Below are 521,826 nucleotides of genomic sequence, written 5' to 3' on the forward strand. Positions count from 1 at the left end.
GGCGTTGCATCACGGCCTCTCCCAATTTGAAGAGACCCTTGCCCAGCAGGCCGAAGCAAAGAGGCAGTCTCGGAAGCAGCAAAATCATGGAGCTGGACAGGGGACAGATTGTATTTGTCCTCATTGTGCCAGGGATTGTCACTCTTGAATTGGCCTTCTCAGCCACACTAGATTGTGTGTCCTCCATACAGAGCACCTTACCATAGTCTCTCGAGACTGAAGGATGCCTACGATAGGATGTATACAGAAATGGACAAAAAGGGGCCTCCGCAGCCACAGATTTTCCTCACTTTATTGGACGTTGCCTGTGTGTTACTAGGGCATTTAACGTGGAGATACCACGACAGTATTTCCAGGCGTAACTCCACCAGACGTGGTGGAGATGAGAGATAAGAGCCGCCTCGCATCCTTCCCGCCATTCCAGGGCCGGCCCACCAGGGGGCGACCTGCGCCACGGTGGCTCCGCCGCCCGTCCCTTTCTCGCCCTCCTGCCGGCGCCGCAGACCGCTTGTACGGCGGCGCGGGAGACGCTAGGTGGCGCTGGCCGCCTAGCTCCTCACCGTGCAGCATGGCGGCAGCGGCGGCAGCGGCGGCGGCGGGCGCTTCGCAGCCCCAGGCCGGGGCCACCGCCGCTGCCCCTACGGCGGCGGCCGAGGAGTCGTCGGACAGCGAGCCGGAGCAAGAGCCTGGTTCCCCGCAGAAGCTCATCCGCAAAGTCTCCACGTCCGGCCAGATCCGCCAGAAGGTGAGAGCTGTGGAGGTCGGGCCTGAAGGGGAGGGAGGGAGGAGGAGGAGGAGATGATGGCTCCCCAGCCCCCACCCGCTTTCCCATCCTCCATTTCATTCCCCCCTCGTTCCTTTCTAGGCTCCCTGAGGCTAAACCGTGCCATTCTGTGGGGCCTGGGTGCCTTCTAGACCCTCCTTCAGGCAGCCCCCCTTGTCACGCAGCCTCCGACGAGCTGGCCTTTGCTCGTGAAGCCACCCCCAACCTCCACCCCCCACCCCGGGGGTGGCCCCGAGACCGCACTCTTCCCTCATCCCCCACCCCACCCCTTTCCTGCTCCTAGCCGACCCCGCTCCGGCCCCGCCATCCCTGGCACTGCAGGGCGCCTTGCAGCTTTTCGGAAGCCGCCAGCAAATTGCCTGGATTGGGGGGGGGGGTTCCCTCCCATTCCCCCCCCCCAGCTCGCCACCCACTCTCCTCCCCGCGGGCCCAATCCAATTGGCTTAGTCGCCCAGCCAGAGGGGTGGGCGAGCACAAATGAGCCATGGGAGGGGGTCTGCAAGAAGCTGGCATTGCCCCCTTTCCCTGGCCAACGTAGTGGTTGGGAGCGGCTTGGTGGGCATTGCATTGAGACCAAGCAAGCAAGCAAGCAGAGGTAGCTTTGGGCAGCCTCTTTAGCCGCCTCTGACTTGGTCTTTGGGCAGGAATTGGAATTGGGGCCCTCGAGGCCATTAGTCGGTGTCGCTTCACCCCCAGGATAGAGGAGAGCTCGCTGGGGTTGCAAGCGCTGGTGGCCCTTGTTCTGAGCATGGGAGGGGGAATGTTGGCATGAGGAGCCCCCACCCCACCTCCAGCCATTCCTACCAAGGAGTAGCCACTTTCTGTTCAGCTGGGCTCAGCACGAACATTGCTCTCCAACTAGCAATAGTGGTGCTCTGGATGTGGTTGTAACCACTGCCTTCTTCAGAGACAACATAGGCAAGCAAAGACAGTGCCTGACAGTTGCTGCCTTCCTACTCTCTGGATGGGGATAGGGCCCATTGGGTCTAAGGCAGGAAACATGTCCACATTCAGGTGAGGGAATAGAGGCCGTAGTTGCTGCCCTGTGCTACCCTCTCATTATGTTAGGTAACAGTGGCGTGTCCTACATCTCCTGGTTGGGCTGCCTCAAGACATTTTACTGCCTGAGGCCAAGCAGCCAGGGGCAACTGCCTGCTGCAGAGTAGCCACGCTATTTTAGTGCCAGAAGCAGAAGAATCCCAAAGTGCCTCTGAAAGGGCAGTTTGTACCCTCTTCATGACAACCCAGATCACTTGTCTGAGTGACTTCCTTCCTCTGGCTAATGGTAGGTCTGACCCTGCCAATCACCCAGATAGGCTAGATAAGAGATAAGAAATTATAAGAGATAGCAAAGAGTTGCCTCTTTTACTTCCCCTTTGTCTTCTCTGTTTCATGTAGCAAAAACTTGCCAAATGACCTAGAAATAACATTTTTTACTGCACTGCTGCCCTAAAGCAAAGGTGAATGGATTTCTCTTATCACCCGCTTTCTCTCTGTGTTGATGCATATAAGGAGAGAGTGAAACAGCAGTTGGTGAGTCAGGGAAGGAGCTGTTGGTTGGCTTCCTTCCTGCGGGCAGTCAGGATTGTGCACGACAGAAATACCGTTTGTGTGAATGAACAAGAGGTGATAGTAGCAAAGAATGATGATCTTCATTTGCATATTACAAGCAGGCAAGCAATCAGTGAGGTGGAAGTGAGCAAACCAACTATATGTGAGAGACGACCATGCACATACACATTGATTGACAAGCAATGTCAATCTCCTGCTCCTTTAGCAATTTGACAAGCTGAAGCCAATAATAATGGTGAGTGAGTCTCACCTCTGTACTGCGGTGGTTCGCTGCAACTGAGGACAATGGATTAGCTTGTTTCATGCACCTGAAGACAAGCAGGTTAGCTTACAGAGTGCATGACAGGCTTCTGTCTGTATGTATATGGTTTCAGTATCTTCCTCTTGTTCTCACATTGCTTCACCTGACTTGGCCCCTTTCTCACTTGGTCATAGTCTTTCTCATCAATTCAGGCCATGTTGGGTGAAGGTAATTTTGCCAGCAAGAAGCAAGCATCCATGCATGGCTGGATATCATGTGATAACAATGGCTAGATGAGACTGGCTAGGTGAGGATGAGAAGAACCAATCTTGGAATTTGGTAGGAATAGTAGCAGGGGGAGGGATCTCCTTTGCCTGTCAGGGGAACTGGCCCTACTGATCCCTGCTGTCTGAGTGGTAAAGAATTACACCCTCTACAAGGTGGAGCTGGATCCTAGTGTCCTTGCATCCTAGAAGAGAGATGGCAAGTGAGTGGTTAGAGGTGGCTATTCCTTGCATTTGCCATTTGCTCACTTCAGCTTGTGAATGAATTTACAAACCCTGCTTGTGCTCTCAAACTACCTCTCAATAGGCTTCATTTAGACATTTGTGGCTACAGGTTCTGCTGTGTGACATAGCTGGCTAGTTATTGATTCTAGTAGATTTTCTGAAGGTGCTGGGGTCTTGGCTTGATTCTTGTTTCCTGCCTCTGTGTTTTTGACAGGTTTAATAAAATTTTACATGCTTTATGTCTCACTCTCTATCTCTCCCCTGCCTCAGAATTGCTTAAATGGTACTGTGCAATTTTCCTAAGGCTCTGCAATTTCCCATACCATTGCAAAGAGTTGAGTTTTCTCTGTTTTCTTGCTTGAAAAGAGAATAGAATTGTACCCTAGGCTTTAAGGTTACCATTTGAGTCTCTGTTCTGTATTTTGAAGCTTAAATAAAGCTACCGCTGTTTTGGCAGGGATACAACGATTACTTTGAATGATAGGCTGCAATTCAGCTTGGAAAGTTTTCCCAGTTGCTACATCTCCCTGCCAGGAAAGCCTTCCACATAGAATCTCTGTATGTTGTAACACCATTAACAATAGCTTTACTAGAAAAAAGGAAGTGATCTTATCAGAAGTGGCGCTAGCATCCTTGATGAGTCTGCAAAGTAAGAGTAAGTTTGTGCTGCAGATTGGGAACCTAGCATCTGAAGTCTTTGCTGTGAATATTATATGAATCATATGATAGACTTTAGGTCTGATGTGCATTGAAGATGCATTCAGTACCAGAGAAACAGTGACTTATGTGCATGTCATAATCTAGCTAAAATATGCCAAGGCTGCCAGTTGCAAGGACTAGTGTAGACTTCTCAGTACTTGAAGAAATTAAGGAAGACTTTGTATGTTCAGAATTATGTTTCTGAGTGACCCATATTTTTTCCTGTATCAAGTTTGGTTTCAGATAGAGCATCCAGTTTTAATTTGCAGTACAGTGTTCTAACCTGCATAAAGTGGTATTCAAGTGATTGGTATTCAAGCCTCATAATACATGTAGTCAAGCCTACTATTGAAATACTTTCAAGCAGTTCACTAGTGCTTGAGAATATTTTCTTCTTAAATGTTTCATATAATCATGGATAGTACACTAGACATCATGGAATGTTTTGTTATTGCATACTTTCTACTGTTAAAATAGGCATTAACCTCTTTTGTATGTGTCAAATATGTTGTTTATATTTTGGAGATGGACAGTAATGAATCTCCAAGCAGAGAAAATATTTGAACTTTATTGTGTGATGGACATTTGAATAGTACACTTTAACAATTTGTTTAAGAACTTGTTAGTGACCCTTCTAGGAACAGGGAAGAAAAGTGCATCATATTCGTAGCAAACTTCAGAATGTTCTATGTGTCTCAGCATTGTTGTGAATGAAAAAAAGAAGAGCCAACCTTTCAAAACATTAAGATGTTCTACTGGCACAATTTTTTAGGTACAGCATTGATGGGTACCTTGTATTTTATGATAGTTCAAATAAGGCTGAACTCTACTATGAACTCTCTTTTAATCACTTGTCATGCTTTGCATCATTTCCTACGTCAATGTGACTGTAAGAAGCCCAAACACTCTGCTTGTGCTATGTGAATATAAACATTTTAAGTACAAGGATTATAAACAGAAATTGTGTACAGCCATTAAGCTGCCATTGCTTTAATCTGTTGAAAATCTTTAGCTGAGTGGTATCAGATTCTCAAGGCAACTGAGGATATTTCATTCTTTCTAACTTTTGGTCACTGCCATTTCTAATCAGAAGTTGAAAGGAAGAATAAATGCACAAACTGCACATGTATCATAGCTGTTTCTGACATTTTGAGAGTTTATCTTCTATAATGTCCATTCAAGCATGAAGTAAACAGAAGTACTTTCCAGGACTTCACGTTTTCTGGCCCAAACATTTTGTTGCTGCTTCTTTGGGTAGAGTAGCTTAGGGATTTGTGCGGTTGTCCCCTATTTAGCCAGCTTTCCAAATAATTATATTAAAATACTTTTACAAAGAAATGTGGGGTTGAAGTTAATAGAGATAAGCAAGCCGAAAGACAGACATGAAAGCACATAAAGTTACATTGTATTTTGATGCATGTAATTCAAAGAATTAATGAACAGTTATCATTGTCTCATAACTTTGTCTGCCTGACACTTATAGTTCCGCCAATTAATAAACATTTATCACTGTCCTATAAATCTGAATTCCTAGAGACTAGGCTGTTTTTTAAAAATTAGATTCAGTCATTCAGAAGTCTTGAAATATTATTTGTTTTCTACTACTTGGCAATATGGTATTAGTGTGTTTCGGCTCTCTTACCATAGTGGGGGGAAAAGAGAAATAATGAGAAAATCCCAATAATTTTGCATACATATAAGAAATAAAAGCTGATTCAAGAAAGGGTAATTAAGTATTAATCCTTCAGAAAATTGCTACTACTGATGAAGTCTTTCCTACGCCAGCTGTTTTCAATAGACTCCCCTCCCCCTGTCCTGCAGCCTCCAGTGGCTTCCTGACCATGAAAGTGATTCCATGCCTTTGAGACTTTTGGGGGAGGAATCGGAAATGTTTCATTTCTGAGAAATCACCATGGCTTATGTCATCATTAGCTTTACACAGCATAATTTACAGCAACAGGATTTTAGCAAATATGTGTCATGAAAGTGTTTAGAACAACATGTACTGTACTTCCTTTACTTAAAAAAATTAAAAGAAAGAAGCAGAGAACACTATTCCAGACATAATAAAATGTTCATGTCTTATTGTGGTATTTGCCTACTCATCTAGTTAGACAAAATTTAACTATTTTTCCCACTAAGCTTAATAGGGCACTTAGGTATTAATAACAGTACTTACAGAATTACTTGCATTGCTTAATTTAGTTCAACATGAGGCAATTTGGCATTCATTAGTTGCTAATAATAAATTTTATTAAACATTTTAGACATTGAACATTTTCTGTGGAAGAATTAAGCATGGGACAGTTTTCTACTTCACATCACTACAGGTAATGTTGGACTAAAACTTCCTTCATTCCAGATGGTTTTGATGGGAGTTGTAGTCCAACAACATTTGGAGAGTCAAATGTTCCTCACCTCCATTTTAGACTAAGTCCAAGCGGTAGCCTCTCGCTGTGACTGAAATATTAAACTGGATGAAAATAGGCTTTTTGAAGAAAACTGATTTCAAGTATTCTAGCTTAGTATCAGATGTGTTGTATTACACATTTTATAAATTAATTATGTTAAGTACGAAGGGTAAAACTCTGCTACGAATTTCTTCCCTGAGCCATCAGGAGGGACAAACTGTTTGAATGCTACATTGTTAATACAGTAGTTGCTTTGGGTGCCTCTCTCTTTTTAGTACAGAGAGGCTGATATGGATACAGTGGTGCCCCGCATAGCGACGTTAATCCGTTCCGGATTAATCATCGCTATCCGGAAACATTGCAATGCGGGCGGGAAAACCCCATAGAAATGCATTAAACTTCGTTTAATGCGTTCCTATGGGGCCCAAACTCACCGTTATGCAAAGATCCTCCATAGCGCCGCCATTTGCGCCGCCTCAGTAAGCGAGGAAATCGCGCGAAAATGGTTGCGGTGGCCATTTTGGGCACCCGGTGGCCATTTTGGAACCGCCGATCAGCTGTTTTAGAAACATCGCAATGCGAAGATCGGTAAGCGAAACGCTTACTGATCATTGCAATGCGATGTTTTGCCCATTAAAACATCGCAATGCGATCGCATTAGCAATCTCAAAAAATAGATCGCTATGCAGATTCATCGTTAAACGGTGCGCTCGTTATGCGAGGCACCACTGTACATAGAAGCCTGACTTCATTGATCTCATGGTTGTACAGTTTTACTAACAGGAGTAATTTCTACCAGCACTGCTGTTCCTGAAAATATTAAAAGGAGTCATAAAATACAGCTTAAAAGATTATTAGACTTGCCACTTTCAAATGTTTTTGTGTATTTTTGGACTGTGGATTTTGATGTAGTATATTTAATGACCACAGCTTTGGTACATACAGTTTGTGCAGCATAGAGATGGTGTCTGCATGTGTTGCAGTTATCATGTGCTTGGTGAGCACTGCAGTGTGCTTGCTTGTACACGTGCATGCACATACACACAGCAGTCAAATTATTGTGTCCCAGCATGCTGCATACCACCTGGTACTTGTGCTTTGGATAACTGCCTAGACATATGTAGTATAGCAAGTAGTATTCCACTACCTGATAAAATCAGCAACATGTTTCTTTTACAATTAGAATGTTTCAAGATTGTGTAATAGGTAGAAAGATGAAGTGATAGAAGCAGGTTAAAATATCTGATCAACCAATGAATTTTGCCAGTAGTCTTTTAGCCTAACAGGAGTAAAGATAATTAATGCACTGCTGGATGGCCAAATGGTTTAGGTCTCTGGTTGCAGAGCTGGAGGTTGGGAGTTTGAATCCCCACTGTGCCTCCTTGACACAGGCTGGACTTGATGATCTATAGGCTCCCATTCATTTCTGCAATTCTAAGACAATGATGATCATGATGATGATCATGATGATGATGTATTATATCCAGCTGAGCAGCTGTCAAGAAAGCAGAATATAAATAGAATACTAAATTATGTACAGTACTAAATGAAATGGTTATGGCTTAGATATGAAAATATTGAGAACTGTGTTTTAGACGCATTGGTTCTTGAATTATAATTCAGGAAATGGAACAGATTATAGTATGTGATATATGAAATTATAATAACTCAACCATATTTCATAAATCCATTCCTTTTGTTTATATGACACATCAATGCTCTCAAAATTTGTTGAAATAACTGCTGGCTTTGATTCCTAACTGTTCTCTATGTTGGATTTGCTGGAGCTACAGGACTGACTTGAGAATAATACACTTCATAAAGATGAAAGGACTTGGTGGAAAGCATATTGAGAAATAAATGCAGTAGTTTGGCCAGGCACTGCTGAACCCATAGTGCGTTGTATGATAGTTTGATATGACTTTGGCTTTATTCTGCATTTTGAACAGATGTGAGAGGAGTACATACTTTAAACTGCTGTACAGAATATAAGAATGTAAAGTGGTTTGTCCAACTCAGTACTATATAGTTTGACTGGCACTGACTGAGATCCTGTGAAGAGGCTTTTCCCAGCTTACCTATTGGAGAACTAGAGATAAATTTAGTCATATTCTGCATTCAGATGATGAGTTGTGTCCGTGAACCTTGACTGTAATTAGAGGCTGAGAGTAGGACTAGATTGAGCTTTAAGTAATTGAGCAAGGCATACCTTATCTTTGTATGTTCTGCTTTTTAGAGAGGAAATTGAAACCAGCATCACCTACCTTGCAAAGTTTTACTGATAGCTAAAATAAAAGAGTACGAAATATATAATGCATTAAAAACAGATGAATGAATAAACACAAATCAGAATTTTCTAACTAAAAAAAAATCAGATCTTAATTATGTTGAATAATGCTTTACAATCTATACCGTTTTTGCTGTTTTATTATATACTCCTTTTCTGCAGTTTGAGTTGCTATTTTAAGAAACCCACCTACTTTACTTCACTACTTTGCTGTCTTTCTAAAAGCCTAGTTTACCTGTGGATAATACTGTAACAGGATGTGGTGCGGAACAATAGGGACTTGACATCTAAAAAATAGTAGACAGCTGAAAATAGAACTGTGAACCATAAATTAGTTCAGATTGTATTTGTTCTTTGAACTGCTATGAGTTGTTGAACAGGGCTGCAAAATGAGATACGCAGTCATATATTTGCCCCAGATTTTTCTTAAATTGTTCTTCTGACCGGGTCAGCAGCATTCAGGATTTGAAAATGGCAAGGATGGCAGGATTCATATTTAATTATACCAAAGTCAGGGATCCACACTGATTTGAGGTTCCAGCCAAACCATTATTTGTAGCTGATTGCCCATCTTGGCTTCCCATTTACTCAGCATGCTGCTTTATAAGTTCATTTCATGGCACTTCAACCTTTTGATGCAGACCTCTGTCCTTAACTGATTTCTCAAGGATCTGTGAATGTATACATAATAGTAAGCCACAACTTGCAATAATTACAGTTTGAAAACCAGCTTCAAATCAGGTGGTTTCAAATCCAGGGAGAGCAGAGTTAGAAGAGTAAATAGGCCTCTTGCTCTAGAGATTTCCTTTTTCATGGGACTGGAGAGAAAGTATGTGAGCATGGTTGCTAATAATTTAGTTTGACAATATAGTAGGGTGAAGCTCAAGTTCATCATTATTGTTTGGTCTGATTGTTTTGTTTAAATCAGTTGAGAAAGATAAGAAAAGCCTTTTAGGGGAAAGGAGAAGAGCTGAGAAGTTAAACAATATTATCTTACAAGTAACAAATTTGGAGGAAAACATTTGTTTGTTTCCTAAAATTTATTGGCCAGTATCCTCTTGCCTAGCTTCACTAGTGATGGAGGAATGATGTCACCACAGAATCAAGTCCCTACATTGATTCTGAGTTGTGTGCAACTTTGTCCTATTGTGCATTATGTGCAACCTGAAATCAAACCAGGGATTCTTTAATTGTCCATCTGTTGTTGCCAGTGTCATCTGTTCCCCTAAACTGACATAGCTATGCAACAGGATTTTATCTATTAACAACTGTGTTTCCAGAAGACATTCTTCTTACACACCCTTTAAATTCATTTAATGTGTGCTAGGATGTATGGCTTCTGTATTGAGACAGTCTAAACAGCCACATTGTCTAGTTATAGCAGGCCAAAAGTTAGACATTAACTGTAGGTTCAAAAATAAAGAGGTATATATTGCAAGGCGAAGTAATATTTCCTTTTTGAAAGTGGACAGGTCAACATTGGCTGGCTCATGAAGTTAATGACATAGTTCTTTAAAAATAACCCTTCTACACCCTCATCCAAGTCATTAATAATAATATTAATAAATATATTTTCCAATAAGTCTTGCGTTTTCATGGTGTGCCCAAAGTACAATCTCAGTTTAGTTATTTTTCCATGTAGAGTTCAGGTTTGGTTTGCTCTAGCACTCATATATTTTTCTTGTTGGTGGCCCATGGTATCTGTAAAGCTACCAACACCATATTTCAAATTACATCTCTGCAGAAAGATTTTGCAAGCCAGCCAGATCTAGGTATACCCTCAGTTATAATATTTGACTAAAATATGGGCAGAATCCAGCCAAATAGGTAAGGTGGCAGCCCTGTTTTATCTGGCTCCAGCTGTAGCCTTAGTTTCATGTATGTTTGTCTTTTAAATATAACAACTTGAAACAAGTGGGGAAATAAGTACTTCAGCAAGTGTCCCTCTAAGGTGTGTGCCTGTGTGTGTGTGCGTGTGCGTGTGTGTGTGCGTGTGCACAGCTGTGCCCCCTTCCTCACAGTGTTCCTCCTCCTCCATGCACCCACAGCATCGGTTTTCAGCCCCTTTGGTTCTGGTCAAAAGGGAATCCCACATGGGGAGCAGAGTTGCATACGTGAGAGGTAGAGCACCTCTCAGGAGGACTGAATATTAAAAGGAATGTTGTACTTCAGCATTCATGTTGCTTTTTAAACAGTTAGCTTTTTAGCCAGAAACTGTGCTGTCAGTGACTACCAAAAGGGGACTCCATATCATCCAATGCCAAGATCCAAATGGTTTTATATCATGTTAGTCACTAATTTCAGTGAATTCACCAGTATTCCTTTTCCAGTAGCAGACATCATGGAGGAAGATAGACTCGACTCCATCTTTGGCATCCTCAGTGGATGGAATCAGGGGACAGAGACATGAGAAACCAGCCTTGGGCCAATGGTGTCAGCTAGGCCAGATGAAGCGGGACAGGACTCTAAAACAATTGATTAATCCATTTCCAAATTTTGTAGACCATGTTTATTAAACTTTTCAACTGTGTTTTCAACTGTTGGTCTTCCATCCCAACAGGTTTGGGTTCAAGAATGAAGGAGAGACCCTCATTTGACCCAGTCAGGACTGGTGGGACTCACAGAAACAAAGAATGTTAGCAAATGTTGGTCAGTTTTGAGAAGAGAATTAATAAAATCCATAGAGAAGAAAATATTTTATTTCACAAATGGTCAGCTTCAGTTTTCTGTTTAGGCAAGCTTTCCCTTAATAACTGGTGGGCTGAGAGGGTTTTTTAAATGAATGGTTGTTTTAAATGAATGTTGTTTTAAATGTGTTTTAGTATTGATTTTGTTTCTGTTTTCAATGCAAATGAATGAATGAATGAATAAATGAATGAATGAATGAATGAATGAATGAATGAATGAATGAATGAATGAATGAATGTATATTGCTTAAATTAAAAGGTTTGTTAACATACAAATGAACAACAAAACAGCATCTCTCTGAGCTGTGTTCTGGAGACAAAATAGTATTGGAAGGGATTTGAATAGTCCTTTTCTTATGTTTAGGGCAGGAAACTGATCTGTGATTGCCCACTGAGCCATAAAGGAAGTCCACAGAACATACATCAGGCTAAATTAATTTTTTTCTTATGAAAATATTTTCTTTCTCTTTTTCTACAAGTAGCAGTAAAACATCAATTCAGACAGTACTATAACACACTGAAGGACTTCATTCTGTTTCTTCCCTTGACCATAATCATTGTGCTGGCCAGCTAATGTAACTGCATTACTGGATGCCTCATTAATACTATTTGTAAGGCAACATAAGAAAGTTTCATTTAGATTTTGACATAGGGTGCGCAACAGCCATGGTATAGGTGAAGCTTGATTCTGATTGCCATCCTTCCTAGTTAATTTAATTTGTATTTGCATTTGCACAGCATTTCCTCTAGTTTCCAAAATATATGACTTCAGTTTACATACCAGAAAGAAAACAAAAATCAGACATTAATAACAAAATTACATTAAATATTTAATTAAAAATAGTATTATATGTTTGTACATTATCAAATATGTTACTTGACATCAGAGGTCACAAACAATATTGGATACATTCTGATTTTTGATATGGAAAAATTCAGATGTGAAATAGCACCATTTTTAAAATTGCTGTTGTCAAATCTTGGTATCTAACAAAATGTATTCAAACTGAAATCAAACAATTTAACTGATATTTATGACACTACAAAAATAGTTCTGCTTACCATAAATTTGGTGAGTACCTAACTGTAAGATAATATTTCATGCATCTGAAGAACTAGAATCTACTTTCTGAAAGCTTACGACGTGAGAAATTTGTTAGTCTTTAAGATGCTGTTAGATTCTGCTTCTGCTGTGACATTAATTGCCATCTCAAAATTGTTACCTATCCATGGGTTTCTTCTAAGATTATGTGATATTTAGCAGTAATCATTTGTTGTTGATAGAAAGCTAAGTTGGTAATAGCTTGAGAATTAATAGGTATCAGTTATAAGCCATCTATAAGTCTTTCTGTTGAAATGGAATTAAGAGCTAGGATGTTACAGTGACAATATTTGTTGAGCTTGGATATGGGAAATTTTTGCTCAGCTGTGATGCTCACTGACTAGTAACTTGATTCAAGTGACAACCTCTTGGCCTGCTTACTTCCTTGTTTTGAGGATAACACACAGCTTTAGACATCTTTAAATATTAATAGACATGCTGATAGCTTGGGTGCATTTCCAGTTAGATTTTCTAAAGTACTGTTCACTGTGTTTATGCATACCCCGTCACTTGTATTTGAATGTGACAAAATAATTATTTAGTCAACAGTGATTGTTGACTGCAGGGTTAATTTGTAATGCAGGGATGGGCAATGTCTAGAACCCCAGTTGCCATAGACCTGCACCCCAGGACCTTAGAGGGCAGTGTCTCTCCTAAATATTTTTTCTTTTCTATCAGAAATCTCCCTTTTACACTACAATGGGTACAGAGAGCAATTTTGCCATTTTTTTGCTGTCTCTGAACTGTTTTGATTTTGAAAAAAGACTCTTCCTAGCCTGAAGCAGCTGAGAGGGTCCTCCAAAACAAGACAAAATACTTCTCCCCAGAGAAGGCAAGGGAATTTTAAAAAGAACAAGAACAATGTTTTGGAAATGAGGGGTCTCTGGAGTAGCCCAGTGTGCTGTGAGGGTGCATATACTGCACACAGACATGGGGTTGGTGGGAATCAGGGAGCTTCTTGTTACTGGTAACAATCACTTAATAGGATTATCTTATATATAAAACAAAGTATGCTGCTTATATAGTGCTTAAAACACACTCTGAGTGGTTTACAATTGAATTATGCAGGCTACATTTGCCATCTTCCCCAGCCAGCTGGGTACTCAGTTTATCAACCTCAGAAGGATGAAAGGTTGAGTCAACCTCCTTACCTGAGCCCAGGATTAAATTTGTTTTGTGGGCAGAGTCTTCACTGCAGTACAGCAGTTTAACCACTGCACCACAAGACAGAATATCATGACAGTAGCCAGGACCTCATGAATCAATAGTAATAAACTAAGAAAGCAGAATATCCTTTGACCTTGAGGATTTTTACTGTGAAGAACAAAAAATGCAGTGCTCTTGAAGCCCAGTCTCTTGGGGCACATACAATATAGACTGCTTCTAGACTTCTGATTATAAGAGAGGCAAGACAGCAGTTTATCATTCCTGCAACTGCCTGTTCCTGCTTTCAGTCATTGTATCCTTTGCGTGCCACATAGTATTGAATTGCTGACAGAGCAATTAGTTTCTGGATTCTCTTGGGGGAGATAGACTCCAAAAAAGTTCTGTTTGTAAATGAATTTTTTGATAATTATTTTAATCTGTATTTGTATGTATTCCCACAAATGATGCAGTTATTTAAAATCTCATCACTTCAAAGAACAGTTAATACAATAATTAAGAAAAACACTGTTATACTAGATCTGTTCATTTTTGTGTGAAAATATAGGACTAGAAGTTTTTACCTTTGCCTTTTTGCTTTGGATCGTTGCTTATACTTGATGTAAAAAAATGTTATATGTAAACTCTTAGTTCTTTTGTGAGTTGTAAGGGGAGGAGAAAGGATTGCTTTCAACTTTTACTATTTCCTCAGAACTCATTCAGAAGCATCTCCACCATTGAAAAGACTTAGAAATATGCTTGCTGGGAAATGAACATCAAGCTGGAAAAAAAACACAGCAATGTCTGGAGAGGGGGGTGGGGGAAAGTGCTATAAAGTCATCTTGATCTTATCTCCGGCCCTTTCCGCCCAAACCCACCAAAGTCTTTACTAAGCTGTCTGTCTATAAATAGAACAGCAGCTCTCTTGCAGAGATGGGCAGCTGTAAACTACAGGCTTATTCTCTCTTTGCCCCTCCCTCCAGCATCTGCCCTTGTGCAAGAGGCAGCAGAACAGCTATGTAAGGGGTTTTGGGTTTTTTGGGGGGGAGTGGACTTTCATGTGTAAATCACATACCTGTGCAGCTCCTATAGCTGGTCTTAGGCTGGAAGATGCCTTGGTTTATCATTTACTGGAGGAGGAGCATAATGGAAAATTTTGGGAGTGGATTTTTTATTGGGGGAGCAGCATACTGACAGCTTTTGGGGGATGGCACTGATGTCTTTGAAAAAGGATTCTTTAAAAGAAATGGAGGAATGCTTATCATTGTCACAGGTGAGTTTGTACTGTAAAAGTGAGTGAGCATCTTGATTGAACTGGAAATATTTGGGATAGAAGGACATGGGAAGACAAAATGGCATGCATAAGAGTTGAATACATGGTATTAGCGTTAAAAAGTTGCGATTAAACTGGAGACTGATGAAATGTAAAATCATACTGCCACTCTGCTGTTGAATTTGAAATGTTTTACTAGATGCATAGATAAGAAACCTTGAGAAAACAAGCTTAGTTTTATGATTGAGGATGTGTCCACCTTTAAGGGCTGATAATTCTTTCTGTCACTGCTCTTCATATCCAGAATCATTCAGCTTTTGCTTCTGTTTTTACTTCTCATTTCTATGTTTACCACTCAGGGCTTGGTTGTATTTGCACTGTTTTTAGCTCTGTGGAATATGCAATAATACTTTACTATTTCTTCCTTGAAGAACCAAAAGCATCATTTATTTTTTATTCTGCACGTGAAACTTTGGGTTCCAAAGAGGCTTTTTAAGTTTCTTTAGATAGCTTCACCTGAAGTCATATGTAGGACCGCACCTTTAAATATTCTCCAGCTTTCTACGCATTATCCCTTTTTTATTCCTGGTCAACAAGGTTATTGTCTATTAGGCCTTGGTGAAGAATGTGGGGTATGATTATGTTGTATCCATGGCAGGGTCAGATCTGCTTTAGCATCCCAGGGTCAGATCTGCTTTAGCATTTTGGACATTTCCGTAACTTTGCAGAGTAATGGAACTTGGAAATGGCAGTTCCTGTTCTTTGTCCCTTTAATCACATTCATTCAAAGGATTTTTTTCCACTTCACATTTCCCTGGGGAGTAGCAGTTTTATTGATTAGAACTTTTCTAAATCTATTGGAAGGCACATGTTGTATTATTCATTTGAAGGAGGGGCTAATAGGACATGTGCAGATGGGTGGGAGGGAGAGGAGAAAGTGGTTCATTCCCATCTCTGATTTTTACTGAAGGTAGAATGACAGAAAATTTACAAATATTAATTGGATAATTGTTTGTTGTTGTTTAGTCATTAAGTCGTGTCCGACTCTTTGTGACCCCATGGACCAGAGCACGCCAGGCCCTCCTGTCTTCCACTGCCTCCCGGAGTTGGGTCAAATTCATGTTGGTTGCTTTGATGACACTGTCCAACCATCTCGTCCTCTGTCATCCCTTTCTCCTCTTGCCCTCACACTTTCCCAACATCAGGGTCTCTTATTGGATAATAGGAGTAGTCAGTTACCTAGCTTTCAGGTTACTGATGTATTATGAGGTTATGAGGAATTAATATACTTTCTCTAAAGAAGTGATTTTGGATAGAAGCAATACTTTTATCCAGTTTATTTCACTTTTTAATGGTTTATTACTGTAATAACATTTTGAGGATCCATTCTCTAGTGATTTTTATTTGCTATTTATTTATCTACTTAAAATATACAGTATATTGATTCCTCTTCAGGCCATCCTTTCCTCACTACTGGAGCTACTAATTCTTCCTTTCGTTGCTCTGAAAAGTTTGTACTGAGTAGTGTTCTGACTTCAGTCATTTCTTGTTTCTTCACTAAACTTGAGAATTTGGGGAAAAAATCAAGTTTTTCTGTGCAATTCCACTGAGAGTAATAAAACAGTCACGGAGTATTCCACTGTTTTCACTTTCTAATTCAGGTTATCCTGACTCAGAAGGAAGAGGGATGTTGCATAGTGAGTTTTAGTAGCATTCCTTTTATAGCGTTTTTCTCATTGTTGCTCAAGTCATAATTTTATCAAGGAAAAATGTGAAAATCAAGAATAACATTAATTCACAAGCAAACTGTATATAATGTATTCTGTACTTGTAAATGAGGTACCAAGTATGATGTATCAGACAGAGTGAAGGACTAGGACTCTAAAGACCAGCAGTTTAAATCCCCACTTGGCCATAGAAACTCATTAGAGTGCATGTGTGGAACTAGTAAAACTTTTCTTTAAATATATTACTTAACTACCTTGAAAGCTCAGTTAGGACTGCTATTTTATTTATTTATTGGACTTATATACTGCCCCATAGCGCTACAAGCACTCTCCGGGCAGTTTACAATTTTTAATTATACAGGCTACACATTGCCCCCCCAGTAAGCTGGGTACTCATTTTACCGACCTCGGAAGGATGGAAGGCTGAGTCAACCTTGAGCCGGCTACCTGGGATTTGAACCCCAGGTCGTGAGCACAGTTTTTAGCTGCAGTACAGCATTTTAACCACTGCGCCACGAGGCTATAATTCAGTTCTTACTTGACTGCACGCAACTAACTAATAACTTCTAAATGGGCACTAGCACAAACAAGGATCACTTCCAACCAACCAGGAAAATAAGTTGGAAAGCAATCCCTACCCCAGTTTTACTGGAATGTTCATTTTCAAAAAAACAAATGGCCAGGGATGGTATTATGCAGACTGGCTAAGAAGAAAATTAGATACAGCCTAGTAATGATTGTAAGCTTAGCCATTTGGAATACCTTTTTAATGTTTTTAAAAAATACAATGAAATCTTGGTTTATTGCATTCTTCATGCCATTATAGTGGGGTATCAGTTTAGCATAGTAATACAATAAGTTTAACATTGTACTTTGATTCTTATGCTGTTGGTAATTATTCTGCATATGTTCAGAATGATCAAACAGACAATTTTACACAATTATTGGACTCTCTTTTTCTTTTAATACGTTCCTAGACAGGACTGAATGAAATATTGAAGGTGCCACCTCCCTTAACGGTGGATTTAATGGAGCATTTAAACTTCAAATTATGTAGTGTGCTGCTGGCCGGAGCTGTGCATTTGATGAAAAATTAACACTGAAGCCTTTGCTTTCCATTTTAGGTTTTCATCTGCCTTTAAGATGCTTGTAATTTAGTCTTTAAGGTGCTACAATGTCTTTTTTTTTTTTTTTTGCTTTTGTTTCGTGTTTCTTGTAAAAATCCTTGAAAATATATTACTGTATCTTCCTGTATTTATTATCTTTCTTCAGCTGGGGCAGCAGATGTATCCACTAAATAACTAGATGAATATGGGCTAAATATAGCACTGTAGTTTGTATATAATATGTGAAAGAAAGAGAGAGGCCAGCTGTGAAGCAGTGAAAAAGAAATCCAGAACTCTGTGTAGACAGATTTGGCACTTCAGTCTTGGGAAGTGGCAGCCAGCCAGCCAGCAGTGAGTCAGAGCCAAGAATATATTTAAAAACAAGAAACCAAATACAAAAGATATTCCTGCCTTTTTATTGCAGCCCTCCTCACTGCCTTAAATATGCAGATCATTTCCTGTTGTAGTCAGATGCTGATAGCTTTACATTAGGAAACCTGCTGTGTGGTAACTTTAGTTGAACAAGTGAGATCAGAGTCCTCATTGAAGAGGACAGGGCTCTGACCTCAAGATTTTTATACTTTTTGTGTCTTCATTAACATTTGATAAGATCACTTGGACAGACCTGAGGAATTGTATCCTTACTCACACTAGGATATTATATCATACACACAGGAAAGGAATCTTTGCATTGTGTCTTTGACTTACGCTTACTGCGCTTAGATGCAGATAAATTTGCCAACTCAATTTTATGCATATGTTAGGCATTTCCACTAGAGGGCAGTCGAGCAATAAATATTTCTGATGAATTTGGCACTTTTGTCTTCTCTTTTGGGGTGATGAGGTCGGCAAATCAGTGGGTTGTATCTAAATACTAATTTTCTTGCCTTCTAGACTATTATAAAAGAGGGCATGCTAATGAAACAGACCAGCTCTTTTCAGCGCTGGAAGAGACGATACTTCAAACTGAGAGGACGAACTCTGTATTATGCCAAAACTGCAAAGGTATGTTATGAAGTGAGCCCATCAAATCCTAATACACATTACTATTTATTCTTTATTTCACTCCCAAGTATTTTTGTTCATTAGGATCAGAAACATTATTGAACAAAGTTGCCAGGATTCTGACAATGTGTTGTAAGGTAAAAGGTTCAGGTTCCCCTTGACATTTAGTCCAGTTGTGTCCGACTCTAGGGCACATCCCCGTTTCCAAGCCATAGAGCCAGTGTTTGTGTGAAGACAGTTTCTGTGGTCACATGGCCAGTGCGACTAGACACGGAACGCCATTACGTTCCCGCCAAGGTGGTACCTATTTATCTACTCGCATTTTTACATGCTTTTGAACTGCTAGGTTGGCAGAAGCTGGGACAAGCAACGGGAGCTCACTCCGTTGCGTGGATTCAATCTTACGACTGCTGGTCTTTGACCTTGCAGCACAGAGGCTGGTCTGCGGTTTAATGCGCAGCGCCACCACGTCCCAATGTGTTGTACTGGCCATTAATTTGGTATTTTGGACAATCTTTTAAAATCGCAGCATAAGATTGTGTCACAAAAACTGGCATCAAATTTATATGTGTGTTAGGAATAGGAATTTTCTGTGTGTGGAAGCAGGACCTAAATTGTTAAAGGCAAAGATTTATTTTGCATAATGCAGGTGATGCATACACAAGGTCAGGAAAGATGCAGGCATCTTCTGCAGTTGATTTTTGGAATCACTTGTCTAGTTTTAGCTGAAACTATGTGAAATGGTAACTAATTAATCTTCTATGGTGGTCTGCAGATGAGTTCTAGGAATTCGTCTATCCCAAATTCTTAAAAAAATAGTCAGACATTTATAATCAAAGGGCCTCCTGTTCTTACCTTGGAGAACCTGACAGCAGCTTATTTCTTTGGGAAGAAATAGATTTTTGTTGCTATGGGAGGTTCTCTGGGTATGCTGCTTGGCCACATTAAGACCTGCCCCATAGAGCAGTGATTAGAGAAGGGCTGGAGAGTCATAGCTGGTTTGCTTAGAAGCTGCTGTTCAGGTTCATACCTTGGTCTCATAAAACTAGGGTAGAATTACATCTGTTTGGTGCCATTAATAGGATATTTTGGGCCTATAAACATGCCCTTGATAGCCTTTGATCATTTAGTTTATCCTGATAGTGAGCAGTCTAATCCTAAATGTTGAGATCTGGTAGGAGCCAAATCTTTCTCAGCATAAAATCCACCCCCTGAAAGCCCCCTCTGGCCTCACAAGGTAGGCCAAACACTCTTTGGAAATCCAGTCACTACAGTATCTGCAACCAGTCAGAAATTCCTGACCACCATGATAGGCAGACAATCAAGCCTCATCATCTCCTTCATGGACACCATTCTGCCAGTGTCACCAATTCTAGTTATGGGTTATAGGTTGCCTTGCAAGCAGCCAGTGTAGTCAAGACAGTCATAGTCTTGACTCATGCATCTTGGATATTTCTGGTTCAAATCCCATATGCAGAATTTTGGTTGTTGGTTCTGTACTGGCATATCTTTTCTGGCAGACCAGATCTACTGTCTGATCTCAAGGTTAGGAGGAGACTTGAGGTCCATGATCTGTCAGACAGCACTTTTCCGTAGCAGAGCATGTTAGGAAACTTTCCCTCATCTTAATTTCTTCCAGCCCGAAAGAATTCAGGTTAGATTTACATTATCAGTGCTTCCAGAAATCACTAATAGTGTGTCAAATCTCATATTCTATGTACTGTAATTGATCTGCCTATTAATATAATTGATTGGCTGATGGATGGTTTTTGTTTTCCAGTCAATCATTTTTGATGAGGTGGATCTGACAGATGCCAGTGTGGCAGAATCCAGCACTAAAAATGTCAACAACAGCTTCACGGTATGAATATTTCACACCATGTCCTGTTATATTGTCATTCTTTGCTCTCGCTATGCATATTGTGTTGTTGGAAAGTATTTTTTCCACTCAGAACTGTCTCACAGATGAAAAAAAACCAGAGTGCATACCAGCAGTTGAGGAAAAGAGGAAAACCTTTCCCTGCCTTCTGCTTTTCTACTTTAGTCCCCCATCACCACAGTTTTTGCTTATTAGACCTGGGAACAGTTTTGGACTTATAGTGACAGGAAAATGTGAGTATTGCAAAGTAAAAATATTGGGCAGGAATAACCACAGATAACTGTTTCTTTTACCCTACAAACTATGCCTTGCCCTACCACTTCATATGATATACAGTAATGGTACTGTGTATGGGTATGGCTTTTTTTCTCTTTTGGGAGGGACTCCAACTTCCAGAATTTTCCAGGAATCCTTCAGACCGAATCCTGACAGTTCCAACTCACAGATACATATCTATATTTCATATACCTAGAATAGATTCTGTCTTCCAGCCTATCTCAAGCCTATTTTCTTTATAAAAAGGAAGCTGCCCCAGTTCCTCCTGGGAGGCCTTTGTGGGAGATGTAGTTTATTTGGAGCCCAATTGACAACAAGACTATACTTCCCACAAAGACCCAGATCTCCCAGGGAGCACTGGAACAATTTCGTTTTTGTACAGGAAGTAGGTCTGAAATCATGGAAGATAGGGCCCATTCTGTTCCAGGTGAGTGAAATACATCTCTTTGCGGGTGGTGTCTGTGGGCAAAATCTATCACATTTCTGTCTGGGCAATTCTTTGATAATTCCAGGAGTTGGAGTCTAAAACAATATGGGCACACAACTAGTACTATGAATTCTCTATTTGCCACTAATTTTTTAATGACCATGTATCAGACCATGCAATTATCAATGAAATATCCTAACAACATAAAGAAGACAGGTAGTCATGGATTCTGAAAAAAATATTTAGAATTTGGCTATAAGATACATAAAACACTGAGCTGCATTTCTAGAACAAGATTAAGTCTTTCCCTATTGCTATAAATATTGGGCGGCAAGCTGTTTCTTGGGTTATTCAAGAAACAGAAATAAATATGCATAGTAGACCCATTTGACCTTAATGTCTGGAAGCTTGGCATCCAAGTAGGGCAAAAGGAAAATATTTTTCTAGTTTTTGGCCAGCTAAGAACATCTTGCAAATGTGTGTTATAAAAAATGTCTAGTGAGTGAAAAGGTTGGCCAGTTATTTTTTTTTAACTCTTCACATACCACATTACTGGAGTTCTTTCACTAGTTTCTGCATAACCTGTAGCTTTTCATTTAAAAATGCAATTTATTCTTTGCATCTTTGTTGCTCTGTTATCTTTAGAATTCAAAGGTGCACCGAACTGAAAATTTATATCTGGTTTAGAATGCAGTGAGAAGTGTATTAAGAACTTGTTGCTTACTTTGTGTTGCTTTTTAAATTTTATTTTATTTATTTATTTTTGCTAGCATGGTATATCATGGTATATTCATCATACTTACATCATGTGTATAAGTGGAGCCAATCTTGTAAATATTTTTAGTGCAGTGATTGGAAGAAACATCATGAAGTCTTTTCTGATGTTAATTTTGGGAAATATAGCTTCTTAATGAGTTAATGTAATGTTGTTGATGAGTGTGAGTGGCCCCACACTCCCCTCCATGAAGACGCAGAGAGCGTTTGCAGGAACAGGCTCTTTTATTGGATGAATGCAACTGTGACAGAGCCAGCGTGGCTCAACAACACTTAGATAGTTTTATGGGTGCCAGGGAGTTAACTGGACTCCCAAACTGCTTAGGTCAACAGGAAGGTGAACAACAAGGGTGTTGAATGCAAGCACACAACAGTTTTACTGGGAGGAGTGGAGCCCCACCTCTACCAGTTCAAGGACATTTCTCAGGTGGGCAAGGCTCGGAGTGCTACAGCAAGGATGTTGGATGCAACCAGTCAACTGTCCCTTGGCGCCTTCCTCAACTACTCCCACTAGCAGCAGCTACTCCACCTTTGAAATACTCTTCCTTGGAGACAAAGCCAAAGTCTATGCGGCCATGGCTAGCAGTGTAACGAGATGTAGGAGGAGGCTGGATAGCAAGAGGAGAATCTGCTGGCTGGCATCAGGAGTACTGCCTATGAAAATCTGGTGGTTGAGCCACTTTCCCCTGCTGCTTCCTCTACCAGCAGTGTACCCTGCGCTAGTTCGCCAGCTGTTTAGCTTTTCAATGTCTCGCCTCAGCGGACTCAGACTGCTTCTTCCAGTGGCACAAAAATCTCCTCTCAATGCCTGGTGTCAGGGTCCCCGTGACAATCTCCCAACCAGCTGTTGAGCACTCCAGCAGCGCTGGTACCTCCTGGGCCTCAAATACCAGTCAGCAGTGTCCACTCAACACGCCCGGCTTCCTCATTGCTCTGCTCCTTAAATCTCCACACACACCCCATGTCCACACATATACTGTAGCCTCTAAGGTGTCTACACCGAGTAACCTTTGTTACTCGGATGCTTTTGAACTGCAACTTCCAGAAACCCCAGTCAGCACAGCTGGTGGTGAAGGCTTCTGGGAGTTGCAGTCCCAAATTCCTGAGTAACCCAAGGTTAAGAACCAGTGGTCTACATCACCACCCCAGTCCACAGGTGAACTGCAGGTCAGGAATCTCACCCTTACTTTTAGGGAGGTGAAAAGCCTACTCTCACTGGTAGGGTGAGCAGGGCTGGTCCCACATGACCCTCCCTCCAAGTGGATGTCCACCATGCTGTCTCTGCTGTCCCACAATTCCTGCCAGGAAAAGTAGTCCACATTTGAGTTTGCCAGCCAACATACCCTTTAATTTTCAGCACTGCTGGGCAGGGCAGTGCCTCTCTCAGGTGTGATTTTTGCCCCTGCATGCGCACACGGCTCTGCTCCACTGTGCACAGGGTTCTGTCGCAACCAGAACCAAAGGAATTGAAAACAGTTGCTGCCCAGAAGAGGAAGAAAGCTGTGTGAAGGGAGGCGAAGTTGTACACATGCGTGGCTTTGGGGGAACCTTGTTGCTGGTTCTGCAACAAGGTTGCAGACCTTCTGATATTGCACCTGGAAGGCAAAGGACTGCAAGACTAGATACATCTGCTTAACCTGGGGTTCAAGTCCTTCATCCTCTGCAGCCACTGCAAGGGTGCATGATCCATTACCAGCAAAAAGGGGGCACCCAGAAGATAGCACAGCAGAAGGTCGCCCATTTAATAGCAAGAGCTTCTCTTTCTATAGCCACATACCTTTGTTCTCTGGGTAAGTTTTCCTCTGAGGAATAGGATTTGATGCTCCCCTGTTTTGGTAAGTAGGGCCAGAACAGCCTCCAGGTCTTGTTTCGAGGCATCCATAAATGGGATGAAAGGACTTGTTAAAGTCAGGAGTTTGAGAGACGGTGGCAGAACAGAGTCTTTATTTCAGTTCATCAAAGGCTCATTGCTCTTTATCACCCAGCAAACTTCCTTTGGAGGTCCTTTTTGAGTAAGATAGTTAAGGGACAGCAGCCTTGACAAAATGGGGAATAAATTGTGTATAATATTCTGCAAGCCCTGGGAAGTGCTGCAGTTCCTTCTTCATCCAAGGGCAGATCCAGGAGAAGACCTTGGTAACTTTGTCTGCTACTTGCTTCATCTCACCTCCTCCCACTATGACACTCAAATAATTGCACTGGCACCTGTGCCATCTTACATTTGCCGTCAGCCCAGCCTTCTTAGGTGCTTTTAATACTGTCCACAGGTGTTGTAAGTACTCCTCCCAAAACTGAGTAAAGATAGTGTTGTCATCTGTGTAGGCAGTGGTGAAATCTTGCACTGGAATAAGCATCTTGTCCATGAGGTTCTGGAAGGTGGCCATTGCCCTGTGTAGACTGAAGGGCATGAATGTGAACTGTACAGGTCTAAAGAAGCCATGAAGGCAGTCTTCTCTGTATCAGATAACCTTAGGGGAATCTGCCATTAACCCTTAGTGAGATCTAGGGAGGAGAGGTACAAAGCTTGCTCTAGCTTCTCAATTTTTTGTCCGAGGCATAGGATAAGTCTTCAACATTCAGATCAAACTTCAACATTCAGTTTTCCCTTAGAAAATATATACAAAATTGGACATTTCCATCTGGCTTGGGTATCAAGGTGGGGTGACTTCTCCATGGGCTCATGGATGACTCTATAACTCCCTTTTATGTCATAGACGTTACTTCATCTGTGATTACCTGGCACATCTGATGAGCCTCTGAATGCAAAACCGTAAAACGTTGCATTGTCAATGCAATGTGCACCCTGCTTGGTGGGCAAAACATCAGGGAATTATGCCTTGAGACACCGCAACTGTTGATGCTGCCCCTTGGCAAGCCCTCCTCAAGAACCCTGTGAGCTCTCTTTACCTGTAGGGCCACCACTGCCTCTGTCCCCAGCTCTACCTCTTCGGCATGACCGTACAAAGCCTCTTGGTCATGCCACTGTTTGAAGAGGTTAACATGGAATATCTGTAAGGATCAGTGCCAGTCTGGCATACGGACCTCGTAGTTAACCAGCCCCACTTTCCTCACCACCTCAAAAGGACCCTGCCATTGAGCAAACAATTTGTTGGTTTCTGAGGGTAAAAGCAACATGACTTTCTCCTTTGGGATGAACTCCTTTGGAGTCATGTGGGCAATAATAACACTTCTGTGAGGCTTGAGCTTATCCCAAGTGCTCCTGAGCTAACACACTAATGGACCGAAGCTCTCTCTCATATCCAACACCTGCTGGATTAGACTTTGAGTGGAGTCCTCGGCCACCTCCCACTGGTCTTGGACTAAGTCTAACATTCCTCATGGTCAGCAACCATACAGGAGGTTGAACGGGGAGAATCCAAGTGAGTCTTTTGGGACTTCCCTCATCACAAACATCGGAGAGGGTTAACATAAGATGCCACTGTGTGGGGCAATCCTACAACAGCCTCTACAACATAAGAGTTTTAAGAAAGCACTCAACCAGTCCACATGTCTGAGGATGGTAGACTGGGGTATGGAGCAGATGGATACGTAAAAGCTTCCTGTAATGGCTGCCTGAAGAAAGTAGTGCCTTGATCCATAAGAATAGCCTCTGAGAAACCTACTCTTGCAAAGAGCTCTATCAGTTTCCTGGCTAACATTTGAGCTATAGTGGAACGCAAGGCAGTCCCCTTGGGATAGCAAGTAGCGTAATCTATTACCACTAAGACATGTGTATGCCCACCTGCTGACTTGGGCAAGGGTCCCACGATATCTAAGGCCACCCTCTAAAAGCTTATTCCTCGGAGGTGTGGGAACTAATGGAGTGCCTGGGTTGGGCTTTCTGGCACACAGGACAGGACCAGCAGTACCTGTCTTCCTCTGAATAAAGACTGGCCAAAAGAGCTGCTGCAGTATTTGCGCACTTATTTTCTCAGAGGCCAAATAGCCTGTTAGCAGTGGGTCATGAGCTAACTTCATTGAAACCTAATGTAAACACTGGGGGGCTACTAACTTGGCTCCCTGGTAAATTGGCTCAGGATTTATCCAATAAAGCAACTCTTTCCTTAATTTAAATCCCAGTTGGCCTGCTGCAGTAGTCCCATCAGTCTTGGCAGCTACTAATGCTTATGATAGAACCGTGTCTTCCTGCTGCCAAGCCCTAACTTGAGCTCAGACTACATTTCCCAACTCCACTATTTGCTCAGTCTCTCCCACTGTGGCTAGTGCCACTTTCAATTTCCACATCAGCTTTTCCATGCTTTTTTAATTCCTTTCTAATAGCATGGGATGTGATAATCCTGGCACCAACCTCACCCTTAGCCATTGTCTTTCTTTTCCTCTTGTAATCCAGATGTGAGTACAGTAATGGCACAGAGCTTAACATCGCTGTGAATACAGCAAACTTTCATCCAGTCTTCCTGGGGCCAGTCCATCTGACACCTAAGTATGGTAGGATAGTGCTACAACCTGTGTCTATAACGCCATAACGCACCAACTTTTGACCAAAATGTCTGTCTCAGCCTTCCCTGGCAATGCTGCATACCTGCATAGTGGTAATGTAGGCATTAGCCATAGCGCAATCCATAATGGGGCACTCCTTGCATACATGGCTTTCTTGGGAGGGTCATCTCCACACCCAAAAAATTAAATTAAATTCAAAGTATATTGACATTTTTTTGCTTCTCAAATTTTATCTGGTAGAGGCAGATTTACAGCCCCCCTAATTATGTATTACAGTATTGCATTAATATTAGTAAATTAGAATTATAATATGAAAAATATATTTTTAATGTACTTTCTTTTACCCTGTTAAAATGCCTGTCTGTGCAAATGTGGCAGGGGTCACAGGTTACTTGACTATTATAAAAGGGGGTTGCAAATTGGAAAAGGTTGGGAAACACTGCTCTAGAATAATCACCAAAAAAAAAAATCCTTGAAATGCAGTTTACTGTGCTTTATGAATGATTTTTAATGTGGATATTTTCATATTTACTTTTTGATAATTAAGAGATTGTGCAAGAGAAAGCTCTGGATACCTTCTAGAGTTGGCAGAATGGTTAGCTTGCTCCCCTTATGCTGGTGGTACTCTGAAAATGAATATATCTACTTTTGGGAGTAGTATGTCAGCAACAAGGACCAAGCTGTCAGTAATAATGCTTCTTACCTTGGAGTTATAGGATTAAAGTCTAGACTGCTAAAGAGGTGGAGCTGAAACTCCTGGAGTCTTCATATACTCCCTTCAATTGGGAAGTACCTCTTAGGTCTACTTGCAGACAGGAAACAGCATGTTTTCACAGTCAGTGCCTGCCCTCTGAGTTTACTGCCAGCAAGTACAAATCTATCTGTGCTCCTCGAGCAGACTGCTAATCGGCTTGTACAGAATTGAACTGAAGTCTCAGGAAGTGTCTGAGTGGACGAATAATCCTATTAATGATTTCAACGAATCTCTGGTAACTTGCTTGCTGTTTAAAACAAGAAGACATAGATGAGGAATAGTGAGTGTGAGGCGGTAAGATTAAAACAAGACCAGAGGAGTGGGCTAAAAATACCAGACGCTGCTGAGGACTGTGGCTGCTCTCAAATAAGAGTCCACCAGGAATTCACAAACTCTGGAGTAAGGCTATGTTTCTTTTTTCCTCTTTTTTCTCTTGTTTGCAGTAAATTAGTAATAGTGACATGTCCTGATGGTTTATACTGTTGTATAATTAAATGTTTTGTAGAGCTGAAAGTACGTGGGAAAGAATGCTGTTGTCTAAAATAGAATTAGACATGTTGTCATCTTTTCCAGCAGAAGAAGAGCTGAAGGGCAGGGATTTGAGATTTAGAACAGGGATTTGATGAAAAGCTCATGTCTATAGATTCTGATGTCTGTAATAGTGTATAGAAAATAGTGGGTGCTTGGGTGAGAGAGCGTCCTCTGTGGAAAGAAGAGTGAGTAAAAATCTAGCTGTTAATTGCTTTCTGAATGAAGATTTAAAATTGTTTGTGTTCTATAAAATTGTTTTCCTTTTTGCAAGTTTTGCATTATCTCTAATATAGTAATGAAAATGTCTGCCACAGTTTCATATTGCTTTTAGAAATAAATATATCTTGTTGGGTGTGAGTATTTGCATTGTTATTTGATACTGAAGCTGTACTTTGACATGGAAGAAAATGTGCTAGAAGCTTCCGTGTTCCCGCAGAGAGACTGGTGAGCAAGTACTTCAGCTGTTCACCAGTGGGTCATGGGTTGACAATGAGGCTTCTGTTTCAAATAAAAGCCCATAGGATTGTAGTCCAAGTCTACTGGACGGATTCTGATATAGTAGCATTGTGTTCATATCTGCTAGTAGAAGCAAAAGCAGGATCAGACATTGTTTGTTTCAGCTTTAAATATATATCTGTAACCAATACAGGAATTCCTGTGTGCTCTGATACTATTACTGGGACCCCCAAACCTGTAAAAACACATTTCACTCTCTTTCTCTATGCAAACAAATTTAGGGCCATTGTACTTCAGGCTTTGTTGGAAGGAGAAGTGGTGTATTTCTTTCCCAGCCTTAGAACAGAGATGAAGATATGCATGGTATCTTAGGCATTAGTTGTTCTAGGGGGCACATGTCTTCTTTCAAATCCCATATACACCCCTACTACCTAAAATATAAACATATGGTGTTTGAGGTTAATGGGACCAGGATCCTTCAGATTGGAACCAGGCATGATGGTATGAGAATTCATGAGGGTAGTCAGGGCTGGTACTACAAATTTGCCTGATACTAGTCAATGTGAAGCTGCTTCTGTCGCTTCACATGATGTATGCCTTATTGCAAATTAATATTGTGTGCATTGGGCACCATTTTAAAACACATTGTCCAGCAGACAGCTGGACAGCAGCAACAGCTAGGGATCAAGGAGATCTGGATGGGGCATTTTTGAGGGTGGGTGATATCCCCGCTGGTACTGCTGCCAACCTACACTCCCCAGCTGCCACCCCCAGCCACCTGCTTGACAGGCAAGACTTACAGAGGAAGACAGGTAGCCTAGTGTGCATGTGATGAAAATGGAGACACAAGCTGATTCCGTGGGCAAAAATAATGTTGCTGGCTGGACCATACTGGGTGACTACTGTTCTTGCCTGGGAGCAGCAGGAGGCAGCCAGTGGTTTTGTTTTCACCTTCATTAAAACATTTGTGATAGAAGCATTTTCACTTTCAATTATAGATAACCTTTAGTAAAATGCTGATTGAATGTTATGCGATGTGTAGTTGTAGCCCAGGTCCACTAATCAGTAGAATGGATAGTTGCTCCTGTTACCAGCAGTTATGGATAGGAGCCCACTTGTAATTTCTCTCCTATTTTAACTCCCATTATAAATAGCTCATTGTTCAATCGGCAGTTCTGGCAGGATAGATAGGATTACATATAGACGTCAGAAGGCATATGAAGTCTTATGGATGGTCTGAGGAGAAACCTTTCTTCATATGGCATTCCCCCACCCCCGCCTGTTCACCACTCGACCAGCTGCAGCACTCAGATGAAACGTAACTGTTGATCAATCCCAGCCAAATTTTCCTTATATCAGTATGCTCAGGTCTCATAAGAACATGCTCAAAATACATCAGGTAAAGAAGAGGTCAAAGTAATAGCAAAAAATAAAAGAATAATGCATGATACATCATCTCTCATAATACACAAATTTGTTGTTTAGTCATTGTGTCCGACTCTTTGTGACCCCATGAACCAGAGCATGCCAGGCCCTCCTGTCTTCCACTGCCTCCTGGAGTTTAGTCAAATTCATGTTGGTAGCTTCAATGACACTGTCCATCCATCTCATCCTTTGTCGTCCCTTTCTCCTCTTGCCTTCACACTTTCCCAACATCAGGGTCTTTTCCAGGGAGTTTTCTCTTCTCATGAGATTTCCAAAGTATTGGAGCCTCAGCTTCAGGATCTGTCATTCCAGTGAGCACTCAGGGTTGATTTCCTTTAGAATGGATAGGTTTGTTCTCCTTGCAGTCCAGGGGACTCTCAAGAGTCTCCTCCAGGACCACAATTCAAAAGCATCAATTCTTCGGTGGTCAGCCTTCTTTAAGGTCCAGCTCTCATTTCCATACATCGCCACTGGAAAAACCATAGCTTTGATTATGTGGACCTTTGTCGGCAAGATGATGTCTCTCCTTTTTAAGATGCTGTCTAGGTTTGTCATTGCTTTCCTCCCAAGAAGCAGGCATCTTTTAATTTCATGGCTGCTGTCACCATATGCAGTGATCATGGAGCCCACGAAAGTAAAATCTGCCACTGCCTCCATATCTTTCCCTTCTATATCCCAGGAGGTGATGGGACCAGTGGCCATGATCTTAGTTTTTTTCATGTTGAGATTCAGACCAATTTTTGCGCTTTTCTCTTTCACCCTCATTAAGAGGTTATTTAATTCCTCCTCACTTTCTGCCATCAGAGTGGTATCATCTGCATATCGGAGGTTGTTCATATTTTTTCCGGCAATCTTAATTCTGGCTTGGGATTCCTCCAGTCCTGCCTTTCGCATGATATATTCTGCATATAAGTTAAATAAGCAGGGGAACAGTACACAGATTACTCTGTGCCTTGTACAGATGCCTTGTCTACCAGAATATTAGTTGAATTCTTCCAACTGAATTCTTAACAGTCCTTTCAAACTTAGTGCAAACTAGATGTACACCATCATGTCTCCTGCATGTCATTTAGTCTTTGCAACTTAAAGAATAACTTGCATGTTTGCCAGAGTGGATGGGCTTTCCCACTTCTAGTAGGAAGGCTGATATATTTGTACTTTCTGACAAGATTTCAGTGTTACTTTCAGCAAAGGGGTTTGGCTATTTTCCATCATCTGCAGAAGAACAGAACTAAGTACCCCCTGAGCTGGGATTTCCTACCTATCATTCCCTTTGCAGAATATGTTAAGAGACCAGCCACTATAACTTCTCTCTGGGGATAGATTCCCCCCCCACTCCTTCTTATAACCACCATGCCTACTTTGAAACATGATAAGCAGCGATAGCTGTAGGTTTAGGGTCTCTGTTCTACCAGGCCAATACAGTGGGGTCTCTACTTAAGAACGTCTCTACTGAAGAACAATCCAACTTAAGAACAGCTCCATTTGCTAAATTTTGCTTCTACTTGAGAACAGAAATCCAAGATAAGAACAGGAAAAAAAACCTTTCCTGCTCTTTTTTAAACCTTAGGTCATCTTAGGTTTTAAAAAAATTCTCCCCATAGTGGTAGAGTACGTATTAACCAGCTTTGGTCAATGTACGAACGCACCTCTACATAACAAAAAAAACAGCCAGAACGGATTAATTGGTTTTCAGTCCATTCCTATGGGAAATTTTGCTTCAACTTAAGAACATTTCAACTTAAGAACACCATTCCAAAACAGATTAAGTTCTTAAGTAGAGGTTCCACTGTAGTTTCTATGGACGGAAAAGAGCAGATACGGATTAAATGGTTTTCAATGCATTCGTACGGGAAATGCAGATTCAACGTAAGAACGTTTCAACTTGAGAACCACCTTCCAATACGGATTAAGTTCTTAAGTAGAGACCCCACTGTAGCTTTAACAATGTACTGGTATCTACCAACATATTATGGAGAACTCCAGATGAACCAGAATTTTTGAAAGGGAAGTAAGCTACTCGAATGCTGTATACTGTTATAATATAAAAATAACACCTACCAAGAAGAGGGGGATTTATTTTGTTTATATGCCTCCTTTCTCTCCATAAGGGACCCAAGGTGGCTCAAAACAGATAAAGCAACAGATTCAAAAACACTATATAAATAATAATCATATTTATATTAATAAAAGAAAATTAAAAGATAAATATATATTAAGATTTTAAGATTTCAAGTTAAAAACGTTTCAAAATGTATAAGATAAAAACTGGCATTCCTGAGACAACTTGCTGCATAAAAGAGGAAGGTCTTTGCCTGATGATGGAAGGACAAGAGGGAGGGGCCCACCTGGCTTCTTGAGGCAGTGCATTCCAAAGCCATGGGAGCAGCCATTGAGAAGGCTGTCTTTCATGTCCTCACTAAACGAGCTTAGGAAGGTGGTGGAACTGAGAGAAGGGCCTCCCCAGAAGATCTTAAAAACTGAGAAGGATCGTATGAGGTGACACAGTCCTTCAACTAGCCTGGACCTAAGACCTATAGAGCTTTATAGATAACAACATGCCCTTTGGATTGGACCTGGAAACAGATTGGCAGCCAGTGAAACTGTTTTCATAAGGGAGTTACATGCTCCATATAACCATGCCAATCAGTAATCTAGTAGCATTTTGAACCAGCTGAAGTTTTCAAACACTCTTCAAAGGCAGACCCATATAGAGCACATTGCACTAATTAAACGGGATGTAATTAAGGCTTGTGTCATCTCAAGGATTGGGCAGAGCTGGTGCACCACCTTTAACTGTATGAATGCGTTCCTGGCCATTGCTGAAACCCTGTGCATCTTGTCTCCAGGAAAACGTCCAAGCTGCGGACCTGACTTTTTGGAGCAAGATTGTATTTTCTTCTCTGCTTTGATTTTTGCTACTGTGGATTGCTATTTTTAGGATTGTAAGCATATAGTGTATGCCCTGAAGGAGAATGTTTAGAGTAGCACTTGTAGGAGCTTAAGCAGATGTACTGTATTCAGAGGCAGATTTTGGTCTTCCTGTGCTTACAATTCATAGAATTTTCTTCTGAATGGCTTTGCTAGCTGTCACCCTTAGGTATGCTTATACAAATGTAACTTGTTTCAGATGTTCATTTCATATATAATATGTGTATAGGTAGAAAACAAATTTTCAAAACAACTGCTATTTACAATTCATATACATGAAATGCTACCTTTACAACTAAGATGTGATGACACTTCCACAGATTGTAAGGAGACATCTGCATACACTTAACTGTTACTCTTTCATTACTGCTGAAAGGGGGTTTGTTTCCAATGTGTTATTAATATACATCCACTTCAGAACTCAAAATCAACTAGATGTATTTCAGAAGGAGTCTAGTTGAAGAGGAGGTAAAACATGATTGCTTCTCATTGAGTAGATAAATGGAAATGAGGAAAGGTTAAGCTTGTTTGTAGAGGTGGAGATTGTTTGCAATGGGATTTTTTTCCTCTTGAACAAGAAAGCTGTTTAACTGGTAAGCAGTTTAACACTCAGTCTCTTTATTCAGAATTGGTTGGCTGATTATTTAGGGTCAATAGAATTTGTTTTAATCTTTTGTCAGATTACAAAAAAATAAGGTGTTCATATCACATGCTTTACAAGAGCAAAAGGCAGGAAATGGTATTTTGACATAATAATAATAACCTTTGTCAATGCACAACATGTGTGTAGTGAAATTGAATGAGCCTGCATTGGTACAACCGTGTGTGTGTGTGTGTGTGTGTGTGTGTGTGTGTGTGTGTGTGTGTGTGTGTGTGTGTGTGTGTGTGTGTGTGTGTGTACACACATTATTCCACCAGAATGTACATATTGCATGTTATACTGGCACTGTGAGTCTGTTATATTAAGTCTAGTCATGGCGTTATGTGGCATTTAGAAGTCCGGCTGCATTCAGATGCTACAAAACACAACTTCTTCCTCCCTCCCAGCATCCTCTGAATTCTTAAATTTTATAATGTGAAAATACATTTTTGAATGTGAAAACCTTTCTGTTTTCTTGAAGCATAATAAAAGTTGACTAATCCCAGTCAAACAGATTGAATTGACTCAAAAAAACTTAATGGGTTTAGCTTCCAAGTAAATTATTAAAGTTTTTACTTGGAAGCTAAATCTCATAAGTTTTTTGGGGTCAATTCAGTCTGTTTGACTGGGATTGGTCAAGTCTTATTTCTGAAATGTAAATATGAATGAAATAAATGTAAATGTAATATAAATGAAATGTAAATGTAATACATTTGTTTAAAAGTCCATTTATTTTTAAATGTCTGTGCCATGAGTCTAGTATCATCTGCACAAGACAGTTTGAAAATACTGAAAAAAACATAGCAGGGGAGTAATAACACCCCTAAACCAGAAGTAAGCAACTTGTTTTTTACTAGATTAAACAACTTGAACTAAGCATAAGTACAAGAATAAGTTCCATTGGTAGCTTGGAAGTATAATAATACTGTACTGCTAGGTGTAAATGTGACTGTTGCGGGAACTGTAAAACAGGAAGACAAAGTCTTAACAATTTTTTTAATTGAAGTTCTATGTCCCATCTAGATTGCAGTGTGTCCCCACAGCACTTGTACTACTGATTGAGAACCATGGCTGTATGCCATCATAGCACCTTCTGGTTGGAGAACTTTTTAGTGGAGCAAGTAATCATGAAGCGGTCTTTGTCAGATGTTGGTTTTCAGAGATTTAGGGCAATAAACTTACTTTGCTCAGCTTTGTAGCCTTTTTTATGTCTTGTTTTTCTACAGAATTTGATGTTACGTTTATTTCAACTCTGGCTTTTTCAGAAATGAACTTCCAGATGCATAAAGGAATTTGACCTTGGGCTGGGAAATTACGTTTTCCCAAGAGAAACAATTTTTTTTCATTGTTGCCTCAGAAAAGATAAAGAGACTGTGACATGGAATATAAAGTTCATATCTAGACATGGCTGACTTATAAACATTAATAAAGGAAATAACCGGAAAGCTATTTCACTGCTCTTAAAATACCTTTAAAAATCTGACTTTGTAGATACATGGACAGCCGATTAATAAGTCACTTACATTCGTTGATAGTGCATAAAGAGAATCTTGAGACCTGAAAGTGCTCTCATAGAACTTTAATTACTTGCTGTTCATTGCAGTCTCCCTCTGTCGCACCATGTTTTCATATCAGACCAGTTGATAGCACTTTGAGGCATCATGTTTAAAAATTATCCTAGGGTACAGGAATGTTGCTGCAACAGATATCTGAAAAGCTATTGTGAGCATATATTAGTGATGCCACTAGTGCTTGTGACACCGCTAGTGGTGAGCAACATGTCACATCTTGTACGTGTACACTCAATGTGTGTACAAAAATGCTTCTGTCTCTCATGGGTGTGTGTGGAATCCTTGTTTTAAAAAAAACCATGGCTCTTTATGGAGGAGAGTAGTCTCCGGAGAGTCCTCTAAGCTTTTCAGCAGTTGTAGGGTTTGTTGCTTGAGGAAGGAAGCTGAAAAGATCCTGTCCACAAATAAGTAGCAGCTAGTGCTGGTCTGGTACCTAGCGATTTTTCTGTTAGATCTCATTCTTTTGAAATATTGTGAAACATATCTACCACTCCACTTATCTGAATGAGAAAGCTGTGGTATATACAGTTATCAAGGTGCCCATTCTGGGTCAGGGTTGGTGCCGTTGTAGTTCTCGAGGGTGCAACCTACAGCTGTTTGCCTGATTTCAAAAATCCTCTGCAGAATTTCATTCAGACTTCTGCAAGGGTGATTTTTCCCTTCCCTAGCAACCTCTTGAAGGAGAAGAGACAGACTGGGAAACAGAACAGGGTACAAGGAGAGAGAGAGAGAGAGAGAGAGAGATTTCTGGTCTTGGGACTAATTTTACACATTTCACTTATTTTGAACTCCTTACACATTGTAGGAAATTACATTTACAGTTCCATTATAGATGTCCTGCTTTGTATGCATCACCTGTGCATGCACGTTCTTCATGAATCACTTGTTTACTTTCCCATTCACAGTTTTTCCATAGAATTGTACACAGTTCACAATAGCAATTTTTTTTAGTTACAGATTTTCATTGCTGTTTGGAAGTGCTTTTTGGTGACATCATGTTCAAAATTTTAAAATGATGCCAAAAATTGTGGCTTCCCTTGGTGCTTACCTTCATAAGGATATCACACAGACACACTGTTCATTGTCATGTGGTGTGATGTGACTGAGATATAGACATATAGAAAGAGGATTCCTTTGCTTTTTTTCTACAGTGAAGTTCTTACACTGAGAAGTATTTGATCAGTTATTGTCTGGGTCTTTTCCTGACTTACAGTACTTTCCCCTCCATACTAAATCCTTGGGCATTTAAAAAGTTTGTGTTATTATTTTAGAAAGGGTTGGGAAACATGTGGCCTTGAGAAGGTAACTGGAATCCAAGTCCCATCAACCCCAGCTAGCCTGGCCAGGCATCCTGGAGAGTGAAGTCATTTGGAGAGTCTTATAAAGCAGGATATGGGTGATCTGCAGTACTAGGACAGGTAAAACTTAAGTTTTGAAACAAAACGATTAAAATCGAACAAAAATGTGACAACAATCCTTGTGTAATGTTGAATGCATTTGCTTTCCCATGCTGGAGTAGACAGTTAAATATGGAAAGGCAAGGTGACTCACATCAATGTATAGTTGCAACACTGTGAACCACTGTGATGGGTAAGTGGTCTCCTACAGTCATAAGTTGTGAATGATGATAATACACTAACAGAAGTGGCAGAAGATTCACAATTAATAATTTTTAAATTACTGTATATAAATATATATATGAGTTTGTGGTGGGCCTTAGTAATAGGCTTCTAAACCTTATTAACATCAATGGGGTTTATGTGTGAGATAATTTGCTATTTTGTTAAAATAAACAGCTTCCCTCTACCTCATTGTTTTTAATACTTGACAGTCTCTTGGGGAAACTCAAGGTTGACAAATGGTACATAAGGCCAAGCAGGATGTGAGTAAAGAGGAAACAGCTATAGTTATCAGTCTCTATCACACTACAATGTTGGCTGCTTTAAAAGTATGCAGCATCAGGATAGCTATATTTAGCAGATTTATTTAGGCCACATCTCTCATGTGGTATGTGTCTTGAGTATTTCAAGCTAGTCCAAAACCCAGCCAGCGTGTCCTTAACTTATTTTTCTGTCTGCTGCGTTCACTATGACATCTCCTCCAATAAAAGAACATTATATGCTGTATGGGGTCAGGGTGATCATATTTTCCCGAACTCAAAAAACAGCTGGCGAAGACTTGGAGGCAATACTGGGTAAGAATAGAAACATAGTCAGGGAATTAATATTAATTAATCCTTTCAGATCCTGAAGCTGAGTCTCCAATACTTTGGCCATCTCATGAGAGGAGAAGACTCCTTGGAAAAGACCTTGATGTTAGGAAAGTGTGAAGGCAAGAGGAGAAGGGGACAACAGAGGATGAGATGGTTGGACAGTGTCATCGAAGCCACCAACATGAATTTGACACAACTCCGGGAGGCCGTGGAAGATAGGAGGACCTGGCATGCTCTGGTCCCTGGGGTCACAAAGAGTCGGAAACGACTAAACAACAATAACAATCCTTTCAGAAGAGACAGGCATTAATATTGAGTTAATATTGACATCTGTATCTCTTGAGAAATAAATGAAAGAAAAGGAGATTGCTTCAGTGGTAATCAATACAGAGGAAGTGAACACTGGAAAACAGTTAATGTTCTGAAAGAAAGAAGGCTCTTTTGATGGAGTGAAATTCTAGTGTATTTCCTTGAACTGCTAATTGGTGAAGAATAGCCAGTCTGCTTTGAATCAGTTATTCCTCATTTTTGCCAGTTCTTTTAATTTTTTTTTAATTTTAATAAGAGAATAGTTCTGGCAAGAACAGTTTTGTAGTACTATGAAATAGAAATTAGCCAAAATAGAAGTGGGAAAAAATAGATTGTTGATGAGTACTTTTATTGATACAGTAGATACATTTATAAAGCAAGATAGGTATCAACATGTCAGTTATGTGGGAGGCATTTGGGGGCAGATGGAATCATCTGAATCACTGTATCCTGGTTGGACCATCCCTGCCTTTGAATCTATTCTCAGACCATGACTAGTTATTTCCCCAATTCTTGATTTCATAGGAATTCCTTATCTTCAAAAAGCTTGAGTAGTCCTGGATGTTTTTGCAATGTGTCTGTGGAGTGCTATATGATATGCACACATTTTAAAACTTGCAGTTGGGGAAGAGGAGGAGGAGGACAGGTGTCAGCCAAACTGATGAGACATCTGACACTGACAGCAGCAGTAGTTTGGCAGGCTTCCTAGTGATTTCACAACAGCTGCCTTACGTAGGAACATAAGAAACTACTTTATACAGATCAAACTATTAGCTTCTCTATCTTGTTTGGCAGTGGCTCCTCAGAGTTTCAGCAGACATCTTTCCCCACCCTAGCTGGTGTCATTGGTTACCTCCTGTGTGTGAAGCATGTGCCTTACCTTGACTCATGTGACCTTTGTCAATGATGGGCAAAGGGCAGCAGTTGAGGTGTGGCAGGATGGGCAACAAGTGCAGGATGACCTCTTTGTCATAGTGATGAAGGCATACTTATAAAGATGGTCAGGGGAGCTTCTTGGCTTGAATGCAGAAGGAAGAATGCAGTAGGGTGTGCAGAGTGGGCAGCAGTGAACTCCTTTGAGAAACATTCTATTCATCTTATTCTCTTTGTCTCTCTCATGTTGTACTTGGCTCTCTCTCTGTGTCTGGGAAACATACATGGGGACTAACAGTCAAGTCATGCAGTCTTGATGATTTGTGATATGTGAATGTGGTGATATGGTGTTTCCCCGAAAATAACACAGGGTCTTATATTAATTTTTGCTCCGAAAACACTTTAGGGCTTATTTTCAGGGGGTGTTTTATTTTTTTCATGTACAACAATATACATTTATTCAAATACAGTCATGTCATCTTCTTCTGGTTACTGCACAGTGGTGGAGGGCGGTTTTTCACTTAACTAGGGCTTATTTTGGGGGTAGGGTTTATATTACGAGTATCCTGAAAAATCATACTAGAGCTTATTTTCAGGTTAGGTTTTATTTTAGGGAAAACAGGGTATATGACCCCTATTCAAATATTTAAGATGGGGTTAGATGGATTATTTGCAAGTTCAGATACACAGACACACACACAGCCCATTTTATACTGTGTTAGTCTTTTTGCTGTCTCTGATAATCTGGTTAATCTATTACACAGGTTGTGGTGGTCTACAGAAAATAATTACATATATACTGTATCTTCTTTATTTTCAAGTTTAAAATTGTTTTACCTAAAAGCACAAGACATACTTTGCTACTTAAATTAAGTTGCTCTGTTGTGTCTTGGGTGCCTGGGCATGTTTGAGCAGTTGAAGGCTGAGCCCGTAGAAGGAATAGAACCTGAGGAGTGTGTATGTGAAAGAGAAATAGATTTTAAGAATCATGTATCTTTAGGCTGTATTGGTAAGTTGTCTAAAAAATTATCAGTGAAGATGCAATGTTTATCTTTGAGATGTGAATTTAGGCCTTCTGGTTTTTATACAGTAATCACAAGCAAGTCTGAGATGCAAAAATCCTGAAGTTAAAATTATGGGTGGTCCTATAGAAAGATTAGTAAGTTGCATAATTTGGACACCCTGTCAGTAACAATAGATATAACATTGAAAGTAATTTTAATAAGCAGTTGGGCCTCATACTTCATGGCATGCACATACCTTGGCCTGAATGACCATGTATACTCACTTCTGCATCAAAAGGTATCCCAGCAGTTCAATAGGGTCTGGATGATTCTTGCACTGTAGAAAATGGTGGCATTGTGATGCACACTGACATCCTCATTGTCTGTGTCCATGTAGAAATCTGCTTTGATGCATGGAGCTCCTTTGTTCCCTTGAGTGTGACATCCGTACCCTGGGTCGTGAGGTGATGTTGGGAGTGCCGTCTCGCCCTAGAGCCTCCGTAGGCACCCAGACAGCTCCCATGCCTTTCCCACCCCGGATGCTACATCAGGCTGTGGACACCCTGGATTTAGAACGGGGACTGAAGGGGTTAACAATATCTACCCAGACTCCACTGGTTTGGGCGGGAAGGGGATGGAAAGATCCAGAGGAGGGAGCTGTGAGAGAAGTCAGTCGCAGGAGAGACGTTGAGGAGGGCGGATGGGAATGGGTGTCCATCCAGGACCCTTGGACTGGCAAGTGGGAACAGGTGCGTCTCACTAAGCGAGAGGCGGAGGAAAGGAGAAGGAGGGAAATGACAGTACGACCCTCATACTGGGGAGAAAGGGAGACTAGAGAGTGGCGGCACAAGTTAGCTGAGGAGAAGAAGAGAGTAGAGAAAGAGAGAGAGGAAAAGAGAATATGGCATCTGGAGGAGCTGAGGAAACTCCTCCAGAGAACCATGTACCCTGGGGATATACAGGGCATGAAGAGACAACCCCACTATTGACAACGGACCCAGATGACATCGAACCCGAAGAACCCTCCCGGGTTCAGGGTTCAGGCTGGCCCATGGGCGTCGAGGTCAAGTAACCCGTTTGATGAAGACTGGGTGCCCCTGTACGAGCTGTTGCTCCCACAGGAGAAGTTCGTTCCCAAGCTGATAGACATTTCTATTCCCTTACCCCAGTTAATAAATGAAGACATGTTGTTTGGTTTAAAAACGTCTCCTGTTTTATTTGGTTCGGGGGAGGTGAAGAATAACGGACCCTCACATTGAGTCATCATATTTTAATTTTTATTAAGGAATCTACATCCTTGAACAGATTGCTAAAATATTCAACTATTTCTTTCCCTTGATCTTTAAAAGTCTCCTGTATGGGCTTGTTTGGAAGAGGCCTAAGCTGACTCTTTCAGTACTTAAAACCTCTGTTAGAGATACAGCACTAGTAGATAGAAAATTGGGGGGGGGGTGTTGCATGTACAACCCATTTTAAAAGTTTATCCCACTATTTAGAAAGAAGAAGGAAGACTATACTTTTTGCAGCAAGGCAGCCTTGATAGGTGTGATGATGGTCATGAGGAGGAGGATATCCTACTGCTGTGTTTGAGCAGGACCAGAACTGTGCTTACGTGGGAAAGTGGGATCCTAATTTTCCTGCTTTGGCGTAAGGCCATTATTCCATGGCAGAGTTTATTACTTCAGTTTCTTATGCTGTAACCAACAGATATTGTTGGCTTGCAGCTTGCATCATCCATGATAATTTATCATATTGTCTAGATCTGATGGGATGGTTACGCTCTCTGATCCCATTTTGTAATCTCTGGGATATGTATATGATTGTTTTTCCTTATAGGTCATTACTCCATGTCGGAAGCTCATCTTGTGTGCTGATAACAGAAAAGAAATGGAGGATTGGATTGCAGCATTGAAGACTGTACAAAATCGTGAACATTTTGAGGTAATGTGTAATAGAATGGTTGCAGTTGTGAAACCATCTCTGATTTTAAAATACAGTGTCACCTTCAGCACGTTTACTGCCTGAAGCTCATGTATGCCATTTGGTTCAGCAGTTGTGATTCAGTATTTTGTGAGGTCATCAGAATATAAAATGTCTAAATTTAAAATTAGCCGAGGAGTCTTCTGGCCTTGTTATCATGAGTCACCAGAAATAAGAAAGCAAAATTATACTTTTCCCTAACTGAGTATATTTTTCAAGGAATACAAATAGTAAAGCAAAATGGCTTTGAGTAATATAATAAAAATTAAAAGTTGGTACTCAGAAGTATCATTTTTATTTTGGAAATAACCCAGTATACTTTTACACTGGTAGGGAATTATTATGCTTACCCTTAGTTGCCTTCGAAGACTTTTTCACTATAGGAATGTATTCCAACTCAATATATAACACACACATATGCCTTTCTATATACTTATAAATCTATATATGTGTGTGCTGCATGTCACAAGGCAGGTTATAAAAATAAAAAAAAAGTAAAACAAGAATATGTTTGTTCAAAACAACCACAGATAAAGTCAGAGTTTTAAATGCTTATAGGACAATCTTGTAGTGATCGGAAGGGAACAACTTCTGATCTTAGCTGCCATCATCCCCTCCCCAGCTGGTATTGTTTTTCATTTTGATTGGGTTTTTTTTCCAATGGAAGGAAAAAAATAACACCCAGCTCCGGGGCTGGCATAGTGTTCTACCTATTCTGGAGGCGGTATTTGTTAATTTTGGCAAATTCAGAGCTTCTCTCGGATCCTGATGTGCCCAGAGCTTCTCTCCTTGCCCATAGCACAAGCAGGGCACTGCCAGTGAAGCAGCCACAAGCAGCATAAATTCCTGCTGTCATCCAGAGACTGATAGTATTCTATGTCATCATGGCCTCTGGGACACTCTCCCAGGGACTGCACTCTTAAGGCAGGAAATACGATTTGAGATGTATGACAGAAAAGGAGAAATCCTTCTTCTTGAATCATCTTGAGTAGGTGGGTGATCTTGTCCTGCCTGGGGTTTGATTAGGTGGGCTTTTGCTTTCTTTCAGCTCGGATTGAATGAAAGTATTTGTGTTGGTAGAAGCTCTTCATATCAACATCCCTCTTGCTTACATCTGATGGATTTGCAATTTAGAAATTTGGCCAAACCCAAACATTATATTCTGATGTTCAGTGAATAACTGCTGATGGGCATTTTGTATGCATTTCTTACAGTTCCAGCACTCCATTGCATGCATTGTCTCTGTTACGTGTAAGCTTGAGTCCTTCATTTCACCCCATGCTGTACTTCCCAGTTTGTTTTTAATTCCCACTTCCTTACTGCTATAGCATGACCTTCTTATGTGGTTAGTATTCGCTACATAGTATATAGGTTTATATCCTACCGTTAAAATATAATGTTTATATTCTCTCCTGTATTAATTTTAATATTGTATAGAGATATCCTCTTAATTTGTCTGTCATGAATTCATTTTCAGACTACACAGTACAGTATGGACCATTTCTCAGGGATGCATAATTGGTATGCTTGTTCACATGCTCGACCAACATATTGTAATGTATGTCGGGAGGCATTATCTGGGGTCACATCCCATGGACTCTCTTGTGAAGGTAAAATCCTTTTATAATACCCTGTTTCAATAGGAAAACACTAGACTTACAAAATGGTGTCAGACACATGCTACTTTAGTCTCTTTAAAAATCAATCTGTTTTTCAATACAAATTGAAGATTAGAGAAAATGAGTTTAGCTGAGATATAAAACATAGTTTTACATTTACTTTGTTTCAGTTTTTTTTCAGCTTAGTGATCTGAAGACTGCTTGTATAATATAGATAACTGTGGCAAGGATACATACTGGGAAACTCTAGGATCATGTAGTGTAGTATGCAAGACTGCTAACTAGTAACACTGTTTAGAATCACAGCTTGACAATATTTAAATAGCTACACTGATTCATTTTCCACCTGTGTCATTTCTGAGCACAGTTCAAAGTTCTAGTGCTGATGTTAGGGACCAGGGGGAGCCTAGAGGAAGCATAAATCCAAAGCAGTCTGTCAGTCTGCTGAGAACAACTTCCTCAGCACATTCCTTAGTGTCGCACACCAAGTCACATAGCTGGAACGCAATGTGGGGTACAAGTGGCAAGTCATTAACTACTGGCACTTCACTGCTGCAATTTATGCATTTGCGTTTATGCTGGCATAAATAATCAAGAGAATCCTATTTAGTCATATTTTTATCTAAAGAGGGATGAAGAAAGTATATTGGGCTTTAAATAAATAAAAGTGGAGGTAGATCCTATATAGGATTGTAAGTAATAAGGGAGGAGACATATCTTTAACATCCAGAGTGCAATTTTGGATTATTTTAGACACAGGACTTGTCATGAAAGAAATTAGAGGCTATTCTTTTTCACTGCAATTAATTCACTCTTATTTTTATTATCTGTTAAAACTGTTAGATTGTTTTAGCGTATTTATCTTAGTTAGGCATCCTTCAGTCTTGAAAGACTATGGTAACATGCTTGTATGGAGGACTTAGAACAGCATCTAATGTGGCTGAGAAGGCCAACCCGAGAGTGACAGTCCCTTCCACACTGAAGACAAATAGCATATTTATCTAATATATGTTTATTTCACATAAGCAATATCTGAAAAGTATATTTTATTTTATTTATTTATTTATTTAATTTATACCCCACCTATCTGGCCCGCCGGACCACTCTAGGCGTCTGTACTGTTTACAAAATATTAAGCAATATTAAGTTGTTTTAAGAATGTCCTTTAACTTTTTATATTAGCTTGGTTGAACTGCCAATGCTAAAACAGGAGAATATCAGTATATTTTAAATTCTGAATTACATTTAGGCTAAATAACTAGATCTCTCAGCTCTCCTCATTATATATCTCTGCTTTCTAGTGTGCAAATTTAAAGCCCACAAGAGGTGTGCTGTCCGGGCAACCAACAACTGCAAATGGACAACATTAGCTTCTATTGGAAAGGATATCATTGAGGATGAAGATGGAGTACGTATGAGATCATTTATCATGAGAAAGAAGGCTGGCAGAAAAATAAGTGCATGTGTGCCTGCCAAGTTGCTGTGGAGACTACAGGGAGGTACCACTGTACCTTGTTCTAAAACACATTAAAGTAGCGCATTTTATCTTACAGAGAGTGTGAGTCTAATAAGCTAGGAAATTTTAGAAGAGTTAATATATTCAAAGAGTCAGTGTAGCTGCTATAAACCCTCAGAGTTTAGCCATTCCTCTATTAGACCAATCCCAGCTAAATGAGAGCACAGGTCTTGCTGAGAAACAAAACATTCTTGTAATCCAGCAGACTTCTAGTGAGCACAAATGAAGGGAGATACTCTCCGTATGAAGTGTGTCCCAGCACCTGGCAGGAGGGGTCAGTTGCCTCAGATGTAGTAGTGTTTTCACGGTACATCAAGTTGCAAACAGACAGTTGTTCATCAGATTCAAATGGGACACAAAATCCTTGGTCATGGGTACTCTTATATTCCAAAAGTGAGAAAGACCTGTATTCTGAATTTTGAAAAGATATGTTAACGTTGTGTGGTAGAAAGTAAAAGGTTTCTGTCTTTTAGAGCAGCAGTCCTCAACCTTTTTGGGGCCGTGGACCGGCTGGGGGGAGCGAGCTCCATGCATGGAGGATCACCTACCTCAAGCATAACATAACCACCGTGTGAGCACGACACACCCAACACGGGCTTGACATGCCCCCCATGTTAGCGTGACACACCCACCGTGTGGGTGGGGGACAGAGATATGTGTCCGCAGCCCATTTCTGGCAAGCCCATTCACGTGGGGGGGCGTGTCACGCTTGCACGGGGGTGAGTTGCATGTTGCACTTGTTCATATGTATGCGGGCGTGATATGCGCACTGTGAGCGTGACATCCCCCTGTGCGAGCGTGACACACCCACCGTGCATGTGGGGGCAGAGATACGAATGGGCTGGCACTGGGCTGCGGACCAGGGGTTGACAACCTCTGTTTTAGAGTATTAGAGACTTCATCAGAAGGTGCTTTAGCTTGTTAAATCTGTTCCTATTTTAATGGTTCTCCGGGTTGTCCTGTAAAGAAGGATATTTCTTTTTTGGTTTGTTTGCAGATTTCAATGCCACATCAGTGGCTTGAAGGAAATCTACCTGTGAGTGCCAAATGCACAGTGTGTGATAAAACATGTGGCAGTGTCCTCCGTTTGCAAGACTGGCGCTGTCTCTGGTGCAAAGCTATGGTATGTTGAGCAGTTCTGTCCTTTCCTTCACTGAACATATGTATTTTAAAGTGCCAACTAAGTATAGCCTATCTTTCTCAAATAGAATTTTTCTAACTATTGATGAGAATCTGGATAAGCATAATAAAATAATAAATAGATTCTTTTTTGTATTCTAAAATGTGGCCCACTGGTTCTGTCATGGGTGGAAATGTCCAGAGTGGCAATCTGATGTTACTACAACAGCAAAAGAAAATTTCATTGCATTGAGTAAATGAAAGTATATAAACAGAAAACTATATGACTTGGTAGCAGGTCTTTCCAACAAAATAAAGGTCACATCCAAAAGCTCTAAAAAGGTGTATTGGATCTTTGAGGTACAGAATTTGAGTCCTAAATATAACCTGGTCATGTATCTTGGAAATTACTTTTTAACAGGACTCCTTTTATTTTGTCAAGGCCTACCTTGATAGTTCAGTCCATGAATATTGAATTGTTTTGGATGCAGTGCTGGTTCTTAAATGCAGGTATAATTTTTTTGGTATTTTGTGTACAGATGAGTGTATTGGGACAGTGGGGTTGGTTGATAGAAGAACAAGAAAAAAAAGTAAAGAGGGCAAAGATATCCAGTTAAGATGGATTAATGCCATTCCTCATTTCATATGTAATATTAAAGTGTGATTTGTATAAGTCATAGCTGAAGCAACAGAGCCAATGAATGGGGAGGGCAATGTCACACAACACAACACTCCTACTTATCCTGATATATTATGGTTTGCTAAGCCAGAATAATTGTATTTGAACCACTCCAGTAAATGAAAGAAGGCTTCAGTTTTCTGAATTTAAATTATTTAGATTTGTATTTAAACCTCTGAGTATGTATTCTTAAAATGACTTTCATTCCTTGCATCCCCTTTTTTTCATTTTAAAAAATAATTGGTCTTTGAAATAGTTGAATGGAGCCAAAAAAAAAAAAAAAGTTAGAACGAAACCTAGAAAACTTTAACTGGTATAATTTTCTTATTACAGGTACATACCTCATGTAGGGACTTGTTACCAACTAAATGCCCCCTAGGCCTTTGTAAAGTATCTGTCATCCCTCCCACAGCTCTCAACAGCATTGATTCAGATGGTAAGTATCAGCTAAAGGTGACACTCCTATTGGTTGTTTACATGGGTATAAATGCGGAGGCATAAATTGCAACAGCAATTTTCTCCTAGTTAAGCAGTCAGAGCTTGTATCCCTCACTGTGCATCCATTATGTGAGTTGTTATGTGGGGAAAGATACTAGTGGTGACTTGTTAAATAGTGAAAATTCACTATTGTTCTTTATGTCACTGCACTTCAGCTGCTGTAAGTAACCTATAGGATTCTGGCCTACATTCTGGAGAATGTGAAAGCTCATCTTATTTGTACCTTTGTTGTGATCCAGTAAAGACATTGCCCACTTTGGACCTTGTTGTCCTATGAGGATCTTCATATAGGAAACTGACTTAGCTTCTTTGCACATGAAAGAGGCTTTAGGAAGCCCTAAGATTTACAAAAATATGAAAGAGTGGAGTAACAGCCTAGTGAAGAGCACCTTAGATGGATACAGAATTCTTAGTGACAGTTTGAATGTGTGGAGAATTGGAAAAATGGGACTGGGAAGGGAGGATGGAATTGATTATCTTGAAAGAGAGGACTGGAATATTGAACGGGATTACCATTCCATGGTGCAACAGTTTATTCTAGGTACCACTTATATTTTCGTCTTGTATTTCAGCCTAAATAGTTCATAAAGTTTCTTGAAGTCCAAAATGCAAACATTATCCTGGGAATATGTTATCATTTAGAACAGGAACATGTTCAGAGCATATTCAAAATACTACATTGTTCTATGTGGTATATGTTGTCTAAATATTATTTTAACTATATTGTTCTATAGTAGTAAAATATAATTATCTTCTCTTTTCCCCTTTCCTCTCAGGTTTCTGGAAAGCCACTTGCCCCCCTTCTTGCACAAGTCCTTTGCTGGTCTTCGTCAATTCAAAAAGTGGAGACAACCAGGGTGTAAAGTTCCTACGAAGGTTCAAACAGCTACTGAATCCTGCACAGGTCTTTGACCTTATGAATGGAGGTCCTCACCTCGGGTAAAGAGAGATGCTTTTCCTGTATCAATGTGTAAAGAAACTGTTAAATTCATCCTGTTTCTAAAGATTGTCAGTTTTCGCTAAGTAGGTAGACAGAGTCCTATTTTTGTAACTAGTTTTTTAAACACTTTGTGTGATGCATTTAAGTAATGGAGCAACCTCAGGCAGATGTGACAGAAGATGTGTTTGTATGACATATCAGAGAAAAATTAAGGGTATGCTTTGCCTGAATTGCTTGAATTGAGACATGTTAATGCACAGCAGCCTGGTGCCACCTGGATACTGTGATAAAGATTGTTTACGGCACAGCATGTGCTTCTCTAATCTATGGTAGATATTCTAAAAAGGAGGAGAGTGATTTTGTGAGATGTATCCACATTCATTTTCCACATGCGGAAAATTTTCCACAATTTTCTATATGTGCTACATGCATTACTGCATACCAAGCAGATTGATTCATTCTATCCATTCATGTAAACTGCACTACTGTCAGTAGACATAACGGTACCATTTTCACTAAGGGTTTGACATGCAGTGAGATTTCATTTTATAAATGAAAAATGATATCTCTAGGGACTATTTTTCATGGCAATTTCCTATTTTTATTTCCTTGCATCAAGTTCTATTCAACATCTGGCTGCTTGAGTACTGTAATCCATATGACTTCTGTTCTTAAAATAAAATTATCTAAGCCGAGTGTAGACAAAACTGAACTCCCATGACACACGATCTTTCGGCACTCCACGATGTTCTGCAGCCACTCAAATCCAAGTAATTCAGATGGGAATCATGGCACTTAGGAGATCATTCCCAGGAAGTTGTTGGGACCGTGATTCTGCTGTGCTTCCCCAAAGAGAATTGTTGAGAATTTCTCATCCCTGGAAATATCTGCAGGTTTGGCACAATGGGAGGTTACAGTCCCCTGCATAAATGAGGGGAACTTCTGATATTGCCCACTGCTGATTTAAGGTTCTGAAAGCTGCCATGTTTCAGATCAGATTGTTTGTCGATTTAATCCAGCGCTTTATATTCTGTCTGGCAGTGGATGTACCGGGAATATAGGAAAAACTCTTTTTGCTGCCAAATACAGATGTTACCTTTCTGATCCTTTCTGCTACTTAATAATCAAATTGAAACTGCCAGGATTGATTCTGGGATTTTCTGCATACTAAGCAAATATGTTAGTTCTGTCGATTCATATATGCTACAGGAGCTTCCTTACAGAGCTCCACAGAATCTTTTATTTGTTGAGTTGCATGCTTCAGTGTTTGGTTTTTGAAAGATAATATCTGCTGAAAGAAAGAAATGCTCTTGAAACCATGTTGCACAGACAGATAGGTAATCAGAACTTCTCAATGCTTTATTTAACAAAGACATAGCTGCATTCAGATGTCATAAAATAGAATTTAAGAAAAAATCGGTTTATTGTGGGTAAGCCAATGTACTTATACACACTAGGTAGTTGCTTTTCCATAGGGATATGCGCATAGACTATAGGGTAACAATTAGTAAATCTTGACCTGCAAATCCAGCAGAGAACTAGCTGCCTGACTTTTCAACAACAAGCTACATAATTAAACCAAGGTTTGTTCTCTAGTTAATTAACCAGCTTTTAAGGCGGGAAAGAGCCAAGAAAGTCAAACAATAAGCAAAATAATCTGTGACTACACATTAGGCACCACCACACAGTTGTAGAGATTTCCATGGAACCCCATTTATATGAGAATCCTTTCAAATCTGATAATTTAGATTAATTTAAAATCCTGTCCAAAATATGTTGGCAAAAGAAAAGGAAATTTATTATTGTAGCACTTGAAAGACAGTTACTTGTTTTTACCATGAAACTACTACTACTTTAGAAATTTTCTCCTTCTTTGGAAATCACCCAAATATGTAAATGAGATTTAAATAGTTTAGGGCAGTGGCCGTGAACCTTTTGGGGCCCAAGTGCCCAAACTGGGGAAAAAAACACGGCAGGCCACGGTGGCAGCAGCGGCAGTGGAACTCGAACCGAAAGTGGTGGTGGCGGAACCGGAAGTGGAGGCAGAAGGGGGAATCCCAGACACGGAGGTGCCTCAGGACCCCACTCCAGATCCGCCACCAGCGCCAGCTGCACTGGATCCTAGCCTGCCACCTGTCGAAGCACCAGCTGCATCCGTCTCCTGAGGTTTGGCTGCGGGGGGGGGGGGGGGTAGTAGCGATCCGGCGACTTACGGCTTGTGTGCCCGCAGAAAGGGCTCTGCATGCCAGCTGTGGCACACATTCCATAGGTTCGCCATCTCTGGCTTAGGGTATATGTAGTATATTTAGTAAATTCTTTAAGAATAAATATGCATTTTTTTCTGTGCAGTTTACGTTTATTCCAGAAATTCGATACCTTTCGCATTCTGGTATGTGGTGGGGATGGAAGCGTTGGATGGGTCCTCTCTGAAATTGACAGCCTCAATCTCCATAAACAGGTACTATCCCAATGCTCTTCTACAGATGGGATTTATAGTGGAAAATAGAAGGCAAGCAATACTCACATTGTGTGAAGTCCAGTTTTGTCTAAAACAGCTTAAAAGAGTGTATCTTTAAAGTACTTTAAAAGTCACATCGCAAAAAAAAAAGACTTCATATTCCCACCTTATCATGAACTCACATTTGCCATCTATTCTAGATATGGACATATGATGGGTAGGAAGGATTTGCATGGGAGGAGCAATGAAAGTTGGGGTATTATATGCTCACCTGCAGTTACGATTTCTCCCAACCAATTCTCTGTATGAAGTTTGAAGTCACTGAGTAAATTTGCCTAAGGCTAGTTCTTAAGACATGTCCAAACTGTCCAGAGTATTCGAGGTCCAAATTGTTAATATATAGCTACCAATAAATTCATAGATATTCATTATACAGAACTTCCCATTTTCTCCATGGCACTATAGTCTCCAACACTTTTATTATGATTTGCAGTTTTATGTAAAAGTACAAAGTCCACAGGATGACCAAGTAGATGCAAACAGCCCGCTGTATGAAGAGGCTTCCATGCAGGCCATTTTAAAGTGATTCTTGGGCTGCTATTCATTTAGATAGATAAATAAATATATAAATAAATATATTGAAACAGCTATTGGCCAGGATCCTCTTGCCAATTTATGCTTGTGTTAAGTCTTGGCACCAAATTGCCTCTCAGTATCAAGCTGCTAGCATTCCTGGGTATGCACTTGATCACACAATGGTGTGCAGGAATGCAAGCAGCAGCCTTTTAATGAGCAGCAGTTTGCCACCAAGACTTATGTATGCTGTTTGACTTACATGCACATTAATCAACAATAGGATTCTGGCCATTTTTGTGGATGAATACATCACATTTATTGTGGACCAATAACCTGTGCTTCACAGTTATAATAGCACTACTGGGTAGTAAAGATGAAATACTAAATTTTGACCGGTTCTTAGATGCATTGTTAATTTCCTAAGTGTGACTCGAATAATATTTGTGTTTCTCCCTTTTCGCTTTTAGAAGCAGAGTTCTTAAAAGCTATGAGTTCTATATATCACTGCAGTCATATATATAATAGAGTTCTGTACTTAAAACAAAAGCAAAGATATTCAGGCTTCTTAAAATTTATTTAAAGAAAACAAGAAAAACAGGAGGGCAAGAAAGCATATGAGATTATGAAAGTGTATGTATGTGAGAGAGACACTCATGGTTCAGTAGGAAGGTTAAAGAGATTCAGAGCTTTGCTGATCATTGAGAAACACATTTTGAAGCAGTGAAAGGATCTGTGCCCTCCACCCTGTGAGTATGTCATCTCTTCTTAGCTCCAGTGGCTCAGTACTCCTTGTGGAGAAGTCATAAATTTTGCAGAGATGGGCTGAGCATTTTCAAAAAGTTGAATTTTTAAAAAGTTGAATAGAACAGGGTGGATAAAAATAAATGATTTTTTAAAAATAATTTTGATTTAAATTAAATCCATAGAACATGTGGAACAGAATATATGAAATGAGGATGCAGTTAGCAGGCTGCCACTAGTTCCAATCAGCAATTCCATGGTCCTTCCCCTATTTATGAAAGAAACGAAGTCATTAATCAGCTTTCCCATGGAAAAGCTGCGGGGCAGATGGCATTCCAGCAGATATCTGTATAAAAAAGGGGGTAATAAGCTTCTCCCATAATACATGTATCTGTCTCAAGAAATTTGGACGCAAGAACTTTAAAAATACAACAGTTGTCCATCCTTATAAAAGAAAAGTCAACTGTCAACTCTTGACAACTACCGAAGCCTCTCTTCTAAATGCTGCTGGGAAAATTCTGGCAAGAATCCTTCTGAATTGCCTCACAGGGCACTTGGAGAGAGGTCGGTTACCAGAATCTCAGTGTGGCTTCCAAATGGAATAAAGGACGGTTGATGTAATCTTTGCCATTTAACAGTAAAAGAAAAGTGTGGAGAGCAGCATGTCAACCTTTATACAACATTCATAGACTGACTAAAGCTTTTGACAGAGAAGGTCTGTGGAAAATCACAAAGAAAATTGGATGTCCTGAGAAGTTCACAGGTATCATTCAAGATGGTATGAAAGGTCACATTCCTTTCCTGTTACAAAACAAGGTTATGTTCTTGCTCCAACTCTTTTCAGTCTTATGTTTTCTTAAATGCTTTGGGACATTTACAGGGAAGAAAACTTTAGTACTGCAGTGACAAGAAATTGTTTAATCTGTGGTGTGTTCAGGCCATAACTAAATTCATTTTGCACAGTGTGTGAGCTCTTGTTTGCTGATGATTGTGCTCTTAATGCGGCCACAGTTCCGGATATGCAAAGAAGTCTCTATTTTCCTCTGCCTGCAACAATTCTGGTGTGAAGATCAATAGTAAGAATGGTGGTGATGTACTGATCTCCTCCATGTGTACCTTTTGAAGAAGCCTTAGATACCTTGAGAACATGCCATTTTTTCAGTATATAAGTTCATATACCTCAGAAGTGGTGTCTCCTGCTGTGTGCTTATTGACCATGAAGTGACATCATGAATCTCTAAAGCCAGCGCTGCCTTCAGAAGACTTTGATCCTCAGTGTGGAATCAATGTGGAATCATTCTATTAAGCTGAAGATGTACAAAGCTGTTGTTTTTTTCCTTGTAGAGTGGAGATTTTGACTGTCTACCAGTATCATACAAGAAAGATTGGTCACTTACCTGTTTCTGGAGAATTATCAACATCAGATGGCAGCATAAAGCATCTGACACTGAGGCCCTGGAACAAACACAGATGACGATCATTTTTCAATTTTGAAACTATTAACAATTTCAGTGGACTAGCCATGTTGTCAGGGTGTCAGATGACTGTCTCCCAAGGTGTATCTTCTATGGAAAGCTTGCTACAGGTGTTTTTGATTGCATGATGGACAGAAGCAATCATCCAAGAAACAATGATGACAACATAGGAAGATTTTAATATTGACTATGTCAGTTGGGCAGCTCTCACTCAAGATTGAAGTGTCTGGCAAAAGGCTATCAAACAAAGAGCTGAAAAATTTGAAGTAGAAAGAATCAAGGCTGCTTAAAGGAAAAAAGAAATAAGAAATTAAGGATGTAGTATACATACTGTTTGTGTGTGTGTCTAATATAGTAAGGGATGGATATGAAGAAAATATGAGGCTAAATCTTGGAGGAGGGACATTGCATAAGCTGCTTTTAGTTCTTAATGCAGTGGTACTGAAAATACTTTTAATAAATAAGGACAAGTTCTTAAATAAGGGTGAGAGGGCAGGCACAGGTTAGGCATTGCCCTAGACAGCTCCCATTGACAAAAAAAGGGAGTAGCTGTTTTTAAAAAGCTGAAAGCATATGGGTGGAACATAAATGGTATTTCTTTCTTTTAACTATACTCTTCATCATATACTTTTTTCACATTTCAATTCCTGTGGCTTTCTTATGTCGGTCAGAATCTCATTGGTTCTATATAAAATTTGTACAACTTGCTTCACTTAATTGACAATGTGCCATGGTGTGTCTCAGTAACATCCCTATGCAACTGAGATGCACCCCAGTGCTTCATCAGTTAATCGTGGCTACTTATGCAAACCTTAATCAAACATGCATTGTCTAAATTATACCTGGGTGGATGAAAACAGTGCATCTTTTGTTCCCTTGTTATCCTTGTTTGTTTGTTTTTTCTTGTACCCTTCCTTTGTGTAGTGCCAGTTGGGGGTGTTGCCTCTAGGGACAGGCAATGACCTTGCTCGTGTGCTAGGCTGGGGATCTGCTTGTGATGATGACACCCAACTCCCACAGATATTGGAAAAGCTAGAAAGGGCCAGTACCAAAATGCTTGACAGGTGAGTGTGATTCTGTGTTAACCAGTTCTGGAGTCTTCTCCCCCTCCTCTGAACATGTGCTGATTTCTTCAGAAAGAGTAGCCTCTATGTAAGATTTATGTTATTCTTTTTTTTCAAAGTTGTAATTCCTGTTGATTTAAGAAAGTACTCATCTCTGTAGACAGACTTGTAAGGCTGTGAATTATAAAGATGGACCCCATCTTCCATACAGATAAGGATGGCTTCTGTTTTAAAAGTGTACTAGCAAAGCTTGATTATACTAAGATCAGTTGCATAGTTTATACATGGACCAAACAGACAGTTGGAATCACATACAGTACCATATTCATTTTTAATAATATATAGACACAGAGGTGCAAAAATTGTGTTCTTTCTGAAAGTACATTTCTGGTCATTTTGGTTTTGGTAGGGCTGTGGTCTGAAAATCATTGAAAGGGGAGAAAATATATCCCATCACTAGAATCTTCAGCAACCATTTCATGTCTCTTCATAAACCAGTATCCTTATAAGATTTCCTAGTTTGTATTAAATTGTGTGATGCTTCTTGATGGATAGGTGGAGCATTATGGTGTATGAAACAAAACTCCCTCGTCAAGCGTCTGCTTCTACAGGCACTGAAGATTTTAGTGAAGATTCTGAGGTAAATAGTTTTACAAGGATTTTTAAAAAGGGTAGCACTGTGGAAACAGTGAGTTCTGCTCTAGAAAAGTTAGATGATAGCAGAGAAAAACAAAAACTGCATAGGTCCAAAGTCCCTTTTTAAATGTATTCGCGAAGGATATCATGGCCGGAATTTAATGGTTGTTGTAGGTTTTTCGGGCTCTTTGGCCATGTTCTGAACCTTCAGAACACGGCCAAAGAGCCCGAAAAACCCACAACATCCCTTTTAAAAAATTGCACAACTGACCTTGGGGTTTTACAGTAGGTGTAGGTGACCCTTCAGATTTGTTCAGCCCCAAATCCTGCCAGCTGCAGCTAGCATGACCAATGATTGCTGGTTGTAGTTCAACAGGGTTCCTTGCCCTTATTTTAGAGCAGTCACTTCCATTATTCAGTGTCATTATGAAATGAGTACCAAGTTGCTTTACCATGGGGAAACTTGTATGCTTTATGTCAGAATACAGTGAAATCATGACTGCATCTTTGTAGGTAGACAAAACATAGCATGTACTAATTGGTATTGACCCTGATCTATGAAACAGACCAGAAGTGGTTTTTTTTAAATTTTATCTATATCCAAATATCACAAGGTGCAGCAGATACTCTTCTATGAAGACTCTGTGGCTGCTCATTTATCCAAAATCTTGACATCTGACCAACACTCAGTGGTCATCTCTTCAGCCAAGTAAGTATGTGAGAAGGGAGGTCACATGCAGAAACCAGTTGCAATGTAAGACAATAATTGTTGATGAGATCTTCTGCTTTATTTAGGGTGCTCTGTGAGACTGTGAAGGATTTTGTAGCTCGAGTTGGCAAAGCATATGAAAGAGCGCCAGAAAGTTCTGAGGAGTCAGAAGTCATGGCCAGAAAGGTATTTGGAAAAAAGAAAATTCAAATGAATCTGTGTCCTCTCCTTTCCAATTACACATGCACGCTTACAGAGATACTATTAAATTTTGTGTTTTGTTTCTTGTAGTGCTCTGTTTTGAAAGAGAAGTTGGATTCTCTTTTGAAGACACTGAACGAAGAATCTCAGGCTTTGTCATCTTTGCCAAACCCACCCCCTACTATTGCAGAAGAAGCAGAAGATGGTGAAGGTTCTGGCAGTGCATGTGATTCTGCTAGTGAGCACTCGATAGGATCTTCATGCACTGCCCGTCCTCAGATATTTAGACCGCGGGAACAGTTAATGTTGAGAGCCAACAGTCTGAAAAAAGCCATTCGTCAGATTATAGAACATGCAGAAAAAGGTAAACTCTGGGATATTTTTTGTGGACTTCAATTGCTGTTTGAAAGTGTTTGCTTATGTTCAAGACATAAAAAGAATTGGGGTTTTTAGTTTTGCCTTTTTTGAAATAGTCTGTATAAATTATTCCAAAATAAGGACTGAAATGTATAGAAAATGTAGATTTTTCTACCATGAATCTAGTTAAAAATATCTGAGAAGTTCGATTGTACTGCATTTAACCAAATTACCCGTCTTGACATTTATTGATGCTGTCTAGCATCTGCAAAGGCTTGTTGAGGACCAAGTTCCCTTTATGGAAATCCTGCTGATCTGTCATCAGTAACATTTGGGGACCTTGTTCTTAATAATTTTGGCTTTAATTACATTCTCTGCTGGCTTATGCTGGTCAGATTTTAATCTAACTGGTCTGTAATGCTCAAACTCCCACCAGAGTCTTTATATAAAAAACTATGTTCGTTAGTTCTCTAGTAAAAAGGCTGATTTATTGAGTTTTTTAAATTTTATGCTTGTTAGAAGATCAGCACCTCCTCACTGATTTTAAAATATTCATAGACTATCATTTAGTGGGTAAGACACTTCCAGGGGTGCAGTAATATATTTTAAAACCATAAAGCACTGTACTAATAAATACATCAGATGAAGTGGATTATAGTCCAAAAAGCTGATGCCTTAGTACAGAGGTCCCCAACCCCCAGTCCGCAGCCCATGCCGGTCCGCGGCCTGTTTCGGACCAAGCCACCGAGACAGTCCTCCCACCCCAACCCCCGCACGCACTCACAACCCATTTGCGCCTGTGCACACTCTCCAGCATGCCTGTGCGAGCACCGCACTGCTGTTTGCACATGTGCACGAGCACACAGGTGCCCAGACAAACGCTGCGCTGCCGTTTGCGCATTCACATGCACGTGCATGCACGCTGACATGCATGTGCAAGCGGCAGTGCTTGTCTGGGTGCACGCACACTCGTGCAAGAGAGTGCTTGTTTGCATATGCGCACAAGCATGGGGGCTGCCCTGCCTTCCCCAGCTGGTCCGCGGACCAAAAAAGGTTGGAGACCGCTGCCTTAGTACATTTTAGTTGTTATGAAGTCACATGGCATTAAGATTAATGACTAGTAATAGCCAACAATAATACTGAAGCAGTTTTTTGTTATATGCAACCTAGTAAAAATAAGAAAATCACATAGGTTATAATAATAAACAAATAATAATAAATAAACATATCAACCAAAATCATATATATGGTAAAGAATCCTATAGCGTTTTAAAAACTTACTATAGCATCACTTTTTGCAGACTACAGCTCACTTCATTAAGCACATGAAGTGTTTTCCAGAATTTCACATGTATAAATAAATAAGCAGTATACACTATTGGAGGGATGAGATGTCAGCAGTGAGGTCAGAATTAATTTCCAAAAACTTCTGCTGTTTTTTGCTGCAACAGACTAATGTGAACTTTCTATCCGTCTGATAAAATCCTCATCAGATTATCTGATTCATACGTCTTTTTTCATTGTCACAGGGAAGGTTAGTAAAGAGCCTTTTTTTGTTTCTAATACTGATTATCCTTTGTTTGCTTACCAGTAAGATGTAATGGTTCTTCCAAATAAAGACAAGTCTCTCATAAATGTATTGGTTCTGATGAGAAATATGTCCTTGAGAAGCACAGCAATGGAAGTTGGGGGGTTATTTTTCATTCTTCTACAGTTTTGAGATTCATTTTCAAATATGAGTGCAGATTAAGGACATGAGCTGTGAGGAAAAGGCACATCAGCAGAACTGTCTGAAGAGTTTTTTATGTTGAAAATTACTGTAGTTCTTAGACATCTGTCATTATAAACAACCCCAAAATTGCATTGGGTGTTGAAGCTGAGCAGATCATTAAACACTTGAATCACAATCTGACTTACATATAGTCTCTTAGTTTTTAGTGCTCTTTGGTGCTTTTGGCATAATGGTTTGTGGAATCCTTTTGCCCACTAATCAGTTATGATAAGGCGATATGTGTTCTAAACATTGTAAAGATTTTTTAGTATTCTAAGATAAGGTGCTGCAGAAAGTTAGGTGAGCAGTGGTGTGTGTAGTCATACATGGATGAAATCTTGGGGAGGAGAAGTTATTTCCATGATGAACATGCAAAGAAGATGTTACCTTTCAGCTTTCTTGTTCCCTCCGTGCAACATAATAAACTATCAAAGAAGTGTATTTGACTCTGTTATTGTTTTACTGTTTAGCTGTAGATGAACAGAATGCTCAAACCCAAGAACAGGAAAGCTTTCTGTTGGGACTCTCCACTGCTGAAGATGGAAAGGACATGAAGAATGAGAGTAAAATTTCCTTACTGTCATCAAACACCGGCAATTATGGATTTCCAAAAGGGAGAAGCTATAGGAAAGGTAAAACCTTATGGAGCTTAGGTGCTTTGAATACCATTTCATTGTATGTATCTTGCTAGATCCTACTTAGATATGGGTGTCTGTGGCAAGAGTTTTGGCGGTTGCTGTTATTCCTTTACCAGTGTTCCATATTCCTCCAACTTCCAGCAAGCCTCTAGCATTTGTTGTTGTTGCTATGTGCCATCAAATCAGAACCAACTTATAACCACAGAGAGCTTTCATGGTAAGTGGAATATTTAAGGAGCAATTTTGCCAATTCTACAAGTTTAGTGATTTTCCATGGCTGAACCCAAGCCCCTGAATCCTAGTCTATTGCACTATCCACTACACTACATACTAGGTATCACCTTTGTAGAAAATCATGTATGAGCAAATCATACAGCTGTTATTCTGTTCATGTGCTGCATTGTTTAGTTAGTCTGTCAGTGTTTTTAGTTAATGAATTAAGTTATTTTAATTATTTGATAATAAAAATACTTATCTTTTCCTTTTCCCCCCATCTTGAACTATATTATTTTTATTATACTGCTTTTATTCTATTTTTATTGTTGGCCGCCCAGCATAGACATGTGTCTAGATGGGTGGGGTATAAATTTAATAAATAAATACTGTAAGTTATACCAGTCACTGATATGGCCTTCCTTTGTAACAGCAACTTCCATGTGTGGGAGGTGGTTTTTTCCCTGTGTTTAGAAAAGTCAGAAATCCAGGATTTTATTGTAGTAGGAGTGGGCAGTAGTGCTACTCTGAAAGTAATAGCAAATACAGGACCCCATGATGTCTCCAACAGGTCTCATTTTTGAAAAAAAAGTTGAAGAAAAAAATGTATTTTTAATTCACACAGATGAAATCCTTTTGTTATTATAATTATATGGAGGATGGATGGTGGCTGACAGTGTACCCTGCAAAGTAACTTCGTACCCATTTTGCTGTAGGGAGTTAAAGTAATATGGGACAATCCTGTAGCATTGTCCAATGTTACTACAGTATGTCCTGCTATCATAGGCTTTTGTAGGGAAATACAGTGTGATTTACTCTCGTTGGGACAAATATTTTAAATTTAGTCAGTTCATAGTTAAATCAGGGAACAATTATTAATTCTTTGGCATTTCCTTATTTCCAACATTTAGATAGCAGGTCGTTAGTAGGAGTCCATTTCTTACAGTATTTCCATTATTGTTTGGAAGTCATGAACAAACAAAAATACTAGGAGGCTTTCCATTGAAGCAGCAAGAAATTGTGATTGAGAGGTGCTACGGGTGCTGGATTAGTAACATATAGTATCTCTGGCTTTGTTACATTTCATAGTGACCAAGTCTCCTTGTGAAAGATTAATAAATAAAGGAAGTTTATCTGTGGGAAGCTCTGCCTCTCTTCCTTCCCAAACAGGAAACCGGGACAACCTACCAATGCTAAATGCAAAGATCATCTATCCCAGTGAGTAAAACAGTGCTCTTCCTGTCTAGTTAAAGCTGGAATGGTATAATCCTGTGCTAAGGACATGACATGTTTTCTCTAATTAAGATAAATTAATGATATTTGGTTAATCTCTCATTCACAGGCAACACTTGATTGGCTTGAATAGGAAAGAGTTATAGATATTGAGTATCTAGAAAAGAAAAGATAATAATCTAGTTTCTTTCTAAGAATAGGAAACTTGGTTGGGTATATTTTAGGTACTGCATACCTGGCTGATAAATACATTTGGAAATAAAGTAATCAGTTTCCATGGATGATTAAACAGAAAGATATCAGACTCCAGAAATTAAGGACTATAGTCAATACAGATAGGACTTTTGGATTTTTTTGTACTTGCACCCAGAATTCACCCAGAATTCCTCATTCTGGGAAATGGGGCTCAAACACAGAAGACAACAGAAAAGATTTCCATTGCATCCCTCTGCATGTTTTATCTTTTGAAAAATAATGAAAATGTTCTCTGAGAGTCCCAAGGCAACCTGGGAATCCCAAGGTTTCATGGGTGGAGTAGTCCCCTATAGAGCCTAATGTCATTGAGGTGACCCTTTGCATGAAGGCTCATGACTCCTAGGTAGCCAATAACTTCCAGGGGCACGAGGGCAGTTTCCTTGTTTTTCAAAGGAGAAACTTGCAAACTGGAGTGATGGGGATATAGAAATCTCTGTTGCCTTCTGTTTATGGGCTCCCTCTCCCAGAATTCTGGGGAATTCCAGGTGAATTCTGAGAATGAAAAATATCTGACAGGCTAATCTCTGATAATTGACTCTGAAATATTTGGTTTCTCAGGCATTTTAGGTTCTGGTTCAGATTATCAGTAGTATGCAGATTTTGCATTGATCCTGAAGTTACTGTTATACATTTCCTTGCTTTAAAATATATGACCTTGTTGATTGTATAACTCAGCCCCTTTTTAAAACCAGCTGAGTAAAATAGTTTCCTCTAGTCTTTGTGGAGATTATCAATTTATAAAATGAAATCTAGGCAGTCTTAAGAATTTTGGTGTATTATTGAAACCAAATTCTGTATTCTATTGTACTCTTCTTTCAGATTGCATCAGTGTTTTAAGAGTTACGTTATTCAACAGAATTAGGAGACTCTAGGTCTGTCTCACTTCAGAGCAAGACTGTGTATTCAGTATCTTTCTTCCAGCCTGCTAACCAAAAAGAACATAAAGTTAAATCTGTGTTTGCTTTTAACATGTGGCTAGTACCCTCTGAGGGATGTATACTTGGATCATTATCAGATACTGCCATGGTACTGACAAAGTAATTCCTCTGAAGTAATTCCTTCACGTACCATAGGCACCATAGCAGGAATAAAGGGTTGCAGTCCTCCCACCATGTGTTGTGGTTGTAATGTCAGCCCTCATAGCGAGCATAGCTATTAAAATCTATGTTCAAGGCAAAGATGTGTTCAACATAATTCGCCCCTAAACTGATCATAGAAAAAAATCTGTTTTCTGACATATAAAGAAACTAACCATCATCTTTCACAAAATCATAAACATAAGAACTTGGAAAACTTTTTATGTGCTTCAGCCTGCTTCTGTAGGATTTAAGTATTAAGGCTAGAATTTTTCATAGGTCTGAAGTCTTGTTTTCCTCTCATTGTTCAGCAACAGTGAGCATGTGAAATAGTGTTTCATTCTCCAGAAGTGACTTCCTGTTGGTTTTGGAGGTAAAATATAGCGCCAATTAAAATATACTATGTCCCACTGCCCTTCATAAACTCCATACTATTTCCTGTAATGTTAATTTTCCACCAACAGATCTCCGTCCTGGGTCATCTGGTTCTCTACCTGGAGGTTCTGTTATCAGCCGGTTGTTGATCAATGCAGACCCATTTAACTCTGAACCAGAAAATCTGTGAGTATTCAAGTAAAAACTAACTGACCTCCCCATTAGTGTCTCTATGTTCAAGTAGGTAATCATTTAGATAAAAACAAGAAAATGCTCTTACAGCATAGGCAAGGACAGATACATTATTTACTACCTCATTTCATTCTCCTCAGAATTAGGATTATACAGGAAATACAGTGGTGCCTCACTTAACGACGATAATCCATTCCAGGAAAATCGCCTTTAAGCGAAAACATCTTAAAGCGAAAATAAAAACCCTATTGAAACTCATTGAAACCTGTTCAATGCATTCCAATGGAATTAAATCTCACCATCCAGCGAAGATCCTCCATACGGTGGCCATTTTCGCTGCCTGTATAGTGAGGAATCCGTCCCTAAACACAGCGGGGAGCCATTTTAATTACCTGGTGGCCATTTTGTAACCGCTGATCAGCTGTTCTAAAAACACCGATCATCACAAAGCGAAATTCCCCTATTTAGACCATTGTTTTGCGATCGCAATTTCAATCGCAAAAAGATCGTCATAAAGCAAATTCATCGTAATGTGGGGCAATCGTTAAGCGAGGCACCACTGTAGTCAAATTGACTACACCTTTGGGTACTTTAAAAATATAGCCTCCTTCTGTGGTGATGTGCTGATATCATATGAGGTTATATTAAACATTAGCATATTTTTTCCTCATTATCTGCATTTGCCGGGTTAGGAGTTGTAAGGAAGCTAATATTGTTTGTTCCCCGGCTTGTAAAGTATGGAGGCTAAATTCAGTTGCTAGACCCAACTACAATTGATGGGACTCACATAATTGTTGGCTTAAGAAGTCTATTTTATTCAGTGGATGTACTCTAAGGACTAGCAATTGGACTTAGGCTTTGTTCCCAAGAAGAAAATGAGAAAAGTTTTGAAATATGATAGGCCTGAAACATGTGGTATAATTGCAATAGTTGTTTGCTGAAGTTCTTGGATATTTTAGTATAGTTTTGATTTCTTTTTAATGGATTTTATAATGTTCAGTGGCTGTAGAACGTCTTTATTACTTTTGGTGTGAGTCTATTTCATTGGCTTTTGGTATGAGGCTGGGATACTCAGATTGTCTTCACATACATTGTACAAATTCCTGCTAATACCCATTTGCTGTGCTTCTTCCAGCTTTCTTGGAGGTGCCACCATTTGCCTTCTAATTTTTAAAAAAAGCAGGGATAGCTCTTTTCAGATAGCAGAATTTTTAAAATAAGTTAATGGGAAGGGGAAGCAGGTGGAAAACTGAAGTCCTTGTTGTCTGGATGTTTTTTTTTACAGATGTAATGGGGGGATGCTAATGATAAACAAATAGATGGTACAGTGGTCAAAATTCTATTTGATATTCATGTGGACACAAGAGGTGTGGAAATTGCCATCGCTAAATAACGATGCGCTACCTACATGGTTTGAGTGCACAACTGACATGCATGTTAACTGGGGCAACAAAATTATGTAATTTTTCTTGGATGTGCATAAATATCCATTATGGCTTTGGCCAGTTGTATTAGATTTTATAGACTCACTGAGAGCTGGAAATGTAGAAATGTCTGTTCTTCCATCTTAAATAATGTAAGTCTTGTCAAAGTATTGACAGATGTATCCTTCCTATTTTGATATGATTTCAGTTCTCATATGTACTACTACTACTGTAATCTTGATCTTTTTTCTATCTTGTTTAATTTTGTTTCTCCTACTACCTTATCCTTAGTTATTGAGCTCTTCCTTTTACATCAGTAGTGTACCACATATAGCTCTCCATATGTTTTTGATCTGTGATACCAATCAGTCACAACCAGTATAACCAGTGGTGAGTAGTTAGATTTCATCAGCACCTAGAAGGTTACATTCTGCTTATTCCTTCCATAAGTAGAAGGCATAATATTGGGACTCCTTTGGACTTCACAAAAGTGCTGCAATTATGTCTGTTGACAAAGAAATGAATGGATGATGTTGAAATATTCCACCAAGTTAAATCAAAGTGTCTCCTACACTTTACAGCGATTGCTACATAGAGAAATGTGTGATGAATAACTACTTCGGAATTGGACTGGATGCGAAGATCTCTTTGGACTTCAACAACAAGCGTGATGAACATCCAGAAAAGTGCAGGTAAGTCAGTACATGAAAACATGTTCTAAATCTTTAAGTAAAAACCTGTTGTGTCATGTGCACTTAGTTATCTTTATACTTAGTGTCTCATAAAGATACAGTGGCGCCCCGCAAGACGATGTTAATTCATTCAGCGAAAATCACTGTCTTGTGAAAACATTGTCTTGCGAAATGCAAGTCCCTATTGGAATGCATTGAAATCCGTTTAATGCGTTCCAATGGGGAAAAATCGTTGTCATTGTGCAAAAATTGCCCATAGAGAAACCGTTTTGCGAAGCACGGATCAGATGTAAAAATCGCTGTCTTGTGAAAAACGGTCCCGAAAACACCCATTTTGTGAATCGCAGACTCAGCTGTCAAAATCGTCATCTTGCGAAAATCAATCCCGAAAAAAAAGTCTTACGAAGCACGGCCCGAAACATCGTCCAGCGAAAATCACCCATAGGAAACACAATTTTGCAAAGCAAAAACGCATCGTCTAGCGAATTAACTGTTTTGCGAAGTAATTGTCTAGTGGGGCACCACTGTACTTTTCTTGCATGTGTATGATAATCTAATATATAATCAAAAAATGTCAGCAAAGTGTGTTCTACCCCACTTTGCTCAAAATAAGCATGCTTCTACAAGACCTAGATGCTGCTCTTTCTTTCCTTTAATGTTCTAGAACAGTGGTCCACAACCTTTTTTTGAACTGTGGACCGGGGGGCTCAGTACATGGGGGGCACCCCCTCGCTTATGGGAGGGCGTGTTGCGCGAGCACAACATGCCCTCCCGCAAGCACGACACACCCACTGTGCGTGCGGGAGGGGGGCGGAGATCCATCTCCGCAGCCCAGTCCTGAGATGCCCACAGACCTGCACCGGGCTGCAGACTGGGGGTGGGGACCCCTGTTCAAGAAGATTAGATGGGGTGTTTCAGGGAATAGATTAAGCCTAAAGATATTCTCTCAGTTCCATAATGTAAATTTCAGTGTGCAAATATATAGCTTGGTTCTTTGCTTTCTCTTATCAGAAGCCGCACCAAAAACATGATGTGGTACGGAGTCCTTGGGACAAAGGAGTTGCTGCACAGAACCTACAAAAACTTAGAACAGAAAGTTTTACTAGAGGTAATGTGTTCTAGAGTGGCCTCTAAGATGTTTGGTCAAATTATGAAATGTACAAAAGCTTGTTTTCAACTAGGATGTGTGGCCATGCATAATGCTGATCAGGGATTTATTTAAAGTGAAACTGAACTCCACTGGAGTCTTTTGATGGATAGTGAGATGAAGGAGAAGAGAAGGAAGAATATGTGAGCCTGATGGTTTGTTTGGGCTTGTTCAGAGCCATTCAAATAATACTGTACATGTTGTGGCATTATGTGCACACCAGCTCAGTTTAGCAGCCAGCTACAAGTGACAGGACCATGCACTCCCAAATCAACTCTCTTCTTCGCTCCTTTTTTTCCTCAGCATTTACCACTCTATGTTGTTAAACATAGATAACTTTAATGTCCAAATGAAGCGCTGCAATTAAATCTCAATTTACTCAAGGTCTTTAGTAGAGATGGGCATGAACCTTGGTTTGGAGGTTTGTGGCAGTTCATCGGCATAGCACCACAGGTGCCACATGTTCTCTTTCCACACATCCCTGGCCAGCTCACCCACTCACCAGCCAGCATACACTGCTCTTTCCCTCCTCTTTGCACAATCATCCACTCCCAGCAGGAGTGCCTGCTTCTTGCCTCTGCCTCCTCCAATAGCCACCCACTCAAAGACAGTGCTGCAGGAATCTCTGCCCTGCTGGAAGAGGCAGAGGAGGGAAGCAGGTACTCCTGCTAGGACTGTAGGAGTGTGTAAAGAGGAGGGAAAGAACAGCACACTAGCTGGTGAGTGGGGGAGCTGACCGGCGTGTGTGGGGAAGGGAATGTGCACTATGGTGCAGCACTGACAAACTGGCACAAACCTCCAAACCAAGGATTGTGCCCATCTTTAATCTTCAACCAACTTCAAACTCTGATTTGAAGATTTCAGTTAGTAAACAAACCACAGTTCTCCATTCCAGGTGTAATGGAAAATGGAAGTTCAATAAAACCAGGAGTAAGCATGAAGAAATATAGCTTGCAATCTTTTTTCTGATGCCTATCTGCTACACTGTGGTCTTTCAAAACTTGGAAGTGTAATGTCTAAACCATGCACAAATGGGATAGAAGTGCATATTGATATTAAAAAGAGCAATATACTGGTAATGGAAGATTTTTGAAACAGTAATTGTGACTGCATTAAAATGTGACTTCAGACTATATGTTATTGTTATGCTTACAAGAAGAAAGTCTTATGCATGTACTTGAATGTTTGCCCTCTTCCTTTCATGTATGTAGTGAGGAATCAGACAGAGTTACATTTCATTTTTGCCAAGTCCTGGCTTTTTGTTACATGAAAATCAAGAATTGTGCTTTAAATTAAAATCTTGACTTGTTAAACAAGCTATCTAAACAATCTATCCTACCCATGTATGTCTTGCAGTGTGATGGGCGTCCAATCCCTCTGCCTAGTCTGCAGGGAATTGCTGTTCTCAACATTCCCAGCTATGCAGGAGGCACCAACTTCTGGGGGGGCACTAAGGAAGATGATGTAAGTATTCAGATTTTGCAAATGAAGATGGAGTCTTGTTTGTTTGCTTCTGTGATTCCTTTTTCCCAATCAGGGATTCCACTGTGGTTCACAATGGTTAAAACAAGTTAGGCTAAAAATGTAATAAATTATAAAATTAAAAAACAGTTAAACATCACCCCTTGTTTGCAGCTTCTTGAGGCAGCTTCTGCTGTAGCCATCCAGATATCCAAGAAGCATGACTATAGCAGAGCTGCCTTGACAAACTGCAAACAAAGGCTGATCAGCAATTTCCTTTGGTCTAGGTGCTCTAGTACAACTTTGTTGTGCTGGCAACAATCCTTTTAAAAAGAAAAGAAAGAGCCTTATTAATACTGTTAGTAAAAATTGAAAGTCTCATTGTGGTCGCCTAAGACATGCACAGTCTACTCAGAACTTCCCTTCCTTTGGTATGGGAAGGGAAAGGAAAACAATGAGACCCAGGCACCATTTTTCATATTACATTGTTGTACTTACAATTATCATTTCAGTGATAGAAGTTTGCAGAGGAAAGGATTCATACAGCAGCACTTTCCCATCTGGATGGGCCCGCTGCCCTGCCTCTCTCACTGTTGTAGCGGGGTAGAATGGCTTGACACAAAACAGCTACAAACCCCCCTCCCATAGACAGGGTCAGAAAATGTATACATCGGCAGAAGTAAACATACTGCCTGAACCAATGCGAATGCACTCACTGCAAGGGAGGGTGCGGAAGAAGCCCTAGCAGCAGAGGAAAAAAGTCTAGACTGGTCAGGGTGATTCACATTGACTTGTATGTTGTGTATTCCACAGAAAATAATACGGATCTGAGTATCCAGTCCCACAGCAATCCCTGTATTGTTTGCCAACATAGTCACTCTCTAAGACACTGAATGAGAGAAAATTGCACAATATTCAAACTCAGTTAAAATTATTTTGAAACTATTTGGATTTTCTTTTTCGAGGAACTTCTCAAAGTAGCTTTGGGATTTTGAAGCAGAAAAGAGAGGATTGTACTTAAACTGTTACTGCTCATGTTTTCTCTACCTCAAATTTCCTTCTGATGTTCCTTCTTTTGAGTTTGGGATGAGTAAATATCCTTCAAAATACATGTTTCAACCATGCAGAAGGAAAATACACCATCAAGAGAAGTGCAATTCCGGGTGGGAGATCTCTGAGCAAGAAAAGGTTTAAGGGAAAGACTCATTTTCAGCCTGAAGCTCTTTCATTGCTCAGATTCTCATCTCCCCATTTTTTTAAAAAATGTATTTACTGAGAAGCAAATGGATCAATTAAATCTAAAGTCATACTGGATAAATTTGTTGCTTTTTTTTCTTAGACCTTTACAGCTCCTTCTTTTGATGACAAGATCTTGGAAGTGGTAGCTGTGTTTGGTAGTATGCAAATGGCTGTCTCACGTGTGATTAACCTACAGCATCACCGGATTGCCCAGGTATTTAGCTCTTTTGTTTTCCTCCTAGGCTGCTTGCTGTCCACAGGACATTTTAATTATGGTTTTCCTGAAGCAATCAAAGAAGATTAATGAGTTATATAAAGTTTATAGCCAAAAGCTCTTTCTGCAATAATTTATAGAAGGACCAAGGCCAATGAGGGCAGTGATTAATAGTTAATATAGGCTGGTTTCTGAATGCTGCTTTAATTTGTAGTATTTGCCTGCTTTCTACTTTTCTTTGAGCACTAAGAAAGCCATTTGTTCCAGTGGAACATAGGACAGGGTCTGGTATAGCACGTGCAAAACATGCCTTGTTTTATTTAGAACTAATTAACACATTTCTCATAGTGTCGGACAGTGAAGATAGCAATTCTGGGAGATGAGGGAGTTCCTGTACAAGTTGATGGAGAAGCCTGGATCCAGCCACCAGGGTATATTTGGATTGTTCATAAAAACAGAGCACAGACTCTGACCAGAGACAGGGTAAGAAGAGACCTCTTATCACTGCTGTGCATGTGTCTATATATTTGTGTATATACCCACTAGAGCAGGGGTGGGCAGTTTCTAGGGTTGGGGGACATGTTGGCGCTCTTGCAACCCACTGGAGATGTCCCTTCCTCCTCTTGCTGCTGCTAAGCATTTTCAGCATTTCTTCCATCATCACCAAGATACCAGTGATTCTACTGGAATATATGATATGCAGAACGTGTGCACCATTTTCTACAACCATGCCCCACACACCACACTTCTTGAGAATCCTGTTTCTTAGCATCACTAAGATTTTAGCAGCAGTGATTATTGTTGTGTTGAGTATTGCCCACTCCTGCAATAAAAGGGATTAACAATTTTATCACAGCTGTCCATGTTAGTTGGTATACCCAATGCCAGGATGTTCCTGTGATCAATAACAATTTTGTAAATGGCCATTGTTAATAATATAACTGTCAATATCATTTATCTGTCCTGACTGTTAACAATCGCCCCACCTCAAGAATAATATTTTGTGCATCTGCTTATTTCATAAGAACTCTTTCAGGCATTATAAGACTTTGGGTTTTTTTCCAAAAAGAAGAAAACTGTCAGGCTCTCCTCCAGGAGTATAGTCTAATATTATGATACAGACTTCCCAGAGACAGAGTAAGACATACGAATGCACACTGACCAAGAATATATAGTGTGAGACAGCAGAACACTTTCCTATTTTTTCCAGGCATTTGAAAACACTCTAAAGTCTTGGGAGGACAAGCAGAAGTGTGAGCTACCGCGACCACCTTCTTTCTCACTGCATCCAGAGATTATATCTGAAGAAGAGTCTACTCACATCAATCAGTTTTGCCGAGCAGCAGGAGCACTGATTCACAGGTGAGAAAACCTTCCTTTCCTGGGTTCCAGTGAAGTAAATCAGACAGTAACCCTCGAAAATTTATTGCATTGTCTTTTTCTACCATCTCTGCAGCATACAAGAAATAGCCCAGTCATATCAGGACATGGAACAAGAACTTGCTCATGCAGTCAATGCTAGCTCCAAATCTATGGACAAAGTATATGCTAAATCCAAGTCCACAGAGGTATTACATGGTCTGTCTTAGTTTTCCTTCATGTTGTTCCTACTGGTTGGGTTCTCTTGACTGTCCTATGCTACTTTACATTGGTTTGCATTTTCCAGCCTTAATGTGTATGTTCTTTCCATAGGGGCTGAACTGTGCTGTTGTTGTAGAGATGGTGAATAATGTTAAAGCCCTGCATAATGAGACAGAACTACTCCTAGCTGGGAAAATGGCTCTGGTAAGGCATAAATAGAAGGAAAGTGGACTTCTTGATTATTTGTGTGACTTATCTCATGTACTGATCATATATGCCTGTTAGACATTCACAACTTGGACATTCACACATAAGAATGTTTTTACCTCCCTCACCCCTTTCTTAATTTTTTTCTTCAATTCTGCGGTTTGCTAATACTAAACTCTATACTAAAACTCTGTATCTGAAGTTGTATTCTGTGAGGTAGCTAACGTGAGGTCGTGCTCTGTAGATCCAATATATTCAAGAATGAGCAACGCTTCGCACTGTTGTACAAAATAACAAATGCTTTAGAAGAGTCAATCATTGGTTTGGTATTTAGCAAACAACTACAGAAATTGGCAGTTTAGAAAGTTTCTGTATCCCATTCTGAATAAGATTAGTAATATCTCCGTTTTTGTTTTATTTTACTTATAACCTGCCTTTCTCCCACAATTGGGGCCAAAGGCAGCTTACAAAATGATTAAAAACAGGTATAAATAAAAAGTGGTTCAGCAGTGAATAGCTGATTCCTTCCAAAGATTTCTTTGAAAATGTAATACTCGGCTAATGTGTGAAGGTGCCAATAGAGTTCCTGCCTGACTATCATAATTGCAACATTTCCCAAAGCTAAAATTGTCCATAAGCAATTGCTGTTATTCTTTTTTTTTCCTTCTCCCTTTTGCCATTGTCTGTTCATTTTGGTACAAAATGTGACTTGATACTGGGCAATATCATTTTCTTCCTGGTTCACTAAAAAGGCTGATGTTTGTCTTTAGCTATTGCACATTGTTCTGGTGATATATTTCCAGGAATTCTATTCAGTTGAAAGACAAGCACAAATTCTGCCAATGGACTAAATCCAGGAAGGAAGCAACTGACAGCGCTTAGGGACAGTGTTTCTGGTGTGGGATAGCCCACAGCTTTGTAAACATAAGATCTGTTTATTATTTGGCAGTAGTTTCAAAAATTAGATGACTGGATAAAGACATAATCACAATATAAATTTGTAATATGGTAGTTTGCATTGTTAACAGACCATGAATCTTTGGGAGGTGTGTTTTCTTTTTTATTGTCTCCATTTATACACTGGTCATTAGATGTTTTAACTTGCAACTAAATACCCAGAATATTTTTGATTATGATTCCATTTAGAGATAAAAAGTAAATGAAGGAAAGGGAACTCAGAGAAGTGACTATTTGAAGAATAATTATTTGAGAGAATTATTATAATCATTATTATTCTATATTATTATTGTTCATTATTACTCAAGACCTTTAGCTGTATTCAGTTGATCATACAGTGGGGTCTTGACTTGCGAACGGCCCGAGGTATGAACTTTTTGAGTTACGTACTTCTCCGTCCGAAAAAATCCATTTTGACTTGCAGACGGAGAATTGAGGTACGTACCAAAAAGTTTTTTAAAAAAGTGAGAAAGCACCCGGAGCCGGGTGGCAGCAACGCAACGAGAGGCGGAGAGGCGGCGGCGCTGCTCCTGCTCCGGGATTGGGGCACCTCGGGGCGTTCTGGCCGCCAGAATTCCAGCCTGGCCGGGGCCTCCACCTGTCCTGGGTGGGCCCTGCTGAGCCGAGCTCTGGCGGCGGTGGCAAAAGGCAGTGGCGAGGACGGCAGAGGAGCCTCCGAGCACCCTGGTTAGCCCGCGCAGGAGGGCAGGAGCAAGTTCGCGGGGGTGGCACTGGCGCTGGGAGGGCTCCGCGCCAGGGAATTAGGTGGGCGCGGGCGGCGGGTGATGGGAACAGGTGCTGGGGAAGGAGAGTGAGGAGGGCCGGGATCTGGATGGGGCTGGAAACGGGGGCAGGGAGGGAGGGAGCGCTGCTGGGGGGCGTGGGGAGCCTCGATGGCCGGGGAAGGAGAGCGAGGAGGGCCGGGATCTGGCTGAGGCTGGAAACGGGGCCCGGCTGGGAGGGAGGGAGCACCGCGGGGAGCCTTGATGCCTGGGGAAGGAGAGCGAGGAGGGCCGGGATCCGGCTGGGGCTGGAAACGGGGGCCGGGCGGGGAGGGAGGGAGCGCTGCGGGGCCCGTGGGGAGCCTCGATGGCTGGGGAAGGAGAGCGAGGAGGGCCGGGATCCGGCTGGGGCTGGAAACAGGGGCCGGGCGGGGAGGGAGGGAGTGCCGCGGGGGCCGTGGGGAGCCTCGATGGCCGGGCACCGTGTGCTGCTGCTGCTGCTCCCATCTCCACCTGGCCCATTCCCCCGGAGCTGGGAGGAAATGGCCAGACTGCCTGTTTCGCCTTCCTGGGATTACAAAATATCCCCCTCTAGTGGCAGAAGGCAGAATAGCAGCTTCCCATTACTTTCTGTGGACGGTACAGAGCAGATACGGATTACAATGGTTTTCAATGCATTCCTATGGGAATGCAGATTTTGACCTGCGAACTTTTTGACCTGCGAACCGCCTTCCAATACGGATTAAGTTCGCGAGTCAAGACCCCACTGTATGTCAGCTTAATATACTGAGCCAAACAAACCTTTTCTCTCTGCACACAGGCCCTTTGATTTTTCTCTTGACATAAATAATAGTTAAAGCAATTTATAATCAGGTTTCCTATTTCATTCAAAACTGAGAAATTGATTATCAGATTTGGAGGAAACCAGGATCTTAATTTAAGTTCATACAATGATGTTACAATTCTGGCTTATTCCAAAGCTTGTAGTCACAGTTTCTAGTTTGGATCAAAAAAGTTCATTAATGATTTCCTTATTTAGTTGTTGCTTGCATGGAAAGAAGAGTACAATGCTTGTACATTTATTTATTCATTTATTTAACTTCTATGCCGCCCACACTACCCAAAGGTCTCTGGGCGGCTTTATATGTGGGCAAAAGAGTTGCTTGCATCTCAGTTTACTGCATCAAGATACGATTGTCTGAGTCTGAATGACTCCATCATGCTTGGTAGCTGTTTATCCAGAAATGATCCCGATAGAGGTTAGAATGACAGAACAACTCTTCATTCAGCTACGTGGCACTTAAATATGTGCCTGAATCTTTCCATTCTTGATGCAGCAGTTGGATCCTCCGCAGAAGGAGCAGCTCCACACAGCTCTGACTGAAATGGACCTTCATATGAGGAAACTAGCAAATATTCCTTGGTTGTGGCAACTCGTGGAACCCAGTGATGAAGAGGTAAATCGATGGATGAAGAGAGTAAAGCCACTTGGGCCTTACATTACAGTCTATTACTGGAGTAGCTTAGGAATGTGGGCATCATCAGTTTAGCAAGTTTTTTTTGTCAGACATTCCTCAGCTACCCTCCACTTTTCCAAAGGGGGGGGGGAAAGCACTTTCTTCACAAGAAAGTGCAAGGGGAAAGCAGGAATCAAAGCACTTTGATCTCTCTCTTTCCCCTCCACTTTCTTGCGAAGAAAAATTTTGGGTTAAAAAAGAGGGGTCTTATACATGGGGGTGTCTTATACATGGAAAAATACTGTACTTACAGTTATAAATTTTATAATTTCTATATATTTTTCCTATAGAACCAAATGTTGGATTATTCTAAACGCAGCAGAAGTGGCAAATTTCGTCTGGTGACAAAGTTTAAGAAAGAGAAAAACAACAAGAATAAAGAAACACGTACCAGCTTAGGAATGCCGGGTACCGCCTGTCTGTGTATTCTTTCTTTAACCTTCCTCACACATATATCCATATGTGCATGTGGTGCACCACTTTGCAAAGAGCAGTGCTTCTATTCTGCTGCTGTTCTTGAATATCACTACTCTCTCTCTTCTCTGTGTTTGTCCTTTTTATTTATGTCAGCAGGTATTTTACATTCTCATAGCAGTAGTTTTCCCATATGAGACTATATTTGCTGCCTTATCTCAGAGATACACACTGAATATCCATTTTGAAATACAGAAACATGTAATACCTCTCAAATGACATTCAGTGGCATTTTAGAGTGACCCATGGGTGTTCATTTATGTATTTATAGAAGTCTTTAAAAATTTCATGGACTGTTGAGCTCACGTCTGCAATATCCCTCTCTCCCATTGCTAGCATTCCCTGGTTTGATTAATGATTTTCTCCAATTGAGTCATTCCCAGGCTTTAATCAAATCTCACGTCTAATTATCTAAGGATTCTGCATCATCACTGGTGCATCCTGAACTAATTAACCATCTTTATTGGTTAGTATGAAATTTGAAATAGCCCAATGAAATCAGTGCTTTAAATGATATCAGGATGCTTGGGTAGTTGATTGGTTGGGTGATATTCTTTTTCTGTAGGGACATTCTGTCTTTGTTCTGTGGGGCTTAATGAAATCACTCTCTTGCTGATTTTGTGATGTATCATTTCTTTTTTTTGCTCTCTTACCTCTCTAGATTTTAAGATTCTGTTGGCTTTCTCTTATTTAGAGGCTGTCAAAAAGGCTGGATGGCTCTGTGTGTTCATGTTCAGTCTTCTTTCCCCTAAGATTAGTATAATTTCCCCTAAAATAATAAGCAGTGTGTCTGTAATGTATTCATTTGATAAATAGATACAAATGATATCAATTGATACTCTAGTTTGGGCTTTTATGCATAGCGAAGTTGCAAGAAGTTTGGAGTTTATGTGCCTCCCCTTTGCTGTGTGTAGAGAGAAATGGGCAACATCCTGTTGGTGTAACCTTACACTGGCCTAACCCAAATCAGATGGCAGAAACATTTAATTGAAGCTATGGAATCTTTCCTAGGGATTGCTTTTGCTCTGGGAAACCTTTGGGAGTCTCAGTACAGGAGGGAACATCATCTTAGTCTTGGCAGCATTCTGGCAGTGGGGTTTTTTTTTTCCCTATTAAAGGCTCCCCACTCCCATCTGAAGGCTCCAAAAGACTTCCCCATAACAGTAGGGAGCTTCAGAACCTGAAATGGGGGGGGGGGCGATAGGGAATCTTCCATGATTTTAAATTAAGTGTTCCTGGTGGCTGATCTGGGTGACACCAGTGCAAAGTTACGCAAAAGGTTTTTGCTGAAAATGTTTACTTTAATATTAGATCTCCCTATCAGGATCAGACCATGGACTGGTTTCTTTGTAATACAAGAAGCCAGTTCTTCAGTTTGATGAAGCCAAAATGAGTAGCACCATGGAAGGCAAACAAGGATTAAATTTTCTAAGCAGTTCTTGGTGATTCCTACAGAAAAAAAGGTTCCAAGTTCAACAGTGTTGGGAGAAGAAATAAAGAGGTTAGTTTAAGAAATCTCCCACATTGCAGCTATTGTTAATAGGGGAGTCTTAGAGCCTTTACACTTAAGCAGGATGGGCCCTGGGAGTATTTTGAATGAGTGCTCAGTCAGGTGATGGACATGTATTGCTGGCTGAGTGGTACTTATGAGAAACTGCTCAGGCCACAGAGCTTGTGCCAAAAATCTTTTTTTTAATTATGTAGAGACTAAGATACAGTATTAGACCCACTTTTTTTAGTGTAGCAGCGGCATAATAACTGATTTCAGTTAAATCGAGCTTTCACTATATCTCACCTCCTTTTAAGACATCGTCTGTTTATATTACCTTGTTTCCTTTCCCTTCCATTAGAATAGTTGAACTGTTCATCATTCCTTCCTCAATGAATTTGATAGTGCTGGTCTCTCTTCTCCTTTTGTGCTACTTTGGTGTTTGCTGATAATCACCTTCCTCTTCTCACTGCCTTTCCTTTGGGCTTTGGGGTACTCAATACATACCTGCTTTTCCATCTCTGACAGTTCACCTCTGGGGAACGGAGGAGGTTGCGACCTGGCTTGAGCATCTCAGTCTTTGTGAGTATAAGGATATCTTCATCCGGCATGACGTCCGGGGCTCTGAACTCCTGCATCTCGAACGGAGAGACCTCAAGGTATTTTTATGAGTAACTCATTAAGAACAGCCATCTGCATTTGCATGGCCCTTTCTGCTGACTGCTTGGAGCTGGTCTGCATACTCTCCGTTCTAGGTGGCTTTAGACAGAGTGATAAGAGTATTCTTATGATTGCAGTTTAGCAGAGTCAGATCAAAGACTTTTGGTTCAAAACTCAAATTTTGTGAATTGTAAAATTCACAAACCAAAACTTCTAAATTTTTAGTTTAGGCCTGCAATTAATTACTGGTACAATTTATTTGGTAAAACCAATCTTTAAATATCTCTCTTATCATGATAGCTCTGTTTAGGGTATTTATAAGTCAGCTCCAACTTTATGGCACGTAACAATTTATCCAACATCTGAATGCTGTTATTTGGAAGAAATGAACAGTCGCCTTTTATAATGTACATGTTATATGCAATTGAGTGAGTAGCCACACTTTATGTAATTGAAGAGGGCAGTGGAAGTAGACAGTTAAGTAAATGCATGCATGACATTGTAGCGAGCAGGTAGTATTAGGCTATGTCTATAGTAATACAACTTGTACTACCCCATAAGCAGTTGAAGAAAGTAGGAAAAACCACTGGCCTGGTCAGGTATAATCTAAACCAGATCCCTTAAGAATACACAGTAGAAGTGAAGAACAGATTTAAGGAATTAGATTTGGTGGACAGAGTGCCTGAAGAACTGTGGATGGAGGCTTGTAACATTGTACAGGAGGCAGCAACAAAAACCATCTAAAAGAAAAGGAAATGCAAGAAAGCAAAGTGGCTGTCCAACGAGGCCTTACAAATAGCAAAGAAGAGAAGGGAAACAAAATGCAAGGGAGATAGGGAAAGCTACAGTAAATTGAATGCAAAGAATAGCAAGGAGAGACAAAAGACCCTTCTTAAATGAACAGTGCAAAGATATAGAGGAAAAGAATAGAAAGAGAAAAACCAGAGACCTGTTCAAGAAAATTGGAGAAATGAAAGGAACATTTTGTGCAAAGATGGACATGATAAAGGACAAAAATGGTAGGGACCTAACAGAAGCAAAAGACATCAAGAAGAGGTGGAAAGAATACACAGAGGAATTATACCAGAAAGATCTGGATGTCCCAGACAGCTCAGATAGTGTGGTTGCTGACCTTGAGCCAGACATCCTGGAGAGTGAAGTCAAGTGGGCTTTAGAAAGCATGGCTGACAACAAGGCAGGTGGAGGTGATGGCATTCCTGTTGAACTATTTAAAATCTTAAAAGATGACCCTATTAAGGTGCAGTACTCAACAGTGGCCAGAGATTTGGAAAAGATCAGTCTACATCCCAATCCCCAAGAAGGGCAGTGCCAAAGAATGCTCCAACTACTGTACAATTACACTCATTCCACACGCTAGCAAGGTTATGCTCAAAATCCTCCAAGGTAGGCTTCAGCAGTATGTGGACCCAGAACTCCCAGAAGTACAAGCTGGATTTTGAAGGGGCAGAGGAACTAGAGACCAAATTGCTAACATGCGCTGGATTATGGAGAAAGCCAGAGAGTTCCAGAAAAATATCTACTTCTGCTTCATTGACTACGTAAAAGCCTTTGACTGTGTGGACCACAACAAACTATGGCAAGTCCTTAAAGAAATGGGAGTGCCTGACCACCTTATCTATCTCTTGAGAAATCTATATGTGGGACAGGAAGCAACAGTTAGAACTGGATATGGAACAACTGATTGGTTCAAAATTGGGAAAGGAGTACGACAAGGCTGTATATTGTCCCCCTGCTTATTTAACTTATATATACAATACATCATGTGAAAGGCAGGATTGGAGGAATCCCAAACAACCTCTGATATGCAGATGATACCACTCTGATGGCAGAAAGTGAGGAGGAATTAAAGAACCTCTTAATGAGGGTGAAAGAGGAGAACGCAAAAAATGGTCTGAAACTCAACATCAAAAAAACTAAGATCATGGCCACTGGCCCCATCCTTTCCTGGCAAATAGAAGGGGAAGATATGGAGGCAGTGACAGATTTTACTTTCTTGTGCTCCATCATCACTGCAGATGGGGACAGCAGCCACGAAATTAAGACGCCTGCTTCTTGGAAGGAAAGTGATGACAAACCTAGACAGCATCTTAAAAAGCAGAGACCTCACCTTGCCAACGAAGGTCCGCATCGTCAAAGCTATGGTTTTTCCAGTAGCGATGTATGGAAGTGAGAGCTGGACCATAAAGAAGGCTGACTGCCGAAGAATTTATGCTTTTGAATTGTGGTGCTGGAGACTCTTGAGAGTCCCCTGGACTGCAAGGAGATCAAACCTATCCATTCTGAAGGAAATCAAGCTTGAGTGCTCACTGGAAGGACAGATCCTGAAGCTGAGGCTCCAATACTTTGATCATCTCATGAGAAGAGAAAACTCCCTGGAAAAGACCCTGATGTTGGGAAAGTGTGAAGGCAGGAGGAGAAGGGGACGACAGAGGACACGATGTTTGGACAGTGTCATTGAAGCGACCAATATGAATTTGACCAAACTCTGGGAGGCAGTGGAAGATAGGAGGGCCTGGCGTGCTCTGGTCCATGGGGTCACGAAGAGTCGGACATGACTTAACAACTAAACAACAACAACAATAAGCAGTTGTATCTACGCAGACACACAGTACAGTATACTCAAATGTGAGTATCCTTTAGGGTGCTGGATGGCTTAAGGAGCATGATGTAAGCAGTGAGTCCATCTGAAACCTTTACTTCTGCTTCATAGGTAATCAAGTAGTGGCACCAAAAACCACAGCCACAATTGCAAGGAATACAAAACCAGGTTGAACTAATCATGTTCTGGAGAACTTTATCTAACAATATGAAGATGCTCTCTAGAATGTTGAAGCTTAGATTGAAAAAATGTTGTTGAAAATAGGTGTGTTGTTTAGGCCACTTGTCTCTATTATTGTTAGAAACTGTATACAGTGGTGCCTCGCTTAGCGATGTTAATCGGTGCAGCAAAAATCTCTGCTAAGCGATTTCATCGCTAAGCAATTTTAAAAAGCCCATAGAAATGCATTAAAACACATTTAATGTGTTCCTATGGGCTTAAAAACTAACCTTATGCAAAAATCCTCCATTGCGGTGGCCGTTTTCGGTGCCTCTAAAGTGAGGCAAAACAGTGGGGCTGCCATTTTGTTTACCCAGCGGCCATTTCGGAACCGCCGATCAGCTGGCCGAAAATGGGGAATTTGCGATGATTGCTTCCCTGCGATCATCGCAATGCGAAATTTCCTCATAGGGGCCATCGCAAAGTGATCACTCTTGCAATGGCAAAATGTCCATCGCAAAACGATTTCATCACTATACGGAGCGATCGCTATGCGAGGCACCACTGTATTTTGTGACACATGAGTTCACTTTGCTGCATTGGTTTGGAATCTGGTATTTGTGCAACTGTTCCTGTCTCACGAGTTTGCATCTCAGAATTTCTGTGTAGATTTGCATCATTATGGCTACAGGCTTATTCCATAATGTTTTCTTACTTTGTCAAGCTCTTTTGACTTTTATCAATTGTTTTTTTAGATGCTACATAATTATTTTTTATATTATTATTCATCTCAAAGTTTTGATCCAGCAAATTAGTCTTTTGCAGTTGGTCTATGTGCATGCATGTGTGTATAAAAACCACATTTCCTTTTCTTTTTCAGGACCTAGGTGTGACCAAAGTGGGCCACATGAAGAGGATATTACATGGGATCAAGGAACTGAGCAGGAGTATTCCTGCCAGCGAGGCTTAACATCTGTTTTCAGAGCCTGTATTTACCATTCTCCCTGATGTCTCTGCTACTGACACATCACAGAGCAGATTTGATTGGAATTGTCTTAACGGAGCAGCTAAACGCTATCGGTGTTCAGAGTGCATATCCAACTTCTCTTGGTGCTACAATTCTGGTGTGGGGTACAGTACTATCCAGTCAAGCAGCACCTTTTGTTCAAAGCCAGTGTTACTTGTCCACACCAACCACAGTGCCCCATCTTTACTCAGGCCTGGACACATTTGCTTTATGCTAGACACCCTTCAGTCAGCCCTTGTAAACTAGGCTGTGGACCAGCTTTGTTGTTACTATTTTATGTTATTTTGGGGATGGTTGGTTTTGGAAGCCAATTTTCTAACTTGCCTTTGATCTTAAGAATTGAGACAGATATTAACAGCTGTGAAAGCTATCTCTTAAGAATTGAGAGAGATATTAAGAGCTGTTAGTCATGCACACATAATGATGACAATTAGCAAACGAGGAGAAAAGACTAGGATTATAAACTAATTACTGGGGGCAGCCAAAATAAGTAAATATAGTATCACTAAATATGGTAACAGACCATTGCTACATAGACTTTGAATTCAAATTAGGAAGATATTTTTCTAGGCAGTGCCCTTTACTGTGGTGCCAGAGAAGTGAATTGACCATTGATGTATGAGTGAAGATTCTGGGACTTTTTTCTCAAGGGATGTAAACTTATCCTTAAGGTTAAAACTACTCTGTTATCCTTGTTATATAATGCTTATGGATACCAAAGGAATGGGATTTCATTGTTCGGGCTTAAAACAGCAAGTGCCTAGAAATATCCAACGGTCCCAGAAGTGTATCCTAAATGGCAGAAAGTACTGTTTTTAAAATAAGATTGGTACATAGTGCATAGGCTCTAATTTTGCTAATCTAAAAAGCAAGAACATAAGAAAGTAGTGTTGGCATTTTTGAAAGCAGTAAGGTAGTCTTTTGTATATAGGTTTTAGGCAGGGTTAAGTATTTCCCTCCTTTTCAAGACTGTTTCCTAAACTTTACCAAGCCAGAGCATCATTGCTTAAGGTATACAAGATATTTTCTCTGTTTTAGGAGAACCTCTTTTTACTAGCATAACTTGACTGAATTCTACAGAATTTCCTGTTAGTGACTACTTCTGCATTCCATCTAATCTTGTTACTTCCTGCCATGTATTTTGCAGGAAAGGATAACACAGTCTTATTTATGGAAAACTACGGTCAAATTTGTGGTAGACTTCAGAGAGAAATCTTAAACCTGAGCTGCATATCTATCTAGTTCTGTTCCACCATCACTGTTTGCAGAGACATTTTGCCTTATTGGTATGGCATCCTCTTGCTGTGTTCAATTTCCTGTGCATGCTAGAGGACCATGAATTTGCAAATCACATAGGTATTCACCAGAAATCTTCTTCTCTAGGTATTTTTAATTGCTGTGGTGCTGATGGAGGTCTGGACCAGACTTTGCATTGGGTCAATATCAGATACAAGATAGTAAAAATTATTTCTGCACTTTATTGGTGATATACAACAGCCTCTTCCATTGCCTGGTGAACACCTCAGTGAGCAGAATCAACATGCGATAACTATACAGCTGAAAAGGGGTATTTTTCCTATTCACTTTAATGTGGAAGAACTGCAGTGCTTGCTTTTATGTTTTGCTTTTAATACATGGGAAATCGAGGATGCTCTTGTTACCACCTCTTGCACAGATTAGTCTTGTCCTCGAAGGAGCAGTTTTGTTATACTCCCTTGACTAGGATTAGATAAGACACTTGTCCATATTTCAGTCAGGTGGCATCACTTTGATAATAGCCATATATGCAGGGAGCACTAGATTGCTCTGTTGCAGTTCTCTCAAGGAATTAAATTTTTGCACTTGTGCCACTCCTTCAGCACATCCCAGGGCGCTGGAAATCAGGAAGTGTTCCACTCTCTCTGTTGGTCCTGAAAAGGAGATCAGTGTGTGCCAAATGCCTTTGGATTTGCATTCATATTTAAAGAAAAAATAAATAGATTTAGGCCCGAGCCCCATCCTTTGTGTGTTAATTGCTACTGGAAACAAAACAGTCTCCTTGAAACCTGGATCTCAAACATTATGAGAAAAACCAGTGCTTTAGGTTGGCAAAATTGAATGTCAGGCTGCTGCTAGTTATACCTCTGATGTCTCTTGAGGTATTGTTTATTGAAAAATGGTTTTGCTGGCTGAATAAAGATAGCAAAAGCCCTGGAGAAAAAGACTATTATGAGTGCCATGACAAACTAGACATTTCACCTTGAAGACTTCAGAGCTTCAGCCATATCATTTAGGATTTTGGAAAAGAAGACACTTAATGGGATCTTACTGCAAGTCGTCAGCAATTTTGCATTGTTTTAAGTGTTTTGAGTTACCATATGTTCCATTTTGTGAAAAAATTTAATTTTTTAATGTTTTATGCTGATTTCTCTAACTAAAATACAGGGCATGATTTCTACTAGGTCCGTTACATTTCAGTGGAACCTAAGTTAAAACACACGTACAAACACATGTGCCAATCTTCGACTCCTTTGGAAATAAATCATTGTATCTTAGTAACATGAGGTTAAATGTATTATCGAGCTGATGGTTTTTGCTCACACAAGATGACCTCCTCTCCATCATTCTGCCGCTATGTGCCAACCCCCTGCCTGCTCCACAGTCTTTCCACCTTCTGCAGCAAATACACAGACTGCATGAATGATCTGCTGGGGAATTGTGACCTACAGACAAAAGCTTTCATAGTGGAAAGCATTAATTGGATATAACAAGTGTGCTGTGGAGGGCATTAATTGGATGAACCAGTGTGCAGCAGTCTTATGCATGTTTACTCAACGAGTAAATCCCCCAGAATTGGATACCCCAACCCCACTTATGTGTGTATAGGATTTCAATTAAAGTTATTTATTAAGTTTTGTTCTAGTGGATATATTCACAATTTCAGTCTATGGACATGCTGGGATTACAAAATCTACTAGAACATGCATCTCTGATAAGAAGAGGCACATAGTGCCAGTGTCTCTTGAACAGCTCTGACCATCTATATCATTTTAAAATTATTCTTTAGTATTATTTAAAGGTAAATATAGTATGAATGGTAAATTTAAAGACTGTTTACACAAAAATCCTTATATCTTAACGGAAGTTGTGATGTAAAGAAATGAAAGAAACTTTTTTTAAAGTCATTTGGTGTCTGTATTTGTTGTTCACCAATGATAGTTGTTGAGGGGTGTTGTAACCGTTCCGGTGATCTGTCAAAAAACATAGGGAAGCATTTCAGTCTTGTACAGTCTTGGGAAGGTTTTGTGCCTTAACAATAGAATATGCTATTTATTATTTTAATTTATATCATGGTTACCATGGAAACACCTCTTGTATGTACATATTTTGCAACTGATTATTGTACATATATTGTTGTATATAAAGAAAAATCTGTTTCTGAGCTTGCTGTATAAGAATTGATTTGTGACTGTGTTTGTCAAGAAGGATGTGATGTTTGATATTCCTTTGTCAGACCTGAATTTAATAACAAAGTTACTTCAAGGAAGCCAATCATGAAACAGAGAAATGTTTCCTGGCTGTAACATCTGAATGGTGCTGTTGAGTTTTTTGTCAGTAATAGTGATAGTAACCTTCTTGCAAGAGGTGAGTGAATCGGAGAGATTTAGTCCAATTTAGTCTCACATCCTCAGATACCATCTTGTCCTCTTTATTATCCCAAAAAGACACAAGTTGTTAAATTGATAGATTTAATTTAATCCTCTGCTGACCTTATTCACAGTCTTTACAAGAAATTAGGTAGTCATAGAACCAAAGATAGCCATTCTCAATAAGAGCAAATGACTGTGTGTACAGCATTCTGTTAACATGTATTTCCTTGGCCATTTTGCACTAACAAGCAGAAATACAAAGTTTTTCCAATAGTCTGGCAAGTGAGACATGACTTATCCTTGTCTGGTTACTATAGTCTACTATAATATGCACCTGCCAAAGACATTATGAGTGAAACCTACAAATGAAATGGAAGGTAAATCTGGAAGGATGGCAGGAGGCAGAAGACAACACTATTGCTGACTACCAGTCATGAAAACACTATTGCCTCTAGCATCAGAGGCAGCATTCCTCTAAATATGAGATGATAGGGCAGAAGAATGCTATTACTTACTGGTGTTCTGCTTGTGGGCTTTGTGCAGCATTTGCTTCCTCACCGTGTAGTGGGCTGGAGTGATCCTCAGCTTGATCTGTTATGGTCCTTCTTATGACCATAGTGGGTGTTGCTTTGCTGTTAGCCAGCTACTTTAATTTTCACTTAATCAACTCTAGATTGTCAGGTCAGAGAATCTGATGCCTGACACTCTCCCTTAGAGTCCTACAGAACTGTATAGACCTCCAGGTGGAAAAATCAGAAGCCTGTGTTTCTCACAGCTGGTATTTATCTCCAAAAAGGCTAATTCCAGAATGAAGCCAGATAATCATTTCCAATCATTTTCACAGGTGCAATAATTTCAGGCAACATAATCTTGTGTAATTCTACAAGCTTTATATGTACATTGCTTCTAGTTTCCATAAGCACAAAATACTTCAAAAAGTAATGTTAAAATGTATTGAAAACAGTCTTACAGTTATGAGAAAAACTAGGCACAAATGCTTACAAAATATGAAGAGTATACAGTACTTAAGTTGCAGCAAATACTTCAGGTCAGAATTCAGTTCAAAATACATGAGCATAAAAAATACAATAAGAATTTACATTCTAAAAATGCAAGAGTTTACAGCCTAAAAAGGCACATATGAAAGGCAGAGAATACATCTCTAAAATATCAAAATTCTTAACAATAAAAATATATAAAAGAAAATAACTTACTTCTTAGCATGGTTAGAACACAGAAAAATAATTCTAACTGTTCACTCAGTCAAACCAGCTTGAAATCTATTGCAGAAAATCCATGATGATTGTGTTGCCAGCATTTGGAAATGAAGATTATTGATACACTGTTATATGATGATTGTGTGTGGTATAGCACGTCCTCTTGTTATGATGAGTTGAATTCATGTGTGTCTTATCTCCCAGTGTTTATATTTCTTTCAGTTTTCCTGTTCCTTATGTCTATAAACAATTCTTTCACCAGCATATTTTTTAAAGAAATCTATTATTGTTGCACATAGGGCTCCAAGGGCTTGTAACTCAAAATGTGGCAACCTGCCACCATGACAATAATGTAATTGTTTTGACTAACATTTTGCAAAGCCCAGAGGACTAAAGACTTGTAACATAAAGCATAGTGCAAGTTATAAGACCTGCATCCTTAGTTTATACTTTGTTATTATTTATAAAACATGTTCAGTTGTCAGGGATATTACAGTACAGTAACCTATTGTTTAAGCTTCAGTTCTAAGACCACTTTCATTTTCAGAGCTGCTTTTTCTACATTCCCCTTAATTATTTCACAGTTGAGATGTAATGGATTCCTAGGGGAGCCTTCCTGTTGTGACTGAGTTTGTTGATTCCTTTCACAATTACAACTGCAGGAAATGTTCTCCCATTTTCACACTTAGGTTAACAATTACTTTTGTTCTTCCATATAACACGGATCTACATCTCAACATGTCAGTCCTCAAATGAGACCAGAAAATTAAGGAGAAAGGAAAGGCAGCTAGCAAGGGAAGCAATAGGGAGGAGGGGAAAGTCTCAATGACTCTTGAGATGTAGGGAAAAAAACCTGGAGTTCAGCTACAACGACATAAAGGGAAAACTGAACAGATCCACTGCATAGTTGTACCCAGGAAGTCTGATTTTCCTTGGTGAATTTGCTTTAGCCAACCACATAGGAGTCAGAAAACAAAAAGGAGGAAATTGACAATCAGCTTTGTTTGCAGCTTGTTAAGGTAGTCCTGCTGTGGCCATCCACAAGAATCATGATTACAGCAGACCTAAACAAGTCTGAATTATAATTTCCCTCCTCTTTCTACTGATTCCATGCTCTTTTCTTCCCCCTTGGTCATCTAAGTTCCCTAACAAAATGGCACGAAGCCTTTAAAAAGAAGAGGGTGGGGAGAAACGGAACAGCAAAGGAAAAGGAAAAAAGCAGACCAGCCACCAGGTTTGTGGAGGAGAGAATTCAAATAACTGCCAGTTTTCCCCTGTCACTCTCACTGCTGCTGTAGCTGGCTGGAATGACTTGAAACAGAATAGCTACAAACCCCACCACATTGGCGCAAGTGTTCACACCACCTAAACTGATGTGAATGCATTTGCTACACAAAAAGTAGAAACCCCAACAGCAAAGAAAAATTTCGTAAGCTCCAGACTGAGTCACACTGTTTGACATATTGTGTAGTCAGTGAAAACTAATGCTACTGTGACATTCCCAAGCCTGAAGGGTTTCCCATATTATTTGCCAATGGAGTTATCCTCTTAGTCTTATAGAGAATGTTCCTCATTGACATATGCCAATTAAGCAGCATGAAAGGTTGTAATTTTTTCAACAAGTTGGGATGTGTGAACTAAGGGGGTAAAGAGGTGCCTACCGGACATGGTGATGAGAACCTGGCTACATTGTTATTCTTATGTGCCATCAAGTAGCCTTTAACTTAAGGATGCTTTTGGCAGTGTAGTTAAACTGCAGTACTACACTGAAGATTTTGTTCATGCTCCATTTGATCCTGGGCTCAGGTAACCAGTCTGAGGTTGACTCAATCTTCCGACCTTCCAAGATTCGTAAATTGAGTACTCAGCTCACATGGGTGGTAGGGAAGGATCTGTAGCCTGTGTGATTAAATTGTAAAACTCCCAGAGAGTGTTTTGAGCACTATGAGATAGTATATAAGCAGCATATGTTGCTTTAAGGCAACCCTATGAATGAGTGATCTCCAAAATGTTATGTCCTCAACAGCCCTGCTCACCTCTTGTAAACTCAAGAGGTTGTGGTTTCCTTTAGGGTGTTGACCCATTTCATATTTGGTCTTTGTCTTTTCCTGATGCCTTCAGCATTTCCCAGCATTATTGTCTTGTCTTCTCACGATGTTCCCCAAATAGGACAGCCTTAGTTTCATTGTTTTTGTCTCCAGAGATAGTTCAGGCTTGATTTTCTCTAGGAGCCACTTATTCATCTTTTTGGCAGTCTAGATTATCTGTAAAGTTCTTATACCACCATATTTCATCCATATCAAAATTTTTGCTGTTAGCTTTCTTTGCTATTCAGCTTTCACACTCAAGAATACAATAGTATGGATGATCCTGGACTTGATTTCCAGTGATACATCTTTACACTTGATGATCTTCTAATCCCTTTATTGCTGCCCTTCCATGTCTTTTGTCTTCTGATTTCTTGGCTGCAGTCTCCATTTAGAATGATGATTAAACCAAGGTATTCAAAATCTTTAGCAATTTCAGTTTCTACATTGTCAACTTTAAACCTATGTAGTTTTTCTCTAGTTTTGATTTTTGTCTTCATAATGTCCATCTGCAAGCCTGCTTTAGTGCTTTCTTTTTTTTTTTACTTTCATCAGAAGTTATTTCAAGACATTGCTGCTCTCTGCCAGTAAGATGGTGTCACTTAAAGTATCTTAAAGCAGGGTAGAATGAGATGTAATAAACATCGTTTTTCCAAAACATAAAACAAAGAAACTTATAGTATTTTAAATTACTGATGTTTCTTCGACCAATTTGTGCTCTTCCATCTGAATCTAGTCTTATTTTTCATTTATGTTCTGCACACAGATTGAACAGACAAGGGGATAAAACAGACTCTTTCCTGACACCCTTGCCTAAAGGAAACCATTCTGTCCTAACAGCAGCTTCTTGTTCACAATACAGGTTACATATCAGGACAGTCAAGTGTTGAGGCATATCCGTGTCTTTCAGAGCAACTCATAGTTTCTCACGATCCACACAGTCAAAGGCTTTGCTGTAGCCTATGAAACATTGATCTATTTCTGAAATTCTTTGGTGCACTCCAGTAAAAAAAAAGGAATCAAAGATAAATCTGACATATTGCCTGATCTGTAGAATAAGTGGTTATGTTAGTAGGGAGAGGCAATGAAGAAATGAAACACGCACACTTTAGCTTTTGATATACAGTATTAAGTTTGAAATAGCCCAATTTAAAAGAAAAAGAATACAACGAACTGGAGACACCTGGTAAGTATTGGGTGTGGACAACAATGGAGAAGAAAGGAGCTTTTGCCTGGGTCTTGTTATTGGTGCTAAAAACCATGAGGAAATAATCTGGGGCCATCCAGAGGAGAGAGGGAGAACAGCATGGAGCCCAGAACAGAGAGCTTGACAGCAAAGGCCATAGAAAGAAGCTCATCCACTGACTGCTTTAAACAAGTGGTCCTGACAGAAGAACCAGCTAAGAAGATAGATGTGAATGACTCAAAATATGAACCAGAAGAAAACGGTAAAGTATTTTGAAGACAATAGTGAAGCCAAAGAAAATTAGAAAAAAATAAATGCTAGCACACAAGCATCACACCTTAATCAGACTATTAATGTTGTAGTTAATGAAGTGTATACGCTGACAGTTGTAGCTCTGCAGTGCTATGCTGAGGTTTCCTCATCCTGGAATTGCATAGTTAATTGAGATTGGATCTCAAAATAACTTGGTAAGTCTAGACAGAGGGCTCTTCACTTAAGTGTTAAAAATCAACTGATAACTTGCATTAGAAATGAAACTACACAATTCCAAATTTCTGGCAGTGCAAGGAGAAAAGAAAAGCATATGTCTAGTGAGGCACTATGTTACGTTATGTACTGTCAAGCTGGAACCAATTTATAGTGACTCTAACAGAGTTTTCCAGGTAAGTGAGATATTTAAGAAGTAGTTTTACCAGTTCCGTACCCCCAGTGAGCTTCCATAGCTGATCAGGGATTTGAACCAAAGCCTCTTAAGTCTTGTCTGTCAGTCTGTCCGCTGCACCACACTGGGTATCCCCAATGGTGATGGTGATGATGATGCAGTGTCAAATTACATTTGACTGAACGGCAATACTTTCCAGGGTTTCCTAGGTGCAGAGTACTCCAGAGTGGTTTATCATTCCCTTTTCATGGGGGAACTCTGGAACTCAGTAGCTTCTCTAAGAACATACAGGTTGGCTGTTCTCTAGAAGGCACAGTGGGGAATCAAACTTTGGGAGGTAGAGCATTGCAGTATCACATGTATAATAGCCCAAGACAGAGATTAATAACTGAGTGGCAAAAGGGTGGATGTGAATGGAGAGATCAGATAATACTATGTTTTTTGCTGACATGTTTCTTGGAATCATACAGGTTGGGGCTATTTTTCTAGTGGCTGTTTAATCCACTAAGAAATGGGTTGAAGCCCATGTGACAGATTGCCCCAAAGACTGGAAAATGGAACCAGCAAACAACAGGAAGAAATGTTAAAGCACAAATTTGTACATTTTGTCCATGTCAATTGTGATTCACGAAATAATTTGCCTTGTATGTTTTTTTGGAAACGTGACGACATGTACATCTTTGTGACCCTAGTTGAATTCATGGCCTTTGGCTTCTTAATAAAGAAATCAAAAGGTAATGGATAACTGTTCTGACTTTTTATATGAGATTTTCTGTGCATTTTGGAAAGTCTGAAGAAGCATTAGAAAAACAGGTGGTGGAAGGTGCGGTCTAGAACACACACATACACACACACACGCACACGCACGCACGCACGCGCACATGCGCGCGCGCGCGCGCGCACACACACACACACACACACACACACACACACACCTATTTCCATGAAGGCAGCAGTATGATTTCACAATAAAAATCTTCCTTGTCAGGAAACATTCTGGGAATGGAAATAAACTGGAATAAATTGCTTCTTTTCATTAAAGAGGAGGCATTTTAAAACTCTTGAGGATTTTGAAACTAGATGTATCTATTTGTGGAATGCTGGCATCTACTTTGACTAGCTGTTGCCTAGACAATAAAGGGAAAAGAAAATAAGAGAAAAAGAAACTGTGTGAAAAAAGAAGTGAGTTCTCATCAATCAGCAAAATCCTATTGAGGCAGTTTTGTTTAACTGAATGGGAGGCTCTGTGAGTCCTTTCCTGAGTAAATATTTGAGGTTATGGATTAACTAGTGTCCTCTGGGTTTGATGGCGGAAGAGCAGACAACACAGATTCAGCTAGTAAAATAAGTAAGTCTTTGGGAGGGTGGTAGTGGTTGTCATTTTCGTCCTGCTTCTCCTTAAAGTTAAGAGCAAACAGAACAGCAAAAAGTAGAGAAGGTAACAACCGGGGAAGTTAGTAAGAGAATCCACAATGCGCATAGCTTTTAGCTACATGCTATTTATTTTGCTTTGAGCACATAAATCTTCATTAAAGTCTTTTGCATGACTCTTGTTTTTTTGGATAGGAATGGGGAAAAAGTTGTAGGATTACAGTGGTGCTATCAAGAGTAAACAGCCTTGCCAGTTTATTATGTAAAAAGATGGGCAGCACTGGGTGAGAATGATTTTGAAGACTATATGGGGCCAAAATATTGAATATAAATTCACCTCAGTGCACCATACTTTATATGCCAGTCACAAAAGTTGACATATATTTTGCTAAGTCTCCATAAAAATAAACACTTTCAAAAAGGTGTGGAGCATATATTTCTTCCCCAAATCCTCAATTTTTGGTGATCATTCTCTTAGGTTTGCAATGTGTTGTACAATGTGGAGAATCATTATGCTTTGGGCATTTCCAGCTGTCTTCATATTGCCTAACGGACATGGAGCATCAGGTATATCTTTCTTTTATGCATTAGTTTTATAGATAACTCTTACATCCTCTGAACATATTACATACAGTATTCTGTAGATGTGACTTCATTCAGTTAAATCACATACATGTGTGTCCATACACACACAAGAGTGCAGGGCGAATAGTTTGATATTTTCATCATTCTCACAAGGAAGTATTAAGTACCTGTTGCGTAAGCAAATGTATTCTTGGTGGGCAATCTTTGAGGACACTGTGGCAAGCAGGAATATCCTGTTTTACTATGCTGAACAGGCTTTCTGCTCTCTTGGTGCTTGTTAAACCTGTGGTCCATGTCCCAGATTCAGGCTCCCAATAGATATAAAACCATATTCTTACTTCAGTTAATAGAGTTAAGTGTGTAGACATTATCACTTTCACGTGGAAGGAAGAATGAATAGCACTTCTATATATCATTGCAAAATAGCACTATGTTTGGAAAGTTTTATAGAGTAATCTAAACACTACATGAATTTTTCTACTCTGCTTTCCATCTCAAGCATCTAGTGTTTTCCTGTATTTGAAAAACTCCCCCCACCCCTGCACTTCAGGAGGGGAAGAGTTTTTCAATTATAATAAATTGTTGAAAGTTACCTGAATTGTCCATGTTTTACAATATGATTCCAAAAATGCCTCACGTATACTCATCCCTCATCACCTCTCCCTTCCCTAGTGTTCTACAGCCAACAAGAAGCAAATCAAGTTCTAAAAATCCAGAAGCGGGCAAATACTTTCTTGGAAGAAATAAAGCCAGGTTCATTGGAACGGGAATGCAATGAGGAACAATGTGATTTTGAAGAAGCCTGTGAGATATTTGAAAGCAATGAAAGAGCAGTAAGTTATGGTAAAAGATTGGAACGTAAGAGTCAAATTAGTTTACCAAGCTAAATTATTTTTTAAACCAATATGTAAAGAACACTCGGTGTTTCATTATGTCTCCCATGTCTCTGTACAACATCTTTGTGGAGTTGCAAGCAGATTGTATGCTGATAAATGATCATCCCTTTAAAAAACGTAACCCAAGAAATTGCTTGGATTGCTTATTTCTTTTGGCTAGTTGGTGTGGCTAGAACAGAGAAATTTCAAGCTGCCTGGGGAATTCCAAGAACACAAATCTACTCACCTCTCTTCCTTATTTGTGCCCCTACCACATTGAAGTGAAAACCCGTGTTATGTTGTCAGCTTGGGATGTGTCCATAATGTATTTCTTTATTAGCTGCATGTATAACTTATTTCCTCCAATGATCTGAAAACAGGGTACATAGTATGCCTTTTTGCCATTTTATCCTAACAACATCCCTGCCAATCAGGCTTGAGAAAGTAAGGATTCCATTTCTTTTTACTTGTTGCTAACTGACACAGTGCACAAGCAATGCATCTATGATGCATTAGCAATGATTAAAAAGAAATGGAAAACTTCCCCTCTGCAGGAGAGTGGAAAGGAAGCTTTCTATTTCTCAAGATTGATAAGTAGTTTAAGCAAAGATACAGTTTAAACCATCCACTTTGATTCAATCTCAGAGATCACACCCACTGGAACTGAACCAAAATGGAGTGAGCTTACCCACACCAAACAACAACAACAAAACAGTAGTTCCTGACAAGAACCCAAAAAACGTGCAAGTAGGCACCCATCAGGGATGGGCTGGTTTGCAATGGCCCATGTATAGTGTGGTCCCCAGGAAAAGGAATGAACCAGACCATCTCCAACCTATAACAAACATTGAGACAAATGCCTGTCTAGTCACACGCTGGCCTGAAGTCAACCAATTAGTTTAATATTTGGTGAACACGTCAACACAAATCTTCCAAGTTCTAGTCCAGCTGATTGTATCATGAAGCAAAGTATGATTACTTCAACGAATGCTTGGTCCATTAGCCCACGATTTTCAGCGTGTCACATACGCAGAATATTTATATCTTATCGTGATTATTTGGAGCCATCAGCTTCTAAAAATTGTGTGTCTGATCATGTCCCATACAGGAAACAGTCTGTTTCTAGCTTTAACCTAGTTTTTGTTTCTTTACAGCTAAGCTTTTGGACAAAATATTATGGTGAGTAAAGTGCTATTCTATTTTCTTCAGTGTAGCTGATGTCTTTTTCCTGCACCTGCAATACTCAGATTGCCATCACCAGATTCTGTTGGTTAGTGCTACTTTCTCTTGCTGTATAGAGAAGTAAGTTTGTATTTTCTGGGACAAATATAAAAAATTCTCTGTGATCCATCCATAACAACAAAGTCTGAGTTGAACAGTATTTTAATTGAATCATTAAAACGTTTCAAACAAGACAAGTTTTCACATTCTGTTGATACCTTTTTTAGGCATGTTGTATACCATCTTTGCCTAATGAAGAATTCTGGAAAGCTCAAAGTCTAATTTTATCTGTAATTTTTCAGTAAACTAATAAAAATATTTATTTATTTATTCATTCATTCATTCATTTAACATATTTTTACCCCACCTTTCTCCCTGAAAAGGACCCAAGGTGGCTTACAACAATGAAAGACAATATTTAAAGTTGAAAATAATGAGTATACAATGGTGGTTAAAATCATTAAAAGACAATATTTAAAACTATGAACAATGTATAAAGTCGCATCTTACATCAGTAACAGGCAATATTAAGGCAAATATCAGTAAGTATACAAAAATGTTTTAAAAGCCACTCTGAGAAATGGAAAAGACAAAAATGGAAAACACAAGTAGCATTAAAAATCCAGTCAAAGCAGTAATACATAGCAATCTATCTAAAAATCACACCTCCAGCTTTGTTGTCAAAGGGCAGAAGGTAAATCTATGGATCTAAGAATCTACTGTATCTTACAGAGAACTGCCAAGGATTTCATACTTCAGCTTGTTTAACTACAGCACTAACGAAATTACTCCTCTTGATAAATTCTGTAAACCTGCTAATCCTATGGAAGTTTTGCAGCTTTGCTGTAGTGGTTACAGATTAATAGTTTTCTAGCCACGGCACAATACAGTCCTATTCATCTTCCAATGAGTTTCAGGTAATTAGTTTGTAATTCCTATAATCTTGAAGCAGAAGTATGTTCCAAAACTTCTCATTCTGCAAAACTCAACATGGCTCAAAGCAGAAAGTACAAGTTCTGCTTTGTATATATGAATAATTTGTTGATTGTTATTGATCTTTATTACAGTCACCGGCCAGCAGATATATTCATTATTATTATTGTATATATTAGCATAACACAAAAATACAATTGAAAATATACAACCTATTACAACATGACTAAATTTTATAGAATATCCATAGTTTCACAGGACTGAGGAGATCGGTAAATCAATTTAGTAAACTTGGTACCAGGTCCAGTCTCATCATCCTAAAGAGTGTGGCATATAAAGGATATGGTGGCCCATACACAGCATTACTAAAATCTGGCATTGCTTTAATCGGTACAAGGAGGGAACAGCAACCCTTCATTGCTGCCACACAAAACTTCGCCACTGCTTTAGTCATATATTTTTTGTCCGAGAGTAAGAGTGTAACATAAAATTCTCTGGACCTCCTTTGAAATTGTTGCAATATGGGCTTGAGGAGATATATGAACAATTCACATTCAGTGGCTATTGATTAGAGAGAAGAGGTGTATTTAATATTTTATTTTGGAAAATGTGTATGGTTTATGATCTGGGTTTCCTTGCAAATGTGTTTTCAGATGGAGACATGTGTGAATCTAGCCCATGTTTCAATGGAACCTGCCAAGATGGCATTGGGAAATTTGACTGTGTTTGTAACAACGGCTGGGAGGGCCGCCTGTGCCAAAATGGTAATGCTATCTTTATTATCTATTTTATCATGAAAAAAACAGCTATTGTTACTTTTAAAGAGTGCCTCTATGTTGCTTCATACTTAAAACACTGTACAGTATACACATCCTATTTTCAAGTCCTTTTGCACTACACACTATTTGTGGATCTTGTAATTAAAAAAATTGATAGCATTTTTTGCTTCTGTTTTAAAGCTGTAGGAGAGTAAGATGTGGCAAGACTAGCCTGTCTTCCCCTGACAATGAATTTGAAGATGAGGGTACCACACAGCTAGTGCTAAATAGTGATTAATCTAGTACTAGCTCAGTCTATCCTCACTTAACAGGTGAGGGAAGGTAAAATGGCAAAAGGGTTGTGTTTTTCGAACATCATGTATTCTTGAGATCAGATCTCATATATCTGATCTAAAATAGACAGTCATGTCACATGCAAAGCCTGGAAACATTACATTGCTATGGTGCCTAGAATCCTTCAACCCGCATGTTGCACAGACACTTTGGAGCATAGCAGTCCTTAACCTGTTTCAAGCTCTGACCATATGTTTTGTTAGACTGTTCAGTCTATGAGGACCTATTATGCCATTTAGTTTGATGGGAAATTTTTTACAGTTATTGATAAACTGTAACAGTACAAATGCCACATGCCTGCTTCAAGGCATATTACAGCAAGCCAGGCAAATTGTTTAGTCTGACTTGTTTGAGGACTGTGGCTCAGTGGTGGGCCACAGAAAGTTTCACGTTCAATCTTTGATATTTCAAACAAACAAACAAAACACCACTCAAGAGCCACTGAAAGTGTCAGCAACACATGTACCAACAATTAAACTGGATATAAAGCAGCCTCTCGTATTCCTACATTCCTCTGCATTTATCAAGATTTAATGTCTTCAGTTAGTTTTCCAATGTTTAGCCATTGTAAGGTTATTATAAACCTAACAAAAATATATTTAAAGAGAAATAAAGTTTGAGTGACACTAATAGAAATTGCCAGCTATAAGTCTGCCTTCCTTCATTTGTTACTTATTTTTTCTGCTCAGAGGTCATCTACACCAACTGTTCTACCAACAATGGTGGTTGTGAACATTACTGTAATGAGGACGAAAGAGATAACAAGCAGTACCGTTATTGTAGCTGCGCTTCAGGTTACCGACTGTCAGATAATCATATTTCTTGTCACCAAGATGGTAAGAAAGATAGAAGGATAAGCACAAATCTGGGTTTTAAGTGGGCCTTATCCCCCCAAAATGGGTGGTGGGTGGTTGTCAACATGACTTGAGATGAAATTTTAAAATTAGGTTCCTTTGGAATATATATAATTATAGAGCTACCCTATTTTCTTCCTGTTTGTGGCCCTGGTATAGAATAACCATGTAAATACAGTTCAGTAGAATCAATAGTTGACATTTATCCAATGCCCCTCTGGTTTAATCCAGAGTTTGGAAAAGTTATTTTTGGGACCATAATCCTTCATAAATCAGAAAAGTAACTTTCTTAAGTTCTGGTTGCATCTTATTAATTAAAGTAGAATGTACAAAGGGTAACATAGTCCATACAAATATTGTTGTTCATATTTTTCAGTGGATAAGTATTTTCTTTTTCTATAAATAAACCAGGCTCAGAGGGGAAAAAAGAGGCAATTTTTTGTGTCACTTTAAAGACTAATAGATTTATTTCAGCATCAGCTTTTGTGCATCCTAACCCATTTCTTCAGACACAAGGAGTGCAAATATTATATACTCTAAATGTATCCCCATGATGGTAGGAATCATGAATGATGGTGAGGATATAGACAGAAAATAGATGAAGTCTGTTATTTTGTATTATGCAAGCCAAAATCCTATTGCACAGTTATGGAAATAGTGTAAATGTTATTGCAAATTGACATGCTCAGAAATATCCGTAGGCATTATCTGTTGCACACTTGAGTCACGAGACGTGGCATGCAACAGATTTCATAACTTACAGCAATTTGTTGTTTAAAAGTGGTTAGGATTTAGATTGGGGTTCTTTTTAATTTAATTGTCATTATTAATCAGAGGATATTATGTTACTTATTGTTTTATTATTATTATTACTTCTTGATTATTAACTGTTTAACTGTTGTTTTGTTGGTGGTAGTTGTAACACAATATTTTGGCTGTTTATACACTTCCCAGGGAGTGCATGGTCAATATGAGATGGTATAGAAATAAAATAAATAATAAATAAACTGCATAACAGGATTTCAGCCATTCTATTCTGTTCTATTCAGGAATTATACAGGATTACTGTATTATATAAAATGCACTTTAAATCATGATGTTAGGCATTCAAATTGGTTTCAGCATGAAAATAATTCTATACATGACAACAAATGAGGAAGATACAAAGTGTATATGTGTCATACTTTTGAAGGTTCCTCTATTTTTAAGAACTTCTCTACACAGAGTAAATTGGTGTAACATTCAAACCAGAACAGATTTTTTTTCCATATATGAAGTCAAGTTGCAGTGTTCAAGGGCAATGTAAAAAAAATATTGTCAAAGCAACATTGTCCTTTACTAACATGAATAGGCCTATAGGTCTTCTTAATTTTGTACCCAGTAAGATTCCCAGAAAGATATGTATGGTAGTATTAACTGCAGCAAGAGCTGCTTGATGTACTTAAACTAACTACTGGAAAACTAAAGAAATGCCTTCAGTACAAGATTGCTTGTGAAAATTATGGGAGGAGGCAGTGGAACTAAGAACACGTCATTAATGTTCAAATGCATGTTAAGGAAATATGGTGCATAGTAGCTGCTTTTATAAAAGAACTCTCTCACTTATGTTAGAAGTCGTTATCATTGTCACTGCTGTGATATTATTGCTTTGCTCATAATAAGGCTGTTAAATTATTGTTGCCACATAGTTAAACCACATAGTATTCTGCTGTTTGTCAATATAATCTACTTTTTAAAGAAGATGGAAGAGAGTAAATTGGCCCAGCATCAGAGTATTGCTTAGCAATTACTGAAAATCTTTCTTGATGTCTAATCTATTTCAGATAGGTTTGTGACACTGTGTAAAACAAATAAATTAACTGAGCCCCACCTATAGTATAATATGTTATCGTCAAAGTTCCGCCACCTAATACTGAGCAATGTGTTGTACTGCTCTTATACACACCTCATATTCTCTGGCTTATATCTTTAATCTTCAAGATGAATTTTATAGACATAAAACTCAGTTCTGGGGTGAGAGAATGGACCAATGGAGGTCTATTCCCTCACTCCAGAACTGGCCAGTCCACTCACTGTTCAGTTCACAGTGTACAGCTCCAGCGGCGGTGTCAGCGCACCAATTGGGAAAGCAGCCCTGCTGGCTCTTCTCTGCATCTCTGCGCGGCTGTCCACTCATTGGCTGAGTGAGGAGACTCCCCATCCTACCTCCGTACTGGAGAAGTCAGCTGTGCGGAGAGGTGAGGAAGAGCCAGCAGGGCTCCTTCCTTGAATGGCGGGACAATAACAATGATGGAGCCGAGCACTGCATGCCAAACAGTGAATAGGCTGGCCATTTGGGGGAACAGAATGGATGAATACAAATAGCTTGTGTCTACGACAATTCTCCCAGTGTTTTCTAGGTGCAAAGTACTCAGAAGCAGCTAAATCACTCTCTCCTATGATGCTATTATTTTTCTTTTCTTTTCTTTTTTCATGTAGTGGAGTTTCCTTGTGGAAGAATTGTGGAGCCCTCACCCCAGATTGTTAAAGTAATTGCGGGTAAAACTGGGAGAAAAGGAGACAGCCCCTGGCAGGTAAGCAATATGAAATATCCAACTTGATCATGCACCTGCTTTTAGAAGCAGAGCTTCCCTTTACCCAAGTGTTGACATACAAGCCAGGCATCTAGGCAAATGCTTGACTATCCAAAACTGAACACCAGTTTTACTGCTGTTCACTAGCAGTGATACAAAGTGCCCTGAGCAGTGAATTCTTGCAGCTAGTCAAGAAGGTCTGTATATTTGTAGGTCTAATTGTTGGCTTCTGCATTAACCTTAATGTGACAGTTGTCATAGCCATTTAAAAGCATTTCTGCCAGCCATCTTGATATCCAGAAGACCACTTCAGAACCACTGAATGGAGGACATTTAATAGAGTTGCCAGGTTGAACAGCCCCCAGTTTATAATTACATATCAAATCTCTTTAACTTGAGGGTTGGGGAATCTATGGGCCACCAGATGTTGTTGAATCCCAGTTCCCATCAGTGCTAGGCAATGTGGCCCATGGTGATGGAAATTTTAGGTTTTTTAACATCTGGAAGGCCAGAGTTTCCCCTCTGCTGGCATAACATAATACAACAGCACGTTGGTCGACTATAAGGAAATGTAACTTTGATTGAACACATATGCAGACTTTGGTAGAAGAACAAATCAAAGACATGGAACATTTGGTAGACACTGTGTAAGTATCTGTTCAGCACTAACATGGCATATCTTTGTACTTCCTGAATATTCCTCCCGGCATTTCCCATAAAAAATATTTTGATCAGAAAAAATTCTTTCTGTGGGCATTTGTCATTTGATGTGGAACAGGGACTTGGGAAATATCTCATGTTAGGAATGCTCGCTGAGCAGTACTGAAACACATCATTACATGAACTGCTCTACTTCCTTTCTGTTGTAGGTTATGCTGAGCAACAGTGCGGGGAGGTTCAAATGTGGTGGTGTTCTCATACATCCTGCCTGGGTTTTGACTGCTGCTCATTGTGTGGTGGATGAACAAAGAATCAAACTGACAATGGGTAAGGAAAACCGTCATGGCTGCAACCCTTGTTATCAGAGACACCTTGGTCAGTACCTGTGAGATGCAATTCTACTAAAAGAATGAGCAAACCATTGTGACAAGCAGAATTGTCTTGTCAGGACTTAAGGGCTAAACTAAGCAGAGCTTAGGATGTTACTTTTAAAAGTAACTGCTTCCATTACTTCAAGTAACTAGAAGTCGTTATCATTGTCACTGCTGTGATATTATTGCTTTGCTCATAATAAGGCTGTTAAATTATTGTTGCCACTCATCTGAATCTGAATGTAGAAAGTTGGCAGGTTGGGGTGGGGTTCTGTTGTGTTCTTCACTGTTGAAATAGGGTTCCACTCCCCACTCAGAGAGCAGTGCGGGACTCAGTCTGCTGCTTCGGATGCAAAAATTACTGTATACCTCTTCTCTCGGTGACAAAGTGCTCTAATCCATTAGTCCCCAACCTTGGGCCTCCAGATGTTCTTGGACTACACCTCCCAGAAGCCTTCAACACCACCTCTGCTGGCCAGGATTTCTGGGAGTTGAAGTCCAAGAACATCTGGAGGCCCAAGGTTGGGGACCACTACCAACAGGACATATGGCCAGCTGCCAGCCATGTCTTCTGTAATCACTAAAGAGTTATGACCAGCGAAAAATGGAAGTCAGTGCCAGAAGCAATTGCAGTCCCTGTTGACAGTTTTAGGTGGACTAGTTTAAGCCATCACCTGCCTTTTGTGCTTCACACCACAATGAAAGCTTGAGAAGATGAGAGCAAAAACTTTGGTTGTACTTAACAGACACTAAAGCAACTACAGTACTCAGCCTGAAGTGTTGTGTTTATAAACAAACAAACAAACAAACTGTGGAGTAGATGAAAATAGAGTCGAGAGGTTCTCTATTATTTCTTTCAATGCCTCAACACACCAAATATTTCACAACGTTGTCACTTCAAATAACACTAGCCACCGTTCTATTTTGGTGTGGATTAACTGTCCACACAGGCTACAGAACAGGCTAATGAGGAGTGCTCCAAATCACACCCCCAAAAATTGTAGTCCTACTGCTGTGCCAAAAATTATAAGGACAGCTTTAAAAAGGGGGCTGGATGGATTGTTCTCGGTCAAAACAGGTGTGGACATTGTAAACTGAACAGCGCCAATCCAGTCAGAGGACTATTCTGCCAATGCAGACATGTCCTACATTCCACATTCATGAGTGATGAAGTGAGACAAAGAAGAATGGGAATGGAAGAGACCTAACTTACTTTAATCAGTAGTTGTAGAAGGAGTAGCCATGTTAGCCTGTGCAAGCATTAGAGGTGAAAACAAAATAATAAAAAGTAACAAAAGACAGAAACATTGATGGCACCTCAAAGACTAACTTTTAGATTTTTTGATGTGAGCTTTTGTGGACGAGTCCACTTCATCAGACGTAAGCGAAGCATGATGAAGTGGACTTGTCCACAAAAGCATACATCAAAAATTATAAACGTTAGTCTTTGAGGTGCCACCACGTTTTTGTCTCTTTTTGTTAAAACCTTAATCAGTGAATAATGGAACAATTGACTTTTCTCTTCTTCTCTTTGCCACTCTGTCCCATTCCATTCTGAATATATGCAACTAATCATCTTGCCCTGTCTTGCTCTCTGATGCATGCACTCTTTCTGGTAAATGCTTCAGCAAAACAGGTATAACACCCTGTGTTTCCCCAAAAATAAGATAGGGTCTTATATTAATGTTTGCTCCAAAAAGTGCATAAGGACTTATTTTCAGTTGATGTTTTATTTTTTTCATGTACAACATTCTACATTTATTCAAACGCAGTCATGTCATCTTCTGGCTGCTGCACAATGGTGGTGGGCAGGGTTTCACTTAACTAGGGCTTATTTTTGGGGCAGGGCTTATATTACAAGCATCCTGAAAAATCATACTAGGGCTTTTTTTTTAGGTTAGGTCTTATTTTCAGGGAAACAGGGTATTACTTTATTTATTTATTTATTTATTTATTTATTTATTTATTTATTTATTTATTTATTTATTTATTTATTTATTTATTTATTTATTTATACATACATACATACATACATACATACATACCCCGCCCATCTGGCCTAAAAGGCCACATATTGAATGAACACAAATGTTACTGAAATACAGAGTTTTTAATACTCTGTGAGAAGTCAAGTAGCAAATAGTTCATATTATTAATTTCAAGTTTCCTTACTCTGAGTTGCAAAAACAAGGTTAAATGCAGATCTTGTAACATTATTTTAAAGAGCTAGGCTGAACCTTCAAAGTCTTCTTAATATTTTTCTTTTAGTCGGCTTGTTTAAAACAAAAAAGGCACTTCAAAATAGGAAATGTTTTACTAATAATAGCTAGTAAAAGGAAGCATGGTACATATTATGTTGTTTTCAGAAATTATCGATGCTATTATGGATTTTACTATCAACGGAACATGTTAGAGTAAGTCATTGTAACACATTGCTTCCAACCCTTGGGTTCTTTATTTTTTTTAAAAAAGGAGTTGGCTTAGATACCAGGAGTAAGTGCTCTATCCCCATGTTTCTCTTGTCTTCACAGGTAAATATTATCGTCTGCGAGCAGAGGACAGTGAGCAAGCTATCCTTGTTGACAAGCAATTGCCTCATGAAAATTATTCTGCAGAGACCTCTGACAATGACATTGCAATGTTGCACTTGGTCCATCCTGTTATCGTGAACAAGTACATAGTGCCCATTTGCCTGCCTTCCAAGAATCTAGCTCATCAAGTGTTGATGACAGAAGGGACAGAAACCGTAGTGACCGGATGGGGCAGCCAGAGTGATGATAACAAGAAGAATTACTCCTCTGTTCTCAAGTACATCGAAGTTCCTATTGCACCACATAATGACTGTATCCATGCTATGTCCAATTCCCTCTCCGAAAATATGATTTGTGCAGGGATAGCAGGAGATAAACGGGATTCATGTCATGGAGACAGTGGTGGCCCTATGGTTGCAAAGTTCAAGAATACATGGTTTCTAGTTGGACTGGTAAGTTGGGGAGAAGGCTGTGGTGATCCTAAGAACTTTGGAATCTACACAAAGGTCAGCTCTTATCTTGACTGGATCTATCAGAAAATGAAAACATAAGACTTTCTCACCAAACATAAAATCATGAAAAGAGGACTAAAGGCTGCTTTGAAAGTGTACAGAGAAGTATGCCCACTGTCTAATAAATACAGAATATATTAAAAAGGAGCATTTACTGTGTCTAGCATTTCTTAAAACAGTTCTTCTGCCTCATATATACACAGAGATGCTTAAAAAGAAGACCATCTCCTGGTGGGCTAATCAGTGCCTATTACTTGCTGGGATTTTTGCCAAGAATGTTGGGTCAAGCAGGCTGTGGTCTGATTCAGCAAAGGATTTCTTACTATGAAAAGCAAGAGGGCTTACCTAGAATCACTTCATAGAGATCAGTCATACCCAAACTGAAAAAGCAATACTGTAAATTTAAAACACAATTTCCTAGGGGGTTCTAGTTACTCATTGCTTTGGGCTCTAGGGTTAATTTCTCTACAAGTGACTATATTACCTCCTCTTCTACGAAGACTGAGACAATTCTCTGTGGCATTTACCCTTGTGGCCCCTCCTTGTTTTTCCCTCACAGAGGCTCATGGCGCATTTTCTTCTTGCTGCCACCAGTGGATTATTTCAGTCCACAATATAAATGACGTATATCAGAACACTTTTCTTGTGAACAGAAACAGAACTTATTTATTGAAGTGAAGTAGATTGAATAATAACAGAAGTTTCTCAGATACACATTATACATAAGCGATTCATCAACAGTTCTCTCAGTACATACTTCTTTTCTCTTGGGATATCATTACCACCTTCTCTACCTATTTTCCTAATCAGCTCTATCTCTCTGATTAATCCATCTATCTCAGTATCTCATCCCAATCTGTATCTCTCTGACCAACCAGCCTTATCTCTCTGACTAACCAGCACTATCTGACTCCTCCTTCTCCCACCAAGCCTCATGTAGCTGCTGACTCCGCCTCTCCAGCCCTCTCATAAGTTCATGTAAAATCAGCTCATGAATATGAATAGCATGAATGACGTGAGTGGTCACAACATTCTCTCATTTAAACTTATACTTATGTCATGAGTGCTTCCGAAGACCTGGACCCAGAAGGGTTAACTGTGGCTGAAGAGAATGTGGAGAGATCTGAAACACCTGAACCACCTCCAGATTCTCCCTCCACAGCAGACAGGCTTCGGGGCAGGCTTCGGGAAAGACTTAGGACAAGAAGATCAGAGGATTGCTCAAAGGCTTTCCACAGAGACCTACGGTCATCTAGTCCTGAGTATTAGCAGAATAGAAAGCTTTCCAGCAGCTCAAGGAGCTGTTTCATTATAAAACAAGCTTCCAGTGAAGCCAGAAACTTCGTGGAAGCAAGGAGTCAAAACCTTGGCTTGCATCCACGTTTCTTGCATCTTGTTCCTAACTCTGGACTCTGACCCTGAACTACACTGTGTATTTGACCCTGGACTTTGACATTGGACTTCATTCTGTAGGTTGGTTTCTGGACTTTGGCTTTGCATTCTTGATATCGCTGACCTTGGACTGGTTTATCGGACTTCGGCTATTGTAACCCCCGGGAACGTGACAACTTACAAGGATCCACTCAACTATCCTCTGTCTGCCAAGTTTAACCAGCCCCAAGGATTTAAAATAAAGCAAACAAGGTATTGGCCAAACTTGACCAGGCACCTTGTCAACATTCCTGGGCAATAAAAACTGAAAGCTATTTATAAAAATCTGACCAGATGGTATTCTGGAGACTTCCTCAGACAGAGCCACATGAAAGTAGGATCAAACCATGATAGATCCAAGCAATGCTATCTTCTAAAATGTCTAGCAGACAAATCACAATATGTAGCTTAAGGTTCTAGAACGTCTCCCAGTGAACCAGGGCCACTTAGACAAGCTCTGCTGGATGACATGGAGAAAGTATAGCTGAGTGGGCTCATAGAGGCCAGCAAATGTTAAATAAGTAATTCTTACAGGTGAAACTTTTAATGACATCCAGCTAAATCATAATACCTGTGGGGTGTAGTAGAGGCTCTCAGTATCCCTGCTTCGATGACAAAACACTCATGTAATACTCATATCACATTTTTATTTTTATTTCTATCCTTATATCAGGGTTGTGGGCAACACATAGCCTAGGAAATGCCACGAGGTCCCTCCTTCCACAAGTTAGAACAGAGCCTTTTAAAATAAAACAATATGGGCATAAGTGGGGATGGGATTCAGTGCAGCCTGCAAAGGTTCGATGTTGGGTGGGTGTGGCCCCTAGACCTCTGGAAATTGTCCATTTTTGGTCTGACTCAAAGGAAGTTGAACTCTACTAACTAATCTTGTGAGGTGGGAAGTAAGGCAACAATAAATATATTAAGGAAATTACTGTATATCAAACACTTTTTGTTTCAAAAATGATATCTGCCCAAGATAAAGGCTTAGCTGTTATATGAAAGAGGAATCTCTCAAAATTAACCAGCTCAAAACCAAGCCATCTGCTCCTGAAGGAAGCACACACAACACAAATGAATTCAATTTGCCTAGACCATAGACAGCTTTTGAGAGATGATTGAAGATGATTCAAGGGAGGGTGAGCACTTACATGTTGACGCAAAAAGTAAAAGAAGAAATGGATATGAATACAATTTTGCATGCTGCTTTTAAAATGCATACATACACATTCAGAAACAAATACTGTAACTTAAAGACAAGTACAATCCATTTTGCCATAGAGGAGAAGCGGTGACCAGGTTCCTGTCTACCTGCTCAATTTACAGATTGTTGATGGCAAATTTCAAGGCCTTTGCTCACCCTCTTTATGATTCAGTGGTCAAAACTGTATGATTCTATATAGCAGTACACATTGCTGCAGTAAATGGCCACCGTCCAGAAAGTCAAGGCTTGCATTCTCTGTCATGCACCAGTTGTGTGACTTTGTGCGCAATGAGAAATATGATTGTTGACTCAGGTAGTAGCATTTTACTGCAGAAATTCCTATCATTTGACTTAGGTTGCCATACATACAATCATGGCCAAAAATATTGGTACCCTTGCAATTCTGACAGGAAATGCAACTCTTCTCTTAGAAAATTGTTGCAGTTGCAAATGTTTTGCTACTCACATGTTCATTTCTTTAGTTTGCATTGGAACAACACAAAAAAATAGAGATGAAATGTCAAATCTGATACAATCTCACACCGATTTATTTGGGATGGTTTTTGTTGCTGCCTCCTGTACAATGTTACATGCCTCCCTCCATAGTTCTTCAGGCACTCTGCCCACCAAATCGAGTTCCTTAAATCTGTTCTTCTCTTCCACTGGGTATTCATAAGGGATTTGGTTTAGATTATACCTGACTAGCCCAGTGGTTTTTTCTACTCTCTTCAGTTTAAGCTTGGATTTTGCTATAGGAAGCTGTTGATCAGAGCCACAATCAACTCCAGGTCTTGTTTTTGCTGACTGTATAGAGCTTCTCCATCTTTGGCTGCACAGAACATAATCCATCTGATTTCGATATTGCCTATCTGGTGATGTCCATGTGTAGAGTCGTCTCTTGTGTTGTTGGAAAAGAGTGTTTATGATGACCAGCTTGTTCTCTTGACAAAACTCTATTAGCCTTTGCCCTGCTTCATTTTGAACTCCAAGGCCAAACTTACCTGTTGTTCCTTTTATTTCTTGACTCCCTACTTTAGCATCCCAGTCCCTTATAATGGGAAGAACATCTTTCTTTGGTGTCAGTTCTAGACAATGTTGTAAGTCTTTATAAAATCGGTCATTTTCAGCCTCTTCAGCATAGGTGGTTGGTGAATAAACTTGGATTATTGTGATGTTGAAAGGTCTGCCTTAGATTTGTACTGAAATCATTCTATCATTTTTGAGATTGTATGCTGGTACAGCTTTTCCCACTCTTTTGTTGACTTTTGTTTGAGGGCTACTCCATTTCTTCTATGGGATTCTTGCCCACAGTAGTAGATATGATAATGGTCTGAATTGAATTCGCCCATTCCTGTCCATTTTAGTTTACTGACGCCCAGGATGTCAGTGTTTATTTTTGCCATCTCCTGTTTGACCACATGCAGCTTACCAAGTTTCATAGATCTTATATTCCAGGTTCCTATGCAGTATTTTAGTTTGCAACATTGGACTTTCCTTTCACTTCCAGGCACATCCAGCTGAGCATCCTTTTGGCTTTGGCCCAACCACTTCATTAGCTCTGGAGCTACTTGTACTTGTCCTCCACTCTTCCTCAGTAACATGTTGGATGCCTTCCAACCTGAAGGGCTCATCTTCCAGTGTCATATCTTTTAGCCTTTTGTTTCTGTCCATGGAGTTTTCTTAGCAAAGACACTGGAGTGGCTTGCCAGTTCCTGCTCCAGGTGGATCACGTTTAGTCTCCACTATGACCTGTCCATCCTGGGTGTCCCTGCACGGCATAGCCCATAGCTTCTCTGAATTACTCAAGCCCCTTCGCCATGACAAGGCAGTGATCCATGAAGGGGCATTCATAGTTACAGGAAGCAATTGATTTCAGTTACTATTTTTTCCCCAAGGGGGTGCTACTAAATATTAAGTTAAGGGTGCCAACAATTTTGGCCAGTGCATTTTGGGGTTTCTGTGTGTATCAGATTTGACTTTTCTTGTGTGTGTGTGTGTGTGTGTGTGTGTGTGTGTGTGTGTGTGTGTGTGTGTGTGTGTGTGTGTGTGTGTGTGTGTGTGTGTGTGTGTTGTTCCAACGCAAACCAAAGAAATGAACATGTGAGTACTAAAACATTTGCAACTGCAACAATTTTTCTGAGAGAAGGGTTGTATTTTCTGACAGAATTGCAAGGGTGCCAATATTTTTGGCCATGACTGTAAGTATCTTTTAACTGAACTTGGACTGGGCAGTCATAAGGAGCAGAATATGCGACCGCCCTACATGTGGACAAGGCAGGGGAATGGAAATTCAGTTGGGCATCTACTCACACCACCATCATCTGGAGAGACTACTATGAACAGCCTGAAATAATTCTGTTGTTCCAACATTCATATCTTCCCTTCTTTTTGTCCTGTATATCTTGACAGGTTAAGACCTATTTATTAGCATTTGCCTTTACAGTTGTTTTACCTTGAGTTGTAATGTCCTACTTCAGCTTGTTTCATAGTGGTTTTAATCTGTTTTTGGATATTTTGTATATTTTACTTGTAAGCCAAATTATGGGCCATGGTTGAAGAGGAACTAAGCAATGCAGCCAATCAGTTGGTAAATTTATACCTTAAATTTGCATAACTACCTCTAAAGTCTTGGTTAAAAGGTAGTATATATATATATGTATGCAGCAAATAATAAATATGTATATTTCCTTCTGCACCTTCTTTCAATATATTAAGTCTATTTGGTGACTTGTTTAGACTTGCTAAAAGACCACATAGGAAGTAAGAGTGTGATCAGATGATGAAAAACACGTACATCTGACCGCACAGGAAAGGGTGAATTTGTGGGGAATGATCTCCTTTAATCCAGCCCTCCCGTCTGTCCATCCTGGCCCCCAAAAGTGGTAGTCCTACAGGTGGACTAAAAAGGTCCAGCTTGGGCATGGATCATGTTTGGGCTGGAACACAATTCCCCATATATCATGTAATCACTAGGAAATAGATCTCATCAGGCTGTTCCACAAGAGATCCAATATGCAGTCTATTTCCCTGTGTGGTCACCTTGTAACTCTGAGTAAATCTGGCTCTGGGGAAGTAATTTTTTTTTCCTTCTTCTTCCAGAGCACAATCTTTTTGCCCCCAAGTAAAGCTATAGAATTGTTTGGTGGGAAAGTTTACAATGTGTTAGGAGCATCATCTGGGTATTGAAAAAGAAAAAGAGGGCCTTCCAGTGAAAAAATTAAATGCTACAGAATTGTAGCATATAAGAAAGTGTTCAGATCAAAGAAACGGCATTGTAAGGATTTTTTTTTTAGCTTTGAAATCAGATGTTTTTCTTTGGTGTGGAATGTTTGCTTTCTATAGCATAGTGAAAGAGATACTTCTTTGTCAATATTTGTGGTAGATTAATCATCAACAAATAAATTCCCGTTGCTTTCTTTGTAATTGATCTAAATATCACTTTGTCCTTCCTACCCGGGTAAGAGAGCACAGTATTTTAATCTTGCAGCTTATTAGGAGGGGGGCTGTTGTTGTTGTTTTTTTAGAAAAAGGGGAGGAGACATCTACAAGAAGGGTCCATGCACATTTTCTCTTCCCTTTAATCCAAACCACTTCATGTGTGATGAGGTTTTACTTGTTGTGTGTCCTTTGTAAATGTCGAAAGTACTTTTATTACTTGATAGCTGGCATTTCTGTCAATCGGCAACTGTAAGGGAGAGAATGGACAGCTTGCTTCTCGAAGTTCAAACAGGTTAGTGAAAGATGCCCACCTCTGCCTGCTCGGTGGAGCATCAATGCAAGTCTTTACAGTCCAGTATAGCTCTACTTATATATCCAGACTGGCTGTTTTATTAAATGCTTCTGTCTCCTTTAACATGTGGCGTTTGCTGCCAGTGTAAGGATTTGAGTTATCATTCCAATACATTTAACTACAGTAATTTATTTTATAAAATTTCAAAGCTTTAGTAGTTGCAAAACATGTTTGGCTGTTAATTCCTTTTGTTTCCACATTGTTTTTCCCTCTTCTGTCCCCATCCTGCAATTTTTACATCGAGGCAAACTAGACAACACATATCTAGAACGTAATTTGAACTACAGCTCCCCAAAGTGGCAAAATACATATTTTTATCCTAGCATGAGTTTTCTTGACCTTGTATGCAATAAATTATTTAATTTTGTGATTAATTTCATGATCAGGACAGGAGTTAAACATCGACATCATTTGAAAGTCTAATTACCTTGCATGGATCTCTGAAATAATTGTCTTTCTTTAGAGAAAATTTAATACTATGGAATATTATTTTGTCTTAACGTGTCTATTTCTGGTTCTTTCTCATCTCTCTTATGTAGGTCATACCTAGTCATTTTTTATTTTGTTTTCTCTGTAGGGGACTTTTCTGAAAGCACAAATGTTGTAACCATTTTGTCTAAATAATGGCCAGAGCTTCCTTTGGTGCAGCATTTCTTTTACTGACCTTCTACAGCAACCTGTCGTATTCATTGTCAGGTGGGTATATCTGTTATTGATATAGCTGTGGCTATAATGATATGGTTTTCTAGGTATACTCTGAAGTGATTTGCTATACTTTTCTTCTGAAGGTGCTCTGGGGACTGTATAGCTTGCCCAAGGCTGGCTGTTCTCCTGGGAAGCACAGTGAAGATTTGAACCTCTAACCTCTGGGTTTACTGTACAGCCAGATACCAAACTCACTTAGCTGCCCAGCCAGATAGCTAAGGAGTAGAGATTTTTTTAAAAAATGTTTATTTACAACTGAGACCTAATATCTTGTGCTAACAACGTTTGACTGTTACTGTAAGGAAAATTATGTCCCAAATCAATATTGTTGCCTCCATTTCCCTCCATAATTACTTCTCTCTGGTTATGGTCAAATCATAATTAAATATCTTAAAATATTTTCCCTTGTATTATCACTTAATTCTGTGTAAAAAGCAAGGGGAAAATGACTCCTGTGTCAGCTAGTAATTCATTCTAAGCTCAGAGGTGCTTACTCTTTAGTACATGCCTAGGGTTAGCCTGAATTAAACAAACAAGTTTACTAGTGCTACCTCATTCTCTTTTCATAGTTTTTAGGGGGAAAAACGAGGCGAGCCAGTTTCTGAGCATTCATAAACGGGCTAACCAGTTTTTGGAGGAGTTTCGACAAGGAGATCTGGAGAGAGAATGCATGGAAGAAAAGTGTTCTTTTGAGGAGGCAAAAGAGATTTTCAAATCACAGGAAAAAACGGTATGAATGTAAACATCAGGAAATTTAAAATGTTGTAGCAATAGTGAGATACAAGGAAGTTCACCTCTCTCCTATTCCACTAATTTAGAGTTACTATAACCAAAAGATCTATAGTCAGAATATTATTTTCAGGTACCAACATCTCAGTTCCGCCACATGAAAATCCATTCTAGCTTGGTTAGGTAAATTTTCTTAATTTTCTGTAAATTAATTCTAGTTAAACCAATTTCATTTAGGGTTATAGTTAATATCTTGTGGCTGTTACTGGTAAACCATTAAGAATCAAATTCTTTGTCAATCTACTGCTGATTTCCCAAAAATCTCCCAGTATATCTGGATCTCTTTCCTGCCCTCTCCTGCTCTGTGGGCTGTTTCTACTCCCTCACAAGTGTCTGAATTATCTTCCAACAGAGAAAAGTTTAATCTAGTCAAGCTGAAGAGGTTTGCATCATACAATGCTTTTGGCCTTTCTCCCAATATGCTCATTTTCACAATTATTTTGCAGGTGGAGTTTTGGTTTGATTACAAAGGTAGGACTTTCGTTTGGCTTTGTTTTGTTTTGTTTTTTTGCTCCTTTTCTGTGTTTTCTGTTCTGTGTATGAGGTGAGTGATCACTAATGCAAAGCAAAGGCCTTGGTGGCTTCAACTGGCCTCCTCCCCTTTGACCTGCCATTATTTACTGAGCACATTTTTGTTCTGGTGGGATTTTGTTCTGCTGGGCTAAACTGTTTTAGCTCATAGTCTTTACTTATACTTACCTGGGAGCACTTTCCATTTAATTTTAAGATAACCTCTGCAGAGATGTATGCAAGAGTTCTTTTCTTATGTAGTTCCAGAAGAGAAATGTATGATATGTAGAGGTTTTTCCCATGATGTATATGTCTCGATTCTAATGTTCAATCCTGTCCCCCATAGCCCCTCTGTGCCCTTAAAACTTGCTTCAGAAGGCTGGGAAACCATCTAGAGCACGTTTTCCATATTATGGAGCATGGGAAGAAATGAAAGGATTAATTTCATTGATGGAAGCCAGACAGTCCAATGGAAGTGGCTCGCTGAATCCTCATAAACATGTTTGCCTGTCTCCCTTCAGAGTCATGGCCAAAGACAATTAAATCTAAACATCTGCAACTTGATACACGCATTAAGGGAAACATTGGCTTCCAAAATGCATTAATTAGTTTTAAGTAATTGTGATATTGCTGTGTTTCCAAAGCTGCAGCAACATGTTCAACCAGTGAATGTCATGTTTCCTTAACAACTGAATAGATTCGCAAGTCAGAAAGCAAAGTCCAAAGGACAACATAATCTAGGACTACAGTCACTCCCTTGCTATGGGTCAGTTCCACCACTTTGGATATGAATTGATAGGTTGTAGGTATGAACCATGATAGGATGTATGCCTATAGTTCTCAGCTGATGTGGAGAATACACTATTTCTAGTTTTGACAGTTGTGTAACTTGGCTTGAAGGTTTCAGTTTAACAGACCAAAGATCATTTTAGCCAATGCCATTGCAGGAACATTTGATAATTACCTCTGTAAATATATACAATAAACTGCCTTGATTTTTATCCCACTTTCTTTTCAAGCAGATTTAACTCCTTGTAAAGAAAACACCTGTAAAAATGGTGGAGTCTGCAAGGTTAAATACTATATGTATTCCTGCACTTGTCCGCCAAGGTTTGGAGGGCAACACTGTGAAATAGGTAAGTGTGAGATACTGACTGAGAGTGCAATTAGAAAGACATTTGCCCTATGATTTGGTCCAGGTTGGAGATGGGCTGGTTTGCTATTTTTCCTTCAGATCACCTGATGTACGTTCATGTCATTGCAACCCAGCCCCTTCCTCATCATTACCTACTTGCACCTTTTTGGGTTCCTATCAAGGGTTACTGTTTTTTTTGGGGGGGGGGTGTAAGATCACTCCATTTTGATGTGGGTAGAATCACTTCAATTCCAGTGGATATAGCCACTGGACCAAACCAAAGCAAATAGCTTTGGTTAAGTCACTTAACAATCTTGGGAAATGGAAAAGCTTAATTCCCCCTCTCCTGCAATGGGAAGGAAGAAGTATTAAATTTCTTTTTATTTGTTTTAAATGAGTCAGTGAATCTTTGAAATGGCTTTTTATAGCCCTTTCAAAGCATTGCTGATTCACTGTGTCAGTTAGCAATAATTAAAGAGATTGAAAGCTTTGTCTTTGAGGGTGGCAAGATCCTGCAGCTTTAGGCAAGGCATGGAGGAGTAGACAGTAGGGTGATTGTTGTTGTTTTCTTTTCCTTTAAAGGGAAAGAAGCTTGGCCTAGATTGTGCTGAACAGGATTGCTTGTGGTGCAGTGTGGTTGACTCTTACATATGGATGCAAGGATTAGCACAACTGATATAGTGCACATCAAAGCAACCCTGTTTAGCATAATCTAGACCCATTCAGGCCAGGATAATTATGCCATCTAGTCACACCCTGAGTCTAACATTAGCTAATCTGTCCAATACTCAGGGCTTTTTCCTATCTTGACTAATACAGCAATGCTGTATTGTAAAAATTGTAAATCTGTATTGCTATATTGTAAGTCTATCAGCAGGATTCCTGTTTTCAGATGTGCCTACTCAGACCTTAAAAGCTTCTTCAGAGTCCATTAAGAATTGTAGACAAAAATAAATAACTTTTCCAAGTTTCACAAATTGGTAAGCCAGTAGCATTTAGGGAGCAAATATAGTTTTGAGAGATGATTTGAATTCCTTGCTACTTGTCATTGACAACTTGCAGTAATAACTATTAAAAAGCTAACCGTGTTGCAGGATAGCAGTGACGACCCAAGTAAAATATGTAATTCTCTAATATAGAGAAAATGGAGTGCTGGTACAAGAATGGTGGCTGCTTGCAATATTGCAAAGATATCGAACAATCCCATCACGTGACCTGCTCCTGTGCATTAGGATATACACTAAGTGATGATGGGAAGACTTGTACACCATCAGGTAATTGTGAATTCTTGCTGATTGTAAAAGGTGATCTTAGATCTGCAGTGAGATATGACTCCTCTGCCCGCCCCCCATTCATGCAGCTCAAGGGAAGAGCAGTAAATTGGCAAAAACTGGGCATTGCCATTTTGGGGAGTCACCATTACTATTTTTTAAAAGGTGCAGGCCCCATCCTTGCAATGTATGCCTGTCCTACTAGACTCTCCAAAGAAGGGGATTTTTGGCTATCTTGACTACGAAGCCATGGTGAAGATTGTCAGGAACGCGCTTGTTTATATTTTTAGAGTCTCCCTCAAATGATTTATTGGGATGAAGGGGGCGGGGAGAAGATCCTCCAATATACCGGAACAGTTTGTTTAAAAGAAAAATGTAACGGGTCCATAAGACGGTTCATTGCCTGCATTTCAAGAAATGATACACACATGAGGGAATGGGGCAGAATCTAATGACTCAGTGCTCCTTTTAGTTGTCACAACAGACTTCCTTATGCTCAGTGGACTTGTCAAATTTTCTCTCCTTAAGACCGTTTCCCCTGTGGGTTGCTTAAAAAATTGACACGCTCCTATGAGGAGGGATCAACGGAAGACAACGGAACAAATGCTTGGAGGTTGCCTAGCCTGAATGAAACAATAGCCCAAGAGAACCTGCCCACTTGGAACCAGACGTTAGTTCAGGCCTCCTTGTCAGAGCTGAACCAGACAACAGCACAAGGAGAGATGGAGGAAGAAGGGGTTGAAGAGATGTGGGGAAATTTCACAGAAGAGGATTTACAAAGCTGGCCAAACTTCAACTCTACTGATGAAGGAGATTATACCAGAATAGTTGGGGGCACTTTCTGTCACCCTGGAGATTGTCCATGGCAGGTACATTTCCTTTTCTTGAAGGTTTTGATAGAATGGACTCACAATGTTGGAAATACAGTAGGATCCCCATATCCGTGGGATCAGTATTTGTAGTTTATCTGTGGTCTTAAAATATTTAAAATATTTAAAGGAAAAAACCCCACAAATATGCATTTCCACAATGTAATTACCAGAGGGAGCCAGACACCATGCAATGGATAGGGTTTGCTATTATCTACGATTTTCGACATCAATATTTTTACTGATCAAAGACACTAGTAACTTTTTTTATCATTAATGTGTAGGGAAGGCGTCAATGGGGAGACCCTGGCTGCACACATTCTAACCCTTCATGGGTTGGATTAACTCCATGGGAATGAGAGCCATCCTCCCTCACTTTAAACCAACATATAAAACACAATATCTGGAATTCTGTTGCTTAGCACAGTAAGTTGCATGTGACTCGGCCCATTACATCAGTGGGGATTAGGCGAATTATTTCCTTTTTAAGTTCCATTGATTCTAGTTGCAACTTACTAAGTCACAACTAGAGTAAGCCCATTTAAATCAATGTGTTGCGGAGGAATTGACTCTCCACTGTGACTTACTGTGCTAAAGAACAGGATTTTGGCCAGTGTTCCATTGTGCAAACAGTCCATCTGTGTAATTGCTACAACCACCCCCTTGAATGCTACAGTGGTACCTCACTGTGTTTTTATAAAACTTTTGTCACTATTGAGAATAACACAACAACCAAATTGTAAGAACTGAACATTTCTGCATAGGTATTTCTTCAGATCTCCCTACACTGGACATGACACAAATCCGAAATACAAACAGGGCAACTTCATTTTATTTTATTCACCTTAGAGTGGAAAGTTAAGAGATTTATAAACAGACAAGTAGTAAGTAGGATTAAATGCAAAGAAAGCATTTACTACAAATTTTACCAACATATGAGCATAAGTGAGATCTAGAGTAATCTTAATTGATTAGATAGGCAGGATATTAAATAAATAAATAAATAAATAAATAAATAAATAAATAAATAAATAAATAAATAAATAAATAAATAAATCTAAACATGCAGGTATACAGACATAAATATACGGTATAATGAATCATTATATAGAGGGAAAAAATACTACTAGTTATCAGAGGTGGGGGTAGGTAGAAAAGAGAGTGCTATTACTCACAAAAGGTAATTTTCACTAAAGACTAAATGCCATACACTAGGAAGAGAGTTTTTTCAGTTATCATACATGCTGGGACCCACCATCCCCAGCCAACAATTTTATTATGGGATTTGTAGTGGGTAAAACCATTAAAAATTACTGACAAAATAAATGTTAAAATGGCAAAAATAATACTTTGAAGGGGCCAATAAAAACATGGCATAAAGAATTGACAAACACACTTGCCCACTATTTTCTGTTTATTTAAAAATGAATGATATCATTAACAAATTATTTAGCCTCAGTTTAACTAGACAGACAATTTTTTCCTTCAGAATTAACATCAAAAAATGAGTCTCCCCTTTCTAATTTTAAATGTACAGTTTCCAAGATCCATTCTTCTTTTTTAAACTAGAGTTTGGAGATGCACCAGCCAGTAACTGGTGCAAAAGAAACATATGTAGAATTAAATATATTTTTATTCTAGTGATTATTTGAGTAACAGAATGGAACTTGTACTTTTTGCATGTAAAAAAACAACACATTCCAGCTTGTTTTCCCCATTCATTTCTGCAATCTAATTCAGGACCAGATAAGTCATTTTACTATCATTGTTTTTTTTTCAAAGAAATGTAAATCCTTGTCGATTTCCTGCAGATTTCCCAGATAGCTACCAATAAAGTAAAAAAAAAAAGCATGCCATTTATATACCACCTCATAGCATTTAAAACACTCTCTGGACAGTTTATAATTTAATTATGTAGGCTGCACATTGCCTTTGTCCCTGAAAGCTGGATGTGACTTTGGAAAGATGGAAGGCTGAATGAACCTTGAGCCAGCTGCCTGGGATTGAACAGAGTTTTGTCTGCAGTACAGTGGGGTCTTGACTTGAGAACTTAATCCGTATTGGAAGGCGGTCCTCAAGTCAAAAAGTTCTCAGGTCAAATCTGCATTTCCCATAGGAATGCATTGAGAACCATTTGATCCGTATCTGCTCTTTTCTGTCCATAGAAACTAATGGAAAGCTGCTATTCCGCCTTCGACCACTAGAGGGGGATATTTTGTTTCTTTTTTTCTTAGGTCAAGAAAGGTTCAGGGAAGGCAGGGAAAATACAGTCCAGGCAGTCTGAAGACTGTCTCCCAATCCACTCTCTAAACGCTGGGAGGAGTGAGCAAGCAGACAGGCACCCTTTTCACTGGCCAACAGTTAACTGAAAGTTCAAATTTTGCACTTTCCCTGCCTCCCACGTGTTTTTTTTTTCAGTTCTTAACTCAAATCTAAGTATGTAAATCAAGTCAATATTTTCCTATGAGAGTGGTTCTTAAGTCAAAATGTTCTTAACTCAAGCCGTTCTTAAGTCAAGACCCCACTGTACTGCAGTTTAACCACTGCACCACAAGGCTCCAATACCACCAATCTGTGCCTTCCGTGGCTTCTTACCAGTTTTCTCCATCCTTGCAGGGAGTAAGTAATTAATTATTGGATTGGATCAATCATCCTTTGTCCTTTTTCTTCCTAGGTATTAATCCAAACTAAAAGAGGATATGGTTTCTGTGGGGGCAGTTTAATCAGCAGTCACTGGGTAGTAACAGCTGCACATTGCCTTGATACAGTTATTCCACACCAGGTTACTGTAGGTGAGTGATTCAAAGCCACAGGCTTTACCAAAAGGTAAAGGTTTCCTATTTTTCTGAAACACATTTTCCCAGAATGCCATGTAAAAACCTGCAGTGGATTCTTCCATCCTGGAGTAAGTCCCAACCTTCCTATTTTTTTTTTTTTTTTTTACCATGAATGTGTTTGTAACCTATATGGTCAGAGATGTAAGTCTAAACACAAGATACCATAGTTCTTCAACATGGTTCTTAGCTCCCAAGTAATTTTTCACCTTGTGAATTCTGGAGGTGTAGTAAGAGCCTTGTTATCTAATTCCAGTGGGATGAAACCAATTTGGATATACACAATAAATATTTTAGCAGTAGATTTGGAACCTCTACCTTTTTTCCTAGATAGCTCCATGATTTAAGTATCTGGCTGCAGAGCCAGAGGTTGGGAGTTCGATTCCCCACTGTATCCTCTTAACAAGGGACGGACTTGATGATCCAGGGATGGGGGAGAATTTAGCAGCAGCAGTGTAGTTCTAGCTCTGTAGTTCTAAGGTGGTGATGATAATTTTCTTGGGGCTATTTCAATTCAGTTTCAATTCTTTCTGCTTACCAACTGGTTGAAGACCCCAATGCTACAGCATTGGAATTGTTTGTTGTTACATTCCTATATTTGTCCCTCTGTGTGTGTGTGTGTGTTAGCTGTAGGGATGAATTCAATAATGTACCCATTTGTGATTGCCTTTCAGGAGACTTTGACAAATATCAGAGAGAACGGCATGAACAAAAGGTGGGCGTGCGACAATTCTGGCGGCATCCTCAGTATGTTTCAAACAGTTATAACAATGACATTGCTTTGCTCCGCCTGACCAGTGACGTCGTTTTCAGCCACCACGTAATTCCTATTTGCCTCCCCAACTCTAATCTAGCGACTCTCCTGCTTGAAGGGAACATCCAGGGAATGGTCAGCGGATGGGGTTTCACTCACACCAAGGGGAAGCTGACTCGCTTTCTCATGAGGGTGAAGTTGCCTGTTGTGAGCATGGAAACTTGCAGACAATCAACGGAGAAAATAATTACGGACAACATGTTTTGTGCAGGTTACTTTGAAGAAAGTCAAGATGCCTGCAAAGGGGATAGTGGGGGCCCGTTTGCTGTTCCTTATCGTGGCACATGGTATCTCCTTGGGATTGTCAGCTGGGGGGAAGGCTGTGCTGAAGTGGGAAAATATGGTGCCTACACACGAGTATCCAATTATCTTTCATGGATAAAAGACGTTATTGACAGTGTGGATGAGGCTAGGTAATTTCTACAGATACTGAAATGAAAGCTCTTCAATATAAAATGTAGGCATTGCACATTTGATTCATTTGTGCAGCAAAAAGTATTTGGATGCAATTAGGCTGCAGGGCTGGTGCTTCACTGCTGCTGCTAAATTCTCCCCCCATCCCAAAATATTGTATGAAATGTTTTTTATATAAACACAGCGGATGGTAAAAAGCTAGTTGCAGGTAGAAATAGCTTTCTTTAGTGGAATGTTCCCTTAAGCTTAGAATAACTGCAGTTATTAATTTTTAGTTGCTTTGGTCTCTTAAAAAAACCCCCATTGGGGAGAACCCATAACATCTTCTCTGACTGTGAGGCTGCTAGAAACAGCAGAGAAATGGGGGAGGCTGTTGAGGAAGAAGGGATTCCCCTGAAATCAATTGATTTCTCCCTTCCCCTGGACTGCTGACTAGTCATTTAACAGGATTTTCCCACCATCACCGGCCTCCATATAGCACTTGCAAAGGATTGCTGTGGGACAGAGAGGCTTGAGAAGTCTGCTTCCACCAACACAGTTGTCATTATGCCCTGAAAACTCACTTCTGACTCATGGTGGCTTGTAGCAACTTTGCCCAAACTAACTAAAGGCTGTGGAGTCAATCCATTTAATGTTTTGCCTTCCTCTTTTCTTGCTGCCTCCAACCTCAGCCCTCCCAGTAGCCTGTCCTGCAAACGTGGGTCCATCCAAAATGGACCTGGGATGTGAAACAGGGAAGAACAAAAATGGAGCACAAGTGACCAGGCACTTTTTTCTCTCATGCGCCTTAATGTAATGCTTCCAGGGGCTGGTTAAATGGCTGTTTCCTCTTGATATAGTAAACTGTGGTTTAATCTCTGACAGCAAGCCAAGAAGGCAGTCAGAATTCTGAACCACCTTCATAGTTTCAGAGAAAGAAAATGGTGTAATTAATTGCAGATGTGTTGCGTTAATGCATAAGAACAGGAAACATTTGGGAACAAGGTAAACTAACGGTGGCTAATCAGATTGAATGTTGTGACTTGGACCTTGATAGCGGATACGATTAGTTCACTATTACATTAAATCCACCTGTTAGCAAGTCAAATTCTAGAAAGCATTTGAATTTAAAAATAAAATATTTTTAAATACTGCACAACATCCCCCATACCCTAACTTCCTAAACACATGGCACAGCCAGCTATTGCAAAGTGCTGCTCAAATCTCAATATGGTGCTGGAAACGAAGTACAGTAAGAGGAAACTAAGTCATTTTGCCTGAGACGTTAGGAGGAAAGTGTGAGTATAAAAACTCCAATTGTTATTCTGTGGTTTATGGATGTTATCGCTTCTGTATCATTTACAGCGAAGTCCTTGCTTTTTCTAGACCACAGTTCCATCTTTTTCCTTAAATAGCACTTCTTCAGAAGTGATTGATATTCTTTTGGCACCAAAGAAGTATTTGATGGGGGATGCAGTCAGCTCTTTTCCTCTTCTACTGGCACTCACTCATCAGTCACTAAATCCTGATACATGTTAAAAGCTTTAGTGGGTTTATCATAGGTTGGATGAGACACTGAGGAAATCCTTATTTTTATTAGATCCATATATAACAATAAGGAATGGGGCTGAGGGAAAAGAAGTGCTAGGATTCTGTAATCCTTAAAAAAAAATCTTGAAAGTTAATGTGTTACCTGGACTTTGTTCCTAAAGCAGCCTGTTCGTTCCCACACTTCAAATCCCCAGTCCACAGATCAAGTAAAAGAACTCTACAGGACCTAAGCCTTGGGAATATGGTAACAAGGGGAAATGTCTTTTGGTGAGGTGAGCTAAAATCATGAAGCAATATTCATCCACCTGGCATCCTGAGGTCGAAGACATTCATTTAAACATAAAGGGTGTACACATTTTGTGAATGAGATCTCCCCAGGAAACCTATTGCGAGGCCGCATCTTTGTCTTCCTGCTATACTATGACTCTACTTTAATTCTGCATCCAAGTTCGCGCTTTTAAGTTTTTCATCTCCTTCTGTTATGAACTGGACTAGACTGTCCCTCTATCCATCTCTCTTTTGTGGAGTTATTGAAGATACATAAAACACACCCTCTGACTAGAAGCGGCACACAGAATATTTCAACTGGTTGTTGTTTTACTTCACACATGATCACTGATGTAGTCTGGCAAAACAAAGGATTATATCCAGCAGCTTGTTCATTTATAATAGTTACAATGAATAAAAGGGATGAGTGACATCCCCTTGATTCAGTAAGTCCATAATGTCTAGGACTGGCAATAGGAATTAACTTAAAGGGGAACTTTTGCAGTTCAATCCTACACATGCTGAGCTTAATTATAAGAGTTTAAGGAACAAATGTTTTCCTTCCTTATATGTAAATCCTTATTAATTCTTAATAAATATGTTTATGAAGCCTTAGTCTCTCTTAATTGTTCCAACACTTATACCCATTTTTACAGCAGCTTACAGTTAAAAGATCCCATAAATGAGTATAAGGCATATATATGTACTAATGCAGTCAACACATTAGAATCCCATCAGAATGCAAATAGGAATGTAAACATTCACTATGCCTACTGTATACTCCTAAAAGTGTATTGACAGATTATTATTAAAAATCTGTAAGGTGCATTTTGTAACAAGGTAAGCATTGCTGTCTCAATGCACCTACCCCAACTCACCTATTGACTGTAGTCAGTCACCATTCTGTTTGAGGCTTAAGCCCTTCTGGATGAGACAAACCATAATACAGTTCAGAGAATACTGGGATACTGTTGCTATCAGAGGTCTTGTTTTCAATAGACTGACATGTGCTTTAATACGTAGGGTATGACTGAACAACTGTAAAGGACACCTAAATTCCAAATGCCGAACCTTCATGAGAGTTTAACACATTGAACTTCAACTGGCATGGATACCTAACTTTTAAAATACAACATGTTACAATATTACTTGAGGTTGCTCCTATCATATTTTGATAGAAGAGGTTAATTCCATGTTATGTGAAAGCACTAAAAGAAAAGGGAATACTCTGGATACAGTTATTAAGCTGAACATATGAACACAGCAGTCTTTCTCTCTCTCTGTATATTGATACTGTAGTTGACATTTTCTAATACGCTATATCTTCGCAATGTACACTGATTTCACCAAGTACTACACAAGCCAACACATCCAAAAGAGATTTTAATGTTTGAGGTTGGTTTCATCTGTACAAAGGACACACAAGATCAGGGTTAAATACAATTGTAATGAACAATGTTTCAGGATTCATAACCCTCCGTCAACATGTAGTACAACCAGCTGCAACGACAATTTGAACAGACACTTAAAAAACCCAAAGTTTATTTTCTTAAAAATGCAAACATATTCCAAGAGTCTATAGGTGTACTTCTTACAGCAGAATGCAAAGATAACTCTGGGAAGGGTCACAAAGGCATTTTGTTGCCTTCAATGCTGATTTTCACAGCATGGGACGTTCTGCTTTTTTTCCTGATGTCTGTGAACTTTCGCATCTGTTTGTCCAAGCGGCTTATTCCTTTCTTAGAGCTTCCCTGGAACTTGAAAGGAAACAAAGGCATTACTCTTAAGAAAGAAATTGCATCCTTCTAAAAACCGGACAGCTTCATGCATGATAAAATCTTCAAGCAACTGCTATACTTCAATACAGAAACTTATAAAGCACAGAATAATTTAAATAGTATATCTTCAAATGAAGGGCAAGATGTGTAAGTATGAAGCACATATGCACAAATCCAAATTCTGCCATCAGAAAAATGATTTTGCTGTTTTAATCTTTATAAGTTCAAGTAGCACAGCATCTGACATTCTTGTAATATGGAATTAACAGGTACAGACAGCATCACTTTTTTAAAAACTATGAATTTTATAATGGAAGACAAGAAGGCTTATTACAATATCCTCCCTTTTAATGAAAAGAGGATTAACACAATATGTTCATGGATTATTGCAGTGGACAGAGAAAGAACCTACAGAAACACTGGCTAGGACAACAGTTTAGAACTTGGTTTCGTATTAGTCCCCCCCAAAATTTGCAGTACATAGCCTGCACAACTGATTAAAAGAAAGGGTACAGGAAGCTACTTTACAACAGATCATACCACTAGTCCATCCAGCCTAATAGGGTTCACCTAACTGGCAGCTATTTCCTATTTTGAATCAAGGTCTTTTCTAACACTTGTTACCTGAAATCACTTGAACTAGAGATGTGTGTTACATTGAGGGTCATTATACAATTCACCATCAGAGCTGAAATCATGCTAGACATCAAAAGATGTGACTGAAGCAATGTCTTGTTTTGAGAGCAGAAACAGACATTATAAACAGTCTGTAATTGAGCTAAAAGCACATTAATGTTGGAGAGAAGTAGAAACCTGTGCTTGTCCTAAAAAGCAACTGCTTTTAAAGGCTAGTGCAAAAATAAAGCAAATTAGCTTGTGAACTATGGGAGGTGAAAACAATTCCTACTGTGACATCCACACACGGTCAATACCTAAGGATTTCCTCTGCTTGTGAAGAGCTTATACAGTACAATAGGGCACTCTCTTTCCACCAGCTGGATTACTTCTCTCCTTCTATTCCTTTGAGAGCTTGGACACAAATATACTAGCAATAGCCAATCCTTGCGTTTGAAGCAACTCACCCCCATTCATGCCATGGGCAATACAGAACAGCAGATAACTGTGACTCTCAGGCAGAAACTATGTACATGTAGAAAATCATGTATTTCCCACATGATTTCTACAGCAAGAGTTATAGCATTTTGGAGGAACGACTCATTAGTTTGAGCATACAAAATGTCAAATGCAGTACTGAAACTGCTACTGCAAGTTCCCCCATCTGAATATTAGTGGGCAATGGAGATAGGCTGAGATGACATAATGGTTTGAATTCAATTAATTTGTAAATTAAAATAAGGCTATAACCCAAGTGAATACTTCGAAGGAGACCCATGACCAAAAAGAGTGGCCAATCTTTCACCTACCCTTGAAAATCTGTTTTTAAATGGATTAAAAGGAGGATGAAGCAACGACTGGAAATAAATATTACCCTCCCAGTATTTTTCTTAAATAGATGAGCCTGAGAGATAGAAACTTGTTCAAGTCAGTTCCGTGAACAGCACAACTGAACAGCTATCTGAATTTTGGCCTGATGATATTGAATCTAGGCTTTATTTAGAGGCAGGACAACTAAATACTGGTTATCAAGAAGCCGGAATGTGTCAAGAGAAGGGATGGTAAAGATGCTGCGAACCAAGCCCTGTGAGGAATGGCTGAGATAATGAGATATGTTTAGCCTGGGGAAAAGAAAATCATTAGGTACAACCACTGTTTCCAGCTATTTTCTTATATTTGAGCTATTGTCGTGTGGAAGGTAGAACAAATTTGTTTTCCGTCACTCCAGAAGGTATGATTTGAACTAATGGATTCAAATGAGAAAAGATGTTTTGATTACACATTAGGACATCAGTTCTGGAAATAACTGGAGAGATCTTTGGAGCCAAGTTAAAAAAATTAGCTGGATATTCAGACTGCATATGAACTTCTTAGAGCATTAGTTAGCTTTGATATGGATTCATTCTTAACAATAAAAGGAATATTGTCCAGGGAAAACAGCCATGGCAGATCACAGGAAATTGCTAAGGATCTAAACTGCATATTTTGAAAATGCTAACAGTCTTGCTGATTTATCTACCACAAGAACCCTGATCTTGAAGCAAGAAGTATACATGATCCTACTGTGCAACTGTTTTCTCATGACAATGGAATCATGCCAGACTACCAAAATCTCAACAGAACAGGCCACTGCCATAAATGTCTTGTGTTTTAAGAAGAAAATACATAACTACTGGAGGTCTGCTTTTAAAATTACTGTTAGTATCCTGATTTGCAGCGATCCAGCTTTAAAAATTAAACCTTTTAAATACATTTTGATACCCATTCGGTGTATTTGGGGAGGAGGGAAGTAATCTTTGAATGTGTGAACTGATCATTTAATGAAAATCATGTTGCTGCAGAAATGAAAAATACTATACTGTATTCACTTTCCCCCCCTTATCTTGCTCTGCAGGTTACAACATCAAAGGAGAAAAACAAAACAAAAGAAAACAACCACCACCCTCGGTGATGGTTAGCAGAGACATGCGACTTTATTTTAATATGCAACACTGGGAACAGCTAAAACACATGCACTGCTCACAGCTCCTTTGAGGATACCTCTCAGATCTGGGACAAGCAGAATTACAAGGCTATAAGGGCATCCTGTTGCCTTCAATGCTGAACTTGACAGCTCGATGCACTTTGCTTAGTCGTTTCTGTTCAGCAAACCGCCTCTTGTGTTTTTCCAACCGATTAATACCTTTCTTAACAGTCCCGGGCTAGAAACAACATCTCCGTTAAAGGACTGACAATTAACAAGAACAGAAAGTTGTAATACTTTAATGCTAGCTTATCCCCCTTGGGTTTGACGTATATATATATAAAAAATTAACCTGTAAAGGTATGAATAGCTGTGATTTAAAGCAATAAGGTGATCAAAGTGGAAGCTGGGGATGAGGAGGAGATTATCTGGTGTCATAACCCTCACACTATCAGAAAAATAATAGCAGTTCAGAGAAACATTGGCTGGACACCTTGCTTAATGCAATAAATTGTGCCAGATTAGGACCACAGAATCATTGAGGATTTGGTGAATCAACTCCTCTTTAAGACCTACTGATCGAAATAGGCCTATTCTAGCTGTGAGTTATTAGGCTAGAGAAACATCACTTAGAATTTGAACAGCCAGGTAAAACTTTTACCAATTACCCTTTTTAAAGCACATGCTAAGTTAAAGAACTATTCTGGCTGGGTTGTTATCTTTTCTGGGGACAAGACAGTGGCCTCTTTGGCCATGTGCAGTGCCTGGAAACCATGTGATGATGCCTGGAACAAAGCAAAAGTGAGGACAGGCTCAACTGATTTCAACAATATCTAATCTAGAAGTGGTCTAAACTTGTTGATGAAAAGCACATTTGTTCCACTTCCCGAAGTAACTTACCCTGGAAGATTCCATTTCCACATTCCACTTTGGCCTCACCACATAATCCTTGTTGGAGGGCATTGGAACTCTTGCACGAGCACAAAATCCTGGATCACCAGGCCTAAGAGCTCTGAGAAAATTAAAAGATGTTATTGTTAAGTAGCTGCTCAAGCTTTGGATGGATCTCTCCCTACTCAAAACACACACTTTAACATTTTTAGTTAAACTATTCTGTACTCATCTCCCAATTCTATGACCAACCCAGCAAAAGTTCAAAGTCTGTGTCCATCACAAATCATACAACCAGAGTCTTGATATATCAAACAGGTACTAGGAAAAGGAGAAAGACATACTTTTCCTCTCCTGTCAACACCTTCTCTAAGTCCCTGCGGGGCGTCTGACCACCAGAACTGTAAAGACAGAGAAAAGAGATTTGGTACTGCAGAAGAACAATTACACATTTTCCCAGACAATTAAAAAAATATATTCATGGATGATGGCTCTTTGTAACATTATAAACATTATTTACATGAAAAGCAGGCAACTACAGCAACCTCCACAAATACGAGATAGTCTTGTGGAAGAGGAAATATGGGGTGGTGGTAAAAAATCAAGTGCTAACTAAGACTCCTCACCAACCAACAAGGAAGTTAAAACATGGGAGGGAATGGAACCAATACATATGCTAGAAAGAGCAGCTCAGTTTTGTAAGCCAAAGCTGCTGAAAAGCCCTGCACATGCACCCAAAATGCCTACCTGCTCAACCGCCTTCTCTGTGGCATCTGCTCCAGATCTCTCTGTTCTCTTTCTTCTCTAGTCATTCCCTTGTAATTCGATGTTAGACCAAAAATAGGCCGAGACCACTCATCTATGTTTTTGTTAACATTAAAACAAAAAATAACGAAGCATGAGCGGAACCCACAACTGCAACAAGATTTTTAAAATCAAACAAGCATTTTGCCATTGACATCCATTTATATTGCTTAACACCAACTATGGACATACACAATGGGCCCTGGATCTCAATCTTTTCTGCTCAGTAAATACAAGAATTCTGCTTTCAGTTTAAAAAACACTTTTTGGCTCTATGATTCTGAACCTAAATTTGAAAATGTGAAAAATAGGTGCACGAACCATACCAGCAACTTAGCATTCACCACATTCATAAACACGTACAAGGCCAAGGTGCTTTTGATAACAACTAATTTAAAGGCACAAATCATTCAGAGTTTTGATGATATACAATACCGTTCCAATGTATTGCTTACAAAAGTATGGTCAAGTCTGATATGGTCAAGTCTGATTCATGTTAAAAAACTGTTTGAAGTTTAACTTTAATCTTGGCCAATCCTCCATAGTTGCAATTATATTGAAAAAGAAACCTACTGTCAAATTATGACTGCTAAGGGAAGTCACTAAATCTTGGGCATGAACTGCTGCTCCTTAAGAAGACTGCATTCATTAATGACATGCAGCTGAAAACACAACCAGCACCTCATTAATGAACACTGCTTTGGCACCAAAACTTAAGTGATTTCATTTCACATGCTGAAATCAGCTTTAGGATTCTGGTCATTATAATGAAGAAACAAAAGGTATAGGATTTAGGAGATATATACATGCCTTTTAAAAAATCATATAGCATTGCTATATAAAAAGTATTCATGTATGATTGCAAATTCTTGCATCACATACTGTACTCATTTTACAAATGACAAAAATACTGATGGCAACACAGTCTCTGGTGGATCACAAGATTTACTTACTAATTAGTTTTCCTGCCATGTCCTTATTAGGCCGTGACTCCTTAGGGTGCTTGTAAAGATACATAACTGCCCGTCCAATCCCACTGTGCTTTAAGGTTTCTTGACTCACACTAGGCAACTTTTAAAAAAGCAGAAACACAGCAAACAATCATATACTCAACCCCCTAAACTGTATAGTAGGCTGTGGAGGTAACAGATGTTTCAGGAAGGTAGATTTAAACACTAAGAAAGGGGTATAAATACGGAAAAGGAAGACAAGAAGCCCAAGAAAGATGGAGAATCTTAATCCCAAATAAATGAAATAAAAGCACATGGGAATCTGTAAAGACATGAAATAAACAGATTCGAACTTGTGCAGGGGCTTTTAATTTCTTGATTCTGCTTTCTTGGAACTGTGCTAAGTACGTCCAGGTGTCAATGTAAACACACAGATATGGATACTGTTTCTCTTCTGTGGACATGTTCAATTATCCTTTCTTAGAGAATCACCACAAAATAATGGGGTCAGCCTTCCATAAAGTTGTAAAAATCATGCTGGCTCTACAGTCTAGGATGGAGAGACCAACCTCCTGCAGAATCTTCAGGAGCTCCTCTCGGATCTTCAGTGCTGGAAGGCTCCGGTCTGGTAGTGGAGAAAGCCACTCTTTAATGGCAGACATCACCCCACTGTCAATGAAAGTTTCCTTAAGATCCTGCCTAGAAATTCGACATGAAAGCCATCAGAACTAGAGGAATACTAATACCCTCTGTCCATTCATCAACACACCATTCTAATGCCAGCTTGAATTATCCAAGCTTATTGTGAAAGACCTATAAACACAAGCTGGGATGGGATGCCTAAGATACCTTGATTGGGTATGAAATCAGTTGGCTTAGGCTTGCAGAAGATGCTACACAGCATGTATTTATAGGTCTTTCACTTTAATTCAAGAGAATCTCAAATAAATCACATCATACAGTGTGAAGAACTTCCTCTATTTCCACTGACATTTCTCCAGATCCACTCTGAAATTATGTTTTATGTGCATGTGAATGGTAACTCCAAGCTACATGTATATGATACAGAAATCTCCCCAGGTGTAGAAGTTTTCAAAAAACATCACAATATATACTTTTCCATGGAAATGTTAGCCTTAACTAACACAGAAATTAATCTCAATTTAAAAAATTAAGCAAACATAATGAAAAGAAAGGTAAATATTTCACCCACTACAGTACACCCAACTGTAACAAAACAAACGTTCGCCCTCCATACAATTTTGAAAATAATCAGAAAAGTTTGACTTACTTTTTAAGATGCATAACCACAGTTGGAAGCAAAGTTAACTTTTTTAGGGCTGGCTTCTTCTGTGTATTGAGCTGTCTGTCTTCCTGTGGGGAATGACCAAGGAAATTAAAAAAAGCAAGCAGATATGCTCAAAAGCTCAACTGAGAAGCCTTGCAAAGTAAACTGATATGCTTCTCTCCTGTAGCAGAAAAGCTATGAAAACAAAATTCCAAACACATTTTTGAAACTTTTCACAGGCAGTTAGGTCTGCCTGACACTGCAGCCTTTAGCATCATCTATCTATATATAATTTTAATGTATTTCAATTAATTTGCAGATAAGCCGGTCAGCATTTAAAACATTCTAACACTGAGGTCTATTTGCTCAGCACTATTCTTCCAAACATAATATGCTTTCTATAATGCAGAACTTCAGGTATACTAGACCTAGCTTATTTTTAAATCAAAACCCTGATGTCTACCAGGTGAGGAAAAGTGACTTGGTATATGTGTAATCGACAAAAGACGCATATTTAGGAAAAATGAAGAAATGCCTCTTAGTTTATGTTTGGTCCAGAAACTAAATTTGAGTCTCTAAATCCTCTTAATAGAAGTCCACTCACAGTTCTCCCCTAAGCTGCTACAACAGAGAAAAAGGCAGAAATTTTATTTCAAAAAGTAATCTTATTACTTTTGTTGAACATAATGCATGGGAACCTCTTTCCTGCCTACAACAAATCACCTAGCAGTAGATCCAGATTTTCTGCCTAACTTGGAAACTGGAATGAAGAGAAAACACATGAAACCTCGGATGTAAGAAAGCATACCTCTGCTGCTTCATTCATCTTGACAATCATTGCACTGACAACATCGTCAGCATCACTAATGAATGTCCCACCATCACGGTTGCGCCGGCGCTTGCCACTCATGCTCTTCTTTCGCTGTAACATCATGTCAAAATCTGACATGAAGTCCATACTGAAACGCAGAATGTTTAATAAGGTCAGTCTGAATGTTTCAAAAAAGCCAGCCTGATGAATTTGTGGGTTCTACTTAGCTGTCATATGAGCAGTTTGCTTTCTTGGAAGCATTAATTTACAGTTTGGATGAAGGGGACCCTCAGGCAGGTTGGTCTCTGCACCAACTTCGGTGAGTAGCTCCACCACACAGCTCAGCCTCATCAAGTATTGGGCTGAGGTTTATTAATCCAACTTATGGAAAAGCCAATGGCTTGAGGTGGAGCAGCTTCACCAAGATGAACTATATCTCTTCTAAACATTACTTGACCTTGGACACCAGTATCAATCATAGAGAAAAGGAAAGGATGCTAATTGGGCTTTAGCAAAGAAAACTGTGGGTGTGATGGTACCCACTGTAATTAGCCACAGCACTGCAAGGTGAAAGGAAACAGAAAACCATCATATTGTATTTTTCAAGTGCATTTGTCATGGCACATATGTACAGTGGGGTCTTGACTTGAGAACTTAATCCGTATTGGAAGGCGGTTCTCAAGTCAAAAAGTCTGTAAGTCAAGTCTCCATTGACCTACAGTGCATTGAAAAACGATTAATCCCGTAACAGGCCATTTTTGTTCCATTTTGGTTTTTTTCTGGTCTATAAGTCAAATCTCAGTCTGCAAGTCAAACCAAAATTTTGCAGCCAGAGAAGTCTGTAACTCAAAAAGTCTGTAAGTCAAGCCGTCTGTAAGTCAAGGGTCCACTGTAAAAAGGGCCTTAGGCCTCACAAGCTTTATATGGCCAGAGAGTGCTAAGAAGCTCCAGGCTTAGATCTACTGTAGGTTCAGAACTTGGTAACAAATCCTATGGTCCATCTTCAGAAAGATATGGATTTTATAACTCTCTGGGCTATTATGTAGTGCAACTCTCAATGGCACAAGCTAGTGTATCAATGGTGAAGGATAATGAAACTGCTATTCATCTGGGGAGTCACAAACCACTCCTGTGATTAGCTCTATGGTCTTGCTAGACACCCCAAACTGATGGCTCACTAGGAACTGCACCATTCCATCGATTTCCTTTCTCTCAGTCACTCCAGGCATCTCTGCAAATAGCCAAAAACCACAGAGGACTTATAAGAATGGGAAGTGTTCCTGATCCTTGTTGATTCCATGCTCTAAAGCTGTAGTTCTTATCCTTGTGAATTCTCTGCTCTGAAGCTGGGTATGACTCTTGTTTTTAGTATGTATTCTAGTGTAGCGTAATGGTTGAAACCGGACTAAGAAAACCCAGGTTCAAACGGAGGTGGGAACCAGGATAAGAGAGGGAGGTATACTGTATATGCTCACTTAAGCATCTTTGAGGAAAGGCAGGATTTAAACACAATAAAATAAGAATTTAAGAAGCACTATACAGTGTATCAGAAATTAAAATCTGATTTCTTGTAACTTCAGCAAAGACTCACTGTTTTCCTCTTTTGATATTGCTGTCATCAGAGTCTGAATTTTCTGCTGCTTCTTTCCTTTCTACCTTTTCTTCCTCCAAATCTTCTTGATTAAATCCCTTGGGTTAAAGACAACAAGTCAATATTTTTACATAAGTCTTCTCTAAATACAACTGTGTTATGCTATCTATGAAACCTCCTAAAAATTCCAGAGATCTACATTTGCATTTCATCCAAGCCACCACTCTATCTGAGCTTACAACACACATAAAACACAAAATGGGTGATGATGGTGGTGGATGTAACTCAATTGCTCGTACTAGGAAAGAGGTGAATCAACAAACCACAGATCTTCCATTCAGAGTTTGTTCATCTTGCTGTCTGGAAGACAGCAGCTTCCACACTCTGGTTTATATATTTCAACTGAAACAGAGTGGAGTGATTTAATCAAACAGAAGCATAATCAATACCAAGAGCCCACCAAATTGATTGAGCAACTGAAGAGTCAAATGAAGGGTGGGATGGGAAAGACAAGAAAAAGTATGTTCACAATATACTTACTGTAAACTCCTCCTCCTCTTCATCTCCAGATTCTCCAAATATATCTGCAATGAGGTTTCTGGGGGAAAAAGTTCGCATTTATTTTTCCCACTTATCTTCTGCAGGCATATTATCATTGGTAATGTCTTAAACTAACGGGACACTTTTTTCCTGTACTTCTAACACAGTTACAGGTTTAATAGTGAAAAGGAAAGCAACCACACTTTAACTAGTTCATTACATGGCTCCCCCACAACAATATTCATGTCTCATCTACTGACTAATCCAGATCCTAAGCTTATTCCTTGGTTATTTGAAAAGTACTTACTCTTGCTCGTTTCCTGATTCACTATCACTCCCAAAGAGATCCTTCTCTTCCTTCTTCTTTGCATCATCAGCCTTGTCATCATCTTCCTCGCTATCTGAAGCTATAGGTTTCTTTGGTTTCTCAGTCGCAACATCACTATCTGATTCCTCACCATCTGAGATTATGCGTCCTTTTTTTGCAGCTGTCAACACAAAAGAAAAAGATGGACAAAAGCAGTCATCATGGAGGAATTTCCGCCATTTAATATCATATAGAACAGAACACTTAGCAGTTTCTTGCATTATCAAACCTGACAGAAAGATCTCTACTTGAAAAAGAAGATGAGACAAAGCCTTGTAGGACCATTAAGCATTATAGTTTTATTGTAGTGTAAGTTTTAATTGATTATAGACTAATTCTTCCAACATGTGAAGTACAACAGTTAGGCTACAGATTTACATACACATCCTACATGGTTGGGGGAGAAGGAACTAACTTAAATGGATACAGAAGATGATAATTACATTATTAACACTGGTCATGAACTTCCAAAGTGTTGATATAAACATCCTGGTAATAAGTAAGCAGGTAATACTAAATGCTTGAAAGCTAATGCTCAAATGTTGGCTTTTTCGGGTTGAAGCATGGAAGCAATGAGTCCATTCTCAAAACAGATCTGGTTGTTTTTAAGACTGAGCTTTCTATACAGAAGAAAACAACTTTATATGGCTATACAAAAGATTACTGTGAAACATCTTTCAGAAAGGGCAATACACAAAAGTCAGTGTCAATTTCCCACACCAACCTGCAACTGATCTGAAAGTGGCTACTGTAGTGTGTAGAGATATCACCTTGCCGACAAAAGTCCGAATAGTCAAAGCTATGGTTTTTCCTGTAGTGATGTACGGAAGTGAGAGCTGGGCCATAAGGAAGGCTGACCGCCGAAGAACTGATGCTTTTGAATTGTGGTGCTGGAGAAGACTCTTGAGAGTTCCCTGGACTGCAAGGAGAACAAACCTATCCATTCTAAAGGAAAGCAAGCCTGAGTGCTCACTGGAAGGACAGATCCTGAAGCTGAGGCTCCAGTACTTTGGCCATCTCATGAGAAGAGAAGACTCCCTGGAAAAGACCCTGATGTTAGGAAAATGTGAAGGCAAGAGGAGAAGGGGACAACAGAAGATGAGATGGTTGGACAGTGTCATTGAAGCGACCAACATGACTTTGGCCCAGCTCCGGGAGGCAGTGGAAGACAAGAGGGCCTGGCGTGCTCTAGTCCATGGAGTCACGAAGAGTCGGACACGACTAAACAACAACTGGGGAGAGGGAGAGGGAGTGTGTGTGTGTGTGTGTGTGTGCGCGCGCGTGTACGCGCGTGTGTGTAGAGAGAAGGATAGAATTTCAGTGGAGACCTAACAAGTAGACAGCTGAACTGGGATATATTCATAGATTCAAATGCTGAATTGGGTTTAACAGACACTGAGGCTTTTTAGCAAACTATATATTACAAATGTGCATGCACTTCTCTGCAATTTCAGGCAGCAGGACTATGAAACAGAATACCTAAACTTCTAATATATATAAAGTTGCATTCAACAAGAAGTCTGTGTACAGCGAGAACATTACTTTGTTTTATTTTTATAGAAATTCTCACCTCCCCGTAAACATGTTTTATGTGTGAGCAGAGTTCATCGCTTCAATATTTCAAGATAAAAGCCTCAGCAGTTATAACTAGCCTATAAACATAAAGTGCTAGTGAATTATTCTATTACCAGGATACATATATAACAAACATTTTGAAAGCTCATTACCTGTGCTAATATAATTGTCCTCTTGTGTATTTGATTTCAGTCTGACTTAACTCCCACAAATCTGTGGGCTCAATATTATTCTTTCTATAATTGAAGGAAAGGACTGCAATCCATGAAAGCTCACACTGCAGCATACATTGTTGCTCTGTACAACGAGAAATCGGCCAATCAAAGGGGAAACAAGAACTTCACGTACTTCCTTGTAATGTGTGCACCACAACAGGACGTGTTCAGTTGTTTCTATCTGCTTCACTCCACATGGGCAAAGGCGCTCTGCCCAGGGGATCTTTTTATACCGTCTCTCCTGCACTGCTAAATGCAGTGTGTTAAGCTGGGCCAGAGTAAACACACTTCTATGCCTGGGCTGCTCCAACTGGGCAAAATAAGGTGCTGCTGTAACCTTGTATATAAGCTGTCCTCCCTAAGGTAGAGTTCTGGGGCACTGCTTAAATCATTTTCTCTCTCGATGTCCTCAATATGTTGCTTAATGATTTTCTTTGCCTATTCCATTCCCATGGTTAAGAGTCAACCTAGAGTGCCCCAAAGAGGCTTTTTTTCTTTTGCTCTATTAACTGAACTCCTTAAAAGTGTCTCACAGGATCAATGGTGCAAGACCAATAGGGAGATAAATGTAAATTTGTTATCAAATAGCAAGATTCATGTAGCAAACTTGTGCATATCTCATCAATATCCTGTACTGGGAAAAATGTCTAAGTAAGTCTGTCTACCTGAAAGTTGTGACTTTCACAATACAGAGCAGAAGCAAGTCATGGAAGCCCAGTGCATTAACAAACTTGCCCACTGATATATGCAAAAGTCTTAGTAAATGGTCAGCATACTACATTAAGCATAGATTAGGGTTTTCTCCCCAAAGAATTAATTCTAGATGCACAATTCTTGATAATTCAGGAAGGTTACCTTAGACTTACATATTGCCAATCCTACATAGTCAAAAATAAATGAAATACTCTTTACTGGATGAAGCAGAAGGCACAATCAGAGCTGTCAAATTCATCCTCCCAAAGGCACAGGTGAAAGAGAAATGGTGCAGCCTGTGTTGTCCCCCTTCCTTTAATGAACTACACCAAAGAAAACGAGTCCCATCTTATAACCTTCCATTTCCTTCTGCTTGATGATGCAAAATATATGAAATAGAAAACAGTGAAGTGGCACTGCAAAGGTTACAGATCAAACTCATAAGAAAAAGCAACCGGGCAAATTACAATATATCCTGTAGAACCAATGCCTTCCACCTCCTCTCCAATGAAAACTCACCCATAAACAATTGTGATTGTAGTTAAGAAAAGAGCAGGAAAATAACCGATTCCGTTTTTGCAAATACAGCTTTAAAAAAACTAGAAGTTCTAATGCAAATAAAATCCTGAATTATGGTTCATCATGGAGATCACGTTGAAAAAAATAATGTTCTCTGTCCCCGTCCCCGCCCCCACCCGTTTCAGCATTCTATAATAGATTATCATGACCACTAGCTAGTACACGTATTTCGAGATGTGTAGCAAAAAAACCCCAATTAATGAAGTATGTGAATGAAATTTGTTATGAACACAACGCTCAGTAACTTAACTATGACAATCTGCAATTCAGTGTTCCATTTGAGAATATAATGTTTTTACTTTTAAAACTGACTGCTTTTAAATGACAATACTTCAGCATAAAAACTTAGTAACAGTATAGATGAATGCACACACATTTGAACATTCAGTTAAGTAGTAAGGGCTGGTTCACATCTGCATGTTCACCATCTGCAAGTATGACTGAGCCATCACAGATTGCCTACATCAGAGCTAAAACTGTGACATCACTTTTTCAACAAGATGGGTTCATATGCTGAGAATTACCAAATAATTAACAAAGTGAAGGGAAATCCAGGACTACACATGCATTGCACTGGTGCTAGAGTAATAATTCCTTACGTGTTTTCTCATCATCCTCACTGTCAGAGAGAACAGCAGCTCTCCTCTTTGCAGACTTTTCCCCTTCTTCCTCTTCACTGTCAGCTATTTTCCGTCTTTTTGAATGGTCTTCCTCCTCACTGTCAGAGCCATGTAGTCTTTTTTCTGGTTGATCACTATCTGAGAGCTGAGTACCATTCTCTGCTTCCTCCTCTTTCTTATTTTCTCCACTGTTGGTGTCTGACTCTGCTTTGGGTTTGTTTCCGGGACTATCTTCAGTTTCAGAGTCACTAGCTTCAATCTTTGGGCCCTCATTTTCAGAATCACTGGGAAGAGGTTTTGGAGCTGTTTCATTCTCTGAGTCAGTATCATTATTTTTTTCAGGCTCTTCATTTTCCGAATCACTGCCTGGAGGTTTCCTTGGCTCCTCATTTTCTAAGTCACTTGTGTGACCTTTGTGAGACCCTTCATTTTCAGAATCACTGCCCAAGTGCTTCTGAGGTTCCTCATTCTCAGAATCACTATCATGGTCTTTAGGAGGCTCCTCAGTCTCAGAATCACTGGCCTGATTATTTACAGCCTCCTCGTTCTCAGAGTCACTGGCATGCTGCACTGGGTGATCCTCATTGTCAGAATCACTGTCTTTGTCTTCGGGAGCCCCTTCATTTTCTGAGTCACTGGCATGATGGTTTAGGGCATCCTCATTTTCTGAATCACTATGCTTTTGCCTTGGAGTATCTTCATTCTCAGAGTCTGTCACAGGATTTTCTCTAGGATGTCCATCGTCTTCACCATCACTAAGTTCATTCTGGAAAAATAAAATAATTCAAGGCAAGCCGCAAATGAACAAAGCAGAAATACACTGGCACCACAGTGGCATTTCAGGCAAAGAAAAAAGAATTTCATATGCAAGTGGACTTCTGTTGGTTTTTCCAGCTGTATAAATGCTAGCAAAATTACGTGTACGATCTCCGGTTATCATGAATGGCAACTGAAATGAATCCTTTCTTGCACGTAGTCTGGAATTCAGTATCCACAAGCATAATACCATTTGCACTAGTGGAACAACACAAATGGATACTGGATACTATGTTCAACATGATTTACTTTCAGGTACACATGCACATGATTGCAGTTTTAACCTCTTTGTATCTTAGCTACTGCTTTCTATAGGAGCTCACTCAAGGAAGTCAAAATAATAATAAAACCAAAACTTTGTGCATATGATGAAAGTACACCGGAGTCTTTTCAATGCAGGTCTTAAATGACATACTAAAATTTTAAAAACGCACTATGAAAAAACTTCTCTGATATTTGACTTTCATGGAAAGCAACTGCTTGCACAGAAAAATTGTAAACAAACACTAAAGGTCCAGCATTCAAAAGGAGCCCAGAAGCTTATAACAACAATGTACCTATAGCCCCACTGTTTTTCTACAGTGGTAAAACCATCTAGAATTGTATTCAGCAAGTGGTTATGGCATGCAGTCTGTCACAGAGTAAACGTTGCTCTTCAATTTTATTTTTAATTCACATGTGTATATGATGACACATACACTCAGGCTGCCAACAAAAATTTAGTAACAGTCATCTTCTGGATTTTAATTTATTGCTCAAACATCTTAGATCCTAAATTCCGTGCAATGTGATCCTATTCTCTTCCCCAGCTACTGTAGTCTGAGGGCTGCAAAATAGCTCTGCAATTGTGTTCTCCAAGCAACTGCCTTATAATACTTGGCACTCATAGGAATTTCAAACACAATACAAAATATGGGGGCTGGGATTCTTTCTGAGATAGTTAAAAGCTTTTGAAAGTTATCTGAGGCATCTTTTTGAATCCCAGCTTAGTTTCTGATTTAAATTGTGACTCTAGATGTAAAAAGTATTTGCTCTTTCTAATATTAAAATATTCTAATTAGTGTATTTTCATAAAACTCTTTTTTGTGACCTCTTTAGTTTCTTAAATGTATCACAACATGCTCACTGAAACTCTACAATCAGTTTCCATTTGAGGCTCATCAGACTAGCATCCCATAGTTGTTTTGAAATCTCATGCTACAATCTTATATGGACTTACCTGATAGTAAACTTTGGTGAACTCAACTAAACACTCTTATCAGAGTATTCAAATTCAAAGCCTCATGTTTGTCAGTATTCAGCAGCTATTTTGTACCGAGCCCTACAAAATCATTTCAGTTTGTCCTGTACAATTCAAATGATTCTTATCTTTATTTATAGCATCACATACACACATTTCTACTGTGTGATTACAGATTAATTAAAATTAATTCAAATACAAACCTTTAAATTTTGTTTTGGCAAAAATTCACATTCATTCCAGATGTCTACTTTTAAAAGTAGCCTTCTTTTTCTTGAAACGTACACATCATACCAATGGGATTTACCACAATTTAATTAGCATTAGTGCTAATGCTAGATTCGTCAACATAATGTGCCATAACATACAAAGGATTTGTCTCCAATACATTATGAAAACACAGACTTCTGAAATGTTGATTCTTTGAATCTCAAGAATTTCATACCTCTGAATGCTGTCCTATGCTTCCATTCTCTGAGCCAGAGTGTTGCTCATTTCCGTTATCTTCCATGTCTGATCCTGAGTCATGCTCATCCTGTACTGGTGTAGCTCCACCATCATCTTAAAAAAAAAAAAAAAAACAGACAGGGAAATAGAGTTCAAATACAGCAAAAATTTCAGCAACAGATTTCAGACACAATAGAAATTATAACATAGTCTCTGGATTTGGTCAAGCTTAGTTAAATATTGAAATAAACTGAACTTAAATTGGTTTTGTCAATTTTGACAGCAATAAAAAAATTACTACTGGTGACCTTTGTCCAGAATCCTGTTGGTTAGCTATGCAAGCATAAATAAAACGATGTAAACCACAGTAGCAAATTGTCATTAGATAATAAGTTGTCACTTATATACCAAAATACATTAAGAGCTAGCTAGATGAATGAGCTGAGATACAAATGGCAATTTATAACTTGTAGCAATTCACCTCTGCAGTTTATAACAGTGCTCGTATGCAGGTAAAACGATCCAAGAGGATTCTGGCCAAAGTGGCCAGATAATATTGGTCTTGTTTTTAGAAATCATTTTGAAAAACAGCATCAGCTTTTGAGACCGTCTGTTTATTAATACTTATGTGAACAATGATGGATCCAAGCTTCACCATATCTCAAGGAGAAAGTACTCCCAACTTTAGAGTATCTTTGTAAAAGACAAACAATTCGTGTCTTGATTTCTTTTTTGCACAAGAATGAAATGTTCCTTTTTGTTCATGCATTATAAATTTCTGCAAAAAAACTGTATTTTCTCTGAAGAAATTTTATATGTCTTATTTTATAATTCTATTATGTTTGTGCTACTTATTTGTGGATGAGGAGGAATCAATGTATTTTAAAAAAATAAATGGTATACTGTATAAAACTATGAAAATAAATGAACAAAAGGCATAACAGGATGTCTTCCATCCTACAATTAATTATAATAATTATAATTAATTGTTTCCCACAATCTAGTCCAGTTCTCTTCAATTTGATATCTTTCAGATGTTTGGAACTAAAAGTCACATTAACCATGACTATCAGTCACACTGGATAGGAATGAAGGAAGTTGTAGCTGAAAACATTCAGACAACAACAGAGAAGGGTACAATTACTGTATAATTCGTAAATGCAATATTAGCATCACTGCAGTAGTAACTCATCTCCCAAGAGGCTGCAAAAAAAATCAAACCCTGAAGACTAGGAGAAAGAAGAAAAGTTTTTCCCAATAATTTTTAGAAGTATCAAGGATTGATTTCAGTTTCAGCAGCTCTGGGCTGAAATCCTCATTTACATTGATATTAAACTAACAATGATAGATACTGAAAGCTCCAAGTTAGGGAAGGACAATATAAATACTCAAACATAAAATATATAAAACCTTTTGTCAAGAGTGATACATATAATCTTTCAACATGGAAAAAAGCAAAGGTTCAATCTTACTAATTACCATTGCTCAACATTTTAAAAGATGGGTGTCAATTTTCTTTCGATTTCTGTATGCTTTTCAGACTTGATGAGAAACTTAGGTATTTCATACTCAGTTAATCATGCCCAAATACAAATAATACATGAGAATCATCTTTCAGTGCTGCAAAAGAAGGATACAAACAGGAGATAAAAGGGATATTGAATAGTTTTTGAATATCACAACTTATGTATGATGCACACATTTTCTAGATCTGATAACACTGGCAGAAAAGAAACTAAGCCAGAACATTGCACTGCCACCATAAAGAAAACTTAGTGCCGAACTTGCATGTGAATCAAGCACTACACAACCAAACCAGGCTCCCAATTACATTTTGCCTGTTGAAAGGAAAGCAACAGAGAAAGTAGTGATAACGAAAGTGTAACCCTGCCGGAAATAAGTGCTTCTAGCAACTGCCCCACAAGATCATAAATTCCAAACTTAAGCACCTTGCAGATCCAAGGAAAGCGAGCCTGAAGCGGCTCTCCCCTGTTTCTTTTGAGAAGGGCCATACACAACACGCACTCAAGATCTCCACTCAGATACCCAGGAGATGTTTACCAACATCAGGCCTATCGATGTAAATCACAGAGAAACCAAAGGCTGAGCCGGCCTTCGGTCCCCTACAGAAACGCATCCCTGCCGCACGCAGCAACAATTGCAGAAAAAGGAGCTGACTCGAGCCGTGGCCAAGAAGGCCCGCCGCCTTTCAGACATATCAGAACCACGAACTGGCCACGGAGCCCGAACCTCCCAGCCCATCACTCGACTCGAGTTCAAAGCACCCGTTCCCACGATCTCGCATCCTATCAGGGCCGGAAGCCACGCTGATCACACCCTGCCGCCACCACCACCTCAACCTCCTCCTCCGACTGTACCTGACGGCTCCCCACCGAAATACGCCGTCTCCATAGCCCCGCCTCCCACTACTCCCAGGCGACAAGCGAAGGGAGGGGGAGGAAGGGAAGGGCTCTGGTCGGGGCGGCGGGCAACGGGGAGAGAAGAGGGCAGAGACCGGAACGAGGTCGGGATAGGAAGAGGGGAAATCACCTTCCAGTATCTAAGCCGGAAGCAACAATACTCATAACCTACCCACCCACCCCTGCGCCTCGGGCAGGAACTTCCGCTTTTCTCAAAGGGCGCCACCCGTGAAGGGCTCTCAGAAGCCTTGCGCATGCGTTAGTGAACGGACGGGCTTAACGTCATGGTCTAAAGCGGAAGGACGTAGTACGTTCGGGAGCGCGGATCTTAGGAATTAGACTTAGAGATAGGAAAGTATAGAATGCGCTACTCCTTTTTTTCTGAGAAAATGGTTGGCGGGTATATTAGATCATATTTTTTCCCGGAACGTAAAAAAAAAAAAGCTGTTATTTTAAAAACGCTGTAAGAAAAATGGTAGCGCTAGTGCTCTTTCTAATTCTGATCTTATTTTGTACGAAATTATTTTGTATAGAATTACTTTAATTTTCCTCTCCCTATATTTATATTTATTGACAAAGTGTTCTCTGAAAAATTCAGAAAATTATATATGCCTTTTTCTCACTTTACTCCCACAGCAGTCCCGGGAGTTAGTCTAAACTAAGAATACAAAGGAGTGGGGTTTTGAATTCGGACCTCCTCGGCAAAAATGCCTCTCCTATTTACCAATGTATTTGTGATACGCCTGAGAGAAATGAGAAAGGTGCATTCCATTGCTTTCCGGGGAAAAAAACACCAGAAAGCCAGGATACCAGCTCTGAAGGGAAAGCAGGCTAGGTCGCAAGTTCCCTCAGACCTCTTAAAGGGGGAGAAACTTACTTTCCATTTATCTGTTTCTTTAAATAGCACAACGGAGATATTGCACAAAGGGCCAATGGGTCTTTCTGTAACCAAACCCAGCAGAGGAATAAACTGAGACAAACCCCAAGGAATGAAGGACCAGAGCAAACACACAGTGAGAAATAACAGGAACCTGAGGGGGGGGGAGAGGTAGTAAGGAAAGGGAGTACTGGAGGAAGAGACAAAAGAAAAGGGGAGACAAAGGTAGACAGCATGCAGAGGAAGACATACAGGAGGACATGAGACTGAAGCTCAGCTGAGCAGAATCAGTGAACCCACACCCTTTGAAAAGAAGGGAAGAGTAGCTGTAGTAAGAGACTCCCTACTGTCTGGGAGTGAAACTGAAATGGTCCAGGAAAGTCCATGGAACCACCAGGTATGCTGTCCCCAGAACAACAGATTACGGATAAATGGAAGGATTACCACTACTCATAAAACCTAGTAATACATATCTCTTTTTTCTGTTCCATGTGTAACAAACAATAGAGCCAAGAGGAACTGTGCAGCTCTGGGAAGGAAACTCAAGGATTTTGGGACCCAAATAGTCTTCTCATCCCTTCTAACAGTACTCAGAAGAGGAATAGAAAGGATAAGGGAAATATCTTGTGTATAACTTGTTGAGATCTTTGACTTCATAGTGTCATAGTATCTCTGCTAACCAATATCTCCTTGCTCTGCTAATGTTATGTGCAAACACATTATAATCAAAATTCTCAACAGGGTTATGCACCCAGAGGAGATTGTTTTTTAAGCAGATAAGTGCTGAATGTCTGGGAAGAAGAAACACGTAAAAGCCGAAACTGAAGTTGGAATGGAGCTGAGGTCTGATGGTGCTGAAGTAACTGAGAGTGAAAGTATTTCAGAGGATGAGGAGCAGACTGTAACAGAAAGTTCCATGATGCAGCAGGCAAGTGGAATAATGTATACAAAACTAAATGACACTAATTACATGTCATGTTCTTTTAAGATGGAGATGTATGTAAGACCCCCCCAGCCAGGGTCAGGAGGCGTATGTAGGAGTGCCGTCACTCCGATCTCAATCTAAGGAGACACAGACTTCTCCCCCACCTTCTCCGCCTAGAAAGGAAAGCAAGGAGGTGGACACCAAAGAATTGGAAGAGTTAAAAAGGGGAAAGGGTCTGAAACATCAAGGGGTAGACACCCGGGATTTGATGCAGGGAATGCAAGGGTTAAGCATGTCGGGGGCGACGGGTAGAGATTTGGCGGGAAAAGGAGGAGGTTCAATAGAGGCGGGGGTAGGAGATATAAGGGAAAGGCAAGAGGACATTCGAGGCGGTTGGGAGATGATATGGGTCCAGGATCCCTGGACGGGAAAATGGGAGCAAGTTAAGGTGCCTCATGAGGAAGCAGAACGATGCAGGCGACAAGGGTTACAACCTCGTCCCTCTTATTGGGGTGAGACCGAGGTGAAGGAGTGGAGACGTCGTCTGAGAGAGGAGCGGGTAGCTGTGGCAAGAGAAATCGAGGCAAAGAAAGCATGGCATCTCACGGAGCTCCAGAAGATGGGGGTCTACCCGGACCGTGGCTGGCCAGTCCGGGAGAGGGATCCCCATTCTGGGGTTTGAGCGGAGACGAAGAGACCCTACCGCTACTAGGTCTGAAGAGAGAAGAGGGAGGTCCACTGGTTGCAGAGAAGATGTTATCTGGACCATGGGACTTTGATGAAACAAACCCCTTTGTTGGTAACGTTTGGACACCCTTGCAGTCAGAGTTCAGATGGCAAGAGACTTTCAACCCAGTTCCGAAAGATGTTGCTGTTAATGTTGAACTGTTAATAAAGGAAGACAGTGTTGAAGAGTTAAAACCGTCTCAAACTTTATTGAGTGTGACCGAAGCCCCTAATGTCGAACCCTCACAATGTACTTGAGGAGTCACTGTGGCAGTATGTGTTAAATCCTCATGATGATGGTGATAAAGCGAGAGCCATGATAATATTGTGCTTGAAAGATTCACAACTTACATGAGGAATCTGAAAACAAGCCAGGAGTTTTGGCAGGCACTCAAGAATGTCTATGTATGAGATACAGTCGGGTCCAAAATGGCTGTGGCACATAAGCTATATCGCAAGCGTTTAATGCCTGGAGAAGATGTGTCTAGCCATATTAAAGAGATGTTAGATTTATTTCTCCAGCTGATGTGTCTTGATAGGGATAACTGAAACTTAGTAGGATGGCTTCCAACGCGCAATTGAAGAATATAAATTGTTCAAAAAGAAAAAAATAATAGAAAGGGAGGTGGAGTCACAAACTATGTCAAAAATACATACTGTTATCACATCAAGAGCATCTGGATTAATATAATTGGGGTGATTTCCAAAAGGAATGTGGTAGTTGGAGTTTACTCCCTATGACCCAATCAAGGAGAAGATGTGGATGAAACATTTGAAAAATAAATTGTAAGAATTTCAAAGAAGTGCAGTGTAGCAGTAATGGGAGATTTCATTTATCCTGATATCTATTGGGACAGAAATTCTGCCAAATATGGCCCTTTCAAGAAGTTCCTGGCTTACATTGCTGATAATTTTCTCTTACAAAGCTGAACTTCCAAGATAGATTTTTCACAAAGAATAGTATTGAAATCCTTTAGTCTTCTATCCGAGGCATTTCATTAATTGTCTCATTATTTTACATTCTTACTTCTGAGATTCAGGTATAGGGCAAGCCCTTCCCACTACCCTATATAGCGCCAGAATGTAGAACATCCTTTGCAAAATCAGATGAGTGACTGTTGCAGCAACAATTGAAGAGGTGCCTATAGCTGGAAAGAGTACAAGCATATGGATATGGAAATATTTATTTTACTCATTTGCCTTGTTGTATAGAAATTGAAGATATATTGCTTTTGAGTATGTAGTCGTGAGATCCATAAAGATCTTCTGGACCTTCCTCCTGGCCACAACATAGCAGATGAGAGGGGTGAGGCTCATTCAGTTTTGTTCATGTAGTGCTAAATTATGGTCATAGAGTATCCAGGCTCTGTAAAGTAACAGCACTGGGTTGGGGATAGGGACAATGGTATTTTGTCTCTGGAGGTCTGATCTAGGGCTATGGGTTTTGTTGTCAGCATTGCTTGGACTATGTGTCTCCACCTAAGCTGTTTTATTTGTAAATTCAGATTTTGCATATAAGCTTCCCGTGACTTTATTCTAAAGGAAATCAAGCCAGCTGAAGTCCTATAGTCTTGGAATGTTTCAATGCTTAAAGAATTTCACTTATTGCAGAAAACTGGCAGACCGCTTTTTATCCACCATTTTTCTGCATCATTGCTTTAGTGCCATCTATTTTATTGCTCAGTTAAATTGTTTTTAGCATTTTTATTTTTATTTTTGGTTTTACGTTGCTTTTTCCTGTAAACGATCAAGAGTTGTGTCTCGGCACTAATGGGAGTGGTATACAAATCCAACAAACAAACAAACAAACAAACTACTCATTTCTGAATCAGCTGCCAGGGGATACAGGCATAACTCCAACAAATTACAGTACTGTGATCTCTTACTAGCCACCTGCTACCTGCTGCAATCTGGATGTATGCCCACAGTTCCAGAAAATCTGGCAGCAGGAATGGTCTAAGCTACTCCTACAGACCCTCATCCTCATGCAGCATTATACAGATTAGTAGATTTTGGATTACTCACCTTGTGCACTGAAACACCTCCCTTTATACTCCTACCATATATGTAATGAAACACCCTAGAAAATTTTAAATATTATTTTAGAGACAGGGAAAATAAAAGAACAAGAGTGCCCAAGAACAAGTACTCAGTGATACAAACACCACACTTTGCAGAGTTTCAGCTTTTCATCTGTCATGTAAATTTGTGTGTGTGTGTGTATAAGACTTAAGGCTGCAATAACTTCACTACTTGTGAAGCTGAAAGATGATGATGATGATGATTACTGTAATAATAATAATAATAATAATAATAATAATAATAATAATAATAATAATAATAATAATAATTATTATTATTATTATTATTATTATTATTATTATTATTATTATTATTATTATTATTATTATTATTATTATTAGTGATGCTGCAGAGCAGTGTAGTAAAAGTTGGAGGGCATATGGAAGTGGTCTGTTTATATATGTGCTTGAGTCTGATGAATTAGGTCTTGGCGTTAAGTAGTAAGGAGAATGTGCTTTTAAGACATTATTGGCTGGATCCCAATTTGAGGGATGGATGCCACTTAGGTCCTAATAAGATTGTCCTGCAGGAGGGAATGACGTACCTTGTAACACCCAGGGTAAGAAGACCCACCTTGGTGCTATGTGTGCTTGTAGCCAAGGATTTTCCTGTATTTATTCTTTTCACAGCAGAATTAATGAAATAAAGATAAGATGCTCCAAGAAACAGGGAAAATATCTAAGATCTCTTGTTGGTATGTATTTTTCTTCTTTCCTAATAACTACGTCACAGGCTTTTAAAATTTAACTGTGCTCTTCAATGACTTAGCAATACAAATCTGCTTAGGTAAAGAGAGGTGATTAAGTGGGAAGTTGTAGAAGGCAAAAGCTATATAATGTGAAATTAGCATGTAGCTGTGTAGCTGCTGTATCCAGGATTACTTAAAGTCAGAGCCATCTAGGTACATGCCAGGTTCATGTAAGCAGGTAGTCTGTCTTCCTAGTATACAAGTAACAGTTATGTTCTCCCCCCACAAGAGACAGTAGAAAGTAACTGTGTTAAGGCCCTTGTGTTATTTCTCCTTTTCATTCATATGGCAGACAATTAAGAACCGTAATCACGTTTCGCTGTATATGAATAAACTTCTCCAGACTAGTATAATTAGTGTTGTTCAGCATTATGCAGTTGAACATGCACATATTGCTAAGTAATTTGTTCATAATGTTTTACTGATAATTGTATAAGTGTCTCACATTCACCCCATAATTCTGTCTTATGAGGTTTTTTTGATAAAAACTGTTCTAGCTAATCGACATACCTGCTGTTTGCACCTCAACAGGTTTTATTTTAATGCTGGAAGATTTTGTGTTACTAATCAGAACAAAAGACACACAATCAGTTATAACGTATATGTATCAGATGCCTAAATAAAAAATGCAGTAATCCAAAGATTCAAACAAATGCATGCACAGGAAGCATTTTGATATGGTGTCCAGAATTGACCTTTAAATAAGGCTCTCACCTAATGGCGGAAATGTTTGTTGATTAATTGTATTTCTTCACCCAAGTGGTTAACATTAACAGATCTGAAGGAAAAAGGTAGCTCTGGGTTAGATAGGTCTCTTGGCAAAATTTCCATTAATTGATCCATCTACCTCCTGGATGGGTTTTTTGGTGCCAGTTGTAGCATATATGCTGATCTCCTCTTTGAATGCCCTCCAGTGAATATCTGGGAGTCAGCAATTTAAATGCCTCTGTGTCCCTGAGCAATGCTATGTTGGGGACACTGTGGGAAATTAAAGTGCTGCAAAGGCCTGAGAAAATAATGGTTTAATGAACGGTTAGCTGCAGGCTAAACCACAGAAGCCTGTGCTGCAGGGTCAGAAGACCAAGCAGTCGTAAGATCGAATCCACGCGACGGAGTGAGCTCCCGTCGCTTGTCCCAGCTCCCGCCAACCTAGTGGTTCGAAAGCATGCAAATGCGAGTAGATAAATAGGGACCACCTCGGTGGGAAGGTAACAGCATTCCGTGTCTAAGTCACACTGGCCATGTGACCACGGAAGATTGTCTTCGGACAAACGCTGGTTCTATGGTTTGGAAACGGGGATGAGCACCGCCCCCTAGAGTCAAACACGACTGGACAAAACTTGTCAAGGGGAACCTTTACCTTTACCTAGGGCTACAATCATCAGTGGTCCCAGGGTATGGCCCAAGAATGGCTGGTGCTGATGCCAAGACTGATTTCTTGGTTCTCAGAGAATGCATACTTCATGGCAGGAATATTGCAGAAGAGGCAATTTTTTCTGTATATAGGAGAAGGAGGATTGCCTCTTCCAGAAAAGTACTTGGCACCCATGGATTTGTAAGTATTTATATTTAAAAATAGCTTACCATGCGTCATACTTTTTGTATTAAACAGGAGTAATGTTTTAATGAAAATCATTTGCAGTCTGGATACTGTACAGTATTGTTAAGTGCTCACTGTTATATAGAAGTGATGAGGTATCTTACCCAAATGTTCACAGTTTGCATGCATTCTCTTAAAACTATCAGATCTGCTTATAACACCTATGCTCCTTATGAAGGGTGCCTTTCTCTGACTTCACTGTCACAGTATGTACACCACACTGTAAACCAAGAATGGGTGTTGGCTTACCACAACCTAGCATGCAGTTGACCTGCATTAGAAATGTGACTTGATCTTCTGAAATTCCATTTTATTTGTTCTGTAAGGGAAGCTGCTGCTGATAGTATCTTATGGAAGAAAAGAGATGAGTCAGAGTCCAAAAAAGAGACCCGGTGATGAAAGACCATAGTTCTGCTTTAGCTTAGTCAAAGGACACAAATACGGGACAGATTTTGACAAAAATAATTGCAAGGGAGACAAGCTTTTGGGCAGAAAGACTTCTGTTCTACATATTTGCTTGTTGCTGTATACTTTTATAGCACCCTCTTTGGATCTATTACATAATACAATTGTACACTGTAAAAATGATAACAATCATCAGCAGTGAAATAGAAGAGCAGCTATTCTAGCACTTTAGCAGCAAATAGAAATTTTAAAGTTTAGACCAGGAATGGGCAAAGTGCGGCCCCATGCAGCCCCCAAGAAGCTCCAGCATGAATGTTTAAGCCACCTCAGGCCCCCTCAGCCTCCTCAAAGTTTCCCTTTTTGCCCACCCAATGCAAATTGTGCCCACCTAAGCCTCTACATAGCATGCGTTGCGCAGTATATCTCATTTTGCCCCACTTCAAAAGCCTATTAAAAAATCAGAATAACCAGTTGATATTTCCTGTTTCTGAAAAGTTCTTTTAAGGCCCCAAATAGGATTTAGTGGGATCTATATACTGTATCCAAATGTGGGATATATAGTGCAAATTATGTTATCCAGATACCAGATGCCATTATGAGGCATGATTTGCATTTTAAGAGGTGATTTGTTTTCCAGATTTCTGTCAGGGTTACTGAAGGGGGTGTGTGGCTCTCAGAAGTCCAGGGAAAATAGTAACTGGTAACTTGGAAGTTGCCCATCTCTTATCTATACTCTAAAATACACTGAAAATAAAACTGTGAGTGCCAGGCAGATCTTCTTGGGGAAGGCATTCCATTATTGCTACAACTGAGTATGGGCCTTTCTGTTGTAGGCATCCATCAGACTGCATTGGACAAGTTTATCTAGAAGAGAGAGTCTAAAGCTGCTCTAAGCATTCTAACATATATGAGGAGAGTTGTTGTTTTAGGTCAGGTTTGGGGAAACGTTGGCCCTCTAGAATCCAGATGTTTTGCACTTTGTCTCCCAGAAGCTACAGCCCACATGGCCAATGGAAAGTAATTATGAATGATATAGTACAACAGGGTAGAGGACCAAAGGTTTCTACCTTTGCTTTATATATCTTCAAGCCATTTGGCTAGAAAGGTTTAAACTGGGACCAGAATCCAACCAACAGGCCACTGGATGATGGATATTTTTCACGAGACTATATCCAGACAGGGGAACAGATGATATGTTAACCAAAGTCAGTAAAAGGTAATCCTAGTGACAATGATGATGACTGCATGGCATTCCCAGATTGAACCTGTTCTTTCATGTAATGATTGCACCTTTGCTGTCATTTTTGAAGCCCATTGTCTACATATATTTTGACATTTGCTCTCTCTCTCTTCCCCCCCCCCGGTATTCGAAAACTCAGTACTTTAGCAAGACAGACATAATGGCTGGAATCCTGTTGCACAAGTCATGGTGTACAACTGTGACCATGTCATTAGCTATAGTAGTGGTTTTTAACCTTTTTGAAAGAAATGCCCCCTTGAGCCATTGAGGAAGTTATCATCACCCCCCTCCCCGCGGTGATGATATCCTATTTATTTATTTATTTATTTATTTATTTATTTATTTATTTATTTATTTATTTACTTACTTACTTACTTACTTACTTACTTACTTACTTACTTACTTACTTACTTACTTACTTATTTATTTAAGACACTTAAATCCAATGATCCCTGAAAACAAAATTCAATTCCAAGAAAATGAAAAGCCCCCAAAAAGTAACATTTAATGATTTAGTTGCAAGCGAGTTTTAAGACACAAAAAGAAATATAAAAAGGGTATAAAAAAACCCCGCAATACAGGAACTAAAAATTTCAAGATGAAAACTCTGAAACTAAATTAAGATTGGAGGAAAATATATAGTCATGCACATTGTAAAAAGGCTACAGCCATCTTCACAGATTTGGCTTGCTCCAGCGCCCCCTACCGCCCCCTTCTGCTCTACCGCCCCTACGCCGCCCCTTTTCATTCTACCGCCCCCCTGAAAAATGAAATTGCCCCCTGGGGGGCATTATCGCCCATGTTAAAAACCACTGAGCTATAGCCATGCTGCAGCTATTTTGGCAGTGGCAATTTTTGAAGCTCCCTCCTCTGTTCTGCAGCTCCCAAAGGCTTTCCCAATATGAAGGTGATCCTTTGGGATCCCTAGAACTGGGGAGGAGTGGAATAGGAACTTTTAATACCCCCAAAATGGCCACGACATGGCTATGGGTGATGGCATAATCACATTTGTGCAGTGTAAGGTACGCAAAAGGATTGTGGCTGATGAAACTTGTTTTCTTTCTGTCTGCGATGCATTTGTTCCAACATACATTTTTGAATAAACTCAGCAGACTTGGCTTTAGAATTTTGCTCATCCCACAAATTCTCTTTGCTTACTTCTGTGGAAAATAACTTACTAAGGGTTTTTATTTTAAAGCTACTTTGTGGATCATCTGTAAAGTAAAGTAATTTGCTCAATTAAGTCTAGAATCTTATTGGTGATTTATAAATCTATAAGTGAAATACAACCAGAAATGTGATTCAAACCTTGTTAGTTAGTAGGAATTTACTGCCACAATGTACCCAATATAATCTACACATATTTGAATCACCAGTAGAGCTCTGGCCTGTAAGTGCTAATGGCAAGTTGTTTTGCAAAGAATTAAGCAATCCATACTGAAGGTATTGAGGGAGGCCTATATCCAAGTATATGAGTAGAGAACTCAGAGCTCTATATATATACTGTATATATCTCTCTTATCTCCACTCAAGTTTCAGTTTAGAAAAGGTTTTCCTGTGGGATCACGCAACCAAGAACTCTCATCGGGCACCGTGACATCAGTAATTAAGATCACCTGACTTAAATGGCCAACTGCAGAATGCTAGGATCAAAGTCCTGTAATAAATAACTGTAAAAGGAAGTTCAGTCATTTCCTTATGGAACAGACAACTGTCTTTTCAGCTCTGAGTTCTCTACTCATTTGAGGACCATCTTTCTCCTTTTCACTTATCTCCTTCTGTGAAAGAAAAGTGGCAACCAAAAGCGCCGTCTCTTTTCTAGTCAGGTAATGTCTCTTTGTTGCTTCTTTCATCTGAAGGAGGAATTGGTACCTAGAATCCCTTCCTCACAGAAGGAACGTAAACGCTTTGCCTGGTCCGTTTCAGTTCCTTGTTAATATCATAGGAATGGATATACTTGATATGATAACAATATATATGTTACAACAGAGTTTATATTCAGGTAGTTTGCATTATAATAATGTTTAATACATATGTAAGAAACATTGGCTGGAATACTGTTGGTGAAGTTGTACAGGCATAAGGCTGATGGTGTCATCAGCCAAGGACATTAACCTTTAATTTAAAGTCTCCTATCCCCCCACATTGTGTTCCAATGCTTTCTTTTGATTTGGGAAAACCTTTGGAAGCCTTGGTGCTGGTGGGGGAGCCTTTAATATCTAAAAATTACATATGGTGGAAATTCAGGGGTTCAGTGTCCATAGAATGATTGTTTTGACCTTTCTATCAGCTGCTAGAGGAAAACAGGCACATAATTTTGAAATAAAATTACTTGCAGTGCAGATGTTAAATCAACAGCTGGGATTCTAAAGGTATTCAAGTATGGTTTGTGTACCTTGCCATAATTGTGGTGAGGTGCCAGAGTACATCTTGTTTCACAACTGGGTGTATGACCAGGCATAAGAAATGGAGGTGCACTAGCATTGCATCAATTACCGGTAGCTGTGGCAAGTTATTCAAACCTTATACAAGCAGCAATAGGATTCTGGCCAACATGTTTAGACTCTTGAAAATGAGAACATATATGTGTGTACAATATAATATGGGATTGGTCTGTGCCCCATCTGCCACTTTTCCATTATCAGTGCAATGAATGAATACTTTCGGCACTTCTACAAGCTGTTCAGTTAATTCCCTGATGGTTTGCATTTTCCATTTATTTTTTTGCTGGAAGATTTTACACTTTTTGATTTTCTCTTTTTTTAAGTATAGACTGTATGTATCATCTTGAAGCAGGATGGTGGTTCTCAGAAAAGTAAGTCTAATCTTTCTCTTTAGTATTACATTTTGATGATTGCGTAAATTAAAACCTAAGCTAAGACACAGCTAAGTGGTGGTGTTTTTTTGTTTGTTGTTGTTATTTGCCTAATTTCTTCTGTTTTATTTAATCAAAAGCACCCCAGTAAACTACAGCTTGGATCCAGAATTACACATGGTTAACCAAGTGGGCAAAATGAATTTCTTCACACGTTCCTTTCTTTGAGAGCTCCTTAAAATTGTAACACGTGCATCAGGGATTCTGCTAATTGAGGTGGACTGTGATACAGAGGATGACAGGAAAATATAGAAGTCCGTGAACAAATGTACCTTCTGTTAACAGGAGCTCTGAAAGATGCCTCCTTCCAATTTTTAGTAACATGTGTTTTCCCCCTTCATTCCCCTGCACTATAGAGAGACTCAGTCATCACTTTCTGTGTAACAGAAGAGGCTACAGCTGAGAGCAGGGGACAGAGAGGAGCTTGCCTGTGTTTTAGAAGAAGGCACTTCTTAGCCCTGCTGCTTTTCAAGGCATATCTATGGGGATGTGCATCAGACCTTTTTTCCTGCCTCTTTGCAGGCTTTGGAATTCCCCCCATGAGACAGAGAGAAGCTGGCTCCTCTTTTGTTGCCCTGGTGTTTATTCAGACAGGCATTTGACATCAGCTAGGTTTTAACTGAAGGAATCTGTTTTTTTCAAAATTGATCTGTTTTTAATTGCATTTTAAATCTGCTTTATCTTTTAATTGTATTTGATTTTACATTGAATTTAACTGCTGTGGATTACCTTGAGCCCTGTTAATATTAATTAAACGAATAGATCATTTAATTGTTACAAATGTCAGCACCATATTTCATCTACAAACCATAGACGTATAGAGCTGAAAAGAGAACATATTACTATTTAATTGGCTTGTCCTATTATGGAAACAAAAATAATTATCTCTAAACAATCTCTGATGTGGATGGTGGCTCTAGTTTTCTGTTAAAGTGAGATTGATTGATTGACAAGATTTTTTAACCATGCCATTACCAGTGGTCTCTGAGATTTATGTATATTTGGCAAATTATTTGATGGCTAAATTAATTCTAGTATAGCTGTGGATCTTGCATTTTACAGTTTGAGAGGTAAAGTAATAAAACACTTTATGGAGGCAACAGCAATCACAATAGTTGGCAATAAACTGTTCTAGAGCAATACATTTTTACAGTGTGCAGAAAGATCAGAGAATACATAACAGTATGAAATTAATCAAGCCTCATACAAGATAAACTTGAGCTACTTTGTAGGGCGTATGAAGCAAGGGAGAAGCTGATGAATCGGGCAGGGCTAGGGATAAGAGTTGCAGGCTATTCATTTTCCTGAAAAGGGGAAGAAGATAATCACCAGCATTATTTGGAGGGGCAGGAGAAAAATGCATTACACTTCTTAGCAGAGAGGTATTCTTCTATCAGATGGTCAGAGCTAAAGTTGCCACCTAAAGTAATGACTTGCCTGCCTAGCCCAGCCTCAGGCTTTAGAGAGCCTTTTTGCCCATACCAACCATGTGTGGAAGGAAAGTAAAGGAAAAAGTTGAGCTGAATGCTTCTACATTTCTATTGGAGGTTACAGTAATATGTCTGACTTTTCTAACAATGGAATATTTTTGTTTAAGGTCTTACTACTGGTATTTGTCTTGAATCTTAATTTTTAAGTTGAATTAATGAAATCCCTAATTCAGATTTCAGTTGAATATCAGAAAAAACTTCCTAACTGTTAGAGCAGTACAACAGTGGAATCAGTTACCTCGGGAGTTGGTGAGTTCTCCAACACTGGAGGCATTCAAGGCAAAACTTAGGTCATCACCTGGCAGATATGCTTTGATTGTATTCCTGTGTTCAGCAAGGGGTTGGAATTGATGGCTTTGAACTCACCTTCCAACTTCACTTTTCTAAGATTCTACGATTCTATTAAATCCTCTTCTCTCCCGCCTCCCCAGGGTGATCACATATGGCTGGAATCCCCTTCAAGCAGTGAGTTTAATGTACCTATTGGTGCAGTTGTCAAGATTTCAGACTCAGGACGATTCTTGGTGGAGGATGATGAAGGCAAGGTAGACTACTATCATTTGTTCTGCAGGGCCAAATGTTGTATAACATAGCTGAAATGTCAGAAGTAAACCTAAACACAGCCATTGATCCAGATATTGTTGCACATGGTAATGATAATTGTATGCCAGTAAGTCAACTCTGACTTATGGCAACCTTTCCAGGGTTTTTTTTTAGGTAGAGTCCTCAGAAGTTGCTTACCATTCCATTCTACTAGGAGCATCCTGTGCAGCTTGCCCAAGATTAAACACACTGGTTCTACTTTTGGGAACCACAGTGGGGAATCAATTTCCCAATGTCTGATTTTGCAACCAGATACTTAACTGACTGAACTATCTAGCTACAGTATTGGATATGGTAGGTGTCTTGAATTGATGGCCACAACTGGATGTGAATTGTTTTCTAATGGGATAATGAAAAAATCTCAGAAGTTATCTCTCCTGAGTTATCTGAGCCAGTATATAAAATCCATCCTGATTAGGGCTCATCTAAACAGAGATGATACCACTGTGATGGCAGAAAGTGAGGAGGAATTAAAGAACCTCTTAATGAGGGTGAAAGAGGAGAGTGCAAAAAACAGCCTGAAATTCGACATCTAAAAAACTAAGATCATGGCCACTGGTCCTATCACCTCCTGGGAAATTGAAGGGGAAGATATGGAGGCCTTGTCAGATTTTACTTTTGTGTGCTCCACGATCACTGCAGATGGTGACAGCAGCCACGAAATTAAAAGACGCCTGCTTCTAGGGAGGAAAGCGATGACAAACCTCAACAGCATCTTAAAAAGCAGAGACATCACCTTGCCGACAAAGGTCCACATAGTCAAAGCTGTGGTTTTTCCAGTAGCGATGTATGGAAGTGAGAGCTGGACCACAAAGAAAGCTGACCACCGAAGAATTGATGCTTTTGAATTCTAGTGCTGGAGGAGACTCTTGAGAGTCCCCTGGACTGCAAAGAGAACCAAAATGTCCATTTTGAAGGAAATCTACCCTGAGTGCTCACTGGAAGGACAGATCCTGAAGCTGAGGCTCCAATACTTTGGTCATCTCATGAGAAGAGAAGACTCCCTGGAAAAGACCCTGATGTTAGGAAAGTGTGAAGGCAAGAGGAGAAGGGGATGACAGAGGACAAGATTGTTGGACAGTATCACTGAAGCTACCAACATGAATTTGACCCAACTCCGGGAGGCAATGGAAGACAGGAGGGCCTGGCATGCTCTGGTCCATGGGGTCACAAAGAGTCGGACATGACTTAATGACTAAACAACAACAAGAACACAGAGATATTGTTTCCAGTCATTCTGGGACATTCTAGTATTTTTTGTGTGACAGATTTGAATAGATCCCCAAGGTGTTAGCATTCACACATGAGAAGGGTAGTTGTTGCTGGGTCTACTGGAAAACACTGGTTACACCAGTACTGCCTGTCCACCCACATCTGGATCTGTTCCCTGATGTCTTTCTACCAACACAAATTGCCCTCTCCTTTTGCCTGTCTTCTCTGTCTTGTCTCTATTTTATTCTGCTCTTATCCCTCTTTCTTTTGTCCATCCATGGGATATGCAGAGGGGTGAAGGTTTACCAGCAGAAAAACACTCATTAGGAAATGACACCCACTCAAGCCAGTATGAGAGTCTACATGAGCAGTTCCTGCACTGAACCAAATTGGAGCAAAGTGGAACAAAAATACGCCACCACCTGTATTAAACCGTGTTGTGACCGTATTATACTTGATCTGATTGATCATCACCCAGCAGTGGTGTGAAAATGGACAGAAAGCAAGGATCTTTGTCCCACTGTGACTCAGTTTAGCTTAATTTCAACCCTCTGTTGTGTGGACACTGAGATGCAGTCCTGGTATTATGGGTGCAAGGGAAGTTGAACAAAAGCTCTGTGTGGACAATTGCCTTTTTTCAGGAACACTGGATCACGGCACGGAACATTGGTGCTGTGCGACCGATGCACCCTGCCTCTGTCCATGGAGTAGAAGATATGATCTGCCTTGGAGACCTGAACGAAGCTGGCATGGTACGGAACCTCCTTATCCGCTACAAGGAGGATAAAATCTATGTGAGTGAACAAACTATATACGTATTGCCTTCAAAGAGTAATGTGAAGTTTCGATTTGTATTTTGTCAGGTCACAGAGTTCAGATTGAGAGTACAATAATTCTTCTCTTTTGTGGAGAAGCCTCCTTCCTCAGAGATGAGTGGAATTACATGGCAAATATTTATACATGGCCTCAGATCAGAGACTGTATTTGTATTTTAAATGGTATTTTAAAACCCTACTTTGTATTTTAAAACCCTACTTTGGAGAACATCAAGTTGTCTGAATTTTGCTTTTTGTCATAGCATATATCTTAGTGTCCATCCTTTTCTTAAGTATATATACATAATTAAAGTAGCTGTACAAACCTGCTTCTGTAGGTCAGAAAATCTTCCTCATCGTTTTTTTAAACCAAAGAGTTTGTTGTACAGTTCTGTTACATTAAAATAAATGGGTGGGTTTGTGATCATCTTCAATGGAGACAATAGAAATCAAATAACATCTAATTATAGCCCTGATAAGGATCTAACAAAGTGCAGCCTATTCTCTTTACCCCTGCTCCACATCCTGAAGAAGACTGGAAGAAACTGACAAGCTGAAATGAACCAGGATTTTAAAGAAAGAAATATAATTTTACAGCATTTTGAGATATGGCTCTCCTACACATTATTTTTAACAGGCATTAATTACTTTATCTTTGGCTTGGGAGATTGTTCAATTCTCTGATTAAATGTACTCTTGGAATCTTTGCTGATTATTAACGATTAGGAACAGCATTTTAATTTCAAGTGAATAATGAGAGCAACATTAATACTAGTCCTCAGTAGTTCATGAAGGAGATAGGCAACTTTACATACAGTATTATGTTATTTATTCTACTTCCCAGTATTTTAATTTTTCTTCGTATTCACATCTAAGTTTGTTTTATGTTAGATCAGGACAGAACATGAGATAATTGGGATTTGGTGTTCTATGTCCGTGAGATCCATGTCATAAATATATTTCTTTTTCAGACATACACTGGCTCTATCTTGGTAGCCATGAATCCATATCAAGTGCTGCCCCTGTATACTGTGGAACAAATCAGACTCTATTGTAACAAGAGGATTGGAGAACTGCCACCTCATGTCTTCGCCATTGCTGACAACTGCTATTTTAATATGAAGAGAAATAAAAGAGATCAGTGTTGTGTCATCAGGTAAAGGGCAAACTTTGATGCTGTACCAAAGATGGGAAAATATTTAAATAGCTTAAGAAGAAATAGAAGCAGATTTTGGTTAAGGTCATTAGATTAGTTTTATATTATCTTGCTTCAGTGGTACAAGGTAGTTCAGCTTGTCGGATGGAAATAAAATAGGTACTTGCTCTAAAATGGTGAAATGAACCAAATATATCCAAAAGAAAGAACACAGGCACACACAGTATCACAAAATGTAGATTAAAGGTAACAACAGCTCTTACCTCAGACAGATATGGTGATATAAGTTGAACTCTTCTTTCCCTGGAGCAGGAACACAGAACAAAAGGAAGTCAAATCTTACTCTGTTTGGTCAAGATAGCCAATTACTGATTTAATTAGATCAAATTCTTTATTTCAGTGGAGAATCTGGAGCTGGAAAGACTGAAAGCACAAAGCTGATATTGCAGTTCTTAGCTGCTATTAGTGGCCAGCATTCCTGGATTGAGCAGCAAATTCTGGAAGCCAATCCCATTTTAGAAGGTAGGTTACACAAAGCAGAAGAATTGACATGTGGCTTTAATCATTTTAATCTTTTGCACTTACAAGAAATGTAAGTTTTCCCCCAAAATCACTCCACCCTCACTCAATTTAGAGCTGAACTAGATGATGCTGCAGATGACAGATTGTTTTACCTCCAGTTTCTCAGTCCTTCAAAGAGAGAAAATATTAAGAAACGTACTTAAGCATTTTTAAATAACAGCTGTTGATATGTAAGAAATCAGAGATTGTGTGTTTTTAACTGACTCCACTGTAAATATTTTGGAGAGTTACATTGTGAGGGTTCGTATTTGGTCTCCCCAACATCTAGCTGAGACTCTGGAGACATGCCCGTTGTAAAACCATAACTAGCCTTTATTGGAACATATAACAATAAATCCTTTTGAGCAAACTCAACATCTGTTTTCTCTCGTCGCCAATGGGTCTGGTGAGGGCATCCAAACATCTTTAACAAAGGTCCTTTCAAAAACAGGTTACTGCTTTCCAAATCACAAGTCTCTACCTCTGGATTCAGAAGTGGGGTGGTCTCATTGTCTCATACCTCCATCCCATAGGCGTCTTCCTCTGCTCGTAGAGGGGTCCAGGGCCCATTAAGTAGCCCCTCCTCTGGGCTTCCTCTAAATGCCATGCCTGGCATTCTCTCTCTTCTCTAGACACCACTTCTTTCTCCTCACTGAGCCTTCTACACCACCCTCTGGCCTCCAATAGAAAGGATGCTGCAGTAGACCCCTTCTTCTCTGGTAACCGGCTTCCTCTCGGGGAACCCGCACCTTTTCCCATTTACCAATCCATGGGTCCTCTACCCATATCATCTCCCAACCCCCCAACCCCGGTATCAAGTCAACCTGTCCTTTTGTATCTCCCATTCCCGCCTCTACAGCGGACCTCCCCCTTTCCTCTCTTCCCATCAATTCACCACCCGTCTGTGTGGCTACTGTCATTTTCAACAGTTCCCGCTCCAACTCCCCACTGTTTATTCTCGATGGGCGGTGCAGGCAGGTTTGTCTGTGCCTCTTGCTCTCTTTTGAGGGAGAACGACACTCCGGCGAGAGCCTTTACACTCTCGCCTCGTGTCTCACATACATACTGTGTTTCCCCCAAATTAAGACAGGGTCTTATTTTAATTTTTGCTCCAAAAAACTCACTAGGATTTATTTTCAGGGGATGTTTTATTTTACATTCATGTCATCTTCTTTTGGTTGCAGCACAATGCTGCACAGTGGTGGAGGGCGGGGTTTCACTTAACTGGGGCTTATTTTTTGAGTAGGGCTTATATTATGAGCATCCTGAAAAATCATACTAGGGTTTATTTTCAGGTTAGGTCTTATTTTCAGGGAAACAGGGTAGCTGTCATTGTACAGCTGCCTTTAACAAAATATCCACCCCAAGCCTTTGAGGTTCATTGGGCTATAGATAAAATAAATTAAATAAACTGATTTTTAATTTGTAAAAGGAAAATGTTTCATACCTCAGGATTTTGAGACATTTGCAATGGACAGAGAACTGTACCTTATCTGTTTTTGCTTCACCGTGGCATTTCACTACCCATAGCATTTGGAAATGCCAAGACAATTCGGAATGACAACTCAAGCCGCTTTGGGAAATACATTGATATTCACTTCAACCAAAATGGAGTGATTGAAGGAGCCCGGATAGAACAATTCCTTCTGGAGAAATCTCGAGTGTGTCGCCAGGTAAAATACATTCAGAATATGAGCATTTAATGTTAATTCATTACTTTTTCATTCAGTGCCTTTTTTGTCCCAGTAGTTACATCATCATCATCATTATTGTTGTTGTTGTTGTTGCTGTCGTCATCGTCATCATTATCATCATTATCATTATCATTTATATCCTGCATTTCTCCCAACAAGGGACCCAAAGCGGCTCACAACATTAAAATTCACACAATTTAAAAACACAGTACAGTGGTGCTTCGACTTACGACCATCCCAACTTACGACCAATTCGAGTTACGAACAGCTGCGGCTGCAAATTTTGCTTCAACTTGCAACCAGAGCTTTGAGTTACGATTAGAAAAAAGGTGGGGGGAAAGGTGGGGAATCTAAATTGCTAACTATTGGTCAGCGAAGATGCTACTTCTTTGTAGCTCTTTCGCCCCAACTGTTAGAGTGTGTGCGTTTGCAGAGAGGCTTTGGACTGCCTGGTGCTGCTTTCTGCTTCTGAGTGAGTACATACAGGGTTTTGCAGTGTGGGTTTTGGCTGGGGGGGGGTTATGTTTCTCTGCTGTGATTTTTCTTTTGTTTCTTTGTGATATTTTTTTCCAGCCCCAGAGCATTCTGATGGGGCTTGCAGTGTTGTTTTGTTTTTTTGGTGTTTTTTCCGGCCCAAATGTGTTCTAATGGGGCTTCCAGTGTTGTTTTGGTTTTTTGGTGGTTTTTTCCTGACCCAAATGCGTTCCAATGGGGCTTGCAGTGGTTTTGGGGTGGGTTTTTTGTGATTTTTCCCCCAGCTGGAATGGATTAATGGGATTTCAACGCATTCCTATGGGAAATGGTGCTTCAACTTTTGACCAGTTCGAGTTACGATCATCTTCTAGAACAGATTAAGTTCGCAAGTCGAGGCACCACTGTAAGTTAAGTATTAAAAGATAAATTAAACAATATATGATTTAAAATACAATTAAAATATTAAAACTTGAAAACATAAAAAAGATTAAAACTATCTACTAAAATGAGATTCAGGGATTCAGTTATAATCTTTTCATCATTGTAGGCTCCAGAGGAGAGGAACTACCACATATTTTACTGTATGTTAATGGGAATGAATATGGAGCAGAAGAAGATGCTGAACCTGGGCACTGCTTCTGAATACACCTACCTCACGATGGCAAGTTGCTGTTTTTATGATTCATATCTCTTTATCGTTTCTTGCATTAATCAGTTACATTGCCTTGGGCCACAGGAAAAATAGGTGCAGCTAATATTAATTATTGTATGTGTAATAAATCCCTCTTCTTCTAAAGAGTTTAGAATTAACATATCTGAGGGATGTTCCTATTGTATCTTTCCTATAGCCCTATCAGGTAGGCTAGACTGAGAGGAAATGACTTGCCCAAGCACACTATGTAAGCATCATGGCAGAGTAAGAATTTGATAGTAACCTTAGCGAGAAACCTGGCATTGAACATACTATTTACTCTGCCTCCAGGTATAAATTATATTCAGGAAACAAGCCTAAGAGTCAAAGTGCATCTTATATCCAAATCTATATAATTATGACCCAAAGGATGGCCTTCTTTTCTTTAAAAACTATCTCACAAGGACATGATTGACAGCAGAAAAATGTTAGTGTAACCTGTTCGTATCTTTTAAGTTTTCCATCGTAGTGTGAATATACATGGGTTCCTTTTGCACTCATTAACTACTCTTCAGATGGCAGGTAGAAATAGGTCAGGGAAACATCTGTCACCAGATACCTCTCTGCTACCATTCTTGCTTCCTGAAGTATGTTTTAAAATTTTAAAAAAACCTCTTTTTAAAAATGGAGGCAATATATATCCATGAACATATTCAAAGTAAATATTTCTATAGTGGGTTGCTGTTCTTTCTTGCTTAGTCATCAATATTGACACCAATTTATACTGAATATAAGGTATTTATTCTTGCCACAGTTAACTTCCTTCAATGGGAACATATTATATCCTTTTAGAATATCTGCAGAAACAAAGCCTATACTCTGCCCCCAAAGCATCTGTTATGATGTAGCAGAGTAAAGTTGTATTCTTCTTTTCTGGAGGCATACAATTAGCTTTTTTAAATTAGACAAATAAGTTGCACACTCTGTTTTTAGTTGTAGACTATGTTGTAATTTTGAATGTTGTATTTTCCTCCTTTGTTTGACTGCTTTATTATTAGTATGAGTGCCCACAGCTCCTTTTCCTTTGATATCACCCTTCTGCTGATCCCTGGTTCTCCTTTTTATGATCTGTTGGGACTATTTAAAGGATTGCATGGCAGTAGGGAAAAGGGGACAGTTTTCCAGAGTTCTCCATACACATATAAACACACACACACACCATGGGAAAATTGCTGTCTGAGGAGGTTGCAGTGCAGTGATCTAGCATGAGACTCAACAGTTTGCTCTGTAAAAAAAATCAAAGGCTTTGGACTGGACTAGAGAGAGAGAGATTAAGGGGTTTGTACTGTCCCAAACATCATACCTCAACTTTCTAGGTCAGCAGAAAACCACTCAGAGTCATGCTCCCTGCAATATTTTGTAGAATGAAATAGATGATCACACGGGCAAAACACTGAGTCACTACACCACTGTCAGGAGAAGAAACTCTGGTTTGGAAGGGGAAAAAAGGACCAGCTGATTTGCATTGACCTTTATGTCAAATGATTATTGAAAAATTCTTTGAATTCATCTGTGCCAATTGCAGAGCAAATTGTGAGGTTTTTTTCTAAGTAGTTGCACGTGTACAGGACTTGCATTTTGGAACTAAGGCTGCTGTCATACCCATGCTTATTTGACAGTAGGCTTCACTAAATGATTCAAAACTTGTTTCTGAGTAAACAGAAGGGGAAGGTATTGCAGATTGGTTCCTGGAGGATTGTTGTCAAACTGCTATTCTGCAGCTAGTTGATAATAACACTGCAAAGATGTTCCGTATTCTGTACCCTTTTTTCTGTTTAGTGTCTGTGTATTTTTTTTTGTCATAATTTGTTACATTTTTATGTTTTATATATATTATTACATGTAAGACTGCATGTGTTATCCTAGAGTTTTCTTGCAGGGTGATTGTACCTCATGTGAAGGCCGTAATGATGCCAAGGAATACGCCCATATACGCTCTGCTATGAAGATCTTAATGTTCTCCGATTCTGAGCACTGGGACATAAGCAAGTTGCTGGCAGCCATTTTGCACCTGGGGAATGTAGAATTTGAAGGTAAATGTGGTGTGCCCATGCACTTGAAGTAGGAGAAAAATGTAGGTGGATGGGGGTATAAAAATATATATTGTGGCCTGAAACATCTGTTTTTGTTAATTTTCTCTAAATAGTGTTTCCTTATCATATAATTTGTTAACATGAGTGCATGGTGGTTATGTCTACTATATAAACAAGAACATTTCAGTTAAAGAGAAGTATAGTATATTCTTGAAGGCTTCACAGCCGGAATCTGATGGTTGTTGTGGGTTTTCCAGGCTGTTTGGCCCTGTTCTTAAAGTTTGTCTTCCTAATGTTTCACCAGTCTCTGTGTCCGGCATCTTCAGAGGACAGGAGTCAGAACTCTGTCTGTGCTCTGGTGCAGTTTGTTGGATAGTTGAGTATTTATAGCTGTGGGTTCGGCTTTTGTCCTTTTCAGGACATTGGGTGATTATGGTGATCAGTGTGTTTTTTGTTGTGGGTGTATTGTTGTGATAAGGGGGAGAGATGATCTTTCACTTTGATTGATGGGTGTCATTAGCTGGTCTTTTGTGTGCAGTGATCACTGGTCCTTGTGGCTGGGTAGAGTTTGTTGACCTTTTGCAGGCTGTATTTTTCAGTGCTGGGAGCCAGGCTTTCTTGAGGTTTAGACTTTCTTCTTTTTTGTTGAAGTACACCTACTTCAACTAAAAAGAAGAAAGTCTAAAACTCAACTGGAAAAAAAAACCTTAAGAACATGGCCAAACAGCCTGGAAAACCTACAACAACCATCAGAAATATAGTATTTAAAGCTGCATTTCACACAGTTAATAGAATATGTTGAAATTAACTAGTCTTGCACAGATATTTTCCCTTGTATTGTGTGGGATATAACATTTTGGAAAAGAAGCAGATGTAAAAATATCATGGCAAGGATCTTTTTATGATTGTTTAAATTGTCATTGCTTTTTAATGTCAGTACAGTCCTTTACATATCCTTCGAAGAAGATGATCCCATCCTCAGAGGTGGCTACCATTCCGAGCCTGTTATGTCATGTTATAGAGCAGGAGCATGCCATTATGTTTTACAGGGCCCACATTTTTGTTCCCAGTATGTTCTTTAGCCTAATAGTTCCTCTTGAATGAGAAAAAAACACATGCTTCATTCTTTGTTACCAATGCTTACTTAAATTGTTTCCTTCCTTTAATTAGCTGCAGTGTATGATAACTTGGATTGCTCTGCTGTCTTGGATTCTGCACACTTTTCCATTGCAACCAAACTGCTTGAGGTATTGGCATTACACTTTAATAGTATTATATTTCTTCTTTAATTGCATATTGACCAATAGCCTATTGTGTAACATCTGTTCTGTTTCTTGCCGGTAAATAGAGGCCTGCTGGGATTCTCAGAGGGGTGCATGTGTACACAGCAAGCCAGCACACGCTCAAGAATCACACCACGCTTTATTTACCCACAAGGAACAGACCAAAATGTAAGGTTTTGCTTACACTGTTCAACAGATTCCAGTCATTATAACATATTATTACATTTCTTGCACAGGGCATAACTCTCCACCACATTGTACCTTTTCAGATCATTCTGTAGATTTAAGTTTGACTGACAGCTGCTCTTTTGAGTGCTATTTAGGTCCCTTTCTCTGTGCAGAAAAAGGTCTCTTTCTGCCTTATGCAAGGCCCTTTCTCTCTCTACACACACATAAAACTGAAGTAGGTATCAGGAGGCAGAGACACCTGATGACTTCAGGGGAGGGTAGTGGATAAATTCAATCACTGGGATCTACCGAGTTCCTCACTTTTGATCTATATGGTAACTTTGAAGGGAAGTGACCATGCCATCTTTTATGTATGCATTAATGAAAGTTTCAAAAGAAAAGTCTGTTTTTAAAAAGCCTCAATGAAAAAATGGTTAGGAATGTGTGGGTAGATCTTCTGATGGAAGAAACAGATCAGGAGGAGTAGGAGAATCTGAAGACTGAAATATTCAAAAATATTCAAGGCACAATCACAAAGTATTGCCATGAAGAGCTCAAATGGAACACGAATGGACTGGATACGCTAGAGGTTGTCTCTAATTTGGTATTTCTGTAAGATTATGAAATTCATTATTAATTCAAACAGGTGGATTCTGGGGAGCTTCACAGTAGCCTTACAAACCGCTCTATCATCATCCGAGGGGAAAGTGTGTCCATGCCTCTAAGTGTGGCTCAGGCTGCTGATGTGAGAGATGCCTTTGTCAAGGTAAAAAAGCTTTTTTAAACTATTGCTCAGTTGCAGTTATGAATGGTTATTATTTTCAGAGTAGGAGTGGCAAGGTTCTTGTCATTACCTAAGGGTGAAACATGGCAATTAGTGTCCTGTTTGCGATTCTCCTGTTTCTATTTGATTTGTTTAATATGTGAATTTTAGATGGTCTTCTGCAGAGCTGCATAATTCACAAGGGAAATGGTCTTGTCCTTGACTGCCCATCCATGGGGTCAGTTTCTCATGTTGTGTGTTGCATATTTTTCTTGGTGTTGGTGCAACTATTCACTCTAAAGCCCAAATTCCTCATTTTCCTTTTCTACCTCCAGGGTATCTACGGGCTTCTTTTTCTTTGGATAGTAAATAAAATCAATGCTGCAATTTACAACCCACCCTCTCCAGATAATAAAGACACACGCAGGTCCATTGGGCTACTGGACATCTTTGGTTTTGAAAATTTTAACACAAACAGGTATATTCATTCAAACTAATTTCTTTGTGGGATTTTGGAACAGAGAAGCAAGAGTTTACTCCCGTTTCTTAAAAAAGGGGGTTGGTTGGAATTCACATCTGTTCCCTAGATAACATGTGTCAAACTCAAGGCCCGTGAGCTGAATCTGGCCTGCCAGGCTCTTTCATGTGGCCCTCGCAGTGCATGAATTTTAAGCAAACAGGTCTCTGGAGCAAAGCACAGGAGACAACTACATCGGTCATTCATCCTGCAATTTACTTAAGACCAGGCATTGGTGAATTTGAACTGAATCTCAGTGTTGCAGGGTCGGGGCCCTCTGCTACTGCCCAGGACACCAGGGGTCCCCAACCCGGTCCATGGCCTTCGAAGGACCGGGTCGCCGGGACAGATGAGTGGAAGGCAGGAGGTGAGCAGTGAGGAAAGCTCCGCCTTGCATCAGCACGCTCCCGGCTCTCCTCCCTTTCCCTGCCATCCTGACATGCCCTAGGGGGGTGGGGCTGGCCGGCCAGGAGGGCGAGAGGTGTGCCCTGGCTGGGCAGAGATGGGGGTGGTGGTGGCAGTGGCCCTGTTGCCTCACCTTCCTCTCCCTCCTCCATGTTGTGCCAGGGCCGGCCAGGCAGGGTGGTGAGCCAGGAAGCAGGCTAACAAACCCAATCCCAAGCCCCACCAGGAGATCCACGTGTGTCACTGTGGCCTCCCCGTCTACCCATCAAGGACAGGCACGCCCTTGGGGGTGCAAAGCTGTATGGAGAGGCATGGATCTTGGCCGCCCCCACGCCTTCCAGGCGACATGTCCAGCCTGGACTACCTGGCTGCTGAATGCCTTGTGTTCCTCGCTGCCAGGGCTCTGATCCACCCACCCTCTAAGGATGGAGGAGGAGGAAGCACTGCTGCCATGTGCCCTGGCGTGACCATGGCTCGCATCCCCGTGCCCTCTGCAGGCTGCAATCCAGAGGCCTAGGCAACATCAGAATTGTCCTGGTAGAAACTTTTAAAAACAAAAACAAAAAAAATTCTTGTTTTTCAAGATCTGTCTGTTCCTGCTGCTCTGTTCTGAGAACAGTTATGTAACCATTTGGGCAATAAGAAAACCAATGCATCTGCTGCTTTATTTCTGTGAGGACTGATTCTTGAAAGGGTTGCCCATGCCATTTTAAAAGCAAGTCTAACATAATGTACCACTGAGCTCACACTCTTTGTAGTATAGATATAAAGAGTAGATACATTTATATAGTCTTCCAGATACAGCCGGCCTTTTGAGGGCAACCATAATCATGATGCAGCCCAAGATGAAATTGAGATTGACACCTCTTCCCTAGATCTTTGAAACAGAACCACACTCTGTAGAGTCAGTTCTGCACAAGCAAAGAATAAAAGAAAGGGAAACGTTAGCAAAGCTAATTTAACTAATGTATTCGCGAAGGCTTTCACGGCCAGGATCTAATGGTTGTTGTGGGTTTTTCGGGCTCTTTGGCCGTGTTCTGAAGGTTGTTCTTCCTAACGTTTCGCCAGTCTCTGTGGCCGGCATCTTCAGAGGATAGCACTCTGTGCTCTCATGTAGTTGGCTTGAGAGTGCAGTATTTATGGCTGTGAGATAGGCTTTTCTCTTTTTCTGTAGATGGGTGATTAGTGTGTCTTGTTGTGGGTGTATTGTTGTGCTAAGGAGAAGAGATTATCTGTCACTGTGGTTGATGGGTGTCATTAGCTGGTCTTTTGTGTGTAGTGATCCCCTGTCCTTGTGGCTGGGTAGAGTTTGTTGACCTTTTGCACGCTGTATTTTTGAGAGCTGGGATCCAAGTTTTGTTGAGCTTCACACTTTCCTCTTTTTTTGTTGAACTTCTGCTGGTGCTTGTGGATTTCAATGGCTTCCCTTTAATTGTGCTTCTCCAGTTTCGAACAGTTTTGTATCAACTTTGCCAATGAGCATCTCCAGCAGTTCTTTGTACTCCACATCTTCAAACTGGAACAGAAGGAATACTTGGCTGAGCACATCAGCTGGAGTCACATTGACTTCACAGATAACAGTACAGCTTTGGAAGTGATTGCCCTCAGGCCAATGAATATTGTTTCTCTCATTGATGAGGAAAGTAGGTTCCCTAAGGTGAGTATCATTTTTCATTTAAGCCTTTGCAAGATATAACTCACATATACATTCTTTGAAATTAATTGGTCAGCAGATACATTGGATGGCTTTCATTCGCAGAAATTTCAAAATGGTTCTGTAGAAATTTCAAAATGATCTAAATAGGTTTGAACACTGGGCTGAAAATAACAGAATAAAATTCAACAGATGCAAAGTACTACATCTAGGAAAAAGAAACCAACCACACAGTTCCAAGATGGGGGATACCTGTCTCAGTAATACTACTAGTTAAAAGGATTATAGAGTTGTTGTAGATCACAAGCTGAATATGAGCCAACAGTGTGATGTAGCTACAAAAAAGATAAATACTATTGTAGGCTGTATTAACAGAATAACAGAATAGTCTTCAGATCTTGTGAGCTACTAGTTTCCCTCTATTTGGCACTGGTTAGGCTCTTTTGCTTCTTTGGGAGGCTTCCAGAAACCTGAGCCAGGCAGCTTAATGCAGACATGTGAACACCAGGATGAATGACAACAATTTCTTGTCTTTCAGTGGTTTTGAAAGTGGCACATTCTGTGCATGTCCTTTTTTTCTCTCAACTTGTTCTGACCTATTCATACCCTTGTACACCTGGCTAATTCTTTCTGATGGTCCTAGTCTGCCAAGGAGAAGCAAAAAATGATAGTCCATTAACTAGAGGTTGCTTTGCTTTTAATTGCGGCCAATAATGGCAGGATGTGTGTGTGTGGGAGGGGGTTCAGTAGAATTTTCTCCCAGAACCTTTGCCTGAGTGGTATTCAAGTCTGCTATTTCACTGATTGTGTTATTTACATACGAGGAGCAACACTAAGCTGGGCTGTTCACAGTTATATGCCATTTCCCACATCTTAGAGTCTTATTTGAAAATCTGAAAAGTAACAAATTTACTTTAAATATGCAGATAGATTCTCAGTTGCTACAAGCATCTGAGCATCTAGAAACCGGGTTGAATCCAGGAGAATACTCAAATTGCAAGGGACGCAGACTCACAGACAGCATAGGTTGAACATCTGTTTCCTGATCTGCATTGCACTGACCAGGAACACTTCTGCCTTGTCTGGGTTAAGTATCAATCTGTTCACCTTCATGCAGTCTATTGAAATACCAGACACTGCTTTAGAAACAAATTAGCTTCCTCATATGTAGATGCAAAGGAGAGTTGGTTGTCATCAGCATTTTGATGGCAGCAGACACTTTAGATAACCTCTCCCAGCAGTTTCATGGGATAGGAAGTCCTGAGCAACTCATGAAAAGGTAGTCTCAGCATGGATGTGAAATCCCCCACCAACAACATTCTCAGGACCAACTGAACTAGCTCTGACAGGTGAGTGGTACACCAACAGGACTCCATTCTCTTCCAGGCACACACCTTCGGACATGCACAGTTAGTCATGACAGACTGGGGGAAGGGCCATCTAGCAAAGGGAGATGGAATCTTATTGACTGTTGCAACCTGCCTTCCTGCTTCTCAGTTGTTGTATGGGCAGGACATACCTGAGATAAGATTATCTTCTGCTTCCAGGATTTATATTCTATAAATGCCATACAGCTTTACTGTGTGTTTAGTATGGCATATAGTATATGTGTTCTTTTGAGTATACAGTATTGCCATGCAAACAGTGAATGAACTTTGTTTCTTCTTGTGTTATGTATTTTCCCCCAGGGAACAGATACAACCATGTTAAACAAAATCAACCTCCATCATGGCCAAAGCAAAATCTACATTCCACCAAGGAGTGTCCATGACACAGTTTTTGGGATCAACCATTTTGCCGGTGCTGTTTATTATCAGTCAAAAGGTGATTTAATAGTAGCAGCTCTCTGTCCATGCATATGATTATCAATTTGTTCAGCAGGGAAACTGGATGGTGTTTGAATCCTTTCCTCCTAGATGCCCAAGTCTTCTCTTCTCAACCTGTTCCATTCCGTTTTTTTGGTTCGTCACCCTACTGCTGGGGAACTTAGGATGATAAGGGGGGGTGGGGAAGAGTGAAGAGTCAGCAGAGAAAAAGGAGGAAATTCAATCAGCTTTGTTTCCAGCAAGTTAAGATAGCTGTACTCTACCTGTTCCTCCTGCAAATCTGGATGGCCACAGAAGTACTACCTTAACAAACTGCAAACAAGGCTGTTTACCAGTTTCATCTTTCTGTGTCCTGACTCCTCTGTGGTCAGTCAGCTAAAGTGAATTCAATTGGGGAAGCAAAATTTCCCTGTGTGACTTTGCAGGAGATCCATTTGCATTTTTCCTATTGTGTACTTGCACCCCCAGCTACACCTACTCTACACAAGAGGATCAGCTAAAAGAGATGAGAGAAGATTGAGGAGAGAACGTGGTTAAGCAAGCTGAGTATAGATCTAAAATTGCCATCATCCAAATGATGAACTTTCCTTTTTTTCTTACTCCTAGGCTTTCTTGAGAAAAACCGTGACATGCTTAGCTCAGACATAATGCAGTTGGTTCATTCATCTAAAAACAAGTTCCTCAGACAGATCTTCCAGGTAGACACAAACATGAATGTGGTGTCTTTTGGCCGTGGCAGCATTAAACATCTTGCTGTGGATCCCCTCAAGGTTAGCCTTCTTACATTGATTTTCAACCTAAGTCTTTCCTCTGTCTCTTAGCCTCACTTTGTCTTCTGAGTCAGTTTGTAGACCACCATTGTTACTTCTGCATATTATTCTTGAACAATTTCTATCAGATAGCTGTTTTGCCCTATTGTCTGAACAAGCTGGAATTGATTTGTCTGACATTTCAAAATCTGAGAGTAATAGGCTGAATAAAATACTTCAGTTGTCAGTTAGAATGCAAGAAGGACATTCCTAATTTAAATACTGTATATGAATTGGTCAACCATAGCAAAATACACCATTAAAGTTACCAGATTCAACCAAATGAAGTAATAGGTAGCAGGTGTCATTCATCTTATACTCTAGCCTGTGTGGTGGCAGTGTCCTTTGCAGTTCATAAATGTCATTTCTGAGTGACAGGTATACAGTAAGACTGGATTGCTACTGCAAAGCTGAACTCAGCTGAAGGAAAGGAGCAAGCTGAGTTGAGACAATTCCTGTGTTACAACTGGTATGTCCAGAAGAAGCATTTGTTCCTTCCAGGTTGGAACAGAGATTTTGCAGTAATTTCTCTCCATATTTATTATTAAAACCCCACTCCTTTCCTAAGAAATCAGTGTCTCTTTAAAAATGAGTACAAATTATTTCAAAAACCTTGAAGAAACCTTTTGAAATCCTTAAAAGCAGTCTTATCTGCTGGGTCTCTCCCCACTTCCTTTGCTATTAATTAGCACTAAACTGAGAGCTTTGGATAGCAATGAATACCTGCTGGTACTTGGAAAAAACCCTCCAAAAATCTGGAGGAAACTTTAGAATAATGATTTCTGCTGGATTTTGGTGAGGAGCGTTTTATTTTTAATTTTTTTATTTAAGTGGAATAGCATCGGATTGAAAGATTGTGGCACAGCAGACATCCAAAAATTAATCCATTTTTCAGATTGGCCTTCTTCACAATCTACTGCTTATAAATCTTACAAAAACCCTTTCAAAATGATATTCTTTGCTGGATGTATGTGTGCATGCGTATGTGTGTGTTTGAGTTTTTTTTAAATAATGGAAGAATGCTAAATTGAAAGCTTATTACTGGAGAAGCTCTTGCTATCTCAACTCTGTCACCAACGCAAAAGGAAGTAAACAGAACACCTACAAGAGAAAGTTTAAAAAACAGAAATACAAGGTTTTGTCACAATTTCTCACAGCTGGTAGTGTTGTAAGCTTTGCATTATCTGGATGCCACAAAAATGCTGGTATCATTCATGCACAAAAGGAAATAAATGTTCCATCTGGGCAAGTCAGAAGTTGTAATCATAGCAACATTGGGAAATCAAGGGCACACACGTTAGCATTTAACCAGCATATTTGGTCTTGGACCAGAGAAATCTGAGTTCAGATCTTCTCTTAGCTGTCAAGCTCATTAGATGACCTTCAAGACCAAACATCTTCATAGGGTTGTTGTAAAAATAATCAAAATGATCTGCCAAAATATATTAATCTCTGCTCCTTGCAGAAGGGGTGCACTGTAATTTTACAGTTTTGATAAATTATCATTTTGAGGTGGCCATTCTAGGATAGTATTCCTGTGTTCTACTGGTACAAATGTTTTGGATTGAGATTTGATTTCCATTAAGTGGTTTACTTGTACAGATGTTTCTCAGGTATGTTTCATAGAAACATATTTGCACCAGCTTGCATCCACCAGGAATTTGTCGTTTTTCAACTTACGTGCTAAAATGAATCACAAAAAAATGATTGTGCTCTGTTTCTTGAATCTATCCGCTAACTCTCCTCTTTGCTTTCTCTAAATTCTGCTTTCGCTGTCCTTTTGCCATCAGTCATTGTCCAGATGTAGTTTTGTGCAGTCCAGGACATCACCTCCTACTTCTGGACAGGTAACCTGCTTGGAGAAGAAATGCCTTAATAAGAAAAATAAACACTTGTACATTTACTAAGAGACAGTTGGAGTGGTAGCAACAATAGCAGCAATGGTGTAATTCTGGCAAGCTGGGTGAGTCCAGTGGAGTGACCACAACTTGCTCCCAGGATATTGCTCACCTTTTGTTGTTGTTGTTTAGTCATTAAGTCATGTCTGACTCTTCGTGACCCCATGGACCAGAGCACGCCAGGCCCTCCTGTCTTCCACTGCCTCCCGGAGTTGGGTCAAATTCATGTTGATAGTTTCGGTGACACTGTCCAACCATCTCATCCTCTGTCGTCCCTTTCTCCTCTTGCCTTCACACTTTCCCAATATCAGGGTCTTTTCCAGGGAGTGTTCTCTTCTCATGAGATGGCCAAAGTATTGGAGCCTCAGCTTCAGGATCTGTCCTTCCAGTGAGCACTCAGGGTTGCTCACCTTTCCTCTAGTCTAGAGTAAAAGTAGGCTATCTTGTTCAGGAGCAAGCACCCTGTGAGTTTGTAACTGAGACCCATTTTAGTTTTCACTTGAAGCTACTACAAAACAGTGTCTCAAGAAAGCAGGTGTAGTACTGAGGAATAAAATTCCTCACGAACCAGTTAGGTCCCAAGGTTTATTCTCACTATTAGAATGAGAACTTATGCGTAACTCTCTTGACAATAGCTTCACTGGGTGCCAGTCTGTTTCCGGGGCGAGTTTCATCACCTTTCCAAACTTGCTTGGTGAGGAGATAGCAGAGAGCCTTCTCAGTGGCTGCTCCCAGGAATGCACTGTCCCAGAAAGCCAGATTGGCCCACCTCCCTCTTATCCTTCTGTCTTCAGGCAAAGACCTTCCTCTTCAGGCAGGCCTTTGAACAATAAGTTATCTCAGGAATGGTGGGTTTAAGCTTATAGGTTTTAGGGGTTTTTTTAACACTTGATGGTTTTAATTTTAATGCATGTTTAATTGTGATATTTATGTAGTGTTTTAAAATTTCTTATTTTGCCTGTTGTGAGCCGCCTTGCGTCCCCTTATGGGGAGAAAGGCTGCATTAAACAAACAAACAAATAGTAAAGCCACCCCTTTAAAATATCACTTATATTGAATGCTGTAGTAGGGTCGCTATAAGTTGGTTCTGACTTGATGACACACAACAACCATTTAGGGAGGGACTTGTTGCTATTGCAGTCTTGAAAGTTTGACATTTGTATACTGCCGACCACCTGAAGCTCAAGCAGTAAACCTTGATCTATCTTCTGCCTGCCTTTCCTATGAATGTTCACATTTGTACAATTAGTGATATTCATATATCTCATCCCATTCATTTAAGATATTCTTTAGTATTAGCCATCATATCATTTGTTTTCTAATCCTCTAGCATTGAGCTATTTTTGCAGGATTACAAAACCATGCAGAAGTGAGTAAATATATATAATTCCTTCTCTGTCTCTCTTCCCCTGCCCTTAATCCGTCCTTCTCACTCAACCACACAGCTCTTTTACTTTTAAATTTTGTAGCTCTTAGCCTGCAGTAGAGATTATTGCTGAAACACAGAATGGGTTTCTCTCTTCACTTTTTTCTTTATACCTGTACTGTAAGTGCTTATAAATTTAATTTCTTGCATCTGCTTTCTTCCCTCAGTTGTTCTGTCTGTAGGGTTTTGTTAATTACAGTAGTGCCCTTCATCCTTCAGAACTAGCAGGGGCTGCTCTTACAATGTTGCCTAAAGCATTTGTGATGCTGAATTTACTAATATAGGTTGTAATTCTTCCAATTTTGTGTGTCAACACAATTGTTTTGGTAAATAATGAATATATTTTTATTAAAATTTTCTGCCTTATGTTAAAAGATGTTCAAACAACCTGCTGTTTTCATCTATCACCTTTACTTTAAATGTCTGTGCCAACAATTCAGAAGACGTCTAATAGGGATCCTGTAGTGCAGACTAAGGATCATTCCATTTGCTTGGATTTTTTGGCCACAGGAGGGCAGCAGCACAAACAGAAATGGGACATTGTATAAATACACATAAAGAGACCATAAAGATCAGTTGCAGAGATGGTGTTCCTTGGCACCTGGGCTGGAACGTCACGTGCCATGAAATGAATTTGCAGTGACTTGGATTGATGCACATGACGGAAGCCTTGGTGTGGTTTAAAAATGACACCAATACACACTTTTATAAACTGCACCAGGACTTCCGTTAGCAGTCAGTGCCGGGAGCCTTCCCAGCTATTGACAGGATCAGAGTCTGGGCTTGGCATGCAGGAAAAGTGTAGTTGCTGGAGTGTCCCCTCAAGGAGGAACAGGGTAGATGCCGAGCCAGTGCTTGGAGGCTTCCTGGCCACCTTGCGCTGCCTAGCTGGTGACATTGTTCTTGCTGGAGGTCGGGGCAGCTCCAGTGTTTTCCTTTTTGCAGTATGTCAAGCAAATCAGCTACTGCCCTGACCCCAGAGCCCTAAATAGTGGGGTGAGAGAACCTTCTCAGCCCTGGTCAGCCAGCAGGCTAGCGACTCCTTCATGTCCTGCGTTAATGCGAGGAATTGGGTTTGCACCTGTTTTCAGATAACCTGTATTGAAAAGCTTACTACAGCTAATCTGAAACATGTAGTTCCTCTCTGCTGCATGTCTCCAACAAGTTTACAGACATTCTCTTCCTTTCAAACGTAAGTGCTTACTGGGAGACACAGTGGATTAATGGGCAAATGAGTCTATCATAAAAAATGCAGTTCAGTCCTAAAGTTTTATTTATTAATACTTATGGTTTTTTCAATTTTTGAAAGTAAATTAATACTGGAAAGAAAATACAGTAGTTAAGGATTTCACTGTGTACAGTTAAGTCACTTATCAGTTCCATTATGGGATTTTTGACAGCTTCAAGCAAAATGTACCTCATCAGCATCTTACCTTTCAAATGTGTATTCTACCACTTAAGTACTGTATATGTTTTCTTTTCCAAGAATATGTTATGAAGTGCATGTTGATGTTAAACTGGCACCCAAGACTTCTATGTGCTTCTCCTCCCCAGGGATCAGACACCACCAAACGCCTCTCTACACTAGGTGGTCAGTTCAAACAGTCCCTGGAGCAACTGATGAAAATCCTGGGTAACTGCCAGCCATATTTTATCCGCTGTCTCAAACCCAATGATTACAAGAAGCCTATGGTAATATTTCATTAAAATATCTAGATCAACACAGTCTGTAACACCCTCTGAGTGGGTTGGAAGAAATACACCTAGTAGTAAATGGGTCTTTAGTTAATTATATATTTTCCTAGATTTTTGGCTTGCCCCATCCATGTGTGTAGGAGTAACTGAAAATATATGTAATAATAAAATGAAGAATATGTTCATTCTAAACTTGAAGCTGTCTTGGTTAAATCCAGTGGAGCAGGCTTCCCTGGACACAAGTCCTTCAGCTATAAAGTACTTCATTTCCCATCATCCCCAGCCTTTGCGGGCAGGTTACAGTAAGTGTTTCACAGACTTTTTGAAAGTAAGCTTCTCCAACACACACACACATACAGAAATACTACAGTGAAATCTAAACTTTTCATAGGATCATTCATACTTTGCCAACTTTTTTTCGCACCCAGTGCATTTTTATGAGGGGGGAGGTTTGGTTGCTTTTAAGAACCAAATAGAAATTGGTGGGGGGAGTTCACTGACTTCATTTTGAACAAATGTCGAGCTTTGTTGGCATCCCTGGCTTATGCCAATGTTTCACCTGCTACTCTTTACCAAAAATGTGATTCTGGAGGATATATAAATGTGTACTTCATTAGGACCACTGGGGTGTGAAAGAGTAAAACAAGAATACTCCAGTATATGTTCAGGTTGTTAATGTGGTAAATTTGGCTGCTTGTTTTCTTCCAGCATTTTGATCGAGAGCTCTGCATTCGACAGCTAAGGTACTCTGGGATGATGGAAACCATCCGGATTAGGAAAGCAGGCTATCCAATTCGCTATAGTTTTGCAGAATTCTTTGAGAGATACAAATTCTTGCAGCCAGTATCAGCTCGAGAACAGGTATATTTGAAGGAAAAGGTGACTTAAACATCCTGTTTTAAGGGGCTAGTATACATGTAAGTCTAAAATCTCTTGGATGCTGTTTATTTAATAAATATAGACTTAATTTCAGGATTAAATTCCGTTCAGTATGGAACAGTATATACAAATAAAAAAAGGGGGAAGGAATATATCAAATTGGAATAGTATAAAAAGGGCACTTCTAAAGTATGATTTCACAGACATTTATGATGATGCCTCTGTATTTCTAATTCAGATCAAATATGATAATAGAGTTTATTTTGCAGCTAAACAATGATGCTTGCCGGTGCTGTATTTATATCTGTGAAAACATAATAGGAAAAGATGATGAATGGAAAATTGGAAGAACCAAAGTTTTTTTGAAAGTAAGTTACAGTAGGTAACCGACAGGTTGATCTTAAATGTAACAGACATACACCTAAGTAGAACTTTAAATTACTAAAAGTGCAAACCTACATGCTCTTTCTTAGAAGTCTAGCTGTTATTAATGGGGTTACTCCCAGGTAAGCTCAGAGGTTTTCAAATAGTGTAATTATGGATATATCCACTCAGAGATAAGCAAAAAGAAATAACACTCAGTGACTTCAGGGTGACTTACCTTTGAGTAGATATGTGAAAGGCTGCACTGCAAATGAATCGGGCTCAATATCGTCTCTCACCTTCATTATATAGCCTGATTCATTGAAGATAATCCAGTCCATGTCACTTTATTATATTATATGTTGACTTGATATGCTTTGATTAAGATGCTCTTATTTGAGATCGGAGCACTTGGAAGAAGATCATTAACATTTTGTTACTCTCCATCCTGGTTGTCAGGAAATAAAATCAAGAAAATATCACATTGTCCAGGTGACAGAGGGCTTTTGTGCATATTAATGTTTCGGTAAATGTGAACAATGTGTGTGGTTATTATTATTTCTTTACATTCTTTAACAGGACTATCATGATACCCTGTTGGAGGTGCAACGAGACAAAGTCCTTGAAGAGAAAGCCATTCTAATTCAGAAAGTACTGAGGGGATTCAAAGACAGGTAAATGCTTTCAAAGGTAGTGAACCATACTAGATGATTTTATATCTTACCTTCACACGATCCAAAGTGGAGATGTCTATAGCTGTTAGAGGTAGGTAGGAAGGGAGAAAATTGTGGGGGTTCCCAGCCTACTTCATTGTCATACACCCTTACAGAATACTGGCTTTTCATTTTACCTGCTCAGTCTGGAATGGGCAGAGTGAGGGGAAGGATGGAGGAAGGCCTATTCCCATCAAGTTGCTGTGAGGCCTAATGGGAGATAGCTTTAATGAATAAAAGTTAACACACAGAACCCATTAAGATGGATAAAAGTTAGCACACAGAACCCACTAAGATGAAATAAAATTAAAATTAAGATAAAATTATTTGGTAAGTTAACACAGAGAACCCCATCTTAGTGGGTTCTGAATATGTTTAGCAGCCATGGAATGCAGACTGAGTGCTGGAGAAGGAAAAACAAAACCATGCATGTGAGTAGTTCTGTTGAGGCATTAATCAATAGAGCTACATTCCCTGCCCTTCAATATCCCCGTCACTTGGAAGTGAGTTAGACCTTCATCTGTTGAATGGAAAGGTTTAAAGAGGAACTTGTAAGCATGGTTAGCAGAATATGCTTATAGATCTTCAGTGATTGTTGGACCTGCCTTTATCGGGGTTCTTGACCAAAGGAGTTCTACCAGGCATTTAGTTTCCTCCTCAGACCTCTGTGCTCTAACTGACCTCCACGTCTCAGCAGTGGGGACATACCGGAGAATGGGGCTTATGTATGTACCCACATTTCCCACTACAGATATGATTCCAGTATCTGTTCAAATTGATGCTTGAATACAGGGCTGGTGTGCGTGGAGTGAAGTGCCTTGCCTGGAGGAAGTGGCTTGTTAGAACTCTAATGTGAAGCAATCTGTGCCGTTGTCTTGTGTTCTCTAGGGATGTGGTGGGCACTTTTGCCATGTTTTAAGAGGTCCCTTGCACTCTTGAAGCCCCTGTGCCCCCCTCCAAAATTTTTAAAAAATCTTTTTTTTCCATAAATAGAGAGCACAAGAGGACTTCAGCTTTAAACATGTCCCTTTTTTGGTATGGAAAATATTGTTGCGGGAAGGTCACGGGAACAGCCCTCCAAGATCCAGGGTGGGATGGTCCCAGGAGTTCTAGTGATTGCTCATCACTCTTTTAGCAGCAGGAAACATTATCAGTTTCATTACAGGTTCCTCTTGTAAAGAGTAAACTGACAGATAAGAATAACAGGGTGACTGGGCTCACTCATTGGGACTGCATGCTTCCTTGAGCCAGCCTCTTAACATACGCAATAGTTTTTATGTGTCTGTACAGTTACTTTCCCCTATAGTCTCATCACCAGCTGTTGAATGCTAAACAAGCCAAACAAATAGAGGGCAGGAACAATTTGGAGTAGATCAAGTTCCAGTTTAGGTAATTTTTGTAAACATCTATGGAAAAGATTGTTCAGATGCAATAATTTTAATTAAATAAAATCAAAGTCCCCTAGAAGGAATCACTTTTCACATATGATTCAGAATAAATGAATGTTTTCCTGGTTTATTTCTGTTTATATGCATGAAAAGATCTTCAGACTATCTACTCACAATATTCCAAGTCCCACTATTGATTCCATAGCGGCTATAATTCTGGGCTATAATTCTGCATGCATATTTTGCATGCATAGAAAATGAATTTTGCTGTTTTTAATTCCTTCTACTTTCCTTCTGTAGGAAGCAGTTTCTCAGGCAGAGACGCTCTGCTGTGCTCATTCAGACAGCCTGGAGGGGCTACTGCTGTAGAAAGAACTTCAAGATGGTAAGGCACTTGCACTCATAGGTTCTGCATAGCAATTAGTTGGGCTGACATATTGCCTGATTGGCTTGGCTTTACCCAGGTTCCAGCCATGTCCAACTGATGCCCGTTGGCACTATAAGTGGGTTGGCATTCTGTGTTTTTCTTAAGGGGAGAGATGGAAGAAAGAGGGAGAGGTTTCCTACTAGCAGCTCTATAATTCTTAAGGCATCGACATGAACATTTTTGAACCATTTCAATCTATGTCACATAGACTTCTTTGCCTTAAAGGGTGGCTTGCTAGTAGCCATCATCTCAGCTCACCAGGTGTCCAGGCTCATTGGTCTGTCGATTAACCTAAACTTGGTAACACTGCAGCCCAATCCTCCTTTCCTTCCTAAGGTCAACTTTCTTCTTTGCATGTCTCAGAATCTTGTTCTTCCTTCTTTCTGCTCACTTTCTACTCACTCTAAGGAAAAGAACAAAGGACACACTCTGTGTCTGCAGGGTGCTCAAAATCTGCATAAAAAGGAGTTCCTGCTTCAGATGTTTTGACTCTGAAGATAATAGGAAAAACACAAACACCTTAGCATGCTGAGTCAAAGCCTGCATCTCCACTGACTGTGGGACCCAAAGCCTTTGTAAACCTACCCATGTAACATATTATTCTAAAGCAGCCTCTGCTTCCACAGCCTTTTTTGGTGCTGGTAGGGAGCAAGAAAATTTGCAAAGCTGCAGCCTGGGCTTTGCCTTCTACATGCACCGGGTACGAGAAAATAGGTGCATCTGCATCTGTTCAAGTGTCTTTTGGACATCTAGGACTCAGGAAGGTAATCCCTCTTTAATTCTGCCACCTGTCCTCCTACTGAACTGAGGAGCTTGAGTGCATCCCATGAATGGATGGCTCCTTCATTGTAGACAGAGAAAGAAGAAGGATTATGGTAACACTTTTTGAATACTTGAAAGGCTGTCATTCAGAGGAGGGGCAGGATATGTTCTCAATCATCTAGGAGAGCAGTACATGCAGTAATGGGCTCAAGTTACAGGAAGGCAGATTTTAGTTGAATATCAGGAAAAACTTCCTAACTGTTAGAGCAGTAAGACAGTGGAACCAATTACCTTGAGAGGTGCTGAGTGCTCCAACCCTGGAGGCATTCAAGAGAAATTTAGACAGCCACCTGGCAGATATCCTTTGATTTGTATTCCTGCATCAATCAGGGGGTTAGACTTGATGGCCTTATAGGCTCCTTACAACTTCACTATTCTATGATTCTATGAAATGCTGGAAAACTTGCCAAGAAAGTCTATTATTGTCTGTGAAGAAGGAGCCATCCAGAATCTTCTAGTTAGTGATTTTTTTTATGCCTACATGTCTTGCTTCTCTGTTTATTTTTCCCTCTACTTGACTACATGACGACTGGGAGTATAGATCATAATCTCATACATCAGACACAACTTGGTTGGAATCAGATGGAAAGGAGAGAGAGAGAGTTGAGTATCATCAGCATACTGATGGCCCTGAACCCCAAAACTCCAGACAACCTCTCCCAGTGGTTTCACCTGGATGTTAAATAGCATGAGGGGCAGAACTGGCAGTCCACAAGCCAATGGCCAGGGTATTGAATAAGATTCTCGCAACACGAACTTTGCAGTTGGGTAGAACAGATATGCACACTCAAACACAACAGACTGTGAAACAGGACACCTGGTTGGGGCCACTCAATTCTGAAAGATTATTGCAACACCTCCCAACACCCTTCCCCCAGGTCTAGCCATCTACTGCTTAGAGAACCCAGGTTGGCAAAGTTGAGAAAGATTAACTCCTCCAGCATCAGCCAACTAGGTGAATGGTTATCAGTTCACAAGGCTGTTCAGAATTATCAAGGCCAAGGGATACATTCCACCTAACACATCCTCCTAGCTGAGATCAAGTCAATGTTTGTGGAGGGTTGTGGTTGCAGCAGCTGTCTTGTGTATGAGAAATCAGACCAGAAAATTAAGCCTATGGTTTTGTCCAAAAGACATAAATCAATCCGAAAACAAAGCAAGCTGTCTCATTTCAACCAAGATGTTCTGGGTCTAGACCAGTTGTGTGTGTTTATGACCTAGACTGTAGATTCTGCCCCCAGTCCCCATGTAGCCAAGTAGGAAGGAGAGAATAAGCAGAGAGCAGCAAGACATGTAGGCATAACTGTAGACTATAGGAAATGTGATAAGCTCCTGCTATGACTATCAGCCACTTTCACCAGCTGAAGAATTTCTTCTAATGATATACTATATAATTTCGGCCTTACATTGCTTCTCCTGGGTTCCTTCTGAATCCTTTCTGTCTTATTTACATCAAGCATATGTCTTTCATCTTATCTCTTCTGATCCTTATATGCTAGATCATGTTGGGATTTGAGCGCCTGCAAGCTCTTTTCCGGAGCAGGCAGCTTGCAAAGCAGTATGAGACAGCACGGGCAAGTGTGATTAAGTTCCAAGCCTTGTGTCGTGGTTACCTGATGCGTCAGAAAACAGCTGAACAGAGGAAAGCTGTGTGTGTGATACAGGCCTATGCCAGGGGAATGTTTGCTCGTAGGAGTTTCCAGAGAATGAAGAGAGAGGTAGGTATAGTTGGGTTATAATAAGCATTACATAATGCATCAGTTTAGATTTGACAGCAGCCATATCATGTATTGCCATAGACAATAGGCAAACATTCTGTCACTTAACATGGTATTCTAGACTAGGCTCATTGCATCAATGGTGATTTAGTCACATGAGCTGTCCAGAGGAGGGGGCGGAGTCAAGTGCGCTTGTGTAGTCATGCACCTTAGAGGGAGCCTTATTTCTGATATATCGATGTACCGGCAAATATTAGTAGAAAAAAATAAATAAATCAAGGGGCTAAATTGCCACTTGAAGCAAGAGAGAAACTGTAGCACAGTAAGTGACACTACGCTAAAGCAAGTCACAGTTACATAGCATAGATTCATATGAATCAATGAAACTTACAGAAGAGTTGACTTACCAACTCTCCATTGATTCAATTAGGCCTACTGCAGTGCAATTTATTACACTAAGCAACAGGATTTTGGGCATAGAATCTAACCACAAGTGATAGCTGCAGTTAAGTAAAAACAAGGTCTTGTGAACCTTGAAGACTAATAAATTTGCAATGATGCAAGCGTTTTTGGAGCAGACCCATTGTCATCAGATGCATGGACATTTTTCTTTTTGGATATTTTTATACTAGTGCTTGAATGAGGTGAAGGAAAAGTTAACAAGGGGATCAGAAGAAATTGAATTTGGAAATCTTGCCAAAGGTGTCCTAACAGAGAGATAAGAAACATTTATCCCTTTGTAGTAACTATTTTCAGAGCAATATATATGCTTAGTTTTTAACAGCAGTGCTTCACAACTGTATAAATAGAAAGGCAAAACCTAGCCAGAGTGCTGCTAAATTTTGTGATACATATGTCTGTAAATGTGAAGGAAGTAATAATTGGAAAAGAGGGGATTCTGCAAAATGATAAAGAGAATTGCCCTTAAGTTTCTATTATTTTTAGCAGCAACATAAACTGGAAACCAGAAAACTGCACTTGAAAAAAGATAAGATTATAATTCCAAGCACTGGAGCAAAGAAAACAAAGGAAGAAACTCTCAGAATAGAAAAGGTAGGTTCTTTGAATTGCTGTGGACAAAGGAAGCTCTTTGCTGGCTACAGTTTGCCTCCCTGAAGATTTTGTATATGTAAAGCTCTTCACCAATTTTTCAGCAAAATTGATTTCTGTGATTTCTTTATTAGGATCAGCAGGCTGTTCCAGTACAAAAAGAAGATGTTGAGAAACTAAAGAAGCAGGATGGTGTAGACAACAGACACGAAACACTGTATGATGCCCTCAGTGACCAAGAAATGGTGGACAGAGTGTTTGGTTTCTTACCTGCTTTAATTGGAGGGCAAGAAGGGGAGGCTCCTCTGGGCTTTGAGGTAAGCGGCAGTTATAAAGGCATTATAGACCATTTTAACCCCTTTGTGAAGTGGCTGTCTACCGTAGGGGAGCTGGAAAATATGTGCTGGTGTTTAATAGTAGTAGCTGACATAGTCACTATTTGGAGAGCATCTGCCTAGAGCCATAACATCTTAGAGGTGGAGCAGAGAGGAAAATGGCACTATAGAAACAGAAACCAGAAATAGAAACCATGCCCTGTTATCTGCTTTTCTGCCCTGAAGGACCTGGAGACAAAGACCCAGGCATACAAATTGAATGAGGTGGACCTGGATATGATCCCTATGTCTATGGAGTTGGAGGATATTGAGGAGGAGAAGGAAGAAGATGATGATGAAGGGGAATATACATTTGCCAAATTTGCAGCCACTTGCTTTCAAGGATCCTCAACGCACACCCACATTCGACGGCTACTACGTCATCCTCTGCTCTACCATGAAGAGAATGATGATATTATGGTAACTAATCTGTTTTAATTTCATTTCATCTGTGATGTATATATATCTTGTGTAGAAAATATATGTGTGTGTGTATGTATGTACATATATGTATGTATGTACCGTGTGTGTGTATAGATAGGTATGCATGTATATGTGTGTGTATGTGTGTGTGTGTGTGTGTGTGTGTGTATCTATACACTCTGTGTGTCTCTCTCTGCCTCCAATACATTATATTGAATATACTACAATACATTAAAAAAACTCTCAAAAAACAAGAAATTGCATTAATCACTGTGGTTTCTGTAGGTTGGTATAATTTTAAGCTGTTATTTGAAGGCCAGTAAGAGGGAGCTGACCTAACTTTTGTAGGGATGGGGGCTTGGAACAGCTTGCTGTTACCTTGAAGTCCTTTCTCAAGGTCCCACCAGCTTGCTTTCTCTAGGAAGATGGGCTAGATGCTGAAGTCATTCACACAGGTATTGCACAGGTTTGTACAGAATGAGGCCATCTTTCACATATCCCGGATCCAAGTTGTTTAGGGCTTTATAAGTTTTTTTTAAATGCTCTGAATTGGTTTTAGAACCAAACAGGAAGCCAGGGAAGTAAGTGCTTTCAACTCCATCATTATGTGGTCTATAAAGATGACACCAGATGACAGTTCTACTTGAGTATTGTGTGTTAACTTTCTACATGTATATCCCTGAAGGGTACAAAATGCTGTTGACAAAGTAGAATTTATTGACAGGAATCCTCTTTTAGGTGAACTGCTCACACAATAGTCTGTGGCACAAGTGATCCTGTTTTCTGAGTCTGTTCACGGAATTATCCAATATATTTCTGTGCAGGCAGAAGATCACACATGGTGTGGTCATAGTTGTTCTACACTCGCATTCAACAGAATTCCAGCCATTAATTTTTCCAAAACAAACATAGGACTTCTGTCTCTTTTTACAGTACTCAAAATCTCTTATTGATCTGTCCTTTCCATGCCAGGCATCCCTAGTTGTATGGACCACCATCCTGCAATTCATGGGTGATTTACCAGAGCTAGGAAAGAACACCAGCAACAGGAGCAGCTCTGAGGTGACTCAGGTTTATGACAGCTTTGGCAAGAAGAGTCAACAGCATCCCACAGGCAGCTACAGTCCAGACCTGGTAAGAGAGAAATATTCTGCATTGTTAAGAGCTTCTTCTTTTTAATTAAGGCTCGATTAAGAAATCAGGCCTTCTCGGCAATGGCTCCTCGCCTCTGGAACAACCTACCTCCTGAGATTCGCGTGGCTCCCTCGCTGGGTATTTTTAAGAATCTATTAAAAACATGGATGTTTAGGCAGGCCTTCCCATCAGATAATTCCTGACACCCTTTTTTTTTTCTTTTTTCCCCCCCTCTCCTTCAGCTTTCCTATTCTGTTCAGTATTTCTGTTATGTAAAATTGTCTTTATACGTATATTTTTTGTATTATCTTTTAATGTTGTTAGCCGCCTAGGGTGGTCCTGACATGACCAGATAGGTGGGATATAAATAAAATAAATAATAAAAATAATAATAATAATAATTAGAAAACTTTGAAGGCCTTACATGGCCCATGCCATTTTTCAAGGTGGCCTTGATTTAAAGAATGAGATTGTCTTATTTTTTTTGGAATGCAACTCCCATAATTCTCCATTCTGGGAGTTCTAACTCACTGACAGACACCTAAATGTATGTTACCTGGGAGAAAGGCTTCAACTGGAAGGCTTTGAGGCTTAGCTAGGCCTCACTCTGCCTAGCTTCTCATTCGAAAAAAGAAAGCTCCCAGGTAGCTCTGAGGAAGGAACATGAAGCTTGGGTGGACCTAGGTCTAGTTCACCCTGAAAGTCTTCTAGTTGAGTCCTTTCTCCCAGGTGACACACATTTAGGTGTCCATCTGTCAGGCAAAACTGGAGAATTATGGAATGGAGAATTATGGAGAACTGCGGAATGTGTAGTCAAGAAACTTCAAAAAAAATCCCATTCCTAGTGGAAACAGGCTGAGGAGGGAAAGAGTTAATTTCCTCCTCAAGTGCTGCAGTCCTCAGCTAGACTGGGGAGTCTGAAGCAGTCTGCTACACTTTTTGGAGTGGCTTAAGACCATTGCGCCCCTCTGAAATACTGGAAAATAGCAGACAAGGTTCTCTGTTGCTGTCAGTGGTCCAGGACACATCTTTTAAAGTAAAAGTAGAGCAGCAACCTCTCCCATGCTACCATGCATGTTTAAAATAAATGGCAATATTTCACCCACTAAGCAATAAGTAGTGTCAAAGTTATTTTTAAATGGGAGTTGCGTCCAGGCCCAGGTCTCCCTTTTTGAGCCTCAGAGCTCCTATCAAATGTTGTGACCTGTGCGGAGATGATTCTCTTTTCCCTCCAGCCATTGCAGAGGTAACAAAATCAAAGCGGGTCATTAGGCACCTAGAGTGCCATGTTTTAATACTGGTGTGTTTGTATACTGTGTTTGACTGCCCAAAATCAAAGGCATTTTTGAGATGACTGCTCCATGGTGTAGCTAGAATTATGGGGTTTAATTGTTAACTTCCTGCAATTAGGGGTTGCAGACTTGAATTAGTATAATTAATGGGGACAGGCTAGTTGTCTGTGATTGCTCCATTGTTAATTGTAAGCCTTTTGGGTTGGGAGGAAACTGGGTCATAGTTCATTAGGACTCTGTGGATTAAAAAAAAGCAAATATTACATTCCAGTAACATTACTCAGAACATGATTTATAGCTCTGGCAGGCATCTAGTGTTTTTAGAGTCCGCACTCTACTGGTATGACCCACATTCTTCTCTCATTGGTATAAATTCAAATTACAGAGAGAGCAGGCTTATAATCATGGTTTCTGTAAATACTTTGCTAACTGGAGAAAAAACTAGTTTTGCTCAAAATAGGAAGGTAGGTTTGTTCCAACTACCATAAATCTTTCATCTGGAAATCTTCCAAAATGCCCCCTCACATTTTAGAGTGTGTTTCTGATAAATCTAGGCAGTTATTGTTGAATTTACCAGACCAATTTTACACTTTCAACGTGACTACTTTTGCTTTATGAAGACATTTGAATGTTTGCCAGAGTTGTGAACAAGTCTTCTAATGACTATAACTTTGTCCAACAATTTATCTTCTGTTGTGCGATCAAGATAGGCAGTGCTTTTTCTTGATTTATGAGCATTATGCATTGTGAGCAAAGAACAGTACTGTTCTACACTAGCAGCTTAGCACTTCCCAGAAAGCAGTGCTTGAAACTTGAGAAAAGGGTTTTTAGTGTGTAGTGTTTTGCTTCGCACAGTTTCCTGCTTCGTTTCTTAATGAGTATTCTTTGATGTCGCCATTGCCACCATGTTTTGGGGATCAACTGAAAACTTTCTAATAAACTTTTGTATCTAGATGGACAACAGAAAAGATAACAAGTTCTCCAAGGTAATTTCATCTGTGAAACTAAAGCACAATTCCAAGCTAACTGGAAAGGTAGGTTTTGTCCTTGTGATGATTGTAGTGACCATGCTCCAATGCCCAGCTGTTAGGTCAGCCAAGAATCAGACAAAGCTTTTCTTGCTGATCAGAGTTGTACAGAGTTGACAATCAACAATGTTGCCAGCAATTAGCCCATCGCCCTTTCCCTCAAATGCTGAATTGAGGGTTCCGTTTAACCCATGAACATGCAAATAGGAAGCTAGATCCAATGTAATAATCCAGTTAAATAAATATATTACAGTAGGGAAAAAGAATGGGATATGGGTCTGAATATTTGCATTATAAAAGAAGAAAATGAATACTAAAACAAGTAATGCTGGTCTTCAATTCTGTGTTTTAAAAAAGGTAGAACTAATCCTATAAAAAGGATAGAAGCATATGAAATGTGATTCATCACAGGATGAAAGGATAACCAGCAAAGACATATGAAAATGAAGTGCCTGATGTGAAGAAAAGGATAGTAATGAAGATGACACATTGGGCACCAAAAGGAAAGTCAGTCAAGAACGTTCCCTCTCAGGCTTCTTTGCATATCTGAAAGGTTGCAGGATGGATGTGACAAAACGGTTTGCACAAAATGGGGGCTGCTGTTCCTCTAGTAGCTGCAAGGGACGTTCAAGTAACATCTTAGTCAGAATCTGCACTGTAGTGTCAGTTCCCCCTACCATTAACTACCCTATCTAGCATTGTGATACCCTAAAGAAAGTGTCCAGTATGTGGCTTATTTGAAGGTGAGATATTATATTTTTGGTAGAACAGAAGGTTCCTATAGGCATTCCCTAACATACCGTATGTTTATGTTACATTTAACGTGACATGTCCATGTGTATCCAAGTCTCCACAATTTTTTTTCAAACAATAAAACAAAACAAAAAAATAAAGAAAAGTAAGAAATGCAGATATTGTGAATACAGTTATAAAAATAGAGTCCTTTCCTCACACATTACATTGCTGTCTATGCGAATGCATGGTGCTGTAAGTTCCTATTGCTTGTATGGGGTTTCCACAAAGTACCTAGACAGAACAAGCTGGTTTGTTAATGTTTTGCTTATAAACAGACATTGCATGTGAACTAATATGTATAATACATATTTATAGCAACTGTACTTCATAGGAAACATTTGTATGAGTACATTAAATTGTGGCCCTCAGTTTTGGATGTATCTCCCATATTTCCTCATTATTGGCAATACTGGCTAGTGTTGATGGGAGTGGTAGGCCAGAAAGATCCAGAGGGCCACAATTTAGAATGCACCCATGTAAATATTTCCTGTGAAGTTGTGCATGCATTTTTTAAAAAAATTATCGTTATGCAAGTGAGAATAAATGTTTTTCTTCTTCATTTTAGGTGGCAAGCCAGCTAACAAATGGGGAACGTGTGTTTCGGGAGGATAGCATGGTTTCAGAGAGACCTATGTCTAACCTTGAAAAAGTGCATGTGATCATTTGCAATGCTATTGCACGTCCCAACATTAGGTATTAATCTAGTATGAAAGAGAAGCCTCCCATTTCACTAAGCTATTCTATAATGTCAAAATGCCGCTTTGTCTTACCAGAGCATATAGTCACTGGCTGAAATCCAGTAGCAAGTTAAAACTACAGCAGGCCCATTGAATAAATGAAATTTACAGAGGAGTTGAGATAAACAAGGGATGTCTTGATAGTATTGTGTGCACCATGCTAGGTAGATGTATTGCTGTTTCGCTATGCCACTTATTTAAAAACAACAAAAAAGAAAGTTGCCACAGGGAAGTGGGTGGGAAGGGAGGTGTCATTAATCGAAAGGGGGACACATTGGAGTAATGCAGAGACCTGTCTGGACCATTTCACAGGAGAAAAAAAAAGTCAATCGGTGTTAACAGAAGTGAGAGATAAAATACAGTAGATCACAATAAACTTAAGAATCTTTTAAGCGCAAACCAGATCACTCCAACTTCCCCCATCTGGATGCACCCTAAAGTGCATTGTTATTCTGCTCTTTCGTTCTGTAATGGGTTTCTGCCATAAGAAAAAAGACAGCAGAAGCAGTGGGAAAATGTGAGAGGCTTGTATGGAGGGCCCTTTGTAAAACTGCATGAATAAGATGTTAATGAGACATGGCTACTGCATGTTAAGTCTTGACTAAAAATAACCATTGAGTTGGTCCAGTCTACAGATAGAATATGAATTATTTGGACACAAAAAGCCAATATAATCCAAGTAATGTTTGGGAAATTTACGTAACAGTTTAAAAGTCGTGTAAGTGTTTATCAGGAGAAAGGTGAGGAGATAGATAGATAGATAGAGAGAGAGAGAGAGAGAGAGAGAGAGAGATGGCAGATGAAAACAATCATTTTTTCTTTCTTTTACAGAGATGAAATTTATTGTCAGATTTGCAAGCAACTCACTGGGAATAACAATAGGAATAGTTACCATAGAGGTTGGATCTTGCTGTCCCTCTGTCTTGGTTCCTTCCCTCCTTCCGAGAAGTTTGAGAAGGTACCTATATTACAGTTGTTTCATTTCGTTTAGTCATTTAGTCGTGCCCGACTCTTCGTGACCCCATGGACCAGAGCACGCCAGGCCCTTCTATCTTCCACTGCCTCCCGGAGTTGTGTCAGATTCATGTTGGTTGCCTCGATGACACTGTCCAACCATCTCATCCTCGGTCGTCCCCTTCTCCTCTTGCCTTCACATTTTCCCAACATCAAGGTCTTTTCCAGGGAGTCCTCTCTTCTCATGAGATGGCCAAAGTATTGGAGCCTCAGCTTCAGGATCTGTCCTTCCAGTGAGCACTCGGGGTTGATTTCATTTAGAATTGATAGGTTTGTTCTCTTTGCAGTCCAGGGGACTCTCAAGAGTCTCCTCCAGCACCACAATTCAAACTCCTGGGGAAAGCTGTTGTGTTTAAATGTTACTAGTGCTTATGCCAATTTTGACAGATCTGGGGCAAACCCATGCCTTGCAACTCCACAAACAGCTGTTTTGATATTGTACGAGTATAGTAGCTAAACTGATCTTTAACAAATGACTCCATTTATTCACCCAATGATTGTTTTGTGGAGGGGGGAAGAATACTTTCGGTAGGTATGCTCCCTTTTCTTAATTTCCTTTCTCTCTATTTTATTTTACCCACCACTAACCTCAGACCTTAATACCATCAAGAGACATCTTGTTTTGAATTCATATTTCAATAAATTTTATTTAGAGGTTTTCAGAACTAACCATTGCCAGTAATTAATCATTGCCAGTTTTGACATATTCTTCTTGGGAAAGCTGCCCACTGGTGAGTTCTGGACAACTAGTGAAAATTCCCCACTGTTTCCAGAGTGTTACAGAACTTAAGATGATCTTCGAGGTATTGGATTAATTTGAATTTAAAGCATGTCCATGATTGTGCCAATTGCTGCTTAATTAATAGCTGAGAAGTGGCATAAGGAGAAGTCTTGACTGCCAAGCTGCTTGAGGCAAAGGTCTACGCCTGTTAATTCTACTGCCATCTCCTTCTGTTGCCCCAATTCTGATTAAGTAGACCCAGCTTCTACCTCTCATCCCCATTACTTTGCCATCTTGAAATTGTAAACCTTTATTTTCTCTTTTACTCCGGGACACTGAAACTGTCCTGGATACTCACTGACGACCATCACAGAAGAGGAGGAACAGTGAGAAGGAGACGGTGGGTGTGGTGGTGGTGGTGGTGGAGGCAGCAGTAGTTAAACTAATACTGGGCAATAGTTAGTGACAGGCCAGAAGAAGAAGAAGAAAGTGCTGTAGTTAATTAGTAATATATTGGCCCATTAGGGCAAGCATTACACTGGGCAGCTTACAAAAAAATAGAACTTGCAATACCACAATAATAAAAAAAACATTCAAAAACAATACAGCTATACAGCAGACAATAATTATAATGGTAAAAATGAATAACCCTGTAAAAACCTAGAATACATTTTTTAAAAAGTTGTTATTGACAGCACCCGGGAGATTTACTTAATTAAAGGCAGTTTTAAATAATTATGTTTTCACTGCTTTTCTGAACACAAGGAGGGAAGAAGCCTGGCATATCTCTGTCAGCATTTTACTCCAGAGGCTAGGGCCCACAATAAAAAAGGCACAATTCCTTTTTTTTAACCTCCTTTGGTATAGCTTTTAACAATCTGGACTGAGAGGAGTGGGTGGGATGGAAAACTGATTTCTGAGAGAGGTATTCCGACAGGTATAATTGCCAGAACCAATGCAAAGATTTTGGATCACACGATCCCTACCTTGTCTTGAAGAACATAACCCATCCTGATGGAGGCCAAATTTGTGCCAGCCCAGTACACGACAGTAAACATTTTTTATTCATCCATTTTAGAAGATTCCTCAGATTGTTATGAGCATGTGTGCTTTTTCATATCTTGTTCGGCTTTATACTACTAGACCCTGCAGAATTTCATTCGGGGTGGACCACCAAGGTATACGTCATATTGTCTGGAAAAGCTGAGGCGCACATCAAAGAATGGAGCACGATCTGAACCACCTAGTTGGCTGGAGCTACAGGTAATCATTGCCTATATTCTACTTAATTGTCTTTTCCCTTTTACTTATACTACTATGGAACAATAGTAATTACTATTTGCAACCTCTGTTTTAATTATACTTCTAGTCAATTACAAAAAAGCAGTGCCTTAGCAGTAATAGTGGAAAGCAACCTAGATATTATGAATTACTCCCTTCTGTACTGATAGACTTGAAGAGAATCACACAAATGGGCATCAATAGAGTTTCTATACTTTATATGGAAGCTCAAGGCTTATTTAATGAGCTCAGATTCCCATTACAGCTACAAAGTATAGCAAAGTGAAGAAAACTGTTTTAAACACCAGAGTGACATTTGTTCTGCTTAAGCCATGTGCACACATCATACCATTATTTTCCCCAACATCCAGATGACCTTTTGCTTATATTGAGTACAGCTGATCTGTTTCTGTGCCTTTCTGCCAGTTTTAGTTCAGTTCATATGTGTGTGTATTTTGTAGTGCCATATTGGAATACATTTTTTGTACTGTATGGTGTGGTTTGACATAGGGGGCTTTTGGTGGACATGAATGTGGCAGGAGAGTGGGTAGAAAGAGCAGACAGAGACATGGGCAGAGAAATTGGCAACAGGGGGTCAGAGAAGTGGGGAGCATTATAAGAAAATGTTTCTGTTTTCACCCTCTCTGTGGCCTGGGGGCACCAAAACATTAAAGAATGCAAAAGTGCTGGGTGTGAGTCTGTGAAGAGAGTGAACAGTGGTGTAATGAACCATGCAGAAGTAGTATAGGGATGGCATGACAAAGGTGCTTCAAATTGTCCAGTCTCCGTGACATATTTGCTTCTTTAACTCTGCCTTTCAGGAAACAAAGAGTAAAATGCCCATTACCCTCAGTGTGACTCTGATGATTGGCAGCAGCATCACAGTTCCTGCAGATTCAGCTTCCACTGCAAAAGAGATCTGCCAGCTGGTAGCTGATAAAGTGAATCTGAAGGATACATTTGGCTTCTCTCTCTACATTGCTTTGTATGATAAGGTGAGAGAAGTATCACTGCCCATCACGAAATTTGCTCTACACACTCCTTTAAAATCTTGGTGTCACATCTTTTATCACTGTTTTCCTAGTTTCTTCACAAGGGATAAATAAGACAACTGTTTCTTGAACGCTCTACTGGATGCTTTATTTTTTTGCTGTGACATCAGTGTGTAACATTACCAGAGGAAAAGAGTGTGCCAATGTTGTCCCATGGGTTTTTCCAGATGTGTGAGGCATGTTATATTTCCATCATTTAGTTCTTAGGCACGCAACCGCTTCTACAACTTGTTGTGCAACTGGTTCTGAAACTGACTGCATTAGCAGAAGCAGCAATGGATCCCTCCTCCCCTTTTGCACATAATCCAGAAGTAGGAATTACATCACTGGAGACTGGCCTAAGCCTATAAATGCAAGAGGACAGTTTCCTGCATTCTTTCCAACCCTAACTAAATTCCATCCTCTCACAATATTATGGGAAGGAAGGCATGTTTAGAGCTTAAAGCCAGTCTCTACACTACAATTTTGACTTTTCTTTTTTCTCTTGAGGATTTTCCTTGGATAAATTGAATGTGTTCATGTCAACTTAATGCTGTGAAGTTAATGCATGTGGGTAGCTGCTTATGTTTTATCACATAGGTCACTGCTTGAAATCCATGTATGCCATACTGTTATGGCAGTGTACTCATTTTATATTTAGAAGATGTAACTGTGTTAGTCTGTGCAAGCTTTTCAGGCAAAACCCAAAGGAAAAAGCAAACTCCTTTTCGCAACCCCTTACATGCACTGCTTTACACTAGACCAGTGACGGCAAACCTTTTTGGACTCCAAGTGCCCAAACTGGAGGGGAACAAACAAACAGCAGGCGGCAAGCGACAGAAGCGGAAGTGGTGGTGGAAAGGGGAATCTAGGCACGGAGGTGCCTTAGGACCCCACTCTGGATCTGCCACCAACACCAGCTGCTCCAGATCCTGGCCTGAAGCATGTTGGGGTGCCAGCACAGCAGCTGCAGCCTCCTCCTCAGGTTTGGCTGCGGGGGGGGGGGGAGTAGCGATCCAGCAACTTATGGCTCGCATGCCTGCAGAGGGAGCTCTGCATGCCAGCTGTGGCACGCGTGCCATAGGTTCGCCATCACTGCACTAGACTGTTAATTCCTAGTGCTACATTCTTCATAAACTGTTTTACAATTTTCACTCCCTTTCTTAGCTCATTCCATTAAAGTGGTACTTTTCTATGGTTATTGGCTTATTTACTCCACAAATACAGTATCACAGTTATCCTTAAAGCAGACAATGTTTTTAGACTTGCTCACTAGGCAGTGGACGGGACCATATCATGGATGCCATTTCCCAGTGTGAACAACGAGAAAGGGAGAAGGGTGGCCATGAACGCCACACACCCTGGCGTCTCTACTTTAGGAAAGAGATCTTCACCCCTTGGCACAACTCCAAAGAAGATCCTGTCAGCACAGACCTCATCTATCATCAGATCATCCGCGGCATCCGGTTTGGAGAATACCACTGTGAGAAGGTGTGCTCTTATTCAGTTATGATACTAAAAGGGGCCCAAAGACATTTAGAAATATTTGATGTTACACCACTAGGCTTCTGCCTGCATAGCAAAGGTTTCCTTCCCCCTCCCACTCCCCCAACATTTTCACCATGGTTCCCCAGAAATTCGGCAAAGGCCCCCAACTCTCCCCAATAGATCTTGGTCAAGGAACAAGGGACCTGAATGCTGGACAGATACCATTGGGTATGACTCATAATAACTTGCTTCTAGAGGATGTACCTTATCCAAGTGATTCTTCCTTTACTGTCTATTTTATTGTCCTTTTCAGTTCAGTTCTATTAGAGTAATGTATTCTGTGTATTATTTGGTGTACATTTCTATCAGTTTTTCTGGGACAAGAGGAATACTTCATTTCTTTGGTCCAGTACTGGAAAGTGACAGAGATTCATTGAAGGCCTCTTCCAGGAAATTGCCTGAACTCATTCATTGTTACAGGAGGAGGACTTGGTAGAGATAGGGGCGAAATATTGCTATGTCCAGTTTGGGGAGTCCATCCAGAATGAGTTGGTTCAAAAGATACTGCAGGAATGTATTCCTGCAAAGCAACTGAAGTCCAAACCCCAAGAGAAGTGGGTGAGCCTCATCACCTATGCTCATGCAAAGGTATGGATATTTTATTTTATTCTGTTCTGTTTTATTCTTATCATACCCCTTTTCCAATATAGGCATTCAAGGTGGATATCCAAGTGTTGCAGGGATGAACATTTTCTCTTACTTCTTCGTCATGTAGTTCTCCTCATAATATGCTAATCCTTCCCATCCCCCTTTTCTGGAACAGAAAATGGTGGTTCCAGAAGGGTGTTGTTGTTGTTTTGACTTATGTAGTGCCCCATAGTGCTACGGTGCTCTCTTGGTGATTTTACAACATGATTTGTAGAAAACAAAACCAATATTCTTGGTCTATGTGAGTATATTAAAAAGGTTTGAGCGAGACACCTACCTTAAATCTTTAATGATCTTTTCAGGAGTAAACAGAAAAGGCATGCCTCATTATGCTTGAGAGCTTTCAACAAACTGTCAAATTGTGTAAAGTCCTACGAGAGGCATGATGAATGGAGGCAAACTACCCTGCTTCTCTCCACAATTCACTTAATATTCTTTAGTTTTACTTCTCACTTTGGTTATATCATCCGTTTTGCTACAGCTTTTCTCCTTTTCCCTACTTGTAATCTATTATCGTCTCCAACCAGTGACCATGCTCGCTGGGGAGTTCTCAGTGTTGTCCTCTTCCTATGTTTTGCTACTGCAGCTGGACATTCCATGTAAGATGTGTCCTGTCATGCTACACTCTGTTGTGAATGGGATTATCTCACCTCCCTCTTTTACAGTTTACACTGTGCTTGATTTTTGTTGTTGTCGGTGTACCATTTGCTCTTAGTCCTAGTCTCGACTCTGTCTGTACAGAGCACCCCAGTAGATTTCAATATGGCAGCATAGCAGTGCATGCCATATTTGCAATTGAAATACTGACCAGAATCCTGTTGGTGTTTCCATAAGGTATTAATGTGAACTTTCGTGAACAAGTCCACTTCTTCAGACATGAAAGCTTCAGACTTGTCTACGAAAGCTCACGTTAAAATATAGCAGTTAGTCTTTAAGGTCTCCTTTTGTCTCCTTTATTTTTCATGTTTGTTTTGTTTTTCCTGACATGCTAGTGCAGACTAAGACAGACTTAGAAGGCTACCTCTTCCGCAAAGATTTTTGTAACTTGCCATAGTTAATTGCAGCTGATTGATGAGGTGTCAGGCTAAACCTTGATTAGGCAAGGGGACATATAGCATTTTCACATTAGAATTTAGAATATTGCTTTTATATTGTAGGCCTCTTATACACAGGACCGACTTCCCCCTCAGAGTGTCAAGGAGCAACTGGTGGATTTTGCCCGCTTTCAATGGCCTCTGCTCTTTTCTAGGTTCTTTGAAGTCACCAAATTTTCAGGTAATGGTAAAGCCTTGTGTGTGAGTAAGAGGCTCGGAAGTTTAAGTACCTGTGGTAGGAAATGCTAACTACACTACCTTTTAAATTTATATTTTCAGGACCAAGTCTGCCTAAGAACCGTTTCGTAGTGGCAGTTAATTGGAAAGGTGTGTTCTTCCTTGATGACTCGGAAAAGAGACTTCTAGACCTGTCTTTTCCAGAAATTACCGGCATCCATACAAATAGGTAAGCCTTCTATTTAGACACACTGAACAAGAGAGAGGGTAGATCCATCCCAGCCAAGATTCAGCAGAAGTTCTAATGGGAAGCTTTGGAAAGCTGTATTGAGGACTGTTGCACTGAGGAAGGTTAAGTCCTTGTGGGCTCATTTGCACTACACAGTGGCACAGTCCCTAGGAATCAATATATGTTTTTGTTCATAACATTTGTGCATAATAGATTCTTCTGTCTGTTTTCCAAAATAGCTGAAAAGGGAAAGTGAGACTTCTTCAAGGATCACTTCTGGAACTCATGTTGATTCAGAAAACTTTAAATCTGATAATATTTTCTTTTACATTTACAGCATCTTCCCATTAAGTGGTATCTTTTACAGGTGTTGAACTACAACTCCCATCCCTGCCCAGCTACCACAGGATAATCATGAGGTTTATGGATGATGGGAGTTGCAGGTGATAGGTCATGGGAAAATAAACATGAGCTTAGTTTTTAAACCAAATAGCTATAGCACATATTTTTGAGAGAAACCTGCCGTAGGAGGGGGAAAGAGTTAATTGAAGAGCATGTGCATTCTCTTTAATGTATTTTCTAAGGGGACGCTGTGAAAAACCTCGGTTAACTCATGAAACCCCCCCTAGAGAATTTTAGAATTTATTTTAGGGTTTATGGCTGCTTATAGAACAAGTCAAGAGATATTTGAATTCTTACTCTGAAGGGTGCGATTGGAAGTTTAGGTATTGGTGTTTGGGTTTCTGCAACTTTATGAGGCATTTAACAAATTGCTTTGTGGTTCACAGGGCAGCCAAGGCATTTGGACAAAGTTGTACCCTCACCACTTTGCGTTCAGAAGAGTTTGTCTTGACATCGGTGAACAGTGTTGACATTGCAGAGCTAGTGGTCACATTTCTGGAAGGATTGAAGAAAGTATCTCAATATGCTGTGGCAATATATGAAAATAGGCATCAAGGTATCTAAGCAGGCCTGTTGCTATTAGCAGAAACAACCTACAGTAAATAAGGAGGCAAAAGTTAAAGGCTGGAAAAGACCATCATTTTGATGAGAGATTACAACCGAGGGCCCTTAAAGGTGTAGAATCTAGATGGAGAGATTTCCAAATATCAGCTTTGCCAGATCAGTCCTGCCCTGCAATCAAAAGCATGGTAAGGACAGCCAAACACTCTGCCCCGAATTTAGTTAGCCTGAACTTTTGTTATTGAAAGAACTGAAGTCAAATTGGACATGAAGTGGTATAATCTCTCCCTCCACCCACTCCACAGATGTGGTCCAGGTGCCCAACCCTTCCTGTCTTGTTGTGAACTAATGAAACATTTGAAAAAAGGCTTTCATAACTTGATACGAATAGCTGTTAGCAGAAGATGTCAGGGGGAAAAATAATGTAGCAAGAAGGGCATCTGAAATATAATCAAGAATGGTTTGATACACATCACCCTAGTGCGTTTTTTTATTTATAAATTATAGCAAATTCTTCATAGAGTCCATTTACGCTTTGACAAAATAGTCATCATTATCATTAATTTGTTAATGAGGAAATAAGAGGACTCATGTTTTAACTGGCTTTGTTGCAATTTAATTCGCAGTCTGTATTACATTTGAGATTGCAGCTGGTGTTCCCGCAGGGGCTGCGGATTGATTCAGGACTTCATACTGAATGTGATGCGATTTGCATTACAGCCTACATACCCCCTCTATCATTTCTTCTTCTCATCTTTGCTAATCCTTTTATGGGGTGTAAATACAAGAAATAATAATGACAAGAATCCAGCAATAAAGTGATAGAGCAATCTAGCACTAATCTACATGAAAGATTTAAAAAATAATAATTCAGAGGATGATCAAGGGAGAGGAAAGAATGCAGGGGTGTGTACCCCCAGTCCTGAATATCAAACCCTAACTACCTATGTCGCTGAAGCACCACCTACAAACACACCTGTTATCTTTACAAGAATGTATCACAAATAATGATGAAGGGAAAAGCTCATTTGAATTGTTCCAGCTTGAAAAAGTAGAAGCCCCCAACGGCAGAGGAAAAAAAGTCACTTTGGGAGCAAAAAGGAATGTACTGTTTCAAATCAACCTTTGTGTCATGTGGTCATTAAAAATACTTCAAAGTCAGTCATTCTAGAAGCAGAGGAAATCCCACCATATTTGACCGTGTAGTTTCAGCCTGAAACAGCTTCCTGCACATATTCTCTTTGGTGTGTAATACCTGGATTGTATGTTTGTTCTCTCCACCAGATGATCCTACAGTTCTAGCTTTTAAGAAGGGAGATTTGCTGATCTTAAACCAAAACAAAGGACAAGAAAGCCAAGACTGGATCCAGGCTCAAAATGAGCGTACAGCTAAATCTGGGCTTGTGTTGCGAGAGGCAATCTATATAATTCCAACTATCACAAAGCCTTCTAGTCAAATACTGGTAAGGAGCAAATAATGCAGTGCCTAGACACCTCCTACATCCCTTCATAACATGGGTAACAAGCTGAAAATTGGAAAAATAAGATGGAGAAAAATGTGCATGGAGTGACAGGGAAAAAAGAAAAAATATGGCAAGGGAGCTGTTGTTAATGTTGTCAGGCCTTGTCTAAGCCCTTTAACATGGGGGAGGTTCCTACTGAGCTTCCAAGTGCTTCCTAAATTTCTAACGGAGCTGCTTCTGAAGAGAGCTAAATGGGCTTCCGGTGGTTTAAAGAGGTCAGCCATCCATGTTGATTAGATGTGTTGGGCCCTGTTTGAAATAACTGGAGTCTGGAATTGTCTGTGGTGAGGATTGGTACTCCACCGTCTCCTACTTTTTCTATATGTCCTTGTTGGCTTCATACTACAGTGACAGGCATCTGATACCGACAGTGTTCCCCCAACATTCTTGCTTCCCCATCAGTATTTCCTTCCAGGTATTTCCTTGTACCCTGGGTCTTTCTTTGCAGACTGCCATACCACTCAGTTAGCTCAAGTCTAATTTTCTCCTTTAACTTTGAACTCAAAGGTTTTCCTCCACTGAATACACTGAGAATTTGCACATGCTTATTTAATGCAAAACTAAACTCTGATAGCTATTTGCCCTTGAGAGAGAATGGTTTTGTTGAAGGCCCAGATCAAACAGATGAAATGTGGCAAATTTTTCCACATGTCTAGATTACACTTATTGGGATACAGATCATTACTTTTTTAAGGTGCGCAGTTATTCAGTAATTACTAAATTGCTTAATTTACATTTTATTTATGCACATTAATTATTTTGTGTTTTAATTATGATCTGATTCCTTTAAAAACTATTTTCAACATTCTCATTCGCTATTCCCTTTCTGGAAATTTGTTTCAATTAAAATATCTGGCTTTTCAAGTATATTGGGTACATGGAATAAAATGAATTGTTTGCTGAATCACATGGTGTCCTTTCTTAGATCCACTTCTAGAAATCGAGGGGAATTTGCCCCTTTGGAATGTTTTCAGAATCATTAGCTCAGTGTAGACCTATCCAGTAATCCTTTATAATGGAAGCAGAAAACAGGTATCCTGCTCCCAGGTCCCATTAAGTGGTGAATTTCTGATAATGTTGCCTGTGGTAATAAGCATGGAGTCTTCTAATGACCATCTCTTTTCAGCGCTTGCTGATGATGTCACCTGAACAACGAAGGTTGGCATCTCTGAACTCTAGAGCAGAGGAACCTGAGGAAGAGGAAGCAAAGGTGAAGCCATATACTCTTGAAGAGTTCTCCTATGAGCACTTCAGGTATACATCCTCTTGCTTGTATGATTTCTCTTATTTATGAAAATATGTGATGCATCTTCAGCTGATAGTGAATAAATTTGTCCCATATTAGTTACTGCATCCTACTCTGCCTTGTCCATAAGCTTTCATCAAACTAGTCTGCTCCAGGTATCTTGGACTATAAATCTCAACAGCCATACCAGATGGGGTTAATCAGAGATGCTTTCTCGCTCTAAGATGTGGTTCAGATGGGCAACACACAGCTTACATGCAGTGCCCCCCAAGCTCTGGTTTACTGGTTTGCTATCAAATTTTAGTGACAAAACAGGAACATCCATTTTGAAATCCTTGCTTTAAATGAAGTGGCACAATTTGTCACTGAATTTCACCAGCAGCAAGGATGGATGGCCTGCTGCGTTTCCCAGGGGAAATAAATTAGCTCCCAGACCCACTGAATTTGTCCATATCCAGGTTGGTATAACCAATTTAAATATCCATATCATTCAAATGTATTATGTGTATTGTGAAAGCTTTGTAGGAACCTTTCAAGCGGTAGGACCTTCGCGATAAAGAGTATGCGTGAAGGGTTGGTGAGCAAACAGATGTGCCAGAGCAAACTGTTGGATATAGAACTGTAACAAGGGTGGGGCAACTTAAGACTTTGACTTGGGGGCAGCAAAATCTAGAGAGTGTGAAGAATGTTTCAGCTGCAGATATTTGGTCAGCTGAGCAGGATTTGATCCTCTGGTTTCTCTGGAAGGAAAGTTTTTTCTCCCAAGGAGACTGCTGTTCCTGAGAAGTCCTTCCCTGCCGCCATGAACTTCATTAGGAGCTTGGTGTTGTGCTCATGCCTTCAGCCGTGGGCTGCCTGGGGGCCCTACCACGTCTTCTGATTTAACTCCACGGCCACCATCAGCTGCAGGCTTTGGCTTTGTTTCCTTTAAAGGTACCTGTTTTGCAGGTCCTGAATGTCTTGCCCTCTGTCAAGCCCTGAAAACTATGGTTTGCCTTGGCCAGAGGACTCTTTTGGTGATGTCAAGACACCTCCCTACAATTAGGATGATTGAGGCTGTTGAATCAAGTGGTGGTGTGCTGGTGGAAGAGTGCTGTTGGCACCAAATCCAGGACTCCATGGTGCAACCTCTGTTGCTATACAGAAGGGTGCTGCAGTGAGAATAGAAAGGGAAGACATTGCTGGCTGATGGTTGCACAGCATCTTGCAAGTTTGACAGAGAAAGAGAGAGAGGTCCCTCCTCCCAAAGACCTAGTAGAAGAAGCAGTGGCAGTCAGTCACCTTCAGACACCTCAGTTCCTTTGAGGCTCCATAGTTTGGACTCCATCTGAGAGCTGCTGGTCTTCCAGCCTGCTTGATTCTTTATTAAGATAATGTCTTCTTGTTAGAAAAATAAAGGGATGGCCATGGATGGTGCAATACTCTTGCAAGGTAGTAGGAGCAGGCAGGGAAGTGGACCAGACTGACTAGTTATGGCTGTGCTTGGATGATATGGCCATTTTCTGCTTAGTTTGCTTATCCAAATGCCCATTGCTGACAATCCTTTTCAAGACTTTTTATTTAATTTCTGGACCTTGTTGCTCAATTGAATTCACCATCTTGAGGAAACCTGATGGGATTTGTCTGAATGGCCCTCATTTTTCTTTTGACAGTGGTTTATCTTTGCTAAAATGTGGCTTTAAGATGCCTTAATTATGCAGATAAGCATTGGTCAGAATGGCAGATACGGTGGGGCAGTAGTCTGAGACAATGTTTTTCTGTTTTGTTTTTTATGCAGAGTGCCTGAAAAGGAGTCCATCAGCAAGGCTGTCTTGCACAAGTCCCGTGGGCGTGGTCACCTGTGGGCTCACGCGCGGGAACCCCTCAAGCAGCCCTTACTGAAAAAAGTGTGGAGCAACCTAGACCTGTGGGAATGTGCTTGCCAGGCCTTTATAGATATCCTTTATGCTGAGGATAATTTATTTTTTAAGGGACAGAAGTGAATGGTTTTCCCAGGAGAAACTTACAGGATACTTTTCCAGACACAGGAATGTTATTTGCAAATCATGAACAAGGAGGCGGTGGAGGTTACATGTAGCATATCTTGGTAACAGTTCTGAGATGGTTTGCTCTATTTGGATGTAGAAGATTGAGAATTTGGTGACATGGAGAGTCACCTGCAGACAATTTATCAGTCTAGTTGGCAACATTGGCCAAAATCCTGTTGCTTAGTGTAGTAAGATGCAGTAGAGTAGCCTAACTGAATTGAGAGAATTTACAGAGTTGACTCACTAAATTTCTTTTGATTCACTTGGCCTAATCTAGAGCAATTTATGACAATAAGCAACAGAATTCTGGTCATTGAATAATCCGAGAGGTCAATTTATGAACCAACTCAGTATCTAGTGATGAATGGTAATATGATAGGGAAAGTGAAATGATGATAAGTAAGACATCTTGGAAAGAAGCAAGAAGTCATGAAAAGCAATGCCTGTCCTTGCTTTCCAGTATGGTCTTAATTATACCATCTATCTGCCACTGAAGAGCTCAGTTAGTAGAGGGATTCTCTAAAAATGGAGGGATATGATGCTTTCCAAATTAGCTCTAAATTGTTTTTATAAGTGCATGTAATCCCCATGAATCTTTCCTTATCTGTTTGTTCACCTATCATGAGATACATGGGGGACTATCCCTCAAAGCAGGAGAGATCCCTGGTGGAGCTCACTGACCAGATATTTGTAGCAGCCATCCAGGAGGAAGTTCTGCGTGATGAGATCTACTGTCAGATCATGAAACAGCTGACAGACAACAGCAACAGGTATCTGGGCAAAACATTTCCAGAGCTTATTGGTCTGTCAGCGCTTCAGAGGCAGCTAGATTCCAGAGGCTCCATAGTGAGTCCCAGAGCTTGCTGACAGCAGAAACCTTGGCCAAGATCAGTATGTAATGCTACATAATACTTTGGGTGTGGAAAGCTGAGCAAGTGTACTTACTCATGCTTTTGAAGGAGCAGAGGTCCCAGCATCAGCCAGAATAGGGCTGGGCTGTTTCTAGAATCTGAAAAGGCAATGGCCGTCATAGCTTGGGTTGGGGAGGGAGCTGTGGCTGGCAAAACAGACGATGGCTTCTTAAGAAGCTGTTGGGCATCTCTTTGTGCAAGCTTCCAAAAAGCTAAACTGCTCATACAAGCAGGGTCTGTGGCACCATAATGACACTTTTTGATCCTGGCCCTTTGTTTCTATTATCAACAGCCAGATCTCAGATCACACAGGCTGAGAGAGTCCTAAGTCTGTTGAGTCAGCTGAAGAACATTTTATGTTATTACTTACATTCAAGATTATGAAATTATTTGTCAAAATGACAGGTACAGTGTGAACAGTGGTTGGCAGTTGCTATGGCTCTGCACAGGCCTTTTCCCACCGAGTAAATCATTGCTGAAACATGCTCAGAAGTTCATGGAGACCCGTCAGAAAGAGAGCCTGGCTTTGGACTGCAGACGTAGGATTGAAAGGGTGATGAGGTATGAAGGCTTTGTCAGTTCTTTGTTGTGGCTATTTTTCATTACCCAGGTAATAGCAGAAACCCTTCTTTCCTGAGGAGACCGAATTAGGGGGTCCTCATTCCAGGTTGCAACTTGTATTTCACCTCAGAAGTTCTGACTTGTAATGGGTATGATTCACTCTTGTTAGTTTCTCTTTTTCTTTTCAGTCTCTGGACCAAAAAGGCCATCAGATGCATAGCTAGCAACAATGCCTTTTTAAAAAACAAACAAACATATATTACTATGTATAGACTTTCTCTGTTTTTTGTTACGTTGGCTGCTGAGAAGTCAAAAAGAGTTAAGCCTCCTCTCCTTACTGTGGGTGCTGTGAAAAATGTCCTCTCCCACCTGACAGAATGCCAGTAATACCAGGTGTAGTTTGACCATGTCTTACTTTGCGTAAATAGTGACAAGATTTTGTAGCATCTTCTTTCTAGAAAGGTGTCCTTGTTCCCCCTCTCTGTCTGTCTGTGATCACATGTAATACTATAGGCCTATTCAGGCATTTCTTACTGTTTCTCTCCCACTGTAAGCAGGGGAGCACCTAGCTCCTCCCTTCTCTGCCTTTGCAAATGCCCACCTTTGTGAGGTCCATCTGAATTGCTCTTTTCCAGGAGTGGCTGTCGGAAGTGGGCTCCACATAGTGTGGAAGTGGAGGCAATCCAGAAGAATATCACAAAGATCTCTCATAAGGTTCACTTTCCCAATGATACAGAGCAGGTGAGACTATTAAAAATACTGACGAGATTGTTCTTCATATTGTACAACCGTGGAAAATGTAATAAGATACTATAAAATGTAAAAGGGCTGGGAAGGAAAGAGGAAAGTAAGCAAATTCACATGCCTGTTCTTTTGAAATGTGGCATTGCTGTCATCATGGCTAACAAAAAAGCTTGTTTTCTTTGGAGGGGAGCTGAATTGCTGGAAAAGACCAATGTTCTCTTGAAACCAGGTGCCTCTGATGAAAGCCCAGGGACAGGAGGTGACCGTTCTCTCCAGCTGTCTGCAGTCATCTCCAGTTACACAGAGATGCTGCCTCTCCATATGGACTCCCCCCAGTTTGCTCATTTTCTCCTGTGGCTCATAATTGAAGCAGTAGACACCCCTCTCCTAGCATACCGGGCATCATCCAATTGTACTCCATCCCCTTTCTGCTCACTTTGTCCCCTGCTGTTTTGCTCCAGGTGTTCGAGGTGGGAACAAACACAAAAGTGCGGTCTCTGTGCCAGAGTATTGCCAGCAAAATGGAACTGAGTTCCTCGGAAGGATTCAGCCTCTTTGTCAAGATTGCTGACAAGGTAATTTTGCGTAAAGGCTACACCTGAAGTTTTTATGGGTGCTTGTGGTCACATCTCCTCTATGAGCTCTGTGTCATAGTATGCAGTTGTTCCAAATTAGGCAAGAAGATTTTTAAAAAAATAATCTAGTATTTGCTGAATATATGTTTATACCTGCTCTGGATTATTCATGTTATAACACACAAGCCATACCAGCATCCTGTGGGTCTAGTTCCTTAGACAATGCTTCTTAAAGTTGCTATTACTACGGCGGGAATAGTAGCAATGATTCTCTGTACTAGTTCGACCTCTGTTAATCTGTCTCTTACAGGTGATCAGCCAGAATGAGGCAGATTACTTTTTTGACTCCTTGAGACAGGTGACTGACTGGACACGGAAAAACAGGCCAACCAAAGAAGGTATGGAAGTGGATGGATGAACTGCTGTATGTTGAGTTTAACCAGTCACTGCTTGAGCGTTCATATTTTATTCATGGGAATTACATAGGTGAACCACCAGAATAATAGCTTATCCTTGTTTGCTGATCTGTTGTCTGTGACTACTGGGCAAAAACTTATATAGAAATAATGGAGTAAGTCTGCATGGATTTGTTGACTACTGGATTTCTTTAGAAAAACAGCACTCTCAAAAGAAAGAGTGGGTGATGCTTTTTATCGGACCGCTAAAAAAATCAAATGGCAAGCTTTTGTGAAGAACATTTCCCTTCTTCATGCTTAGCACAGCTCCTTTGTAGTGCAGAAAAATCATAGACAAGAGGCCAAAAATTGTTGGTACATATCTGTGAGAGTTTATGTCAATCCTCTACTGTCTCAAGCATCCTTGCAGCATGGTTTAGAATTTTTACACCCCTCTTTTAGGACCAAAAGATTGCCAATTACTCTTTGATTTCTTTTTGGCCATGCAGGTGGGAAATCAGGCCAAAGACATAAAATTTAGGGCTTATAAATTGCCTTATTCACCAGGTGGAAATAGCCAATTGTGCCAAATTAAAGTCCAAATAATGTTTTTACCTGGTGAACATAAGATGTTTCTTCAGTTTGTAGTCACATCTGGCTGATGTGAAGAATCCACATGGTTGGTGTTGAGTCCATGTTGTCTTGTAGGTGGTGCTGTCTGCAGCCATTAATGCTAACAAGCCACTCCTTGTTATTTCCAGAAATAACAAGGAAACGGCTGTGAGGTCCCCAAGATTCACTCTCAAAGGGTACTTCCTTTCGTGTGCAGAATTGGGATCCCTCTTTTAACTTTTTGATATATCAGTCAAAGGAGCAGTTAAGGTGTGTGTTTAAAGAAAAGTAGATACGAATCGAAGCGATTTAGTTATCAAATATAAAATACAGCAAGTGCAATTAATCTTTGTCTCTGTGTGCATGTCTGGGGAAGGTGGAGGAAGACTAGAAACAGCTAGACTTCCCTTTTTAAATATCTCTCTCTGTGCTTTTCTAGTGGTTCCTGTTACTGTGAATTACCAGATATTTTTCATGAGAAAATTATGGTTAAATGTGATTCCAGGGAAGGACTTGAAGGCTGACTGCATCTTTCACTACCATCAGGTAACAGGACTGAGCTTGGCATGTGCCACTGATGATAATAAGAACCGTGAAAGTTCTACAAATCATAGCTGAGTATTAATTGCTACTACCAAATGTGAAGGATAGTTCCAGCACAATAGCACAAATAGTACAATATGCATAGATCAAAATAGATGATACTGTCTGATGAAATCAAGTATCACAGGCTTTATGTAGGTTGGTGGGGTTTTTTGTTGTTGTTTTTAATACTGTCTGAATAAGCCTGCAATCTATTCCACATCTTCAGCCATTTTCATTTCAAATGTTCATGACTTTTACCACTCTTACATACTTACTGTTATGGAAGTGTAAAAGATAAACAAATGTACATTATTATTTCCTGACACAAACCTCAATTTCCTGTGGACATATGTAGCTTTTGGCTAGTTAGATATCTGTTTAAATTTTCTGTCTATGAACTTTTACTCGAGACGTGAAGAATAACTAGTTCTTCAAGTTCTCCATACATGCTAGACAAAGGACCAATAAATCAACATGCTGAATAGTTTTCATCAATTGTACTTTTACAGGAACTGCCAAAGTATCTTAGAGGCTATCATAAGTGCTCAAAAGAAGATGCCATCCAGTTAGCTGGGCTGATATTCAAAGTTCAGTTCAACAATGATCGAATGCAACATGCAACCATTCCCAAAATACTAAAGGAACTAGTGCCTGAGAACATAATCCGAACAGCATCTGCAGAGGAATGGAAACGGGTATGAAGACACTCTCCCAGGCAGTGGTTTTGTCCATGAATCTTCCTACTGACCTCTGCAATAATTAACACTGTTGTTTTAAAATGGCAGATACTATATTGTATGTACTTTATTTGTATTTTTGCCTGGAATATGTTGCAGGGCATGGTTTCTACCAGTTTCAGATTCCTACTACTCACTCTGATAATGAAACGGGATCATTTTGTTTACTCTTATGACAGGAGGTTACCAAAACAAAATAGCCTGTGCCACTGGAAGCATTTGACTTACCCCCTGACCATAGACAAATCTGTGAGACCAGCTCTTGCTAGGAATACCTCGACAACAATTTTGATCCACACACATGTGCATGTGTTTTACACAGGGTATTATTTCTGCCTCCAACAAACATGAGCAGAAAACTGTGGATGAGGCCAAGATTGCCTTCTTGAAGTTCATATATCATTGGCCAACATTTGGTTCTGCCTTCTTCGAAGTGAAGGTAAGTTTTGTTGTTTCCATGTTTTGGATACCATGATGTGGAAGGCCCCTTTCTGCAGAACAGAAGCCTCTTCTATTTTTCTTATGCTTATTTCAAATTGTGTGATTTACTGAGAGCACATTTTCATGATCAGTTCAGATACCATGTTTCCTGTGAGGGCCAGGATTCAGACCCAACCATGTCTTATGTGAACATTAGTGCCTGGCAGAACTTTGCATGTTTGTATGGCATCACAAATGGTAACTACTACAGGGATGGGAAGTCTTTCATCTTTCAGCTCTTTTGGATTTCAGCTCTCAAAAGCCTGGGTCAGGATGGCCAACATGGATTCTGGGCAATGTAGGCCAAAACATTTGGCAAGCCAAAGGTTTCCCAGATTTAAACTAAAAGAGTAAGTCTTGCACTGGCATCTAATGTCTCTGTGTGACTATATATATATGGAGTGAAGGTCATCACTATGATTCCTATACTAGTATGATGAAAGTGACAGGTAGTAAACAATGAAATTCTCAGTGATCAGAAGCAGCTCTTTATTAACAAACACCATTTTTTTGTTTCTCTTTGTTAGCAAACCTCAGAGCCAAACTTCCCTGACATTGTGTTGATTGCTATCAACAAACAAGGAGTCTCTGTAATACATCCAAAGACAAAGGTAAGAATCTTCTTTTTCTTGGTATTTGACAGGTATATATACTGGCCAAAAGAGTGTTCCATCATAAGCCATTTCGCTGTGGTTGCTTTCCTTGCTGCTTCAAAAGACTAGGAAGGTGAAAAAATGCTACAAAGAGGTGTAGTTAGGAAGGAGACACTCCTTCCTGAATTAGGATGGTTATGTGGCACTTGCTTCCAAGGGTTTTCATGATATGTTGCCAGACTATAAATAAACAGGAAATTTACTGCTGACTCATAAAAAAAGGTTATGAGGGCAAATATTCCAAGATGGGAATACCCTGACCTGGGAAAGTCATAGACAGCCCTCCATAAATACATATTTACTTCAAACCAGCTGAAGTTGACAGGGAGCATGAAATGAGGAAACACAAACACTGAACTGGCTCCTGGAAATCCACAACTTGAAGTCTCTGTTGAACTACAAATCTCCCCTTCCACAAAAATATCAAACAGTTAATTTTAACAAAAGTAACATGTAGCACTGTTTGTCATCTGCAGGAGATCTTAACAGTTTACCCCTTCAATAAAATCTCCAACTGGAACAGCGGCAGCACATACTTCCACATGACCATAGGGAACCTGGTACGAGGTAGTCGAATCCTTTGCGAGACATCTCTGGTAAGGAAAGTGAATGAATTCATCAGTTTCACTAAAGACTGAAGAGGGGAAAGGGTCTGGTCATTACTGGTATAACCTTTCTTGTCTTTCTGTAAGCGAATTGATCTGAGACTCAGGTTTAGACGTTTAAAAGATTGCTTTGTGGTGATAATAATTTTTGACTTATTATGACCTGAATTCAGATTCATTTCAACAACATTTTGCATGACATATGGTAGTTGAAATACAGCTGCAAACATGTAGATCTCTGTGGAGAAGTGGTAACCAGCTAGGAATGCACTGAGTCAAGTGTTGCTTCCTCCCTCTGTCCGTGTCCTTGGGCCTGACCTTGCCATTCTTTGTGACTGGTTTGTGAATGCCTCAGCTGACTTGTTGAAAAAAAGCAATAAAATTACATCTTCTTTACCCCATAGTTAAGGAATAAAACCCAGTTAATTTTGTCTATCTTCGGAATATTGAGGAATGTGTTTATCAGTAAACATGTTCCACCTGCAATAATAACTCCTCTGTATTGATTGTATGCTACTTGGATCAGGGGTCCCCAGCAGCAGTCCCCAGCCTAGGCAGGACCGGGCCATGGATACAGATCTCCTACTCCATCCCGCAAGTGCAACCCATGCATGCACAACATCCCCCCCTGTGAGCGTGACACTTCCCCCATGCAAATGAGTGTGACATGCCTCCTGCAAGGGTGACATGCCCCCCCAACCGATCTGCAGTTGGGAAAAGGTTGGGGACCAGTGACTTAGATAATTCTTTTTTCTTAAAGATTATATTGCCTTATTGTCTCCCCCAAGCATGTATGTATGTTTAGAGGGGAAAGAACACAATTGCTATTGATGTGGATTGAAGATGACCTGTGAATTGTGCTGTCTGGTCAATATGTGATCTATGATTTTAGGAAGTTAGGAGGGCATATGTTACTTAATTTAACAAAGGGAATATGGGTTAAAATGTTTCAGTCTCATCACCAACACAGTAGGACCTCCATATCCAAAGGGTCAGTACCTATGGTTTCACTTATACTGTGCCTGAAAAAAATTAAATAATAAAATAAATAAAAGCCAGAAATACATGGTCTCAAGGTGTATTACCAAGACTGGACACTAGAAGGAACCAGAGACTATGCTATACACAGGTGACTAAATGGAAATGCACTCGTGGCCTGAGATCTCAGAGGGAAGCAGCTTCTGGTGAAATGGAAAAGCTGCATTTGTGGGCAGTTGCTGCTTTCGGGAAAGCCTCCCTTGTGAACAGGAGGGCAGGAAACCCAGTCCTTTGGCATGAATGGGCCAGGGCTCCCTCTTTCAACCATGCATGCATACCAAAGAAACTAGAAGTGCTTCATTTATCCGCTATTAACTGGTATCTGCCATGGGGCTTAGAACTGATCCCCGCAGATATTGTGGTCTTCCTGTACTATTGAGAAATGTTCCACCCTCTAATAAACAGGCTCATGCTTTTGCAACTCTTTCTTTGAGAAAGGGTTAACTGTCTTTTTTTCTCTCTCAAGGGATACAAAATGGATGATTTGTTGACATCATATGTGCATCTCTTCATGAATGCTGTAAACCGACAGAAGAATACCCAGCACCCTGCTTGAGGACAGGAATAGCTCATCCTTTGCAGCTGAAACTACTTGGTATCTTGAAGAAATTCATTTTTTAAACTGTGACTCTCATCTTAATCTCAGAGGAGTCACTTATGAGTGTAGTGTTGCTCTGGCAGAGGCTGACTTGGGTTCATGCTAACTACTATGCAACCATTTCTGGCTCAGTGTACAAGTTCTGGTATTTCAACCTAGCTGCATTTTGTTCCAAAACGTTATCTCATTTTTCTTTGAGTCATTACAGTCTCCTTCCCTAGAATCACACTCTGTACTAGATTATGTTATCCTCCCTTCCCTATAGGAAAAGAAAGGAATGAATCACGGTCTCACTCTGGCCCAGCCATCCACCCAGACCAATGCAATATATTGCCTCTTTAAGCACAGAGAAATTACAACAACAGGAAGCAGCACCTCCAGGAACAAGAGCTACTGCTCTGTAAACACTGCCTAGCTTAAGTATACAAAACATGCTTCTATGCACGTTCTTTACACCCTGGAAACTGTAGAGATAATATAAAAAACACAATTGGATTTCAAAGCCACAAAGCAATTGTGTTTATACAACTGTCATACTTTTAATATATTTTGATGTTTGATCACCCCTCAGCACACTTATCATGGAGTAAATCCCACTGGGCATTGTGGATCTGCTTTTGAAAAAAAAGTTATAGGATTTGCTGTGTCATAATTTCAGTGCTAAAACTGAATTTAGAATCCATAACACAGCCCTGTCACTCATCTCTGGCTCCAAAAAGTGTTCAGTAAATTGGAAAGGTAGGACGATACCGAAATATCTTTTCTATGAAAGGAAATATCAAATTTGTTCTTCTTAAATAATAACTTTATATATGTTGTGGTGAATTTATACTAAGCTCCTTGAGGCATTTTTTCCCAACAGTAACAGTTTCTGCCTGTTATTGCCAAAATCACAGTAGTTTCTTCTGAACCTAGATGAAACTGAACTATTTTGCAAATAGGCTTTCCTTCTGTGCATGTATAATGCGAATATCACTCTCTCTGTGAAGCCAGTGTGTGCCACACTCTTCAAAAATACTTGCCCTTTAGCAAAGATATTCCCCAACAATTCACATCTAGGTGTCCATTGCTGGCAGTGGATGCTCTGACATTAGCTGGGACCATGATGGTGAGGATTAGCTTGCATTTCTGAATTCTTAATATAAACTGAGTTCCATATTTTAAATAACAATGTTTTGTATATTTGTTTTCTGTTCATGGTAGTAGCAAATTTGTTTCCACTTTTTAAACAAAATTGCAGAGCAATGGGAGTGGTGTTCCAGAAATGTGTACTGCATTAAACCAAGTAGTAAAGTACAGTGGTGCCCCGCTTGACGATTACCCCGCTTGATGATGAATCTGCTTTACGATGAGCTTTTTTCTATCACTATTGCAATCGCAAAACGATGATTCAAAGGGGTTTTTTCACTTAACAATGATCGGTTCCCTGCTTCGGGAACTGATTTTTTGCTTAACAATGGTTTTAAAACGGCTGATCGGCGGGTTGCAAAACGGCTCTTCGCTGTGTTTAGGACGGATTCCTCACTTTACAGGCACTGGAAAATGGCCACCCTATGGAGGATCTTCACTGGACGATGAGGTATTTCCCCCATTAGAACGCATTAACCAGTTTTTAATGCATTCTAATGGGTTTTTTACTTTCGCTTGACGACGATTTCACTCTACAGCGATTTCGCTGGAACGGATTATCATCGTCAAGCAGGGCACCACTGTAATAAATTATTGAACAATCTGCCACATTCCTGTTTTATCACTTAATATTGTGTTAGCTTAAACAACTCTTGTTACACTGCAGAAGACAAACACATAAACAGAAGCAGCATCTCCACTAGAATGTAAGGTTATAAACCTATGAATTAGGAGACTGTCCTTCAGACAGCGCTTTGGGGATTAGATTACAAACTAATCATTCACAAGTGACTGTTATCTCACGGTTACAAGGCACTGTCTTACCTAAAAATCAAGATAACAGATGCCACACTGCACAATGACAACACCACACCATTATATAAATCAGACATCTTGCACCAAATGAATTCTTATAGCTGTTAAAGATTTAGGAGCAACTTGCAGTGGGGAGGTTATGGCTCTTGAATGAACTAAGGCTGAAACAGCCCCATGAATGACAACATGTATCCACTCCAGGTGTTTCAGGGAAAAAATATCATAGTAGCTGCAAAGGCACAAACAACAGTCACATTAAAAACAGTGTAACATTTGCACCTTTTTAATGTTTACTGCAAAAGTTTAAAATAGACATTTATATATTGGAGAAATCAGTATTTTAATCAAAAAGGAGCTACCCTTTTGCTAGAGCTAGCGCAAGATTTCAAGGCAAAACACTGCCAGAAAACTATATAGGTCCTGAAAATGTTTGACACCACATGTTGCTGATTAATTGTGATTGTGTACAAAATAAGGCAATACCTTCAATCCTTTGCACATCAAAACCACTCACGAGCATTTTCTATATAACCAATTAAGACCACAATCTCAGAATCCTGAGCAGAGAGTGCCGCTGAACCCAGTAAACATGCCAAGATTAGACACCTATTTTTATTTGTTTATTTGTTTCAAAAGCTTGTATACTGCCCAATAAGTGTTAGGCAAAACACTGGGCGGTTTACATCATAGGACAATCAATGAATACAATATAACAAACAACATTAAATCATCAGTTACCATCCTGAAATAACTGAGACTTACTTTTGAGTAAACATGCATAGGATTGCACAGTAACTCCCAGTGTGTCCCAACATTTGCAGTTTACATGGCCAATTTCAACTGAACTCTGTCCCTTGCTAAATGTTTGGCAACTCCATCATCCTACCACTGGAGAGTGCAAGTTTGTTGATAGTGTTAGAACCTATTCATTTAATGTTAATACTGTATCTCCTAAAAGTATTCAATTTCTTCAGAAATAATCCATGAGACATGGAATACATATGCTTAAAATGTGTTCATATAAAAAATAGATACATCAATATAAAGCAAGCAAGAATTTATCAGCAGTGCAATTCAAGCCATATGTAATATACATTTGATGTGCCATTTGCCCATACTTTTGATATTTTAAAGACTGCCTCTAACAGAACAAATGCCATTGTCACACACAGATCAGTGAAGCTACACTGAACAGTAGCCACTGAACTTCTGGGGTGAAAACGTGTGCTTCCAAACAAAGGAGTCCCTACCTCAAACTCCTAATTTCACTTTTGTACAACAGTCTTCTTGCTTGTCCACAGTGGTTTCCTTAACATATACATACTTGATTTAGTGCCATTTTAAAAACGTTAACAAGGCAGCTGCTTCTTAAGGCTACATCAGGTGAGTCCAGCCACTCAGGGAGTACCTCACAAAGCCTGTAAGATCTGACTCTGTGCTAACATCAGTGAGGGAAAATGAAGCTACACTACTCTCACTCTGAAGACCCAGTCAAGCTATAGGCACATCAGCAGTTATACTGAACTGGTCATTCCAATGTTCGCATAAATAGAACAGTCGTTTTTTGGTATGCATTACAATAAAGATCATGTATAGCAGTGCCTTCTATATTGCAGCTTCCCTATAGATGTGCCTTCTTCCCATTTGCCCTCATAATTTTCACCCTTCTGAGCCAAAAACAGAGACGTTTTTCAAGGGGCAAAAAGATGTTGACAAAACATAACCTTCAGTTTGGCTCAACTCTACCAAGCATTAACACCAAGTGGTCCTTGAAAGTCATTTTCCATCTGCTGAAGAGAAAAGACAAGGAAGCAAAATAGTTCCCCAGTAAATGAAATTTGTTTCTTTCTCAATAGAGTCTGAAATTGGAAGAATGGATTAAAGTGCATCATGATAAACTATGCACCATAAAATAATTTTCAAGCAGAAAGCAACTACTTCATATTAGAAAACTCTAGAGACTAGTACTATAGTGATTACTTGCCTCAGAGGTTCATAGGAGGGGTGGCATTTCAAATCTGTCCCCACTAAACAAGGACACTGTCATTAAAACCAAACTGTATTTTTAAAGGAACAGCTGTACAGGCAAAATTGGTATTTGGAAATTACATACCTGAGTTCTTTGAATTACAGCAGGCCTAGCAATATATCTGATATGGCACCCAGTGTTTATATATTCATATACAGGTAGCAGACTAACACAAATCTAGATTTCTATGAAATGTCATATTAAAATTGTTAAATCACATAGAATTAAGTGCCTTGAAATTTGAAATTGATTTATTATCACTTCCCGGATCATGAATTGTGCATCATCTATGCTCCACTATTTACTAAGGAATGCACATTTACATGTTCATCCACATCCCCATTTAAGCACCATGAGCCACATGTAAATATATTTGCATTGTATTGGTACAAGTGATCGAAATAATGGGTACTAGATAGAGTTCATTTTTCAGGGCAGGATGATAAGAGCACAGGTTCTGCTTTAGCATCTGTCCCACTGCTTTTGTGCCTTGTTCCTTCAGAGGCACAAAGTGCTAGAGTCATCGGTGCCTTCACAAAAAGTCGCTGCGCTGCTCACACAGCTCCCTCACCTACAGTGACACAGTCAATAGCACTTACAGTGACAAGAGTCGCTGTGTCACCATAGGTGTTTATTCTATTTAAATGAATACAGTATGGCAGTGCACTATTTTCATCTGGGCTCTGGATAATACTGATAGGATATGTTTACTGTACTTGTCCTTGACTTTAAAATAAGCTTATTCTTGTGAAATACTGTAAATCTCTCTTTATAGGTTCAGGACTTTCCCTTAAAAAGCAACAATATTTTTGTGCTATTAGATATGAAAACATAAAAGTGTTGGTAAATACTAACTGGCAGATAAATAAGGCTCTGTTAGGATTAGTTCTGGAAAAAGTGATTTCTCTTATCACAACAGAAGCAAGTGCACAAGTGATTTCTGCAGTAAAAATGCATTAAGACAAATTCATGTTTTTCTGTTCTGTAGCAATAATAACAAAATGACATCTTATTCTGTATTAGTCTTTCCTCTGTAACTACTCATCATGTGAAGACAAATACTATGGTAAATTTGACAAAACTGATGCTATTTAGGTCAGATGAACAATTTATGAAGCAAACAAAGAGTTTGCAACTCCATGTTTGCCTCATCATATTAATGTAGGAGTGGGAGAGGAAACACGGTAAGGAACCGCCAGGGGTCAGTGCTTAACACTTCCCTTGTCTCTCACTTCTGGCAACCTCTTCCCCATGTCCAGGGCACTGCACCACCACCCCTCGGCACCTGACACACTATGAGTTTCAAAAGAAAAAAAAATAAGCCTATTGGAGGTGACAGGCTGAGGGGAGGGCTATAGTGAGGGATAAACACTGCTATCTCTGTTATTCCTACCTTATGAATGGAGGAACAGGGTGAAGTACTGTACTTTTTCCCAACTTCCTCACTTGCAGCTTGCTGATCTGGGTTTTAAAATGCTGAGGGGAAAAACCCCATAGAGGCCAATGTCCTACTGCCTAAGCCTCAAGTGAAAAGGCAATTGTGTAAATGTACCATGTCTCTGCTCTGGGAGATTCTTTGGTATGTGCTTGTTCTCACACTGGTGGCAAGATGGGCCAGTCAACTGGTCCCGTGGCCAGAAGCCTGCCAGAGTGTGTGAGGGCTTGCACTTTGGTCCCACAACTGCCTTTCCATGCCACATTTAGGACACTGGACAGAATTCTGAGAGTGATATAGTAGGAACCTGAGTCTTAGTAAAGAGTAGTGAATAACACAGATTTTTCTTTGTAATGGGGGGTCGGGGAGGAACAGTTCACTATGGCTTTCTTCTGGAGGTCAAGCTCTGTAATATTATACCTGAGCAGAAAAACATTCTAGGTGCAAAATACAACTGGTGAGCTTTTGTTTATCTTGAGTCCATTGAGCTATTGTTAAATGATTTCCAGCTAAAGCATATTGCTGTTGGTGAGCATGAGTGATATCTGTGGAAAGCATAAACCTGTTTAAGAAGAGTTCAGATCCAGAGCTTTGGGGTGAGTTTTCTTTGAAGCCAACTCAGACAGCTTCTTCAGGCGCTTCTTCAGCTCCAAGGGGAATTTCTCATAGCATTTCTTACACACTGGCTTCATGTCAAACTCCACAAACTTATTCCTTTCAAAGAAATAAAGAGCTCTTACTTTTCATTCAGAAAGCCACATGAATGTCCTGGTTCACAACTAAGGGTGCAAAGTGAAACAGCAAGCTGGGGCGCTAATACACGAGCAGATGTAGTTGAGATTAGGTGTTCCAGCAAGCCAATTGTCACAGTAGGATGAAACTTCTGTTGGTATGTTCTCCATACAAGGAGATACCTCACCCTACTGTCTGAAATGTCTGGTTGAAATGACAATCTGATCTTTTGAACAGGCCCTCTTCCCTACTGCATGGCATGACTGTGGTTTTTATCAAAAAAACAATTATTGTGTTCCTGTTGTAGGAGAAGCACAGGGATATTTCAAGGCAAGGAGGGCTAATGTGATTTACCATACCATGCCAGCAGTCCATAGTCCAAGCAGCAAGGGCACCTTTTACTACAGAGTTGGGGTGAGGCAATCCTCATTGCTCAGATCACAGGCTGCTAGTACTTGCACCCAACAGAAATGGTTTAATTTGCATTTTTTCTGGTGCAGACATAGCCTTGTACCTTTAAGCTGCACTGAATGACACTTATTTACTTACATATTATGCTGGTATATACATTTTCACTAGCTAAGAGGAGTTTTTCTTCCTCTTCACATATAGCCCCGGTAGCAGATCCCATCACTCCCACCCCAAATCTGAGCCAGGCTGATGGCCACCGGGTTCAGAACAAGTTTAAATCTGCCACTTACTTCAGTGTGAGCTTGATGTTGCAGGTAGAGCAAGAGAAGCAGTTCACACACCAAGCCTTGTTGAGAGCTGATACAACTAGTGAAGAATACCATAGAAAAGGATTGTCAGGTCATAGGCTTCTTGTATCAAATTCAATATAATCAAATTGTAGACTTGTACAAAACTCAATGAGGACAGATGTGAAAAGAATCACAGATGCCTTATATATGCAGGACTGCAACAGCTGCAAAGGCAAACAGCCTCCAACTTACCATCCCCCTCAATCACATGGCTGCAGTTATAGCAGACATCTCCAAAGAGCTGTGTGTGGGAAAAAGAGAGAAAGGATTTTTTTGAACTGTAACAAAGGAGGTAGTCTACGCCTCTTTCACAAAATAAGGCCCAACAAACTCATAATGGATTGATCTGGTGCCCCCTGCAACAGTCCCCTAAATCACCATTACACACTTCAGCACCCTTAATAGCTTTTCTTACACAATTGCACAAGAATAAAACTTGCATTCTGAAACTGCTGAAGACTAATTTTCAATTCTTGACCTCAGCTGCATCCTGTGAGATCATATTATACTGGTGTTTTGTAAATTTCAAATATATTGGTTATTCTTTGCTCAGAATCTGTTTATCCGTAACAGAGAGACTGAGGACCCTACAGGAGGAGGAGAATGCCTTGCCATGTCTAAAGCCCTCTTCTTTTTCACAGTCTTCTTCTTTTCTGCTCATGTTCTTCAAGAATTAAAGGTTAACATAAGTGCTGGCTACTCTGGCAGAATACACTAAAAGGAAGAAGCAGGGCTCAGAGGCTGCCTGCAATTAATTGCCTGAGAGAAGTGTAAACCATCTTGTGGAATGGCGCCTGACTGTTTTTTCCACTCTAGTCCTCCACTTACTCTTTGCTAATAACAATTTCTGAACATACACATAACACACGTTGAGTACTAGGAATGATTACACACAAACACATCAGTTTCTCTCTCTATATATATTGTACATCCATTTTGTACGTTCCTCAGTGGGCTTTAGAAACAATACATGTGCATATACGTTTGTGTGTGTGTGGTGTTTGTGTACAAACAAACACACACACATTGTTGCCTGTTCTCTGCTTCTTAAGTGATGCACAGTTCTACTGGGGCCGAAACAACAGAAAAACCCTTTCAAAAATGGGCTTGAATCCACAGTGACTTCTGTCCTATATGTGGTGCATACAAAGGTTCAAAATGGTGCCCAATCTAGTTCTTTTCTGCTTTGGTGTTTATAAACACAGAGCAGTTTCAAGTGGGGAATAGGACTTTCCCCTTCTTCCTGCCAGTTGTCTGCAGGCACCTTCCTCATCTCCTGTTCCCTCCTCCTTGCTCTTCCTTGACCACCATTTGTCTTTGATTTTTTCCCCTCTGTGCACACATGTGGACGACTGGTTTCTTTTTTCAACCTATACTTAAAATTACATATACAGTATGAAAATGTGCATAAGCATCTTTCTTATCAATTAAAAGGGGGTTGGGTGCAGGGCACAAGGTTACCATCATGTGATGTTGTGCCAAATTCCCAATACACCAACCATGACAGTGTGCACACCTGCCTACACTACAATATACTGGATTAAAACATAGAAAAAAAAACACTGAAATCCAGTGTGTTAGTGGGGTCAAACACACTTTACCTGGTTTATTGCAATGATGTAGTTCCAGCCTGGATTCAGTTTTCTTTAAATGCAAGAAAGCTGGAGACTTACAGTGTTTTTAAACTACATACATTATTACAAGCAGAGGATACTGACAAAGCAAATGCACTCCTGTTTCATAATACTGCCTGCTTTTAGACAAGGGAGCAAAACATAAAGCCTTCTAAGACAACACTCCCATTTCCAGCTAGAAAGGTTTTGGCTAGTTTTCTTTTGCCCTATTCAAATTTCAAGCTTAAGAACAATTACTTATAGTTAAACATTACTCAAGGCATCTTAATTTATATTTCTAAACTGCTTGTTTTTTCTACCATATCCTTCAGCCTGCATCTATTACAATTACTGTAATTTCCCCTTTCTTTTTTTGGGATGTTTAACATTTTTCCATTCAGACAAGGGACTTGTCAGACACTCTTTTATAGAAAGCATCTGATCTATTCTTTTCTTTTTTTGAAAGAGAAGTACATGTTGCAAAGGACAGCAGACGTTACCTGGTTGTAATGAGTCTCACAGTAAGCCAGCCCTTTTTTCTCATAGTGCCGGTGTCCCAGAAATGGCTTCTCACATTTGGCACAGACAAAATGCTGTAAGGTTAAAGGACATGTTAGAGAATTTGTGCTAGGCATGTGGTGTTTGATTTGAAGCCAGATCAACCCAACTGTAAAGTCTAGTCTGTAAAAAATCTTTAATACAACACAAACTCTTTCCAGGGGGACAACACTGATAGAATACTGAAGCTGAGAAATAATACTGGACTATCAAGCAAGGCATGAAAATATTGTGAGAATCATACTTTTCTACCACTTTTCTATGTTATACTATTGGCAATGCCTGGATATTTTTTATGTTATAATTTTGGAAATACTGACTTCCATTTGTTTGTTTTACAAGAGAAGTTGCCAATGGCTGGGGAGAATTTGTGACAATGAACTCAAAAATTCCCTTTTACTTTCAGTTCCCAGGTTCAGCAGTGGTATCTTGAAATCCACATTCAAACAAAAAATGCAGAAGGTGACTATACAATAAAATAGGAAAGTTAATTTTAGCCTTTAATCACTGGAACATGTTACACCAATGCTCCAGTATTTATAGGGGCTTCTGGTTGTTTTCAGTCATACTTTAAGATACTGGCTACAATCTATAAGGCCCAAAGCATTCTGCTAAAAAGACCGCTTTCACACAGCTGTCCTAGAATGAGTACCTTGTTAGCATTAACATCCTTGCTGTTGTTTTTTAACATAGATATTCTCATATCTGTGTGTGGCTCCTGTGGCATTCACCTTTGTGGCACCTGCGTGTTTTTCCCTCACAAAGGCTCACATCGTGTTTTCCTCTCGCTGCTACCAGTGGATTACCTCAATCCACAATATAAATGACGCTTGTCAGGACACTTGTCTTGTGAATTCAAACAGAACTCATTCATTGCAGTGAATCAGATTGAGTTCTTCAGATAATCATTGTACACAAGCAAATCGTTAACAGTACTTTTAGTACATACTTTTCTCTTACAATATCATTGCCACCTTCTCTACCTATTTTCTTAACCAGTCTTATCACTCTGTATCTGTTCCCTCTCTCTCTCTCTCTCTGACTAACCAAACTCTCACTCTGACTCTGACCCCTGACTCCCTTTTACTGACTCAGGCTCTGCCTTTTAACATATCTTTTTGACTCCGCTTCTCAAACATATTAGCATAGAACCTAAATAATACATGACTTATTTTGCATAACAAGGGGTGAATGCTGCAGCTCCTTTCCTTGGAAGACTTGCCAGACTTTTTAAAACTTTTGCAGCATTTTGCAAATCTTTAAGAAAATTAGCTTCTGGTAACTAGACTGCCATTTTACTAATTCCAACAGGTATTGATAACTTCATATTTTACCTTTCCAGGCAGAAAATATCCCCATACATTAACATTTTATATATTACCTATTGTCTAAATGTTTAGGCTGATGTAGCAATAAATATAGAACAAAGCAAAGCAAAATAAAGCAAAATGTGTTCCTCATATACTGCCCCATACGTAAAGCACTGTCTGGGGGGGTTATAATTTAATTATGCAGGCCACACATTGCCCACCCCCAAGTCAGCTGATTAGTCAATTTACTGACCTTGGAAGGATGGAAGGCTGAGTCAACCTTCAGCTGGCTACTTGAATGTGTCAAGATCGAACTCAGATCATGAGCAGTCTTGACTGCATATGGCAGTTTAATCACTGTGCCACAAGGCTCTAATTATAAATAATCTGAAACAGTGGTATGCATCTATACTTCAAAGGAACTGTGGCTGTTACCTGTTTATTAACCAGGCAAGCAGTCTGTTGGCAGACATTCTGAAAGATAAATCCAATGGCAAGTTGCACAGCAAGAAAGTGCTCACCTCCACATGCCACTGTTTCCCCAAAGCATTCACCACTCGACCCTCGATGGGCCGGCGACAAGCCCCACAGATTGGAATGCCCATCTTGTCATGACATGGCAGGCAATAGAGCTCTCCCTTCAGCTCCCGGGCCTCAGCAGTCAGCTCCTTCCTGCATGCCACATAAATAGTCAGTACCTTCAGAGCAAAGCTTGCGTCCAATTCTACATGCTAACTAGCTGTTTTGTGTAATTAAAGCAAGCACTCTCTTAAACTATTGCCAAACAGGGATACAGAAAGTTCCCGGTGGTGGTGCAGGAGATATCCCACTTTTAATGTCCATTTCCTCATGATTAACAACACGGATGTGACATACAGTGGAAATTATTTTGTGACTTAAGTTCAAACCTGCTTAGGTTGTCCCAGAAATGGTAGGCATTCCTAGCCATTTGAAACTATGGTGTCCATCTATTCTGCTAACTTTCAGTATAGTTACTTTTGTAACTCAAAGCCATTTCATATAGTTCTTTTAAGAGCTGCTCATTCTCAGCCAGAACAGCAACAGCTAAACAATTCAATAAGTAAGAAGAAACTGGCACAATCACTGCAATTTCTCTGGTTTTCAGATCTGAATGATCTTTGATTACTCATTCACATACCAAACTCGTTTGTCATTTTGCTTAATGGCAAAAAAGTTTATTCTGAAGATCAGCATAGTTGGCCATTCAGTGTCTTTACACTAACTCTCAGTTGTAGCTAGAAGACATTTGACATACCCACAGTGAGTGCAATTGAAATGATCCGGATGGTAGGAGTCATTCCTGAACATCAGGGGCTGCTCATCAATTATCAAGTGGCATTTCTGGCAAATATACTTGCCCAGGCCCTTCGCTTTCTCACGATTATGGCAAGGTCGACAGAGATGCCTAATGAGCAGTTAGAGAGAAACAGATGTGTCAGGAGTTACCATTCTGAAAAATGACAGGAATAATCTACACCTGTTAAACTTACAGACCTTCTGAACTTTCTTCCCACAAAAGCTCAAATGCAGACTTTTAAATATGTTCTTTTGCAATCAATGGACAAGAACAGTTAGGACTAAATGAAGGAAGGGCACCAATGCTAAATTGGCAAAAATCAAGCTGAATTTAATTGAATTTAATCTTCAATAAGTAAAATCTTGATTCATCTACTCTTGCCTCCTTAGGGCAGTTTTGTTATCCACATTTTAAAAAGAAGCCAAAGTTGTCTGAAAATGTCTGGTTTACTGTACAGCCAATGAAAGAGTTTGGATTGCTGAATTCAATATAAGTCAATGTGCTCCCCTCTTCAAAGCAGAGTTGATAGCACAGACACAGAAGAGAGCTGATATATCCAAGAAGGCAAATACCTATTGACAAGAAGCCCCAGGGAGGTCCTTTAGCCTCTAGGTCCTTAGGAGCAAAATGAAGCTAATAATAAATCTCGGTGCAAAAGGACTGTTCTGTGGCCTTGCAGTTGTATAATCTCCAAATAGAAAGCCCCAGTGAGCATAAGTGGAAAGGAATGTTCTTAACACTGCCTCTTCACAAGTCTTCTCGTCTGTTCCTCCCTAGAGCTGAAGATCCTGCAGCTCCCAGACAAGAGCCACAGTCCCTAGAAAGAAAGCAGACAGCCTGCCTTTATAAATGGAAGCATGCAGCTGTGTTCCCCTCGAGAGAAAGGCATCAATTTTATTCCAAACTGTGGAATGGAGTCTAATTATACAGGGCAGGACACTGAGACCCTATAGCAAGTGTCCTAGAAAGAGACCCTTCTCATTCAACTGAATAAGGGGCCTTCAACCCTTTCCACTGGCAAACCATTATTGCCCTGGCTTATTAGAAAGCCCCCCTCCACAATCCTATAGACCCTTTTCCACGGCAAGCAAAGGGAGGTCTTAGAATCACAGAGCCGTTACTATGGCAGCCGTCCATCTCACCCCCTCTCCCACCGTTATGGAATTATCTCTTTCTGAAATGTCCTGTTGTGTCTGTAACACCAAATTTCCCCTCCCTTTTGGCAACTCTCTGCAAGTCCTCCAAGAGAGGCAGAAGGCTCCAAAGACTCAGTGTAAAGGCAGAAGTTCAGAGCAAAAGAGAAACACTTTTATGAGCAGAACAACATTGGAATATTCATAACAACAATAGCTACTCCCTTTTCCAAGAACTCAGCTGGAATGAAAACTGCCTTTCACAACAAGTGCGTTATCTATCCTCCTCCTATGCCAGCAAGATGATAGTGGACTATCGTAAGGAACAGGGCTCTATATAGTACAGCTCCCCCTGCTAACGAATCTGCCACTGTCTGTGCCTTCTGGACCATCAGGCAGTTTTCAGCCTTGCTAAATTTCCTAAATTTACTGGCAACACAAGGAGCCAACAAGAATTTCTACTGGCCATATCCGTAAGATTACAAGCAGTAAGAGGTAAGAGCTTTGGTTTCAATGGGGGACTTATTCTCTGCAGGGATTTTGTATTCCTTATTTTTGACAAGGCAATGTAGCATTTTCTCATTTAGACTAAAAAGTGGTTTACTGAAATCTGCAGGTTAAAGGGAGGGAAACTATAAAGGGTAGCCTTTGAACAATGTGAAACCATTTTCATGTAATATATTTATACTTAGATTGGTTTATAATGCTAATGTACAAGCCACTATACTTTTCATCTTTCTTTGGCCTGCTATCATTTGTGAACAACTCTTATACATAGCACATGATAGTCTAAATAATACTTATATGCACTTTTTAGCCACTTGTCAGGAAGTAAAATAACTACACAAAAGGAGCATGTGATGGCCTATTCGGGCTTTTCCAATGAACTTACATCTCTCCATCAAAAGAATAGAGGGACAGAACTGTGAAACTCTTTCAGGCATGAGATTTCACTTGCTGACAACATGTTCTTATAGCTATTCTGCTTTCCCCAAGAACTCTTAGATCCCAGGAAACTAATAATAATTCAGTGATGATGTGCTCTGCAAAGCAATCTAGATACAGTCGCTCATGTCATAGAAACATTAACAGATTGCTTTTATTTACAGTGCTAATACCTGATATAACATCAGGTAGCACATCAAGGTCTTGTGAAAACTGTAATTATTCAAAATGTTATATACATAACCAGCAGAGGTATAAAATGAACTTAAGTGCACAGTATACAATTCAAGTGGTTGTGCACAAAGTTGTCTTTCAGTGATTACTTACTTCTGCTTCAGATAACACAGCAAGTCTGGATCTAAAGCAGCAATTACTGCATCTAGCACCCCAGGTCTAACATAACGGGGGCAGCAAACTCTTCTTTATTGACATACAGCCTATTTATGGACTCAGAGTGTTTACAACAATAAAATTTACTGATATCCTGTTAACATTTTGATAATAGTTTAACAAAAGTGTAAGATTTTTATACCATATATTCTAAAAGACAACTGTTAACAGATACACCTGTGAATGACTGATTAATTTTAGAGCTTCTTTGGAGGTGTTTCACCATTTTATACTGACATGAGTGGAATTATGCTTCTGAACATCTCAATAACTTGTATTGACAGGAACTGTTTCCTGAAAAGTTCACAGCACATGAAATCACGCTCAAAGGAGGCTGTTTAAAACTGCGTGCAGCAAAGAGCAGTTGAGGCAGATAAGTTTAACATATGAATCACTTGTCCCTCCATATTTTTTGATACACTACTGAGAAACTTGTTCTCTGGAAGCAGCAAAGGAGATGAATTAATCCATAGAAGCCAGCTTTCCTTGACTGCTACATAGTGGCCCCTGTACAGAAGTAATATCGAGCAGCCTCTATGTGCCAGCCATTTTGGCTATTCTGTTGTGTTAAGTGTTAACACAAAGACAATTAGGCAGCCTATTTAAATCAGCAGGAATGTAATGCTAGATACCATGCTCTTGAAGACTCTCTAGAATGATTATGGACAATGCGTAGCCTGGTTGGCAGGATTCATAATAGTGTTATACAGTTATACTTCAAACATTCACTTTTAAAAAAAGAGAGGAGAGATTGAGCACAGTGAAGGAAATGTTGCAATTCTGGAAGTTCATCACCGTGAATTAATGACTTACATGGAATTCTTAGTTAAAATGAGTAAACTGCATTTAACTTTGCTCTCTTGACTTTTTTGTCAGTTACCAAAATATTAGCTGTGCAACAGGAGGGCCACATTGCTATAATTCTGACAAAACACAAATAGCTAGGAAGTCTAAAATATATAATAAAGTATCTTTTTAAAAAATATAGGCAACCTGTTTGCATATCCAGTCATTTGGGCTCACAATTTAGCAGTGAGTGCCTGTTCAAACCTATTTAAATGAATAGAGACTTAAAAGAAAAGGGACAGAGTGGAGTGGAGGAAATCTCTGTCTTTTCTAAGCACTGTATTAGGGAGCACTCTGTGGTCAGATGAAGGAAGGACAGTGTTATAAGCAATGTTTGGAGAGGGTAATGTCTTTATTGGGCTGGCTGGACAGCTCAGGTAGAGGGTGGGAGTTCAGTTCTCTACTTGCCTCCCGGAAGAGTCAGCCTGTGTCGCTTTGGCCAAGATGCACAATCTCAGGATACCCTTAGAACACAAAGGTAAACCACTTCTGAGTACTCTGTCTGGACAGGATTGCCGCAAGTCAGAACTGACTTGACAGCACACACTTATTAGTACCTCTGATAAACAAAGTACATTTTCAAATTCTCCAGAACTCTTCATCAGGCAATCATTGAAAGAAAACAAAAGGAAGTAACCAAAAAATTGGATCAGATGAGATGTGCCCATTGCTTGTGAAACTAGAAAGCCAACAAAACAAGGTGGAGTTTGTAGACTCCATGTGAGTCATAGGTGTCAAATGTACCATTTTACAATCTTCCCTTCTTCAGCAGACAAATACCTGGCTTGGATCCCCATAGGTACGACCGTTGCTTCAAATAAGCTGCACAGATATATATTTTTTGTAGCTGTAGAGCACAAAAATATGGAACAAGATGGCAGTCATTATATCAACGTAAAATGAGATTAAATTTAGAAATGACACTAGGTTAAAAATAAATTACATCTAAATTCCTTTGTTGCCAGTCTCATTTAAAGAACAAAGGGCATCACATCTGACTCAATTTTTTTGACTGTTTAACAAATTGTAAGCCATCTTTGTCTGATTAATAGTTATGGAAAATCCAAAAGCTTATCTTTTGTTGTAATTTTTTAGTGATCCAATAAAAGTACTATGAACTCAGAATATTCTTTCTATGACTGGATTATACAGTTATTTTTTCCTATATTATACTGCAAAAGAGCTGGGTGTTCCAATTCATGCTAAAGTCTGATCCTGCAAGACACTGAAAAGTAATGTTTGGCTTTCACAATTTCAAAATTAGAAAACTGTTCTTTTATCCCACTATACCTTGCATCAGTTAGATTGTTTTCCACTAGGCATGTCACAGAATTAAGACTGCAGTTGCAACTATATCATTAAACATAGGTTCCACTACATTCAACAGAATTTACTCTCCAGTAAATATGGTTAGGATTTAGAAGAGACAGCCATGCTAGTCTGTGCAAGCTTTTCAGGCAACCCCCCTGTATTATAATAATAATAATAATAATAATAATAATAATAATAATAATAATAATAATAATAATAATAATAATAATAATAATAACAACAACAACAACAACAACAACAAACAAACAAACAAACAAACAAACAAACAAACAAATAAATAAATAAATAAATAAATAAATAAATAAATAAATAAATAAATAAAAGGCAAAAAACCATGGCGCCTTAAGGACTAAATGTTATCTTTTAACATGAGCTTTCTTGGACAGGTCCACTTATTTTCAAAACACCTCTGCAGTTCCATTTAAAGACAACTGGGAGCTTCAGCCTTTCACTAGCAACAGTGCCTTCCTTTTCACATAATATCCCACCAGAGGAACTGATTATTTTATTTATATTGTATACAAAATATACAAAAATAAAATACTCACAATTTTTGGAGCACAGGCAGACTTATTACCTTGAAATGACTGATGATCTCACTGCTATCCAACTGATACCTTCACTTAGATCACTAGGTATTAAAGTTCTTAATTTATGAACACAGCACAACTCATTCCTCTCTTTAATCTCTTCTGCATCTTTGGGCTTGGGCTTTGGGCTGGACACAACAGCCTCAGTGTTTTTTCATCAGGTCTCATGAAAATGCTTAAGAAGCCTGTTTTCCCAATCTTCATATACCAGGGGAAGAGAACAGGTGGTCTTCCGAAGAATACTGGACAGCAACTCTCCAAAATGTCCTGTCCTCAACAGCTCTGCTCAGTGCTTGCAAACCCAAGCTTATAGGTTCTTTTAGAGAGCCAGTCCATCCCAAATTTGGTCTTTCTCCTTTCCTGCTGCCTTCAGTCTTTCCCAGCATTATTGTCTTCCCTTTTCATTATTTGTGCCCAAAGTAGGACAGTCTCAGTTTCATTGTTTTTGTCTCCAGAGATAGTTCAGGCTTGATTTGCTCTAGGATCTATTTGTTCATCTTTCTGACATTCTGGAGTATCTGTAAAGCTCTCCTGCAGAAACATTTCAAATGAATCATTTTTTCCTGCCATCTTTCTTTACAGTTCAACTTTCACACCCATACATGCTGACTGGGAATACAATAGTGTGGATGATGTTGGTCTCGGTCTCCAGTGAAACATCCTTACACTTGATGATTTTTTCCAATTCCTTCATTGTTGCCCTTCCAAGTCTCAATCTTTTTCTGATTTCTTGGCTGTAGCCTGCATTTGGACTGATGACTGAACTGAACCAAGGTATACAAAAAATCTTTCACTATTTCAATTTCTTCACTGTCAAGATTAAAGTTGTGTACTTCTTCTGTAGTCATGATTTTTAGTCAACTGCAGTCCTGCTTTGGCCCTTTTTTCTCCCACTTTCACTCTAAGTCATTCCAAGTCACCACTACTTTCTGAAGATGGTATTGTTTGCATATCTTAAATTATGACTATTTCTTCTTCCAATTTCTACTCCTTCATCTGAATCTAGTCTGACTTTCCATATAATATATTCTGTGTACAGACTGAATGGATAAAAAGAAAATACACCCTTGTCTGACACCTTTGCCTACAGGAAACCATTCTGTTTCTCTGTATTCTGTTTTAACTGTAGCTTCTTATCCACAATACAGGTTACACATCATGACAACCAAGTGCTGAGGCACACCCATTTCTTTCAGAACAACCAATAGATAGTTTCCTGTGATCCACACAGTCAAAGGCTTTGCTGTTGTATATAAAAGATAGAGTGATCTTCTTCTGAAATTCTTTAGTGTGCTCCAGTAGCCAGCAGACACTTACAATTTGATCTTGAGTGACTCTTCATTTTCAGAACCAAGCTTGAACATCAGGCATTTCTCACTCCATATAAGGCAAAAGCCTTTGTTGCAACACCTTGAATATCACTTTGCTTTCTTGGGAAATTCAAGCAATGGTCCTATAGTTATTGCACTTCTCAGCATCTTCTTTCTTAGAGACTGAATTGTATATTGAGTGTTTCCAGTCAGTGGGCCATTGTTTTATTTTTCATATTTGGCATATTCCTGTTATGATTTTAATAGATTCAGTCTCTGTGGCTTGAAATAGTTCTATTGGTATTCCATCCACCCCTGGTGATTTATTTTTTCCCAGTGCCTTCAGAGCAGCTTTCATTTCACTTTCTAGAATTGCAGGTTCTTCAACATAGGATTCCTCTTCAATAGAATCTGTCATGATTCTATATAGGACTTCAGTTTACTGTTCCCAGATTCTCTTGATTTTCTCCTGGTCAGATAATGTGCTTTCCTGTTGGTCATTCAGCATTTCTAATCTAGGCTTGAATTTCCCTTTGATTTCTTGGATCTTCCAGAAGAGATATCTTGTTTTTCCCTTTTTGTTGTTCTCCTCTATCTCTTTGCACTGGTTATTGTAACAGTTCTCTTTGTCACTACATGACAGTTGCTAAAAACTACATTCGGGGTTCTGCTCCTATTTCTGTCAGCTTTTACTTTTGCTTCTTGACTATTCTTCACAATGTTAAATGTTTCTTCCATCATCCATCTAGATTTTTCTTTTCTTTCTACAACAGCAATGGTCTTTTTCATTCTTCCCTAATAATAATTATGGTTTCACTCCACAGTTCTTCTGATTCATGGTAAATTGAGCTTAGCAATACAAATCTGTTCCTTCTGTGGATATTAATGTCATCAGAAACATTGTTTAAATTATATTTTGGCACTCTGATTCTTTTAGAGTTGTTTTTCAGCTTTACTCTAACGTTGGATATTTACAGTTCAAAGACAATACAGCTTCTCCATCTCCTGCATCTATTTACATAGTCTATTTGATTTCCATATTGGCCATCTGGTGAAGTCCACATGTAAAGCCATCTGTTTGGTTGTTTGAAGCATATACTCGAAGAAACAGATTGTTGAATTTACAGAACTCCATGAATCATTTTCCTACTTCATTTCTGTCCCCTAGACCAAATTTTCTAACAGCATTTGGTTCTGCTTTGTTCCCTACATTTGTGTTCTAGTCACTTATGATTATGAGCATGTCTCATTTCCAATTTACTGTTTCCAGTTTACCTTGATTCACACTTCTCACATTCCATGTTCCAAACGTATGTGTTGTGCAGCATCAGACTTCCCTTTCACTTCTGTGCACATAAGCCAAGAGATGTGCGTTAGGCTTTAATCTAGTTGAACTGTTAGCGACAGAGCTATTCATACTTGTTCTTTGCTGACTGAGTGCTTTCCAACGTGGGAGTCTCAACTTCCAGCACTATATCTTGTTTCATTTTGGTCTGTCTCATCATAGGGTTCTCATGGTATGGAAAGTTCAGCAAGAGTTTACCATTGCCACTTTCTGCACAGTACTACCAAAAGCCAGCTTGACTGTCATCACAGCTGCCTCCTCCATCAGTGTCATCTTCAGCTACCACTGCTGCCTAGTAGCTGTCTTGAAGAGGATAGATGCATCTTACTCTGGGGTTTCAGCTGTGTCCAATCTACCTTGGCCAGTAATGCTCATAATGGAGTCTGGCCTACTGATGGCATTGCTTTCAGCTTCACTGACAAACCCCTTCACCATGTTAAGGTGTGCATCCAGGAAGGGGATGAAAAACTATACATTCCAACAAACAGTATATAACATTTAGATTAAAAATATATAACATTTAGCTGTATTAAAGGCTTGTGTATGCAAAGTATTTCTATGCATGCATAAATGTTGGCAGATGTGTTTATTTTTGGTGGCAACCCTTCTCGATTTAAGGGATGCTGCTCTAGAGGAGGACTTAATTGTACTGGGGGCTGGCTTTTAAATGGGCTGGGGAAGTTTCTTAGAAGGGGAGTGCTGAAAAGCCCTCCTAGGCATGGAGAACACCACATGAGATATTTTGGAGACTGGCCAGGGTTCATTAGAAATTTAAATAGGCCAAGTAGTTTTGGTTGGTTTCTATGTCGGCTCTTGAACTTTAAGAGCCTTCTCTATGCTTTATTATTACTGTGGTGGTTGTTGCTATCGTTGTTGTTATTTCAGGTTCACATTTCAAGACCTGCAGTGAGGAATGAACAGTCAAGCAGATACTTCAGGCCTGTTCTTCAACGCTTCCCTGGAAAGGTCAGAGCAATGTGGCAAAGAGACTCATACGGAGAACATCCTTTTCTTTACTTTCTACCTTCTGGATTTCATCCTAGCCTTTGTTGGCAATGCTTTGGCTCTTTGGCTTTTCATCCGGGACAAAAAGTCAGACTCCCCAGCAAACATCTTCCTGATGCATCTTGCCGTGGCCGACCTGTCTTTTGTGCTGGTCTTACCTACTCGGCTGGTATACCACTTTTCAGGCAACCACTGGCCATTTGGAGAGATCGCATGCCGGCTCACAGGCTTCCTCTTCTACCTCAACATGTATGCCAGCATCTATTTCCTCATGTGCATCAGCATAGATCGCTTCCTAGCTATCGTGCACCCTGTAAAATCCCTCAAACTCCGCAGGTCACTCTATGCCCACTTGGCCTGTGCTTTCTTGTGGGTTCTAATTGCTGTGGCCATGGCACCTCTTTTGGTCAGTGTGCAGACCGCCGAGATGAACAATACCACCATCTGCTTACAGCTGTATAGAGAGAAGGCATCCCGTCACGCTCTTGTATCCTTGGCTATAGCATTTACTCTCCCCTTTGTCACTACAGTGGCCTGCTACCTACTGATTATACGAAGCCTAAAGAAAGGGAACCGAATTGAAAATCACCTAAAGGAGAAAGCCATCAAAATGATAATCATGGTACTTACAATCTTCCTGGTCTGCTTTGTGCCTTATCATATCAACCGCTACATTTATATCCTAAATTATGATGGCATGAAGACTTCCTGTGAAATGCAGCGGATTCTGGCCCTTGGTAATCGCATTACATCCTGTCTCACCAGCTTAAACGGTGCCCTAGATCCCGTCATGTATTTCTTTGTCGCTGAGAAGTTCCGAGATGCCCTGTGTGGCATGTTTTGCAGCAAAAGGGCTACAAGGCTGCCTTCAAGTTATGACGGAAAAACAAATGACAGCTCCTTAAGTGCTAAATCTGAACTGTAAAAAATGTGGCAGCGGCTACTGTTTTAAAAAGACATTCCTAACCAGCACAACTGACAAATCCTCTAGACTGCAACACAGTAATTCAGGTAGCATAACAGCCAGATTTCATACTTTGTTCTTGGGAACACAAAAACGACAGACTGAACAACTGGGAGGGAGAGTGAATGAAAGCCTTAGAAGATTTACCTTTTCCAAAATCCAGTGGGCTCAAGCCAGCCAAGGCAGGAGGGCACCCTCCCTTTCTTTTTTCTTCTCATGACTAGTTCTTAAACAACCTCACCAATCTACTGTAGACTGGCACAGGTGAGGAGTCTGAACCAGAGACCTCTCAAAGGAAGGAAGAAGCTTTGGATCCAGTGGATTCTAGCTAAACCCTCTCCAAAATCCCCTACTTTGGGTTGTAGAACTGGTAGAGATTCTGCTGGTGGTATATCTACACCTATAGAGGTTTTCATGGGCATACTGTATGTGGTGCTCCCTGGAAATGGGCCCTCCTCGGCTACAGCTCCTCTTCATGAGAGGTACATCCCATCCTATTCTAATTCCTCCAGCCAGAGACTCTGGGGCTGTTTCTCACAGTGACTTCGGCATGGCTCTCATCCCCAGGGAACTCTACTTTCAGGGTATGAAATATCATTGGCTTTACAGTATAATATTGTGCTTCTCACTGCTTGATATGAATAAGAATTGAATAACCAGGAAATTAAGAAAGAAATGAAGTTCTCATAATTATGACTGTACTATAAAACAGACAAACTGATAAACAGCTGAAGCAAATATCAGTCTGCTATGACATCAAATAAGCAGACAGTATAGCTACAATTCAATAATTTTGATACATATATAATTGCTCTCTAGTCCTATTCTGTGCATTCCTGGGAGATTTTTCCAATGAATTCAGCTTAAAGCTGGGGGGGGCACTAAGAAAAGTATTCACCATCGGGTCTACAGAGCTTTGGGCAATTGTGAATATAGATTTTAGAATGAATTCTACAGTGGATCTACTACAGCTGCAACAAAGGAAGAACACTTGGATTCTCTGCACAACTGAACTCTCTCACTCCTGACCTTCTGACCAGGCAATGCACTGAACAGAATATGAACACAACATTATAATTTATAGCATTTCTTGGGCTGTAGGTATCATGTTCATTGACAGGTTTAGAAGAATGATTCAACAGTTCCTTTTTTTAAAAGCATGAATGTTTATGTGTATGCACCATGTAGGTCAGACCTGAGCAAAGTGCAGGCCGAGGGCCACATATGGCCCACAAGCCGCTCCTGTCTGGCCCACCGGACATCAAAACCATTTATAGCTTTTTGTCTAAAGTTTATCAGTTGCTTATCTTTAACATACCACAAAAAAACCTCTTTAGTATTTGTGAAGATTAACAAGTTTAAAATAAAAACAATCATAACATCAGTTTCATTTTATTTTTAAATAAAGTTGGTTAGGCCCCCGAACACAGTTCAGATTTTTCATGTGCCCCCCCCATAGAAATTAATTGCCCACCCTTGATTTAGGTGGCTAATGACTATTTCTCCTGCTCCTTGCTTTTCTTCTCATATATGACTCAAAGATTCTAGGGAACTTTATAAAATACCGTACTAATCTAGTTCAGTCTAGCAGTTCATGACCAAGAGCTGCCTGATGGAGGAATGAACTGCCTTGGAGAGCTGCAGACTCTCCTTCATGTAAGGCTTTTCAATAGAGGTTAGTGATGGCTTTATCTGTATCTCTGACTCTGACAGGGGGTTGGACTCAATTATCCTTGAGGTCCCTTCCAGCCTTCTTGCCCCAGCCTTATTCAATCATGCAATTTGACTTTTAGCTATGGAATCTTGACTGCTTGCCTACAATGCATTTTGCCTTGACTAGAAATATTTGACAACTATTAAATAAAGGGATGCAAACAACTCTCTGTTCTCTTTTTAATAACCTCACTTCTACTCATTACTCCATCCAGTTTAAATGAGAAATGTATCAAAATAAGGCTGGTTCAAAGAGTTTCTATTATTGAACAGAGAAAGTGCCTAAATGTAGTTACCCAAAGACATATGAACAGACACTCTGAGACTTTTCCAGTGAAAGGTCAGAGGCAACTATTGAAGCGAGCAACCAAATGTTGATGTACAATACAGTACTAACAAGCTGTGATTCGTTTTACTTCCATGGCACGAGTCTTGTGCAAGCCGTTCTCATTTATTTTACAGTACTTCCTTAATCTTCATAGTTTATGACTTCTAAAAAACCTTTATAAATCTACTGTATAATGCATTTTGAATGAGAGAGCAAAGACATTTTGCCTCACTGTTAAGTGATATTGTTTTTGTCCATTAACTTGCTGTTGATAAGTAATTACTCCATTCAAAGCCTCCATGGTAGTTTATGCAATCACTTTTCTTCTGCCAGACAGTTTGTCCAGAATGATTTGCTCACCATTTTGAGGATGGATCCCTTTTAATATATTTTCCTGATACTACCCACTCATCCCAATACATCATCTACCCCTTTTCACAATATTCCTCTACACTTAATATTATTATTTAAGAGCCAGAGTCAGATTCACAGCCCTTTACTTGCTTGTTTTACAAAACTGCTAACATTTGATACATTCTACAGATAACTACAGTTCATATGCTAAAACCTTCACATATGGAAGTATGCATGACTTGGGGGGCATCCCACTAAAAATTTGGGGATTGCTCTCACACTCCCAATCCTTGTCTGTATGCCACACTTGTATGGAAGGGAGATGAAGGTACATGTTGAACAATATTTTCTGTGTTTCAGAAGGAATTGTATACATGCCAGTGATAGTTTGGTCTACCTTTCACTTCTGCACGTGTCATTAATATACATGGTATAGAAATAATGTAGGTTTACATTTTAAGATGAACCAACCTAATTTGTGCTTTCCAAAATAATATGTGAACCAGAATGTAGGCATTGAACTTCTTAAAATGCTACAGTGAGTACTACAACTTGGAAAAACTGTATACAAAAAATCAATGTATTAGGAAATGCACAAAAAATTGCATATATCAGAATAAGGGATGTAACATTTTTAATGCATTTCTAATAATACATGCCTTTTTGTTTGATTCGTCCTATCATACGTGTTCAGAGAAATCAATTTGTTAGAAGGTCCATAAAAATAGATACACTGAGAGAACTGCATACAAAACACATCAGTGTGCTTCTGTTGTTGCTTTAAACAGAAACATTTGTAAAGTGATAAAGGAACAAGAGAGAACAGACCTATGCTTCAAAAGTTGCAGTAAGTTGTGAAAACTGATTTGTCCATCCCTACTAGTAGAAACACTTGCTGATCTCCGCAAACCTTAAAACTTTCTGTTCCACAAGGATTTCCAGGCAAGAGGAAGTGGTCCTCCCACCCAATTAAGACCCTGCTACAGATTCCAAATGAATCACCCAAAGAATTCTCTTGAGTTCATGTCTGCTAACAGTTCCTACCTGCCAGCATTCTTCACAAAGCCCAAATCAGCAAGGGCCACATCACACAGCTCACAACGAAAGCATTCTGGATGCCAGTTATTGTTCATGGCTTTGATAACACGACCAATGATGAACTCACCTTGGAAGAGAAACAAAACTCAATCAATTACTTTAATTTATTCCTGAAGACACTTCTTTGGCCCTGTCTGCATTCGAAGATAGAAGGGCCTGGCATGCTCTGGTCCATGGGGTCACGAAGAGTCTGACACGACTAAACGATGATGACACATTCCTCAGCTTCTGAGAATTTCAGTCATTACTTTTTGTGTTATTTATGTAGCAGTGATTTACAGTGATCTTGTTTAAATTCAGAAAAAGGATGTAACTGCTAAACATTATTCCTACTTTACAAATGAGAAACTGAGACGGAGTCAGAATATGGTTACTAGCTAAATGCACTAGTACCAGTTTGCCAATACCAATATCTTCATGCTGAGTAGATTTAGTTTGTTTATATTGAATTTCAGAAACAGTTGGTTTAGAACTGGAAAAATTAATTATTAATTTTGATTAATGCTCTAATGTATTTCTATAATACTTTGTTCCTTTTATCCAAAGAAATAAGTACAGTAGGACCCCCATATCCGCAGATCTGTATCCATGGTTTCACTTATCTGAAGTCTGAAAACATTAAAAATACTAAAAGAAATAAACTAGAAATATGTATTTTCACAATGTATTAACCAGAACTGGCCACTGGATGGAGCCAGATACCATGTTATGGATTCTTGTTTTTGAAGACTACATAGCATGGTCTCTCACTCCCTCTGGTGGCCATCTCTGGTAATATTTGGTGGAAATACTTTTCTGGATTTTTTTTTTACCATGCTCTCTCTCGTTTGCTATTATCCACAATTTTCAGCATCTATTGGGGGGGGGGTTAGAAACAATCTCCCATTGATATGAGGATCCTACTCTATTCACTCTCAATAATCTTTTCATTTCGGTATTATCCGGCACACATAATGGTAGTTACACGGCTAAAAAAAAACAACAGCAAAAAACACAATAGGAGATACTTTGGAGTAGTCTAGTTAATTTTTAGAGCCCTGGGCGGAGAGAACCTTTGTAAGAAACTCGGCTACTAAGGCCATTATTTTTTGTGAATAGTCATTAAGGAGGAAACCTGTGAGTAACTGAGGAGGGCCAGAAAAATTTGAAATTATTGAACCTAAAAGATAAGCACGCATATCTTTAAACTCAGGGCAGTGACAAAGGATGTGTGTGACTGAATCTGGTTCTAAACCGCAGAAATTGCAAATTCTTTGTTCAAAAGGTACCCGGGTATATTGTCCTTTAAGCACCTCTGAAGGGAAGATATTCAGTCGGGCTAACATAAAGGCCCTCCTAATAGAGGGGTTCACCAAGGACTGGAAGTAAGAATATCCATAACCAAAGGAGGGAAAAATACCGAAATGAATTGGGGAGCATGTCTGATTCACGTTAGAAACTAACTGAAGATACTCAGACTCCCACAGTCTCTCCTTGATAAGGGAGAGTGCTTGATTAAAATTACTGTTAAATAGAGAGTTTGAGGATAAGCCAATGGTCATGAGTTTGGATTCACATTGTGAAAACAATACGGATTGGTAAGTATCTTTGAGAAGGTGAACAAGGAGAGCATCTGGGTTTATTTTAAAAAAAAGGCGCAGCCAGAATTTGAAAGTAAGAGCCCACGCCGTCGTTGAAGGAAGATGCAGGCCTAGCTCTAGGGCTATAGTAGATAATTTGATTGAATTGGGAATCCCTAGAATCCGTCTATAGAAAGTAGCAGCTAGTAAATCAACTTTATTGTTCATGGCATTGATCCAGATTGGGACGCCATAGAGTAGGCGATTAATCAGTTTAGCCTGAAAAATATGAGTGGCTGCTGGAACAGATTCCCAGAATTATGATGGAATTTATTTATTGCTCCGAGAAGATGTGAGACAGAAGCTATTGCCAGGTTTCTATGTGTATTCCACTTGAGTTGGAAGTGGAATGATATGCCTAGGTATTTAAAGGTTCTGACTTGTTCAATGGTCTGATTCTTGATTTTCCACTGAAGAGGCTTCCAAGATTTTGAGAATACCATAATTTTGGTTTTCTCTACATTGATAACGAGATCGCTGCGAGAACAATATGAATGAAACAAGAAGAGAAGTTGTCTTAAGCCCGAGCTGGATATAGAAAGAAGGACGGCATCATCCGCGTATAATAGAAGGGGTACTGACGCCTTATTTAAAAACGGGGCAGATTTTTCAGCTGGTGACAACTGAGGGCGTAAATCTGCTAAAAAAAGATTAAATAAAAACGGGGCTAAAATACAGCCCTGCCTCACAAAAACAGAAGAAAACCCAGATAAGGTGTGAGTATAGGTATTTGAACATCTTACCACATTCTCCACAGCAAGGTGCAAACAGCATCTGGAAATCATGCTCACAATATTTTCTTCCTTCAAACTGTGAGAGATGTAAGATAACATACACTGTGAAATATGAAACAATGGAAACCACTGCATAATAGGGTAAATTTTATAACAAAAGATTGGGACTTTTGCAGCACTGCTTCATCTTCTGCTAGTTTTATTTCACTGATAGCTTGAAGTTTAATTTTATACTATACATGTTACTATAACTAGGCAGCTTCCTTTTGAAGACAAGATGTCAAGGGAAGATAATGGTGTACATCATTAAGACAGCATGACATGATCTCTTTTGGTAGAAATACAACAATGTGAGTTTTATTATACTCTCTCTCTCTCTCTCTCTCTTTTTCTCTCTCTCTCTCTCTTTTTTTTTTTTCTTGGACATCCTCCGATTATACTGGCTAACCTGCTGAGTGGTAAGGGATTTTTATTGCACAGGGCCTAGACTAGATAATCATCTGGGTATCTTTCTGGCCCACATTTCTATACAATTAGTAACATATGAGAAACTGTAAAAGGGAAGCTGTGGCTTTTTGCAACCACAAAGCCATTTTTATGACTTACATTGACTTTGTTTGGATATAATAATATGGCCTAGCTGTACTTGAAAGATCTTTGTTTTTCTGGTATGGGTGCAGTCTGCAAAGAGCCTAGAAGCTTTCGCTTTTAACTAACTACACTTTAGAGATATTATGAAAGCTAGTTTTATACTCATAGAATTGTTACTCTTAAATATAGTTTATTGGAACAAACCAACTTCAATGCATGATTTATGAAATTGGCTGATTTCAATAAACTACAGTTACATTAAGTACAGTTTATTATTTAAATGTACTGCTACATTTCAGTTAATTAGAAACAGAATCAAAAGTATCCCTTCTTGTCACAGCTGTATTAGAGGCTGAACAGGAATGAGTTTAGCATTATGTTTGAGCCCGGGGTGTTGGTAAACTCTCTCACCACTTGCCTAGAAACCTGAGGCTTAATGAATGTTGGATCATATCAAAGCTAAATGATGTAGGGAAGAGAATGATATAAGGACAATTACATTAAGAAAGGCAAAGACAATAAGAAGCTGCAAAGAAAACAATTCAATCAAAATTTATAGAATTATGTTTGGGGCCACACAATATTCCATAATTTAAGATGTACGTATGGTGATCTTACATCATAGAAGAGTCCATCTGGAAACTGGCGGAAGCACTGTGCACAGACAAAGCAGTTTTCATGATACAGTTCTCCATTGCTGTTCACAATTCGCTCCGTAGGATCAAAACGAGCTCGACAGCGCTCACACACAGCATTCGCAAGAGCATCAGACATATTACTGGGGAGCAAAAGAGAATAAGAGTAAAATCATGGCCATTATCATAGCTACAAAGAGTAGCCACTAAAACCTCCAAATCACATTAATCAGCACAATCAGTTAGGAGCACATGTTTATGAATTTATGTTCTGCCACCCTGGAGGTATCAGCTATACATCCAACGTATGAAGATATGTATTCAGTGACCTCACATATGCTCATTAACCCCTTGTCTTAGATAAGCTCAGTTTTCCTCTGTGTTGGTGGGCGGACTTTCACCCTGCTAGCATTTTTTTGGACAGAGGCTTGAATTCTTGCTTATTGCAATAATTTTCTATACACTGCAGAGACTACTCTTTTACAAGTCAAGTTCACTGTCAAACTTCATTATAAAGTATGGAAGGTCACAACAAAAGTGTTTAGGTATCAGTGCATTAAAAAATAGACGGAATGTTAAACAGATTGTTTAACTTTTAAAGGAGAAAGGTGGGATAGAAACAAACAAACAAATGTAAAAGAAGTTCTTTAGAATGGTTAAAGACTTAATCCTTAGAACGAAGTAACTAACTGTGATTGAATTCGGTTGAAAGGGGTGGCAGTTCCTCTCTTTTGGCGGGAAATAACCATGAAGAGGCATTTGAAACATTAACAGGTTTATTAACTTTAACATCAGGAGATTCAACAATCACTTCAACTGGATCAAAACGACTTAAATCTGGTAACTGTCCATACAAAGTAGGTAACAGTCCGAATGTAGAACTGCCTGGATTCACTGCGGTGCTGGTCCAAAGCGTTCTCTGTCTATTGGTTTTCTCAACGGAGCGCTCCTCACAGCGCAGACCGTGCCACAACATGGATAGCGTGCCCAATCCTCCTCGATTGGCGGTTGATTGAAGGAGGTGTCCAGCCGGATCACCCTCCTCCAGTGACCTTGCCCTGTCGGGAAAACTACCACTGACCATTCCAAAGTCTCAGTGACTGTCGCCTTCTTCTTGTTTGGATCAGGATCTGGCAATAGTCCTCCCACCTTCAGGTTGGGAAAATCCTCTAATAAATCGCGCACTTTCTTATATTCAACCTCTCCTCCTGCCTTCATATCTTCCCGCGGTACCCTAAACTCTCTCCTTCCTTCCTCCTCCCTTTTATCTTCCTCCCATATGGGTAAGGTTAACTCCTTCCTTTCCCTTTCCTTCTTCTATCAAACAAACCTCTACTTTTACCCCTTTCCCTTCTTCTCCTTTGTCATCACTTCCTCTGTTTTCTCTCTCATTCCTTCTTTTAATGATTCTTTAACTTGGGTAGACAGTGCACTCTCAACACTTTCCTTCTGACCTACTCCTCCTTCACACCAACACAGTGGCAATAAGGCAGATTTATGAAAAGTATATGCATTTGAGAATCAGTCACATGTCTTCTGCCAAACAGTGGTCATTCTCTACCGTTCCCATGGTGTAGCTGTATCACACAAGGGCATTTATGTTACTGCAGCAGGGACAGTTATGGAGAAGAATTCCCTCAGAGCACAGTATGAAATTGATTTCCTCCAGTCATGCTATCTGGAATTCAAAATTAAAGTTTTCTGCAAGAAGTCTGCATATCATCAGAAAAGCATGTGCAAATATAGAGAATGAGAGACAGATTGTTTTGTGACAGATCTAATTTGTTAGACAGAGTGCACTGAAGGAGTACTTATGCAAGGACTGAAGGAATGCTAATGATCATAAAAAGAGAGAAATGAAAACTCCCACAAAAACAAAACAAAAACAAATAATCACTGTCTTTACAGGGATGTGTTCTTGCTCTTTGGCTCCTTTTGACCTCAAAAACATTTCTGGAGTGTAGCTTTGCAGATTTCAGATTCATGCATTCTACCCACCCACCCACCCACCCACTTGCAACAGACTGAAAATGTCAAATGTGAGATTTATCGTATTTCACAACAGAGCAACAACAGACTTTCATAAGTCCTAGAAGAATGCTACAAAAGTTCAGCTATCCAACGGTCCTATCAGAGCACAAAGGAAGAGATTATAAAGAAGATGAGTAAATAATTTACTAAGTGCTGTATCCCAAAAGAATCTTAGGGTGGGGGGAGACAAGTGAGGAGCAAACAAAAGCAAACCTGTAGGTGCTGCAAGATTTAATGACATTGGCTAAAGTCCTAGAGCAGTTCCAAAAGCAGTGCCCCCTTTGTGCACATATGGGAAAAAGTGATTAAAAATAAATAAAATCAAAATACAAACTCTAATACTGTAGTTTGTGCTCAGAAAAATCCTATTTATGTGAACATATTTGAAGTCTTGCAATTTCAGTGAGACTAACAGCCTGATTCTACTGAGTTTTCCTCCGTTATTTAAGTAACAGTACATACCGTACAATGGCAGCATTAATGGTGAAATCACAACAAAACCAATACATTCACTGCCATGTGGCAGAAATATTGGGGGGCGGGGTGGGAGCAATGGAAGGTTTTGGAACATTTACTCCAATTACACCACCAGTAACCCATCTTTGGCCTAAGTTCTTTCAACTTCCAGACTAATAAATTTACATTTTAATTAATATTATGAAGCCAGGATGATTTTCACTATAAAAGCATCTATGTTTGAATTAGGCACGCATGATCTGGAGACTTTGACAAGCTGCAAAGTTCCAGGGCACCCTGGAAGAAACACATGACAAGCTATTGAATACAATACTTTATACTTCGGTAATTTAGCTGTAAAAAGACTGCAGTATCCCTGTCGAAAAAGAAAAATAAACCTGACTGCAATAATGCCATTATGTTGCTAGATGGCAGCATAAGACCATAAAAGAAACGAAAGACTGCAGTGAGAAGCAAAACAAGGCAGTAAACAAGGAATTTTGGTAAACCATCTAGTTTTAAGTCTAAATGATAAATACAGCAGGTTATAGTGATAGCAACATAGCAGAGTTGGTGAGAAGCAAGGAGAAGGTGAAATAACATTTCTTAAAAGGTAGCAACCAGTTTATGAGTTCGTAATCCAGAAGCATAAATCATAAACAGTCCAAAGATCAGTATACTGTTAATAGAACAGAACAGAATCACAATTACAAGCTCTAAGTCACAAGAAGTCTGATTTCAGTGGCAGCTAAAAGGAATGGAGGTTATATGGGCGGGCGGAGCATGCGCACCACAGGACAACGTCCTACTAATCACGTCTTCTAAAGCTATAGAATATTCCGGGAAGTCCTACGCAGGCGCAGTAAAACCCATTTGTGTGCATTCACATGCATATACAGTAACAAATAGAGATAACAACCTCATCCTTTTCACCTTCATCATTGGCTAATATAAATCTAAGCTAATTTAGACAGTACAGTGGTACTTCAATTTACAAACTTAATCCGTATTGGCATGGTGTTTGCAAGTCGAAAAGTTCGTAGATTGAGGCACCATTTCCCATAGGAATGAATTCAAAACCGATTAATGCGTTCCGAGGGAAGAAAGAAATACCAAAAAATGTAAAAATAAAACACTGCAAGTCCCATGCTGGGACTGCAAAAAAAAAAAAAAAAAAAAAATTGAAGCAAGTCCCATGCTGGGACTGCAAAAAAAACCAAAACAAAACAAAACAAAAAAACATAGCACAGAAACATAACCCCCCCAGCCCGAACCCACCCTGCAAAAGCCACCCAGAACAGTTTTAAAAAAGAAAAAAGTGGCACTTACCAATCTGAAGCCTCCTGGGGGCCCCCCACTGCTGTGATCACCGCAGCCGTGAGGCTTGAGCCTGGCCGGAGTGCTTCGGCTGCTCGGCCCTGGCCGCGGCAGAGGCAACGGTCACCCAGCGCCACGAGACTTGAGCTGACCGGGTTTCGGCTCAAGCCTTCTGGCGCTGGGGGACCGCTGCCTGATCGTGGCGGCGGGAGACCCCCGGGAGGTCTCCCAGGGCTTCCCCGCTGCCATCGGAGACCTGCTGGGGGTCCCCTGTCACTGTGATCTGCGCCTTCGGAGGTCTCCGGAGGCCTCCTGGGGTCCTCAGGAGGGCTTCCCCTGGTAGGCCTGGTCTACCCCCTGGGAAAGCCTGAAGGCACCAATCGGGGTGGCGGGGGACCCCCAGGAGGTCTCCGATGGCGGCGGGGGAGCTCTGGGAGATCTCCTGGGGGTCTCATTGCAGTGGCGGAAAAGGGCGGGAAATTTTAAATTGCTCCCTTGCCGCCGCGATCATACCCTCAGGAGGCCTCCGGAGACCTCCGAAGGTGCTGATCGCGGTGCTGGGGGATGCCAGGAGGTCTCCGAAGGTGGTGGGAGACCCTCGGGAGGTTTCCCAGGGCTTCTCCGCCGCCATCGGAGACCTCCCCGGGGTCACCCACTGCCGTGATCGGCCCCCCAGGAGCTGGGGATCCAATCACGGTGGCGGGGGACCCCCAGGAGGTCTCCAGTCATGATGGGAAAGCCTTGAGAGACCTCCCTGGGGACCCCTGCCACCATCGGGGACCTCCTGGGGGTCCCTTTTCCTAACCGTTGGGGTGAAAGAGCAGCCTCTTTGCCACCAACGGTTTGAATGGAACGAAAAAAAGGCAGGGAAAATTTGAATTTCCCACCCTTTTCCCCTGCCTTTTTTCATTTGTAGGTCGAGGCTCCGTTCGAAAGTCAATGCAGATTTCTGCGAACGGAGCCGTTTGTAAGTCAAAATGTTCATAGGTAGGGACGTTCGTAAGTCGAGGTTCCATTGTAATAATAATTTTGGTGACCCTTTTCAGGGTTTTCTAGGTTGATAGTACTCAGAAGCAGTTTGCCATTCTTTCTTCTAGGGGCGTGGGGAACTGAACTCTCAACTTCTGGCTCCACAGCCAGATACCTAAGCCACTGAGCTACTGTATTTATACAAGGAGATACAGTAGGGGGAAAAAACCCAAGAAATCATCAGTAGAAGCTTGGCAGGCTGGCTTTTCTCTATTTTGGGAAGAGAATGGTATTTTACATTATAGTGTGTCAATTATTGCAAGATCTGGCTTATGACTCATAGAGGATGGTTATATTCTTTTTTTATAAATGTGGCTAAGGCACCTTCTACTAAGACTTTTTGGCTTAACTATCTTCTACTTTCTTTGAATGATGTTCCTGAATAAAGGAAGACATTACAGCATGTGTTTGAGTCCTGTATAAGACTTTTTCTGCCCCCAAATGGGATAGGATTTATATAAGGACACCCAAAAGACTTTTCTAACATGCCATTAAATATCTGACTTCCATACAAATTGCAACTCTTCTTTGATGAGAAATGCTAGCGGCATGGATTTACCTGGAAACTTCCTCACCTCTAATTTCTACTTCTTGCAGAAGTCCGGGATGAGGTGGACATGGTCTATCTTTAACCTGACAATACTGCCCTGATACAAATCTATGGCATGGCTATCTTGGGATTTCTGCTCATAGTTCTTGTGACTGCACCTCAGAGAGGACATTTTAGAACTGAAAATGTACAGAAAAGAGCAACTACAGTACTCAAGTGGCTGAAACATCGCCCCACGAAGAAAGTTTATGACATCTGCAGCCAAAACAAGAAGAAGTCTGGTGATGTAAACACTAAAAGGTTTTATTGGCATAAGCTTTCGTTGACAGTAGCCTGTATTTTCTATAACCCATTTCTTCTGCCTGGAAAAAATGCCTTAGCCTAGAAAAAATGTGAGTAAGGGAGACAGGGTAGATGCATATAAAGTTATGCATAGTGTGAAGAGAGTGAAGAGAAAGAGATTCTTCTGCCCCTCCTGTACTGGAAGCTGGATTCATCCATTGAAGGAGACTCAAGACAGATAAAAGAAATTACTTTGTCCAGTGTAGTCAAACTCTGGAAATTACTAACACAAGTAGCAGTGATGGCTGATTACTTACTTACTTACTTTTTTGTTTGTTTAATTTGTATCTCGCTCCCATTAGCGTTGAGGCACTACTCTGGGCAGTTACAACACATATAAATAGAAAGCAAAACCAGATAAAAACATTAAAAGCAACAACAATAACCCTAAAAACAGATGGCACCAACTAATCATATAAACCCAGAGTGGACTGAGGAAAAGCAGGGGGGAAGAAGGGGGGAAGTGGGGGGGGGTCAGCTACAGTCAGTGTGGAAAACAGCCCTGAAACGCAACTTCTTTTTAATTGCCTCCTAAATGTCAACAGGAAAGAGGCTAGACAGAGATCCTCCAGCAGCTGGTTTCATAAAGTTGAAGTCACTGTGAAGAAAGCCCTATCTTTTGCAGAGGATTTTATGTGCCTCCCTCAGGGTGGCCACCTGGAGGAGCCTCGACTGGGATGATCTCATGGGTTGGGCAGATGACATTAAGGAAAGACACATTGACAACTAACATAGGCCCAAACCGTGGAGGGCTTTGTATGGGAGTGTCAGAACCTTGAACCTGATACAGAATGCAATGGGCAAATTTACTTGTACCCACCCCCAGTCTGGCTGCAGCATTCTGGGCCCACTTAAGTCTCCAGATTAGGCTCAAGGGAAGCCCCATGAAAAGATTTAAAAGGTGAGTAGGCAGATCCATGAAGGATAAGACTATCCTCCTAACTGCTGGTCATAAAGACTGATTACATATTGCCTCCAGGTACAGAAAAGTAGTTTTTCTCTACATTCCAGTCACTGGAGAACAGGGTTGGGGAGCCATCCACCCACTGTACTCATGCCCTGCATGCCTCCCACGGACAGGCATTTGGCCACTGTGTGAACAGAATAATGGGCATGATCGGCTGTTGGTCTTGTCCATCATGGTTTTTATCATGATGATCTTAAATAAAATAAAACATTTTTACTGAAGCCTGCAGATACTGTCAATTGTATATTTGATTGCAATAATACTGCCTAGAAATGACAGGTATTTTATGTACTTTAATGACAGTTTTTCTGAAGACCTTTGTTACTATGAAAGATTTTGTAAGAGTAATCGTCCTATCACAGCTCTATTTGTAAAAAATGAACACAGACATCAGGATAAGATAGACTTCATTACAAATAACACAAGAGCATATTGCTCAGCATAAGCCACTATTATTAACTGTGATGTCCCCTATATTTTGGGCACTTTGACACAGCATTATTCTCCTAAGAATGCTGTATTTCAAATTCTCAACTGCCCGGGAAATCCTAATGGCAGTTCAGCTGAAAGCAAATGGAACACAAGGGACAATGGATGACCAGCTGAATATGCATGAACTCTCTCTAAAGAAAACAAATTTTTATCTGTTGGAAAATCTGGATTATTACTCTAGATTAAAAATGAAAGAATTTAAAACAGTAATTTTTATTTCTTCATGATAAAATGCTTTTGCAGAGAGGGAAGACACCTATTCATCTATATTGGGGTGGGTCCCCAGATATAATTGAACATCTCCCGTCAATGCCAGCACAGATAATGCTGAGGGATGTTGGGAGATGTTTTTCAACAATATCTGGAAGGCCAGAAGCTAATTGATGAGCTGTATCAGCATTAAGTGTAATTGATTTAGCATTAACTGTACTACTGTGTAAAACATTTCTGCCTTTGTCATGCACAAACCAAGATTCAGAAACAGTTGTCCTTAATACTGTATTTCAGTACTCTGTGGTTCTGAATACTTGTGCTCATATTCTAGGTTGAGAGAGAATTAAGTAATGAACCTACCATTTTGAAAAACCATGACAGTTGTGGGTATGGATACATTAGCAGCAGGGAGCAAGCTAGTGCTGACCACTTGAGAATGATTGGGCTTGATTAGAATGATCTCATCAAGCTTGACCATTTTCAATGGAAATGGCTCCTGCCAATATGGTGAAGTGGCTTAATAAACGAACCACTTCAAGATATTGGAAAACTAATCACTGTCCTCATTTGGCAGAGGGCAGGGGAAGTGAAAAAAAATCTTTTTGACTTTACATAGATTATTGTTGATTTTCTGCATCAGTTATTTAAAAAAATTAAAATCTTTTCTTTGACTTCTCTTTAAAGGGCTGGTAGAGAAACCTTATGCAGCCAAAGTCACTACTGTAGATTTGACGTCAGGCAGTTTCTTAATGGGCCCTTTAAGGTACGTCTAAAATATTTATTTTTTAAAAAATATAACTGCTGTAGCACATAAGCAATAGTCTACATATAGTCAGGGAAGTGATTAATTTACCAATATCCCGAAGCCTATTAAGCCATTTCAAAATATTGACAAACTGAAAAAGGAAAATGATCATATATATTGGAACTGATCAAAATCAGAGCGATCTCACCAGCATCAGAAAAGTAGAAACCCCTTTACAGGGGCCAGAAAGGTGGGAACAGGAACACGGGGTGGGGGGAGCTGGTGCATTCTAGCAAAGACTTTGCCTGGTTGCTGTTTTTAAGAGACGCTGTTTTTAAGAGCCTTTCTGTTTCCCTTCTATGAACAAGTCTGAGACTGTAAAAGTCTTATGTGGATCACATAAATATGTATTGTACATAGGTCAAGCTGGCAGAAGCTATTATGCCTAGTACTTAATGGTAATGTTTTGTTAAGCAAACAAGAAATTTCAAATGTACAGATTCTAGCTACTCTGCTCTTGTGTTTTTCATTCCAGCTTTCTGACCTTTGTAGTTAGAGTTCACTTCCCTTTCTTTCCTGTTATTGTACACTGTAGTATGTTCTCTTCTGTTCTGTTCAACATTTCCTCCCTAAATGCTTCTCTTTTAATTCTTTAGAGAGGCTGAATTTCCCACAGTGTTGTGCTCTGCCCCACTCTTTCCTGAACTTCCTCTTTTGGGGAATCATTGATTTGTCTGCTGGTGAACTTTGTTTAGAAGGTTCTCATAAGTGGTCAAGAATGCACTTTTAATTCTACTGAGATACTGGTCAGAACTGTGATGCCCCATGTGCTCAAACCATATGCTCTCCTTCACCTCTAAAGCAGTTTGAAAACAACGGCTGTTCACTTTTCTTTCCCACCATAGATCAGTTATTGTGCTATCATACTTTGATACACTGAGGCTATCAAAATTTGCTGACATCTCAAGAAGACAAGACACACTGGAAAATATAATAATGTTGGGAGAAGTGGACAGCAATAGGAAAACAGGAAAACTAAAAATGATATGGACTGAATAAAGGAGATAGATACACCCTTTATTTGCAGAATCTGAGCATGGCTGTTAATGATATTTAACTTCATTAAGTTGGAAGGGATTTGATGTCATGTAACAGCAACACAGAAGGGGACGACAGAGGATGAGCTGGTTGGACAGTGTCATTGAAGCTACCAACATGAATTTGACCCAACGGCAGTGGAAGACAGGAGGGCCTGGCATGCTCTGGTCCATGGGGTCACGAAGAGTCGGACACGACTAAACAACTAAACAACAACAACAACAACAACAACAGCAACACACTTTCTTTTTTCTTATGCATCATTCCCTTCTATGATATTTCACTAAACAATTTTAATGCCTTTGCACAATTAAAACTAGTAAGTCACCTGCACCTATTCCTTGAGAAGTCTGACCTAGCCATAGTGGCACATGGCTTTGTTCTATCCTGGCTGGACTACTGTAATGCTCTTTACATGTGGATGCATTTGAAAAGTGTTTGGAAACTTCAGCAGATCCGAAATCTTGTAGCCAGATTATTAACTGGGACCAGTTAAAAGGATCACATAACCTCCCTGTTACAGCAGCTCTACTAGCTGCCGATCCATTTCCAGGACCAATTCAAAGTACAGTACTGTACTAGTTTTAACCTAAAAAGCTCTAAATAGCTTCGGCCCAAACTATCTCAAGGAATACATCTTTATGAGCCTGCTCAGCTGTTAAGATCATTGAAGAGGCCTTTCTCTCTGTCTCACCACCCTCAAAGGTATGCTTGGGGGAACATGGCAGAGGGCTTCTCTATTATTGTTCGTAGACTGAAATTCCCACCCACTGGAGGCTAAACTGGTCTCATTTTTGCTGTCTTCCGCAATCAGAGGGAAATCTTTTTCTTCAGGCAAATCTTCCCCAATAGGCTGTATGAGGGAGGTTTTTGATGTTGATTTTGTTTACCATTTTAGTGTGGCATTTGTTTGATTCTTTTAAAAATCTATACAGTATACTGTTTTTAGCTTTTAAAATATAAATAGTTTGAATAAATAAATAAATAGTGTCTTCTACGGCATTATTTTCCTCTTTTACTGACATTTCTCTACATCCACATCGCTAGTCATGTAGCAGTTACACAAAGTAATGGTTTCTGGTTTTCCCACAGGGTCTTGAGACACTCCAAAGATTAATACATTTTGATGTATTTCTTACAGCATAAACTTTCATGGATCAAGTCATTTAATCATGTGCACCATTAAGGCTCACGCCAGAACTTATTCATTAATCTTTAAGATGTTACAGAAATCTTTGGTTTCTTTGGCTAACATTGCCGCTACTCTGGTTTTTCTACTAGACCACTGTGGCAAGTTTCAGTAATTTGTAGGTAATTCAGTAATTCTACAAATGTAGAGCTTCCACTGGCTCCTTAAGAACATTACTTTAAAAAAAACGAACAAAACCAAATCTCAAATGTTGCTGCCCGAACTCCCTGATAAATCCCGTCACTGCTCATGCGTAGTGCATATTAGTGTAAAATAAATAGTTCTGTGTTAGTTGGAGTGAATAATAACAAGAAACTTTCTAACACTGAGCATGGCAACCTGTGAATCTTTGGAGCAGCAATCTATTAAAAAAAGATATCTGGCTGGAAGTTTAGGAAAATTATCATTTCTTTCCATTATTCTAGATATGCACAATTCATGACTCAGTACAAAGAGTAAGAATAAAACTATAAACTGGCAGAATAAAAAGAAAATCATAACTTGCCAAGTTATTCATAATACAGTACAATAAATTTCCTTTAGGTGGGGAAAAGTTTTTGTTGCACATGTTAACTGTAGTTCAAAAACTATGTAACAACTCCATGGTGATTTATACAACTTTCTAGCTTTTGTTTACATGGTATTTACAACACTGCCTTTTCAGTCAGTGCAGCCTCACCAAACAAAGTAAAGATTTTCCTGGTTGCTTTCCTGTCATTGTTCAGAACTGATAATATCAGGACCAAATACACCTTTTGTTCAAATGAAGAGTAAAATTCAAACCTGACAGTTCCAGCTGGTCTTAGGTTCAATTTGAAACAAAATCAAAGGCATCATTTCAACAACCTGCAATTATCTTCAATTACTCTAAAAAATATTGAGGAAGTGGACTTCTCCACAAAAGCTCACATTACAATATAGCAGTTAATCTTTAAGGTGCCACGTTTTTGTCTTCTTTGTTTGTTTTTCTTTTGTTTTTGCCTTAAATTCTTAAAAAAAGGTATCCAAATAACCTACCCGAATATCCCAGCTCCTCTCTCTCTCCCATCATTCAACAGCGACATTGTGCCACTCAGACGATCTTGCCGGCGCTGATATAGTTTGGAAGAGTCTAGCCCCTGAAGTCTCACACCAGCCGTGTAACTCATGATAACTGATGCATAATCCACACTTAAGTTTGTAGAAATCTGTGTTTTTTTCCTAGAATACTGTTCTCCTAAATGCTAATCTGAACAAAGTTCATCTTTCTCATACAGCATCTTCTGTTCCTTAACTATTCAAACAGCTTGCTTGTTTTCTTCAAAGCTCCCATTTATAACAATATGAGTTTGGCATTAATGTAGTTTCTTCAGTTATTTGACCAAAACTGAATCTTGTTGTTGTTGTTTAGTCATTAAGTTGTGTCCGACTCTTAGTGACCCCATGGACCAGAGCACGCTAGGCACTCCTGTCTTCCACTGCCTCCCAGAGTTTGTTCAAATCTTATTCTTAGTTCAATTCATTAACTAAAATTACGACAGCAAACTAAAAAAGCATTATAGGGTGCAAAACAGTAACAATAACAACCCAACACACCACATTTCCTTACTGATATATTTCAGGAAATTCAGAATATAAAAGAAGCCAAAATACTGCTGAAATAGACTCCTTAGAATTAATCCTGTCTGATGACTTGCTTCACAGTTTTGAACCACAATGTTCTTTATGTCACTTAGGAAAACAATTGCTGGGAAACAGAAGTCTGGCTTTGAAACGCACTCCAAAGTCACATGTTGTCACAATACCAGAAAGCTGAGAAAATAAACATACTTTACATTCCTTTCCTTACCCCACTGACTCTGGGAGTCAGAAGGGTTACAGACAGGCTGTTTCTTTATACAATTCCTTATTCCACGCCCATTTTAGAGAAAGCACCAAATTAAACAAACTTAGGTAGTGATTCTAACATTTATATTGTTTGCATATTCCTGACCCCTACCCTCTTCTCTTCCGAATATTCTCTTTCTACACTGGTTTCTGTCTTATGATATTCTAAAGCAATATGTACTTATGAATTACTCTTATTTATACAAGTGTATAAGAACATTTAAACTAAAGCATATAACAAGAGCTGGAAATCCAGCAATGAATACTCTAGAAGTTCTACAATGAAGATTATAGAAAATTAGTGTATTTAAATGAGAAGTGCAAAAACAAACAAAAACAAAAAACAGCAGAAGCTGTTTATATAGAATCACTGTGATATACAGTCACGGTGCATATGTAAGTACAGCAGAAGTATTAGTAAATCAGCATACGTAATTCAAACTAAGGACAGTGCAATTAGAAGTATGATAAATCAGAAAGGCCATTACTGGACATTAGACATTACTGCTTGAGTTTGTTTCCTGAACAGTTTTATATGTAACACATAATGTAATATGGATTCTGTGGAAAACTTGTAACTTGCTCCATCACTTCTATCTAGTTATATCTCATTGATGAATTTGGTTGATGTGGTCTACTTAAATGCGGCCATTCCAAGCCATTCTGCTGTTACAGGTGGCTTTGAGAATCTGAAGTGCTATTAAAATAACAGTATTAAAAGTTTTTAATTCAAGTTGTTCTCAAGTGTGTCCAACACATCTCCGTGTCTTCTGTGTGAATTTTTACTATACATGGACTGTTCTGGCTCATTCCAATCCTTTATTTTACCCCTACAGGCTCTCACGTGGAAATTCATTCTGTAAGGGCATAGATATGTAAACTCTGTTACTGGTGCACACATTCAGGAACAAGACGTTTTTGGCTTTCAATATTTAATCCACAGATTTAAGCAAATAATCTGGAGTGTTCATTTCAGTTGTAGTGGGGCTTCAGCATCTTAAGGTCTCATATAGGCTGTCACAGACAGAGCAAGACAGACTCCAAACCTACTGCCAGCAGTCCAGTGCCACTTGCCTGTCTGTCCCACAAAGCCACACTTTTCCATGGCTTGAAACACTTCGCTATTTATTTGGTCTTCCTTGCCTTCCCCCCGCACCCTTTTCCCAAAACTTGGGTGGATCGCCACGGCCCCGCCCTTTGATAGATAACAACGTTGAAGACGACACCCTCCCGTCCCACCCCACGGAAGAAAAAAACACCTCCTCTTACTGAAATCAAACGGAAAGCCCCGTTCTTAAAAACGCTCGCTTGCCCCCTCCTGCCGAAATCTAAGTCCTGAAGGACCGAAACTATGCCGCGGAGCACTGAAAAAAGCGAGGCTTTGCGTTTGATTTCGGAAAGCTTGGAATTAGGGATGCGAGGGCTTCCCTTTGCTTCCCCGCCGGCCTCGGATAGCGCTCTTCCCCCCTCCCCGGGCGCCACTGGTATTACTGGGCGACGGCGGGCTCCCAGGTCGGAGCTGAGGAAGGGGTTCCGCTCCCCGACAGGGTCCGCCGCCTGCCGGCTCCTCCGGTCACCGCCGGCCCAGGCAACGGAAGCCCTCGCTGCTGAATTCCAAGCAAGACCCCAGACTGCGGCCTCGCGGTTCCCCCTTTTTCTACCTGCCCGTCATGGCGACGGTTGGCCTCCACTGAGGCGGCGGTTGGGTCAGGGGGCGAGATTCGAGCTGTTTCGTAGGAGGCGGCGAGGAGACCGACCCGCCAGGGCCCTACAGCAGTTCTGTCCCGGGCTCAGGCAGCGCCCCGCCAGCCTGGCTCTCGCTTCTCCGCCGCCCTGTGTCAGCGGCAGTATGTGCGGGCCGTCCCTATAGCTCCAGACGGGGAGCTTGGAGCTGCCTCCTCCCGCCCCTCGGCCCTGCACATACTTTTCCTAGAAAGGGAATGAAATAATAAATAATGAAATAGCGAAGGCGGGCCTGGCGCTGTGGGACTTCGTGGGCTTGAGGAGGACGCGGCCTTGCAGAGCGGCTATGGAGTAGGGAAGGGATTGTGATCTGCTCTGCTTTCTAGAGTTCGATGAAGCCCGGATCAGGGGTATCTCTTTTTCTGGGCGGCTATAATAAGTGTGTGGAACTTCACCGATATTCCGTAACAAGAATATAATCCCGTTCGATTTTTCTGCCTGTGTATCACACATTGAAAGGACCTTTTTGAAGGGACTATAAATGTTTTTCAAGTACTGTACTGTAACATTTGTTTTGGCATTTACTTGTACTAGAAATCTATAGGGCACTTTGGTGAGAACTTTTGCCCTCATCCCTCTGAATTCTGCAGTGGCAGTCCTGTAAGCCAAACGGTGATTTTTATACTTATTGATGTTTGTTTTATCTATTACTCACATGGTTTCACTTGATTTTATCATTGTTGATAGTCATGTGTGCCACTCTTTGGGAGAAAGGATATAAAATCTGAACGAAATACCTCCCAAATATTAAAACTGAACAAAGTACTTCCAAAATAGTAAATATTGTATACCAAGTGCCAGAACTTTCTATCCACATCTTTTTCCAAAGTGTAATACTTTCACCATAAAGGGAAAAGGTGCCTCTTCCTCATAGTGGTAAGCATCTGCTAATGCAAGCATCCTTTGACTCTTGAACACTGAGAAGAAAAACATTCTCCCTACCCAATAATTTGTTTTACAGCTGATAATTCTGCTGTTTTTACTAATCCATATTTAAAGCAGCAATCAGGAGTACATTTGGTAACAGCAGACACTGATATTCTAGATGTAAGTAATAATAGCTCACTCTTCCTCTTAACGGGGCTACATTACAACATTATAATACAATCATGTAATACAATAGTCTTTTAAAATTTCAGACAGATTCTAGAAACACTTAACAAAGAATGTTCCAATCAATGTTTTTAAACCAAGAACAAAAATAGACAGCAGTTAAGCGAGATATTACAAGGTAAATGAAAATTTAAACAGTTGAATTTATTTTTAGGTAAGTTTTCATACTGGAGCTCTTACTTTGAGCACTGAGAAACAATCACTATTTATTAAGACATTCTTAGATGCTTTGTTATTAACCACAATTGAAGAATTTTAGTGTCAGAGTTTCTGAAACTTGGTAGGTTTTAAAGTTTGTACAAATTACTTTTTGGCCACTCCATGCTGGCTTAACGATTCTGGGAGCTGTGGTTGAAAAAGGAACATTTATAAACTCTGACGGAAGGTTATTACGATTTCCCATAATTCTTTTAAAAATACTGTATAGAATCATTTCATTCAGTGATTTATTATATTTCAAGACAAGGAGCGGCATTTCTGTTGAACATCTGTCTATATCTGCAACACCTTCTCCAGAACAAAAAGGAGCATAAATCTTCCACCTTCCCTAGAGAAGAGCATGTTTAGTATGCAGAAGATCCTGGATTCAACCCTGAGTGATTGATTAAGGAAGGATTCCAGAAGAGTGAAATGCTTGAAACTGGAGAGACTACTAACGTGCACAAAGGCAAGATGATTTGACTCAGTATGAGGCAGCTCCACACACTCATTCACGGAGTAGAGAGACAGTAGAGTGAAATGCTAACTGAGCAGATGACGGTTCTGAAACCAAGCATCTAATTATTACAGTCTTAGGAAAAAGTGCTTATTAACAGGCATTGCTGTGGCAACATTTGTTTAAGATTGGCAAAAATATAGGGTGGTTCAGTGTCTTAATTGGGACAGTAAGGAAATGATTTCCTTAAGAACCCCCTTTTCTTCTCCTTGGCAGTGACAGATGTCGCTGAGCAACTGAAAAAATGTAGAATTTGGCATTTGTATCAATGAGCAGCAGGGCAACTAGCTAGAAATTATAGTATGAAAGACATCAGTTCATATGCTTTTGATGTTCAAGCCTTTTTCCATTTAATTAATACTAATATGCAAGTTGTCAAGTAGGATAAAACAGAATGAAGCAGACAGTTGAGTAGGGAGAGGAAGAACTATAAGAAATAACTACAGCTGTAAGCTATACTGAGGCAGTTCAATCCTCCACTGTTTCTCCAGAGATAAAAAAGGGTTGCCATAAGTTAGAACTGACTTGATGGGCCATGATTATTATTTATACCCAGTGTGGTATAGTGGATAGACTGATGGACTAGGAGTCAAGATGCAAGTGTCTGAATCCCAGCTCAGCCATAAAAATTCACTGGGGTGTGTGGAACTCGTAAAACTGCTCCCTTAAATGTCTCCCTTATCTTGAAAACCCCATTAGGGTCACTATAAGTTGGTTCTGATTTGTAGGCACATAACACACCCGTATTATCTATATATTTATTGTTCACCACAAATACTTATGATTCTATTGAATTTCTTCTGAAATAAATGCAAAAAAAGCACAGTTGTGCCTTTCAGTCAGAATCCATGTAGACAGTTTCAACATTCCCAGTGACATTTTACATTTACACACATACACACACGTTAATTTTTAAACATTTCAGAAGGCACTGAGTTGCATAAAAGACAACCCAAATCAAGACTTCTGCATGCATTTGAGGACTGGGTTATATATAAGTAGATCATTCTTTATTGCAAACAAATCCGTAGCATTTACAAAAACTATATACTGTATATTAAATATCAAAATCTTGTACAATCTAGGTGGCTGTTCCATGCTTTATAGTGTGTGTGTGCGCGTGTGTGGCTGTTCCATGCTTTATGGTGCATGTGCGTGTGTATACACACACACGCACACACACACCATAAATACATGCACGCACGCACACGCACACACAAGCAGCTTCTTTGATCTTAAAAAAGTATTGTACAACCAACTCGTAAAAATGGCTTTGCAAATGGGCATTGTATGGTGCTAGGTATTCTTCCAATTTGGAATGTAAATATTAAAGACTAGAGATGAGCTAGAGGAGTAGAAGGTCTTTCTAGATTGGTGCACGAGACTACAGTTAGACTCGAGATATGTAAAAAATAAAACAATGGTTTTTTATGAAGAACAAATAACATTTGATAAAGCACAGTATCTGACCAAGATAAAATACAGTAAAGAGAAGGTACAAGCAGTATATAAAGACAAGATGCAAGACCTATTCAGAAGCGATTTAAAAGGATGACAAAAATGAGGCTGTCATCGTTTCAGCCCATTATGATAAGGCAAGATTGGCTAGAAAAGGCAATAATGCTGAAGTCGAGTACAACAGGGAGAGAGGAAGACCAACTGTGAGATGGATTGACTCCATAAAGGAAGCCACCCCCTTCAGTTTGCAAGAGCTGAACAGCGCTGTTGAGGACATGGCATTTTGGAGGTCACTTATTCACAGGGTCATTTATTCAGAGATGGCATTTAACAACAACGTATATTATTGCTTTTAATGAGATGAAACTGTGGGTAGCTTTATGCTAAGCATTTATTGGATAGAAAAAGCAAAGGAAGAAAAATCCTTGATGCTAATGAGGAAAAATCAGATATCGTAAAAATGTAGAAAGCCTGAACATTTGGGTAATAACAACCAACGGAAAGGACAGCTTGCTGCAGCTAATCATTCAAGGTAGAATAAATGCAAAAAGAAAGGCAGAAGGATGTATTGACTCAGAAACCCTGGAGGCTGGCATGTACGTACTGCAGCATCCCTGAAGCAGCCACATCCGAAGTCTGAGCAGCAGGGCTAGCATGCGATCCTCTCTCTGCTGAGAGAGAAAGGGAAGCGTTCTATATTCTCTAGGGAAAAAAGGCTTTATGGCGGACTCAAGAGTCGAACGCGTGAGGGGGCGGTTGCCACCTCTACAAAATACAGTACCTTCGTCGCTCTAGGCACCTTCCCAAGAACCTCTTCGGCAAAATGGCGGATCTGAACCGGCAACTACAGGAATACTTGGCGCAATCCAAAGGCGGTGCGAGCGGAGGTTCGGCAGTCCCGTCGGCACCTCAAAACTCCCTACGGGAAGAGGCGGAGAAGCCTCGTCCTGGCTGGGGGTCCTGGCTGGGTCGAATAAACCCTTTCCCCGCGGCGGAATCATGGCCGTGGGCCGCCGAACCGGAGCCAGACCCGTGGCTGCCGAGCGGCCTTTCCCGGTGGCAGCGGCTGACGGGGAGCGCGCTGTGCTTGGTGCTGGCCGCTCTCTGCTTCGGGCTCGCCACGCTCTACGGGTCGCTCCTGCTGCTTCGGAAGTTTGCGCTCCTTTGGTCCCTGGGTTCGGCCTTTGCCTTGGGCGCCGCCGGCTTCCTGCGCGGCCCCAGTCGCCTCTTAGGCGAGCCCGGCCGCCGCGGACTAGCCATCCTCTACTTAGGCTCGGTCGGCGGCACGCTGTACGCTGCACTTGGGCTCCGGAGCACCCTGCTCACCACCCTGGGGGCGGCGGTCCAGTTGGCAGCCGGTGCCGCCTATTTGCTATCCTCGGTGCCCGGCGGGACTACCGGACTGCGATACGTCGGCGGGCTTTTGGGAGGTTTGGTACGGCGTCAGGTGTCCAAAACTCTCCCGGTGTGAGGGCGGCTGTGGAGGCGAATCTGTTCTTGCAGTTGCGCCCAGATGGATCTCTGTGAGAAAGAGACCCGGGCCCTTCTTGATCAACGCTAGATCCGACTGCCCGGTTACGTTATTCCTGTGGGGAACTATGGCGTGGAGCGCTTCCATATTGGGACCTTTGAAGTTCCAGGAGACGAAACCCAAGGGAGCAGCTGAAAAGCTTTAGGATGATTGCCTGTTGCTATTGAGGAGGGCTACTTGAATTCAGCTATGTGGAAGCAAAAGGACGTTAAGACTTGCAAATCGAAGAATATGCCAATAGTTGGGGAGAGAGACAATTCCTTCCATGGTTGGACTCAAGATTTTTTTAGGAGGGGGGGTGAGGTGTGTGGCCTTTGATGCTGTCCCTCAACAGCAGGAAGTCGTAGCAAGAAAGAATGTTGTTTCTTTCTAGCGTTTTTGATCTGCTTTCCCAGGGATCTGCAGGAGCCTGGGTGGGCTCTTAACTTTCCCCCCTATTCCTGCATTTGAACAGCTATCCTCCTGAGGCTGCCTGGCAGTTTTCCCAATCTCACGAAAGAATCCACCTGGTCCGGTGCCCACTGCCTTACACTTGTCAAAGGATGCCGAGTGCTGATGCCAGGCCCATTCTTACTCTATATTTTAAACTTCTTCAAAATGGAAATGGACAAATCATCATTCATTGAGATTTCTTTAGCATTTTCAGGAGCAAAAACTAATCTGGTTTCTAACATTCTAAGCAATTGTGACTTCTATTCAGCAAAAGCGTTGTTACTTTATCAACTGATGTGTGGCCCACTTTCTGAAAACAGGCATTATAATAATATTTGTTTATCCGGAACAGACTTCTCAAGTTGTTTAAACTAACCTTTATCTAACACTTTCTATTCAAGCTTATGTTTTCTATCCCTGAAACTATTCAAAACTATATGGCTACTAAATTTCACCTCTGCCTGAATTCAATGACATGGACCATTGATACAGATCCTAATGCTGCCAAAATGATTTATGCTTTCGTTGTAATTTAGAGAAATCACAATATATGGAAAGATGTGCCTGAATAGATTATTGTTATAATTAAACTCCAGTGGTTCCTGGAATTGTTTCTCATTTGGCGTATCTGGAAGACTTCTGTGAAGGCTACGTATTGTCTAATGATCTGCTTCTTACTACTTTGCTGTAGCTTTACAGTTTTGAATGTGTTGTATGATAAAAGTAGAATCACTCACACATTATGTCAACATCCTGCTGCTACAAAAATCACCACAGGTTGTTCAATATTTTAGCAAGAATGCATTCATTTAATTCTGTGCATTCTCTATACCATTTATATAATGGATGGTTAGTTTCTTGGATGGCTGGGGGGTGCTTTTTCCATGAGCTTGTCTTTTAGTCGTGTCTGACACTTTGTGGCCCCATGGACCAGAGCATGCCAGGCCCTCCTGTCCTCCACTGCCTCCCGGAGTTTGGTCAAATTCATGTTGGTCGCTTCGATGGCACTGTCCAACCATCTCATTCTCTGTCGTCCCCTTCTCCTCTTGCCTTCACACTTTCCCAACATCAGGGTCTTTTCCAGGGAGTCTTCTCTTCTCTTGAGATGGCCAAAGTTTCAGCTTAAGGATCTGTCCTTCCAGTGAGCACTCAGGGTTGATTTCCTTCAAAATGGATAGGTTTGTTCTTGCAGTCCAGGGGACTCTCAAGAGTCTCCTTCAGCACCACAATTCAAAAGCATCAATTCTTTGGCAGTCCCTACCATTTTTGCCCTTTATCATATTTAATTTAGAGAAATCACAATATGTGGAAAGATTTGCCCGAATAGATTGTTATAATTAAACTCCAGTGGTATTATAATTGTTATAATTAAACTCCAAAAGGTTCCTTTAATATCTCCAATTTTCTTGAACAGATCTCTGGGTTTTCCCTCTCTATTTTTTTCCTCTATTTCTTTGCACTGTTATTTAAGAAGGCCCTCTTGTCTCTCCTTGCTATTCTTTGGAAATCTGCATTCAATTTTCTTTAACTTTCCCTATCTCCCTTGCATTTTGTTTCCCTTCTCCTCTCTGCTATTTCTAAGGCCTCATTGGACAGCCACTTTGCTTTCTTGCATTTCCTTTTCTTTGGGATGGTTTTTGTTGCTGTCTCCTGCACAATGTTACGAGCCTCCATCCATAGCTCTTCAGGCACTCTGTCCACCAAATTGAGTTCCTTAAATCTGTTCTTCACTTCCACTGTGTATTCATAAGAGATTTGGTTTTTTAGATTATACCTGACTAACCCAATTGTTTTTTCCTACTTTCTTCAGTTTAAGCTTGAATTTTGCTATAAGAAGCTGATGATCAGAGGTACAATCAGCTCCAGGTCTTGTTTTTGCTGACAGTATAGAGCTTCTCCATCTTTGGTTGCAGAGAATATAATCAATCTGATTTCGGCATTGCCCATTTGGTGATGTCCATGTGTTGTTGGAAAAGAGTGTGATGACCGGCTTGTTCTCTTGACAAAACTCTATTAGCCTTTCCCCTGCTTCGTTTTAAACTCCAAGGCCAAACTTACCTATTGTTCCCTTTTATCGTCCATAAGCTACTGGTGATAAATTTAGGGCAGGTGGAAACATTACACTTTTTACTGTTGATTAGTGTCCTGGGGATTCATACCAGTATTAAATGTAATTACATAAATCACTCTGTTAATTAATGAGTTTCTGCTTGCATTTGTGGTCATGGATCAATCATGCCACTTCGTGTGCACTCAGGAATGCAAATAGCAACTCTTTAATTAGTAGTAATTTGCTGCTCTAATTTGTGAATTAAGATATGTTGATATAAATCCCAAATAACATTCTGACTCCTGTTGCTGTTAAACAGTTAGTACCTCTTCTGACCCAAAATCTGGGAAGATTACTTTTTCAACTACAACTCCCAGAGTCCCCTCAGCCCCTGGATGGGCTGGCTAAGGGATTCTGGGTTTTCTACTATAAACCTAAGCTTTGTTTAAAAGTAGCCTTTGAAACACTCTTAGGTTTCTTTAAGTGTCATTAGTGAACTAAGCTGTTGAAATGGTTAGAGGTTTACAACCACATAGTTAACAAACTGGTTAGTTTGTAGTTAACAAACCACATAGTTAACAAACTGGCAGTTGTTGAAACATTTTGGCAGTTTAAGAGTAAGTACCTATAAATAACTGAGTTCAAAAGTACATAATTGACTGTAGCTTCTTGCTGAAAAAGCATGATGGACCAATACAGTGGTGGGCAAGTACCTATCAATGCAGTATGAAAAATGAAAAACTTGGAAGCAGCAGCCAAGTAGTTGTTTATGTATCTCAGTAGTTTGATCTTTTGAATAAAGAATTTACTGCAGATAAAGAGCCGTTCCTGTGCATGTTTATTGAAAAATAGAATCCAAGGATTCTGAGAACTGCACAAAATTCTGGCTTTAAACTATGGCATATTTGAATTTCAGTTGTCCAAGTCATGTTTTTTGCCATAATGAAATAAGAGGTGGCAAATAGTTTTGAATAAAAATGGTGCATTATACACTGGCTGGATAATTCAGTGGGTTGGAGCAATTGGCTATAAAGCCAGGGGTGAGAAGTTATATTCCCCACAGTGCCTCCCTGGAGAAGAGCAAGCCTGCGTAGCCATGGGCAAGCTGCACAGTACCAGAATGCCTGAAAAAAAGGGACTGGTAAACCCCGTCTGAATACTTTATACCTAGAAAACCCTAGAAAGGATTGCTAGTAGTTGGAATTCAGTTGATGGCATGTAATTATTAAAATATTGCATTATATAGCAGTTATCCTGTAGTCATTTAATTGGATTGTTTTATAAAGTCATTAGCTTAGTACCTGCAGAGTACAGTTGACTTGACAATGCAATCCTCTGCTCAGAAGTAAGGATTAAATTTAGAGGGTCTCCTTCTGAAGTATATGACAAACTACTTACGTTTTATGGACACTAGTTCTGAATTTTTGGCCAGAATCTTGACATTGCACTGTGCAATCTCTGACTTTCTGCTGTGGAAGCAGAAGATTGCCCCATTCCAGCAAACAAGTCTTAAGCTGGCGCAGTGAGACCTTGGATACTTCTTTCAACAAGAGCTGAAAAAGCACAACCATTCAGACAGTAAACCATTATCCAAGCAGTATGAGTAAACTGCATTCTGCTTTTTGTATTGCTATTACAGACAATAATCCAGATAACTGAAATGTGTTGTTATGTGCCTAAAATGCAACTTGGCATTGGAAAGAAACCAAACCAGTTTTTGAAATCTTGCTTGCCTTTCCCTTGGATCTTACTTGGAAATGAAATGTTTACAGAAGTAACTTGAACTAGAACTAAGTGTGTCATCCTGTAACAAAGATCTGAAAGCTATGCTGTAGTTTCATACTTTGTGTAGAACTGTATTTAAGATTGCTGCCAATAATTCTCATTTAACTATAACAATGAGGATGCAGATTTTCTTTTAGAATGAAGGAACAGGCATTTATCATCTCCTTATGTGGGAAATTGGTGCTACTTCTTCACTAACTCTATTAAAAACATTCAGGGATTTTAAATTTGGCAGATCTTTGTTTGAGAAACTTAACTAAATAATGTAGAGGGGGTTGAACTTTCTACTCTTATTAAGCAATCTATGTACAAAGGTTTAACTAAACACAACAAAGAAGATAAATCTTTGTGGAATGTTATTTGTTGGATGTTGCGGAGCAAGTTCTTTGTTCTAAAGGTAGATAGACCCCATCAAAGAAAAGTAGAGGAATATATATATATATTGAAATGTTAACCGTTTGGCTTCAAATGAACTTGTTCTAAGTCTCTAAGAGATGTATCATTTGTATTAAAAAAATGATTGATTAATTAGACTATACATCATTCTGATACAGAACGTGAAGCTTAGTGTTTCATATAGCAAATTATTTTTTAAAAAAATCAAATCTGTAGTTTGTACTGAATTGTACTGAGCCCTTCCTTTCTTCATGTGGACTGCTGAACTTTTGCCAGAGTACAAATGAGTTATTTTAAGTTGGTTTGTCAAAGTATTGCTTCAGAGACACTATTAAGGGCCATTTAAATCCAAGAGGCCAAAAATGTGTTTATCTCTAAGATAAAGGTTGTTGGGCAGTTTTTATTAGGGATCATGGATCTTCTTATAGTTAAATTGGAGTCTCTCACTGTTTTTGGTTCGCCATCCAAAGTGGTTGGAGGGCATCAGGCTGAGATGTTTATCTTGGTGAACCAGAATCATAGACAGTATTCTCATCAAAACTTAGATTAATAACTTTTGTATGTTCATGAGCTTCAAGTGGAAATCTTTATCATATTAGGCAAACTCAGTATACAGATTAGTGTACATTTTCGTGAAATACAAAGATGAAAGTACTCTAGTTGTTTAAACTTATGAAAAAAGGTGCTCCTGTCAGCTGTGTCAGGAATGATTTACAGCCACATAACCTCTCTGTGTAACTGATATTATGAGGCTTAAATGACTTGAGTAGTTAAGTGGTCACAGCAGTTGTGGTTGAGTGGAAGCTACCTAACAAGCATTTCAGAGGAAAACATTTTTTGCTAGTGAAAATGTATATACAAAATCACACACTCTGTTTTTAAGTTTCGGACAAATTGCATTCTGTATTCATACAAAAACAACGTAACTTTTTCCTGACAACTGTACATATAGAAACAAGTTCTGGACATGAACTGAAATCTGTGGAGGCGCTCCATTTCTCACAACACTAAAAAAAATCCAGCTTTTATTTTCAAATATCAGGAAGTTTGGAAGTGTCAAGGGACTGGGATGGGTAGGAGAATGAAACAAGGGTAGTTGTGATGGTATTACTAGCCGGCATTTAATCTTTGAAAAGACCTTTGTAGAAACTAATGCACGTTCATTGATCTCCATTTTAGAGTCCAGGTTTGTGAGACTGCAGAATTACTTTCTCAGTGATTCTGCAACAGATGTATTTAAATACTGTCCTAGAAAGACTGGGTCTTGCCCAGTCATAACCTCTTCTATCGACCCCTTCCGCCACCTCTAGAACTGCCTCGTCTTGACTGGCTTGAGTTCATGTTACTTCCTCTTCCCCAGCTACTCCCACTTCTCCCTCTGGAAGGATTACTGCCTCCTGGAGGTCCTCCAAAGGATTCTTCTCTACGATATCCATCGTGGTGCTCGCCATCCAAAGAGCTGGATCTTCCAGACTTTGACATTCTCTGTGAAGGCCCTGACTTTCCACGCCCTAAAATAAACAGAATGGAGGCAGAATTAAGAAAACGTGATGCAAAGTTTTTAAATCCATGGAACATAAAAATCAAAATATAGCATTTCAGCATTTTAATCTCCTTTGCTATAAAATAATTGACAGTCACAGATAAAAGAGATACTTTTGGATGTTGTCATTCCTCCTGTCAACAAAAACTGAAATAGACTGTTACAGATGATATTGGTAGGGACATTTTTTCTGATATCCCAGCATTGACCCTAACCCTCTTTTAAATCTAAGACATTTTGCTTTACTGACTGACCACTGCAGGGTAGGGTTGCTGCCTGCTGCTGTCCCTCCTAAGTTTAAAACAAACATTTCTCTCCAGCTGTACTGGTGTGTGTGTGTGGAATGCAACTTTTCCCCTCCCTTGAACACACATAGGGGATGAAATAACAAAGGCAAAGTTATCATAGATGGATCTGAGCTGCTAGCCAGCTTATTTCCAAATCCAGCTCAAGGTGCTTATTTTAACATATAAATGCCTAAATAGTGTGGGTCTGAAGAATACCTTCTCTCCTATGGGACAGGTATTAATATAAGTAAGGGAAGCCTGTGTCTGCTATTTCACTTATCCACAGGTTGCCACATGTCCTACAAATAAGGGTGCCCTCTGGTAGCCTTTTCCTGCCCCCTTGTATGTCGTATATGGGGTTCCTTTGCATCCATAGCTTCAGGCATCCACGGTAGATTGTGGAACTGATCTCCTTTGGATACAGAGGTCCTACTGTACTGCTGCCTTGGAAGGTTTGTGGGGTGGCCCCATGGCTCTGTGATAGCTTTCAGCTTAAGGCACTCCTCATGTCAGGTGTGCCTGGTACCTTCCCATGCATTTCAAGTTAAGACATTTTAGACAGGCTTTTGGAACTGAAGGAATGATATGTTTTGAAGTCTTCCCACCTAGACAATCATGTAATGTGAATTGAACTTTTAATGGTGGTTTTACATAATTTTACTGATTAGTATACTTCATCCTAGGATTCTAAGATGACAGGCAAATAAATAGGTTCTAATCTAAACAATTTCTCTAGCCACTGATTTAGGAGTGAACTTGCTTTTGTCTCTAAAATGTCTTTGCTTCATAGAATGAGTAACTACAGATATTAATACCAATCAGATTACCCAATTTCAAAGTTCTAGTTAACTTTGCAGGTGATTATCATGCACAGCTCTTTGGGTCTGCTGTCCTTTTTTCCTTTAAAATTTAAACAGTTTAAGATAAGTATTTGATATTTAGTAGTTGTGTAAATATTTATAGGTATTGCAACAGAACAAGTTCCAAGTAAATCTTTGCATCTAAAGAATGTCGAGATTTAAATTATGATAGCAGTATAATCCCTGGCAACTTCTCTCAATATTTAACAGGGCTCACTTCAAAATCAGTGAATACAGGAATGCCAGTCAAATTTCACTTCCATTGCTTTTGTATCGTGAAAAAAAATACACAAGATATTTATGTAACATATGAAATCAACATGGCATACTATGTTGTTTTTAACTAAATAAGAAATGCTTTAGATCCCAGTCAGTTCAGGGCATCAACAGACACATGCACCCATTGCTCACTGCTCCAATTCTCTCTTCCATAGCTAAAGATTTTGAAGGAAAAAGAAGAGAAGACTTTAGAACCCTGGACAGTGGGAAGCATGGAGCCAAAAAAGGACATAAGAGCACATACATAGCAGGACTTGCATTTGACCAACTTTTCCATCCTGTGGGAAGGAAGTGGGTCAGTTTCTGGAAAAGGTTGGTGAAATGGTTTCCAAAAGAACCAGCAGCTGTCTGCTACTCTTGATATGTAATGCAAAATTAGAGCCAATTTTTTGAGATTAGCACCGCAGACCCAAACTGAATGCTTCATAGACATGCAGTAAAAGAGTTAATTTGTTTTCAAACACATGTTGCCACTAATATTAAAAATCAACATTTCTAGAGGCAATTCTGAAGGAATTATATTTTACCTTTCCCTCTCTCCTCTGGAGGCCCTCCCTGGATTTCCATTTCTCTATGGTCAGAGGTTCCTGGTCCATCATGCCAAGGACGCTTTCGAGGTGGCAATGAGGCCATGTCCATTCCCTGGAGTGAGGAGGAACGTTCTCTACTTGCTGGAGAGTGACTGTCATGAGGGGGATGATCCTGGCGAGGGCCTGGTATCAAGATGAAATAAATCAATCTATCAGGTGGAACAGAACTTTATAATACAAATTCTTTGAAGTACCATCCCTTTTCTGATCTGCAGTAAAGACTGATGCTTTGAGTCAGAAATGGCAGGGAAACAGACTTTGAGCACATTTCTTGGGAGCTAGAGGGATAAACTAGTAGGAAGGGAAAACCATAACTTTATAAGGTCTTGGAATAGGCCTGCAGAAGAACAGGAAGTTTGAAGTGCAGCTTTTGGGGTTTTATAAGGGTAGCTTGGACCACGGAAAATATTTATACTTAGACATCTGAAGATTATAGAAGGAAGGTGGGGGAAACATGAAACATATTGCAAGAAGCTCACAAATGATTTGAAAATAATGGTGTAAGGACCTGGAGTAGCTGTCTGAAGGAAATATGGAGAACCTATTTGACTGGGGAAACATTAGTCTCAGACAGAAAAAAGTCAGTATATGACCAATATGCTAAAAAGCTATGTGTTGTACCTGCGTACAGTGGTGCCTCTCTAGACGATGATAATCTGTTCCACTGAAATCGCTGTTTAGCGAAATCATTGTCTAGTGAAAATCATTCCCCCATTGGAATGCATTGAAACCTGTTTAATGTGTTCCAATGGGGAAGAATCGTCGTTGTCTAGCGAGGATTGGCCATAGGAAAGCCACTTTGCGAACCGCTGTTTAAATCGCTGTCTTGCGAAGCTTAGGTCCTGAAAACACCTGCTTTGCGAGCGCGGAGGGAGCTGTCAAAATCGTTGTCTAGCAAAAATTGGTTTGCGAAGCAGGGACCAAACATTGTCCAGCGAAATTCCCCCATAGGAATCACTGTTTTGCGAATCGCTATAGCGATCGCAAAAAGTCAATGTCTAGCGAAAAAACTGTCATGCGGGGTAACTGTTTAGTGAGGCACCACTGTATCTCCTTGAGAGTAGTGAATACACAGTACATATAGCTCTGTCTTGAAATCCACTATTCAGAAAAATGTCAGTATAAAAATCTAGCAGAATACTTCTGCATCTCATTAAACCTATGCAGAAATACCATGAATGTAGTACTAAGATACAAATGGAAAGTGGGAAAGAATGAGCAGTGGCACTCAGTACCCAAAATCTTGTTGCTCAGCACACTAGAGCAGGCCCACTGAATCAGCGGGGATTTGGTGAGTCAACACCTCCATAAGTTCCAGTTATTCAAATGGACTAAAATAAGTTGCTGTCAGAGTAGGCACATTTAAATCTATGGGACATATGGAGGAGTTGACTCACCAAATCCCTACTGATTCAGCAGGCCCGCTCCAGTGGGATTTACTATACTAAGCAACAGGAGTTTGGCCAGTGATGATCTGTCTAGCGAAAATTACATTTTTTTACCTGGTTCTCGATTTCCATCCATTCGGCCTCCTTCAAAGTGAGGAAACTCATCTGGAGTGGGGAGCAGACCTTTTCGTCCCCCTAAATAACAAATACATGTTAAGAGTTTGAAGGAATCTATAAGCTGCCTAGAGTGGTCGTTTGACCAGATAGACGGGGTATAAATACAATCAATCAATCAATCAATCAATCCATCCATCCATCCATCCATCCATCCATCCATCCATCCATCCATCCATCCATCCATCCATCCATCCATCCATCCATCCATCCATCCATCCATCCATCCATCCATCCATCCATCCATCCATCCATCCATCCATCCATCCATCCATCAATAAGAATGCAAACTGCTGTCCTTTACCAGGTGCAAACCATTCAACAAAGTTCTCTTACCTCTCGGAGTACCCCGGCCTCGTCCCCGACCACTATGATCTCTTCCTCTTGTGTTCTCCTCTGAGGAGTCAAAATTTTCTTCTGCTACAAAATCATCAGGTGCAGAAAAGCTGTCCCTTCCCCTGGGCCCACGGCCTTCGTGTCTTGAGGGTGCAACTCTCCTAAAGCTGAATCAAAGGAAAATCAATAAATTCACACACATACACACACACAAATGCACGCACACATGCATGTATTATATTTTTGTGCTGCAAAAATGCTGTGTTTTTAATTCAAACATTTAATTAAAACACTGTCTTTAAAAACAATGATTAGACTTATTTGAATTAGAAGGAATTATCAAAAATATTTATTTTGCGAGACTGGCAGAAATACAAAATAGTGTTTTTCAATTGAATGTGTTTTATGTAACCAACTGAGTTCCAACTGATTAAACAATCATATCGAAACACATTTATATCTTGTATAACTTCAAGAGTACACTTTTAAAGATCGTAAAAAAGGGGAAATTTTTCATTGTATGAACATTAACATAAACATATTGATACAGATACCAACTAATCATGAACATCAATTTTATTGCCCTCCACCAATAGAAGGAAACACCACTTATAGTATCAGAAAGTCCACCATGTGAGATGCTAGCTTGAATACAGATTGAAAGGAAATAATATTCAGAGTTTTCAAGAGATAAAAATATAGTGGCTGGAAGCTTAACTTTCATTTTGGTATGACATGTGAAATGACATGTGCAATTGGCCTAGTGACTGATAATGAGAAACCATGCTTTAGCATAAGTTTCCAAGCCACAGTAAGTAGTTTGTCAGGATGCCTTAATTCACAAACCATAGTTATGGCCATTATTTTCCAGCTCTTGACAGGTTACTGCACCATAAAATAAAAGTAAAAATATGAATTACCATGACTGTGAGTGCAATGACCTGATATAAAAAGAAAGTTAACCAGTAGCTTATAGCCATGATATGCTCCTTTAATATGAAGCTCAGACCATGGTTTGCATATCTGAATCAGAGAATTGATGTAATCTTCACAGCTCCAGGCTGTAGATACGGCTTGCTCACTTCTCCACTTGCTTGGATTGCTCCAAATGCAAACTTTAAAAAATGTTCCTTGAACTAAATTACCCATGGGATACTAGAAGCCAGTAGTTTTCAGTTGTTTATAAGTCCTGTGGAAGTTTGACATATGAGAAGAATTGGCACCCCCCAAAAAAGAAACTGAAACAAAACTGAAATACCAATTTTTGCTGTATATCCCTAATGACCATCACATTTCAATTGTACAGAGCTAGTTTTCATGGGGAAAAGGGGGAGGACTGTGTATACACAGAAACAGCAAAGAAGTGATTTAAATAAATTGGTGCTTTCCCTCCCATCTGACAGAAAAGGAGTGAATTTAACATTAACATTACAATGTTAATGCATTGTTTCCAAGTTCTGGTGATTTGGCTCCTGGTCACGGTTCTATTCCGATTTATTCAACATTTTACTCTTCCTCAATTTGATGTCTGTGCAGAGAAAAGCGATTATCTACATAATCTTGTTTTGATAATAATACAGTGGTGCCCCACTTGATGATTACCCCGCTCCATGACGAAATCGCTTCACGATGAGGTTTTTGCGATCGCTATTGTGACTGCAAAACAATTATTGAATGGGGAAAATCCGTTTTACGATGATTGGTTCCCTGCTTCAGGAACCGATTCTTCGCATTATGATGATCAAAAACAGCTGATCAAAATGGCCGCCCGCTGTTTTCCGGACCTATTTCCGGAAGACAGCGACCGAAAATGGCTTCCCCTATGGAGGATCTTTGCTGGATGATGAGGTATTTTACCCACTGGAACACATTGAACCGGTTTTCAATGCATTTCAATGGGTTTTTTCTTTCGCTTGACAACGATTTTAATGGAATGGATTATCGTCATCAAGCGGGGCGCCACTGTACTGTATTGGTGGACTGAATTTCCATGAAATTTTTTTTCTGAAGTTCACAATACCTCTTATGATAAGGAGATAACTGGTTCAGTTAATTTTCTAATAATAAAAGTTAGAAGTATTCTTACTTTTCATCTCTTCTTCCTCGATATCGTGCATCCTCAGGATCATGAGGGAATCGCTCATCTGAAAGTCTTCGGCCATCCCAAGGTCCAGGAGGTCCTCGATTTGGACCCCTGCCATCTGCTTCATTGAAATCCCTGTGGTCAGGTGGGAAAGGAGGGCCTGGACCACCTCGCCTCCATTTCTCTTCTTGTGGTGGGCCTCCCCTTCCCTCAAATTCACGTAAGCGGTGGCCAAATCGCTTATCTGGATGGAAATCTTCACGGAACTCCTCTGTTCGGTCAAAGTCATCATGGAAGTCTGGGTAAGGGCCTCGTCTGTCTGGCATCCCCCTGTTCTCTCTACCATCACTCCATTCTTGGCCACCCCGGAAGGGGCCCCTCTCAGGGCCGTGATCTGGGCCACCACTGTTTGGTTCGTGCCTCCTCTCTGACAGAGGGCCCATGTGATGGTTGGGTGGACCACGGGAATCGCCTTAAAATAAATATGCCAACATGTTAACGAGATATTTAAAACCATTTTGCAATATTTTAATAACCTTTTTGTACTTTATGAAATGAGCCATATATGGCAAAGCCATTCATGGATCTGCCAGCTAGTAAAGAGCTCAGAAAGCACATAAATCAAGGGCTATACATTATACGAGCCAAAGAATATTCAAGTAACTACTTCTCAGATTCTTATAATTGCTTTCCATTAAAAGAAAGCTGAACTGACTGGGAAATGTATTTTCTTTCCATTATATTGCTTAGCTTTAGCCTTGTGGTTTCTTCTTTTTCTTTTTAAATTATGGCAATTCTGTTTCAGATTTGAAATTTTAATTGGCTATCTTCTCACATATGTGAATAGAATATGACTTATTTTCCTGACCAATAAGAGATGTACAATGAATCTGATGTTAAAAAATGTTATTCCTTGTGACCCTACAGCATGTAATCTGCAATACCAAAGTTTCTCACACAAAAAGTCCCTCAGTGCTCTGTTTTCACAAAAGTTTATATTTCCCTTATGCAGATCCTTCAAGTATATCTGGATTACCTAGAAGAATAGCATTGCTGTGCTACTATTTACTTTAGAATCTATTCTGTATTAGAAACATATTTGCATGAAGAATCTGCATACCAATGAGGTATCTGCAATTACATGCCATACAATTCTGTAAAAAATACAAGAAATAATTCTTATCCAATTAGCTATGAAGATTGGCTGAACAGCTGAGTGTGAAACAGTATCTAGTTGCAGAAGGGCTGGGATTTTGATTCTCCATTGTGCCTCTCAGGAGAAGAGCCAGTCTCTATAGCTTTGGGAAGGCTACACAGCCCCAGAGTGCCTCCAGAAGAAGTAAACGGTAAGCCACTTCTGAGTACTTTATACTGTCCTTTTCTGTGTACAGTGGTGCCTCGCTTTCTGATTGGCCCGCATTACGACGAATCTGCTTTAAGATGATCTTTTTTCGCAAAACAATGGTCTAAATGGGGGGATTTTGCTTTGTGATGATCGGTTCCCTGCTTTGGGAACCTATTCTTCACAAAACGACGATTTTCAAACAGCTGATCGGCAGTTTCAAAATGGACACCGGGTAACTAAAATGGCTCCCCGCTGTGTTTAGGGATGGATTCCTCTTTATACAGGCAGCGAAAATGGCTGCCGTATGGAGGATCTTCGCTGGACTGTGAGTTTTTACCTCACTGGAACGCACTGAACGGGTTTCAATGCATTTCAATGGGGTTTTTATTTTCACTTTACAATGTTTTCGCTTAACAGTGATGTTCCTGGAACGGATTATTGCTGAAGTGAGACACCACTGTATAAAACAACACTTTCCCCTAAAACCATTACAGGAAAATTTGAGGGTCGTTTTGTACATGGAAGGAGGTGGATACGGAGGCAAAGGAGCAGCCATGCTGGGCCTCCTCTTGCAGCTGCCCATTGACTGCTGACGATGACGCTGGATCGCCTCTTCCAGTGCCATTTACAGGCTCCCTTCGGGCAGAGGACAAGGCGACGACATGAGCTAGAAGTGAGCCCTGGCAGGAGGAGGCAGCGATCGGGTGGTGGTGACAGCAGTCAATGGGCAGCCGCAAGAGATGGCCAAGCGCAGCTGCTCCTTTGCCTCTGTCTCCACCTCCTGCTGCTGCCGCCTCCGCCACTGGATTCCCTCCTCCAGCATCACTTGCAGGCTCCCTTCAGGCAGGGGACAAGGACGTGACGTGATTGGCCGGCGGATGCAGCAGCAGGAGACAGAGGCGGAGCCACCTCTCATAGCTGCTCATTGTCCGGCAAGGGACAAAATTAGGGGGCTGTCATTTGCAGGGGGGGTCATGTACATGGAAAAATACGGTAATTAGAAACCCTGAGAAGTGTTGCCATGGTTCAAAATTATTATTAAGACCATTAATCTAGCCTGCTAATAATAAAGATACCAGAGTGATGATGATGACTTTTGTAGTTCATCAATGCTTTAAAGGAGAAATGGTTCATGAGAATGTTGCAGTGTACTATGATATTACTGTTAGGGACAAGGAATAACCCTACTTGGCCAAAAGACAACATAGATTTCAAGTTCCGTATTTTTCCGTATATAAGATGATCCAAAGTATAACCCCAAATTAGAAAAGGCAGGGATCAAATGGCTCCCTTTTTGCTAAGCCCCGTGCCTTCGCAAAAGGCAGTGGTAAAGAGCTGCCTTCTGTGTATAAAACCCTCAATTTTTTCTCAAATTATTTAAGGAAAGAGTGTCATTTTATACACGGAAAAATATGGTAAAAGAAGCACATTGTCTTACATAGTCTAGGCAATAACCACTCAGAATGATAAAACACTTCACATTTTTGGTATATCTTCTTAGCCCAGCACAGTCACTCATTCTAAACAAACAATGTGCTTAATCACCTTTATTAGGACCAGGTCCCTGGCTGTGAGGGCCATGACGACCTGGCCCTCCGTGCTGCCCCAATCCTGGTATCAATGGTGGTGGACCTGGATTCTGTCCTTCCTGCAAATTTAATGTAATAAAAAAGGAGTTATTGAAAAGGGGAAATAGAAATTGCCTTCTGCTGAGCAGGGTAGAATTAATTTTTCCACTGAATTTATAACAAACTTCAGTGCCACCTGGAAAAGAAGAATCCCTTCCCTTTCTGGAATTATTTCAGCTACAAACCAGAACAACAACAACAACAACAACAAAAAAAAAAACAACAAAAAAAAGAAACTACAGTATATGGTACTATGGGACCATGATTCCTAACAAGTAGCAAAAAGCGAGTAGAAGAAACAAACCAAATCTTGAAGACATTTTAAGGAGGTTTTACTATAGCTCACTCCTTCCCCTGATGTACTGTTAAATGGGTCTGCATGAAATAATCTTCATGGCAGACATAGAGGGACTCTGAAGCTTGCCATATGAATATTCTCTGCATGTTCACTAGTCTGTTGAGCTGCAGAAGCTACTGCATCTTGCACTGCTTAGCCTGTCTGCTAGGAACCTTTGCCATGGCTGTTTCCTCTCATTCTGAATTGGGATATATGTCTTGGAAACAATTAACTGTGGGTTGGGTTTCTAGAAAATCTTCGTAATGTATCTCTTCCTAAGCAGCAATTAGAAATTGCATCACTCCAGGACTTTTCCCCTGTGTTGGCACCAAAAGATGATATGCACTGCAAACTGTTCCAATTTTTTAAATCAGAACAGCTTTGGATAGGTGTCATTTTCTGTTATTATAGGCAATGTAACTACATTATCAGTTGCATTAGATTAGCACAACTGATAAACATGCAGAGGAAAAGAGGGCTAATGCACTTTTAATAGTGGATTATAGACAGGTGGTAGTTTTCTTCAGCCCTGCACTAGTTGTTCCTGTCAAAATTCCATTGTATACACTTAGAAGGACACAAGTATTTTTTATAATTTGCATCTGTTATCCTATACAAAGCAATTGCAAACACCAAAAAATAAATAAATGTAGGAATATGCAACATATTCTGTAGTCATCATCTTCTTCCCTCCAGCATTATAGAACTTGGACTGAGAAATGGGTTTCATGAATTCAATTACAGTGGACCCTCGACTTACGGAATTAATCCGTATTGGAATGGTGGCTGCAGGTCGAAAAGTCTGTAGGTCGAATCTCCATTGAGCTACAATGCATTGAAAACCGATTAATGCCGTAACTGCCCATTTTTGTTCCATTTTTGTTCCACTTTGGTTTTTTTCTGGTCTGTAGGTTGATTCTCCGGCTGCAAGTCAAAACTAAATTTTGTGGCCAGAGAAGTCTGTAACTCGAAAAGTCTGTAAGTCGAGCCATCTGTACGTTGAGGGTCCACTATACAGTATTCTTAAAATATTCCCTTGAAAGACAGGGATTCCAAATGATTTCCCCATTCTTTGGAGGTTTAGGTGTAATGCTATCCTATCCAACTGGCCAGAATAAATGACACAGTTAATATGTGAACGGAAGCTTCTTAACCAGTGCAGATACTACCAGTATTATTCTACGTGCATGGAACTATAAAGCCAGGATCACCCCAATGTTTCTTTGTTTTTTAAAAATTTCCACTGACACCCTAAACAGGTCACCACCCTAAACAAGTCACTACTCATGAACAGCAATGCTTTTTTAAAAGTAAGTATTGTTACATACTTTCAAGCTGCTGTGTTTTATTGTCCTCGGTTTTATTGTGTTGTTAAGATGTAAAATAGAAAATGTACAACAAATATGCAACAAGATACAACAGTATCTTGTTGCAAGGCTGAAGAATCAAGATATAACTTTTTTTTCCGTGTATAAAACAACACTTTTTCCTAAAATATTTAGAGGAAAGATTGAGGGTTATTTTATACATGATAGTAAAAGGGGGGGGGGGAGGATCAAAGCATGGATCACTTTCCCCCTCCACTTTCTTTGCAAAAAGCAGCTTCCCCCCTCCACTTTCTTGCAAAAGTGGAGGGAGAAAGTAGGAATCAAAGTGGAGGGGGAAAGCAGCTTTTTGCAAAGAAAGTGGAGGGGGAAAGCATGGATCACTTTCCCCCTCCACTTTTTTGTGAGGAAAGTACTTTGATCCCTGCCTTCCCCCTCTACTTTCTTGCAAAGAAATTAATTTTGGATTAGAAAAGTGTGTGTGTGTGTGGGGGGGGGTCCTTACACATGGGGGTGTCTTATACACAGAAAAATACAGTAGTAGCCAGTATCCTGTTCTACACCACTGCTGCTGCAGTAAGAGTGAAATTGCCAGCAGTAGTGAACTACTGCTTATTAAAAAGTTCCTGCTTGGATTTTAGGTTCCCCATGACTGTCTCATGGAGTGGAAGTCATGCACAATCCAAAATTAAAGCAGGATTTTGCTGCTTTATAATCTGCTTCGCCCAATAATGTCATTCCTGTTACACCAATGGAGCTCAAGAACAGGATACTGGTCATTAAAATCTAACACCACTGCAACATCTATAGCCATCTTACATTTCTTCTAATTGTCTGTCAGAAGTACTAAAATCATATTCTGAGATTACTAAACATAAGCTGTCTTCCCCAAATTGCATATAATTCTATTTAAGCTGGAGCTATACAAATGTCCCTAAATCTATTCTTCAGAGTGTGCAAAGATGAATTTCATTGCTTTGTCAAACAATTACAATTACAATTAATTCATGAACATCAATATTCCATAAATTTTAAAAATTATTTTAAAATTCTATTTTCTTCCTTACAAAATACTGTGCTGATAAGAATATCCTCCTCACACCTACCTGACTGAAAGGGGCCCGAGGACCATCGCCGAGCAAGGGAGTTTTCTGCTGCGGGAAAGGCGGAGGGCCCTGTGAGGAATGTGGTCCCCTTGAAGGATTCTGCTGTCCTTGAGGCCCTGGCGGCCCTTGCATGTTTCCTTGAGGTGCTACCATATTCCCTTGTGAAGGTCCCTGCTGTCCTTGTGTACCTGGTGGACCACGCAACTCTTGTGGAGGACCCATCATTGACCCCTGAGGTGGGGGACCCCTCATTTCCTGGGGACCATGTCCCAGTAAACCATGAGGTCCTCTCATTTCTTGTGGTGGATGACCCATCATCATCCCTTGTGGACCAGGTCCCTGGTTCTCCCTTGGTCCTGGAGGCCCCTGCATTGCTCTTGGATTAAGTCCCATTAAAGGCCCTTGAGATACAGGACCTTGCATCCCTTGGGCTCCTTGGACTCCATGAGGTCCTTGCATGCCTCTTGGTCCAGGTGGACCCTGACCACCAGGTGGACCCTGAGGACCCAAATGGCCTTGTGGTGCTGGTGGACCTTGTTGACCTATATGAGCCTGAGGACCAGGTGGGCCTTGTGGACCTAAGTGACTTTGAGGTCCAGAATTACCCTGTGGGCCAGGTGGCCCTGGAGGGCCCACTGGTCCATGAGGGCCAGGATGTCTCTGCATTCCTTGATGTCCATGAAGTTCTTGAGGTCTTGGCAATCCTTGAGGAGGTCCTGGGGGCCCAACAAAGCCTTGTGGTCCACTGGCTCCTTGGTGTAATGGAGGACCTTGGGGTCCCATCTGCCCTTGAGGTCCTGGAGGCCTGAATTGTCCCTGTGGCCCAGGTGGTCCCATCTGAGACATATTCACTGGCATCTGCTGTGGTGGATGGGCCTGCTGAAAGCCTTGAGGCACCTGAGACATTGGGCCTTGTCCTGGAAAATGCTGAGGTCCATGAACAGGTCCTCCTGAAGTTGGTGGCTGCTGTTGACCTTGCTCTGCTTGCTTCTGAGCAAGTCTCTCAATCTTCAATTGCTGGGAGGGGAAAGGAAGCCAATTTAGACTGTACCACTTATGAGAAATTACAGGAAACCAATCTACACTGTACATGCAGTTTCTGCTTTTTATGATTCAAATGAAAAAATATGAAAATAGCTATGAATGAACAAATTATCGAAATGAATATCTGCCATAACTATTAGTCAATTAGATATTTTTCTGGATCAAGCAAAACTTCTCTAGAAAGTGGATGGGCTCACTGCAACTTACATGGGATCCCAGACAGTCTCTCTGGATCAGAGGGGGCTCAGAAGGGCTTAAAGCAGATTCTTCTTAATTTCAGTAAAACTGCATCATGTGACTTCAGAATATCACCAAAGTTAGACATTGGCTGAAATCCAGTAGCAAGAGTAGGTCTATTATTGGTCTCTTCCATAAGTTCCATTGAGCCCACTCTTGTTGCTATTTGCTACTGGATTTCAGCTAATGTTGTTTCCTATGTTACCAATAGCCTTATTGCTCTCCTCTGTTTCTGTCACGACATAAATGCTTCCAAGCAAACATGACTAGTGATTGGGCTTAGTTTACTTTACCTCTAGAAGTTGTGGGTTGGTATACTGAAGTGCTGCCATTTCCTGCTCAATCTCTGCTTGTGACTTCTTCTTTTCTTCTAATTTAATATCTTCCTTTCGGTCATTCAGTGGCTCAGCTGGTGAAGGGATAGGAACTTTATTCTGCATCCAAGCCTGAAGAGGATAATAAGTTATTTTATTTTGTTATGTGCTAGGAATAGTTAATTGATTACATATTTTTCAGAGCAGAAAAAAATGTAACAGGAAACAGTGAGATAGATTAATATAATGGATGCTGAAAAGATTTATTTTCTGCATTTATTTTCTGTATCCTAAAGCTGCTCTAGATCAGAAATGGTCAGTTCCTCTATTCTTGAATGTCACTTCCACTTTAATATTATAATATATATATATAATAATATATATATATAATATTATAATATTATATTTTGAATTTTGCAATGCGAACTGATTTTTCATGACCAAGTTGCCAGCACCTAACGATAAGGGTTTCAAAATTATGGAGCATGATGTTTCCAATCACACCTTGGCAAAATCAAGATATTTTCACACATACATTACAGGCAAATTCCAGATGGCCATGCTAAAGTGTGGTTTATCTTGTTTCTGTTCAAATACAATGGTCCAGATTCAATACCAGCAAAATACTTGCACAACTCCCAGGCATCACATATTTCCTGGTACAAGGGTTCCTATTATGATGCACAGACCAGGCAGCACAACAGGCTGGCTGACACACCAGTTGGACACTTGAGCACAGCTCTGCCTCCCCACAAGGTGTCATAGGATGCTGACACTGCTCAACGTGATGGCCAGATGTTTTCTCTTCCTCTCTTCATTCAAGTGGGGCTTGTTATTTTAGACTTTTTTTGTTGCTGTACTAGTGCTGCCTTGAGTCTCAGCCAAAGTCCTCCTTCAAAACTGAAACGGTGGGAAAATCTTTTACAAAATTAAAACTAAAATCTGTGAGCCCATGAGAAGCCAAATCAATTCGAGACTGCTAGATGACAATTGGACAAGACTTAGCTGATTTGGCTGGAATGTGGAACCAATAAAATATCTGGCATGGAATGTGCCTCTCTGCAAAATGTGGCACATTGCAATACCCTCTGCAATATGTAACACTGGCAGGCAATTTGACTGTTGTGCATAACAAAGAAACAAAACATCATATGCAGTGACTAACCTGTTGGAACTGAGCTGGGATTGGTTTTGCATAGGGAACTTTTTTTTGTGGCACTTTCTTTTGGTCCTTTTGCATCACCTCCTCCATTCCCCAGTCCAGTCCTGGAATTGTCATTTCAATTTCATTTGCCTCATCTTTCCCTTTAAGAAGAAGGTTAGAACAGTAAATATCCTGCAGTATGAGGAATGAATTGTGTTATTATAACATCTCTTGAACATCTATATGGACCTGCTTGCTGAGGTCATTCAGTGATATGGAGTGGTTTGTCATTCGTATGTTGAAGCTACCCAGATCAATTTTATTGTGTTGTCTGAATCAGGTGATGCTGTGAAGGTGAAGAACTATTGTCTCGACTTGGAAACAGGATGAGTGAAAACCAATAAACCGAGTCCTCACAAGATTGAGGATCTGTGGGTGGATGATTTCTGGATCTGCAAAACTCATGTTCCCCTTGTTTTTAAAGGGTTGTACGCTCTTTGAGTGCTCAGGTACACAGTCTGTTGTCTTTGATGAGTGCTCAGGTACACAGCACTGTTACCATACTAGCCTAGGTGCGTTTTACAGATTTATGTGGGCTTCACCCTTTTCTGGATAGGGACACAGGAATACCCTTGACATTGTGCTCCCATGGTCTACCAGTATAAAGATAGATTACCGCAATATGTTGGGGCTGGCGCTGACCCTGAAAATAGCTTTGACGCTTCTACTTATGTGGAATCTAGCAACCTAAAATTCTGAACAGCTTACCTAGATCTATCCATGTCATGTCAATTCTTAAGGAACTAATTACAGTAGTGCCTCGATTTACGAACTTAATCCGTTCCAGAAGATGGTTGTAACTTGAAATGGACATACGTCAAAGCACCATTTCTCATAGGAATGCATTGAAACATGATTAATCCGTTCCAGCCAGAAAAAAATCACCAAATAATAATTTTTTAAAATAAATAAATAAATAAAAACAAACATCACTGCAAGACCCGTCGGAAATGCGATCAATCTGTTCTGTCCGAAGGGAGAAAAAAAACCCCAAAGCAAACAAACAAGCAAAAAAAGCAAACAAACCCTGCAAGACCCATTGGAAATGGGGGAAAAAACCCAAAAAAGCAAACAAACCCTGCAAGACCCATCGGAAATGTAACCCCCCCAAAAAAATAAAGACCCAAGACCCATCCCAGCACAGAAATATAACCCCCCAGCCCAAAACCAGGCTGCAAACCCCACCCAGAACAGGCATTTTTTAAAAAGCAGAAAGCAGCACCTTACCAGGCAGTTCAAAGCCTCCTCTGAACGCACACTCTCTAACTGCTGGGAGGAAAGAGTTACAAAGAAGCAGCCTCTTTGCCACCAACAGTTAGCAGTTTGAGGTCCCCGCCTTTCTTCTGATCATAACTCGAAGCTCCAGTCGCAAATTGAAGCAAAATTTTGCGTCCGGAGCTGGTCGTAACTCTAATTGGTCGTAAATTGGGACGTTCGTAACTTAAGGCACCACTATACTCCCTATTCACTGCTGAGTCCAATTAAAGTTGCTGGTTGTCACCTTTGAAACCTAAAGGCTCCGAAGCCAAATGTCTCAGGGAACATCCCCTCATGGATCATTCTACCTATGTATAAGATCTTCAGAGACCCTTCTCTGAGTATAATTTGGGGAGAAAGACATTATGCACTTACAGAAAATATGGACTTTTCTGCAAAGGTGCCCCAAATTTCCTCTTCCTCTTTAAAAACTGTGGGTATTTTTTGCTGCTCCTGCTCATTCTAGGTTGAGCTGGAATTTTTAGCATGTATACATTACTGAAACAGCAATGTCTATGTTGGCTCAGGCATGTCTTGAGAATGGCTGGTGGTCAGATTCCAAAATATCTCCTGTATGGAGAATTAGTGCAGGGAAATCGCCCCAGAGGGAGACCACAGCTGCGCTACAAGGATATCTGCAAGCGGGATCTGAAGGCCTTAGGAATGGACCTCAAACAGATGGGAAACCTTGACATATGAGTGTTCAGCCTGGAGGCAGACGGTGCATCATGGCCTCTCCCAATTTGAAGAGACCCTTGTCCAGCAGGCTGAGGCAAAGAGGCAGTCCCAAAAGCAGCAAAATCAAGGAGCTGGACAGGGACAGATTGTATTTTTCTCCAGTGTGGAAGGGATTGTCACTCTCAAATTGGCCTTCTCAGCCATACTAGACGTTGTTCCAAGTCCTCTATTCAGAGCACGTTACCATAGTCTCTCAAGACTGAAGGATGCCTAATCTAATTTTTTGCTGAATGAATTGTTTTAATGCTTTTTATACTTGTTTCATATAACATTAAGACACTGTCCAGGAGATTACAGAGAGTTTATGTATCTAAAACAGGGGTCAGGGAACCTTTTTACCTTTTACCCCCCCCAAAAAAATTTATATATGCAACATTACTCCCTTGATTTGAAAGGAAAGAAATCATAATACAGTGGGGTCTTGACTTGAGAACTTAATCCGTATTGGAAAGCGGTTCTCAAGTCAAAAAGTTCTCAGGTCAAATCTGCATTTCCCATAGGAATGCATTGAGAACCATTTGATCCGTATCTGCTCTTTTCCGTCCATAGAAACTAATGGGAAGCTGCTATTCCGCCTTCGACCACTAGAGGGGGATATTTTGTTTCTTTTTTTCTTAGGTCAAGAAAGGTTCAGGGAAGGCAGGGAAAATACAGTCCAGGCAGTACCAGGCAGTCTGAAGACTCCCAATCCACTCTCTAAACGCTGGGAGGAGTGAGGAAGCAGACAGGCACCGTTTTCACTGGCCAACGGTTAACTGAAAGTTCACATTTTGCACTTTCCCTGCCTCCCACGTGGGTTTTTTTTCAGTTCGTAACTCAAATCTAAGTACTTAAGTCAAGTCAATATTTTCCTATGAGAGCGGTTCTTAAGTCAAAATGTTCTTAACTCGGGACGTTCTTAAGTCAAGACCCCACTGTATTATTTGAATTCAAAATCTTATTGAATCTACACAGGCTGTGTACCAAACTAGCAGGATACATCATCAGTATCAATGACTGCCATTATTTTTGCTGGAACACATTGCACACTAGTCATGGGGTGGTATAAGGAATAGTAAGGTGTGCAATGTGCGCTATTTTTTAAATCATCATCATCAATGGAAAACTCAGCAGTGGCCAGAGGATTGGAAAAGATCAGTCTATATCCCAATCCCAAAGAAGGGAAGTGCCAAAGAATGCTCCAACTACCATTACAATTGCACTCATTTCACACACTAGCAAGGTTATGTTCAAAATCCCACAAGGCAGTCTTCAGCAGTATCTGGACCGAGAACGCTCAGAAGTACAAACTGGATTTTGAAGGGGGAACTAGAGACCAAATTGCTAACATGTGCTGGATTATGGAGAAAGCTAGAGAGTTCCAGAAAAAAAAACCCTACTTCTGCTTCATTGACTATGCAAAAACCTTTGACTGTGTGGACCACAGCAAACTATGACAAGTCCTTAAAGAAATGGGAATGCCTGACCACCTTATCCATCTCCTGAGAAATCTATATGTGGGACAGGAAGCAACAGTTAGACCTGGATATGGAACAACTGATTGGTTCAAAATTGGGGAAGGAGTATGACAAGGCTGTATATTGTCCCCCTGCAGATTTAACTTATATGCAGAATACATGATGCGAACGGCTGGACTCGAGGAATCCCAAACCAGAATTAAGATTGCCAGAAGAAATAACCTCAGATATGCAGATGATACCACTCTGATGGCAGAAAGTGAGGAGGAATTAAAGAACATCTTAATGAGGGTGAAAGAGGAGAGTGCAAAAATGGTCTGAAGCTCAACATCAAAATAACTAAGATCATGGCCACTGGTTCCATCACCTCCTGGCAAATAGAAGGGGAAGATATGGAGGCAGTGACAGTTTTTACTTTCTTGGGCTCAATGATCACTGCAGATGGTGACAGCAGCCACAAAATTAAAAGACGCCTGCTTCTTGGGAGGAAAGCAATGACAAACCTCGACAGCATCTTAAAAAGCCACCCTTTTTTCCCCGCCTTAATTCAAGCCTTCTGTTTTGCTTGCCTCTTCCTTTTTTCATAGTTTTGAGTTAGTCTCTCTCTCCCCCCTCTCTCACACACACACCTACCCACCCTTCCTCCATTTTCTACATACTGTACATTTAAAAAAGCTTGATGAAGCTGTCAATCTCTCGCACCTACTTTCCCCTCGTTAACTTGATCCTTTCCCTCCTCCTGCTTGCATTCATCTCCAGTAGGAGCAGTCATCCATAAGCCCCAGATTGATTGCCCAGGGCTGCAAACCCCTAAACAATCCAGCAGGCTTATCTCCGATCTTTGAAAGAACGGATTTACAAGTGCCCTGCCGCAACTAAGGAAGTAACAGGGAGAGGTGGCTTACGATTTGAGGTTTAGCTGCAGGGGGTGGGGGGGATAGGGGGTAGCGCTCTGCTCATTACCCCCAGGATTTTCACTTTTACATCATTTGGGATAAATCACCCCTGTTCCCTGACCACTGATCTAAAAGATAAAAATAAATTCACAAAGAAAACTAGTGCCCCTTTTCTCAGCCAAACAGGACACTAAAACAAAATAGAAAGGAATGCTCTAGCACTTGTCTTCAGATATGCAATATGGTTCAGTGTCACATCCCATTATACTCAAGAGCTTGGCTCACAGAAATGTCTCTGCAACATTCTCCCTTACCCATCTGCTCTTGTTCCATGGCTAGTTTCAGTTGCTCAGGTATTCCCATCCCTGGAATCACTGCAAGACTATTAGGCTCTAGGTCATCTAGAAAGGAAAGATAAAATTGTTACCAGTAAAATATTCCACTTGATAATACTTTAATACTACTATTTACTGATGTTTAATTTTGCACAATGATAAAACCATTTACTCCTTTCAAAATGTAACCACTTAAGCAATGTAGATTTAAAGTGTATAACAGTCTGCCATCAAATTTCCTGCTAGAATAAAGCCCGAGAAAAGCACAGTTCTTCATGAGATAACTGTTACCAAGACTGTCATTGCAAGAAAGAGAAAAATATTTGGAGTTTAAAATATCAGAAACCGTAAATGAGAAACTGGTGGTCTGAATTTAAAAGGCACAAACATAGTTGTTAACAATGGCCAGTAGCCTTGTGTGGAACTCTGCCGGCGCAGCAGGAATGGCATCATCATCAGTGGCAGATTGCTTCTAATCAAAGAATTCTTTTGTTGATTTGGGGGGAGGGAGTACAACTTCATCACACTGCACATGAGCCATGCACACCATTAAAATGGAAAACACTCTCTTTAATTAGCAGCAATCTGCTGCTTCCAGTAATGATGTCATTCATGCTATGCTGGCACAGCTCCACAAGAGGATGCTGGTCACTGTGCTGAAAGAGACAGTGGAATTGAGGGAAGGGAAGCTAAGCAAAACTAAACTAAATAATTAAATTAAATCAAATTAAATTAAATCAAAAGTTCAGAAAGGACTAAGATTCAAATTCTAACTAAAATCTTTCATAATTTTCATAATCATGAAAGGCAGAGGAGTGTAGCAACCAGAGTGCTGGACTAAGACCAGGTTTAGATCTCCAGTGAGTAATAAACTTTGGACCAGTCATCAGACCCTAAACAAAATTACTTCACAAAAATGGTAGGAGGATAAAGTGTGTGTTTGGTATTTATTAGTGATTAAAAAGATATGTATAATAAACTTCTTAGTGATTAATAAGATATAAGTGCAATAAATAAACAAACATACCATATTCTACTCCATCTTCTGACATCCCTGGAAGCAGATTCAAGTTATAACGATCTCGCATTTTATCTCCAGGACGATTCCGAGTCCAAAATTTGCTGTCAAAACAGAATGAATAGATAATATTGTTTGTAGATTTACAAGCTAACTCCCAATTTCTCTGATCTAGCCATTTTAACACATTCTAACCATATGCACCTTAATTTGCAGATTTAAAAAAAGGTCATTACCAATTTTTTAATTTTCTACTGAGCCTCCTCAGGCTATGATAGTAAACAGCAAAGGTACAGTAGCCAGTGCTTTTTGTTCATACAGTTCCAAAGTACAAAGCTGTAGCTTATTTTTCACCATAAAAGGATAATTTATTTTGTATCAAGGGTCACACTGGAAAGTTATTATAAACTAGAGTGATGTAACTAACATAAATTATATGCAATTGCACTGTATTTTGAAATGGCACAAGTGAGCACACCACCAATATGTGTATTCCACATCCTAGACACTGTGATGTGTTATGAAGGTCACACAAAACTGCAGACTGAAAAATGATCCAAGTATAACTAATGTAAAGAAATAATCTAGTTCAAACTGAGGACACTTAACTGTCTTTCTTTTTAACCTCTAGAATGTTTTGGATATAATTCATGGAGGCCACGAAGAAGAGACTGTTTTTCTGTCCTATTAATTTTTTTGAGATGCTGTTGACAACATCAGTAGTTATAACACCCATAGTCTTTCGCCAATGTCATCTGCCCGATCCACAAGATCTTCCTAGGCTAGGCTCTTCTATTTAGCCATCCCAAGGGAGGTCCAAAATAAGCTGTAGCTTATTTTTCACCTCATCCGCCTTCTTCAAGGTGGCACTGATGTTATGGAATCATCACCTGGAGGAGCTACGCCTGTCTCTCTCCCTACTTTCATTTAGGAGGCAATTGAAAACACTACTTTCCAGGCAAACATTTCACAGCAACCTCGGTTGAATGTCCCACTTCCTGTTCCACTATTATTGAGAACATTTGTCTTTAGTGCCATTTGGTTTAATGCTATTTACTATTTGTGTTTTAATTTTTACTGTTCACTGTATATTTATACAGGTTTTAGCTGTTGTAAATTGCCCAGAATTTAAAAGTCACATAGCATTTGTCTTCTTTAAATCTTGAAAACATTTGATCAATATCTAACTGCAGTCTTTGTATATAGTATTATATTTCACTCTTTAAATGGTTAAGTTTTCCAGTATGCTGGATGACCAGTAGTATTATGTACCTCATATAGAAATTAATGTGCCACCTGTGCCATCTAATTTCATTTGAATTCACAATGCATTTTTTTACTCACATATGAGAAAAAGTGTCATGAGTTGTTATTTGGGCACAACTGCAGTACAAGTGTATAAGTAGAGTGCTTTGTATTAAAAATAATAAGTGCTAGCACCCGAAAATATTCCAGTCTAGCATTTTCTCCTATAAGAGTTTTTCCCCTCTAACTTTCACCCTTGAAGCTTCCTGCAGAGTGCAGGAATAAAGCAATATATAGATGGAACAAGGTCAGGATTGCCATATAAAAATGAAGTGGTCTGGGAAAATCATACTTCAGTCCAAATACCTGGTGTGATCATTTGATCCTGAGCACAAAATATGTCCTAGAGGATGCCAAGCCAAACTCCAAATCATTCCTTCATGGGCAATTTCCATGCCTCCTACTTCCTTTTCCACTCTGAAATATATAAACAGTTCTATTTAAATAAGAGCGGGAAAAAGAGATTCAGGTAACCAAGGTCTATTTGTCATTTTGCTGCTTGTGTTTTACAATGCTGCTCAATGAATGCTATATTCTCTTGTGTGTGCTGGTACCTCTTCTGTTTAATAAAAAAAACTTGGCTTACTTGTTCTCCCTCACCTCCCATCAATGACATATAAGGAGAGTAAAAAACATTTTCCTTCCATGTGGGCTAATATACAATCAAACAGAAACACTTATGATTAACAGTAAGCTGTCTACTAATTCCAAAAGGGCTACACTAACCAAAATTTTCTTATTTTCCCCCTGATATTATATGCACACTCAGAAATTATTTTGTTCCACTGAGAAATTCATTATTTCAGAAGTGATATTAGAATAGGCTAAATTTCTCACTCATCATTTCTCATTAGATGATGCATCGAAATACCTACCCAACATGCCAAAATAGCAAAGAGCCATCAGACCCTCCACTGGCAAAAAGGCCTTCATGAACAGGATGCCAGGCTACGGCTGCAATGTAAAAATGTGCAGTTACTATTACATATGTTCTTTTTACCAATAACAATATTTGCCTAAAATAATAAAGGAGAGAAAAGTAATGGGAGTTCTTTGCACAAAATAAGAATAAAAGAAGTGAGTAACACTGAATATAACTAAAATTTGGTGGGATAAGTCCTATGACTGGAATAAAGCAACTGAAATACATACTGTAAATTGTTCAAAAGGAACAGAAAAGAAGATGGAGTTGCACTATGTGTCAAGAATACATATTCTTGCACACAAAAACAGGAGGATAAACTTGGCTGTCCCAACAAGAGCATCTAGATTAAATCAATTGGGGTGAAAGATAAAAGGAACATGGTACTTGGAGTCTACTATTGACCACCTGATCAAGGAGACGACATGCACGAAACCTTTGAAAACTAAACTGAAAAGGTTTCAGAGCCACAATGTAGTAGTAATGGGTGAATTACCCTGATGTTTGTTCGGAGGCAAATTCTGTCAAACATGACCCTTCCAAGAAATTCCTGGCTTATGTTTTTGATAATTTTCTCCTACATAAAGTGGAGAAAGAAGCTAGAGCAGTGATTCCCAATCTTGGGTAACCTAGGTGTTCTTGGACTGCAATTCCCAAAAGCCAGGGTTTCTGGGAGTTGCAGTCCAAGAACATCTGGGTTACCCAAAGTTGGAAACCACTGAACTAGACGAGTAGCTATTCTTGATTTGAATATAATCTATAAGGATAACTTGCTGAATGAAGTGGCAGCAAGGGGAACTCTGGAGGAAAGTAACCATGTTCTACTTGAATTCTCAGTTCCAAAGGAAAAAATAAATGAGTGCAACCACATGTGTGTACTGGCTTTTAGGAAAGCCAATTTTAATAAACTCAGATAAGAAAACTCTCATGACAGGAAATCCTAACAAGAACAGGAGTCCAAGATAGTTCAGGTTTTTTAAAAAAAAAGAAATTGTAAAAACACAATTACAAACAATTTCAACATTAAAAAAAGGTAGAGGTTAGCAAAAAGGCCAATCTGGCTTTACAAAAAGTTCAGAGGAACTGGAAACCAAAAAGAACATATACTGGAACTGGAAGGAAAGTCTGGCCACAAAGGAAAAGTACAGACAGACAGCAAAAATTATAGTTAGGATGAAAAAAGCTGAGAATGACCTGAGTTTAGAAAGATATGGTAAAACTAACAAAAGAGCATTCTTCAGGTAATAGTGGCTCCGCTACCCAGTGAGGATGGCAAAATTATAAAAGATGACAAAGAAAAGGCAGAAGTACTAAATTCATACTTTAGCTTGGTTTTCTCCCCAAAGAGAGCTAATGACTCTCCTGGCAAATGTGAAGTACAAGTGAAGGGGACAAGATTGCAGCTTAAGACTGATAGACAAATATTCAAGGAACATTTAATTACTTTGAACAAGTTCAAGTCACTAATGAACTCCATCCATAATCTGCTCCAGAATTTTCCCTGGGATCGATGTTAGGCTGACTGTCCTCTAGTTCCCAGGTTCTTCCTTTTTGCTAATTTGGAAGACGGAGACAATCATCTTCAATAATCTGGCACTTCACCAAACCCCCAAAATTCAAGAAAATAATCTAGAGTGGTTCTGAGTTCTCCAGGCAGTTCCTTCAGTACTCTGGGATGCAGTTCATTAGAGACTTTAACTATATATACCCTGTTTCCCAAAATAAGCCCTAACCTGAAAATAAGCCTTAGTATGATTTTTCAGGATGGTCCTAATATAAGCCCTACCCCCAAAATAAGCCCTAGTTAAGTGAAACCCCGCCCTCCACCATTGTGCAGCATTGTGCAGCAACCAGAAGATGACATGACCGTAAAATAAAACATGACCGTAAAATAAAACATCCCCTGAAAATAAGCCCTAATGCGTTTTTGGAGCAAAAATTAATGTAAGACCCTGTCTTCTTTTTGGGAAAACACAGTAGTTAAGGTCTCTCTCTATATATATATATTTGAAGATGGCAACTGAAAACATAAGATGAGGGCGACAAACATAAGATTCAAAGCATAAGGTACAAAAAAGACCCTAGACAAATGACAAGTTTCCACAGCAGCGGCTATTGAACGGGACATGCAGTGAAGGTGTCTCCCTAACAGTCTTTTTGCTTTGAACTTTAGAATATTCTGACAAATTTTGCACAGGTGCAGAAACACCCACATATGTGATTCACAGAGACTACAATGAAGAAACCAAATGCAGTTACAAGAATAGGGACATTGGCTCAGCAATACTACATTCAAGAAGGATTTTGTAATTTTTGTAGATCATACGATGAATATGAGCCAACTGTGTGATGTGGCTGTAAAAAAGGCAAATGCATTAACAGAAGTATAATCTCCAGAACCCATGAAGTATTATTTCCTCTCTATTTGGCACTGGTTAGGTTTCATCTTGAGTACCATGCTTTGTTCATGCAGAGCATGGAAGAGTGCCAATGAGCAGAAAAAGGAATAATACCAGGGAAGAGTCTTGAGTTGCCACAGTGACATACGGAATCACTGGAAAGATAGAGAATTCAGTGTCTAATTAGGTTATATGTTTAATACACTTTTAGAAGCATGGCTCTTTTAGTGACAAAAGAGGTCTATCTGTCATAGCATGCACTTTTTCTCAATCAAATACATTGCATTGCTGTGTTTTGTTTTGTGCCTGTCACAGGAAAAGTAAGCAAAAGCTTACTTTGCAAATCTAATTGCTGATGCACCCATGTCTGAAATAAATCTGCTACAAAAAGAAAAATGTGTTGATCACAGAATATTAATTCTCTTTAATGTCCAGTTTGTTGAGGTCTGCTTGAAAGCAGACTGGAAGATAGCAGAAAACATAAAGAAATTAAAGAGGAGAGTTCAAAGCAATTATCAAGTTTAAGTACTTAATGCAATTTAAAGACGTAACAACATCAAGTAGTTGTATTTGACAAGGTCCCTCCATGTTGTTAGTTAAATATCTTAACTGCTTTTATGCTACTCAAATGTAAAATGAATTCAAATATAGAGACGTCAGTTACATTTTACATGTACTGCTGATCAGCAAAACTGGAGTGACAGAATCACACCTGCTGGCTCAAGTTAGAAAAACTAACTGCCACAAGAATTATGAATACCCCAACCTTAAACTACGAAACATCTAACCCAGAAGACATTTTTAACCTGTGGCCTCCTTTTTATGACCCCTGAAGACTTGAAGCTCTTCTTTCAGATTTCGGATGTCAAAGAGTTTGCAGAGGTGATCACGAGATGCTGTAAGCAACCAATTGCCATTTAGGTTCAGTTTGACTTCCATCACTGTGTTTTTATGAGCATGTCTGGAAGAAATCATTACGATTAACTGTACAAATTGAAACACACAAGCAATTAAACCAAAGCAAAAGACTTTCCAAAATTGCATAGGTACTTTAAATTATCTCAGTCCTAAATCCTGCTGGTGATTCACATGTTTCAAGTTAAATTGTGTAATTCATCATACTGAATTGTTGCTAATTAATGAGGTGCCATACACTACTAGGTGTGTGACTGTTACATAACTGGGTCTGGGCCTTGTAATACAACAGCAGCTTGTTAGTCAGCAATTTTCAGCAGTGAGTTATTCAATTTGACATGCATATCACCAACAGGATTCTGTCAGAAGTCTAAAGAAACAGTGCAATTTTTTTTGGCAAACTATTCTTCATATTAGCATCGAAACAAGGAAACAAGCATGGATCCCTCTTCCCCTGCTTCAAATAAGATACAAAGTTACCTTCTTTGAAACAGAAAAGTGGGATACAAAATGTTCCATAAAAAATAATTTACTGAAGCCAGTGTTCTAATACAGAGGCTATTTTAAGCACCCCACAATCTTCTTCCCACAGAACCAGAAAAGGGAAAGTGGAGAAAGAGCTGGAGAGAAATCTTTACTTCATCCTATGGGACAAACTGTGTTCTGGGAACTGTCATTAGCTCTTCTATCTTTAAAACATTTTTAAAAATCCAGGCACGTGTGAGATGAGAGCCAGTGTGGTATGGCAAATAGTGTGCAATACAAAAACTCAAGAGATGTGGGTTCAAATCCCAGCTCAGCTGTGAAAACTCACAGGGATAGGGGGAGGGAGTTTTGGTAATGTCAAACAAGACCAAATGTCTATGATCCACTGTTCAGTTCCCACAGTGGCCATCTTGATGCTTTTGGCAATAAGTTAACAACCCTCTTTGTCTGAATCCAGCAGCTTTCTGCCTCTGATTCTAGAGGTATCAAATAGTTGTTACATCTAACAGCCGCTGGTAGATGTAGACACCATGAAATTGGCTAATCACATTTTATCTATTTAAAGTAAGCGTATCATCACATCCTGTGGCACCAGATTCTGCAAGTTAATTATCCAGTGTGTACAGAACTGTCTTTCTTTTGCACTCCAATTCAACTTCACTGTGTCACTAAGAATCCTAGTATAAGGAAACAAAGAGAAATCTATTTTTGCATTCATATTTTTACAAACCATTATAATTATTCATCATTTGGAAAGCAAAGGCCAGATCTCCATTGGCAATCCTAACTACAGTAGATCAATTCAACCTTCTATAGAATGAATTGATTTACGTGGTCTACTCTGGTTGGGACTAACAGTAAGATTTTCGTCTAAATAACTAAAAAGCTCCACTACACCACACTGCTCAGAGGCAGTGTGATGTAGTGGAGAGAGTATCAGGCTAGAACTCAGGAGTCTTGGGTTCAAATCTTTGTTTGACCATGGAAATCTGCACTGGAGAGTGGCAATAGCAAATGACTCACGGAATGTTTCACATATTTTGAAAGCTGTATTAGAGTTGCCAGAAATCAAAAGTGATTTGACAGCACATAACACTCTCAATCAAATGGTCCCAAATCTTTTTCCCTCTTTGTTTTATCTCTTCTAATTTTGATTGCCCTTTTACGTCTAACTAAACATTGCTATTTTTGGAAAGTTAACCACACACAGTGGCCAGAATCCTGAGGATTTATGCCTGTGTAATTGTATAAATTGTGGAGGTGAAATGCTACTAATTAATGTGTTGCTGCTCCCACTTCTGGATGTATGACAGGTGCATGACTTAATACACAACAAAGAATGTGAGCAGTACTTGTTAGTTAGTGGCAATTCACCACTATGTTTTATGCAATTACATGAATGTGGGTATAAGTCCCCAATGTGGTTCTGGCCAGTTACAAATTCAGTAAAGAGCAATAGTCTAACCCAGTAGTTAATCAATCAATCCCCAGATATTCAAAGCACAAAAATAGAGCCCAGACACTTACAGTGTAGCTAGACTCTGGCCAGTCTTTGGATCCCAGAATTTGATTGGCTGTTGACTATCTTTACTTCCAGAAACCACCAACCCCTTTGTCGGATGCCAGTCAACACATTTGACATCAGCACCATGGCCTGTTGAAAGTACAAAAGTCCTGTTTCAGAGACTACATAGAAAATAAAATAGTAATGAAAATCTAACCAGACTATGAAGTTCTGGAACAAACTCAGCAGAGTTGCTGAAACACTGAAAAAGATCAACCAAGTGTGTCTTGACTGCCCTTAAATATTTTATGTCTTAAAAGGTGGTTGCTTTTATTGAAGAACATAACATTTCATAAAATGTGGAACGCCTCCCCCCACAAATCTTTTTGAAGGTTTCTGTTTTTTTAATTACAGCAATATTGTAATTTATAAGGGATCACATGCAAATGTATGGTCAAAAATAATTTGGAGCAGGAATTTATATTAACAGTTGCCAGTTGCCACAATAGTTAAGTTATTAACAGAAAGTTATTCATGTTCCAGTTCCAATAAAGAAATTAAATGTACATGAGTTTCTTTATATGTAGACATCAATAATACAGACAAAATGTTTTACAATGATGGCAGAGAAGAAATTAGTGCAATATTACATAACCTCTCATTAAAAACATATCATTTTAAAAAGTTAACTATATTTTAATTACTTTAATTAAAATGTTATACTGTGTCTTCAAAAATGTGAGAATTCAACACATGATAACCTGCATATGGTTCAACAGCAATATCTGCATTTTTATTTTTATTTAATATTAATTTCACAGTATTTTAGAAAGATATAACACATACAAATAACCCATGTATTTGCTAAGGACAGTTGAATTCCAAACAAAAATGTATAATGGACAATTCTTCAACAACAGTTACTTCTTCAAAAAATCCTGTAAATTTTATTCTGATAATCTTTTCTTAGAAATGTTCCAGAAATCCAAATGATTAAAAAAAGCATATGGCACTAAAACAGTGAATTGCCATTTAAGAGTGATTTTTAAAATGTATCAACTACAAAAAGCTACTATTTCAAGTTGATTTCTTTTGCTGTCTCATTTTGAGGGACTATGTAATCTGAACTTGGCAATAAACATACAACGCTACAGTATATGCCATACACTAGTAAGAATGACCAACATGGAGATGACTATATTATACTCCTGGAAAAGACATCTACTTTGTTAAATATCTGGATCCAGTATCTATTTTTTTATGTGCAGAGAAAATGATAACACAGCTTCTTTCCCTGTTTATTACAAATAATTATTAGTGGCGATAGTGCCAAACACTATTTGAGTGATGAACTTTATACACAGTACAATCCATGGGGATCTTGGTTTTCAAAAGTTTTGTTCCAAACTTTAAATGCATGTAACCCAACCAATCTACTAGTAGCATTCAGCATGCAAGATACAGTAGTTAAGAATTTACCTCGAAAGTTTAGATCTGTGATTAATAATTTTACTTTATTAGCTATTGACCAGATTCCTTACTTTGAATTTACATGAGCATAAGCAACATGGTGCATGACTAGAAATGTGAACAGCAATTCATTAGTGGCAACTCACCACTGCAATTTACACACTTATACCTATGCCAGTGTAACTCCATAATAGGATTCTGGCCACTGCATTTAAAACACACACACACAAAACTCTAATTGGTGGTCTGGAAACAACTTCTGTTGACTACTGGTGATCAGTGATTAGTTGTTTAGAAGTTCCATAATGCAAACTCATTCATACTTAATTAAATGTGGTAAATACAAACATACAGTAGCTTGATTCCATCTTAAATTGCCGAAGTCACTCATCTTGCTCTGTATGTCATCTTCTCCACAGAAAACACAGGTAAAATTGGTGAACATGTTTGGAAACTTCAGCAGATCTAAAACACTGCAAATTGTTAACTAGGGCTGGTTACATGGATCACATAATCCCAATGTCAGAGCAGCTCCATTGGCTACCCATCTGTTTCTGGGCACAATTCAAAGTGCTGGGTTTAACCTATAAAGCCCAAAATGGTTTGGGCCCAAGCTAGCTAAAAGACTGCATCTCCCCTCTATGAGCCTGCCTGGGAACTGAGATCATCAAGGGAGGCCTTCCTCTCAGTCCTACCATTCTCACAGGCACCTTGGTAGGGACATGGGAGAGAGCCTTCTCTGTTGCTGCTCCCAGACTCTGGAACTCCCTCCCATGGGGAGCCAGGTTGTCTCCATCTTTGTTGTCCTTCTGGAAGGTGAATACCTTGCAGGCAGGTTTTCCTTTAGAGACTGGCTGTCTAAGATTTAAAAATAGGACATTTTGTATTTCTGTTCTTTTTAAATTTATTGAAATAATGTTTTTATCAAATATTTTAAATATGTTTATATAATTAATTTAAAATATTTGTGTAACTTAAGTGTTTAGCTTTTAAATACTGCCTTTTTAATAATGTAAAGTGCCTTGAGTCATTTTTTAGGAAAAAGGTAGGGAAAATGTATAATAAATAAATAAATAAATAAACAAACAAACAAATAAATTTCATGATCCATAGTTAATGCTTCTGTTTTTGGTTGCAATTACAAAATTTAGGATTTGTCAGGGTATCAAAAAGAAAGGTTAAAAGCTGAACTCCTATGGCTTTTAAAAGCCTTTGTTCCAGGGCCACAGAACTGCTGGGATCTCCTTTTCCAAGGACAGTAAGAGGTCTCCATTTAGTTGAATATGAAAGTAAGATGTTATAAGCAGCTACTGTGCTACCTTTTTGGAAATAATGATCTTGAGTATGTTATAACTTTTAAGTGGCATAATATAGTTGTTTTAGTGTAAGGAGTAAAGTTTAGTCATTACTGCTAAAATGCTGGTTACTGCTTGTAGGGTGGGTGGGGGAGGATTTAAGCAGCATATTGTTTTAAAGAAATATTATTCTAACCTCTGGCATTTAGAGAAAGAGATCTGACTTTAAATCCCCCCCCCCCAAAAAACATCCAGAGTTTAACTTTCTGATTTAAAAACTCTTATGTTGTGCATCTAAGATGAATGGATCAGTGGATTAGGTGAAGTATGATTTCTGGCAGAACCTAACATCCTCCACTCATTTTGCCTCCATTATGGGGATGGTTATGGGCTCCTAATAGTTGCAAACAGTGGAAGATGGTTGAAGAAGTAAGTTGCCCACCCCTACAAGGCAGAAAAAAGGGCAGTGCTGCTCCTCTCCTACTTCTATCCTCTACACAAGTCCAGCAGTTCACCTGTCTTTAGATGTACAGTGCATGTTCAAACTGCTGCACCAAGTTCCTGAAAATACACACATGGATCAGGTTTATAGCAGCAGATTTTATCTCCTTAAAATAAAGCTAATGATATTAAATGCTGTATTAATACAGTATACCTTGTTCCCTGCATTACATGGATAGTGATGAACATTCAGAGTTCACATTTTGTTAGATTTTCTAATTCAGTATGATCACTGGGACAACTTAATGTGTACAACCCCACTGAATGTCTTGAATTGTGTCTTCAACACCCTGCTTATGGAATGAGGTGCAATACTTACTAATTGCATTATGTGTGATGGGATGTCTATGGAAAGCACTGGATGGACTAGGTGTGATCTGAATTATGGCTGCAACTTTTCAAATCTGTAGGGCACCTCCACCCCACCCATCTCCCTCTTAGGGAAGGAAAAACCCATGATTTCCAATTATTTTCTTATAGACCACCCCTAAAAAGAAGATTTTATTAAGCTTTAATTTGAAGAATCAAATTCTAAAATATTTCAGTCAATAGAATGAAACTTCTTGGCAACAGCACTGATTTCAGGAGCATGACTGAAGTGTAAACAACAGAAATTTCTGCAATATGTTTAGATCAAGCACTCAAGAATCTACAAATTTTCTAAAATTTGGGGGAGCTGAAGAATCTAACAGCAAGAATTTTCTCTCAACATTTAAAAAAAATTAAGGAACAATTGTACCTTTATCTAAATTCTTACTCATTCAGAAAAACCACAAGTCTTATAGCATCTCTAAGACTAATTAATGTTATTTTTCAGAATGTTTCATATATATGAACACATTTCTTCAGATGAAAGAAATTAGCCTGGACACACAAAAGCTTATGAAAGATAAAAGTAGTCATAAAGGTGTTACAAAACACCTGATTTCTCTTGGTGTGACATTCTTTAGCATAAGTTGCATTTAGAGTAGGCCCATTTGAATCAATAACTTAAGAGAGGAGTTGACTCACTAAAGCCCTGATGATTCAATGGGCCTACTCCACTGCAATTTACTACACCAGGCAACAGGCTTTTGGCCAATGTTTAAAAACATGTTTCAATTATCAGGGTCAAATACTGTTAAGAATTCGAAACCAGTAATCCAGGCTATTGAAACTAGGTTGATTCCTCCTGTTGATAAAAGTGTCCAAAGTAGTGTTTTACATCCTGGCTCAGGTATGTACACTACACTTACTAGGTGCTATTACTGAGCAAGAACTGAGGTGGGGTAAGGAATAGAGGAGAGGACTCCATGCACAGATAGAGTGTAGTATGATGTAGATGCTATAATACAGCATTTGTACATTCACAGTGTGTAGATATTGTACAAATACAGTATCTGCACAAATGGAAACTTTGAAAGCTCCTGCCTCCAAAGATCACGAGTAGCATCATGAAAATGTGGCACAACAACATCTGCTCTGTGCAAACTGTGTCTTGCCTCCAGTCTCAGACAGTTTTAAACTGACAACCAGGAAATAAACCATCTCCACCTGGCTATACCACAAATGTTCTTATTACGACCAGTTGATGTTTAACAGCCCTGAGAGATTAGATACTGCTGTATTTAAGATTCTGTGATGGCATTAGACTAACACTGTACAAGAACTGTATATTTTCCATTCTGAATTCTTTACAGTACTGTATATGGGATTCATTGCTCAAATTGTTTCATATGACCAGCAAGTTTTATATATAAGTTTTCTGAATAACAGCCAACCTTGTCACAAAGGTTTGTTATGTAGCTTGTGATATGACATGGGATGCAGCCCACCACTTAAAAGAAAAATAGCCAAAATTAGTTTTGCACTTTTGGATATCTCTACATTCTTTGTATCATAACCTGCAGTATTATTGTCTTGTGCCTGATAACATAGCCGAGGAGTACTTATCAAAAGAATAGATTCCAATTCACAATGACTATCAATTAATTTCAGATCACAGGGAACATTTAAAAGCATCAGCTGCCCCAGTAGTTTCCACTGACTTTAGCAAGGAAGATCTGCAATGAGAAGCTTTTGTTATGACTATGTGAATAGACTTTCCTTTACTTTGAGAAAAATATTTTTTCGGACTGCTTCTATTGCAAATGTTTAGTATTTTGGTTCTGTATTAACTCCTTGGAACCTTACTGATTGCATGCTTACACAGATATGTATTTCTTCCTAAGCAAAGCAATAGAACATGATAGTCCAGAATGATGTTAATGGCTGTGTACATGTATGTGGGTAAACCTGAACTTTGAGTTATAAGGGATAAGTTAAAAGTTGAAGACAAATGGCACAAAAAGTTGAGATTTCCAACACTTACTATATAAAATGCATTAGTGGTACACTGAGATTTCCAACACTTACTATATAAAATCAATTAGTGGTATCAAAATGGTGGTCTAAATCACCCTTGCCAGCACTGAGTGACAGCAATAATCTAAATCTTATATTATTTATGTACACTTCATGTTTTTATTTTATATGAACCACCTCCTCCCAAAATTGAACTTATGGAGGCTAACAATGAAGTAAATAAAACTGCAATTAAAAAAGACATAGATTCTGAAAGTCTCTAGTGAACCATATGGACTCCAGTCCTAGCAGGTATGTGAAAACAGATGTGTGCAAACCAGAATAAGGGTGTGGTTACACAGTGTAATACTCCTATTTTTGCATTTGGTTTAGTATACAGTACTTGAAATTGATTTAAAATTTCTGACTACATGATATATAACTAAGTGTGCTTCTGACTGAAAACTGAGTTGTTTTAAACAGCCTTGATAGTGAATGTGATTTATGTTGAATAGTTTTAGACATGTGAACTCCTGTAAATAGCGTCTGTGAGGTTTGCCGAAATGAGTGTCAAGTCCAATGAGTTTTGGACTGTAGGATACTCTACAGGCCAGATTCTTCCTTTTTTCCACTTCTATTTTAGTTTTAATCTAGTGCTATGTCAGTTCAATATTTAAAAACTGCAGGAGACTGGGAATACTGTCACTTTCCCGGCCTATGTGTTGTTGCAGGGAAAGCCCAGAGATACCCACCTGACATGCCAGAATGACAGGGAGCTAGGGTTGGGTGGGAAGGGAGAGCAACAGCAGGGACTGGTGCCAAACTAGATCACATTTGCCTGGCATGGAACCAATGAGGCAATTGTGAGACTGCTGCAGCATGTGAAATATGTGGCATATTTATTTACAATAACAAACGTAAACTCTTGGGTGCATTTTCTAGGCAAAGGAGGAGCTTTACTGTTTCCAGCCAACCAGCCCTTTTTGCTGCTTGATCTCATAGACCAAATACAGCCCTTGATTCTGCTGCCGCCACCCCTGTGAGTAACTAAGCATCTGCACATCCTGGAACAAAAACCGCACAAAGTTAACTTGATTTATAAAACCCTGATCCAGTTGCCCATTTATTTCAATAGTGTAACTGCAGCCTAACTCCTTGAAGAATAAAACTGTATAGAGAAAAAAAAATCCAAAGATCATATGCTAGATTGGCTGTAGCTTTCCTATGATCACAATTCCACTTATGGGATGCTCCTCTGGGGAGAGAAGGGACAATGTCTTAAAATATTTCTCCTTGCCCCTGCAACTGTCACTTGCATCTTCTCTGTTCTGAAGAGTACTGCAAATCTTGACAGCAGTATTTAGGAATATGTAAAGGATCTTGGGGACAAATAGGAACTGGCAAAATCACCTTCCCCCCTTCTTCTGCTGGGAGTCTCTGCTGAACTGAAGCCCCTTCAACAAACAGAAGGATCTCTACCATCCATGAAAGGTTATCTTCACATTGGACCTGATGTTTTCCACTTTCACTAAAATTTCAAAACATAGAACTAGTTTAACCTAAGCTTCACAGAACCATGCAATATGGTTAAGAACCTTTAAGGGCACGATCCTTTTGAATGTTTGTTTTTACTGAAAATAAAATTTTAATGAACATCAAATACAGAATGTGTTTTTGGACAATTCTGCGCACACAAAACAATGGCTAAAATTTTACTGCTGGGCTATTGTAAATGGTGTAACTTTTAACAGAACTTTTGCTGCATTACAAAGTTAAAAAAATCAGTACAGACATTGTTGCAAAATGAGTCCACAATAAATAATGTTTAAACTGACTTTGTAACTTGAAGTAATTTATTGCCAAAGGTAAGCTATTTATGCTCCATTGGCAATAGGATTTTGGCCACTGAATTAGTTTTATGATTATACATAGAATAAAATCACTTTTCAACAAGGAAAATTTGCTGATTAAAATTAAAACAATGTTATTTTAAATAATATTTTACAAGTCACATGCAAATCTGAAGTTGTTATTGTACGAGTAATTTATCAGTAAAGTCAAACAGGCTTCTACTCACACTTACCTTTTTGTAGTAACTAAAATGAAGACAGTTAAAACAGGTACTGATGGAATTTTACACTAACTTATATACAACTGATAATGAACACATTTTACAGTATTCACAATGAAAGAGGAAAGGGCAACGACAGCCATCTTCTAAAAAGGCTGATGTGAAAAAATTAAAATCAAGGACAGTATTAAGCATATAAAGATGTTTCAAGAGTAAACAGAAGTTTTATACATACAAAAAGTGTTTAGCTTTCTATCTGTTGATTCAGATATGTCATTTGAATGGCTTAGGTGAGTTTGAGTACAAGACAATAACCATATAATGTTCTATAGATTAAGAATCAATACTAATTTTGAAATAAAGTTTGATGTTTTGAGTGGCAAATGTGCAGAACCTGAGTAGAAGTGGTGGTCAGTGCAACTAAGTGACTATTTGTCTGCTGAAATGTGTATAATGTAATATATTAACAGATTTTAGCAAACAGCAGTGTTATCTGTTTCTAAAATAATAGAATTCAAGTGCAGCGTATTTTCTTTTCACTTCCACATATATTGATGTATGCAGAATCTTTCCTTGCCTTTTTTATTCCGAACAAGATGTTGATGATCTAGCCTGGCCAGCTAACTCAGAAGGATTTCTCAATTTTACAGGTGTTGCTGAAAAATCCAAGTTGCCTTTTGCATCCTTTAGTGCAATAAAGGCCAAACCCCAAATTCTCCCAGCTTCCAACAATGCAACCCAGATGAGAATTTGCTCAAATTCCACAGAATAAATAAATAAAAAGATTATGAGGCAAAATCAAAGCAATTGTGGTGCTTAAGGTAATATTAGATGTGAAATGAGTGGAAGTATTCAGTCCAGCGACGGCAGGTAGTATGGTTAAAGTGTCATGCAAACTGTGAATGCAATCAGGATTACTGCTTCCTTTCATCATCAATGAAATCTATGTGAAAGTGTACTATTTAAAAGTTAAATATGTAATTTTTGTAGAAACATTTATTTCTCACATATGTCATGTATCAGACATGGAATGGCATGAGAAATATGTTCTCTTCTCACTGAGAATTAGGAATGTATGTTTTATTCAAATATTTATAATCTGGCTAGAGTCAATAGACCTATGAGGCAATAAAGAATTGAAGGAATAATTTCACCAAGTATTTGGAGAATAGACTCACAGAAAATCAAATTTAAAAATGACAGATTTGCCAGAACAAGTTGAGATTATTGTTTCTCTAATGTTAAAATAGCACTCATCATGACAATTAAGTCATGTTCTATAGGAGAAAATTACAATTGCTCCTCTTCCTCCATCACAGTAACCCATGCCCTTGTGGCTCAGGGGCTGCTACAGCTGGCACTCCAGAAAAGCCTCTACACAGCTATACAGCATGATAGGAGCATTTCAAGCATGAGGGGTTTGGGATGTCAATGGGTACTTCCAATGCAAGCACTACATTGTTGTTTAGTCGTGTCCGACTCTTCGTGACCCCATGGACCAGAACACGCCAGGCCTACACTACATTAGTTGACCGCATAGTCCTGGCATGGCTTTCTCTAGCTAAAGGCATAGGACTTTTAAAAGGTTTTTTGCCCCCACCACAAATTAGAGGATGTTGCTTTGACTGGTGCAATGGAAATCTCTGCACAAACACAGAAGTGAAAACTAAGGCAGTAAGACTTGAGTTGTGATCCATTCCAAAATACTATCCCTGCGACCCAACATTTAAATAATATTCAGTGGTCAAATAACCAGAAAGATAATGAAAAGCTTCACAAAGGAAGTTTTAACTCATATTTCTCAGATTATAAAAACAATCATTTTGAAGCCAAACTTATCCATTAATGTCAGTGGCATTTTCTTTTTCTTAAAAGTTAGTCATTTGTGCCATTATTGTCCTAACAACTTACTGAGTATACTAATGTATAAAATGTGCCATAAAACCAGGACGTTGCCTTCTCATCTTCAAATTATGAAATAAAATGTGTGCTTGTAAATGCTAAAGCAATCTCCTACTTTTCTTATTTTGGACTTTCAGTTTTTGATAGCAGCGTACACTCCACTCTACAGCTGCTTCAACAATGCTGTTTTCAGCTTCTTTGTGTAGAATCTTTTAAAACCCAGCCAACTAGGGACCACAGTGTTACAGCATGACACAACCAGACCTGCCCCAGATGATGATGTCACTGAGTGAAAGTGATGGATCTGCACCTTCCATACTCTGATTGAAGTAAGATAAATCATCATGTCGAAGTTAAGTAACATACCTGTCTTTCTGTTTTACCATAACATACAACTATATATTGCATGGCAACAAAATACAGGGAATGTTATACAATTGCCTTAAAATGTTCCTCTTCCTTCACTCCATGGAGAAGTAGGGCAGTTCTCTAGAACGGTATTACCATATACCTAAATCTAATATTTCTGTGTGTGGTCATGAAGCTTCACCAATTCTTGTTCTTCCCTCATGACATTTTATTTTTTCATACCTCTGCTCCCAACAATCAAGAGCATGGAGGTGCTGTGAACATATTCAACTGATTTCTAGGAAAATATCCAAATAATACACAGGTGAAGAGCAATTATAAACAGATCTTACTGAAAAACAAATAAACAACAGACTACAGGTAAAGCAAGGGCTGTGTCTGTCATGACTAAACCCTTGAATCTCTAGCTTTTCCTACACCTTCCCCTAAAACCCAGACTATGTCATCAACTGTTAAAAGTCAAAATAGATACTATGCTTTTGTGTTGCGTTTTAATATAAACCAATCTTGGCTAAAAACTGGGCTGGAAATAAAATTATTAAATTAAATATATACATTAAAAATAAAGTAGTAAAATAGAGCAAACTTGAAGGCTCTGCTCTCACCTACATGGATTGTGTACTTACGATCTAGCTTATTTGCTTTGATGGTAACTGCTATCAAAGGTTAGTAATATATAATGCTGAATGTAACTGTCCTAGCAGAATCATCAGAAGGTGCATATTCCAATTTATTGCCAATCTATCTCTTTCAGAAGCCTACAAGCAGAATGGGCCATAAAATGACTTCTCAGGAGCACTATAATGACTTTCTAGTTGTCCAAGCACTGAAGACTGGTGGGTGGAAAAGTGGACCGATCAAACAGCATAATTATGGGTATCAGAGGCAGTACATAACAGAATGGGGAAATAACAATCCAATATGACAGGAAAGATCACACAACAATGTGACATTTCTATACAGCAAAGATGCCTATTGCCAACTATTCTTAAAACCATACTGGATCACTGAAAGAAAAGGGCAAAAAACTTGAATAGCTCTAATAGCTCAGCTGAACAAAATAACTCATTTTAATGGAATATTCTAGACCAGTGGTTCTTAACCTTTTTGAAAGAAACGCCCCCTTGAGCCATTGAGGAAGTTATCATCGCCCCCCTCCCCGTGGTGATGAAATCTTTTTATTTATTTATTTATTTATTTATTTATTTATTTATTTATTTATTTATTTATTTATTTATTTATTTATTTATTTATTTATTTATTTATTTATTACACTTAAATCCAATGACCCCTGAAAACAAAATTAAATTCCAAGAAAATGAAATGCCCCCCCAAAAGTAACATTTAATGATTTAGTTGCAAGTGAATTTTAAGACGCAAAAAGAAATATAAAAAGGGCATAAAACCAAATGCAGGAACTAAAAATTTCAAGACAAAAAGTCTGAAACTAAATTAAAATTGGAGGAAAATATATATTCATGCACACTGTAAAAAGGCTGCAGCCATCTTCACAGGTTTGGCTTGCTCCAGCGCCCCCTACCGCCCCCTTCTGCTCCAGCGCCCCCACGCCGCCCCTTTTCATTCCACCGCCCCCCTGAAAAATGAAATCGCCCCCTGGGGGGCATTATCGCCCACGTTAAGAACCACTGTTCTAGACAGTTAATGTAAAAGTTGTTTCTTCCTATGTTACGATTAATACTGAGCCTCATACTCAAATTCATTAAAAACTGCATTACAGGTAGGGATTAGCCAAATTAAAAACAACAACAATTCATTTGGTTGTAGGTTTGTCAGGCTGTCCAGCCGTATTCTTGAGGTTTTTCTTTCTGATGCTGACTGCTTGGGGGTCACATACGGTCAGCATCAGGAAGAAAAACCTCAAGAACACGGCCAGACAGCCCGAAAAACCTACAACAATCATTGTATCCTGGCCGTGAAAGCCTTCGAGAATACAATTCAGTTTTCAAAATTTGTAGACATGTTTGCGTTCTTTTAACCATTCTGGGGGTTTGGGGTAAAAGACAAAGGAACGAATTTAAATTTGTAATAAAGGACCATGTTCTGAGCTGTTTTGCAGAATGCTTTTACAAGTCATCTTCTTTAGGCCATTACTTAATTTACATTTGTATAAGACTGATGACAATTCCTTTAAATAAGAGCCTCACTGCAAGTTATTCAATATCCTTTCACTTGTTAGGATACAGAGGCAGTGTTCAGACAATCATAATTCTGCTTAAAAAACTGAGATACCAAATGACTTTTGCTTATACACAAAGCCTCTTTGCTCATCCTGTTACACCATAAGCAATCGAACCAAAATGACTACTCAGCAGCAGTTTCCTGTCTTGAGCAAGCTGGAAAACTAGAACCATCAGCTTCTGAATAAGCCAAGATAGTCCAATGCCATATCTTGGCTTTTCTGAAGTTACTAGCCAAACGCTGTAATCCTCTTCATCTTCACTTACCACAGTTACACCTTTGTAAGTGTGCAGGCAACATGAATCACAGAATTCAATTGCGCACTTGGTCATGTGGTTCCTTTCGGAACCATTGTACAGCATGCACACAGAAGTGTTTTGTGAATTGCACTTGCACCCTACTGTGAGTTTCAGGTCCGTTTCCTCAGCTTTGCGTTGCTCATGCAGAGCAGCACAACAGAATTTTGACTGCTGTTGATAGGTTCCGATGAAAACCTTGCTCTGTTATCTGTCACTTGTACAAAGGGAAAGTAAATGGCTGCATGTTCAGGAAAAAAGTCATTCCTTCCAATTTATGAAATCAACACATGATTTTCCAAGGTTTATCTCTTTGCTTTCCTTAGATATAAAGCAAAGCCACTCACTCTCTGGTGAACTTTTGCTACCCTCCAGAGCATTTTCAGTTACAGTATTATATATTACCATAGCTCAGTGAGATAGGTATCTGGTTGAGGAGCCAGAGGTTGGAAATTTGATTTCCCATTTTAATTCCAAGAAAAAAGCCAGCCTGTGCAGCCTTGGGCAACAATCCTTGGTACCCCCAGAAGAAGGAAATGAGAAGCCACTTCTGAGCACTCTATACCTAGAAAATGCTAGAAATTGGTTCTTCCCCTCAGGAGGTGTGAGGCCTTGGGGGGCCACATGATTTCCATTTCTGTTTCCATTTCTTGCTCGAGAAAGCTGATGTCAGTCTCAATACTCTATGACTGAAATTTTGTTGTTTAGCATAGTACATGATACCAGGGTAGGCCTGCTGAATCACTGGAGATTTGCTAAAACACTCCTCTGTAAATTCCACTGATTCAAATGGGCCGTCTAGTTGAGATTTACTTTCACAATGGATTTCAGCCAATGGAAATTTAGACTGGCCATCCTTCTGCATTGTTTTCTGATGTAACAATATTAGTTCATTTATCTTTTGTTTACCATTTCATCCTGAGAAATAAAAATGTTCATGAACATCTCAAGCCATGTAGACTAACAAGCAGCAGGCAGCTTAACAACATGTACAACCCAAAGACAATGTAAGAATCTTATCCCTGAAGATAAGGGATATTGAAAAAGGCATCAAACATAAAATTGAAATAGCAACAATAAAGAAAACACAACAGGGGAAGTCTAAAACTGTTTCCTATATTAGCTTCTTCTAATCTACAGCAATATTCTTCCCCCTATGCACCCCTAAAAAGGCAAGTTTGGAAGAAGTATTCTCTTTCTTATACAAAATGTTTAGCAGTTACAAACAAATTGCCAATTGTATGATTGTGCTGTCTCTGTACTCCATCAATATGGAGAGTCAATTCTTTATATTCATTAGTTGGACAGGAACTGAGCAGGGGTACATTTAACTCTACAATCAGGACATTTCAAACCTCTCTTTAAAAATGTCCTGATTACAGGTATTGTCCATTGGTTTTATGTCAGCCATTGAAAAAACATGGCTGCTCTTCCAACTTTCATACAGCACAAAATGCAGTTACTGTACGTAGAAAGCTGGCTGGAAAACTCAGTGATTCAGGTACTTGGCTGTACAGACAGAGGTAGGGAGTTCTATTCTTGACTGTGTTTCCTCTGAGAAGTGCCACCCTGTATAGTCATGGGCAAGCTGCAGTGACCAAGTGGACCCCCAGAAAAAGAGAATGGCAATCCATGTCTGTGTAATCCTCTACCTAGGAAATATTGGAAAGGGTCGACATAACTCAGAAACAACTTCACAGCACACAATTATTAGTTGGAATACATTATACTCTTTATCTCTTACAGGCTAATTATTAGTGCCTAATATTGAACCTTACTGACATTTTAATGTGTACAGTATATGAAAAATAAAAAGTTACTCTCTGCATCAAGTTGTATTGTTATGTGCTGTCAATCTGTCTCCGACTTATGGCCACTCTATAAATGAGTGATATAAAAAATGTCCTCTGTTCAACAATCCCACGAAGCTCTTGTAAACTCAAGACTGTGGTTTCCTTTAGGGAGGAAATCTATTTAAAATTTAGTCTTCCACTTTTCCTGCTGCCTTCAATTTTTCCAAGAATTATTGTCTTTGCAGAGAATCTTGCCTTTTCATGATATGCCTAAAGTTGGACAGCCTCAGTTTCTTCATTTTTCTCTCCAGAGACAGTTCAGGCTTGATTTGCTATAGGTCTCACTTGTCTTTCTGGCAGTCGAGAGTATCCACAAGGCTTTCCTCCAGCACCTTAGATTAGGCATCCTTCAATCTCAAGAGACAATGGTAACATGCTCTGAACAGAGGATTTGGAACAGCGTCTAGTATGGCTGAGAAGGCCAATTCGAGAGTGACAATCCCTTCGACACTGAAGACAAATACAATCTGTCCCCTGTCCAGCTCCTTGATTTTGCTGGTTTCGGGACTGCCTCTTTGCCTCAGTTGCTGGACAAGGGTCTCTTCAAAATGGGAGAGGTCATGATGCACTGCCTGCCTCCAAGCTGAACCCCCAGATGTCAACATTTCCCATCTGCTGAGGTCCATTCCTAAGCCCTTCAGATCCCGCTTGCAGATATCCTTGTATGGCAGCTGTGGTCTCCCTCTGGGGTGATTTCCCTGCACTAATTCTCCATACAGGAGATCTTTTGGAATCCAACCATCAGCCATTCTCACGACATGCCCAAGCTAATGTAGACGTCGCTGTTTCAATAATGTATACATGCTAAAAATTCCAGCTCATTCTAGAACTACTCTATTTGGAACTCCAGCACCATATTTCAAATGAATCATTTTTCCCCCTGACAGCCTTTTTCGCTGTTCAGTTTTTACACCCGTACATGGTGATTGGGAATACTATAGTGCGTGTGAACCTGGCCTTGGTCTCCAGTGACATAACCTTACACTTGATAATCTTTTCTAATTCCTTTGTTACTACCCTTCCTGGTCTCAGTCTTCTGATATCTTGGCTGCAGTCTTTATTTGGACTGATGATTGAACCAAGGTATACAAAATCTTTTACTATTTAAATTTCTTCACTGTAGACATTAAAGTTGTCTGGTTCTTCTGTAAGCATTATTTTGTGTAATTAATTTTCAATTGCAGTTCTTTGGCATTTCTTTCACTTTCACTAAAACTATTTCAAGTCATTGCTGCTTTCTGCCATTAAGATGGTGTCATCTGCATATGTTAAATTATTGATGTTTCTTCCACCAATTTTCATTCCTCCTGAATCTAGTTTTGCTTCCAATAAATGTTCTGCATAAAGATTGAACAGATAAGGGGAATAAAATCCAAACCTATGCTTATAGGAAACCATTCTATCATCACAGTAGCTTCTTAGTACAATTTCTTCTTTCAGTCACAGTATAATAAAATGCTGAGGCACATCCATATTTTCAGTACCCATAGCTTCTCATGATCCTCAAAGTCAAAGGTATTGTTGTAGTCTATAAATTTAGCATACACTAATCTTCTGAAATTCTTGGTGTGCGCCACTAGCTAGCAGATATCTGCAATATGATCTTGAGTGCCTCTTCCTTTTCAGAATCCAACTTGAATATCAGGCATTTCGCATTCCATATAAAATAAAAGCCTTTGTTGCAATATCTTGAGCATCACTTTGCTTACATGAGAAATCAAAACAACCGTCCTATAGTTACTACACTCTTTGGCATCTCCTTTCTTACAGACTGAAATGTATGTTGAATGTTTCCAGGCTATGGGCACTGTTTTGTTTTCTATATTTGTTGGCATATTCTTGTTAGGATTTTGACAGCCTGACTCTGTGGTTTGAAATAATGTTATTCCATACTGGTATTCTCTCTACTCCTGGTGATTTATTTCTTCATAGTGCTTTCAAAGCAGCTTTCACTTCACTTTCTAGAACTACAGTTCTTCATCATGGGATACCTCTTCAAAGGAATCTATCATTCCTTTATCTCTTCTGAAGAGAGATACTGTCTCCACTTCCTCATTATTTTCTTCTGGTCAGACAGTGTGCTTCCTTGTTATTCTTTTAGCATTCCTAATTTAGACGTGGATTTCCCTTTGATTTCTTTGATCTTCTGCAAAAGATCTCATTTTCCCCTTTTTCTTGTTTTCTATTTCTTTGCACTGATTGTTGTTATAGTTCTCTTTGTTGTTGTATGATAGTTGGTAAAAATGCATTCAGGGTTCTGACCCTATTTCTGTTACCTTTTACTTTTGTGTCTTGCTTGTCTTTTATAATGTTAAGAGTTTCCATCCATCTAGGTTTTTCTTTTCTTTTTACTACAGGATTTGTCGTTTTGCATTGTTCCTTAATAATAAGGTTGATTTCAATGCACAGTTCTTCTGATTCAGTGTAAATTGAGCTTAGTAATGCAAATCTGTTATGCGACTCTAAATTCATCAGAAATGTTGTTTCAATTATATTTTGGCACTATTAGTGCAGTTCTTGAGCTTTACTCTAATATCTGCTATTAAGGTTCATGATCAATCCCAATCTTCTCCTGGTTTTGTTTTGGCAGAGAGAAATACAGCTTCTCCATCTTCTCCTTCTAATTATATAGTCTATTTGATTTCCCTATTGGCCATCTGGTGATATCCACACGGTAGTTACTATCTGCTTGCATATACAGTATGTGATAAACAGATTGCCAGCTTCACAGAATTCTTAAGACTTGCTGCTCTGCTTTGTTTCTGACCCCCTAGACCAAACTTTCCAATGACATTTGGTTCTGGTTTGTTTTCTATTTTTGTTCTCCAGTCACCTATGATTGTTATCCTGTCTAGTTTTAGGTAGTGATCAATTTCTTCCTGGATGCTTGTATAAAGCTTTCAATTTCATCTTCTTCAGTATCAGTAGTTGGAACATAGACTTGAATGATGGTTATGTTTCTAGATTTTCCCAGAAGTTTGATTGATATTACTCAGTCAGATCCTGTATTATAGCTCCTATCTACCTGTGCTACATCTTGCCTCAGTAGTAGAACCACTCCATTTCTTCTGAGCTTGTCATTTTCAGCAGAAAACACTTTTAAGATTGTCTTACTGAAATGTTCAATTTCAGTTCATTTTATTTCACTGACACCAAGCACTCCAATATACATTCCATTTTTTGCTTTATGGATTCCGGTCTACCTGGATTCATACTTCTAACATTCCATACTCAAATTGTGTGTGCTGTGGAACATCAGTCTTTTCTTTCACATCTTAGCACTTCAACCACTAGATGTCCCTTTGTCTTTAATTTATTTATTTATTTATTTATTTATTTGATTTATATCCCGCTCATCTGGTAAATCTATACCACTCTGAGCGGCTTTAATCTAGTTGCATCATTAATGACAGTGCTACTTGTCCAGTAGCTGATTGAATGTTTTCTGATCTGAGAGTCTCATCTTCCAGCACTGTCTCTTGTTTCATTGCAGATAACATTAATTTTTGATAGCATCTCTTTGGAATGTTCAATAGTTTAAGGATAGTTGTCGGTTTTTCGGGTTGTTTCTCCATGTTCTGGAACAGCCCGAAAAACCTACAACAACCATTGGATCCTGGCTGTGAAAGCTTTCAAAAATACACAGTTTAAGAATACTTAAACATCTGTGATTAAGACAATTATCAGTAACCCAACTGCATTTATGTCTATATAATTAAACAGATAATCAAAAGATATGTCTGTTTACTGACTGATTAAACAAACTGTTTTTCCCTCTGGCTAATCAAACATTTGGGACTATTTGGAAAGCTGAATAACTACCCTCCTAAGAATCCCTTGCACATATCCCAACTTATGGGTTTATTTCCAGAGCATGCATGCATGCATGCATTCATTCATTAATTCGATTTTTATGCTGCCCATCTGACCAACGATCACTAGGTGGTTCACAAGCTATAGCAATAACATAAAAACATAAACATCACCATAAACATCAAATTGTATTTTAAAAAACCCTCAAAACAAACATCTAAAACAAAATTAAAATAGACAGTATTTATATAAAAAGGCTGATGATCTCAAAGTTTTTAAGGACGCAGATTTTGAAAAAACTGATGAAACAGGAATGTTTTTAAAAGCTTCTTGAAAGACATCAGGGAGGGGGGCAGGTGAATTTCTGGTGTTAATTCATTCTAGAGGTGAGGTGCCACCACCAAGAAGGCCCAGTTTCTCGTCTCTCCCTCCTGGTTTCCCTTAGGGTCACTGCATTTAGTTGTGCAGCCTGTGAATTGCTTATTTCAGTTCTCATTACATATATTAATACAGATCTTATTTTTTCTGGGTTGTTCATGAGCATTAAGCTGCCTAGAGTGGCCTTTTAGGCCAGATAGGTGGGGTATAAATAAATAAATAAATAAATAAATAAATAAATAAATAAATAAATAAATAAATAAATAAATAAATAAATAAATAAATACAGCCAGAGTTCCTTGATTTGGATATAGCAAGGAACTTTGATTTAGCATAAGCCAGAGTCTTCATGCCAGTTGGCACAAGAAAGGAATATGTGGCAAAGTGAAGTGCTGGCTGAAGAGTGTTACGCTACACAATCACTCACAACTTTATAAACCACCAAATAATTTATAATGGATCACTCAGTCTCTGTTCTAAAACACGCTTACTCCAATCCAGCTGAACTTTTCTTGCCTCATATTCCAACTAATGGGCCTGAAGTCATGCCAAATTCAAAGTATCTTATCCACAAAATGGATTTCTTACTCCATATGAATAAGAATCTAAAGTATTCATCCCTGTAAAATTTTTCCTGGATAGCACTTCACATAGTACTTGGAACTGAAGGAAGAATGAGCCCATAAGGAACAGTTCATTTTTTTTCCAAACTTATCAGGCAAACTCATGCAGTACATGAAACTGTAAGTAAGAGTAACCTCTGGTTTTTGCTCTTTATGATCCCACCCAAATGTAGATTCTGTAGGAAACATCTCTTTAGGTCCACTAGTGTAATCATGTGCATGGTATAATATCTCGTAAGTCTATTGTTTTCAGATTTTCTACCTGTGGTTAACCCTTTCCATACTGACGTATCTGCCAAGGATCTACTATATATTGCACAATATTTTGGGAATCTCTCTAGGGCAGGCCTGTTCAGTGCCATTTACATGTCCCTGCGATGAAAAGTGAATTGGAAGTGGCAGGCATGATGTCTTTCAAAGAAATTTGTCTGCTATTACTGATCACCACATCACCTCAAATAAATCACAATACAGTACATTTTCCCTAGGAAACCAAATACAGGCAGTACTTGTCTCCTACTGATTGACGTATCTTGGCTTCTAAGCACATTCAGATCACCAGGCCAAAGATCCACTGCTCTGTTTATAAAAACTCATGTGAACAGGTTTTTAAAGCTGCTATTTATAATGCTCATACACCTTCAAGGTTGGAGTAAAAAAAAGGATTCAAATTAAAAAAATAAGAAAAATAAGTAATTTTAGAAGATTTGATATATATAAGGACAGCATTCTTTTCATAATTTTTTCATAAATATATAATGTCTGTTTCATATACAAAAACAGGTGAAAGAAAAGATCAGAAATAGATAAAAGAAATATTAATAAAACTAATGGAGAGTTTAAGATAATCAATGAAAGCCTGCCAAAGACAGGTAATAATAGAAATACTTTAATTTGAAGCTTTGATTTCATAGAGATTATCCTTAATATAATTAAGCAACACTCTACTTTTGCCTAACTTAATACACAGTGATGTCAGTTCCCACATTTTAAATTTTACTATCTCATCTGTTACCTACTTCTGCACTCCAGATTGTCAGCAATGCAGATAAACTATGTGGTTTTGAATCAGATTATAGGAATCTGACTGGCGAAGTATAGTGTGAAAAGGTATTGTTTTTCACACATGAATTATTAGAATGAATACTGCAAAAAATTCATGGCTCCTAAGAGTGGATCATACTATATGTTATGGAAATTTGTTTAATAAGGAATAATAAAGCAAACCAAAGTGTGCTACTTATATATTGCCCCATAGCGCTTAAAGTACTCTCTGGATGGTTTACAAGTTAATTATGCAGGCTACACATTGTCCCCGCTCAGTGAGCTGACTAATTATTTTACTGACCTCAGAAGGATAGAAGGCTGAGTCAACCTTGAGCCATCTACCTGGGATTGAACCTTGGGTGGTGAACATAGTTTTGGCTGCAATACTCCAGTTTAACCACTGCACCATGAGGCTCATAATACAAAACAGTACAGTGGTGCCCTGCTTAACTATTACCCTGCTCCACGACGAATCTGCTTAACGATGAGGTTTTTGCAATCGCTTTTGCAATCGTAAAACGATGTTTAAATGGGGGAAATCCGCTTTACGACGATCAGAACCAATTCTTCGCATTACAATGGTTTTAAAACAGCTGATCGGTGGGTCGCAAAATGGCTGCCCGTTGTGCAAAATGGTTCCCCGCTGTGTTTTAGGACTGATTGCTCGCTTTACAGGCACCAGAAAATGGCCACCCTATGGAGGATCTTCGCTGGACAGTGAGGTATTTCTCCCATTGGAACACACTGAACGGTTTTCAATGCATTTCAATGGGCTTTTTATTTTTGCTTGACAACAATTTTGTTCTACAGTGATTTTGCTGGAACGGATTATCGTCGTCAAGCGAGGCACCACTGTACTTACATTCTGACAAGAGGAGAAATGATTACACTAAGGAAATCTGTGCTACATTTTAAAGAGAATTTGTTGCATTACTCATTACTTCTTAGCAGCCAGGTTGGCACTACTGTTCTTTGGAGCAAGGAATAATTTATTGTGTTATGCTTTACTAATACGTTAAACTGTCAATATCAATAAAACAAAAAAAAAATACAGTGAAAAACTCTCTATTATCCTATAGTATAGTGGTTCCCACCCTTGGGTAACCTCAGGTATTCTCAGACGACAACTCTCAGAAACCCCAGCCAGCAGAGCCGGTGGTGAAGGCTTCTGTGAATTGGAGTCCAAAAACACCTGGGTTACCCTAGGTTGGGAACCACTACTCTAGTAGATAATTCTTGTATTCCACATTAGAACTCTTATCAAACTGCTTCTAAAATACCTTAAAATGCCTTTTAAAAGACTTGAAAATTACTAGAAAGTGTTAGTTATTGATCCTAAAAAGAAATTGTGTAACTACTTTTTACTTTTATTGTAAAACTATTATTTATATCATTTAATTCAAAAGTAAATAGTTCCAAATTCTTGTTATATTTTAGACAACATGGTGAATGTAAATGTCTTAAGCATTAGGCAAAACAACTGCAAAATGGATCTACTATATTACATTGTCTGCAGAAAAGAACTATGTAGAGCTGAGCCCTGTAGAATGTTTGGGCACTGACTACTCACTCTAAAACTATACTCTTAAAAATACTCAAAAGACTGTAAATTCTGTTAAATTCAATTGCTGTTGCTTATGAATACAGTAGTGCCTCGCACAATGATTGCTACATACAACGATGAATTCACACAGCAATGGGTTTCTTTGAGGAATTTCCCCCATCGTTTAACGATGTTCTCTATGGGGGAATTTCACTTAACGATGTCCCTTTTTCGCTCCTGTAAAAGTGTCTTAAACTGTTAGAAACCTGTTTTAAATGCTTGCAATCGTTAGCCCACCTCCTGAACCCTATGCAAACTTAATTTGGTGTTGTTCTGAGTCTTCGTTAATTTTTGGTGATTTTTTTTCTCATTTAAATGCATTGGACGGACAGTTCAATAGAGTTCAATGAGGGAAAAACAAAAAATCACCAAAAATTAACGACGACTCAGAACAACACCAAATTAAGGTTGCATAGGGTTCAGGAGGTGGGCTAACGATTGCAAGCATTTAAAACATGTTCCAAACATTGTAAGACACTTAAAAATGAGCGAAAACGGACATCGGAAAGGACTTCAAAAGCACTGAAGCCGGCTTCAGTGCTTTTGAAGCTCTTCCGTTTTCAATCATTTTTAAGTGTCTTACAATGTTTGGAACATGTTTTAAATGCTTGCAATAGTTAGCCCACCTCCCGAACCCTATGCAACCTTAATTTGGTGTTGTTCTGAGTCGTCGTTAATTTTTGGTGATTTTTTGTTTTTCCCTCATTGAACTCTATTGAACTGTCCGTCCAATGCATTTAAATGAGAAAAAAAATCAACAAAAATTAACGAAGACTCAGAACAACACCAAATTAAGTTTGCATAGGTTTCAGGAGGTGGGCTAACGATTGCAAGCATTTAAAACAGGCTTCAAACAGTTTAAGACACTTTTACAGGAGCGAAAAGGGAGGTCGGAAAGGGCTCTTTGATCTCCGTTTCCCTTTTAAAGCTCTTTCCGATCTCCCTTTTCGCTCCTGTAAAAGTGTCTTAAACTGTTTGAAGCCTGTTTTAAATGCTTGCAATTGTTAGCCCACCTCCTGAAACCTATGCAAACTTAATTTGGTGTTGTTCTGAGTCTTCGTTAATTTTTGGTGATTTTTTTTCTCTCATTGAAAAGCATTGGATGGACGGTCCAATGCTTTTCAATGAGAGAGAGAAAAAAATCACCAAAAATTAACGAAGACTCAGAACAACACCAAATTAAGTTTGCATAGGTTTCAGGAGGTGGGCTAATAATTGCAAGCATTAATCTGTTCCAATTGGAACGGATTAACCGGTTTTCAATGCATTCCTATGGGAAATGGTGTTTCACTTAACGATGTTTTCACATAACGATTTTTTTAATGGAACCAATTAACATTGTTAAGCGAGGCACCACTGTACTGGCTTTTATGGTACTAATTCTAATCTATAGTCCATTTAAATCAGAATTTGCTTATCTGCAAATCTGCCTTCTGCTTGATTATCAAACAGTGAGGACAGCACCTCAATGTTGTGGGTCACTAGACAGTAACAACCAAGGATACTGACAATAATTATGTCCCATCGATCCTCTGGGGTATATTTTTCTAAGTACAGTATAAAGGTCTTGGCTGGAGAGCTAAGTAGACTGGGTACCAGCTGTGAAACCAAAGGTCAGGAGCTTGACCCCCCATTACGCCTCCTAATAGAAGAACCAGACTGTGTAGTCTTAGGTAAGCTGTGCAATCCCACAATACTCTCAAAATAAGGGAATGCTATAACTAGCAAATCCTAGAAAGCAGTGGCATAGATCAGAATGGACTTGACAGTACATAATTACTATAAAGAACTCAGAAGTGGTTTAGCAGTCCCTCCTTTTGGTGGCACTCTGGAATTATGAAATTTCCCAAGGTTGCGTAAGTAGTAGGGCATGTAAATTCATCAGCCACATTTGCTCTGCATAATTATAGATGGCTCCTCTCCTAAGGAGGCACAATGGAGATTCAAATAATAGTCCTTGTTCCCAAAGCCAAGTGCTCCAAACTACTGTGCTACACAAGAATTAACTATTAATACCTTGTAAATAGAACTGCTATATGAACACTGCCATCTCTATGGTCATCTACATGGGAACAAACACTGATGCACTCAAAGGAATTTTTACACTATAATAATACGACTGTGATATTTTCATCATCATCAGACTACTTAAAATAACTTTTCTATATCATTTTAAGGCAATTTTATATTTCCACCTAATGGCTTTATGTTCAGTTTCTAAAGGAAAGAAAAAAAATAGCCAATTCTCTAATAATTTTGATCATAACTACTTTTCTTAATGCCCTTTCCCATGCAGCCACCATCCCCTCCCTCTTTCCAATATTCTGATGTGGGTAAAAACTCTACTGGGAATCTGATACACCGGGCTGCCAATGGATGGGGGAATCAGCAAAAATCCGTGTATGATTGGAGGAACAAGACACTTTAGGCTTCATTTTATAGATATTTCTTTATTAACTCCCACTTGTATCAGTATGACCTACTTATAAGAGAACATGCACAGGAACAAGCTCTTAGATAAGAGATTTTTATATCTAATTTGTAATAAATATAACCTCAAACTCAAAAAAAGAGAAGGAAGCATATTGGTGTAAGTTCTTGTATATACCGTTTCTGAAGTTTTTAAGCATTGTTTTGTTGACTGTAATTCAATTAATTTAACACAGACATGCCCTTTGCTTCTGTGTCATACTTTAAAAATGTAGTGTATTCATGGCCTACAAAAATGATACAAAATTAAGTGTTTAAAGTGTGTGAGAATAATTTGACAGCTCGGGAACCAAAGACATCGGAAGCTTCATGGGGCATAAACAATTTACAAAAAAAGGAATTTCTTGGAAATAATCGGCATTTTCTGAAAATTACAGGAACACTTTCTGGAAGCCCTATTTAGAGATTAGCACTCCTCTGTTCAGAACTATTAAATGATGATGAATACAGACTCAAATGGAGAACAAAAGAAAGATTTGTTACTTGCTGAAATGTGATAATCTCCAGATGTTTGCTGATGTTTAGCTTCTATATTAATGTCAACCCAAGCTTTAACACTGAAGTTGGGGATCTGCTTAAAATTTTGTTCTTGTTTAGTTGTTTAGTCGTGTCTGACTCTTCATGACCCCATGGACCAGAACACGCCAGGCCCTCTTGTCTTCCACTGCCTCCTGGAGTTTGATCAAATTCTGTTGGTAGCTCCAATGACACTGTCCAACCATCTCGTCCTCTGTTGTCCCCTTCGCCTCTTGCCTTCACACTTTCCCAACATCAGGGTCTTTTCCAGGGAGTCTTCTCTTCTCAGGAGATGGCCAAAGTATTGAAGCCTCAGCTTCAGGATCTGTCCTTCCAGTGAGCACTCAGGGTTGATTTCCTTCAAAATGGATAGGTCTTTTCTCTTTGCAGTCCAGGGACTCTCAAGAATCTCTTCCAGCACCACAATTGAAAAGCATCAATTCTTTGGCAGTCAGCCTTCTTTATGGTCCAGCTCTCACTTCCAAACATCACTACTGGAAAAACCATAGCTACGACGATGTGGACCTTTGTCGGCAAGGTGATGTCTCTGCTTTTTTAGATGCTGTCTAGGTTTGTCATCGCTTTCCTCCCAAGAAGCAGCCATCTTTTAATTTTGTGGCTGCTGTCACCATCTGTAGTGATCATGGAGACCAAGAAAGTAAAATCTGTCACTGCCTCCATATCTTCCCCTTCTACTTGCCAGGAGGTGATGGGACAAGTGGCCATGATCTTAGTTTTATTGATATTGAGGTTCAGACAATTTTTTGCGCTCTCCTCCTTCACTTTCATAAAGATGTTCTTTAATTCCTCCTCACTTTCTGCCATCAGAGTGGTATCATCTGCACATCTGAGGTTGTTGATATTTCTTCTGGCAATCTTAATTCCAGTTTGGGATTCATCCAACATGATGTATTCTACATATAAGTTAAATAAGCAGGGAGACAATATACAGCCTTGTCGTACTCCCTGTCAATGAAGCAGAAGTAGATGTGTTTCTGGAATTCTCTTGCTTTCTCCATAATCCAGCACATGTTAGCAATTTGGTTTCTAGTTCATCTGCCCCTTCGAAATCCAGCTTGTACTTCTGGGAGTTCTTGGTCCACATACTGCTGAAGCCTGCCTTGTAGGATCTTGAGCATAAACTTGCTGGTGTGTGAAATGAGTGTAACTGTATGGTAGTTGGAGAATTCTTTGGCACTGCTCTTCTTTGGGACTGGGATGTAGACTGATCTTTTCAAATCTTCTGGCCACTGCTGGGTTTTCCAAACTTGCTGACATATTGAGTGTAGGACCTTAACAGCATCATCTTTTAAGATTTAAATAGTTCAACTAGAATGCCATCACCTCCACTGGCCTTGTTGTTAGACAAGCTTTCTAAGGCCCACTTGACTTCACTCTCCACTCTTGCTCAAGGTCAGCAACCGTACTATCTGGGTTGTCCGGGACATCCAGATCTTTCTGGTATAATTCCTCTGTGTATTCTTGCCACCTCTTCTTGATGTCTTCTGCTTCTTTAAGGTCCCTACCATTTTTGCCCTTTATCATGTCCACCTTTGGACAAAAGGTTCCTTTAATAGCTCCAATTTTCTTGAACAGATCTCTGATTTTTTCCCTTTCTATTATTTTCCTCTATTTCTTTGCACTGTTCATTTAAGAAGGCCCTCTTATCTCTCCTTGCTATTCTTTAGAAGTCTGTGTTCAATTTTCTGTAACTTCCCCATCTCCCTTGCATTTTTTTCTCTTCTCTTCTCTGCTATTTGTAAGGCCTTGTTGGACAGCCACTTTGTTTTCTTGCATTTCCTTTTCCTTGGGATGATTTTTGTTGCTGCCTCGTGTACAATGTAATGAGCCTCCATCCATAGTTCTTTAGGCACTCTGTTCACCAAATCGAGTTCCTTAAATCTGTTCTTCACTTCCACTGGGTATTCATAAGGGATTTGGTTTAGATTATACCTGAGTAGCCCAGTGGTTTTTCCTACTCTCTTCAGTTTAAGCTTGGATTTTGCTATAGGAAGCTGATGATCAGAGCCACAATCAACTCCACGTCTTGTTTTTGCTGACTGTATAGAGCTTCTCCATCTTTGGCTGCACAGAACATAATCCATCTGATTTTGGTACTGCCCACCTGGTGATGTCCATTTGTAGAGTCACCTCTTGTGTAGTTGGCAAAGAGTGTTTGTGATTACCAGCTTGTTCTCTTGACAAAACTCTATTAGCCATTGCCCTGCTTCGGTTTGAACTCCAAGGGCAAACTTACCTGTTGTTCCTTTTATCTCTTGACTCCCTACTTTGGCATTCCAATCCCCTATAATGAGAAGAACGTTTCGTTGGTGTCAGTTCTAGAAGGTGTTGCAAGTCTTCATGGAATCAGTCATTTTCAGCCTCTTCAGCATGGGTGGTTAGTGCATAAACTTGGATTATTGTGATGTTGAAAGGTCTGCCTTGGATTCGTATTTAAATGATTCTATTATTTTTGAGACTGTATCTCAGTACAGCTTTTCCCAGTCTTTTGTTGACTATGAGGGCTAGTCCATTTCTTCTACGGAATTTTTGCCCACAATAGTAGATATGATAATCGTCTGAATTGAATTCGCCCATTCCCATCCATTTCACTGATGCCCAGAATGTCAATATTTATTCTTGCCATCTCCTGTTTGACCACATCCAGCTTACCAAGGTTCATAGATCTTACATTCCAGGTTCCTATGCAGTGTTTTTCTGTGCAACATCGGACTTTCCTTTCACTTCCAGGCGCATCTGCAGCTGAGCATTCTTTCAGCTTTGGCCCAACCGCTTCATTAACTCTGGAACTACTTGTCCTTGTCCTCCGCTCTTCCTCAGTAGCATGTTGGATGCCTTCCGACCCGAGGGGCCCATCTTCCAGCGTCATATCTTTTAGCCTTTTGTTTCTGTTCATTGAGTTTTCTTGGCAAAGATACTGGGGTGGCTTGCCAGTTCCTGCTCCAGATACTGGGGTGGCTTGCCAGTTCCTGCTCCAGCGTTTAGTCAGAACCCTCCACTATGACCTGTCCGTCTTGGGTGCCCTGCACGGCATAGCCCATAGCTTCTCTGAATTACTCAAGCCCCTTTGCCACGACAAGGCAGCAATCCATGAAGGGGCTGCTTAAAATACATTTCCCTATAAGATGAATATAGGCTAACATACCATGAGGTAAGAAAATAAAATGAAAGCAGTGTCACTGTAATCCTGGAACTTTTCATTCTGCATATGTTCTACATCCATAGAATTCTAAATGTACATATGTTCTAACAACTTTATTTCTTTGGGGAAAATAAACATTTAACTCCTTGCTGTAAGCAAAAACTTGCAACTTGTTCCCTAAATAATAATATAGTGGTCCCAATCAATAAGAAACAGCACTGTAATCTTTAAAAATATGTAGAGGCTGCAGAAAGTGAAAGGATTCCAAGTCTGCTGTGTTTAAGTGATATGTACTTGCTGAAAAACTGTACTTTGCATTTAGCTGTTATAATCTGATAGCTTCAAAAGGCAATCAAATGAAAAGGAATATAGCTAACATATTATTATTTAAGGGGAAACACTCCATTTCTCCTTGAGTAATTTTTCTGGAGTAACTTATTACAGACACTGTAAACTGAAATGAGAGTGTGAGACTAGGCTTTTAGCTTTTCTTCCTCGACAGAACATTTCAATAATGCTAGGAGTAAGGAATAATAATAGTACACACAAATCCAATACTAAAAGCCATTTAAACAAGTTGTAAAGAGTAACAAGAAAAAAGTCCTTAAATCTTTGTCATACAATGCATGAATTAAGGAATGGATGGAGAGAAGTTTGTTCTCCTTTTACATGGACAATTATAAAAAAATTTTCACCTTTGTCATTTCCCAATTAGTACTTTTTTGTACACATACCTCGAAGAATTCTTTCCTCATGACAACGTAGAAAGTCCCAGATTCTAACAGTGCCGTCATCAGAGCATGTAGCAAATTTATTATCCGTGGGTGAGAAACTGTTACATGAAGACACACAGCAGGGGAAAGAAGTCAGCATTTAACAGATCATCTAAACTTCTCAGACACGGCAACATTTTGTTTGAGTGTTAATATATGGATGGAAACATCTGAATGTATTGTGCCTGGAAAGTTATACTTCATCCTGTTTTCATGACTGAGTTCTTTCACATGACTCAGAGTTCTGCTATGTATTTCCACAGAGCAAAGTATTTATTTCTGCATTTTGTTTCCCAAGCAAATAGAGATGGCTTTGCAGAACTCACACTTTGCCGCATTCAGTGACTGACTGAAACTGTAATTTCTATGTAGTCTTTGCACAGAAAGTGAAAACTGACAAAAGCATGCATCTCATGCTTTTGAAAGATGTACAGAAAAAGCATTTCTGGAAGAGCTAGTTCTACATATATTTCTTCTTCATCCACAAGACACCTTGTAACAACAGAAGGGGAAAACAGCTACAAGTACTTGATTACTTCTCTTGTTTTGTTTTGTTTTGTTCTGTTTTGTTTAAACAATTATGTATTGTCTACATATCCCAAAGTGGGTACTGAGAAGATTTGCCACTCTTGTGAAATATGATAGCCATGGAAGAAGTTTCTCAATCTGTGAAGCTTAGACACAAAATATGTCACTAAAGGAACTATATTGGAGTATCAGGTATGGTTGGGTGGCCAGTTCTTTTCTGATGCAGTGAAGACAAAGGAAGAGATCTGTTTAGCTTCTAAAGCAGCCCCTTTAAAATTTCTGTGTGAGAAGAAGAGATCCATAGCTATGTTAGTGTACACCTAAATACAATTGCATCTTCCTTTGTCAGGAAAGCCTGAATTAAGAAAAAATTATGTCAAACTCCAAGGACAACGCTTCTGTAGTAGTGTATCTTCTTCCACAACGAGCACGAAACCTCAAGGAACACTGCTGTTGATTAAGTTTGCTCCTGTGGCTCCTCTTCAGGGACATTTTAATAAAATAAATTTCCTTTATTTACATGTCTGCTTAGACTCTAAACATTCTTCACACACATCTCCGGAAGGAAATCACTTCTCTTTTTATATTAAGCATACATTTCCACAAATAGCATGTTGACAGTGAAACAGGAAGATGTCCTGAAGTTGTCTTGTCAGCTTTGGATTCCAAACTTAAAGAACCCATTACATGGATATGAAAATCTGTATGGGTCCTTCATGCTACTGAACATCTTGGCCTAACCAAGTCAAGCAGTTCTTCACTTTATGTAGGTTTTTTTTAATGTTGTGAGAACTATGCAGCTGCTTTATTGCTGGATTATATTTTATTCAGTTATATTATTAAAGACTGAATTCTTTATTTAGAATGAAATTGTCATCTTACACAGAGAGCATTAAAAAAGAAAAAACTGATACACATTGTTACCATATATAAGAGAAACCAATACCAGTGCAAAATGTGGCAGGCAAATACATCTCTAATATATTGCAGAGGCGAATACTGGGACAACACTCTTTCAGAGAAATGCGAGAAGATCCATGAAATTGTAGAAATAAAAGAATATATATTTATATGTTGCAGAGCAATTCCTAGAATCTGATACCCATGCATTTCTGCACCCAGAATACACTTAGAGAACAGTCTAACCATTGAAATAGGAACTACAGAAAATGGTATATTGTGTATAAACCTGGCCTCTCTAATCGCCTCCTTATGAGCCTGGAACATCTTGACGTTGTTCATATTGGACTGCCAGTATTTCACGTATCCCCCATGGTCTGCTGTTAACATCCACATATCATTATGTGACCAAGTCATAGCCCTTACTGGACTGTCATGAGCCTGAAAAATCAAAGAGGAAAGAAAATATGTTCAAGTGATCTCAAACAGAACCATCTTGCCAACATTAAATTTTTATTTTTATTTTTAGAAAATGCTATTTTAAAAAAAGAGAAGTATGCAATATATAAGAATCTATACCATTTTTCAATAGAGACTATTATATTCAATTCAACAAGTATTAGCACTGTTTGCATTTAATTCACAATAGCATTTTTATTATCACTACCTACTCTTTAAGTAGAAACAAAGGCAGACTTTTATCTGGGAGAAAATAGCAAAATTTAAATGACTTTCCCAAAATCTCAACTGTATTCAAACAAAATACTGGACATGGGAAGTGTGAGCCTGTTAGTTCTGCTAGACTTCTCAGTGGCATCTCATACCATCAACCATGGTATCCTTCTTGGGCTACAACTTGGAGACAGTGTTTTACAGTGGCTCTGGTCCTTTCTGGAGGGGAGAACCCAGAGGGTAGTGCTGGGGAACTTCTGTTCAACACCCTGGCCATTGGCCTGTAGTGTCTCTCAGGATTCTGTTTTGTTCGCTATGCTATTTAGCATTTATGTGAAACTACTAGGAGAGGTTGTCCAGAGTTTTTGGGTTTGGTGTCACCAGTACATGGATGACATCCAACTTTCCTTCTAAATCTGAGGAAGCTACTTCGGTTCTAGATCAGTGTCTGGTGTCAGTAATGGACTGGGTGAGAGTGAATAAACTGAAAATACAGACAAGAGAGAGGTGTTCATGGTCATTTGAAAGGCAGATCAAGGAACATGGATTCAGCCTGTGGTGGATGGGATCACACTCTCTCTGAAAAAACAGGTGCACAGCTTATGTGTGCTCCTGGATTCATCTCAGAGTGTGGATGCTCAGGTTTCAACAGTGGCCAGGAGTGTCTTTGCACAGTTAAAACTAGTGCACCATCTACCTCTATAAACATGCCTGGGCACTGAAATAATCAGGGAAGGCCTTCCTCTCAGTCCCACCATTCTCACAGGCATGCCTAATGGAAATATGGGAGAGGGCCTTCACTGTTGCTGCTCTCAGACTCTGGAACTCCATTCCATGGGAAGCTAGACTGGTCCCTTATTTGTTGTCCTTCTGCAAGCAGGCAAAGACTTTTCTCTTCAGGCAGGCTTTTCCTTAGTGACTGGCTGTCTGAGCATGATTTTTTAAATGGATTGCTGTGCTCTGTTACTTTTAAATATGTTTTTAGTATTGATTTTATTTACCGTTTTAAATATAATACTTGTTTAATTCTTTTTGAACATTTTATACTTACTGTTTTTAACTTTTAAATAGTGTATTTTTAATAATGTAAGCTGCCTTGGGTCCTTTTAAAAAGAAAGGCGGGCTAAAAATATTTCAAAAGAATAAAAACATAAAACCTGAAATAGCTCCCACTTTCTGTATTTGTTCTCCATCCAACTAAATGGTAACAAAACTAACCAATACTAAAAGTATAGGCAACCACACAACATTTATATAAATTTACCTGTAATATTGTTTCAAAGTTGAAAGTAAGCCCATTCCATAAGGTGAACTCTCCACTAGATGCCCCAGTAACTAGGCGCCTCCCTTCAGGAGTCCACTGTAAGAGCAAACACAAATTATATTAGAACACATAACAGTAACTCAATTACTCTGAAGAGTTCACTGCAAGACTTAATCAGCTAAGCTGTATTTTGCAGATCTGCTTGGTTTCTTTCTAACATAAAATTGAAATTATCTATATACCCTCTTCTTTATTTTAAGTTTCAAGTTCTACTCCCACTGATTCAGAATATTTATTTATTTATTTATTTATTTATTTATTATTATTATTATTATTATTATTATTATTATTATTTATTTAATTTATACCCCGCCTATCTGGCCCACCGGACCACTCTAGGCGGCTTCCAAATATAAAATCAAATAATAAAACATAGACAAATACATAATAATCAAACAAGAACAGCAGTAAAAATAAAAAGGAAAAGTAAGAAAAAATCAAGAGTTGGCTGGAGGGAAGGCCTGAATAAACAGCCATGTTTTTAATTGGGTTTTAAAGTATAAAGAATACTGCTGGATGTCTTTTATCTCTACCTCTATACAATAACAAAGGCATGTGACATAATGCCATAATGGTTTAAATCAGGCTTGTCCAACCCGCAGCCCGAGGGCCGCATGCGGCCCAGGTCAGCTCGTAATGCGGCCCAGTGCAATTTTTTATTTTAAAAGAAATTCCAAAGTTTCAAGTTACACTGCCAGCGCTTGCGGCCGGAATGTGGCCGGGGCATGTCACAACAGTAGAGGGGGAGAGAGGGAAGGAAGGAATGGGAGGGGAGGGGACAGCGGGGCTGCGTGACTGCATCGCGCTGTCCCCGTCAATAGGTGGAGCCCCTCCCGGCCCCATAAAGCCACCGGAGTCGAAGCTGGCAGCCTCTGCTGTCTGAGATCGCAGCTGCCGGTAAGTGCACTTGGAGTGGGGCTGCGGAGGATGGCTAGGGATGACCCCCCATGCAGCCCAAACCAAATGTATGTGCAGCCCAAACCAAATTTTCATCTTCTAATGTGGCCCAGGGAAGGTGAAAGGTTGGACACCCCTGGTTTAAATCCAATGTTGCACTAACATACCTCTGATAATACAAGAGTTTTTTCATCTGTAGCTTTCTGTACCACCCTTATATCTGCTCCACCCAATAACCACTACCCAGAACAATTGTGAGGGTGCATAAGGTGTTACAAAGGAAAAAAGGATAATTCTACGTACTCCCATATCAACTGAAGGAACTACTTTCACCAGTGGAATGATACCAGTGAATCCAGATCCTTACTTACCCTAACAACGAAAACTGGACATTTCACTTTATTAGTCGATGTCCTAACAAATTTTGTTGTCACAGCATTCATAGGATTGTTCAACATTCCTATAGGTGGGACCAGCTAGAAGACAAAAAAGGTGACCTTGCACTTAACAAAAATAAAAATAATTTAAGTTTGCAAACTTTTGTTCTTGAAAATGCAAGCCAAACAAAGTTAGCTCTGGTACAGAAAACACACACAGTCCTTTGACCACACTAAACATCGTACTGGAAACTATTATAAAGAGGGCATGGGTAGGCAAAGTGATCCCATGGGTTGCATAGGGCTGCTGGTCTCTTCATGACCCCTGCAAAAACAATTTGTTACAAAATGGCGAAGGAGAGTGCATCAGAGGGGTTTTGCAGCTCTCCAGGGTTCAAGGAAGGGCAAACCCCTAACCCTCCAGAAGTTGCCCATAATTATAGAAGGCTTGAGTTTAAAAGTTCTGCTCTGAAAAAGGAGACACTTCTGCTTGCACAAGGGGTTCTACATGCTGCCAGTCCCTTCCTCCTACTTGCCCTCATATGCTTGAATGCTGTTGCAGGGAATAAACTGAATCATCCAGGAACAGCTTTTCAAAGGGGCACAAGATTGAGATTCCCAGCTACAGTGGGGTCTTGACTTGAGAACTTAATCCGTATTGGAAGGCGGTTCTCAAGTCAAAAAGTCTGTAAGTCAAGTCTCCATTGACCTACAGTGCATTGAAAACCGACTAATCCCGTAACAGGCCGTTTTTGTTCCATTTTGGTTTTTTTCTGGTCTGTAAGTCAAATCTCAGTCTGCAAGTCAAACCTAAATTTTGCGGCCAGAGAATTCTGTAAATCAAAAAGTCTGTAAGTCAAGCCGTCTGTAAGTCAAGGGTCCACTGTATATACTCATGAGCCAAAGTACCTTTTACTGAGATAGTAAGATTTTGTAATCCAATTCCAGGAGTATAAAAATCAGTGGGCTCACTAGAAAGTGACTAAAGGAATTCAAGTATTATTCTCTTGTTTCAGGTACACTTGCAAATTTCAGTTTCTTTGAAACAAATAGTTTATAGCAAATTGAACTTATTTGAAATCCTTCAACCTTTAGGAGGAATGCTTTATTGTCCAGCGCTTCAGAAGACAAATGAAAATGTACACTTACATCATTATAATAACCTCCATCAGGCTGTATTGCCCGCATATCCCGTTGGTCTCTTTGCCATACTCTGTTCTGGATGGGGAAAAGGCAATAGAACATTGTTTATCTTAGAGGGCACATTCCATTTTCTATGAAATATTTGAAGCCTACAAAAAATAGTGGGTAACTCTCTTTTTTTCAAGTAGTACAAAGCTGGAGCTTGAGTTCTGTTTCCCTAGCCAGCAATCATTCATAACTTTCACCTTAGGTTCATTAGCCAAACCAAAACTAATTTTACCAAGGCTTAGGAGAAATCAGATCCATTCTTACACTTACAGCTAGAAATATTCTTTTGGGTTTGGCTGGGCAAGAGGCAATCAAATCCCCAAAATTTCAAGGAAGCCTATTCTCCCCTAAAATAAAGTACAAGAACAGTGAAATGGAGGAGTATGAAATTGTCTGTTTGGCTTGCTAAACCTTCCTGCCATTATGTGGAGATTAGAACACTACATCTGGCTCTGCAGCAATGGTTTCCAGCCTTGGGTAACCAAGGTGGTCTTGGACTGCAACTCCCAGAAGCCCTCAGCACCAGCTATACTGGCTGGGGTTTCTGAGTGTTGCAGTCCAAGAACACCTGAGTTACCCAAGGCTGGGAACCACTGCTCTATAAGTCAGTCTTACTTGTCTTAGCAGTGAAGGGAAAGAACTAGTCTATCACTGGTAGGAACCTGGGTAGCCAACTGTGTGAGGCATTCTCACCTTTAGCATATCTGGGATAAAAGATGATGCTGTGCTTATTAGTGCTTCAGGGACTGAAAAAAAGCATACATTTGCCTTCATGCATTTTTAATGTGAAATTTTTGTACGCAGTTTGTGAGAATGACTCAGAACTGGTAACAGAACCCCTCTACTATTCCATGCTATTATTATTTCAAGCTAGCATTATATTACAAAGCTGATCTTTAACCTCTAACATTAAATAAACTACGGATATAGGTGCAACAGATACTCAACATACCTCTAAATATTTTATTACAGAAGGATTATAATCTATAGTTTTTCGGTTCACAGCTTTTCTCATGCGTTTTCCATCAAAGGTGAGCTGCTGCATTGCTTGTTGCTGAGCAAAATCTGGTCTCTTATAGAATAGTTGCCGAGGAGCCTGGTGCTGAAACCTCGGCATATGGAAAAACCGTGGTGGTGAGCCAATCTCTGTGGCCATGATGACGTTTGCTTCAATATTTCTGGAATAAAAGTCAGCAAGAAAAGAAATTTACAATAAAGCTTCAACTAAAAATGCTAAAAGACATGAAAATCAAAGCTTATGTAATTAAAGCAGCATTGCAAAATACACTTCATTCCTGGATGAGTAGTTAAGGTACAGTGGTGCCTCACACAACGACGTTAATTGGTTCCAAAAAAATCAACGTTGTGTGAAACATCGTTCTGTGAAACACCATTTCCCATAGGAATGAATTGAAAACCAGTTAATCCGTTCCAATTGGAACAGATTGCCGTCTTTTAAGTGAAAAAACCCATAGGAAACATCGTTGAGTGAAACAATGTTTCCTCCATTGGAATGTATTGAAGCCGACTCAATACATTTCAATGGCTTTGCGAAGTCCTTTTTCGCTCCTGTAAAAGTGCCGTACAGTGTTTGGAACAGGTTTTAAATGCTTGCAATCGTTAGCCCACCTCCTGAACCCTATGCAAACTTAATTTGATGTTGTTCTGAGTCGTCCTTAATTTTTAGTGATTTTTTGAATTTTCTCTCATTGGAATGTATTGAACTTTCCATCCAATGCATTCCAATGAGAGAAAATTCAAAAAATCACAAAAAATTAAAGACGACTCAGAACAGCACCAAATTAAGTTTGCATAGGGTTCAGGAGGTGGGCTAACGATTGCAAGCATTTAAAACCTGTTCCGAACATTGTAAGGCACTTTTAAATGAGCGAAAACAGACATCGGAAAGAGCTTCAAAAGCAGGAAAACGGAGATCAAAGAGCCCTTTCCAATGTCTGTTTTCGCTCATTTAAAAGTGCCTTACAATGTTTGGAACAGGTTTTAAATGCTTGCAATCGTTAGCCCACCTCCTGAACCCTATGCAAACTTAATTTGGTGCTGTTCTGAGTCGTCTTTAATTTTTGGTGATTTTTTGAATTTTCTCTCATTGGAATGCATTGGACGGAAAGTTCAATACATTCCAATGAGAGAAAATTCAAAAAATCACTAAAAAGTAAGGACGACTCAGAACAACACCAAATTAAGTTTGCATAGGGTTCAGGAGGTGGGCTAACGATTGCAAGCATTTAAAACCTGTTCCAAACATTGTAAGACCCTTAAAAATGAGCGAAAACGGAAGAGCTTCAAAAGCACTGAAGCCGGCTTCAGTGCTTTTGAAGTCTTTTCCAATGTCCATTTCCGCTCATTTTTAAGTGTCTTACAATGTTTGGAACAGGTTTTAAATGCTTGCAATCGTTAGCCCACCTCCTGAACCCTATGCAAACTTAATTTGGTGGTGTTCTGAGTCGTCCTTAATTTTTGGTGATTTTTTTGTTTTCCCTATTTAAATGCATTGAACTGTCCATTCAATTGATTTAAATGGGGAAAATAAAAAAAATCACCAAAAATTAATGAAGACTCAGAACAAAACCGAATTAAGTTTGCACATGTTTCACAAGGTGCACTATGGAATCCACGCATTTAAAACAGGTTTCAAACATTTTAAGACACTTTTAAATGAGCAAAAAGGGACATCGTTAAGTGAAATTTCCCCATAGAGAACATCGTTAAACGATGGGGGAAATTCCTCAAAAAAACCCATCGCTGTGTGAATTCATCGTTGTATGATGCAATCGTTGTGTGAGGCACCACTGTACTTAAGGATAAAGTCCTCTTCGATGTCCCTGCCTTGCTCAAACACTCTTGAAAGCGAAGGCTTTCACGGCCGGGATCTAATGGTTGTGGTGGGTTTTTCGGGCTTCTTAGCCGTGTTCTGAAGGTGGTTTTTCCTAACGTTTCGCCAGTCTCTGTGGCCGGCATCTTCAGAGGACAGCACAGTTTGCTGTCCTCTGAAGATGCCAGCCACAGAGACTGGCGAAACGTTATGAAAAACCACCTTCAGAACACGGCCAAGAAGCCCGAAAAACCCACAACAACCACTCTTGAAAGCCTTTGCAGCCTAAATATCCCTTCACTGCTTCCAGATCTTACTAATATCCTGTGTGTGAAAGGGTGGGTCTTCTTATTCCCTTTTCGCTTTCTTTGTTCCCCAGTCACCCAATTTTTATTATGCACTTACCTTTTTATTTTCACACATTTTTCCTCCTGATCAATGTGGTAAGTCGTATCTACCTCAATAATTTCGTCAACTGAAATGTACACTATTTGTTTCTGTTTTTTTTTACCATTAGTTATGATAATGGCAGTTAAAACAGCAACCTATTAAAATATTCAGTATACTACAAGACTACAGAGACCACAAAAAAGGAGTATCTAATGCACAGATGGGTAATAAGGGTTCTCCTTGTGGACTACAGCAGACCTGGAAATGGATTAATGAGTGTCCAAATGGTGACTCCTCATCTTTATATAGGGTGGGGTTTTTGTGTGTGTGTGGGGGGAATGTCTTAGGCAATTTGTGAAGATGTAAACCATCATTCCTAAAGGTTTCAGAAATGTAAATAGGCTCCTATCACTGTTTTTGGCCAAAATAATGTTTGGAATTTCTTTTACAGGAGCTCTGGGGTGGCCCTGAGGATTGTAACAATATCCTCAAGAAGGATGCATATAGTCCGTGGGCTGTACTACGCTCACTCTTGCTCTAAAGTACTGTACAAACAAAAAGCCCTTTATTATAGCATGTAAAGGGAAATTAATACTTTTTTTCATTGCTATTCATGAGTAAAGCTTTAAACTGAGTTGCAGTTTTATGAATGTAGTTGTGAGTTGCCCACAGTACTGGCTGTGGGCTATAAACAATTTATAAAAGTATTGGCATTCCTGTCATCAACAGAACTGTATGTAAAATCTGCATATAAACCTCTTGCAGTGAAATATTCACATACCTTACACTTCACTTTTGTTGTTTTTATATATATATATATATAAAAAACAACAAAAATGAAGTGTAAGATATGTGAATATTTCAGTGCAAGAGGTATATATACTGTTTGTATAGTTCAAGGTAAAGGTTCCCCTTGACAATTGTCCAGTCGTGTCTGATTCTAGGGTGCAGTGCTCATCCCCGTTTCCAAGCTGTAGATCCAGTGTTTCCAACCAAGTAAAGAAAGTTATGGTTGATTTATATTATGATTCAAAGGGATTAACTTCATCCAGGTTTTACTTCATGTTTTGGTATTTGGCTCTTGTTATGCATATCCACTTAAACTTTCCTCCTTGCCTCAGTAACCAAAAAGCAGAGCAGGGAAGACTGTCCCTCTCCAGATACTGGACTCAACCTCCAGCTTTCCCTAGTATCATCAAGCATAACTCTTCTACAATGCACAGATTCCAAACTCTGCTGTGAAGTAATGCATTTTGTTTTTAATTATTCTCCTTCAGAATACTGAAGAGTTCACCTCTGGCTATTAGAACAATTTATGTCAATGCAGCACTGAAATTCAGAGGACACATCTTTTCATAATAGGCTTGCCCTCCTCTCTCACATGCTAAAGAAAACAGTTAAGTAAAACAATGATTAGTGTATAAGAGGCAAGCCATAAATTGATACTATAATACTGTAGTAATAATAATTAGGTATCAGAAAAGTTTAATATTAGATTTGAATACAGTGGATTTGATTGATTGATTGATTGATTGATTGATTGATTGATTGACTGATTTATTTATTAAACCTATATGCTGCCCACTCTACCCAAAGATGTCTGGGCGGCTTACAACAATTAAAATACAATAAAAAGATAAAACAATTAAAAGACAATTAAAATATATACTCTAAAAATTGCCATCAGGACCCACAGTTGATATTATTTCAATTAAAAGCCTTCTGGAACAGGAAGGTTTTGGCCTGGCGCCGAAATGTCATCAGCGTTGGCGCCAGATGAATCTCAATTTGGATTCAACTGACTCCTTGCCCTCCCCCACCCAAGTAAACGAAACCTTGCTGAAGGCTATCAGGGCCCCCCTGAAGAATGAAGTTCCTCTTCATCCTCTTGATCTGAAAAGATTTTGTGTCTATTACACATGCCTTATAAACAAGAACTATGGCTGCACTGTATAGATGCAACAGAGCTTTCCAAGCAATAACAAAACACAAAATTTATTTAGAACGTTGTAAGAGATTTGACCGTATTTTGATTAAAATTCCAAGGAGCAGGGCTGAGAACCAGGGAAAGACATAGGTTTAAGAACAGAACAGGTATGAGAGAAAACAGAGATAGGTGACTTGGATCAAGACAATGGCCAGTCTTCCTAAACAAAACGAATTACCTTTGTACACCCCCCACCAAAAATGCTGGTTTTATTATATGGTTCTTTATTTAACAAACTATAAATATAAATGTCAGAATCATACCTTGTAATTCACATAATTTACCAAATCCAGGATGAATACTACATTGTTATATTGTCTATAGCAGTGCAGTGAACCTTTTTGGGCCCGAGTGCACAAACTGGGGGGGGGGGGGGGGACCAGCAGGCAGCGGGCCGTGGCGGTGGCAGAACCGGAAGTGGCAGCGGAAGGGGGAACCCTGGGCATGGAGGTACCTTGAGACCCCACTCCGGATCTGCTGCCAGCGCCAGCTGCCCCGGATCCTGGCCTGTCGAAGCACCAGCACCACAGCTGCAGCTGCCTTCTAAGGTTTAGCTGGGGGGAGTAGCAATCTGGCGACTTATGGCTTGCATGCCCACAGAAAGGGCTCTGCGTGCCAGCTGTGGCATGCGTGCCATAGGTTTGACATCGCTGGTCTATAGCCATATTTGAGAGCACTGACTCAGTATCTTCTGTACAATACTGTAATACTTGGGTACTGAAAAAACATGTTACAAATTCAGATTCATATATATAAAGCATCAATGTAATTCACAAAACATCCAAATTACTAGTTTGTTAAGTTTTGGCTTTGAAATTTAGTACTAATATCACAAGACAGACTTACAAGAAACTATTCATCAAAAGGAATCTAAACACATGCTGGAAGCAGTAGAACTCTGATCCACTTTCTAAGTGACCTGTGCTGTACTTACACCTCTGCAATGGCAAGGCACCTTCTTATTTTCTATCTATACTAAAATAACAGGAACCAAACCTAGAAAAACTGTTCTGAAGGTCTTTATAGCAGCCTCTCTGCATGTGAATTTACATCTGCAAGACATATTAATCTCCTAATATTAAACTGTGCTCAGCCAGACTTTGAATACAATCCTGTGCATGTGTATCACTCCCATTATGTTCAGTGCAGCTTACTATTTAGTGTGCAAATTTAGGATTTAGCTTGCCCTCGGAACACTTCATACCAGAGTATTTTTTCATGCTGAGTTTGAATGACAATGAAAATTAATGCTACCAATCATATACCTTCTTCCTTGATTTATCCACAACAGAAATAACAAATCTTCATATGAATACAAATACAGGGTCAGAGACATTAGTTTTCTGGAAGTTTATAAATCAGGAAAAAAAAATAGAAAATTTAATGATTCAAAATATTTACTAGTAGCCTGAAATCAAGCAGGGTCTAATTTTGCAATTTTAGCTACACTTTTGTCAGCAAATGTTTTTTTACTTAACTATATTTTAAGAAAAAAATGAAAGCACTGAAAATGTGGCACATTTTAACAGTAGCATTGCATTTATACTGGTTCATATTTAATACTGACAAATGGACCAGGCCTAAGTTTCTAGTGGCTGGTGCACCCTTTTATTCCACCTATTTCAGAATCATTATGAAGTATTCACTATTTTTTTATTGACTGCACCTTGCTGTGCCATCTGAACTGAGGTATACTGTATTCAACTTAACTATGGCTACTGAGAACAATCCAACCAGAACTCATAGCACAGTAATCTGTCTTATCAGTATTTAAGACTAACCACAATTTAGGGCGTGTGAAACTAAATCTAAAAACAGAAACAGGACCATTTGAGCTCTTCCTCACAGCTGTACAAGGGACAATGAAGATGGTTGTTGTGGGTTCTTCGGGCTTCTTGGCCGTGTTCTGAAAGTGGTTCTTCCTAACGTTTCGCCAGTCTCTGTGGCCGGCATCTTCAGAAGAAGATGTCCTCTGAAGATGCCGGCCACACAGACTGGCGAAACGTTAGGAAGAACCACTTTCAGAACACGGCCAAGAAGCCTGAAAAACCCACAACAACCATTAGATCCTGGCCGTGAAAGCCTTTGCGAAGACAATGAAGATACTCAGTCTTGTAATAACAGAAGACGGTTGTACATTATACCTTAACACTGCCTCTATACAGTTGTGTTCAAAATTATTCAACCCCCACTGAAATTGAATGTTCTGGCCATTTTGACATTGATTTTGATCATTCAGTCATCTTGCTTACATTTACATGAAAGAGGCACTTGTAGGTCAGAGAAATATAACCTTAAGTTTATAATGAAATAACCACAAATGTCTTTTCTGTGCTCACATCATTATTAGTTTTTATTCAACCCCCAAGTGACATTCAATCTTAGTACTTAGTACAACATCCTTTTACAGTTATAACAGCTTTTAAACGTGAAGCATAGCTTGACACAAGTGTCTTGCAGCGATCTACGGGTATCTTCGCCCATTCTTCATGGGCAAAAGCCTCCAGTTCAGTCAAATTCTTAGGCTTGCGCACTGCAACTGCTTTCTTTAAGTCCCACCAGAGGTTCTCAATCGGATTTAAGTCTGGTGACTGTGATGGCCACTCCAAAATGTTCCAGCCTTTCCTCTGCTACCATGCTCTAGTGGACTTGGAGGTATGCTTGGGATCATTGTCCTGTTGAAAGGTCCAACGTCTCCCAAGCCTCAGGTGTGTGACGGACTGCATCACATTTTCATCCAATATCTCCTGGTACTGAAGAGAATTCATGGTACCTTGTACACGCTGAAGCTTCCCTGTACCTGCAGCAGCAAAACAGCCCCAAAGCATTATTGACCCTCCGCCATGCTTCACAGTAGGCAAGGTGTTCTTTTCGTCATATGCCTTGTTCTTCCTCCTCCAAACATAGCGTTGATCCATGGGCCCAAACAGTTCTAATTTTGTTTCATCAGTCCACAGAACACTATCCCACAACTTTTGTGGTTTGCCCACATGACTTTTGGCATACTGCAGTCGACTCTTCTTATTCTTGGGAGACAGCAAGGGGATGCGCCTGGGGGTTCTGGCATGGAGACCTTCATTACGCAGTGTGCGCCTTATTGTCTGAGCTGAAACTTCTATACCCACATCTGACAAATCTTTTTTCAGTTCCTCAGCAGTCACATGGGGACTTTTCACCACTCTACGCTTTAGGTAGCGCACAGCAGTCGAAGTCAGCATCTTCTTTCTTCCACGACCAGGTAGCATTTCAACAGTGCCCTTTGCCTTGAATTTGTGAATGATGCTTCCTATGGTGTCTCTTGGTATGTTTAACTTCTTTGCAATCTTCTTATAGCCATTGCCCTTCCTGTGAAGACAAATCACCTCTTCTCTTGTCTTCCTGGACCATTCTCTTGACTTCACCATGTTTGTAACCACACCAGTAAATGTCTAGAAGGAGCTGAGTATCACAGTCATTTTAAAGCTGCCTAATTGGTGCTTATTATGCTTGATTGGTGCTCGGTGACATCCACAGGTGTTTTCAATACCTGATCGAAAACACCTGAATGAACCTCTCTTCTTCAGAGTGGTAGTCTTTAAGGGGTTGAATAATTGTGGCAATGAAGAAACCACAAAAGAAACATTTACTACTGTATTACATAAACAATTGATGTTATTTTAGTTGCATTTGGTTCTTTAAAACGTCCTTGTAGGATTTCATTCTGAATACAATTCCAAATGTACACTATAGTCCCTAAACCCCTTTACAGCATTGGGGGTTGAATAATTTTGAACACAACTGTATATGCACATTCATTTCTTAGAGATTGTTAAGATAACTAAGTAACAATAATTACAACTTGGATACTGCTCAATTTGATAGGTACTGCATTCATTCATTCATTCAACCTATATACTGCACCCATTACTGATATACACTTCTCTGAATGGTTTACATCCAAAGCAAATAAATGTACAGTAAAACAAATCATATAGTAAGAATCAAACACAGTATATTATCAATAAAACAATTACATAAATTAATGAAAATAAAATGATGGCAAACACACAACCTAAAATTAGTCAATCATGTTAAGAGAGAATGCTTTCAAAGGCCCTAAACAGTGTTGTCTTGAACATACTATTAAAGGCTATGAGGGAGAAGGCCAGGCGTAGTTCCACTGGTAGCCCATTCCAGAGAGATGGGGCCATGACCAAAGTGGCCATATTTCTGGTTGATGATTTCCTGGCCTCCCTTGGTGTGAGGACTCAGAGGAACATGGCCTGAGAGGACCAGGTGGACATTTTTAGGGAAAGATGCTCCAACAAGTACCAAGATCCCAAACCATAAACGTCTCTACAGGAAGAACCAGTACTTTGAATCTGGCCAGCTGCAATACAGGCAACAAGTACAGGCTGGCCAGAAGTGGGGAATTATGCTCGTACTTTTTCACATTTTACCCCACTCTGGCTACCGCGTTCTATATTTGTTAAAAATGTTTCTGGATCAGTTTCAAGGAAAGCCCCACATAGAGAGCTTTGCAGGAGTCAGTCCTTGAGATCAGCAGCATATGCACCATTGTCTTCAGGGCTGCCTGTCCAGATAAGGGCACAACTGGGTGATACTTCTAAGCTGATCTGGTCACAGCTGCAATAAGGGATTCTCATGATATGTCTGGGTCCAGGGAAACGGACAGATTATGCCCTTGATCCCCAAGTGGGAAGGTCACACCATCCAACTTGGGGAGACAATCCTCTAACCTTAGTAACTGGTGAGAACGTTTTTTAATGACTAGTTGTGCTCTGTTGTTTTAAATGTTTCAGTATTGATTTTATTGCTGCTTTTAATGTAGAACTTATTTCTTTTTAAATATTTGCTCACCCATTGTTTTTAGGTTCTACATATTATCTTTTAATGATGTAAACCACCTTGGGTTATTCCTAAGGAGAAAGGGAGGATAAAAATATTTTAAATAAATAAATAAAATAACCTGTCCACACACACACACACACACACCGGAAGAAAGCACTCCATTTTGTCCAGGTTCTGTCTCAGCTTATTAGCCATTGTCTACTCTAGCTAGGCAACACTCAAGGACCTGGACAGCATCCACTACAGAAGATGTAAAGGATACAGTTGTGTATCAGCAGCCTACTGATGGCCACACATTCTAAATCTCTGCATGATCTCCCCCAGCGGTTTTAGACAGATGTTAAAAAGTGTTGGGGAGATTAACAACCCAATTATGCTATCCAATTAATTTGTGAATTAATACATGTTTAGAACATTTTTCCTTGTGGAAATAAACAGCTGTAAATTTTTCAGGGCTTCCCCCATGTATATCATTTTAACACTGAAAACTAAAATGCCACACAAATACAAATTAAGAGTAATTACTTCAATATTCCCTAAATGAAAAGTTTTTAGAACATTTTCATAGGCATATTTCAGAAAGATGTATGCATTTTCAGTAGCTTCTTTCCAATGTGTGGCCCTCTTTAAATGTGCGAGGGTTACCTAGGGGCCATATGGCCCCTGTTGACAGTGGTTGCAAGCCTAGAGCATGAAAACATATGCCAAAAGGCTAGTCATTTAAGCCTGCATGATTCTGTTATTTTTGCTTCAGCAACACATTTCCATCAATAATAATATTTACATTTCTAAAAAGATTTCATAAAATAATTCAGAAACATAAGCAGCTGGCTGGAGATCTCACTGAACTGGATGCCAAGCCAGAAGTTGGGAGATCAATTCTCCACTTGCCCTCAAGGAGAAGAGCCAACTTATGTTGCCTTGGACCCCGTGCACCCAGAATGGTAAACTACTTTTGAGTACTCTTACCTAGAAAACCCTGGAAAGGACCACCATAATTTGGAATAATCTTGACAGAAGTTTTTTTAAAATCAACAAACATAACATACAAGTATAACATCAATCAAAATTTCAAGATTTTATCTATTTCAGGTGGCTATCCTAGGGAAGCAGTTAGAAATACCAATGACAGATATGTCAATAAAAATGGTTACCAATTAAAGTTTTGTATTTGTCAGTCATTTAAGTAACATTGTGCACTTCATTGAACTGTATTTTATTTTAGTTCACATATTCCTGCCAAGAAAATTATAAAGCAGAAAAAATTAAGAAAAAATATGTTTTAAGCATATATTGTGTAAAATTGCTGTAAATCAGACCTTAATTTATAATGGCATAAGAATTTCCAGAAAAAAAAATCAATTACAATTTTTCAAGAAAACCCCTACTGATACTATTAATTATATTGGCACAAAGCTGTTTGTAAGCCACATGTACTAGATTTCAACAATATTTCTTTCAAAAGATATATTTTGAAACTATCAAAATCAGAAACTTGGTTTTAAATATGACATATCTGTTATCTTCATCTATATGTGATGTAACTATACCAAATCTACATTAATTTTCAGCATAAAATTAGCTATCTTTCTCCTTACCAGCAAAGATAGGGGAGTTACATTTAAACCCGACTCAACTGTCAGAAACTAAAATTCTCCCTTTTATTTCACAAAATCTGTTCAGTATGCAGTTGGACATTACATTTCTTTAGTACTGTATAGTCTGGTAGCTAACTTGGGAACACTTCCCACATCCCTTTATATTCCTGTATACACATTCCTGTGCAACATTTCTCTCAAATGTAAAAGGAAACTTTAATGCATCAAATCTGTCCAAAGTGTCATAAGACCCTTCAGGAAAGAAACCAAGCAGTTTCTATAAAGACTTACAATTTATAATTACAAAAAAAACTATTTTTAAATCTCTACAGATTACAATTCTCATGGTTTTCTTCTTACTCAGGAGCAGGTCCTATTGGATTGCTAATTTCTCCGCAGAGGCTACAATTTCAGTTAATTCCCACATGGGGAGAAAAAACAAGAACAAAAAAAAAAACCTGAATTACTATGCATACAAATAAAGTTACAGGTAGGCAACTGGCTTACATGCCTAGCTACTGATGCAATTACATGTTACAATTAGGGACAGGACTTTCAGATTTGTTTGTATAGCAAAGTCCAGAATTTGCCCAGAATTCCTGCAGGCAGAACTCTGGGAGCTTTAGCCAAAAATAAAAGTCCACAGAGCAGTTTTCACTAGTGCCATGTACTAGTGCCATGTAGGCTTCTGTTGCCATTTTTTTGCCTATGAAGAAGGAAACTTATTCAGTGGTGCTTCGGAAGGGCAGTGATTAATGGGGTGGGTTGTTCTTTATAGAGTGTAACAGGCAGCAAGACTACCCATCCCATTAATCCACCCACTTAAGGATAATGATGTTGCTATTCCTAGTCCACCTTACAGAGTAGTCTATATGACTAGATGGGCGGGCTATAAATGTAATAAATAAATAAATAAAATAAATTCCACTTCCAATTATTTATTGTAGACAAAGTGACATTTGTTCTTGTTCATATGATAACACCTCCCCCCAAAAAACAGAGCAGGGATTCTTGGTGATCTGTTGTGAATCATTCTGAGACTCACCAGCAGAGTGTAGAGTGCTCCCTAAATGTAAAACAAAGACAAATTAATTAGGACATAAAGAAAGCACTGGATCCAGTGCAGGGAAACAGAAGCAGTGTTTATTAACTGTAGTTTCACCATATAGTTTTCACCATATAGTCACCTAAAAATTTGATCCAAAGCAAGGCAAACTATTTGGAAGTATGGGGAGTTGCACAGGAACTGCAACAGGGAAGAGGGATTTGCAAAAACTGTCTCTGTTTTCTGTTACCAGCATTCTGAAACACTAAGTGAATTTTGTATTTTGGACCATAAATTATTTTGTAATAAATATTAGGATTTAATTAATTAATTATATTTTAATCATTTTATCTTTTATTGTATTGAATTTTAATTGTTGTAAGCCGCCCAGAGACCTCTGGGTAGAGTGGGCGGCATATAAATAAGTAAGTAAGTAAGTAAGTAAGTAAGCAAGTAAGTAAGTAAGTAAGTAAGTAAGTAAAGTCTGCAGAATAATACTTCCAAACATTGCAGCCCAAGCACCCTGTTTGCCCAAAATATGACTTCTTATATCCTATCTTTCCGTCTAGAAGACACTTGAAAAGTAGTTTACAAAACATCATAATTCCTAGAACACATAACAAGGGGAAAGTTATGTAGCATTGAAATACAGTTAACTGTAATACAAACGTTGACTTCAAGAAATCATATGGATACTACATTTATACTTTGCATACAAAACCCATGTCACATAAAAATTGTTCAACCGAACAATTGTTCGATAGCATCTGTATGTCAAATAGCACACAGCAGGAATATGGTCTGAACATAGTCTTACTCACAGACTAGTCAAGTTGTTCTGCTCATTGTAAGAAATTTAGAACTAACTTATTCCTGAAGAAAATGATGTTAGGAAATGCAAAAAAAAAAAACCTTTATTACTAAAGAGAATAGCACAAGGTGTGACACCAAGGACACCATCTGGAACAAACACTGAATTTACTGTTAGAAATATTATTCTAAATTTTTAAATTACTAAACTTGTACAGCTTTAGGGATGGAGCAATAGTAGCATTTTCTCTAACATTTCTATAAGCTTTCCCCACCACAAGGTATAAACATACTGATCTTATTTAATCACAACTAAGATTTCAGAGTAATGCAAAGTTACCATTTTATAAGACTTATCTATATCACTAAGGGTACACTCCAATGTATGTTTACTCAGAGATAAGTCCAATTCTGTCCAAACGAGTATACATTCAATGCATTTCGGATTGCACATCAGTCTCTTTCACAAGGCTAAAAATTCTTTTTTTTCCCTTTACTAAAATATGTGTTATTTGAATATTTACATATTCTGGTAGAAACAAACAGCAGCTTTTCAGAGACAACAACAGCATTTCAAAGGTTCAAACTGCACTGCGTATTAACGGCTAGTTACCAACGCCGGGGGAGCATTAAGGTGGGAAATTACCTCAGAAGCAAGGGACTGAGGTTGGTACGGACATTTACATTGTTATTGCTCTTCTTGTTACCCCGACGGCACTCCCCTTACGTACACTATATCCCTTGAAGTCAAGCCACGAGTATTTATTGGTGCTCTTGTCTGAAACGACGGGACTCAAGAATTCCTCAACACCTTCCAGGTATTAGGTTCCAATTTTACCCTGAACTGGAGATTGTGTAACCTTTTCCCCAAATCTCCCCTTAGGCCCACTATACCCTCTTACTCCAGCTCCCAACGATAACCCCCTTCGCCAGCACCAGCTTCACAGTGGCAACCCGTGAGGCCTAAAAATGGCGGAACCGCGGTAATTTTTCGGGCTGCTGCAGTTAGATTTTCTCTCCCCTTCCCGCCTCCCCAGTCGCCCAATCTCTTCTAAGACACTCACAAAACAACCGCTCCCGGAGCCCCTTATCGTAAGGCCCCAACGTCCAAAACTCTCCTATCCCGGAAGCTACTGCCTCACGAGCCGTCGCCACCGACATCCGCCATCTTCCCCACCAGCAACCACAGGTGGTGCACACGATAGACGTCATCGCGCACACCAACCAAAGGGTGGGGGAGAGGAAAGAAGTTCGACGTGCGCAGGCGCTGTCAGAATGAGCCGAATTGCGACATTTCCTTGCGACTATTATGAAACTAGAGAGTCGCTGCTTCCGGTTGTGTTTCCGGAAAGGGATGCGCTGATGATGTAGAATATGTGACTCTTAGACAATATATCTGAAAGGGACAGTAAAGCTTGCAACCTCTTCTATGACGCAAAAGGAACACTTAAAAATGTATTTGGATTCCAACCGAAATGTAGTAGGGGCGGGTAAAGACGGGGGTTGGGCTGAGGAAGGAATCCTAACAGAAATAAAAATGAATAGGCATGTTTGGAAAGAAAAAAAATGTGAATAGGCCAAGTGTACACTCATACAATAAGATTTTACCCCGATATAAGTCATCGTTCCCATTTCTTAATTTCATTAATGCGTTTAGGCGTTTTGGTTCTGAAAATAGGCGAGCGCAGAGGCATTGCAACGAAGCATGTACTGATTTCCAATTAGCAACCTACGAAATTCGGGATGCGACCTTTGTTCAATCTGAGAATAAATGCTAGGGGTCTTGTTTTCAAACGTGTGTAGGGTGATCCGTTTTATATATATATCAGAATTATATACACACATACACTGTTGATGAGCTGGGAGAATATATAACTACACTAAAAATTTCGATATGCTTGATAAACCCGGTTGACAGATAACATCTCTAGGGTCGTTTCTATAGTAGCTTTCATATTTGTGATTCCACCCATCAAGCTGTTGCATTTTTTTCATTGTTAAATGAACTTGGTTATTTTTCATTCTTCGTTGGTGTGTTGGTTTATTTAAGGCTAGGAAAATTATTTTTTAAAAATTGAAATGCTAAAACAGTGGCATCACTTTTCAACAGCTGGGAATGCCTCATACAGTGCGATTTGGAACTAACAGACTGATGTCTCGTAAAAGGAATAAAGAAATCTGGCATGATGGTATAAAATACAGTAGCTCCTATGTTTGCCACATTCAGTTTAAGATTGCCGCGGATGTTCTCAAATTATACCTTGGGCTTGAACAATTTAACATTAAGAATTGTAGAATAGGTGCAATCCAAAGGCGTTGAGGTTGGGTGCTTATAACTCATTATAGGTGCCCTCTTCTTCCTTCACCGGCCTCCACCCCCCCCAGGAGGCGGGACCCTAGCCGGAGCCGGGGCAGAGCCGAGGCACGTCAGTGGCTGCACCACTTCCTGCTGCCGCTATGGCCGCGAGAGCCTCTGCTCCAGCGCTGGGCGTCGCCACCACCTTCCTCCTCCTCCTCTTCACACTGTGCAGGGGCTCCTCGTCGGCCTCCCAAGAGCTCCGACGCCCGCCCGCCAAAATAGGTGTGATTGGCGCTGGCATCGGGGGCACATCAGCAGCCTACTTTCTGCGCCAGAAGTTTGGTAGAGATGTCCAGATTGATGTGTTTGAAAAAGGAGAAGTCGGGGGCCGTTTGGCTACTCTCAACGTAGAAGGAAAATATTATGAAGCAGGAGGATCTGTCATTCACCCCCTTAACCTGCACATGAAACATTTTGTCAAATTGTTAGGACTCTCTGTTCCTGCAAAGCAAGGTGGACTCATGGGCATTTACAATGGAGAAGAGTTTGTCTTTGAGGAGAGCAGCTGGTACATTTGGAATGTCATCAAACTCCTCTGGAATTACGGACTGAATACCCTGCGAATGCACATGTGGGTAGAAGAAATCTTGGACAAGTTTATGAGGATCTATCGTTACCAATCTAATGATTATGCCTTCAGTACGAGTGAGGCTTTGCTTCATGCCCTGGGAGGATCTGACTTCCTTCAGATGCTGAATCAGACCATTGACAAGTCCATGCAGAAAGCGAGCTTCTCCCAGAAGTTCATCAATGAGATAGTAACTCCAGTCATGAGAGTCAATTATGGACAAAGTGCCAGCATCAATGGCTTTGTGGGTGCAGTATCTTTGGCAGGTGCTGAGTCTGGACTTTGGTCAATAGAAGGAGGTAACAAATTGGTCTGCACTGGCCTGCTTGAAGCTTCTAAAGCACACCTGATTTCTGGCACTGTTTTCTCACTAGAAGAAAAAGCCAGGCAAGGACGCTCAGGAGGTACCGTGAAACTCTATGAAGTGACATACAATTCTACAACGGGATTAACATCAGATTTGTATGATATTATTCTGATAGCTACTCCATTACACCGTAAAATTGCCAACATAACATTCCATAACTTCAAACCACCTATCCCAGAGTTCTCCAGACCATATGAACAGATTGTGGCAACATTCCTCCATGGACAGATTAATGCTTCTTTCTTTGGCTACCAGGACCCTTCCCAATTCTCCTTAACAGCTATTTTCACAATGGAGAACCCAAAGCTATTTTTCAATAGCCTTGGTGTTGTCTCTTCAGTGCAAAACAAAATGGATCCATTTCTGGGCTCTCATGTTTGGAAAACATTTTCAGCTGACTCTTTGACCGAGGAGCAGATAAACTTGCTATTCTCATCCTATGACACTGTAGAAGAAAAGAAGTGGCTAGCTTATCCACACTACAGCCCTCCAGAGAAGTGCCCTCCTGTCATTCTCCATGATCATATGTACTACCTCAACAGCATAGAGTGCCTTGCAAGTGCCATGGAAATGAGCGCTATCTCAGCCAAAAATGTAGCACTCTTGGCTTACCACCATTGGTACAATCAGACAGACATGATTGATCAAGAAGATTTGCATGAGAGACTTAAGACAGAACTTTGAGGGCATACACATTGCCGAGAAACTGAGCCTATGCTGCAGCAGCAAAACCTGTGTTTAAACAGAACATGATTCATTATGTATATGCTTCTCCCTTGAAATGCATGGATCTGAGCAGCAGTTTTGGTTATAGTTTTTTCAATAAATAAATGTTTCGATAAATTAATAAATGTTCAATAAATACTGTGTATAAATTCATTTCTAGGAAGTGACCTGAGAAACATGCATCTCAGGCTTACTTAGGCCTCTGTTGCTGACAGTGTGGCAACTCCTGGTCTGTCGTAGTGACTCCACATGGCATCCAGGGAGGGTGCTGGGGCATGCCAGGAGGCTGACGTCGGTTGGAGGAGAGGTCTGTATGTTAATCAACTATTTATGTTTTGTACTTATGTTTGGAGGGGCATAAGCGATATATACAGATCTTGAACTACACAGCGGCCTAGTGGCCTTAACCCCAGCTTTGCTGAAGGGAGAAGTGTACATTATAAGTTAAAAGGCTATTGCCAACATCAATGACAAGGGCTGTAGCAGGATGTGCGCGCTAGTAGTTTTAAAGCAGGCCTTAACAAGAAATGACCATTGATTCCAGAAGGATTGTGACTGTACTTTTGACAAAGTTCTGCAACAGATTAAACGTAATCAGACATGAATAAGCAAATTAGGCATATGCCTTACCCAAGAACAAATGATTTCAAGTATCTTCTTACAAACTATCATCTTGCTATAATCTATGATTGAGGACTGCTGATTCTACAGGATGGATAAGTTAACAAGGATATCTCAAAGACTGTCTCAGACTGTTCCTAATCTGACATTTCTACTGATCATACTGATTTTAGGCCCAACTGCTGAATTTTTATTTTTAAATTCATTTGCTGCTGCTGATTCTTTGCATTTTGTTCATTTGTTGTGGTTTGAAGAAAGGTGTAAGTTTAATAAAGATGACTTACATAGTCTTTGCATTTCACTCCCTTCTCAGGGTCTTTCTGAATAGCTGGATGCAAATCAATGCATCACAACAGCTATATGTATGTAGAGAATGGGCTGATGGCAGTAGCAAATCCCCCTCACTGAGGGGCATGGATCTTATGTGTTGTCCCTGTATACCTCTGCATAAGTATGCTTATTAATTATGCTTCTTTCATACAGTACTTCAAAGCAAAGCAACTCCTATCAAACTAAAAATCCTACTTAGGGAAGTTTGTACTTTCAGCTTGACCTTTCAATAATACAATCAGTTTCCAGTTGCACTGTCAAAAATACAAATTATTTTCTTTCCCAAACATACATAAATTTAGGTGGCTGGATGAACCCATCAATATAGCAAAAATATTTGAGGTATTTAGTAATCCAGGAAGTTTCTTCCCATTGCTACCAGTGTTTTCCCTACATCCTGGTAAAGTGTGAACTGGAATTTTGTAATAAAGAGTAAATAAAAATATTGACAAACCATAGGCAACCAAAACAATGTACTTTAATTTATGCAAAATAATTGAACAAAATTATGACTGAACAAGAACATTCTTAATCTAATACATAAAGAAAATAAACAAAATGAATTCAATTCAACCCTAATATTACAATGTTCATAAGGTTACATGAATAAAGATTAACGCCTCAGCCAGCCTATGTTCAAACGGGGAATAGTCTTTCTGACCTCCAAAACATTCTGCATACATCCAGGATAAAGACAAAGTTTGGAATATTAAACTAGCCACAGCAGATGTCCAAAGTTCTGTGCCTCATACACATCAGTATTTCCAACTTCGTCAATGTTTGACAGATTTTTTTAAAAAACATGTCCTTGGCAGAACATGATTGTATGATCCTGCAACAGCTTCTTTCGCTATTAAAAGAAAGCTATTATTGCCCCAGGGATACATGGGAAAAATGTGTTCCCCCAAACCACTGTTCAGACTACAGCAAAGTCTAGCTGTTTCTTCTAATATTGAAAACTTCGTTTGGTCTGAATGTCATCAAGAATTTGCTGCAACTCTTCATCTTCAAACCGACCCTCTAAGCTGAGAGAAGAATACACAGTTAATATTAAAGTGGTAACAGTCATGGTTTCCAAAAAAGACAATTTCAAGCCTATACTCAAAGCCCACAGTCATGAAGAGACTACCCCTAAACTGTGGTATGCTTCCTTCCTCCCAATATCACAAAAAATCAGACTAATCCTACTTTATTTGGGATTCTGTATTTAATAAAGACAGTGCTCTGTACTGTACAGAGTGACAGTCTAGGATTTTAGCCACCTAGAGTGGTCTTAACCGGCTAGATAGGCGGGATATAAATAAAATAAATAAATAATTATTTTGGACCTTCGTTCAAATGCTTGATGAAGCAAAGACACTGGGGATTCACTCGAACATCTTACATACATCAAAACCCTACTAAGGTTGCCACAAGTTAAAAATGGCTTGATGGCACACTACACATTTACTCAAAAAAAAGAGCTGCACATTTTAACAGTAGCTGCATTTAGAAGATCAGGAAATGAATGAGCCACATTTTTGCATGTTCTTTCCAATTACCTGTAACTCAATACATCTTAGGCTATTACAGTATGCTATTAAATCCAAAGTATCAGATTATGGTCTAAACAAGCCTTCCAAACATTAAATGTAAACCACTCATATGTTTGGAGAGCTCACGCAATGTCTGTCAATTGGGATGCAATAGCGTACTATGCCTTGAATAAACCAGAAGATAACTATGACAGTAAAGAGCATGCTTCCAATCATTCAAACTACCTAAATCACCTGAATGTATTCAAATAATTTACATGTAGCAGATATTAGATAAGGTTCCTAAAAATTAGATGCCTTGCTCTTTGTTTGGCCTAGAATACAATGTCAGTCTAAAAACATTTCCTAATGTTTTTAGTGGTCAAAATGACCAGATAGGCGGGGTATATATAAATAAAATAAATAAATAATCAAATAAAGCAGAAATAAAGCAATGAAACAGCAATTGTGCAAAGTAATTAGTAGACCAGTTCTTTATGCATCATGGCTTTTAAAAAAATATTTGACAGTAACAGATCAGTGAATGGAATGGACTACCAATTCTAAATCCAATTATAAAACCACAGGTGGATATTGATAGTATTGTGATTTTACTGGTGTTCAGGACCCTTTTGGGCGATTGCAGGAATCCTTTGATTTAAGGTAACTCACCTGGGAATTAAAGCTTTGGCCTCCTCAGCTGTCTCAGGACACAGATTAGCTAAACATGCCAATTCAAATTTATGGAGCTTCTTCTGCAGCAGCAAACTGCAGGGAAAAACAAATATGCATATTCAATCAGTGTGGAATTTCACCCACTACAATAAAAATGGCACTGTTCCCTCCATCTTACTCCTTCCTGCTCCTAACTTACAACCCATCCATGGTGTTGCATTGGTTGCTAATGTACTTCTTAGATACTCTCTCCACTTTGTTCTCCTTGCAAGTCAAGAAAAGAGTCTCTAGAAAACTCAGACATTAAGACTTTCCCTTAAAGGTACAGGAGGGTCTCCGGATGAAGAGGTTTCTTTGCCCATGAAGAAGCAATAGGGGCACAACAAAATCAGAAGAGAAAAACTGAAATGCACAGTCAGCAGATTTTTATAGAATTAAAAAGACCACTGGTTCCCAAACTAATCTGTGCACACACACATGTGGTATAAAGAAATTCCAAAGGGGGCATGGCTCTGGGAAATTTTCATAATATAATTGTGTTTTATTGTTTTATCTTTTTACTGTATTTAAATTGTTGCAAGCCGCCCAGAGACCTTTGGGTAGTGTGGGCAGCATATAAGTTAAATAAATAAATAAACAAATAACAATTTTCTAAAATAAAAATGTTACCAGGGTAAACATTTTCCTATTTTCAAATTCTATACCATGAAATAGATTTGAAATATTTTTATCCAAATTTCTATTTATTTTTCATTTTAAATTATTCACTGAATTTTTCACTCAAATAGTGTTAGATGATGGAAAAGGAGAACCAAAGAAGCATGAGGCTTTCTCAAAACTCAGAAAGCTGGCATGATCCCCCCCAACCCTTTAGTTTTGGCACCACAGAAATGGATCCATACAGGGCCAAGATGATCCATCAGATGTCATATCTATTCGCCTGCTCTACACCTTCTATATTTCATTACAATTGTAAACTAAAGTACGGTAATTCTATAACACAAACCCATCTTAAAGCGAAAACAAATCTATTTAAACACAAGGTTGTTTGTGCTCTTGAAGGCTTTCATGGCCGGGATCCAATGGTTGTTGTGGGGTTTTCCCACAAGGGCCAAACAGTCCGAAAAACCCACTACAACCACAAGGTTGTTTCTTTGTTCAGGTCAGCAGAACTGTACCCATTTGTATCAATTTCTGCATGAGCCAAAGGAAAATATTATTACTCACCTGCGTACACTTGCAATTGTCTCCCGGTTTTTGAAACGGCTGAAGCGAGCAGTATAGTTCAAAGTCTTCATGAAAACTTCAGAGAGTTCCTGCTCGTCTTCTGCACTCTCATTTTGCTGTTTCCGATGTTCAAGAAGCATATGCACTTCTGAATTTAGAAGGGTTTCGGCAGTCTCAAATTCTGCAAGTAAAGGTGGATGAAATACAGTATAGAGTTCAAAAGCAACAGAAGTTCACATGTCTATGGGAATTACTGTGAGCCTCAGCAAAATGAAGCAGCAACATGTTGGAAACATGTTAGACTGTGAGTAATATTAGTTCTGAATACTCTCCCATATAAAAAGCAACAAAAATCTAGCTCAAAAAAGGGGACATCAAGTGAACAATTCTAATTTAATCCTCTTCCAATTTATACAGCAAAATGGGATATGATTAACTTTGAAAGAGGCATATTTTTAAAACATGGTGACTAAATGAATGTTTTTATTAAATATATACTCCTGTTTTAATATTATTGCTGGCTTTGGGCAATGAAACTATGATCCTCAATCAATTAAGCCACAGAATTTGAAATATCACACTGCAGTCAACCTAATTATTTCATAACTAGTTGATGTTTTACATGGAGACAAAACCTTAATTTTTAAATATTATTATAAGTGATGGTTCTAACCTGTGTGTGTGTGTTTAGTCGTTTAGTCGTGTCCGACTTTCCTGACCCCATGGACCAGAGCACGCCAGGCCCTCCTGTCTTCTACTGCCTCCCGGAGTTGTGTCAGGTTCATGTTGGTTGCTTCGCAGACACTGTCCAGCCATCTCATCCTCGGTCGTCCCCTTCTCTTCTTGCCGTCACACCTTCCTAACATCAGGGTTTTTTCCAAGGACTCTTTTCTTCTCATGAGATGGCCAAAGTACTGGAGCCTCAGCTTCAGGATCTCTCCTTCCAGTGAGCACTCAGGGTTGATTTCCTTTAGAACTGATAGGTTTGTTCTCCTTGCAGTCCAGGGGATTCTCAAGAGCCTCCTCCAGCACCACAATTCAAAGGCATCAATTCTTCGGCGGTCTGCTTTCTTTATGGTCCAGCTCTCACTTCCATACATCACGACAGGAAAAACCATAGCTTTGACTATTCGGACTTTTGTTGGCAAGGTGATGTCTCTGCTTTTCAAGATGCTGTCAAGATTTGTCATCGCTTTCCTCCCAAGAAGAAGGCGTCTTTTAATTTCAGGGCTGCTGTCTCCATCTGCAGTGATCATGGAGCCCAGGAAGATAAAATCTGACACTGCCTCCATATCTTCCCCTTCTATTTCCCAGGAGGTGATGGGACCAGTGGCCATGATCTTAGTTTTTTTGATGTTGAGTTTCAGACCGTTTTTTGCACTCTCCTCTTTCACTCTCATGACAAGGTTCTTTAATTCCTCCTCACTTTCTGCCATCAGAGTGGTATCATCTGCATATCGGAGGTTGTTGATATTTCTTCCGGCAATCTTAATTCCGGCTTGGGTTTCTTCCAGTCCAGCCTTCCGCATGATGTATACTGCATATAAGTTAAATAAGCTGGGGGACAATATACAGCCTTGCCGTACTCCTTTCCCAATTTTGAACCACTCAGTTGTTCCATGACCAGTTCTGACTGTTGCTTCCTGTCCCACATATAGGTTTCTCAGGAGACAGACAAAGTGGTCAGGCACTCCCATTTCTTTAAGAACTTGCCATAGTTTGCTGTGGTCCACACAGTCAAAGGCTTTCGCATAGTCAATGAAGCAGAAGTAGATATTTTTCTGGAACTCTCTGGCTTTCTCCATAATCCAGCGCAAGTTAGCAATTTGGTCTCGAGTTCCTCTGCCTCTTCGGAATCCAGCTTGTACTTCTGGGAGTTCTCGGTCCACATACTGCTGAAGCCTACCTTGGAGGATTTTGAGCATAACCTTGCTAGCGTGTGAAATGAGTGCAATTGTACGGTAGTTGGAGCATTCTTTGGCACTGCCTTTCTTTGGGATAGGGATGTAGACTGATCTTTTCCAATCCTCTGGCCACTGTTGAGTTTTCCAAACTTGCTGGCATATTGAATGTAGCACCTTAACAGCATCATCTTTCAAGATTTTAAATAGTTCAACTGGAATGCCATCACCTCCACTGGCCTTGTTGTTAGCCAGGTTTTCTAAGGCCCACTTGACTTCACTCTCCAGGATGTCTGGCTCAAGGTCAGCAACTACATTGTCTGGGTTGTCCGGGATATCCAAATCTTTCTGATATAATTCCTCTGTGTATTCTTGCCACCTCTTCTTGACGTCTTCTGCTTCTGTTAGGTCCCTCCCATTTTTGTCTTTTATCATGCTCATCTTTGCGCAAAATGTTCCTCTAGTATCTCCAATTTTCCTGAACAGATCTCTGGTCTTTCCTTTTCTGTTATCTTCCTCTATTTCTTTGCACTGTTCATTTAAGAAGGCCCTCTTGTCTCTCCTTGCTATTCTTTGGAAGTCTGCATTCAGTTTTCTGTAACTTTCCCTATCTCCCTTGCATTTTGCTTCCCTTCTCCTCTCTGCTATTTCTAAGGCCTCGTTGGACAGCCATTTTGCTTTCTTGCATTTCCTTTTCTTTGGGATGATTTTCATTGCTGCCTCCTGGACAATGTTACGAGCCTCTATCCAAAGTTCTTCAGGCACTCTGTCCACCAAATCTATTTCCTTAAATCTGTTCTTTACTTCCACTGTGTATTCATAAGGGATTTGGTTTAGATTATACCTGAGTGGCCCAGTGGTTTTTCCTACTCTCTTCAGTCTAAGCTTGAATTTTGCTATGAGAAGCTGATGATCAGAACCGCAGTCAGCTCCAGGTCTTGTTTTTGCTGACTGTATAGAGCTTCTCCATCTTTGGCTGCAGAGAATATAATCAATCTGATTTCGATATTGCCCATCTGGTGATTTCCATGTATAGAGTCGCCTCTTGTGTTGTTGGAAAAGAGTGTTTGTGATGACCAGCTTATTCTCTTGACAGGTTCATGGATTGCTGCCTTGTCGTGGCGAAGGGGCTTGAGTAACTCAGAGAAGCTATGGGCTATGCCGTGCAGGGACACCCAAGACGGACAGGACATAGTGGAGAGTTCCGACTAAACGCAATCCACCTGGAGTAGGAAATGGCAAGCCACTCCAGTATCTTTGCCAAGAACGCCCCATGATCAGAAACAAAAGGGTTGTAACCTATAAAGCCCTAAATGGCTTGGGGCCAAGATATCTCAAAGCCTGCACTTCCCTTTATGAGCCTATTCAAGTGTTAAAACCATCAGGAGAGGCTTTCCTCTGAGTCCTGCCACCTTCACAGGTGCATTTGGTGGGGACATGAGAGTGGACCTTCTCTGTCATTGCTCCCGAACTCTGGAACTCCCTGTCACAGGAGACTAGACTGGCCCCATCTTTGCTGTCCTTCCACAAGCAGACAAAGATCTTTCTCTTCAGACAGGCTTTCCCTGAGTGAATGGCTGCCAAGAGGGATTTTTAAAATGGATTGTTGTACTTTACTCAACGTAGCCTCTAATCTTCAGCCCGGGGCTCTGCCTCTTGCACGTACAACTTCACCCCTGCGTGCGTGCATGTGCGACTCCGCCGCCCTGCGCACACAGGGTTCTGTCAAGATTGGAACCAAAGGGGTTGAACATGATTGCTGAACAGAGAGAGGCAGAGTTACGAACGGATGTAGCTTAGAGGGAACCTTGACCTTACTGCATTGAATGTGTCTAGGTGTTGCTTATTTGTGTGTGTTGTATTCATTGATCCTTTTAGTATTATATACTCATTACTGTCTTTTAATTGTTGTAAGCCATCTTGGGTCGGTTTAAACCTTGGGTCCGTTTAAACGGTTTAGGACCTCAATCCTTGGCGGAACGCCTCCTCCCACCTAGATCTACTCGTATCACCTGATCTAGCCAGGAGGGGCGACTGAGGAGCCTAACGCAGAGGGAGGCCCGGAAAGAAAAACAAGACACTGGGCCTTCTCGGCAGTGGCTCCCAGGCTCTGGAACAAGCTCTCCCCCCCCCAAGATTCGTCTGGCCCCCTCGTTTTGTGAGCTGCCCAGAGCAGACTATGTCTAAATGGGCAGCATATAAGGTCAATAAAATAAATAAAATAAAAATTGGGTCCTTTTTAAGGAGAGAAGTGGATTACAAATATTTAAAATATAAATATTTTCCCTCACAGGACCTAAGGCTATATGAATCTTAAAAACAAACAAAATAAATAAATAAAAAGAAAAAACACCCTCCAAACAAACTAAAACCCAGAGGGTTACAAAAACACAGCCAAAAAAAAAAAGCAGCACAACACTCAAACATCTTGGAAAGGTCCTTCCTCATCTGTCACACCAGTGGGCAAACGACTATCTAAATAAAAATGTCTTTACCTGCTACTGAAAAGATAACAGGGAGAGGGCCACCTTAGTCTTCCTGAGAAGAGAGGACCATAGTCTGGGAGCAGTGACTGGAAAAGCTACCTCTCAGGTTCCTCACCACATGTGCCTCTCTTGCCACTCTTTAAGATCCAAGCAGATTCATATTGGGAAATGCAGTCCTTCAGATAACCATGTTTGTGTGAATGACTGGGATCACTTCAAGCTACACACAGGACAGAAACTAGTCTAGTGCTTGTGAAAAGCCCGACATGCACGTTGTTGTAGCCAGGGGGACATAAACCGTGTTCTGTGGTTGGTACAAGACATCTAGTCCCGGGGAGTTAAGCACCAAATCATTCGTGTGTATTATCTAAAACGTGGACTACTCAGGGTGAGGGTGGACAGGCATCTAAAATTACCTGTACCTCCCTCTCCACAACCATCTGCAACAGGGATCTCTCAAAACCAGTTGCTGAGGCATGCACAGGGCGCTGCTATTGCCTTCGGGTCCTGCTTTCCTGAGGCCGCGTCGCTTTTCCTATCAAGGCCAGCCCAGCCCAACCGTCTCCCAAATCCAGCGGCTCACCTTTGGGAAAGACAAGTTGAGAAGCATCCTCTTCCACGTCCACCGCCTTCGCATCGGCGCCTCCGACCGCCATGGCCGCGCACAACTCCGGAAACGAGGGACGAAACGCCCTCGGGAGGGAGGGAGGAGCTGCCTCGCTCCCCCCCCCCCGGGGCTGGCTTTCCGGAGCGGGGATTGGGGCGGGGAAGCCCGGCAGAACTGTTGGTTGACGGCGGGAGGTGCAGAGAGGAAACAACGTTGTGTTAAGAGGGGCTCCTTCGCAAGTGTTCTGAGGCTTCCACCACCGGGCCAGTGAAAACTACTTGGGGGGGGGGCGGGAATGAAAGGGGGGGCAAAACAAAAGAATTGCAGCCTTAACCCAGGTGTTCTTGGACTGCAATTCCCAGAAACCCCAGCCAGCACAGCTGGTGGTAAAGGCTTCTGGGAATTGCAGTCCAAAAAACACCTGGGTTACCCAAGGTTAGGAACCACTGGCCTAAAGCTTTGCAATTCTTTCAGTGGCTACGCAAGTGTGCGTTCCATTGACTTTAGGGGGGTCTACTCGCAGCGCAGTGGGTGCAGGCCGGGCTGTAGCGAAACACGGGTGTGAGCTGTTTCCTGTTAGTACATCTTATGTAAGGTAGGCCTGTTGTTTCTCAGGGTCGCTATAGTTGAATATAAATCCTTTGGACAATTAATTAGCCCTAAAGACGGTTAATTTTAAATTCTCATATAGCATGGACTAATTCTGCAGGTAAGGAACTTGGGAAAATAATTTTCGAACGACATTTCTGATTAGCCGCCCATGGGATTCTGGGAACTGTAGTATCCAAAAGTGACTTCTCTATATGTACTATTATTTAAGATACATCACTGTTTCCCTAAGTTGCTTTTCCTTAACAGAATTGGCTCGCTAAGGGTTATTACAGACAGAAGGGATCGTATCTGAATGTCAAAGTACCTGCAGATTTGGTATCCTAGGAAGTTCACTGGTGTTGATAGATCGTATTCTGTATTGATGAAAGCTAAGTGGGTGAAACCCTATAGAGCTGATATTCTTAGGCGATATTCCTAGGCAATACTGTATCAGATATCAGGGAGAGTTATTCCCTTCACGCCAGCTGTCATACAGGAAGATGAAGCAAACGGCTTTAAGTGGCATATCTCTTTCAAGGTGCAGTAAAGGTGAAAACAGGGTTCTTCCTCCTATGAAGGATAGTGGAGTTCTGTGGATATAGACTCAGTTTCAGGCAGTAAAACATTTAGAACTGGCTGGTCAAATATGTCTTCATAGTAATAATTTAAAAAACCTATGTGAAAGAAAGTTGGGGAACAGAGCATACAGGTTTGTGTCTGTCTCTTCCAGGCTTTCTGCTCAAATAATTCACTCAGAGCTCCCTGCAATATGGTTCAATCCTCTTCCTCACCAGATCTGGTGGCCAGAGATCTGAGCCCACAACAAAGCAGCAGGCAATGGTGGTTCTAGCAAACTCAAACAGAGGACACGACATTGGCAAAACTGTTATCCTAACCAGCCTTTCTCAATCTCCTGGGATGACGCTGGGCACTACAGGTTTTGTAGTGGGCTGGGCAGAGAAAGAAAAGCACTGCTCTAATTCATCTTTTCTTTTACCGGCTGTTCCCAGAATTTATCAGACACAAGAGAAAGACCTTCAGATTTTCACTGTATCCAGATGAAAATCATCCAACGTTTACTACAGGAAACCATGCACCTTGCTGAGGAAAAACTTCTTTTTCACACTTTTTTAACAGCACAGTATTAAGCAGCGTCCAAGAGCCCAGTTAATTTAGTAGGAATAAGATTCATCTGGTATGTGTGGTTATGATTGCAAAATCTGTATGATCTCATATTTAGTTGCATGTAGCTGTAATAATCCTGTGTTGAGAAAATTATACTTTCCTAGTTGTAGGAAGCATGACAAGAACCCATGCAGATGTAGTTTGGTAATGTTTAGTATCTATACACGTAATTGAGCAATAATGAAAAACATTAAGTTGTAAATCATAAGACTTGCTTATAAGTTTTCCTAAAATAGAACTTTAAAATATGGCCTACTTAGAATCAATAGACTAAATATATAAGGAAGATGGATCCAGGATGATTTTTATCATACATTTAAAATATTATCACTCTCCTTTTGCAGAATCCCTGAAATTGGCCAAGGGCCATTGTGCTTCACTCATATGAATAATGTATCCATGGGTTTAATTTCTGCTATAAGCTGGTGTGTGTCAAATTGTAATGTGAGTTCACAAGCATGTCCTCCAGTGTTCCTCTGATTAGAAATCTAAAAGTCAAACTCAGTTCTACAGTGGAAGAATATCACATTTATTATTATGTGTCATCAGGTTCATTCTAACTTAGTGTGATTTCTAGATGTGAAACAAAAGTGGTTTTCTACTCCCTTCTCCTGATGGCATGTTGAGATGGTGGATTACACAGATGGTAGGGCACATAACCCCATTACCCACACACATGCCTGGTGATTTCAGGTAGCCCTAGGCCCAGTGGGGATTTGAACTCCTAGTTCCTGGCTTGGCCGCCAAGATTTCCAACTCCCTGAGCTGTATCAGCTTTTATCACATTTAAAATGAGTGATGTAATATTCAGTGTTCTATATCAGTCAGGAAACAAAGTAGCCCAAGCACAGAAACACAAAGAATTAAATTTTTGTCCAATATTTTTCTTTCTGAGACTTTATTTTCTGATAAGGAATTTTGATAAAGACACCCCCCATTTCATGCTTATTCTATCATCCTACTTGCTTTAAATTTCAGTTTGCCATTTTAAAATTTTAAAATACCACACCAAATGGATTGTTATAGATTTCAAAAAAGAATGTCAATGTGAAAAATCAAACCTGATAAGAAGAGAGCAATAAAAAAGGGACAAGATACAAATGTATCCATTACAATTTATTTTCTACAATACTTCATTAGAGGGTAAAGTTCAATGATTTACACTCAGAAGTTATTATATAGTTAGGAGGCAACCAAGTGTAAAAACAAAGAATTGGTCTGACATCTCTGCACTGAAGGTCAAAAGAGGTTCCTTGTTTTAAAAGGAGCAGCTTAATTTAACCAAAATATTAATTATTTTTGTGCTGGAAAACATAAAACGGTACTCAGTGAAGACTGGAAAGAATGAATTAGGGAACATAATTATGTGCCAAATGGTGGTTAAGATTTACATACTGTTTTGCCATTAATCATCAGATGCAGTTACTTGACAATGTGATATTGTGACTTTAATATCTTTCTGGCTGAAATGCATCTGCTGATATCATCTATGTGTTATTAGGAAAACAGAAAATCCTGAAAGGAAAATGTTCAGAACAGTGAGCCTCCAGTGATCAAAGACGGTCTCAGCTGTAATGGATGGGAGTTGGGGTGGGGAGACAATGACGAAAAAACAAAACATCCAGCCATACACCCTCTTAAAGATTCATAGTTGCAGCCAGGTAGATTCCCAACCACAGTGTCTTGAAAAGAATCCATCTAGACCAAAAGGCACTTGCTTGTAGCTAAGGATGAGCCAGTTTCCAGTCAGATCAGAAGGCTATTGCTAAGATCTTTAGGCAATCAGATTATACACTTATCAGCTGAAAAATACAACCGACTCTAAGCCAAGTTCTCTTTTGACTATTTTGTTGGTTTTTGCATCTTTCCAATGTCTGTTAGTTTGGGCACATCATCGCTACGTATCAGACAAAAGTTTTCCTTCTGAGGACAGCCTTTCCTCATCCCCATCCCTTTTTGCAGGAATGACACAACTTACACACTTATTCTGCTATACTATACTCAAACTCCATAACAGAGCAATGCTGAACGTAGCCATTTCTGAGAGGACTGTTTTGTGCTTCGTGGCCTGCTTGTATTCCACTGACTACAAGAAAACACCACAATCCAACCTTTAACAGAAGCATTTACATTTAAACAAACGAAGTGGCTAGATGGAAACGGGCAGGAAATGAGACCACCTCTACTTTCAAAACCAAGTTACCATACTTCAGTGGAAAAGTAATATTAAACTAAGTAGGTCAAGTTACTCCTAGAAGTCTGTTCTTTAAAATGGCAATTAAGGCCCCCACTTGGATCTTAATCTCCCCCCACCCATTAAAATGAAGACTAATTAACACTATACACTGCTGAAGACACATAACAGAGCAAACTTTTTGTTTTTTAAAAAAAGCAAGATTGAATAGCCCGGCACTATATGCCTGCATGACCAGTCTCACCGAATGTGCTCAGGGGTGAAAGTTTAGCACCATTTTTTCCCTTTTTGCTTTTTAAAAAATCTTTACAATTTAGATTCTAACATAGAACATTTGAACAGTAATTAGTGTAGCCCTATGTTTCAATACTGTCTGAGAGCAGAGATGGATGGCATGAGCAGAACTGAACTCTCCTCTCCCCTGAACAATCTCCCACAGGTTCAGGGCAACTGGAACAGTAACTACAAATCACCCCCATTGGTAAGCAAGCTGATTTATTCTCAGGAGTAGGAAATCGTGAAACGCTCCCTTCATATCTAACACATTTCATTATCATTAGAAAGGGAAAAAAGATCCAATACAAAACCAAAAGCTGGGACAGCACTGCACATATCAGTAACACGAGCTTCTTCCCTCCTCACATCTAGAGATGTATTCAATGACAAGCAAAACTGCAATAGTTTTTTTTTAAAATATGTGGTAGAGAAATATGAAATGTGGATGCATTCTGGACTCTGAATAGCTTTGCTGTGCAGGGAAAATTATACAGATTCCCCATCTTTCAGCCAGCAGTTTTTCTTGGTACTCCTAAGCCAGATACTCTTAAATACTGCTCTTTTATACCTATTTATGAGGCTGTGCTCAAAACAACAGAAGGTATTTATTCCTTCTTCCACTAGTGAAAAACCCATTCACAGAAATTTATAGAAAAAGATGATTCACAGATAATTTCCGGCTTTTAACAAGCCATTTATGAAATACACTATTGTTACATGTACTGCATTTAGGGTATGGAATTCTTATTATACCAGGTATAGTAAGGTGCTCTTCACCTGGACCTTTTTTCCTGTGAAGCTGATTACCAAGGTTTTCAGAAGTCTGGCCTTTCCATTTTATATTTCTGTAGATACATTTAAGAGTCATCATACTGCCTCCTATTATATCATTTAGTGACTCATACAGCAGAATGAGGATGGTGGAATGAAAAGGAAGCTTTACTACTTACTATTCAGTATATTTAGGGACTAGAGCAATGGGGAAGAGAATACCAAATTCCACAGGAGAGTTGAGTGAAGATCTAGACCAGTTTCTTTTGTTGGGTGGGGGTTAGAAAAAGATCCCTCGGGTTCCTAATCTAAGTACACTTATCTGGAAGCAATTTCGATTTAAGTCAGTTTGACTTACTTCCAATTATATGTATTAATGGCTGCTACAGCATCAGTGTAACAATTACACCTGTATTAGATAACTGCTTAAAGCTAAAATTTGCTGTGTGTTTATTTACCCACATATTAGGGTCACACTAGAGAAAACTACTGTGTTAAAAATCACAGGTTACACAGAGCATTCCCTATAAACGAGTTTCACACCCTTTTTATTACTTTATTAAAGATGGCTTGTGGGGAACAGATCTGTCCCAGTCTGGGAACAGACTATGTTACTTGTATTTTAAGTAAGACACCCAGAAGAAATGCAAAGAAGATTATAACCTTGGAAGATAAGGAAACTTGTGCTGCTCCTATACAACCCACACTTTAACTTCATTCATACATTATTTTCCTATCTAAAGGTTACTTTCCTTACATGTCAAAAACAAGAGGAACTAGATGTGAGAACTAAAATCTCTTGGATATGTGCAAGCAATGCTTTTATCAGCAGAAAAAAATGTTTTCCCTTTCAAATATTTGATTGCCATCTTTTGCAAGGAGGAGTCCCTGCAGGTGTACTGTCCTAACAGATCATGTCATCTGTTTGCCCAGAATTTCAGAGGATGCATCAGCTCATGGTAGATAAATATCAGAGGTTAAGAAAAATTAAAAATAACCTAAATTTTTGTTGGACTCCGTTGCCCAGACTGCCAGGAGAACTCTCCTACTTGATCAAGGGGGCTATTATAAATAACAATTCAAATGAACACAGTGCAATCTAGCACACAGAGCAATCTGAAGTGATACTGCTATTCCTTTAGGTTCTCTCTATCCAACTGCAACTGTTATTCTTGGAGCATCAAATCTGATCAAATCTCATTCTGAAGGAAGGAGTTAAGGCTCTGACCCCTGTTGTTCAGTTGCACTCACTGGTAGCCCCCACCTTTCAGTTAGCTGGAAGGCAGACTTGGCAACGGAAGCTAGCATCATAAAATGGTGCAGTAATAGAAGTAACTGGACCAGGAGGAGGAGGCATCTGCCCCAATGATGTCGTAGCTGTTAGTGGCAGCTGGGGGCCGGGACTGGTCATGCAGTCTTGTGTCAGGAGTAATGATTGTAGAGGGGCGGGGCATGAAGAGTGCCATTCTGAAAACAATGCTGACGAGAAGCCATGTATTCTGCATAACTGATTGTCACCTTCTCACTGCGATATCTGGAAAAACAACAACAATGAGCCTTTTAAAATACACTTCTCAAAAGAATAAACTCATACAGATCTATATTCAGAATCTTGTTGATACAAACATTTGTTGATGCAATCATCCATCCAAGTCTGTATCAATATAAATTCATTCAAATTATATTTTAATTGTATTACAGTAATGTTGGACTCAGCCATTATGGTATGTATTTGTTTGTGCCAGTAGTCTTAACTTGTAACCCAAAAATTGCATAGGCCTAATACATTTTAGTAGCACTTCCTTGTCTAACAACTCTTGACAACGCAGTCTTCAGGTGCATTGTCAGATGAGTTCAACATCATAAATCCTCCTCCCCACCTTCTCAGTGTCACTCTAATTTAGATTTAGAAACTCTGTCCACATGTTTCTACATATGGGGAAAATATTCCTAACTTAATATAGATATAGGTCTGATAAGGCTCATCAGAAGAGGAAGACAGAGCTACAGCACTTTTAATAATTATTAAAAAAGGACATTTCAGCTGTTGATGCAAACCACACATGAACACCAGTGGGATTCTGGCCAATATATTTCTCTTTTCAAATGGAGCAACTAAGGTACACGGGCTTAGATAGGATAGGATGCAACTATCTGCAGCTTCTTCCATTGCACCAGGTACATCTGCAGTTTCACTTACACCGAACTGAGACATTTATAGTTTTGAGGCTGCAATCATACTCGTGTTTAATCAGGTACAGCTCCATTAAACAGATATCTAAAAAACATGTACAGGACTTTTCTCCACATCTCATAAATATCCTAAATAGTATACTGTTACATGTTATGTAAGTTGTAAGTCATGCATTTTATGTTGTTAGAGCATTAAAATAACTGCTAAAAAAACAGACGACATATACCGTATTTTTCGCTCCATAAGACACACTTAATTATGGAGCAAAAAATACAATACATCGAAGGCAAAAAGGCAGGGGGAAAGGACGGGAGATTCAAATCTCCCGTCCTTTTCCCCTGCCTTTTTGAGGTCTGCAAGGACTCCCTCCAATGTTGGGGAAAAGCCCTTGGAGACCGGGGGGGAGGTCCAATCGTGGCGGTGGGGGACCCACAGGTCTCTGATGGCTTGGAGGATGCCATTGGAGACCCCCTGGGGGCTCCCCGCTGCCGCGAAGGCAAAAAGGCAGGGGAAAAGGACAGGAGATCAAGGGCTTTCCCCCAACATTGGAGGCAGCCCTTGCAGACCTCCAAAGGCAAAAAAGTAGGGAGAAAAAATGGGAGATCCAAATCTCCCGTCCTTTTCCCCTGCCTTTTTGCCTTTGCATTGGCGGGGGACCCCCAGGAGGTCTCAGACGGCTTCCTCCAAGCCAGCAAAGACCTCCTGGCGGGGTGTCCCCCGTTTGCTCCATAAGACGCATACACTCCCCCCCCCTTTTGGAAGAAAAAGTGTGTCGTATGGAGCGAAAAATATGGTATATCTGTTTCTGAAAACTGTAAACATCCTACCCCCCCAGCGGTAAATAAAAATTCTCATGGCTTCAGAATGTTCAGAAACTTTACATCTGTAGTTCCTTCCACCAGTAATTGACATTTCATTTTTATTTGCTGTTTTGTTTCTGCATAGGTCAGGCTGACCAAGGCACCCTAAAGCAGAAAACAGCAATACTAGAAGAAAGAGAAAACAAAAATGTCCAGTGCAGATTCCTACTGTATCTTCCTATATGTACCACACAACAACAAAATTCTGCTGTATGAAGTTATACTGGCATAAACCAGATCCATCACCAGATATAACTAATCAAATTGAAAGGTTCCAATCCTCCCCCACCCCTGATTCCATGTTCAGAGGCTCCCTAGGGCTTCCTTTTGCTCTGAGGACCTTGGGAGGGGAGACCCTTTAATAGTCAAAAATTGTGACCAGCAGTCCTGATCCTAGCATTGCTAAACAAAAGATTGTAAATTTATCTTGCAAACTGCCATCAGTCCTGTTTATAAGGGTATATGTTAAAGACATTCACTCTACATCTAAAAAAAGGAAATGTGAAAAATATATATAGTGGGACAAAGGCTCTGTCGAAAGATGGAGCAGTATAAATAATACTGTATCCATGTGTGAATAAATATAATTTACAATTAGATTTTCATCATTGTTTAGAAAATATATGAAGACAGAGCAATAGGGAACTTGATTTAAATCAATGATTTAATCCATTTTTCCTTGTTGCTAATGAATCATTTATTGGCAATTTAAACCACAGATTTAAATTACCTTGCTTTAAATCAATGCAACCTGCTTTCCAGGATAGTTATTCCAGATTTCTGACACTTACACATGGGAGGCAGAGAGGAAGGACTAGAAAACCACAGAATTAGGAGCACTAAACCATAATCTAATCTCATAAACCTCTCACCTGGTAGAAAGAAATCCCCACAAATATGCTTTCCCATCAGCAACAGACCCAAAAATAATTTTAATAATTGAAAAAATATATGTAGTAAATAAATCACGTAATTTACCTGGTAAGTTTAATAGTTTTCCTAAAGTCATTGGTAATTGGAGCCTTAAAACCACCTTTCCTGAGCAAGGAGTCTATTGTTTGAATCTGATCCCAATCTGTTCAAAAATATTAGTGGCAGAGATATAAATACAGGCTTACTGAAACAAAGAGGAATAGCTTCTCAAAATACAGATAAACTAATTATCTGATAATTGTCAATAAGAAACTTAAAGTTATCAACTAAAATTGTTAAATACTCGACCTGTAGTTTTTCCATGTATGTTTCTTTAAAGACTTGGCCAATCAAGTCTTTCATAACACCTACTATTGTTAAAGACTGATCTTAGTTTAAGTATACAAAAGAATCAAGTCAGATATACCTTCAAAATGAATAACTGCTGTATGGCAAACTAAGTTTTCCATTAAGGTGCAGTACATTACTATGTCAAAGACATGATTTAATTAATTATACTTTAGTCTTTTTATTCTTTTCCAGAAAAATGAGATGTGAGCCTTTGAATAGAGGAATAAAAGTTTTGTACAATCAGCAGTGTCAACTGCTGCATTCTTTAACTGCTGTGTTTGTAGCAGAGATGAGAGATGGTGGACACTGGACATTGTGTCTGCATGATCAGGGCAGGCTTGAAGAGGAAACTCACACATAATGTTGAAAAAGAAAAAAGTCAGAAGGGTAAATCTTAAGGTTCTATCAATGTTTTTTTTTACTCCAAGACTGTGAGACAGTTATGAAAGAAGCAACATTCAAACCATGATCAGTCTTGGAAACCATTACACACGGAAGCTGAAATCCAGTAGTAAATCACAACAAGTAGTGAATCGATGGAGGTTACAGGGAAGTTGACTCACCAAATCCCCAGTGATTCAATGAGCCTACTGACCATGGACTTTCAGCCTGAATATGGAACTAGAATTCAACATTTAAAGGGTCAGATTTCTGAATAATTCAGCCACAGATTATTACTGTCTTGAGCTTTACAGCAGCTGCATAAACCAATCCACAATTTAAATTCTTACACTTAAGCTACTTTTGCTCAGGACTGCATGTCCAGCTCATTTCAAACTTACCTTGTTCCTTAGCAACTTCAGGTAAGTATGTGGCTGTGCGTTTGACACCCTTCTCATTGATAAATTCAATTCTGATTCCATGGATTCCCACCTAACAATGGAAATAAAAGGTCAACTGAAAGATTTTTTAAAATCTTGTGCAGAATTTATTTCATTTTATTTATTTATTTGATTTATATCCCGCCCATCTGGTCTGGTCGGCCATTCTGGGCGGCTATGAGTCCTCTAAGGAAGCCTTTGCTTCACTTCCATTTCTTGCATTTATTGTACCTTTCAAAATCTTTCCCCAAGACAGAGCCATAATGTACTGCAATTCAATTCTGACCACAGAGACAACATTCTCAGGCAAATCCAATTAATTAGATTTTGGGCAAACCTCGCTATTTCAAGTTATAAAATATATACCCTTTCTCTTCATATACCACTGTTAGCATGCAATCTTTTGCACTGTGTTGAGTCTATGTTCAGGATTGCACCCTATCAATTATTTCTTCATGCATTTAACTACAACCACTTTAGCCTCTTTTTATCCTAATTTTTCTAAACCCATAACAATGTACCCTTATATTTAAAAGGAGACACATTAACCTATACTAATCTAAGCCACATGGTATGGTACAGGGATGCAGAGCCCAATGCACCTGTTCTCACCTCCCAGTCCAAATAGTCAGTGGCATCCTCAAAATTAGTGAGGAGGGAAACAGAGCAGAAAAGTTTAGGCAGCTCCTCACGGGTCAGGGGTGGAAATCTGCTGTCCTTAAGTGCGCTAGAACAGAACAGAACACATAACCTAAAATAAGCTCTGCAAAAAGTTTAAATTGAACATCATCTTACATTCACTGAGTCATTTAGCACCAAGTCTCTGGACAAGTAGCATCATCTTAGGACAACATTAGCTTTACAAGCACTACAAACTCAAACCAAATAAAATCTAAAGAGAACATCAGATACACTAAAAACAGAAACATGCAAGAAGATTTCTATCCATGGTTATGGCAAAGTCTTCAGAATAACAAGACACTTAAAGAGAACAATATAATAAGCTTCTGCTGTAATTGGGATGAGATAAACCATTTCCTAAATATATACTGATCAAATTACTTATAGCTTTATAAATCAGTGTGGTACTTCCTACACAGTTGGCAGGATGCTTCAAGGATTTTTTATCTAAACTTTTGCTGGTTTTTACATCAATATTAAATTTTTGGGCTAGTTTTTGTGGTATTAAGCTTTTTAATCCTATTACTGGCAATTTGTAGCTTCATGCACTGGCCCAAATCTTGTTGCATAGCATAGTAAATTGCACTACAATACCTTCATTGAATCTGTGGGAATTTGGCAAGTCAACTCCTCTGTAAGTTCAATTGATTCAAATGGGTCTAATCTAATTGTAACTTACTTTACGTCCAATGAAACTTACTGAGGAATGGCCTCACCAAATCCCCATAGATGAAATAGGCATACTCTGCTGTAATTTACTATGTTCAGCAACAGGATTTTGGCAAGGTATCAAGAAATGCAGTAGAAAATAAAGCTGTAACAAGTGAGGCAAGACTTGAACCCTTTTGGTCTCAGCCAAAAGAAAGGTTACTGGCACCCTGATCATTTTCCTCTGTAGTTTCAGTTTCCTTCCCTACCCAGAAAGAAAACCAAAGAATTCCTTCAACTTTGGCTCTCCCCTTTCCCTGCCTTTCACATGCAACTTTCCAGCCTTGCCTCCTTTCTGCCTCCCTTGTCTCAATTCATTTTTCAGCGCACCAGGTTAGTGCCCATGAGAAGGCTTTCTTCTTATACAAGGGAACCAGCCACCTCAAAAGTTGGAAATCTACTAATTGCTACTTGCCACACAGCTACCCTCCCCACAGAGCATGTATTTCCACCACTGCCATTGGCTCTTTGTTCACCGGAGAAAAGGCAGGGGATAAATGCAATTAGTAAATTAATAATTGCTACCAAGAGTTGCTATTTTACATTCTCTAGCAGATTACTTTTCAGTCCCAAATTAGAAGAATGCAGTGCACAATTTATGTAGAGACCTTAGTACATGATATAGGATGGTTGGCAAAAGCATTAATTCCTTACATTCTGGAAAACACTCAAGATAATCTCCCCAGGTAGCAAGATATACATGTGACAAAAGACACGGAGTGACAACATGCCCCCAACTGGATATATGTCCCCACTGATAATATCCATACCTGGTTAATGTGTATTCCCTGAGTCCTGAGTGAAGATTCATGGCAGAGAAAGTTCCAATGCAGCCCCGAAGTCGTTTGTCTCGGCCTGTCTTCCAAGTCACAAAGAGAGGGCTGAAAATGCATAACACAAAAACTTCAATTTCAAATAATTACTGCTGGAAGAAATCAATTTAACACCAAAAGGCATAAATGTAATACAGTGGTGTAGCACAGCGTGATATTTTGCAGCTGTTTGGAACTTACTTGCTTTTGAATAGGCAAAACTTTGCAATTTAACATTTTCCTTCCTTTTAAATATTTTTCTTTTTTTAATACTGCTGTTTTAAAACTTCATAAATTCTTGGGAACACCCATCTGTGAGTTTTTAAATGCTAACTTGTGACAACATCAGTTACATTTCTATCATTTGTCTTAAACTATTCATAGTCCTGTGTGGCTAAGTATTTTAAAATCAGATTTAAATGACTTTGTGAAGGACAAAGGCAGTAGTCTAGCTCAAGTTCCATATACTTAAGCCTAATGCTTTCATTTAGTGTACTTAGTTGTGTTAGACTTTGGACCCCCGAGTTATACTTTTGAGGAAATAACAAACCATGGAGAAATATCTACCATAAGGTTGTGGGTATGATAATCATCTCATTTTGTCAGTAAGGCATCAAACTCCACAGTTATATGCATGACCTGCAGCTGATTTTGTCCAGAAGTACAGACACGTAATTTTAGAAAAGTTTACTGCGATGTACTAGCTTTGCATCTGAGCAGCATAGTCAGTTTACTGGTTGACACATATTTTAGCAAAGGGCATATTCTAGCTGCCTTAAATAAGCTGACTGCGAGACTCTTCCTAAATAATACACTTTGAATCATTTGGCAATTTGCAAGCTAATCTTTGATTGTAAGTTTTATACAAGATAAATAAGTGGGGAACGGCAAACAGCTTCAGGTTGTTCTTGTCAAGCTGGTCACCTAGATCTATTTCAGTCTAGTTTCCAGGTGTTTCTGGGGACAAAACCTGCCCTGGTTTCCCCAGTGGTTCAACAAAGCTAGACAGCCAGATAGCATGATCCTGTTGACTATCCTGCACCTCTTGGTGGTTAATACAATTGACTGTATTTTCCAATTTGGGGGCATTACTTTGTGATAGTCCTGCATCTTTCCAGACCACAGATTCTTGAAGGTGATAGTGGGAGATAAGTATTCCTCCACATTTGAGATGTTCAGTCATTTCGTCCAGAGTCATTTTTATTTCCAATCCTTTTCATGCCCACACAAAAGCACTGGGGAAATGAATCTGTAGTTATGGGATCTGGAGTCATTGGCATGCTGCTGATGATACTCAATTCATTTCCCCTTTTCACCAGACATTCATATGTGACAATACTATGTCTAAGGTAACTAATGGACTGGATATAAGTAAATAACTTACATATATAACAGAGTTAATAATGGTAGATGATTCACTGATTCAATTCCCTAGAGAAATACTTGTTCTGGTCACAATTACACTTTCTGTTAAAGCTCAGAGGTGAGACCAATTTGGTCAATGAACTCTTGAGTGTTGCAGGTGTGCTACAATAAATGCAGGCAGGATTATTGTTAACACCGGCAGAGTTCTGCTCCCTGACTGGAGTTTGATAGTAGTCATTGCCACATGCTAAGCTTGGTAAGATGAAGAGGTACAACTAGTAACTGGATACATAGTGAACATGAGACTTGGCTGTATTTAGTGCTGGACTTTTCACTCAGAGAAGAATAGGATCTGGGGAGAGGGGACCACAGACTTAACAGATAATGCCAAAACCTGCTGCGGTGGACTGTGAGATCCTCTGGAACATGTTTTTTAAAGCCGTAATGGGCTGCAGCAGGAAGCCCCCCATATCCCCAAATCCCAATGGTTCTACGAGTTTCATATTGAATTTAAGCCTGTGTATTTAATGGTAAATCATTTTGAATGGGTAGGGAAGCAAATCTGTTTAGTGCTATCTACATGTAAACAACACCATGTTCTCAACTGCTGTTTTTTGCACTACCTAGATGGCTACAAGAAAAAAAACCTGAATAAACAGGAACGTTCCTTGCGCTTTCCATGACTCTCCATTTTCAGTAACAGAAATAGAGAGGTACAAAGGAGATATTTCTTTTGGCAACATTAATTTCCCCTGATAGTCTTGTCCTTTCCTTTTCCCCATGCAGTTTTAGCAAGGCAAAAAGTCAGGGACATGACAATGAGAAGCACGTTTATCCAGTTAGTCATCTTTAAATCTGAATTCTTCACATTTTATGTACTTATATACATAGATTTTTCATATGATTATTTATAATTTATGGTTATAATTATTGTCTGTTCCTTTGCTGCATTGTTTTAACCATATTTTGTGTTATTGTGTGTTGATGACTTGTGAATCTTTAATCCTGTGTCACCTGCCCAGTGTGGTTTTTTAACTAATGGGGCAATAAGTGGTGCCTCAACTTACAACCTTCTTGACTTGCAACCAATTTGAGTTACAACTAGCACAGGTCGCAAAATTTTGCTTTGACATGCAACTGGCGATTTGAGATACAACCGGAAAAAGCCCTCTTTTCTTCATTGTTCCCTATCTACCTCTTTTCCTGCCCTTTTTTTAACCTTAGAGGTCATTTTAGGTTTAAAAAAGTATCCCCCTAGTGGACGGATTAACCGCTTTTCCATAGGAACTAATGCATTGAGATACAACCAGTGCCTTGAGATACAATCAAAAAACGGCCGGAACAGATTAATCGCTTTTCAGTGTATTCCTATGGGAAATGGTGCTTTGAGTTACGACCAACTTGAGTTACAACCATCATCAGGAATGAATTAAGTTCACAACTCAAGGCACCACTTTAAATCAAATGAATAAATAAATAAATAAAGGATGAGATTCACAGCTCAGAGGTATTCTTATTTCCTGGATATAACAGAACTCCTGGATTTAGCAGTTTTAACAATACGCTGCTGTAGAGAGAAATCAACATGTTTCTCCCCTTGTGAATACTAGAATAGATTACTGCAATTCATTCCATATATTTCAGGTAATCCTCCAAGATAACTGCTCCAAAAATTCTGAGGAAATTTGACTATTGTTTGCATGCTCCTTTAACCACAGGGACATGGTGGCGCTGTGGGTTAAACTGCAGAAGCCTCTGTGCTGCAAGCTCAGAAGACCAGCAGTCGTAAGATCGAATCCACGTGACGGAGTGCACCTCCGTCGCTTGTCCCAGCTCCTGCCAACCTAGCAGTTCAAAAGCATGCAAATGGAAGTAGATAAACAGGTACCACTGCGGTGGCATTCCATGTCTAGTCACGCTGGCCATGTGACCATGGAAACTGTATTTGGAGAAACGCTGGCTCTATGGCATGGAAATGGGGATGAGCATTGCACCTAGTCACCTTTACCTTTACTTTAAGCACATGGGAGTTCTGCTTCTAGTTAGTGACAAATTATAATTTACCATTTTATCCAAAATTTATACAAAACAGAGAGCAACAGATTATTGAAAATTAAAAGCTCCTGCTTCTATGGGTGTAACTGCACACAAGGAAAACATGGATTGACTTGCTGTGAAATTACACCAGGGAATTGGGGCCTGTTTGATTTAAGTGGCTATCAGGGAATTCGGACCAGTTTAAGTGTCCCCCCGTTTGTTTTGTTCATTGGTATTTAATGAATTAAGAACCAGAGTGGGAAGATGCTCTGAGTATGCATGCATGCATACCTAGCTCTCCCTTTCAGCATTGATCCAAGCAATCAAATGCTTGAATTGATCTGAAAGGATTCATAATTTTAAAAAGTAGAAGGTTCCCTGGTGGAAAAGCTATGGACTGGGAAGGATTCTTCATGGATTTCTGCCTTGTCATGGTGAAGGGGCTTGAGTAATTCAGAGAAGCTATGGGATATGCCGTGCAGAGACATCCGAGACAGACAGGTCATAGCGGAGACTTCTGACTAAACGTGATCCACTTGGAGCAGGAACTGGCAAGCCACTCCAGTATCTTTGCCAAGAAAACTCCATGGACAGAAACAAAAGGCTAAAAGATACGGTGTCCAACATGCTACTGAGGAAGAGCGGAGGACAAGGACGAATAGCTCCAGAGCTAATGAAGTGGCTGGGCCAAAGCTGAGAGGATGCTCAGCTGCGGACGTGCCTGGAAGTGAAAGGAAAGTCCGATGCTGCAAAGAAAAATACTGCATAGCAACCTGGAATGTAAGATCTATGAACCTTGGTAAGCTGGATTTGGTCAAACAGGAGATGGCAAGAATAAACATTGACATCCTGGGTTTCAGTGAACTAAAATAGACAGGAATGGGAGAATTCAATTCAGATGATTATCATATCTACTACTGTGAGCAAGAATCCCATAGAAGAAATGGAGTAAACCTCACAGTCAACAAAAGAGTGGGAAAATCTTTAAAATGGTAAAATGATTTCATTACGAATCCAAGGCAGACCTTTCAGCATCACAATAATCCAAGTTTATGCACCAACCACCGATGCTGAAGAGGCTGAAATTGACCAATTTTATGAAGATTTACAACACTTTCTAGAACTAACACCAAAGAAAGATGTTCTTCTCATTATAGGGGATTGGAATGCTAAAGTAGGGAGTCAAAAGATAAAAGGAACAACAGGTACATTTGGCTTTGGAGTTCAAAACGAAGCAGGACTCTTTTCCAACAACACAAGAGGCGACTCTACACATGGACATCACCCGATGGGCAATACCGAAATCAAATTGATTATGTTCTCCACAGTCAAAGATGGATAAGCTCTATACAGTCAACAAAAACAAGACCTGGAGGTCTGATCATCAGCTTCTTATAGCAAAACTGAAGCTTAAACTAAAGGAAGTAGGAAAAACCACTGGGCTAGTCAGGTATAATCTATACCAAATCCCTTATGAATACACAGTAGAACTGAATAACAGATTTAAGGAGCTAGACTTGATAGACAGAGTGCCTGAAGAACTATAGATAGAGGCCCGTAACACTGTACAGGGGGCAGCAACAAAAACCATCCTAAAGTGGCTGTCCAACGAGGCCTTACAAATAGCAGAGAAGAGACGGGAAACAAAATGCAGGGGAGATAAGGAAAGTTACAGAAAATTGAATGCAGATTTCCAAAGAATAAGAAGGAGAGATAAGAGGACCTTCTTAAATGAACAGTGCAAAGAAATAGAGGAAAATAATAGAAAGAGAAAAACCAGAGATCTGTTCAAGAAAATTGGAGGTATAGAAGGAACATTTTGTGCAAAGGTGGACATGATAAAACACAAAAATGGTAGGGATCCAACAGAAGCAGAAGACACCAAGAAGAGGTGGCAAGAATACACAGAGGAATTATACCCGGACAACCCAGATAGTGTGGTTGCTGACCTTGAGCCAGACATCCTGGAGAGTGAAGTCAAATGGGTCTTAGAAAGCATGACTAACATCAAGGCCAGTGGAGGTGATGGTATTCCAGCTGAACTATTTAAAATCTTAAAAGACGACGCTGTTAAGATGCTACACTCAATATGCCAGCAAGTTTGGAAAACTCAGCAGTGGCCAGAGGACTGGAAAAGGTCAGTCTACATCCAAATCCCAAAGAAGGGCAGTGCCAAAGAATGCTCCAACTACCATACAATTGCACTCATTTCACACGCTAGCAAGGTTATGCTCAAAATCCTACAAGGTAGGCTTCAGCAGTATGTGGACCGAGAACTCCCAGAAGTACAAGCTGGATCTCGAAGGGGCAGAGGAACTAGAGACCAAATTGCTAATATGCTCTGCATTATGGAGAAAGCCAGAGAGTTCCAGAAAAACATCTCCTTCTGCTTCATTGACTATGCAAAACTATGGCAAGTTCTTAAAGAAATGAGGGTGCCTGACCAACTTATCTATCTCCTGAGAAATCTATATGTGGGACAGGAAGCAACAATTAGAACTGGATATGGAACAACTGATTGGTTCAAAATTGGGAAAGGAGTACAACAAGGCTGTATACTGTTCCCCTGCTTATTTAACATATATGCAGAATACATCATGCGAAGGGCTGAACCAGAGGAATCCCAAGCCAGAATTAAGATTGCCAAAAGAAATATCAATAACCTCCGATATGCAGATGATACCACTGCGATGGCAGAAAGTGAGGAGGAATTAAAGAACCTCTTAATGAGGGTGAAAGAGGAGAGCGCAAAAAATGGTCTGAAACTCAACATAAAAAAAACTAAGATCGTGGCCATTGGGCCCACCACCTCCTGGCAAATACAAGGGGAAGATATGGAGGCAGTGACAGATTTTACTTTCTTGGGCTCCATGATCACTGCAGATGGTGACAGCAGCCACGAAATTAAAAGGTGCCTACTTCTTGGGAGGAAAGCGATGAAAAACCTAGACAGCATCTTAAAAAGCAGAGACATCACCTTCCCAAGAAAGGTCTGCATAGACTCTTGGGAGTCCCCTGAACTGCAAAGACAATAAACCTATCCATTCTAAAGGAAATCAACCCTGAGTGCTCATTGGAAGGGCAGATCCTAAAGCTAAGGCTCCAATACTTTAGCCATCTCATGAGAAAACTCCCTGTAAAAGACCCTGATGTTGGGAAAGTATGAAGGCAAGAGGAGAAGGGGATGACAGAAGATGAGATGGTTGGACAGTATCATTGAAGCTACCAACATGAATTTGACCCAACTCCAGGAGGCAGTGGAAGACAGGAGGGCCTGGTGTGCTCTGGTGCATGGAGTCACGAAGAATCAGACACAACTTAACGACTAAACAACAACAGCAACAGAAGGTTCCCTGGTGGAAAAGCTATGGACTGGGATGAGGGAGGCAATCTGGATGGATTTACATTTGCCATTGCATTGTCTGATCAATGGAAAACATGCAAATCACTCCACCCCAAACCTGTAGTATTTTCCATAGTGTTCAGTAATGTGATCATCCCTTCAGTCACCTTCCATCATGAGAAAATAAATGTGACAAAGTAGCACCGTTTTCAAAACAGTATGGACACTTAGTGGTGGTCAGAAGTCTGTGTAATCAATTGTAGTAGTTACCAGTATGTTTCAGGCATAACATGGGGTGCTTCTTTTGATCTGAAAAACCCTTGTAAACTGACTAGTAATAAGGCCCTCACCCTTACAATGGATTTTTTAAGTGTTCAGATCAGCTAATGAGGCCCTGCTAAAAATGCCAACTCTTGTGGATCTTGTACTTCCTATATGAAGCAGGGCCTGCACTGCAGTGGCCCTTGTGGAATCTTCACTGGTATCATCCCTGTTACCTTGCCAAACATTTAGCCCTCCAAGACTTTAGTGCTCTTTTGTTTTATTCCTTTACATGTACTTTATTTTGGAGGAGGGCTTAATTAAAGTAGGCAAAGATCCAGGGAGAAGAATGGAGTAAACAATTTTTTTACTCCCTTTTTATATTAATATTTTCTTAATATGACAGAAAAGCTGGAGGTTTTGCACTTAAGACTGCAGTATTTTCTGCTAAGCCAAACACAGAAGCACTATGGCTTTCCATATCTTACATATACAGTGGTGCCTCACTTAGCGATTTTAATCCGTGCAGCAAAAATTGCTGCTAAGCAATTTCATCGCTAAGCGATATTTAAAAGCCCATAGAAACGCATTAAAACGCCATTAATGCGTTCCTATGGGCTTAAAAACTAACCTTAAGCGAAAATTCTCCATGGGGCAGCCATTTTCGGTGCCTCTAAAGCGAGGCAACACAGCAGGCGGCCATTTTGTTTACCCAGTGGCCATTTTGGAACCGCCGATCAGCTGTGTGAAAATGGGGTTTTTGCGCTGATTGCTTCCCTGCGATCATCGCAAAGCGAATTTTCCCCATAGGGAACATCGCAAAGCGATCACTTTTGCAATCGCAAAAACATCGTCGCAAAGCGATTTCTTCGTTAAACGGAGCGATCCCTATACAAGGCACCACTGTATAGAACTATCAAAAATTCCATGCATTAGTGCTGTGTACATGAGTCACATGTAGGCAGTATGTTGGAATGCCATGAGAAAACAGTATAGTACTGAGAATGCCCAGTCAATAACAGATTTACCTACACACTTACCAAGTAAATATTCAAAAATGGCACAAGATTTCAAGTGGCTTTCCATATAACATGTAAAAGGTAGTATATGACGTGTGCCACAAACAAGCAAATCTGAATAGCAGTCTGGCATGAAACTATGAGTAACTAAGTTTAGCACAATGTTTTAGCTCTGTTTCTTCAGTTCGCTTATAAAAATGTCACAGGATTGTCAGACGCTTTATTTAAAGGTCAAAATAGTGACAACACTAATTCCATAATTGGCACCTCCATCTTTTCTTTTGCATTACTAAGCAGCTTCTAAACAGAAAAAGAAAGACCAGAGAGCTGTTCAGGAAAATTGGAGATATTAGAGGAACATTTTGCGCAAAGATGAACATGATAAAAGACAAAATTGGGAGGGACCTAACAGAAGCAGAAGACGTCAAGAAGAGGTGGCAAGAATACACAGAGGAATTATATCAGAAAGATTTGGATATCCTGGACAACCCAGACAATGTAGTTGCTGACCTTGAGCCAGACATCCTGGAGAGCGAAGTCAAGTGGGCCTTAGAAAGCCTGGCTAACAACAAGGCCAGTGGAGGTGATGGCATTCCAGTTGAACTATTTAAAATCTTGAAAGATGATGCTGTTAAGGTGCTACATTCAATATGCCAGCAAGTTTGGAAAACTCAACAGTGGCCAGAGGATTGGAAAAGATCAGTCTACATCCCAATCCCAAAGAAAGGCAGTGCCAAAGAATGCTCCAACTACCGTACAATTGCACTCATTTCGCATGCTAGCAAGGTTATGCTCAAAATCCTCCAAGGTAGGCTTCAGCAGTATGTGGACCGAGAACTCCCAGAAGTACAAGCTGGATTCCGAAGAGGCAGAGGAACTCGAGACCAAATTGCTAACTTGCACTGGATTATGGAGAAAGCCAGAGAGTTCCAGAAAAATATCTACTTCTGCTTCATTGACTATGCGAAAGCCTTTGACTGTGTGGACCACAGCAAACTATGGCAAGTTCTTAAAGAAATGGGAGTGCCTGACCACTTTATCTGTCTCCTGAGAAACCTATATGTGGGACAGGAAGCAACAGTTAGAACTGGTCATGGAACAACTGAGTGGTTCAAAATTGGAAAAGGAGTACGGCAAGGCTGTATATTGTCCCCCAGCTTATTTAACTTATATGCAGAATACATCATGCGGAAGGCTGGACTGGAAGAAACCCAAGCCGGAATTAAGATTGCCGGAAGAAATATCAACAACCTCCGATATGCAGATGATACCACTCTGATGGCAGAAAGTGAGGAGGAATTAAAGAACCTTGTAATGAGAGTGAAAGAGGAGAGTGCAAAAAATGGTCTGAAACTCAACATCAAAAAAACTAAGATCATGGCCACTGGTCCCATCACCTCCTGGGAAATAGAAGGGGAAGATATGGAGGCAGTGTCAAATTTTATCTTCCTGGGCTCCATGATCACTGCAGATGGAGACAGCAGCCCTGAAATTAAAAGACGCCTTCTTCTTGGGAGGAAAGCGATGACAAATCTTGACAGCATCTTGAAAAGCAGAGACATCACCTTGCCAACAAAAGTCCGAATAGTCAAAGCTATGGTTTTCCCTGTCGTGATGTATGGAAGTGAGAGCTGGACCATAAAGAAAGCAGACCGCCGAAGAATTGATGCCTTTGAATTGTGGTGCTGGAGGAGGCTCTTGAGAATCCCCTGGACTGCAAAGAGAACAAACCTATCAATTCTAAAGGAAATCAACCCTGAGTGCTCACTGGAAGGACAGATCCTGAAGCTGAGGCTCCAGTACTTTGGCCATCTCATGAGAAGAAAAGAGTCCTTGGAAAAAACCTTGATGTTAGGAAGGTGTGATGGCAAGAGGAGAAGGGGACGACCGAGGATGAGATGGCTGGACAGTGTCTGCGAAGCAACCAACATGAACCTGACACAACTCCGGGAGGCAGTAGAAGACAGGAGGGCCTGGCGTGCTCTGGTCCATGGGGTCACGAAGAGTCGGACACGACTAAACGACTAAACAAACAAACAAACAAAAAAGCAGCTTCTCTGACTGTGCTTCGCACAAGGCCTGCAGCATGGAGGGGCTTTTAAACTTTTCCCCATTGTAGCCTCACTGGCACATCTGCCCCAGACTGCAACAAGTGAAGTCCCCCTCTTCCACCCTTGTTCTTAATCTGGATCAAGCCCCCCCAACTGCTACTATCTGTGCAAAACAAACAAACAAACAAAAATCAAACAGGGTATAGCTATAATAATGTCATATATAATTTGACCTTAAATCTAAAACTTCTAACACAGTCCACCTCGATTTCTTTACCCATTAAAGATTGTCAAAATAAAATAACTACAACCCAACAGGTCTTTAAATCTGCAATTACCCATTATTCCATCTGGTATTTCAGACTACTTTATAGTTTGTTGTAACATGCTATTTGCGAAAAAGCTGAATTGTTCTATCTTTTACAGAGAATAAACACATGCTCTGCAGTTTTTCAGTATCCTTGTCCTTCACTCATTTCCCATGATATCTTAAGAGTGATGATGAAATTAACTAATGGTAACAAACACTCCAGATTGAAATTTTGTCAAACCTGTTCCCATTTTCAGTAACTTGATTTAAAATGTAGAAAGTTAGTCCTCTGCTATTACATGAATTCAAGCATGAAAAATAATGCCGAGTGCTTTTTGTATATGAAAAATAGCCATTTCAGCATCTTTTGGCTACTGGAACAACAAATTCTCTAATACTGTTTCTGCCAGTAACATTTCAGGTATTGTAATGTTTCAAGTCATGTCTTGTTCGTAAGCTTTAGTTTCAGTATAAAAGAAAAGACAAATGCTGTAAGTTTTAGTTTTGCAGGCTAATACTACTGTCACAGAGACTATGTTTATGCATGTGAGCCAGAAAACATAGCCATCTGTATTTATATGACTGCCATAATTTCACAGCCAACAGTTTCTAAAGCAGAAATCTGTAGTACAAATATTTTGCCTTTTCAGGTACTTTGCCTTCAAACTTTCTCCAATATTTACTTCAAACAAAAGGTGAATTTTCAAATTTTGGTGCCAATTCTACTGATATCATGGAACTAAGATAAAGTTTGTAAATAAAGAAAATACAGTATATAGAAGTATAATGGATTAGTATTCACAAAATGGAATTATAATAAGATTTTTGTCATCTTTTAATGGTATGATTAAATAATTCTTGTTGTATAATTAAATAATTCCACTAGCTTCCTATTTGATTAACATATTGGCTGAAATCCTGTTGTACAGCTCTACGTGTGCAAAGCTAATGATGTCATTAGCAGAGGTAAATTGCTGATTAAATCACCCCTGATTAAAGGTGATTTCAAGGTGCACACAACACATACACAATGCAACAAAGTTTGCCTGCACCCCATAATAGCCAAACGAAGCCTTTATGCAGAGGAGATTTGCCACTGCTGTTGATTTCATCCCCACTATGTAGAAGAGGGTTTCAGCCAGTGTGTGTACATAATGTGCCATCAAGTCACTTCTGACTTATGGCAAACCTAATAGGGTTTTCACGTTATGTGAGATATTTAAAGAATAATTTTACCACTGCCACCTCCTGGTGAGATTCCATGGCCAAGAAGGGATTTCAACTGAGATCTCATGAGTCCTAGTTCAACACTCTGTTATTCCATACTAGCACTATTGATCAATAGCAGAACTGTTTACTTTATCCTATAAAGGAGCCTCACCATGCAAGCTCATCAATACCTTCTAACACAATGTTCCCACCTCTGCTCTTATAATTTTACCACAGCTAGTCCAGAGCCTGTAAAGTCTTTAACTCAGTCTTATGAAGGGAAAGGAAAAGAGCAAAGTTGCAAAACAAAGATGAAACTACAGCATCAAGTCCTTGCATATACTCATAGTCAAAACTCCATTCATAGAATCATAGAAAAGTGAAGTTGGAAGGGGCCTACAAGGCTATCAAGTCCAACCCCCTGCTCAATGCATACAACCAAAACATTATCTGCCAGGTGATTATCTAAGTTTTTCTTGAATGCCTCCAGTGTTAGAGCACTCACCAACTCCCGAAATAACTGGTTCCACTGTCGTACTACTCTAACAGGAAGTTTTTCCTGATCTTCAACTGAAATCTGGCTTCCTCCACTGGATACTCCACAATCTGGCATACTCCACTGGAAGTTAAATGTCATCCAGTACATATAGCCGCCCCGAGTAGACATGGTCTAGAGGGGCGGGGTATAAATTTAATAAATAAATACATAAATAAATATTGATTATTACATTAGGCTGCCAGGATATTTGAGAAACAGCCAGTATAAATGGGAGCCAATTTTCTGAATTAATACCTAGAAGACTCCTTCAACTGAATGGCTGAACCTAGGCAAATTTAAAGAACTGTGGCATACCTAAAAATCAAAAGATTTTAGAATAAACTTGTTACCTAAAATGTTTAAACATTTAAAAAAAATCTAAAATAAATTAATTTACAAATGTAGGTATAAAACACAGATATTAGTGTTACTCTTTCAGGAAAAATCCAAAACCAATACTATCTATTAGGACCAGATGAGACATGAAAAAGCTAGCAAGCATGTTTGTCTCTCCCGAACATTTATTTGGGCTAAATATTAAGCTAACAATTTTCAGAAAGGATGCAGCTGGGGAGCCTGGCTGCTTTTAATTGTTTTAAGTTGGAATAGAGCTCCTACCAATGCAAATTAAACCTTACTCTGGCATTCTCACATGCATATCCTCGTTGTATACATAAGGTGAGATGTGGGGATAAGTATACTGTACTAACTCCTCCTCTTGTCCTCCTCCTTGCCTTTTAAAGGTGGAGGACAACTGCAAAGAACAGCTCTCGATCTAGAAGCTTTCCTCAAGATTCTGGAGTCATGGAAAAACATGATTTAAATATGCTAGAGGTCAAAAAGAATGGTGACATCTGGAAGGTGGAATTGACCCTTTTCTCCCCTCATGTTGAGCTCACATATAAGGAGAATACCCAAACAGAGGTTCTGTCAGCATCTTAAGGCACTATTAATGGCACTGATTTCCCCGAAATTATTTCCAGATATGTGGTTTATAGCCTCATTTTACACACAACTATATACTTCAAGTAGTGTGACCTGCAATAATGTTGGAATTCTCCATTTCAGGGAATGTGCTGCACAGTCATTATTTTCTGTTACCCTATCTCCAGTCTGCATATGCCAATTCCTCGACTGGGGCTGCCTCCCTCAGCCCCCATTGCTTTTCTACTTTTGCAAACTTTTGGGCTCCCCCTAAACCTAGTGACTGTTGCTTCCTGCGCAGGAATGGTCACATTGTGAATATACAGTAATCTATGTGTGGAAAATGGTATTAAGATGCAGAAAAAAGCTATAGGAAAAGATTAGGTTGTATGCCTAGCTTGTGCTGCATTCTTCTGTTTACAACTAGAATATTATATATCTTCAGCAGAAAAATTATGGTCACAAAAATGAGAGAACAAGAATCACAACACACATACAGAAGTGTACAATATCATTTACTACATCCCCAGATACTAGTATCAACACAGCCAATTCCTAGAGGGCTATACAAACATACTCCTCAACAGTCAGACAAAGAAGTCACCTCACACACACAGTGAGAGGGACACAGCATTAATGTCCCACATAGAGCAGCATCTGTGAGACAGACACACTATAGTGGACTTGCATGCATGAACTAGTAGATAACAAGCACCTATAAATAATGAGATTCCAAAGCAGCTTTCTTTAACCTGATTTCCTCTAGATGCTTTAGATTGCAATTACTATCAGGCACAGCTAATTGGGCCAATGATAAAGGATCACTGGAAACATCTAGAAGGTACTGGATGGAAGAAGCTTGCTTTACACAATGGTCTTCTTCTCATACATCTACTGTTGCTTACCATTGCCCTGACAGGCTGCTAACACAGCCCTTAAATAGTTCCCTTGGACAGTATTCTGGGAAGAATATGCAGGCTTCAACCTTTTTTGGGGGAGTAGGGAAGAGTCTTTTGACAGATAAGGGGAGAACTACAGAAAGAGAGGGGAAAATCCACACTTTGGCCCTTATGGGAGCAGCTGCCAAGTGGCTCATTTAATAAGGCAAACACTTGGGAAACAGGAAATAAAAGTTCAAGTCATAGAGAGTGGTAGGAATTAGAGATCTGACTTTTAACATAACAGGTGTAGATGTGAAGCAGCAGTCAGTCCAGCCCCCTCTCCACTTAACGACAAAAATTATACATCATAGCCATTTGCCATCCCCAAGATCATATAGAGTATATAAGGCACTCTACCCCTACTTAGCAGCAAAAAACTTTTATATACCTTGGGTCCCCTATGGGTAGAAAGGTGACATATAAATTAAAACAAACAAACATGTAAGAATTGCATACAATTATAAGAGATGCCACAGCTCCCTGCCCTCCCAATCACTTTACAGTGGATTCATGAGAACCAGATTAAGAGTGGACATCTATACACCATCCCCACCGAAAAACAAAGCTGCAAGAACATGAAAACATTAACTATTTAAAACAGATTTATTATGTCAATGTTTATTATTTCAGTGTATATGGTACACTCCAAGGCACCTGGAGTGAGTTCTCAAAGAAAACAAAAATGTATGGCAAAGATTGTCACTGATCTTGCCACAGGCTGCAATTCTGAGGCTGCACTGCAGACAGTGTTGAAGAGCTTACCTCCATTCAATTGTTCTGAAATCCTGAATCACTAGGATTAGCTCCTCCCACTCCCTCACTACCTTGCAAACAATGTGTCTGAAGAACTGATGTTCCTGCTTGCATGTAGGCTCTACCCATGAGAAAAAATGCAGGATATATGGCTTCCTGCTTATGCGTAGAGTTTCCTATCAAGGAGACTCCTTCTCTTCAAATATGTCACTGCAAGTATGAGTAATGCAACAAAGAGGGTTGGGACACAACTTGCGCTCTCCTGTAAATATTTTGATGATTTCAGAACAACTGAATATGGCCACAGCAGGCACGTCTTCACATAAATGCAAGCCCAGCTGCTTGCAAATATACAGAGCACACCAGAACAGAAAATCTCGCCACTACTTTTATTACAATTGCTGATCCTTCTTTATGGTCCTTCTTTAGGCTCCACTTGATATCTGCATGGTACTGGGAGTGAGAAATGTTTGTCTTCTACACCCAGTGGAACACTGCCTGTGGAAATCAAAAGGATAAAGGGTCAGCAACTACAATGCACAGTATGTGCAAGCAGACAGTGTCTATGAAGACACAACATGTATGAGAGCCTCCCTCCCTATCTACCATTCCCTTTAGGTAGTTCTTGTGCACAATGTGGTTGTTTCATTTCATGCATGTAGGCTGTGACCTTGTGAGATGGATTTAAAAATGATCATAAATATTTGGCCAGTACCAACAGTAATTAGAATGACTAGCCTTCACTAAACATTCAGTTGCCAGCCTCCCCACTTTGCAGTTAGGCTTGCTACCTCTTGGGAAAGAGAAACTGTTTTTGGAACAGAAAGGATCCTTTCACCCATACAATTTATTTAAGGTTCTGTTTTCGCTTATTTTGCAAGGAAGGGGGAGATATTTGCAATAGCTGTTCTTTGAAGTCTATATCCCCCTTCCCTTCTTACCTGTACAAAGTGCTTTGTCTTTTACATAGGCAGATGTAGAAGAGGGACTGCTGTTGGATGTTTGAGCCTTGAAGTGAAGAAGCTGTAGGAGAGTCTAAGACAATAAGTGTTAGCAATATGGATTTGTGCATGTTCACTGTTAGGTTGTTTGTACAAAGTGCCCTTTTTTCATAGCCATGACAAGAGATCACTCCTACCATGCAAGCGCAGATCTCATGAGGCTGGAGATAAAAGCTTGAAGCTGTGCCACACTTTAGATTCAACTGGAGTTTATATTTTGGTAGATGGGAGCTGTGGTGAGGTGCACAGCTTAATCTGCAGTACAACACAGGAAATAATAAGTAGTATGCTATGTTTTTCTATTCTAAATTGGGTTGAACATGACTGCTATCACTTACACAATCTCTTTTGTTGGTGCAACATTATACTGACACAAGGGCCAGAAGCAGGTTATGAGATAGTTTAAGATAAGGCATGATTCCTTTCATCACCTCATTCTGGCCTATCCACAGCCAAAGTTCCATCAGCACCAGGGAAATGGCAGCATATCTTTGATTTTACAATACTGTTTTCATTGGTGGAGGTTTATCTCAAAATAAGCTGGTGCAAAAGGCTTAGCCAATTCTTAAACTTCTACAGCCAATGTATCTGGAACATAGAAGTGCACCCATGATAAGGTTAAACTGTACCTAGAACAATAAGATCTCAGCTTGCAGGACAAGATGTCTAGATGGATCGTCTGGAAGTCACTTCTTAATAGACTTTGAAATGAAGTAGAAAAATCAAAGAATAATCAAGTAAAATGAAGCTACTTGGATACAGAACAAATTCTTTTTGATGGTGGAGAAATTTAATCAATGCAGCACTTTTGTGCATGTAATTTATGCCCCACCAAGTGCACAAAAGAAGATCTAACTAATGGTGGGGATAATGCTCTTGAAGTAGCTCCCTTTTGGTAAAAAAAAAATAGTTTAATTATCTTAACTTTTTAGATGGTTTTTAATTTTACCTATATTTCATATACATCTATAATTTTAAACTGTGCAATGCGCTGATGTGAATAGATAAATAAATAAAGTCTGCAGCAAGGAATGACAGCAATGTTCCACCTAAGCTACATGCACTTGCCCAGAGTTCTGTCAGGGTTGAAAACGGGAAGCCAGCAGCTAGTTTGTTTACTTCTTGTTTCGAATGAAGCCCCACCCACAGGGAGCAAAGCTCCTGCACGGTGGGACAGAAACTTAGAGGGAACATTGAGTGACACCGTGTTTTTCTATTTCCAAAAGTTCTTATACCAAGCAATGTCTAACAGAATGTGCAGAAGTAATCATAAACATGATTATTCTGAAGTTAAATTCCACTTCAGACCAGGTCTTCTCTATTCCATTTTAACTACTGAAATGCGGCCAAGAACTCTCACAAATCCTTTTTGTTTTATTTAATATCTGGGACTGCAAACTGATCTTTGCAATCTTTCAGCTGATCCCAATACAATTAGTCTATTGACAGATCTAGTATTAGCATGGAATCTGAATTTAGTTCAGATAAAACCTTTCAAACCCTACACTTATATCAAGCTGAATCCATGATTCTTCTTGAATTAAAGACCACTTTTGTATGTAAAGAACAAGTTGCACAGAAAATGTTGACCACTAAGGTTAAGCATTATAAAGATAACACAAATGGCCATGTGTTTTATATTGTAGAGTTTTTCTGGACCAAAGTACTGGGAAGTCATTAAAAACACTACATTTTAGCAGGCAGCATTATATATTGCAGCAGGATCATTGTCAACCCCATATGGGTGATCCTACACTTCTATTTTATGCTGTCAAACTACGAAAGTTCTATATGCTTACCTCGCAAGATCAGAATATACATAAGACAGATATATTTATCATTGCACAGGGGAAACACTGTTCTACCCAGACACACTCTATATACTTAATCTTCAAACAAGTTCCTATTAGTTTCATCATTGCTCTTTTTGCTTCTAAAGGGTGCTGGGGAGCATTATCTCTTTTTAAAAATAAGACACATTTTCCCCAGGTCCTCCTCTAATCCAGAAGTGTGTGTCTGGGAAGAGGTGATACCAATGCACACCACCAAATCTAGTGGAAAGAGGAACTGAAATGTAACAAATAAATAAATAAATAAAAATACTCAGAGTGCATGCAGACAACAAAGTCCCCACCACTGCTGTAAAGGTTGTGAGTCATGACACTACAGAGGAAAAGATTCACGGGGTATAAGAACGATGGCTATGGATTACACTGTTAGGTACCATATTTTTACATATAAATCATCACTACAACCAATAGGTACATTTGGCAAGAAATGAATGCATTAAGAAATTAGAAAGAATTTAAACTAGTTCATACATTGACTGGAGCCATCATTTATATTTAAAGATAAATCTTTTTGGAGACAGAATATTGTACTTAATTTTCTATTACCATCTGCACTTCTGCAGAACCATCTCATTTCTCCTGTCCCACATACAGTCACTCAGAGCCTATGTAAAATACTTATCCAACAGATCACCAGTAACCTTCTGGCCATACATACAACACTGGAAATTCCATATATATATACCTTAACATGTCACTTCTATGGCAACTACCAATGTTTCTCAGGCAAGTATTAGCCAGCTTTTCCCAACACGGTATTCTCCAAAAGATATTTTATATTTTCAATTCACATCAGTACCAGTCAGATGCCCCATGATCAGTAATGCTGAAATCTGTAGATCCAAAAGATCTGAAGGGCACTTGGTGGGAGAGGGCTGAACATGATGCAGTATTGCCATAGCTTTCTCATAATGCAGTATTGCCATAGCTTCACATAATGCTTGCTCCTTCTGCTAAAGCAGAAGCTGAACTTCATGTATACCAAACTCAGTGTTTCCTTCTGTTTTAAAGGAATTGAGCACAAGGGTAGTGCTGCAGACACAAAGGAAGCCACAGCTGGCCACTGTCATATGACACTGTGCATGACAATACTTCTGCTTTATGGGCCTCTCTGCCTTTTGAAATGGAAAGCTAACACATCATCTGACATAATAGTAGCATGTTAACCTTTGCTGACACCTCCATGAGGCCTGACATGAGTTGAAGGGCAGAAGCTATATTCTGATTTCCACTGCAGGGAGAAGACAGGGCTCATTCAGTTCTGGACACACTATACCTACAGAACCTTTATAAAGGCAAATGACATGATACAGACCTATGTTGGAACATACTACTGTATTGTAAAAGATCAAATCAGGTCCTATTTATCAATACTCTACAAGTCACTGGACTGATCTGCTTCACATAAAAGGTCTAGAACAGAGGTGAGCAACTGTGGCAATCCATATATTTCTGGCCTATAACTCCTATCAGTCCTGGGAGCCGAGCCAGTGATGAGAAACTATACAAATTGCATACAAAAATGCCTGGAAGGTCACAATTGATCACCCCTGCTCTAGCAACTCCACGTGTCACAACAATTTTGAGTAGGCTCTCGAGTGATGTGTACCATACAGTTTTGAAGAAAGCGTATGTGATCTTTTTAGTGATTCTTGAACCTATCTTCACTAAGATAGTTTCTAAAAATCTGACAGATACTAAGAGCACATAGTAGGTGGTAAGAAGTATTGTTACCCACCTTGTGGTAACTCCTGATCTTTAAGATGCCACTTCCTCATGATGCCCATTTGTTGTCTTGTGCTGTTATTTGACACAAAATTCCAAACTTTTGTTTTCCTCCCACAACAGGGTGGGAGTCTGCACAGCTAGGCTGTACACTCAACAAAGTGAATATAAATGATAGCATGGTCAGATCCACTTTCAGTTCCTGTGCTAATTCCACAGGTACAAATCTCTGGAAGAGAAGGGATGGCAAATCAGGGGAGCCAAGATGGAGAGGTGGCTCAAAGAATACAGATCTCATCTTGCTAACATTATGAAGATGTAGGGCTGGAAAATACCTTAAAAGCCTTAATTTAAAAAAACTGGATTTAGCCTCAATCTCTCTTTCATACATGTAACTCTGATCCTCTCTACCCCCTCCCTTTTAATTCAATGTACTATTATACCACAGCAACAGATGCTATATCCTATAAATATTCCATACCACTTCTGACTTGTTCTGAAGGTAGTAAGTGTACGAAACAGGAAATGACGGCTGTTTTAGAAAAGTCTGCATAACGTGCCATGGCTAATTGTGGGAAATTGATATGGGTGCATCTCAGTTCCACAACAAAGATTTGTCCAGGCACATGCCTGACATGCACTCCAGCAGCTCATCCATCTATTGCAATTTAAGTTAAGAAATAAAGTTAAGAAAACCTTACACCAACACCAACAGGGCCTCTAGTCTTCCATGTTACTGAAAATGGTCAAGACTGTGGGCTGTGCACAAAGACAAAACACTGCACATCCCAGATCATTAAGCTAAGGAATAAAAGTCTACACAGGCAGTTCCCCCTGCATTTAAATCAAGAGAAGTGACCAATTACAACCAACTCCCCAGAGGAAAAAAAAGCAGTTCTGAGTCCACATTAACAAGCTTTTTGTTAGGAATTCTGCCTTTTTAATGTTATGCTTTATTGCAGCACTTTTCCTGGGGGGGGGGGACATGATTTAAGACCCAGCGCAGTTGTACAGAGCCACTGGTTATTGGCCTGTAGTATTTTGACAGCCTTATTGTTATTTTAATAATACTTTGTATTGGGCAAAGAAACTTTATCAGAACCAAAGATAATACGGTGTTATGGTTCAACGACATTCCAGAGTGAAATCTACTTTTTAAATCTATATTTGACAATGTTAACGTGAAAATGAAGGAGGAGATATTGATTACCAAGATTTCAAGTGTAGAATCTAGCTGCTGCTATTGCTATGTTATCTTCAGAAACACCTGCTTCATTCTTGACTATTGCAGCCTAGCCTCAAGAGCACTTCTTTCAACAAGAACAATGGAAACCCTTACTACAATATTTATGCCTGTTATAGTATGATATAGCACAAGACCAGACCAAGAAAAAAAACTTTGAAGTAGGATATTTTAAACATATTCATAGTATCATTAAGAACCTCTTTTGCATTAAATGGTAAGTATATCACTATATAATGTACAATAGACTTAACTGATACTGTTTTCACCCCTCAGACCCACTCACCAGCATATATTTCCACTTCAAACCTTTTCTAAAAGCCACTTCCTCAGTCTATTTCATGTTGTACTCTAAAGCCCTCCTTGGGCTTACCTACCTGGTTCTCAGCACCATGCACGGAGAGGAGTGACTAGCCTCTTCCATCTCTCCCCTTATGTTCTGTACATGGAGAGCAACATGTCCAAAGGGAAGAGTCCTGCTTATGTCTAGGCTCTACAAACAAGCATGAACCCAGGAAAAGTGGGGTTCTTGTTTCTGCGTAGATCCTACATGTGAACAAGAACCTGTACTCTTTAAACATGTCACTCTCTACACAGAGAAAGAGACAACAGGCAGGGGACGGCCTACTTCCTCCTCCCTGAGCATGCAGTTGAGAACTAGGTACATAATGACCATCTAGGGTTTAATTATTTTTTTAAAGGCAAAGAACAAATTGTCTTTTGATGGAACCAGTTAAAAACTATGTTCTGTAAATATGAACATTCACATTTTAAAAATGCAAAAGCTAAATTCACAGAGAGGATATATAATATTGATTCAACATATTAGACTTGGAGATAGCATTGTCCCCTGCATCAGGTTGTTATCTTTTAAGGCCTGGAACAGATTTTATTAATCTCAATCCCTGGTGGTTAATATTGAACAATGCGTAACATTAACCATGATTGCAGCTGGTTCAGATATAGAGTGTAAACAAGCTTAAGGCTTTCCTAGATATGGGAATTTAAACCAGAAGGGGGACAGAGTAGTCTTATCCTATCATGTATATTTGTTACACTACATGTACGCTGACCTTGACAGATTCAGTATTTGAATGTACTTCTGTAGGGCCTACGACCATCTCCTACACATCAAGCTATGTCTGCTATACCCACATCAAGCTATGTCTGCTATACACATCAAGCTATGTCTGCTATAGCAAAGAATCTGACTGTCAATCACTATGCCATTCTACAAACATCAAGTTGTATTATGGTTTCTTTCTCAGAAATTTATCTTTATTGCAGACAATCCTTACTTCATCCCACTCATCCTACAACATAACAAGTTTCCATGGATTTTCAATTTCCCTCCCATGCCCATGGATTTACTCACTAAGGATCATTGGTAAACCGAGGAAGTCGTGGCTGAGGGAAACCATAAAGATGACAGTAGAGTACATCAAAGCAGTAGCAGCACATCTCCGCTGTCACCACTAGGTTTTTGGTGCTATTGGCAGTTCCATTAGGCCGAGCGAGTGGGCTCAATGCCCCTGATGTGGGATTCATTCGAGTAATTGGAGAGTTTCCAGGGCATAAAGTCAAATCTGATACATTCTCTCTTCCATTGCCCCCATCTGCATGCTGGTGGTTCTGAAGAGGACCTGAACTAGAGACTGGCACGCTTGTGGCTTGATTCCCGTGGCTGTGAGTTCCACTTCCAGATAACTTGGGTTTCTTTACCCCACAACAACCCGCTGCCAACTTGGGCTCAAGTGGAGGAACACAGCGTCTTTTTCCCATCCTGATTCAGCAGTTGCTGTCTTGAGCACTGTAGAACCCTGGTAAAACACATAATATGCAATACACAACATTACACTAAAATATATCAAATAAGGATGTATTTCTTCCATAGTAAGAAAGTTGCATATCACATTAAAACTTATGCAGTGCATGAGAAAACTCACACATGACTTCATGGGATGGGGCCCAAAACTTAATTGAAAGCAGACTGGAGTACATGTTTATTTCAAGTAAAAACAGAGTGAGAGAACAAATAAAAAGACAAAAATATAGTGGCACCTTAAATACTATTATATTTTAATGTGAGCTTTTGTGGACAAGTCCGTTTCCTCAGATGTACAGGCATGAGGACTTGTCCACAAAAGTTCACATTAAAATATAACAGTCTTTAAGGTGCCACCATCTTTTTGTCTATTTGATTTGTTCTTTTTTGTTGTTTTTATTGTGTTACCTATAATGTTTGCACAGATTAACACAGCTACTTCTTCTACAATTACAACTATGCTTATATTAAAGACACTACAATTTCTATACAAGCTGAGATTTTATTAGTAAGAACATACTTCATTACAGACTAGTCATGAGCAACATGTGATCCAAAGGCTAACTGCAACCTGTAGATCTGGTGTGTGTGTGTGTCTGTGTGTGTGTGTCTGTGTGTGTGTGTGTGTGTTTAGGGAGTAGCTATAGATTACAGCCTGTTTTCTTAGGAATCAAGACACAGGGATAAAACCATCGCTAGAGCAATGGTAATGATGGCATTTCTCTTTTGTCCTTTCACACTTCTCTGAAGCAAGAAATTGAAATAAGGTTGTGTGTGCTTATTTCACATTTTTATGAATTTTCAAGAGACCAATCTACAGGCAGACAGCATTATCATCACATATGCAATGAACTGAACAGCTGTGGTTTATGAACTGCTCACTGCAGGCTCTTAACTGCAAGTTTACTTTCAAACTGCAAATGTGAAAAGACTATGGCACAGAGAATAAATGACCCTGAAAACAATGGGTCAAATCTAGAGCTGACCATCCATTAACTGAAGTGCTCCTTTTATTTGTGGCAAGAATCAGAATCCAATTAATCCTCCCAACTGAAGCAATGTTCACCAATTCCTTCTTCCCCCTGTGGTACTTATTGCTACTGCATAGTCAATTCTGATGAATTCCTAACCATTCAGAGCAGTTTTTTGTGGGTACAAATGCTGGAGAGGAAAAGAAAAAAGTAAAAATCAGGTTCCTTGTTCTACCCACAGAGTCATCCCATTCAGTGTTCCACTAAACACAATTCTGGATCCATGTCCATTAAGGCTAACCTATCTGTCACTTAAAATAAAATAAAAAGGCCACCTGTGTTACAGTGTCCCAAACAGCTGGGTTACATAAGAAGAGCCCTGCTGGATCAGGCCAAAGGCCCATCTAGTCCAGCTTCTTGTATCTCAGAGTGGCCCCACCAGATGCCTCTGGGAGCACATGAGACAACTACAGACTTGTCTCCTGATGCCCCTCCCTTGCATCTGGCATTTTGAGGTATTTTCCTTTCTCAGTTACAGGATTTTCCTTCTACTGCACTCATCTTTCGCGCAGACCACTTTTAGGAAAATCTTACTAAGGAATTACAGATAGCAACATCAAGTGACACCACAGCTATGAAAAAGATGGTTCTAAATCTAACATTCAACATATAATCTTCTGGTATGTCATTTCCTCAATTTCAAATTAAAAGATGTATACAGATTAGCATATACAACAGCTTTTTACATGCAGCCCATCTCTATGCACATTTACTAAAAACATGTGCATGGTTTATCGTGAGTGTGAAAGATTGCATTTACCGTATCTGCCAAAGGTCTGAAAGTGAATATAAGTGAAGCAGATTGATGCATGTATGTGTACTTAAAACTAAAATTGTGTGAACATCAGAAACAAAATAAACATTTTAATAATTAACCATCTATTTACTTCCTTAAAGGATTAAGCAGGAATCCTCCTCTACCTCACTGAAGCCATCTCAGCTATTGGAAATGTAAAGAATTTCATAAGTAGTAACAGTTTGCTGCCTTATATGTTATTTACTATATCTGGATAAAATGTGATGGCCCTGCAAATCCAGTACTTACTTGGACTTATTTCAATTAGGACATTGGCCTGTGGCATTATTCAGGGCTCCACTCTACTCTCTATGTTACTTGACATCTATATGAAACGACTGGGAGAGGCCATTTCGACCTTTGGAATAAGGTGCCACACCAATATGCCAATGACACTGAGCTCTAATGCTCCTTTTCCCCCTATACCAAGGAAGTAGTCGGGACTCTTGAACTGCCTGAGTTTGGTAATGGGCTGAGCAAGGGTGAAAAACAGAAACTAAGTCCTGATAAGACAGAAGTACTAGTACTGTAATTAGTAGAAAGTCACACCTGGGAATTGGGATTCAACCTGTTCTAGAAGGGACTGCACTCCTCTGTCAGGAAAAGTTTGGAGTCTGGGACTACTCCTTCACCCTTCACTGTTCCTGAACTCCCAACTAGTAGCAGTGATGAGGAGCGCCCTTGCACAGTCCTCTTTGTGCACCAGCTACAATCTTTCCTGAATCAATCTGCCTTAGCTATAGTCATTGACGTCTTAATCACATCACATCTTGATTACTACAATGCACTCTGTTTGAGGCCACTCTTGAAGAGGGTCCAGGATCTTCAACTTGTACAACTATGTTGTTAACTGATGCATGGTATCATTATCGCATGACCTCAATATTCAAAGACATAAGTTGGTTATCAGATCCTTTCTGGGTCAAATTAAATACATTTAAAGCCCTAAATTGCTTGGGGCCTGGCTATCTGAAGGACTGCCTGTCTCATTATGGGCTTGTCTGCACTTTATGATCTTTAGGAGAGACTCTGTTAAGATGCCAAGAGTTTCAGAGGCCCATCTATCAATCACTCTGGAGAGAGCCTTCTACTGCGTGACTCCTAGACTGTGAAATACACTCCAATTTGAGTAAAGAAGGGTGGAAAAGCACATTTTTAAGACTGCCATATCATAAACTGCCCTGCAGTACTGTTTTAATTATATCCTTCTTTACTTTAATTTTACAGTGGTGTTGGTTATACGATTTTTAAAAAATCTGGTTTTATCTTTTTTGTAAGCCACCTTGAAGCACCATCTTTTAGCGGACAGGTAAGGTAAGACTAAATGAATAACAATAAATACTAAAGAATGTTATTACTTTCTAATAAATGAGTTTAACATCACATTTCAATATAGATTTGTAATAGCCTAATAATTAATACAATAAATGAATCTCCTTGAATCATTATTTTACTGCAGCACTGTTGCATTCTGAAGAGTTTTATATTTTCAACACATTGCCCACAAATTAGAGAAGTGCTGCTCGTGGGCTATTTAAAAATCCATTCATTCAATAAAGGAATAATAAAAAAGACAAAATAAATCACAATGCAGCATTTGTCATATTTAAAATAATCAAGCCAAGGGACTGGTTGAAGAGACAAATGCAGCTTCATGGGACTATAACCATTAACAACAGCTGGCAGTATTATCAGTATCCTTGTCCACATCAAAGTTTTCTGCTTTGAAAATAAGTTTCCATCTATAAATTTGAGACTATACTTACTGAAAGCAGAAACCTTGTATTGCCAAGGGGGACCTGGGCAGACAAAAGGAGGAGCTACTTTATATCTGGAATGAATTTTCTCTTCTCACGGTCCATTCCTGTTCCCTAAATCTGGAAAAACAAACAAACAAAATATTCAAGGATATTTTGGTACAGAATCACATTTAGGCAACTCTGAATACTAAGAGATACATTGTATGAGACACAAAATAAACATGAATTTGTCATTTTTTGGATATTTTTCCTATTTTTGACCCTGCTTTATTCTACTTCTAGTGCAAAATGCATCACGAGGAAACACACTCTTATTCAACACTTTTAGAACAAGTTTATCACAGAGTCAGACATAAACCCTCTGTACAACAGCACAGAGTGTACATTGTAAGAAGCAAAACTAGAAAGTTCATACAGAAAGAAATTACATATTGAGCAAAAGCAATCAGAAACATCTAAAAAAAGCAGAGGAAATATTTATAGATTTAAACTTAGATATATGCAAGACAGGAGCACAAAAAAAAAAAAACAATCAGCACTTTTGGAAGGTTTGTTACTATAGGCCAAGGGACTACCAGTTGGGAGAGAAGATACAGCCAGTGATAGACGTATGGCAGAAAGTAGAAATCTGGGGGAAAGAACAGCATGAACAAGTTGAGAACTAAGCATGCTTAGTCCAAAATATAAGTCCCAATGAGTTCTGTGATGTCTACTTCCCAGTAGTCAATAATCATATTCATACAGAATGAAGCCCCATTTGACAAGATGGGATTTATTTCCCAGTGTAAATAAGACTGTATGTAAATTTAGGATTTGAGTCTGTAACTGCCATTCCACACCTACTATGGGAGTAAGTGTGAATGAATGTATAGGATTGCTTATGTGGCAAAGAACATTAAGAGGCAAACTATATGAAAGAACAGTAAGCGTAAAGGGAGGAAGGCACTGTTCTTAATTCCCAGTATTTCTCCAGCATAGTGCGTGTTCTTTCCTTCTCATTTATCATCTCAACAAGTCGTCAAGAATCACTGGTTGAACCTGAATTTGAACCCGGTTTCCGATCCAACCCCAAACCAGGACCACCACCCCCTGCCACGAGTCAAGAAAGAAACAGTCTGGTGAATAAATAAGGGATCAGACTCAGCCACAAGAGCATGACAGGGACCAGGAAGGAAGACAACCGGGGGGGGGGGGGCGGCTGTCTGGGAGGACTTGATGGCCTGGAAGGAAAGGGATGAAAAGGCACGACCGGGGGTGGGAGGGGGGTGAGGGAAGAGGCGCCAGCACGCACGCAAGCAAGCAAGCAGTGAGGTGCCCGGGGGGGGGGGACAAGGGGCTAGACCTAAGGGAGGGAAAAGGGGGCCCAACCGAGGAGCCCCGGGGCGAGGGAAGAGACTTAAGCTAAGGTGAGTCCGGGGAAAGTGACGGTGGAGGGGAATCCCGCTGCACATACACGGGCTGCCCAAAGATGACGTGAGGACCCGCACCTTCTCCTTCCTCCGGCGCGAAGACGGCTCCTTCCTCTCCGAGCCCCTTTCTCAGCCCAACCACCGCCGTGGCCGCCAGTGCCTCCGCCGCCGCTCCTGCTCTTGCCTCCTCCCCGTCCCCGTCCCCGCCGCCGCCTCTACTGCCCCGCGCTTCATGGAGCCATGGGCCAGGGCGGGGGGAGAGCCGAAGAACCGGACCACCCAGCGGGGCAGAGGAGGGGAGAACAAGGCAGGCTGCGGGAACGAACCTCTCAGCGAAACCCGGCAACGAACCGCGGGCTGCCCGCCGCCGCCGCCGCCGGCTAAACAAGAAAGCTGAAGGCAGGCAGGAGTACAGGGTCTCCCCCCCCCACCTCTCCCGGCGGCCCCTTCTCCAAGCGTGAGGTAATGGGGGGGGAGGAAGGTGCGCGCCGCCCTCCCATCGGCCTCACGAAGACCATAGACAAGAGGGGTGACACTCTGCTCCGAGGAAACCATAGAGGCTCGCCACAGAGTCAACTTCCGCTCCTCGTGATCCGTTGGGTCCTGGGAACCGGCAGAGCGAAGGCAACGTCCCCGTTACTCCCCCGCCTCCCCCGCGCGCGCCAATATCTTAACACTAGGGAGTCCCTTTGGACTCTTCTCAGTCCGTCGGTAAGAACCGGCAGCCGTGAGGGAGGAACCTTTCAGAGTTGTGTAGAGTAGACGAGGACATTTTGTCGTGCTGAAGAAAGCCTTGTCCTGGCCCAGAAACTCGACCAGAGTGTAATGTAATAGATCAACTGTTTCTGATTGCAAACATCCTTTTGGCTAGAAGCGCATCGCTTCAGTTATCAGCTAAGTAAGGAAGCCAAGCGTGTCTGTTTCTTTCTGCAGACGTGCTTAGCGGAAATTATTTTTCTTTTCCAAGGACTCGAATTAGTTTTCCCCCTCTGAAGTCTGATAAAAGATGATAGACCAACGTCAAAACTCTACATTTTACATGTCCTAAAGTTGTTTTATTGGGGTGTGTTAAAACGCCTTTTATTGTTGCTTCATAAGAACTGCTGTCTAAATCGTTTCATTGTTTTGATGGCACCATGCAGTATTTTCAACTGCACTTAAAGAGGCTGAACCCAGCTAGTGTGCCTAGGGTGCATGTGACTTGAAATTGCTGTTGAGATCATTAGAACTACAGTGGGGTCTTGACTTGAGAACTTAATCCGTATTGGAAGGCGGTTCTCAAGTCAAAAAGTTCTCAGGTCAAATCTGCATTTCCCATAGGAATGCATTGAGAACCATTTGATCCGTATCTGCTCTTTTCCGTCCATAGAAACTAATGGGGAGCTGCTATTCCGCCTTCGACCACTAGAGGGGGATATTTTGTTTCTTTTTTTCTTAGGTCAAGAAAGTTTCAGGGAAGGCAGGGATAATACAGTCCAGGCAGTACCAGGCAGTCCGAAGACTGTCTCCCAATCCACTCTCTAAATGCTGGGAGGAGTGAGGAAGCAGACAGGCACCCTTTTCACTGGCCAACAGTTAACTGAAAGTTCACATTTTGCACTTTCCCTGCCTCCCACGTGGGTTTTTTTCAGTTCGTAACTCAAATCTAAGTACTTAAGTCAATATTTTCCTATGAGAGCAGTTCTTAAGTCAAAATGTTCTTAACTCGGGCGGTTCTTAAGTCAAGACCCCACTGTATACAATGCCGGGAAGTATCAGAAGATCAAGCCGCAGGGAGCAGTATTCATACATGAAAAAGTGTTTTGGGAACCTCTGTGTTTGCCCTAACAGATTAACACAGCTGTACATGTGGAAACTCTGTCCTAAATTACTAAGAGCATCCTTTGATTATATGAAAGATAAACCCATTGTGTTCACTGGTATTTACTCTGTAGAAAATGACATATGCATTAGAAATGTAGTTGACTTCAATGAAACTTATTCTCAGAGAAGAGACCATAGGAATGCATTATACTCTCTTCGAGTTTCTAAGCTAAAATAAAACTGATTTCAGTAGCATAATCAAGTTAGTTGCAGCCTTTTGACGCTTTATGTCTGTGAAAAGTAAAAATCCAACTGAGTTACAAACTGTCCGCTTGGTTATACTGTCACTTGAAGTTTCTTCACGTTCAGTAGAACTTATGCTTAAGTAGGAAGATTCTAATCAGGATTTTAATTCCATTGCATAATGATATGTTGAAAATAAAGCTGGGTTTCAGTGCTGAAAATCCAAAGTGTTGGAAATCACCTTACAGAATTAGGAAGCACAAAATACTGCCAAATTCAGAAAACTTTAATGTTTGCAATTTAGAACACATTTGCCACATCAGAGTATGGAACCTGTATATTGTAGAGCAGGGGTCCCCAACCTTTTTCACCTCGCGGACCGGCTGGGGAAGGCAGGGCACCTCCCATCCTTGTGCACATGCGCAAACGGCGGTGTGGCGCTCACACAGGCATGCTGGAGCGTGAGCACATGCACAAATCAGCTGTGCGGGATGAGTGCATGCGGGGGGTGGAGCAGGAGGTCTGTCTCCACGGCCAGGTCTGGCTCAGGCCATGGACTGGCACCGGGCTGCAGACCAGGGGTTGGGGACCTCTGTTGTAGAGGATTCTAGGGTAGAATCTAGGATTCAGGATATAGTTGGCACAGTCATTTTTATAACTGTATGTTGCTAAGAATCTTACAGCAATGTATTCTCTAAGGCTTTCACAGCCAGGATCCGATAGTTGTTGTTGTAAGTTTTTCAGGCTGTTTGGCCATGTTCTGGAGGTTTTTCTTCCTAACGTTTTGCCAGTCTCTGTGGCTGGCACCTTCAGAGGACAGGAGTTAGAACCCCAGAACACAGAGTTCTAACTCCTGTCCTCTGAAGATGCTGGCCACAAAGACTGGCGAACTGTTAGGAAGAAAAACCTCCAGAATACAGCCAAACAGCTTCAAAAACCTGAAACAATCAATCTTACAGCTGTTTAAAACATTCTGCACCAGTGTAATCCATCAAATCACATCAGCTGGTCTGAAAAAACAAGAAGTCAACACTGGAATTCAAATCACATCAGCTGGTCTGAAAAAAAAACTCAACTCTGGAATTACTTCATCTTCTTTTGGTACTCTTTCACACGTTACTTCCCAATAATTTTGTAAACTGAATTCTGTATGTTGCTATGCAACTGAGCCACAGAAGCTGCACTAAAGACCCATATAATCACTGTAAAAGATGGGATCTGTAGTGGTACAGCACAGAATGATTTATTGCATAAGTTTATTCTCCTTTTCAAGTCTAATATACTGGGATAACATTTCTAAGGCAGTGAGTAGCAGCAGAAGATACTGCTGCAGGCTTATTTCCTCAACTTAAATATGAGCAACTCACTGTGATGTTACCAACTGCTGATGTAGACAGATTTCCCATGTGTTCTGTGGCTTTTGTGCATTGGCTGCTCTTCCCAGCTATTCTTGAAAATCAGAACTTCAATGGTGCATGTTGTTGTTATGTCGTGCCCAACTCTTCGTGACCCCATGGACCAGAGCACACCAGGCCCTCTGATCTTCCGCTGCCTCCCGGAGTTGAGTCAAATTCATGTTGGGAGCTTCGATGACTGTCCAACCATCTCGTCCTCTGTCATCTCCTTCTCCTCTTGCCTTCACACTTTCCCAACATCAGGGTCTTTTCCAGGGAGTCTTCTCTTCTCATGAGATGGCCAAATTATTGGAGCGTCAGCTTTAAGATCTGTCCTTCCAGTGAGCACTCAGGGTTGATTTCCTTTACAATGGATAGATTTGTCCTCCTTGCAGTCCAGGAGACTCTGAAGAGTCTCCTCCAGCACCACAATTCAAAAGCAGCAATTCTTTGGCGGTCAGCCTTCTTTATGGTCCAGCTCTCATTTCCATACATCGCTACTGGAAAAACCATAGCTTTGACTATGCGGACCAACAATTAGAACTGGATATGGAACAAATGATTAGTTCAAAATTGGGAAAGGAGTATGAGAAGGCTGTATATTGTCTCCCTGCTTATTTAACTTACATGCAGAATACATCATGTGAAAGGCAGGACTGAAGGAATCCCAGAAAGTTAGGAGGAATTAAAGAACCTCTTAATGAGGGTGAAAGAGGAGAGTGCAAAAATGGTCTGAAGCTCAACATCAAAAAAACCCCAAGATCATGGCCACTGGCCCCACCACCTCCTGGCAAACAGAAGGGGAAGATATGGAGGCAGTGACAGATTTTACCTTCTTGGGCTCCATGATCACTGCAGATGGGGACAGCAGTCACGAAATTAAAAGAAACCTGCTTCTTGGGAGGAAAGTGATGATGAACCTAAATAGCATCTTAAGCAGAGACATCACCTTGCCGACAAAGGTCCGCATAGTCAAATGATGCATAAGAAGTTACAATTTGAAGGCAGAATCTAGGTGTCCAAAGGTGCCTACAGAACCTTACTTAAATGGTTAAGGACATAGCCTGGTGCAACAATGGGAGACTGAGGAATCATGCAAGTTACAATTCAACAACATCTAAACTGACACATTTCCCTTTGTATTGGTATATTCTGTTCTGTCGTAACTGAAATTAACAGGAGTTGCACATGAGAAACATCAGGGGATGAGTTGGTATCCAGCTTGTGGTCCAATAAAGTAAGTATTCTGATTGCAACATTATGGCTGAAATTCCTTGGTGAAGCTGCAGAGTCACAAATGGTGATGATGTATTCAGCTGCAGACATTAATCTTTAACTTAGTTTTTCTCCCCCCTCACATGTTCAAAACTCCTTAGGGATCCCTTTCAATGTGGGGAAAAGTGAGAGCCTCAGGATAGGAGGGGAAAGCTTTTAGTATCCAAAAAAGTGCAGCCATTGGTCCTGATCCCAGCAGTGGGACCACCACCAGCAATTTCTGAATATTAAAGGCTTCCCTGGGTTGAAAGAGACACCTAGGGAGCCTCAGAATTTGAATTAAACTGAATTAAAACTTAACATCTGCAGCTGATGACATCATCACCATTTATGATGGTGGGGTTGGGTAAACAATATATATATATTGTTTACCCAATATATATATATTTTCTGTAGGTTGTTTTAGTACTGCAGTTATACAGGATGTAACACTGCTTATACAGAAATGGGAGAAGTTGGAGAAATTATCAATAACATTGATAAAGCAACATAAACATTATCTTTGTTATTACTTCATCATTTTCTTGAACTATCCTGGGGCAAAGCAGTTATTTTACCCAGTATCTTACTTGGACTTTCTTTGCTATTTATAATATTTAATAATAATCAGGTGCTGTTAAATAATTTCTGACTTACGGTGACTCTTTTTAGGGCTTTCCAGGTAGAAAGTACTCCGAAGAGTTTACCATTCCCTTCTTCTGGGGGTGCCATGGGACTGTGCAACCTGCCCAAGGCCATACAGGCTGGCTCTACTTGCAGGAGGCACAGCAGGGAATCAAACTCCCAACCTCTGGCTCTGCAGCCAGATACCTAAACTACTGAGCTATCTATCTATACTTACATGAAATCAGACCAGCTGTTCTTAAACAAAATCCTGTAAATCCTTTATTTATGTTTTCAGGATGTTATATAGCACAATTGTATGCAACACAATGAATAGCATCACACCAACTACAGTTGTACTGTGCTGTAAGAGTATTTTGAAAACAATATCCTGGAGCACCAACATGGGCACACACACGCACACACACACACATCACAACACTAAAAATCACTTTGAAATGTATTTAAAAAAAAAAACTGACAGCAAGAGACTTCAGAACCACTTAAGATTCTAAATGTAGCAAAACTGCCAATGCAATGGCACTGGTTTAATGAAGCTTGTTCCAGCCACTGCAATAAGGAGCTTCAACAGAGAGGGCTAAGTGGAAGTAGTGTCATCTCTTAAAAATCTGAACACTTACGACAGATAGTTTCAAGACAGATGGTTCTTGAGGTCTGTTGCAGGAATCCATTGTACAAACCTGTGAAGTTACATTTAAAATTAAGACGGAAGGGCGGGGACTGTCTATTATGTTTGTATCAATGGTTCCAATTATTAGGCACTGGCACATCAAGAGGGCTAAACAAAATGTGACTGTTAAAGAGTTTAAACAGGGACAAGCCTGAGAAAAATCTTTGTTCCTTTGAAAGGTCAGTAATAGTCCCTTAGGGATTATGGGTTCCATGTCTTAATCCATTGTCCTTCTCTGAAACTTGGGGTTTTCTCCCCACTCAAATACAGCTCTCTAAAATAACCCCCCCCCCCAAATAAACAAGCCTTAACACTGTTCTGTAAAATCATTTTTTGTTTCCAGAGTCCTTACAGCTCTGGCTCTAGACCTTTTCTTTTCTCTTCAATTTGGATACTTTCTTGACAGTTCCGTTCTTGTTGAGAAGTTTCAGAACACGCTCTTTGTGATCCAAAACCTTTAGCATGGATTCTCGAGCCTCGCTTATTTGATCCATTACCAGCTTGCATCTCTGCATATTTCCCTGAAATAAACACAGCACTCCTATTAAAAGGGCTGAACACTTCAAAGGCATGAAAATAGTTTTTGAGTAATTATCTGTGAAATGTCAGACAGTCTATGAGTGAAAGAGCTGCAAGCAAACAATGAAGAATCTTTCAAAAATGGATGACCCGTACAAATGTTCCCAAGTCTCCAATCCTCTTCTTCCCTGGATAACCATCTAAGAAACTAGATCCTCTACTTCATACACCTTGGCTGAAATCCTGCTCTGCAGTTATGCAAAAGGGAACATCTACAGAGATTTCAACTCGCAGCAATTCACCTCTAAAAGTTATGCCTTTTGCATAACGACGCAGCACGATTCTATCAGCAACATGTTGCACTTTGAAAGACGCAGTAAAGGAGACAATGACCTTGCTCAGACACAGTGCTCAACAAATACTCAGTATTAAGTGAACAAGCCTGGAGCCTATGCATTTTCATTCCTTCTCCTTCCTCTAATACGACTGCAAGATGGCAGGAAGCTTTCTCTTCAGTTTTTAACTAACTGCAACTTAACATCATATTGAGATCTGGACAAAATGTGGCTAGTCGTAATTTGGTTTAGAAGTTTATCAAATTGGCTTGTCTTCCAAAATGAGGAAGGTGCCGTCCTCCAGATGTTACTGGACTGCAACTTCCAGCGTTGCTATGCTGGTTAGGATTAGTGGAAGCTGCTGTCCAGCAGCATCTGTTGGGCTCCTTTTTGCTCACCCCTGCCCGGAGGCACAATTAACATTCACTATATTTTACGGTTCTTTTCTATTTTTGAATGAGCAAATTCCCACCATCACAGGGCTGCACAGAATGACAAATCTGAGAGTACCTGACCATTTATTTTTTAAAAAAGTTTTAACTTACACAAGTGTGTAGTTTTGCTCATGTTTTCGTGTGACATTTAAACACACCCGTGATTATCTTTTCAAAGGGCTATGTGCATATTCATTTTTTTGTGCATACTACTATTTTATGTATTTAAAATGGATATAGGCAAGTCAATCCATCTTAGTTTGCATGCATTTTGCTATAAGCTTGTTCCGTTCCATCCATTCCATTCCTTCATCAGTTTTCAGTATTTTCCTAATGCAACTTTGGCAAAGAATAGCAGTGCCCCTTCTCCAAATTTTGCAAGGGCAAGTGTGTTCTGATCTCTGAATTAGTCTGGAAAGTGCAATTAACTCAAGCTTGCTTAAAAATGCAGACACACATTTTCCCCATCTGTAAATATAATGTGGTTAGTTCAGTTTAATTTCAAAATAACTTGTTGTACTAGTTAACATTTCACAAAAGGAAAGAACAGTAATCCCTTTACCTGTATTAGCTCATTTATCCGATGCAAGTCATCATCAGTTGCTGCCTTTTTCTTGGGGATAATTCCTTCTTGCAGGGAGGTGAGTCTTTCATATACATCATGTTCCAGATTAGTCTATAAAATATTAGAATTGGGCAAGAACACTGCACATTTTCACACTGCTTCATATTAAGAGCTATATAAACTAAACACCTTCCATCTCCTCTCTAGTGTATTTACTGTTTCAACTACTTTTCACTGCTGAAAGTAAAATTTACTTGTTCAGGTCACAATCCCTTCATTACAATGGTTTTATGAAGCTATTGAAACAAGGCTTCAAAACTGTTTTATCCATTACTGGACAGGGAAACTTTTTTCCTATTCTTCACTTCCTGTAGTGCAGAACAGCAGAAATACCTTCCAACAAAGACATACGCAATCCTTATTCATGATCAGTGAAATCGCACTGAATTCTTACTTTTCTTATTATCATTTATACTTGGATCAAAACCTTGATCCACACTGCAACTTCAAGGGTTTTTTTTTAACAAATGCATAGTACCTCCTGTACTTCTGAATGTGCAGTGTAAACTCATTTTTCCTGATTACTCTTGTGGCGATGTAAAGGTTTTGGGGCGCTTGGTGCTAGAATACAGAGCACCTACCTCACCCCCACCTGAAACAGAAGCATCCAGGAATGTGGAGCAGTGCTGCCTCCTCAGGTCAGCGGCACCATCCCAGACACTTCTTCAGATCTGTGCATCAAGGGAGGGATTTTCCAGTTTTGAGCATCTGTATAAAATGTATCAGCTCTTATGCCTAAATCAAAGGCTCCATCTACACTAAAGCTACAGATTGTCTTGATACCAAAATACTTCACTGTAACTTGACAGCAGACATTTCTTAATTGGTATTTAACTACAATCCATTGACTAGTTTTTTACACATATGTATGTATATACTATTTTTAAATGACTTGCTAGGCTAAGGTTTGTCCCAAAAGATTTTCCCCCATTTCATAAGAAATGAACATGTTTTCCCACTTACCAGCTGCAATAACTGTGCAGCACAAAGATGAACTTTCCATCCCTGTGCACGGCAAGACACACCTTTCTGATTAGCTATTTCTTGTAACATAGCCTTCTTCTCTTCTAAAGAAGGTAAATCAATCATGAGAAGGAAATACTTTGAAATGTACCACAAAATAAAGAAAACTTATGGATTCCCCAATATTCTGTTCAGGACAACAGTGGTTACTCATACATTGGACATCTGAGATTTTACCACAGATGCTGATGGAAGGCAGGAACAAGGACTCAGAGTCAGATATTTAAAAATACATACTGTATTTCAAAGTTAAACTCTGTGATTTGAATGTCAGGTGATGTAGCTGCAGTGGGGGAATGCTTTTTGTTTGGAATCTCTGTATTGATAAATGTAATATCCTATAATCAGGAACTGCATGCCAAAACTGAATTTTTTGTGCTAAAAGAATAATGGCAAAATTCAAAATCTATGCACTTTTTGGGATAATTTATTCTGGTTCTGGATGGACCAAGGAATGACTTTGTCATAAAAGCCTATGAAGTTCTTTCTATTAAATTAAGCATCACTGTGCCCCAGGAAGAATCAGAAAACTGGTGTGTCACAACTTCTGCAATACACCATTTGCATTCATTTTATCTGGTAAACATGCTTCTAGACAACAGGTTGCATATCCTTTATCAGAGATTATATGCTACTTAAGTGTATTCTTGAAAGCTTTCACAGCCAGCATCTGACGGTTGTTGTAGGTTTTTTGGGCTGTTTAGCCGTGTTCTGGAGGTTTTTCTTCCTAACGTTTTGCCAGTATCTGTGGCCGGCATCTTCAGAGGACAGGAGTTAGAACTCTGTCTGTGTTCTAACTCCTGTCCTCTGAAGATGCTGGCCACGGAGACTGGCAAAACCAGGAAGAAAAACCTCCAGAACATGGCCAAACAGACAAAAAAACCTACAACAACTACTTAAGTGTCTTTAGCATATCATAAAACAGTTCACAGTCTCATTAAACATTTTAAAATAGAATGCATACCTTTTACCCTAACATCACTATATCGCTGAAAGTGATGATAGGCAGCTTTCCATGGGTTGCGATAGTGACGAAGCAATGTTATAGGTGGTCTCGGCCGAACAGGAACATACCTCACACCATCTTCATCTAACAAAGAATGAAGAAAATGATTCAGTCATCTTTTTGATGCTTGTGATTTGAGCTAGGAAGGACAAATGTGCACCTATCAGAACAGGGGCAACGTATTTTGAAGCAGAGTAAGGTGGCTGGGAATGATAGCCCAATACACTTGGAGGGTAACAGCTTTGACAAGGATCAGCTAAGGATTGGGTCCAACATTAATACTTTTTCAGATCAATCTGCTTTATAATGTTTTGAATATACCTGCAGGAAAATCATAAATTTACCATTTTGGCTGGGCTTCATTATTTAGCTGGCATTACAATACACACCTGATCTCAGCCAAAAGGCTGAGAAGCAATAAAATTTGTTAAAATATAGTAGAACCGCCATATCCACTGGGATCCATTCCATGATCTATTGCGAATGTCTGGAACTGTGAACCCTATCATACAAGATACAAGGACGCGGAACAAAATCCACAAGGCCTGCCCCCTTGTATGTTGTATATAGGGCTGCGGTATACTGCAGATAACTGAAATCATGGATACTGATCCTGTGGGTACGGGAGTCTTACTGCATTTTGATTTGGTTGGATATGGAGTGGTGAGAATGATAGCCGGGCAGAGGAAAGGCTGCATTTCAGAAAAGAAGAAATCACCTATATATTCTTTTGGAGGTGACTTGCGCTTTTCTGCCTTTACTAATAAACTTTTGGTAGTGGATTTCTCATCATCAGTGCTATTGGTCTCCATCATATCCCCTTCTTCTGTAGAGATGATGTGCTGCTGTTTCCGTGGTTTTTTCCTAGGGGAGGCACCAGGTGGCAGGTCACTTGGGGGAACTGAAAGGTTGTTGGCCAACAACGTAAGAGATGGAGAGCTAGTATTTGTAGTCAGTGGAGGAACTGCTGAGAAGGAAAAGGAGGACACGGTCAAGAGGTTGTCAATAGATATGAAGATAGCTCTAAATCTTTCACTTTTCTTTAGCAACTAGTACAATTGTAGAGGCTCTATGTGTTACCACATGCGGCTCCTGCCTGTGCACAGCATATATAAAATGGAGCCCTTTAGAACACGCTATTTCTGTGGGGCCTCCCTCTGAAGCACCTTAAAGCTCCCAGCTATATTTCTTTCTCTCTTGATTTCCCCCATAACAATTTGGTCCTCCACTAAAAACAAAACACAGCCAAACTAACCAATCAACCTGCCCTTTGATAGCTTTGTTTTCTCTTGAAGAGGATCAAACAATTATTCTCATTATACCTCAATATTTTTATACTAGACCACCAGGAAACTGACAGCTATTCTTTGATCCTAAAACTGCTATAGCAAAAGTAATTTAAGGTAGCTATCTGCCTGTAAACAAAAAGACTCCATTCAGAAGGGAAAACATTGAATGAGGGGTTTGTGTGCACAACTATTGTCTTTTCTACAAAACAGAGCAAAAATTTAATACTGTTTCTTTCCGCCATCAAAAGCAGCATATTCCTAGAGCCACTCTAACCATTCTCTTGTTGCATTCTTTTTTTAACTCTGTATTTCAGTGGTCCGTGACCACATTGCGGGATTGTAAATCTCAGAAGTGAATGAAACATCAAAACATTTAAAAGAGATGCTTAAACATGAAGCAGACAACACGACTTATTTATTGTTACCTGCTGTTTTCAAGGTGACACTCAAGCTCACTTTTGCAAACAATTCTGATATCAGAGAGGTATCAGTCACAAAGGAGTGACTAATAAGCAAGAAAGTACCTGAGACGGGTCGTATTATGTCCAGAGGCTCTGCTTCTTCTTTTATTTTTATCTCTGGCACAACGGGACCCAATACTGTAGAAAGGACGCCACTTATGGTTGAGGGAGGGGGAGGAGCAGTCACAGTTGTGGCTGAAGTGAGTGGAGGAGCTGGCACAGTTCCTGGAATGGTTGATAGGGTTGCTGTGGGCTGTGAAGGTGGACTGGCTGCAGTGATGATGGTTGGAATGGCAGATGGAGGCTGCTGAGACGTCGGAACTGAGATAGGAGGCTGCTCATTGCTCTGAATAGATACTGCTTCCACAGACACTGTCACTGGAGTGGCCATTGATACATGAATTTCTGGTTTTGGTTTGGCACTAGATAAAAAACAAAAAAACGAAAAAGCAGAAAGATTGCCTTACTTAAGAGATTACTACTGTAACTTTATGGAACTGCTGTGGTCAGTGCCTCAGAAAGACCAATGGTGACATTCTCCCTTCGATGCTAACAAAGCTCAAGATGAATATAATTATAGCACATTTGGAGACTGAAGATGTGTCTCCAGAATCTGAATATCCACAAGATCTCCTGAATAGTGCACCACATTAATGGGGCAGTATGTAAATCAAAGAAATAAAAATAAATCACAAAACACAGACACCAACTCAGATTTGTGTGTTTTCCTCAAAAGCTTGGTAATCTCATACAAAAGATGGAAAGATACCGTGCCTTACAGTTCCAAAGCTAAATCTAAATGTGTTTGAATTCTTTATGATAGGTAGCTTTCCACTTCTTAAAAGTTTGCAATTTTCTTATGGTCCCATAGTCCTAATCTTTATTTTCTTAACAGGAAGTAAAGAAAAACAGTATCTTGTACAAAAATTCTGCGAACAGAATCAATAAAAAGCATTACTTCATCCACATCTTATTATAAATGCAGATTTGGTTTTCTAATTGCCACTCTAGAGACCTTTTAGTGAAAAATTATGCACCCATTACGCATCCTAATTTTCCACACTTGCAGCAGGTTCATTCCCTCACTGAAGACTTTTCATAGCCAAAACAACAATGTCCGTGCACTAGACACAATTGACACAATTGTCAAGAGAGAATGGGAGCACGGCAACCCATGAGTATATAGAAACAAAAAGAGAAATGGGGGGGGGGCATTAAAGGGATGAAAAACCTCAAGGGACAAAATCACTCAAAGAAGACTATACTTAGTGGACACAGGCAGAAAACTGAAAAGGAATGGAATGTAGCATCCTGAAAAGTGACAGGGCTGGCTAACATCCAAAAGGAAAGTATTTTACACTGCAACGTTTTGTTGCAAGTCAGCTTTTTATGTCACGTACAGCATGCTGCAATAGGGGTAAGAAACAACTAGTTACTTTGGGAGTCAAAAGTATAAGCCAGAAATATCATGATAGGCTGGAGAAAATGTAACCTCCAACTGTATAAGGAGGAAAGACCTAGCAGTGAATATTTTTTACCCAGAAGTACATATGTACCAGCTACCTTCCCAGTAGCTACATTATTTTCCAACTTATGAGAACAACCAACAGTTTCTTCACTGCTCACTCTTTTTGTGTGTGTGTGAGAAAATCTCAAAGTCCAATAGCTTTGCATCTTTCATCCATCACTGCATAATGGCATCTTACCCGGCTGGTCTTGGCGATCCAGATGTGCTTCTCACAGAGCTCTCTACTCGAGTTCCAGCTATCTCAGGTGGTTGCGGGGGTATGAGATTCTTCCTAACGGCCAACCTATAAATATAATATACAGAATAGTCATAGAACATTAGTTGTTCTCAAGAATGACAAGCTAAATGCTGGCAAATTAGTACTTTCAGATGTAAACAGAACTCTTCCCCATTGTAATTCTAATTATTATTCTTGCCACTGTAATTTTACTTACCCATCTGTTGTGGGCTTCTTCCGGAGAATGCTTGGGCGAGGGGATGATCCCTGTGCTGGTGTGCTAGAACTAGAACTCTGGCTATGTGTTTGTACCACTGTAGTTGAAGCTGGGGCAGTGTTAAATGTATTGCTGATTGGACTGGCCATAATGGTGGCTCCATCTGCCAATACCACTAAGTCAAAAGAAAACATGGTGTTACTGTAAATTCTACATGATAAAGCAAGAGCTGTTTCCATTAAAAATAAAATGTAGTGGGGACCATTGCCCCCTTTTACACTTGCACCACAAATACTCATAATCTCTCACAGTTGCAATGCTGGCTGGACCTGATGCAAGCTTATAGGTGAAAAACAACTGGAAAGGCACAGTTGGCCATCCTTGGCTTAAAGGGTGCTCTAAGTTTTAATAATTAAACATTTATGCTGGCTACTGTGTGTTTAATTTGGACATAGAAAGAACAAGAATCCAAATGCTATTGACAATGGAATACTACCGTATGTGTGTTTCATTTCTGCAGCTACAAACACAGTATTTTAAAAATCAAATCAAAGAGGAATACAAGGTGCAATCCAGACATTATTGACTGGGATTTTTCCAGGTATCCCCGCCCCCATCCAATGAGGTATGGGGGATTTCTATTAGAGAAGGCCTTTCCAGTTGTCCCAATGGCGGACAGTCTCTAAGAAAGAAGCTCACCTGGTATCTGAAGTATGGCTCTTCCAGGAATATATGCTTTTATATTTTCCTGGACTTTTCAGGATTAACATGTTTTAGTACTTCACAAATTCTTCACATAAATGTTTCTTCTCAATGCCTTACTTTTTGCTTTTCCTGGTTTTATACTACAGACTTAATTCTTATGAGAAACTAATTAAAAATACTGAATCATGAGTAGTATATAAATACTGTAAACAGAACAAATGAATACCTGATGTCTTGGTCTCAGTTGGTGGCTGCTGAGCAGCCAATGGTGCAGTCTGAAGACCTTGTGTGCCAATTGGTGCAGCTGGATGTAGGCCTTGGGTTCCAATGGGTGCAGACTGTATTCCTTGTGCACTGATGGGTGCTGGTTGTATACCCTGTGCACCGATTGGTGCAGACTGAATGCCCTGAATATGACGGGCATGAGGTGCATCCACTGTCATCAGCTGCATCGGATTAAGATGGACTGTGGAGGCTACTCCAACTCCTGTCTGAGCTGCTATGGCAGAATTGGGGGCCTGAGCTGAAACTAGAGCAGTATAATTATTTCCATATTTAAAAAAGATTGTTTATCACTTTGTATTGCCAAACAATATTGACGAGAGTTTACATTTAAAATTGACTTGTTTTACTTGTACACTTGTGGTTTTAAATAAGACTCACAAATTGGCCCTTCCAGTTGTAGATTTTTATGGTAACCGTGGTAATTTCACATTGTTAAAATACCGTACTTTTCACTCCATAAGATGCACTTCTCCATAAGACGGACTTCATTTTTAGGCAAAGAAAACAGGAAAAAAATATTCTGGCAATTTCAGCCCGCTGGGGGTGGGGGGAGCCTCCAAAGGGTCCGAGAGTGCCTTCCAGGACCCTTTGGAGGCTCCCCCACCCCCCACAGGGCCAGTGGGGGTGAAATCGCCAGCTTCCAGGACCGTTCTGAGGCTTGGAAAGCCTCCGAAGGGTCCTGGAAGGTTGCGATTTCGCCCTAGCTGGCCCCGCACTGGTGGGTGGGTGGAGCCCCCGAGGGGTCCTGGAAGGCACTCTTGGACCCTTCCAAGGCTCCCCCCACCATCCCCCTGCTGGGCCCTGGGGAGTGCTGTTTTACAGTATTCGCTCCATAAGATGCAGACACTTTCCCCCCACTTTTTGGGGGTGGAAAAGTGCGTCTTATAGAGTGAAAAATACAGTAGCTTTATCACAATACCCATGGGTGTGGACAGAGAAAGAACCTACTCCAACATGACCAACCCAAACAAAACATATTCCCACTTCCCAGCTTGGGCCTAGCTGTTAATAGCTTTTCCAAATAGATGAAGCATCTCACAAATGATTATTATTTAACTGTACAAACCAGGGTAATAAAGGAATTGAAAACATGAATTAATTTAAAGTTCCCCTCTGTCTTTACAAACTGGGTAGCCTAAGGCAAGCCACTAGAGTTTAGTTCACTTAGAATGCAAAATAGCAGTCCTGGTTTAGAGTGCCTGGATTAGCCACAACATACCAGTTTGAGCAAACAAAAAAAGAAAAAAATCTGTTTCTAACAAGGTAGCATAATAAAACAGCATTCAAGAGAAGGGAATGTACAAACACAGAACTCATTTGTAACTTATGTGAAGATAGCCATTCTTGGATCCTCACTATTTTTTCTGTCTGATGTGCAGATTAGGAAAAAGCGATTCCGACTGCTCAGATTACAGAAATGATGCATGTGAACTATTTTTCATATGAATAACACATACAGTGGTGCCTTGCTTAACGGGTGCCCCGTTTAACAATGAAATCGCATACCGATGAAGATTTTGCGACCGCTTTTGCGATCGCATTGCAATATTTTAAATAGGGAAAAATCGCTTTGCGATGATTGGTACCGTTTCGCTTACCGATCATCGCAAAGCGATGATTTTTTAACAGCTGACCGGCGGTTCCAAAATGGCCACCGGGTTAAAAAAATGGCTGCCCGCTGTTTTCTGGGACGGATTCCTCACTTACCGGCCAGCAAAAATGGCCACCGTATGGAGGATTTTCGTTTAAAGGTGAGTCTGAAGCCCATAGGAATCCATTGAATGGGTTTCAATGCATTCCTATGGGCTTTTTTAAATCGCATAGTGACGAAATCGCTTTGCAGTGATTTTTACTGCACCGATTATCGTCGCTATGCGAGGCACCACTGTATCTGAATTCTGATGACTTGGCTAGCTATAAATAGTAGTCTATGTATTCTCCAATTACAAATGGAGAAACTGTTTTCCAAAATAGTTGTGAAATATAATGTAGCTATTTGCTTCACTCCTATCTGTAATAAAGATGATGATGAAGAAGACTGGATACAAGTTCCTAAAAATATTGCATTTTGGTTGTAACTGCCCACATTAGTATGAAGCTACATCTTTATTTCAGAAAACATTTTTAAGCACAAGCTCTATACATACTTCTTCATTAAAACACTTTCTTACCTGGATACTGGCGGATAGTGGACACAGAGCTGGTAATAGGTGTATAAGTGTGAGCAGCCAGAGGGTAGGAAGGCGGATATGTTGGTAAGAAGTACTGGAATTGAACAGGCACTGACTGTCTAAAGGAATGAAGTTTGATTGAGTGTAAGATACAGTATTACATTTATAACCACATATCAAAATTATTAAGCTTTATTTTAATCCAAACTACTATTCTGGTTTAGTAGTTCCTGTGTGGGCCACCAAGTTTTCTTACCTTGGAAAGCCATTTCTGAATTCAACCTCAGTTTCTGTTACATTACAACAATACAAGTGTAAACACATGGGGTGATGTGGAAGAAGTTTCTAGGCTTGCACACTGTTAATACTACTACACAGGGCCAGTATGAACAAAGTAAACCAGGGATATATGGGAACTCTGGTTTATTAGGTACATCAGGAGTGGGCAATTGTGGCCCTCTAGGAGTTTTGCCCTACAACACCAAGCAGTTCTAGCCAGCAAAACTAACAGTGGGGAACAATAATAACTGCTGTTCAACAAGACCTGAGCTACAAGCAATTTGGTGGTGCACACTGCTCAGGAAGCAGTGCTCTCTGATTTGCTTAAATGCATCATCCACTGTGGGTGCTCTTTTTTCTTTCTCTTACAATACAAACCAGAAAAGGACTGGTGCCTACATTCATACATCACCGTAAGCAAAACACAGGAGCAAACTTCCACATAATTATGTTGCACCACATAAAAGTAGAATCAATCAAACAGCATTCCGGCACTTCCCTAGCTTGCTGTGTTGTATGACTGTGGCCATTCTCTTAAGATGATATAAAAATGTTCTGCTTAACAGGCTAGTTCTATTAAGAATTTACTCTGAATAACAATATCTTCACTGACAAACTTCACAGTAAGATGAGCAAATGTATATATCTAACACTTGTGCAGCAATGCAGCCCTTTTCTCTTCACTCTGTCCTTCTGAGCACAATCATGTATAGAATAAAAAACAAGGAAGTAACATTTCACACACTGTTTTTCCTACATTCAGTTTCCCTCAATTCTCACAATATGAACAACATAATTTAATGTATCCTCTGCCCGTAACTCACAGGGAATATGTACTGAGTCTCAATTACCTTTTATCTAAAAAGACCCACTATTACTGAGTCACAAAGGTTTCTCAATAGAAATAGGGAAAATCTAACTTACTTTAGACAGATTAACAGGAACTCAAACAATTCTACTTAATTAATGCTTCTGTACTTATATATACACATAAACATCATGTAGTGAAGACTGTGAAGTACTCATCTTGTTCAAGTGAATTAATTCAATTACCTATTATCATTTCTAGCTTCCATTGCAACTGGATTTGGAGATGCGCGGTGACCTGATATAGGAATGAGATTACTCCTTTCTGCAGTGTAATCGGACTGGATGCGAGGAGAAGTGTGTGTGATTTGCTGAGGGACCACTTTTGCTGTACAGGGAGAACAAATGTCCCAAGTTATTCGCTTACTCACTAAGAAATAAAGGACTATGCAAAAAAAGGGTCAAGAACCTGAATCCCTCTGTATTATTTCCTTCCACAGAAAGTGAAGTCCATAGCAATTTGGATGTGGGAAACATAGGTGTTTTGAAGGACATAAAAACATGGTAAGGTGTACACCATGCATTCAGTCCCCAGCTCTTCCTCCCCAAAAACGACAGATCAAATGATAGCATAGTTTAAAACCAGCACTCTCACCAACTGGGATGTTTGAAGTGGTCACAGCAGTCGCATGAGAAGAGTGCGAGGGCATAGTCACAGTGACAATGGTGCTTGTAGGCGCTTGAGTGTGAGACACAGAACCTGAAAGAGGAAAAGATGCATATACTATTTACTTTTCAGTACCTATCTTTAAACCACAAGAAAATGTAGATCTCAAAGAGAAGCTTCAAAGCACGAAAGCATCATCCTCTTCTGATCAAAAGAGGCTAGGCTCCCAACAAGCTTACCCATCCTCTCCATGCAGTAACTGGTATAATACTGGTAACCTCTGAAGTAGTACAATAAGGTCAGTGTGTGAGGAGTTTATTGTACCAGTCAGCAATTTTGAGACAAAAGACTTCCTTGCTTGTTCAAGGAGGGTATTTCGACCCTCATAATTGGATTATTTCTATTTAGACAAAGGCATTACAAGAAATAGGGACGTGGTGGCACTGCGGGTTAAACCGCAGAAGCCTCTGTGCTGCAAGGTCGGAAGACCAGCAGTTGCAAGATTGAATCCATGCGACGGAGTGAGCTCCCGTCGCTTGTCCCAGCTCCTGCCAACCTAGCAGTTTGAAATCATGTAAAAATGCAAGTAGATAAATAGGGGGAAGATAACAGCCTTCCGTATCTAATCACACTGGCCAAGTGACCACAGAAAGTGTCTTCGGACAAACGCTGGCTTGGAAATGGGAATGAGCACCGCCCCTTAGAGTCGGACATGACTGGACTAAATGTCAAAGGGAACCTTTACCTTTACCTATTACAAGAAATGCTGAGCTGTACATACTTACCAGATGTAGTTGCTGAAGGAATGGTATTGGTTGCTAAAATAGGGGCTACAGTTGCTGCCGCCACTGGAGTACCAGTACTAAAAATTGTTTTCTGTAGAAAAAAATGTTATATGTCAATAAATAGTTTGTGACACGTTCATGCTAGTGACCTTCAATTTTGTGGTAGACACATTTGGAATGAAGTTAATCAAAGCTACCAGCCCACTGTGATATACTACTCAATATTTAAACAAACTTTAAAATGCAGTATGACAGCCAAGAGTCAGAAAACAATATGGAAAAAAAGTTTCTATTTTTTAAATAATGATTCACCTGAGCCATGGTGTGGAGCTGCTGTTTTTGTGTTCCTATGGCTGGATGGGAAGGGAGAGTGATTCTGGTTGCTGTATCCCGGGGCTGTGCAGGACGTTGAATACTGATAGGTGCAGATGGTGGGTGCTGCTGAATGGACAAAGTTGGCCGACTGAAAAAGAAAATCAGAGGTTACTTTATTTTATTTATTTATTTATTTATTTTATTTCTATCCCGCCTATCTGGACATATTAGCCCACTCTAGGCGGCTTACAATAAAAGAAACAATATAATTTTAAAACATTGCACCTAGACTAAGATAGAAATCAAAGAAAGATATAAGAAAAGAAAAATCGTCAGGAGTTTTCTGTTGGGAAAGCCTGCCTATACATCAATGTTTTTAGTTGTTTCTTAAAAATGTCCAGCGAGGGAGCCACGCGAATCTCAGGAGGTAAGTTGTTCCAGAGGCGAGGAGCCACCGCCGAGAAGGCCTGATTTCTGGTCTTCTCCTTCCGGGCCTCTCTCGGCGTTAGGCTCCTCAGCCTCACCTCCTGGCTCGCACGAGTGACACGGGTAGATCTTGGTGGGAGAAGGCGTTCCACCAAGTATCGAGGTCCTAAACCGTTTTACTGGAAGTACTTAAGGATCACTGAATTCCTAACACCAAGGAAACATTAAACCTTAATATTTTGGCATGGTTTTCTTGTTCTGTGGTACATTAATTAATAGAACAGCAGCAAAGGAAGATATTCTCCTGGTGGGTGAACACAATATAAAAATTACTCAGCTGATATGTACAGCAAGTTGTGCCACAGAGAATGCTTCACTGCTTGGAGGGACTGAAAAAGCTTACACATGACATCTTGTGCAAAATGGTACTCTTATTACAATACCTATGTATACCTTTTTATATTTTAAAACTGTAATCTGAAGCACACTTCTTAGAAAATAAGTCCACTGAACACAATGGGACTTAATTCCAAACAAAAACATACAGGAATGCATTTTCAGCGAGTATATATTCAGCTAGACAAGACGAGAAGACTCCCTGGAAAAGACTCTGATGTTGGTAAAGTGTGAAGGCAAGAGGAGAAGGCAAGAGGATGAAATGGCTGGGCAGTGTCATCGAAGCTACCAACATGAATTTTTCCAAACTCCGGGAGGCAGTGGAGGACAAGAGGGCCTTGCATGCTCTGATCCATGGTCAGGAAGAGTCAGACACGATTTAAGGACTAAACAACAACAAAGACAAGACCACATTGCATTGCAGTTACCTGAGCGTAGATTCTGTAGCATGTGTTGTTGTTGTAGTAATAACAGGTGACTGAGCCCTTGTTGCCGAGACAGTTGCTACAACAGCAGGAGGAATGGTACTTGAAGTTGTCACAGTGGGGCGGGACTGTATGTAAGGAAGAAAGAGTGACTTCTCTGCTATCTGTCCAAAATGTTTATCATTTTGTAACTAACAATTATTTGGACTGAAATTGCTTTCTGTCAATCCATTTTTTTACTTAAATTATTTGTCTGAATTTAAAAAGACTAGTTGATATAATTTAAATCATACATTGTACCGCTTTGTTACAAAGGGTTTCTCATTATGTCTGTTCATTTATCACTGCCAGAATATATGGATCATATTTGCAAAGAAAAAAATCCTACAATTCCTGGGAAGCATTTTACATACCGTGTTTCCCCAAAAATAAGACAGGGTATTATATTAATTTTTGCTCCCAAAAAAGCATTAGGGCTTATTTTCAGGGGATGTTTAATTTTTTTCATGTACAACAATCTACATATATTCAAATACAGTCATGTCATCTTCTTCTGGTTGCTGCAAAATGGTGGAGGGTGGGGTTTCACTTAATAGGGGCTTATTTTGGGGGTAGGGCTTATATTACGAGCATCCTGAAAAATCATACTAGGGCTTATTTTCAGGTTAGGTCCTATTTTTGGGGAAACAGGGTACCAATAAATAAAAATTAGTAATCAACCACAGGCAACACAGAGGATATTAAATAAAACAGAAAGCTCTTAATCAGGAAAATTAATCTCAAATTCACTCCAAGGTTAACTATGTTATAGTTTGCTCTTGTTGTATCTCCAAAATTAAGTCCACAATGCTGAACAATCTTGATCTGCAAGAAACAGCCACTCATTTTTGCAGTTCATTTCTCCATGGAAGCTTCGGAGTGGCTCCTCAATGAAAGGGAAAATACAAAAACTGGACAGGATTGAAACAGAATCCACTTGCAGGACAGATACAACTCAAGATGCTGCAGTGTAATATTTATTAATACAGTGGCTAATAATTATTTTAGATAAATATATAAAACCTATATATTGCAGGATACTGGGCACTTGGTATTTTAGTGATAAATATCACTCTATAACACCTTGAGACATAAGAGCAAGTGACATCTTTATTAGACCACTAAAAATTCAAACAAGCAGCTAACTTTCAAGGGTAATCCATCTTCCTCAGACTGTGCAGCAAGTTTTTGCAGATAACTCAGAAGATATATATATAGGAGTCCCAAGAATTCATAGCAAATTAGTGTGCCAACATTGGCTGCAAATGGCTTTTGGGGTTGTGTGGTTTCAAACTCCACTCCAGATAGCATTTGGCTGGAATTTTCCTCCCAGCAACCATCATTTGAACTAGGATGAGACCTGGCAAAGTCATCTGTCATGAATTTGAGACTCTCATGTACGTTCTCTCCGCATATATTTCTGAGCTATCCATAAAATCTTAGTGCCTAGCCTGAGGAAGATGGATTATCATTGAAAGCTAGCTTCTTTTTAGTACTCTAATAAAGGTATCATCTGCTCTTGCATTAGTATTATTTTAAGGACCACATGGCCTTTTTCTTTTTTCCTATTTTTTCCTGAACCTTGAGATGTGCCTCTTGCAGAATGGGCCCACTGAAAGGGCCAACAGAACTTTGAACCTGCAATATGGCATAGCAGTCACTTGCCTGGATAGGTTGATGAATGATGTGCTGAACTGCCGGTTGAGCTGTTGCTGCATTTGGCAACTGCGAAGCTGGCCTCAGAACTGTTGTTACTTTGGAACTGGACATCACAGCAGCAGCAGCTGCACCTGAGGAAAGAACAAGGTGTGCTTGTAACCAAGATTTTAAAAAAATAAATGTTAGCTTTTATAATATGTGAGAGTGGCTATAACTTGTATTTCTAGCTGGAATCAAATCAAAGAATTAAGCAGAGCTTTTTGTAGTGCTAACTAAATCCAGCCACTTATTTGAAAGAAGAGATCACAGGATAGCATCAAGAAGGCTGCTGCACGGCTCCCCATTGCTTCTACCATAGCAAAACAATTAAGAGTAGACTGTGAAATTGTATATCCCCTCTTCACAGCCTCTCCTTTCAGAATGAATTTCCCCCTGCCAGCTTTAAATGCAGTTTAGGGTTACAATGGCGCTGACATTATCCACATTAATACAAAGCCTTTGAACAGGAACTGAAACCAGCCTGCGAAGCCTAGCCAACAGAGAATGTTATTAGCCATAGCTGAAGTTGACATTGGTACTGATATAAATCAGTTAAGGCTAATGGATTTGTCCATAAGATAAGGGGCTGGAAGAAATGTGCAATCTACAGCGTATCTTAAAGCACAGTGCTGTTTCTAGGGTTACGGCACCATACTGTAAGCCAATCTATATCTTTCTCAAAGGATCACAGATAAAAGTAGGAGTCACTCCACATTCCATTCCAATCTTTTTTATTTATTCACAGCAGAAAGCAGCATTTGATCATATTCCAGAAATTTGTCCATTACTCCCAAGAAATTATAATTACATATAGTACCACGAGGCAAATGAGAAGCTCCAATATGTAACGGTGGCCCAGGAGCACTACTGCGGATTATTGACATCTGAACATTGGTTGTCATGATATGGTGCACATTGCTGGGATGTCCCTGCAGACAAGAAATATTACACGATTTAGGCTTTTCAAGACATACTATAGAAGGAAAGTTTCGTACACAACTACAGGCTACAGCGAACATGTGTGAAGACAGACATGAAGGTTAATTATGCTGATTAGTAGGGTATGGCTGGATGGACAGCTCAGTGATTTAGGTATGTGACTGTGGAGTCAGACGTTGGGAGTTTGATTCCCCACTGTGCTTCCTGCGAGGAGAGCCAGCCTGTGTTGGCCTTGGGCAGGCTGCACAGTCCCAAAATACTCCCAGAAAAAGGGAATGGCACATCACTTTTGAATACCCTTTACCTAGACAACTCCAGAAGCATTGTCATAAGTCAGAATTTGCCTGATGACACATGACCATACCCCTTACTATAATAACAAACAAAAGCTGAGGGTAAATTTCAAGACCAAATGGTTCATAGATTCCCCCCTTTTCTTTCCATATCTAAATAAGGGAACATTTCATTTTAATGAAGACAATAGTAACCTGTTGTCCACTGATTGTTGCTACAGGAATAGCCGATGCTTGTGGGATGCTACTTTCCATTGTTACAGTAACCTGCCCAGGGACTTTGGATGGACCAGACAGAGTAGAAGGTGGTGCTGGTGCAATAGGACGGCTGGGTATCGTGGGCTTCAGGGGAGGCTGCAAGGGACATAAACATACAATTGTAAATAGAAACAAAACAAATATGGAACAATCCTACTACCTTAAAAAGAGGAACTAATTCTGTAGAAAAGCTACAAACCACTGCCAAAGTAATTGAAATATTTTGCATTTCTCTGTGAATATAGATCCTCAACAAAGGAATACTGGAGATATGAGCCTTCGTAAACAGTATTGCTTTCTTATACAGAAAGAATAGCTAGCATAGGAAGCTTTAATATTGTGGGTTGTGGGGAATTACCATCAAAATATCTGAACAAATGAACTATTATTAATCTCCTTAAAACAGTTCTTAGTAATTACTGAGAGCATATAATGCCTCTGCTTACGACATCGTACTGGCTACCAGTTCATTTCCAGGCCTAACTCAAAGTCCTGGTTATTACCTATAAAGTTGATCTTATGTGCTGGGGAATTATCTCCAAGGAGACCTCTGACTGCGCAAAAAGGTCCACTGCATAAGTCGGCACAGCTGCAATAATACTAAAGAACATTTACAGAGTATTTAGTTGTTTTGACTTATAAACCACCCCATAGTATTAAAGCCCTCTGTGGGTGGTTTACTACATAATCATGCAAACAACAGTTTGCCCCCCAGTGAGCTGGGTACTCATTTTACCGACCTCAGAAGGATGGAAAGTTGAGTTAACTTTGAGCTGGCTAACTTAATTCAACATGATTAAACTCAGGTCATGAACAGCGGCTTGACAGCAGTACTGCAATTTAACCACTGCACCATGAAGTATACAACTATACCAAACAAGTAAACAATTAGAAACTAAAGCTTGGGACAATCAAACTTCACTACTGTTGACTGTGTTAAACAAATATAACAAATTTGTTTTGATTTCCAGTATGGAATGTGAGTCCTAGTTACCTTCATGAGCCCTTCAGAAAAAGAAAGTGGCACTGCAGGAGTCAGATGTGCCGGTGGAGCTGCCACTGTAACAGGTACACCAGCAGACTGCACGGTATGGTGTTGAGTCAACATCTGCACCTGCGGATATGGCCGAACTACCACTGTTTCCTGCTTCTCTTCACGAGATTGCAGAGAGCTACTAGGAACCACGTGATCTCGAGGAGCAACTTCCAATTCTCGGTTGGGCTCATCACTCACTACTGAAGAGAGAAAAAGAGATAACATTTTGGAAAGGAAATGCTAAAACTGAGTAGGGCATTCAAATACAGTGGTGCCTCGCATAGCGATGATAACCGGTGCAGCAAAAATCGCTGCAAAGCGATTTCATCGCTATGCAATATTAAAAAGCCCATAGGAATGCATTGAAACCCCTTCAATGCGTTCTTATGGGTTTCAGACTCACCTTTAAGTGAAAATCCTCCATATGGCGGCCATTTTCACTGCCTGGTAAGCAAGGAATCCGTCACAGAAAACAGCAGGCTGCCATTTTTTTTACCCATTTTTTGGAACCACCGATGAGCTGTTAAAAAATCATCGCTTTGCGATGATTGGTAAGCGAAACAGGGTACCGATCAATGTAAAGCGATTTTTCCCCATTTAAAACATCGCAATGCGATTGCAAAAAGTTCGTCAATATGCTATTTCATCGTTAAACGGGGCACCCGTTAAGTGAGGCACCACTGTATTGTGTTTTGATTTCAACTTAATTCCAGATAACTATGCTTAGGATTGCAGGTTTAGTAGAATATCTACACATCAATAGCTGCCTTACCTGTAGTTGTTGGGTTTATCAAGCCAGTAGAGCCACTGGTGGAGATTGCTGGAGGTGCTGGTCCTAGACTTGTAGGAGGTGCTCCAGAACGGGGAAACTGCTGAGAACTCATCTCCACCTGCAGAGTAAACACAGAATGAAAAATAACTCATATGCTCACAATCTTGAAACTCCTTGTTAATAAGGCATCCTGGTCAAATTATTTTCGTTTTTCTAATTGCTCAACAAATTTCAATACCACTTTAAAATAAGTATATATCTAAATGCAGCAGTATATAAAACAGAACATAACATGGGCTGTCACATTAAAGTGACAAAGCAAAAGGTCTCAAACAAATCAGCAAAACATTTACAGCAAAATATAATGGTATTTTTCTCAGGGTATTTTGAAACAGAAACCTCTTTACACCAGTAATTCAAAGCCACTCTTTTCTCCTTAAGATTTTTCATAGTTGGGAGAGAAAGAGAGAGAGGGGAGGGGGAGAAAAAAAAAGACAGAAGACATGGTGGGAAAACAGAGTAGAAGACTTTAGATCCAAAAAATTCAGTGAAAGACACAGGACACATGATAAAGATACAGTACATTCAGATTCATTTTTAGAAATAAATCCACTCTGCAAAATGAGTTATTCCCTTGTAAGAGAAGATTTTCAGCCACAAATGTATCAAGATTTTTGTCACAAACTGAACAAAATCTTCAATGGAAGCATTAGCAGTATCAGGAAACATCAGTTGGTGACCGAGTACTTTCTCCTGATTTCTAATAAAAGCTTTTAATCATGTACTAAGACTGAAATAAACACACTGTATAATCAGCACACGAAGATACGAGATTATGGATGTCATAATCTGGTACTTTAGATATGGTTATAATCCTCTTTGGCTATTCTAGCACTTTTCTGTTCTAGCATACTCATCTGCTGGAGGGCTACTTTGAACATAATAGAAAGAAAAAGGCTTTCTGTTGTACATCATAAAATCTCTTTCTCAGAAAGGACACAAAAGAAGGCAGTGTCTCTTCAGAGGTTAAGCCTACAGAGATCTGGGGAAATCTATTCATGGGGGGGGGCATTGATTAGTTTTCTCTAGAGAACAGATTCTGTTATGCTTAATTCTTTTATTCAAACTCAATTTCAATCAAATAGAGAGGCCAAACAGAATTTTATCCAAACCTTTCCAAGGAGCAACTGAATTTGCTTGGTTGTTGTAGGTTTTCCGGGCTATTTGGCCGTTTTCTTAAGGTTTTTCTTTCTAACGTTTCACCAGCCTCTGTGGCCGGCACCTTCAGAGGACAGGAGTCAGAACTCTGTGCTCTGGTGCAGTTTGTTGGATAGCTGAGTATTTATAATTGTGGGATAAGCTTTTGTCCTTTTCAGGAGATTGGTGATTAAGGTGATCAGCATGTTTTTTTGTGTGTGGGTGTATTGTGATAAGTGGGGGGAGATGATCTGTCACTGTGATTGATGGATTTAGCTGGTCTTTTGTGTGCAATGATCACTTGTGGCTGGGTAGAGTTTCTTGACCTTTTGCAAGCTGTATTTTTCAGTGCTGGGAGCCAGGCTTTGTTGAGTTTTTAACTTTCTTCTTTTTTGTTGAAGCTCTGCTGGTGTTGGATTTCAATGGCTTCCCTGTGCAGTCTAACATAATGATCACTGGTGTTGTCCAGTATTTCCGTGTTTGGAAACATAATTTCATGTCCAGTTTGTTTTAGGGCATGTTCAGCTGCTGCCAATTTTTCCGGTTGTTTTAGTCTGCAGTGTCTCTCATGTTCTTTGATTCTGACTCAACCGGAAAAATCCACAAACAGCAGAAAAAATACAGCCTGCAAAAGGTCAACGAACTCTACCCAGCCACAAGGACCGGGCATCATTACACACAAAAGACCATCTAACGACATCCATCAATTATAGTGACAGATCATCTCTCCCACTCATCACAATACACTCACAACAAAAAACATGCTGATCACCATAATCAAACACCTCCTGAAAAGGGCAAAAGCTGATCCCACAGCTATAAATACTCAACTATCCCACAAAACTGCACCACAGCACAGACAGAGTTCTGACTCCTATCCTCTGAAGATGAAGGTCATAGAGACTGGTGAAATGTTAGGGGGAAAAACCTTAAGAATTCGGCCAAACAGACTGGAAAACCCACATTAACCATTGGACCCCAGCTGTGAAAGCCTTCAAGAATACATTGAATTTGCTTGCTCCAAAAATGAAGAAAGTAACTGTATGCTTGATGGATTAACAGAAAATTTAGGATTATTAGATCTAAAATCGGTCTGAATTGATCTCTAGCACTGAGAAAATGCACTGAAGACACAGTATTTGGATCTGTGTAAGAGATACACAAACTGCCCCGTACTTCATTCTGAATTCACAGCAGCTTCTGAGGCTAACTGTTGTAGCACAAGCATATATTTGTATCATGATCATACAGCTTTATATCTTATTGGGCATATAGGACATGCTTCCACATAATCATAATCAAGTTTTTTATACCGTACTTTCCACAAGTACATTATATTCCCATCAGTTAAGGACTCAAATGCTTTTAAAACAAGAATTACTTTGTGGTAAATCTAAGCATTTTGACTCTCTTGCACAATGACAGCAGCACTCCACCCTTCTTAACTAATCCTACTTTATCCTGTCCTTTTTCCTAAAGAAGCTACATATGCAGTATAAATGAAGCACAGCTGAACTGGGGCAGAGTATTCAACAGCAGCGCTAATAGCTTCTGCCATACCAATAATAAAGTTGCAATTGTGCATTGGCATAGTTGGACGAGGTACAGTACAACAGTGTCCTGGACTAGACTTCTTCACAACCCAGTATGGGTCCTTATTAAAGTAACCCAGTGTGTCCCAGGACATTAACCTTTGTACGATATTACTGCCCGATTGAGCTACTCTGACAGCAATTACACTGGCCAGGGGTGGAGTGCATGCACTCCAAAATTATGAAGAGTCCACCTTTTTTTTTAATGTATCATTCTCCAAAGAAAGGAATTCAATGCATAAGGCTGCCAGGAACCACAGTCCAACAGTTCCAATGCCACATGTTCCAAATGCAAAGGTGCATTTATTTTACATGTTTCCAACCTAGCATTTATTTATTTATTTATTTATTTATTTATTTATTTATTTATTTATTTATTTATTTATTTATTTATTTATTTATATCTATCTATCCCACCCATCTGGTCTATACGACCACTCTGAGCCTATTTCCCCTGCATTCTCTGCATTTGTTGGCAAAATCTTCAAACACCACTTTATACTGTGATGATGCTAACTTCAAATCAAGGCAGATTAATTTTGATTTTTTTCCCGGCTCTTCTATTACACAGTCGGCAGCCGAATCCATTTCGCTTGAGATCGTTATGCAGCAGGGGAACGCTCGAACAACTAGCCGCAGCCGTGAAATCCAGATAAATCTGCGAGCAAGCAACCCTGCCCTGCAGGAACAGCTCCCTGCACGACGATCCTTTACATACAGGAATCTAACTGTGGCCGTATCTCCGCAACTCCTCTAAGGGTGAAAGGAGTTACCGGGAGATGCAGAGGTAGAGTTTTGTGTGTCTGTGTGTCCGCTGGCGGCACCGACCCAATCCCAGCCACAAAGCAGCTGCCAACATTTTGCTCCCGAGGCATCGGGTGGCTTCCGAGGTGGAATCTCGACGGGAAAGCGAAGGACGAGCACGAGGCAGCAAGCAAGCACGGGCACCCGCCAAGCAGGGGCGTCTCCCTCGGCGCCTCCCCTTTCGCCCGCTCCGGGGAAAAGGTACAGTACTACTCTTCTCAATCGCCCTCAGCTCCGCCCACAGGCTTCTTCTTAAGGCCAGCCCCCTGTCTAACCAACAAATTGAGAGGGATCCTCTTTCACGACGGGCCAATCGCAGACAGAATACAACTCGACGAGCCAACCAATAGGATAGCCTGCCTAAGAGGCCGCTGGCCACCAATGGGGAAACAGGCAATGGCTAATCAAGGAGTAGACGGACCCGCCTCCCTTCCCTCCCCGATCACTATGTGAAACAGACGCGCAGGGCCGGGGACCCGGATGTTCAGCCAGAATAAAAAAGGTGCTGCGAACGCCCCGAACTTCCCTCCTTGCCGTAACCAGCAAAGGAGCCTGAGCGGTTTCGCTCGGGACAGCCCCCGCGGTCGCCTGGCTCGCAGGAGGGAGGGCTCTCCGTGGAGCCCAGGTCCGCGGAACGAGGGCTTTCCTACCACCGAGTTACCTGCAGCCGAGGGTGCGGCGGAGTCCCGCAGGATAACCGCCAGAGCCGTTTCTTGCGCTGACAGGGAGAAAGGGGTTCAGTCCGGGAGTGTTGCTTCCGCTGCCGCAACCGAGCAGCCCTCCCCACTTCAGATTGATTGGGTCTCGGATGGTCCTGCCCACTGTGGCGATACTTTCTCCTCAAGCCGCCTGGCGATTGGCTTCGGCGGTGCTTGAGGAGAGGCTCCTGGGAGTTGTAGTTCGGGAGTGAAGCGTCGCCTGAGGCGAATGTCGCGAGATGTGGCGGGGAAGCAGAAGCGACGCTATTGGTCGTGTGGAAAGAGGCGGAACGCTCGCGACTTTTCTCCGCCTACCTGGCTGGCGATTGGGTGGCTTTCTTTAGAGCGCTTGAGCAAATGGCTTCGGGAGGGAGAACGAGTCCTCCCAGTTTGGGGCGAGATGGCGGGAAAGCCGCCTGGGAGCTGTCAACAGTCACATCAAAACGTTTCGTAACCTACTGGATTTGTTTTAACCCATGAAACCCTCTTCGTCTTCCAAACTGTGACTAATACAAGGGGGGAAAATCAGGGCTATCCATTGGTCAGTCCCGCGGGGTTGTACTTTCCCGATCCCACGTTTGTTCTTGCTCCGACTCTTGCCTGGTTGACCTTCGCGTATAAGTTACTTTTTGCTCCGAGCTGTAGATCACCTGCTCAGCCGCATCTCGTTCACTGATTAGGAATGGGCTTTGCAGAAACAAAACAACCACATGGGACGTAACCTAGCCCTGGCTGTAAAGCGTTTCCTCGGGGCTGTCCTATGGAAGGCAGTCGCCCTGAGGAGTTCAAATGTGGCTTCTCAGGGGACGTGGATGATGCCTTGCAGGTCCGCGTGTTGCCGGACTGGGGAGACCTTGATTCAAAGACCTGTTAAGGTATCAAGCTTGCTGGATGAAGCAATTGGTCTTAGCCTAACCGCAGAAGTTCCGGAAATTTTATACCATCTAAGCCTGAAGAAATACAGAGAACTCAAAAGATCGCCTTCTTTGTAAGATTGTAGTTTCCCAATAAAGGTAGTACAGTAGTGTATTCAACTCATAGCTTTGTTTCTGTTCGCATATCGTACGGCTAGCTTTTTTAATACGTGCGTGTCACAAGATTGTGGTAAGGGAAGGAGGACACTCGTATGTTTTTATATTTTGAAATTTCTTGGAGGAAGAGCGAGATTGTGACGGGTACTAAACCCGCTTCTCACTAGGGTGATGTGTTGATTCAATACCACAGTCTCAACATCTTTCTCAGTTCATAAATTCGAAACGGAAGCGTGAAAAAAAAAGAGCAAACGGAGCAAGTTCCTTTATGCTGCAGCACAGAAAAAGCAGCAAACAAAAATTCTTCTGTCCAATGTAGCTGACAATGTTTTCTCTCTCATAAACCGTGGCGGAAAAGACAGAAGGTTCCTTTCCATGGCGGGCAGTTAAAATTCCAGAAAGAGAAAACGAGCTCATCAGTCGATGCTGCCTCCTGTTTCGGGTTCCGCTTGCTCATGGCCGGGGGGGGGGGGGATGAAACAGCGCCCTTCGCGGACATTTGGACTACAGGTGGGGGTGTGGGGAGAGGGCTGCCCTCAACCAAGATGGCCCCGTAGGACTCGCTCTCTTCAGCGAGAAGGCGTCGTCTCTATGCTTCCTCTCGAAGGCAGCCGCTCTCCTTTGGAGCCGGCAACGAGCCGGAAGCGGAAGCGAGCTGTCAGGAAACCGAGGGAGCCGAAGCGGCAGAAGCAGGAAAGGAGCGTGGCGGTACCTTACAGGTGTAATAATTCACGGCGGTAGCTGGGGCTGAAGAGGCGGCTCTTTCCCGAGGTAGTACCGGCGGCTTCGCATCCTGTGCAGCCGCAAGCGCGGAAACCGGGCGGAATGGTGAGCGGGTTGCCTTTTCTCCGTCGAGCGATGCCGGTTTTCCTGTCTTGACGGTTCTCCTGGGACGCGTGGAAGAGGCGGGAGGGTTCTCCGAAATTCTTGAGTGCGGGGATTTTGGATGGTCAAGGTGGTACTAATGGGGAAATTGCTGCCTAGTCCAGATCTGATTCCATGCCTGCCAAAGTTCTCAATTTTTTGTGATCTTGTGCAGATGGTTCTCATGTTTCAAGTTGCAGGACGGAAATAAGTTTGACCGTAGCAATTTTATGAGCAGAGTTTCCTGGAAGGGGGTATGCAGGGAAGTCGGGGGTCTCTAAGTGCTCTTTATGGTACAATAATCATTTTCGTCTTTAAAAGTGCCCCAGAACTCTTGGGCTTGTTGCTAAGTGTCAGCTGTTTTGAAACTGTAGTCTGTGTCCATATCTGGATGTGGAGTCCCATGAGTATGCACAATAAATTTTTACTACTGTACTGATTATACATTGAACTGTGTCTAGGACGATGTATTTTATTGAGGGCCAAGGGACTAGTTAAAAAAAACAAGCTGTCTTGGAGAAAGTCTTTGCTCCTTCTGGCCAAGATTTTGGAGAATTGTGCTAGTCAGATCAGTTGATAATGGCCCAGCAGAGCTACTGACTTCACTCAACCTAAGCTTCTTATGTAATGTCTACAGTGCTACTTTTTATTTTTCCAATATGAAGGCAAGTAAGGGAGATTTCACTACATCTTGAAGAGAATTCAGTTATCTGAAGCTTCAGTTTTACTACTTTGTGGCAGCTTTGGAGCTCACAAAGTTACAGTTTTGCTATGCATGTGCATATTGCCTTTGTACAATGTCAGCCATGTACAATTTATATTATTTTGCAGTGTATAGTGAGTGCCATAATGTATAAATTAGTATAAACATGTGTTTGAAAATTAAGTTATTCAAAAGGCCATCAAATGCCTGTAAGAACATATAGGCTAGATTAAGTTAAAAAAAACTTTTCCCCCTCTACTGTTTCTGTGATAGCAGAAAGTACAACAATACTTGCTAAACAGCTACATTTTTCAACCTAATGCATTGTTCAGGAATTCTTATAGCATTAGTTCCAACATTGTGAATATCAAGGCATTCAGTAGATGGGGGGGGGGAGAAAGAATTGAGAGGGGGGGAAGCAACACAACTGGCAGTGTCAAGCTCAGTTTGGTTTGGTCAGTCTTCCAGGATTAAATCTGTTTTATGGTAGGCTGTTGGTAGGAAAGAGAAGACAGATCTTGCTGGTCACTGGTTAGTTTGCTTCAATTTCCTGAATTTAGGATTTCTCGGGGAAGTGATGGCAACACTGAAAGTGAGTGAGAATCATTGGTCCTCTCTGTTAGCATCAGTTGTCAATAATACATATGCATAATGGTTAAAGACAAATTATTTTCTACCAAAGTCATGTATTCATATACAGTAATTAAAAGGGTGGGCAAAGTGCATCCCTCCAAATGTAGTGTTCCAGCATTCCTTACTGTTGACTGCCCAGAGCTGATAGAAGTTGCAGTCCAACAACACCTAGAGGGACACATATTCTCCACCTTGATCTGTAAGCCATACTGTAATTTAAATCAGATGTGGACACTGTGGCCCTCCAAATGTTACTAGATTGCAACTCACATCTGTCCTCATCATTGGGTGGAGAGCTACAGTTCTCCATCCCTAATTTGGGTGGTTGTGAATAAGTTGCTGGGTGTGTCTGTGTTGTGTTTCTCCTCCATGTTATTTCTCCTCATGACAAAGGAGGAAGGTGAAAGTTTCTGCTTTTCGTATTTGGCTGAATCACACTTCCATGCTGTATACCCGGTCGAGCAAAGAGCAATCCTCCAGATGCTGCTGGGCTGCAACAGTCATACTCAGCATAGCTGATAATGAGAAATGCCAGGAGCTGCTATCCAGGAACAACTGGAGGGCTGCACTTTGTACGCCTTGTTACATACTAACTTGGATACCTGTAGCTTCCCTAACTCTAGTGGAGCTTTCTCCAAATTAGAGCTCTCCAGTTGGTCGGACTACATGCCTCCTCATCAGACGTGGCTATGCTGCCTGAGGATAATGAGACCTCTGCAGAGCACAGAGAAGGCTTCTCTACCTAGTTAAAAGAAGAAGAAACAAAGCTCATGTGACTACCATATTGATGTTTCTGGTTTGTTATCTAATCTGTCTATGACTCCTTGACTTTATATTTCAGGGGTTGGGAATCTGTAGCCTCAAAGAAGAGGTGGACTACAACTGTATTCCTCTCTGCCCATTAAAAAGAATGGCTGAAGCTGAAGGGTCACAGGTCCTGATCACTGTCTTATGTGGAAGGCTGTGACTCACTTAAAAGTGAAAGCAGAAGGTCTCACTCTACTTTTCCTGGCATATCATGGGGAGGAATGAGAGGAGGGGGCTTCCACAACTTAGGTTATGCCTGAGTCATACTTAGTTTCCCTAATATCCAATCTCTTGTAAATAACTTCAAACTCTGGAATCTGGCGCTTCCAGTTTATAGTTAGCAGTATGTTGTTCTATATGAAATTATAGTTTATAATATAAAAGTCCTCATTTTTCTTCAGGTGATCTCTGATAAAATGGGAGTTCTAATTGGACTTATTGGACTCTGGGTGAATTTCTCTGTTGTGAAAGCAGATTCAAAAGCAGTTACAACATCTTTGACTACAAAGTGGTTTTCCACACCATTATTACTTGAAGCAAGGTAAGAATGTTGGAAGTATTTTTTTTAAAGAAAGTAGTTTACATATATAATCTTGGTAACCCATGTTACCAAGATTTTAAATCAAATTAGTGATACGGTGGACTATCGACCTACGGACTTAATCTGTATTGGAACAGTGGCTGCAGGTCGAAAAGTCCATAGATTGAGGGTCAATTTCCCATAGGAATGCATTGAAAACCCATTAATCCGCAACCGGCTGAAGAAAAAATACCCCCCACGCAAAAAAAAAAAAGAAAATAAATACACCTTACCGGTTCGAAGCCTTCCAGGGGGCCATCGCCGCTGCCCGAGGCCCCCGAGGGCTTCCCTGCCACTGCTCAAGGCCTCTTGGAGGTCCCCCACCCCTGCCAATGCAGGCTTTCCCAGGGTGGACTGGGCCTACCAGGGAAGGGCTTCATCTGGTAGGCCCGGTCTACCACCCGGGAAAGCCTGGTAGACCAGGCCTACCAGGGGAAGTCCTCCCGTGGTAGGCCCGGTCTACCCTGGGAAAGCCAGCGGCGGTGGCGGACCTCCGAGAGGCTTCCCATGGTGGCGGAGAAGCCCTGGGAGGCCTCCAGAGGCACGATCGGCGGCGAGGCGGACCTCCGAGAGGCCTTCCAGTGCTTCTCCACCGCCATGGGAGGCCTCTTGGAGGTCCCCCCGCCGCTGATCGTGCTTCGGAGGGATGATCGGCGGCAGCGGGACCTCCAAGAGGCCTCCCATAGCGGCGGAGAAGCCCTGGAAGGCCTCCAGAGGCACGATCGGCGGCCTACGGACCAGAAGGGGGAGGCAGGGAAAGCACCAAATTTTAATTTGATGGTTTCTCCCCCTCCCCCTCCGGTCCGTAGGTTGATTCTCTGGCTGCAAGTCGATCGGAAATTTTGCGCCCGGAGAAGTTCGTATCTCAAAAAGTTTGCAAGTGGAGCTGCGCATAAGTCGAGGGTCCACTGTATATTTACTGTTTTGCAAGCCATGGAAAGAGGCAGTGACTTTCCTAAGGTTACTCAGTTTACCTAGTTTTGTAGCTGAATGAAATTTGACCAGGAACTTTTGAACCACAGTGTTTTGTGAACAACTGTGAGGGTTCGGGGTCTGGCTCTGGTTTGTCTTCAAATAAATTGACAGACTTTCTCGGTTTAGAAATTGGTGTAACATTGGATTGTTTAACAAATAACCTGTGTCAACGAAGGTATTCCAACCATTTCCTCCCTCTAACAACTGGTTAGATGACTACTGTAATGCGCTCTACATGGGGCTGCCTTTGAGGCTGCTGCAGAAATTTCAGGTGGTGTAGAATGCGGCGGCCAGACTCCTTAGTTGGGTGAAAAATTTCCAACACATTTCACCCACTCTGGCCGCATTGCATTGGCTGCCCATCAGATTCCGCATCAACTTCAAAGTGTTGATGCTTACGTACAAAGCCCTAAATGGTTTAGGGCCTCGATACTTGGCGGAACGCCTTCTACCACCAAGATCTACCCGTGTCACTCGTGCGAGCCAGGAGGTGAGGCTGAGGAGCCCAACGCCGAGGGAGGCCCGGAAGGAAAAGACAAGAAATCGGGCCTTCTCGGCGGTGGCTCCTCACCTCTGGAACAACCTTCCCCCTGATATTCACGCGGCCCCCTCGCTGGGTATTTTCAAAAAGCAATTAAAAACATTGATGTATACGCAGGCCTTCCCTCCTAGTTAATTCCTGATCCCCTCCTCTTTTCTTTCCTAATGTTTAACCCAATTGTTGAAATTTTTCTTTTATGTAATTCTGTTGTTTTTATTGTTGTATCTCTTGTTGGAAGCCGCCTAGAGTGGTCTATCGACTAGATAGGTGGGATATAAATAAAATAAATAAAATAATAAAAAATAATAGATGGGGCTTCCAGTCTTCAACTGTAAAGGGGTTACACCCCTGAATATTCCAGGGAACCAGCCATTCCAGTGTAAAATCCGTGTTCAGTAATTGTCCTGTCTCCCCTTCCAGTAAGGGGACTGTGTCTTCATCCCGATCTTCTGTTCAAACCAGGTTTCTTGAGGGGGAATCCTCCTGCCATAGTCTTCCAAGGGACCCCTCCGCTGTTGCTCCATCATCCGCCATTCCAAGCTTTCTCTCCTCTCCCTCTCCACCTTTTCCTTCTGTTCCCTTAACTTCCTTCTCCACTCTTTTGTCTCTCATTCCCCCCAATAAGATGGTTTAGGGGTGCTCTCACTTCTCCTTCTAGCGTCCGCCTCCTCCTTTGGGATCCTTAGTTTTTCTACCTTCCCCATCCATGGATATTCCAACCAAATCCACTCCCAACCATGAGGCAGGTTCCCGTTCCCCCTCTTTACATCCACAAGCCCCGCCTCCACCTCTACTCGGGGCTGTCATTCCATTCCCACCAAAATATTCCTGCTTTCTTTAACAATCATTTCTTTCCACTTCCCTTCTACAATCCCTAGGTCTGTTTTGGGTGGTCTTATCTTCCTGGGAGGGGGAATAGGTGGTGTATTCGCGAAGGCTTTCACGGACGGGATCTAATGGTTGTTGTGGGTTTTTTTGGGCTCTTTGGTCATGTTCTGAAGGTTGTTCTTCCTAACGTTTTGCCAGTCTCTGTGGCTGGCATCTTCAGAGGACAGCACTCTGTGCTCTGGTGCAGTTTGTTTGGGAGTTGAGTATTTATGGCTGTGAGATCACCTTTTCTCCTTTTCAAGAGATGGGTGATTATGGTGATCAGTGTGTTTTTGTTGTGGGTGTATTGTTGTGATAAGAAAGAGAGATTATCTGTCACTGTGATTGATGGGTGTTGTTAGCTGGTCTTTTGTGTGTAGTGATCACCAATCTCTCTTCCGGCCACAGAGACTGTCGAAACGTTAGGAAGAACAACCTTCAGAACATGGCCAAAGAGCCCGAAAAACCCACAACAACCAGGAATAGGTGGTGTTTGTACTTTCTTGTCGGCAGAGGGCAGGAGGGACGGCACTCCCGTGAGAGGAATTTGGCTCTCACTGTCAGTCTTACAACAACTAAGAGGCAAAACTGTTTTCCCCCCTAAGTAATAAAATGTTGGGAAAGTGTGAAGGCAAGAGGAGAAGGGGACGTCAGAGGATGAGATGGTTGGACAGTGTCCTCGAAACTACTAACATGAATTTGACCCAACTCCGGGAGGCAGTGGAAGACAGGAGGGCCTGGCGTGCTCTGGTCCATGGGGTCATGAAGAGTCAGACTCGACTTGACGACTAAACAACAACAAAAAATGTAATCTAATGCTTCCTACTCCTCTTTTTAGTGAATTTTTGGCAGAAGATAGTCAAGAGAAATTCTGGAATTTTGTGGAAACTTGCCAAGACTTTGGATCATCTAATCACGATGGTAATGTTTGCATTCCTTGATTGCTTTGTTAACAAGATACATATTTTGTGCTGAATGTTGGAATTATTTGTGAAGTCTTTTGCAGTATAATAACAGACATTGAGATGTATTTTTCTTTGTGTTTGAAGCTTCACATTAAATATAAAATAGTAATTTTTCCCTTTATGGTTTGAAGTTGTTGCTCCCTGATATTTCAAGACAGGTGAAGAATGTATTTTAGTTTAGGCTCAAATTCTAATTTGGGAAAGGTGTTATCCGCTGCATTCTACCTGTGGGTGTGGCTGAAAGTGGAGTGTCGGATCAGATAGACTGATGACCTTCTCTAGGAATCCTACAGAACTTTATAGATCTCCATGGAAAATTCATCGCAGCTGCATTATCCCAAAAAAGGGTCTATTCCAGAATGAAGCCGGATAATCAAAAGGTTTTTCGAACCTCAAACAGTTGTCTGAACTGCTAGCTGTGGAATAGACTGCATAGTCGCGGTTAGTGAAGTATGGAAATTTTTAGTGTTGCAGCAAATGAGTTGGAGTTCAATGTCTCAACTGTATCTTCCTCTTAGTATACTTTTAAATAGGTAGCCTACTTTAACAGGAACCCCACTTATGCAAATATATGCCATTTATTCCAATACTGCATAATGCTGAAACATTTTGCTGTAAGAAACTAGGTTTCGTATTGACCAGTTTAGAAATAACAACCATGCTATTTCTTGTGAATAGTCAAGTTCAGAAATAGAGTTTTTAGAGGAAGATAGTCCAGGATCAAAGTGTATATTGCCAGTTGATGGGTCTGTAGTAATACAGTTCCAGAATTGTCTGACTATACAGAGTGCTGGTGCCTTGTCCGGCCTGAAAGCTTATTGCTTGTTGCAGATGGGTAAATATGAACTGTTTCTAGATGACATATTCTGAAATCAGTCTCCCTTTCCAATAAAATCTAAATACTTTGCATTCTGGCTCGGCAGGTACTGATTACTCCACTTACAATGCAATGCTGCAGGCAGCTTCCAAGAATCTTTCACCTTTGCAACAGAACTTGCTGAAATTTGCCTTATCTCTCCGATCTTATTCAGCTACAGTTCAAGCCTTTCAACAGGTTAGTACAAAGCTTCTTGGGATTTATTCTATACTCATGATTCATGCAGACAGTAGCAATACGAAGGGAAATGGCCGATATTCTATCTCTTTGGACTAGCAGCCTATCAGATAAACTTGACTCTACCACCTTATTGACAGTTCAGGAGTTTATGTCGGGAACTGAAAATAGGCTATAGGGCCATGCTGAATTACTAGGTTACGTTTCCTCCCTTTCCTCCCATCCCAGTTTCCCTGATTGCTTGCCAGTTCAGACCCTGAAATCTGTTCTGCCTTCCAATTGTTTGCGCTCTTGCTTGTCAGCCAAAGGAGATGTTTGGCAGAATATTAGGATAATGTAAGGGGGATAAAAAGGCATGTATGGCTGTCTTGAGCTCATTAGAGGTAAAATGAGACATATAAAGTAGAAGCACTTCAAAAATATACAGCTTAGGTATAGTTTCAGCCCTTTTAAAAACTTACACATAGACAACTGTATCTATCAGAAATGGGATATCCTAAGATCCTGTTGTTTTGATTATGTGATTTTCCCCATAATGGAAGTTGTATCATATTACAACAGATATATTTTTAAACAGATAGCAGCTGATGAACCCCCACCAGAAAGATGTAATGCATTCTTTGTTGTCCATGGAGAGAAGACTTGTACATCTGACAGACTTGGAATGCTCCTACAGACAGCTTTGGAAAGGTTGTTTTGTTTTGCACAAATCCATCATATATTCTGCTTATTTCTTCTTCTTTTAATTATTAGAGAAAATAGTGAGTTTCTGCTTCATATATACATTTTATTTTCAAAGTTATTTTGAGCCAATGGTTCTATATTCTTGGTCAACCTGAGTATCCTGAAATATGAACAATGTGGGTGGTTTTGAAAGATACTGGGTGTCATCAACAATTTCAGGATTCCAGTATCAAATGAAAGTATTCAGTCTCTTGTTTTTCCTATTTGTCTTCTGGAGAATGTAGCAGATAACTTTTAATTCATGTTTAATGGTTTAGAATTTTAATCTAATGTGTGGTTTAGATTACAATAATGGATTTCAGGTCAGATGGATGGTTTATTTGATAGCTTTTACCAGAAATAGTTTCTCGATACAGAAGTCTGCTTTATTGAAACACCTGAAACTAAATTGAATTGTTGATACGATCTAGAATAGACCTACTGAATAGTGGCTGAAATCCTGTTGCACAATTTTATATCTCAACAAGGATTATGTCATCATCTGCTGCTGTCTTGGGGCAATGAAAAAACTTTCTAGAACCCTTCCTCCAGGTTTTGGGAATCCCTATGTCTTGTCTTCATCCTAGGGCAGCTTTCAGTAGCTGTGGAATTGGGGTGGGAGTGGGCTGTTTTGAGGCCAGAAAATCTCTGTTCCAGTTTTAAGGGTGCTCTGGAACAAAAAGGCTCTCCAGGGATTCCTGTAACTTGGGAAGGGGGAGATCTAGAAGTTTTTTTTCATTGCCTTGAAATAGCCATGGCTGATGACATTGCTTAGTGCAACTCTGCCAAGAGGATTTCAGCCAATGAAACATTCATCAGTGTTGACTTAATGAGTCCCATTCATTCGGTGAGTCTACCAGGTAGTAACGATTGGACTGAGCTTTGATTTACAAAAGGATAATTAAAAAATAACATTTAATCCTATTTGATACCGCATATGGTCTGAAATTTGTCTTGTTGCTTTAATTTGATTATTTTAAATCTTTCTAATGAAGCACCTTTGAGATGGTTTAGAATCAGAACATTGTAGTAAGCTAATGTATAGAACTCTCACATGCTCATTGTGTTTTACGTGCATTATCCAGTCCTTTTAAAGCCCAGTTTTTAGCTTTGTCTGTCTGTCTTGCTCTAGGCCAAAGCCTTTTGTATTCAAAGGAGACCATAAGTACCCAGGTTCAAACCCAGAAGGTCCTATTGTAATACTGTATGCTGAGATTGGCTCTGAAGACTTCTCCAAATTCCACAAACTACTTGTATCAAAAGTCAATGCAGGAAAGATAACCTACCTACTTAGGCATTATGTCGCTGTAAGTATGGCTGTGATATAAAAGCCATATGATTTTTTTTTTTTAGTCTACAGGAATAATATTTGTTTCTCAAAAATGATTTATCTAGTCTAAAGATTTAAATTTGAGTTTGACATTTTTGTAACATCACATGGATCTTGTAATGTCAGACACTGATTATATTTTGCAAAGGCCTATGTATGTTGAAAGAGGCTTTCCTTTTATGATATATTTAGAAATATGACTTTTTTGTCTGTTCACCCAAGGCAACCAAAAGTTGTGTAGGCTGAATATGATCAAGGACATGAACTCTATCCAGCTATTAAGAGACACAAAATATTTAGGGCATTCCTGGCTGGAGTTCTTTTTTTGGCAGTTAGGGTATTCTTAGTGCCCCAGTTAACTCCTGTGACTGCACTGAATATTTTTAAAAGGCCTCTCTCTTGTCATTGAATGGATGCAGAGAAGCAGTAGTTGTGCTACTCACTGGCCAGTATCCTGTCACAGATTTATGCCTGCATACATGTGATTGTGTAAATTGTGGGGATTATTTGCTCCTAAGTAATGATTTGCTGCTTACATTCCTGGTTGCATGCTGGCTGAGAATGGAAGCTGCGACTCTTTAATTAGTAGTAGTTTGCCATTTCAATTTACTTAATTATATTTGTGACACTATGAATCCCCAGTAGGTGTCTGGACATTTTGGCAGATTGCCAGCTGTCTGAGACACACACACACACACACACACACACACACACACACACACAGAGAGAGAGATATTACTGTAGGCAGTCTACTGCTCCCTTCTGGAGAGATGTCATAATTTACTGTTCCCCTATTCCGAGGGTACTATGTCATCGTCTCATGGTAAAAGTAAAGGTGTCAGAGAGTATCAAGAGCAAGATTTCATGAAAGTAGTGAGAAATACTTAATTCCTGCCAAGAAGTCAAAGTGGGAGTCGCTGTGGTTATCATATAATAGACACAGTTTTCATCTTCTTACCAATGGGAGCTCAAGCTTAGATTTGCTTACTTTGGAAGGGTACTAAGGGAAATCCACAGTGCTTTCAAGTATTTGTTACAATGAGAAAGTTAAAAATGGGTGGTCCTTTTGCCAGCAACCCATGGTATTGCAAAACTGGGCAAGACACAAGATCCATAAAAAATATTACTGTTCCTTGCTTTGACTTTCTTTTGTAGAATCCAAGCAAAGAAAAGGTCTATCTGTCAGGCTATGGAGTGGAGCTGGCCATTAAAAGCACAGAATATAAGGCCAAGGATGATACCCAGGTGAAAGGTGAATTCCTACCTTAACAGTAGCAATGGTTATGTTCTAAAGCATTTCTTAATTTTTTTCATGCTCTGTCACTATGATCCTATTTAAGAATGAATGATTCTTTGAGAGTATATGGATGATATTATGTAATGATTGTTTTCAGGTCAATTTATATACCATAATATTTATATTTCCACAATGCAGGTTAAATAACATCAATTGACCACTGTCTTCAGCGATGAAAAAAAGTGTCATCATTGACTTTTCTGCCACTCTGGCATTGTTGTGTGTTTCAACTTATCCTTGTCATCAAGTCCTATTGGGGTTAGATGCAGTAACTTTTAGATCTACCTCCTAATGCTCTGTATCATGATTTTAAAAAAATTGATTTAAATTGCGATTGAAATTTTAAAAATTAGATTTTTAAAACCATTTGAATAAATAAATGATTCTTTTGACTTAAATCATGATTTAAACCAATTTGCTTTTAAAGAACCATTAAATTTTATCAGCCCCCAACTTATAGCAATCATTAAATGTGCTTTGTATCTTTATTAGACACACATATATTTAGGGCTGCATAGTAGTCAATTTGGCAAGTGAGAAAAAAATATGCAATAAATATTGTAGTTCTTACTCTGTCCAGTATAGAAGATGTGTAACAAGTAACTTCTAATCATTGGGAAAAATATTTGACATCAGCTTCCTATGGTGCTAGAGTGGGAGCAGGTGAAGAAATGAGGCCTAGAAAGCAGAAGGAGACAACTGTGAAGGATGCAGGGGTTCTCCACCCTCCTATCTACACTAGAAAGTGGCTTGAAAGTGATAGCATAGGGAACAACACAATCTGCAGGGGGATGACCAGATGTCTGTTTAAGCAACTACAATGATTGTCTGCAGAATAGGACGAAGATGCTCTAGTTCAGTGGTTCTTAACCTTTGTTACTCGGATGCTTTTGAACTGCAACTCCCAGAAACCCCAGTCAGGACAGCTGGTGGTGAAGGCTTCTGGGAGTTGCAGTCCAAAACTCCTGAGTAACCCAAGGTTAAGAACCAGTGCTCTAGTTTGTGGGAATGTGCAATGTATTAATAAAATGTACTGAAGCCTTAAAAGTAACCTCTTTATTGCTGGTGGTTTCCTGAACAGTATCCTAACCAGAGTGGTTTTCATGTTTTTCTAGGTACAGATATGAATGCAACAGTAATAGGTGAAAATGACCCCATTGATGAAGTGCAAGGATTTCTATTTGGAAAACTGAGGTACACATTATCATTTTGATAAGCCTCTTTATTTTTCTTGCTATCTTGCCTAGCCTATTCTAAAAATGACAAGAAAACGTAAAAAGAACTTCAATTGTTTTTTCACACTAAAACTTGTGAGATGTCCAATAAAAAAATCTAAATCCACATTTCATGGGTAGTTAATATTTTTATCTAATGCTAATTATTAAAAATGCATTTTGGTTTTTTCCCAGCCAGTTGCATCCCACTTTGAGAGAAGAATTAAAAGAACTAAGAAAACATCTTGTTGAAAGCACAAATGAAATGGCGCCCTTAAAAGTGTGGCAATTACAGGGTATCTGCATTTTATTTCTTTATCTTGTGTGGTTGCATATGTGTAGACATAGTTGTATTTGTGTTGTGCAAATTTGGAAAATATTGTCAAAATGTACTTTTTAGAAGCTGTTGAAGAGTTTTTGGGTTTTATTACAAATATACTATAAACAGATTCCATGACTTCAAACTGCTGTGTTAGGAGATGTATCCATAAATGTGTTTAGAAGTAATACAAGGTGTGCATTCTGAGATACAGTACATTTGCATACTAGTCTTAAGAAATTCCCCATCTATACAAAGGCTTGCTTTTGAAAACAAGGATGGGAAGAGCACAAGATCACATTCTACAATTCAGGTCATTCTGTTTGATTTCCAACTAGTGAGTGTTTTTGTGTTTGTTGCATAACCTCTTAGAAATATGGTTGTTGGAATTACATAAAATGGTTGATGTGTAGTACTGATGCATCACATCCCTTCAAACATGGGTTCAACAGGTCACATTAATGTCTTCATCAAAATGCATGGAAGAATGTTTATACGCTTAAAAACATTAAGAGGCTATGCTGATCAGTACCTGGACAGCTAAGTTTAAAGGGAAGAAGATTGCTCACCTGACAGTGCTTTTATGCGCTGGAGAGATTGAAAATCTGCACTGGAAAGTCTCCAGACACCCATCTAAAACAGACTTGGAGGACTTACTCCCAGTAGTACTAACTGAAGCAATTCCATCAGTGGAAAAACCTAAGTAAATATTGCCCAAGTGTGTTTGGTGTTATGGATGCTATGATAATTGAATGAAATGTTTTCATTTTTAGATCTAAGTTTTCAAACTGCTGCCCGGATTCTTGCTGCTCCCACTATGGACACTTTGATGGTCATGAAAGATCTAAGTCAAAATTTTCCCACAAAAGCAAGGTAATTGTTGATATTACAACCATTAGTAAGTAGTAGCACAAATATGTTGTGCTAACCATCTATTTCACTTGGAAGGTTTTTAAGATTTCAGGTTGAGATCTTGTTTTTCATACTTGAATATGAACACTATTATAGATCAATAGACTTTTGGAAGACCTGCCTTCCTGTATACTTAAGTTTCAGAAACTGGCAATAAAATATCTGTTACAGATTTAAAGTATTAAAAATAGCTTCCTTGCCAATTGACATAATGTTCATGGCATGTTTCATAAGTTTTAAACCATTTGTGTGCATAAAAAGAATGATGTACATTATATGTGTTCTCATAAAAAGGACTGAAGACAGAGGAAAGCCTGTACTGAGCACCCAGAAATAAGTTCAGCCTTGGCCACCTGTTTGACATGAAGGATGAGAGGCATATTTAGTCATATCTGGTCTAGGAGCATTGGGGTAGTATCCCTGAATTATAAGTACAGTACCAATGAATCAGTGCTACAATATTCTTCATTTAAACTATGGGCCAGAGTCCTATTAGGTATGCCCATTCATAGAACTCTGTCAGCATAAATCTTAGCTGTGAATTGTTGCAAGTAAAGAAGTTGGTTGTAAGCCTTTTGTTTTGCACAAGTCACGTGATTTGGCATACAATAGCAGAGGCCTATGCTGCCGCCTTAATCTGTTGCAATTCCCAACTGGGATTTACACCACAGGAGTTACACCAGCATAAATATAGGGAATACATAATACATGGTGGATTCAGGCTATCATGTATTAGGTATTTCCTATAAAAGATGAGATGCCAATAATAAAATAAGAGATGTGAAATACAGTGGTGCCCCGCATAGTGACGATAATCTGTTCCAGATAAATCGTCGCTATCCGGATTCGTCGCTATACGGGGCAAAAACCCCATAGGAACGCATTAAACCCTGTTTAATGTGTTCCTATGGGGGGAAAACTCACCAATATGCGAAGATCCTCCATAGGGGCAGTCATTTTTGGTGCCTCTAAAGCGAGGCAACGCAGCGGGCGGCCATTTTGGAACTGCTGATCAGCTGTGCAAAAATGGGGCCTTTGGGAGGACCGCGGGGGAGGGCTCTCCCGTGGTCCTTCCGAAGCCACCGCCGGCATTTTCGCCCAGCTGAGCAGCGCTCCTTCGGAAGCTCCCGTCGCTCAGCTGGGGGAAAATGCCGGCTAGGGCTTTGCGAGGATTGTGGGGGAGGGCTCCCCCACAATCCTTCCCAAGCCCCTGCCGGTCAGCTGGGGGAAAATGGGGCTATGGGGAAAAATTGGAAAGCGATTTTTCCCCATAGGCAACATCGCAAAAAAAGCGATCGCTATGCGGATTCATCATTAAACGGGGCGCCTGTTAAGCGAGGCACCACTGTACTATATTGGTTTTGTTTCTGTGAGGGTTTGACTTTCAGCTCCACATTCGATTCAAAGAAATCAGTCAATTGTTGCTTCAAAATAGGTGAAAGATTTATTGTTGCATTTAACAATAAACAAGTGTTTGGTTATATATAACTATATGTGCACATATTTATGTTCATAGGGCGATAACAAAGACAGTGGTTCCTTCAGAACTTAGATCAGAAATTGAAGAGAATCAAAAGGTAAGAGGATGCACTTGCATATGCATTTGAGTTTCATGGCTGAATTAGGCCAAAGTCTGCTAGTGTTACATGAATATTACACTATAGTAGCTGTCTCTCTTTTTATACTTTTTGCATAGCTTTAAAGTATTTCTATTAATATTAGGTAGCAGACATTATTTAAAATACTGCACATTTTACATAAGAAGTACTTATGAGAGCCATGCTCAACCTTAAACCTTGCTCTGATTAAAGAAAACAATATAGATTATCTGTTCATACAAGGCTGTTCCTGAGTCATAGCAAAGGCACCACAATATAACGCTGTATATCTTCCTGGTTGTCTTGCAGAGAATGCTCCGTAGCCATAGACCTGAGTATCTGTTGCTGCTTCTGCAGTTGCTGTACATCTTAGGATGGTATCAGTAGGAAATAGGACTGGTAGTCTTGAATGAGAACAAAAGTTGTTTTGTGCAGTGCTGTTTCTAACTGATGGTGTTTTGAGCAAAATGATTTATAACTGTTTTTTTTTCTTGCTAAAGTCGCCTTAGTTAACATGTTTTATAGTTTTTCTCAGCTTAAAACTGAATTCACATTGTAATTGGTTGCTGCCACCACACATTTCATATGTACCATCAAGTCACCTCGGCTTTCCTGCAACCCTGATTGAGTTTTAAAGTTATGCAAGACGCTTGTAGCTCAGTGAGGTGGAGCATGTGGCTGTTCAGCCAGAGGTTGGAGTTCAATTCCCCATTGTGCCTTGTAGGAGAAGAGCAAGCTACACAATCCCAGAGTGAGCCCAGAAAGAAAGGAATGGTTAAACACTTCTGAGTATGCACTACCTGGAAAATCCTGGCCAGCATCACCCTACGTTGGGATCCACTTGACAGGACATATTGTTTGTTTGTTTGTTCATAATATTTCTATCCCACCTTTCCCTCCAAAAGGACCCAAGGCAACTTGAGTATTAAAAGGGATATTGCCACCCTTCAGTGAGTTTCCATGGCTAAGCAAGGATTTCAGCCAGGCCCCCTGAACCCTAGAATGTGACTACACAGAGAGGGAAAAGTGCATTCCCTTGCTATGAAGTCATACCAGAGAATTTGCATCCCTTTGATTTAAATGGCCACACTTCAATGGACTGCTTGCAGTTCTTATAGTTCCTGCAGGTGGCACACTTTAAAGAACTACAGTGGTGCCTCGCTTAACGGGCGCTCCGTTTAGCGACGAAACCACATAGCGACGAAGATTTTGCAATCGCAAAAGCGATCGCATTGTGATGTTTTAAATTGTTTTTTTCCCTGCTTTGCGATGATCGGTTCCCTGTTTCGCTTACCGGCCATTGCAAAGCTATGATTTTTTAACAGCTGATTGACAGTTCTAAAATGGCCGCCGGGTTTAAAAAATGGCTGCCTGCTGTTTTCTGGGATGGATTCCTTGCTTACAGGGCAGCGAAAATGGCCGCTGTATGGAGGATCTTCGCTAAGGTCACTTTTTTGCTCATAGGAACGCATTAAACAGGTTTTAATGCATTTCTATGGGCTTTTTAAAATCGCATAGCAATGAAATCACTTAGCAGCGATTTTTGCTGCATGGATTAACGTTGCTATGCGAGGCACCACTGTACATTAATAGCCAATGATACAGGCTTTTACCTTTTTCAGTTGTCAGCTTCCAGCACCGAGCTTTGCTTTGTCAGACTAACAAATAAATAAAATAACAGCAGTGTTGTCCAGGATGGGAAGCCTTAAAAAATTAAAATAAAGAAGAATCTTGAGAGAGGGGCTTTACTGGGCAGAGTGTATACTGGCACTGCCATATGTGTGCGCACGTCCACACCTTAATGAGGCAAGAGGAGAGGGAGGGGGACTTGCTTTTAGGGTGCGCATGCACAGATCCTATCCTCCCTTTCTCCATTGATTCAAGCAATCATATGCTTGAATTGATCCAAAATGATTTGTAATTTTAAAAAGTAGAAGATATCTGGGTGGGCAGGAAAAGTTATGAACTGGGTAGGGGAGGACTCTGGGCTGATTTGCATTTCCTATTGCGCCATCTAATTAACAGGGGAAAATGTGAATCAGCCCACCCCAAACATGAAGCGTCTTCTGCAGCTTTTGGTAAAGTGGTTGCCCACTTAGTCTGGCCTTCTGCCCGTTCTATGGCACACTGACTCTAATTTCACTCTTACTCAAAGGGAATATAATCTCGAAAACATGCTCCTGAACCAGAAGGAAAAATGTATTGTAGAGTAAAAGGTGACAGTTGAATCTAAACAGAAAAACATGATAGTTTCAGACCACAGATCAGTCTCCAAAAGAGTTGAGGATTTCCTTATTTTTTGGTATTGCAGCTTCAACCACAATTTATTTTTATTTTTTTTTCTGAGGGTTTTTCTGCTCTTTCAGGATTTTTTATGCTTTTTAAAATATGTGAACATATACATTAAAATAATTTTTACTGACCAATTTAAAGCAATAAATATTTTTCAAAAATCCAACATATAAAACAAAACAGTCAACAGCAACAAAACACCTTAGACTCTCCAGCCTCTTTCCCCAAAATGCTTGGAACAGTAGAGAAACCACATCTGCCTGGAAATGAGAGTTGTTGCTTTAGTCTCTCTCTTTGAGACAAGGTGATTTATACTGTTTCCCCATGAGCAGATTACATGCTACTCAGAAACACATTCCAGGAGCATATGTGTTTCATGAATAGCTAGTCCTTCTCGAGGGGAGGCATTAAAAACAATACAGTTTTCAGCATTATATTACTATTCTAAATTGCTAATTTTGATAAAATGTACAAATAGATTTTTTTACAGCTTCCAGAAGCTAGCATGGTACAGAGTATATTTGAAGCATCTGTGAATGATAGCCAGAGTAAAAGGATTGTCAAAAAGAAAGAAGCATTAATTTCTATAGGGGAGATAATGTGGAACCCCCTCATTGACCATAACTAAACAAAGCCTAGAAAACACTAAATATACTGGGGGAATAAAAAGTACTAAGAAATGTCAGTATTTATATGCAAAGCACTGAGAAAGTTATCTTAATGAGGTCTCTGAATAAATATATTTAAAAAAATAACTGCCTAAGTTGAACTGGATTGTCACAACAAGGAGAGGAACCGCAGGACAAAAATTGGAGGACTTTGTTTAAATACCTTGTGAGGATGAGAACAGTTGCTTGTGATTCAGTACAACAGTCTTTCAATTGCTCTAAATTTATTTTGTGGGGATCAAACTTGGGCTTCAGATGGCAATTTGATGGTTTATCTGATTTTTCAGCTTGAGTATTGCTTGACTGCGGTGGAAAATGTTAATTTGGGAGGATGAAATTTTTTTTTTTCTCAATGTAATTGTGATAGGTTTTTGTACCCATTCTGACTGCACCTGGTTGGGACAGCAAATGTAAAAGCCACCTTGTAATGCCTTTTATGGAGTACCTTGGTTTCATGAACATGTGGCATCTCCTTTGCATCAATCACTGTTTGTCTTTGCAGCCAGTAATGTCACCCAGCCTGAACAGCTACTGTCAGGCATTAGTCTTAATTTGTCTCATTATTCAGTTTTTTTAAAAAAGTTTGATCCTACAGTATAATGAAACCATCTGTTAATGTTATTCATAATTGGATAGCTGGATAGTTTGAGGACTGCAAATTAGAAGGGCTGCAATTTGAAGACTGTCCATGTGTCTGAATTTCTCATGTGTCTGAACAGAGGATGGAATTTAATAAAGAGAGTCCACAGAAAAACCACCAAAATGGCAGATAGCAAGCTAGTTTAACTTTCTTGATTTAATGGCTTATCAGTCAACATCTATAATAGATTAATAGATAATTTTTACAACAGGACCCTAAAACAAACATAGGCCTAATTATTGCACGTCACCAGTGAACATTTAGAATGTGAAACCAGTATTTCATCTACATTTCATTCCATTTCATTCTGTTTCTTTATGTCTGACAAAATAAACATATCCACGAAAGCTTACGTAAAAATATAAAAGTCTTTAAGTTGTTACATTTTTTTCTTTTTGTTTTGTTTCTTTGAATTTCACCTGATACATCTATAATAGGATAGTTCATGTGTTGTTATTACATGCATTAATAGTCATTATTTATGATGGAGACACTCATTTGTAATGGGAGAAGAGTGGTCAGGAAATATTCCACATCTACTTGCTGGGGGCTGTTGTGTTTCACATTTAAATGTATAAGTAAAATATTTGCTCTGATTTTGTTTATTTTTTGAGAGTTGAACAAAAATGATCATGTTTACGTCTTGGTCTGCTATTAATGGCTTCGTTGCACTTTTCTCCAGTATTTCAAAGGCACTTTAGGTTTACAGCTGGGGGATTCTGCCCTGTTCATAAATGGACTCCATATAGATCTTGACACACAGGATATATTTAGGTATGAGCTCTGTGATTGCTGTTCCTCTGTTAGCATTCATTATAGCAGTTACAAAAGTCTAGTGTACATTGACAGCTCTGTTTTAAAATTTTATTTGATCTGTGCTCTTTCTAGCTTGTTTGATGTCCTGAGGAATGAAGCTCGTGTTATGGAAGGGCTACACAGTTTAGGAATTGTAGGTCTTTCCATGCATAATGTATTAAAGTTAAACATCCAGCCATCAGACTCTGACTATGCTGTAGATATCCGAAGTACCGCTATTTCAGTAAGTATGGGTTCCACTGTCTAAACCAGACATTCTCAGTGGGGACCATATAGCCCAGGGGAGGGGGGCTGACATTTTTGAAGAGGGCCACAGACTGGAAACAATTCTTTACAAACCACCTTATAAGGTTCATTATGTGACTTACATAATCCTGATTCAGCCTATATTTCTTTCATATTGTGTTTGTAGCCATGGCAAAAAAAAGCTGCTTTGTAACATCTCTGTTGGGGGGGGACTTCTAAATTTGGTGTTACTGCTGGGCTCTCATTGTGGAATTTATTGAAACCACTTTAACTGCAATTAGATAAAGATTTATGCTTTGCCCGAGAGAATTTAGAATTCAGCAGGATACGTGCAGATGTCTAGCATGTTAGTCGGAGCTCCAGATTGCAACAGAGGTATAGCTGTAATCTTAAATCAAGTTAATCAAGATCTGAAAAACTTGTTACAATTCTTTTTGAGATCAGTATTTTACTGATGGTGAAGGCCAGTCCCAACGGCTATGTCAAAGAGACCAGAGTTGGTGCAAAGGAGAAGCACCTAGAGTGGCACAGCTAAGATACCCTGTTTTCCTAAAAATAAGACCTAAGCTGAAAATAAGCCCTAGTATGATTTTTCAGGATGCTCGTAATATAAGCCCTACCCAAAAAATAAGTCCCTGTTAAGTGAAACCCTGCCCTCCACCATTGTGCAGCATTGTGCAGAAACCAGAAGATGACATGGCTGTATTTGAATAAATGTAGATTGTTGTACATGGAAAAAAATAAAACATCCCCTGAAAAGCCTTAATGTGTTTTTTGGAGCAAGAAATAATGTAAGACCCTGTCCTATTTTCGGGAAAACATGGTAGGCATTTGTATCCTACTGTGATGCCCCAGAAATGGCCCTGACGTTCCTACAATTGTATAGTGCTAGCCAGGGAATTTAACCTTCAGGATAAGCATGCAAGAGCAGAGCAGTATAGCTGTGGTAACACGATCAGGCTGAGCTTCCTTTATTTCATTGTTGGTCTCTACAGTGAAATCACAAAGAAATATATCACAATGAAATATAGTTTGCATCGTGTAGTACTAAGAAAGCAATGCTAGAAAAATTAGTTTTCCAAGAGTTGCTGTTTAGTACATATTATGTCTCATTAAATAGTAATGCTGATTTAATAGTTCAAATGAGGATTTCTATTTCTCTCTTTCTTTTTTAGTGGATCAATAATCTTGAAGTTGATAGCAGGTACAATTCCTGGCCTTCCAGTGTCCAGGAGCTGCTCCGTCCTACTTTCCCTGGTGTAATCAGACAAATAAGAAAAAACTTCCATAATCTTGTAAGTAGTTCTGTTTTACTGTATCTGTACACTGAATGTTCCAGTGTTGGCAATTTTAGATTTTTTTTTATAGCCCCATTTTGAAATCCTACCAACCATGGCTTATAGCTCCAGATGAGTCAGTGGTAAACTTCAGCTCAAAGCAGAAACTTTCTCTCAATCAACGTTTCGCCAGTCTCTGTGGCCGGCATCTTCAGAGGACAGCACAGAGACTGGCGAAACGTTAGGAAGAACAACCTTCAGAACACGGCCAAAGATCCCGAAAAACCCACGACAACCATTAGATCCCGGCCGTGAAAGCCTTCGCGAATACACATGGTCTTGCTAGACCATAGTTTTGTATGATGGTTGAACACAACCATTGAAATTTCTATCCATATGGATACCAGAACAATGTATAGATAGAATGGTAAAAATAAATCCTCTAGAAGAATTAAAAAATTAAGAGTGAAACAGACCAAACCAGACAGTTGAAATGCCTTGGGAACTCTAAAGAAGTTGCAGTGTTGGTGCAGTTGCATTTCCCTGGAGTGGGCATTCCATAACTAGAGCATCAGAACCGAGAGATCTGTCTCCCTCTTGGATATAATATACTGGATGGATGGACTTAAGTCACAACAGGATAATAGAAGGAGAGACACTTCTTCAGAACCTTGGGTTATAAGCTATTTAGGGCTTTAAAGATAAGCAGCAATATCTTGAACTGGGTTCAGAAGCGAATAGCCAGCCAAGGCAGCTGCTTCAGGAATAGTGGACTGTGATCAACAAATAACTGATTCTGCAGTTTTGAGAGAATGCAGTCCCTTCTTGTATAGATAGCACACCAAATTCCCAGACATTAGAACCCTTTAACTGCTAGCCTTTCATCTTGTCAGGATTTAGCTTCAATTCATTTGCCTTTATCCAGCACATTACTGACTCCAGACATCAATTTAGTACAGTAGTACCTCAGTTTGCGAAACAGATTCGTTCTACACAACGTTATGTAGTACAAAAATTTCGCAAACTGAAACACCAATTGTGCTACAAAAGGGGTGGCACTATAAGCACAGTGCACCCTGGGAAAACCCTTTCGTAGTGCAAAGAAAAGAAAATGTAAACTGGGGCTTCATTTCTTACTGATTTCGGTTCATAAACCGAAAATTACATAAACTGAGGCAATCACAAACTGAGGCACTACTGTATCTGTACAGCTACATCAGACTTAGATGACAAATGAGAAATTGAGTTGGTAGTCATTGTTGTATTCACTGCGCTCTCCACTGTATCACCTCATGCCATCATATTTTCATATATGTGGGATAAGATGCAACCACAGTTCAGATGCAGTCATGTCAAACAAGAATCCCACAGTGTAACTTCTGCAGCCAGCACTGCTAGTGAAATAATCACTATACCTCTATCATTCAGCCCACATAATCATTCAAATGTTGTACCATTGGTTGTTTTTACTGAAAGCTGCAAGATGAGAGTGCATCAACAGGGTCACACTCTCAGCTTCTCTCCCCCAACAAAAACCTTGTGTTAAGGTGACCAAAGCCATTTCAGTACCAAACTAACACCTGAAGCCAGGCTGAAATGGGTCTAGAATAATCTGCTTCCTCCAAGATTTTGCCCTCAGAGCTTCTGTTAGCTGCTGGGTGATATTTCTAAGGTCTAGAGAAAGTGTCTCTTTCAAGCTTTCTGACCATCTTTTAAGAACCTACTGATCCATCTTTTAAGGACCTTCTAGGTGGACCTGAATCTACCTAGTAGGTCTCATTCCCTAGCCAAAATAGGCCAGATCAGAAATCCACGAAGTTGGTTGCTCTTAGCGCTTTGCCACTATCCTCAGGCTGAAACTGATCCCGCATAACTGCACTAACTGGAGCTTTGTGTACCTCTACTAGAACTGTTACAGTGACAGTGTCCAATTTAGCAGAGGTGTAAGCAGTTTAGAGAGAATGTGTAAGTGCCTTGCAGACTTGTCATAACAGACACCAAGCTTTGCTGTAAAGGTAAAGGTTCCCCTTGACAATTTTTGTCCAGTTGTGTTCGACTCTAGGGGGCAGTGCTCATCCCCGTTTCCAAGCCATAGAGCCAACGTTTTTTGTCCGAAGACAATCTTCCGTGGTCACATGGCCAGTGCGACTTAGACACGGAACGCTGTTTCCTTCCCACCGAGGTGGTACCTATTAATCTACTCGCATTTGCATGCTTTCGAACTGCTAGGTTAGCTGGGACAAGTGACGGGAGCTCACTCCGTCACGTGGATTCGATCTTACGACTCCTTGGTCTTCTGACCCTGCAGCACAGGCTTCTGCGGTTTAGCCCACAGCGCCACCACGTCCCAAGCTTTGCTGTAGCTGCACATAATTGTACTCTTCAGATCATGATCTGTTGCTCTATCTCTTCTGAGGAGATGAAATGGCTTTCAAATTCTTTGTTTTGTTACCACTTTCAGGTATTAATAATAGACCCATCTCATGAGAACTCGGCTGAATTGCTCACTGTGGCTGAAATGTTCCTTAGCAACTATATACCATTGAGGTAACATTGTGACTTGTATGTGTGTAGAACTTGTAAGGAGCTGAACCAATTTCAGTAACATTCAAAACTATTCACCTTCCTGAGCCTAAGAAAAATAAACACTTGGCATGCTGGAGGCCTGCTAAATGTTTCTGAAACTTCCCATCCCACTGGGGTTTGTTTATGTGGTGTTATTAGGCAGTGCATTTGCATTGTTAGACTGCTTCCCTCTATGAGGGCAGGTGCGCATCTCTCATGTACCATAATCTCTTCCTTCTTCTACATAACATCTCTCACTACTTGGAACCATGGCATTAATTCTGCAACATTTCAATTGTAGCAACAGTAGTTAATATTAATTTCAGTCTGTTTCTGACGCAGAATTCAAACCTGACTTTTGATGCTGGTTGTAAGTTCTAGTTATATAGGAACTTAAATGTTAAGGAGAGTTAACACCAGTATATACTGTACATAATGGCTCACCTTGATTATGACTGGCAAGAGAAATTGTTTACTGTTTACACATATGAGATGGTTTATGAGAGGGTTTGTGGGGATGAAAACATGGTATTACAGCTTGTTCTTAGTCCATTTGACCACTATTAAAGGATGAGCAGCATTATGTCTTCGGTCCCAGATGGCTATTAATGTCATCTGATCATGTACATAAGCTCAAAGACTGACACTCTCAGTTTGAATATTTTATTGTGATTTTAATCTGTTTTTCAATAGGATTGGTCTAGTGTTTGTGGTTGATGATTCCGAAGACGTTGATGGATTACAAGATGCTGGGGTGGCTCTTCTTCGAGCCTACAATTATGTTGCACAGGAAGTAGATAATAATTATGCCTTCCAGACAGTCATATCAGTAAGTCATTCTTCCCCACAGCAATGTATTATATTTAATGCATGCTAACTATTTTGCTAGGATATTAAGAAGAGACATTCCGTTTGCTTGATCTATTTGAGGGGATAATAATTCTAACAAAGTAATTAGCTTGTTCTTTAAGATATGGGGGCAGCTGCAGGTGGGAGTTCTTGGCTAGGCCATTTTTGAGAGGACTGCAACCTTGCTTGGGATGCCAGAAGGGTGACATATCTTGCCAAAGCCACACTTTTCCTACTCTTCCATTGTTCAGAGTATTTGTCACAGTAGTATAAAGTGCTAATGGTAGGTGTGCCCCCTATGCTGTTCCTGGTGGTAATGCAGCTGAAAGGTGGAGAAGATTGGCAACACTGTTCATATGAACGTCCATTTGTCCTGTTCCTCACCCTGGAATTATAGTGCTGGGAACAGAAGGGAAAAGTAGCATATAGATTTCCCTTGAAGCTCCAAGAAAAATGCCTCTAAAGCCATTCCAGTGCCTTCCTGTGTCTTCATCCTGCTCTCCCCACTGACTCTGTTGTACCTACACATTGGAAAGCTGGGTTTTTTCCCATTGCGTCTGTGCATAGGAAAGGCAGCCAGAAAAGTAGTGCTGTTTGTCCTTTGGACAAGCCTTGCATATGTCCAAAGAAGAACTAGGTATGCATTGTTGACTTCATCCCTCTTGTCCTGTGTTAATACAACATTGTGTTTTTATCTAACTACCATCGCAAAAGGATGGCAGAACATTGCATAAACATAATTAAGATATCTTTCAGTTTGATCATTTAAGAAAGTTAGTTTTGGGAAATGATTGTCTTTTGGAGGCTCACATTATGTCAATTTGCTTTTTATTTTCTTTTTTGTGAGATTGCTGGCCATTTACTTACATTTTGAGCAGTGCAGATGCTGAAATGACTAATAATAGATGGCCAAACTGTGACCAAGCAGATTTTAATATATCTGACTCTGTATTTTCTGTTTGGACTTTTAGTTTACTGTATTATTCCATGTATAAGACGACCCCCACTTTTCCAACCCCAAATAAGAAACTTTGATCGCTGCTTTCCCCCTTCACCTCCTAAGCAAAATCAAAGGGCTGTGGAAGTGGAGGGGAAAAGCAACGATGAAAGGGCTGCAGGATCACAGCCTTTTGATCCTGCAGACCTTTCATTGCTGCTTTACCCGAAGTAAAGCAGTGATGAAAGGGCTGCACAATCACAGCCCATTGAATCTGCAGCCCTTTCATTGCTGCTTTACCCACTTCCTAAGCCCTGCGGGCTGCATGATCAAAGTGTTGCAATGCTGCAGCCGTTTCATCGCTGCTTTACTTTGAGTAAAGCAGCGATGAAAGGGCTGCGGGATCAAAGGGCTGCAATTGTGCAGCACTTTGATCTCTTTCCCCCTTACTTCCATGTATAAGACAACCCTCCATTTTTATTCTATTTTAGGAAAAAGTATCGTCTTATACACAGAAAAATATGGTACTCTAAATATTGGAATATGAGTATATTAGGCACTCCATATAGTTTTAGATGCAGAACTGAAAAGACAAATCCTTCCATCGGCTTGATTGCTTGGGCGTGGAGAGAGGGACAAAGCTTCATGGAAGAGGACAAGCTTGAGCTTGAAGGAAAATAGAAGTAGCACGCATTAGCTCTTTAGGATGGAAGTCTGAAGAAAAGGGGCAACCAAGGGGAATGGAAAAACAGGTGATGTGTTTATGCTACATTGGAAAGTGGAGGCAAAAAGGCATGTTATGGCAAGTCTGTGTTATCTTTGTTTCTGCAGATATATAACCAAGTAAATGCAGGAGAAACTCTTAAGGTGGAACATGTGGTTAGCATTCTTGAGAAGCAATATCCTTACGTAGAAGTGAACAGCATCTTAGGAGCTGATTCTGCCTATGATCAAAATAGGAAGGTAAGGAATTTATGTACAGTTAATGGATTTTCATGCCCTGCAGCTTTTGTTCCAGCCTTTGTAGTAAGATTTCTGTCGGCTTGCTGAGTGCGATGGCAGCTGGATAAGAATACTTTCTCTAAATTTTTTATGTCATAACAGTTTCATGAATGTTGCCAAAATCAAAGGAAAAAAGTTAGGTGGTGGATATACAGTAGCACCTTAAAGACTAACAGATTTGTTTCATAGTGATGAAGTTTTCTGGACCCGATCATGGAGTGCTCCTTTTATGCCCTTTACTCGTATTTTTCGCTCCATAAGACCAACCTCTCCATAAGACGCACCAAATTTTTAGGAGAAGAAAACAGGAAAAAATAATCTGTTTTCTTCTCCTAAAAATTGGTGAGCCTTATGGAGAGGTCCATCTTATGGAACACACCCTGGGACCCTTTGGAGGCTCACCCTGCCCCCCTGGGGGTCAGAGGGGGCGAAATTGCCACCTTCTGGGACTCGTCTGAAGCTTCCCAAGCCTCAAAAGAGTCCCAGAAGGTGGCGATTTCACCCCCTCTGGCCCGGTGGGGGGGCAAGGGTGAGCCTCCAAAGGGTCCTAGGGTGTGTTCCAGGATCCTTTAGAGACTCACCCTACCCCCCCAGGGGTCAGAGGGGGCAAAATCACGAGCTTCTGGGACTCTTCTGAAGCTTCCCAAGCCTCAAAAGACTCCCAGAAACTGGCGATTTCGCCGGAGCTGGATCCATGCAGGGTTGGGGGGAGCATGACAAGGGTCCTGGAAGGCTCCCTCGGACCCTTGCAAGGCTCCCCCCACCCCCCACCCCCACGGGTGATATTTAAATGTTTTTCTGTGATGTTTAAAAAGTTAAAGTTTTTTGATTGAATTTTTTTAAATCATCTGCACAATATGTATGGCTTTGAAGAGCACTTAATAAACCCTTTGTAAACCAAATTTGACTTCGTTCTGACTTTTTTTGCCCATACGAACGGATTAATTAGATTTCAATGCATTCCTATGGGAAAACGCGTTTCACAAGACAAATTTTTGGCAAGACAACATTAACCGCGGAATGAATTAAATTCTTCTTGTGAGGCACCACTGTACATTTAGAATACACTCACTGGGAACAATGGGACTTAAGTTAATGTTGATTATCTAGCGCTATTCATTTCAATGGGATTAAATGGATGTATTCTCATATACAGTGGTGCCCCGCATAGCGATGATAATCCATTAAAAAAAATCGTCGCTCTCCGGATTCATCGCTATGCGGGACTAAAAACCCCATAGGAACGCATTAAAACCAATCTAATGCGTTCCTATGGGGGAAAAACTCACCGCTATGCGGAAATCCTCCATACGCCATTTTCGCCACCTGGCATGCGAGGAAACTGTGCGAAAACACTGCGGGTGGCCATTTTGTTTACCTGGTGGCCATTTTGGAACCGCCAATCAGCTGTTTTTAAAACATCGCAATGTGAAACGCTTACCGATCATCGCGATGCGATTTTTGGCCATTCAGAACATCGCAATGCGATTGCTTTTGCGATCACAAAATCCACATCGCTATGCAGATTCGTCGTTAAACGGGGCGCTCGTTGAGCGAGGCACCACTGTAAATGAATTTAGGTAAAGGTAAAGATTCCCCTTGACAATTTTTGTCCAGTCGTGTTCGACTCTAGGGGGCAGTGCTCATCCCCCGTTTCCAAGCCATAGAGCCAGCGTTTTGTCCGAAGACAATCTTCCGTGGTCACATGGCCAGTGCGACTTAGACACAGAACGCTGTTGCCTTCCCACCGAGGTGGTCCCTATTTATCTACTTGCATTTGCATGCTTTCGAATCGCTAGGTTGGCGGGAGCTGGGACAAGCGAAGGGAGGTCACTCCTTCACGTGGATTCGATCTTACGACTGCTGGTCTTCTGACCCTGCAGCACAGGCTTCTGCGGTTTAGCCCACAGCACCACCACGTCCCTATAAATGCATTTATCCCTATATAAAAGCTTACTAATTCCTAACTGGCAATAAAATTTGACATAATGGTATACTCAGATTTTAGATGTTTGTGTTTTAAATTGTTTATGTGGCATTTTTCCATGCTGAAAACAATGTGCAAATTACAGTTTGGATGCTGTGATATTTTGGTATAATTTATTCATCATATCTTTCTGTGGGGCATGTTTCCATGGTAGCAGTAGGGATACAGGGGAAATTAACTAACCTTTGTTTTTTCTATGTGTTTCAGGAAGGACATAATTACTATCAACAGACAGGTGTGGGTCCTCTCCCTATTTTGCTTTTTAATGGGATGCCCCTTCAAAAAGAACAACTTGATCCTGATGAACTAGAGACGGTGACAATGCATAAAATACTTGAAACTACCAGCTTTTTCCAAAGAGCTGTGTACTTGGTAAGCTATGTAGTTCTAAAACTTGGGTTAAATAACAACACAGCTCTTGACTTTAAATGAAAGCTAAGATTTATGCAACTAATATTTTGTTCTTGAGGGATCTTTAGATTACTGTGCTGGAAACATATATAGCAAATCATCTTTCACTTTGGGATGGGCGGATTTCCAAAGTACCTAATGGTATGGTGAAGAGATCTTCTATTCCAAGATATATCCAATGTATAAGAGATGTATATAAAATAATAGTTTAGCCTCTTATACAAGGTGGACTATCCAGTGTACTGATTTTTTTTTAAATAATGTGGTTCTCAGGCTAGTTTTGTTTTTTCCAAGTGATCGCAAACAAAAAATTTCAGAGCTTCTTGATCTTTATTTTTGTATTTCAGGGTGAGCTGTCAAATGATCAAGATGTGGTTGAATATATCATGAACCAGCCTAATGTTGTTCCACGAATCAACTCTAGGATCTTGATGTCTGACAGAGAATACCTAGATTTAACTGGAACTAGTAAGCCATGTTTTCTACCTGTAAGCCATTGGGCATAATGTTTTATGGGTGAAAAAGGCATACTACTTTTTGTATACAACTGAGTTTTTGCTGTTCTAGTATCCACCTTGTCATGTAGTATTTACCATGGATCTCGCACAAAATTTGAAATCCCTAGTCTCTGTTTTTCCATCTGTGTTAGTCTAAACATTGGTTAGTCTCTTTTGCCTTGAGTGTATGTGTATGTTCTCTTGCCTTTCGTTTACCTTAGATGATTTCATCTTTCTTTAGGCCTCTTCCTTTATTTTATTTATTTATTTATTTATTTGATTTTTACCCCGCCCCTCTAGACCATGTCTACTCGGGGCGGCTTACAAAATAAAACAGTATAAAACAGTATAAAAATATATAAAATCATAAAATTACAAATTTCAATTTAAAACAATTAATTTAAAGAGAGGATTACCAAGATGGAAGAGCCAAAAAAAAGAGAGAGAGAGTTAGAGAGAGAGAGAGAGATACTTAATTGACTGGAGGGAAGGCCTTCTTGAATAACCAAGTTTTTAACTGGCTTTTAAGTGTTCAAGTGTTCAAGTTTTCAAGTGTTCTACATCCTCAGGGGAGCTGAGAGCTTTAGGCTTTTATTTTAGTTAATATGGACTAGTTCTCTGTTTCTTAGAATTTGCCTTACAGCAATTCAGTTCTTGCACTTTCTTGAAAATATAACAGAAAAATGAATGAGGACAGCTTGGAAGCTGTTAGGTATTTTCAGAATGTTCAGAAAAGAGAGCAGGAGCGTATGATCACTCTCATGGATGCACTTGCACCATACTTATATCTGTAGTTAACACAACATATGCCCTATTCTGTGGCTCTGAGGTTGTGGAATTGCCCATCTAATGTTCATCTTTTATTTTGCCTTTAAATATAGCTTACTTTGGCTGAAATCTTTCTTTACATATGTGTGAAGGAGTTATTTGAATACCAGCTGTATTTAGGAAAGAAGTGTGTGTATGTTTGCGAGATACACAAAATCTTGATTATAATCAAGTCAGGAATATTAAACATTAAATAATTAATGTAAACATGTATCATTTTAATTGGGAGGCCAGCTTAGGTTTCTTACACAATTTTTAGAGATTTGTTTTAACTGGAGACTGTTGCTTTTCCCCCCACAGATAATTTTTACATTGATGATTATGCCAGGTTTACAGTTTTGGATTCCAAAGACAAGACAGCAGCTGTCGCCAACAGCATGACTTACTTGACCAAGAAAGGTAAAGCTAGGAGAGTTTTGACTCTTTCTTGTAAACTACATCTGATGCAAGTAAATACTTACTGTGCTGTTTTTTTTTTTATAGAGGATTCTTTTGTGACGAAAAGCATAGATGTTTTTTCTAAAAGGTCCTAGTGATGCCCTATTGCTGTCCCTTCTCTGTGACAGTTTAAATCTGGCTTCTTTAATCCTTGGGCTGGTCCTTAATATTTAACCAGTTCTGTCTAACCAAATCCAATGGCTTGATATGAAGGGCATAATAGAGCACTTATGACTTGGATCCAAACCTTTCCCCAGATGCATCTGATGCATGTACTTGGGATTCTTCTATTAGTGGAAGGATTTTGAATCAAAAGAGATTTCTATCAGTTTCCATCCACCTCCTGTTTCAGTCCTCTGTGCCCTGAACAATTAATTGCTAGAGGATTGGTGGCTGCAGCAGAGAGGGAGAATTGTCCAATAGCCTCCCTTCTCTCCTGTCATTGATAGTATCCTTAGCAGAATTTTTCTCAGAGTTCTCCTGCTGGGAAGAGCAAGTTTCTGTATCTGAAAATGAGATAGCAGTTTTTTCCAAAAATGATTAAAATGTCTTGACGGTTTGTTAGCTATTATTGGATGCAAAACAGTACTGCAGTGAGACATGAAATGAAACGTAAACCATTTACTCCTCACTTCATCACCATGGCTTTCATAAAAATCTAAAGGTAAAGGTTCCCCTTGACATTTAGTCCAGTCATGTCCGACTCTAGGGCGTGGTGCTCATCCCCGTCTCCAAGCTATAGAGCCAATGTTTGTCCATAGACATTTTCCATGGTCACATGGTCAGCGTGACTAGACACTGAACATCGTTACCTTCCCACTCTGGTGGTACCTATTTATCTACTTGCATTTTACATGCTTTCGAACTACTAGGTTGGCAGGAGCTGGGACAAGCGACCGGAGCTTACTCCATCGCGTGTATTTGATCTTACGACTGCTGGTCTTCTGACCTTGCAGCACAGAGGCTTCTGCGGTTTAACCTGCAGCGCCACCACATCCCTAAAAATCTACACGTTGTCTAATTTATTTTAGTGTTAGCAAATGTACCTGTGTTTTCCTGGATTATAAACCCATTAGTCCCATCCCCTACCTTTGTGCTCTGTCCTATGTCTTCTTTCAACCCAGTGTTTTATTTTATGATGCAAGTCCTTTTTCCTCACTCTAGTATTTAGCCTGGTAATCACTCTGCTCTTCATGGGATGGAAATATGACTTTGTCCCGGAATCCCTTGGACAAAAACTCTCAAAAGTCTTCTCCACTAGCTGTGCTGGCCAGGTTTCCTGGTAGTTGTAGTCCAAGAGCATCTGGACAGCTAATGTTGTGAACCACTGCTCTGGAGCCTTGACCTACTTGATAGGTTTTATCCAGCTGTGACAGGATGTGCAAAGTTGCCAGGCTGGGTGGAGGCAGTAGTTTTCTGTACTGAACCCACCAGAGGTTGTACAGAGTATTTAAAAAATGAACTCCAAATTGGCTAGACACCTACTTCCAGTTTTGAAAAAGGGATTTGGAATTGTTCAATGGTGTGTGGGAAGAATGTTGTAATGTAACCTATTTAAAAGGTAAATGTACATTCCTAAAGTTTCTAGAAGCTGCAGGTCACCTGTGGAATAAAAAAAGAGAGATGCTAGTAGAGGGCTAGGATCTTTAAAAACAGCTTCCAATGAATGGCATTAGAAGGAAGAAATAATTTCCAGGACCCTGAGGGAGTTCGTATTCTACTCCTTGAAAAGTATCCCTTGAATTTTGAGGTGTTACGAACCATGTTCAAGGTGACACAGGAAAATTGTAGCTGCTCAACTCCAGTTTCCATTGGATAAGTTTGTGTAGTGCAGACCTAGTCTTCTTGTGGCAGTTCTTTTGGTCACACTGAAGAATGTTCTTTACTGGGAAATAAATTGTGATAATGTGTCAATTTTGATTTTCCATTCCTTGAGAGTATCTGCCCTAAACGACTCCAAAATTTTCTTGATGGGGCAACTTGGCAGGCACTGGTATATAACATTTAAGAAACAAGTAATAGGCATGAGATTATTAATAGGGCAGGTATAAACAATGTGATCTATGAAGATTCAGAGTTTTCCATATTTTGGGACACTGGACTGGATCAAAGAGATACTAACTGCAGCAGCATGTTAGAGATCAAGTGACACAGATAAAAGGAAATATGTGGAGATTTAAGTGAGGTATTGGAGCTGGACAGATGTGTCAATGAAGTTTCTAAATGAGGGGACAAATGTCCTTAATTTCCATCTTTATAAAGAGACTTTATAAAAATGTAAAAAGTGTTGATCTTAGTTGCTAGTTTTTATATTGCTGGAAGTGAATTTAATCTTAATTCTTTATAGTCTTATTGTTTAGTTGGAAGGGTACTACATATCTTATTATGGCTCTAGGATAGTTTTGGGTTTGGGTTTGTGAACTAACTATCTTTTCGCACTCTTTCCTATTTTACTTCTGTCAGGAATGTCCTCCAAGGAAATTTATGGTAATGAGTTTGCTTGCTTTTTTTCTGCTTCATAGTAATAAGCTTTAATTAAGGACTATTTTGGTCCCTTGTTTATTGCCCTCAAAATCTGTAGGGAATGAGAAACTTACATGAGGATTATTTTTAAAAAGCATTTATGGCTACAGAATATTTCCAGGTACTGGTATCAAAAAGTTGATTTTTCCTCCAATAGAACAAATTTGCTTACAGGTTCTCTGATTTTCCCCAAAAAAGCATTTCTTGAATAATTAATAAACGCAGATTAGAAACAGAATTATGCATGTGTGGTATTTTGTGTTCTCTGATAACTAAACTAATTTAACAAATACTATTTTTTTAACATATAGCCTGACAAATCCTAATATAATTAGAATATCTGTTATAGTTCAATAGAATATCTGTTTATGTTTTAAATAACTTCTCTCAATACTGCATGTCTTCAGCATGATATGGAAGCACACACTGTGATGAGATTTAATATGATCCATTTTTCCCCTTAAATAAATGCATAATTTTTTTTCTTGGACAGATGATTCTTTCATTAGACCGGTAACATTTTGGATTGTTGGAGATTTTGACAAACCATCTGGAAGACAGCTGTTATATGATGCCATCAGACACCAGGTAGGAAGGAGAAGTAAGACAGCAATGTTAGCATACATAGAAAACCAAGTTCAATCACTTGTTTGTACAGTATTCTGTGATATTTAGGAATAGAGATGAATAATGCATTCTATATTTTTAAGGTAAGAGTAGCCACTGTATTCATGCCAGCATGTCATGCTATATCCTGAGATCTTTTTGCACCAAGCTTATCATAACCTAATATAGGGTAAAATCCTGTACATGCACATATGGGAGTAAGTTCTGTAGATGTGCATATTTGTTTATTTTATGTGCCACCCTGTTAGTGAAAAAACATTATTCTGGGCGGTTTAACAAATAAAATCCAGGCACATTAACAACACTCACAGTGTAAGAAACCTGATGGCACAAAAACAGTTTACAATGTAGCAGGAAGGAAATTGAAAAAATAAAATTAAAAGTAATAAAAAAATAAACATTTTTAGCTCTATACTGTGGTCAGTATGAAAGTGTTTAAGAACCTTGCGTAAAGTTTATTCCAGTTTTATAATATGTCTGGGAAATGGCAAGGTATGGTTTCATTAAGCTGTTTTAGAATGACATGATAAATGTTTGCTTTGTCTGCTTTCCATAGACAAGCAGCTTCATTAATATTCAGGCCTTTAACAAACATCTGCCTCAAGAATGCTGTCAGCCAGAATCTATTCTTGTTGGTTGATTTAAGTCTATATTTTAATTGTGCATGTATTTTTAACCTGAAAGATGGGAGCAATTAAATGAATATCTCCTGTCATTATTTTTTAAAATAAAGATTGTAAATAGTTTGTGCTATAATGGTAGAGCCTTCTAAAGAATAAATTTCCAAAGCAGTGTTCTTTCTTGGTACAGTGGTGCCTCAACTTACGAATGTCCCAGGATACAACCATTTTGAATTGCAACCAGCTCCGCCTGTAAAATTTTGCTTTGACTTGCGAGTGGAGCTTTGAGTTACGAACAGAAAAAGGCAGGGAAAAAAGGCGGGGAATTGAAATTGCTAACCGTTGGTGGTGAAGAGGCTGCTTCTTTGTAGCTCTTTCGCCCCAGCAGTTAGTGTGCAATTGGAGAAGGCTTTCAACTGCTTTCTCCTTTTTAAAAACTGTTCTGGGTGGGTTTTGCAGCATGGTTTTGGGCTGGGTGGTAGGATTATGTTTCTGTGCTGTGATGGGTCTTGCAGGGTTGGGTTTTTTTGTCTGTGTGTGTGGCTCCCCCCCATTTCCGATGGTCTTGCACTCTCTGTTTGCTTTTTAGTTTTCTTTTTTTTGCATTTCCGATGGGTCTTGCACTCTCTGTTTGCTTTTTTGGGGGTTTTTTTGTTTGCATTTCCGATGGGTCCTGTACTCTCTGTTTGCTTTTTAGTTTGGTTTTGATGCATTTCCGATGGGTCTTGCATTCTCTGTTTGCTTTTTGGGTTTTTTTGTTTGCATTTCTGATGGGTCTTGCACTTTTTTTTGCATTTCCAATGGGTCTTGCAGGGTTTGTTTGCCTTTCAGGTTTTTTCCCCTTCGGCTGGAACAGATCAGTTTGTTTCCAATGAGTCTTGCAGAGTTTGTTTGCTTTTCAGATTTTTTTCCCCTTCCGCCAGAACTGATCAATCGTGTTTCCGTTCGGTCTTGCAGTGTTCGTTTGCTTTTCTGTTTTGTTTTGTTTTTCTTTCGGCCGGAATGGATTAATCGCATTTCTGATGGGTCTTGCAGTGTTTTGTGGGAGTTTTTTGGTGATTTTTTTCCTCGGCCGGAACAGATTAATTGCATTTCAATGCATTCCTATGGGAAATGGTGCTTCGACTTGCGACCATAACAAGTTATGACTGGAATTCCGAAACTAATTAAGTTTGTAAGTCGAGGCACCACTAGTGTGTATAAGACATGCTAAAGTTTTTCCTGTAATAAAATTGGAACAGATGATGTATTGATGTCAATATTTGATAAATTCATAATTATTATAGTACTAATCATCTGCTAGATTTCAAAGCTGTATAGAAATGACAATTTTAAACTCAGATTTCATTGTTTTGCAGAAATCCAGTAATTATGTCCGCATTGGCATGATTAACAACCCCAGCAAAGACCCAGCCAGTGAAAATACATTCATTGCCAGGGCCATATGGGCAGCCTTGCAGACACAAACATCTAACAATGCCAAAAATTTTATCACAAAGCTGACTAAAGAAGAGAATGCAAAGATGCTGGAAGCTGGAGCTGATATTACAGAATTTGCTGTTGGAGTAAGTGTACAAGCTGGCTTTTCTGTCGGGTAGACAAGTAAAAATGGCGTTAAGAGCAACACTCTCTGTTTGCCTTTTTAAAAATCAGCTTTTTTCTGAAGCGTTTATCTAGCATCCTCTGGATGCATTTGACTGGAACTCCCTGAACCTTGCAGACATGATTGCTGAAGGATTCTGGCAGTTCAGTCCAACAGGCACCAGATTTATGTTCTCATGGGCAGATGTCTACCTATTGGAGTTCAGACTTACAGGAGTGCTAAACCTTTACAGGGGTGGGAAGCCAATTAAGAGGGTTCCCCTAGCAGGCTTAAAGATCTTAATGGTTTCCTGATGGTTCTTTGGGAGTTTCCTATCACTTTAGTGGGAGATTCGGTTGAAGCCTTTGTGGAAAGGGGAGAAGGCCAGTGTCCTGGACATACTTCCCTTTGATTTACTAGGGAGCTCCTTCATTTACTACAGGGCTGGGGATGATGAAATCAGTAGGATAGACTAGAGCAATGATGGTCAAAAACTCTGAGGAGATCTGACTGAACATGGACCAGACTAGTAGAAAGCCTATTTCATGGGGTGATGACAGCAGAGTCATGACCTACAGAGCCCTATACAGCTTGAGTCCAGACTATCTGAAGACCCATATCTCCTAATAGGCCTCTCCCTAGCTTTTAAGATCTTCTAGAGAGACCCTCAAAGACTCATATGGTGACACGAGTACAGGACCTTTTCAGTATCTGCCCCGTGCTGTGAAATGCCCTCCCACAGGAAGCCAGATTGTCCTTCTACAGGAAAGCAAATATTTTAATTGTTAGGAAGGCTTTTAATTGTTTTGGACAAGTAAATGTTACTATGGGATGCTGTGTGTATATCTATATACATTTCTACTGAGCTAAGGTATATATGCATTCATATGTTTTTATATGGCAGTTTTTACTATTGTTATCTGTTTAATTGTTTTTAGTGTTATCTCCCATTATAGATTTAATTGTTTTTATTATATTGTTTCAGTCAGTTGTGAGCCATTTTGAGTCCCTCCATTGGGAGAAAGGTGGCATATAAATGAATAAAATAAATACATAGATTTGGGGAGGCTACTTTGAAATAAGAATATTTTGTGGAGGTACATTATCATTTGTCCTAATATTTACTGAACATAATTTCCCCCTTATCAGGGTATGGATATTGCTGCATTTAAAGCTGCCTTCGAATCTTCCAAGGCAGATTTTATCCTTTCCCATGCTGTGTACTCCAGGGATGTTCTTAAACTGAAGAAAGGACAAAGAGCAGTCATCAGTAATGGAAGGGTAAGCAAACTGATTTTAAATATGAGAGAAAGAATTCAAGTTTCTAGTATCGGATTACCAATAACCTACAATGTGCAGGTGGCCCCATATTATTGCCAGAAAGCAGTGAAAGAAAGAAAGAAAAAAAGTAAAAGCAGGCCTGAAGGTCAATGTTAAGAAGACAAAAAAAAAGGCTTTAGAACTACTTAACTTCAAAATTGACAGTGAAAAAATTGAAGTGATTTTAAGATTTTGTTTATCTTACATCAAACAGCAATCCAAATGGAAGCTGTGTATCCAAGAAACCAGAAAATTGCTAAGACCTGTGACAGGCAGCTATGAAAGTACTAGAAAAAATTGCAATGATATGTCACTGGAGAGCAATATCATCTACACGATTGTATTCACCATTATTATGTATGGATTTGAATGCTGGATAATGAAGAAAGCAGACAGTAGAAAAATTGAGTTATTTGAAATATGATGCTGGATGAGAGCTTTGCAGATACTCTGTCCTACCAGAAAGATGAGCAAGTGGGTCCTAAATCAAATTAATCCTGAACACTCTTTAGAAGCAAAAGTAATGAAACTGAGGCTGTCATACTTTGGGCATATTGTGAGAAGAACAGATTCACTGGGAAAAATTAAAGGCAGAAAAAGAAGAAGACCAAATATAAGATAGATTGATTACATAAAAGAAGCCACGGCCTGGAGTTTGCCAGAGCTGAGCAGAGTTGTTAATGACAGGGCATCATGGAGATCACTCATTCGTAGGATCATCCTACATTTGAGGTGATTTGCCAGCGAAGAAGAAGACGACGACGAAGAAGAAGAGTTACTTGGTGTTCCTATGCTGTTATATCTTGTTGTGATGCATTAATTGAACAGCTAAATTACAAGGTGCATTTTAGTAGTGAGATTTTATAGACAGCTATGCAACTTGGATAGCTCAGTGGTTCAGATATCTGGGTGTGGAGCCAGAGGTTGGGAGTTTCATTCCTCACTGTTCCTCTTTGGCAAGGGCGGGACTCAATGATCCCTTCCAGCTCTGCAGTTCTAGGATGAGGATGATGATTACAAAAGATAGAGGATTACAAAAGATAGATGATAGATGATGATTACAAAAGATAGCAATTTGTTCTGCTAGCTTTGGAAATCAGTCGTTTTTAAACTGACTGCCAGAGAAATGTTTTGTTCTGTATACATCAAAAGTATCTATAAATGTTGCTTTGTTTTTTTGTACACCATGATGATGGTCCTTGTGAGGTTCAAAAGACAACATAGAAGCCACTTGAAAAATGTCCCAAGTTGTAATAAAGACAGCAAGCTGCATCAACAAAAACACTTCAGTTGTGATATCCACTCAATAGATTGATTCTGCAGACACAAAAAACTGATTCTGCAGACACTAAAAACAAAATCATGTGCAGTTTTCATGGGTCCTAATGCTTCAGTGGAAAAACTTAGGTCTCTTGTAAGCATTGTAAGTTCAGCACTGAAGAAGCTGAATGGGCTGCTGACAGGAAAGCATCCTAGGGCCTTGATGCAGTGATCACCTCGTCTCACATCTCAAGACGAAACTAAGCAGGATCTCAAATGCTGTCCTCAGTTACTGGATTGGCCCATATAGTAAAAGGCTGTTATTAACTTTTGCTAGCAAAAGTACTGACAGTGTAGTTTTCTAAAGTTCTATGTATCATTGTTAATCTCTCTGTCAAATTCTTAACGATAATGCAGATTGAGGTACTCAGGTCCCAGGGCATGTCTAGCGCAGATACTTTTGGAATTGTATTCCCTGATCTTGTATATTTTATAGTCCTGATTCTTCAGTTTTGTTTTCTTTTCTTTAGATTATTGGTCCACTGGAAAACGATGAGCTTTTTAATCAAGATGACTTCCATTTGCTAGAGAATATTATTTTAAAGACTTCCGGACAGAAAATAAAGTCCCATATTCAGCAACTAGGAGTGGAGGAAGATCTGTGAGTAAAATGAGCAAAGAATAAAGTGTTAGGAAATAAGATCTCTTTGTTCTTTTGTTTTCATTAGATATTCTTCCAGACTGTTAGAAGCAGAAAAAATATGACAGATGAGTTTGCTGTGCCCCACTTGGGAAGTTACATAAGAATACTCCTCATAATGGCTTGGGCCCTGAGAACAGATGTTTGCTTGCAGAGCAGACACTTGCTGGCTTCAGCCCGCAATATCCCTCCTGCTGAGACACTCTTGAAAATCAGGAGAGCTTTGCAAGGCTGGGGAAAGAAGTTGGCAGAAGCAGTTATTTTTGGCAGAAACACCTGATGTATTCTTAGTTTTTGTGATTTTTATATATATATATATAGTGCTGAACCTTTTATATATATATATTTGATGAGCCATCATAGCATTGGAAGAAAATATTTGAATTTGATGTTTCTTCTCTCATACCCAGTGCAAGTGATCTTGTAATGAAGGTGGATGCTCTTCTGTCTGCTCAGCCAAAGGGAGAGGCAAGAATTGAATACCATTTTTTTGAAGACAGACACAGGTAAAAAAAATGAATAGTACTGATTCTATATTAGATTTATTGTATGTATGTATTGTATGTAAAATTATTTTATTTATGTAAAATTAAATTTACTTTGTAATATACTACAAATGGTCGTAAAATATCTTGATATTAACTTGGGTTTCTTTACTTTTAAGCATTATACGGTGCTAAGAAATTACTTGGGGTAGATTACATTTCTCTATGTGTTCACAATGTAATTTTTGTTTAAAGAAGGCAGTGATGAGCTCTTTAAACCTGATACAACGGGCTAAAGGGGAAAATATTTAGCATGCATGTAGCTGTGTTTTTTTCCCTTTACTTTTTCAGTGCAATCAAGTTGAGACCAAAAGAGGGAGAAACATATTATGATGTTGTGGCAATTGTTGACCCTACCACCAGAGATGCACAACGACTGGCTCCCCTTCTTATGGTGTGAACATATTAATGATTTGAAGTAATTGGTAGTGGAGGGATGACTGATTGGAGCATTCTGTAGCTAAAAATGTTGGTTTTCCTTTGGTCCCTCTCTTAATAGATTTATTGGCTGAGCATGAAGCCTCAATGTTGTCAAAATAATCCCACAAGTTATGTATCAAAAAGGAGCTCATATTTAATAGTTGAAAAATCTGACATTTTTGAGTGGAATTCTTTCCAGAGATACCAGATGTCACAATGATACGTACATTAGCTTGCAGTAATAACGTTGGAAAACATTGTGTCTTTTTTATTAAGCTTAATACTGAAATTTAAATTGATTCAAGTTTTAAACTCATGGTGTTTTAATACACAGGAAGCTAAAATATGTAAGAATGTATTTAAGTTTAATCTACTTAATAAGCTCATAATGTAGCAAGGTTTCCACTCTTGCTTTCGTCTGTTTGGATAGTTAATTTGCATAGCTAATTTTATTAGGGAATATTATAGCCTTTATCCCAGATTGTATATAAATAACCTTAGTATGGCTGCTCCAGAATGAATGATGGAAGCTTTTCAGCTTTAGGGAGCCAGTAACAAAGAGGTCATTTGGAAGAAAAGCAGGCAATTATAAATAATAATGATATTAAAAATGACACGTAACTGTGAATTTGATTTATATGTGTTTTCCCTTTTTTCAAAGGTATTGACCAAACTAATCAACATGAACCTCCGAGTTTTTATGAACTGTCAGTCGAAACTCTCTGAGATGCCTTTGAAAAGGTGATGAATAATGAGCCTTGCACTGTGTATTAGGATAGAAAATTAATACTTTCTTGATTGCTATAAGCATGTATTTTGATCCTTTTGTCAGAAGCTGTTGGCTGCATCTCTGTGTGGGCAGAGCTGCTTGGGTTTCAGGAAAATGGCATTAGGCTTCTTTTATGCTACCAAATGGCGACCATGTTGGAAGGATTATTATCTTATCTTATGCTTAATCAGTCATTTTATCATCACATTTACTGCTGTGATAAAAGCCTGTATTTACCTGACTTAGAAGCAGACTGGCAGAAATTATAAAAATAAATCAGCTGACAGTTGAGCCTTGCATGGGAGAGCAATTTTTTCTTCAAGATGGAATTTCAAGAGATAGGAGGCTATCAGTGGGTATGAGATAGTGAAAAGCTTGAGGTGCATGTGACAGATCATACACAGTCCTTTGAATTTCAGCCATCATGATGCATGCATTGAAATAAATGTATTTTGGTAGCTTCTACAGTATACTTAAAGGTAATAAGAGATTCAAGGAACTATACTTTTTATTACCCCAGCTCCAAGACGGTTAGTTTTTTATTCTAGCCTATATGGCTGTGATAACAAAGAAACAAATTTCATTCTCATAGTGTTTAGTACCCACTCCTAAGATATGAAATAAAATTGAGATATTACTTAAAATATTTTCTGCTCAACGATCTGTCATATCTTAAATATGTTGAATGCATGTGCTGTGTCTTGAGGGGAAAACTTTGTGTGGTTTGAAAGTTTTTACATTTTGGTTGTGACCTTATTTGAAAATAGCAGAAAGTTGTATAGTTCCTCCTTCATTTGTTGTCTTCTTTCTGTTCTTCTGGTACATCTCACTGATAACAACAATACGTTTCTCTAGATTATAACTTGTTCTTTTTCCAACACTGCTTGGAAGGTGAGGAGACAAAGGAGTAGTATGACAGTCACTTAATATTCTAAAATATTTGTCTAGAGTTCTGATAAGAGAAAAAAGAGGTGTAGGATTCCTTGAAATATTGAAATCCAGATGGCTTTTCATGGGGATGCAAATAGTATTTTTAAATATATAATAATAAGGGTTGGGAGACTGTTATGTTTATACCTATAAACTAAAGAAAATTAACTGTAGCAATGGCAGGATTTAAACACAAAATATTCTGACATCTATTGTTTTAAAATTTTAGTTTTTATCGCTATGTTTTGGAACCAGAGATCACATTTACCTCAGACAAAGCTCTAGTTCCTGGCCCAGTAGCAAAATTCCTGGATATGCCTCAGTCTCCCTTGTTTACTCTAAATCTGAACACTCCTGAGAGCTGGATGGTGGAAGCTGTAAGAACATCGTATGATCTTGACAATATTTATTTAGAAGAGGTAAGTTACAGTTAATGCTTGTGTCTAAATTTTGCAAAACAGACTTGTCAAGATTTAAAATTTGCAGTAGGAATTTTTAATTAACTTAGAACTCTTAAGAGCATATTTAAATAATTATTTATTGGTGTGAGTATGTTTCGAGGGCTTGCTGCTCAGCGACACAATCTGTTACCCCCCGTGTCAAATATATATATTTTTTATTCCAAGGGAGGGTATTTTTTCTTATGATTAAAGGAACTGAAAGCAACTGAAGTGGACAATTCACACTGACTTTGAGTGCTATCTTTCGCATATGTTTTCCCCCCTCATATTAAGAGAAGTTTAATTTATTTTTAAACTGTTTTGTCTTTGATCTGTTGCATCAAAGACCTTTCACTGTCCAGCTTTCCAAATTAATAAGTGAATATATATTAAAACTTTCTTAAGAAAAAACAAATCCTTCCTCCAGTTAATTCCCAGAAATATTTTAGACTGAGATTTCCATATGCAGGAACACTATGAATTCCGTATTGGTCATAAGAGAAGCTGCCTGTGAGCAGGCTAATAAGATTCATTTTGAGTGGACTGCAGTATATTCTCTTTCTCTTTATAGTAATCCTGTTAGGTAAATTAAACTGAGAAGCCTAGAGTTCCTCAAAGGTATTTAATAAGCATTACTATTTACCCAAAGGTTGTGAAACCTCACATTCTTTCTATTATACCATACAACTTGTTCCTACAAATACGTTTATGATTATCACTGTTAGAGTAGAAGATGATATGATATCACATTCAGATATACTTCATGGCAATAAGCCACATACACATCCAAAATCTAATTGAGCTCATGCAAGGGTTTTTTTGTTTTTTAAATCGTGACCTGATGTATTGTGGGCAAGCCTGCCACTGTAATTATGGCAACAGCTGAAATGTTTCGGCTTTACTGTTCAGTGCTTGAGTTGACAATGCTTGTACTAATTCTACTGCAAAAAAAATCTGGCAAAGACAGCATTTGCAGCATCTCTTGTAGTTCTGAAATCAGTTTTCAGAGGCAAATGGTATGCTAATAGCACAGTGTCCAACATAAGTGACTGCCGCTTTTCCTTGCCTTTTGAGAAGGCACGAGCTTAACAAAAAGGACGGGAGCAACGCCTCCCCTTCCATTTTGTTAAGCCCTGCGCCTTCGCAAAAGGCAGTGGTAAAGAGCTGCCTTCTGTGTATAAAGCAACCCTCAATTTTTTCTCAAATTCTTTAAGGAAAAAGTGTCATTTTATACACAGAAAAATATGGTAGATTAAATTCTTTTGCATGAAATAATTATTACATATGAAAAATCTGATAATGGGCTTGTTTGTTTGTTTGTTCTTATTTAAAACAAGTTTTACCCACCTTTATGTTCTTTCATCTTTTATCAAATGTTTTAATCTTTGTGGCTACTTTCTCCACTGTGAAATATTGAGAATATAGGATCATGGATGGATGGATAGTTGAATGGATAAAATATCATTAAAATAACCAAAGTAGAAACTGTCCTGCTGCCTCTGTCTAGCATGACTAGGATATTTAGTTATGGAACTGTCTACCTAATTTCTAAGATTTCATTTTGTTCTAAAATTCAATTTCTCATACGATAATCATTCTTTGGAACTTTAAGAATGCTGAAACAGTGGTTGCTTCTTTTCACAGGTAGAGAGTGTAGTGGCAGCTGAATATGAACTGGAACATCTTCTTTTAGAAGGGCACTGCTATGATATCACTACAGGGCAGCCACCTCGAGGTCTTCAGTTCACACTAGGAACATCAACTAACCCTGTTGTTGTAGACACCATTGTTATGGCCAACCTAGTAAGTAACTGGCTGTCTTGCAATGAACTGAAATAGAAAAACACTTGATGTACAGTTGCAGATACTTAATTAATTACCTGAGAGACCAGCTGAATTGACCCCTTTGACTACACTTTAAATTCTATCTTCATCCAACCTACTACAGGGTTGTTGTTGTTTTACATGTTTATTTGACCTAGGATAATATCAAAACCATTCCAGGGCCTTTGCCTTTAACTAAGAATTTTGTTGATTTTATTCCACTGCAGCTTCTGCTACCTTCTCACAAACTGGAAACAAATCAGAAGCTGAGATGAGTCAAACAGTTAATCTGCATTCCTAATGTGCATTCTTGTTTCTAGAAGCACTAAATGTTAAGATCTTTTTCAACAGTTGAATAAGCTCACCATTATTAATGCATAAACAAAGCAATTGTTCGGTAAAAAGTATCAAAAAAATTACATTAGTAGCACCACAAGATGTACATAGTCACAATTCTAGTTCTTTTCACATTGAGTGCAAAAAGTAGTGGATACCCAATTAAACCTAAATGAAACTGGTAATCTTTGCTAGATGTAGCTTGACATACATTGCATTTTTTGAGAATGTTACATTTCTTACATGAATATTGTGTAAAATAAGACTTAAATGTTGAATTTCATCTCGCTCTAATATCTTACTGTCATGGTTAATAATAAGCAGGTAGCACTGGTCACTCTAGAATGTCTGTCATTTCCCCCCTCCTTTACAGGGCTATTTCCAGTTAAAAGCCAACCCTGGTGCTTGGATTCTGAGACTGAGAAAAGGAAGGTCTGATGACATCTACAGAATTTACAGGTAGGATAATGTAAACTTTAAATTTTGCTTTTTGTTTCAGTCAAACTCAATTCAGAAACATGTAGCAAATTTACTTGACATTGGTGCTTTGGTTTATTATGCTGCTTCTTTTTAAAGTAATCTGGGGTGTTTTTAATTGTGTTGATTTCAGTGATTATTGTGCTAAACATCTTAATTTATTTAATTTTAGCCATGATGGTACAGATTCTCCTCCAGATGCCAGTGATGTTGTTGTTGTTATCAATAACTTCAAGAGCAAAATTATTAAAGTGAAGGTGAGTTTTAAATGGATACAGTAAAGTAGCATTTTCAACACGAATTGATTTAGGATGAATTGAATCCAGGGGCTCCCTTCTCTCAACCAAAACGTTGCGGTCTTTGAAGGAGCGTCATCCAGTTTGGGGAGAATCCGCTTCTTTCCCCCTGAGAGCACAGCCTGCCCCTTTCAACCAATCTCTCCAGATTCTCTTTGTAGCCCTGCCAGGGCACTGGACATGTGCTTCTCCCAGCCTTTTTGCATGTACTGTACCTAAATTTGGATACAACCTACTCCTATGTATCTATTTACCATGTATGTATATAACTTTTAGACTAACCAAATATTAGAGATTTGAGGGCAATATAGAGCACATTTAAAGATATAAAATACAAACAATGAAACAGTGGGTAGAAACAATGACATGTAAAATCAAGATAAAAACAACAGCAGAGATTAAAGACATTGGAACACATCAAGTCTTTGGTAAATTAGAACAGTGCTAGATCTAAAGGCACTAAAACATTTTTAAAATGGTTGAGTCTTACCAGCCCCTTAAAAAGTGGGGATGATGTTTGGTATCAACCTTTCTGTGCCTTTACATACTTGCAGTTATACCAGTCAAATGTTCATTCACAAAAGGGATTCTGACAGGGAAAGGAATTGAGAAAAGCAAATCCTTCTTATCAAGCAATATGAGCAGGAAAGGCTGGGGAGGAGGCAACAGGTGATTGGCCGTATATGTATAAAACTACATTCCATAGAACATTTAATAAGCTTTTGTGTAGAATGTATTTAGAAAATGTATATTAAAATGCAGACATATAAATCTGTTTCCCTCTATGTCAATCAGGAGTGAAGGCAGCTAATAATCTAGCACATCTGGTGGGGTGACATGTTGTGGAAGTGACTTTTAAAGCTAGCTTGTATTTTATGTTGAATTTTCTTAGCTAACCTCTTTTCCCCTCAAGAGTCTATGTTGGCTTCAGTCTAGTTAAATATATGGAAAAGTATAATTCTTATTGTAATAACAGAATGTATCATGTAGTGTTCAGTAACTATTCAGAACTCTTCATAGGAAACATCAACTTAATTCTTTGTTTTCCATTCATAGGTTCAGAAGAAATTAGATATGATAAACGAAGATTTATTAAGTGATGGAACAAGTGAAAATGAGTCTGGATTTTGGGAATCTTTTAAATGGTATGCATGATGTTTTGCTTTTTGCCTCGCAAAACTCATGAAAGATTCTTTGATACTTTAGTTGTCATTGCTGTGTGAAATTTATAGGCTGAAATCCTGTTGCCTAAGTTATAGAGGGATGATAACCCTATCAGTAGGAGAGCATTATAATTGAGGATTTTGTCCTATCCCACAACTCCCATACAATGAAATGGACTACTCATGATGTAGATTCATGGGTTAGCAGGAGGTAGACTTATTTATTAAAAAAATTTGCCACTGCTGGTGATGTCATCATCCTTCCACAGGCATAATTTGTACAACAGGATTTTGGCCATTCAGTACATCGGTAGTTTAAAGTGTCTATATCCTTAATCCCTGGTCTTGGCTTTGCAACTGAAATACATTTGGCTATGTTCCAGAAAAATGGCAATGTTAGTCTCCCTCCCCCCTGTGCATCTGCTCATTGTTTTTCATGGCAGCCTGATAGTGTAAGCTATTATAGACAAGAGTTCTGAAGTTATGCACTGTGATTGAACAGTTTTACATCCCAAAAGCACCAATCTTCTTGGAATTTTGGATATTGTTTTTCATGTATCATGTCGCAGCATCTTCTAGGTTGAGGAAGAATTTTTGTACTAGGAATCAGTTTACAGTGGTGCCTCGCTTAACGAGTGCACCGTTTAACGATTAATCCGCATACCGAAGCGGATTTTGCGATCGCTTTTGCGATCGCATTACGATGTTGCCTATGGGGAAAAATCTCTTTGCGATTTTTCCCCATAGGCAACCATTTTCCCCCATCTGACCGGCGGGAGCCTCTGAAGGACCGCTCCCGCCGCTCAGCTGGGGGAAAATGTCGGCAATGGGCAGCGGCCTCGGAAGGACCCCGAAGCCACCGCCCGACTGCCGACATTTTGCCTTCCCAGCTCTCAAAGGGACCCCCTCCGACATTGGAGAGAACCCCTTTGAGAGCTCGGAAGGCTCTCAGCGGCGGTGGGGGCAGGGTGGGGGGGGTGTCCGGAAGGCTTCCAGGCAAAGCACTGGAAGCCCTCCGGAACACACACACCCTGCCGCCACCGCCGCTTGAAGTCGCCCCGCGCTGCCTATCCCAGTCATGCTAGCATGACTGGGATAGGCGGCGCGGGTCGGCTCCCGGTGGCTGGGGCAGGGTAGGGGGGTCCGGAAGGCTTCCAGTGCTTTGCCTGGAAGCCTTCCGGACACCCCCCCACCCTGCCGCCACCGCCGCTTGGATCCGCCCCGCGCTCAGCCAAGCACGGGGTGGATCCAAGCCCAGGATGGGTAGAAACGCCGGCCGGCTCTTGCGAAAGAGGGAGGTGGAGGTCCCCGCTCTCCTTCGCAAGAGCCCGCTGGCGTTTCTACCCAGCTGGGCAGTGGGCTCTTGCAGAGGAGGGAGGTGGCTCCCTCCTTGCAAGAGCCCTCCTCCCAGATGGGTAGAAAGGCTCTTGCGAAGAACAGCAGGGACCTCCACCTCCCTCCTTCGCAAGAGCCGGCCGGTGTTTCTACCCAGCTGGGCAGCGGGCTCTTGCAGAGGAGGGAGGTGGCTCCCTCCTTGCAAGAGCCCGCCTCCCAGCTGGGTAGAAAGGCTCTTGCGAAGGAGAGCAGGGACCTCCACCTCCCTCCTTCGCAAGAGCCGGCTGGCGTTTCAGCTGGGCAGTGGGCTCTTGCAGAGGAGGGAGGTGGCTCCCTCCTTGCAAGAGCCCGCCTCCCTGCTGATCGGCGGTTCCAAAATGGCCACCAGTTTCGCGCCCCGCTTACCGAGGGCGCGAAAATGGCGGCGGTATGGAGGAACTTCGCTGAACGGTGAGTACGGAAGCCATTGGAACGCATTAAACGAAGTTTAATGCATTCCAATGGCTTTTTGCTTTCCATTTAACAAAGTTTTCACATAGCAAAGGTTAATCCGGAACGGATTAACCTCGCTATGCGAGGCACCACTGTATAATGCAGCCAAGTTCAGAGAATGCCAGCAATATCCCAAGTGATAAAAGTCACAAAGTGAAAGCAGAAAATTGGCTGGTCGATGAAGAATTGCATATTTTATATATAAGCATTTTCTTTGTTTTCAGGGGGTTTACGGGTGGACAGAAGAAAGAAGAGGTGAAACAGGACAAGGATGATGTGATCAATATATTTTCTGTGGCATCAGGTCATCTCTATGAGAGATTTCTCCGGTTAGTCTAGAATAAATTGCGTGTAACTCAAGTTTGGGGGGAGGATTGTTCTTGCTTTACCACAGAAATTGAGAAAGTCTGTATGTCTTCATTGATTACATTTCTCTGCAGAAGGTCTGTTCCTGAGAACTTCAGAATGACATACGCTTATAATGGCTTCCACTGCAATTGAAGCCACTATATGAGGAAAGAGTAATATCGTCATATAGAAAATATTCTTGTTACTATGTAGAGAAGGAGATGTAGTTCTCTCTGTCTTGCAAATAAAGTAGAATAACAGAACTTTTGCACTTAACATTTTTTAGATAGGGAGCAATGAGAAGTAGTCAGAAAAAATTGATTTTCATCCGAGACATTGAAAAGATGTATTTTTAAAATTAAAATACTCATTCTGGCTAGCGATAATGGGAAGTAGGAAAGTAACTTTACCATGCTTAATCTTTTCAGGAAGCGCTCTAACAACCAGTATGAATTTGGGGGGGGGGGTTACTGAATTTTTCAACAAAAGGGAACTTGCTTGGTTGCCTGCCTGCCTGCTTCATTTTTTCTCAGATTGCAAAATCCATCTGCCACATTGCTGCACTGTTAGTGAGGAATTCCTGTGTTTATCTTCTGTGCTTGTTAAGTAGTTGAAGAAGTATGTAGTGTATATCAAAGTACAAACTATGTGAAGGAGTGACATTTGAGAGCATGCCGTTGTTTATTTGGGGGTTGCTGATTTTTGCTGGCCATTTAAGATATTTCATATTCTTCATGTCTGTTTTGTTTTTATTGGCCTCAACAGCATAATGATGCTATCAGTGCTGAAGCACACACAGACGCCAGTGAAGTTTTGGTTCCTGAAGAACTATTTGTCACCTTCATTTAAGGTTTGTTTTAAGAAAAAAACTTGGTATTTTGTTTGAAGAAGACATAAAGGCAGAATGATGAGCATAAATGCATGTGGGATGTATCGTGAGCTGACAGTGTTGCAGGCATTAACCAAGCTGGAGAAAGAATGCTTCCTCTTTTTAACAAATAATACAATATGTTTGTACTCCCTTCTGCTGCCAAAAGAGTCCCAGAGTGGTTTACAGCAGTTAATAAAAATGACATATTCCGCCTTCGGTACCGGATTCCTTATTTCTTATTAAAGAAAATGTTTCACGCATGTTACTGTAACAATAAAAATCTTAGCTCCCAAGGGTTCACATCATTAGCATACTTCAAATTAGATAAATTAGAGAGATGAAGGTAGAAGGTGAGGATTATATTCATATTAATCTGGAATTCAAGTATTGCTTGCCATAAGTACAATTCTGATGACTAGCAGGAAAGCTTCTAATGTACTCCACTGGAGAAATAATGCACTTAAAAAAAAATACCTGTGGCAGTACAGGGAAAAAGAGAATGTATCTTTCAGAACAGCACCAGGTTATATCTTATTCTGAGACAGGGCATATATGTTCAATGAAGTGGATTGCTTCTAACACTCACAAAAAGCACCCTGATATTCCTTTTATGTTAAACCTCCTGTTTTGACAATAAAAATGGGATAGACCTACTTTTATTTTTCTTTTACTGTATTTCATTTATTAACCCTTTTTTTCGGAAGGGGAAGCTCAAACTATGCTTCTCTGAGATGGAAGTAAGAAAACAAAGCCTGATTAGCTTCCAAGCTTAGCCACATTTTGTGGTCTCTGGCTGTTCAGCTCCTGTGTCCATTATGATTCATACAAAGTCTTCACAGTAAAATGCTGGGTTTTTAAAAAAGTTTTTAGGTTGTGATTGTTGTTTTCATTCTAAAAAACAAGTGTTGCAAATGTCTTTGTGTTAGCAGCTCTTCAGCAGGCCAATAACAATTGTTTTGTTTCAGGAGTTCATCCCATATATGGCAGAAAAGTACAATTTCCAGTATGAGCTAGTCCAGTACAAATGGCCAAGGTGGCTTCACCAGCAAACAGAGAAGCAGCGCATTATCTGGGGTTATAAAATCCTTTTTCTGGATGTGCTTTTCCCCCTTGCCGTTGACAAATTCCTGTTTGTAGATGCTGATCAGGTTAGTGGTTTTGAAGAACAACCAGATAAATATTAGTAAAAAGAATTACATATTCTAAGTGATGCCAATCTTGTCCTTTCTCTTTCCTCCCTTTATAAATTATTGTCTTTCAGGAAAGGACATAAGCTTATTTAGGAAAACTGCAGCCTGGGAAGAAGCACCCAAATGCTCCTTGCAAATTATAATGTCAAATATCAATGCCTTTGCTGTTAGCAATTTGTTAACAATTCCATCTCTCTTTTAATACTTATTTGCATCTCCAGCAGTAACTGTATTGTGTAAGGCTGTTGTCTATCAACAAAGTAGTTCTTGTCAAGCCGACAGTGTCAGCCTCTGGCCCGACTGGATATTTATTGTCTTCCTTGCTCTGTCTCAATGTGCTTTCCTTCCTCCTATATTCTATAGAGAACAGGAAACAAAAGACCAAAATGGGTGAACCCAAATCAGTTGATTAACATCCGTTTTATACCATGGATTCAGGCCATCTTTAGTTAGTGGAAGTAACATATTGTGAGATATGGGTGGAGAGAACAGGACCACATGTTCATCCTCCTCTGAAGGGAGCTTTGAGTTTGAAAGAGACAAGGCAGACTGTTTGCGTCCCCTTTTCTTTCCAAACCCATGTTTGGGGTGCAGAAAAGGAGGAAAGAAAAAGCAGTTTGGGGATAGGGTGGAAGAGGAAGTAATGTCATCTCTGGTCAGGAGATGGGGATACAGTAAAGAGCATTGTTGGGACCTGAGGCTCTCTGTTTCTATCCCTCCTTCAGTTGTGATGGGCCTTTTGTTAATAACACAGCAATGGTCCTAAGATAGGAAGGTTCTTCTCCCAACTAATCTTCAGAACTTTAAAACTAAAATTTAAGATAGTGTGAATTACTGTTCTTCAGATTGTACGTACAGATTTGAAAGAGCTCAGAGATTTCAATTTGGATGGAGCACCTTATGGTTATACGCCATTCTGTGAAAGCCGTAGAGAGATGGATGGCTACAGATTCTGGAAGTCAGGATACTGGGCGAGTCACTTGGCTGGAAGAAAATACCACATCAGGTGAGCAGACATGTTCCACCTTAGTTGCTTTTCTAAAAAGACATTTGTAAACTGCATCACTAAGGGCGTGCTGCTGCCCAGACCAACCAGTGAAATTGTGTTGAGATGAGCATACATTGAGTTTTGTGTGTGAATGGTAGGATTTACATGTTGCAGGATATCCTTTTAATAAGGATAGATTATTTCTTTGTTTCTTTTGATAATGTAGACATATTTTAGTTACAAAAACTAACATCACAAAACGTGATGGCAATAACAAGGAACCAGTGCAAATAGAAGAGACAGGAAGTTTTCTGTCCTTGATTTGTAATTTACTTTTTCTGGTTTTTCATTTAACAACTCTCAGAGAATTATTCTGAGAATCTGATCTTAGTATGTTTCACGTTTTACCTCTTAACATAGCATTCAAAGACAGTGATTCTCATAGCTTTTGTCTGTTTTCTTAAGTGCCCTTTATGTTGTGGATCTGAAGAAATTCAGAAAGATAGCTGCTGGAGATCGGCTCAGAGGCCAATACCAAGGGCTTAGCCAGGATCCCAACAGTCTCTCCAACCTTGATCAGGTACTCTTATTACGCTTTAATTGCAATGGACTGCACACTGAAAAGCACAGAGTAACTAGAAGCAGCTGCATTGTATTGCAGAAATTCTTGGCTATAAACATACAGTTTATGTTTAGTTGCTTACTTTTTAAAAAAGTACTAGATGATAGGAATATCTTGTGCGTGGACTCTTTCTAATGTGTATCTGATAGTAACTCTGTTCAGAAGCCCTCCAGAAAGGTACGGAAGATATAAGTTAAAAGAACTATAACTTTGGTTTCTTTTCAATAGGACTTGCCCAATAATATGATCCATCAGGTACCCATTAAATCGCTCCCACAAGAGTGGCTTTGGTGTGAAACATGGTGTGATGATGCTTCAAAGAAGAAAGCAAAAACTATTGATCTAGTAAGGTTCCTTGGGTATTGACTGTGATTGGGGCTTATGTAACCACTTGTCAATGTTTAAGTACTTTTATTTAAAACGAGAAACAGTGGGATGTGTCTTGCTATTTTACATTGTTTTTATGCTTTTCCACAAAAGGGCTCTAAAGCTTTGGAAAGGGATAGCCAGTTTCTGTGGTCTCAGAACCACTTCGATCTCAAAACATTGGTGTGGGAACCAAAAGCATATGTTGCCACACTGTTATCTAGTAATAGATGCTTTAAAATTATAGACCATGTGTCTTTTACATGTCATTATATATAATCATAGGGCTTTTAATCATATAATCATAGGGCATTTACATGTGATAGTATACAAAATGTAAAAGATATAACACAGAAATATGGAATACTGTGTATCAGTTTTTAACAGCAGAAATAATGTTCTTCCCTTATAAGTGAATCTATGGGCAAGCTATTCATAATATCTTGACATTAAATTTGGTGTAGTGGTTAGATATTTATAGTATGAGAAAGCCTTTAGATGTTGACAGTATTCAGTGACTTTAGACATGTTTCCTTAATTTATGGACTTTTATTGAGCTTGTTACTCTGAATTCACAAAGTTTTGGTGTAATGGTGAAATTCAAATAGAATTGCAGTATATTTTTATAGCGAATCATATTTGGGTCTTGAGTTATGTAGATATATAGTTCAGTACATCCCCTTTTTCTTTATATATAGAAAGACCACATTTTTGGCATTGATCTGTATCTTGTATTGCAGTGCAATAACCCAATGACCAAAGAGCCCAAGTTGCAGGCAGCTATGAGAATTGTCCCAGAGTGGAAGGACTATGATCAAGAAATCAAGCAGCTATACAGTCGTTTCCACCAAGAAAAAGAATCAGGAACACCTTCTACAAAAAATGAAACAAAACAGCAAAGTCGAGCAGGTAAATAGTTTCCTCTCCATCTGTTTTAAGTTACTCAGTTGAGGTCAGATTTGCATGTTACAACAGTGCAGAATGGCACCAAACTTCTTGTCTTCCCATTTTTTGAGAAGCAAAAACTCACCATTTTAAGGCATCATGAAGAAAATACCTTATACTGTCCTGAGCCATGTATATATGATCTTAATAATAATAATTGCATGCCATCAAGTCAGTTCTTTCATGGGTACTACAGAGTACTCAGAAGCGGTTTACAATTGCATATTTCTGTGGGCACTCTGGGACTATGCAGCTTGCCCCAAATTACATTGGTTGGCTCTTCTCCTGGGAGGCCCAGTGGGGAATTGAATTCCCAACTTATGGCTCTGCAGCCAGGAACCTAATTCACTAAGTTATCAAGCCAGTTGACATGAGCTTAGTAAAAAGGAAATTTTGAGAATGTTACAATATTTTGTTTCTTGTCGGTACTCTTACATGTATCCCGTAGCTGTACACAGATGAGCTTGAATTTATTCCTTAGCTTTAATGCTTGTCAGTAACGTTCCCTTTAATTGTCATCCTCGTTCCATGGGAGCCTTGCCTGTTTGCGTGCAGGGAGGCAGGGTTTAATCTGAAACATCTAAGTAAACAGGCATCGGCCCCGGTGCCACTGTATGGTGCCGATGGAGCTCTGTGCAGCCCCACACGCACACACCTTAGAGCAGTGGTCCCCAACCTTTTCTGAACCACAGACTGGTAGGGGAGCCATATCTGTGTGCAGGGTCGGGGCACCCCCATGCTCGTGAGTGGGCGGGGGGGGACATGCTTGTACATGTGCGGGTGGGTGGGGCACGCATGCACGTGGGTGTGTTGGCAGGCGGGGTGGGCTTGTGGGGGGCACGCTTGCGTGCCCACGTGGGTGGCCGGGGCACCTGTGCATACGGGTAGGAGTGTGGGGTGTGTGCAGAGGGGCAGGAGATCTGTCTCCACGGCCTGGTCCTGCCAAGGTCATGGACCAGCATCGGGCCACGGACCCCTGCCTTAGAGGGAATCTAGCTTGTCACTATTCACAGAAAATCCTTTTGTTTGTTATGTGGCTTATCTTATTCATGGTGGCGCTGCAGGTTAAACCGCAGAAGCCTCTGTGCTGTAAGGTCTGTAGATCTTTAGCTGTAAGATCGAATCTGCATGACGGAGTGAGTTCCCGTCGCTTGTCCCAGCTCCCGCCAACCTAACCGTTCGAAAGCATGCAAATGCGAGTAAATAAATAGGGACCACCTCAGTTGGAAGGTAACAGCGTTCTGTGTCTAAGTCGCACTGGCCATGTGACTACAGAAGATTATCTTCAGACAAATGCTGGCTTTATGGCTTGGAAATGGGGATGAGCACCGCCCCCTAGAGTCGAACACAACTGGACAAAAATTGTCAAGGGGAACCTTTACCTTTTATATCTTATTAGTCATAGCTAGCAGTTGTTATGATGACTGTACCAAAGATGAGACTTATAGGTAGGACACAACATTAGAAAGAATGGTAGTCTGTCTTTCCGCATCAGATTGCATTGATTGCCTTTTTGTTCAGGCTTTTGGCTAAAAATAATGTGCTCTTTAAACAACAGGAGGCTTCTGTATATGTTTACATATAATTTTCATTCTCTCCCCTTCCTTTTCAGCAGAAAATGCACATGTGGAATTATGATCCATGGTGACAAGCCAAATGGGACTATTTCATAGACAATTTTTCTATCAAATGCTAGTTTTTTTTCTAGTATGCCTGCAAAACTGCTGAGAAACTGAAAGAGGGTGATAAGGTGTATGGCTTGCAATTGAATTTGATTTTGGCAAAAGGAGTAGGACCTGGATGATTGGAATTAAACTAAATAGGTTTTTTGTGCCTGCAAAGAGGTGGAAGAGCCCATGGAAGAATACAGAAACTCAGTCACATTTGAAATATGTTGAAGAGTAGCAGTTTCTTCAACTTCTGGCTGATTGTGCCACTGGATATCAAGATCCTGTGAGTCATCTTGAGAACAGCCCAGAGGAAAGGTATTACATGCAGGATGAAATGCTGAGAATACACAGGGACTTCCTTCATTCAATATTTTGACACAGAACTAACTTTCAGGTTTCAACAGGGCTTGTTAATCATGCCTTGAACTGACTGGCACAATCACAGGTATCAAATGGATGTGAGTTTTTCCCTCCATTTCACGCCTTCAGTCCTTGTAAAAGAGACCCTGTTCTTGTATTTGAAACAAAATGTGTTGTGAATATCACATTTGAGAATTCATTTTTTTAAAAAAAGTCAAAGAAGCCTACCCAATTCAAAAAATATACATTTGCAAATAAATGTATATTTTAATGAAGCAAACACTGTGTGGTCTCTAGCACCGCTTCTTCATTTGGGACCTATGAGGACATATTTCAGCTAGCAAAGACTGCAAAATTAATAGGGCATTTTTGTGACTTTGTCACTTTCATGAATGTACTTTTGTTTATTGAAATCTGTGGACACCTTTCTTTATCCTATTTTATTTTTTCTTGCATACAAAAGCAATGTCAGGTCAATAAAGCCTTAGAGTTTTTACACCATTTCCCCCCTAATCTTTCTCCTTTGAATTTCATGCCCTTTATCATTTTGTTTTTATTTTTATTAATGCTTTTTTCTCATTTAAAATGTCTTTTTTCTTGGGAGGGTATGTATGTTTGCAAGTTTCTGATCAAATTTTCAAATGCAGAGAATGTTTTCCTTTTGATAAAAGACTTTTGAAGGATAGCTGACCTTGTCATGTCTGGATAAACTGCTTGCAACTGTGAAATCTTTTCAAACCACCTAAAATTTATTTATGGAAAACTTTATGAATTTTCTGTTGTTGTTGTTTCAACTTATAAGCCACCCTATAGTGCTTAGAGATGTCTCTGGGAGGTTTACAACATAATTACATTTGTATAATTATGCAAACAACAATTTTCATAAATCCTATAATTTTTGTTAGGATTCATATGAGAAAGTGGGGATCATAGAATCTGTTGTGACAAAAAGAGAGTTGTGTTCACACTTCAGATTCAAAAATTCAAGCCCACATTTCTGTTCTGCAACCATGATATATTGACTGACTTCCAGTATTGCATTCATAAAAGTCTATTTCAAATAATTACAGTTGTTGATAATAGTTGAATATTCTAGATGTTTATTGCAAATAGGGACATTGTGAATCTGAGTTACAGTGTGCTTTTGTTCGACAATATTTTTAAAGTTACATGATTTTTTTCCTCGTGCTTACGAAGTAAATGTGGAACATTTGAATCAGTTTTAAAGCAGACAGATTTTAGTATTCAACTGTGTAACTAAGAGTGCAGGTTTATTTTGAAGGTGTTGCTTGAATTGAATTTTTGTTTTAAAGTTGGTATTTTTCCTACAAGACCTGAGTTACAACTGGAAAACCATTTCAGTCCTAGCCAGGAGGCAGGGAAAATGTGATAACTTCACTGGCTTGGAAGATTCCCGTCCTCCCACGTAGGCTGTCTTAGGGCTTGGGAACAGGATGCTTCATATTCACTCCATCCTATGTTTTAGGATTTCCATTTTTCTTCTGGTAACTTGCTTTTTACCCCATTCCCCAAGCAATATTATATGCAGGGAGATGTGTAAGAGAAAAAGTCTTTTATAAACTGACACTAATCTGGCCAGAAAGCTTTTCCTTTTCTTTTTCAGCCCATAGCTACTGTTTGTCCCTGTTTCTGAACTGTGCATGTATGGAAACAAGCTGCTGGAAGCTTGGAGGATGCTTCAGCATAACCTCTTATCCTATGATTCATCCTCTCTCCTCATCAGGAAATAAGTTTTTTAAAAATTTAATTTATTATATCAATTACATTAATATTATCGCTTCCACTGAGGTGACGGTACTCCTTGTACACTGCTCTGTACTTTACGCTCACAATAGCAAAGAGACCAAGACTTGCTCAAGATGACCAAGTGAGTTTCATGGTTTAGAATTGGACGGAATCTTCAGGAATTCAAGTCCCCATTTTAACCAATGCATCACACGGGGGGGGGGAGCAATAGTCTCTCCCTACATAGGTAGAAAAGAGCTAGATCAGCAACAGAAGCAGCAGGGGTTGTTTGTTATATCAACATGAGTGCAAAATACCAAGGAGGACAATTGGCTGTACGTGGTATAGCTCCTGAAGATGGATTTTCTACCTATTCTATGTCACACAAGGTAGTAGATGCACAAGATCATTGAACTCGACAGAACTTGGCACATAATTTGGCAAAGCCTGATAATGACAGTAGACTTCCAGTGGCTTCCACTTGACTTCCAACTTGAGAGATGGAATGGGAAGTCCATCATCCAGGGAAGTCTAAGAAGGCCTGCTTCCCTCTCCTCTCCGTTTCAGACTAAGGATCCAATACACAAACACTACAGATCATATTGCTGTTGCTAGAAGGGACACCCCATTGCCCTAAAATTTGAGCTGATTTGAAACTTCCTAGGGAGAAGGATCTTTTGAGGGAAACAGAATAAAAGTGGCTATGGCAGATTTTTTTTCTAGCTCAATTTTGCTGCCATTGCATTACTGTATCAATTATTGCTCTTGTATCATTGAAGTTATGGACAGGGCAGGGCAGATGAGTGAGAGCTGGAAGAACAAACATCCAAGGTCTATAACATACAAACTATTTACTACTGATTTCCTCTAAATTAAGACCTGTCAATGTACACCACTAAGCATGCTTTGGTTGTACTGGATTATTAGGTTTGTCAACTTTCAAGTCAGACAATTCAGCTTGTATATGGTTGATTATCTGCATTGCACAATTTACAGAAACATCATGAAGTTAATAGTAAAATAGTAAAACAACTGTAGCGTATAAACTGGTTTTATATCATGCATAAGTGATAGGTGAATACTTTAGTTATGAATAATTCTTTAATTGAAGAAGAAATGTGTAATTTCCTAGCTATCCAATAAGCTATGGGTGACATAATCTGAAATTCAAATAATTGAACTGCAGTTCCTTGACATATGACCACTAGTGAAGAATAAAACAAAACATTGCTGTACAGGGGTGTTTTGTAATGGCACTTTGAAAACTATTTAATAAACTGGTTGAAGCTACTGAGACAGCTTTGTATGCATATTAAGCTTCATAAAAACAATTCTTTTAAGTTCATCATAACATATATTCCAGTTGTATGCAAAGGTTTGCTTTAGCATCAAGTAAAGGAAGAGGAAAGAAAAATGACTGCAGTGCTCTCCAGACAGATGACAAAAGGCGTCTCTTTAGAATACAAGTTGTGATCCCTCCTGGCCGCAGTCTTTGTAAACTACCATGTCCCTTAAGAATGGTTTGTCCTTAGATTTGTGGAGCCTTGTAGATCCTGCAGCTACCTATAAGATTAAACAAATGACAGTAACCACTACTTACTAAAGGTTTGTTTGAACTTAGAAACAGATTGGTTGTTGGTATCGTTGCCTCTTTCATGTTCCCCTCCACACACAAAGCCTGGGGCAAAGGAATAAGAAAGTAGAGGACAAATGCCTGCAGCACTCACACACTGGGTTCAGATCCCACCGCTACTGTTGTTCAGATTCATAACCACTTCTGTCCTGTTATGCTGCTGACGAAAACAAAGAATGCCAACTTTGATCTTTTGTGCATTTTGTGTGAATTAAATGCTAGCCTGGTGTACATTCAAGACACCATCCTGTTTCAGTGGGGGGGGGGCTGTACCCTCTCAGAATACATACTAATGCAGCTACACAGTGACCACTAGGTGACAAGAGCAAGCACCAAGCATCTTAAATACTGTAGTTTGGTTTCCAGTTAAGCCTGAGGGTGGGCGGGGGGGGGGAGGGACTTAAGATTTAAACTTGCAATTTAGATTCCAGTTAAGTCTGCTAAATAGGAATGATGATCAACAAAACTGGTAACAGGTCCCAAACAGAGGGAAGGTGTATAAAGCAAAGACCTAAAGTGCAGAAGAAAAGATGAGAATTCTGGGCTAGTTGAACCACTCAGGAAGTCCTTATATGAGTTTGAATGTGCCCGTGGAGGTATGAAAGGGACAACGAGGCAAAAGGACCTGAATATCTGTCAAGAAATTGGGTATATATTAGCCATATGCCTAATGCCGGCTCTGTTCTGCAATTCAGTCTGCTGAACACTTAACAACTTGTGGCAAGTTACCTTCTATCTGCTTCTCATACAAGCAGGGTTGTGCTTATTGTGTGTTCACTCTTTCGATTTGGCTCATTTCCAATCTTGCATAGAAGTTTATCCTTGAAACTGATGCTATTAGCAAGGGAGTAATAATGAAATCTAATGCGATAAAAAGGAAGCTTGCCTTTAAACATTAATTTTTATTTCTATAATAACATTGATATAGAAGAGCAGCACGAAACTTAAAACGGGTAGTCCTCAAGGAAACTTCAGTTGTCCCCTTTTCTTTTACATACCTGTCCGATATCTAGCATGTAATTGTTAGATAGCTATTATACTGGACAAGGGTTTTACTTAAACTGTTGTTTTGGCTGTGTTCCTGTTTGATAATGCCATGTGGAAGATTCTGTTACCTCTTGATTTATAAGATGTTCACCATCTGTGAAATATTAAGAGAAATGAGGTTATAATTTATTCTCCCAGGTCTACTCAACACAATAAAGCCTTTCCCTCTTTTTAAAAATGTGTCTATTTGTTTTTGTTCTAACAAATGTGTTAAAGTAGAAATTTGATTTTTATGGAAGCTTACTGCATCCAGAAAACGCTTATGGTATGCTATAGTGTTTGCTAGCTGAATAAAGTACTGTAATATTTTTATTGTATATTAGATGCTCTGCAAGAAGAAGTTCTCAGGTCAACAAACTATAACATTCAGGAGCACAGAAATTCAATAAAAGCTCAGATCAAAGAGCAGCACACTATAAAAACATAGCCACAAATAGTATAGCCATAAAATCAAACCAATGAGAGCTAGGAAAATATCTTCATGGTATTAACAACAAGGCTCTGTTGTGAATGAGAAGACTACCATGAAAACAAAGATATGGAAAGTTGTAGCAGTTGTCCTTCCTTCTCTTCGTAGCAAAAGATCAGTTTTACAGTTTTACCGCTCGCAGTTTTAGTTCTGTTGTCTTCCTGGGTCAGTGTGGATATAATAACAATAATGATAAGAACAAATGGCCCAGCAAAGTAGGTGAGGACATGCTTGAAGAAATGAAAAAGAATAGAAGAGGAGAAAGAAGTATAAAGCTACAGAATGAACAATGAGCGATGAGGTTCCTGGAATGCCTCCCATCCATCTATTTACTGTGATATACTGGGAGTTGAAATTTATTATTGTTTCAATCACATGGCATTTGCTAAGCCATAACATTACAGAAGCATATGCTAACTACCTCCCTGATACAGTACAGTATGTGCCTGAATATGGGAGGCATCTTTTTAAGTATGGCAGTCAATTAGGCATTTTTCTCACTACAATCAATGGTGCAGCATGGTAAAAGTTGTTCCCCTCAGCTGTTCTAATGATATTTTTCTTCACAGCAGACTGTGCTGCCTTTTCTGTGCACAAAGTAACCAATCATTTTGCTGCACATGGGGATGTACATGCACCATGACAGTGTCAAGAACTAGTCTCTGCCTTTTCTTACTGTTTGAGGGAACAAGGTTTATATTTTTGTGTCACCCAATTCAATTAGAGCTTAAGACTCTTTCCCTCAGGGAATATGGACCTCGCAGCATCATTTATAGAGGGAAAGATCTAAAAGGAGCAGGTGCTATTACATTATTAACTAGCGATTAAGAAAACATTCTAAAAGCTGTCAAGTCATGAGGAAAAAACCCTCAAATAATAATGGTTGGCAGGGATGGCAGCTGTCAAAATGATATGCACCAATAATTTTCTTATTTAAAATGCTGTTATTATATGTTTCAATGTCAAAGTTGAAGTCTTGGAAAAATCCTATTAAGAATAATTGCAATAAAATAAGCAGAGTTAGTTATTGTTTTGTTCTTCAACATTACCCAATATTACATTCTTTATTAGTACTTTTCACTGAGATCTAATTCTCTCTCTCTCTTGAAAAATGCATCCATGTCTCTATAATAATAGCACTATCTTTTAATAAAGGATAATTCTGCCTACGTGCTTACTAATACCACCCACAGAAGGAGAACCATTGGATGTGCATGAACTTTGTTTGAATGTGTCAGAGAATATGAGGACAATACTGTCAGGAAGGTAGAGTCGTTAAGAATCTGGCACACCAGGATCACCCAAAGCTGAATGATCAGCCTTGAGATACCAGACTAAAAGGCTGGTTTCAGGACTGCCTCTTTGCCTCAGCCTGCTGGGCAAGTGCCTCTTCAAAATGGGAGAGGCCATGATGCACTGCCTGCCTCCAGGCTGAATGCTCAGATGTCAACATTTCCCATCTGCTGAGGTCCATTCCTAAAGCCTTCAGATCCCGCTTGCAGATATCCTTGTATCGCAGCTGTGGTCTCCCTCTGGGGCACTTTCCCTGCACTAATTTCATACACGAGATCTTTTGGAATCCGGCCATCAGCATTTCTCATGACATGCCCAAGCCAATGTAGACATTGTAGTTTCAGTCACAATGACCAGATAGGCGGGGTATGAAATAAATAAATAAATAAATAAATAAATAAATAAATAAATAAATAAATATTGTAGAAATGCTAAAAATACCACCTCATTATAGGACTACTCTATGTGGAATTTTGTCCTGCCAGGTGATACCAAAAATGCGTCAGAGACAACACATACGGAACATGTTCACCTTCCTCTCCTGCTGTGCACAAAAGGTCCAGGACTCACTGCAGTACAAGAGTGTGCTCAGGACACAGGCTATATAGACCTGGATCTTGGTATATGCCGTTAGCTTCTTTTTTCAGAGTATTAAGCCATACACTCTTTGTGAGTCTAGAGAACATGGTAGTTGCTTTGCCAATGTGTTTATCCAGCTTGACATCTAGGGAGAAATTGTCAGAGATCATTGAGCCAAGGTACACAAAGTCATGAACAACCTCCAGTTCTTGTGTAGAGATGGCAATAGAGGGAGGTGAGTCCACACCCTGGCCCATGACTTGTGTTTTCTTCAGGCTGATTGTTAATCCAAAGTCTTAGCAGTCCTTACTAAAACAATTCATAAGTTGTTGGAGCTCTTCAGCAGAATGGGCAACAGCAGCTATGTCGTTGGTGAATAGAAAGTCCCGCATGCATTTCAGCTGGACTTTGGTCTTCGCTAAAGATTAAAGAGCTTTCCATCTGATCTAGTCCAGAGATAGACACCTTCTGTTGCATTTCCAAAGGTGTGCTTCAGCATGACAAAAAAGATCCCAAACAGGACACAAGGACACAGCCCTGTTTCACTCCGCTTTGGATGTCAAAGGGATCTGATGCTGAGCCATCATAAACTACAGGGCCCTTCATTTCTTCAATAATGGACCTGATGATGTTGAGTCGAGGTGGACATCCAATCTTGGGAAGTATTTTAAAAAGGCCATCCCTGCTAACCAAGTCAAAGGCCTTTGTAAGATCTATGAAGGCCACAAAGAGTGGCTGTCGTTGCTCCCTACATTTCTCCTGCAACTGGCTGAGAGAAAATACCATGTCAATGGTGGATCTATTAGCTCAAAATCCACACTGTGATTCTGGATAGACTCTGTCTGCAAGCACCAGGAGCCTCTTCAGCACAAAGGGGACAAGCAGCTTCCCTACAACACTGAGAAGAAAGATGCCACGTAGTTATTGCAGTCGCCCCGTCTCCTTTGTTCTTATACAACGTGACCATGTTTGCATCCTTCATGTCCTGTGGTACTCCACCTTCCCTCCAGCAAAGACAAAAGATTTCATACAGCTTGGTGTTAATAATCTCTTTACAGCACTTCAGCAGGGATGTTGTCCTTCCCAGGTGCCTTTCCAGAGGCAAGGGAATCCAAGGCCACTTTTATTTCTGATAAAGTTGGTTTGCTATCCAACTCTTCCAAGACAGGCAGGCACTCGATGTTATTTAATGCCTCTTTGGTTACTGCAGTCTCTCTGGAATATAGGTCAGAGTAGTGCTGCAATCAGCGTTTCATCTGCTGTGCTCAGTCCTGGATGATCACACCTGTAGCAGACTTCAAAGGAACATATTTCTTCTGTATTGGACCTAAAGCCTGCTTGATACCAGCAAACATTCCCTTGATGTTACCTGAGTCTGCTACGGAGAGCAGAGCTGAAACCAATACAGTAGAACCTCTACTTACAAAAGTCCCTACCTATGAACATTTCAACTTACGAGCAGCTCCGTTTGCAAAATTTTGCTTCAACTAGCGAACGGAGCTTCAACGTATGAATGAAAAAAAATCCAGGGGAGGCAGGGAAAGCGTGAAATTTGAACTTTCAGTTAACCGTTGGCCAGCGAAGAGGGTGCTTGTCTGCTGCCTCACTCATCCAAGTGGTTAGAGAGTGGATAGGGAGAGAGTCTTCAGACTGCCTGGTACTGCCTGGGACTGAAGTGTACGGACTGTTTTTTTTTTTTTCGCTTTTTAAATTTTTTTTATTTTTGAAAACAGTTTCTTTTTCAAAACAGAGAGACTGCCTGTTCTGGGTGAGTACACTGTATTTACTGTACAGGGTTGTTGTTTTTTTCAGCTTGGGGGGGTAGGGCTTGGTGGGGGGTATGTTTCTGCTCTGATGGGTCTTGCAGTGTAGATTTTACTTTTAAAATGTGTGTGGTTAAAATGTGGCTCTAAAGTCTGTTTTAAAATCAGAAAATATTCTGTGAGGGGCTGTGGTGGTTGTAGATGCAGGCAGGCAGGCAGGCAGGCTTTAAAATGGAGTTTAGGCTCAAGTCTCTCCCCCCCCCCATGCTCTCTTTTTGTGATGAGGAGTTCTGTGCTGGAATAATGGTTGCTGAGTGTTGGTGCAAGCAGGCTTTAAAATGGCTCAAGTCTCTACCCCCCTCTCTTGTTTAGACTCCACAGTCTTTTCCCCCCCTTAAAATCAGTAAATATTCTGTGAGGGGCTGTGCAGGCTGTTGATGTGGGCAGACTGTAAAATGCAGTTTAGACTCTCTTTTTGTGATGAGTTCTGTGCTGGAATAATGCTTGCTGGATTCTGTGGCTTTTTAAAAGGTGTTCTGTTTAAAAGGTGTTCTCCTGCCTTTTTTTTTAACCTAAAAGGTGCTTGGTTTTATTTAAAAGGTGCTTGTTTTTAAAGGTGTTCTGTTTAGAAGGTGTTCCCTTCCCCCTCCCTCCTTTCCTGCCCTTTTTTTGACGTAAGTTCATCTTAGGTCAAAAGAAGAAAAATTCTCCCCCTAGTGATAGAGGACGGACTAACTGGCTTCAACGTACGAACAGTGCCTCTACATAAGAACAAAAAACAGCCAGAACGGATTGATCGGTTTCCCATTGATGGATATAGCCACAAGGCAGTGGAGGTTTAAAATCGGAGTTTTCCTTCTCCTAGATGGGCTGCCTTCGAAGGCTAACGAGCCCCACCTACCCGGATCTGATTCACTTTTTCTTAGGCTGTCAATTATAGAATCCAGTATCTTGAACGTGTGGTTATGAGTATTAGGGATACCTCCCTCTCAAACAAAACACTTCTACTGCTGACAGGCACTGATTATTATGCTATATTTAGCATTATAAAATAAGTCAAATCAGTATTAGAAGAGGACATTTTACCCCTTCTGAAGATACATGCTTTTTGAACTTTTAGTTAATATATATGTTAATAATTCTATATTACAGTATTTAATCTTGATTGTATTATTGTTATGTATTATGTCTTATCTTCTGGTTCTTTTGGTATTTAAACAAAAGGACCGATTGGCTATTGTATTTTGGACACAAGGTTTTCTTTCTTTTTTTCTTTTTTAGGGTTATTGTTATCAGTTTTAATATTTATATTTTCATCTGTGTTTTCTATTTTATGAGTTGTAACCCACCCAGAGCAGGGCTGTGACAATAACAGGAGCGGGATACTTACCGTACTTACTTATTTACTTACAGGTACGTACTTACTTACATACTTACTGAATGAACGAATGAATGATTCACTGGCAAAGATTATTCCATCATAGAGTTGCTGTAAGTTGGAACCCACTTGATGGCACATGACAACTGACACATTCCTGCTCTAAGCCCCAAATGGCAACCAGAAAAAGGTGCCTAGACCCATTCTGTTGCATCCTAGAGAAGCATTCACATCCAAGTAAGGTGAATAAAAATCAATGATCTTTTAAAATCAATTTGATTTAAATCAGTTTGACACAGACATAGAATTACCTTTTGTTAGCCTCATTTGCCCAGACTTCTCCACTGCTGTGAATTAAGCAAGACAGAATTGTCTTTAAGCCTGAGATATGCCTTTAATTAGCCTCAAATCATGAATCACAGATGGGTAACTATACAAAAATATGCACTCCTAGGATGGAAAGCAGAATGCCACAGGTGACAAAGGTATGCTTGGAATTAACAGTATGCTTAGAGTACTCCAGCTGCCATAAATTGTGCCTTGTACCCTGTTTCCCCAAAAATAAGACCTAACCTGAAAATAAGCCCTAGTATGATTTTTCAGAATGCTTGTAATATAAGCCGTACCCCAAAAATAAGCCATAGTTAAGTGAAACCTTATCCTCCACCATTTGTGCAGCAACCAGAAGAAGATGACATGACTATCCGAATAAATGGAGATTGTTGTACATTTAAAAAATAAAACAACCCCTGCAAATAAGCCTTAATGTGTTTTTGGAGCAAAAATTAATATAAGACCCTGCCTTATTTTCTGGGAAACAAATTATATGGGTAGAAACTTTTTCTCCTGCCCTTGGTTACCTAAAGGTTGGATGGATGGCACTGTATTCACTTGGATTTCAAATATTGCAGAATAAAAATGTTTATTGTATTCTCGAAGGCTCACCAAGACAGAAAGAGTTCTAGCTCCTGTCCTCTGAAGATGCTGGCCACAGAGACTGGCAAAACATTAGTAATAAAAACCTCCAGAACACAGCCAAACAGCCCGAAAAACCTACAACAACCAAAAATGTTTATTGTTCACATTCATACACATTTGCCATCCCAAAAATAGTTTCCGTGCGCAGTCTAGAAAATTGTTACAAAGTAGTAGTGGCAGCACCTATACCACACTAGAAAATCTTCCAGTCTTGCACTTTCCCATTCCTGTTTGTCTCATTTCCTTTTGCAAAGTAGGGAAGTTATATTTATGAAATCCAATCTAACCACTACTGTAACGGGCAGCCAAAACATCACCTGTCCATCACAGCTGGGCAGTGAATCATCAGCCAATGGTGTGACAGAGGGTGGAACTTAAGGGGAGGAGCCGGTATAAAAAGGGGGGTGAAGAGTGTGTGAAGGCAGATGGAGATAGAGTTTGAGATGAGAGTTTGGCCTGAGGGTTTAAAGTGATTGTTAGTTATAGTGAGTGAGAGAGCCTGTCAATGTGAAATAGTCTGTGTGAGCCAGTGATTTAGTAACAGTGATTGGCTTACTGATTTTTTTACCAGTGATTTACTATTCTTTTATTTCCTGTAATCAATAAACCAGTTTTTGTTTTTCAAAGTTACACTTGTCCTTCGCTTGATTTTCAAGGATAAGTTGGTGGCAGCAGAGTTTTGAAGTAAAGTAACAACCACTCTGTGAAGTGTGAGGGTGGCTGTTACAACTACTAAAGAGCATCAATAGAACCTGCAAAAAAAATGTTGTAGTGTATTGTGCTTCCTGCTCAATGTGCTGGCCAGCAAGCCATACCTGTCCTCACAGTATTCTATTCCAGTCTCATACCATGGCCACTGGGAATGCTCTGTCTGCCCTCAGTTGTGTTCGGGTGGGTGGTGGATCTCTCCATAAGGTCTTCTTTTTCACTTAACAGATTTTGTTCTTCTACAGAGCTGGGGTTCCTCCAAACTGTCTGCTACCTTCCTCTTTTATATGAATCATGCTGCCAAGTACCCACAATTGTCTCTGAATATCATAGAGAGAATTGTGCACTCCTGGTTTGGAGTCTTTCCTTGCTGATTGTGACCGACTTTATGATTATCAGGTTCCTGCCACTGGACTACAGATGTGTTGGTTTCATTTGTATAGCCAGAATCTTTGTTTAGGCATTAAAATTACAGTACTATTCAACATTTGCTCATTTGAGTATTAACTGGAAATACTGTATTTAGAACTACCTGAGTGGAGAGTATTAAGACCTGTAGGTGGAGCAGCTGCACCACTTGAACAGTCTCCCACTATATTTCCTAGCAGTGTTTCAAAAGTGGAAAATGAATTTATTCCGTGTGGTTTGAAATGACATTTTAAAATGGGAAAAATTAAGAGAGAGAAAAGGCAACTGGAGCTTAATAAACTTTGCTGCAATTAGGCCTCAGTACAGGAAGTGAAGGACAACAGAGGATGAGATGGTTGGACAGTGTCATCAAAGCTACCAGAATGAATTTGACACAACTCTGGGAGGCAGTGGAAGACAGGAGGGCCTGGCGTGCTCTGGTCCATTGGGTCACGAAGAGTCAGAAACGACTAAACGACTGAAGGACAACAGGAAGTGCACAATCCTTATATTTCGTATGGTTCTCATTCTTGTAGATTGTACATTCTTGTAGATTGCACAAAACGTCATGGGCAAAGCCCCATGACATTTTCCTGCCTGAGGCAAAGGACTGGAGTGGCACTTGGATCCTGGCCATGTCCTCCAGTGCAGATGAGATCATAGGATAGTTCAGAGGATGCAGGATACTTTGAGTGCCACACACAGGCCTGTTTTCCATTACCTTATCATTACTCCCTACATCGACTGCCTAAGGTGGCCTAATGGCCACCTACATATTGGCTGAAGTCCTGTTGCCTGGCATAACAAGCTGCACTAGAGTAGGCCCATTGAATCAGCAGGAATGCTGTGAGTCAACTTCTCTGTTAAGTTCCATTGATTCAAACGGACCTATTCTAGTTGTGATTTAGTAAGCTAAAATGAATCACACACTTGAATCAATGAGGAGTTGACTCACCAAATCCCCACTGATTCAATGGCCTTGTCAAGTGGAGCTTACTGTGCTAAGCAACAGGATTGCAGTCACTACCGCAGTGAAGCTTCAATGTACATTGTTGAGTGTACATTATATGGGCTAATTTATTACTGTAATTTGAATGGTCACTTTGCCTAATCACCTTTTCACTGCTTACCTGAGGAGGAGAGAGTACAAGACTAAATGTGCAATCTACAAGAATGAGAACCAGTGCAGCACTACAGGCTCTAAAGGAGATTTGAGCTCCATTCCTATTCTTGATTAGCCAAAATGACTAAAAAAATTTAATATTGCCATCAGTGAACAAGCTGAAGCTTAATCAGGAGTGGTAGGGGATGAACAAACTGACAAGTGACCTTAATAATGAATAAAAAAGAATAAACTGATATTAAATCCTGAAAAAAGAAAGAAATGCTGCTGATCAGTAGAAAATCTGCCCCAGAGATTCGGGTTCAATCTATTCTGGAAGGGTTCCTAGACCAAGGCCAGGATTATCCATATTATGGTAAAGCTCTCACATCCATATTCAGTAGTGCCTCAACTTATGAACTTAATTGGTTCTGGAACTTCAGTCGTAAGTCGAAATGGTCGTAAGTCAAAGCACCATTTCCCATAGGAATGCATTAAAATGCAATTAATCTGTTCTGGCTGAAGAAAACAATCACATACACACACCCCAAAAAACACTGCAAGACCCATCAGAAATGTGATTAATCCGTTCCGGCTGAAGGGGGAAAAAAGCAAAGCAGAAAGCAAACAAATCGTGCAAGACCCATTGGAAATGGGGGGGGGGGGGAGAAGCAAATAAACCCTGCAAGACCCATAGGAAAAGGGGAGGGAAAACCCCATAAAACAAACAAACCCTGCAAGACCCATTGGAAATGGGGGGAAAAACACCAAAAAACAAACAAACCCTCCAAGGCCCATCACAGCATAGAAACATAATCCCACCACCCAGCTCAAAACCACTCTGCAAAACCCACCCAAAACAGTTTTTAAAAAGTAGAAAGCAGCACCTTACCTTACCAGCAGTCTGAAGCCTACTCCGATCACACACTCTCTAACCACTGGGGCGAAAGAGCTACAAAGAAGCAGCCTCTTCGCCTACCAATGGTTGTTGTTGTTGTTGTTCAGTCGTTTAGTCGTGTCCGACTCTTCGTGATCCCATGGACCTGAGCACGCCAGGCCCTCCTGTCTTCCACTACCAATGGGTAGTAATTTGAATTCCCAACCTTTTCCCCCTGCTTTTTTCTGGTTGTTATTCGAAGCTCCGGTCACAAGTAGAAGCAAAATTTTGCAGCCAGAGCTGGTTGTAACTTGAAATGGTTGTATGTCGGGATGTTCGTAAGCCAAAGCACCACTGTATATATGGATGTGAGACCTGAAAAGTGAAAAAGGGGGGAAAGCATTTAACTGAAACTGTAATCTTATAAGACAGCTTTAAAGATACCATAGACCTCCAGAAAAGATATACTGTATATGGATTCTAGATCAAATCAAGCCTAAACACTCCTCTGAAGTTAAAATGACTGCAGCTGTTTTACTTTGGAAATATTATGAGAAGACAAGACTCTTAGGAAAAGGCAGTAGTATTAGGAAAAACAGAAGGCAGTAGAAACAGAGGAAGAGCTAACATGAAAAAGACTGACGTAATAAAAGGAGGTGACGCTCTTTGCAACACCTGGATGAGATTTATAAATACTGGCTTCTTTTTAAGAAAGTGGAATAATAATAATAATAATAATAATAATAATAATAATAATAATAATAATAATAATAATAATAATAATAATAATAATAATAATAATAATAATAATAATAATAATAATAATAATAATAATAGGACCTTTTGGAGGGTATTAAGCCACAGAGTCATCCTGGTCTTTCCAATATGACTTGATGGTGCATAACAACAATGCCCAAGATATTAGGTTTGAATCATAGAACTATAAACCTGGAACAGACCCCAAGAGTGCAAAATCCCTGCAGATGCAGAGAGTCCACAACAAAAGCATGGCCAAGAGAGAGAGAGAGCCACCCAACCTCTATTTTAAAATTTCTAGTGAAGGAACAGTATGCTTTGCAGAACAAAGACCGGTTGTTAATTATAGTTTCTACTCATATGATTGTGACATTATGGCCTCCGCTCTCGCAAGAGGAATTTGGCTTGTTTTTAAGAACAAACTGACTTAAGAAAAGTGCTTGTGTGTGACATTTTTTTCAAATTCTTGCTCTTCCATATCAGACTAGTTTATTTGCCATCTGTTTACCACTAGAGAGTTTGACAGAGATGAGCACAAATTTTTCCAAAAATGTCTTGTTGTGCAGGGTCTGAAAGGGAGAAGCTGTTGGTGCAAAATAACATCTATCAGGAGCTATTCCTTCATTTTAGGGCAGTACCTCTCTCTGGTTGAGATAGGCAGGATCTAATTTTTCAAATTTATTCTACAGAGAGTTGGGTCACTATGTTCTCCCAGAGGTCTTAAGAGTCCAACTGGTTCAATCTTCCTTAGAGATTCTTTCTTTCTTTCTTTCTTTCTTTCTTTCTTTCTTTCTTTCTTTCTTTCTTTCTTTCTTTCTTTCTTTCTTTCTAATACTCTGAAGCCTCATTTTAAAAATTCCTACTTCCAATCCCTCTCAACATACCTCAGTAGGGATGGTGGGAACCTCATTGTTAAAGCAACTTCATTGTTGTCTCTCAGAGCACTCCCTGATGCAGAAAGCCAGACCAAATAACATTGCTGGCTTGAGGTATTACGTGTCCTGAATTAGGTGCATCTATGTGCAGCATGGTGCCATTTGTTGGTGTGCCTCAGGTAGCTCAACCTTTTTCAAAACTCTTCTAATACTCCTTCATATTCCTGGAAGTAAAAAAACAAGAGCAACCTGCTTTCCTGCTCTTTCATGACTCTCTGCAGGCATCCACCTCACCCTGCCTACAGCAGTGATGGCCCTGTGTGACTTTTCGTTATTAAAAACATATATATGCTAAAATGATGCTTCACTCCCACAGGTTTCTGCCTGCTGTTCTTCTGTTTGCAGGAAAATAAATTTTATTCAAGTAAGCTTTTGTCAGTTGAATAGTTGCCGAGAAAAGGAGTTTTAGTAGGTATCTGCTATGCCGTCTTCATGTTTTAAATTATTTTTAATTGAAATGTTTTAATTATTTTGTTAAATTATATTTTAATATTATAACTTTTTGTCTTTTTATCTCTGCCTTTTGAGTTTATATTCTAAGTTATGTTGAGATTCTGGGGAAAGATGAGATAAAAATCAAATAAAGTCTATCAGTAATCCAGTGAGGAGTAAGGACATGACCAGGCCCTTCCAGCCTGGTCAAGTCAAAAGCAAACATTATCCTCAGGGAGTGAACGTTTCCCTCAGAGACTCTCTGTGAACATAAATTAATGGTAGGGAAAAATCTGCTTTCTGATCTGGTTAGAGATCCTATCCTATCACATATTCTTAAATAAGTCATAAAATTATGTTATTTTAATACATGCTGCTGTATGTTCAGAAACAAACACATGCCCATAAATATGTTTTCTGAAGTGCAGCACTCATTTAGTGAGGGGTTATGTGCTACACCTGAATATTGATTTGGGCTTAATTAGTATAGTTGAAGCTTTATCTTTCTTTATTTGGATAAGCTGCAAGATAAATATCAGTTCACTACTCAGTTGCTTAATTTGCTTGTATTTTTCCTTTTTAATCCTTGTGGCTTGAATCTCATTACACAGTGGCTCTTTAAATGTAAATATCTGAGACTACAGTAAGCTGGCAGGGAAGAGAATATATGCATATACTCTCTGCAACTTTTCTCTGGACACTTCTGATCCAATTCTTTATTGAGAAGCAAGTCTCCATTTGTTCCATGGGATTTGTTCTCCAGGAGAGTATGGGATAATTAGTTTCTGGTCCACAACTCCCAGAATCCCCCAGGTAGCTGGCTGGGGATTCTGGGAGATGTACTCCAAAAGAAATTGAAAGAGACAGAGAGAGAGTTGTATTTCCGTTAGATCTTGGGCTGCTGTTTTAGCTGAAAACAATACTGTACTAGTGTTTTCAACCACAAGCTGCTGCATTAGTCAGAGTGGCTGACTGGCTGAATTATTTAAGTAAGTATTTGGAAGAGTGACTAATAAAATAATTTAAGCAAAATGTTTTTGCTCCTGCCTTCTTCAGTTTTGGCCAACAGCTCCCCTTTCCCAGAGAGTTGAGATCTAACACCTGAATCTTTGTAATGTTATGGGATGAGCCTTTGAGTAATGAGTAAATAAGAGGCAGCCGTGTGTCTGGGTTTGTATGTGAGGTGGTGAAGGTCACATTTCTGCACTACCTCTTAGACAAATATTGGCTGAAATCAAGTAGTAAGTTGTAACTAGATTTGTTGTTGTTTAGTCATTAAGTCATGTCCGACTCTTCATGACCCCATGGACCAGAGCATGCCAGGCCCTCCTGCCTTCCACTGCCTCCTGGAGTTGGGTCAAATTCATGTTAGTAGCTTCAGTGACACTGTCCATCCATCTTGTCCTCTGTCGTCCCCTTCTCCTCTTGCCTTCACACTTTCTCAACATCAGGGGCTTTTCCAGGGAGCCTTCTCTTCTCATGAAATGGTCAAAGTATTGGAGTCTCAGCTTCAGGATCTGTCCTTCCAGTCAGCACTCAGGGCTGATTTCCTTTAGAACGGATAGGTTTGTTCTCCTTGCAGTCCAAGGGTCTCCTCCAGCACCACAATTCAAAAGCATCAATTCTTCGGCGGTCAGCTTTCTTCATGGTCCAGCTCTCACTTCCATACATCGCTACTGGAAAAAAAACATAGCTTTGGCTATGTGGACTTTTGTCAGCAAGGTAGTGTCTCTGCTTTTTAAGATGATGTCTAGGTTTGTCATCGCTTCCTCCCAAGAAGCAGGTGTCTTTTAATTTAGTGGCTGCTGTCACCATCTGCAGTGATCATGGAGCCCAAGAAAATAAAATCTGACACTGCCTCCATATCTTCCCCTTCTATTTGCCAGGAGGTGATGGGGCCAGTGGCCATCATCTTAGTTTTTTTGATGTTGAGCTTCAGACCATTTTTGGTGCTCTCCTTTTTCACTCTCATTAAGAGGTTATTTAATTCCTCCTCACTTTCTGCCATCAGAGTGGTATCATCTGCATATCTGAAGTTGTTGATATTTCTTCCGGCAATAACTAGAGTAGGCCCAGGGAATTCATGGAACTTACAGAGGAGTTGACTCACCGAACTCCCACTGATCCAACGGGCCTACTTTAGCTGCTGCTCACTAGTGGATGACAGCCATTTGTGTATCGCATACAGAAGAACAGTGTCCTGCTGAGACAGGGAGGCCTAGGGCGAATGTGTGTGGAGAAGATTGCTAAGCTTTTAAACGTATCTCTCACACACAGCAACCAAACTTTCTTGTTCTTCGTCATTACTCCCTCTGCGTGTCACCTCTTCTCCTGGGGAACCCAGAAAGCATAGTAATTCCTGAGAGATGTTGGCTGTCCCCCCTCAGCTCGGGCAGGCGTCCCTGGGACAGCTGTACTGTAATTGGGAGCCAGCCAGGGACAGAAATGAAGAAAGAAACATTTGCTTCTCTTGTTCAAAGGCTCATTGTGAAAGGGACTGACCTTCCAGCTACCTAAGAAATGTCTGGTGTGTTCCCTTGACTGCTTCTTTTATTTAAGAATGTAAAGCTAAATGCCTATGCAGCAGAAAACTGGCAGTGCTCGCAGACAGGCATCGGAAAACGGGATGGTTGCATGGTGCATTCATCAGAGTGCTGTGTGCTCAACCTTTTGCAAAGAGAATTACTCCTGGCGTTGGAAGGGGAGCAGGCTTCAGGCAGGGAACTGAGTGTGATGATCCTTTTAATGGCTTTCACAGCTTCGGAAGCCGCAAATTAGCTGGTTTTGGTTTGGCAATCGGTCACCAGGAGGAAACAACAGCCTTCATTTACATGTTGATTTGGAAACAACAAGCTCTATTTACATGCGGGTTTTCCAAACAAGGCAGCTTTGAAGGTGCATCTGTGGAGGGTTTAGTGCATTATCACTTGCATGGCAAAGCTGCCCACTGCCCACAGAAGTGAGTGTTTGAAAAGTAAACTCTGAAAGGACTCATGGTATTTGTAATACAAATATTGGGGTGGAGAGGATAAAGGGAAAGGGTACAGCTTGTTTTTCTCTCTGCCTTTCAATTTCCAGAAGTCTGACCTTTTAGTGTACTTCAGAATACTGCTCGGAAAGCTTTCCTCGATGCAAGATTCTGTGGGTAGCAATTCAACCGAGCATTTTTTCTACCTCTGCTTTCGTGTATTTTAGTTATTTTATAGTATACTACTAATAATTATTATACTATAAATCATTAAAATGGACATTTTTTTCATGGCAGAACATCTGGATCAGTAGTTCCCAAATTTGACGTCCCAAATATTTCCAAAACCATTGATGGTTGCAAAGAATCACCCTTGTTAGTCTCTGTAAGCAAATCCAGGCAGAAAAGAAAAGACAAAAATAAAATCATGTGGCACCTTGAATATTAACTGATTTATTTCAAGGTGAGCATTTGTGGATACATACACTTCTTCAGACATTAGAGTGAAGGAAAACTAACAGTTATATACCAGGCTAGCACATGAGATGGATAAGCAAGATGGCAAGAGCACTATTTCCATTAATAATTAATAGTAAGTATGTTGATTTCAGTTGTTAATCCCATACTTCATATGAGGTGTGAAGTGGCAGGACCTTCAATCAAGAATCAACACTTGATTGAATACATTACCTGTATAATCAAACAGCACTTAATCAGTTCCCAGAGACTAGTTCAAGTTTTAAAATGTTTTAGAATTTTTTTTATATTTGGTTTTTAAAACCTTAATGTATGTTTAATTGCTTTTTAAATGTGATGTTTATATGGTGTTTTAAAACTTCCTATTTTATCTGTTATAAGCCACCTTGGATCTCCTATGAGGAGAAAGATGGCATATAAATAATTTAAATAAATAGTCCATATATAAGATTGTATGTACTGTATCTTATCTCAGCTAGCTTTTTTTCTAGTCTCATTTTGTATTTATTTTTCTCTACCACAGTCACTTGTTGGACATCCCAAGAGTGGAAATATTTGGAAACAGGTTTTTGTGTGATGCTATTTCTGATGACAGATTTATATCCATTAATTCTCTTGCATAGAAATTGTCCTGTTTGTGCTAGGTAGAATGTACCATGTTTCCCTGAAAATAAGACAGGGTCTTATATTAATTTTTGCTCCAGAAAATGCATTAGGGCTTATTTTTAGGGGATGTTTTGTTTTACAGTCATGTCATCTTCTGGTTGCTGCACAATGGTGGAGGGCGGGGCTTCACTTAACTAGGGTTTATTTTGGAGGGGTAGGGCTTATATTTCGAACATCCTGAAAAATCACACTAGGGCTTCTGGAAGGCTTCAAATTTGTTCCCACAGCCCCTGGAGGACATAGGGGAACTTTGTGAGCAAACATTTACTTGTGTATTTTATTAGTAAAGCAACAGTTATTATTTAATTTTATCTTTTGCAAAATGTGTTTTCTTTTTTTGGTGATTCATTGGGCATGTGGGTGAAGGTATGTTCTCAGTCTCACTACAAAAGTTTTTTTAAAGGTGGTTTACCAAAAAAAAGGTTATAATGCAAGGATGGTAGTTGAGGCCTCTCACTCTCACTCTGCTATTAAAACAAACAAACAAACAAACCAAGGTGGTTTACCAAAAAAAAAGGTTATAATGCAAGGATGGTAGTTGAGGCCTCTCACTCTCACTCTGCTATTAAAACAAACCAACAAACTAACCACGACGAGCACTGAGTCCTTGGATGCTGTTAGCCAGTAGCTCCTAGAATCCCTGACAGCCAAGCTGGCCGAGGCTTCTGATACCTCAAGTACAACAACACTTAAACACCAAGCTGGCCACCATGACTATGTTGCCTCCAAATTTCCAAGGTGAACTATAAGGTGGACCTTCCTATCATTCCTAAGAGTACATGGAACCTCGAGTTCTCAGAATACACATGGAAACAATCTTGCAGTCTCTATTTGCCCACCCCTGCTTTATCCAGATAGGGAGATTTTAACTTCAATGTACGTAGCTTCGAACATTTGATCCAAAGCCAAATGCTCCAAGTTAAAATTGCTTCACATATTATAAACTACATGGGTGGGCAAACTGTCATTCTGCTTTCAAGGTAACCTCTAATGCTCTCCCCTCCCCCAGTGACTTTAAGAAAACCCCAAACGGAATTCCAGTTTTGGATAACACGTGTTGTGGGGCAAGCTCTATGTTCCAACCTGGGAAATCGAAACCAGCAGCAGAGATCCACTTATGATTTGAGTTTTTGATGCCTTTTTTTCTTCACTATTTCAAGGTCTGTGGCAGACCTGCCCCCAACAGGACCACCAAAGTTGCCTTCCTTGATATAAAAGGGGATGATGGCTAGTCTAGCTTTCCTCACAATGTATTATACACTGTCTATCTTACCAGAGATTTTAACATGATAAGAGCATAAGAAGAGCCCTGCTGAATCAGGCCAAGGGCCCATCTAGTCCACCTTCCTGTATCTCACAATGCCCCATGAGATGCCTCTAGGAGCATACAAGACAACTAGATTTCTGTCACCTGATACCCCTCCCCTGCATCTGGCATTTTGAGGTATGTTCCTTTTAAGCCTGGAAATTATACATCCCCATCATGGCTTGTAACCTGCGATGGACTTTTCCTCCAGAAATCTGTCCAATCCCCTTTTAAAGGCATCTAGGCCAGATGCCATCATCACATCCTGTGCCAAGGAGTTCCACAGACTAACAACATGTTGGGTAAATAAGTACATTTTTTTTGTATGTTCTCACTCTCCTAACACTCAGTTTGAGTGGATGTCCCCTGGCTCTGGTATTGCGTGAGAGGGAAAAGAGCTTCTCTCTATTCACTTTATCCATCCCCTGCATCATTTTATATGTCACAGTCATGTCTCCCCTCATGTGCCTTTTCTCTAAAGAGCCCCAAATACTGTAGCCTTTCCTCATAAGGGAGGTGCCCTAGCCCAGTCATCATTTTAGTCACTCTCTTCTGCACCTTTTCCACTTCCACTATGCCTTTTTTGAGGTGTGATGACCAGAACTGTACGCAGTACTCCAGGTGCGGCCTCACCAGCGTTTTGTACAATGGCATTATGTTGTTGGCTGTTTTATTTTCAATCCCCCTTTTAATGATACCTAGCATTAGATATCATTAGGTATCATTACCTAGCCTAGTCTTCTTCACTGCTGCCACACACTGGGTTGACACTTTTGTCGAGCTGTCCACCAACACACCAAGATCTCTTTCTTGATCCCTCACAGACAGCTCAGAACCCATCAACTGATAAAGTTTTGATTTTTTTGCCCCAATGTGCATTGCTTTACATTTTCTTATATTGAAACACATTTGCCATTTTGTCGCCCATTCTCCCAGTTTGGAGGGATCTTTCTGGAGCTCTTCTCAATCCCTTCCGGTCTTCACCACCTGGAAAAGTTTCTTCTGCAAACTTGGCCACCTCACTGCTTATCCCTGTCTCTAGGTCATTTATGAACAGGTTGAAAAGCATTATTTCACATTCAAAGCTCCCATAATATATTGAAGTGGTACAGTTTACTGCCTGAATGCTTGTATCCAGGTTGGTCCACAGAAAGATAATTTCTGCCTTTCATTATTTTAGGAACATTTCTTCCTAGCAAACTCTTTGTGCAGAAATCCACCTTTCCGGTTAGGTGCAGGGCTGACAGCTACACCTGGCCAAGTAATGTAAAAAGAATCGCCAAATGAAAGCAGTCTCTGTAGCTCAGGCTAAGAGTTAGAGAAAAACAAACACAACAAAAGCATGATCACCATTGTTTAAGCAAAATATACATTGCTGGCTAGTGGATACATTATTTATTTCTATTATTTATGACCTGTCATCCTTTGCTTGTGGACAGGATTTTCAGTGTCACTGGAGAATTACAGGGTCATTAATAACTTATAGAAATGAATAATATACCTGCAGGTGCCCCAATTGATTTTTTTCAAAGCTCTGTGCGTTGGGTGGCGGTTACTTATTTATTTACTGTAGACGTTTTATAAATGGTGAGTTTGAATTATATGCACTAATGACTTGTGAGAACAGCTGCTTTTGAAAACTAGCATCTTGAGCTTTTTTCCAAATGTGCCAAACAGGGAAAGTAGTCAAGAGCAACTGAGATTCAAAATGATAGTATTTAAGCAGAAAATGATACAAAGGGGTCTATAGACAAAATTTCCTGGTCAAGAAGTTGAATCTTCTTCCCACACTTTGTGTGGTTCACCTATGGCACACACACACAAACACAAACACACATTCTGTTGGCAATGAGAGCGGCTCAGGACAGTGATTCTCAGCCTTTGGTTTTCCAGAGGTTTTACACTCAAAATCCCAGAAGCCCCAGTCAAGGCAGACAGCGGTAAGGAGTTCTGAGGGTATAAGTCCAAAATCTGATCCATGTGGACCTCTGGTCTAGGATGAATGGGGAGACTGTGCTTCTTAACAGACCAGCCACGTATAGCACTGCTGGCTATTGGTACAGTGTGGGCCAAAATTTTGGAGAAACAGGAAGAATTTATAACATTTCCTCAGCAAATTGACCAATTGGTTCCACTGATCATGTAACAAAACAACAACAAAAATGCTCATTTGGCTTTAGTGGCAATGGAGGAGTTGGTGTGAAAGTGCAGACTGGATCTGTTTTCAAGGGGAGTCAACTACTCTGGGGCATCTTCTGACAGTTATGATATTTCTGTGTCTTCAGGCACAAATGTCTGAAGAAATGAATTCTTACTTTGGATTTCTTTACTTTATTACTACCTGCTGTGCAAACATCTTTGCATGCACTGCTCAGAAGTCATAATCTGTCATAAAGCATCACCTTCTCCTTTGAAAGGCAAGGTGTGTAAAGTTTCTAAACTCCCTTTATAGTAATTTTTTAATCAACAAAGAACAGAGTAAATAATAAAAGATAAAGTGCAGCATTGTCCTTGTCAGTAAGTCTTTGCTGGGAAAAGGTTACAACAAAGAGATGCCGAAGTCCTGGACCATTCTTACTGCTGTTTCAACTAGTCATTACCTGAAAGTTAGACTTAAAATGGAAAGCTAAGAATTCTGTCGGATATCAAACCTTACCCTTAGTCAGAGGTCAATTGCTGCATATTTCCAGCTACTGCGGCATGCTTATTATTATAGAAACAGATAAACCATAGGGGCATGAATGTACACAAGAATAAATGGGTACCATCTGGAGTGCAGTAACTAGTTATAATTATAGTTGCCTTCGGATCACCAATAATTAATTTATGACAGATTGGGTACAAATCTTGGTGTTGTGGGGCAAAGGGAGAATATGAGAGAAAGAGAGAGCAAAAGGTTATTAGAAAGCAGTTTTCAAATGCCACTGAGTTGAATTTAGATCAGAAAGCTAAGTTGCAGCAGTTATCTTAAATATCATGTAAGATCTCTGGTGATCATTAAGCAGTCTTCACAGAATAACAGAAATGCCCCTTGATTTCATTAAATTTGGTTGGAAGGAAGAATAGGAAAATATTTTTAAAAGATAGAAATAGGCCATGAAGAGCAAAAGTATGTCTAATTTTGCAAGTCTAAAGACAGCTGCACTTATTGTGTCTACATTTTGGCTCCAAAATGTAGACGACACCTCAGCACTCCTCACCTCAGACATAGAGGCAATTCTTCTTGAATGTCAAGCAGGTGTAGCTAATATTAAAGGTGTAATTAAAGTTAGTTTGGACATTCTAAATATGTCAAACCTGTCCCAATTACTATAATACGAACATGAGGGATATTTGTTACAGTAAGATAATTCTTATGAAGAAAATATATGAAAAAAGCCTACTGTCAATGTGTCCTTCCAAATCTGTTCACACTCAAATATTATACAAATGTATTGATATTCCCGCCAACCTAGCGGTTTGAAAGCATGCAAATGCAAGTAGATAAATAGGGACCACCTCGGTGGGAAGTTAACAGGGTTCCATGTCTAAGTCGCACTGGCCATATGACCACGGAAGATTGTCTTCGGACAAACGCTGGCTCTATGGCTTGGAAACGGGGATGAGCACCGCCCCCTAGAGTCGAACACGACTGGACAAAAATTGTCAAGGGGAACCTTTACCTTTACCTATTGATATTCCTGCTGAACACAGCTGCTGCAGTGGAGTGTGCAGTGGCCCCACTGCAATCCGATAGTGGCACTTTCCATTCCGCCTGGGATCTCCATACCAGAACATACCTCATTCACTATGTCCCTGACCAGTCCCTGTGTAGTGCTTTCCAAGAGCTGAAGGACAGCAAGCAAGGGTGTCTGTTTCTATCAGGATACCTCTGTGTGCTTAAAATTTAAATCTAGCTCCAGCCCATCAAGTGGGCCATGGGTAGAATCAAAATACCTTGTCACTAGTTTGTTTTCCTTCCTATTTTCAAGAAGGGAAATGCTTCCTTCCTTCCTTGAACAGTGCAGTGCATGCTTCAATAATCCTCACTTTAGTTGGTGCAATGGTTAGAGTACAATCTCCTTCCACTTCTCTGCTTTCATCTCCCCAGGCAATTTTTAAAATTCCTGTTAGTTAGTAGCCAGTTTGAGAAGTGTCTGAGTAGATCTCATTTATCTAAGGGACACGTTGCCTTTAATAATTCTAATATTTAGTTAGGGTTATGGCTGCAATGCCCTCTGGCCATGTTAATTAATGGTCTTTTGTCAGACTATTAATCATTCTGAATGGTAAACTGATTAGGGTCCCAAAAGGTGAACTGTACCTTTCTGAAGGTCCCCCCCTTTGAAGTTAGAACCAATCTTGGGAAAAGTATTAATCCAACAGAAGCTGGTGAGCATTATAAGCTTACAGCCTCACCTCATAATATGATGAAAAAGCTTTGAGGAGGATGTTGCGGGGAGGGGGGGTACTCACCAGACCATCTGGAGATATAATAAATCTGACAGCCGCAGCAATCTTAGAATCAAACACAGCTTCATTATATTAGGAAAAATGATTTTCTAATTAACTCATGAGGAAACCTTGTGATTCATTCACCCTAATAGAGTTTGAGAGTTCAGACTTCCTCATCAGTGTCATAAAATCATTGTCCCTTATAAATTATCGCTTTCTCTCATCTATAAAGAAGGAGAGCTTGATAGATTAATTGGGTATTTAAATAGACTACAGATAACTCTAATAATGATGGTTACATTTTGACATGCAATAATGTACAGTATCTGATTTCAAGCAGTGCTTAAGAAAGAGCATTTGAAGAAAATACAGTACAGCTTAATTCAGGAGAATTTCCCTAGAAGCTAATTTCACATTGATCTTCATTCTGAGAAGAGAAACATATGTCAACCTTCACACCTGTCAATATTAGGAAACAACAATTTTCTTCTTGCTAAAGTATCTCTACTGTACAAATTTAATATACGGTAATCATACAGTTGAATATTATTAGAATTCCTTTATTCAGTTCAGGGCCTGATTTAAAAAATTCATCTTCAAGTTTCATTCAGTTCAGTCTGATTTGGATCTAAATTCAGACTGAAATTGGGAAATTCAAATCCTTGCACCTTCCATTGATTTGCACTGAACCAGGGCTAGAAAAATTTTAGAATGTCTCACCAGTTAGTCAAAAATTTCACCAGTCAGCATGACCGGACTATAGCCTTGCAATTTATGTTAACTAATTTAAACTAGGCACTTGTTTACTTTTATTTCTACGCCACAATGCGTAAAAACCCCAAACAAATGGTATTATGTGCATGGTATTCATGTATGTCTTAGTAGAAAATGCACTGCTGTCAGAGGTGTTGCACTTGTGTCCTTGAACATACGTGGTAGTTTTAGCACTGAGGTACTATTTATTGATGGCTTTAGTAGGATTAAACTGTGGTAGTAGTGGTCCATTTAGATTCACCATCATAAGGTAATCTAAGCTTTCAGTCTCTAAACATGATCTGAATTTATTTTTGATCAGATTCATCTGGCTTAAACCCCTTTCACAGCTTACTGTAGAAACTGGTAGAACAGAGGCAATTTTAAGGAGCTTCAGAAGAACAGGAAACCATACCCCCATGGTAGTACATCTGCCCTCAGACATGGTTGCTTTATTACCTGCGTGCCTGTGGGGTCATGAAGCTTGTCTTTTGAATGCCTTTCTTTTGAATGTCTCCAGAAAAAATAAAACTGAAAGCAAAAGCGCCCAGCCTCTTAAGGAGCCATAGTTCCCTCCCACCCCAGGATATATCCTCATTTGGTTGAAATTGGGAGCAGGCAATCTCCATATTCTCCAGCATGGGATTACTCTACATTCTCCTGCCACTCGGAATCTCTTCTCATGACAAGAGGACAGTTTTCCTTTTGCAATGGGAGGGGGAGGGGAGGACTAAGGGATTAGAGAGAGAGAGAGGTGGAAGGGAATTAGGCAGGCAGCGAGGGAGGGAGCTGTGACTCATTGACAAGCATTTTTCCCTAGTCACAGACAAGTGGACAAGTGCATTTTTCAAGCTCTGCACAGAACATTAACACTGTATTTACTTTTTTTTCATTTTAAAAAATGTATACGTGTTTATTTTGGAAACCAAGTAGAGCTCTAGGAGAGGTTTATTATTGCTAAATTCCAGAAAAAGTTCCAGTGGCTTGTATTCTAGTTACATTTAGCATTTTCCTTAAAAGCAGTCATAATAGTTTTGTTTTTCATACAAATACATGAACCTTGGGATTACTATACAGTGGTGCCCCGTATAGCGAGGTTAATCCGTTCCGGATTAACCCTCGCTATACGGAATCATCGCTAAACGGGTAGGGGAAAGGTATTGGAACGCATTAAACTTCGTTTAATGCGTTCCAATACCTTCGTTACTTACCCGTTCAGCGAGGATTCCAGGTGCCGGCAGCCATTTTCGTGCCTTCGCTAAGCGAGGGCAGGGCGCGAAAATGGCTGCCAGCAGCCATTTCCGGGCTTCCGGTGGCCATTTTGGAACCGCCGATCAGCTGTTCGGCAGCTCCAAAATGGCCGCCGCAATACCCGATCTTCGCAATGCGGGTTTTCCCCATTGCGAAGATCGGGTATGTTTCCGTATAGCGATCCCGAAAAAGGGATCGCTATACGGAAACCGCTATACGGTGCACTCGTTAAGCGAGGCACCACTGTACTCCATTCTGAGATGATGATTCCTGACGTTTCATACAAACAAGTCTATGTTGGAACTCCAAAGTTCCCACCATAGACTGAAAGCCACTGGAAAATACACTTTTTGCACTGACTAATTTTAGAATCTTTCAAAACAACAGCATTTGCTGATTTCTCTGTACAAAGTTAAAAGGAAATTTGTACCTACCACCAACTGAACTTTCAGAAGCTCTGTGAGGAAGATACCTGTACTCTCGCCTAATAAGAATCTCAAATGCAATTAAGAAATGTTTAATAACAACAAATTATGCTTATTTAATTTTTAAAGGTGCTGTTGCCAGAAATGCTACATACATAAAAAAATTGAAGTGCCAATATTCTGTCATTTAAAAGCAACACTAACAGACAATGTTACAGGCCTTAATTCACCCCAGCAACTAACCCACCAGTTTAAGATATGATTGAGGTTTAGTTTTGACTAAAAGCAGGTGAAGAAGAACAAGTTTGCACTTCGCCAAGTCTCCACTGCTTTGTCAGTCTGCAGATGAGAACGGAATGAACCTCATTGGCTGCGATGTGGGCAATCTTAGAGCTGGGGAGGGGACAACTCAGTGGCCTCTCTGACCCAGTGCCAAATCTCAGATTCTGCTAAAAGCCCCCCCCCCAAATGCTGTCACCAATCCTCTCCTTTTCTGTGTGCCTTTTGCTCCTTTTGTGGGAAGACTCTTTATGCTGGTAACGTTGACTGAAGTAACTTGGCTTTCTGGATTCGGTAACCAAAAATAGCTGTGCAAAAATAGAACCTCCACGACCAAGGAGGTCCATCTCTAAAAGGAACTTTATTAAAACTGAAGCACTAACAAAAGAGTTAGAGCATGTAAGTTTCTAAGATTACATTTAAAGCATTTCAAGCAAGCATAACGTCTAGCAAGTAAACATCCAGACCAAAATATATATTTCCACATAGAATAATGCTCCATTTTGTCTGGTCTGTTTCGGCTCTGGGACTCTTCTACTCACTACCATTTACACTTGTTGAAAAAGTGCCCTGAGAATTGCTTTGTGTTTGGGTGAGGAGGGATTTTTCCTTGCATGGTGTTCCTTTGTGAATAGTAGTGAGCATGAGAGGGCATTCTGTAGGCCATCTTGACTGCTGCCATTGGTGTCAACATTCAGACTTCCTTTTGCTATGTGAAGCTTGGAATCCTTTTTCTTGCTGGCAACATGGGGACAATAGAATGGAGCAATATCAGGCCATTTCCTGGCTTTTTGAATCATGGATACAGAACCACATTCATAAACCAGATGTTTTTTGAAGAATTATATCTAGTCTCACTCTCTCTCTCTCTCTCTCTCAAACACACAAAAAGTTTATTTTTAGAAGCCATCTCCTCTTCTTTTGCCCATCTGCCTATACGAGGGCATGGTGGGGCTGTTTTGAAAAGGACCATGGCATAGCTAGAGATATTTACAATAATGAGGATGGGCATCTGTCCCTTGTTCTCATATGACCTTGCTAACTGAGCATCTGGATTCCATCATTGCACCCTGTCTGAAATATGCTTTCAGTATCAACAGCAGAAGGGAAAAGTCCTGCTGTTCGCCAAACATTTTTAAAGCAGTTTACCTCTATTCTTGCCATTTTCCACTAGTAGTCACTTGGGAAGTTGGCCTGTTTTTCATGCTGTGTAAAGATAATCTAACAGCCTACCTAGAGAATATGGTGAAACCACTACCCGCTTCTTCAATTTCTCAAATGAAGGGAGACATTGAGAATTTTAGGTAATGTGGCTGGAAGAGAGATGCATGTCTTCAACACCGCTTCAGAAAGAGAGAATAGGCCAACATGTGGTACTGGCATCAAAGCAGAGAGTGCTAAAGTCTGACCAGCTGTAGTAATATCAGTCTGTTTCTAAAATGCATGAATCGTGAAGGATCATATGCACAGTTGCCTTCCACCAGACAGTGAAAGTTAAAAACAGTATTTTTAGATCAAGGAGCCAAATAATGTGCAAGATTGTAGAGAGTGTTGACTCCCCTGCCCCCTCATACTGCTGTTTCTGCTGTATGGTACCATTTAATCCCAAGTAGCCTCAGACAATATATCCATCCAAAGAAGCTTTATAGTTATGTAAATATTTTTAAAAACATTGTAATTAGAATACCCTTAATCATCTCAGAATACTGAGATTAATTTCATACTTGGAATACAGTGCATAGTTTAGCTCATAGCGTCTGAAAAAGCTGAGAAGGGGGCAGGAAAATGCAGTCAGGAGGATTGGAGGAACTCCTCTATAAGGAAAGGTTGTAATGTTTGAGACTGTTTAGCTTATGAGGGAGGGGATGTGATGGCGCTGCAGGTTAAACTGCTGAAGCCTCTGTGCTGCAAGATCAGAAAACCTGCAGTCGTAAGATTAAATCCATGCGACGGAGTGAACCCCCATCGCTTGTTCCAGCTCCCACCAATCTAGTGGTTCGAAAATGTAAAAATGCGAGTAGATAAATAGGTACCACCTTGGTGGGAAGGTAAATGGCGTTCCGTGTCTAGTCACGCTGGCCACGTGACCATGGAGGATTGTCTGTGGACAAACGCTAGCTCTGTGGGTTGGAAACAGAGATGAGCACTGCCGCCTAGAGTCGGACATGACTGGACAAATCGTCAAGGGGAACCTTTACCTTTACCTAGCTTATGAGGGAAATCCAAGTTGGTGGAGACTTGATAGAAATGCACAGTGGGGATTGAATGTATAAAGCACTGCTTCCCAACCTGGGGGTCACAACCTTGAAGGGAGGGTGCAAAGTGTTTTCTGGGGAGTTGGGGTCACCTCATATGTGTGGCAGAACTTATTTAATAATTTCTTCCTTGAGCTTTCAGAGCAGGATATTAAAGTTGCATGTGTATGTATGAGAAACAGGCCCTCTGAGGGAGAAATAAGCCTCAATGTTATGCATTGTGCAGAGAAAATGGAGGAGCTGCGGTCAATCGCTGAGGTGAACAATTCAGAGGGTATGGTTGCACACACATCTTGCTTATGGGCTTCCTGTCTGTTTAGCTATTGTGTGAACAGAGTGTGAAAATGAATAGGTCGTTTGATTGGCCCAGTCATGGCTCTCTTAATGGTCACATAACTGATTCATAGCCGGCCTCATAGAATTGTTTTAATTCATTCTCGGTGTGTGCACTCCCTCCTTTTTTTTTTTTTTTTTGCCAAGATGCAGCAAAACCAAGGATGGCTTCCAAACTCAGAAGCCAGAGCTTTTGGAGATGACTCCCTTTACTTATAAACCTCCTCTCTTGGAGGCAAAGAGCAGCTAACTTACTGAAGGGTGTCAGAACTAATTTCTGGACATTAACCTGTCTCTGATATACCGTATATTCAATTAACCAGGGACAAGGAGATGCGAGAGAGATTATTTTCAGCTTATTTTCAGCTGAAAAAAAAGCAAAGATAATACAGTACACGCAACTTTGTCTGCCAAACATGAGAAGAGCACACCATGCTCATTACAGAATATACCTTTATAAGTTTCAATGAGAAGAGGGAGGCAAAGGGTGTCAAGATGGAGGAGAAAGAGGGGTTGCAGGAGGAGCTAGGCTGTTAGCAATAACTCTTCTCTCCCGTCTTAGCACGAGGTAGCTTTCTTATCAGTAACCAAGGACAAATTCTCAATTAGATTATTTACTTGGAAGCAATGGAATGCAGGCGGCCTCCCTCCTTTGTCTGTTTCTGTCCACTAAGCAGAAACCTGATATTCATGCAGCAAAGCAAGTGACAGAGGCAAGATGGCTGCAGTTAGGCTAAGTTATTCTTTCATATAAATGTGTATTCATTTGACTCCCTCAGTACGTTCTTCCGGGCAAGATCCATGGGACTGTTTGTTCTGCTGAGGTAAGTAGGCCTATGACAGGTCAGGACCAAGTCACTTTGCTCATGTTATTGTAGAGAAAACACTAAATGCCTACAGAGGTGCACAGAGAGAGAAATGGGGAAATGAAAGCTTTGATTAGATGTGCTCAGGGCCCAGGCAGACATACATGTCTGACAGCAGCTCTGTGTTGCTTCTTCCAGCGCAGAGCTGATTGTCAGGTTCAGTTCCTCCATAATGGAAGAGCAGGGAGTCACCTGGGGCAGCAAAATAACAAGCAGCTGCTTATTGTTAAGGAGAGGAGGCCCTGGATATACGTCGTGGGAGAGGGGAAGGCTGTAGTCTTTCCCCATCCCAAGAGCCCATTCTGGAAACCATAACACAACCAACTATTGTGTAAACAGATCATTTGTCAGCATTAAAATATTCAGAGTATGCTTTTACATACGTGTCGACTTCCTCCAAAGAGCCACATGTCAGCTGCCATGTCTTTGAAATCTCTCCATCTGCAACTTTGGTAAAGTGAAGTAAATCTCAAAGTAAAGGTAACAGAGTTAGCAGAGGCCTTTTTTCTGTCTTTCTGGATTCATTCAAATCTTGGTCTTAAATAAACAAATTGCAGCTGATTGTTAGTTACTAAAACACATTTTGTTTGTGCAACCCTGCAGACAATGTTAGATTCCGATTTCTAATATATCAGCCAGCACAGGTATTTAAGGCATGTCTGATCGTCGCTTTAGTCATTCTCCAATATTAGTAGAAGGGATGTTTCAGTAACTGTAGGGAATTCTGACAGCTGTCAATAAAAAAAAAAGATTCGCTTTTCCATAACCTGCTGCACAAATGGAAAAAAGTTGGGGTAGGTGGGATGTAGAACCTTCAAATGCCTGGGAGAAATCTACACCCATATAAAAAGAAACTATAAGATGGAATAGGAGGTACTGAAAGGTATATAATTGAAGTCTTGGTTGGTGACTGGTCAGGGGGGGAGGGGCAGAAAAAGTTAGCAAACTGGGAGTAGACTAGGGCATGTGACCTCTTTTTCTTACTAAGTAGAGACTTAGGATATAAATGGTAGCCAGTTTGTCCTCGTGCATGAGAAAACTCATCTATACTTTCCCCTGTGGTGAGAGAGTGATATGGGGTGGTGGTCTTAGAGAAAATTTTTACAATACTTACAATTTACTTAAAATAGGATGCAAACAGTTAAGTGCAATGTTGCAAAACATAAAACAGTAATGGCCAGAACACTTCTGAGTCAGGTATCTGGCTGTGAAACCAGAGACTGGCAGTTCAATTCCCCATTTTGCCTCCTGGGAGAAGGGTCTTCTGTGTAGCCTTAGGCAAACCACACAGTCCTAGAGTGATCCCCCCCCCAACAAAAGTTCTCTTTACCTAGAAAACGCTGAAAAGTGGTTTCAGAATCAACTTGACAGTACATATTTATTAGTACATATTTATCAGAATCAGCTTGACAGTACATATTAATTGTAAGTGTAACTATCCTGTTTCCCCGAAAATAAGACCTCACCTGAAAATAAACCCTAGTATGATTTTTCAGGATGCTCATAATATGAGCCTATCCCAAAATAAGCCCCATTGTGCAGCAACCAGAAGAAGATGAAATGACTGCATTTGAATAAATGTAGATTGTTGTACATTTTTCCACCATCTTGCTGCGCTGGCATAATGGTGCGCATGAATGTTCTGGCGGAGGCTCTAAAAAGCATCAACAATGCAGAGGAGCGTGGAAAACGCCAAGTTCTCATTAGACCCTGCTCCAAAGTAATTGTCTGGTTCTTAACTGTGATGATGAAGCATGGTTACATAGGTGAATTTGAGATCAGATTGTTGTACATGGAAAAAAACATCCCCTGAAAAGAAGCCCTAATGCATTTTTTTTGTTTTTTTTTTTTTTTTTTTTTTTTTTTTTGGAGCAAAAATTAATATAAGACCCTGTCTTATTTTCGGGGAAACACGGTATCTAATTGTGTAAATTGTGGAGTAAGACCAGTGGCAAAATGCTGCTAAATAATAAGTTGCCACTCAGATCTCTGGTCTCTCTCCACGTCATGTGATTGGCATGCCACCAAGAGTATGAGTGGCAACTCTTTCTTGACAGTCCTTCAGAGAAGTGGTCCCCATCCCCAACTTTTTCTGAACTGTGAACTGGTTGGGGAAGCGGGGTCCGTGGGTGGGGCGCACCCCCTGCGCTCGTGGGTGGGCGGGGTGTGCTCACAGGTGGGTGAGACGCTTGCCCATGCATGCACTGATGGGTGGTACGTGCATGTGGATGGGCAGGGCATGCTTGCATGTTTGGGCAGGGTGCGCTTGCTGATGGACGTGGTGTGCGCTCGCGCATGCTCTGATGGGTGGGGTGTGCATGCTTGGATGGGCAGGGTGAGCTTTGGGTAAGTTGGATGCTCTCAGAACATCACAAGGAGGAGGGGCTGATAAACCAATTCTGATTGCATATAGAAAACCCATGGAGGGTCACTGGAAAGGTAAAATTGATTTAACTATGTATAATTATTACTAATTATAAGATCTTTCTAATATCTCAGCTGTTGCATTTATCTCGTATGATTGCTGTTTTATCTTTGTGGTTTTAGTTCTGTGGTGTTTTGTTTTACTATTAGCTGAAATCCAGTAAATAAGTTGCAACTAGAATGAGCCAGTTGAATCAGTAGGGATTTGGTGAGTCAACCCCTATGTAAATTCCATCAATCCAGTTGGCCTGCTCTAATTACAACACTACCGGATTTCATCTATTATAATCAAACTCATACACTTTCAGTACACTGAAAGTTGGGGTACATAGCCCATGAAATGTATAGTATAAACAAACAAACCCAATAAACAGGGAAAATGAGTTCTAGCAAGAAGCTCAGTTCTAATAAATCTTGTTGTGCTTATTTGTCTAGCCACAATGCTTAAGGAACTTCTTAGATGAAATAATGATTTGTAGGACTTCGGATAGTAATGTTTCTCTAAAATATTCTTTGCTGTTTTTACCCATTAGTTTTGGTTCTGCCATCTGGAGCAACAAAGAATACTACATCTCTGCTCCGTTCATTCATTTTATTTATATCTTGCCTTTCTCCCAGAAAGGAGACTCCATCTTCTAAGGCTTCCAGGTATTTGTAAACATCCATCATGCTGCCTCCTCAATTTTCCATTTTCTAATCTAAATAGACCATTTATGTATTGAGACCATAGGCTATGCTTGCATGTATCAAATTTAACTTCTGATTTAGCAAGTGCTTTTCTCTGCTAACTACTTCCCCTGCTCACTTGAACACTGATTTGCTTTTGCAGTATGTGCACTCTAGTTAATTTAAAAACAGCCTGTACTACAGCTGAATTCACAGTCAGTGATCGCACAGGGGCGGCAGGCTGATTCCAGAATTCAGTGTTCACATTTGATGCAATGTGATTTGTGTTTCAGTCCACAGCCCCCCTTCTTTCTGTCCTCTCTCTGCCCCACCCCCCATGCTGATCCTTTTATGGTTTGCTGTCAAGCCATTTGGTTTTGAAAGAGTTGTACTGTACAAGAAAAAGTGGCAGCATTCCAAAGGTCTTCTTAATGTGTACATAAATACCATATACCACAAATGTCTTTTATGTCATCTGGATTGTTTCTGTTTTGTTCATAATTTTTTTTAAAAAAATTCTTTGTCCAGATGTGATCTAGTGCTAAACTAGTATATCAGTCCTAGTGCTAATCTCGTATATATGTAACAAAAAACAATTATGAGGATGATTGAGGGGAAGAACATGGGGGCAGGTGTTCCCATGGTCCTGAATATCATGTCCAAAATGCCTACATCATAAAAACACCACCCACAGATACTCCCCCCCCCCAATCTGTTTAAGAAGAATCAACAGATGATACAGGAAAAAAGTTGTTTGGATCATTCCAGCTGGAAAAAAAGTAGAAGCCTTCAGTGGCAAAGAACAAAAGCCACAATGGGAGCAAAAAGGGCTGGACCGAGTTGAATCAGCCTTTGCGTTGTGTGGTCAGAAAAAAAATGCTTTGAATCAGACCATGCCATAACTGTAGCAAATCCCATAATATCTGATTGTGCAGTCACAGCCTTAGTCTAACCCACCTTTGCTGAATTTGGTGTCAGTATAAAAGGGGGATACAGCCATGCATGTGTTCCTTCCATTGGAGGAAAGGTAAAGGTAAAGGTTCCCCTTGACAATTTTTGTCCAGTCGTGTCCGACTCTAGGGGGCGGCGCTCATCCCGCTCTTCAAGCCATAGAGCCAGCGTTTTTGTCCAAAGACAATCTTTCCGTGGTCACATGGCCAGTGTGATTTAGACACGGAACGCTGTTTACCTTCCCACCGAGATGGTACCTATTTATCTACTCGCATTTGCATGCTTTCGAACCACTAGGTTGGCGGGAGCTGGGACAAGCGACGGGCGCTCACTCCGTCGCGTGGATTCGATCTTACGACTGCTTGGTCTTTTGACCCTGCAGCACAGGCTTCTGCGGTTTAGCCTGCAGCGCCACCACGTTGGAGGAAAGGCAAACTATAAATGTAGCAAACACTATATAATATAATATAATATAATATAATATAATATAATATAATATAATATAATATAATATAATATAATATAATATAATATTTATAAAAATATATCTTATATAAATAAATACCAGGTCCATAGGCAGATAGATTTTAACCTGTGGCACTACAGCAGCCTCTTAGGTCAGAGTGTAATGAAGTGTGGACAAAGGATCCGCACATCATGCCTTTCTTTTCTCTCCCTACCTTCTCCCAGAGGCATGGTGCTGGGTCCCAGCCGGGAGCTTTTAATGAAGCAGTGAGCTGGCGTCCTGCTCCCTGCAGGTATCTTGCAGCAGCCATTAATTTACTTTGGTTTCCCGTGCAGGGAGATTTTGCTAGCCATTAGTGGAAGCCAGATGGTGCTTTCATACTAATGAGACTTTGCATTTTAAAAAACCTCTCATTCCACAGGTATTTCTTCCTTAGAAGCCTTGTCAGCCAAAGCAACAGGAACAATGATTTATTTTTTGCCTCTGTCACACAAGCTTGCCTGTGATATATAACACCTTGGTGGGATATCTCTTTAAAAAAAACTGACATGCAAGAAGCACAGCTGTACTTCATTACTTCATTCTTTTACTGAAGCATCTTTGTCTGGTTGTTTTTACTGAAGCATCTTTGAATATTGAGCAGCTGTTCCAGAGTAGAAATTCTTTTAAAAAAGAAATATAACAGTTGTACTATTTGTAATGGAAGCTAGAAAATGAATGCCATTATGTCCCGAGCCAGCTCTAAGATTTAAAGTTGAGCTTCAATTTTATTTTATACTTCACATGAGGTTAAAACATGATTAAACCAATGAAATTAGAATTTTACAAATGTTAAGTTCCAAACAACATTATACTGTGAAAATAGCATCCTTCTGTTTTCTTATTGCTGGAAGGAGGGGGCAGGTGCTACATCTTCCTAACATCTGAAATTGACATGTTTCTATGCTTTGCCCCAACACTTTTCCAGGAAAACAGCAAAAGGAATTTATCTTCCTTTTGAATCAATCAAATCAATGGAGACCAGAAAACAAAGATAACATGCACATTAAAATAATGTTTTTAGGGTTTATTTTATCTGCTAACATCCAGTCTTGATGTAGACAAAAATCAAGTTGATGAGTGTTCCTTTACTTCGCTTTGTCCATTTTCATAGTAGTTACTTACTCAAGAAAAGAAAATGAAACAAGCCTCCTTCTCATTAGCACTTTTTTTTTAAAAAAGGCTATAAATAAATATATAAAGCTTTAGAGATTACTGAGTTCAACTTAAAAATTGCTTTTAGTTCCATGCAGACCCTACAGATTCAGTCCATTTGCGAGGAATGGTTGGGACGCTCCCGGATACTGTTGGCTGGGAAAGTGTGCCAGAGATTCAAGGAGGAGGAAGAAGTTTTTTGTTCAGAGCCATCAGAAGTAACGTTTGTCTCCTTGGCAGAGAGAAATCAAACAAAGGAAGAAAGAGTGGATTCCGTGAATGAACTGTCCGTGAGCTTCCTGACACTGCTTGTATAGTATATAAGTGGGAAAGCAAGTACAATACAACATGAACAAAGCAAGCAACGTTAGCATGTTATTTCATTTGATTCCAAGAATGCTGATAGTAAAACGTAAAGACTTATCAGGCAAGTGACAAAGAAACAGGAATTTCACAGTCAATGTGTTTTCAAAGAGCAATTTAAAATCAATTCAAATGAGGCAATAAAAATAAATTAAAACATATTCCAATATGTACAAAACAGATAAATCTTTTGAAAATACTTCTAACACCATCATTTTTCATAGCTCAGTTCTCAAGTTCAGCATATAGAAGGGGATACCTGAGAAAAAGGAAGGAAAAGCAGGTACTGCAGAGTCAGGGGTTGGTGGGTGGACACTCCATTACACACCAGGAGTGTCAGTTTCAGATTCCATCCTTGATGTCTATTTGGTTAGATTCTCTCCAAGTCATCAAGCAAAGGCTGCCAGGTAGTCTGGATTCTCCCTCTTCCTCAATCACCCAAACAAATGCTGAATACCGAGCAGCCTTTGTTTGAGTCACATTCCTGAATTGCAGCCGAATTTGTTGGAACTGTTGTATGTTTTTTCCCCCTGAGCTATCCACAATATATTGGTGCACAGCCCAATAAAAACATATATGTTGAAAGTTAGAAATCTTTTTTTTAAATTATTTGTTAGTGGTCAAATAAAGGCATCACCTGCCTGGTTTTTGTATTGTGTAAGGACCACACAGCTTTGCTTGTTTATTTCCACTGCATGTAATGACCTCCAGGTGTTTTATTTGAAACAAAAAATTAACATTTTTTAAAGACATGAATAAAACTTGGGTATCTCTCACAATATCAGAATATAAATGCATACAGCTGGGCTCCAGTGAAAATAACTTGGTTGTCTGTTACATGCTTTAAGGAGACATTACTTCAACATTACTAAAATGCGTGAATGTGCTCCAGATAGTGAAAAAAATAATGATTCAGCTAAAAAAGAGAAACACAATGGTGCAATTGTAAGTAAATCACTTGCAAAACTGTCGAGGAGTTGAAGATGACCTTTGGGAGTCTCTTCCCATACTATAGATCTGTGATTTCTGTGTTGTTGTTTCTTATTATTCTTTGCTAGACAAACTACAGAGGACTGCATGGCTCAAAATGGATTTCAAGACATAAGACTTATAATTGTTCCAATGATCAGCTGTACCTCAGTCAGAACTACACTCAAACAGTGAGTTTCCTAAAAGTTTACTAAAATTGCTTTTCTTGTTGTTAGATATAACTGAAGAGGGCTGGCCACTTCCAGTCCTGATGCTTTAGAAACAAAGTTCAGACAACCTCTGTTCCTAGAAGGTGTGACGTGTGTTGGGGCTATCTCATGAGAACATTGAAAAGTGTACTTTTTGCCATGTCTGTCATTCCACCATCTCAGAATTCAGTGTGGGCTGAAGGTCTGTGAGAATGTGACTGGGAGGACTCAGGTGTGAGTCCACCTAATTCACAAGGAAAGCCCTGAACATCCTTACTTGTGATCTAAGCAGGGGCAACTGACTCAGCAAAAAAACAGATGAGCCCTACGTGTAAAACAACAGCAAAGTGAGTTTTTGACTGTGTGTGGCCAAAACTGATGAAGTGTTGGACTAAAAATGTTTCATTAAAAACTAGTGCTACATAGACGTGGTGTGATGCTGTGTTGAGAAAATACACCTGAGTCAAAGCAGAGGGGAGATACAAGTGACAGAGAAATTGCTGCTGAAGAGTGGTCAGTACATGGCTTCAGAACACCAACTGCCTTTGATCTCACTAGCTCAATAATGGCTTTCAAAGAGAAAAACTTTCCTATTAATTACTGTATGCTGAAGATTTTATTTGCTTGGCTGGGGAAAACCATTCCGTCTCCTTAAGATCTATTAAATGCTTCAAGGAATGTAGTTTCAAATGCTGATAACCATTTACTTATCTGCAAAATTTCCTATTAGTTAAAAGATTGACTTGTTACGAAGGTATGTCTCACAAGCAGTCTCTCCCTCTGTATATATGGGTGGGGGTGGGGGTGGGGGTGGAGGGAATAGCAAGTTATTTCACTCTACCCAGAAGCTGGCAATATTCTGATCAGGTTGTAGCAAAATGGTGGGGCATGGTTTTCTTCTGGGTTCAGAACAATGAATCTGTGCTGGCAACACCACTGGCAGTTTCTGGAGGGGGATCCAGAACACAATGTCCACCTACCTAGGCCCACTATTTGATATGGTTACTAAACATTCTCAAAGATCAAGATAGAGATCTTTTGTCTACCTGTCACCTGGTCCTTTCTTTTTAGTAGAGATGCCAGGGACTGCTCTTGGCAACGTCTGCTTACAAAACCATACATTCTACTATATTTAGTGGCATGTCAGTAACTTACTCAGCTAAGGACATGTTGGCGTGTCATTGATGTCCTCAACATCTTCTGCTGTTTCATGGAATCATAGAATAATTGAGTTGGAAGGGGCCTATAAGGCCATTGAATCCAACTCCCTGTTCAATGCAGGAATCCAAATCAGAGCAGATCTGATAGATGGTTGTCCAAATACTGCATGTTCTGCTCTAATAGTTAAGAGGTTTTTCCTGATATTCAGCCTGATATTTGATACACTTTAGTGTTGGAATCACTACTGTTCTACCTTTGTTCTTGTACTCAGCTGTGTAAAAGGTCCAGAAGTGAAACTCATGGCTTACTGGGCTGTATAGCCGTTGGATGCTACATGCACCTCCTCTACTTTGCTTCTCGCACAAATTGATTGTTCCTGAAAGAGGCTGAATGAAAATGGGTCACTGATGGATGCAGCAATTATTAGGACCAAGGATTTTCAAGCTCTGATTCTAAGCTGCTGCCACCAATAGCAGTCATAGAAGCAAATATATAAGAAGCACTGGAGCAACTCCTTCTGTATCCTAAAGGTCATGCTACTGTATGACAACATAAAACAGATACAAAAATTCCTACAGACCAAAAAAACCAATCCCCCAACCCCCAAATGCTTACACTGATAATTTTAAGGCCAGTAGCAGCTTACACTGAAGTCACTCTTTCCAAGAAGCTAAAAATCAAGGTACATATTATTTCACTTCAAACCTGCATCTTCTGCATACCAAAAAGAAAACCACTAAAATATCAGACTTGTCCACTCACACAAGTTGTAGTGTCCATCCAGATTTACTGAGATGATGGAAGAAGACTTTTGGCACAAGTACCAGTAGGGCACTCTGTCTTGCTCCTAGTTCCTCAGTTTCTCCTTGGGGGTTTATTCCAGCTCTTTAATTCTATCTGGGACTGTACAGGCACCCATGCACACTGCGGCTTGTTAGTGGAGTAAGAACAGAAGAAGCATCTTCCGGAGCAGACCAACACCACACCGAGGCCTTCCACATCTTAGTAATAATTTGTTGCCCTTCTGTTACAGTTTTCAGTGACAATTAAAAGAAAGTTGTTTTACCTGCTAAATGTCAACAGTGTTGTTGGTTTTTCAATAACAATTGACATTTTCATTACCTTAATTCATTAATGTAAATTGTAAATAATAATGTTTAAATTTAACAGTTTACTGAAATAATTACGGAATCAATTGGTGTTCAGTGGAATATTGCTCCTTGACCTTTAAATTCTATTTTACTATGAAGACAAGAAATCAGCAGGATGCTGCAGTAAAGACAGCCTTCACACAGTAAAGGTGGTACAAATTCTTTAAACGTATTTCTTACGGCATATATATGTCTAGACAATATTCTACTCCTCCACCACCACCCACACCCACGACCTTTGCTGTGGAAAGGTCTAGTGGAAGTAGTCCTGCAGTGATGGGAGTCTGGCAAGACACTTTTAATAGGATAGCATCTTGTTTATCTCTTTCTCTCAGCCATTTCATTGACCTCAATGAGCCCTAACTCTAGGAAACATCTGTGAAAAATCAAAACATAGTAATTTCTTAACTGTCTTCCGTGTTGCTGCAGGTGGCTAGTCCGCTGGCATTACAAAAGCTTCCTCTGCTTCAAGCTGAGGGCTGCAGTCCTAGAAAGCTATGAGCAGGAGGGGAGAACTGTGTAGCCAGAAGTGTTTTTGAGGTTTCTGCTGCAGTCACTTGCACAGATGAATAAGCACGATGATTCAAAGTGGCTATAGTAGATATTTTCAAGACCCCCCTCCAGCACTGCGGCTGCACACATTACACATTGTTGCTGTCAATGTAAGTAAGGTTCTGTATATGATATGGAAAATTCTCCACCAGGAATGCGGTCAGCTGATGGTTACATTGTTTTTGTAAATTTTAAACTATGCATGTTTTGATTTTACTGGCACAAGGATGTGCTTTTACAATATCTGGATAGCACATCTAATAACAGTTCATACACATTAACAAATGTTGTTTCGTTAACAAAGGTTGTTTTAAGAGTTGCCCTAAAGGATGTTTGGTGTTAGATCAAGTTTCTTCTCAGATGCTATAGTCATTTAGGGCAACAATGAACAAAATGTAGCCCTGTCCGTTTTGCTGGACTGCAACTCTCAGACAGGCTGATCTTTGTTCACTCTTCATCTTTGTTCAGCCCTAATTTAGGATAATAGCTGCCTGGATAGCTCAGTGAGTTAGGCATTTTGCTGCAGAGCCAGAGATGGGAAGTTCAATTCCCCACTGTGCATCTCTGGAAGAGCCAGCCCTGTGTGGCTTTGGGCAACCTGCACAGTTCCAGGGCACCCCCAGAAGAAGCCAATGGTAAGCTACTTTTGAGTATTCTGTACTGAGAAACCCCTAAAAATGGTCACCGTCGGTCAGAATTGACTTGATGGCTCAAAACTATCATTAATTTAGCATAATAGTTTGAGTTTCTTTTGCTTTCTACATTTCATTATAGCTTCTCTGTCTTTAAGTTCTACCTCTACTGCAGAATTTGGAAAAAATTATTTTTTGGTCATAATGCCCATGGCTACAACTCTTAGTAGACACACTTTCTGAGG

The 521,826-nt window shown here is 39.9% G+C and overlaps 14 protein-coding genes, 2 long non-coding RNA genes and 1 other non-coding gene across 53 annotated transcripts; 11 read left to right on the forward strand and 6 right to left on the reverse strand.

Annotated features, from left to right (window-relative positions):
- The first annotated feature begins 565 nt into the window (after positions 1 to 565).
- DGKD (diacylglycerol kinase delta) lies at positions 566 to 82,401 on the forward strand. Of its 4 annotated transcripts, none has more exons than XM_072995771.2 (30): positions 566 to 745; positions 18,436 to 18,546; positions 20,327 to 20,407; positions 40,906 to 41,010; positions 42,527 to 42,659; positions 43,970 to 44,076; positions 45,182 to 45,307; positions 46,316 to 46,418; positions 47,257 to 47,419; positions 49,770 to 49,878; positions 53,595 to 53,734; positions 54,290 to 54,374; positions 54,985 to 55,079; positions 55,166 to 55,265; positions 55,371 to 55,644; positions 57,879 to 58,040; positions 59,349 to 59,477; positions 61,288 to 61,384; positions 63,396 to 63,506; positions 64,518 to 64,614; positions 66,010 to 66,117; positions 67,454 to 67,567; positions 67,916 to 68,050; positions 68,778 to 68,929; positions 69,024 to 69,135; positions 69,260 to 69,352; positions 72,372 to 72,491; positions 72,842 to 72,959; positions 75,043 to 75,173; positions 78,834 to 82,401. In XM_072995771.2, the coding sequence occupies exons 1-30, from the start codon at positions 569 to 571 to the stop codon at positions 78,921 to 78,923; spliced, it is 3,678 nt and encodes a 1,225-aa protein (XP_072851872.2). In that variant the 5' UTR covers positions 566 to 568; the 3' UTR covers positions 78,924 to 82,401. The 4 variants fall into 4 exon arrangements, with proteins under 4 accessions (XP_072851872.2, XP_072851873.2, XP_020643049.3 ...); XM_072995772.2 differs by lacking the exon at positions 566 to 745 and adding an exon at positions 14,369 to 14,708; XM_020787390.3 differs by lacking the exons at positions 566 to 745; positions 18,436 to 18,546; positions 20,327 to 20,407 and adding an exon at positions 27,161 to 27,516.
- Positions 82,402 to 88,979: 6,578 nt separating this feature from the next.
- On the forward strand, positions 88,980 to 101,505 carry PROC (protein C, inactivator of coagulation factors Va and VIIIa). The gene is made up of 9 exons (XM_020787353.3): positions 88,980 to 89,108; positions 89,610 to 89,698; positions 90,389 to 90,549; positions 91,746 to 91,770; positions 93,399 to 93,509; positions 94,547 to 94,693; positions 97,190 to 97,284; positions 98,154 to 98,271; positions 100,847 to 101,505. Exons 2-9 carry the CDS (start codon positions 89,617 to 89,619, stop codon positions 101,395 to 101,397), a joined length of 1,290 nt encoding a protein of 429 aa, XP_020643012.3. The 5' UTR covers positions 88,980 to 89,108; positions 89,610 to 89,616; the 3' UTR covers positions 101,398 to 101,505.
- A 6,078-nt stretch (positions 101,506 to 107,583) lies between these two features.
- LOC110075865 (coagulation factor X-like) lies at positions 107,584 to 118,788 on the forward strand. Its single transcript, XM_020787492.3, has 9 exons — positions 107,584 to 107,723; positions 108,361 to 108,479; positions 109,058 to 109,218; positions 109,724 to 109,748; positions 110,807 to 110,923; positions 112,062 to 112,196; positions 112,722 to 113,062; positions 115,737 to 115,854; positions 116,571 to 118,788. Exons 2-9 carry the CDS (start codon positions 108,407 to 108,409, stop codon positions 117,125 to 117,127), a joined length of 1,527 nt encoding a protein of 508 aa, XP_020643151.3. The 5' UTR covers positions 107,584 to 107,723; positions 108,361 to 108,406; the 3' UTR covers positions 117,128 to 118,788.
- A 1,498-nt stretch (positions 118,789 to 120,286) lies between these two features.
- IWS1 (interacts with SUPT6H, CTD assembly factor 1) lies at positions 120,287 to 139,338 on the reverse strand. 11 transcript variants are annotated; one of them, XM_078389367.1, is made up of 16 exons: positions 139,255 to 139,338; positions 138,184 to 138,324; positions 136,703 to 136,818; positions 134,181 to 134,967; positions 130,460 to 130,640; positions 130,153 to 130,210; positions 129,613 to 129,710; positions 128,019 to 128,169; positions 127,214 to 127,296; positions 126,492 to 126,621; positions 125,926 to 126,043; positions 124,916 to 125,027; positions 124,513 to 124,569; positions 124,178 to 124,289; positions 123,355 to 123,515; positions 120,287 to 120,678 (listed from the first exon to the last, which is right to left on the reverse strand). In XM_078389367.1, the coding sequence occupies exons 2-15, from the start codon at positions 138,194 to 138,196 to the stop codon at positions 123,387 to 123,389; spliced, it is 2,145 nt and encodes a 714-aa protein (XP_078245493.1). In that variant the 5' UTR covers positions 138,197 to 138,324; positions 139,255 to 139,338; the 3' UTR covers positions 120,287 to 120,678; positions 123,355 to 123,386. The 11 variants fall into 11 exon arrangements, with proteins under 11 accessions (XP_078245493.1, XP_078245492.1, XP_078245494.1 ...); XM_078389366.1 differs by having other exon boundaries at positions 139,083 to 139,302; XM_078389368.1 differs by lacking the exon at positions 139,255 to 139,338 and adding an exon at positions 138,654 to 139,095.
- Positions 139,339 to 139,858: 520 nt separating this feature from the next.
- Positions 139,859 to 140,688, forward strand: LOC144587874 (uncharacterized). Its single transcript, XR_013543064.1, has 2 exons — positions 139,859 to 140,398; positions 140,509 to 140,688. It is a non-coding gene; the product is annotated as an uncharacterized LOC144587874 (long non-coding RNA).
- A 3,668-nt stretch (positions 140,689 to 144,356) lies between these two features.
- Positions 144,357 to 221,530, forward strand: MYO7B (myosin VIIB). Of its 6 annotated transcripts, XM_078389357.1 has the most exons (51): positions 144,358 to 144,428; positions 150,495 to 150,542; positions 152,524 to 152,637; positions 154,549 to 154,701; positions 155,694 to 155,878; positions 156,279 to 156,400; positions 157,970 to 158,112; positions 159,155 to 159,268; positions 161,178 to 161,331; positions 162,502 to 162,578; positions 163,429 to 163,548; positions 163,881 to 164,023; positions 165,914 to 166,124; positions 167,810 to 167,945; positions 168,554 to 168,717; positions 170,547 to 170,603; positions 173,635 to 173,772; positions 174,484 to 174,636; positions 174,924 to 175,022; positions 175,597 to 175,691; positions 177,419 to 177,503; positions 179,867 to 180,085; positions 181,031 to 181,138; positions 181,270 to 181,452; positions 181,696 to 181,929; positions 182,905 to 183,066; positions 185,312 to 185,392; positions 186,747 to 186,874; positions 187,750 to 187,876; positions 189,797 to 189,916; positions 190,756 to 190,929; positions 192,229 to 192,456; positions 192,934 to 193,101; positions 194,319 to 194,436; positions 194,535 to 194,661; positions 195,450 to 195,619; positions 196,909 to 197,087; positions 198,274 to 198,401; positions 200,171 to 200,328; positions 201,037 to 201,190; positions 201,737 to 201,892; positions 202,528 to 202,633; positions 203,098 to 203,211; positions 203,522 to 203,609; positions 204,658 to 204,764; positions 205,313 to 205,498; positions 205,863 to 205,979; positions 206,548 to 206,631; positions 207,150 to 207,269; positions 208,783 to 208,911; positions 221,392 to 221,530. In XM_078389357.1, the coding sequence occupies exons 2-50, from the start codon at positions 150,525 to 150,527 to the stop codon at positions 208,870 to 208,872; spliced, it is 6,615 nt and encodes a 2,204-aa protein (XP_078245483.1). In that variant the 5' UTR covers positions 144,358 to 144,428; positions 150,495 to 150,524; the 3' UTR covers positions 208,873 to 208,911; positions 221,392 to 221,530. The 6 variants fall into 6 exon arrangements, with proteins under 6 accessions (XP_078245484.1, XP_078245483.1, XP_020643133.3 ...); XM_078389358.1 differs by lacking the exon at positions 221,392 to 221,530 and having other exon boundaries at positions 144,357 to 144,428; positions 181,034 to 181,138; positions 208,783 to 210,085; XM_020787474.3 differs by lacking the exon at positions 221,392 to 221,530 and having other exon boundaries at positions 208,783 to 210,085.
- On the reverse strand, positions 211,470 to 255,669 carry LIMS2 (LIM zinc finger domain containing 2). Of its 5 annotated transcripts, XM_020787480.3 has the most exons (11): positions 248,993 to 249,779; positions 237,530 to 237,689; positions 236,330 to 236,396; positions 233,914 to 234,034; positions 220,573 to 220,722; positions 219,818 to 219,968; positions 217,929 to 218,021; positions 216,008 to 216,056; positions 215,756 to 215,831; positions 214,885 to 215,036; positions 211,470 to 212,648 (listed from the first exon to the last, which is right to left on the reverse strand). In XM_020787480.3, exons 1-10 carry the CDS (start codon positions 249,121 to 249,123, stop codon positions 214,889 to 214,891), a joined length of 1,146 nt encoding a protein of 381 aa, XP_020643139.3. In that variant the 5' UTR covers positions 249,124 to 249,779; the 3' UTR covers positions 211,470 to 212,648; positions 214,885 to 214,888. The 5 variants fall into 5 exon arrangements, with proteins under 5 accessions (XP_020643139.3, XP_020643142.1, XP_020643140.1 ...); XM_020787483.3 differs by lacking the exon at positions 248,993 to 249,779 and adding an exon at positions 255,652 to 255,669 and having other exon boundaries at positions 211,470 to 215,036; XM_020787481.3 differs by lacking the exon at positions 248,993 to 249,779 and adding an exon at positions 251,503 to 251,642 and having other exon boundaries at positions 211,470 to 215,036.
- GPR17 (G protein-coupled receptor 17) lies at positions 221,877 to 232,352 on the forward strand. Its single transcript, XM_020787484.3, has 2 exons — positions 221,877 to 222,242; positions 229,391 to 232,352. Exon 2 carries the CDS (start codon positions 229,419 to 229,421, stop codon positions 230,433 to 230,435), a length of 1,017 nt encoding a protein of 338 aa, XP_020643143.1. The 5' UTR covers positions 221,877 to 222,242; positions 229,391 to 229,418; the 3' UTR covers positions 230,436 to 232,352.
- On the forward strand, positions 245,536 to 246,996 carry LOC144587876 (uncharacterized). The gene is made up of 2 exons (XR_013543066.1): positions 245,536 to 245,706; positions 246,594 to 246,996. It is a non-coding gene; the product is annotated as an uncharacterized LOC144587876 (long non-coding RNA).
- Positions 255,650 to 257,451, forward strand: SFT2D3 (SFT2 domain containing 3). The gene has a single exon (XM_020787485.3). The coding sequence runs from the start codon at positions 255,694 to 255,696 to the stop codon at positions 256,339 to 256,341; it is 648 nt and encodes a 215-aa protein (XP_020643144.2). The 5' UTR covers positions 255,650 to 255,693; the 3' UTR covers positions 256,342 to 257,451.
- Positions 257,452 to 261,939: 4,488 nt separating this feature from the next.
- On the reverse strand, positions 261,940 to 339,712 carry WDR33 (WD repeat domain 33). 2 transcript variants are annotated; one of them, XM_020787496.3, is made up of 22 exons: positions 339,528 to 339,712; positions 325,902 to 326,127; positions 324,908 to 324,976; positions 323,753 to 323,857; positions 322,425 to 322,520; positions 320,778 to 320,929; positions 319,022 to 319,119; positions 290,400 to 290,526; positions 288,278 to 288,432; positions 285,026 to 285,104; positions 284,457 to 284,567; positions 282,855 to 282,949; positions 281,807 to 281,893; positions 277,106 to 277,245; positions 275,920 to 276,072; positions 274,346 to 275,362; positions 271,495 to 271,597; positions 268,608 to 269,076; positions 266,522 to 266,688; positions 266,126 to 266,206; positions 264,561 to 264,746; positions 261,940 to 262,575 (listed from the first exon to the last, which is right to left on the reverse strand). In XM_020787496.3, the coding sequence occupies exons 2-22, from the start codon at positions 326,103 to 326,105 to the stop codon at positions 262,349 to 262,351; spliced, it is 3,921 nt and encodes a 1,306-aa protein (XP_020643155.1). In that variant the 5' UTR covers positions 326,106 to 326,127; positions 339,528 to 339,712; the 3' UTR covers positions 261,940 to 262,348. The 2 variants fall into 2 exon arrangements, with proteins under 2 accessions (XP_020643155.1, XP_072851868.2); XM_072995767.2 differs by lacking the exons at positions 261,940 to 262,575; positions 264,561 to 264,746; positions 266,126 to 266,206; ... (10 more) ...; positions 288,278 to 288,432; positions 290,400 to 290,526 and adding an exon at positions 290,663 to 292,704 and having other exon boundaries at positions 339,528 to 339,688.
- Positions 339,713 to 340,883: 1,171 nt separating this feature from the next.
- Positions 340,884 to 342,621, forward strand: LOC110075841 (prenylcysteine oxidase 1). The gene has a single exon (XM_020787446.3). It carries the CDS (start codon positions 340,921 to 340,923, stop codon positions 342,439 to 342,441), a length of 1,521 nt encoding a protein of 506 aa, XP_020643105.3. The 5' UTR covers positions 340,884 to 340,920; the 3' UTR covers positions 342,442 to 342,621.
- A 1,271-nt stretch (positions 342,622 to 343,892) lies between these two features.
- On the reverse strand, positions 343,893 to 352,088 carry POLR2D (RNA polymerase II subunit D). The gene is made up of 4 exons (XM_020787447.3): positions 351,821 to 352,088; positions 346,851 to 347,031; positions 345,621 to 345,716; positions 343,893 to 344,459 (listed from the first exon to the last, which is right to left on the reverse strand). Exons 1-4 carry the CDS (start codon positions 351,891 to 351,893, stop codon positions 344,381 to 344,383), a joined length of 429 nt encoding a protein of 142 aa, XP_020643106.1. The 5' UTR covers positions 351,894 to 352,088; the 3' UTR covers positions 343,893 to 344,380.
- Positions 352,089 to 354,723: 2,635 nt separating this feature from the next.
- On the reverse strand, positions 354,724 to 391,810 carry AMMECR1L (AMMECR1 like). Of its 2 annotated transcripts, none has more exons than XM_020787500.3 (8): positions 391,670 to 391,810; positions 390,189 to 390,299; positions 386,146 to 386,590; positions 364,159 to 364,269; positions 362,612 to 362,726; positions 361,961 to 362,051; positions 360,894 to 360,990; positions 354,724 to 358,395 (listed from the first exon to the last, which is right to left on the reverse strand). In XM_020787500.3, the coding sequence occupies exons 3-8, from the start codon at positions 386,550 to 386,552 to the stop codon at positions 358,284 to 358,286; spliced, it is 933 nt and encodes a 310-aa protein (XP_020643159.1). In that variant the 5' UTR covers positions 386,553 to 386,590; positions 390,189 to 390,299; positions 391,670 to 391,810; the 3' UTR covers positions 354,724 to 358,283. The 2 variants fall into 2 exon arrangements, with proteins under 2 accessions (XP_020643159.1, XP_072851861.1); XM_072995760.2 differs by having other exon boundaries at positions 390,189 to 390,293; positions 391,670 to 391,799.
- On the forward strand, positions 365,658 to 365,813 carry LOC140706257 (small nucleolar RNA SNORA62/SNORA6 family). Its single transcript, XR_012085897.2, has one exon. It is a non-coding gene; the product is annotated as a small nucleolar RNA SNORA62/SNORA6 family (small nucleolar RNA).
- Positions 391,811 to 397,165: 5,355 nt separating the features above from the next.
- SAP130 (Sin3A associated protein 130) lies at positions 397,166 to 422,012 on the reverse strand. Of its 8 annotated transcripts, none has more exons than XM_020787473.3 (21): positions 421,805 to 422,012; positions 417,551 to 417,668; positions 416,737 to 416,978; positions 415,680 to 415,838; positions 415,070 to 415,181; positions 414,220 to 414,344; positions 412,519 to 412,643; positions 411,266 to 411,416; positions 410,954 to 411,044; positions 410,157 to 410,261; positions 409,748 to 409,889; positions 408,416 to 408,534; positions 406,186 to 406,488; positions 405,255 to 405,429; positions 404,999 to 405,103; positions 403,356 to 403,714; positions 402,261 to 402,509; positions 401,501 to 401,626; positions 400,477 to 400,580; positions 399,451 to 399,564; positions 397,166 to 398,121 (listed from the first exon to the last, which is right to left on the reverse strand). In XM_020787473.3, the coding sequence occupies exons 2-21, from the start codon at positions 417,660 to 417,662 to the stop codon at positions 397,963 to 397,965; spliced, it is 3,177 nt and encodes a 1,058-aa protein (XP_020643132.3). In that variant the 5' UTR covers positions 417,663 to 417,668; positions 421,805 to 422,012; the 3' UTR covers positions 397,166 to 397,962. The 8 variants fall into 8 exon arrangements, 7 of the variants coding, with proteins under 7 accessions (XP_020643132.3, XP_072851858.2, XP_072851857.2 ...); XM_072995757.2 differs by having other exon boundaries at positions 416,737 to 416,975; positions 421,805 to 421,944; XM_072995756.2 differs by lacking the exon at positions 421,805 to 422,012 and adding an exon at positions 421,113 to 421,318 and having other exon boundaries at positions 402,261 to 402,506; positions 416,737 to 416,975.
- Positions 422,013 to 423,501: 1,489 nt separating this feature from the next.
- On the forward strand, positions 423,502 to 479,454 carry UGGT1 (UDP-glucose glycoprotein glucosyltransferase 1). 6 transcript variants are annotated; one of them, XM_020787464.3, is made up of 41 exons: positions 423,502 to 423,700; positions 426,281 to 426,420; positions 429,681 to 429,763; positions 430,731 to 430,861; positions 431,439 to 431,551; positions 432,717 to 432,891; positions 434,070 to 434,166; positions 435,327 to 435,405; positions 435,621 to 435,721; positions 436,518 to 436,617; positions 438,173 to 438,233; positions 442,537 to 442,628; positions 442,743 to 442,893; positions 444,092 to 444,211; positions 446,655 to 446,740; positions 447,452 to 447,587; positions 449,376 to 449,507; positions 451,741 to 451,905; positions 452,292 to 452,412; positions 453,570 to 453,668; positions 456,171 to 456,194; positions 456,724 to 456,818; positions 458,836 to 459,042; positions 460,209 to 460,340; positions 462,170 to 462,300; positions 462,750 to 462,845; positions 463,176 to 463,278; positions 463,966 to 464,045; positions 465,233 to 465,422; positions 467,088 to 467,246; positions 467,977 to 468,062; positions 468,253 to 468,337; positions 469,433 to 469,521; positions 471,591 to 471,695; positions 472,480 to 472,564; positions 473,551 to 473,733; positions 474,621 to 474,781; positions 475,229 to 475,343; positions 475,614 to 475,730; positions 476,492 to 476,660; positions 478,309 to 479,454. In XM_020787464.3, exons 1-41 carry the CDS (start codon positions 423,698 to 423,700, stop codon positions 478,332 to 478,334), a joined length of 4,623 nt encoding a protein of 1,540 aa, XP_020643123.3. In that variant the 5' UTR covers positions 423,502 to 423,697; the 3' UTR covers positions 478,335 to 479,454. The 6 variants fall into 6 exon arrangements, with proteins under 6 accessions (XP_020643123.3, XP_020643124.3, XP_020643126.3 ...); XM_020787465.3 differs by having other exon boundaries at positions 478,312 to 479,454; XM_078389378.1 differs by having other exon boundaries at positions 423,519 to 423,700; positions 434,070 to 434,159.
- Positions 479,455 to 521,826: the final 42,372 nt, after the last annotated feature.

This window comes from Pogona vitticeps, chromosome 3 (assembly GCF_051106095.1).
Source record: "Pogona vitticeps strain Pit_001003342236 chromosome 3, PviZW2.1, whole genome shotgun sequence".
Classification (NCBI taxonomy): domain Eukaryota; kingdom Metazoa; phylum Chordata; class Lepidosauria; order Squamata; family Agamidae; genus Pogona; species Pogona vitticeps.

Coding starts and splice junctions, on each gene's coding strand:
- DGKD (XM_072995771.2), top strand. CDS start 569: ATGGCGGCAGCGGCGGCAGCGGCGGCGGCGGGCGCTTCGCAGCCCCAG. Junction 41,011..42,526: donor AAAATCGTGAACATTTTGAG/GTAATGTGTAAT, acceptor ATTCATTTTCAG/ACTACACAGTACAGTATGGA. Junction 64,615..66,009: donor AACAGAAAGTTTTACTAGAG/GTAATGTGTTCT, acceptor TATGTCTTGCAG/TGTGATGGGCGTCCAATCCC.
- PROC (XM_020787353.3), top strand. CDS start 89,617: ATGTGTTGTACAATGTGGAGAATCATTATGCTTTGGGCATTTCCAGCT. Junction 91,771..93,398: donor CTTTTGGACAAAATATTATG/GTGAGTAAAGTG, acceptor ATGTGTTTTCAG/ATGGAGACATGTGTGAATCT. Junction 93,510..94,546: donor GGGCCGCCTGTGCCAAAATG/GTAATGCTATCT, acceptor TTTTCTGCTCAG/AGGTCATCTACACCAACTGT.
- LOC110075865 (XM_020787492.3), top strand. CDS start 108,407: ATGGCCAGAGCTTCCTTTGGTGCAGCATTTCTTTTACTGACCTTCTAC. Junction 109,219..109,723: donor TCAAATCACAGGAAAAAACG/GTATGAATGTAA, acceptor ATTATTTTGCAG/GTGGAGTTTTGGTTTGATTA. Junction 109,749..110,806: donor GTTTTGGTTTGATTACAAAG/GTAGGACTTTCG, acceptor TTTCTTTTCAAG/CAGATTTAACTCCTTGTAAA.
- IWS1 (XM_020787397.3), bottom strand. CDS start 139,116: ATGGAGACGGCGTATTTCGGTGGGGAGCCGTCAG. Junction 134,968..136,702: donor GCATAGGACAGCATTCAGAG/GTATGAAATTCT, acceptor TTATTTTTCCAG/AATGAACTTAGTGATGGTGA. Junction 124,290..124,512: donor GTGTTGACAGGAGAGGAAAA/GTATGTCTTTCT, acceptor TAATTTTCTCAG/AGCTCTTAGGCCTGGTGATC.
- MYO7B (XM_078389357.1), top strand. Junction 167,946..168,553: donor TGTTTATTATCAGTCAAAAG/GTGATTTAATAG, acceptor TCTTACTCCTAG/GCTTTCTTGAGAAAAACCGT. Junction 197,088..198,273: donor AGCCTTCTAGTCAAATACTG/GTAAGGAGCAAA, acceptor ATCTCTTTTCAG/CGCTTGCTGATGATGTCACC.
- GPR17 (XM_020787484.3), top strand. CDS start 229,419: ATGAACAGTCAAGCAGATACTTCAGGCCTGTTCTTCAACGCTTCCCTG.
- LIMS2 (XM_020787480.3), bottom strand. CDS start 249,123: ATGAGTTACACGGCTGGTGTGAGACTTCAGGGGCTAGACTCTTCCAAA. Junction 237,690..248,992: donor AGAGGAGCTGGGATATTCGG/GTAGGTTATTTG, acceptor TTTGCTCCCCAG/TAATATGTCTGATGCTCTTG. Junction 236,397..237,529: donor CAGATGGACTCTTCTATGAT/GTAAGATCACCA, acceptor CATCTCTCACAG/TTTGAAGGAAGAAAATATTG.
- SFT2D3 (XM_020787485.3), top strand. CDS start 255,694: ATGGCGGATCTGAACCGGCAACTACAGGAATACTTGGCGCAATCCAAA.
- WDR33 (XM_020787496.3), bottom strand. CDS start 326,105: ATGGCCACAGAGATTGGCTCACCACCACGGTTTTTCCATATGCCGAGG. Junction 275,363..275,919: donor CCAACCCACAACTTCTAGAG/GTAAAGTAAACT, acceptor TTCCCCTCCCAG/CAATTGAAGATTGAGAGACT. Junction 262,576..264,560: donor TCCAGAGGAGAGAGGGAAAG/GTAAAATATAAT, acceptor TGTTTATTTTAG/GGCGTGGAAAGTCAGGGCCT.
- LOC110075841 (XM_020787446.3), top strand. CDS start 340,921: ATGGCCGCGAGAGCCTCTGCTCCAGCGCTGGGCGTCGCCACCACCTTC.
- POLR2D (XM_020787447.3), bottom strand. CDS start 351,893: ATGGCGGTCGGAGGCGCCGATGCGAAGGCGGTGGACGTGGAAGAGGAT. Junction 347,032..351,820: donor TCAACTTGTCTTTCCCAAAG/GTGAGCCGCTGG, acceptor CTTTACTTGCAG/AATTTGAGACTGCCGAAACC. Junction 344,460..345,620: donor GCCAAAGCTTTAATTCCCAG/GTGAGTTACCTT, acceptor TTCTTCTCTCAG/CTTAGAGGGTCGGTTTGAAG.
- AMMECR1L (XM_020787500.3), bottom strand. CDS start 386,552: ATGGGAAAAAGACGCTGTGTTCCTCCACTTGAGCCCAAGTTGGCAGCG. Junction 362,727..364,158: donor AGGGAATACACATTAACCAG/GTATGGATATTA, acceptor GTTCTGTTCTAG/CGCACTTAAGGACAGCAGAT. Junction 360,991..361,960: donor TGAAGTTGCTAAGGAACAAG/GTAAGTTTGAAA, acceptor ATTTTTGAACAG/ATTGGGATCAGATTCAAACA.
- SAP130 (XM_020787470.3), bottom strand. CDS start 421,214: ATGCCTCGGGAGCAAAATGTTGGCAGCTGCTTTGTGGCTGGGATTGGG. Junction 410,262..410,953: donor TCCTTCAGCAACTACATCTG/GTAAGTATGTAC, acceptor TTCCTCTTTCAG/GTTCTGTGTCTCACACTCAA. Junction 402,510..403,355: donor CATAATACGACCCGTCTCAG/GTACTTTCTTGC, acceptor TTTCCTTCTCAG/CAGTTCCTCCACTGACTACA.
- UGGT1 (XM_020787464.3), top strand. Junction 456,819..458,835: donor ATGATGCCATCAGACACCAG/GTAGGAAGGAGA, acceptor ATTGTTTTGCAG/AAATCCAGTAATTATGTCCG. Junction 471,696..472,479: donor CTCTATGAGAGATTTCTCCG/GTTAGTCTAGAA, acceptor TGGCCTCAACAG/CATAATGATGCTATCAGTGC.